The sequence below is a fragment of the Mobula hypostoma genome, chromosome 17 (assembly GCF_963921235.1).
Source record: "Mobula hypostoma chromosome 17, sMobHyp1.1, whole genome shotgun sequence".
Taxonomy (NCBI): domain Eukaryota; kingdom Metazoa; phylum Chordata; class Chondrichthyes; order Myliobatiformes; family Myliobatidae; genus Mobula; species Mobula hypostoma.
In genome coordinates, this window is record NC_086113.1 from 34,525,342 (window position 1) to 35,059,155 (window position 533,814).

The 533,814-nt window shown below is 39.7% G+C and overlaps 1 protein-coding gene and 1 long non-coding RNA gene across 6 annotated transcripts; one reads left to right on the forward strand and one right to left on the reverse strand.

Moving 5' to 3' along the window:
* Positions 1 to 193,416: 193,416 nt before the first annotated feature.
* LOC134357929 (uncharacterized) lies at positions 193,417 to 220,547 on the reverse strand. The gene is made up of 3 exons (XR_010020759.1): positions 220,494 to 220,547; positions 215,435 to 215,582; positions 193,417 to 194,435 (listed from the first exon to the last, which is right to left on the reverse strand). It is a non-coding gene; the product is annotated as an uncharacterized LOC134357929 (long non-coding RNA).
* exoc2 (exocyst complex component 2) lies at positions 220,498 to 485,708 on the forward strand. 5 transcript variants are annotated; one of them, XM_063069708.1, is made up of 31 exons: positions 220,498 to 220,627; positions 252,608 to 252,892; positions 254,014 to 254,124; positions 258,529 to 258,597; positions 289,999 to 290,178; positions 304,626 to 304,802; positions 308,555 to 308,681; positions 320,277 to 320,390; positions 323,637 to 323,761; positions 341,050 to 341,130; positions 345,388 to 345,533; positions 345,617 to 345,698; positions 352,245 to 352,347; positions 354,668 to 354,786; positions 374,773 to 374,898; positions 387,589 to 387,713; positions 389,657 to 389,725; positions 389,846 to 390,003; positions 396,779 to 396,900; positions 398,169 to 398,230; positions 399,632 to 399,712; positions 402,403 to 402,462; positions 404,488 to 404,549; positions 407,267 to 407,342; positions 414,876 to 414,992; positions 428,052 to 428,193; positions 465,280 to 465,335; positions 472,669 to 472,791; positions 478,508 to 478,569; positions 479,426 to 479,485; positions 483,670 to 485,708. In XM_063069708.1, the coding sequence occupies exons 5-31, from the start codon at positions 290,061 to 290,063 to the stop codon at positions 483,761 to 483,763; spliced, it is 2,787 nt and encodes a 928-aa protein (XP_062925778.1). In that variant the 5' UTR covers positions 220,498 to 220,627; positions 252,608 to 252,892; positions 254,014 to 254,124; positions 258,529 to 258,597; positions 289,999 to 290,060; the 3' UTR covers positions 483,764 to 485,708. The 5 variants fall into 5 exon arrangements, with proteins under 5 accessions (XP_062925778.1, XP_062925776.1, XP_062925775.1 ...); XM_063069706.1 differs by lacking the exon at positions 258,529 to 258,597; XM_063069705.1 differs by lacking the exons at positions 254,014 to 254,124; positions 258,529 to 258,597.
* Positions 485,709 to 533,814: the final 48,106 nt, after the last annotated feature.

A 533,814-nucleotide genomic window follows, 5' to 3' on the forward strand; every position in this document is an offset into this window, starting at 1 on the left:
GACCAGATATAAAGAGGGGAAGGGAAAAAAACTTAACCGAGAGGTTTTCTTTATTTTAGCTTTCTTTGATTGAAACCTGTCTTCGTGGAAGACTCAAAGAGCACCCCTCTTGTTTTCCTTTAATTTTCCCTCTCATTCCCATTCTCTAGCCTTTTCCCCATAACCTTTGACACCCTTATTAATCAAGAATCTTCCAGCTTTGTTTTAAACATGTCCAATGACTTGCCCTACAACAACCATTTGTGGCAATGAATTCCACAAATTCACCACCTCTGGCTAAAGTAATTTCTCTTCATCTCTATTCTTAGGAACATCCTGTCCTTGCTCTGTCCAGGAGGAGAACGGTGAGATCAGAGTGCAGGAAATTGATCGACAAACCATCTGCCCATTTACCATTTCTCTTCTCACAGACAAAATGGGAAAGCGCTTAACTGGGGAAGGGCTAATATAAAGAGATGAGGCAGGAACTAGTGAGAGTAAATTGGAAACAGATATTCAAGGGTGAAAGCACAGAAGTAATATGAAGGAAGTTTAGGGACCACTTGTGTTGGGTTCAGGATAGATTTGTCCTACTGGGACAAGGAAAAAATGGTAGGAAAAGGGAACCGTGGCTGACGAAACATTTGAGGCAACTTGTCAAGAGGACGAAGGAAGCATATGTAAGATATAAGAAGCAGGAAGCAGGAGGGGCTCATGAGAAATATAGGGTAGCCAGGAAGGAGCTTAAGAAAGGACTTAGGAAAGCTCGAAGGGGGCATGAGAAGGCCTTGGCATGTAGGATTAAGGAGAACCCCAAGGTGTTCTATGCGTGTATGAAGAACAGAAGGATGACAAGAATGAAGGTGGGGCTGCTAAAGGATAAAGAAGGCAACATGTGCCTGGAGGTTGGAGAGGTCCTAAATGAATACTTTGCTTCAGTATTCACAAGAGAAAAGGAACTTGATCAGGGTGAGGTCGAAATAGAACAGGCCTGTGTGCTGGACAATGTGAAGATTAAGGAAGAAGAAGTGTTGGGATCTTCTTAAAAACATCAAGATTGATAAGTCCCCAGGGCCGGACATGATATACCCCAGGTTGCTGTCGGAAGTAAGAGAAGAGATCGCTGGAACAGTAGCTATGATCTTTGAATCCTCTTTGGCTGCAGGGGAGGTGCCAGAGGATTGGAGAATGGTAAATGTAGTTCCCTTGTTTAAAAAAGGTAATAGGGAGAATCCTGGGAACTACAGACCGGTGAGTCTTACGTCAAACTATTGGAAAGGATTCTTAAGAATAGGATCTACGAGCACTTGGAGAAGTCCAGTCTACTCAAGGATAGTCAACATGGCTTTGTGAAGGGAAGGTCATGCCTCACGAGCCTAATTGAGATTTTTGAAGAAGTAACAAAAGAAATTGATGAGGGTAGGGCAGTAGATGTGGCCTACATGGATTTTAGCAAGGCATTTGACAAGGTCCCCCATGAGAGACTCATCCATAAAGTCATGAGGCATGGAATCAGTGGAACCTTGGCTGTTTGGATAAAAAGTTGGCTACAAGGAAAAAAGCAGAGGGTAGTAGTGGAAGGAAAGTATTCTGCCTGGAGGTTGGTGACTAGTGGAGTGCCGCATGGATCTGTCCTGGGACACCGGCTCTTTGTGATTTTTATAAATGACCTGGATAAAGAGGCGGAAGGATGGGTGAGTAAGTTTGCGGATAACATGAAAACTGGAGGAGTTGTGGATGGAGCTGTAGGTTGTCAAAGGTTACAAGAGGATATAGACAGGATGCAGAGTTGAGCAGAAAAGTGGCAGATGGAGTTCCATCCGGATAAGTGTGAGGTAATGCATTTTGGAAGGACAAACCAGAAGGCTGAGTACAGGGTTAATGGTCAGTTACTTAAGAGTGTGGGTGACCAGAGGGACCATGGGGTTCAAATCCATACATCTCTCAAGGTCACTGCACAAGTTGATAGGATAGTTATGAAGGCCTATGGGATGCTTGGCTTCATTAATAACGGGATTGAGTTCAAGAGTAGAGAGGTCATGTTGCAACTCTACAAATCTCTGGTGAGACCACACTTTATGTTCAGTATTATGTTCAGTTCTATGCACCTCATTATAGGAAGGATGTGGAAGCTATGGAGAGGGTGCAGAGGAGATTTACCAGGATGTTGCCTGGATTGAAAAACAAGTCTTATGGGGCAAGGTTAGCAGAGCTGGGACTTTTCTCTTTGGAGCGTAGAAGGATGAGAGGGGACTTGACAGATGTCAACAAGATTATGAGAGGCATAGATAGGGTGGATAGCCAGTACCTGTTTCCCAGGGCATGAATAGCAAACACCAGAGGGCATATGTACAAAGTTAAGGGAGGGAAGTTTAGGGGAGACATCAGGGGTAAGTTTTTTACACAGAGGGTTGTGGATGCCTGGAATTACTTGCCAGGGATGGTGGTGGAGGCTAAAACATTAGGGGTATTTAAGAGCCTCTTGGACAGGCACATGGATGAAAGAAAAATAGAGGGTTACGGGGTAGCGTGGGTTTAGTAGGTTTTTTTAAAGGAATATATGGGTTGGCACAACATCAAGGGCCGAAGGGCCTGTACTGTGCTGTAGTATTCTAGTGTCTAGAGTCTAGTCACCCTAGCACACAGTCTATCCAGGTGAAGTAGCGATTCACTTGTACTTCTTCCAATCTAGTATTCTACAATCAGTATGAACGATGTGGTTTCCCTACACTGGGGGCATCAAATGCAGATTGCATGATCATTTTGCAGAGTACCTCTGTCCATTGTTGGCAGAATCCTGAAAGCGATAGTGGTCCTACCATCTAAAAAGAAGGCATGACCCCCACAACTATTAGACACTTATTGCAGGTTCTGGCCTTGTCAATAGCAGGACATCAGGAGAAACAGAGTTAGGAGAAACTGGTCATTGAGTGAATAAATAAGAACTGTCTCTTCAGACCAGTGGGGTTAAAATCATGGTAGAGAAAAGAATTGGCATCATCTTGGGTAGTATTAGTTTCAAAAAAAGGTACTTTCTAAATAAAAATTCCACTAAAAAGATTTCCCAAAGGATTTACAGTACCCAGAAACGGGCAGAATATTTCTAAACTCTACCTTAAACCAATTTTCCAGAGGCAACACTAATTTAGTTGTGAGAAGAAAGTTCTAGGCACAGAGTCAGCAACTGGTCATAAACTCCTTGCCTTACAGATCAAGACATTGTTTTAATTGAACATTTTCAATGTCAATGTGAACATGTTACAGTGAATTTTAGATTGCAATGTCAATGTTCAGTGGAGTCGGATTTGGACACAGAAGTCATTAGCCTTGATTTGCAGACCATTCCCTTGACCCCGTTTTCTTGCTCTGAGTGATTTTGATTAACTTTGCAATACAATTGATAGTCACCATCAGGATCCAGAATAATTATGCCCTGCAGCACATTTCAGTGTTTCCTTGATGAGAGTGTCCAGCGATGTAAAACTATGACTGAATGAGGGATCTGCATCTGTGCAGGTCTGGGCCCTTTGAGCTGCTAGTGCTATTACTTCAGTTTAGTCCTTTTTAACAGGTAGTTAAAAACTACAGTTCCAAATTATCATGTCCTTCAAATGTCTTCAAATATTTATCTCATGCGCCTGTTGAACTGTAACCATGACAAATAAATACTCAACACAATGATCAAATCAAATGACATGCTATCAACCGTTTTTCTTTAAAGAATATGAAATGTTGGCTTTGTGCTCCCCCTCGATACTTAGGTACTTGAGTTGGGTTTCACATGTGATACCTAATCTGCCACTCCTAAATGATTCAGTCCTGGAAGGAGTAAATATACTAGCTGACTGCATACTTTCTCACAGCCTGAAAGCACTCGGACGTCCTTGCTCTGAGCATTGCCAGAAGCTTGTCTCCAAATCAATTGTTTCAAATCAGTGGATTATCAGAGGCCATTCAGTCTGTTGAATCCATTGTAGCTGCTCTGGAGGTTTTTGTTCATTCCCATTCCTTACTCTTTCCCTTAGTTCTGTAAGCTAAGGATCCTCAAGCACCCATTTGGTTCCCTTTTGAAAGAAGGTGGCCTGGTAGAGTATCGGTTAGCACAATGTTTTATAGTACCAGCAACCTGGGTTCAATTTCCGCCATTGTCTGTACGTTCCCCCCACGACTGCATGGGTTTCCTCTAGGTGCTCTGGTTTCCTCTCACAGTGCAAAGGCCTACCAGTTAGTAGGTTAATTGGTCATTGTAAATTGTCCTGTGACAATTAGGAGTGTTGTGGAATCAGGAGAACTTTACTTCTTATCTAGGCTGAATGCTTTGTCAGGGAGTTAGATATGGCCCTTGTGGCTAAAGGGATCAGGGGGTATGGAGGGAAGGCTGGTACAGGGTTCTGAGTTGGATGATCAGCCATGATCATACTGAATGGTGGTGCAGGCTCGAAGGGCCGAATGGCCTACTCCTGCACCTATTTTCTATGTTTCTATGTTTCTATGTAACTCTGAAAGAGGTGCTTTAAGAAAGAACTTGTACAACACATCCAACACCTATTGTAGGCAGTCACCATGAAGAAAAGCCAAACACAATATAGGTTAGCTGCCTTTCAGAAGGATGGGCCTCACTTTGAAAGAAAACTAAACTGCTGCAGATTTGTCTAATTTTGTATGCAATGACAGCCGACCCAGGGATGGAGTATTTATAAACAAAATGCAAATAATTATTTTTTATTTATTCATTTACAGGATGTGGGCATCGCCAGCTAAGCCAGCATCTATTGCCCATCCCCGGTTGCCCTTGAGAAGGTGCTGATGAGAATACAGTAATCCTGTGGTATAGTCCACAATGACGTCACTTTTATGAAACAAGCAAACCTGGTCCAGAATGAAGTACCCACTCTTGTGTTGATGCACCCAAAGTCATGTAGCTTTCATTTAGTTTACTTGCATTTGCAAAATAATCTAAGATCCACCTCAAAATACAGTACAATTGACAATGAGAATAGCCATCAGTGTTGATGTAGAATGGGACAGGAATAAAGTATCATCAAGAGAAAGAATCATCATTGCATTTCCAAAGGGTTGTCCTACATCTTACTTCTCCCGGAATGTCAGGAAAACTTGGTAGTTCTAATACGGATAAAAGCAACAGAAACAGCAGAAGATGTCCCAGGATATCAAAACTGCAGATCAGATGCTAGTACCAGCAGATTAGTTCATACTGAGAGAAATGTAGGCAGCTGCTATCACTCTCAAAGCTACTCCACCTGAGATAAAAGCAAATTAAAGCAAGATGGAATGTGTTATTTGGCAAAGTAGTGAGGCTTAGTGGCTGCAAAATGCAAACACAGAGTCTTGAGAAAGTGCAGCAATTCTGGTAAAGACAGGAAATGGTATCTCGAAGAAAAATAGAATTCATAGGCAGCCTGTGGATGGATGATTCAATAGTTCAATCATTTAATTTAATATCATAGAATGTCTACAGTATACAATCTGAAATTCTTACTCTTCACAGACATTCACAAAACTCGGGGGGGGGGAACAAAGTATGATGACAGAAAATGTTAGAACCACAAAGCACCCCTCCCCTCCCCACACAAGCAGCAGCAAAAGCATCAACCCTCCCATCTCCCCTCCCCCACTTGCTCCAGCAAAAGCCCCTCTATCCACCATGTCAGCATTAGCAAAGCCCCCAAAGAGATCATGATCTAGATCCATCAAAAACTACTGTCCATCCCAATACTTTGACATCTCAGATAGGCTCTTTTTCTCTCACTAGTGAGGGGGAGAGAGATATTGCTGCCTCGTTCGCCAGTCCATCATGGTGAGGTTGCAAATACTTTTTTTTGCCAATACTATTCTTAAATTGGAAGGGCTGCATTGAAAGCTGCTTGGACAGAATAAAAGTGATTTTACATACCCAAGCTGTTTCCACTTTCTAACATACATCAGCTCGACAGACAGCTAAATCCATCCCATTAGGAGGAGAAATACATAAACTAGTGAAGTATTACAACAGACACCTGTTTGATATAGTAGGGAGCTATAGGTTTAGGAAAGGAATCAGAAATTGGGGATTACATCACCACACTAAAAGATCTATCAACTTCTGCAGTTTTTGGGCCATACACGGGGAAACAGTTGTGAAGTCAGGAGAGAATCCAGTCTAAGCTCTCAGGCACAAAAGGCCTTATGTTACATTTAATTTATAGGACTGCATCTTCCATGAAATGACTGTGTAAATATGTGACGAGAATTTCTACGCTTGTTTTCAAAGATGGAAAGCAGTGTGGTCTAATGAATAATGAAATGTATAATGTATAATGAAATAATCTTATGTATATATCATGTGAGACAGAATGGAATTATGTCATTACTTGTATAACGATGTAATCATTCCTTGTGTTCAACTGGATAAAGTCATAGAGTTGCAGAGCCACACAGTACCTAAACAGTCCTTAGACTCAAGTCCATCCTGATCATTAAGCAGCTATGTACACTGACCTACATATTTACATCTGTAGCCCCCACCGGCCACCCTCAGGGTCGCTCGGCTCGCTGTCGTCTAGGGAAACAGCCTCGGCCCCACCAAACTGGATAATTCGTTTGTGTGGATGCTGTGTGATGTACCCCACCCCGTCCAAATAACAGACAATACACCAGATGCAATTAAATGATTTACAGTTTATAGATATTACTGGAACTATATAATTAAGAGAGAATAAAATATAAAAGGAAAATAAAAGGCGCCACACTTATCAAAGTTCAATCTCTTCATGCACAAAACAGTTGGAGCTCAAGGACCTTCTTCTTCACCCTGCGACCCCTCGGACCACCTTGACCGGCCGCCTGGGACCAACAATGGTGGTCAACCAGACGCTCCACACGAGTCCGTCTCCATCTCCTCGCTGAATGCCCTCCTCGGGATCCGACCCCTTTAGCGGACATCACAGCACCTCGTCCATCCTCTGTCTCACTCTCCCGCCTTCTGCCCCAAAACCCCGCGCATACAGTATCTTCAAATAAACCAAAAACCTAACAACTATGCCAATTGGTTAATAACATATTTCTTATCACACTCTAAACCAAAACAAGCTGCTAGCGCAAACTTTCTCAGCATTTAACACAACAAAGCCGCATTCCCCAGATGAACATAACAAAGAGGCCATTTTAATTAGCCTCCGCAGTAACATGAAAGTCGAAACCCCCTTACCCATCAATCCCCAGAGTCTACCACTCATCTACACATTTCAATGGGTACATTTAATATCAGAGTAATGTATACAATATACATCCTGAAATTCTTTTTCTTCACAAACATCCATGAAAACAGGAGTGCCCCAAAGAATAAATGACTGTTAAATGTTAGAACCCCAAAGACCCCTCCAGCTCTCCCTCCCACACATAAGCAGCAGTAAAGCAATGACCCCGATCCCCCACTAGCAAAAAAAAACATTGGCACCCCCCACCGAGCACTCAAGCATCAATAAAGACACAGACTTGCAGTACCCCAAAGACTAACAATTTACCTGGTAATTCGACATACCACAGGATCTCTCTCTCCCTAATAAGGGAAAAAAGATGTCTCCATTTCACAGCAAGAAGGGAGACATTACAAAGCAACTCGCTGATTTATAGTGTTAAAAGTCTGTTGCATCACTTTTTCTGAGCTCTGTGCCCAAAGAACTCAGGAAGCTTGTTGCTTATGATCTTCTGTCTCTCACAATGTTTCAGGCGGCGGCACTGGCCTTGAATCCCCCCACCTCCAGAGCCACGAAAATTCAGCATCCTGAAGGTGCTCGAGTCTTCCAGGCTGCATCCTTGTCATATCGAAAAGTGGCCAGTTGTGAGGCCCCGAGAGTGGGTTCCATTTCCTCAAAGAACTGAAGTCACCGTGTAACTCCAGGTCAGGGTCTTCAAAAACCCTTGAAAAGGAAATAAAAGAGATATCAAAGTTATAAATAGAGCTGTTTCTGAAGATGCAAGCAAAGGAGTTGCCATGAGGCACCATTGTCCTCCATCATCCTTCACATGATGGGCAATTTGCAGTACAGTTCCACAATGCCTTATCCGAAATCCTTGGGGCCGGTTGCATTTTGGAATTCAGAATTTTTCGGATTTCAGACCCCTCCCCCCCATACCAAAAAACACATATGCTCAAGTCCCTTATTTAACCTGTCTCAGTGCAGTGGACTTTAGGACCCGGCAGCGCACCAACCCTACGCACATCCTCCCGTATACTTTAAATCATCTCTAGATTACTTATAATACTTAATACAATGTAAATGCTATGCAAATAGTTGTTATACTATATTGTTTAGGGAATAATGACCAGAAAAAAATTTATTTCCAACAAAAACATTCAATAAAACATAAAAATATTCAGTTTCAAAAGAACCGAATCAAACACATGGTAAATGACTTATTGGAATAAATGTGGAACGTCACTGTCACTGTCACTATAAAACTTCAGTAACTTGTCTTTCTGTTTATTTAAATCATATACCGTGGTAGTTCTGACACTACTTTCTTCAGTAAGATGCCACACAGACACACCACGATCAAGCTTCTGCAATAACTCCATTTTCTGCATTATTGACAGAGAAGATTCCTTCTCTTTTTCTCATTGTTACCCATTGGGGTATCTGCAGCTCTTTTTGACCTTTTCATGGTGAAATTAAACATAAAGTCAACAGTGAACACAAAATATCAGCAAACAACAAATGCACATGTAACCAGTACGTGCGCTGAGCCTCAACTTACGTCTGGCGGCTTCTGCTAGTGCTGCCACGTCACACCTGAGTGACGTCAGCTGTTGGCAAAAAAAAACCTTTGGTTTTCTGAGCTTTTTGGATTTCAGAATTTCGGATAAAGGAATGTGTACCTGTAATCTAACTAACCTACTAATTTGTAGATTATTTGGATGCAGGAGGAGACTGGAACATCAAGGGCAAACATGTACTGTATCAGGAAAAACTCCAAATTCCACATAGACAGGTTTTAGCCAGGTCACGTCTTGAAGCTCTAGTTGTGCTATATACATTCTGTGGACACTTTATAAGGTACAGGAGAGGAACCCGCTGTGGTCTTCTGCTGTAGCCCATGCACTTCAAGGTTTGACATGTGTGCACTTTGAGGTACTCTTCTGTACACCACTTTTGTAATGCACAATTACTCGAGTTACTATCACCTTCCTGTCAGCTTGAAGTCTGGCCATTCTCCTCTGATCTCTCTCATTAACAAAGCATTTTTCTCCCACAGAGCTGCTGCTTACTGGATGGTTTTTGTTTTTCACACCCATTCCCTGTAAACACTAGAGACTATTGTGTGTGAAAATCCCAGGAGATCACCAGTTGCTGGGATGCTCAAATCTCCCCATCTGGCATCAATTATCATTCTATGGTCAAAGCCACTTAGATCACATTTCTTAACCCATTCTGATATTCGGTCTGAAAAACAACTGAATCTCTTGACAATGCCTGCATGCTTTTATGCATTGAGTTGCTGCCACATAATTAGCTGATTACATATTTGCATCAAGGAACAAGTGTACCTAATAAGTGGCCACTGGATGTATATTATTGTGCTTAGAACCCGCCAGCACACCCTGCATAATTAAGGGTCCATCTAGGGATGTATTATTCTCCCTCTCTCTTACATGGTGAGCAATAACTTAATTTAATCTTCATTTTTCTTGAAATATGGTCAAATTCTGCCACTCTCCTCCAGCAGCTTTAGGTGGGAGGTGATGTTATAGTTTTGAATTTGAGGTCCGAGCATTAAAATGCCCTAGGTCTTATGCTGAATGTTGCACTAATTTTTCCTCCCAAAACAAAATCCACACTTCATGCTGTTCAAAAGAAGTCTAATGACATCTTGAGGAACGGATCTCATCTTCTGACTAGGCATGTTACACCTTGTAATGAAAGGTCATCAACCAGCATTTTTAACTGAATTTACCTTCTGCAGAGCAAGTATCTAACTAAGCATAAAACACCAAGCAACACACATCAAAGTTGCTGGTGAACGCAGCAGGCCAAGCAGCATCTGTAGGAAGAGGTGCAGTCGACGTTTCAGGCCGAGACCCTTTGTCAGGAAAGTTTTTTGTCTTGAATTTTCAGCATCTGCAGAATTCCTGTTGTTAAGCATAAAACACCTTTGACTTGTAACATTTTGTACTTCTGACGAAAAGTCATTGAACTGAAATGGTTATTTTGTTTCACTCTTCACAGCTGCCGCCTGGTCTGCTGACGACACCTAGCAAGTTCTGCTTTTATTTCAGACTTTGAGTAGCCTATCTGAATTTCTTTTTTACTTTTCAGTGACCAAACATTTTAGTCAATGAGGTACATTTTATGCAACTCATTATGAATGAGAAGAGGAGTTTAAAGAAGGGATGGTGGAATTTGGGATCCAGACAGCTGATGGTACAGCTGCCAATGTTGAGCATTTAAATATCAGCAAGGTGCCAAACCTGGAGGCAACATGTGCAATGATGTCATTACATGATTCATGAGCAGACAGAGGCCAGTCTCTGGAAAATATTGCTCATGTAAGAGCAGGGAGGAGAAGTATTGCTTTTCCCATTCCCAAACAACCTAAAACATACCTGATATCTCAGAAATGTCCAAGTGGAAACGCTTTTCCAAGTGGGTAACCCAAGTTTTGTTGGCCATGGAATTAAAACAGTCTGCAGCTGTGATCAATTTTCTTCTCAATGAATATGGAATAAAATTGTTCAGTGCATGGGAACTTACATTACCGAATGAAAGGGAGACTTACAGTGGTGGGATTTGAACTGGATCACTGGCTTCATGAAATTCAACTTTACATGCTCCAGATCCTGAGTAAATATAAAGGCTGGGGTTTATCCTTTCATCTCCTTCTTATTAATGACCCATTTAGCTTAATTATGTGTTGTTACTCTTGTTTACCTCAACAAGTTTACAAGTTTAATGATAGTAGAAAAATGATATTTTAACCAGTCTCTCTATTTTATAATCCCTGATTTCCCATCGTTTACTGCTTAAAAATAAAAACTGAAAAGTACTTGAGAAAAAGAAAGTTTTTTTTTAGATTTTGATTAAATTAATATTTTAAAAGAGATTCTTGTCATGTCTTCAGTCATTGTGTAAGCCGTGCAAATCTGCTTAATGTTACAATGTAAAGAAAATGTGTTTTGACACTAGAGAGTGAATAGAAGTCTCTAATTTCATCAAGGCACTTGGATAGGATCACTAACAATGTAACTGGAGCTGGGGTAGCTTAAAACTTTGACTGGATCACTGCATAGATCCTATTTATTATTCAATCCAGTAGCAGATGTTGAGGATGTTGATGCTTAACGTAGTTGATGTGGAATATCTGTAATGATAGATTAAAGAATGAAATAATCCATTTCAGATTATCTATAGTTAATTACTGGAAAATAGCTGTCATTGCACACCACATAGAGCCAGTAGTTTATGGTAAGTAACTGGCAATGAGAACCAACTTTTGCCAGCCATGATGTTCAGGGTTTATTGTTTGAAGAAAACTTTCCTAATCATTAGAGTCAGCAAACCAAAATTGAGTTTAACTCTGAGTCTGTTGTAGGGTCAATGGATATGGTCTATTTCTCTGTCAATCCGTTTTAAAGTTTTCCACTCATATATTTCTGACCAGCTTATGTAGTAATACACCAGCACATCCAAAATTTGAGTGATGATAACCAAAATTCCTCGAAATGCCAGCCAGGCATCATACATGTTCTGAGTGATGTAGTTTACCCTGATCCACTGACGCATCAAATTTAATCTTTTTAACATGCCCCCATGATATAACCATCCACAAATTCTACATTCTTCTGACTCTAATATCTTGTATATTTGTTCCTGTACACTCTATACAAAACATTTCTATGCCCTGTCAACACCTCCACCTCTCCCTGCTTTTTAACGACCTCCTGGAAACTATTCTTAATGTTTGTTTTCTTTTGTTCCAGCCACCTCCTTCTGTGTCTCCATTTTCTTTGTGCTTTAATGTTAAAGTCACAATGCACATGGATGTTGTTGTATGCAGCAGCCTGCATGTCAAAAACTAGGAATGAAGCTGAACATATGCTAACATCAGTAATAATAAAATGAACAGCGATTCTGCAAGTGTTTTCATTGTCGTAACCAAGTTCATGTGCTGTTTGAATTTTTGCATACTTGTTCTACTAAATCTAATGGAACCAGATGTCAGAAAGTGAGTATAACTGGCTGACAATAATCTGCTTCCCGTTTAGTAACAGCAAACAAAACAAAATTGCTACCATTTTGCTTCACCTTTCTGTTTTTACTTCTGCTGCATTGGAAGTGGAATTTCAAAACATCACATAACTGAAATCCAATTATTTAGTTGTCAATTTTCTTCACAGGAAAGGCAGCACAGCAAATGGCCCAAAAATAGAAAAGAAAAGTGCATTTTAAATATTTTTTTCAAAATTTTCAGCCTTTATTTTTTGCTCTGCTTATATAATTTTCACTTATTGCAGGATTTTGGTTCCTGTTGATATAATGCCTTATTAACATAGTCTTTATTCAGTACAGAATCATGATATGTCAGAAGGTTGCTACAAAGTCCATTGCTCTCCCCAGCATTATGAACATCAAGCAAGGTAGGCTGCACCAAGGTAAGTTTGCTTAACCCACGATAATCGATACTACATTTCTCAATGATGGTAAAGAATGTGAATAACTGACAAGCATAGACCATTAATTAAAACTGGGGTTCTCCTGGGTTAAGTTTAATACCTTATGACATACAGAAATTGAGCAACTGGAAAGAGAGACTTTCATAGATCTAGATAAAAATATATTAAAAAATAGAAAACATTTGAATAGGTGCATTTTTAAAGGATAAACTACCCTAGCACCAGCAGTAAATACAAAATCTAATAATTGTCATTCCTTTCTGTGTCTTGTGATGCATCGGGCAGCAATCTTGCTATTTCTTTCTCTCTTTTTTTTTGTGGGGCCAAATTGCTAGCTCAACACTCAACTCAGCAAGGATAGAAAGCATGTAGGGAGCCGGCTAGATTTGAACCCAGGACTACTTGCCTCGAAGTCCAGTATGGATGCTACTGCAGCACCGGCTGGCTTAAAAAAAACCTGATAGTGGGTCAGTTTAAATTCAATTCATCAACCATCATATTTTAATGGATATGAAAATTGGGATGTATGCAGGTGAATTAAATAGTCCTGATTCTAGGATAAGGTAACAGGAAATAAAAAATGAAGATCTGGAAATCTGCAATAACAGTGGAAACTGCTGGAAACACTTAGCAAGTCAGGCAGCATCCATGGAAAGACAAGCAGAGTTAATACTTCAGTCGAGAGACACTCCTTTGTTCTCATGATGTGTTTGATGTTCCGAGGAAGAGTCTTCGATCTGATAAAGTAATTCTGATTCTCTTTCCATGGATATTGTCAACCTGATGTGGCTGTCCAGCAATTCTGCTTTAATTACAAATAACTAAGATTACTGAGAATTAATTACCAATAAATAAGATAACCAGGGTGGCACTGCACAGGATCGAAAAAGGCTGCAGAAAGTTGTAAGCTCAGCAGCTCCATCATGGCTCTGGCCTCCTTGGGACATCTTTAAGGAGCAATACCTCAAAAAGACAGCATCCACCATTAAAGACCCATTCCCCACCCCCCCACATCACCCAGGCTGTGCCTTCTTCTCATTGTTATCATCAGGAGGACGTACAGGAGCCTGAAGACACACACTCGATTATTCAGGAACAGCCTCGTTCCCTCTGCCATCAGATTTCTAAATGGACATTGAACCCATGAACACTACCTCACTACTTTTTTTCTCTCTTTTTACACTAGTAATTCAATTTTTATATATTTACAGTAATTCCCAGTTTTTATTGTTATGTATTGCAGCATACTGCCTCCACATAGCAACAAATTTAATGAAATATGCCCATGATATTAAAAGAGGTACAGTCGATGTTTCGGGCCGAGTCCTGACGAACGGTCTCGGCCCAAAATGTCGACTGTACCTCTTCCTATAGATGCTGCCTGGCCTGCTGCATTCACCAGCAACTTTTAGGTGTGTTGCTTGAAATCCCAGCATCTGCAGATTTCCTCGTGTTTCCGTGATATTAAACCTGATTCTGATTTTCATGTCTGGGAAGGTGTGAGTCAGTTGAACTAAAGGAACATAGGGATCCGAGAGTACAAATATACCAATCATTGGACATTCTGCCATGCATTAGCAAGCCCATAAATTACACAAACCAAGTGCAAGGGAAGGGTTATTTTTAAATTGAAAAGTAGATAAAAGATGCCAAACCTACATCAAAGATCTGTTATACAACATGAAGAAGCACTGCAAGAAATTTGAGTTTCTCTGTTGGAGAGAGGAGATGGAGCATATATGGAGGATGCAAGGGAGATTTACAAGAATAATTCCAGAAATGAAAGGGAAGGTATAGTTGTCTGACTGGTGACTTAATAGAAAATTGAGAGTGGATGTAATAGAAAATTGAGAGTGGATGCAGAGAGGATATTTTCAGCTGTGGGGAAACTAGAGACAATCAATATAAAATAGTTACCAAGAAATCTATAATGGAATTCAGAAGAAAAAGATTGGTAAGAATGTGGAAGTTACTGTAACAATGCAAATTTGAAGTGCACGGTGTAGACTCACTTAAGAGGATGCTGAACAAGATTCTGAGAACAAAGGATTACAGAGTTATGCTGATAGATTTAGAGAAGGAAAAGGAAGAGGAAATATAAGTGAACGTAACGCTGACATGGACTGGTTGAATGCATAGGACTACATCCTTCGTAATCCTTTTTTTTAGGATACTTACCGGTCTTGGCTGAGCCATTGACACAAGAAACTTACATTCTAAAAACTCACATTACATTAAAAAAAAGTTCTGAATAAGCACTTAAGGGCAATAACATACAAATATCTGGATCAAGAACAGGCTGTAACCCAAAAGGTTAATTTTGCCATCATGGAAACAATGGGCCAAATGGCCTCCCTGCCTGTTGCAAATGTTGATGATTCTGTTACTCAGAAGTCTTAGATGTAACCACGAAATCAGAATGCAGCCTCATCAGCATATTTTAATTACAAGGCTACCTCTCAATATAGTTTACTCAAACCCTATTCAACCCCACCGTTCAACAATAGTTGGCAAGAATCAGGTTTCTCAACTATAAGATGTAATACCTCCCAACTCCACTCCTCTCCATCTTAATGGAGTTCAAACTCCACCTTCCATCATGTTCAAAATCTTGCTCTTTATGTAGTGTTACACAAGATATAGCCCAAAGGCCTTGGCAATAAAATTGAAAATAAATTGACAGTGAAAGAAAAGGCAGTGTTGAACATCCACACAAATATCACATTCTGAAGTTAGTAAAGAAGTGTGAAGTATTGTAAACAGAAGAAAAACTGATATGCTAAAGTATTTGAGGAAGCATTCATTTCAAATAAACATATAGAGTTGCCGGAGAGATCTATGGAATTTTGAGGATTCTTTATAGTGTTCCCATGCTTTATAAGGCATGAACACGTTCATTCAACCCGTTCACTTCCCCCTGATTAAAATGCTTTGTTAATTCATTAAACGAAGTAATTCAATAAGTTCTGCTATAATGAACAGAGCACTTAAGAGTTTCTCTCTTGGCTAAAGCTCCTGATTTACAATTGAGTCTGATTCCATGAGTCCTGGCTGTTTGCCAAGACCTCACCCATCCTTCACATGCAGTGAACATCAGCAGAGAGCAGAGGAATTAAAACCTGAGTCCACACATATGCCCTTGTCAACAAGGATCACCTGATGGTGACAAGACCAGCAATCCTCAGATTTTAGTTGCTTGCTGACACAAATTGTCCCAGTCCAGTCAAACCCAGCAACTTTCTCTCTTAACACACATAAAAGTTGCTGGTGAACGCAGCAGGCCAGGCAGCATCTCTAGCAAGAGATACAGTCGACGTTTCAGGTCTAGGAAGAGGCCTGCTGCGTTCACCAGCAACTTTTATGTGTGTTGCTTGAAATTCCAGCATCTGTAGATTTCCTCGTGTTTGAACTTTCTCACTTGACTGTGTCAAACTCTGTGGTGTTTCTGCCTGCTGACTGAATGGAGCGCTCTCTGATTGTGGGTCTTGAAGTGATTTAGATCATTGTATTGTGGTATTTACAGGATTAGTACTAACTAATCTAAATTAAATCAGCAAGTGCCTAGAGTCTGTCACTTAGACTAAGCACTTGAGCCTGACGTGTTTCAACCCTTTGTCAGAACTCAGTTTCTTGCTGGCCATTTCAATTTACGAACATTGAAAATACTCACTGAATTTACATATATGATGCAAGAAATTACTGTTTTCAAGACTGGTGCCACTTTTTGATGAATTTAAGTCAGAACCTTCTTAAAGAGCCAAAAGTATGATTCAAAGCTGATGTGACCAAACTCGCCAAGTTACTCTTGGCAGAGGCCTGCAGTAGGTTCTTGGAGTACTGTAACTGTTGACACTAATTTTGAGCCAGAAGGAGACTATAACATATTATTTCAATAAGAATACAATAGTAAGAGGACTTTTTTTTAATATCCCAGCCCTAAAACCCACTGAACCACTTCCATACAGTGAAATGTGTTTGCATTAATAACTAATACACCTGAGGGTGTGCTGGGGCAGCCCCTAAGTGTTGACACAGTTTTCCCACAATGCCTGGCAGAGCAACACAGAACACAACAAGCAACAAAACAACAAAAGCAAAAGCAAGCCCTGTTTCTCCCTACCACCCACGTGCATACCCCAGGGTAGGCCTGTAGTGGGCATGGACTCAGTCCTGCAGACACAGGGATTACCAGACTCAGCTCCTGCCAGAGGGCCTTGATTAATGGACTTCTAATTTGCCCACTGTGCTGAAGTACAGTGAAAAACTTCTTTGCATGTCATCCAAACAAATCATTTTATCGCATCAGTGCGCTGAGGTGATGCAAAGGAAAACAACAGCAGAACGTGGAATAAAGTATAACAATCACAGAGGAAGTGCAGTGTAGGAAGACAATAAGGTATAAGATCATAATAAGGGAGTTAGATATGGCCCTTGTGGCTAAAGGTATCAGGGGGTATGGGGTGAAGGCTGCTACAGGGTTCTGAGTTGGATGATCAGCCATGATCATACTGAATGACGGTGCAGGCTCGAAGGGCCGAATAGCCTACTCCTGCACCTATTTTCTATGTTTCTATAATAAAGACAAGAGCCCATCTTATATTAATAGGGACTGTTCAATAGTCTTATAGCAGCAGGATAGAAACTGTATTTGAGCCTAGTTGTATGTGCTTTCAGACATTTGTATCTTCTGCTACTGAGAGGGGAGAGAAGAGAAAATGTTTGGGCTGGGTAGGGTCTTTAATGATATTGGCTGCTTCACCAAAGCAGCACAAATTGCAGTCAGAGTCCATGGATGGAAGGATGGTTTCAGGATGGTCCTGAAGAATGGTCTTGGCTTGAAATGCTGACTGCTGTATGGGGAACTGGCCTCCGGCAAGAGAGCGCAAGGACGGCCCCATCTTCTTTTCAAAGACGTTTGCAAGAGAGACATGAAGTCACTGAAAATGAACGTCGAGAAGTGGGAGGACATCGCAAGCGATCGCTTTCACTGGAGGCTGGAATTACACAGAGGTCTAAAAAGAGGAGAAGAGAAGCTGAGGCTTGCTGCTGAAGAAAAGCGCACTCGTCGGAAAAACAGCACCAAGACAACACTGGAGGACAGTGCCTTCAAGTGCCGTCGCTGCAGCCGAGACTGTCACTCCCGTCTGGGCCTCTACAGCCACAACAGATGCTGCTCTAACACAGACTGAAGCAAGACTTTCCAGGCGCAGATCCAAGGTCTCGCAAGACTAACGGATGCCACACTATGTTCATCTCTATGGATGCTGCCTGACCTGAAGACACCTCCGGCATTTCGTGCATGCTCCTTTGGATTTCCGGCATCTGTAGAATTCCTTACGTTTAGGATGGTTTTGGTGATGTGCCAAGCTGTGTCCACAACTCACTCAGTTTCTTGTGGCCTTGGACAAAGTGGTTGCTATACCAATCTCATATCAGTTAAGGAGACAGTTCTCTCTGTTGGGACATGGGAGGTTATCAATTGTGTCCTTAGTTAGAAGCAGATTTATAATTAAAGAGCACTCCACAGTTAAAAAAAAACAAGTCATTTGCCAATATGGCAAGATTGTTAAAGGATTGCTTAAGTTTGTTGAAGGATATTTTTGAAAATCCCTCCAAAGAGGTTAACACTGAGTCATATTAGTTACAGGGACACCACTGATTCTAAAGGCTTATGGTGTGTACATTTTTCAGTAAATAGCCACATTAAAACCACATCAACCTTCAAACTGGATTTTCATTTTTTAAAACACCTGGAGAAAGTCTACAATAATCTTCTGTACAGGTAACAAGAAATTTCAAAGCCCCAGTAGGTAAACTACATAATCTGGACATCAAATAACATAAATCAGGTATGATTCAAGAACAATGTCTAATCTGGAATAAATTAACCACTTTCATTGATTGCAATCCACTGCAGCCAAGGAATGACATGGAGCAATAAATTTTTGCTAGAAGAGCAGAATAATTTCTTCACAGCTATAATTGAAAGTAAGATCTTTTATAACCAGCTGAAAATGAAGAAAAAAAATTTGATGTGGGCCAAGAAATTGCAGTGTACAGAATAAAATCTGTTAGATGGGTTCAATGAGAAGAATCTGTAAACCTTTTGGTTCATTACCTTCTCTATTAAATTTTCTGCCACTTGGTCCTCTGTTCTGTGGCTAGATTCAGGGAGAAAAGATTGGGATGGACAATGAAATAGATCCAGCCAGCCCATATCTTTGACCTAGCTCGGTGTGTATGGAAATCCTGTAATGGATTGGGAGGGGGGTTGATTGTGAACTGGGTGTCAATACTGAATAGAGATGTCAGAGGGATTAAAGCATTGCAGGTAAAACCAGGTTGTCCCTGGAGTGCTCAATGAAGAATTCTCCTGGGGCAAAACGATTGAAGTTTCTTAAAGATGTTCCTGACAATCTTGTGCAATCTTGAGAAGGTAATTGTGGAAGGGAGTACTGAACAATGATATATGCCTGAAACTGCTGGGTCAAATGACAGGGTAGTATAAAATGACTCAGTAATGATCATCTAACACAGGAATAAAGAATTGATTTCAATTGCATTACACTGAAGTGAACATCTCCAGTGAAGGACAGTAGTGGTAACCAAGCTGTGTACCTACAATTTCTTTCTCCTTCTCCCTGTTGAACAGAGGATGGAAGGAAAAAGGGGACCAAATAGTAGTATGTGGGAGAATGTGACTGGGACTGAGTGAGGATAGGGTTGGAGATCCAGAAATAGCAAGAACCAAGGGTGATGGGGGTCAGCGGAGAGTGTGAGAGGGTGACCAACAGGGGAACCTGTACCCAAGACCATTTACGTATGAGTGAGTGCTCTTATACCTACAACAGAAACTAACTTGAAGTCAAATTGGAACATCTTGTCCCACCATTCAGTCTGATCATTGTTGATCTACCCTAGGTCCCAAGTTGTCATCTGTGCCCTCAGTCACCTGCCCTTTGAAAAAAAACTGTCTACCTCTACTTTAAATACTTCTGATTACTTCGCCTCCACAATTCTCTGGGGCAGGGAACTCCAGAAGTTTCTCATAAGTCGGTTTTAAATGAGCAGACTTTATTTTAATTATGTCCTTTCATTTGAGATTCCCCTATTAGTTATCCACCCTGTTTTGCCTCCTTGGTATCTAATATATGACCAGTTGATCACCCTTTATTCTTTTAAACTCTAAAGAATATAGACAGAACCTGTTTTGCCCCTCTTAAATAGGCCAATCCTCTTACCACAGGAATTTGTCTGATGAACATCTTTTGGATTGTCTCCAATGCAAAAACATCCTTTCTTAAATAAAGGGAATAAAACTGTCACAGCACTTCAGCTGTGGCATCAACAACAATCTGAACAACTGTATCAGCGCTTCCCTATTTCTAAATTCCAACTCGTTCGCAAGAGAAGTCAATATGCCATCTGTCCTCTTTGCTGCCTTCTGAATTTGTTTGCTAACGTTTTGAGTCACACACAGGTTCACCTAGATGGCACTGTACTTCCCTCATTTGCAGTCTTTTTACATTTAGATTGACAGAGGGAAATTTTTCACTTCACTTCACTCTGCCATGTTGAGTAGCGGCTAGTGTCAATTGGCACCAACGTTAGTAGAATTTCACACAGGGATCTCCACTACACATTCTGAGTTTGAGATTCCACTATAATAAACCAGAAGCTCAAGAGTTTTGATATTTACATTATAAACCTCAGGTTTATAATGCAAATAACAAAAGGACAGGACATGGCTAGTTCAAAGGAAGTTCCTTCTGTTAGAATTAAAAATTGGAAGAGGAGTGCAGGATGGGATGGCCTTAGCCACTAGAAGTGAACTAGGCGGGCATCTCAGTGAATCGTCCCCCCCTCCGCAATAAGTGAATGTATCATTCCCCTAGGCTTACAAATGCTATGGTTATTGAAACAGATGTCCCAATTACAGAACCTGCAAATGATGCTAAGGAGCATTCCTACTTTGACCTTGGAAAGATCCTGGCCTACATTCCAGCGGGAGATAAACAGATTCTACTGGTTGACTTCAAAGCCAGGATGGAAAAAAGTATAATTCTCTGGTAAGACACGATTGACAAGGAGGAAACAAATTCCTAAATTTAGTGGATTTCCAGGTGACAAAATGCTTAGAGCGTGGTCTGCTCATAGCCAATGCCATTTTTTGTCAAAATCTAATCCTAATTTACACATTTGCACCTATCAGATTTAGTTATTTTTTAAAATAAAAGATCACAAAGATGGCCATATCATCCATGTCATGACAGTTATCAGTGACCTTTGGACTGAAAAAAACTTAATCCATTCAGATCTCCATTATCTTGCTCTCGAAACAATAGTGACTCACACATTTTGCACAATCAATTCACTGTTGTATATGTAGAGGACGCCCACCTAAACACCTCACATAGAAGCCAATGACTCATCTCAGCCTAAGCTATAGAGTATCCACAATGTATGGACTGCTTCATGAAAAGACTCCTGGTAATCTTCCCAAAAAACCTCAAGCACTACTTTGCTGATGATTATCAGGTGTTCTGGGAGCTACTTCACAAGAAATGCAAAGAGTTTTTGGATTGGTAACTGCATACTGCTTAAGGGAAGCTGTTCCTCAGGCACCTAAAGATGAGGCCCAAAAGAAAACCAATGGCTTTCAGAAGAGACTGTTTGTTGGAAAGAATGGAGGTGGCCTAGCAACTCGCTGATGATCATGAGATGTAAAGTTTTTTTTAAATTCAGTGATACAGCACAATTACAGGCACTGCTCAATTACGCCCACCTTTGGAACATCGGAGAAGACGCTAGCACCGGGAGGAAACCCATGCAGTCATGTGGAGAACTGAAAACTCCTTAGAGACAGTGGCAAAATTAAATCCAAGTTGCTGGCTCTGTAGTAGCATTATGCTAACTGCGATGCTTCCTCGCTGCCCAGATTCTTCAGTCCTATTAAGGCTATCTATACCCTTATCACCTAAGGCTTCACACCTGTAAGGGCCAAGAAAGCTTAAGGACAGAGGGGAAGTCAGCTCCTACTGAAAGGCAGTCTTCAAAGAGCAAGCTGTTGAAGGAAATCAGCAGGTCGGGCTATGGCGGAGGCGATGGGGTGGTCAATTGTTTGGATTGAGACCCAGTATCAGAACTGCGGAAGAGAGTAGTTGGAGATCAGGATCTTAAACCTGGCACAAATCTTGTGATCTACAAGGCAGTAATGATCTTTGCCCTCTTGTGACATTCAGAAGCATGGACTACCTACACTGGCACCTCAAAGCCCAAGAGACATACCACTTGAGTGGTCTCTGCAAAATTCTCCATAATTTACTGATAACCAACCCAGCATCACCATCTCTTCCCTGACCAATATCTCTAGCACTGGGGCCACAGTTACACTCCAACAGCTCTGAAAGGCAGACCAAATTGTACGCACGCCCAGCACCGAACTTCTGAAATTTATATAACTATCAGGCAGACAAAAGAAATCATTCTCAAGGGCCCTGGAAAAGTGTAATATCTCCACAACCTGAGGAATACCAGGTTTGTGACCATTCAAAACTGAAGGGAATTGTTTGAAATGACATTGGGAAAATCAAGTTCAGAAGTCCTGTGTAATTAGTGGAAGAAGTGCAGCACCTTTCCAAATTATCCAGCCATTCCCGTCTGACTGAGAGAATGGAGGTGGAAGTAAATAATCATTAACTTTGAGGGACTGCCTAAGGATATACATGCAGTACTGGACTGAGTTTATGACTGAAGCTTGGCATTCATGTACAATAGTGAGGCAGATACGGAGAAAAAGGTGGTTCCAATCTGACATTGCTAACATTAAATTGATGAAAAGTATAACTTCTTAAAAATACAGTGCAAAATATATTCTATATTAAGCACCTCAAATGATTCTTGCCTGAAAAATACTATGCAATGGTAGGTTAACTCAAGAAGACAGTCTGAGCCCATTGCGTGACTTGCATCTCAGCTTATCTTGTTGTGATTATGTCACTGCAGGCTCCTGTATAAAGGATACATTGGCACAAAGTACTTAGAGGTGCGTGAGAACTTTTCCCACTTGATTTGTTGATTCATGCTCTTGATATCAGATAAGGAATTTCTGATTGTGGTTTTAGTCATATTTAAATAAACATTCACCATGCATTCAAAGTTAATGAGTAAGACCCTGATAGCCTGGGGGGCTATCTGTTAATGTGAGAGCACTAAGAATACTACTGTAAAGATCATTGTGCTTTTCAGCGGTAGTTTGCCCAGGAAACCTGAAGGAAAGATTTATGCATTTTCATTTGATTGGCAGATGTTTTGTAAACTGCTGGAAATTTGGGCTGTTCCAAGAAAGTGTGTAAGTAAAGTTCAAGTGTCATTCAACAAAAGACAATTCAATAGGTACCAACATGTATATCGAGTCAAGGTCAAAGTACATTTATTTTGTATGTGAAATATAGACTAAATATGGCTGTGCAATTTAACTTACAAGTTATTAGCTACATTTTAAATGCACTACCTACAATTGAATCCCATATATACAAGACTTAGAATAAGATAATCTTTGCAAACCATAATCCACAGTCCTCATCACAATAGGTATGATCTAGAAATGATCTAGAAAATTTACAGCACAGTACAGGCCCTTCAGCCCACAATGCTGTGCCAAACATGTACTTACTTTAGACATTACCTAGGGTTACCCATAGCCCTCTATTTTTCTAAGCTCCATGTGCCTATCCAGAAGTCTCTTAAAAGACCCTATTGTATCCACCTCCACCATTGTTGCTGGCAGCCCATTCCACGCACTCACCACTCTCTGCGTAAAAAAATTACCCCTAACATCTCCTCTGTACCTACTTCCAAGCACCTTATAACTATACCCTCTTGTGTTAGCCATTTCAACCCTGGGAAAAAGCCTCTGACTATCCACACGATCAATGCTTCTCATCATTTTATACACCTCTATCAGGTCACCTCTCATCCTCTGTCACTCCAAGGAGAAAAGGCCAAATTCACTCAACCTTTTCTCATAAGGCATGCTCCCCAATCCGGGCAACATCCTTGTAAATCTCCTGTGCATCCTTTCTATGGTTTCCACATCCTTCCTATAGTGTGGCAACCAGAACTGAGCACAGTACTCCAAGTGGGGTCTGAGCAGGGTCCTATGTAGCTACAACATTACCTCTCGGCTCCTAAACTCATTCCCACAGTTGATGACAGCCAATGTACCATATGCCTTCTTACGCATAGAGTCAACCTGCGTAGCAGCTTTGAGTGTCCTATGGACTCGGACCCCAAGATCCCTCTGATCCTCCACACTGCCAACAGTCTTACTGTTAATACTATATTCTGCCATCATACTTGACTTAACAAAATGAACCACCTCGCACTTATCTGGGTTAAACTCCATCTGCCACTTCTCAGCCCAGTTTTGCATCCTATCGATGTCCTGCTGTAACCTCTGACAGCCCTCCACATTATCCACAACACCCCCAACATTTGTGTCATCAGCAAATTTACTAACACATCCCTCTGCTTCCTCATCCAGGTCATTTATAAAAATCACAAAGAGAAGGGATCCCAGAACAGATCCCTGAGGCACACCACTGGTCACTGACCTCCATGCAGAATAAAATCCATGCAGTATGCTTTGACAAAACTAAACTATTTTTAAAACCATATCAAAATGCTTGATGTAAATAGAATATAGAAAAGTGATATTTAATAACAGATACTCAATGCCTTTTTGCCCCATGACAGTTGTTAGTTCTGAAGACATCCAAAACTGCAGAGCGTCAAGCATCTAATTCCAATGAAATCTTGTTCGATTCACTGACATGAGAACAGCAAGCTATAATAAACTTTTCTCAAATTTAAAACTGATAGCGAGTGGGATATACTGTATAAGAAAGAAAGAGCAAAAAGAAAATGAAGGGGGAAATTAAAAGTATGCACATTCACAAAATGTAAAGTACATATCTTGAAACAAAAGTCGAGGTTCAGAGTATAGAAAGGTATATGAAGTATAGAAAGATACACAAGATAATTTTAGGAAGAGGTGCAGTCGACGTTTCAGGCCGAGACCCTTCGTCAGGACGAAGTTGTCTCGGCCTGAAACGTTGACTGTACCTCTTCCTAGAGATGTTGCCTGGCCTGCTGCGTTCACCAGCAACTTTTATGTGTGTTGCTTGAATTTCCAGCATCTGCAGAATTCCTGTTGTTTGCAAGATAATTTTAGCTTTGTCATACTTATCTCAGGGCAAAAGATAGTAATGGGAGATAAGGGAGAAGCCAAATATGGTTAAAGAGCTTGTCATGGAGGACAAGGATGATAGGGCTTCCTTGCTGTTATACTTGATCCTCATTAATATTGTGATTAATGGAGGGAGAACTCTTAACAGGCTGTAATAGGGAACAACTCCCAAAGGGGAACTCTGTATTCAGAATGGTCGGGGACAGAGTGGTGGAAGAGAGACCATTTATGCTACAGGAACAGGAAGGTGGGATATGGCACACCAATCTGGTAAAGATTAGTTTCAACGGACATGGGTTAAAAGTTCTTAGCGCTTCCAGCAACAAAGGTCACTGTGAATTAGTCTGTGATTTGGCCTTCTGGCAAATATTCCTCTGATGGTGGTCACATTCCACCCCCCCAGTCCATGACTTTGGAGTAGGAGAGGGTATAATAAACCTGTTAACCTTCTGAAATATTTCTTCTGCATTAAATCTGGAGTATCAGCAAAAATACTTACACTATATGATGCATCAGCCACATTCATTTGAACTTTGCATCAGGCATTGACTGTTAGACATGAAGAAACTCTATTGCCAACATAGATACACTCAGCGGTCACTTTATTAGGTACACCTATATACCTCCACGTGAATGCAAATAGCTAATCAACCAATCAATTCCATGCATAAAAGCATGCAGATATTGTCAAGAGGTTCAGATGTTTTTTCAACCAATCATCAGAATGGGGAAGAAATGTGATCCAAGTGACTTTGACCATGGAATCAGACAGCATGGTATGAGTATCTCAGAAACTGCTGATGTTCTGACGTATCACACACAACGGTCTCTAGAGTAACCTTTCTCAAACTTTTTGCCCTGGAGGAACACTTAAAATAATTTTCATGTCTCAGGGAACCCTTGCCTAAATACTACAATATCTACAGCTCATTGTATGTTAGCGTGATCGGTAAGTTGTAGATATAATAATCCAAAAATAATTGTCAATGACTTTTTGGGTAGGGAATGAAATTTTAGCCCACCTTTCTTGAAAAAAAAAACACGGAGTTAAGCTTAGCTTACCTTACTTGAAATTAATCTCTCCCTTTCATAAATTTTAAGAACTCATAAGGCAACCATAATAAATTTTTGTCAAGTAACAATTTTCTTCTACACCGGTAGAGTTTGTTTGCTCCCATAAGTCAGTTGGCAGCGTGGAAGGGGAAGTTCGGGGACGTCATTCAGAAAGGAGAGGCTGATGTCACAGCCCAAATTGGGCGAGTCCGTTCAAAGCTCGGAAAACACACTTCTTGCTCCTTATCAGCTTACTGTCCTCTCCTCCATGCAATACAGCGCTCACCAATTAGCACCGGCGTCCCCTATCTCACGTCAAAAACAGAACAGACTCAATCAAATAACACGGCCCCGCTGCACACTGCCACACTGGGCTGAGAGACCTCTAATGAGATTCCTAACGGGATTGCTCAGTCACTGTCCACCACTGCGAGCGCAAGCATTGCGCATCGCGCCAAGTTCAAAAGACTTCTTTTTAATCACAATCTCTTGTGGAACCCCTAGCAACCCCTCGTGGAACCCTGGTTGAGAAACCCTGCTCCAGAATTTTCAAAAAATGGTAAGAAAAACAAAAGGAACATCCAGTAAACCTATCCATAACCACCCAAAATGAAATGAAATACTAAACTGTCAAGGGATGTGCATAAACATGCTTCGTTTTTCTGCTTTACATGTTCCATGTACACTGCTGACCTCATTATGTTTGTTTGGTTATAAACCTTTCAAATTTATTCTTGGGAAGTCAAGGGAACAACCACAGTCCTCTTCGAGGGATCAGAAGTGGAAAGGGGGAGCAGTTTCAGGTTCCTGGGTGTCAAGATCTCTGAGGATCTATGCTGGGCCCAACGTATTGATGCAACTACAAAGAAGGCACAACAGCGGCTGTATTACATCAGGAGTTTGTGGAGACTTGGTATGTCACCAAAGACTCCCACAAATTTCTACAAGTATACCATGGAGAGCATTCAAATGGGTTTCATCATCGTCTGGCATGGTGGGGCCACTGCACAGCACCAGAAGATGTTACAGTAAGTTGTAAACTCTGCCAGTTCCAACAGGGGCACTAGACCCCGCTCCCCAGCACACAGGCCACCTTCAAAAGATGATGCCGCGAAAAGGCGGCATCCGTCAGAAAGTGTTTGTCAGCAGAAGGCAAGCTGTATTTTGTTGGTATGGTGTTTTGCACCTCGGCCCCAGAGAAACGGTGTTTTGCTTGGCTGTAATCATGCATGGTTGAATGGGAGTTAAACTTGAACATGAACTTGATCAAGGAGGTACAGGGGCCTGATGCCACTCACGTTTCAGAAACAGCTTCTTCCAATCCGCCGTCAAATTGCGGAATGGGCAGTGAACCCATAAACACGAGCTCACTATTTTCCCTCTCTTTTTGCATGATATATTTAATTAAACTTTCTTTTTTATATATTCTTCTAAAAACTTTATATTCTATACTTATATATTATCTTCTCATTGGTTTTATTATTAAGTATTGCAATGTACTGTTGTTGCAAAACAACAAATTTCACAGCATGCTGTAAGCCAGTGACATTAAACCTGATTCTAATTCTGACCATCTTGTAACATTAAATTGCTCTGCCCTTCCTTTAGTCAATCAATTAACCACTGTTTATGTATGACACATATCATAAACCAATAAAAACTTATTATTGGGTCATCACTTGAAGCATTTATAAACCTCGTAAAAGTAGGTTACTCTGCTCTGCTCAATTAAAAATATAAAAGAACCACTATGATTGAGAAGGAAGAAAAAAATGACTGGAAAAATAAAGGACTGAATTGTCTAACTTCTCATAAATTTGCCTCCACATACACATACAATTGAAGTAATTTAGCCTCAAGGGAGAATGCTGTATATTAGTTCTCCGCTGAGATAAATAATATCAAAGAATGTAATAGGTAAACTTCCCTCTGAAGTCTAATAAAATAAATTGAGGCCTAAACTTTATTTAGCTGAACAATAAAGTCATTGATGGAAGCAATTCCAATGCAAAATAAAAAGAAACCCAAGAACATGAAGTATAGATGAGAAACAGGAAATAAACTTGCAAAAGTTTTGCTATCTTTACTTCTGGTGCAGATGATGCTGTTAAACTGTCCAGCATTGTAAGGTCATAGCTTAAACCTATGTTCCAAGGCAATACTTTAATCACTTTTTCACTTTACACAACTATGCCCAGCTTTCAAATGGATTAATACTTAAGGCCAAGAGTTCGAGAGTCATAGAGCATTAAGCACAGAAATAGTCCCTTTGGCCCATTTAACCTGTGCCAAACTGTTAACTGCACCTGGACCACAACCCCCCATACTTACTACACTTCTTGTCTTAAATATTGACATCACACCCACATCCACTGTATCCTCTGGGATCTCATTCCACCCTCTCTCCACCTTCTGAGTGAAGAAGTTCCCTCCCTTTAAACATATCACCTTTCACCCTTAACCCATGATCTCTAATTCAATGGTTCCGTTTATTATCAGAGAACATATACAGTATAAAAGCTGAAATACTTAGTCTTCATGGACGTCAATGAAAAACAGAAACCCAAAAGAACAAATGACAGAAAAACATTTTAACCCCAAAGCTCCCTCTCCTCCTCCCCGTGCAACCAGCAGCAAGCATCAGCATCCCCATTGACCCCACCCATTTCAGCAGGAAGTGTCTGTGCCCCCACCCACCAAGGAACAGCTAAGCCCCCAAAGAGAGACCATGATCTGCTGTCAACAAAAACTATTGTTTATCCAATAGTTCGGCAAACCGCAAGGTCTCTCTCTCACTAACAAGGGACAGAGAGATGGCACCCATTTCACACTGAAAGGGGAGACTAACAATCGCCATTACCATGTTACAGTCTGCTGCGTCACTTTTTATTCAGAGATTTTTTGACTTAGGATCGGCAATAAACTCTCCCCACCATCGAGAGAAAGAGAGAGAGTGGTTGCCCCACTACGGACACACCCACTGCCACAAAATCCCGATGTTCCTTCTCCTGTGACATCTCAGTCAGCAGCACCGGCCTGGAATCAATCGTCCATGGGGGCACGCAGGGCCGCAACCCAGCATCTACCATGCCGTGCTTGGAGAATGTCGGAAAATAGGCGATCAGCTGGTGAGTTCCAAGAACAAGAAATCATTGCCGTGAAAAAAAACGCAGTTTTGAGTGCTGTTGCAGGTCAGGGACCTCGATAAAACCCCAGCCACCTTTAAAAAGAAAAAAGAGTCATTAAAGAGAAGAATTTAAGCTGTTTCTGGAGATGAGCTTGAAGAAGCAGCCACTTGGCGTCGTCTTAACTCTATCTTCTAGTCTCATGTAGATTTAGCAGAAAAAAGCCTTACTGCATATACCCTACCTATACCCTTCATAGATTGATTTCATCCAATCCATTTTATTTACTCATCCTCAAAGAGCTGAATGATGACCTTAATACTTTATTTATTGATTTATTTATTGATACAGTGTGGACCAGGCCCTTCTGGCCCAAAAAGCTGCACTTCCCAGCAATCCACATACTTAACACTAAGCTAATCACAGGTTCCTTATCCTTTATCAGGATTATGAGGACATTATCCCTTTGCTTCCACAGATGCCGCTTGGTCCACTGAATGTGTCTTCCAGATTATAGCTGTGGTGTTTCCTGTGGACTATGAGCACATCTGGATTCAAGCCCAAAGCCCCAAAAATTTTGCATCATGTGGCTTCATTCATAATGATAAAACATGGAAATGAGGATATTCACATTCAGCTTCAGGGTATTCATATATTCATGCACATTTAATTCTCTGATATTGATCCATAAAATTAAATTGCTAAAATGGTAAATTAGTTTACTATTGTCACGTGTGTCGAGGTACAGTGAGAAGATTGTCTTGTACGTTGTTCATACAGATCAATTTATTTCAACAGTGCATTGTGGTAGTACAAGGTAAAACAATATGGTGCAGAGAAGTGTTACAGTTGCGGAGAATAGCCGTGCAGGTAAACTATAAGGTGCATAGTGAAGAATCAAAGGTAGATTGTGAGGTTAAGAATCCACCTTATCGTACTAGAGAGCCTTTCAATAATCTTACAACAGCAGGAAAGAAGCTGTCGTTGAGTCTCCCGTGATGTGCTTTCAGGCTTTTGTATCTTCTGCCCGATGGGAGGAGGGGAGAAAAGTAAATGATCTGGGTGGTTTTGCCCAGTAAATGATCAGGTGATATGGGGCTTTTAATATGCTAGGTGATATATACTGAGGAAACAAGATGTAGACAGAATCCATTGAAGGTAGGCTGGTCTCAGTTATGTTCTGAGCCGTGTCCACTGCTCTCTGAAGTTTATTGTGATCATGGGCAAAACAGTTGCCATACTAATCCATGATACATATTGATAGTGTGCTTTCTGTGGTATGATAAAAACTGGTGAAGGTTAAGGAGGACATGCCAAATTCTTGAGCTTCCTGAGGAAGTAGAGGCAATGGTGAGCTTTCACGGCCATAGTGTTCACATAGTTGGACTAGGACAGATTGTTGATGGTGATCATGCCTGAGAAACTGAAGCTCTCAACCCTTTCAACCTCAACACCAAAGATGTAGACAAGAGCATGCACACTCCCCACTTCCTGAAATTAGCGTCCATCTCTCTTTTGTTTTTCTGACACTGAGGGAAAGGTTGTTGCTATGACACCATGTCTCTATCTCCTTCCTGCATTCTGATTCATCATTATTCAGAATCTGAATCAGGTTTAATATCACTGACATATGTTGTGAAATTTGTTGTTTTGCAGCAGCGGTACACCACGATACATAACAATAAAAAACTGTACATTACAATAAGAAATATAAATTTAAAAAATAAATTAAAATAGTAGTGCAAAAAGAGAGCAAAAGAAAGAGAAAAAAGTGAGGTTTTTTACATGGGTTCATTGTTCATTCAGAAATCTGACAGCAGAGGGGAAGAAGTTGTCCTAAAATATTAAGCGTGTGTCTTCAGTTTCCAGTACCTCCTCCCTGATTGTAGCAATGAGAAGAGGACATGTCCTGGGTGATGGGTGTATTTAGTAATGGGTGCCGCCTTTTTGATGCATCTCCTTTTGAAGATGCCCTCGAAGCTGGGGTGATTAATGCCTACGATGGAGTTGGCTGAGCTTACAACCTTCTGCAGCCTTTTCTGATTCTGTGCAATGGACCCTCCGTATTGCACAGCAAGGCAACCAGTTAGAGTGCTCTGCATAATACATTTGTAGAAATTTGCAGGTCTTTGGTTACATTCCATTCCTCCTCAGACTCCTAATAAAATATAGCTACTGCCATGCCTTCTTTGTAATTGCAGCAATACGTTGGGTCCGGACAGGTCTTCAGAGATGTTAACACCCAGGTACTTGAAATTGCTCACCTTTTCCACTTCAGATTTCTCAATGATGACTGGTGTGAGTTTCCTCGACTTCCCCTTCTTGAAGTCTACAATCAACTCCATGGTCTAACAGATGTTGAGTGAAAGGTTGCTGTTGTGACACCAGTCAACCAGCTGATTATCTTACTCCTGTACGCCTTCTCATCACCAAATTAATTTCTGCTGACAATAGTTGTGTCATTGGCAACTTTATGGATGGCATTTGAGCAGTGCCTAGCCGCACAGTTGTGGGTATCGAGAGAGTAGAGCAATGGGCTAAGCATGTGTGTTTGAAGTGCACCAGTGCTGACTGTCTTGAGGAGATGTTATTTCTTATCCACACTGACTGTGATCTCCCGATGAAGAAGTCAAGGATCCAGTTGCAGAAGGAGTTACAGAGGCCCAGGTTATGGAGCTTGATGATTAGTAGTGAATGTTGAGTTGTAATCAATAAACAGCAGCCTGACATACAGTAGGTATTTCTATTGTCCAGGTGTTCCAAGGCCGAGCGGAGAGCCAGTGAGATTGCATCCTTTGTAGACCTATTGTGGTGATAGGCAAACTACAGCAGGTCCAGCTCCTTACTTAACAAGAGTTGATTCTGCCCATGACCAGTGTGTCAAAACACCATCTGTGATTGCAACTGGGTGATAGTCATTGAAGCAGCTCACCCTGCCCTTCTTGGTCACTGGTACGAATGTCCCCTTTTGAAGCAGGTGGGAAACTCTGACTGCAGCAGCAAGGGATTGAAGATGTCTTTCAACACTCCCACCAGCTGGTTGGCACAGGTTTTCAGTGCTAAACCAGGTACACTATCAGGGTTTGATGCCTCGCGAGGGTTCACCCTCCTGAAAGATGTTCTGACATCAGCCTCCGATACTATTTGCGATATGTCCCACAATGACGGTACTATCTGCAAACTTGTAGCTGAAGTTAGAGAAGAACCTGGCTACACAGTCGTGTGTGTATAGGTAGTAGAACAGTATTCAACTTTGTCGGACACCAGTGTTGAGGGTAACTGTGATGGAGGTGCTGCTGCCTATGTTACCATTTGCAGCTAATGGAAGTCAAGGATCAATTGCGAAAGGAGGTATTGAGTCCTTGGTCTGGGAATTTGATGATGAATTTGCTTGGAATTATATAAGTAAAACTGTTCAGTACTGACTGAATTCTTCCCCTCAATCCTTGTCCATAGTGCCAGGATTATTTTATCCTAGAGGCCAACAAAACTGACTATGCACATATATCTTCATTCATCTATTCAGAATAGGAGCATTGTATAAAACTTTAATAATCCAACACCCTTCAGAGTCTGTGGTGCCAGACTGTCAGATTTTCTCAACAGCTGGATATGACTCTTATTAAAACCCCAGCACGAATTTAACTCACCTTATTGCAGATAGTCAATATGATCATTTTTGCAATAAGTCTGGTAAATTTAAAGGAACCAAAGACCCTGTTCATTTAAAGAGACGACAGGAACCAAAGTTCCAATGAGTTTAAATGGAACTGAAGGAACAGAAGCTGGTGAGTTTAAAGATGGCAGTGGTACCAGGGTGCCAGTAAGTTTGAAGGGAGTGTGGGAATCAGCAATTGATAAACTATATGCTGAGTCATCAGGATTTCTGAAAAATCTGATAGTGGATTATCAGAATTTTAGTTGTATTTGTTTAATGCTTTCAGCTGCCAATCAGGATGTAACAGAGAGCTTTACAGCCAACGTATGCACTTTTGAAATGAAGGCCCTATTGTTTTGCATCAATGCAGCCAACAATTCCCACATGGCAAGATTTCGTAAAAGAGCAACATGATCATGATCAGATCATCTTGTTGTTCAGAAATGAAACTTAGAATATACAGCACAGAACAGGCCCTTTGGCCCACGATCTTGTGCCGAATTAAAGATTTTTACAATACATGAAATATGAGATTTAGATTAACAGAAGAATTTTTTTTGAAATCATCAGGTTTCAAAATAATAACTGAGTGAATGAAATCCATTATAGCAGCACAGTCCAGGGCCTTCGACCCACAATATTGTGCTGACCTATATAAACCTACTTCACAATCAATTTCACCATTCCCTCCTACACAGCCCATAACCCTCTATTTTTCTTATATACATACACCTATCTAAAAGTTTCTTAAATATCCATTTGTATCAACCTCTACCACCGCACCAGGCAGTGTACTCTAGACACTTACCACTCACTCTCTGTGTAAAAACTTACCTTTGACATTTCCCCAAAACTTTCCCTAAACATGATAATCTTAACAGCATGTCCTCTAGTAATGGCTCTTGTGGCCATAGGAAAAAGGTGCTGAACATCCACTCTTTCTATGCATCTCATAATCTTATACACCGTTATCAAGTCACCTCTTACTTTTTGTCGCTCCATAGAGAAAAAACAAACATCTCACTCAATCTTTCCTCATAAGACATGTCCTCTAATCCAGGCTGCATCTTGGTAAATCTCCTCTAAACCCCTCTCTAAAGCTTCTACGTCCTTCGTAGAGAATCTTGGTGACCAGTGAGGCGACCGGAACTGAACTCTTAACTTCATGGAGCTACAACATAACCTTACAGTTCTTGAACTCAATCCCCTGACTACTGAAGGCCAGCTCATTGTATGCTTTCTTAACCATTCTATCAACTTGCATGCACCTTTGAAGTATCTGCAGAATTGGATCCCAAGATTCCTCTGTTCCTCCACTCTGTTAAGAATCTTGCCATTGACTTGTACTCCATCTTCAAGTTCAATTTTCTAAAATGAATCATTTCATATTTTTTTTGGGTTGAACTCCATCTGCCACTTCGCCGCCCAATTCTGTGTCCTATCTATATCCTGTAGATATGACAACCATCTGCACTATCCACAACACCACTAACCTTCATATCATCTGCAAACTTACTCTGAACTCTCTCATCCAAGTCATATAGAAAAACCACAAAGAGCAGAGGCCTCAGAACAGACCTTTGCAGAACTCCACTAGTCTCCAATCTCCAACTCACCATCTATGACCTCCCTCTCTTTAACTTCTGTGGGCGAGCCAATTCTGAATCCACACAGCCAAGTTCCCGTGATTGAACAGATAATTAATCCTTAGTCCCAGAAATGTGTTTAAGCAGTAATTAAGGCTTAATACAAAGTGAAAAATTCACTTCTGCTTCAAGCATCAAAGCACCGCTTCTTCAGGGCTTTTTATATCGGAGAAGATTGGACCTGAGACAGATCATTGACCACATTCATTTGAATGGAGTTTGAATTCATGGAAAAAAGAAGTAAATTGATTTCTTTAAAATATTTGTTTTTGGTTTTGTAGTTTAATTATTTCAATCAATGCTTTGACTATTTCAGTTGATTTTATTACTGTGATTTCTAAAAAAACCTCTTTACTTCTTTATAATAATGGCTCTAAATGCTTTTGTACATCAGAGACATTCAGGAGCTTTGAAAGTTCTTCATGGATTTGGAATCACTGCAAACCTAAGAACAGACACTCTGAAAAGGAATCAGTGAACTAAAAGCTTACAGAAACTTCAGTATTCACAGTGTATTCACACTGTGGAGTCTCTACAGAGATAGACATAAGGTCGGAGACCAACAACTTGTGCATTTCTATGTAGAAATTAACTTACTGTAAGATGGCGGCACATTCAGTCACAGTGGCTTCTATGGAGTCAACCAAAGTTAATAATCACATCACCCTGCTGGACATTAGAATTTCAAGTATTGCAAGTCTACCCCATCAGTGAATCTGTGGAATTCTTTGCCACAGGCAGCTGTGGAGGCCAAGTCTTTATGTATATTTTAGGCAGTGGTTGCTAGATTCTTAATTGGTCAGGGCATGAAGGGATACAGGAGAAGGCAGGAGACTGGGGCTGAGAGGAAAATTGTATCAACCATGATGAAATGGCAGAGTAGACTCAATGGACCAAACGGCCTAATTCTGCTCCTGTATCTTCTGCTCTTATGGGTTTTTTCAGAGATGCTCAATGGTAGAGAAACTGAAGGAGCTGGATGGCGCAGACTGTGCTGCTGCCTGCATCAGAGAGGCATCGGTGCGTGAAGATGGTGGGCAGTCTAATCACTTTTCTTGTGATCTCAAGACCCTGTTGAACATTGTCAATGTGGAATGCTGCATGTCCTTTTTCACTGATTTATTGGTGGACGGCAGGAGCAGATGGTGGGGGAGCTGCGTGGCTTTAGTCGTGGTGTGGACTAGGCCTCAAGCTGAAGGTATCGCCTGCTTACAGCCGCCCAGGAGAGAGGCTTCAGAGTGGGCGCGCGCCACTGGAGGTGGCGTGGCATGGCATCTAAGCAGGAGTCAGTGCTGTCCCCCAGTGTTCGCTCGGCAGAAGACAAGCTGTATTGTGTTCAATTTCTGCAGTATTCAGGGGGACTCAGGGTCTTGGACTATTTTTTTTTCTGTAACTGTATTTTACTGATTTCTTATATGTTCTTGCTACCTTATATGTGCTATACGTGCTTTATGCTGTGTATGACTGTTGGTACAGGGTTTTGCACCTTGGCCTCGGAGTCACACTGTTTTGTTTGGCTGTATTCCTGGATATTCATGAATGGTTAAATGACAATTAAGTTTGCACTAGAGAATTAAGCTTTCTGAGGGATTGTTTGTGGTCAAAAGGTGTACCATGGAGATATGTAGAAATACCAGATAAACATGTCACAGTATTTGTCATCATTACATAGCATAGATAATCATTGATCTGGAAAGGAGATATTACTGTATTGATGTAAATGCCTCAGATTGTAAGAAACCTTCACAGCTTGAGGAGACACTGCTGAACAAAGCGGTGATATTTAGAAAGAAGATGCAAAAAAAAAGAGTATTAGCAATTATTTCCAAGCAAGGTTATTGTAAGCACATGACTCACACAAAATTCTCTTTGAATAAGAATTAAAGACAAAACTGCAGAATCAAAAACAGAAAATGCTGGAAAACAAAGACAGGCAGCCATTGTAGAAAGTGAAACAGTCAATGTCAGAGATAAAGAGTTGCAAGAAAGTCCTCGGCCCAAAATGTCGACTGTTTATTCCCCTCATAGTTGCTGCCTGATCAGCAGAGTTCCTCCAGTATTTTCTGTGTGTTGCTCAAAATGTTGACTGTTTCTCTTTCACCGATGCTGCCTCTTCTGCTGAGTTTTCCCAATACTTTCAGTTTTAAGTTCTCTTCAAATGAGTCTGTGACACTGAATTTGTCATGGATGGATAAGTCAGAGAGATCAATGAAAGGACTATAAAACTTGCATTTCCAAATAGTATTACAGTAAGCATCTTGCATTGGGTAAGTTGAAGGAAATCGTCAGGTATAATGTTCCACTGATATATATTCCTGTTACTTATAAGCATGCAGAAAATTGAGTCTTATGTTATTTTCTTAACCTAAATTATCTATGCATTCACTTTGAAAACAATTACACAGTTGCTATTTAATAATCTGTAACGGAACACCCAGATAAGAATCAAAAGTATGCAGTTTTAGCAGTACTAAGTGAGGGAAGTTGTTTTTACATATTGTGATGGGGCCAATTAGCATATGCAAACATCACCCACAGTCCAACAGCTATCCACCATGTTTTTGTGCATACTGTTTGTGTGCACATGCTCTGCAATCATTTTATTCTCTGTCATTATCTAACCACTAGAGGGAGTTAAACTAGAGAATTAATATCTCTCAATCACCTCCAAAATATTGGCCTATTGATCTTGTACAGAATTAACTTGTAGATGAACTTTAGCAAATTCAACTGACGCCCATTTTTTCCTTAAGTAACCGTTTGATGGGATTCTTCGCAATATTCATGAGGCCTGATCTTTAAAGTCACTCCAGTTTCCTGACTGCCATGTTTATCCTGGACTGTTAGAGCATCACACTACTGTTTGGCACCAATTTTGAATGTCTCTCCCAATGAAATCTCTTGAGGCTTTTCATAAAAGTGAGTTGTGCCACCATCAAAACATTGTGCTAATGGGACCAAAGCCAAAAAACAAAATTAAAATATATTTCATCTGCCTGACAGCTATTGAGGACATACCTTCACCTACCCCCTCTCCACCCCCCCCCCCATGAGGAACAGCACACAGTTACAGGTACAATGATGCATTATCTTTACAATATATCTGCTGGGCCTAACCTCAATTTACTCTCATGTTACAGCTGTGTTCTGGAACGTTCGCCACAGCATGAACCTCATTTAAAAATAAACACAAAGTGCTTGGCTTCCAAAGGCCGTGTCATGTAACAAGGGTGGAGCATATTAAATAGCCTGCTCACAATAACTTATTGCATTGTGAGAGAGCACTATAAAACGTTTTCTTCCAGGTGGGCAGATGATGGAATTTCTGGCAGAAAGGTACGCAGTAAAACCTTAACTGTCCCACAAATCTTACCAAAGGAAGTTTTCTGGCATATTTTTAACACAACTGCCGCCTCATTGGGAACTTCTTTTGAGAAGAACACAACCTGAGAAAGGTATGAAAATATTTACCAACCTGAAGAATATTACCGAGCTTTTGACCTGTAAGCAAAGCACAGAAAAGAAGTGTTGCAACAAATCAAAGCTGGATACATTTGGCAGTTTATAAAAACATAAGCATTCAGTGATTTAATGACTTGGTCTCACGCACAGGGCACGTGCATGATTTGACAAGTCTTACACTGTAAAAGAAATGTGCGTCATGAAGTGAGCAAGTTTTCGTTGATCATGGCTCATTGTTTAGCACCAGGGCAGATTGTCCTTAGTCCTGTAGTTTCTCCAGTCAGTTTTATTTTAACATTGGAGAGGCGAGAGCTCCAGGCATTGAGAACTGTAAGCAAATATTTTGTTGCTACAGGCTTCTTAAGCCTTTAGAGGTTAAAGTAATTTTGCAAGTGGGCATTACAAATGTTGATTCATACCCTCTGAAGACTTCCCCACAAGAGAAAAAAAAATCCATGCCATTCGATGATCTCAAAGAGGAAGTTTGTTCAGGGAAGGAAAGGCAGCCATCTTGGGAATGGCATGCTGGGGAACATCAAGAACAGCCAGCAGAAAGAGGGGGCAAAGTTGCAAACAAAAGCACGTTAATGTAAGAGATTCTGCAGATGCTGGAAATCAGACTTCTGGCTTGTACTCCTCCATCTAACTTCTTATTTTGGCTTCTTCCTCCTTTTTGTTCCATTCCTGATGAAGGGTCTCAGTTTGAAATGTCCACTGTTTATTCATTTCTATAGATGCTGCCTGACCTGCTGAGTTCCTCCAGTATTTTGTGTGTGTTGCTCACCAAAAACTCTTTATCGAGCTGCCATGCCTGTGTTATACTTGGGGTTAATTATCTCAAAATCCATCCGGCTTTCCTCTCAAATCCATCCTGCAAGGATTCCGAGTTGTGTCGTTTCTATCTTAATGTGCTCCAAATTCATCTCTCCTACTACTGACATTGCCCTGGATCTAGTTACATAAACCTTGACATCACCAGTTGGCACACAACTGAGGCTGGGGACATTTTGTATCTTAGTAAGCCGAGGGACTGGACATACTTCATTACTGGCACCTTAACTTTATGCCAAACATTTCTAGAACAACCACATTAATCTGAACAGGGTCACTGATCATTCAAAATTAATTTTGCACATTTGACAATAGTTTTCTGCATTTTAAATAAATTCCTTGCAGATGCGTAGGTCAACTTCAACTTATTAAATGTCTCTGACCATCATCGGGAGATGTAGAAACAGTCAGGCAGATCTGTGAACATACAAGCCATGTAACCAAGACCTCAAAGTTGTTGGGGCTCAAGCATGGGCAGGAGAGACCAAATTGTGACTCTAGCTTAATGTCTTTTTTTTTCAAAATTGTTAAATGAATGAGTAAATTGGTAATTGTCTCATTATTTCAAATTTTCAAAAATATATTCAAAGCTTCCTGTTACCTCACTGTCGCCTCTATCTGCAAACATTTTCCAACATGCAAACTCCAAGGTATCTCTCCAGTACTAGCCTCATGAGCATCCCCAAAGAAAATCTCCTCTATATCCTCTTCAAACAGCATACTCTTTGCCATCGAGTTATACCTTCTAGCTGTGGGGAAACATGTACCACTTGCTGACCATACCTATGCTTGTCATCTTTTACTGAACCTCTATCAAGTCCTCCCTCAGCTTTCTCTGCTCCAAGATAAGTAAATCCCATCTTTCCAGTTTCAAAGTCAAAGTACATACAGTATACTGTATGTCACTATGTACTACCCCGAGGTTCTTGCTGGCATTTAAGGAAAATAAAGAAATATAATATAATTCATAAAAGTATACACAATCAAAAACTGATAAGCAAACAATGTGCAGGAGAAGACAAATAATGAAATAATAAAAAAAAAGTAAATAAATAATCCTGAGAACATGAACTGTAGAGTCCTTAAAAGTGGGTCTATAGATTGTGGAGTCAGTTCAGCGTTCAGGTGAATAAACTTAAACATGCTGGTTCAGGAGCCCTGTAGGGTGATAACTGCTGAACCTGGTGATGTGGAACCTAAAGATCTTGAAGCCTACCCGAAGGTAGTAGTGAGAAGAGAGGATGGCCTGGATAATGTGGGTCCTTGATGATAGATGCTGCTTTCCTGTGGCTGCACTATTCATGACGCAGAGGGCTTTGCCTGTGATGGACTGGGCTGTATCCAGTTTCCAGTCTGTCCTCATTACAAAGGCACTCTATTCCAGGTAACATTCCGATGAATCACCTCTGCACCCTCTCATGATTAATCATATTCCTTTTATACTGAGGTAGCACAACACTCACCAATTTTATAAATCTGTACCATAACTCCCCTGCTCTTACATTCTTTGCCCAGGCTCTTGAAGGCAGGCATCTTCTTTACCACCCTATCTACCTGCGTTGTCATCTAAAGTGATTGTTGGATATTTTTTCATGACCAGCTGTTCTTCAAAACTACCTAGAGCCCTATGCTTCATTGTGCATGCCTTACCCTTACTGATCCCCCAAAGCCCATCACTTCACATTTATCAGGATTAAGTTCCATCTGCTGTTGTTCGGCCCTGTTCACCTGTAGATCAATATCTTTCTCAGAGATTATCATCCTTGCTGTCTACAGCACTACCAGTTTCTGTGTCATCTGCAAACTTCCTAATCATACCTTCTACGTTAACGTGGTGTATACAGCAAACAGTAATGGTAACAAAAACTTAATAAACATGATATTCTGCAATAAATCTGAAGTGAATCTGAATCTAAATGTCACATTCTACCATGTCAGATTTACATATTACACATAAACAAACCATGCTACTTCCATTTTTTGATGATAATTATTCAAATACACTCCATGTTTACACAGAATCTTCACAAATTAATACTTTGATTAGCTTCCTTGTTTAACTTACTCGGCTCATAGACAAGTTTTGGAGCTCACCGAATATGAAGTTACAGTCACGTGGCTTGACTCACTGCCTGTCTGAGATTCCTCAATAGTAATTGATTTTATATTGATATCACAAATAGGCTGCCTATCACGCATTACTTTGGTACCTTCAAGTGTGCCTCTTACCGTAATCACCTGGACACTGTGAACTCCTCAGAACCAGAGGCTTAGCATCACTGGCATATATCGTGAAATTTGTTAACTTTGTGGCAGCAGTACAATGCAATACATGATAAATATAGAGGGGAAAAATCTGAATTACAGTAAGTATATATATGTATATTAAACAGTTAAGTTAAAATAAATAGAGCAAACACAGATTTTTTTTTAAAGTAGTGAGGTCGTGTTCATGGTTTCAATGTCCATTTAGAAATTGGATGGCAGAGGGGAAGAAGCTGTTCCTGAATCGCTGAGTGTGGCCTTCAGGCTTTTGTACCTCCTTCCTGATGGCAACAATGAGAAGAGGGCATGTACTGGGTGGTGGGGGTCCTTAATGATGGACGCCGCCTTCCTGAGGCAGTGCTCCTTGAAGATGTCTTGAATACTACGGAGGCTGATACCCAAGATGGAGCTGACTAATTTTACAACTTTCTGCAACTTTCTTCAATCCTGTGCAGTAGATTCCTCCCTAAGCCCCCAACCTCACATACCAGACAGTGATGCAGCCTGTTAGAATGCTCTCCACAGTCACCTGTAGAATTTTTTGCATATTACTTTATTTCCCTCTGACATTATTTCCTGTGCATATTAAATATATTGTCAGACTACGGGCTTGTTCCAATTAATTGAGGTCTTATTGCTGAGTCTCTTACTTGCTCACAAGTTTGGTGGTTCTAACTCTCCCACTCTTTCAAAATTAATAGTTCTTCTTAGCTTATGATATTGCATTTTGTTTAAATATGTCTCTTTTCTTTCTTCTCTAAGTTAGTCTGTTTGACATAAGTATATGTAAAGATAATGATGCATTGATAGTTCTTCCAAAGTACACATATGAGAAAATTGTGCTTTTATACAGTTCTTAAGCACAAAATTAGCCAATCAGTGATTCAAAGTGAAGCCACAGCAACCTTGGAACACAAGGCTTCTTTTCACACAACAACAGATCTCTCGGCTGTTTTACTGCAAACAGAATTATTTAGAGGAATTAAAGGATAACCATCCCATTACATGTCATAAAACCTCCAAATAATTGTGGGGATCAATGTTGTAGGAAACTGACCCAGGGTAGAATATCAGCTATAGTCAAACTGTTTTGTCCTCCAACTGATGATAAAAAAAAATGAACATTGTTGTTCCCCCTTTGACAGAAGGTTGTCTGGGCTTTTTAATGGATATGGCAGTATCCGAGATGATTACATTACTTGTATACAGTTAACATTTACACAACTTTGCCAACATCAAAATTCAACCAATGCACAACACTCCTGTCAATGGCTTTGTTGATAATTCCAGTGCATTTAACGATTAGGTTATCTACAATCTTTTTTCCTGAGAAAATGTGGATTATCTAGGCCAAGTTCCAATTTTAGGTATTCTTGGTTTACTGAAAATTTATATCTACATATGTTGACAGGCTGCAAAGCTACAGTTGGACATTTGTCCAGGTAGGTCCATCCTCTTATGATGTGTTTATAGACCTGATCTAGGAGTTGGTCTTGCTGAGCAGCTTGATCAATCTCAGTGGCTGTAACAGGGAGCATGGCAACTATAATTTCGATAGAGGTGTACAAGATGATATATGCATACATAGAGTGAACAACTAGAGACTTTTTCCCAGGGCTGAAGTGGCTAATACGAGAGGCCATAATCTTAAGGTGATAGGAGGGAAGTCAGAGGTTTTTCACACAGGGGGTGGTGGAATGTGCTGCCACAGGCTACCAGTGTATACACCACAGATGAATACATTTACCTGAGCTATTATTCAACCCGTCTAATTCCATTTGTCTAAGATCACTACACCGCTTCACTGCCACAATTAACCTGCCACTGAAACTCTCCACTCATCCATCGATCCTTCGTTGCCTTTCAGAACTGCAGCTTGGTCAGACTTGTCTCACGATCCAAGACTCACTGAATTTCAATGTAAATTATAGGGCAAAAATTTCAGAGTGAAAGGAAAAGATAATTTGCTTTTAGCTATTTATGATTTTTGTTAACATTATCATTTTAATAAATTTATTATTATTTCTTGTTTTACTTTCTCTCTCAACTGATAAAATCACAGATTTCAGAGGCAGAAACACCACTCTCAACTTTGCCAACTATCCCCACTCTCTGCTCCTCACTGTTCCATTTGAGGTGCAGACTGTACACTGAGACTCAGGGTTAGTAGAGCTACTAGGACTTGATGTTTCAATCCCTATGGTAAGTTGGTACTCTCGATGTTGGCAGTGGGTTCGGAGTGGTGACAAGGAGGGAGGGTAGGTACATCATTGGGGTCATCAGATGGGCACCCTCCTTCTTTGACGTTTCATTGATAAGCCCACGATGTCTCCAGAGGGCTCAACGGTGCTACCTGGTGTCCCAGATACACCCCCTCAGTTCCATACCCTTCTGTCTTCATCTTGCAGTCCAGTTGTTGTCTTTCCTTTTAATCAAATCCAATTGCTGCTTTCTTCTGCTGCATTTGACAAGGACTTGATTGCTTGTTGGAGGGAGTAACCCCTCACCCCCATCTTCTTCAATAGACTGACCGTAGACGTAGCAAGGAATCCCCTGCATCCCACTTCTACAGGGAAAATCTTGGTCTTCCAGCCATTCTGGGCAGCTTCAGTTTCCAGTTCAGAGTACTTGGTCTTTTTCCTCTCATAAGCTTCTTCGACACCATCTTCCCATGGTACTGTCAATTCCACAACATATGCCAGCTTGGCTATTGTAGACCACAGGACCATGTCTGGCCGGAGTGTTGTAGCTGCAATGTCTGGGGGAAACACAAGTTTTTTTTCCAAGTCCACGTCCATTTTCCAATCCTGAGCAACCTGCAGAATGCTAACATCTTTTGATGTTGTATGGTGCTCTGGAGGTTGGCCTGCTGGTACAAATCGTGTGATGTGGACATTTCCTGCCGATGTTTGTGGGAGAGCATTTGTGATGATTCACCTCTGTTCCAAGATTGATGCCAGCTGTCTGAGAACTTGGTTATGCCGCCAAGTGTACTGCCCCTGGGTGAGGGTCGTGCTGCATCCTGTTAAAATGTGCCTTAGTGATCCAGGTGCTTGACAAAGAGAGCAAGCGGGGTCTTCTCCCCACCACTGGATCAGGTTCTGGGGTGTGGGTAGGAGGTCATAAGTGGCTCTGATGACAAAACTTAGCTGAGATCCCTCCATCTCCCAGATGTCACGCCAGCTAAGTTTCCTCTTTCCAGGCTCTCCCAATTAGTCCAGTGGCCCTGCTTGGTCATTGAGACGGCCCTGGCATGTTGCTTTGCCTCCTCCTGTCTTCTCAACTCCTCCACCACGAGTCGTCTCTTCTGCAGTGATGTTGCCTTGTGCCATTGAAGAGTCTTTGGGACAAGCCCGAGCCTGGCTCTCCCATGTTGGACTTGGCCAACCACATCCCTGAAGCGAAGAGCAGACTTAGCACTCTGAACGGCTTCAGATGGGGTCCACCTTCTCCCTGTTACCACACGGGGGGCCACTGTTTGAATAACAGTATCTTCAGATTCAGTGAGGGTCATGACCAACCTTGCTTTGGTGCATTTGAATTCTTCCACAAGACTTGCAGTTGGTAATTCCAATTTGCCATCCCCGTACAGTCCAACAGGACTTAAGCATCGTGGAAGTCCAAGCCACTGTTTTACACGTGTGCTGATCATTCTTTCGAGCTTTTCAACCTTGTTGATGGGGATTTCACACACTGTTAAAGGCCACGAGTCTTGGGAGTATGCCGAACTGGAAGCACCACAGCTTGAGTTTTCCTGGCAGCAAGGATATGTTGATGTGAGCTATGTGCATGATGGTATCCTTTTTGAATTGTTTAAACTGCTCAGTGTCCTTGAGCTTAGCATCATACCATTGGCCCAAGCTCTTCACTGGCATTTCTGAAACAGTCGGGACAGGTGCCCTGTCAATCTGAAATCTTTTATCTGTGACTTGAGCTTTGACAATGGAGATGCTTCTGCACTTGCTGGGCTTGATATTCATGCTCGCCCATGTGATGTTTTGATAAAGCTTTTCCAGAAGTCTCTTGGTGCAGGGGACAGTTATCGTCAGTATTGTTATATCGTCCATATAGGCTCGTATCGGTGGTAACCGTTGACCAAACTGTAGCCCTTTTCCTCCCACAACCCATTTCGAGACTCTGATAATGAGCTCCATTGCCATAGTGAAGGCCAATGGGGAGATGGTGCACCCCGCCATGATGCCTACTTCCAGTGGTTGCCACGCTGTGGTGAAGTCTGATGTTGTGAGACAAACTTGCAGATCCTGGAAATAGTGTTTTACCAGATTTGTTGTTGTTGCAGGCACCTGAAAGAATTCAAAAGCAGTCCACAGTCGGGAATGAGGAACTGATCCATAGGCATTGGTCAGGTCAAGGAACAAGACATGCAGAACTTTTCTTTCTTTCTTAGCCATCTGGATTTGATGCCATATGACGCTGGTATGTTCAAGGCATCCAGAGAAGCCTGCTATGCCAGCCTTTTGGATTGACGTATCAATTAAATGATCTTGTTTCAGATACTTTGTAAGTCTTTGCGCCAACACGCTGAAAAAGATCTTGCCCTCTATATTCAGAAGGTTTATTTGGCGAAACTGCTTGATGGTGGACGAATTCTTTTCTTTTGGGTTCAGAACTCTCCCCGCTCTTAATTTGGGGATAATTTGCTTTTCCCACGCAACCCTCATGTTTTTCTAAAGTAATTTCAGAACATCCGGGGTGTTCTTGTAGACACAATACGGAACACCGCTGACGCCGATCTTGCCTTCTTCACTGCCTCTTTCACCTCGCTCAGCTTGGGAGGGCTGATGTTAAGTTGATGTTGTGGGGATGAGATTGGTGAGATGTCAGCTGGGACAAATATCAGTTCATCTTTTCGCTTATCAATGTGGATGATTCTGAGATGTCTTTCAACCTCTTCGTTTGATACTTTCAAGTATCCGCTTTTCTCTTTTGTGAAAATGCCTTTCACATATTTAAAGAGATCTTTGTAGAAGTCTGTTCTTGCCTTCTCCTTCTTTTTGCATCGCTTCATTAAATTCTCTGCTCTGCGCAGTTTTGAGAACCTCTGTCTTAGGTCCTCTTGAAGGAGGTTGATGCCCTCCCTTTCTTCTGTTGCTTTTTTCCACAACTTCCTCAGGCCTCTTCTCTCTTTAACAAGTTGTTGGATTTCCTGGAGATGACGGGATTTGGGGGGGAGGAGGCATATCTTTCCTGCTGACTTATTCCTTCACTTCAAATTTCTCCCTTCCGTAGCTGTAGATCAGGACACCCATCCTCTCCACCTTCTTTTCTGCTGATCCCTTGATGCCACTTAAGATCAGGCTCACATCTGCATTGGTGGTTTCCCACTCCTTGCTGCTAGACTTTGGCCATTTCACCAACAGCTTACGTCCTTGCATGTTCTCCACTTTATAATGTGCCTGGCTGTGTCTTGGACTGCTGCTTGTGCCTGAAACTTCTTCCACACCCCGTAGGGTGCTGATACTCTGCGGACTGTAGGTTTCTTCCTGCCACTGAGTTTCATCTAACTTATATAGAAGGGCAAGCGTGTAAAGGTCCCCACATCCAATTAGGTAAGTCTAGGCATGGGTGGAACGCAGGCAGCAAATCTAGCTGAGAGAACCATGCCAGGCTTATTGAAAATTAATACTATTACAAAATCCACAGCAGAGATCAAGAACATAGAACTAGCTGGGAATAAACTTCGGAATCTCTCTTTCCCATCCTCAGCTTTTTCATTACTTTGGCATGCATGCATCTGATCACTGACCGTGCTGGCAATTATCAGCCATTGGAACCTGTTGGATTCCAGCAGAACATAAATTTAGCTGAGGGCATCTACTTGTGGATCCTGTGCAAGGTCTCCACAGGTGCTTCATCTGTGAGGAAGAAAGGCAAGAATAAGGCAAGTTAATATTTTCCATCTTTTTCCATCTCCTTTGTCCTGTTGACATTGAGGAAGAGGTTATTTGCCTGGCACCAGGCCTCGAGCTCTTCCACTTCCTTTCAGTAGACCGTCTCATTGTTGTTGGTTAATTGTTATCACTGGAATTTTTGTTATCTCTAGTCTGAGTATGAGACAACTACAACAGTGTTTTCCTTTGTCTTTCTTCATTCATTCTTTGTTCTTGTAACACTTAATAAAATTGCTAGTAACAAGTTTTATGTCTCATTCCTGACTTCTGAAGAGCCTATGTATTGCAAAAGCATCAGGATCCAACAGCTAGGTGGTAGTTAGGATAGTGGAATGCTCCGCCCACAAGTTGTGGGCAATGCTTTTATGATTTTAAGTGATTACAGGAGTGTTCAGAAGCATAAAAAGAAGGTAAGGTTAAGTGGAGTTGTCATTGTGAGATTGGAGTTTTGAGACATTGACTCAGCGTGCCCTGAGGAAGCACTGGTAAGAACAGGTAAGGTTTTATTTTGTGGTTGTTGTTAGTACTTATATCAGTGTAGGCAGTGTTGGATTTTAGGTGGAGAATTGTTATTTTTCTTGTATGTTCCTTGTAGTTTAACTTTCCTATGTTTGTCTGTATTTTTATATAATCACCTATACACATGTAATTGTTCAGTGAATTTTCCACAATTACAGTATAGTGCTTCTGTATGTTTCTAGAAGTTTCTGAGTTTTTTTAGCTGGTGTCACACCACTTGAATTTGGCTATTTTAATCAAGTTTTAAGATTCAAGATTATTTAATGTCATTTCCAGTACATGCGTGTAATGGAGAATGAACTAATTGTTACTCTGGAACTGATGCAGCACAAAAAATACAGTAAGGTAAAGAACACAATAATTTAAAAAACACAATAAATATAAAAACATACAGTATAATAGCTTATAAACGTGGATTGATTGTATGTCCATAAGGTGATGCAAGGCACAGGAATGTCAATATATAAGGGGACTTTGACAGGAAATGATTAAGTAATGGTGGTGGGGGTGTGAAGGGGTGGGTTCATGGGTGGAGGTGTTGATCAGCCTTACTGCTTGAATGAAATATCTCTTTTCGAGTCTGGTGTTCCTGGCATGGATGCTACGTAGCCTCCTCCCTGACAAAGGTCCATGAGCAGGGTAGGAGGGATCCTTCAAGGTATAGCTGGCCTTTTTCCAACACCTTTCTGTATACACTGAATGTCCTTGATGGTGGGTAAGCTGGTTCCTGTGATACATTAGAGAGTTTTGACTATCCATCGTAGAGCCTCCCTGTCCACTGCAGTGCGGTTTCCGTACCATGCAGTGACGCAGCATGTTAGGGTGCTCTCTATTGCACACCTGAAGAAGGTCACGAGTATTAATGTACATAGTCCAGCTCTCTTCAGCTTCCTCGGAAAGTAGAGGTAATGGTTCGCTTTATTGATTGTGTAGGTGTGTTCTGGGATCATGAGATGTTGTGCGAGATGTGCACTCCCATGAATTTGAAACTGCGTTTTCCACTGCTGTGCTGCTGATATAAAGAGGAGTATGAGTGGCACGAGTTCTCCTGCAGTTGACAACTATCTCCTTTGTCTTGTTGACATTGAGGAAAAGGTTATTTGCCTGGCACCAGGCCTCGAGCTCTTCCACTTCCTTTCAGCAGGCTGTCTCATTGTTGTTGGTTAATTGTTATCACAGGAATTTTTATTATCTCTAGTCTGAGTATGAGACAACCACAAAAGTGTTTTCCTTTTTCTTTCTTTGTTCATTCTTTGTTCTTGTAACACTTAATAAAATTGCTAGCAATAAATTTTATGTCTCATCCCTGACTTTGGAAGAGCCTATGTATTGCAAAAGCGTCAGGATCCAGCTGCTGGGTGGTAGTTAGGATAGTGGAATGCTCCGCCAACAAGTTGTGGGCAATGAAGGAACCTCATTGTTTCTCTGATGACTACACTGTGGGAAGCACTGCCAGAGGACAGCTCCCAACAACATGCAGTCCACTGGAGGAACTCAATGTGTCGAGCAGCATTGGTGGGAGGACAGAAATCGTCAACGTTTTCCGTCAAAACCCCGCACTGATGCTGCTCGGCCTGCTGAGGTCCACCAGCAGATCCTACATCTGCAGTTTCTTCTGACTCTGCAGCTCCTGATGAGTTGGGTCGGGAGCTCAGCTGGATTTGGAGGTACTCAGGATCATCTGGGAAGCTGATAGCAACATAACGGTACTTTTGCTGGTCGCACCTGAGGTACAGGCTTCAGATAGATGAGTGACCAGCAGGAAAAGTAAGTGAATAGGCAGTTAGTAGAGGGTTTCCCTGTAGCCATTCCCGTTATTGACAGGTATTGCTATTCTTTGGATACGGCTGAGGAGGATGTTTATTTCAGGGGCTAGCGCAATAGTCAGACCTGGCACAATGACTGGCTCTGAGGCTCAGAGGGAAAGGGTGATATTGATAGGGGACTTGATAGTGAGGAGGACAGACAGGAGCTTTGGGGGCAGCAGGAGAGATACCAGAATGGTGTATTGCCTTCTGGGGGCCAGGGTCGAGGATGTCTCTGAATAGCTGCAGAAAAATTTCAAGTGGTAGGATGAATATCCAGAGGTCATTGTACACGTTAGTGCAAATGACATAGGTAGAACAAGAGATAGGGTGTTGAAGAGTTGAATATAGAGAGTTAGGTAAGGAATTATGAAGTGAGTCCTTGAGGCTATTGACCCCCTTTGTACTCCCAGTGCCATGCGCTAGTAAATAGGGTAGGCCAAAGGAATTTTGGCTGGGGAAATGGTGCTGAGTGCAGGAAATCTGATTCTTGTACCATTGGGATCTTCTCTGCACATGAGGAATGGGTTGCACTTGAACAAGACAGAGACTAATATCCTTGCAGGGAAATTTGCTAAAGCTACAGGGGAGGATTTAAATTAGGCTGGTAGGAGTTGGGACACTGAGTAGAAACAAGTCATGGGATAAAGCAGTAGCCAGCAAGAGGAAGCTTAGTAGTAGGTATACCCAGATACACGGCTCACAGGGCGAGGTATACTCAGTTAAACCGCATTTATTTCAATGTTCAGGGTTAAACCGATAAGGCAGGTGAACTCAGAGTGTGGATTGGTTCTAAGGATTTGGATGTAATAGCAGAAACATGACTGAAAGAAGGGCAGAACTATCAGCTCATTATTCCAAGATACAGGTGTGATTCTACAGGTGTGATGCAGGTACAGGTAGCTGAGGACTGCTGTTACTTTTTTGATAAGGAAGGACATAACAACAGTGCTGGGGATTGTCCGGTGAGGCCATGTGGGCAGAACACAGGAACAGCAAGGGGAGAGCCATTCTAGGGGAGCTGCACTATAAACCCCGAATATTCAACAGGAATCTCAGGAGCAGGTGCGTAGAGAAATTGCCCTTAGTTGTAAGAATAATATGGTTGTATGAGTGTAGGGGTTCCCAACCTTTTTAATGCCATGGACCCCTACCATTAACTGAGGGATCCATGGATACCATGTTGGGAACCCCTGTATTAGTGGGAGATCTTAATTTTCCCCACTATTGACTGGGGCACCCAGTGTTAATACCTGGATGAAGTGGAATTTGTGAAATATATCCAGGAAAGATTCCAGAGTCAATATATGGAGGGCTCTACTTGGGAGGATGCAATACTGGACCTCCTCTTAGGGAAATGAAATGGCAGTCAGAGAGCATTTTGGCATTCGTGACCATAATGATAATGTTAATGATAATGATGGAAAAGGATAGGACACATCTACAGGTTAGAGACTAAACTGGAGTAGGACTAGTTTCGGGGAATTAGACAGAATATAGCATAGGTAGATTGGGTGAGCTTGTTTGAAGTGAAAAGGATAAAGGCAACTTGAAGGCCTTTAAGAGTGTGATGTCCGGAGCAAGTTTAGGGAAACTTGGCTGATGTGAGTTATTGAAGCTACAGTCAAGTTAAAGACTTCTCCGTGGATTGTCACCTTGTCGTGGTAGAGAAGCTTGTGTGGGCCTGAGATCCCAAGAGCGATGCCATCTGGAGCTATGCTCCTGTTAGGGTCACCCATGGCGGTAAGGTCGAGGGTGAAGTCCCTGACAAAGAACAATCCAACCAAGACCTCAGTAGTGGAACAGGTGGACGAAGTTACTTCGAACTCAACGGCTGTGAAGACAGATGAAGGCTGCAACAAATCCATCAGCTCCAATCGTCGTGGTTTCCATGCCAATGGAATTAGTTGGTTGATTTGTGAAGTATCGTGTGCTTCTTGGAGTGCAACATCAAGTACACTTTGAACAAATACACTCACAGGCGTCTTCGCTCTGTACAGAATGAAGACCATCATCCTTGACCTCAAGGGATAGCCATGACGACAAGGTAAAAAATGAATCATACATTGGGCTTATGAGATTAGGGATGAGTGAATCCCAGGATGACTATAAAAAGATTAAGAATATTCTTAAGAGGCAAATCAGATGAGCTAAGGGATGAGATGGATCTGAGATAAGGTTAAGGAAAATCCAAAGAGGTTGTGTAGCTATTTTACGAGTAAAAGAATGCTTGGGCAGAGAGAGAGGGACAAACAGAGAGAGGAGATCCCCTTAGAGCAGGGGTTCCTAACCTTTTTTATGCCATGGATCAATACTATTAAGTAAGGAGTCCATGGACCTAATCCCTGACTTAGAGATTAGCAGGGCTGGCTATATCTTCAACCACAGGAAATGGTTGGGATTTTTAACAGATATTTCTCCTCAGTGTTTACTGATGAGAAAATCATGGTTGCTCGAGGAAAACTAATGGAGATGTTTTAAAAAAACATTCCCAATACCAAGGAGATGGGAGGCATTATCCCCTGGTCCTGACCACATGGATCCTTAGATTTTCTGGGAGGCTAGAGAGTAAATTGAAGAGGCCTTTGCAGAGATAGGTGCTTCATCATTAGTCACTGGCGAAGCCCCTAATGGATCCAAATATGGCTAATTGTTCCATTGTTTAAAGAGGGAAGCAAGAACAAGCCGGAGATCTCCAGGGTGCTCAGATTGACATCAGCATTGGGGAAGTTACTGAGGAACAGGATCTATTACCATTTGAAAAGATAGAACCTGACTAGGAGGAGTCAGCATGGCTTAATGTGTGCAAAATCATGCTTGATGAAATTTTTAGGGATTTTTGGAGATACAAAAAGGTCAATTTAGGATAGGGAAATGGATGTAGTCTATATAGATTTTTCCAAGGCCTTCCAAGTGTTATCTGGAAGGTTAAATCCCATGGAATCCAGGGAGAGCTAATTAGGTGGATTCACATTGGCTCAGAGGTAGAAAGCAGAAGGTGGTGGTTGAAGAATGTTTCTCAGATGGGAGGCATGTGACTAATGGTGTATCACAGGGGATGGTGTTGGGGCACTGAAGGAGTAGAAATATACATTCAGTCACCCTTTATTAGATCCAAGAGTGGAACCCAGTTGGTCTTCTGTGGCTGTAGCTTGTCCACTTTGAGGTTCAATGTGTTGTGCATTCAGTGATGCTCTTGCATACCACTGTTATAATACATGGTTATCTGAGATACTGTTGCCTTCCTGCCAGCTTGAGCCAGTCTTGTTATTCTCCTCTGACCTCTCTCATTAACAAGGCATTTCCACCACAGAAATACCATTAAATGGATTTTTTTTAGTTTCTCATACCATTCTCTGTAAACTCTAAAGATTGCTGTTGGTGAAAATCCCAGGAGATCAGCAGTTTCTGAGATACTCAAACTGCCCTATCTGGGACTAACAATCATTTCGCTATCATATCACTTAGATCAAATTCTTCTTCCAATTCTGATGTTTGGTCTGAACAAACTTTTTGTCTGTATCTTTTTTACGGCGGTTGACATCCAGCTTAATGGTGCATTACCGCCACAACAAACTTTTTGGCTATGTCTGCATGCTTTTATTCATTGAGTTGATGCCTCATGATTGGCTGATTGGATATTTGCATTAATGAGCAGGTGTACCTAATAAAGTGGCCACTGAATGTACATTGATGGGATTAGATGATGATAAGACTGGATAGGTGTGAATCACAAACTCTGACATGGATTTGATCAGTTAAAGAGTCCATTTCTTGCTCGAAATTTGGCACAGCAGAATATTTAATATATAAACATTTAAATCCAAAATCCCGTATCGATTGAGACATTTTTACCTGAACTTATGTCCTCATAGTATCCGTGTCTCTGTTTGTCAAGAATATTACTATGAGCACACTTTATTTCACTGTTCCTGTGTCAAAATGAATTTCACATTCTCTAAATGCAGATCTTGCTACCGCACTTCACGTACACTTTTAATCTATGTGTGTTTCTATAACTTACTGCATGCTTTCTCATTATTCCTCAGGGCCTGTGTGTAGTTTATCTCTCCTAATCATAAAGAGAATTGAGTTGGTTGTGATGTTATTGAAATTTGCCTTTAAGTAATTACAAACAAATGTGTACCATTGACCTTCAGAGTGAGATTGCAGAGCAGTGGGATTCTATAATGAGTCTCAATGACCAAGCTAAAATGAGAATCAGTTCGGCAAAATTGCCCTCCTCACTCCAATTCAATTACCCAAGACACATAATTGTATTGGACTTTGTGGTGTCAATATCAATTGAATAATTTGCCTTCAATTACTGTCTACATTTACACAAGAAGCATTAATGAGAAGTCTTGTTAGAGCTTTCGGACGGCTTTTTAAACAAAATACTTTTGGAAAGAAAGCCTGTTTTATTAAAAATCCAGAATTATTCTAATTTTTGTCATTGTTCCCTCCTTTCTCTCTTTTTATTCTGACAGCTCCCTTCTGCATATCTCTTTGCAGATCCTACTTACTCCACGGCTTATCCTCTCTCAATTCGACTCATCCCATTTCAACTTTCAATCTATTTTGCGCTCTCTCTATTTTTCCCTGCTCTCCTCATTTTTTGCTTTCCTCATCAGTATTTTCTTTTCCTTTGTTTCAAATATTCAATTTTTCTCTTGGTTATCTTATCACCTTCCTCTGTTCTACTCTTCCACTCTTCTTCTCCCGTCCTGCACCTCTGTTGCCTTTTCTTCTCTCTTCCCCTTGTACCTCTTTGACAATAAAACACCTTCCTCACCTCTCCTCTCTGGCAAAGTATCCCTAGACTTCACAACCCTGGAGCACTACAAGGGGGAGGTGATTTATAGGGAGAAATCAGACAACAAATGCTTTCCGTGAATTAGAAGAAGTCAGGATGAAATTTAAAGACTCTGGAAGTTAATGAACATCATGCGATATCTATTCAGTCAACATAGTATGGTATTAAACTTCAGAGCCAACTAATAGAAAATTTATCAAAAGTGTCAATGGCCCAGATCACATTAGATTTAGTTCACAGTAGGACCATCTGAGTACCCACCCTCAGAGATGATGAGTACAGTAGCCATCTGCCTCCACCAATCTCATCCAGATACAGAAGGCAGGCTGAAATGACTCATCATATCTGAGAGTCCTTCTGTAAAGCAGAGAAGATTGCAAGTAGGAACTCCATCTCAAAAGGCAGACCTGAGGCAATGTTCTTAGAAACCTCTCACTGACTTTCAACAGCTCAGTTCTATCAAAGCCCTTCGAAATAGTTGTATTTCCTGTCTGTCAAACCAAATAATCTATTATTCAAAGAAAACAATAGCAATTATTTAAAAAAAAATTAATTAAGAATACCACTATGTACCATAAATGTAGTTAAAACTTTAAGACAAATTAGGACTTTCCTCTGCTGTCCTTCTTAAGGTTGACAATTCAAAAGTATGCCCATCCACTTAATTCAGCAAGGACGTTACACCACCACTCACTGCTGAGTCATGACTGGAGCAGAACATTGGGTGTATGACCTCGGGCTCATCTCATTTCCATGTATCAAAGTAAAGCTCAATGAGTCAGAGATGAATCAATGAGCAAGAAAGATGCAGCCAGATCACTCAAACTCAATAAACATAATATGGTCAAAGACATAAGACAAAAGTGACTGCAGGTGCTGGAATCCAGAAAAAAACCAGAACACTTGAAGAACTTTACCATATTTACCATGGAGATCCAGGATTACACACCTCCAGTCCCCACCAGGAAGGTCCTAGGGCTTGCTGTTTATTTCTTGACCAATGACCTAACTAGTTCTCCTCCACTAATAACCTCATCTGATTGGCAGAAATGGTCCTTCTCTTTCAATTCTTCCCATTTTCTGCAGGCCATGGGCCTTAGCAAACCTATTGTGACCCTAGTACCACCAACTCCACCTTTCAGTCTTTCCCACTCATTCTCAGTCCTGATTCAGTGTGAAACATCGACTTACACCCTTCTCCTTCACAGTGGTAGGTCATGTTTGACCAATCTGTTGGAGTTTTTCGAGGAGGTTACCAGGAAAGTGGATGAAGGGAAGGCAGTGGATATTGTCTACATGGACTTCAGTAAGGCCTTTGACAAGGTCCCGCATGGGAGGTTAGTTAGGAAAATTCAGTCGCTAGGTATACAAGGAGAGGTGGTAAATTGGATTAGACATTGGCTCGATGGAAGAAGCCAGAGAGTGGTGGTAGAGAATTGCTTCTCTGAGTGGAGGCCTGTGACTAGTGGTGTGCCACAGGGATCAGTGCTGGGTCCATTGTTATTTGTCATCTATATCAATGATCTGGATGATAATGTGGTAAATTGGATCAGCAAGTTTGCTGATGATACAAAGATTGGAGGTGTAGTAGACAATGAGGAAGGTTTTCAGATCCTGCGAGGGACTTGGACCAGCTGGAAAAATGGGCTGAAAAATGGCAGATGGAGTTTAATACTGACAAGTGTGAGGTATTGCACGTTGGAAGGACAAACCAACGTAGAACATACAGGGTTAATGGTAAGGCACTGAGGACTGCAGTGGAACAGAGGGATGTGGGAATACAGATACAAAATTCCCTAAAAGTGGCGTCACAGGTAGACCGGGTCGTAAAGAGAGCTTTTGGTACATTGGCCTTTATTAATCGAAGTATTGAGTATAAGAGCTGGAATGTTATGATGAGGTTGTATAAGGCATTGGTGAGGCTGAATCTGGAGTACTGTGTTCAGTTTTGGTCACCAAATTACAGGAAGGATATAAATAAGGTTGAAAGAGTGCAGAGAAGGTTTACAAGGATGTTGCCGGGACTTGAGAAACTCAGTTACAGAGAAAGGTTGAATAGGTTAGGACTTTATTCCCTGGAGCGTAGAAGAATGAGGGGAGATTTGATAGAGGTATATAAAATTATGATGGGTATAGATAGAGTGAATGCAAGCAGGCTTTTTCCACTGAGGCAAGGGGAGAAAAAAACCAGAGGCCATGGGTTAAGGGTGAGGGGGGAAAAGTTTAAAGGGAACATTAGGGGGGGCTTCTACACACAGAGAGTGGTGGGAGTATGGAATGAGCTGCCAGACGAGGTGGTAAATGCGGGTTCTTTTTTAACATTTAAGAATAAATTGGACAGATACATGGATGGGAGGTGTATGGAGGGATATGGTCCGTGTGCAGGTCAGTGGGACTAGGCAGAAAATGGTTCGGCACAGCCAAGAAGGGCCAAAGGGCCTGTTTCTGTGCTGTAGTTTCTATGGTTCTATGGTTCGATAGATGCTGCATGACCTGCTGGATTCTTCCTGCATTCTGCTCTGGCTCTTGTATGACCAAAGACTGGATCCATCTCTAATTATCGGAAAATGAATGACCTTTAAGGGACAGAGGAAGCGAACCATCATAAAGCTTATCAATACCAAGTGTCTGAAGTAAAATTTCTTTGAAGAAATTCATTTTGTTATGGAATGGAGAATCTTATGGAGGAGTATAAAATCATTATGAAAACAGAAAATAACTTGTAATATTACCTCAGACTGAACTGTTAGAACAAAAAATAGATGAAGGTTTAAAGTTGAAGAGGTGGACCAAAGTTAAGACGGGGCTAAACGGCGACTCGTTTGTTTGCATCTTTGGAAACAGCTTTATTTCCATCTTTAATATCTTTATTTTTCCCTTTCAGGGTTCTTTTGAAGACCCTGACCTGGAGTTACATGCTGACTTTGGTTCTTTGCAGGAATGGGACCCGTTCTCAGGGTTTCAGGACTGGCCGTTGTTCAGCCCGCCAAGGGTTCGCCTGAGAGTCCGGCTTGAATTCGGAAGCCTAGGATCTCGGGGCTCTGGAGACTGGTGGATTAAGGGTCGGTGTCACGACAGGAGACCCGTGTGCTGTTGGGGGAGACAGGATATCTGCTGTGGGCCCGAAGACCCGGGATATTTGCGATCTTCAGGCACAGAGCTCGAAAAACTCGAAGTAGCGGACTTTTTAATATCACAAACCAGTGTGTTGTTTGTTATGTCTCCCCACTTGCTGGGAAAATGGAGACACCTTTTTCTCCATTATTAGGGAGAGGGAGAATCTGCGGCATGTCAAATGCCGCAGTACTTTCTCCACATCTCTGTTCTAAATGGACATCCTTCAATCCTGAAGTTATGCCCTCTTGTCCTAGACTTCCCTACTGTGGGAAATAACTTTGTCATATCTAATCTGTTAAGGCCTTTTAACATTCGAAGTCTTTGTGGTGACTGCAAGTCTGTGTCTTTGCTATTGCTTTGTTCACGCTTGAGTGCTTGGTGATGGTGCCGATGCTTTTGCTTTTCTTTGCTGGTGGGGGGAGTGGGGATTGTTGCTCACTGCCACTTCTGTGCGGGAGGGGAGAACTGGGGGGCTTTAGGGTTCTTATGCTTATCTGTCGTTCATTCTTTGGGGCACTCCTCTGTTTTTGTTGATGTTTGTGAAGAAAAAGCATTTCGGGATGTACATTGTAATAATTTCTCTGACATTAAATTGAACCTTTGAACTACCAAAGAGTATCTCTAGGACAGATATCAGAAGTTTCTTCTGCATAAAAAGAGTGATGAATGCTTCTGGTAATGTTTTCTGAAAGTGGGAAAGAGAGCACATTGCAATTACTAATGTTCAACTTTATGTATAGCAGTCTCTTTTGATCAAGATGAGCTAAGTATTCCACTGGAGGAACTCAGTGGGTTGAATGACATCTGTGAGGGGAAAAAATGTCTCCTCACCTCATTAAAAGTCAAAAATTCCTTCCCCCCAACAGATGCTGCTCGACCTGTTCAGTTCCTCCTGCAGATTGTTTGTTGCTCCATATTTCAGTGTTTGCAGCCTTTTGCATCTCTGAGCTAAGTATTCTTTCTGATTCATAAGAATCTTAGACCATAAGATATAGGAGCAGAAATAGGCCATTCGGCCCATCGAGTCTGCTGCTCCATTTAATCATGGGCTGATCCAATACTTCCAGTCATCACCACTCCCCTGCCTTCTCTCCATATCCTTTGATTCCCTGGCTAATCAAGAACCCATCTATCTCTGCCTTAAATACACCCAATGACTTGGCCTCCTCAGCCGCTTGTGGCAATAAATTCCACAGATTTACCACCCTCTGACTAAAGTAATTTCTCCGCATCTCTGTTCTAAATGGACGTCCTTCAATCCTGAAGTCATGCCCTCTTGTCCTAGACTCCCCTACCATGGGAAATAACTTTGCCATATCTAATCTGTTCAGGCCTTTTAACATCTGGAATTTTTCTATGAGATCACCCCTCATTCTCTTGAACTCAAGGGAATACAGCCCAAGAGCAGCCAGATGTTCCTCATATGGTACATTCATTCCTGGAATCATTCTCGTGAACCATCTCTGGACCCTCTCCAATGTCAGTATATCCTTTCTAAAATAAAGAGCCCAAAACTGCACATCATACTGCAAGTGTGGTCTCACGAGTGCCTTATAAAGCCTCAACATCACATCCCTGCTCTTACATTCTATACCTGTAGAAATGAATGCCAACATTGCATTCACCTTTTTCACCACCTACTCAACCTGGAGGTTAACCATTCAGGTATCCTGCACAAGGACTCCCAAGTCTCTCTGCATCTCTGCATTTTGGATTCTCTCCCCATCTAAATAATATTCCGCCCGTTTATTTCTTCCACCAAAGTGCGTGACTATACACTTTTTAACATTGGATTTCATTTGCCACTTCTTTGCCCATTCCCCTAAACTATCTAAGTCTCTCTACAGACTTTCTATTTCCTCAACTCTACCCACTCCTCCACCTATCTTTGTATCATCGGCAAATTTAGCCACAAATCCATTAATCCCATAGCCCAAATCATTGACATACATCATAATAATCAGAGGTCCCAACACCGACCCCTGTGGAACTCCACTGGTAACCATCAGCCGGCCAGAATAGGATCTCTTTATTCCCACTCTCTGTTTTCTGCTGATCAGCCAATGCTCCACCCATGCTAGTAACTTTCCTGTAATTCCATGGGCTCTTATCTTGCTAAATAGCCTCATGTGCAGCACCTTGTCAAAGGCCTTCTGAAAGTCCAAGTACACTACACCTACTGAATCTCCTTTGTCTACCCTGCTAGTAACTTCCTCAAAAAATTGCAGTAGGTTTGTTAAGCAACATTTTCCTTTTGGGAAACTATGCTGGCTTTTGCATATCTTGTCATGTGGCTTCAGGTACTCTGTAATTTCATCCCTAACAATCAATTCCAACAACTTTCCAACCACTGATATCAGGCTAACAGGTCTATAGTTTCCTTTCTGCTGCCTCCCACCCTTCTTAAATAGCAGAGTAACATTTGCAATTTTCCAGTCATCTGGTAAAATGCCAGAATCTATCAATTCTTGAAAGATCATTGTTAATGCCTCTGCAATCTCTCTAGCGACTTCCTTCAGAACCCAAGGGTGCATTCCATCAGGTCCAGGAGATTTATCCACTCTCAAATCATTAAGTTTCCTGAGAACCTTCTCAGTCATAATTTTTACTGAACATACTTCACTTCCCTGACATTCTTGAATGTCCGGTATACTGCAGACATCTTCCATTGTGAAGACTGATGCAAAATACGTATTCAATTCCTCCGCCATCTCTGCATCTCTCATTACAATGTCTCCAGCGTCATTTTCTATTGGTCCTACATCTACCTTCGACTGTCTTTTACCCTTTATATACTTAAAAAAGATTTTAGTATCTTACTTGCTATTAGTCGCCAGCTTCCTTTTGCTTTTCATTCCTAATGACCTTCTTAGCTTCCTTCTGCAAGTTTTTAAAAGCTCCCCAATCCTCTGTCTTCCCACTAGCTTTGGCTTTCTTGTATGCCCTCCCTTTTGCTTTTACTGTGGCTCTGACTTCACTTGTCAGCCACGGTAGTGTCCTTCTTCCATTCAAAAATTTCTTCTTATTTGGAATATATCTGTCTTACACTTCCCTCATTTTTCACAGAAACTCCAGTCATTGTTGCTCTGCTGTCCCTCCTGCTAATGTCCCTTTCCAGTCAAATTTGGCCATTTCCCCTCTCATGCCATTGTAATTTCCTTTATTCCACTGAAATACTGACACATTGGATTTTAGTTCTCCCTTCTCAGATTTCAAGTGAACTCAATTATATTGTGATAATTTAACCTTAACCTCTCTTATCACCTTCGGATCATTGCACAACACCCAATCCAGCACAGCCGATCCCCTAGTGGGCTCAACAAGCTGTTCTAAAAAGTCATTCCTTAGACATTGTACAAATTCTTCTCTTGAGGTCCAGTAGTGACCTGGTTTTCTCAATCCACTTTCATGTTAAAATCGCCAATCTTGTGGTGGGATCACAAATATTTGGCTGTGGATTTTCAAGAAAAGCTGTGCAAGGTTTTTGAACTCTTTCATATTATTTTTTGAAATTGTTCACATGCAGATAGTTGAAGATAAATTGAACAGAACTTAGGAATTGTCAGGAGAAAGGATTATGTTTCTTCATGAAACCCACATCAAGGAGCACAAGAGATGTATCTGTTTGGGTTCCCAGAGAAATCGACAGTAGCAGAACATTGCATTCAAAGTGGCCATAAAATTGACTTCGACAGCACAAAACTACTTTGCCACGCCAATGGGTTTTGGGACCACCTGGTGAATGAAGCCATTGAAATAAAACTAGAAGAAAATAATTTTAACCAAGACAGACTTCTCGCTCTGAGTAAGACCTGGCATTTGATTGGAAACAAGGTGGGACAGTGGAAACCTGACTGAATGAGGACTAACCGATCAGAAGGAATGGACGATGGGGGTATAAATACCACCAGGCTAGACAGGCCCAGGCATCATCCCTGATGAAGATGACTGAGTGTATCATCAAGACCTCAGTTAAAATTGATACCTGTACCTGGCTGGAAGCCCAAGAAGAGTTTATTCATTATGTTTCTTTAAATCTACTTAATTTCAGTTGATGAATTAAGAACACAGTGATCCATTAAGCTTGCACTATTATGAATGATAGATCTAGACAATATTCTTCTCATCTTTCGTATTGATACTGCATTATACCTTTTCTGAGGATCGTCACCTTGTCGTGGTGGAGAGGCTTATCAGGTCTTGAGATCCTGAGAGCAATGCCGCCTGGAGCTTAGCTCCTGGTAGGGTCACCCATGACAGAAAGGTCAAGGGAAAGATTCCAGACTGAGAGCAACCTAAGTAAGACTTCAGTGGTAGAGCTGTCAGAAGATGAGGTCGTATAACAACAGCAGTGAAGGTGGAGGAAGGCTGCAGCAGTGAAGCCTTATATTCCGTGCCACTGGATCCAGATCCCCATCTGTCAAGGATCGTGTGGTGACTGCCTGTGCATCAGCCCACGTCTATTAACCAAGGTCAGGCATAGAAGTTCTTCAGCAAAGGATTAACCCCTTAGGAGAAGATCATTCTTGGCTCAAGTGATCACACTACTAAACAGTTGAAAAGATTGAACTATAGAAAAGAAGTTTTGTGTTTTAATTTTGAAATTAATCAATTTCCTACATTCATCTGGTTTCTTTGATTTCAAAAATCTCTGTAGTTTTCTGTTAGATAAAATTTCAATGACAACTCTAAGACAAGCATCAGGTTTTACAGCAGTCAGAAGACAGTACAGAAATTAGTCTTTCCTCAACACTGTAGCTCCTGATGGAATATGCTACCTACTCAAAACTTTGACAAAGATTTAAAGTAATTTATACTAGATATTGATCGGAGTAAATGTGAAATGGAAATTTATAAACATTACTTTTGCCCAGAACATTGTCTTTTACCAGTAAAAACAGCACTGACAATTCTGAGCTGATATTTTATTACCAAAACTATATACTGTACATGTCTCAGATAAATCATATTACGCAAAATAATCAGTTATATTTTGAATGGCAACGAAAAGATTATAGCATCATAATACAATGTCAGTTTATAGGAAGAAGCAATTCTATGAAAATATTTTTTATGGAAGCTTTAGTCGTTTTATAAGTAACAGAGAACTGTGAGCTTCATTATGGCTGACAGGTGCTCATTCACACGGTCAAAGAATGCCTTGCAATTTTAACTTTACTTGACAAAAGAAGCAAATTGTTCAGCTAAAAAAATACAAATCACAACCTTCCACTGAGCCCATGGGAACACCACTTAAAGATGTAACTGCCAGGTTAAAGCTCTGCTTAGCAAACCATTAGTAACACGCAGAAATGATTTTCTGAAGAGGCACTCTAACAAGACTCCTAAGATTTCATTCATCTGAGCTGGAACAAGGCAACAGGAAGCAGATAATGTTACACTGATATCTCAATACAAGAAATCACACATGAAAATACTTGTAAGCCTGAAAGAAAAGAAACAAAGCTCAAGTGACCTTGTTTATTTGCCAACAATGGACCTCAAACAAGAGTATTTAGTAGGTTAACTCTGTTTGAAACAGGGAAGTTTAATTGCACACACGCTGTACCTTTTGAAAGCTAGCAATAGGGCAGGATGTGGGGATGTTTTCTTTTCTTTGTGTTTGGCAGACAGGGAACACAGATTATTTTTATCCATGAGAGCAAGACGGAGCTAGTGGAAGGGACCATGCTGGCAAAAGACCTGTTGAACAGAGTCGCGTCAGCAATAGGAAATTAACTGAAGTTAAGGAAGGAAGCGTTGACTTGATGATGCTTGATCAGATAATTCAATGCTCCTTTGCTTACAAAGGCATCAGTCAGCTTACAGGAACTATACCACTGTCATTTTATTGAACTTATCTTCAAAAAGGTTCCTTGATGTAAATAATCAGTAAACCCTGAGACTTTAACATTGTATTTTCTCTTCTTGTAGACATGAGATGATAACAGTCCATTGCTTAAAATATAGCTAACGTCACCAGTTATCCAAGCAGATGAAATTAGACATCTGTTCAAGAACTGGGTAAATGGCCTGAGGTCATGATTTGATTTACCTGAGAGGACTAATAAGCTCTTCAACAATGTGAGCCAGTGCAATTTTACATTGGAAGGGAGGTTACATATTACTGAACCAGTAGCTAAATTCACAAAGTGAAAATTATATACAGGGGTATATTTGATTGGTAACAACCTTGTATTTTCAATACACAAAATATACATTCAGAAAGTAATACCAACTGCTCTAGAATTTCAAGTTGATTGAGAATTTCATTAATGTTCCATAACTTCCTTATAATCAGAAAGAGACATCTGTAAGCCTAAAATTTTTAAATGAAATGCACCGAAGACTATATAAGTCAGTCATATGTTATCCTGACTTGAAAATAGATTTGTTTCCTTCATTTTTGCTGTGACAATATCCTGAAAATCCCTACACACTAACATTGTGGGAGAAACTTCACTACACAGTTTGCAATGTCTCTAAAGGCCGCTTGCCACCAGCTTCTTCATGGGCAATGAATACTAATCTTCCAATGACACACTCACTTATTAATAAAAATAAAGCTTCATAACCAGATTTGTTTGCTGGGATGTGCTTTTAGCTCAATGTTACACCACTAATAACATAATCCATAACCAATAATCCTATATCCTAGGTTCCAAAGCTCAAAAGGCTTTCCGCAGTAATAAACATCCTCCGGTCTGGAAATGACTGTCAATAATGTATTAATAGAAACCATAGAAACTATAGCACAGAAACAGGCCCTTTGGCCCTTCTTGGCTGTGCCGAACTAATGGGTCACTAAGTTATACGGGGTCATTGACTTTAGGCAATGAGGTAAAATGGATTATATCAGATTAGCAATCTGAAAAACACTTCTCCAAACCGTTCTTACAATATAATTTTAATTCTCTTGAGACCCAGAAACATAATTGGCTGGATAAATAGATTTTCGCAAAACAGTGACGCATGTTGTGTTTGTACGACTAAAATTGAAAGTTGACATTTGCTGATGTGGAGTTCTTGACATGTCAGAGTTAGTTTGCATCTGCAATTTATATTAATGAAAGAACTGATGTTTGATCATTGTTCTAAAGATAGATTCTTCCCTTTAACCCAGTCTGTTCCCTCACTTCTATCCATCTGGCTGCAGTTCTCATATGCTATGCACTCATTGTTTGCACCTTCCACACACAATTGGGAATGCATGATTTATAATCTCCCAATAGAATCTCTGATTCCTGCAGCTAATCAAGCAAAAATCTAAATTATCCATCTGTGCTAACACTGCAAAATACAGTACTGATGACTTCCATTCCACAAACTGTCCCTCCAGGCCCACCGCCATGAGAACTACACGGTCTACAGAGTAGCAGATTGGTTTACATCTTTAATCTTTGTTCCCATTCTTCTAAACATTCAATTATCCTCTTAATACTGTCAATTATTTTTGCAGCAGCAGACATGTACCTCAGTTCCTCCCCACTACGTACATGTAATTCCTTTCTCATCAATGTCTACCGAGACATGGACTTTCTTGGGAAGAGAAAAAGTGTTTCAAAGAAACTACATTATCCACAGTTTCCTTTTACTGCTCCATGCCTGCTTGACGGGGGCATAGCAAGCAGTCCTCAGAGTTTGTATATTCATGAAAGAAGTTTGCATTTGCTGTATTTGATCATTTAGAAACGTAACTAAAATATTTACATCATATCCAGTACAAATTCAAGAACTATTCCAAAACAAAAATGAGCCCCTATAACTCTGTGACCCACTAATATGGCGCAGATGCAGTAGAAGTATTCCCGTGTAGGTCCGGAGCAGAGCCTCACAAACCCAGACTCCATAAAAGAGAGGTACGTGGCCTCATTCGTAAGGCCAGTGATGTTGTGGAGATGGAAATGGACTCTCTCACAGTGGTGTCTGAAAAGAGGATGCTGTCTAAGTTGCATGCCATCTTGGACAATGTCTCCCATCAACTACATAATGTACTGGGTGGGCACAGGAGTACATTCAGCCAGAGACTCGTTCCACCGAGATGCGTCATAGGAAGTCATTCCTGCCTGTGGACATCAAACTTTATAACTCCTCCCTTGGAGGGTCAGACATCCTGAGCCAATAGACTGATCCTGGACTTATTTCATAATTTACTGGCATAATTTACATATTTCTATTTAACTATTTATGGTTCTATTACTCTATTATTTATGGTGCAACTGTAACGAAAACCAATTTCCCCCGGGATCAATAAAGTATGACTATGACTATGACTACTGTCTAGCGGAGCAGTCTGAATCAGAGCAGTAAGGCTTTGGCTCAACAGGCTTCAGCAAGAATAGGAGGAGGCAAATTAAGCAGGTAAGTTTATTTCTTATTTATTTTTCTTACTTAATTCTTGAGAGAATAAGGGGTATGTCTGCAGGGCCGGAGTTCTGTTCTGGGATTTCCAGGGAACTTCCAGCCTCCCCGATGGCCACATCTACACCAAGTGCATCGAAATGCCAATCCTTTCAGACCGTGTTAGGGAACTGGAGCTGCAGCTCGATGACCTTCGGTTTGTTAGGGAAAGTGAGGAAGTGGTCACCGCAAGGCTACAGTAGACAGATATATAGGTGACTGTCAAGAGAGGAAAGGGAAAACATCAGATCGTGGAGAGCATCCCCCCTCAACATTAAGTACTCCATTTTGACTATCGTTGGGAGCGGGAGCTACCTACCTGAGGGAAGCTACAGCACCCATGCCTCTGGCATTGAGTCTGGCCCTGTGGCTCAGAAGGGGAGGAAACTGGAGCGGTTAGCAGCAAAAAAAGGGGGACTCTATATTTAGGAGGACCGATAGCTGATTCTGTGGATGCAAAAAAGAAACACGGATGGTAGTTTGCCTGTCAGGTGCCAGGGTCCGTGATGTTTCTGAGCATGACCACGATATCCTGAAAAGGGAAGGTAAGCAGCCAGAAGTCATGGTATATATTGGTAAGGTTAAAAAAAGGGAGGAGGTCCTGGAAACAGAATACAGGGAGTTAGGAAGTTGAGAAGCAGGACCTCAAGGGTAGTAATCTTGAGACTTCTGCCTGTGCCACGCGACAGTGTGGATAGGAATAGAATGAAGGGGCGGGTAAATGCATGACTGAGAAATTGGAGCAGGGGGCATGGATTCAGATTTCTGGATCATTTGGACCTCTTCACTGGGACAGGTAGGACCTGTACAAATGGGATGGGTTGCACTTGTGTCTGAGGGAGACCAATATCCTTGTGGGCAGGTTTGCTAGAGCTGATGGGAGCAGTTTAAATTAATATGGCAGGGGAATAGGAACCAGTAGGATAGAGCTGAGGATGAGCCAGCAGGTTTACAAGTAGATGATGGGTGTAATATGAATGCAAGGAAGGGAAAGCCAATGATTGGGTACAAATGCAGATGATTAAAAGAGTTAAGTTGTACCACAGTGGCAAAATTCAAAAGGGCGAAGAAGGCAGGACTGAAGGTGCTGTATTTAAATGCTCATAGTATTCGGAATAAGGAGGATGAACTCGTGGTGCAGTTAGAGATTGGTCAGTATGGTATTGTGGGCATCACTGAGTTGTGAATGAAAGAAGGCCATAGTTGGGAACTCAATATCAAAGGATATACTTTGTATCGAAAGGACAGGCAGGAAGGTATAGATGGTGCTGTGGATCTGCTGGTAAGAGATGGACTTACATCTTTAGAAAGAGGTGACATAGGGTCAGAGAATGTTGAAACTTTGTGGGTGGAGTTAAGAAACAACAAAGGTGAAAAAAACATTATGGGAATCATATATAGGCCTCCAAATAGTAGCCAAGATGTAAGGTAGAGATTGCAAAAAGAGCTGGGAAGGGCACGTAATAAGGGTAATTTCAAAATTGTAATGAGGGACTTCAATATGCATGGGGACAGTGAAAAACAGGTTGGTGTCAGATAGCAAGAGACGGAGTTTGTTGAATGCCTACGAGATGGCTTTTTAGAGCAGCTTGTGCTCGAGCCTACTTGGGGAAAGGCTATCTTAGATTGGGTGTTGTGTAATAATCCAGATTTTATTAGGGAGTTAAGGCAAAGGAACCCTTAGGAGACAGCGATCATAATATGATTGAATTCATACTGCAATTTGAGAGGGAAAAGTATAAGTCAGATGTATCATTATCACAATGGAATAAAGGGAATTACAGAGGCATGAGAGAGGAGCTTGCCCAGGTGGATTGGAGGAGGATACTAGCCGGGATGATGGCAGAGCAGAGGTGGCTGAGGTTTCCGGGAACAGATTTCAAGGCACAGGATAGCTACGTCCCACAGAAGAAGTTCTCAAATGGCAGGGGTGGGCAACTGTCACTGACGAAGAGAGCTAGGGACTGCATAAAAGCTAAGGAAAAGGCATATAATATAGCAAAAGTAAATACAATGTTGGATGGTTGGGAAGCTTTTAAAATCCAATAAAAGGCAACTAAAAAAGGGAAACAATGAAATATGAGGACAAACAAGCCAATAACATAATGCAGGATACTAAAAGTTTTTTCAGTTATATGAAGGGTAAAAGGGAGGTGAGTGTTGATATTGGACAACTGGAAAATGATGGGTGACAAAGAAACGGTGGATAAATGTAAGAAGTACTTTGTATCAGTTTTCACTATGGAAGACACCAGCAGTGCGCCAGAGGTTCACGAGTGCCAGGGAGCAGAAGTGTATGCCATTGCTATTACAAAGGAAAATGTGCTCAGTAGACTCAAAGTTCTTAAGGTGGATAAGTCACCTGGACCAGTTGGACTACATCCCAGAGTCCTGAGCGAGGTTGCTGAAGAGATAGCAGATGCATTAGTTATGATTTTTCAAGAATCACTTGATTCTGGCATGGTTCCAGAGGACTGGAAGATTGCAAATGTCACTTCACTCTTTAAGAAGGGAAAGAAGAAATTATAGGCAGCTAGCCTAACCTCAGTCCATTATTAAGGATGAGGTTTTGGGGTACTTGGAGACTAATGATAAAATAAGTCAAAGTCAGCATGGTTTCTGTAAAGCGAAATCTTGCTGACAAATTTGTTAGAGTTCTTCGAAGAAGTAACAAGTAGAGTGAACAAAGGAGAGGCAGTGGATATCACTTACTTGGATTTTCAGAAGGCATTTCATAAGGTGTCACACATGAGGCCAATTAACAAGATAAAATAGCATGGCATTACAGGAAAGATGCTGGCACAGTTAGAGGAATGGCTGACAGGCAGGAGACTATGAGTGGGAATAAAGGGGGCCTTTTCAGTTTGGCTGCCAGTGACTGGTGGTGTTTCTCAGGGGTCAAGCAACGGGACCGTGAATTTTCACATTGTTTGTCAATAATTTTAGATAGTGGAATTGATGGCTTTGTGGTAAAGTCTGCAGATGATACAAAGATAGCTGGAGGGATAGGTAGTGCTGAGGAAACAATACAATTGTAGAAGGACTTAGACAAATTGGAAAAAAAAGGCAGAAAAGTGGCAAATGGAATACAGTGTATGATAAGCAACATACATCAAAGTTGCTGGTGAACGCAGCAGGCCAAGCAGCATCTATAGGAAGAGGCGCAGTCGACGTTTCAGGCCGAGACCCTTCGTCAGGACTAACTGAAGGAAGAGTGAGTAAGGGATTTGAAAGTTGGAGGGGGAGGGGGAGATGCAAAATGATAGGAGAAGACAGGAGGGGGAGGGATAGAGCCAAGAGCTGGACAGGTGATAGGCAAAAGGGGATACGAGAGGATCATGGGACAGGAGGCCTAGGGAGAAAGACGGGGGGGGGGGACCCAGAGGATGGGCAAGAGGTATATTCAGAGGGACAGAGGGAGAAAAAGGAGAGTGAGAGAAAGAATGTGTGCATAAAAAGGAGTAACAGCTGGGGTACGAGGGGGAGGTGGGGCCTAGCGGAAGTTAGAGAAGTCAATGTTCATGCCATCAGGTTGGAGGCTACCCAGACGGAATATAAGGTGTTGTTCCTCCAACCTGAGTGTGGCTTCATCTTTACTTTGGCCTCCTCTACTGTAAAGATGAAGCCACACTCAGGTTGGAGGAACAACACCTTATATTCCGTCTGGGTAGCCTCCAACCTGATGGCATGAACATTGACTTCTCTAACTTCTGCTAGGCCCCACCTCCCCCTCGTACCCCAGCTGTTACTCCTTTTTATGCACACATTCTTTCTCTCACTCTCCTTTTTCTCCCTCTGTCCCTCTGAATATACCTCTTGCCCATCCTCTGGGTCCCCCCCCCCGTCTTTCTCCCTAGGCCTCCTGTCCCATGATCCTCTCGTATCCCCTTTTTCCTATCACCTGTCCAGCTCTCGGCTCTATCCCTCCCCCTCCTGTCTTCTCCTATCATTTTGCATCTCCCCCTCCCCCTCCAGCTTTCAAATCCCTTACTCACTCTTCCTTCAGTTAGTCCTGACGAAGGGTCTCGGCCTGAAACGTCGACTGCGCCTCTTCCTATAGATGCTGCTTGGCCTGCTGCGTTCACCAGCAACTTTGATGTATGTTGCTTGAATTTCCAGCATCTGCAGAATTCCTGATGTTTACAGTGTATGATAATGCATTTTGGTAAAAGAAACGAAAGTGCAGACTATTATCTAAATGGGGAGAAAATTCAAACATCAGAGGTGCAAAAGGACTTGGGTATCCTTGTGCAAGACTCTTTGAAGGTTAACTTACAGCTGAGAATGTGGTAATTATGGCAAATGCATTGCTGGCATTCATTTCAAGGGGAATAGAATGTCGAAACAAACAGATACTGCTGAGGCTTTATCAGACACCAGTCAGGCTGCACTTGGACTATTGTCAACAGTTTTGGGCCCAATATCTCAGAAAAGATGTGTTGTGATTGGGGAGAGCCCAGAGGAGGTTCACGAGGACGATTCTGGGAAAGGAGAGGTGAACATATGAGGAGTATTTGGCAGTTTTGGGCCTGTGCATACTGGAATTTAGAAGAATGCAGGGGGACCTCATTGAAACCTTCCAAATGTTGAAAGGATTAGACAGGGTGGACATGGAGAGGATGGTTCCTATGGTGGAACTAGAAAGCACAGCCTCAAAATTGAGCAGCGATCCTTTAGAGCAGAGGTAAGAAGGAACTTTTTAGCCAGAGAGTAATGAATCTGTGGAATGCTCTGACACAGATAGCTATGGAGGTGAAGACGGTGGGAATATTTAATGTGAAAATTGATCATTTCCTGATTGGTCAGGGCATCAAAAGTTATGGCAAGAAGGCAGGTGTATTGGGTTGAGTGGGGTCTGGGTTCAGCCATGATGGAATGGTGGAGCTGACTCGGATGGCCTAATTCTGCTCCTATGTCTTATGGTCTTATGGTCTAAATCAAGAGATAGTCTGCAAGACATGATTCTCCAAATGTCTTAATCATGCCCCTGTTACATACCTGGGTGGCAGGAAAAAAGACACACAAAATGCTGGTAGAACACAGCAGGCCAGGTAGTATCTATAGGAAGAGGTACAGTCGATGTTTCCGGCCGAGACGTCGACTGTACCTCTTCCTATAGATGCTGCCTGGCCTGCTGCGTTCACCAGCATTTTGTGTGTGTTGCTTGAATTTCCAGCATCTGCAGATTTTCTTGTGGCAGGAAAACAGCAGGGTTACAAATTCCCTGTAAGATTTAACCACATACACTGCTGCACATACTTAAGTGCGTGTATTATGTGCATACATCGAACAAGCACCATCAAAATTTTAAATTAGTATACACACATTCATTGTGGTTGATTTTGAACACTTCACATAAACACGATCTCACCCTTCGATGCTGTTAATATTAAGAATTTTCTGGATTTGTGCATTAATTTCCTGTTAAACTTTCTAGAGAAGATGAAAGCTAATAATTATTACCAAAATTTTAATGGCACAGTTGACACAGTTCAAGTAACTCCCTCACTCCAAAGGGAGAATATTATAAAATACTGGGCTTGTCGCTCTACGTAGTATATCTTTCTTTCCACAAGAAAATAGGAACAGGGGTACACCACTTGGTTCCTTAAACCTGCGCCATTATTCAACATGATCACGGCTGATCTTCCCCAAGCCTTGATTCCTGCTGGGTGCCAATTCCACATTGCTCTAAATTACCTGATCTTTCAAAAGTTCAGTAACAGAGAACTTATGTCAGCATTCTTTTGACTTTACCAACCGTATTTTCTATTTCTTTCTTCTCTCTCTCTCTCTCTCTCTCTCTCTCTCTTTCCCTCTCCCTCTATCTCTCTCTCATAACTTAACTTCTCTTTATCTAATTTGACCTCTGCGATAATCTTGTTTTAATTTCTTCCTCAATATTAAATCTCATTAGGCACAGAAGAAAAGTACCGGCCCTGTCTTTTATTTCATTCACTGGAATCCCCCTGGTGACTATATTCATGAAATCAGTTTGAAAGAAAAAAGATTTTCATTTCTGTTGCACCATTCATAAATTCAGGCTGCTTCATTTGGAGCTTTTTGAAGCGTAGTGACTATTTTAATGTGGAAATTGAAGCAGCCAATTTGAGCACAGTAAACCCATACAAGTGACATGAGATAATCAATAGATTATCTATTTTTGATATGTTGGATTACTAAAGTAATTTTGGATATAACACAAGGGAAAATTCTGGTCCTCTTCCCTGTATGTTTCAATGAATGTTGTGAGGTTTTCATGACCCCTGTTGGGTCACAGTTTTAATAACTCCTCTGAGAGATAATGTCTGAGACATTGCAGTTGTACCTGGGGGTGTCAGATTAAAATTTTTATACAAATTACAGAAGTGGGATTTGAAACCACAATTTCCCTACAGAGGCAAATATACTAATAACAGACAAAAGGCTGGCATGAATGTTCTACTAGCAAGTTGTAGAGAAAAATAATGTTGTGCTGAAAGGAACAGAAGTCAATTTAACTAACCACACACACTGCCAATGACCCACGATACCAATTGAATGGCATAAACAAAAGTTCTGCAAATTCCAAGAACATTCTTGACAATTATTTCACTGCATATATAAGTGTAACTATAGCTTTGCAAGTCTAATTGGCAGTGTTTCTGGAATTCATGGATAGAAGGCATAGATGTTCCTCCTTTAAGAATAATGTACACTTGCTCATTATGGGTCAAAAAAAAACAGTTTAAAACCACAATTCAAGTCTTAATTTTCTATTATTGCATGAATATTAGTTTGAATTTTGACAACAGTTTATAACTTGAATAGGAAAATTGCATTGCTAACTCTGTACGTTGACTGTTCTCTCAAGTATTTTTTAAATTAATAATAGACTTGAAATTGCAACAAGATATTCATGGGGCCAGTGGGTAACTTCATTTGGGAAAGTCATACAGCGCAGAACAATATCCTTCAGCCTACCATGTCCATGCTGGCCATCAAGAACCTATATATTAACCCATTTACCAGCATTTGGTCTTTAACCCTCTACGCCTTGATGATTCAAATGTTCATCCATTAGATGTTGTGAGTGTATCAATCTCCATATCCTCCTCAGACAGTATATTCCAGGCTGTAAGCGCACTCTGGGTGAAAAAAATCTTCCCTAGATTCCCTTTAAACTTAGGTCCTCTAAGCTTAGATACATTTGCAACGAGGAAAATTATACATCAGCTTCCTCGTCAGTCCTCTCCTCTCCAAGGACAATAAGCCCAGTCTATCCATTCTCTCCTCATACTAGGTACTTGACTTCCCAACTAAGATCAAGACCTTGCCCTTTTAAATAATTTTCCTGAACTCCCAAAAGAGATCTGTTGCAAGAGCGATGAAATGTTGAATCTGTTCATAAATTATCCTTTATTTTTCAGGTCCCTAGGCTATCCACCTGCACTGGCAATGAACTTGTTCCAAATAATTTATTACTTTCTTTTCAAATCTTTTTATTGTTATATTATACAGGAAAAATAACATGAGTAGATTGAAGTAACAACACTTACAATGTCTCAAAAAAGACATAATCTTAAAGATTGAAAAAAAATTTTGTGATAACAAAAAAAGCTACTAAGCAGAAAAGTGAGAAAAAAAAAGAACCCATTAGGTGTACAACCCTGGAGTCATGCGTCATACAAAAAGCTTCTAAAAATAAACATCAAACTGCCTGCAAACAATTTATTACTTTTTAGCTCCCTCAAGGTGTAACTCTTGATAGAATATACCTCTCTATCTTAACTAATGTCAATGAATAATCTGAAAAATTCACTGGGCTCCTTTACATTGATTGGGAATGGAATAGTCAAAGGATTGATCACCTTTGACCGTTCCAGTGCAGTTACCTCTCTAAACATTGAGTGTCGCTCAGATTCATGGTATATTAAAAGATACAATCTATATTAAGAGCAACACACACAAAAACGCTGGAGGAACTCAGCAGGTCAGGCAGCATCCATGGAAATGAATAAACAGTCAACCCTTTGGGCATCTTCTTCAAGACAAGAAAGAAAAGGAGAAAACATCAGACTAAAAAGGTGAAGGGAGTGGAACGAAGACTAGCTAAAAGGTGATAGGTGAAGCCAAGTGGGTGGGAAAGGTAAAGGGTTGGAAAAGAAGGAATCTGATGGGAAAGGAGAGTAGACCATGGGAGACAGGGAAGAAGGAGGCGCACCAAAGGGAGATGATAGGCAGATGAGGAGAAGAGGTAAGAGTAGGAAATAGAAGAAAAAAGTGGAGGTGGGGAGGGAAGTTTACCAGAAGAAGTAATCAATATTCATGCATTAGATTGGAGGTTATCTAGAAGGAATATGAGGCATTGCTCCTCCATCCTGAGAGTAGCCTCATCATGGCAAAAATGGAGGCCATGTACCAACATGTCAGAACGGGAATGGGAATAGGAATTAAAATGGTTAGCCACAAGAAAATTCTAGTTTTGGCAGATGAAATGGAGGTAGTTGACAAAGCTGTTCCTCAATTTACATCCTCATCGGAAGCACTGGATTCAACAGACGACCGTAACAGATTTGCAGGTGAAGTGTTGTCTCACCTGGAATGACCATTTAGGGCCCTGAATGGAAGCAAGAGAGGAGGTAGATGATCAAATATTTCTGTCACCTACAGGGTTAATTACTTCACTTTATACCTTATTGTCACCAAACAATTGATACTAGAACGTACAATCATCACAGCGATATTTGACTCTGCACTTCCCGCTCCCTGGATTACAAATATTAAATATTAAAAATAGTAAAAATTAGTAAATATTAAAAAATTAGATTATAATTCATGAATAGAAAACAGAAAAATGGAAAGTAAGGTAGTGCAAAAAAAACCGAGAGGCAGGTCTGGATATTTGGAGGGTACGGCCCAGATCTAGGTCAGGATCCGTTCAGTAGTCTTGTCACAGTTGGAAAGAAGCCGCTCCCAAATCTGGCCGTATGAGTCTTCAAGCTCCTGAGCCTTCTCCCGGAGGGAAGAGGGGAGATTAGTAGGGAAGGATGAATAGGCAATGAAATGACAGAGGCAACAATCCCTATGGAAAGTGGAGAGTGGGGGTGGGGGTAGATAAAAATGTGCTCATAGATGTGATATGATCGATATTGTCATTTTATTTATCTCCCAGCTTGCTAACTAAACTCTTCCCAATGAGAGTTTAATACACTTCATTATTGTTTTGCAAATAATATGACTGTAATACAGGGGAAATAATGATTGCTGTTCAGTAATGAGTTAAAATCTAGTTCTGTGTAATAGCTCAGCACAATTCCCATGAATTACAGTGTACAATTGCTCAGCATCTGTGCAACAGTGAATTGAAAATCCTCTCAATTGATTACAGTTTGGTGAGTACTTTTGAGATAATCATAAAGGTTGAGCATGAATGAAATGAAGAAATGAAAGGCATCCACTCCCGCTTCAGAGAAGAATCATTCTGACAAAGTGCATAGAGCTTTATTCAGCATCACGTTGTAGGAAATTGACTGTTTCCTCCTCAGTGTTCAGGGAAGATCACATATTTTAAAAGCAGATGTGTTTACACAGCACAAGATTGCCAGATGTGGTGTGAAGTAGCCCATTGACTAGTATTTGTAATCTCGACTAAATAAATTGTTTTTATGTCCACTTTTCCTCATCCCAGGATTCATCATTATATGTTCAAAGTGGTACAAAATAAATCAGAGAGATCAGGGGATTACAAATAATTATTATAGACCACACCGAAATCTGAGGATAATTCATTGTAATCCAGGTAAGGTCAACTTTGCTTGCTGTAACATAAATTATTCAGACCTACAGACTTGGGAGAGTACAACTGTGGCTGGAAATACCATCATTTGCACTTTAATATTCTGTATCAGAATTAGAATCAGAATCAAAATCAGGTTTATTATCACCGGCCAATGTTGTGAAGTAAGATTGCGTTCGCTGTAGTCCTATTATGGCAGTAGGCAAATTGCAACAGGTCCAGGTTCTTTCTCAGGGAGGAGACAATTCTACGCATGACCAATGTCTCAAAGTACTTCATCACAGCAGATGTGAGTGCAGTGAGCTGTAATCATTGAGGCAGTTCACCTTGCTCTTCTTGGGCACTGGTATGCTTGTTACCCTTTTGAAGCTAGGGGGAACATCTGACTGCAGCAGGGAGAGATTGAAGATGTCATTGAACGTTCCCTCCAGTTGGTTGGCACAGGTTTTCAGAGCTTGACATGGTACACCATGAAGGCCTGATGCCTTGTGAGCATTCACCCCTTGAAAGATATTCTGATGTTGGCCTCTGAGACAGCGAGCACAGGGTCACAGGGTTACTGGAAGCTGCAGGGATTCGCATTGACGTAGGTTCATTTTCTCTTTCAAAATATGTATAAAAGGTGAACTCATGAGTTCAGTTTTGCCATGTCATCGTCGTGGCTACCCCTCGAGGTCGAGGACGATGGTCTTTGTTCTGAAGAAGTGGCCTACAGAGTGAAGACGCCTGTACGTGTATTTGTTTAACATACACTTGATGTTGCACTCAAAGAAGCACATGATACTTCACAAATCAACCAACTGATTCCAATGGTATGGAAAACATGACAATTGGAGCTGATGGATTTGTTGCAGCCTTCATCCACCTTCACAGCCGTTGAGTTCAAAGTAACTTCATCCGCCTGTTCCACCATTGAGGTCTTGGTTGGATCGTTCTTTGTCAGGGACCTCACCCTCAACCTTACCGCCATGGGTGACCCTACCAGGAGCATAGCTCCAGACGGCATTGCTCCCGGGATCACAGGACCACACAGGCTTCTCCACCACGACAAGGTGATAATCCACGGAGAAGTCGCCATATAGGAAGTAATAGCCTGCAAACCCTGCCAGATGTTGACCTGCATCTGATTCCGTCTCTAACCTCAATTGGAATAGCTTTTTTGTTCTTAAGATAGCCTACCATAGATCACTCCTAAACTCCTTCTAAAGTTCTGAACCACCAGTCTTGAATCCCTTAGATCTAGCTCTCAGCAGACTACGAATCTCCTGGCTTATCCACCACTTTTGATTTGGGTATGTCTGGTATGTTCACGAAGGCACACACTCATCTACACAGGTCCTGATAAAGTCAGTGACAGCTGTGGTGTATTCATTCAAACTTGAAGATGAATCATTGAACGTTATCCAGTCCCACCAAATCAAAGCAGCACTCCTCCACCTCCCATGACCATTTATTCTTGGTCCTCGCCACTGGTGAGGCAGTCTTCAGTCTTTGCCTATACGATGGGAGTAGAAGTACAGCCAGATGATCAGACTTTCCAAAGTGCGGGTGTGCGATGACATGGTAAGTATTCTTAAAGGTGGGATAACAGTGGTCAAGCGTTGGCTTCTGTGGTTTACCATGTGAAATGTTGGTGGCAGTTGTTCAGAGACTTCTTCAAACTGGCCTGGTTGAAATCTTCCCACAATGATAAGGAAGGCATCAAGGTGCGCAGTTTCTTGCCTGCCTGTTATGTTGCTCTGCTCCCCCAGAGCCAGCTTGATGTTGCCCTGAGGTGGAATGTGCACCATTAGCAGGATGATGGCAGAAAACTCCCTCGGCAGATAAAATGAACAACATTTGACTGCCAGGTGTTCCACGTTGGGTGAGCAAGACTGATTGGAACTGGCATGTTTGTGCACCATACTGAGGTAATCATAAAGGATACTCCACCTTCTGTACTTTTAAAAGAGGAGGCAGACCAACACGCCTAATCTACTGGTCATATTTATATTAAATGGATGGAATTGGAATTGGTTTATTAATGTCATATCAACAGAGATACAGTGAAAATCTTTTGTTTGTAAGCCATCCAGACAAACTGTTCCTTATGTAAGTAACTAGATTTCATACATAAATACACTGGTTTCATTATTACTCAGCATAGCAACCGCAACACTGAACAGTACAGCACAATAACAGGCCATTTGGCCAAGAGGTCTGTGCTGAACATGATACCAAATTAAACTAATCACCTCAGCTTGGACATGGTCCATCCCCTGCATGTTTATATGCCTATCTAAAGTCCTCTTAAAATGCCTCTATTATATCTGCAGCCACTAACTCCTCTAGAAGTGCATTCCAGGCGAGTACCACTTTCTGTGTAAAGACACACCCCACATATCTCCTTTAAAACTTCTACCTCCAGCCACCACCTTAAGGCAATGCCCTCAAATATTCAACATACTTTGAAAGTTTAAAGTAAATGCATTATTCAAGTGCATTTATGGCACCATATACAACCCTAAGATTCATTTTATTGCGGACATACACAGTAAGTCCAAAAAGCACAATGGAATCAATGGAAGAACGCACCCAATAGTCAATGTGCAAAAGGCAATAAATTGTGCAAATACAAAATAAAAATAAAAAATAAATAAGCAACAAATATCAAGCACATGAGATGAACAGTCCTTAAAAGTGATGTCATAGTTTATGGGAACAGTTTAGTAATGGGGCAAATGAAGTTGAGTGAAGTTATCTCTTCTGGTTAGTAAAACATTTCTACCCAGGTGAGAAAAACTCTAGATGTCTCCTTTATCTATGTCTCTCATCGTTTTTGGTATTTGGATGTTCTTAGTCAGTGGTGATCCACACAGACCATGGCATGGCCCCAATCTTGAAATTTTAATTCTCCATTGGTCACAATGAAGGGTCTTGGCTCAAAACGTTGACTCTTCATTCCTTTCCATAGACGTTGTCTGACCTGCTGACTTCCTCCAGCATTTTGTCTGTGTTAATTCTCCATTCATTTTCCCACTCTGATTTCACTGTCTGTAGCTTCCTATACTGTTATATTGAAGCTCAAACAACACCTTATCTTCCTGTTAGGCAGAATACAACCTTTGGGATGGAATGGTAACATAGTGGTTATCACAGCGCTTTACAGTACAGGTGACCTGGGTTCAATTCCCACTACTGCCTGTAAGGAGTTTGCATGTTCTTTCCATGACTGTGTGGGTTTCCTCCGGGTGCTCTGGTTACTTCCCACAGTCCAAAGAAGTACCGATTGGTGGGTTAATTGGTTATTGTAAATTGTCCCATAAATCGGGGGATTGCTGGGTGTCTTGGTTCAAAGGTCTGGAAGGGCCTTTTCCATGCTGTATCTCAATAAATAAATACACATGGATTTCAATAAATTCAGATCAGAGTCATATAGACCTTTTTCAATATTTGTTAGCTTAATGTCTTCCTCCCCATCCTAAACCTATTCAGTTCTTTCCTTAATTTTTCTCTGCCCCACTTACACTGCTCTGCTTTCACCTTCCAGCTAGCCTCCTTCCCCTCCCTCCACCTTTTTATTCTGGCGTCTTCCCTCTTCCTTTCCAGTCCTGAAGAAGGATCCCAGGCCGAAACATCGACTGTTTATTCATTTTCATAGAGGCTGCCTGGCCTGCTGAGCTCCTCCTGCAGTTTGTGTGTGTTGCCTCTCTAATCATTATTAAATTTCTACAGTTTTCCACTTCTGACAATAATTCATTGGTCTGCTAAGGTTACCAGCAATTTCTGTTTTATTTCTAATTTTTAGCCCCAGATGCATTTGTGTCACTGGAACAGGAGTAGACAACTACATCCCTCAAGTTTGTTGTTATTTAGTTCTATGGAAATCAAACCCACATGACTCAATACAACATGAAGTGGCAAAATTTAAGAAAGTAAATCAGAGCGATATCTAACAAATAATTTATTTAGTTAAATCCAAATATTTACTAAACTGAGCTAGTGATAGCAAATCATCTGGCAAAACTCATCAGTAGTAGTGTGGAGATTAAAGCCACCTTGAATTTTTTATGACACCTGTTTACCTAACTCTGTTTAAATAATTCAATGGAAATAACTTGATCAAAGAGAGAACAAAAAGTGGATAGTTATAAACAACTTCAGATGCTTTCAATAGAACAAAGGCACATTCTGTGTTGTACATTTTTCACAGACAAATACGGAAAAGCCACACTCAGGAAAGGATTCTGTAACTGTGTTTATGAAGGACTGCCATTGATGGGAATAATGGGCCTATGCTGAGCTCATCTTGTTCCTTAACTTCAGTGCCGTGCAGGTGTAAAAGCTGCAGAAAGGACTCCCTGGACAGATCATGCAGATAACTCCAGCTTTGAAATGCTCACTCTACCCATTCCCACGCTGGGCACTTATCCACTTTTGCTTCAGAGCTCTCTTAAGAAAAATGTCATTCTTACATCAGAGGTCAGAGGTGAAGTCACACTAATTCCACAACACGCAGAGAGCTGGAGTCTAACCAAACTCCCACTCAGCCTGTGCTCAGTTAGATCTCTGGGAGCCCAGCAAATGCTAGAAGGTAGGGGCTCATGGATTTAACTTTCACACGAGTCAAGACCATCTGCAACGGTACTTTAATCTATGCATGAGAACTCTGTACTGCAAAAGTCCAGTACAAGGGACACATTAGCTTCAGCAGTAAAGGTTTCTCTGAGGCTGTCCTTATCCCACTAAAAGCTGACTCGAAAGAGACACATTTCAAAGTTACCATAAAGCAGGCATTACACAAAGCCAACTCATTTATAAAAATAAAAGATTTCAGTGAAATGTTAGTTTTGCACATATGAATGATCTATTATTGAAGTTGGATCAAGAGTTCTTGCAGAAGGAAGTGTAATGTCATCCATAAGTAAATGTCTGGCATAAAGCTTATATTGCAGAAACATTTCCTGTGTAAGAATTTATCCAGTATTGACTGAATAGTAGATTCAAGTATCAGTATAAACATCAAAGTAACTTCTTGATTAGATTTTGCACACAAATACTCCACTTCCATTGTAAAGTCTCTCCGCATTTTGTATGTGTCCAACAGCATTGGGAGTACCTCTGAAAACAAACAAGCACAGAAACACACAAACTATGCGTGCACACACACACACCACACACACACACACACACACACACACACACACACACACACACACACACACACACACAATTCATTAAGAAGAATCAATATTGTCTTCACATGGTGGGACTGGCATAAACACAGCCCTTACTACAAGTCTCCATAAAGGAAATGCTTATTTTATGTTATATTTGACTGATTGCACCACGTTAGAGAAAATGCAATTCATATTTTTGCTGCAGAAAGGATTTGGGATCCTATTCAGATTATTGGACTAACAGGGTCCTGTCTCCAAACACAGCCATGCATGTTAGATAACATTGCATTGAAATGTTGGCCTGGCCCCTGTTAAAATGAAGGTAGCTAAATTACCATAACTAACAAGCTGGTTGAATTACTGAGCTCAACATGTCCCATTAATACCAGACCATGACACTCAAGTTGGCTTTAACAAGGAAGAACAATAAATATGTATTGGATATTTTTTTACATGGCTTTAATCCGAGTTGCAGAAGATCTGAAGATGCAGAGGCTGATATTTATACTTCTTGTAGTATTTAGCATTTTAGCATTTCTAGGATATTGCTAATTTAGTGCCAAGATTATTGTTAAATCAAAAGTGCTTTGTTAGTCTGAACTGCAATCCCAAATTGAAGCAATCCAAAAGCATTTTAAACTACAGAAGAATTGAGAAGAATTGTTTGTCCCTAAGTTCATACTAAAGTTGAATTAAGACAGGGTACCAAGAGGTAAAGTTCAACCTCAGTTCAAAACAGATGTGAACAAAACAGCTGCTTTCTATATCTCCCACAAAATTCACTTTTCCAGTATTCTCAATTCACATGCTGCGTCACTACATTGAATGTCACTTACCTAAAAGCATAATATTGTTATCCACTGGGGCTCTCAGTTCTCACATTATTGAAAGAATGCTAATTTATTTAACTGTTTTAAAAATATACAGTGAACAATATTTTAACTTCTTTGTTCATTAAGAATTCATAATTTGATCATTCGTGGTTTAGATGAAAAATTTAGAATGCCTACTTTTACACATGAAAACCCACCAAACTTTAAGCGTAATTGACATTTCATTGGCCCAGTTACTCAGAGGTCTAGATGAAACCCTCAATGGATTTGTGGGAGTCACTTGAGGTATGAGAGGAAAACTGTATTTAAGTGTAATTGAAAACCATCATCAGAAATAAAAGACAAGCATTTAGGAGAACCCTGTCCCATATAAGTAAGCAAGATGCTTTTCTGTCTTGATTATGGTGCTTATATATAAACTGATGGTTGGAAATATTAGTTCTGGTTATCTTTTATTGAAATCAACAAAAAATGATTCAATTAGGCTTTTTATGATTCCAAACTATAGTTTAAACTATTTTATCTTCTTTTCCACATGAAAACCTGAGAATACAAGAAATATTGGCAGGACCAGGAAAAATCACAAGTTCAGGACCATTACCCACAGAACTTCATATGAAGGTGCCTACAAGGTTGACAACACACCGACAGGAAGCGATCAAATGCCCTTCCGTACATTTGAAGTATCTTGGAAATGAGGACCTGATTGCTCCAAGAACATAGAATTTAGGTCATGCAGAAGCCAACAGCAACATTGAGGAGAATACTTGCAGATCAGTATAACAAACCATTAGACAAGACAAATGTGGTCAACAAAACCTATTGCGGGGACTGCAGCAAATACGACGTCGGCCGTACTGGGAGAAAACTATTCACATGGATCCAAGAACATCAACTGGCTGCAAGGCAGCATGACCAACTCTCCTTAGTCTCTCTCAATGAAGATCAAGAGGGGCACACATTAGACTGGGCACCAGTGAAAGTCATGGTGCAAGCAAACACCTGCCATGCAAGAGAATTTCTAGAAATGTGGTTTTCTGTGAACAATTCTGTAAACAAACACGTAGACTTCAATCTTTTTTATGAGCCAACCAAGGCAAAATTCCAGACCACAACACACGAAGTTAGCCGCAAAACCAGTCAGCAGCGAGATTTCCTCTCTACATCGCAACTGAGTTTCTGAAATGGTGACCGATCAGCCGATTAACAGGTATACAAAGGCCAAGCATTAGGAGGACACAGCACAATTAACAGCACATAGATGATGTCTCCTCATATGGTGCGAACTGTTTGCAAGTAAGTTGCCAAGATTGGAGAACAACTCAACCCAACCATCAACCACCCGAGCTACACATTTTCTGAATTATTTCCAGGTTAATTGGTTAATGTAAATTGTCCCATGATTAGGCTGTTGTTAAAGCAATGAGCTGTGGGCAGCATGGCTTAAGGGACCCAAAGAATCTATATCTCTAGATGAAAAACATCTCAGAAATAATTCCAGTGAATCTCCATTGCATCACTTCCAAAGCAGGTGAATCATTTCATAGACATGGAGATCAAAAGCATACACTGCACAGATTTTCTAGTGTGGTTTCAAAGGCCTCTGCAATCAGCCCAACATTACTTGACATACTGTACCTGTATGTTTCTTCAACCAGCACACCAAAATCCCTCAGTACATTTACTCTGTTTCTTGTCCTAAAGTAGATAGCCTCATATTTTAATATATTACTTTCCATGGGCTAATTACCAATTTCTTTAAAATAGATAGATAGATAGGTACTTTACTGAACCCAAAGGTGTCACAGTGTCACAGTAGCATTATAAGTGCACAGATAGACAAATATACAAATATTAGAAGTAAGATTGTGTTGGCGTGTAGCCAAGTGGCCAACGCGTTCATCTATTGATCTGAAGGTCTCTAGTTCAAGCCTTGGCTGAGGCAGCACGTGTGTCCTTGAGCAAGGCACTTAACCACACATTGCTCTGCGACGTCACTGGTGCCAAGCTGTATGGGTCCTAATGCCCTTCCCTTGGACAACATCAATGGCGTGGAGAGGGGAGACATGCAGCATGGGCAACTGCTGGTCTTCCATACAACCTTGCCCAGGCCTGCGCCCTGGAAACCTTCCAAGGCCCAAAACCGTGGTCTCATGAGACTAACGGATGCCTATTAAAAAAAGAAGTAAGATAAAATAAGTTACCTCAAACAGTCTAACAGGAGGGCTCTTCACTCCCCCATCTATAGGTTGATTCATTATAGAGCCTAATGGCCGAGGGTAAGAATGACCTATATAGCGCTCTTCGGAGCAGTGCAGTTGTCTTATTCTATTACTAAAAATGCTCCTCTGTTCACCCAACGTGGCATGCAGAGGGTGAGAAACGTTGTCCAGAATCGCCAGGATTTTCCATCGGGCCCTTTGTTCTATCACAGCCTATCTGGACTGTGACATTCTCACATGTCCAGTTATATTCCTTTATCGTTCTTTGCATTCTCTTTACAGTTTACTTTGCCATCTAACTTTGTACTGTTGTCAAAGGTGGATACATCACTATGTCATTTGATTGTCCCCAGCCATATTCAATTACACTCCATTTCAATCGAATCACACCCACTTTCCCTAATATAGGTGTCAACTTTAAACAAACCTGTAGCACACTTCAAACCACATTTTTAACTCTCTCATGTGTTTAATCGCATTTCAATTTTGCACAACACTCAAGTAACAAAATGGAGATAACTAACCTTGCGGTTCTGCATTTTGATTTGATTCCTAATTCTGTACACTCTCCTGCTGTCTTATCATCTAAGTAACTGGCATCGATTGACAAACGATGAGGCCAAAACTACAATGCCTCCAACATGCTTCTAGTGACAATATCCCAAACCAAAACTGACACCTGCATTCCTAATCTGTTTTCAGTTGGACGGAGGAAACGGATGAGGTCCTCCGTGACTGCTTTGAATTGGTGGACTGGTTAGTAGTCAAGGACTCGGCAGCTAACCTCGATGAGTATGCCTCAGCTGTCACGGACTTTATTTGGAAATGCACGGAGGGCTGTGTGTCTCGCAGGACGATCCGGGTATTCCCTAACTGGAAACCTTAGATAAATTATGAGGTCAAGTCCCTTTTAAAGGCTGGAGCTGCAGCTTTTAGGTTCGGGGATACCAGTCGCAACACGGAATCCAGGCGTGAACTTCGGAAAGCCATTAAGGGCGTCAAGAGGCAGTATCGAGCAAAGTAAAGTATAAAGTATAAAGTTCCCTATAATATTCCCTAATAGCAATTGAATTAATACAAATTTAAGGAAGATCATCTCAGAAAAGAATGAAGCAGAGAGTAGATTTAGGCAAAATGGCTTAAGATAACATGAGAACATAAGACAAAAGAAAAGCACAAAAGGAAATGTCTGAGGAATATGTGAAAGATTGAGCAAACCAGGGTCCAACACTGAGAGGCGCTAAAAGTACTTACTGATGACTATATGTAAAGAAGCTAAAGCAAACTTAATCATTTAGATTGAATATTTTATTCAATATAATGTGAAATAGAAAGCTCATCATTATATATAGCAAGAAGTATTTCTGGGTAAAGCAAATAACGATTTGCTAAAAATTTCTGGATGCATAACATGGTAATGGATTTGTCTTTCAAGTTACTTATGACACACACTACAAGGACTGTATTGGTTCAGGAAAGCAGTTTACTACCAATGTTCCATCTAAGGGGGTGTGTGTGTGTGTGTGTGTGTGTGTGTGTGTGTGTGTGTGTGTGCGCGCGCGCGCGTGTGCACAAACATCTTTCATTACTAGCGCACAAAGGAATTTAAACTGCTCACAAAAGGTTATCACCCTCTACCTTGTTGGCATGTTAAGTGTATTTCACGATCATACACAATCACATTTCCTTTTCCGATTTCTGATGCAGACGATGTTGACAATGTGGAGTTCGCCATGCTTTGTGTGCAGATTTTGGAACTAGCTTATTTATACTGTTTTTATTGAAGGAATTATTCAGTGTGCACATGTTGCTGTCACTGGGCGAAAAAAATTGCACAGCACTATATTTTTGCACACACTAGTCTTTAGAAATTAGGGGGAACATTGTTCACTACCACCTTCACAAGGGCAATTATGATGGACAGTTACATGCTGGCTCTGTCTGCGAAACCATGTCCCTCAAAAGAATAAGGAAAAATAGAATGTAAAATACGTGCACGGGCATGGAGTTCAGTAACTGTGGCAAGTGGGTGATTAATAGTTCAGTCTGAAAAGACAAAAAGCTACAAGATCACCTTGGGTCACTGGTTTAACTGCAGCTGGAAGGAAAATTGCTTTTAATGACAACAGTCCTTCAATAAACAGGGACATAGTGTCAGGGATTTGAATGGGGAGAAGTGAATGCAGTCCTGGATGTTACATAGTGAGTTTACATAGCTGGACAGTTCTTGAGGGGAATCATCTGTGCAGTGAAGCATGGTTACTATGACCTTTTGTAACAATTTACCATAATTATAACACTCAGATGAATCAGTATGCTTTTAAATTAGATGGTTGAAGGACCATGAGAGCAGGGTAAATGTTCATAAATAGCAGTAAATTTTCCAGCTAATGTGAGTTAGTGGAGAATAAGCAAGGGTCAAGAAAACTTTGTCTATCCTTCTTTGATCAGTATCATGACATCTATGTCCTCCTAAAAGAGAAGGCAGAACTATGCTGTAAAATTCCATCTCTATGGCAGAATTTCTGATACTGCTGCACACCTCTAATAATGCATCCAGGCATTATCTTTTATGTACCCACTTTGAAATCGGGCCTCCAACCCTCTGAGTCAGAAGAGTTCAATCAATTTACAAAACTACTATTAATATCCTTACTTCATGTTTTTTGTATTACTGTGAATCATTTTTGTCTATTTTTTTCTGTCATAGACTTATGTTGTTTGAGATGCTGAAGTAATTTTGATTGACCTTTACATCTTCAGAGTGGACCATCAAAACGTAGTTTACAAACACAGCTCATCATGGTATATCATCTGAATTGGTCTGTGTCATAGTTTTGGACTGAATGGTCAGCCCATTGAACTGTATCTTTGACCTCATCATAGTAGCTGGAAGGACATCCAGTAAGGTGGTGGAGCGCTCGGACACAGTGGCCTCTCTGGCTCCAACCAACAGTACATTTGTTCATCCTTTGTGTCTGTTTCATGATTGTGAAACACGGCTAACACTCAAGAACATCAAGTGCTGCAGGAGTTGCTCAGTAGTGGTTGTGCATCGTGTTGCAGCCCACTTCAGCCACCCAAGGAAGAAGGTGTTAGAGACAGTGCATGATCCAATGGACAGTACGGGTGATTGCCTTGGACATTCACTAGCAACTAGCAACGTTCCCTCTAATTTTTTTACAGCCATGCGGACTAACCATTGCTCTGAGCAGGAAATTTTTACACAGCTTGAGAACTGCGTGGCATTTTAAGTGTTTTTTTTGTAATATGCATACCATGAATATTTAGAATTAAAATTGAAAAATCATATACTTTTAATTTTATTTATCAATTGAAGGGCATAAAGAAATACAGTATAACAAAGAGAATCTTGCACTTCTTGTAAACTTTTTCTCATTTGTCTTTATTACAAATCCATTGTCTATAAACACTGTCCAGATTGATTTCACATTTAGATGAAAGAGATGTCTTAATCCTCAGTGAATCATCCACTTCTAGTCTGTTTCTGGAGTTACATTTGATTGAATTCATAAGACTGAATTCATGACTGCCGTCTGCACTAGAAGCTTGAAATGTTCCAATGACGTCTACAAGAATTGACAGTTCTTCAAATTCTTTGTTTAATAAGCTACTAAATTCCACTCTGTGTTTATTGTTACAATTGGTAACAGTGTTGTAACTTGAAACATTGACAATGTAAATACACTGAAACTCTAAAATGTTTCAAAGTAAAGATCGCGGTATATTTATTATTTGTAAAAGTTATGGATTATATTCATTAAAACATAATTAATTTCAGGTTATTTCACAATTATATTAACATAGATTTCAAAATTATATTACCATTATATTAGCGAAAATTCCAGCTGTGTGGCAACAAAGGCAACATGTTCAGGACCGTTTCAGTAACTGCGCGGCCGGCCACCCATGCAGCTTAGAGGGAACAGTGATCACAAGACCCTATTGGACATTGGTAATGTAGAATACCACGAGTGCGATTCACTGGCTCACTGGCAAGGCCGACAGCAGGGGCACTGCACGGCTTCAGTTTTACTTTTATTTACTTAACAGTACAGTGTGGAGTAGGCCCTCCCAGTCCTTCGAGCCGTGTTGCCTTGGCAATCGCCCGACAAACCCCCATTAATCCTAACCTAAACACTGGACAACGTACAATGATAAATTAATTGACCCGGTATGTCTTTGGACTGTGGGGTGAAACAGGAGAACCTGGAGAAAACACATATACGGGGTGGACGTAGAGAGACTCATTACAGAATGGCACCAGAATTGAACTCCAAACTCAGAACTCCCTGAACTGTAACAGTGTCGCACTAACCGCTACGCCACAAGTTGTGGTGTTGGTTGGGCCCTCATGACCCGAGATCACCTGTTGCAGCCACCAGGGAAGGAGACACCAAGAGAAGGCTGTGCACTGCAAGATTAAGTACTGGATTGCGGACTGGCCCCTTCCAATGTTGTTGCCCTCCAGTGTTCCCTCGGTGCAAGACAAGCAAGATTGCGTTCATCTGCGGCTGCACTTGTGTAACATGAGAAACATTGCAGTTCTTGCAGAAACATGGCTCGAGGACAACATCTATGACATGCAGGTACTTGAGCTATTTTTTTTGTAACTACTGTATGTTTTACTGCTGTCATTATTATATGTGCTATAAGTGCTGTTTTTGACTGTTTATACTGTTTTTCAGCTTGGCGCCAGAGGAAAGCTGCTTCATTTGCCTGTACTCATGTGTACGGTTGAATGACAATTAAACTTAAATTGGAACTTGACATAAAAATAATCTTTTAGCACACATAGCATTATTCACAGAGCCAACAAGTATTCTACCATTGATAAAGTATGAATCTAAAGTTTGCAATCAAACTGCAATATTGCATATTTTCACCAAGCAGGTGGGGTTAAAATGCTTAATAAATTGTGATGGGTAAACGCAAATTTTCAAAAGCAAATGGTCCTTTGAATTCTTTAATGCTAGAGTATAGTGTACTTTTATGCTATTGTCACTGGAAAACTGCTCTTGGAAATTGACTTTAGAAACTAAAGGAGAAAGAAAGACTCTGACACTGTGTACTGCATTATTTAAAAACTTTTTTGAACAGTTTGACTTCAAGGATTTTAATATTGCTCAGCTGTATATAAACCATATACTGTGTACTTTCTGTTAATACTATATACTTTAGTTTGTTCATATGTCATGGGTAGAACTTGTGAAAAGTATTGCAACATCAACATGCTCCCAGTTGCTCGTGAATGATTTGAAATAACACACCTAGCAGCCCATGGCATTCCATGCCACAACACACACTGGCAATTGCATCATGATTTATTTGTACTGTTTACCTATTTTAGTATTGTGGTAGTGGGTAGTGGCTCCAAATATCACTATTACAGGGCGTGACCACCCTGCCTTACACGAGTCCCGGGCTCAGCTGGCTCCGGCTGACAGTACCCGGTATGGGCCCCTATCCAGGGTTACGGATCCCACTGCTTTGTGGGTATCTTCGAGAGGAGAGAAGCCTAAGGAGTAAACCCTACACAAATCCGGAGTGGAGCCCCTAAGGTGGTTGGATGACGTATCGCATCACCTCCCGGCAGCTCCTGCAGCCAAGCTGATGCCATATGTACTGCTTCGCATTCCTTTGGATCACACCTGCGAGGCCAAGAGGGGGATCTTGATGCCTGGGCAGCCCAGGATCTCCATATTCATCACCCAGGTCTGCATCCAACCAGGCGCATCCATTGTCTACTTAGAGAGACAGAACCATTACATTACCTGTTTTAATGGCTATCTGGAGAAGACAAATATCGGAGTTGTATTATATGCACATACTTTGACAATAAAATGAACATTTGAACCTTTGATCTCTAAGAGTGAATTCTTTCTGAACTTTGGCTACTTAGGACTGGGTTGGGTGAGTCTGTGTTGCATCTCCATATTAATTACTCTGTCTGGATAGATCATTAACAAACAATTCCATTGCATACACACAAAATGCAAGAGGAACTCAGCCAGTTAGGCAGCACCTATAAAAATAAATACGTAGTTGATGTTTCAAGCTTTCTTTAGGACTGAGAAGGAAGGGAGAAAAATGTCAGAATAAAAAGGTGGGGAGAGGGGAAGGAGGCTAGCTGGAAGGTGATAGGTAAAGACAGGTGGGTGGGAAAGATTAAGGACTGGAGAAGAAGGAATCTGATAGGAGAGGAGAGTGGACCACAGGAGAAAGGGAAGGAGGAGGGAAGTGAAAGGCAGATGAGAAGAAGTAACAGGACAGAGTGGGAATAGAAGAAGAGGGGAGGAGGAGGGAATTTTTTTTACTGGATAGAGGAATCAATATTCATGCCATCAGGTTGGAGGCTACCCAGATAGAATGTAAGGTGTTGCTCCTTCACCCTGGAGGTGGCCTCTGAGGGTGATACAAGAGGAGACCATGGATCAACATGTCAGAATGGGAATGGGAACCAGAATTAAAATGTTTGGCCACGGGGAAGTTCTGCTTTTGGCGGATAGAGCGGCGGAACTCGATGGTGATTCCCCCAATTTGCAATGGGTCCCAGAAATGTAGAGCAGGCTGCAGAGAACACCAATAGATAACTCCAGCAGATTCACAAGTGAAGTATTCTCTCACCTGGAAGGACCTTATCAGGCCCTGAATGGAGGTGAGAGAGGAGATGAGTGGGCAAATGTAGCACTTAGGATGCTTGCAGGGGTAAGTGCCTGGAGGGAGATAAGTGGGGAGGGATGAATGGACAAGGAAATCGTGGAGAGAGTGATCCCTGTGGAAAGAGGACAGGGGGAGGTAAAGATATGTTTAGTGGTAAGATCCCTTTGGAGATGGCAAAAGTTGCAGAGGATATGTTGGTTGCGGAGACTGATAGGGTGGTAGGTAAGGACAAGAGGAACTCTGTCACTGTTAAGGTGGAAGAAAGATGGGGTGAGCATGATGTTCGGGAAATGCAGGAGATGCGGGTGAGGGCAGCATCAACAGTGGAAAGAAGGTAACCCTGTTCTTTGAAGAAGGAGGACATCTCTGATGTCCTGGAATGGAAAGTTGAGTGCTGGGAACAGATGCAGTGGAGGCAAAGAACTGAGAAAAGGAATAACATTTTTACAGGAGATAGGGTGGTGAGAAGTATAGTCTAGATAACCGTGGGAATCGGTAAGTTTATAAAAGATGTCACTTAACAGTTTGTCTCCAGAGATGAAGATAGAGAGATCAAGAAAGGGGAGAGAGATCCCCTTTCACAAATCCGTTTGTTTTTTGAATGAAAGAGAATCATAACGAGATAGATTGAAACAATGCCAGTCCAAATATGTGTGTAGGGCCAACTCCAATTTATTGTATGTATGTAAATTGCACTGTATTTGTTTCAAGAGGAAATCCAATGGAAAAATAATTACAATACACAATCTTGTTCAAACCTGTTTGATGCCTCAAGACTGGGGTAATCACATTTTTATATATCAGGAGCTCAAGGCTAATGGCGATTAGGCAGAAAATTGAAAGTGAGGCCAAAGTTCAGATCAATCAATATCTTATTGAATGACAGAACAGGCTGAAAGGGCCAAGTGGCCTCTTGTTCCAGTTATTTATATCTTCATGTTCTCCTACTCACTAGTACAACTGAAAACAGGACACTGCCCTTAGGTAATCTCATAGCTGTAAACCAGATCGTTTTAGCCTGTTGGAGTGGAAAGATTTTTCAGCAGTCTTACAATGCTTGGGGGCTGTTACAGAGAACACCCCTTGCTCAAAACCTCCATAAACATCGTTCTTTTACATTCCAGGAGTCATTTCACAAATTCCACCCTCAAAGCTAAAGCTGTCATTTGATATTGGGAATAGGTATGCACATTTTAAAGTTTACATTAACTATCCTCGATCACTGGGGACAGAGGGGCAGGGTTTTGAGGATGTCCGTTACTGGCTGACTGTACAGCATTGCAAGCTAACAAACTACCTGCAGTATGACAAGGCCCCAAACTGAAACACAAGCACAGCAGGCATGGGTCTTGTACTCAAAGGAAGCAAAGAAATAACAGGATACTGAAAGGGCACACGGCACTCACCAGTAAATGCATGTAAACCTGTCACAATTGCTTCCACGTTATTGATCAGTTTTAACAAGTTGCTAAAGTGAGGTTATTATCCACTCTAGTCCCCTTTTTGAATGGCACATCAGGAAGTTGGCACTCACACCTTGTTGCCCTCTGCTCATCTCTCATCTGTTCACTTTAATTCTTCTGTAGTGAATTTCATAACGTTGTGGTATTGTTCTGTATGGCAATCAGAGCATGTTGTTCATATTATGTTCAGCCCAGTGCTGCGATACAATAAAGGTGCAGAGACAGAGGAAATAATTAATTCCTTCAGAAACCGTTATTTAGTCTTTTTTTTAACATGCACGATTTAAATACTGAAGGGTGTATATCAGGTCTGTATCCAGTTTTGAGGAAAAGATCCCAGACCTGAAGCATTATCTGTCTCCCTTTCCACAGATTCTGCTTATCTGCTGAGTGTTTCCAGCACTTTCTGTTTCCATTATATCGGGTCTAGGTGCTGACGTATTTATGACAGCTTGTCTGTTTGGAAATAACTGTGAACTAGACCATGGCTTCAGGTAAAACCGCATGAAGAATTAGCCTGTAGCAAGAGTTTACAACTTAGGTTTTCAACTTAGCACATCCTTCCTTCTCCCCCAATTTCTGCTTTCCGCAAGGATCACTCCCAATGTGACTCTCTTGTCCATTCATCCCTCTCCACGGATCTCCCTTTTGGCACTTATCCTTGCAAGCAGAACAAGTGCTACACCTGACCCTGCATCTCCTCCCTCACTACCATTCAGGGCTCATAAACCGTCCTTCTCGGTGAGGTGACACTTCACCTGTGAGTCTGTTAGGGTCATATACTGTATTCGGTACTCCCTGTGTGGCCTCTTGTATATCGGTGAGACTCGACATAAATTGGGAGACTGCTTGGCCGAGCACCTACTCTCCGTTTACCAGAACAAGCGGGATCTCCCAATGGCCCCCCAGTTTAATTCCACTTCCCATTCCCATTCCAATTCCAATATGTCCATCCATGGCCTCCTCGACTGTTATGATGAGCCCATGCTTAGGTTGGAGGAACAACACCTTATATTCCATTTGGGTGGTCTCCAACCTGATGGGACGAAGATCAATTTCTCAGACGTGCAGTAATGCCTCCCCCCTCTTCTCCCCCCTCCCCCCGGTTTTTCTTTCTTCCATGGCTTTCTGTCTCTTTCATCAATCAACTTCCCAGCTCTTTACTTCATCCCTCCCCCTCCAAGTTTCACCTATCACCTGGCATTTCTCCGTCCCCTCCCCCATCTTTAAAATCTACTCCTCAGCTTTATTTCTGCTGTCCTGTCAAAGGGTTTCAGCCCAAAACATTGACTGTACTTTTTTCCATCGATGCTGCCTGGCCTGCTGAGTTCCTCCAGCATTTTGTCTGTGCAATTTAGGTGGCTGACCCAGTTTTAAACACAATGTACCTGATTAAATTTATTGAGTAGCTAACAGTAGTGAGCAAAAATGACAAATATCCTGTTTACAACCTTTTGCCCACTCTTTTTCTTCTACTGCTTGAAGTAGATTGTCTAGATAGCTTGAGGGAGGGAACACATTTGAAAGGGTTGTGAAACCAAAATAAAAGTATTTGGTGTTGTAGAGAACCAAACCTGAATGCAACAGAAACCATTCCGGCCATGGTCTAGGCTGTAGGGCATATCATCAGTTTATCTATTGAGTTGTCATTTAGTGAGGACTTGTCACTATGAAGTCAGCACGGAGATGAGCAGCAAAATTATTATGAAGAGAAACCTTGTCAAGTTAGATCAGTCAATTTCATCAGTTTACACAACAAGCAACATGCACGTACATCATCACTGCAGTGTGCCATCCAGTTACACCCTTTCATTCCAGTTCTGTGGAGGATTTTGAGGGATCTATAGAGTCCTATACAGGATCTGCAGATTCTCCTGCAGATATGGGGCACACGGTTCTTGGCCTGGTGGATAGTGGTAATCAAAGATATTGTATTTCAATCTACTATTTGAGAAAGGGCCACTGCCTCCTCCCATTGTGGAGGCTCAGTGCCTTCCTGGATGTCTCTTCTCCAGAGATTCCCTTGTAGAAGCATATCTTAAAGAAGGATTTGAGAAGGTCCTTGATGTGCTTCTAGAGCATCTTCCATACCTCTAGAAGTATGGCATGTTGGAGCTCAGAGTCAGACCTTGTTTCGGGAGACTGGTGTCAGGATAGCAGACAGTCCTCTACAGTCATTTCATAAATATCAACATGTTTTACATCCTCCACCAGCAGATGCCATCTGCCATACCCAAAGGTTATTTCCAAGTCTCATTTCTTCCACTATATTGGCCATTTTCCTCTCTTTCCTGTTCATCCTGGCTCCCTGACCCAGAACTCATCTGGAAGGTAACCGTCCTTTTCTATTCCTCTCCCAGTGGCAATAGGCCTGTACTATTGACAATACTTGTTGTGACTGTGAACAAGCCACACGTAGACTGGAGGTGTAGAAGTAAAAGGTCTTACTTCAGCACAAGCAGACATCCAGGAGTAAACCTCAATAGAATCACTCTGAACTCAAGTTTTTATACTCCTAAGAACAAAGATAATTTTATTTCAAATATTCTTAAATTTGTGAGCAAAAGTGCTTCTTTGGTGCTAAAAGTTTATTATAAAACTTATAAGGAAAAACTGGCTAAATTTTCTTTGGAACAACTTATTTAATCACATTTTACTGCTGTCATGATTTTGTGTGGCCCACTTATTTTTACAGCAGGGTCCATCAAAATATTTGACTGAGGCCTGAATATCCCTTGGATTTCGAGGTTTGTTTTGCCTCTGTCTGCAGACCTTTCCACAGCCTATTAGAGTATGCATCCCTTTGATTATTTTGCTATTCTTAGGCTCAGATCACATTCTTTAACTGTTTGCAGACTGGAAAATATAAGATAACAAAACAACACTTCTGTAGTTTATTTGGATAACAGAGACATTGAAGCACAATTCGTATCTGAATTTTATTCACGTTCAACGTTAGAAATCCGTAGAGTCTTGTCATCCAAATATTATCAGAAGAGCTGCTTAACAGGACAGTTTAATGGTGCTTTTTGTAGCTTTGTTAGGAGGTTGAACCTATTTCTCTACCTGTTGCAGTTGTAAAATTTTCTGAAGGTAATTTGTCAGCAGCAGTTCTTGAAATGGCTTCCATTTTTTTTAAAAAACAGTGGTCACTGTCATGCTGCTCTTGGCGAAACTTTCTAACAGAAGAGGTATCTGATTAACTGCTTTTGTTCAGGAATTGCTGAACTTTTTTAGCTTGTTCTGATTTTGTTTTGAAGTAAGGTCTGAGGCAAAATGCAGCACAAGATTCCCTTTACTCTGCCTCATTGATATATCTCAAACTAAGCTCTAAGAACTTCTACCTTGATGCATTAACATGCATTCCTGAAAAATGTCATTCTTTGGAACAGCTGTCCAGTTTTCCCTGCTGGCTTGCAATCTAATAAATAACAAAGTAAAGAGTCCAATGTTTTATTGTTTATTGAAAATGAAGCAAATGTTTGCATTTTGTGGTTATCTTAAGTAACCTGTATACAAATGAAGTGAGCAAAGGCAAAGCGAAGTCATAGGATGTGCCCTGCTGGCACACTGCAAAATCGATGCACGTGGAGTTGGAGCCGTGCTGGTTGGAGCGAACAATTCGGAGGGGGGAGGATGGGACAGAGACATTTTCCATAACAGATCTCCAGCTTTATCCCGAGTTTCGATGCCTATCCAACTAACCTGAGTACAAGTGTGGAACACTCAAAGAGCTGGGCTGAATTGGAGAGGTGAAGGACGGCTCCTCCGGCAGGGAAATCCAGGTCTGAAGCGAATCGCTAGGCTGTGTGTTCAAGGCCTGGAGTGAATTGCCATGGTGAGGCCCAGGTCCTAATGAAAGGTACAATACGTTGTTTGGACAATCTAAATGCCAGCCCAGATAGACTGGAAAGGCAGGGTGTCAAGAGTCGGGCAAGGTTGGATCATTCTGGGCACGGAGCCCATTTGGAGATGTCTAGAATGGCTCATTTGTCAGCAAAACCTAGGCCCAGTGCGATTCACTGGTGTCAGGGCCGGGTCCTAGTGCGAGGTTTGAACCATTTAAATGTTGTCCTAGATAGCCTGGGGACTTCTCTCTCTACGATGCCAAGGCTGTGAGACTGCTCCTGGCTGCTGTGATTTGTGTCTGCGAACTTTGCAGCGATTTGCCCCGGTAATGTGATGAACTGAATACCAAGGTTTTGGGCCTACTCCAGGGATTTGGATCGAAGGACTCAATTTGATTTGGAATGCTGTTGTTATTGCTTACTTCTATAGTTTATATGATATACTTTATGTTTTTTTTCTCTTTCTCTGTGGGCACTGGGGGTTGTTCTTTTTTTAAATTGGATTCTTTCAGATTCCTTGCTTCGTGACTTCCTGTAAGTAAACAAATCTCAAGGTTGTATAATTTATACATTCTTTGACAATAAATGTACTTTGAAACTTTGAAATTTTGAATTCCCTCCACGCTGTCCCTTTACCTTTTTATACTGGCGAACATCCCTCTAACTTGCACTCCAAATAAATGGTATCAACCTGAAGCATTGGCCGTGCATTTTCCTCATCAGTGTTAACTTACCTGCTGATTCCCTCCAGAATCTAGTATGTTGCTCCAGATCCCAACATTTGCAGTCTCTTGTTTCTCCAACACAGCTTAAAGTAATTGGAAAGGAATATTTGCTAAGATACATAATAAATGGCTGGCCTTGTGTTGCCTTACATTATTGCTAAAGTTAAGATTTTCATCGAGCTGTTACCATTATATTTGGGATACTAGACAAATGACAGAAACATTTTAGAGAAGACCTGAGATGATTGTACAACACTAAGTAAAAACACACAAGATAATGAAAAAACTGTAGGGTCACCAAATGTTTAATCAGCAGAAAGGGCTCCTAGTGATTGCTGCAAGAATTGCATTAGGATCCAGTTTGTGATGCTATCTAGTTTACAGAGTTATAAATTAATCAGTAGTATCCATAATATAGTGATATCTACTTAATGGTGAGATGAGAAACACTACACTTTAAAATACCCCCAGTGGCCATATTATTAGTTACTACCAATACCGGAGTGTATGTTCATGGTCTTCTGCTGCTACATCCACTTCAAGGTTCAACATGTTGTGCATCCAGACATCTCTTTTGCACACCACTGTTGTAACCCGTGGTTATTTGAGTTACTGTCACCTCCCTATCAGCTTGAACTATGGCCCAGTGTCACTTACATCCACAGTGATGAAGTGTTTTGAGAGGCTGGTCTGAATGGCGAGTTGGATCCATTCCAATTCGCCTGCTGAAGCAACAGGCCTATAGCGGATGCCATCTCATTGCCTCTTCACACAATCCTGGAGCATCTGGACAGCAAAGGCACATACATCAGGATGCTATTTATAGATTACAGCTCAAAGTTAAAGTTCAAAGTTCCTCTATGATCAAATATGCATTCATTATCCGACCTTGAAGATCGTCTCCTAACAGGCAGCCACGAAACAAACACAAAAACAAACCCCATATATATGAAAAAAGACTGTCTAACATCCAATGTGCAGAGAATTTGAAAAAACACATTCCCCTGTCCAAAAGAAAATAAAAGAATAGAAGAGCCCATAAAAAAAGCCCATCAAACACCCAATGTGCAATGAAAAACATCATGCAAACAGTAACTGCAAGCAAATAGTGTTTCTGAACTGACGTCCCCAAGAGAGTCCCATAGTTCAGCACAGAGCCGAGTAAACATTGTGGAGCAGCAATCTGAACTGGCCTGTACCTCGCATCAGGCCCCGACACCTTGACCATTTCAATCTGGCCTGGCTCCATCCAAATATCCAGTAATACTGCTTCGAGCAGTGATCTAAATAGCCTGCACCTCGCATCAGGCCTTGACATCCTGGCCCGGTGCTTAACTCTCCATCAGAACAACAGGTTCTGCTGCTTGGATACGCCAGACTTCACTGCTTCGATTCCGCCTGCCATTCTCCGTCAATAGTTAGGCATTTAATATCATCATCCCCTCAAAGCTAATCAGTAAACTCCAAGACATGGGCCTCTAAAGTGTTCACTGAGTGTAGTTCACCTTTCGTCCCATTAGTAAAGTCTGTGCCTGGCAAGTTGGCAGAAACCTCAAGGAATTAACAATAGTACTTTCAGAAATCTCTGTGGGTTATCCCAAATGCTATGCTAGAATTTGGAATGGATAGAGGGAGGTGAGTGCCAGATCTAGAGCCATATTGAAGCTTGCATCTGCCTGTCTGACACTGATGAGGCGTCTTCCCGCTAGTCACACAAACTGTGTAATGGGAGCTGAACTGGCACTGTTGGTAAGATCATGACCTTAGAAGGTTCAGCTTTATTGGGGTAGAAAACTTCCTTGGTATGATTTTGCAGCTGAGCCACATCATCACAGAAAAGAATATCATGTTAAACCTTTTTTGAAATTCACAATTTCTGGTGCTGCCTGCTCAGCCTCCAAGAACTCCGAACATGCATAATATTTATGAGAATTCTTCTATCAGGTAGACCTGAGTATCTATCTGGGCTGATGCAGATCTTGCTCAGTGATAACATTCAGGATTTTGGTATTATGCACCATTTGGATTTATCCAAGAGATATTCAAGAGAGAGTTTGCATTCACACAGCAGTTTGTTTTTCAGGCGATTATTTATTTTTACAACACAGTCACTGGTCCTGGAGCAATCAGCATACACACAACAGAAACCTACAAAGACTGAAAGAACAAAATCTGTTTTGGTGTGTGTTGAATGAGAACTAATATAGTCCAGGACACCAGGAGAACTCTGCTGCCCTTGTTTGAATAGTTTATTTGGAGCATCACTCAGCAGCCTTCAAATGAGAAGGTAATATTGAATGCAACAAGTATTCATTTGTTCATTCAGTGCTTGACTCAACATGACTATGGATCAATGTTAAATAGCCAGGAGCGTCAGGAAAATCATCATTTGCACTGAGGCTGAGATTTGAGAACGATACATGTAGAATAGATAGCATGTTACCATCTATATATATATAAAAAAAACCTACTGTTACTTGTTTCTTGAGAAAATGCTCTGCAGATGTTGAAATTGAACCCAGTCATATACAAGTAAATGGTAGATTCTAGTGGGAGCTATTGAACAAAGGGACTGTGTTGCAGCACAGGTAGAGAGGGTGGTGAAGAAAGGCAATTGGATGGTTGTCTTTATCAGGGATAAAGAACCTAAAAGCTGGGACCTCATGCCACAGCCTTATAAGCATTGGTTAGGCCAGACTTGGAGTACTGTGTGTAGCTCTGGTCATTCCACTATTGGAAGGATGCGATTGAACTGGAGATGAGATTCAGCAGGATGTTGCCCAGGTTGGAACATTTCAGTTGTAACAAGAGATGGATAAGCCCGGTTTGTTTTCTCTGGAGAACTGAAGACTGAGTAGTGACCTGATAGGTGTACCAGAGATTATGAGGGAGATAGATAGGATAGTCAGACAGAACTTTTTCCCACGGTAGAGGTATCTAAGAGAAGAAAGCACGGATTTAAGGTGTGATGTTGGAGGTTTTGAGTGGACCTGAGTGGGAAATTTTCATATAACAAAAATTTGAATGGTGGAATGCACAGCTGAAGAGGTAGTGGAGATAAATACCTTCACAGCATTCGAGAAGCATCTAGATATGTACTTGAATCACCAAAGCATCGAAGGCTATGGATGTAATGAACATAAATGGAATTGATATAGATAGGTGCAATGCTTAGCAGGGCCATGGTCAGCCATAAGACCTACTTCCATGCTGTATGACTCTATGACTCAATAAATGGATGGTATTCCAAAGGGCCATTTGATGTCATGACACAAATATTAATTTCAATTTCAGCAGTTATAGGGTCATTGAAAATTGCATCATTAACCCTGGGTACCATCATACAATAATAACAATGCATTTCCTTAGAAAAATGCTTCCCTACAACTGGAATAATAGAGAAGAGTTGTCCTGATCTCAGAAGGGGCTTTCAGAAGGCGTCAGTAAAATTTTACAAGGTGTTTTAAATCATTTTTAGGCCACATGCATGAAACAAAGTTTTCACTGGATTAATCTCTTGAGTAATTACTTCAGATTTACTTAAGAACAGGTTTTAAACAAATTGTAGCATGGTGCCTTTCTGTATTCCAGACATATTCATGCACCAATGTATTCTATTGATGTGTTTCAGGATACTAGGTTTAATATTCAACAGATTTAGGGCATACTTGGTGATGTATTCCTCGTGTTTTTAACTTTTATAACAACATAGTACATTTCAGATACACATGCAACCTTTTAAATGAATTGTACCTTTGAGGGATCAAACTATAGACTCAAAGCCGGATAAAATCCATTTCCACTGAAAAGCCAAAATATGTCTTCTCTTGACTTCCCTTTATTATTATTATCATTATCAACAGCAGACAATTAGGTGATGGAGTGCAGATAAAATGATGGCAATCAAGCCACACTGGGCTTTTCTGGTATAATACCCAGTGCTTCCAGAAGTTTATTGGGTTTATAAGAGGAAAGAATCCACTGAAGCGTGAAGCATGGAGATATGTAAAGGGCAAAAATGTGGATGGTATTTTCGATTCTTCGAATCCTGGTTTAATCATCCCCTGGAGGTTGCAACTGTGAATTCCTGTTTTTTGGATATTTACAGAAAGCTTTCCTGCTGTGTATTTACATCAGAAAGCAATGAACCTTGTGTACATGTATTTATATACCAGGTGCAGACAATGTTACAGTATTTTAACATATCAAAATGAAGAGACAAAATAGAGGAGAGTTGGGTAACACAATGTGCTTGCCACTCTATTTTACAATAAACCTCAGCTTGCAGAACGAATCCTGCTTCGTTTTGGTTTCTGTATAAAATAAACCAGGCTGGACTCAACCCAAGTTTCAATGGGTTTGATTTAACAAAAATATACCTACAGAATACAGAAATTAGAATAACAATAAACCATGTACCTCCTCAAGCCAGCTGCTACGTTCAGTTTGATTTGATTTTGCTCCTTGTTAGCTCCATGTTCAAGGCAGTTCCCCATAATTTTGTTTGTAGGTTAATTGGTAACATGGGTGTAATTGGGCAACACAAGATTATTGGGTCTGAAGGGCCTTTTACCGTGTTGTATACCTAAATGAGAAAATACAACAAGATAAAAATGTAAACATGAGGAAATCTGCAGATGCTGGAATTTCAAGAAACACACATAAAAGTTGCTGGTACCTCTTCCTAGAGATGCTGCCTGGCCTGCTGCGTTCACCAGCAATTTTTATGTGTGTTGAAGGTAAAAATGTATTTTTCAATTACCTTTTGGATTTTATATTCAATGACTCAGCCTCCACATCTCTCTGAGATAGAGGGCTTCAAGATTTACAGTCCTCTAGGGCATCTTGTATACAGTAGCATGCAGAAGTTTGGGCACACCTGGTCAAAATTTCTGTTACTGTGAATAGCTAAGCGAGTAAAAGATGACCTGATTTCCAAAAGGCATAAAGTTAAAGATGACACATTTCGATAATATTTTAAGCAAGATTACTTTTTAATTTCCATCTTTTACAGTTTCAAAATAACAATAAAGGAAAAGGGCCCGAAGCATAGTCAGTACTTAGTAACGCCCCCTTGGCAAGTATCACAGATTGTAAATGCTTTCTGTAGCCAGCTAAGAGTCTTTCAATTCTTGTCTGGGAGATTTTCACCCATTCTTCCTTGCAAAAGGATTCTAGTTCTGTGAGATTCCTGGGCCATCTTGCATGCACTGCTCTTTTGAGGTCTATCCACAGATTTTCGAAAATGTTTAGATCGGGGGAATGTGAGGGCCATGGCAAAACCTTCAGCTTGTGCCTCTTGAGGTAGTCCATTGTGGATTTTGAGGTGTATTTAAGATCATTATCCTGTTATAGAAGCCATCCTCTTTTCATCTTCAGCTTTCTTGCAGACAGTGTGATGTTTGCTTCCAGAATTTGCTGGTATTTAATTGAATTCATTTTTCCCTCTACCAGTGAAATGTTCCCCATGCCACTGGCTGCAACACAAGCCCAAAGCATGATCGATCCACCCCCGTGCTTAACAGTTGGAGAGGTGTTCTTTTCATGAAATTCTGTACCCTTTTTTCTCCAAACATATCTTTGCTCATTGCAGACAAAAAGTTCTATTTTAACTTCATCAGTCCACAGGACTTGTTTCCAAAAGGCATCAGGCTTGTTTAGATGTTCCTTTGCAAACGTCTAATGCTGAATTTTGTGGTGAGGTTGCAGGAAAGGTTTTCTTCTGATGACTCTTCCATGAAGGTCATATTTGTGCATATGTCGCTGCACAGTAGAACAGCGCACCACCACTGCAGAATCTGCTAAATCTTGCTGAAGGTCTTTTGCAGTCAAACGGGGGTTTTGATTTACCTTTCTAGCAATCCTACGAGCAGTTCTCTCAGAAAGTTTTCTTGGTCTTCCAGATTTCAACTTGACCTCCACCGTTCCTGTTATCTGCCATTTCCTAATTACGTTATGAACTGAGGAAATGACTACCTGAAAACGCTTTGCTGTCTTCTTATAGCCTTCTCCTGCTTTGTGGGCATCAATTATTTTAATTTTCAGAGTGCTAGGCAGCTGCTTAGAGGAGCCCATGGCTGCTGATTGTTGGAACAAGGTTTGAGGAGTCAGTGTATTTATAAAGCTTTGAAACTTGCATCACCAGGCCTTTCCTAACGATGATTGTGAACAAGCCATAGCCCTAACAAGCTAATTAAGGTGTGAGACCTTGGTAAAAGTTATCTGAGAGCTCAAATCTCTTGGGATGCCCAAACTTTTGCATGGTGCTCCTTTCCTTTTTTTCACTCTATAATTGTACAAAACAAAAATAATACGCTAATCCTGCTTAAAATGTTGAAAAGAATGTGTCATCTTTAACTTTATGACTTTTGGAGATCAGTTCATCTTCTACTCACTTAACTATTCACAGTAACAGAAATTTTGACCAGGGTGCCCAAACCTTTGCATGCCACTGTGTGTATATATATTTATATATAAGATCACATTTAGTTCTTCTGAAAGCTTAGGCCTCTGAAGACCAAGGGAGAGTCAGGAAGTGTGAACATTAATGGTTTGACCAAATAATCTGGGTTGAGAATAATCTGGTTCAGTTTTAAGTAGTTGCTGGATGAGGGATTAAATCAATGAGCAGGGATCAGAGTTTTTGACGCTAACTGAAGGCACTGCCTTCAGTCATCTTTATTTTTCTCCAGTAAATGTTGCTGCTCAACCACAGCAGAATGCTGGATTGGCAGACAGTTCAGAGATAGCAGAAAGGCCAAGAGAGGTGCCATCACTATAACTTTGAATATTATTGTCTAAGAGCAGCCTATGCTGTCTAATTGCTCTATATCTAGATCACTCACTTTGACAGGCAAAATGTAATTCATCTCTATCCTTATACAGTAACCCAAACTGCTTAATAAAGTAATGATTGCAAATTTAAAAACAATTCATTTGTTCTGAAGCACGTTAAAATGTTAATGCAAACTACATCCTTTTTTTAAAACAACAATGAAGGCATATTGCACTGCTAAGGGGCTGACTCAGGGGGAGGAAACCAGAGGTCCATGAGCCTGTCCTTATTGGGAGGATCAGAGGTGGAGGGGGTCAGCAGCTTTAAATTCCTCAGTGCTAACATTTCAGAGGACCTGTCCTGGGCCAAGCACACAAGTGCAATTACGAAGAGAGCATATCTTTCTTAGAAGTTTGCAAAGATTTGGAATGATATCTAAAACTTTGACAAACTTCTATAGATATGTGGTGGAGAGTATATTGACTGGCTGCCTGGTATGGAAATGTTAATACCCTTGAACAGAAAATACTACAAAAAGTAGTGGATAAGGCCCAGTCAATTACAGGCAAAGCTTCCCCCGCACCCCCCACCAGTGAGCATATTTACATGGAGCGCTGTTGCAGGAAAGCAACATTCATCACGAGGGTTTCCCATCACCCAGTCCATTCTCTCTTCTCACTGAAACCATCAGGAAGGAGGTAATGGAGCCTCAGGATTCACACCACTAGGTTCAGGAACAGTTATTAACCCTCAAAGACGTGGTTTGCTGGATATTCAGATGGTATTGTCCAGAAGGTTGTTTCTAAGTCAGGAATGAGGTACAAGTCTTATGGTTACAGCCATTTTATTCAATGTTTGTCATTGTATAGGCCAGATAGAGTCAGACTATTCCAGCCAGGTAAGTAACACAATACAATAGAAACCACCAGAGTGTGAGAAAGCGAGAGAGGAGGCAAATAAAAGTGAAGACAGGAACAAAGGACAAGAGGGCTTGTGGTCCCTCTTTAGTTCAAAATGGATAGTTAAGGGAGTTTTCTCTGATCACAATGTCTGTGAATCAACAAGGGCAGCCTTGATATATACTGCCATGACATCTTGGGCTCATTGACAAATAATCTGCAGAAGTACAGAACTATATACCATAGATTACTGAATAGTTACTGAATATTTACAGACAAACAAACAATTATACAATCAAGCAAGCATCTAAATTCTAATCCTGTGGTTAGCTGTGACAAACATCCAGTCTAGCAAATTGGGTTAAAAGTCAACTCTGCACACAATTTCACAGGATTTCATTCAGATGTAAAAGACAGGCCATTCAACAACTAATACAACAACACTGGGTTTAGTGGAAAATTACTGGCTTGGTTAATTGTTGGGTCTCAAAAACGCTTTGTGTTTTTCATAAGAACATTTGCTAGAAAAAACTTTACAATAACTTTTCTTCTAAGCTACCTATAGAATGCCATGGGATTTAGATAACAAATTGTGAGAAATATTTTGCTGCAATATTTTAACAAACTTAGGGTATCAATGTTCAGTAAATAATGAAGTTACAATCAATATTTTAAGCCAGACATCTTCTGCATATAACATGAAAGTAAATTAAGTAACTGTGACTCAACCAGACAGGTATGTTGCTGAGTACCAACCAGCAATGATAAATGGAGGTCCAAGAGACTGGTGGTGCCAGAATATTGAACTGCTGCAGGAACACAATGGGTCAGACAGCCTCTGCGGAAAGAAATGAACAATAGACATTTCAGGTTGAGGAATTTAACTTGTCCAAATAAATGTCGCACCTGAGAATTTGCATTGTACTAGAGGTACTTTATCACATGGAACAAGTCTCAGTAAATATGCAGACTTTTTACAATATAGTTGGGAGGGCTATGCATCACGGGTAAAGCCCTCCAAATCATTGGGCACATCAACATCAAATGTTTTTGTAGGAAAGCAGCATCCATCATTAGAGATCCCCACCATCCAGGTCATGCTCTCTTCTTATTGCTGCTATTAGGTAGAAGGTGCAAGAGCTTCAAGACTCACACCACCAGGTTCAAGAACAGTTACTACCCCTCAACCATCAGGCTCTTGAATAAAAGGGGCTAACTACACCCAACTTCACTTACGCCATCATTGAATTGTTCCCATAAGACCATAAGGTCCAGGAGCAGAATTAGGCCACTTAACTCATCCCACAACCACAATGATCTCACTTTCAAGCACTCTTTATCTCATTATCTCATGTTCTCATTATTTATCACTATTTAATTGTATTTATACTTGCAGTTTGTTGTCTTCTGCATTCTGGTTGATCTATCATCAATCCTGTTAAAGTTACTATTCTATAGATTTGCTGAGTATCTCCCACAAGGAAATGAATCTCAGGGTTGTATAGGATATAGAGATATATATATATGTACTTTGATAATAAAAATTACTTGAACTTTAAACTTTGATAACTTTATTACTTATCAAAACTGTACTTATTTACATAGAATTTACTGAAGCTAACTTTGAACTAGACACAAAATGAAAGCCAATCACAATCTACAAATGTATCAGCAACAGTGACATAATTTTGTTTCACCCAAAAATGGAACAAGATTGAAACTGCTTTTAATTTGTGTCAAATGTGCACCTTAAATAAACTTCCTTTTTAATATTTGCTCTTGCCTCAGGCCAAGAATAAAATCAGAACACAAAGAAACAGCTCATTTAGTCAGTCACTTAAATGCAGTCTAATCACAATAATTATACAAAGTTTGTGAATATCACAGAAGTACCTAGTGTACAGTGAAACTAATAAAACAAAATGGCCTGAATTTTCTTAAAAGTGCTCACCTGGCATTTCGGCTGACTGGTTTGGCACATTCTCACAAAAGTGCACATCAAAAAAGATCCTGATATCTCAGACATCTATGCCAGCACTTATACTTCAATTTAATGGAGGGGCATGGTCATGTAGGAAAGAAATAAAGTAAATATAATTTACAATTATTTTTTTAACTTTTGAATATTTGACTGTTCTAACAACTTGACAGTTTTGTTCGGTATAATCCCTCAATATATTCACGGTATTTCTATATCAGACCAACATGTAATTGCATTTGTCACATTATTGGCCAGAAGGGCTATTTTATTAAAATGGAAAGATGCCTCTGCTCCCACTTTCAGGTGATGTTATGTCTTAGTTTGGAGAAAATCAGAAGTCAAGCATTTGATCCTTGATTTGACTTTGAGAAAAGGTGGGGCTCTTTTGCCTGCTACTATCATTTGATTTGAGTTAATTAAGATGGTCTCCTTCTGATTCTTGGGTAAATGGATTTGGCTGGCGGATTGATGTCTTTCTTTTATGAGAGCTTGTATGGTGTATGGCTCCGGGTTTGTGCTCCCAATGTTTTTTTTTTGTTTTTTTTTTGTTAGTAGGGGTTTTTTTGTTTTAGTTAGCAGGGGTTCTTTTTTCCTTCTTTCTTTTTTCCCAAAAAAAATAGCTTTAACATTTTACTTATTTTACATAACTATCAACTCTGCTCTTAAACGCATCTCCCCCATTTCACGTACATCTGCTCTCACTCCATCCTCCCACCACCCCACTAGGAATAGGGTTCCCCTGGTCCTCATCTACCACCCCACCAGCCTCCGGGTCCAACATATTATTCTCCGTAACTTCCGCCACCTCCAACGGGATCCCACCACTAAGTACATCTTTCCCTCCCCCCCCCTCTGCATTCCGCAGGGATCGCTCCCTACACAACTCCCTTGTCCATTCGTCCCCCCCATCCCTCCCCACTGATCTCCCTCCTGGCACTTATCCGTGTAAGCGGAACAAGTGCTACACATGCCCTTACACTTCCTCCCTTACCACCATTCAGGGCCCCAAACAGTCCTTCCAGGTGAGGCATCACTTCACCTGTGAGTCGACTGGGGTGATATACTGCGTCCGATGCTCCCGATGTGGCCTTTTATATATTGGTGAGACCCGACGCAGACTGGGAGACCGCTTTGCTGAACATCTACGCTCTGTCCGCCAGAGAAAGCAGGATCTCCCAGTGGCCACACATTTTAATTCCACATCCCATTCCCATTCTGACATGTCTACTCACGGCCTCCTCTACTGTAAAGATGAAGCCACACTCAGGTTGGAGGAACAACACCTTATATTCCGTATGGGTAGCCTCCAACCTGATGGCATGAACATTGACTTCTCTAACTTCTGCTAAGGCCCCACCTCCCCCTTGTACCCCATCTGTTACTCATTTTTACGCACACATTCTTTCTCTCACTCTCCTTTTTCTCCCTCTGTCCCTCTGAATATACCTCTTGCCCATCCTCTGGGTCACCCCCCCCTTGTCTTTCTTCCCGGACCTCCTGTCCCATGATCCTCTCGTATCCCCTTTTGCCTATCACCTGTCCAGCTCTTGGCTCTATCCCTCCCCCTCCTGTCTTCTCCTATCATTTTGCATCTCCCCCTCCCCCTCCAGCTTTCAAATCCCTTACTCACTCTTCCTTCAGTTAGTCCTGACGAAGGGTCTCGGCCTGAAACGTCGACTGCGCCTCTTCCTATAGATGCTGCTTGGTCTGCTGCGTTCACCAGCAACTTTGATGTATGTTGCTTGAATTTCCAGCATCTGCAGAATTCCTGTTGTTTGAGCTTTAACATTTTGTTTTTTTCTTCTAATTATTGATATATTGTTTAGCTTGGTTGATAGTTTAACTCTTATTGTACATATTGATATGTTGACTTGATTACTTTAATGTATTTTCTGTTGATTTTCAATAGTAATTTATAAAAAACGATTTAGAAATGAAAGAAAATGAACAACTAGACGGTAAGTCTGGAGTAGTTGCTTAGCCAGCCGTCAAAGCTTTTCCATGGGAATGGCTTTCCTTGTTCCACCAAGGGATATCGTTCAAGTTAGAAGGCTCTGTGTTGCATTGAAGCCAGCTTTCATTCAGGGAATTGTTGCAAGGGATTCAGTCCAGTTAAGTCTGAAGGGAGCAGTGAACTTGTGTAGCTGGGAATGGCCACAAATTACAAATACTGTAAATGGTATGTAATATGGAATAGTACATTCCTTCCTTTGGTTTGTAAAGAAGTATAGTTAGATAGTGCTGGATGGTTAAGAGATAGTCCGTTTTAAGATTATGGTGGTAAATATTTATATTTATTGTCAGAATATCCTTGTTATATATTTGGCTTTTTGTTATGCTCATTAATTGGGTACTTTGTCTTATTTACTCTTCAGATATAGAATCATGATCTAACCAGTCATCCAACTGCAATCATTGACATGCCTTATCTTCAATTAAAAGCCAAAAGATAATCAAATGCATTCATTACAGAGACCATAAATGATTGGATACAAAAGCAGAAGACTGGAAGTTTTTAACTGGGCAAACCGCATCTGTGAAGAGAGAATCAGAATTAATATTTTGGCTTTTTCATTGGAACTCTGATGCTTCTGTCCTCTTTTTCCCACAGAAAAGCAGCAAAGTGAAATTCATCCTTACTGATTTTGTTATGGGTAATATGGTGGCAGTTTAGAGTTATAGAGTAACACAGAAGGAAAACTGGCCCTCGAGCCCGAGTAGTTCACGCCGACCACAGCATTCTCCATTTTAGTTCCAGTTGCCTGCTTTTAGCCCAAAACCCCCTCAAGCCCTTCCTCTCCATGCATCTATCCAAATGCCTTTTAAATGTTGCTATTGTACCCACAATTGGATTTGAGTCAATTGAAACCTCAGGAGGAATTCCTGAGGAGATATTTGAACAACAGAAAAGAGAATTCAAATGAAGCGAGCAATGGGGGAGCAGCTTTGACATTCTGTGTGTCACAGTTCCTAAACAGGTGCTGGATTGTGCATAATTAGGCACCTGGCAAGGGCCAAAAAAAAGAAGTTAGGTTTAAGTGGAGTGGTCATTGTGGGATAGGGCCAGTGTTAGACTGAGGAGTTCAGGCTGTGGCTCATAGAGGTTTTGGTGAGGTGAGGCACAGGATGTAAGCAGATTTTATTTGTTTTTCTTTCTTATTGCACAGTTATAGAATTGGGAATGACAGACAGGATAAGGGAACGCTCCTCTTATGGGATATGTGAAGGCAGGGAGACCTCCAGTGAAGCTGATAACTACACCTGCAAGAAGTGCATCCGGCCGCAGCTTCTTTCAGACTGTGTTAAGGAATTGGAGCTGAAACTGGATGAATTCTAGATCATTTGGAGGCGGAGGAGGTCACTATGAGGACACATGGGAGGCAGTTACTCCATAGTGCAGGATACAGAAACTAGGTGACTGTCAGGTGGGGAAAGGGGATCAGTCAGTGCAGAGCTCCCCTGTGACTGTTCCCCTCAACAACAGGTATACCATTTTGGATATTTGTTGGGTGGAACGACCTAGCAGAAGAAAACTACAGGATCAGGTCTTTGTCACTGAGTCTGACTACGTGGCTCAGAAGGGGAAGGGGAAAAGAGGAGTACAAAAGTGATAAGGGATTCAAGAGTTACAGGATCAGGCGGGAGATTCTGTGGACATGAAAGGGACATCTGGATCATATGTTGCCTCCCAGGTGCCAGGGTTATGGATCAGGTCATCAGCATTCCAAAGGAGGAGAGTGAGCAGCTGCGAGTTGTGGTACATATTGGTATCAACGACATACGTAGGGAAAAGGAGGGGAATTCTGAAGAAAAAATATAGGGAGCTAGGTTAAAAGCTGAAAAGTAGGACCTGCAGGGTAATAGTATCTGGATTCCAACCTGTGCTGTGTGCCAGTGAGTGTAAGAATCGGATGATTTGGCAGATGAATTGGTGCAGGGGGCAGGGTGTCAGGTTTCTAAATCATTGGGATCTCTTCTGCAAAAGTTATGGCATGTACAAAAAGGATAGATTACATCTGAACCCGAAGAAGACCAGTATCCTTGCAGTCAGGATTTCTAGAGCTGTTGAGAGGGGTATAAGCTAATTTGGCAGGGGATGGGAACCAGACTGATAGGGCTGAGGATAGGGCAGTTGGGTATACAAGTAGACAGAGTGCGTAGTGAGATTGTGAAGAGAACAAGCAGATGATAGGGCAAGATTGCTGTCAGTGGGAAGAGTTCAAGTGCAACATGTGAACGAAATCGAAAAGGATGATGAATACAGGACTGAAGGTGTTATATTTGAATACACGTAGTATACAGAATAAGGTAAATTATCTTGTACTGCAGTTAGAGGTTGACAGGTATAACATTGTGGGCATCACTAAGTTGTAGCTGAAGGAAGATCATAGTTGAGAACTTAACAACTAACCATAATTAGTGCATTGAAAGGACAGGCAGGTAGGCAAAGCGAGGCGGGTAGCTCCTTTGGTAAAAAAAATGAAAACTAATGCTTAGAAAAATATGACATAGGATCAGAAGATATAGAATACCTGTGGGTGTTGTGTAATGAAGCAGTTTTGATTAGGGAGCTTAAAGTAAAGGAGCCCTTAGGAGTAGTGATCATGGTAAAATTCACACTGTTAAAGTCAGATGTATTAGTATTACAGTGGAGTAAAGGGAATTACAGAGGCAGCAGAGAGGAGCTGGCAACATTCATTGGATGGGGACACTAGCAGGGATAATGGCAGAACACCAATGGCTGGAGTTTCTAGGAACAACTTGGAATTTGCGGACAGATACCTCAATAGGCTGAATGGCCTAATTCTGCTCATATGTCCTATGAACTGCTGATGTCCGTCTTGCTTACTACCAACTCTGAGTAACTGTATGCATAGCATTTGTTATGGCAACTGCTCTGCACGTAACAAGAAACTGCAGGGAATTGAGGACACCACTCAGTACATCCATCATGGAAACCAGCCTACCCTCTATGGACTCTGTTTATGCTTCTTGCTGCCTCAGTAAAGCAGGCAACATAATCAAAGACCCCACTCACCCCAGAAATTCCCTATTTTCTCCTCACCCATTGGACAGAGGATACAAAAGCATGGAAGCACGTATCACCAAGGCTCAAGGATAGCTTCTACTCTGCAGTAATAAGACTAATAAATGATTCCCTAGTCCAATAAGATGGACTCTTGACCTCACAATCTGCATCATTATGATCTTGCACTTTATTGCTATTACACTTTATTTTGTATTGTTTTTGGTTTACCTTGTCCTACCTCAATGAGCTACCTCTTGTCCTACCTCTTGAATGAGAAAAGAACTGAGCAGGTCAAGCACTATCTGTGGAGGAAAAAGGTACAAGCCAATGTTTCAGGATGAGACTGCAGTAGATGGCCATTTTAAACTCCTGAAGGGTTGATTTAGGTATCCAGGATCTCCAGCAGGTTGGCTTGCTCAAAGACAGTATGTTTACCCAGCTGGCAATATCTGTAGGTCCAGCCAATTATTTCTTCTTCTTCTTCCTCCTCCTTTTAATGGCAGTTGGTAGTGCAACTTAAAGGTGCATTACTGCCACTAACTGGACTGGAGTATGGTGTAGAGAACCGGAACATTTTCCTGGATATCTCAGAGAGAGAAAGTATTAGGAAGCTCTTGCTGATACCTGCACCCTCATGCAAAAGGATATTCTGGATGCTGGACCAGGCAGATATAATGTGTCAACTGTCAACAGTCAACAGAGTCACCAGCATTCTTAATCTCTGCCATGTTTCAATACTCAATCATGACTCCCAACAAGTTGCTCAAAGTTATTATGCATTTAAGTTCTCATTAGTATATACCCTTAATCTTGTATTGCACAGAGCTGAAACCAATTAATCAATTTAGATTTAACTTATTAACTGACAATATGGATTCAGAAGCCTTTTAAGTGCCAATAGTGGCATGTTTAATGCCACAAAAAATTGGTTTGAATTCTGTTTTCAACCAATTATCTTTCCTTAAAAGAAGATTTTAGTAACTTCACAATTCCTTTGAGTTGTTCTTCGTGTTGCTTCAATAAACATGGTGGTTGGTTGCTGCAGCTCATGTTCGAGCCCTCTCGATGTTCCTGATAGGGTCATCTGGCTCGTGGCAAAACTAATGAAAAATGCTAATTTTTTGAAAGGAAAATGGATATATTTAGGCCCAGTTGCATTCAATTTACCCAGCAAATCCTGGGCCACCAAGAGTGCAAAGGGCCTGGATGGGGCAGAATTAATGTATTGTATCCAGGACAATTTTTCACATGGATATATTGAGAAGCCAGCTTAGGAAAGGATAATACTGAACTTCCTCTTAGAGAACGAATTGGGCAGTGGTAGTTGGGGAGCACTTTGTGTACAGGGATCACAATTCTAATCATAAAATAGTCATGGGAAAATATAGAATAAGTTCTCAGGTTAAAATCCTGAACTGAAGCAGGGCCAATTTTGAGGGTATTGAACAAGACTTAGCTGGGGTTGACAGGGTGACTCTCCTAAAAGGCAAAAGAACAATTGACAGGTAGTACATTTTTAAAAGGGCCATATCAAGAGTCCGTCTCTGTTGGGATCAAGGTTAGGCAAACGAAGTTCAAGGAACCCTGGCTTATGAGAGATATTGAGGCTCTAGTCAGGAAAAAGAAGGAAGCATTTTGGCAGTTGAGAATGAATGAATCCCTCGATGTATATAAAAAGCTTAAGAACAGGCTCAAGAGGGAAATCAGGAAGGCATTGAAGGGTATGAGAAGAATTTGACAGGCAGGGTTAGAAATAATTCCAAGAGGTTCTTCAAACATTCAAAGGTTCATTTTACTGTCAAAGTATTCATGCAGAATACAACTCTGATATTTATCTACTCCAGATAACCATTAAATACAGAAAGGTCATGGGTGTTAATGAAAGAAAAGACATAAGCTCCTCCCCCAGCACGAAAAAGAAAAGGAAACTTGCAGACCATAAACCCTCCCTCCCCTACAGCAAAAAGAGCCACAACAATAATCACCAAGCCCCTACACACAGCAATCCCCAGACCTCTCACTCGCAGAAATGAACAGAAACAGCAGCACCAAACCCTCAACCCCCACACAAAAAAATCAACAGATCGCCGACAAGAAAGAAACCACCAAAAAAACTGAAAATAAAGTACAGTCCAATAATCAGGTAACTCTCAGAACTTGGGAAACATTTCTTTTCATCTGCATATGAGGAGAGCAGCTGCTCGAACTCAGTCCTTCCATAAAGAGTGACTGCAGACCCAGGTCGTAACACTGCCGATCGGGGCTGAACGCACTGATCCAGCTGCTGACCATCTCCAGTGGGAGCCATCGCTGTCCCCTTCTACATTCACCTTGAAGCGTCAGTCTTCCTCAATGCTTCGAGATGGTGTTGTTCATAACCCACACCTCATCTCTGATCTTTCCCAAGAGTCAGCTTGTGCCCTCGATCCTTTTCGGCCACTGTCTCTGATCTCCACGAGGCAGCTCTCTCGACACAGCACAGTGCTTGATCGAGTTCCAAACTATGTGTCACATTTCCTGTAACACAAACAAGATAAAAAGAACAAGCAAACAGCGTAGAAAAAGTGAAATAATTGGAGAGATTTGCTATCTGAAAGATGTCGCCTGAGGACTCGTTGTTCGCTGGTGCCATCTTGACCGGAAGGAAAGGTTCTTCAGTGACATTATCAGTGAAAAGGTGCCTAAGGGAGACTAGGTCCTCTTGAAGACTATCAGGATCACCTACTTCCAGAGCCACAGGAGATGGCCAAGATTTTTAGTCTCTATTTCTCCTCAGAGTTTGCTAAGGAGGTTATTATGGATATCAATGAAAGTAGGGTAACAGATAGTGAGGTCTTGCAATACATGCATATCATGAGGAAAGATGTATTTGCAGATTTGACGTGCATTAAGTTTGCCAACTCCCCAGGCTCTGACCAAGTGCGGGAGTGGTAGGCCAGAGAAAATATCATGGATGCCCTTGTAGAGATAATGGCTTTGGCATTAGCCACTGGTGATGTTTCAGAAAATTGGAGGGTAGCTACTGTTGTTTAATTGTCCAATAAGTGAAGCAAGAATAGGCCAAGGAATTACAGGCTGGTGAACCTGACTTCAGTTGTAGGAAAGTTGCTGGAGGGAATTCTGAGGGACAGGATCTACCATCACTTGGACAGTCAAAGCCTGACAGAAATAATCAGCATGGTTTTGTGTGTGGGAGGTCATACCTGATGATCTTCTGTTGTTTTTTAAGGAGGCAACTATGGAGATAGATGAAGGGAAGGCAGTGGAGGTTATGTATATGTAAGGCAATTGACAAGTTCTCACATGACTGTCTGATCAGGAAGGTTAAGTCACTTAGGATTCAGGAAGAAGTACTGAGTCAGATTCAGAATTGGCTCAGTGATAGGAAGCAGAAAGTGATGCTTGAAGGTCAATTCTCTGACTAGAGGCCTGTGACAAGTAGGTTAGACAGGTTGTACCTCTGTTAATCATTATTTATGTAAGTGATTTGGTTATGAATGTACATGGGATGATGATAATAAATTTGGGGGTTGCTGATAGTAAAGTAGATGATAATGAATTGTAAGAGATCTTGATCAGATAGGGAGATGGGCTAAGGAATGACAAATGGAATTTAACTCAGATAAGCGTGAGATGATGCATTTTGGATAGTCAAAGCAGGATAGGATCTAAACAATGAATGGCAGGACACTGATGAGTGATTTGGAATACAGGGATCTGGGAGTACAAGTGTGGAAAAGATTTACAAGGATACTGCCTGGACTAAAGGGCCTGAATCATAAAGGGAGGCTGGCCATGCTGAATTCTTATTTCCTGGAGTTCAGGATAATGAACCAGAATGAGAATCAGGTTTAATATCACCGACATATGTTGTGAAATTTGTTAACTTTGCAGCAGCAGGACAATGCAATACACAACAATAGATTAAAAAAACCTGTGGTTTACAGTAAGGGTACATGTATCTATTTATATTTATTTATATAATGGTTAAGTTAGTAGTGCAAAAAAATAGAAATGAAAAGCAGTGAGGTAGTGTTCATGGATTCAATGTCCTTTCAGAAAATGGACGGCAAAGGGAAAGAAGCTGTTCGTGAATCATTCAATGTGTGCCTTCAGGCTTTTGTACCTCCTTCCTGATAGTAGCAATGAGAAAAGGGCACATCCTGGATGATGGGGGTCCCTAATAATGGACGCCGCATTTTTGACGTTCTTTGAAGACGTCCAGCTAAGAAATGAGGGAGTCACACCACAGGGGTTTATAAACTCACGAGGGGCATAAAGGTCAAAGTCTCTTCCCCGTGGTTGGGAGTCCAAAATTAGAGGCACAGATACAAGACGTGTGGGGAGCGATTTAAAGGAGGCTTGAGTGATAACTTGTTTACACAGGGAGAAATGAGCACCTGGTATGAGCTGCAAGAAGAGGTGGTGGAGGTGGGTACAGTTACACCATTTAAAAGGCTTTCAGAGAAATAAATGGCGGGGAGGAGCTTGGAGAACATGGGCTGAATGCTGCCATCTGGGAGTAGCATGGAGAATGCTGAGGTTGCCATGGACTAGATGGGCTGAATAGCATGTTTATATGCTGTATCACTCTTCAACTCTATCACTCCCCAGATCTCCTGTTGGGTTTCACCTGTAAATAGGCCATTGAGTATACAAAACTTTAATAACAAACTTTGTTTCTGCGTTAGGTGAAATATTGACCACTTCTGAGATTTGTTAGTATATCACTGACAGAAAAGATCTCAAAATAAGGCAATGGCATTAAGGAAGGAAGCATGTGTTGAACACAAAAGTAACAAACATGAGGCGGATGCCCATGAATACATCTACTAGGGATCATCAAATAATAAATCAAATATTGTTTCCCTTTACATTAAAATGGATACAATTTTCCATTCAAAGAGTTTGCAGAATCTGATAAATGTTTCCCAGATATTGAATCGATTTTCCACAGGCATTTGGAACACACCAATATGAAAAATAATAGCAACTAGTTCTCAAACTAAGTAAGCACATATAATATTGAGCTTCAAGTTTAATAAGCAGTAGTGATTGTACACTTTTTGCTCTATAAACAACATTAATCATTGATAACAATTACAGTGCAGACAGGTCATTTGTGTAATCTCTCTGATAGAGGCAATTGCCAGAACTGTATAACATTACAATCCAATTAAACTGAATTGGATAAAGTGTGAATGAAAGCCAAGATTTTTGCATTGAATAAATATTCCCTCTAAATTACAATCTGTAGTATTTGTAGAATGACTCAGTAACCACAAGATGTGCAGAACAAGGTGGTGCCTTTCTGGAACAGGTTAAAATTCTAACAATTGATCAACAATATGTTTAAAAAGACTTATAAATCATGGAAATTTAATGGTTACATTATTTAATAATTGAGCACTGATTTACCAAAATGTTGGTATGTTGCCAAACCAGTTAACAACTTGCAAATATACACACAAGTGAACCTAACAGCAATGATTGTTTTATCAGTAACTGCTGATGAGAGCTTACAAAGGTCTGGTGGAACCTGTCAAACTTGGACCATAGATGGATGTTGCCATTGTTAGTTATTGGTAATTATTCATGTTAATACTTTGACAGACATTAACACTGACAAAAGCTGAGACTCATTTAGAGAAAAATACCTTGTTTAAAAGAGTAAATTTGTTGACAAACAGTCCATAAGGCATTCAGGAAGTGGTAAAGTTTTGTGATACTTCAGTGTGATCTGAAGATGAAAGTGTTAGGTAATTAGTTTTTATTGGGTCAATTTTGTAAGATTTGGACGTGAAGTGTTCTGATAATAAATATGTTGCCAAAGCTGGCGAGGAAGGGGGAGATTTCAGTTCCTGGCTTCCTGTTTCTCATCTTAGACTTGGTTAAGATGAGGAATGGGAAAGTTCACAGTAATTTTGGACATCACCAGATTTATTTTGCAGATAATCCTTTAAATGAGCTACTGCTCAGACCAGGTTAAATATGCAGATTCTGTTCCTGACCCAATCTGGTTCCATGGTTATTAACAAAGAAAGAAAAGCATTTCCTTCCCTTCCTTCAATGCCAAGGTGATTTGTTTTTTTGCAGGATGGCAATTTACTGTCTCCATGTGATTTAACCCGGATCTGGGTCATACCCTCCAAATATCCGGACCTGCCTCTCGGTTTTCTTGCACTACCTTACTTCCCATTTTTCTATTTTCTATTTATGATTTATAATTTAAATTTTTAATATTTACTAATTTTAACTATTTTTAATATCTTTAATACTTAATATTTGTAATCCAGGGAGGGTGAAGCGCAGAATCAAATATCGCTGTGATGATTGTACGTTCTAGGACCAATTGTTTGGCGACAATAAAGTAAAGTAAAGTAATACAGGCGGACGAGAGATCTCAACCAGACTGTAATGCAACTAATATTGGCTATAGCTTTTCATGTAAAGCCATAACAAATCCAGAAATAAGTGGAAGAAAATATTCTTCTCTTTGGAAAGAGATAAAGTGTGATCACTAACTAGATGATGAACATACCAAATACGCTAGAGAACGCATCTTGAATATCTCGAGCAATCTTCTGCATCAATAATGTAATAAATTTATCCGTCCCTCTGGTGAATATGGCATTGCAGTTTCTACTCATAAGATATTGTTTAATGTCATACATTTTAACATGCCATTTTACTTTAAATATCAACACATAATCAAGGCAAATATAATTGCATCTTATCAACACTTGACAATACAGATAAAAACATTAGCTCAGAAATACAAAAAACAGTTATATTACAGTATTATAAAATATTCAATGAACACAATATATAAAGAAGCAAGGGTTTTTAACTGGGAGAGACAAAAATCAGCAATACCAATTACACCTTTTAAAAGAACAAAGTACAATTAAGAATAATCCATACTTTCTTAAAACTGTAAGCTCTGATGGACTAAAACTATGACAGCATTAGAAATAACAAAAAAATCCAAAATAATGCTCTTTGTACAGAAGTTAATAGTTGCAGGTGTTTGGCTTGTACAACTTGAAAAGAGCTTAATGTAGCTTAAAGAAATCTACTTCTATGCCAGGCGGTACATGGAACTGAATTTTTGTTGAACTTATTCAACTTTTTAGAGTGCATGCCTTTACAACCATTCAATTTGTGCGTCCTAATGTTTACCTATGTCACTCATGAAAAGAGTTCAAACAGTACTCCAACAGGCTAACCTCAGTCTGTTAAACCAACATTCCAGCATTTTAGACCACAGAGTTCTGTTTCTTTGCAGGAGTAGTCTCTCTCAGCTTTCTGTGTAGCGCTATAGTACAAACACTTTGAATTACCTGAAGTAGCCCACATATTGTATTGCTTTTTCCCTTTACATTTTGCAGAACAGTACATACAATTTTTTCCATCACATTTTATTTGTGTTTTTAATTAATAGGCTATATGTGATATACCTTCATCCAACAAACCTGTGAGTTCCCTTCTTTTAAGTGCCATATACATACAGCTGGTCTTCTTTCTTGTGCAGTCATTTTTACTATTACTAATTTGTACTTTTACTAAGTGGCTAACTAAATCATATCAATCAACGATCTTTCAACTCCCAGTTTACTGGTTCCCTCTTTCCTGCTTCCCATAGGGGATATTTCATTGCAGATTGTTGACTGTTTACACAGCTGTGAACACCAGGCAAGCAAGAGTACTTTCCACACCTTCAGACAGCTGTTTTCTCCTGTCACGCCATGGCACCAAGTTAATAATCTCTCACTGAATGTAAAAAATACTGTAAGTTAGGCTTTGCACCTGTTTGGTGATTTACACAAGGCGGTGTTCAATGCTGAAAGCCATTAACTTTTCAATCATCATGCCCCTAGGTATGAGTACACTTCTTTACAAATCTGCTACAGCATTTGTGTTTGTAACTCAAACAGGTTAATCTCTGCATGCAATGTCTTTGCAGTTTGAAGGATATGGAAGAAACTGTGTCCAATAATATTCAAACAACAGTTAGCCGGTGAATGAAGAATATACATTCACCTTGCCTGATACATTTATATACACTGACTAATACATCAAAGAAATATCAAGTGACAACTTTTCTATAAAATGTAATACAAGCTTTCTAACAAGAACTTTTTTACATGAAAAACAGACTTAGCAACTGCTAATTTAGAGGAAAACTAAACAGTCTGTTGTTATCACAATTTGACACCTTAGGTCACATTTATTGTCATTGACGTGAATGGCTGAGTTATCAACATGTAGAGGAACACCACCTTTGTGCTGTGTAATTGGCTATCTCACTTACACCATTATGTAAACTTGCCCCAATTAAAGTTACAATATTAGCAGCTGACAGTCAATTCATTAAGATATTGCTTCCAATTATCAGCCTTCATTAAGCATTAGCTATAACAACTGAGGAGAAGTAGGTGAATCATGTGTGGTGCTTATCAAACCCTTCTTCTTCATGATCCTTGTAAGGGCACCCCTCAAACTATAGATTTTAAACAAAACTTTTAAAGTACCAGTAGGAGGAGGACTAACTTTTTGTATTCACCATCCATTCTCAGATGCCTCATCCACTGCACAGGAACGAAAGAAGCTGCAGAGGGCTGTAAATCTAGTCAGCTCCATCTTAGGTACCAGCCTACAAAGTACCCAGGACATCTTCAAGGAGCGGTGTCTCAGAAAGGTAGCGTTCATTATTAAGGATCTCCAGCACCCAGGGCATGCCCTTTTCTCACTGTTACCATCGGGTAGGAGATACAGAAGCCTGAAGGCACACAGACAGCGATTCAGGAACAGCTTCTTCCCCTCTGCCATCCAATTCCTAAACGGACTTTGAACCTTTGAACACTACCTCACTTTTTAAATATATTATTTCTGTTTTTTGCACTATTTTTAATCTATTCAATATACATACACTGTAATTGATTTATTTATTAATATTATTTTTTTTTGCTTCTGTATTACGTATTGCATTGAACGTGCTGCTAAGTTAACAAATTTCACCACACATGTTGGTGATAATAAATCTGATTCTCATATTCACATTCAGAAATACATGGAAATTATGACATAGAAACAGGCCATTCACATGTCCACGTCAACACTTAAATTTCATATGACCAAATAGTTCTATTCACATTTACCTGCTCTCTTATTACACCTTTAGTCTTCTTTTCCTCTCTATATCTAACTTATTTGAAATGTGACATTCTTAGCCTTAAATCTGCAAATGAATTCTTCAGCCCCACAATACTGTTCGAAGATATTTCTTCTGATCTAAATGTCTAAAATTAAATTATTTATCCCCGCCTGTGGCCCCTTCCAAAGCCCTAACAATCTGATTTAATTTATCTTATTCTGTTCTTTCATAATTTTAAACATTCAGATTATGTTTCCATAAATCTGTGTTGTTCAAATTGAATAGGCATCCATCTCATTTCTAGTCATATTTCTTCAAACCACATCTACTCCTAGTTAATCATTATAACCCCCCAACCCCCCTTTATACCCGCTCATTAATTAGTACATACACTGCAAGCAAACATTAGGTACTGTTTCCCTACCTGTGGCAACTTCAGCTGTGATTGGCAATAGCCCCGTCTCATACATTTGTTCTAAGTGACGTTGAGCATTCTGCTACTCAAATGTCCAGATGCTGCGTAAGACAACACCTGCATTTCCATTTATATAACTTAGACATGGTGATTTAGCAGGCAGATCACAAGAAGCATGGAAGTAGTCATACTTTATACTTTATTGATCCCGAGGGAAATTGGTTTTCATTACAGTTGCACCATAAATAATTAAATAGTAATAAAACCCATAAATAATTAAATAGTAATAGTAATAAATAGTAAGTATGCTCAGATAGAAATAGATTTCACTTTAGATATAACCTGAAATTTTACCGATTTAATAGAGCATGTTATCATGTACACACAAGAAATTCTGCAGATGTTCGAAATCCAGAGTAACACAGACAACTTCCTAGAGGAACTCAGCAGGTCAGGCTAAGAATAAAGAGTTGATGTTCCAGGCTGAGACTCTGTGCACTCAGCTAGCACTTTATGTATCTCATTATCTTGTGCAATATTTGACTTACCTGGTGATAGTTTTGTTGCAACTGAAGTTCAGAAGCAGGAGAGCAGTAATATCTAAAGTCAATTAATGAATACCAGTGAAGAATACTTTTACACTCCAATCTTTTTAAGTATGGGGTTCAAAGTTCAAAGTTAATTTATTATCAAAATACATAAATGTCAAGAAATACTACCCTGAGATTCATTTTCTTGCAGGCTCACAACAGAACAAAGAAATATAATAGAATCAATGAAAAGCTACTGTATTTCTTTATTTCTGTAATACCAGTGATAACACAAATATAATTTCAGAAATAAAGTGGAGGATAATAATTATAAAAGTTAAGACAAAGACTCAAACAAAGTTTTTCTTTTTTTTAAGTAACAGCATTCACGTTATTCACAAAGTACAGCATCTTGTTTGTTATATGTGTTGTCTGTTGACTGATACAAAGTGTGGCAGATGCACAATGAATCCAAAATCATAATTGCGATAAAACAATAATTTGCCCTTGACATTCCCTTTTGCATTTGTGCTACAAAGCTTTATTTATAAAATATAAACTATGTTTGAGGATAAAAATTATGGTTTTCAATTACTAAGTAAGATCTGCCTATTTTATGACCATGAAGTCAACTTGTATAAGAAAATGTTGGCATTTCCACCTATGCAGTTCATAACTATGATTTGCTTCTCTTTTTTTAAGAATAGTGTAATTTTAACCTAAACTGGTAAGTGTGGAAACTGATACCTTTGAAGAAAATATTGATTTTATACTTCAAAGAATTTTACTTTCCATTGTAGGGAAGGTATTAATTTCTTTTTTTTTCAGAAATTTTAATTTCTGGTGTATTAAAGCCTAGAACCAAAATTTTATTGCTACTCATTTTTTTTTGTTGAGAAAATAACTAGATGATAATTTCTCAGAATATCCCCTGCAAGTCGGATTTTTCATTATGACTCTTGTTCCAAGAGACCTTTGGTCTCTACTAGTCTCATAGTCCAAGTAAGAGTTATAAACTCTTACTTGTTTAACCGCATATTGTGTACTGTTTGTTATTTTGGGGTACTGATTTGACACAAGGGACACTTCACGCAGCACCTACCCAAACAGCTTCACCTATATGTGGACTGCAGCATCTTCAAAAGGTGGGTTATTACCAAGGACAGTTAGTGATGGGCAGCAATGGCTGGCCTTGCAAAGTTTCTCACATCCTAAAAATGCATACATGCAACATAACATAGAAATGCTAGAAATCTGAAAAACAAACAGACTGGAGAAGTTCTGGTAAAACCTGTTCCTCATGACATTCATGTTGCTTGACCTGAAGAGTATTTCCATCATTTTCTATTTGGTTCTTACAAGGTTAAAGGTGTTAATTGGTAAATAATTGTGGGTGAGGTGAGAAACAGAATTTGTTTACCACATTGCTACTTTAAGGCTTAAATTTTGATACCTTTGAGACTACAATCTAAATTTATTTGGTCACCGCTGTTGTCAGTGCATAACATTTATGTTCTAAATATAAAATTATGATCCTGACAAATTGGAAATAATATTTCTAGTCGAGGTGTAAAAGAGAAAAAAAATAACTTATCTGCAGTTTAACTCACTAAGTAGAGTTTTTCTGGTTATAAATTAAATTGACATAGAAGTGAGTTATTTCCTATTAATAATTACTCAGATCCAAATCATCAAGTACCTTTTAGTATTGCTAAAAATTACTTTACCTATCTCGGTATTAAAATTATTAAAAATTTTAAGGACCTCTATAAATATAATTTTTTTCCATTAATTGAATACACCAAACAAATGCTTTCTAAATGGTCGCCTATGACATTATCATTAATAGGTCGAATTAATGCTACTAAAATGATAGTTTTACTGAAATTCTTACATATATTTCAGGCAATTCCTTCCTTTGTTCCTAAAATGTTCTTTGACAGAATAGATTCTATAATCTTATCTTATATTTGGAACAATAAAAATCCTAGATTGAGTAAACCCTTATTGCAGAAATTAAAAAAGGATGGTGGTATGGCTTTGCCAAATTTTAGAATGTATTACCAGGCAATTAATATTCGATATATTACTTTTTGGATTCACTATTCCGGTATACATGAATGTCCTTCATGGTTGGATTTGGAGGAAAACTCAGAGAAGGTGTTCTCTTTGGCCTCTTTACTGGCATCTCCTCTTCCCTTTTTGTTTTCTAAGATTAGTAGACAAGATTTTATTCCCATTATTAAACATACATTAAGAATTTGGTTTCAGTTTTGTAGATTCTTTGAGTTAAATAATTTTATTCTTTCTAGTAATATCCATCTTAATTATTTTTTAAACCATCAATTTTGGATAAGGCCTTTTTAGTTTGGAAAACCAAGGGAATAATAACTTTTTCAGATTTGTTTTTAGGGGATTGTTTAATGTCTTTTTCTCAGTTAGTGGATAAATATGATTTATCTAATGTACACATTTTTAGATATTTACAAATTAGGATTTTTTTACGTGGTTTTTTGCCAAATTACCCTTCTGTTTATTGACCTAATTTGACAGATGCTCTCTTTCATTTTAAACAATTTCAAAAAGGGTTGATAGCTATAATCTATAAATGGTTATTGAATTCACAAATGATATCTAATGATAAAATTAAACGTGATTGGGAATCGGAATTTCAAGAGTCATTTTGAGATAATAAATGGAGTAATGTTTTTCATTTGGTTAATAACTCATCTATTTGTGCCCGTCGTTCCTTGATACAGTTCAAAGTAGTGCATCGGGCCCATATGTCAATGGATAAACTAGCACGTATTTTTTCAAACATCAATTCTATTTGTGACAGAGGTAATAGTGAGGTGGCCACTTTAACTCGTATGTTTTGGTCTTGTATAAAGCTAGATAATTTTTGGAGAGATGTTTTTAAAATGCTATCAAAAGTCTTGGATTTGGATTTACAACCTAATTTACTTACGGCAATTTTTGAGATTATCCCATTGGAAGCAGGAAATATTCTTGTTTCCGCTCAACGTATGATAGCCTTTTCGACTTTATTGGCTAGGAGAGCCATTTTATTGAAGTGGAAGGATTCTAATCCACCTACTGTCTTTTATTGGCTTTCTTCTATTATGTCCTGTTTAAGTTTAGAGAAAATAAGAAGTCAGACATTTGATACATCCTTTAAATTTGAGCAAATATGGCAACCTTTTATTTTATATTTCCATTTGATATATATATAAAAATTAGTATACTATTATGTTACCTTGGTATGTTATGTTTAAATTACATTGTTTGTAGTATTTTTTTGTATTAATATCTTCTGTAATTTTATTATATTCTAACAGTGTATTAGTGTCTATATGGCTTACCTTTTTGTATACTTATTCAATAAAAAGATTTAAAGTTATATTTCCATTTGATTTGATTTATTACTCTTCCAATAACTTTTTTTTTCGAAGTTTTAGATTTGATCAGAAAGTCTTTCCTTTTTTTCTTTGTAGTATTCTCCGAATGGACTGCCCAGTCTTTTTTTTTCTTTTTTTTACTGCAGTGGGTTGTTTTTCCCTTCATTTTAAGTTTAAAGTTTTTTTCCCTCTCTTTATGAGTTGATAAGAGGAGAATTAGTTGTCCTTTTTTATTATCTATTGCATATTTGCTTATTACTATATATGATTATGATAACATCTATTTCATCTTTTGTTTATATTGTTTTTGATATATATATTTGAGGTAATTCTCCCCTTGCCTGTATATATGTTTTCTCCAAAGCAATAAAAAGATTAATAAAAAAAAAGAAAATGAAGATTTGGAAAATGTAATTGTTGAAAGGATTGTATGATGGTAGATCATTATCTGCTCAAGGTTTCTTTGCTGATTTTGTTCATTTACGGTAAATCCAAAGAACAAGGCAGTGTACACTGGGTGAATTCCTTCCTCAATAACAATTAGGAACTTGCACACAATTTTATGGTACTGCAGAAGTTTTGGCAGTATTCTAATTTGTATTGTATTTCATTTAAATACATAATTTATTATTCAGTTAAATGGCAGTTTGTGTTTTATAAACCTTTTTAATGATTTTCATGAAACTTCAGCTAATTAGGGCAGCTGCTTAATGGGGCCAAAATTACTGGTCTCAATGTGTCCCTATTAACCAAAATCCACTATATTTGAAAAGAGAGCCAGTATTGTTGTCAGTGAATGGCACCCTCTTTTTTTCCTCAGGGACAATCATCATATGACACAGTATATGAAAGCGAGATTTCTTGTAGCCATAACAAACTGCAGGGATTGTTTTTCAAAGGGAGCATCTACATTTCATTTCAGGTGCCCAAAAGACCCATAATGAAGATTATAGGTATGAATAACTTAATCAATTGGGCCATTTTGACCTTATCTGACTATTCAGAATGCTTCTTTTTCCCTAAATCCATATGAATTAAACACCTATTACAAAAAAAAAATTACTTTCATATCCAAATATGGCCGTACTCAGTATTCTGGTATCATCATATCTCAGCAACACACGCAAAATGCTGGAGGAGCTCAGCAAGTCAGGCAACAACTATGAAGGGCAATAAACAGTTGAGGCTTTGGCCTGAGGCCAGGGCATTACCCAAAGGTGGGAAACACGTGAGAGTGTGAATTTGATCTTTCATAAGCTTTGTGGGTAAGCTAACACGCTCTAGAAATCATACCTACTACAACCAACAACATATTAAAAATGACCATCCTTAAAAAGACATAAAACGGAAGCCAATATGTGATAACTTACAGTTGTTTGCGCATTTAAATTAATCTGGAGTTACTGGGATAGTTCAGGAAATCAACTCTCAGTCCGTAAGGCAGATACACTACTGAAGTTTAAGAGACTACTAGACAGGTATATGGAGGAATTTAAGGTGGGGGCTTATATGGAAGGCAGGGTTTGAGGGTCGAAACAACATTATGGGCCGAAGGGCCTGTACTGTGCTGTACTATTCTATGTTCTATGTTCCATTCTTCTCTGCAAGCCAAATTGTTCCACAAAACAAAAGTATACAATGAAATTTTACACCAGTTATTGATACACCACTGATAGGAGTTCCGGTACCGTTTAAACTATTATCAGCAAGCTGATTATTGCCATTCCATTTCCAGTGGTGGAATAAAGATGTTATTTATATACTTGCTGAACAAACTGAAAGCAGCATTTTGAAGTTTCAACTCAGTGTAACATTTCACAGTTTGAATCACAAATATGAAACAGCTTTACCAATCATTTCTTGATTTTATTATTTCTATGGATTCTTCAGGTTCTTTTTTTGCCCATTATGAACATTTCTCCTTTGACTGCTCACCCTTTACATATAGTTGCTGAGCCACACATTTCTGACTCAAAGGCATAAGTTGCACCACAGGGAAGAATCTTATTCTTATGGCAAAGCTGAGAAAAATGTTGCAGAACTAGATAATCTAAGTTGTACTCCAGGTTCCATGTCCATTTATTGGGAGAAGGACATTGTTGCAGATGGTCTAGTTGGATTCGCAGAAAAGTAATTTTTGACTACACCTAGTTGCACTTTACATTATCAAGTTTGCACATACGTTTAGGATACTAAGACAAAAGGATACACATTATCATTTGAAAATCATCAGGTTTCTTTAGTGCAAACTGCAACTGCTTTATCAACATGACTTGCAAACTATGTTACAATGTAATGATACCGATCTAATCAGCTGCAAAGAAGCATATGTCAGTCTCGAGTTACTCAGTAATTTTCTGCAGTCTCAGTAATCAGTATAATTTCGGGTCTGCAGCTTTAGTTCACCAATAATACAGAGGGGCACAGCTGCAAAATGTTTTGCTTTCGATCAAGGTTTTACACCTATGGTTTCTCTGCACTTGCTTTTCCATTTGGGAAAATTGCATGGGAGTTACCAAGCATGCCCTGCAGGGAGGTGGGGAAATAAGAGGAGTAGCCAGCTCTACCAGTGCACAAACCTGCCAGTGATAGGATCAAACTAATAGTTATAATTAATTAGTTTATGTTCATCTTTTTATTGAAACTTCATACAAACATCATCTCAGTTTTAACTGCTGCATTGACCAGTCTTTTCCTGCTTGTGTTGCTGATGACATATCCTGCTTTCATTATAATTGCCCTTTTCTTTATCACATCTACCTTAATAAAAAGGAGCAAAAGCATAACTGAACCAGCTAAAATTGAGCATTGTGTTATTCATTTTTCAAATAATGCATTAATTTAAAGAACCTTAATCTACTAATATGTTGCCATTATACTAACCATGGGCACGTGGCCAAGTGGTTAAGGCATTGGACTAGCGACCTGAAGGTCGTGACTTCGAGCCCCAGCCGAGCAACCTGTTGTGTCCTTGAGCAAGGCACTTAATCACACATTGCTCTGCAACGACACTGGTGCCAAGCTGTATGGGTCCTAATGCCCTTCCCTTGGACAACATCGGTGTCGTGGAGAGGGGAGACTTGCAGCATGGGCAACGGCTGGTCTTCCATACAACCTCGCCAAGGCCTGCGCCCTGGAGAATGAAGACTTTCCAGGCGCAGATCCATGGTCTCGCAAGACTAACGGATGCCTTTAATTTAATACTAACCATCTAAAGAAGCAGTTACCATTAGTATATTAAAATGAATCCTGATTGGAACCAACAAATTAAATCAGATGGAATACATTCTCTAACATCACCAAAAACACATTTGAACAACATTACTTATGAAGAATGAAACAAAGTGATAAGATACTACATTACATTTGAAAGGTAGGTTTGGCCTTTCCTCTCTAGTGCATTCAGTTCTGAATGTTTTATGTCATGTTGTCCTCTTTGTAGATTGGCACCCAGCTTAGTGCAGCAGCTTGCAAAAAGCTGTGTTACTGTGGGATTTATTGTTTTCCAAGTTGTCTTTTTTTATAAAAAGAAAAGACGTACAAGATGGTAAATTGTTTGCCAAGCATGAATAGAGGGTAGTCCTTGGAGCATAACATCTCTTACATGTTTCCAAGAGAGGGTGTAGGATTCAAAGTCATCTGCATTTTTTACTCAACAGTGAAGTGTGGTGAATGCAATCTGAGGTAATTTCAAAGTCTTTTCATATTTAGAGATGCACCACCCTATTTTAAGAATAACAGCATTTTCTGTTTTGAGTGCATCACAATTCCTACAGCAACAATGATAACAATGCATTTTCTATTTTGAGTTCAGAAAATCTGGCAAGGATTGTTTTTTTGATCCTTACACCGGTGAGCATGTCTTTATTAAACCTCTTGTGACTATTTTGCTCAAAGGTTATTAAGTTGCATGTACTCTTGAGATAAGTCTTGTAAAACATTAATGACTAATTTAGTAATGTGTCTTCAGTGTAACCTGGTTGATAACATGCCCAATTTTATTCAGAGTTTTGACAGAGAGGCTGCTGAAGCACCTGTGCTCGTTGCCCAGGGACTCTTTCTGCGGAGGTAAAACAAAACACTTAATCTGAACTGCTAAAATACATTCCGCAGCAAAGATACATTCACCAACCAAAATTACATTTAAAATAATGCTATAGTTAAAATGCAGAGGAAAGGCACACAAGAAATTCTGCAGATATTGGAAATCCAAAGCAACACACACAAAATGCTGGAGGAATACAGCAGGTCAGGCAGAATCTGTGGAAATGAATGAATAGTTGAGAGGAAAGAAAAGGCAATATGCCAGAATAAGAGGGTAGGGGAAGGGGAAAGAGTACAAGCTAGATGGGTGGTAGAGGGGGGGATGAAAAAGATGCTAGGTGATAGGTGGAAAAGGTAAAGGGCTGGAGAAGAAGGAAACTGATAGGAGTGAAAAGTGGACAAGGGAGAGAGGGAAGTAGGAGGGGCACCAGTGGGAGCTGATAGGCTGATAGGCAAGTGAAGAGAAGAAGTAAGGGGGGGGGTGTAGAGTGGGGAATTGCAGAAGAGGGAAGGGGGAAGGAAATATTTACCAGGCGTTGGAGAAATTAATGTTCATTGCATCAGACTGGAGGCTGTCTAGATGTTACTATTTCAGCCAACCTGTCCTGGGCCTAGCTCATAAATGTAATTGTGAAGAGAGCACAACATTGCCTCTATTTCCTTAGGAGATTCGATATAACATCTAAAACTTTGACAAATTTCTATAGATGTGTCGCGGAGAGTGTACTGACTGGCTGCATCATAGCCTGGTGTGGAAAGACCAAGGCAGTTGAACAGAAAATCCAACAAAAAGTAGTGGATTTGGCCAGTACATCACGTTTAAAGCTCTCCCAACCACTGAGCACATCTACATGAAGCCTTGTCGTAGGAGGGCCTACCACACAGGTCATGCTCTGTTCTCACTGCTGCCATCAGGTAGAAGGTACAAGAACCTTAGGACTCGCACCAGTAGGTTCAAATACAATTACAGCCCCTAAACCATCAGGCACTTGAACTAAAAGGGATAACTTCACTCAACTTCACTTGCCCCATCATTGAAATGTTTTCACATCCACCGGGCTCACTTTCAAGAACTCACCATCTCATGTTCTCATGATCTATTGCTATTTATTTTTATTTGCATTTACATAGTCTGTTGTCTTCTGCACTCTGGTTGAATGCCCTAGTTAGGTGGTCTTTCATTTACCCTGTTATAGATATCTTTCTGTAGATTTGTAGAATATACCCACAGGGAAATGAGTCTCAGGGTTATATATGGTGACATATATGTTCTTTGATAATATTCAAACTTTCCTTTGTCAAATGGCATGGAGACCCTCTGTTACTGTAGTTAAGATTGTCTCCTTCTTGAAGGTGGCCATGATTCCCTCTGAGATACCCCGAATTTGAGATGTAGAAGTATAGAAACTTAGAAGGACAGGGGTAAATGTGAGTGATAGCAGTGGATGAATTAGTGGATTGCTGTGTTAGAAGTGGGCATAAGTGACTGGCAATCTAACAAAGGAATGTAAGAAATACTATTCCCTTGCCAGGCTACATTTTCAGGTTTTGTCAGTTTATAGATTTGACTTTATTGTCAGTTGCCTGACATTGGGCAACCAAATATTGCTGAAATGTTTTGTAATAGTCATTCAGTCCTGATCCATTTTTACAAGAGTTCAAACAACTACTGCAGATGTGTGTGTTGCATCTATTTATTTTGCTAACAATGTTTCACATTTATTCAGCTTTCAGACAGCTTTAAAAAGACTGCAAAAGAATCTCTACCTATTGTTGAAAGAATAAGTCTTTTGTTTGCCCTGCCCCACCCACCTGGCTTCACCTATCACCTCCTAGCTTGACCTGCTTCCACTGCGTCGTACTGCCCTCTGGCAAGAGAAGATCATGGAAAACATGGGCCACTTTCCCTCTCTCAAGAGCTTACACTTGGCAAAGGTAGACATCAATGATGAAATTTACCACCAATTTACCAGAATAGCCTTTCTTTGATTGACTAACAGGGTATTTGAAGATTGAAACTTCAAAGCTGGCATATGGTTCATGGCAAATGCTCTCCTCCCATGTCCTTCTGAGACCTGCACTGCAAATAGCAGGCTCTGAGGCACTGAAAAAATACCATTAACACTGTCTCCAAAAAATGCTCCAAGTTTACTTGATAGATTATTTTGGGCAGGCCACATCAGGCCAAACACAAATGCTTGAAAATGACATTCTACTGCAAGCCCTGCCATGAGCAGAGATTACAAGGCAGGTAGAAATAGGGTTCAAGGAGAAATATCCTCACAAACTCCTGCAAATCTGTGCCATGGTCACTCAAAATGGAGAAGGGCATTTGAGATGGAATTGTGAACCTCAAGGTCATGAACCAGGAGGATTCAGAAGCCCTGCATGAGCTGAAGAAGAAATGCATTACCACACAAACCACTTGCCTGTTGGTCTAACCTGCTCCACCTGTGGAAGAGTCCATGGTGGTTCCATTGGCCTCTTTTACTATTACTGATCCAAAAAAACTGGCAACAAAGGATTTTTTTCTTGATCCGGAGGGACAGCATAAGAAGAAGAAATTATTTTATAACTGGAATTTCTTTCTGGGAATTAAACTTACTTTAGAAAATGGTGCACTACTGGAAGACAGTAACAGTTCCCAAATAAATTGGTGAAACAGTTGGCTCCTAATTAAATCAGGCTGTATCGTCTTTTGAAGCAATTTCTCATGTCTAGCCCTATTCCCCCATGTTGCTGCCTTTCCCTAATTCAAAGTTACTTCCTGCTCTTCTCAGATGAAAACAAACAGAATTTTAAAAATCAGGAAATGTCAAAAGCATCCGCTGGGTGAGACATCTGTACAATTACGAACCGTGTTGTTTTTCTTTTTAACTTATCTGTTGCGATACAGTGGTTGAGAGAAAATAAAATCACTTGTCCACCAAAATTAAATCAGTTTATAGAACATGGCACCTTGAAAATAACACTAAAATGTTATTTTTAAATATTTTTTCGCGAACTACAGGCATTAATGACAAGATAAGCACTTGTTACACTTTGCTAATTTTTTAAGAAAATGATAGGGACACTGAGATGCTTGCTAGATCACCTCAGTGGGAGTTAAAAACCCAACGCATGCCTGTATGTCTGAAGATCCAGGCCAGCCAGAGCAGCAGTTTTCCTTCCCAAACAGCTTTAAGGAGCAATATGGTTTTCTTTCAAACAATCTAATGCTTTCACACTTGCATAAAAGGAACATCTGGAGAAATTTCTGAAACGCCAGTTTGCTGCCGTTATTACTGCGCGATCGAGAAATCTTCCGGAGGGAAGGCCCCAAAATCCCTGGCTTTGCCTGCTGCTGGTGACCAAGATTGAGGTTGAATCGTTCAGATAGAGATGGTGCTCAGTACTTGGTGTCGGAGGGCTGATCGGAGGCTAGAAGTTTTCGGATGACTCAGAGTCAGACTGTGGTCTGGCATGGCAGGAAGGGTTTTCTTCCTTCCCCCGTCTGCATGAGATGTGGGACATTTGAGAGACTTTGAACTTTTTACTGTGCCATGGCCTGTTCTTCATCAAGTTATGGTATTGTTGCACTGTTGTAACTATATGTTATAATTATGTGGTTAACATACATCAAAGTTGCTGGTGAACGCAGCAGGCCAAGCAGCATCTATAGGAAGAGGCGCAGTCGACGTTTCAGGCCGAGACCCTTCGTCAGGACTAGATTATGTGGTTTTGTTAATTTTTTCTGTCTTGGTTTGTCCTGTGTTTTGTGATATCACACCGGAGGAAATATTGTATCATTTCTTAATGCATTGCATTACTAAATGACAATAAAAGAGGACTGCGTGTCTTCATAATCTAAAGTTGATGTCAGCTTCTTAAAACAAGTTATATAACTAACTTAACTGTAATTAGAATCAATAGATTAAGGAAGGATTGCATTTATCCTCCTGGATGTTGTCCAGATTTCTAATATACCTGTTCGCTAATTTAATCACTAAATCACTATCTATACCTGTCAGCTTATAAGAGCTTAACATATATTGTATCTTCTCAAAAACACATTTCTTTATAGCCCAAACTAAACAGCCATGTGGACTTCCCTGCTGTCCCTAGTATTAATCTTTTGTCACCAGGCAAGCAGGCCACAAGAGGTCCTTAGTCAAATACATAGACAGTTTTTAAATATATTGGTAAGACCTTTGGGCCTGCCAGCACTATTTAACCTACACTGCATGGTGGGAGCTTGTCATTTTCAGGGAAGAATATACCTATCAGGTAGACAATCTCAGGTCAAGGATGGCCCATGAAGCTGTGGCTCTTAAAAGAGTTTTTATTCCTTGTTAAGGAAACGAATTATCCCTCAAGTCCTCTAAAGGAAATGTTCGGTCTTCCCCGTCCTGAGAATCTCTCACCATCCCACCAATGTCCTTGCAGCAATTTACTTTAATGTGGGGATCTCAGATGACAGCTTCCTGCTGTTTGGAATGCTGCCCCTCTCCAAATTGTTAGTGACTTTTCCTGCCAGATTCCTGAAGGACACGCTGCAGATGAGAAGTGGATGTCAAAGTTTGGCACTATTCAGCATCCTCACTTACACACAGTATATACAGAGCAAGATCCAAGAAGGGAAAGGCAGGCACAACAGAAAAGGTCTTTGAATGTTGTAGTATTATACAGCAACATGTTTGAGAAGTGCACTGAGGAATAGTATAGTGAAAAGTGTATTCATGATTTACAAGGAGTCATGGAATATGGTGTTGGATTTTAAATGTCCATTGCTGTTTATTTATCCCTATCCATTGTTTGAACAACAGTTTGAACATTGTACGAATCAAATCCTTGACATCATTTCTTCATCGCATTTTCATTCAGTCCAATCTCATTGCAATTTCCCACACTGATATATATCAGTGAGGGCTTTTAAATCCCAGCCCAGTAACACTGGGTAATAGTTTCCTTATTTATATGTTCAAATTTATTTTAACTTATCACTTATCAGGTATTTTGAAATGCATGCTTTACTTTACACCTACTTTGTATACAATGCATTGTGGATTGTATACATTTCACAAGTCCCATGTGAAGATACTTTATTGTTACTACTAATAACCAATACATTTCAAACAATAAAAATGTTTATTTGCTGATAAAAGGAAAGGGTTGTTTCATGGAGCTATAAATTTAGAGTAGTAGCATCGACCTTTGAGCCAAGATTAGTTATCCTAGTATAAAAGATATTGTAACTAAACAACCATATCAGACATTTTCCTCTGGGAAAAATAGCAATTAATCTGAAAGAAATTAATTGCTTAGATTTTGTGTCACTGTACACTTGGAATAATAATGGGGTCCAATATTTAACACTACCAGCAATGATATGATTAATTTACTCACCTTTGTATATATTGCATTTGTAGATTATTTTAAAATAATTCCCAGCCATTTAGTGGGACAGAGATTTTTGCCTCCTCAAATACATAGGCTAAACTGGAGTTGTGTGTGAGACTGAATGTTAGTTCATTAATTTTATTTGTGCAACAGCTTCTGCATGCTTAAAATGCATAACATCATGATTTCTATTTTACAGCATTGTAAACACTTGCCAACTCACTAATAAGATCAAGATTCGTAGAGATACTCATATGCTTCAAACACAACTCAAACACACACAGAAATCGCACTCCTACAAGCATTCTTACAGCTGTTCCATCATGAATGCACACTCCTCATACATTTGCCCCAACTTCGATAATGCAAACACAATATTTATCACCCTATAATTTGCAGGAACAGATAGCTGAAAGTCTACGTTGGAGCTCCAAATAGAATCAATTCCATTCTAGTCACATCAGCTGACTCATCCTGAGGTTGGTGTGCTTTTTATAACAGGCTCTAGTACTACAGAGCTATAACCATGCTGGATCTAAATAACTGTACTGAGTGACTAGTTCCTGACCACTCAAAGCTTCTCCATATGTCATGTGACAGAATAATCTGCTTTCGCCTGGTTAAGTGTACCTCCAACATTTCTCAAGAAGCTTGGCACCATGCTGAAGAAAGTAGTCTATTTGATGGTATCCATCCAACACCTTAAACATTCATACCTCTCCACAACCTGTACACAGTGCATATCAACTACGAAACACAGGCTGCATTACGTATCAACTGCAAAACACACTAGAGTTACTCATCTTGGCCATAGTGACAAACATATCTCCAAACCCAAGGGTAGTTTACATAAGGAAACACCATCCATGTAGGTTGTCCTCCAAGTGGCACACCCATCCTACTTGGAGATATACTAATCAATCATTTATTTGATGGATCTAAATCCCAGCATTTCCCTACCAGTTGTACTATAAGAATATCTTCATCAGAGAGATGCAAGAAGTCAAGAAGTCAGGTTACCACTGCCTTCACTTGGGCAATTTGGGATGGACAGTACATGCTGGTCCTTCCAATGACATCCAGATCTTCAAAAATAAATAACCGAGGATAAAACCATGGGTGATGCTCTACTCATATAAAATCAACATATTCATCTCCCATCTTCTTTCTTTCTCTTATATATTCTGTTTCTGATCCACTAAAATGCTTCATAGGCATGGACATGACCTGCTACTTCTCTCTTACCATTTTGCCTTTATTAATGCAGAGTTAATGAACTTCCCACCTGCGCACAACCATCGCATATTCCATAGAAGGGGAGAAAGACGGTGTGTCACTGCACATATCACTCTCATGCACCAATTCAGACCCTGGTATCTGACAAAGATAATACAGTTGTTTCTGCCAAGGACTGAGCACCATTGAACTGTACCAGGCTATGGGCTTAATGTAGCTAGTTTCCCAACTCCCCAGTGCCACACAATGCCATGCAAAGACACTTGCAAACCTGGAAACTAAAGGATAGGAGTGATTGTTAACATAAGTCAGTGTTGAGTGTTTAACCTACTAAGTGATAATGCTCTGCTTTCATTTGTAAAGAATCTTTTAAAATCATGAAATCATTATTTTGCTTTCATAACTTGCACGTTTAGGTCATGGGAATGGCTACGAATGAGAGCAGCAGTACATGAGCAAAGTATATAGTATGTGTGATTGTTTCGTTGCCTTTATTCATTAGTGGAGTGAGATCTAGACTAATATAAGCAGGTGATTTTGCAATGAAAAAGGCTATTTAACATGGTTCTCCTTTACACCAATTACATACTTGAGAGAAGGTAAGGTAATATCCTAAAAGAGATTTGTGCTTATAAGTACACTTGGAATTTTCTAACCTTTCATTACAAAGATGTTTATAAAATATGTAATTTTAACAAAAAACCTCCAGTTTATATTTTCAAAATCAGAAGTTTCTTCATCAGTTTGACATTGCCTCATTATGAATGATTTCATATAAAGAGACGATGTGAAAAGTTTCACGAATGAATTGATATAATCTTCTTATCAACAAGAGTCCACAACCTTTACCCTATCTGAACAAATGTTTATTTTCTGGTTTATCACTTTGTCCACCTGTGAGTGGAAAAATTGCCTGATATACTTCTCCACTATCATAATTTGCTATATCACAACGAAGGAACTTAGAGTGTTTTAAATACATTACTAATTATTAAAACACACAAAGCATTATTAATTTAAACACATTGCATCACCATTTATTGGCATACACAGGTAGTGATTCAGAATGTGTAAAAAATGACCCTTTTAAATAACTTTTAATCAGATAAAAACTTGGCCTCTTTGGGACAACCCTACATTAACTATAGTCTTAGAATTTACGCTGAGTTACAGGGAAGCACACTCATGTGCCAAAGACAAGAAATAGTAGCAAAAGCAGACAGTTAAAATATAATGTGGCCAAGCCCTGAAAATCCACTAGAAGACAGTGCTAAACTATACATTCATCTGAGATGAAGTCCAGAAGCAGAACTTTTCCATGATAGCATTACAGATCACATATTCATATATGAAAGGTGTGACATAGATTACACTAAAGTTATCCTTGATGCAAATGTATATACCATACTTACTTTGGTGATCTTCAATGCAAAATATTGTGTGCTGTAATATACTTAATGCTGATAACATTAATGCTGGGGAGGTACAGTTTCATAGTGGTTAGTGTAATGCTATTACAGTGTAAGTGGCACGTGTTCCGTAAAGAGTTTGTACATTCCTTCTGCGACTGAGTGGATTTCCTCCACGTGCTCTGGTTTCCTCCCATATTCCAAGGTATATGGTTTAGAAGGTCATATAGATGTAATTAAGTGCGACAGGTTCATTGGGCAGGAAGCGCCTGTTACCAATGCTGCATATCTAAATATACTTTAAAACAAATAAATAAAACTACTATTGTGTATCTTCAAGTCCTGTTTTCTCATCGATGAGTGAAACATAATGGTGAATTCTGCTTCAAATGCAAATTTCTCCATTAACAAAATAAACCAGGTATCTAGAGTAATTAAAACCAGATTCTATTTTGTCTTTGCAATAAGAATACGTTATTGATTCCAGTAAGTTAACACAGAGATCACACTACAGAAGAATGATCAGCAGTTACACAGCTACACTTTATTAGGTACACTTGTTAATGCAAATATCTAATCAGCCAATCACGTGGCAGCAACTCAATGCATAAAAAGTCAGGTAGTTGTAGTCATAAGGTCAGTTGTTGTTCACAATACACATCAGAATGGGGAAGAAATATAATCTAAGTGACTATGACTGTGGAATGATTGTTGGTACCAGACAGAGTGGTTTGAGTATCTCAGAAACTCCAGATCTCCTGGGATTTTCACGCACAATAGTCTCTAGAGTTTATAGAGAATGGTCAAAAAACAAACAGAAAAAACATCCAGTGAGTGGCAGTGCTGTGGGTGAAAGTGCCTTGTTCATTAGAGAAGTGAGAGGAGAATGGCCAGACTTGTTCAAGCTGACAGGAAGGCAACAGCAACTCAAATAACCACATGTTACAACAGCAGAGAGCAGAAGAGCATCACTGAGCACACAATAATTCATCCTTGAAGTGGATGGGCTGCAGCAGGAGAAGACCTTCAATATACATTCACTGAGTGTGTCGAGTGAAGTAGTAATGTAATCAACCAACACGTAAAAATATCGACAGGTATATATAATTGGTTTATTCATATCATCTTCCTGCCACGGAAGTTCACCTTAGCTGTCCTGAAAGCAGTCTACATGCACCTCAGACAGACACAAAGCATGCACTCAGTGAAAAATATGGTCAACGGCTTTGGAACTGGATACCTAGAGGCCCTTTTTATTATTGCCAGTGATTCCAACCAGGCCAACTTCAGGTGTGTGTTACCACAATACTATTGATACATCTCCTGTCCCACCAGGGGCCCAAGCACCCTCAATCATTGCCATATAATCTAAATATAATATAAAGATGCCTGTCGAACCATCCTTTTCCTACACTTTGGTAAATCAGACCACCGGGCTGTGCTCCTACTCCCTGCATACGAAATGAAGATGAAATGGGAGAACCCAGAAAAGAAAGTCATACTGTGCTGGTCTAAGGAAACAAATAAAACTCCATGTGACTGCTTTGAGTTGGTAGACTGGTTCATGTTCAAGGATTCGGCTGCCAGTCTAGATGAGTGTCTCACTCTATGTCATAGATTTTATAGGCAAGTCTGTTGAGGACTGGATAGCAAAGAGCACAAATGGGTGTTTCCAAAGCCGAATCCATGGATGAACCAGGAGATCCACTTTCTTCTGCAGCTTAGGTCTGCTGCATTCAAACCAAGTGACCCTGTCCTTTATGATAAATCAAGATATGACCTTTGTGCAGCTATTGGAGATGTTTTGTACCAGTGCAAAATTGGGTCTCAGTCCCGCTGCCAGCTGTGGCAGGGCATACATACTATTACTGGTCACAAAATGGTCGGGCAGCATCACCAACAGCAACACATCTCTACCCAATGAATTTAATGCATTCTACACACGTTTTGAACAGAAGGAAATGGATATGTCACCACCTACCCTGACAGTCTCCAGTACACCCAAGTCTACATGTCCATATGTCACTGTTATGGACATAAGATCAATCTTCCAGAGGGTGAGCCCATGGAAAGCACTGGGTCCAGATGGAGTTCCTGGCCTGTATTTAGATAATGCATGGATAAGTCGAGAAGGCTATTTTCAGAAATTTTTAACCTCTCCCTGCTCCAGGCTGTGGTTCCACATGACCATAATACATAGGAGCAGAATTAGGCCAGTCAGCCCATCAAGTCTGCTCTGCTATTCCATCAGGGCTGATCCCGGATCCCACTCAACACCATACACCTGCTTTTTTGCCAATACCCTTTGATGCCCTGACCAATCAGGAAACTATCAACTTCCACTTCAAACATGCTCATGGACTTGGTCTCCATTGCAATCCGTGACAGAGTATTCCACAGATACACTATTCTCTGGCTAAAGAAATTCCTGCTTATCTCTGTTCTAAAAGATCGCTCCTCAATTTTGCAGCTGTTCCCTCTAGTTCTGGATACCCCCACCATAGGAAACATCCTCTCCACATCCACTTTATCTAGTCCTTTCAACATTCCGTAGGTTTCAATGAGATCCCCCAGCATTCTTCTAAATTCCAGTGAGTACAGGCCCAAAGATGCCAAATGGTCCTTATATGTTAACCTCTTTGTTCCTGGAATCATCCTCGTAAACCTCCTCTGGACTCTCTTCAATGACAATATATTCTTTCTGAGAAATGAGGCCCAAAACTGTGACAATCCTTCAGGTGCAGCCTGACTAGTGTCTTATAAAGCCTCAGCAGTATCTCTTTGCTTTTACACTCTATTCCCCTTGAAATAAATGTCAACATTCCAATTGCCTTCTTTACTGCAGACTCAACCTGTAAATTAACCTTCTGGGAGTTTTGCACGAGGACTCCTAAGTCGCTCTGCACCTCTGATGTTTGAATTTTCTTCCCATTTAGATAATCATCGGCACTATTGTTCCTTTTACCAAAATGCATTATCATACATTTCCCAACACTGTATTCCATCTGACACTTTTTTGCCCATTCTTCCGATTTGTCTAAGTCTTGCTACAATCGCATTACTTCCTCAGCACCGCCTAACCCCCTCCACTTGTTTTCATATCATCCGCAAATTTTGCCACAAAGCCATCAATTCCATTATTCAAATCATTGACAAAAAAAAGTTGAAAACTAGTCACTATACTGTCCCCTGAGGGAACACCTCTTGTCACTTGCAGCCAACCAGAAAATGTCTCCTTTATTCCCACTCGCTGCCTGTCAGCCATTCCTCTATCCATCCCAGTACCTTTCCAAATGAAATGCCTTCTGAAAATCCAAGTAAATGTCATCCACTGCCTCTCCTTCGTTCACCCTGCTTGTCACTTCCTCAAAGAACTCCAACAGATTTGTCAGGCAAGATTTCCCTTTAAAGGAACCATGCTGACTTTGACTTATATTATCATTAATTTCCAAGTACCCCAAAACCTCATCCTTAATAATAGACTCCAACACTTTCCCAATTACTGAGGTTAGGCTTATTAGCCAATAATTTCCTTTCTTTTGCCTTTCTCCCTTCTTAAAAAGTGGAGTGAAATTTGCAATCTTCCATTCCTGCAGTACCACGCCAGAATCAAGTGATTCTTGAAAGATCATGATCAATGTATCTGTTCTCTCTTCAGCAACCTCCCTCAGGTTTCTGGGATGTACTCCAACTGGTCCAGGTGACTTAACCGCCTTTATACCTTTGAATTTGCCTAGCATTTTTTCCTTTGTAATAACAATGACAGTCACTCCTGCTCCCAGACACTCACAGATCTCTGGCATACTGCTAGTGTCTTCCACTGTGAAGACTGATGCAAATTACTCATTAAGTTCATCTGCCATATCTTTGTCCCCCATTACTACCTCACCAGCATCATTTTCCAGTGGTCCAATATCAACTCTCACCTCCCTTTTACTAAAAATGCTTTTAGTATCCTGCTTTATATAATATTATCATATTTAACCGTTTCCCTTTTTTAGTACCCTTTTGTTGGATTTTGAAAGCTTCCCAATCATCCATCTTCCCATTCACTTTTGCTTCCTTTTATAACCTTTCCATGACATTTATGCAGTCCTTAATTTCCCTTGTCAGCCACAGTTGCCTACCCCTGCCATTGGAGAACTTCTTCCTCTGCGGTACATATCTATCCTGCGCCTTGTGAACTATTCCCAGAAACTTCAGCCATCTCTGCTCTGCCATCATCACTGCCAGTGTCCTCCTCCATTCCAAGCTCCTCTCTCATGCCTCTGTAATTCCCTTTATTCCATTGTGATACTGATACATCTGACTTATGCTTCCCCTTCTCAAATTGCAGTATGAATTCAATTGTATTATGATCATTGCCTCCTAAGGATTCCTTCACATTAAATTCCCTCATAAGATCTGTGTTATTACACAACATCCAATCTAAGATAGCCTTTCCCCAAGTAGGGTCGAGCACAAACTGCTTTAAAAAGCTATCTCATAGGCCTTCAACAATTTCCTTCTTTTGCAATCCAGCACCAACCTTATTTTCCCAATCCCCTTGCATATTGAAGTCCCCCATCACAATTGTGACATTACCCATATTGCATGCCTTTTCCGCCTCCCATTGCAATCTCAACCCCATATCTTGGCTTCTATTTGGAGACCTATACTGTATATGATTCCCATTATTTCTTTTACTGTTGTCCTTTCTTGAACACAACCCAGAAAGATTCAACATCCTCTGACCCTATGTCACCTCTAGGATCACCTAGGGTCATCTTTATATTCCCTCCTGCTTTATAAAGGACATCATCCTGGCACCCAAGAACAACAAATAACGTGCCTTAATGACTACTGCCCAGTGGCAATAATGTCGAACATTATGATGTGCTTCGAGATGATGGTTAGAGCACTTATCAGCTCTAATTTTCCAGACAATCTTGACCCACTGCCAAGACAAGTCTACAACAGATGCCATCTCCCTGCCCCTACACTCCAGAGAATCTGGACAGTAAAGACAGCCACGTCAGACTATGGTTTATTGACTACAGTTGTGACTTTAATACCAGAGAAAAATAAATATATATAATAATAAAAGATAAATAGATAACGGATGGGGTACGAAGGGGAGGTGGGGCATTAATGGAAGTTAGAGAAGTCAATGTTCATGCCATCAGGTTGGAGGCTACCAAGACGGAATATAAGGTGTTGTTCCTCCAACCCGAGTGGGGCTTCATCTTGACAGTAGAGGAGGCCGTGGATAAACATATCAGAAGGGGAATGGGACGTGGAATTAAAATGTGTGGCCACTGGAAGATCCTGCTTTCTCCGGTGGATTATTTATCTTTTATTATTATATATATATTTTCCTCTCTCTCCTTTTTCTCCCTCTGTCCCTCTCTCTATACTCCTTGCCCATCCTCTGGGCTTTCCCCTTCCCCCTTTCTTTCTCCCTAGGTCTCCCGTCCATCCCATGATCCGCTCATATCCCTTTTGCCAATCAACCTTCCAGCTCTTAGCCCCATCCCTCCCCGTCCTGTCTTCTCCTATCATTTCGGATCTCCCCCTTCCCCTCCCACTTTCAAATCTCTTTCTAGCTCTTCTTTCAGTTAGTCCTGACGAAGGGTCTTGGCCTGAAACGTCGACTGTACCTCTTCCTATAGATGCTGCCTGGCCTGCTGCGTTCACCGGCATTTTTTGTGTGTGTTGCTTGAATTTCCAGCATCTGCAGATTTCCCCATGTTTGCATTTTTAAAAACAACTTTTTCGGTAGCTTTTCCACCTTTCCTTCATTTTTGTTTTGTTTTCCCTATTCTAGCTCAATCCAATGTGCAGTTACTTGATCTGCATAAGCAGAATGCAAGATAAACTTTTAGATTAAATTAAATTAGATTAGATTCAACTTCATTGTCATTGTGCCGAGTACAGATACAAACCCAATGAAATGCAGTCAACATCTAACCAGAAATGCAAAGAATAGTGTTATTTACAAAATAACTGCAAATAAAAAGTAAGTGTACAGCAGACAAATATAAAAGTACTGAGACAGTACAATATGGGTGCAATACTGCTTCGTACTGTGATGTGAGGTTCAGCAGGGTCACAGCCTCAGGGAAGAACCTCTTCCTGTGCCTGCTGGTGCGGAAGTGGAGGCTCCTGTAGCGCCTACCAGATGGGAGGAGAGTAAAAGGTTCATGGTTAGGGTGAGATGCATCCTTGATAATGCTTTTTGTCCTGCCCAGGCACTGTAACTTGGTATATGTGATAACAATAAACCAATACCAATTCCATTTGACGATGATGTTGGAGAAAGGACATTAGTCAAGACATCTGAATAACTTCAGAGAATGCCTTAGGATCAGTATTTTGATCCAACTGTTTGGAATAACCTGGAAATGCCATTGTTACAGAACTTTGAAACAGCCGCAATAAGTCTTCTTTGAATGTCACTGGTGATGTGTAGATGCATACACAGTTCGAGAGATAGCTCACTCAGAAATGAAGGAAAAGAAAATAGCTTTGCCAGAATACTCTAAATCTGATTGCGGAAGATGGGTGGTGGGCAGAAGCTGGCAGCAGCCTACATGTTGATGTGAAGGCAGGCTGGAATGCATTACTGACCTTTGTCTGATATCGTTCCGTGTCCTCTTTTGAAACATTTGTTTGGCTGCTCTATATTTAAGAAAGCCAACATGCACAGCATGTGCTAGGATCTCTTGCCACTTGTTTCCACTAGGGACTTGAAATAGACTTTGACCCTTAAGGTCCAAGAACAAGTCCAATTAAAAGATAGCTGGACCTTTTCAGAATGGAGCATAGCCAACATAATGTGGAGCACATTGCTGGTATAATCTAAATGCAAAGTCACATGGAGTTCAGCTCTACTCAGTATTTGGTTGAATTTCAGACTAGCTCCCCTGAGCTGTCATATTCTTTAGGAATATCATAACCTATTGAAGCTCTCATCTCTGCCTTTATGATGTCTAGATTCACTATTCACGTACTCTGTTTATACTGTCACTTCACTGTACCACAGTCTTAGCCTAATGAAAATATTAGCTGCTGAAATACAAATTTGAAATGTCCTACTAAACCATTGTCCTCGTGTTTGCTGACCTATATTGTCTCCCAAGCTAGTAGCATTATGTTTCCTTTCTAGTCATTCCATGTCCTGTCCTATCTTGCAAAACTCCTCCCCATCACCGGCTTCACAACCCATTGAGTTCCACCAGTTTTGATCTCTTCTACATTCCTGGCTTTCACCAGTTCACCACTGGCGACTCTGTTTTGGAATGCCCAACTTCTCCCTATTGCCACATCTCCTCATCAAATTAGTTTAAGATCTATTTCTTTGATCAAATTTTTAATTAACTGTTCTAATTAGGTCTTATCTGATTTTGCTTGGCAATGCTCCAAGGAAGTACTTTGATGAGTATGCAAAAGTAAATAGAAGTTATTTTGTCCCTGTATAACCCAGATAACATATGAACACAGGATCTTCGTGTCAGAAATAAAAGGGTTCACACTAAGCCAAGCTCACATCTTTGCTTTATAAAGAAGTGAAAAGCAATATTACACCATCTCAGGTTCAGTTATGAACAAGGCATAAGAAGATATATGTAAACTTGGCAAAAGCTTAGTTCGGAACTGGTGCCAAGAAAAAATTCTTTAATGGTAGGTTCTTGACTGGTAAGGCTATCAAAGGTTATGGGGAGAAGGCAAGAAAATTAAATCAGCCATAATTAAATGGTGGAGCAGACACGAAGAGTAGAATGGCCGAATTCTGCACCTATGGCTTATGGTCTTAATATCTAGAATAGTTTTCCAGGTCAGCTGGAGATGCTGGATTAATTCTGGAGAATAATGCTGTGATTGCAGCTTAGTGAATCTGCCCTTAGCTGTACAAATTTTTGTACTCCTTTTTATGTTACTTCCACAGGGTCCTGGTGTGGTTTTCATCTTTAAATGTAAATTTCCACTTAAGTTTTGTCATGCTTTGTCATGTCTTCTCGCTGAGCCAGTACGGTAATGTAGAGGGAGCAGCACAGTAGCATAGCTGTTAGTGCAGTCGTTGTCTGTAGGGGGATTGTACATTTTCACCACAACCACATGGGATTCCTCCCACATCTCAGAGACATGCAGTTAGGGTTGGTGAGTTATGGGAATGCAGTACTGATGCGGTTACAAGGGCTGCTCAGCACAATCGTTGCTGATTTTATTTGATGGAAATCATACATTTCACTACGCTTCGGTGTACCTGTGACAACTAAAACTAATCATAATCATATTAAGTACAATATTCCATCCTGTGCCTAATCTGGAATCTCTAAATCATTTTATGTAGGTCATTTCCTGCTCTTTGTATTCATCAAGAATAGGTTATTGTGCATTCATCTTTCTTATTCTTCTGCCAACAAAACATTCAATCCACTGGTGGTAATTTTAGTGCAACCATGGTTAATACTACAGTTCACAGCAGCTTTCAGGACTGTTCTTGCATCAAAGCCAGACATAAACTCACAACTTAGCATCATTTTCAAAAACATGTCAAAGTGCTTGATGCACTATGAATTACTTTTAAAATAATAGTGTCAGTATATTAGGAACCCTTTGTTTTTACTGGATTCCACAGAAATATTGCCAATGTCATAATAGATTTCCATCATGTAATTTTTTTTAAAATTACACTGTATTTGTTGAATTATTAGCACATTATTTAAATTGCCAAATATTAAAGCTGAATTTATTGAGCTTTTCAACATGATTCCTGTTGCAGCTAAAATTACAAGACAAACACTAAATCATATTCAAAAACTCCTAGAAATGTCCCAAATTTGACAGAAACCCAACACAAAATTTGCTAATTGGTTTGTTCTACAAAGATCAGAATAAAGAGTTTGACCGAGGTCTCTCACAGAGTTGTAACATTTTAATTTAAGCATTACTGCTATTATTTTTTAGCTATCTTAGACAAGGACAATATATACTTCCCTCTCTTCTCATTATTGTATGGACCAGATGTGCTTTCCTTTTGGGAAGTGAATACAATTTGAAAGTTGCTTACATTCCAGTTCTGTAGGTCTGAAATAACCATTGAGACTGATGTGGGACTTGCAGACGAAGCCATCGTGTGGTAGGAGTTACTTGGTGGGTGGAAGGTGATACACCTCTCCCACAATTTACGTTGGCTTTGTGTGTGCTCTGGATTCGAGGTTCACAGAGAGGTCCCATGCCAGGGATGCTCTCAATTTGTTCAGGATATTGCACTTTTTCAAAGAGTTTCTTAGAATATCCTCAAATCATTTCCTCTCTCCACTTGGTAATCACTTCCCATGATATAACTAACTACAGAATTGCCTTGTCAGGAGTCTGGTGTTTAGCAAACCCACAGTGTGTCCTTGTCCTGCTCATTAGATTCCATTAAGCATAATTAGAGCCTTGATATTGTGGAGGTTGCCTTGGGAGAGAATGCTGATGTTAGTTTATTTATATAGTCGGTACAGTTAAAGGATTTTGTGGAGGCAATGTTGGTAATATCTCTCTGGTAAATAATTCATGTCTCAGAAGCATAGAGGAATGCAGAAATTACAGCTGCCCAGTAGAGCCATTATGCACGCAGTGGCCACTTCTTAGGTACAGAAGTGGAACCTGATGTGGTCTTCTGTTCCTGTAGCCCAACGTGTGCAGTCAGAGATGTTCTTCTGCACACCAGTGCTGTAATATGTGGTTATCTGAGTTATTGTCACCTTCTTGTCAGCTTGAATCGGTCTTGCCATTCTCCTCTGACCTTTCTCATTAACAAGGCATTTTCACCCACAGAACTGCTGTTCATTCGATGTTTTTTTTATTTGTATCATTCTCTGTCAACTCCAGAGACTGTTGTGCATGAAAATCCCAGGAGATCAGCAGGTTCTGAGATACCCAAGCCACCTGGTCTGACACCAACTATCATTCCACAGTCAAAGTCACTTAGATCACATTTCTTCCCTGTTTGGTTGTTTGCCCTGAAGAACTGAATCTCTTGACTATGTCTATATGCTTTTGTGTATTGCGTTGTCGACACATGATAGTCTGATTTGCATTCACGAGCAGGCATAGAGGTGTGCCTAATAAAGTGGCCACTGAGTGTAAATACCCTGTGTTGAGTTTGAAAATTTGACCTCCAAATATCCTTTATGTCAGATGATGAGAAGCTTTGTTGATACACCAAAGGTGATGTTGAATTTCATTATCAGTGTCCGCCTGCATTAAGAGGTGCCTTTTGAGAAATGGTAAATGGTTTCGTGGATATCCGACAGGCAGCATGGAGTTATGATGCTAGGGATCGGGATAAGAAAATGTTCCTACTTATTTAATTTGAGGAGAGGGTCTGCTATTAGTGCTTCCATGACAGCATTGGTGGTATCTTCTCAGTGCTTTAAAATGCCTGGTGTATGTAGTCCAAGTCACAGAGACATACAAGAGGACAGAGATCAGTGCCCCGAGCTTAGTGGCATGTTTGAAGTCTTAATTTCCTGATTTGATTCTAGGCTTTGTTTGCACATTGAATGCAATGGTGAATTTCATCATTAATTTTCCAAGATCAGGATTCGCTGTCAGGGCACGAACTGGTAGTGCAGCAAGTTGATGGTGGACCATTGCCTTGCAGCCACTTCAACAAATGTGATGACAATGATTTGGAACTTGACTTCTGATCACGAGAGTTATTACCTCATCTGATGCTTCATATATGTACCGATTGTCATTTAGTTCCATTAACTTCATTCAGTATAATTTTCTTTGACATCCTAAAAGCACTTGACCAAGGGTATGTTCAGGGCATCAGAATAAAACTGAAGATAATCACATCTAGAAGAAAAGATACTACACAGAATGGACACAAATCTCGCCCATCGCAAGATAGTTGTAGTTGTTAGTAGATAATTGCTCTGCCCCAGAACATTAATGTTGCACTTCCTCAAGGTTCTATCCTAGACCCAATAATTTTAGTTACTTCATCAATTATTTTCCTTCCATCATAATATCGGAACTTGACTGATGATTGTACCTTTGTGTTACGGAAGTGCCAGACCATGACCTGTTCATTCACCAGCAAAATCTACCACCATTGGTGAGTTCCATTATCTCCACTCGTCAACGTCTTTAGGGTCATTGAACAGAACCTTAGTTAGAAAAGCCACAAAGGTAATGTGGCTACAAGACCAGGCCAGGATCTGGGTATCCTGCATCTGATTCACCTTTGAAGTTCCCAAGACCATACCACTATTTACAAGGCACTGGTCAGGAACATACCAGAATACTTGTCTGGATGAGAGCAGGTTCAACAGCACTCAATTCATAAAATAATATATCCCATTTCATTTGACATTATGTCCTCAGCCCCTATTTTATTCCCGTTTACTATACATTGGCCTGATTCTGCTCTAACTCCATCTACATGCTTCCAAATGATTTCTCTGTAATGGGCTGTATCTCAAATGACAAGTCATGGTACAGGAAGGAGATAGAGAGTCTAGTGACATGGTATCATGACAACAGCTTTTCCCTTAATATAATCAAGAGGTCTGTTCAATGACTTCAGAAACTAGTCAGAGCACACACCCCTGTTTGCAACAATCGTGCTGAGGTGGAAATAGTTGAGAGCTTCAAGTTCCTGAATGTAAACATCACCAGTAGTCTGTCCTGGTACAAGCACGTAGGTGCCATGATCAAGAAAGCATGCAGTGTCTCTCCTTCCTCAGAAAGCTCAGGAAATTCAGTATGTCCCCATTGACATTCACTAATTTTTATGAATTCACCATGGAAAGCATCCTACCCAGATGCATTGTGGCTTGGTATGGCAAAAGCTCTGCCCAAGACTGCAAGAAACTGCAGAGAGCTGGGATCACAGCTCATCACATCCTTCATGGACTATGTCTAAGTGATCCGCTGCCTCAGAAAATCAGTCAACATAATCAAAGACTTCTCCCTCCTTGGATAATCTCTCCCCTCCCATCAGGTAAAAGATACAAAGGCCTGACAGCACGTAACACCAGGCTCAGGGTTAGATTCTATTCCACTATTATAAGATACTGAACAGATTTCTGGTATAGTTAGGTGGACTCTTGACCTCACAATCTACCTTGTTATGGCCTTGCAACTTATTGTCTACTTCCACTGTAGTTTCTCTGTAACCATAACTCTATTCTGCATTCTGCTATTGCTTTTGCTTTGTACTGATATAAACTAATCTGTATAGATGATATGCAAAATCAAGTTTTTTCACTGTACCTCTGTACATGTGACAATAATAAGCCAATGACCAATTGGTATTGTAGTTTCAGAGATAACATAGAACATAGACATCTACAGCACATTACAGGCTCTTTGGCTCATACTGCATAGCCCTCTATTTTTCTGAGCTCCATGTATCTATCTAAGAGTCTTTTAAAAGAGCCTATTGTATCGGCCTCTACCACTGTTGCGAGCAGTGTATTCCATGCACCCACCACTCTCTGTGCGAAAAACCTACCTCTGACATCCCTCTTGTACCTTCTTCCAAGCACCTTAAAACTATGCCCCTCATGTTACCCATTTCATTGCTAGGAAAATGCCTCTGACTATCCACATGATCAATGCCTCTCATCATCGTATACGCCTCTGTCAGGTCATCTCTCATCTCCTGTCGCTCTAAGGAGCAAAGGCCAAGTTCACACAACCTATTCTCATAAGGTACACTCTCCAAACCAGGCAACATCCTTGCAAATCTCCTCTGCACTCTGTCTATAGTATTTACATCCTTCCTGTACTGAGGTGACCAGAACTGAACACAGTATTCCAAGTGGGGTCCAACTAAGGTCTTATATAGCTGGAACATTACCTCACAGCTCTTTTTGATGTCAGGTCAGTAGTATGAATAAACTAAGGACTGGAGCACATTATTGGCAATAAAGTTCAATTATGGGTTCATATTATGGTTTCCCAAGCCTACTCATAGCCAAGCATTATACAAGTCCCCATTGTTTGTATTTTTGTTACCCATGGGCACATTACATGCTTAACACTTTGCATAAAACAGCAGACATGAAATCTGGCATTATTCAGAAGAAGAAAGTTACCAGTAACTTATTCACACACATGTACAATCTTGCCCATTTGTTTCTCCATTGCCTTTCTTGCTTGGGTATCTCTCTGATACCCAAAAGGAACAGGTTTCAGCACATTGCATAACTGCTTCAAGTGAAAATGATTCTGCTTTATTTACAGATGTAAATAAGGTGTAGGAGGCAGTGTCCATATTTATCTCCCTCCACCAATCAGGCTTTCTCAATTTTCTCAACAGAGAAGAGTCTTATCTCTGGTATTCTGTCCAATATTAATCCTTCAAACCACATTTTTGGAGCAGATTATCTGGTCGTTATCACAATGCTGATGAGGGAACTTGTTCTGCACAATTAGCCTGCCGGGTTTTTCTGCCATATAAAGATACCAAAACTTCAGGCCTTATGGCTTGTGATGAAGCACTTTGAAGACATCCTGATAAGGTGAAGACGTAGAGATGATTTTTATCAAGTTCTTTGATCAAAGTTGTTCTTGTGTTGTGCAGGGGTGTTATCCGAGAGCAAGTGCTTGACAGAATCAGAATCAGAATCAGGTTTATTATCACCGGCATGTGACGTGAAATTTGTTAACTTAGCAGCAGCTGTTCAATGTAATACATAATCTAGCAGAGAGAGAAAAAAAGTAATAATAATAAATAAAATAAAACATCATAAATAAACAAGTAAATCAATTACATATATTGAATAGATTATTAAAAAAAATGTGCAAAAACAGAAATACTGTATATTTTAAAAGTGAGGTAGCGTCCAAAGCTTCAAAGTCCATTTATGAATTGAACGACAGGGGGGAAGAAGCTGTTCCTGAATCGCTGAATGTGTGCCTTCAGGCTTCTGTATCTCCTACCTGATAGTAACAGTGAGAGAAGTCCATGCCCTGGGTGCTGGAGGTCTTTAATAATGGACGCTGCCTTTCTGAGGCACCAAAGATGTCCTGGCTACCTTGTAGGCTAGTGCCCAAGATGGAGCTGACTAGATTTACAACCTAGTAGCTTCTTTCAGTTCTGTGCAGTAGCTCTGAGCCTAGAAAGATGCAGCAACAGGCTTCATCAGTGCAAAATTGTAGTAAATTATGGCATGAAACAAAGATACAAATGTATCCAAAACATTACACTATAAAGTTGTTTGTCAGTTTAATATTTTCACAAGTGCGAATACTTTTTCCATCCAGAACACAATTTGAAATCTTGAGATTTATACCACATCTAAACTGTGTTCAAGACTCCAGTCCTGATGAAGGGTCTTGGCTGGAAACGTTGACTGTTTATTCATTTCCATACATGCCGCTGACCCACTGAGCTCCTCCAGCATTTTGTATGTGTTGTTCAAGAATTTAGTGTTGAATGTAAATTTAGGTCCTGATCATCTTGGAGTTTAGTACTCAGTGTTCTGTATTCTAAGCCTAACAAATTGTATAACAGAGAAGAGAAAATCTTCAGATGCTGGAAATCCGAGCAACACACACAAAATGCTGGAGGAGCTCAGCAGGCCAGGCAGCATCTATGGAAAAAAGTACAGCAGTCGACTTTTAATAACTGTTCTCTGGCGACCCCTGCTGGTAGTACCTTGTACATTATTGTACTATGTCCCGAAATTTTACTTATTCCAAATTTCCTTGCAGGAAAGGCTATTACTAAAACAAAATTGGCTCCAAACTATCCATTTATTTTATTTAAAATACACTACAAAGGTGTAATGCAACCATCCTTATTAATCAAGCAAGGTAAATAATAAATGCTGCTGAGCCTTTAGGGCAGAAGATGAAGAAAACCAGTATGTGCCATTCCAATGGTTGAAACTGCCTGGTAAAGCAAGAAAAAGAAACATTAATTTCTGGAAACATGCTGTGAACCAATAAGACTGTATTGTTCAAAACAGTTTACATTTTGTTTTTCTGAAGATAACCTACTGAATTATGGAAGGTATTAAACTCCTTTAAGGCTGTTGAACAGCTGAAGTATTGGATACATATAAAATTATCATGAAGAAGACAACATACTAATTATGCAGATTTATACTAGCTCCTTTCCCTCAGGAGATTAATTTCCATATCTTCAATCACTCCTTCAATTTTGCCTACAACTTTAACCTGTGGCGGACCTTGTGGGCAGATTTGCTGAAGCTGTTGGGGAGGGTTTAAATTAATTTGACAAGGGGATGGGAACCAGAGTGAGAGGGCTGAGGATGGGGTATTTGGTATATAATTCTGGATTGGGAGTTGTGTAATGAAACAGATTTGATTAGGAAGCTTAAGGTAAAGGAACCCTTAGAAGCCAGTGATCAACTAAATCTTTGTTCATTATCAGACATCCTACAGAGTGGTGCGGCCACATGCCACATATGTACAATTGAAGATTCTGATGAAGTCCTGATGAAGTATCTTGGCTAGAAATGTCGGCTCTTTATTCCTCTTCATTGATGCTGCCCGTCCTGCTGAGTTCCGACAGCATTTTATGTGTATTACCCTGGATTTCCAGCAAATGCAGAATCTCTTATGTCAATAATTGAAGATGATTTGGATGATATTTTTAAAAGCTTTCTATTCTTTATGTTCTTCATGATTTTGCATCACTATTTAATTTCAATGCTTGACCGGTGAATTTTACTAAAGCTATTGGAGGTCGACTTTTGAAACCATAATCCTTTTAGCATAAAAATATTGCAGATCACCTTGAGGAGCCACTTCATTTCTGTAATGTTTATTTCTGATCTTTAGGGTTCTTCCAGGAGACAAAAATGGTGAGCAATTCAAAGATTTCAGTTTATTTTAGAGTACAAACAACATACAAATACTAAGCAAAATAAAGAGCTGATAAATGATGCTAAGAGCTGTAAGACAAAGGAATATAAAAATAAAAGATGGCACTTCTGAAAAACCTATCACTTTCATAGGTAAGATAAGAAATTCCTTAGAGAGGATTGAAGTAATTAATAGGCTACATAATTAAAAGAATTAATTCATGTGAATAATGTGCTATTACTTAGCCAATGAAAAATGAGAAAGGTGATAAACCGTTAGTTTAGCTGCTATACCGCTTTCTGCCAGTGAGTGTGAAAAATATGCGAGTTTGTTAAAAAATACACACCTTATCTTCCTCTTCATGTGCCTTGCACGTTACATGCTTGGGTGACCATGGCTCTCCACATCCAATGATCCCTCGCAGCCTCAATGATATCTCGTACACTTAGATCTGTTAGTTCTTTCACAGTGTCCATATATTTTCTTCTTTGCCTTCCTCTTCCGCATTTCCCAGGCAGATGGCCTTGTAATGTAAGGCATTCTATTTCTCCCTTTCTGATGACATGGCCCTGGAATTTAAGTTTCCTCTCATTTAATGTTCTCATTAAAGATCTTTTTGCATGGGCACGTTGGAGTACTGTCTCATTAGTTACCCTATCTCTATATGATATTTTCAGCATTCTTCTAAGAAACCACATTTCTGTTGTTTCTAAGTTTCTTTGGAGTTCTGGTGTTATAGTCCATGTTTCTGAAGCATACAGCAAGATTAACCAAATGTAACATTTTAGTAGCCTAAGCCTTATTGTCATAGAAGTGTGTCTGTTGGTAAAAATGGGTTTCATTTTTTGGAAGTCGGTTTTGGCAATAGCAATTCTTCTTTTTATTTCTACCTTACTTCTAGCATCTTGTGATATAAAGCTACCAAGGTAATTAAAGCTGGTCTGTTGTTCAATCTCTTGGTTATCGATGTACATTGGCAGTTGGGAGTATCCTGCTGTTTTGATATTACTATACACTTGGTTTTTTTTACAGTTGATGGTTAGAACAAAATCTGCACTTGTTTGTACTACTTTGTCTAGGAGGATTTGTAGGTCTTCTGCAGCATTTGTTATTAGGGTGATATCGTCTGCATATCTTATATTGTTGATGTTAACACCTCCAATTTTTATCCCAATAGGGCTTCTATTTCTCTGAGAATCATTTCACTATAGATATTAAATAATTCGGGTGAGGCAACACATCTCTGTCTAACTCCTCTTTGAATTTGAGTCCAACTGCTTATATTATCATCAATTTTTACTGCCGCCATTTGATTCCAATATAAATTTTGAAGCAGTTGTTGGTACCTTCCGTCAATATATAGTTTAGCGAGAAATTGAAATAATTCTTTGTCGAATGCTTTAGTGAAATCAATAAAACATAAAAAGACATCATTTTGATATTCAATTGCCCTTTCTGAAAGCATTCATAGTATGAAAATTGTGTTCCTAGTTCCTCTATCTTCAATAAACCCATATTGCAGTTTAGAAGTTTCTGGCCTTAACTCGTTTTTAATTCGACTCTGAACAATTCTCAATAAAATCTTTACTATGTGACTCATAAGACTGATTGTTCTATAATTTTCGCAGTCAATAGTTCCAGAAATTTTTGGCAGAGTTATAAATACTGATTTCAAGTGATCGTTAGGCAATACACCAGACTCATACATGCCATTAAACAGTTCAAAAAGAATACCTATGCCCAGATCAGGAGTTGTCTTGGGTGGGAGAAGTTATATAATCGCTACTGGCATTTCTTGATATTTAGTCAGGACTAACCACCCCATACACCCCACACATCTTATAAAAAGTATTATTTAAAAAAACAGTGGTTTCCAACAGTAGCCTCACCTCATTGTTAGAAATGGAGCAGATTTCTGAAAGTGAAAATGAATAGAACAATGATATTTCAAAAATGCATCTATTTCTCTAATATGCCAGGTTTTTATCATAATGTTAATCTTTTTACCTATACATTATTTTCTATTAATTTCATTTTTGTGAAATAATTTTCAGATTCCTATGTAATACGCCAATGTCTGATAAAGAGAACTGCATCAAAGTACTAGCAACACACATCAAAAAAGTTGCTGGTGAACGCAGCAGGCCAGGCAGCATCTATAGGAAGAGGTGCAGTCGACGTTTCAGGCCGAGACCCTCCGTCCTGACGAAGGGTCTCGGCCTGAAACGTCGACTGCACCTCTTCCTATAGATGCTGCCTGGCCTGCTGCGTTCACCAGCAACTTTGATGTGTGTTCCTTGAATTTCCAGCATCTGCAGAATTCCTGTTGTTTGCATCAAAGTACTGATGCTTTGTTTAGAATTTGCGAAGAACTTCACATTAACTGATTCCATGATTTTCTTATTCTAAGACCAACCAGTCATCTGAGAACTTTAGTTGTGCCTCTGCTTCTAACTTACTTGTGTCCAAGTTACCACAGTTAATTCAAAATTGTCAGTATGGTTTAGTATTGGTATTTATGTCATTTTACTTTCGTAGCAATGTCATCTCCAGCCAATTTCCCAGCATTCAAACCTTGCATGGTATATCATTTAATTTAGCAATGGTGTAAAATCACTTTTGTAAAATATTTAATCGATCCTTCTGTAATCCAGAAGTGTAATATTTTAGGAGAAGTGACATTTTCCTGTTGTAAGGTAGGAAATATTCTGAACTGGATTCTTAGTAATAATAAAATTTCTCCTACATGGAGCTGGAAATGTGCCCATTTCTCCTTTCTGAGCTTAGTAATGAATTATATTACCCACAAAACATACTCACAAACAACAATTAAATTGATTATTAATGATGTTTTTTGACAAGCAAACAAACACGCCAGTACTGTGAATTTAAAATACGAACTAAAACTGCTGGAAATACTCAGCAGGTCAGGATGCATTTGTGGGAAGAGAAACAGAGCTCATGTTTCAGACTGAAGACTCTTCATCAGAACGGAGGCCCTGACGAAGGATCTTTGACCTGAAACATTTACTCTGTTTCCCTGACCTGCTGAGTATTTCCAGCCGTTTCTGTTTTTTAATATCAGTTTTGCTTTGGTGATACCAATGTTGGGCAGGGTACCAGGTCTCCAGCTGCTCCTCTGTTATAGTGCCAGGAGGATTAATTTAAGTGAAAATAAAGTACTAGTTCAAGTTATTTCTTTATATTCAGAAGTACACTTGAAATTATGTTTGCCAAATTGAAAGACGGTCCTCTAACAACTAACTTTATATTAATAAGGAGAGGCGTGGTGTGAGCCAAAATGCCAAAACACGTGAGGAGAAATAGTTTCGTTGTACTTTGCAAGAAATTTTGGGTTCACTTCCAGACCTGATTTTTAAACATATTGATGCAAGATGTATGGAAGCACTTCCATGTGTAATCTTCCTGCGTTTACAGGATTGGATAAAATAAAATGCAAGAAACATAAAGGAAAGGAATGGCAGATGCAGTTCATGTCAGACAACGAGTGAACGTCAGGATCTCGAGCAATGTTGAAGAACAGAAGGATGCAGGAGTAAAAGTGTAGAGTTCCTTGAAAATGACAACACAGGGAGACAGAGCAGTGATGCTTGCCTTCACTGGCCATGTAAGTTGCATAATACATTGGTGAGTCCACACTTGGAGTATTGTAGTATATTGTTCTGGTCACTTTTTTTAGGAAAGATGTGATTAAGCATGAAGAGAGTGTAGAAAAGATTCACAATGCTGTTGCCATGACAGGAAGGCTTGATTATAAAGAGAGACTGGATTGATCTGTTTTCCCTGGAGCAGATTTAGCAGATTGAGGGATAACCTCACATAAGTCTGTAAAATTATAGACCAATAGGAGTAGAATCAGGCCATTTTTTCCCTATCATGTCTGCTCTGCCATTTCATCATGGCTGATCCATTTTTCCTCTGAGCTCCAGTCTCCTGCCTTCTCCCTGTAACCCTTCACTCCCTGAATAATCAGGAGCCTATCAACCTCTGCCTTAAGTATACCCAGTAAAGTGGCCTCCACAGCCATCTGTGGCAACAAATTCCACAGATTCACCACTCCCTGGCTGAAGAAACTCCTCCACATCCGTGTTCTAAATGGGCACCTCTCTATTGTAAGGCAATACCCTCTGGTCCTAGACAACCCCACCACAGGAAACATCCTCTCCAATCCACTTTTTCGAGGCCTTTCAACATTCAAGAAGTTTCAATGAGATCCCCCCTCATTCTTCTGAATTCCAGTGAGTACAGGCCTAGGGTCATCAATTGGTCCTCATATGGTAAAACTTTCATTCCCAGAATCATTCTCATGAACCTTCTTTGAACCCTCTCCAATGTCAATACATCCTTTCTTAGATAAGGGGTGCAAAATTGCTGACGAAACTAACATTGCACCTGCCTTCCTCACTACCAACTCAACCTGCAAGTTAACCATTAAGAAACCTGTACAAGGAGTCTCAAGTCCCTTTGCACTTCAGATTTTTGTATTTTCTCTGCATTTAGAAATAAGTCTCCACTTTTATTTCTACTACCAAAGTGCATGGCCATGCATTTCCTGACACTGTATTCCATCTGTCACTTCTTTGTCCATTCTCCTAATCTGTCTGTCCTTCTGCAGACTCCCTGCTTCATTAGTACCACCTGCCCCTCTACCTATCTTTGTATCATCTGCAAACTTGGCCACACAGCCATCAGTTCCTTCATCTAAATCATTGATATTTAATATTAGAAGAAGTGGTCCCAACACTGACCCCTGCAGAACATCGCTAGTAACCAGCAGCCAACCAGAAAAGGGTCTCTTTATTCCCCCTCTTTGCCTTATGACAATCAGCCAATACTTTATCCATGCTAGTATTTTTCCTGTAATAACTTCTTAAGCAGCCTCATGTGTGGCACCATGTCAAAGGCCTTCTGAAAATCCAGGTCCACAACATCCACCAATTTTCCTTTGTCTATCCTGGTTGCTATTTTTTTTAAAGAATTCTAACAGATTTGTTAGGCAAGATTTTCCCTTAAGAAATCATGCTGACTTGGCCTATTTTATCGTGTGTCTCCAAGTACCCTGAAACCACATCTTTAATTATCGACTCCATCATCTTCCCAACCACCGAGGTCAGACTAACTGGCCTATAATTTCCTTTCTTCTACCTCTCTCCCTTCGTGTATTATGGAGTGACAATTGCAATTTTACAATCCTCCGGAACCATTCTAGAATCTGTTGATTCTTGAAGGATCATTTCTAATGCCTCCACAATCTCTTCAACCACTTCTTTCAGAAACCTGGGGCGTAGACCATCTGGTCCAGGTGATTTATCTATCTTCAGCCTTTCAGTTTCCCAAGCACCTTTTCCCTAGTGATGGCAACTTCATTCACTTATACCCCTGACACTCTCAAACTTCCGGCATACTGCTAGTGTCTTCCACAATGAAGACTGATGCAAAATACTTACTCAGTTCTTCCGCCATTTCCTTGTCCTCCATTACTACCTATCTAGCATCATTTTCCAACAGTCTGATATTTACTCTCAGCTCTCTTTCACTCTTTTTGTATCTGAAGAAACTGTTTAAAGATTCAAAGTACACTTATATTCAAAGTTGTATGCAGTATATAATCCTGAGTTTCGTCTTCCCACACAGCTATGAAACAAAGAAGACCTTTGAACCCATTCAAAGAAAAACACCCCCAAATGGGTAAAAAAAAATGAACAAATCATGCAAACGGCAAAAAAAGAGTGAGAAACATACAATACAAAACACCAAATCACAAAGACGTTGAAAGAGTCTAAGCATATTCGGTTCAGCTCAGTCCAGTTCAATCCAGCACCGCATCTCTCGCTATCTGCCGGCTACGACCCTGATCAAAAACACACAAAACAACAACAAAAAGGGGAGTGACCAGAAACCAGAATCACATCATAACATGAACAACACAGTCCAATCCACAAAATGCGTCGATTAAACCTTGTCCAAGACCCAAGACTCCGGCAATACCCTCTGGCAGCATCCAACGAGAGGGCGAGAGAGAGACCGTTCGTACACAGGCACCTTCATCTGGGAGCAGCAGGCGAGAGAGAGAGAGAGATGGGATGCATGCTGGTAGACAGCACTGAACACCTGCCCGCCTTCCACTCTTTTGTTATGCTCTTTAATATTATTGGCTACCTTACCTTCATATTCCATCTTTGCCCTCTTTATGACATTTTGTTAGCTGACTTCTGTTGGCTTCTATTATATGCCCTATCATTGGTTTTTATGAGGGGCATACAGCAGCTTTTCACAGTAATTTTCCCAGGTTAAAACTAAAGGGCATAGGTAGGTCTGAAAAAGGAAAATTGTTGAATTTATTATCATATGAACAAGTACATGTATACAGAGGTGAAATGAAAAAACATTTTGAAGCAGAATTATAGGCACATATCATAATATTCTCATGAAAAACATAAATTAAAAATAAATTATACAAAATTATACAAGAAAGAACAGAATTAGAACAAAAAATCCATTGTAGTGCTAAGCGATCTTAATATTACTGTACTGGAGTACTGATTTGGGTCCTACAAGTCTGTTCAAGAAATGAATGGTTGAAGCTGTTCTTGAACCTGGTAGTGTGGGCCAAAAAGGCTTCTCAACCTTTTGCCCAATGGTAGTTGCAAGAGAATGGCATGACCCAGATGTTGAGGATCTTTGATGATAGGTGTTGCCTTCTTAAGCTAGTAACTTCTTAACCTCTTGTAGATGCTACCAATGGTGGGGAGGGGTGTTCCCATGATGTATTGGGCTGAGCCCTCTATACATTGCTGCTTCTTACATTTCGGAGCACTCAAACTGCATACCTGACCACAATGTGTCCCAGTCAGGATGCTTTTAACAATACATCTGTAGAAGTTTGTAAGACTGTTTTATGACATGCCAAACTTACTTTACTTTCCAAAATAGTAGAGATGCTGGCTCCTTGTGATTGGATCAACAACCTGGGCTCAAGACAAGTTATTCGATATGCTAATGCTAAGGAATTTAAAGGTGCTGACCTTCTCTACATCTGATCCACCAATGGAGACTGAATCATTCTCCTTTTGCTCCCTGCAGCCAGCAATCAACTCTTCAGTTTTACAAGTCTTGAGCGAGTGGTTGGTTTTGTTGCGCACCATTCAACCCGGGGTTCGAGCTCATTCCTGTACACTGACTCATCAATACCTGAGATTCATCCAATATCCATGGTATTATTGATCAATTTATGACATTGGAGTTGTTCTTAGTCACATGATTATGTGTACTATGATCTATGCATACTAACTATCTAGAGCGTTTACTGACCGGGGCGGGGGTGGGGGTGGGGGGCAAGCATGCATTCTTGAGGTGCACCTGTGTTGGATTACAGCTGACGTAAGTGCTACCAGACAGTAATCATTGAGGCAGACCACTACACTTTTCTTGGGCACCAGTACAATAGATGTCTTTTTGCATCATGCAGGAACCTCAGATTACAGACGTGAGAGGTATAGCACGTCAGTAAATACTCTAGCTAGTTGGTTTGCATGGATCGTCAGTGTTGGTCAGATATGCCCTGTGAACCAGATGCCTTTCATGTGTTCATCCTTTTGAAGGACGGCCAGACATTGGCCTTAGAGACTGAGGTTATAGGGCCACTCGGAGATGTGGAAGCTATATGGTGTGTCATGGCTCTCCCTATCAAGCACTGTGCTCATCTGTGAGTGATGGGTCATTGCCACTTATGCTCATCAATCTCGCCTAGTAGGAAGTAATATTGTGCAATGCCAGCCACAGCTGTTGAGCAATCATCCCTGATTCCATTTTCGGCTGAAAATGCCCCTTTACACTCACAATGGCCTTCTGAAGGTTACATTTGGACTTCTTTTATAACTCTGAATGCCATCCCTTTATGCCACAGATCTAGCCTTCAGCAATTACAAATCATCTGTTTCATCCAGGGCTTCTAAATGGGGAAGAATCAGAATGTTTTTATGGGTATGCACTAGTCGGTGCATGCACTTATGAAGTCAATAACGAATGAGGCATATTCTTTTAGGTCCACTGATGAATCCTTGAAGATGGCCTAACCCACTGACTCGAAGCAATTCCAATTTCTCTCCTCTCTCTCTGTCATTCAGTATATTGTCATCCTCTTTACAGGTACCGCATTCTTTAATCTCTGTATTAAGCAAAAGTAGTACTGCCAAGTGGTCGGATTTACCAAAGTAAAGTCAGTGAAATGAGAGGGAAGGGATTTAAGGAGGATCTGAGGGGCAAGATTTTGTTATACAGAGGGTGAAGGAAATGCTGAGAGTGATATGGGCCAAATGCAAGCAAGTTGAACAAACTTCTTGGCACCATGGATGACATGAATGAGTTTGGCTGAAGTCTTGCTTCCATGTTCTATTACTTAATGAACCAATGAATCTATATAAATAAAATAGTTAAAAAAATAGGAATAGGAGTTGGCCACTCAGACCTCAAGCTTGCCCTGTCTATATGTGGATCTATTCCAGGCCTCGCGTCTTCTTCTGTGCCATCTTCCCAAAGTCCTCAATTCCCAGACCTTTTAAAACACATCTAACTTATAAATATCCTCACTTAATTAGCTTGCACAACCTCTGGGGTAGAGAATTCCAGGGATTCACAGCTGGAGTTCATTCTAGGAGAAGAATCAATACTTTCTTATGTTTTGCTTGCTGTCTGTGTGAATTCTTCAAAATCATTGGCTCTTTGCTTGCCCCCCTGACGCAGTAACTGTTGCCACGACATGAAATCCATGCCATGGAGATTGTTAAACCTTTGTAGGAAGCTTTCTTCAAGGTCAATGTCAAACACAATTAGTTCATGCTGAAAGAAATATAGAGCCCATTAAGAATGACAGTTAGGTTGATATTTGACAGCATTGGGAACTCCTTATGATGCCAAAACACAAAGGAATGATTTATGTCTCCTTAAAAAGTTGAAAAAATGTCTGCAAATTCCTCAGTCAGTTTTGGCTTCATGGGTCCAGGTGGGGTCCCTAGTTGTCTTTACTGACAGTTTTATTAGCTGTGAAATGTAGCAATCAAAGCAAACCTTTCACATGGTATTTAAACATTATGTGATAATTCTGTTTGTTCTCTAACTCTCTTTGGAATATTAAAAAAAACATCCAAATGTTAAGCAAAAAATAGCTGTCAGCCAATAGTTTCAATTCTTTTTGATTCAGTTTTTCTCTAACATTATGAGGCAAGTCTTCACCTAACCTGATATAGTCTCAATGTAGCTTTTAAAAACAATACGGACCTGTGCCAGGTCACAATCTAGATGAAGAAAATGTAATTCTAATATTTCCACTATGAACCTCTTTTATTGCTGTGTTCTTTTTTTCTTGACAAGTGGAATTTTGCCAGAAATGAATACAATCCCACTTTTATCGGCAGTGAACCGAGCAGAAAGATATTTTATCCTCATTTTGTTTAGTGCTGTGGGCAGTTGTTGCTGCGCAGTGTTAGATTTGGCAGGTAGGCTGATTAAGGTAACTGAGTACACCTCGCAGCCTCACTACACAACCAGCATGTGTGGAATGCTGAAATCCACCTACTTCCCCTCCGTCATAACAACTCAGCACCTTGCCTCAATTTAGCTGAAACAAATAACTTGGCATTCTCATTTGCTTTTCAGTGATCAAGAATAATTAGCGTTACTTGCAATTGGACAGCAGGATAGAATTTCGCCATGAACAACCAGGAAAACTTGCAGAAAATTTTCAAATTAGCACCTGCACTACCAGTGGATGCAAAGGCAATTAACAGTTGCAAATCCCAAGCCTTCTACATTGTCCTGACCAGTGTCACCAGTAAAAATCATTGTTCAGCATGACCCTAAATTTTACTTTCTTTCTGAGTGAACAACCTGAAAGTGCAGCCTGCCATGTGTCCAACCTCAAGTTATAAATGCAGCAGGTTTTTCAGATGAATGTTGTGTTTTGACTGTATGCCCAGCTGAGCAATGGGAATACAAGGTATATCTTGGCAGCAATGCACAATAATTTATGGAACAGATTGACAGGCTCCTCTTTATCTGGCTCATAGTACTGTTAGTTAGTTTTACCTTTCTGTCTTCTTTTAAAATGCACCACTCCTGTTCATGTTTCTTTCCAGTACCTATAATTATACATAGCAGGAAGTCCTGACATGCATTGAATAGGCAGCCCAGAAGCCAACTGCCTCAGCAAATAGACATTGGTAGCTTGCCACAGTCAGTGGGATTTTGGAGTATCTGAAAAGTGTAGAACTGCCTAAGTATCACAGCGTTCCCCTAAATAACAAGTAAATCAAAAGCCGATAATTCATCTATGATTATTCCATTCAGGTCATTGACTGGAGCTTTGGGCCATAATTTATATCTGAAAGGATTAACATTAGGCGCATGTCTGATATTGGGGAATTGTCAAGCACATCTGCGTGAATTACACATCGAAGTCCAATTTTGCTATTAGCTTAACTAAACCTGAAATGATCACTAACTTAACTTACTATAAAATCAACTTTGGATTGCAATGAACTGAAAAAGAAACAGTGTCAAGTTTCTAGGCATGCATTTTTAATTTGGCACAACAATCCTTAAAGGGATATAGGTCCCTGTTTTATTATACTCTGCTCTTGACATTCAATTCATAATGAGTACATGTATAGCTCTAAAACTGGCTTAACTCATTGAATCCAGAGAGATCAACTCTCCACTTCAAGTGTAAGTACATGATGACAGATTCAAAATTCCCAGAGGTAATTTTTCTTCTGTCAAAGTCAAATTTGTTGTCATATTCACAATTACATGTATGCACAGGTGCAGCATGTTTACATGCACAGAGCATCATATAAGCAGCATTCACATGAGAAACATACTGTTAACATAATTTTCACATCATTTTTACAAGAAAGAACACAATTAAAATAAGGAAAAATTATCTATTGCAAAGTGATCAAAGTGGCCATTGTGTTGCTAAAGTGTAGTGATTAGGATTTTTACTGATTGGTTCAAGAATCAAATAGTTAAAGGGAAGTAGCTCTCCTTAAATCTAGTGGGTTGGGACTCTTGACTTCTGTTCCTCCTGTCCAATGGTAACTGCAAAGAGATGGCATGGCCTGGATGGTGGGGATCTTTGATGACAGATGTTGCCCTCCTATCGGTATTGCTATTGGTGGGGAGGGATTTGCCTATGATGTCCACTACTTACTTTCCAGTGCCATTTATATTACCATACAAAACAATGCTGCAAACAGTCAGTGTACTTTCGACAGTTGATCTTTGTTGTAGTGTTTGGTAACAAGCCAAACATCCTTAACCTCCTAAGAATGTAAAGACACTGGCATGCTTTCCTTACAATTGCATCTGTGTGCTGTGCCCAGGCCAGGTCTATGGCTAATGTTAACGCCAAGGAATTTCAACCTGCTGACTCCTTCCACTGCCAATATTCCAATGTAGACTGTTGCATGTTCGCATTTCTTCCCCTTCGTGAGATCAACAATCAGCTCTTTAGTTTTGCTGATATTGAGCAAGAGGTTATTATTGTGGAACCACTCAACCAGATGTCCTATCTCGCTCTGGTAAGCTGACTCACACCACCTGTGATTCATCCAACAACAGTAGTGCTGTTGGTGAATTTGAAAAGAGCTTTGGAGCTTTATCATGAATTGATCTTTTTTCAGTCTCATCTTACCCAGCTGATTAGTCAAAATTTTTTTGTTTAATTAATTCCTACATCGTTTACTACTGTTGAAAACTTAAAGTGTTGAAAATAGCAGGCAATTTTAGTTTTATTTGTTTGTGCACAATTCCACCGGTTATTTCTTCCTTCTTTCTGAAGACAAATTACTGTTGGTTTTGAATGAAGCATTACAGTTGGCTGAGACACCAAGATCAACTCATCCCCTTAACTTCTGAAAGGAAACTCCTTTACACATCTCAGGAAAGGAAAGGAACAAATTCAAAACAAAAAAATAAACAGATGCATTTCAGGTAATTTGCAGTTTTGTACAAATTGAGTTAACTTAAAGTTGTTCAACTGTAAAGATTAAATTATTTAGATGTTCTAAATATTATTCTTTAAATTGTACATTTTAATTGTTTTGAATTATCTTGAAATGTAATAATTTAAAATATTTTTATTTATTTTAAGTGGGACAGTATGTAATAACTTTTCATACCTGTTAAAATTTCAGAGAGAAATATGGCTATTGTTTTCCCAGCTTAAGGGAAGCTCCTTAAGTCAATTTGAGATAAAACTACGGGGGAAGAAAATTCCCTTTGTTGGGTTACACTAAATACCCCAGTTGTATTCCTTCTGATTGATCCAATCAAATGGATATGGGTTTTAGTGCAGGGTTGCTAAAAGCATTTCTGGGGTAGAGTTTCCAACTTATAATAAGGAATGCCTTCACATTGCAGGGCCTCACTTTTCAGGATCTGGTTTCAAGGACCAATTTGTCCCAGCAAGTAAGTGTGGTCAGGAGACGCTTGTGGGCAGGTGACTTGCTCTCTGTGAAGAGCGAGATAGAAGTGTCTCATGTGCCAAATAATGAAAGGCAAATTCCTTCCTATTCTCATATCATGAATACAGAATTTTTTTTTACTCCTGCATTTTTATTAAAGCTTATGCTGTGGAATTTGTCTTTTTTTATTTGATTAAGTATTGATATTAATCAGTAATCTGACTCCACAAAACCACTGCACAGCTTCAAACATATTATTCAAAAGCCTTACAGTTTTTTTATAATGTTCTGTGTAATTAATGCTCTCAGTCATCACTCTGATGTCAGAGTGTGACATAATAGCCAACTGTCCCAGATCTAAGAATTTACTAATATTGTTGATAAATTCTGGGGAAAAAAATAACATTTCTTTACTTCTTGTTGGCATATGTGGAAATTAGTGACTAAATTGTTAGTTGTCATAACTGGGGACTATTTGTAGCAAAACTTCCTTGGATGACTTATTCACTAGATTTCAGGAAGTTTCAGATCTGGTCGATAGTTCATGATTTGTCAATAAATCTTTTGATACCATGAGTTGACATGAAGTACATGCAAAGGATCTGAACCATCCATCATTTTGATCTACGATGAGGTTCATGTCAAAGCAACTACCTTCATTGCTTGGATGTAAATGGGACCAGTAGAGCTTACTGCCTGCTAATGTCAGCCAACTGGGAGCAGGGTGGACAATTTTCTGACATGTGGTGGCTATTCTGACAAATCACAATAGTTCTTTGGTGCATGATAAAATAAACAAAAATATCAACTATTGAATTAAACCTTTGGGAACATGGTATTGAACGGGTTACACTGTGCAGTTAAGAACTGCTTTCTTTGACACAGCAATGAAACAAGTTCATTGTTCCCACTGTAAAAGCACGTCCCATAAACCAGATGTGTTTCATTCCAAAACATTGGCCAGACTTTGGGTCAAAATATGCAGTGAATTTAACCACATGACTGCCGAAGAACTTAAAGCTACTTGTAATATCTTGTGTTTTATTACAGTCTAAGCAATATTTTTTAATCCATAATTTTGTTTAAAAAGATATAACACTGTTACTGATGGTAAGTACACCATGGACAATGTTCTGCTGTAATCTGTACAAAATTAGTACCAAATACTCAAAGTTTGTGACTATCTGAACCTGATTTTATGGGAAAGTAATAGAAGATGAGGAGGACAGCAAGAGAACCCAAAACACTTCCCTGAAGGTTGGTCCACTCTAATCTATACTATCCCTATACTTTTCCTCATGGGCAGCTATAAAGATGCACTAAAATAGCTTTATTCTTTGTGACAAATGACTATAAGTAGATAATGTGTTACTTCTAATACATTAAAAGTAAATAATTGCATCTTTGTTTTGCATTTTGTTTCAACTATTATTGATGGAATATCTTTGACATTCATCTTTTTAAGATTTTAATGCGTATCACATTAATTCAATCAGTGGAGCAGAAAATATACTCATTCGTGCATTCATTGAACCAGATGCCAAATAAATTCAGCATCACAATGGAACAGAATTTTTGTTGTTGCATATAAGTATAAAAACATTAATGAATAAACTTAAAAGAGGTGGGGTTTAAACAATCTACTACTTAAAACAATTTACAGAAATGAGGTGATGAAGCTGTGGAATTCATTGCCACGGACAGCTGTGGAAGCTAAGTCGTTGGGTATACTTAAAGTGGAGGTCAACAGGTTCTTGATTAGTGAGGACATCAAAGGTTATAAGGAGAAGGCAGGAGAATTGTGTTGAGAGGGAAATTAAATCAGCCATGATCAAATAGCAGAGCTGAATGGCCTAATTCTGCTTCAATATCTTATGGTCTTATGGAGTAATGGAATTTGAAGACCATCTGACTTTGTATGTGATGAGTGACACCACAGAAGCTCACTTTAACCTAGGTGTATTTTCACTGTTATCCCTCCATCATTATCACCACATTAGTGCAATGCAAGATATATGTGGTTTCAAAAAAATATTTTTCAGCCAATGACTTAGTGAACTCTTAATCCACATTTAAATTTTTTGTAATCCCACAACAGCAGGAAATGACCTTTTTGATCTTCCGGTTCCACAAAGAGCTATCTCCTCGTGGGAAATGAAATGTAATCCTGCCACACTGGTAATTGAAACAGTACGTTTTCTGCTGCAAACCACAGTAGTGCACAATGGGTTGGCACTGTACACAAGGAAAAGTAGCTGGGATCCTGGTGTTTACATTTCATTTAGGAACATTGTGTAATTTATTGAATCAGTTACAATGGAAATTTTATATAATGGCATTGTTTTTTATGAAACAGTGAAATGCTTAGGGTTTAGTACTTTGTCTTTGAAATAACACATCATCAAAGGCTCTGAAATACCCAAAAAAAAACACAACATAAGTTTCTCATTCATCTCTGTTAGTGCAATTATATTATTATATCTGGGTAAAAGATGTGTTAATATGATAAAGACATTACCACCCCTGAATATTTAACAAGTTTAGATTGAAAGTGCAAATATTAAACATCAGATTGACGATATGATTTAATGATTGCATTGTATATAAAGAATTTTATAAAGTTCTGTGTAAAGAAGAGGTGGATACAGTCCATCACAGGAAAAGCCTTTGCCACCATTGAGCATATCTACAAGGAGTGCTGTCACAAGGCAGCAGCATCCACCATCAAGGAACCCAACATAAAGGCCATGCACTACTCTTGCTGCTGCCTTTGGGAAGGAGGTAGAGGAGTCTTTGGTCCCACACCATCCTTCGACAATCAGGCTCCTGAATCACCATGGATAACTTAACTCATCCTAACTCTGAATTGTTTCCACAACCTAGGAACTCACTTTCAAGGACTCCACAACTCATGTTTTCGGTATTATTTATAAATTATTTATTTATGATGATTATTATTTTTTTCCCATTTGTACAGATCGTCTTCTTTTGCACATTGGTTGCTTGTCAGTTTTGTTTGTAGTTTTCATTGATTCTGTCGTATTTTTGTTCTACTGTGAATGCTTGCAAGAAAATGAATCTCAGGGTAGTATATGGTGAGATCCACATACTGTGATAATAAGTCTACTCTGAACTTTAAACTGGACTCAAAATGATCTAGTTCCCAACAAAGTTATTTACATAAACAGTAATCCAAATCCTGGTGGATCATTTATTATGATGGTTTGAGCAGTTATGATTTATTCTGACACATTTTTTAATTTGTGGCTAGTTTTCAACCTTTCCTAATGCATGTACCTTAACTCTGTGTATTGCACCTTAGTCATTTGTCAATCATGCTGCTTACAACATTCAGCCTTTTAGAAGTTAAAATTCATTAAGGCTATTATATTATTTCTGTCTACCCTTTCTGTTATTTCTCCAAAAATTATTTAAACATGTTATTCCTTTTGATCCACTCAGATTCCCCTTTACTATACTTCCAAATTCTATATATGAATGAATGTGCATAGAACTCCAAAGCTAATGCAGTGGCAGAGCAAGGTTTATAACATAAGCCAATTTCAGTACAAATGGATTTAAAATTCATCACTTTTACTTTTTCCAAACTAGATCCTTCATTAAACCCTTGGTTTAATCAAGGGGAAAGGACATATTCCAGATAAGAATTAAGTATGACTACTCCTGACATCCCTTGATTGAGTGTGACATCAAACATTTTAGTTAAAGTATTGAGGATTATGGAGAAAACTTTAGCTCTTGTGAAAGCAAAATGTTTGCAGGATATCAGTCATCTTGGGACCAGAACATCACTGCAGTTATTCTTCAGGGCAACATAATAATTCCAGCCATACCAGGCTTCCCCATTAGAAACCTTTCTTTCACCAAAGGGTCAGAAATGAAGATAGGTGCTGATGATTGTACAGTACAACACTTGCATCCTTCATCACATAGCACATCATCTACAAAAGCTATTGAAATTACTCACTAATAATTCATCAATAACACTTTTCAAGCTCCAATCTGCAGTACTTGGGATGAGTGCCTTAAGTGTATCGACATGCTACTGCTAGCTACTTTACTCTCGATACACTCTTTTCTGTGTGACCAGATTCTCCTCCATCTCCATCTAACTGGGAGTTTCTCCAATAGTATTTTTGGATAGGGGGTTCTAGGAATTATTCCCGGAATGATATAGGAACAACAGTGTACTTGCTTTGTCAGGATGATGGTGTTTGATACCCCATGTGCTTGCTACCCATATCCTTCTTGGTGTTGTAGAGTATGTATCTGAGAGTTGTTGTCAGAGTATTTAATGCAAACAATTGCAGTGCATTTTATAAAATATACATATTACAATGACTGTGCATCAGTAGTGAAGTGAGTGAATGTTTTGTCCGGATGCAGGCCAATCAAGCTGACCCTCTGCCCCTTCCCTCTTCAGTCCTGATGAAGGGTTCCAGCCCGAAACGTTGACTGGTCATTTCCACGGATGCTGCCTGACCTGCTGAGTTCCTCCAGCATGTTGTGAGTGTTGCTTTGACCCCAGCATCTGCAGAGCATTTTGTGTTTAAGCTGAGTTCAATGCTATGTTTGGTGTTAAACTTCTAAAGTTCCTTAAGGTTGTTGCAACTGGGAGAGGCAGTGAGTTCAAGCTCCCACTACATATTAAATGCTCCCAATAGCATGTGACTCAAATAGCCTCTAATAACCAAGTCCAGCTCCTGGCTTTCACGTGTGGCTTAGCTACTAAGACCGGTGCAACCGTTTCTACTGACAGGAGAAAGGGCAAAGGCAGGTTACTGACGCCTTAAAACCAGTCATTTTGGGTCAAAGGGTCTCATCAGCCATGGTTGGCAGCTCATCTAGGAGAAGGAAAACTCTGATCTCAAACCTCCACTGTCTTATGGCTATACCCACCCATGGGAAAGGCTTCGGGAGTAAACCCCGAGGGAAAAATCTGGAGATGGAGTCCCTAAGATAGTTCTAGGTTGAGTTCAATGCTGACTGGCAATTCCTGCGATGCTGCTGGTGCCAAACTTTATTGCTCTCTGCCGTTCCTTTGGGTTCATCAGATGGGTCGAGAGGGGAAGCTTGCTATGTGGGCAACAGCTTGCTCTCCATATTATACTGCCATGGCTTGCATACCTAGACAGCAAGGGTGCAACATACAGGGTCGACTCTGACCAACGAGAAACCTCTTGAAGGTATTTGGAACTGACAGAGTATTCTATCACAATCCTTGCTTATGTTTTATGAACAGTGATGTTAAGAGATGTGTAACTCACCACAGGGTACCCAGCCTCTGGCCTGTTCTTTTAGTTGCAGCATTAATGTAGCTGGTCTAGCTGAGCTTATAGTCACAAGAATGGCAATGGGAATTTGATGATGGTAATGCCACTGATTATCGGGGTAGGTGGTTAGAATGTCCATTTTTGAGATCGTGAATGTTAGACACATCTGAGGCATCAATATTCCTTTTCACTTTTCAGTCCAAGCCTGGACATTGACCAGGTCTTACTGTATGCTGAATAGACTGCTTCATGTGCTGAGGAAATTAAATTAAAACATCTGCAGTTTCCCCACATTTGAGCCTATGATGACAGGAAGGTTATTGCTGAAGCAGATGGGTATTGGCTACTGCTCTCAGGGAACTCTGCAATGTTATTTTCAGGTGAGTATGTCTGATGTACAATAGCTATACTAGCCATTCTCTAGGCAAATGATGAATCCAACAATTGGACGTTTTCCCCTTGATGCTCATTAACTTCTGTTTTTACCTGACTCTTCCTTGTTACAATTGGTCAAATGCTGTCCTTATGTCCACAGCATTTGCGTCTTTGGTCCATGCAGAGTCAAGTGGTTGTGGCAACATCAAGCTGTATATTAGTGAGATGATTAATCATGAATAGGTGCTACATTGATCGATGATACCTCCATCACTTTGCTGGTGATTGAGAATGACTATTTGGATGGTATTTAGTTGGACTACATTTGCTTTCCATTTTGAGAGCAGGACACACCTGGACATTTTTCCACATTGTTGGGTAGAAATATGGAAGCTGGACCAGCTTCATAAGAAATCGAGCTAGTTCTGGAGCACAGATCTTCAGGTTGTCAACAAGGGGGATGACCATTGCCACTACTTGACTCAGTGCTCTAATCTAGGGGTCCCCAACCTTTTTTGCACCGCGGACCAGTTTAATATTGACAATATTCTTTTGGACTGGCCGACAGGGGGTGGGGGGTGGGGTTGGGGGGGTAGGGGTTAATCACAACCGGAATATAGGTGATAACTCAACTATAAGTCACTTATCAGTGGCTAATACACTCAATTTTGTTTCTAAAGATGATTTTCTAACCAATTTAATATTAAACACACAGCGCATATTTTCCTCGCATGAATATAGGTGATAAGTCAATTATAAGTCATAAGGGGGTTCCTTATGTCCAGTCTACTCCGCAATTTAGTTTTCGTTGCATTCATTGCAGAAAACTCCGCTTCACAGAGATATGATATTGGAAATGGAAGCAACATTTTCAGTGCTTTCGTGGCTATCTCAGGATATTCAGCCTTGACTTTGATTCAGAATGCCAGCAGAGATGTTATGTCAAACATACATTTCAACCCACTGTCATTTGCAAGTTTGCGGAGTTGATCTTCTTCCCGCGTTGACATGGATGATTCACCGGGGACATTCACATATGGGTCACGGACCCATTCCTTTACACGTCTTGGGTCATTTGCGGTTGGGAAGTAACGCTTGAATTCTGCAGACAGCGAAGTTAGGTGTTCACGCACCAGCTGTGAGAAGGATGGTGCAGCTTCAGTCTCTCCCAAATTCCCAGCTAATTTTGGGAACATGTCAAATATGCCACTGTCCACTCGCCATCCCCACAGGTCCAGTTTGGCTGTGAAAGCAGACACTTTATCTGCCAACTTGAAGACAGTTGTCATTCTCCCCTGAAGTGACAAATTGAGTTCATTGAGCAGGTTGAAGATGTCACACAGATAAGCAAGTTTTGCTATCCACTCCTCGTCACTGAAGTGTGCTGCCAGTGGTGACTTTTTTCCTGAAAGAAATCTCTGTAGCTGCTTTTTTAACTCAAAAACCCTGGCCAGGCCTCTCCCCCTTGATAGCCACCTGACTTCAGTGTGTAAGAGAAGGCGTTTGTGCTCTGCATCTATTTCCTCACAAAGCTGCTCAAACAGACATGAGTTAAGGGCGTTTGCTCTGTTGTCATTGATAACTTCAACCACATCACTCAATATGCTGTTAAGATCAGGTGACATTTTTCGGCTAGCCAACATTTCCCAGTGTGTGACATAATGTGTAGACTGGCATTCAGGAGCAACCTCTTTGACTCGGGTAGTGAAACCAGACTCATTAAGCTGTTCCAAAAGCTGTGCTTCGATGTCCTCCGCTATGTCATCGATTCTCATTAAAACTGTGGTAACTGAAAGAGAAACCTGTGCCATCTTGTTAGCTGCAGCTTCTCCCAACAGCTCACAGCACATGTCCTTGGCAGCAAGCAGAATCAATTCTTCACCAACAGTGAAAGGTTTCTAATACGGCTAGCCACTAAGTACGACGCTCTCAGAGCAGCAGCATTTGTGGAGGTGGTGGCTCTCAGCATTTGCTTCTGTCCCGCTTGCTCACGTTTTTTCTGCTCAAAAATCTCAATGGGTTTGTCTTTAAGTGCAGGGTGCTTGGACTCAAAGTTCTGAAGCAGTTTTGAGGGCTTCATTGCCTCATTAGACAGCTTGTCTCCACATATCACGCACACAGGGGCACGGAGCTCGTGAGTCACTGGTCGCAATAAAGCCATATTTTATGTACGACTCATCGTATTTTCTGTTGAAGGAAGCTTTCTTTTTTTTTGCAGTCATGGTCTCAGCTGTTTGGGCGTTATCATCATCGTCAGGCCTCTTATGTCCCCTACCATCTCTTCCAAAGAAACTCTCAAGCGAGGTTTGTTTTTCACTCATCGAGTAGTTGTAGGTTAATGACCGACTGATGTCCTCGTGTGGGTAATGACCTCACATGCGTTCAAGTTCAATAGTGGGCATGACAGGGAATGAGGAAAGGTGCCGTTGACTCATGTCGTTCCCTCACGGCCCGGTAGCACATGCTTTGCGGCCCACGGCCCGGTGGTTGGGGACCACTGCTGTAATCCATATTTTGATTATACATGGAGTGAATGAAATTGGCTGGTTTTTGCAATAGTGGGAACCCAGGGAGGGGGTACAGTTGGTCATCCACTTATCCTAGCCAGCTGCATGTGGTTATCAATGCTTCTGCCTTGTCCCTAGTACACACATAAAGCTATAATTAAATGTGGAGATACATATGGAGCCTCCTCCTCGCTTCTTCTTCGGTTGCCCATTGAAATCCGATGACGACGTCCACTCCTTTAACGGTGAGATCTTTGATGACTATACAGTCCTATCCTGGACCCACAAGCTCTATTGCAGGTGGGACATGTATACGTGGTAGTGATGGTGGTAGCGGTGGCAACCATGGCTGCATTTCTCCTGGCTCTCGTCTGTCTTCTGGTTGTTCTTTCCATCTCCAGAATACAAACCCCGACCCTATACAGCTGTCGCCAAGTGGTACAGTCAGCAGCAACATCTTCCAGGTCCTCGGGTCTGATCTTGCACTTCCTTAAAGCATTCCTCATCTGATCCTTATAGCACTTCTTTGGCCTTCCAGCTGAGCGTCAACCATGATGTAGCTGGCCGTATAACACTCTGCAGGGTAGCCGACATGGGGGCATCCTTATCACGTGCCCCAGCCACTGCAGCTAACGCTGGGTGATCATGGCCTCAATACTTCTGCAGTTGGTCTTTACAAGTATTTCAGTCTGAGGCACCTGCTCACGCCAGGTAATTCCCAGGATACGCTGGAGGCAGCTTATGTGGAAGCGCTCCAAGGACTTGATGTGACGGCTATAGGTTACCCAAGCTTCACAGCTATAAAGGAGGGTAGTGAGACAGACTGCTTGGTATAGGGCGACCTTTATGGAGGGACAAAGGCTCCTGTTCTGAAAGACTCTACGCCGAAGTCTCCCAAAGGCAGCTGATGCCTGTTTAATGCGGCTCTGGATGTCGTTGTCAATGCCGCTATCCTCAGAGAGAATGCTTCCCAGATATCTGAAAGATGGCACTACTCCTCCTCTCATTACCTGCTTAAACATGCACTACCATTAACAATTACATGTTGTAAAACTGCAGAGCTTCAGTCAAATCTTTTGGTTATTATACCTATATTTATTTATAAACTTGATTATGCAAAATTTACATTCCTCAACTAAGACCACCAAATAGCCCGGTAATTCTTTTCCTGTCTATGACAAGAAGAGCATGAAATTGATTTTTTACAGACGCATTGTTACAGTTTAGGTTAGTTTATAAGTTATTTGACTATTTTAACAGGATCATGTTCCTTAAGGTTGTTATAGCTGGGGGTGGTAATGGGGTCAAGCTCCCATTACTTTTAAATGCTCCTAATGGCGTGCCCCTCAATTAGCTTCTGACTACCAAGTCCAGCTCTTGGCCTTCAGGTGTGGCTTAGCTACTGAGCCTGGTGGAACCGTTTCGACTGACTGGAGAAGGGATGAAGGTGGGTTACTGGCGCCTTAAAACCTGTCACTTCGGGCAGGTGGGGCTCATCAGCCGTGGTCGGCAGCTCATCTAGGAGAAGGAAAACTCTGATCTCAAACTCCCACGCCTTGCAGCTATAACGACTCATGGGAAAGGCTTTGGGAGTAAACCCAGAGCTGGAGTCCCTGAGGCAGTCCTGCGTTGAGTTCACTACTGATCATCAACTCTTGCCATGCTACTGGTACCAAACCATATCGGTCTCTGCTGTTCCTTTGGCTTCATCAGATGTATGCAGAGGAAGAGCTCGCTACAAGAGCAACAGCTGGCTGTCCAAATCGTACTGCTCGGACTTACACATCTAGACAGCTAGGATGCAATATCCATGGTCAACTCTGGTAAATGGAGGCCCTCGACACGACTTGATGTTGTGAAGCATTAAAAGTAAAATTGAATTTACCTTTAAGAGTATTAGTGGTACGAAGCCAATTGGATCCATTCTAAAGCTTTAGAAAAGGAAGGAAATGTGTCAACCAGAGTTCATGTGGCCACTTTGGAATTTCTAACTGGCAAACAGGATTTGAGTATATTATTTATAACCATAATATCCTCATGTTGACTGCAAGTCCATGAGAAAAAAAAATCGAACAATTTGACAATTAGAAAAACAGAAGCTTTAACAGCGTGGTCCAAATTCCTGTTGTACAAAATATATTATTAATGAATGCATTCTTGTAATATTTGTTTACTTTCTGTTATTAAAAGCATGTGGATTACTATTGAAAACAGAATTTTATTAATTCATTTTACTAATATTTCTCAGTAAAATGAGTATTAGAATACAGTTACAAAAGAGGGCTATTGAAACCTGTGAATTTGGTCCACCTTTTAACAAGATAGTTGATCTGTGACCTTACATTATGGTTCACATTCCTTTATTCCATGTTTCATTAATAACTTCTGATTAACAATGGTCGATTAAGTGTAGATTTAACATGAACCTTTGACCTAACACAGCTTAGGCCAAAGTGACCATGCAAGTACTCTGGTAAAGAAGGTGTAAGACCCGTTTGCATTTGTTGGTCAAAGCATTGTGCGTAAGAGTAAGGAAGTCAGGCTACAGCTATATAAAATTTAGATTAGATTGCACTTGGACTATTGAGTGCAGGACTGCCCCCCCCCCCCCACCCATTAACTGAAGGGTGAAGAGGGTTTGGAGAGGGTGTAGAAGATGTTCACCAGAACGCTGCTTGGTATCGAAGGTATGAGCTATAAGGAGGAGCTGGACAAACATGGAATATCAGAGGCTGAGGAGAGACCTGACAGAAGTATATGAAATAATGACAGCCACAGATAGGGTAGATAGTCAGAATCTTTCTTTCAAAGTCAAGTACTAGTGGGCATGCATTAGAGCGAGAAGGGGAAAGTTTAGGGAAGATGTGCAGGGCAAGTTCTTTTTTAAACACAGTGAGTGGAGGTACTTGGTTCTAACTTTTGAATTGACTACCTACCCCAGACTTCAATACCAGTAGAAATAGTTTTTCTTCTCTATGGACTTGATTAATTCTCTTCATTACATTCAAAACTTCAATATAATTGCTTCATATACTTCTAAATCCCAATAGATACAAAGTTAGACCATATAATCTCACTTCTTAACTACCAGAGGTCTGGTATTATTCCGGAAAATCAATGCTGCACTCCTTCCATAGCTAATACTGTATCTACCTATTGCCCATTACGCAGCTGGTGTTTAGGGCAGCAAAGAAGGTCCTCCATCTCTGGCGGTGTTCAGGGCTTCCTTCATCGTGTCAGCAGCTCAGTTTTCACCACTGTCAGTCATGCAAGTCCTGGGTGGATACACTGGAATACCATCTCACTCAGATTTAGAAGGATTCTTCATTGCTGTTTTCAGAACAGTTTTGTCTTACCAGTCAGGGTTGCTAGCCCTGAGTTGAATCCCCAAACCCGGAGGACCATTCTTAGCCTGGCTTTTCCTTTGGCCTGTTTGGCATGGGTGACTTTACCAAAAACCTAAGCATGAAGCTCATACTCCAGCCTGCATAGCTCTCCAGGTTATAGAGGCACTCAGACCTCCAAAGCATAACAAGGTTGTGCCTCTTCCAGATAGTATTTTTATCCCAAAATATGGTACTGACTTACCATATATCAGGCTGGTTTACATTACTGAAGTATATGAATTCCATATTTCTAAATATAAATGTCAAAATTCCACTACCTATTCTGCAGAAATCCATGATACTTTCATGATATATGAAATTAATTCCTTTGGACCTTCGCTGTTTCAAACTTCATATTATCATTCCATTTTTTGAGGCCTAAACTGCACTTATCTACACTGAATTCCATGTAACTTGGCCCTTTTCGGGGGCTTCAATTTTAGGAGAGTATGGAGATATCCAAAAGAAGGAGAATCCTATCTGCAGGCTGAGAATAAATGGAGAAGACATAAAACAAGTACAGAACCTTTGCTACTTAGGAAGCTGGGTGACGTCAGATGGCAGGTGCAACATGGACATCAAAAGAATAGGGATGGTAAAAGACACCTTTACGAGAATGAGGAGTATACTGACCAATACTAAACTAGGCATGACAACCCACTTCAGAGTACTGAAATGCTACATTCATCCAATTATGATATATGGCTCCGAATGTTGGACAATATCTAGTAACATGAGGAAACGAATTGAAGCAGCAGAGGTGTGGTTTTTGAGGAGGATGCAAAGAATATCATGGACGAATCAAATATCTAAGAAGGATGTCATGAATAGAGCAAACACAAAAAGAGAAATAATGTATGAGATCATGAAAAGGCAAGGTAACTTCATTGGACACGTGATTAGGAAAGAGGAGTTAGAATGCATGCTAATTATGGGAAAGATTGAAAGGAAGAAAGCAAGAGGAAGACAAAGACAAATGATGATGGAGACAGCAGCCAGAGAACTGGAAATGAATACCAATGATTGATCCACTTGACCCGAAACAGGAGTGTGTGGGCCATGGCAGTCAAAGCTCAAACTGGGCAGGGCACCTGATGATGATGACATATCTTGAAAAATGTCTATTATCTATTTTCTTCGATACAACTGAGTATGGATACTTCCCAGTATGGATGAACTTTCTGTGCAGGTCCCAAAACATGAACAGCCTTACTGAACCCTATGGATGGCTTTTCTACTCCATGAGTGCAAATATCAAGATTATATGACACAGGAACAGGACTTTCAATCCAAAAATCCATACTGACCTTTAAGAAGCCATTTGAATCAATCCTATACTAATCCCACTTGGTTCTCTCTACATTCCCATCAGCTTCCCCCAATTCTACCATTCATCTGTTGGTAATTTACAGTGGCCAATAAACCTACTAACAGACATGTTTTGGGATGTGGGAAAAAAACCAGAGCATACAGAGGAAACCAACCCAAGCACGAGAGAACATGCAAACCCACTCGAGCAGCATCAGAGATCAGGACTGAACTGAAGCTGTGAAGCACCTGCACTATAACCTGTCCCACTATGTCTCACAAAATACTGTAAGCACTGCAGACCTTCAGTATTAAGACAGTAAAGTGGGTATACTCCTAGGCAATTATACATAGAAAATCAGTCAAAATTATGCAAAATTAATTAATTTTCCATTAGAAATAACTAACATTCTCTCCATCTCTCACTTCATCCGCTAACCTCTCTCTCTCCATAATAGAGTGTATAGAAGTATTATTCCCTTACTGGGCTTCATACAGAATTCTTAATATAACCACTAGTACACTATTTTTTTATGGTAAATGTGATAAAATATAATGTCAACAATCTTTTTTATTGTCAGCAGTCTTGGACATACAGATATGTACTGGCAAGTTAGTTAAAATCCAAAGTAGATTTCAGATAATTAGGAAGTAATTCTGGGGAATATGTGGAAAATTTTTAAGGCTTTGAAAATATCTGTTTATATATTATATGCTGAAATGCAACACCAGCAACATTCAAATAGGGAAAATTTAATAGATATTTGAAAGATAAAAAATGCTTGGGCTTTAAAGAAAGCAAAATGTAGGGCTGTTTCTGGCTTAAATATGGTGTTAGTGGGCTAAAGCATATCAATGTTTTGCTGGCAGTTCTATGGAGACCCACTGGTATGAATATCTTCAGGGGTCTGTGCATTCCTAACTTCTAAACCGAGGTACTGCATTGTGGGTGTGAAGAACACACTGGAAGTCAGACACTGCCACAACTGACATCACATTCCATTGCTGTGCTCAGTATTTAGCTCAGGGAAAGAGCTGAGTTATGCTGAACTGGAGATCTGAATGCACATCTTGTCTGGCCTTTCACCTGCATGCCATTCACACAGGTGTATTTGTGTGAATTTTACCAAATTTTTTAATATATTAAAATATTTTACCAAATTAGGTGGATAAGATAAAGTTATGCGTTTTAACATCTTTTTCTTTATTTTGAAGTGTGTTAGTGTTCTTAAATATGTCATACCATATAAATGTATGTTTAAAAACAATTTATATGTTTTAAAATTTATTTAGTAATTTACAGTTTTAGAACTATTTTAATGTTCTTCAATGTCTCTTATTATTAGAGCCATTTAGAATGAATTGAAAATTCTTTGGCAGCAACAAGCTCAGAGATGGGACATAGTCACCACTCACAGACTGGTCTGTTCCATGGGATTCTGGTAGTGGCTAGGCCGAGAATTCAATTTATCCCGTTGTGCTGCAGATTAAATGTGAGGCATTGACTGGGTCAAGCATGATGAATACTTCAGGTACTTGGCATTGCTGCTGTGAAAGAAGTCACACTTTTTATTCTATGCCTTACAGTGTGATAATTTACTGTGTACCCACGCACTCTCTGTGAAGCACACTGACCAGTAATTCCAAATCACTACCAAGCATTGACCACCATTTACACTAATCCCATATTAATCACATTTTTGATTCTCTTCAACTCACTCTACATTCTACCCATCATCTACAGATTAGGGGCTGTTTATAGTGGTCAATTAACATAATAACTCACAGGTGATTGAGTCATGGGAGGAAATTGGAACACTTGGAGGAAACCCATGGGGTTATAGTGAGGAAGTGCAAACTCCAGACACACAGCATCCAAGGTCAGGATTAAACCCTGGTTTCCAGTGCAGTAAGCAGCACCTCTATCTGCTGTACCACTGTGCCACAATTTATATAAAATATACTGTATATGTCCTACCCACCAAGCAGTTAAATTATCACGCTAAAGACAGGCTAGAAGGCATTTCAATCAACTAACATCAATCTGGTTTTGTACCGATAGCCCGTGGTTTCAACACTGACAATTTATACTTATAAATTATCGCAGTTTAACATAATAAAATATCCTAAAGTGCTTTATATTTTTAATCAATAATGTTTGTCACAGTCACATTTTAGAACAGCCAATAGTCAAGGCTGTAGATACTAGGAAATGGAAAGACAGGAAGAGTAGAGATCTTGAAAGGTTCAAAAGTGAAGATAGTAAGGTGTAGCTTTAAATCATCAATTTTTGAATAATTTTGCTGAGGGCAGCCCATTGCTGTAAAATAGCACAGGGCCTGGAAATAAGTTCCTGGAAAAGCCCAGAGGTAACTGTATAGAAGCAAGAAGGGAAGTCATTGTGTGTGATTGTCTGACAGTGAGTCAATAGATGGGGATTGAACCAGGCAAAAGCAGTCCCACCTAACTGAACCAGAAAGGAAAAGCTATACGGGAGGATAGAACAGTCAATCATTTCAAAAAGCTAAACAGGTCAGAGGAGTTGATCAGGTTTTTTTTTTACTGTACACACAATTACAATTAAATAGGTTAATAAGTTCTGTTTATGACGAAACTGACTGCAGAGTCCAAACCTACAAATGAATAAAATATGACACAGAGGTGACAAACTGTTGAAGGACTTTGAAGATAAAAACTGTGTTGGAGGAAGAAAGTTAATTCCAAGGATCAAGAGAATAAAGGTTGCCTTCATGTGAAAGATTTTGATTGTGGCTGATTTAAAGGTCAGAATCAGAATCAGGTTTATTATCACCGGTATGTGACGTGAAATTTGTTAACTTAGCAGCAGCAGCAGTTCAATGCAATCCATAATCTAGCAGAGAGAGAGAAAATAATAAATAAGACATAATAAATAAACAAGTAAATCAATTACATATATTGAATAGATTATTTTAAAAATGTACAAACACAGAAATACTGAATATTTTAAAAAGTGAGGTAATATCCAAAGCTTAAAGGTCCATTTAGGAATCGGATGACAGAGGGGAATGAGCTGTTTCTGAATCACTGAGTGTATGCCTTCAGGCTTCTGTACCTCCCACCTGATGGTAACAGTGAGAAAAGGGCATGCCTTGGGTGCTGGAGGTCTCTAATAATGGCCGCTGCCTTTCTGAGACACCACTTGCTAAAAATGTCCTGGATACTTTGTAGGCTAGTACTCAAGATGGAGCTGACTAGATTTACAACCTTCTGCAGCTTCTTTTGGTCCTGTGCAGTAGCCCCTCCATACCAGACAGTGATGTAGCCTGTCAGAATGTTCTCCACGGTGCAACTATAGAAGTTTTTGAGCGTATTTGTTGACATGCCAAATCACTTCAAACTCCTAATAAAGTATAGCCACTGTCTTGCCTTCTTTATGACTACATCAATATGTTGGGACCAGGTTAGATTCTCAGAGATCTTGACACCCAGGAACTTGAAGCTGTTCACTCTCTCTATTTCTGATCCCTCTATGAGGATTGGTATGTGTTCCTTCATCTTACCCTTCCTGAAGAGCAAATACGTGAAGAAAGAAAACCACTAACCAAATAGCTAACATGGGAGTTATGAAGAGAAGTTACTTGGTCAACAGCTAGGGAAAACTGAAGAAAAGGAGACAGGTTGCAAGGAAAAGATGTTCTTCAGTGCATCATGAGGGGAAACAGAGAGCAAATGATGAGAGATACAGATTTAGAGACAGGCAGGAGGGCGGATGGTGGATTGGTCTAGCAGGGATCCTTATGGTAAGTGAGGCATCATTGAATCTACAAAGTAACAAAAGCAATTCATTGGATGGTTTCAATGTTAGTTGCAAAAGTCCTTAAAATCCTTACATTTGTTAAAGGTGAGAATGAAACTAACAAGAAAGAGGGCTTAAGAAGATGATTATTAATGAATAGAAATAGGTGGCTAATCTTACAATCTACAGGATCCAGTATGAATTAAGGATTGGCACTGATGTGTGGTGGTTAGCACAATGCTTTACATTTCCAGCGACCCCAGTTCAGTTCCCGCAGCTGCCTGTAAGGAGTTTGTACGTTTTCCCCATGAATGCGTGGGTTTCCTCTGGTGCTGTGGTTTCATTCCAAAGTGCAAAGACGTACTGGTTGGTAGGTTAATTGGTCATTGTGAATTGTCCCATGATTAGGCTAGGATTAAATCAGGGGTCACTGGGTGGTGTGGCTCAAAGGGCCGAAAGGGCTTATTCCAGGCTGTATGTCAATAAATAAATAATTAATTGTTAACTACTTCCTCGGAAATGTAGGTACAAAGGCTCAGAGTGCTGCCAAAACTGACCCTTTGTGCATGCCCAAGCTTGCTTAGAGACTGCTATGTCTAAGTTTTTAAATTTCATTCTCAGCAACCATCCAGCACTAAAACATAAAGGATCTCTGCACTCTTTCAACTCCAGCTTAATTCCCATCCTATTTTAATTTGCTCCATCATTGATGGCTATTTCTTCAGTATCCTCAACCATTAGCTCTGGGATTTTGTATCCAAACATATTAATGTTATATGGCTCAGTATCTTACTCTATTCATTAACATTTCAGTGGCATAATTGGAAACATTACACTTTATTACAGTACTTTATAAACCTGCCTGTTATTAACTTTATTATTGGCTTCTGCATGGCATTTACAGTACACTTCATTCCAAAGGTGGACACAAATGAATTTGGGCTGTAAAGACTAATGGGATATTATCAGAGATGAATAAAACAAAATAATTAAAAAGATCATCCTGCTGAAGGGTTTCTGCCCAAGACATCGACTGTACTCTTTTCCATAGATGCTGCTTGGCCTGCTGAGTTCCTACAGCATTTTGTCTGTGATGATCAAATAGATCTTTATCTGCTCTTGAGTAATGAGAGGTGAGAGGATATTTGAGATTGAAAATTGAAGAATGGCTGTGCATAAGGAAAATATTGTATGTTCCCTGTGAATTCACAGGATATTGATTTGAGATGATGCTAAAATCAGCAAAGATGAAAAGGCATTAATAGAGAAGACAAAGGAGAAAAAATTAATGAAGGTACCTCAGTGATAAATTTCACATTATCGTGAACTGTAGCTCTAACGGAATTCCATGAATCTGTTAACAAAAGGAAGACTAAAAGAACAAACAATAAGATCAATAAAAGCATCGTTTAAATGTCAATCTACTTTTGTAAAATAAACTTTCATGATAATAAAGCAAAGTGGGCTTCCCCATGTGGCACATTTTCCCCTTTAAAAAATTTAACTTCAGTCATATTACTTGCTGTCTAGAATATAAGAACAAAAAAGAGGGTTACGACTTTTTGAAAAGAACTGAGGTAACTCACCTACTGTGAGCATGCATCAGGAAATAATGTGTGCAGTGTTCTTTTGACTTATTTGAATAAACATAAAAAGAATGTAAAGCAGGTCTAAAATTTACCAATGTGTGTTTTCAAAGCATCTTAAGGATTCGGAAAAATAGATGCAAACTTCAAGCACTATCATGCATTTTTAGTAGCAACACCAGCATGCTGAATTCAGCCTTGAATTTGAATTACCAAGTTAGCTTCCAGGTTCACTTTAAGAGACTCTTGTACTTTAGTACACACTTTAAAAAATGTTTGCACCAAATTTTAGATGAGATGTTCAACTAAGCTCATCTTAACTTGAGAAAAGATCTGTGACTTTGTTCATGTTACAACTTTTGGGGCCTCGACTGGGATACCTTTGTGTGACCCATCATGTGGCCAGTGATCTCTACAGTCTAAGTGGGTGAATATTTTTAAAATTCGCACCACTCACACTTAGATCTGTTCGGGTTGCTGACTTTGGGATCATACGGTGTCATGAACATGGCGGAGAGTTGAACTAGTAGATATAAAAGTAGTGTGGTGGTCGTGCGTGTACTTGTGTTTATGTAAGAGACTAAACATTTGTGCGTTAGTTAGGTAAGATGAGGCCACCGTTATGAAGGGTGGTTACTGACCATTTGTGATGCCAGTGGAGTGCATGTATACTCGTTCAGGGAACTGTCTAGTGGCAGATGCATTTTCAAGTACATTTGTTCGTGTGGGCACGTGGCCAGGTGGTTAAGGTATTGGACTAGCGATCTGAAGGTCATGACTTCAAGCCGAGGCAACGTGTGCTGTGTCCTTGAGCAAGGCACTTAATCACACATTGCTCTGCGACGACACTGGTGTCAAGCTGTATGGATCCTAATGCCCTTCCCTTGGACAACATTGGTGTCTTGGAGAGGGGAGACTTGCAGCATGGGCAACTGCTGGTCTTCCATACAATCTTGCCCAGGCCTGCGCCCTAGAGAGTGAAGACTTTCCAGGCGCAGGTCCATGGTCTCGCAAGACTAACAGATGCCTTTACTTGTTTGTTTTAATAATATATCTGTGATTGTTTTAAATGCAAAGGAATACAACAAAAGGCAACTAAAAAAGATGGGAGATAAAGTGTGCATTCAGGACGAAGGGTCTCAGCCCAAAACGTCAACTGTACCTCTTCCTAGAGATGCTGCCTGGCCTGCTGCATTCACCAGCAACTTTTATGTGTGTTGCTTGAAATTCCAGCATCTGAAGATTTCCTCGTGAATATGAGAGCAAATTAGCCAATAATATAAAGCAGATATTAAAACTTTTTTCAGTTATATAGGAAGTATAAGGGAAGTGAGAGTTGATATTGGACCACTGGAAAATGATGCTGGTGTGGTAGTAATGGTGGACAAAGAAATAGAAGATGAACTTAATGGGTTGACATCAGTCTTCACTGTGGAAGACAGTAGCAGTGTTCCAGAGGTCTGTGAGTGTCAGGAAGCAGGAGTGAATGCCATTGCTATTACAAAGGAAAACGTGCCAGGCAAACTCAAGGGTCTTGCAAGTGCTTGAATAGTGATCAGCAGCATAGAATACCTAAGGTGAAGTGGTTTACAATATGTTACAGCATAGACATTTTCCTGGAAATCAGCTCTGAAAACGCTAAATCTCGATTCTGTGCAATTTGTTAGATAACTGACTGTAACTTCTTCAGTTTAGGGAGCACACACATAATACTGGTTGCAAACAACTCTACATCATATGGTTCATGAAAAGAATATACTCACACCTGGTTACCCCTTAGATTTTTTGAGCAAAATTGAAATCCATGCTTTTTGGTCTGTAGGCATCACTTTCCATTATGTGCATTTTCTGTGATGCATTTGCATTTCACTTTTCAGCCTGAAGTGCTTCTGCCAGGCAAATGCTTGAATAATGATCAGCAGCATAGAATACATTAGGTAAAATGGTTTACAACATATTGCAGCATAGACATTTTTCTGGAAATTGGCATTGTATGCCCTTTGCTCTGAAAATGCTAAATCTCAATTCTGTGCAATTTGTTATATTACTGACTGTAAATACTTCAGTTTAGGGAACACACACATAGTACTGGTTCCAAACGATTCTACATTATATGTTTCATAAAAAGAATATGTTTATACCTAGTTACCCCTGAGCAAAATTGAAATCTATGCTTTTTGGTCTGTAGACACTGCTTTCTATTACACTGTGTGCATTTTCGGTGATGTACAGACCAGAGTGCCTGGACAACAGAACGTAGAGCATAGACCATAGACAACAGAGCACAGAGCAGGGTGTATAGACCTCAGAACATAGAGCAGAGAACATAGACCACAGGCAATAGAACATACAGTGTAGATCATAAAGTATAGTCCACAGAACATAGAGCAGACAGCATATATCATAGACCATAGAGAATAACACATATAGCTTAGACCACAGGATAGACTACCAAACATCTTGTAGAGAACACAGACCATAGATCATAGAGCATAAACAATAAGTCAAAGAGCATAGAATATAGAATATAGAATGTAGACCACAGAGTACAAACAATGCAACATAGAGCAGAGAGCATAGACCATAGAGAATACACTATAGAGTATAGGGCATAGAACACACACCATAGAGCAGAGAGCATAGACCATAGAGCACAGAGAATAGCCCATATAGCATAGACCATAGCATACACTACAGAACATGGTGTAGAGCGCATAGAACATAGACCATAGTGTCTAACAACAGAACATAGAGCATAGAGCATAGAACATAGAGGATACCTCATACAGCATAGGTCATAGATCACAGGCGGTAGAGCAGAGAACATAGACCATAGAGCACAGCCAATATAGCATAGACCATAGACCATAGACTATAGAACATAGAGCAGAGAGCACAGACCATAGATCGTAGTGCATAGAGAATAGAGCATGGACCATAGAGCACAGGACATATAGACTATAGACCACAGAACATAGACTAGAGTGCCTAGACAACAGAACATATAGCATAGACCATAGACCACAGACCTCAGAGCAGAGCATAGAACATACAACACAGAGCATACTGCCTGGAGGATAGACTATGCAGCATAGAACATAGAACATAGAGCTTAAACCATAAGGCAGACCATACAGGATAGACAACAGAGCATAGATCCCAGAGCAGAGAGCATAGAGTCTAGAGCATAAAGCACAGAGCATTGAACATAGTGATAGACCAAGGAGCATAAACCATAGCACATAGACCATAGAGTATTCTATTTTTCTATGTCTTAATGTGGCTAAGTCACCTAGATCAGATGGACTACATCCCAGAATCCTGAGAGAGGTTGCTGAAGAGAGAAAATGAATACATTGATCATGATCTTTCAAGAATCACTTGATTCTGGCATGGTCCCAGAGGATTAGAAGATTACAAATGTCACTCCACTCTTTAAGAAGGGAGGAAGAGAAAAGAACGGAAGTTATAGGCCAGTTAGCCTAACCAGAATCGTAGGGAAAGTCTTGGAGTCTATTATTAAGGATGACTTGGAGACTAATGATAAGTCAAAGTCATATTGGTTCCTGTAAAGGGAAATCTTGCCTGACAAATCTGTTAGAGTTCTTTGAGGAAATAACAAGCAAGGTAGACAAAAGAGAGGCAGTGGATGTTGTTTACTTGATATTCAGAAGGCATTTGATAAGGTGCCACACATGAGGCTGCTTAACAAGAAATCCTTTGGAGTTACGGGAAAGATACTGGCATGGACATAGGAATGGCTGACAGGCAGGAGACAGTGAGTGGGAATAAAGAGGGCCTGTGAGTATGGTTCAGTATTGGGACCGCTACATTTTACATTTTCCGTCAGTGATTTGGATAATGGAATTGATGGCTTTGCGGCAAAGAATGCAGATGATATGAAGATAGTTGGAGGGGTAGGTAGTGTGGAGGAAGTAATATAATTGTTTCAAGACACAGACAAAATGGAAGAATGGACAAAAAGGTGGCAGATGGAATACAGTGTTGGGAAATGTATGATAATGGCTTGGGAGGGATAATGGCGCCTAATGACAACTCCTTTGCTTGCATCTTCAGAAACAGCTCTATTTCTACCTTTAGTATCTTTATTTTTCCCTTTAAGGGTTCTTTTGAAGACCCCTGACCTGGAGTTACACGCAGGCTTCGGTTCTTTGTGGGAATGGGCCCTGTTCTCGGGGTTCCATGACTGGCCGTTATTTGACACGCCAAGGGTTTGGCCTGAGAGTCTCAATCATGTTCGGAAGCCTAAGATCTTGGGGCTCTGGAGATCGGCGGATCGCAGGTCGGTGTCACGGCAGGAGACTTGTGTGTCGTCGGGGAGGCCGGAAAATCTTTCACTGTTGGCCCGAAGACGGGAGTTCTTTGTGACCTTCGGACACAGAGATCGAAAAAAGCGATGAAATGGACTTTTAACATCGTAAACCAGCGGGTTGTTGTCATGTCTCCCACTCGCTGTGAAGGATGGGGGACACCTCCCTCTCCCTTGCCTGGGAGAGAGAGAGAACCTGTGGTTTGTCGAATTTCAGATGAAATGCAAAGCCTTTGGGTAACTTTGGTCTGTGTCTTTGCTATTGCTTAGCACATGCTTGGGCTCTGTGATGGTACCGATGCGTTTATTTTGGCTGGTGGGGGAAGGGGGATCGTTGCTCGCTGCCGCTTACGTGTAGGAGGGAGGAGTTGGGGGTGGGACTTTGGGGTTCTCACGTTTAACTGTCGTTCATTCTTTGGGGCACTTCTCTGTTTCCGCGGATGTTTGCAAAGAAAAAGCATTTCAGGATGTATATTGTATACATTTCTCTGACATTAAATTCAACCTTTGAACCTTGATAATGCATTTTGGTAAAAGGAACAATAGTGCAGACTATCTAAATGGAGAGAAAATTCAAACATCAGAGATGCAGAGGGACCTGTGTAAGACTCCCAGGAGGTTAATTTACAGGTTGAGTCTGTGGTAAAGAAGATAAATGCAATGTTGGCATTTAATTCAAGGGGAATAGAATACAAAGGCAAGGAGATAATGCTGAGGCTTTATAAGACACTAGTCAGGCTGCACTTGGAGTATTGTTAACAGTTTTGGGCCCCGTATCCCTGAAAGGATGTGTTGTCATTGGAAAGAGTCCAAAGGAGGTTCATGAGATTGATTCAGGGAATGAAGGTGTTAATATATAAGGAATGTTTGACAGCTTTGGGCCTATACTCACTGGAATTTAGAAGAATGAGTGGGAATCTCATTGAAACCTACCAAATGTTGAAAGGACTAGATAAAGTGGATGTGGAGAGGATGTTTCCTATGGTGGGGGCTTCCAGAACTAGAGGGCACAGCCTCCAAAATTGAGCAGTGACCTTTCAGAACAAAGGTAAGGAGTAATTTTTTTTGCCAGAGAGTAGTGAATCTGTGGAATGCTCTGCCACAGACTATGGTGGAGGCCAAGTCTGTGGATATATTTATAGTGGAAGTTGATAGTTTCCTTATTGGTCAGGGCATCAAAGAATATAGTGAGAAGGCAGGTGTATGGGGTTGAGTGGGACCCAGGATTAGCCATGATGAAATGGTGGATCAGACTCGATGGGCTGAATGGCATATGGTCTAAAGATACACGTGTTGGTAAAAGCTTAAGGCCCAAGGAATATATGGGACAGTTTGGACAGGGTTGCAGGATGATACGTGGGCAACTACCAGGAATGCCTGCAATGAAGAGAGATATCACTTCTTTAAGTGGGAAGTGAGGCAGTGACTGGGGGGAAGGTGAGGGTAACTGGGGAACGATAATGTCAGTAGTTCAGAGAGCTGTTGAGCCTTCCATGGATTATACAGAACATAAATATCAAGTGTATAAGGAGTATTCAAGGTTGAATAATCCAGGGACTTGCAACCCAGTCTTTCTGAAAAAGCTGAAGCAAGTTCTGAGCTCAGCCCACCAGGAAGTTTTATATTTGAAGTTAGTGGTGGGATTGGCTTACTCTGCATTAGTGTCATGGTCCAGTGAGGTAGACTAGAGGAGGAGCAAGAGAAGTCGTAAAGTGGCTGTAGTAAATGTTGGGGTTGTGGTGTCACAGAGACCTTGCTTTGTGTGCAAGCAGCTGGAGAATGTAGCAAAGAACTGCTGGAATAGATGTGGGAGAGTGAAGGAAATGAGTATGTTATAGCTGTGGCTTCCCAGGCCATGGTTGGAGGCAGTGATCTGAGAAACGAGGAATTATGAAAATCACTCACTAAAGCAAGCAGAATCCACAGCAGTGCCCTCTCTTTTCAATTTGACTGCTGACTAAATTATAGAGCTGGTGAAGTCAGGCAAGCTGCTGACGGCCGTCTCCATTGCCAGTGGTGGTCAGATGTACAGAAGATGTTTATTAGGGGGCGAGCAATGTGAAATGTTAGTGGACACAGGATGTCAGTATCGATGCAACACTCACAACATGCTGGAGGAACTCAGCAGGTCGGACAGCATCCGTGGAAATAATGAGTCAATGTTTCGGGCCGGAACCCTTCGTCAGGACTGTAGAGGGAAGGGGCAGAGGCCCTATAAAGAAGGTGGGGGGAATTTGGGAAGGAGAAGGCTGGTAGGTTCCAGGTGAAAAACCAGTAAGGGGAAAGATAAAGGTGTGGGGGAGGGGAAACAGGGAGGTGATAGGCAGGAAAGGTGAAGAAGGAAGAGGGGAAAACACAGTGGGTAATAGAAGGAGGCGGAACCATGAGGGAGGTGATAGGCAGCTGGGGGAGGGGGCAGAGCGAAATAGGGATAGGGGAAGGGAGGGGGAGGGAATTACCGGAAGTTGGAGAATTCTATTTCATTCAAAGGGGCTGGAGACTACCTAGATGGTATATGAGGTGTTGCTCCTCCAACCTGAGTTTGGCTTCACCATGGCAGTAGAGGAGGCCATGTATGGACATATCCGAATGGGAATGGGATGTCAGTATCGATAACTGAACTACCCATGCCCGTGAATGGAGAAGCGACTTACATTACCAGTGCAGGAAGTGAACCAATGAGGTGGAGAAGTCCGCCCCAGGTGCTTGAGATCGAGGGAATGCAGCTGCCTGTATATTTCTGGGTGTGCTCTAACAATGAAGGTACTATCCTGGAAATCAATGCACTGAGGAAGACAAGTGCTATCATAGTCTCAGGAAAGGGAGAAATAATATGGACAAGACAAGGACAGAGAGCATGTATGACCCACAGAGCAGCTAACATGGCCCACAGAGAGACAGCAGCCCCAAGCAGGGAGGAGAGACTGGGCAATGTGTGGGAATCATGTCAGGAAGACCCAAGGGTAGGGGCCAAGCACAGTCAGGAGCCGTCAGAAGCGGGGTAACACATTGAGGGATTGATCAAAGCAGCAGCAACATATTGTGGATCAGAGAGAGCCAGTGGGAGTGAAGATAGTCCTCCCACAGTTGGGTGACCAAGTCATTGTAATGATCTGGTTGAAAAGACAGGCTTCACTTCCAGGTGGCTAGAACCGCAGGTGATACTCGAAATGAATGACGCCTGTGCTGGTGCACAGTCCCAGCAAGGCAACCAGTGGAAACACTGGACTCAGATTAAAAAGTATGACCCACCTCCTTGTCACCCTCGCAGACCGAACAAGAGATCAAGTGTACCCGGTAACAGTTTCATTACAGGGAACCCAAGTGATGAACACCAGCCAGCCCAGCTGCATCAGACCTGACCACAGCCGATGGAAGCAGACCCACAGCAAATGCGAAGGCAGAGGACCCTGAGAGCGTGACAGCAAGCCGTGATTAGCATGTTAAAAGTATAACAGTAACAGTACTCTGTAATGAAGGCTGGTTGCTGAAGGCAGACGATTAGTTGTATAGCTCAGTATAAAAAAAAACATATGAGGAAAAAATACAGACACGAGGAAATCTGCAGACGCTGGAAAATTCAAGCAACACACACAAAAAGTGCAGCAGGCCAGGTAGCATCTATAGGAAGAGGTACAGTCGACGTTTTGGGCCGGGACCCTTCGTCAGGACTAACTGAAAGAAGAGATAGTAAGAGATTTGAAAGTGGGAGGGGGAGGGGGAGATCCGAAATGATAGGAGAAGGCAGGAGGGGGAGGGATGGAGCTAAGAGCTGGAAAGTTGATTGGCAAAAGGGATACCAGACTGGAGAAGGGAGAGGATCATGGGACGGGAAGCCTGGGGAGAAAGAGAAGCGGGGAGGGGAGCCCGGAGGGTGGAGAGCAGGCAAGGAGTTATAGTGAGAGGAACAGAGGGAGAAAAGAGAGAGAGAGAGAGAAAAAAAGGGGGGAAAATAAAAAATATATAAAATAAACAAATAAAGGATGGAGTGTGAAGGGAAGGAGGGGTATTAACAGAAGTTAGAGAGGTCAATGTTCATGCCATCAGGTTGGAGGCTACCCAGACGAAATATAAGGTGTTGTTCCTCCAACCTGAGTTTAGCTTCATCTTGACAATAGAGGAGGTTGTGGATAGACATATCAGAATGGGAATGGGATGTGCAATTAAAATGTGTGGCCACTGGGAGATCTTGCTTTCTCTGGAGAACAGAGCGTAGGTGTTCAGTGAAACGGTCTCCCAGCCTGCGTCGGGTCTCGCCAATATATAGAAGGTCACATCTGGAGCGCCGGACACAGTATATCACCCCAGCCGACTCACAGGTGAAGTATCGCCTCACCTAAAAGGACTGTCTGGGGCCCAAATGGTGGTGAGTGTAAGGGCATGTATAGCACTTGTTCCGCTTACAAGTATAAGTGCTGGGAGGGAGATCGGTGGGGAGGGATGGGGGGGGACGAATGGACAAGGGAGTCGCGTGGGGAGCGATCCCTGCGGAAAGCAGAAAGAGGGGGGTAGGGAAAGATGTGCTTGGTGGTGGGATCCCGTTGGTGGGAAAAAATAGATGGGAAGGCATCCGAGTTACAACACAGATATCAAGTTCCATAACTTTGATGCACGGGCAGACCGAGAAAAGAAAATACATGCAGTGTTTGAAAGCAGTCACCCCAGTCTGAATGGGGAGTGAATACGTATGAGCAGGGCCCTCTCAGTTGATGGGCCAGCAATCAAATGGACAGCCTGGAAGGGGGTGACACTGGGGTGAGTTCCTTGCAGTCATTCACCTAGAGACCACCCCAAACCCTCCTGTACATCAACGAGAGGGCTGGTGAGCCTGATACATTTACCGTGCTGGAGTCCCTGACCAGAGAGTAACTATTGATAGTCACTGCAGAGTTTTAGCTATCAGAAAATGAAGGGGTGAATGTGATTAAACTGCAGTTGGCCAGCAGGGAAGGAGGCAACAGGCATACGAATGACACAGCTGCATTTTAAAGACTGTTGGTCAAATTTCCAGAACAATCTTTTCTTAGGGTCTTGTAGGTAGCCATTAGGGATGATTGTGTAGATGTAGATGCGCATAGAGTAATGGGGGAGGTGTTCTGAAGCAGGGCATTTTTGTTGCCCTATTGATTAGATCCTCCTTAAGTTTTGGTCTTTCCTGGAAGAAATTTATTTTTGTTCAAGAGGGCCAGGAGGAGGACATATTCAGGAATTTGGATATATAGCAAATAATAACTTAAGCGAACAATCTTTAGACCTGAATATGGATTGTAGCTTAAATTTGAAATGCAGCCCAGGACAATAGCATCCTGGAATTGTGGATATTAGTTAATTGAAAACTAGACAATGCTGATTAACATTCATTTTGGGTGTCAGGAGTGTGAATGCAAAGAAGGAAATGTGAAAATTATATAGAATTCAAAGGAAGCATTGTAGATACATTATAACTATGGAATTATCCTTTGATCTTTATCATATAAAATGTCATGTAATACTGGTTTGAACAGGCCTCTTCCTTCAGAGAGTGTCTCAGTTTGTTGAATAAAAGACTATCAGCTGTGTCTCTCTGGTGAATTTGTTCTACAGCTATGACCATGAAATACTCCAGTATAGGTAGTACCATAGTAACATATCACATCTGGACATCTGGCTACCAGTTTTCAGGAACTGGGATCCTATTATGAATGTGTACAAAGTCAAGTTTAGCCAATTATGTTAAAGTTAAGTGAGGACTGCATATGGCCTGCAATGTGTACTTTGCAATTAAGACAAATATATGACTGTTCAGGACTTGCAAAAAGTAACTAGACATTGCGAAGCAACCATGGGCTGGGAGAAGACAGCTTTCCAAAGCTTGAAAAACCTTGTTTTTTTAAGCTGCTGAACCAATTAAAAATGTTGAAATGTCCTGTTTGGATTGCATGTCATTGTATACTGCTTTTCCTGCCAGGGTTCCAAGCACACTGATCAGTTCTCACCTCCAACTGAGAAAACGATTGTTTCAGGCGTAACTAGCAACTTAAAATCTTGATGCCAAATGACTTATTGGCCAAGTTCACTGAGCAGAATTTATTTTGTTTCTGGAGAATAAAATAAGATCAATAAATGTAAAAACAAAATAATTTATATTACTGTATTTTATTTAGCTAAGTTTGATAAAATGCACAGGAATATTAAACTTAGTCATTTCAATTGACATGCAATAATTAAGACAATTCAGGTTTACTATTTTGTTGTGTGCACATATTATACTGCTGTAGCAATTCACCTTTTAATAAATCATGTAGACACAGGGTTAATTTCTCTGGACAGCTGACAGTAATTGATTCAGTTGACTGATGAAATACAGCTGCAGGAACCATTGCAATGCACTCAAAATTCTGCAACTGGAAACATCAATAACTTGGACATTAAAAGTGGTTACTACAACGTTAAGTAAGGACCACCATGCCAAATACTGAGAATGGGATTGTAAAATAACTAAAGGGAAATATTTGAGATATAAAAGTTGTGGAGAATAGATAACGGCTTAGAAATTTGGAGAGCACTAAAATACTTACTTTTGACTACATGTTGCTAAGTAGCAGTTTAGGAAACATACTGAAAATTTCTCCTAGCTCTAGTCAGGGACTATAATTGTTGTAATACACATTTATGTTGATTGATCCTTAAATCTGATAACTTACAATATGGTCCTCAAAGAATTGTATAATTATTGTCCTAGCATTTAGGCAATAACAAACTCTCTCTAGAGTAATTAGGACTAAGTTATATGTTTACATTCACAAATAGCCCCAGTAGTATTCTGATTAACTACAATCATCTGTGGTGCTTGAATGATGTGATAGAAAGATTGCCAATTGTATTATCAGCTCTGGATCAAACATTTATCATATTAAATAGCCATACTTGGGAAATACAAGTTCTCAAGAGGTTACATTATCTATTATAAGGTAAATGCACAATTAAGTAGGAATATTTCTATGCATTCATTTGTTATGCTTCTGGGTGGTCTTCACCATCATCACTGTAATGGCATTGTGCAGTTTCCCAAAACAGTTTCAGATCTTTGAAGCTGTGAAAAGGAAGTCTCTGTGGAAAGAAAAAAAACTGCGAGCAAAGTAAAATATTTATACTGAATAACATTAAACTCTTTTATTTCACATCAAAAAGGAAAGAAGCTTCATACTGATGAAAGCCTATTTAGTTTAAAGCATTACTGCAATTTAAAATGGGTTAGGTGCCACAATAAAGGGAAATTAGCAAACATGCATCATTCAAATAACTGACCAAGTTAGCTTCTTTTAAAAAAAACAGGTGGCCAATGACTTCAAATTTGGTTATAAAAATTACAATGTTGTTCTCTTGTCAACAAATCATTTCAGTATTTTTTTTTGTTATTTTTGTTGTTACTTTAAGTTCTGTTCGTTCACCTCCTTAATTAAGGGTTGGGAGCGGCATTGAGTACTCATTTTAAAACCAGAACCAAACTGTGATTAGATGGGACACTGCTTAACTGGTAAAAGCCAGCTTGTAGCCGAGTCTTCACTAAGTGGTGTTTGCTCTCACCTACTCTCCCACTTGTTGCTGGTGTTTGCAGGATTTTTGTTAGCAATGACATTTGAAGATGTGAGGCTGTACAAGTGACAAAAAGCTTAGCACAAGGGGACAGCTGTGAGATTTCAGATTCATGTACAAGCAGTAAAAGCTAGCTAACATACAGAAAATATCTGAATAAAATCGAGGAGGTTATTTTCAGGAAGCTGGAATGTAAAAGAATAGTGTTGCATTAAAGCAGCACAGAACTCTGCTTTTACTTTATCTGCGTTCAGTTCTGGACATAGAACAGCTAAAATGATATACTAATACTAGTATGTGTCAAAAAGCTAGTATTACCAGAACATGTGATTATGAGGAAAGATTAAATGATTCAGCCTGTTATACGTCAGGGATATAATCTAGTTGCTCAAGAGAATTATCATGAGCTGTCTTAATGACTATCTCCTAGTAGCACTCACATCTACTGTGATGAAATGCTTTGAGAGTTTGGTCATGGCTAGAATCAACTCCTGCCTCAGCAAGGACCTGGACCCACTGCAATTTGCCTATTGACACAATAGGTCCATGGCAGACGCAATCTCAATGGTTCTTCTGATCAACTGGAAAATATAAACACGCATGTCAGGATGCTGTTCACTAATTATAGCTCAGCATTTAACATAATTGAAAAGTGGCAGAACCTGGGCTTTTGTACCTCCCTTTGTAACTGATTCCTTGACTTCTGAACTGTAAGACCACAATCTGTGCGGATTGGTAATACCATTTTCTCCTTGCTGATAATCAGCACTGGCGTACCTCAAGGATGTGTGATTAGCCCACTGCTCTATCCTCTCTATACCTGTGACTGTGTGGCTGGGCATAGCTCAAATGCAAACTATAAATTTGCTGATGATACAGCCATTGTTGACAGAATCTCAGATGGAGACAAGAGGGTGTACAGGAGTGAAATATACCAGCTAGTTGAGTGGTGTTACAGCAACAACCTTGCACTCAACATCAGTAAGAACAAAGAGCTGATTGTGGACTTGTAGAAAGAGTAAGACAAGGGAACATGAACCAATCCTCAAAGAGGGATCAGAAATGGAGATTGTGAGCAATTTTCAAGTTCCTGGCTGTCAATATCTCTGAGGATCTAATGTGCTCCCAACATATCAATTCAGTTATAGAGAAGGCAGAACAGTGGCTATATTTCATTTGGAGCTTGAGGAGATTTGGTTTGTCATCTCAGACACTCAAAAACATCTACAGATATACTGCGGAGAGCATGCTAACAGGCTACATCACTGTCTGATATGGGGGTGGGGTGGTGAGGAACTACTGCACAGGTGCACAGGATCAAAAGAAGCTACAGGAAATTATAGTCAGCTCCATCATGGGTACTAGTCTCAGGAAGGTGGCATCCATTATTAAGGACCCCCATCACCCAGGACATATCCTCTTCTCATCGTTACCATCAGGAAGGAGGTACAGAAGCCTGAAGGCACACACTCAGTGATTCATGAACAGCTTCTTCCCCTCTGCCATCCGATTTTTAAATGGACATTGAACCCATGAACACTATCTCACTTTTTTATTATTTTTGTTTTTGCACTATATTTAATTACCTATTTAATATATGTATATATACTTAGCATAATTCATTTTTTTCCATATTTATCATGTATTGCATTGTGCTGTTGCCACTAAGTTAACAAATTTCACAACATATGCCGGTGATATTAAACCTGATTCAGATTCATATTCTGATGATTTAACAGGAAAAACAGAGCAAAACCGTTCCTCTAATAGAGTTCAGAATAAAAAGGAATGCCCTTTAAACTAATTGGATAGTCAGAAAGGATTTGTTTATACAATAGACAGTGGGAATCATCAAAACAAAATGGAGCCTAATTGATTAATTTTTGTTAGATAACGATTTTGAGGATAATAAAATACTTTGGATAGTTGGTGTTAAGTACTAAAGAACATGAGCTAATTGAATAGCAGACTGGATCTAAGGCTAAATAACCAATTTTCACACCTCTACAAGTACACAATGGAAACTTCCCAGGAGACTCATATTCTCACTCTGGTTCAGGAGCCTGATGGCTGTAGGATAATAACTATTCCAGAACCTGATGACATCCCTCCTGTCTGATGGTAGTACCAAGAAGAGAGCATAGTCTGGATGGTGGAGGTCTTTGATGATGTTTGCTGCTTTCTTGTGGCAGCACTTTATGCAAATGTGCTCAATGGTGGGGAGGACTTTGCCTGTGAGGAAATCGAGGATCTGGTTGCACAGGGAGATACCGAGGCCCAGATGTTGGAGCTTAGTGATGAGTTTAGTAATTCCCTTCATTCACAGACATTAAGACAATTGGTGTGCTTTCAGCTTGCAATTAGCTTGGTTGAGAAGACATCAAAGAAAACAATCAAGGTAGAACTTGTAATTCAAGCAACTTTCTCATCATCTGAATACCTAAGCAGTGCACATCCAATGCTCTCTTGGGATGTCACAAACAAGAGAAAATCTGCAGGCAACACACACAAAAAATGCTGGTGAATGCAGCAGGCCAGGCAGCATCTTGTGTTTGAAAATCTGCAGATGCTGGAAATCCGAACAACACACACAAAATGATGGGGGAACTCAGTTAGCCAGGCAGCATCTATAGAAAAAAGTACAGTCGACGTTTTGGGCTGAAACCCTTTGGCAGGACTGAAGAAAAAAAAAGCTAAGGAGTAGATTTGAAAGGTGGGGGAGGGGAGAGAGAAACACCAGGCAATAGGTGAAACTTGCGGGGGGGGGGGGTGCGGAGGATGAAGCAAAGAGCTAGGAAGTTGATTGGTAAAAGAGACAGAAGGCCATGGAAGAAAGGGGGGGGGGAGCAGCACCAGAGGGAGGCGATGGGCGGCAAGGAGATAACATGAGAGAGGGACAAGGGGATGGGAAATGGTGAAGGGAGGGGGGAGGGGTTGAGGCACTACTGGAAGTTTGAGAAATCGATGTTCATGCCATCAGGTTGAAGGCTACCTAAACGGAATATAAGGTGTTGTTCCTCCAACCGAAGTGTGGCCTTATTTCCAACATTCACATATTGGAATGGGAATGGGAAGTGGAATTAAAATGGGTGGCCACTGAGAGAGCCCGCTTGTTCTGACAGACGGAGCATAGATACTGGGCAAAACAGTCTCCCAATCTATGTCAGGTTTCACCAACATACAAGAGGGCACACCGGGAGCACTGAACATAGTATATGACCCCAACAGACTCATAGGTGAAGTGTCGCCTCACCTGGAAGGACTGTTCGGGGCCCTGAATGGTAGTAAGGGAGGAGGTGTAGGGGCAGGTGAAGCACTTGTTCCACTTGCAAGGATAAGTGCCAAGAGGGAGATCAGTGGGGAGGGACGAATGGACAAGGGAGTTACGTAGGGAGCGATCCCTGTGGAAAGCAGAAAGTGGGGGTGGAAGGGCGGGGGGAGATATGTTTGGTGGTGGGATCCAGTTGGAGGTGGTGGAAGTTTCAGAAAATTATGTGTTGAACGTGGAGGCTGGTGGGGTGGGAGATGAGGACAAGAGGAACCCTATCCCTGGTAGCATGGCGGGAGGATGGGGTCAGAGTAGATGTGCGTGAAATGGAGGAGATGTGGTTGAGGGCAGCGTTGATAGTGGAGGAAGGGAAACGCCTTTCTTTAAAAAAGGAGGACATCTCCTTCGTTCTAGAATGAAAAGCCTCATCCTGAGAGCAGATGGAGCAGAGATGGAGGAATTGAAAGAAGGGGATGGAGTTTTTACAAATAACAGGGTGAAACGAGGTATAGTCCACGTAGCTGCGAGAGTCCGTTGGTTTATAATAGACATCGGTGGATAAGCTGTCTCTGGAACTAGAGACAGTGAGATCAAGAAAGGGAAGTGTTGGAAATGGACCAGGTGAATTTGAGGGTCAGATGGAAATTGGAGGCAAAGTAGATGAAATCGACGAGTTCAGCACTGGTGCAGGAAGCAGCACCAATGCAGTCGTCGAGGTAGCATAGGGAAAGTGCAGGATGGCAGACATTCCACCTCTCCCGGAAGTTCCGGGAGTCTCCCGCATATTAAAAGTGGCTCCCTGATGCCTGCAAATTATATACAATGTCACGAAAATCAATTTTTTTGAGAGCGAGAGAACGCAAGAGAGTGACCACGAGAGCGCGCGAGCGAGAGAGCGACCACGAGAGAGAGTGAGAGAGCATGCGAGCAAGAGCGCTCCATGGCAGAGTGTTCCAAAAAAAGAAAATATAAAATGTACAGTACGTCACCCCAGACTACACTAAAGTGTACCCTTGCCTAATAGGGGTCAAATATAATGACATTGTTGCTTGCTGCACTGTTTGCAACAGTGACTTTTCTATTGCCCATGGTGGGTTAAGACTGTAAAAGACATGTTGAGGTGAGTTTAACAGGTGTCATTCATTCATCAGCATAGCTAACGTTATTTCAACTAGCTGGCTAGCTGCTAAGGAGCCACTCTATTGCAGACATCCCACCTCTCCTGGAAGTTCAGGGAATCTCCTGCAAATTGATGGTGTTACCTCCCTGAAATGAGTTTTTGCAGGGTGGGATGTCTGGGATGGTCACCAGTGTAGTCTTGCAACATAGACTGTTCCACATAGCTGACAAATAGGCAGGCATAGCTGGGACCCGTGTGAATGCCCATGGCTACCTCTTTTGTTTGAAGGAAGTGGGAGGAACCAAAGGAGAAATTATTTAGAGTGAGTACAAGTTCCACTAGGCAGAGGAGAGTGGTGGTGGAGGGGAATGTAATGTAATATAATGGTCTCTAGGAACGTAATGGTTTTTATCATCATAAATAAGATAGTCAAATTAATAGCAAGATTTGACTCAAAGCAAGTTTAAAAAAACTGTGTTACATTGCTGGAGAGATAAATAATGGTTTGGAAAATGCCTCTACAGGTCTTTTAAACTTTCCCAAAGGAAGTTTAACGTCTTCTTTAAAGAGCAGTATCTTCTGGATAACAACACTTGTTATTACTGAGTTGAAACACTGATGTGATTAAACATCCATGGGCCTGATTTTGCTATGAAGAAGTAAAGTTATTACATTTGGACAGCCGACAAAGCAACATCAGACAAGGGGTAAACATGAACTGTAAGCTGACTCATCAATTTACAGGCATGAACACACTAAAAATACTGCAGCCACGTAATAGTTATAAACCAACTAGCCAAAGTCAGTTAATCTTATTTTCAAGTGCCATTTTAGCATAGCGATATGTCATGAGCTAATAATGTCCAGTCAACTTCTCAACATTGAAAATTAAATATTAATGTTGTGAAATTTCATTTCTTTTCAGATTTACGAAATATATCGTTTTTAGTTTGTTTGGCCTGAAGAAGGGTCTTGGCCCAAAATGTCAACTGTTTATTCACTTCCATCAATGTTGCCTGACCTGCTGAGTTCCTCCAGCATTTTGTGTGTGTTGCTTCGTTTTTAACTAGTTTCCTATTTTTTTTTCTTCTCTTTCTGTCCTGATCAAATCTTTCTTTACCCTTGTTTTCCTTCCTCAATCAGGTGTGATATTGACTTTATTCTTATTCCTTCCTCAATATTTTTACTTCATTCATTTCAATTTGATTGGGTAAGGAAGTACACAGATGCTTTCTTTGCTCATTCCTATTTCAGATGCCTACTCTACTTGCTGCAATATTGCAAGCAAGTTACTCTCAGGAACTTGCCACACAAAATAAATGTTATCACTAAGGTATACAAAGGCAAATTACAAACACTGTTGAAGGTCTGCTGTAACAAAACAATACCGTCAGAGTAAATGATAATTTACTTAATTAGTATCCATGAACCAGTTAACTGAAGAACAACAATGGCAGAACTCTGGAAGTAAGCTGCTTTTCTGTCTTCTTAGTTGGAAAATAGCTGGGAATCAAGAGGAAGCAGGTTTTTACACATGCTAGAGGCCATTCTTTTTAAAATATTTTATTAAAAGAAATTTTCTCTCTCATTATGGATTTCAACTACACCCAAGAATGTAAAAACTGTTTCAGCTAAGAAATTAGGCAACCCTCTGTATGCAGGGAAATTGGGTCAAGGCTTTGATTCTTGACCACAATTGGGTATGGTTAAATTATTCTAACCAATATTTTCTGCAGTAGTTACCACAAATTGTATTCTCATCAGACCTATTGCTTTTCTTCATGGGAACAAATAAAATGTGCCTGTTATCTTTGATGTTAGCTTTTATGCCTCCAGCAGTCAGTTTAATAAACTAACCACTGGTATCTCAAGAAAAACAACTCATCCAAACAAAAGGCTTGGATGTAACTTTAAATTCGTACGTAAATTGTTAGACCTGGAAAGCATTAGCCTTTATACATTTATGTTATATACATCTGTACGTTGATATATTGTATATCAAGGTTAGAAATTTTCTCTGCATTTGACTACAAATTAATTTTAAAAGATTATGGAATCTTTAGGAGTGAGTTTGCTGAATGCCCTTGATCTTTTGCAGCTGTCCATCAAACTTGCCATGCATCCAACTCACAAATAAAAGGTCTTCCAGCTGCACAACACATTGTGACTGAAATTTAAGGCATAGAATGACAGCAGATTATTTCAAAAGAGTCCTGTTCCAAGTGTCTGGGCACTTAACAATATATAACTTTCAATTCCTACTGCATAATTTGTTTCTTTTAATGAGATTAATAATATCTGCTTTTATTTAATGAAGTCTACAGTTTCAATGTACTTCAAAATATCATTAATAATTAAAATTTGATCTATAGGTACATGAGGGATTTCATATCAGTTGACCAAAGGTTAGGCCAAACAACTGTATTCTAAATGAGAGAAGGAGGCAGAGACTTTGAGAGTTCCAGAATGCATGCACACAAAGTCACATTTGGTGGAAGGAAGACATTTGGAATGTAGCAGAGATGGAAGAGGACTGAAGGATAGGGATGATGCAGTCATGAGTGATTTTTTCAGTCAGGATGGAAATTTTAATGTTGAGTCATAACAATGAAAATTCGTTATCAGTCAGCAATCATAGAGATATGAAGTAAGCAAAATTTGATGTGACTTTCGATGTAGACAACAAAACTTTGAATAAGCTTAAGTCTACAGAAGATGGAAGACAAACTGCCATCCCACAAGTAGATCAGGCTATTCAAATTCAGAGTGTGCAAAGGCATGAAAGACAATTCTAGAATTTAGGACAAGGGTGGAGTCGGGTTCATATCGTTAGTCTCAATAGAGTATGCAAGAATTGCATTTTCAGACTCAAACAAAACACCATGTTTTTAGAGAGTTTGTTCCTGTCTCAGGTAGTCAATAGAGAGAGAAATAGCAGTACAGTAGTGGGTAGAGGGCAGGCCTTGGTGATGGCACTAAAGACACACAGTTGAAAGAAATTCCTACTTAGTCAATACTAGATGTTAGAGAAGTGGTCAAACAATTTAAAGACAAGGGGTCAAGAAAAGTGACAGTAAGGTAGGGTTGAGTATCCTCTGTGTCCATATGCTCTTGGATATAGTGTGGCAGATCAGTCTGCTGACATGAAATACAAGGGGTGCAATCTGGATGATACAAAAGGGGGGGGGGGTTAGACAAGTTTTTTCAGTAGATTCCCAAGAAGTTATAAGATGGATGAGTATTTAAATTAGCTGAATCTGCTAAAAGTGGAGAAGCATTAGAAAAAGGTGTGTGATCAGTCACATAAAAATTGGGGATAGACACTCATTATTACACAATATTCAACTGCATTTGCAAATGAACTAGCCTATTCTCCTAGCCAGAAAGTCCCAGATAAAGCATGGGCTGATATATAGCAGACAACATTTGCAAGTGCCAAGCCATGACCATCTTCAGCAATGGGAAGTCAAACTACTTTCCATTGATCTCCAATGAATTGCCATCTTAATGACCAATATGCTGTTACAAAATCTCAATGGGACCAGCGACTTAAATGTTGTGGCTGATGAACAGATCCATTTACAAGTTACAAATCAAGAATACAGTACTCTCCATTTGTTAGAATGAATACTGATTCAAGAACATTCAGGAAAAAGCAGCATGCACCTACCATCCTAAATATTCATTCTTTCCCTGCTTGGCACAGTGAGCCTTCAATGTGGGATAATATAAAATCATCCTGGTTACTATGACAGAACTTCCAGATCCTATGACCACTGACGTCAAAGGGCAACAAGCACGCAGGAACATTATCACCTGACACGTAACCTTGATTTCGAAGCATTTCACCTTTTCTTAATTTTTTCTATATACGAATCCCTAGCCAATAACATTATGGATGTTAGCTCAATAGAAGGACTGCAATTGTTCACAGAGCTGACTCATCATTTAGGAGGAATCAGAGATGATCAGTAAGTGCTGGCCTTGACAGTGCTGCCCACATCATAAAAAATGAATGCAAAAAAAAGAGTTCGGTAGTGCTTGAGCTAAATTATGTAAAACGAAACCTCAATTTAGAAAGTTAACAGGATAGATTTACTTGCCATTTCACAAGGAACCATTTATCTGAAATGATGGTAATAAGCTGCATGTTACGCAGAGTTTTTTATTATTTAGTAGACTCAATGGTTGGCATGGACAGGGCAGACCAAAAGGCCCGTTTCAATGCCGTACGACCCGATGACTCTCCTAGCAAAGATTTGTGATGAATGTGCATATTTTTAATATCTACTGATAGGTTTCTCACTGCCAGGAATGACATTAAATGAAACTGTTTCTTGGCCACAACACAGATAAGGAAGCAGAATCTGAACCTGTTATGTAATAATATGAATTTGCTTCCTATTCACATTATCCTCCAACAGCAGATACCAAATATGTTGTTTAAATGTGAGCTTGCAATCATTTAAGTAGTCTAAACCAACCTATAACAGATCAGCAGTTTTTGAAAACTTCTATTTTCTGCTATTCTTATTATATTGGAAAACGTCGTTGTTGTCATCATGGCTATCCCTCGAAGTCGAAGATGATGGTCTTCGTTCTGAAGAAGTGGCCCACAGAGTGAAGACGCCTGTGCGTGTATTTGTTTAACAAGTACTTGATGTTGCACTCCAAGAAGCACACGATACTTCACAAATCAACCAACTGATTCCAATGGCATGGAAACCACGACGATTGGAGCTGATGGATTTGTTGCAGCCTTCATCGGCCTTCACAGCCGTTGAGTTCGAAGTAACTTCGTACGCCTGTTCCACCGCTGAGGTCCTGGTTGGATTGTTCTTTGTCAGGGACCTCACCCTCGACCTTACCGCCATGGGTGACCCTACCAGGAGCATAGCTCCAGATGGCATCGCTCTCAGGATCACAGGACCACACAAGCTTCTCCACCACAACAAGGTGACAATCCACAGAGAAGTATAGGAAATAATTAGACTATCAAGTTAAAAAGATCTGTAGCCCAAGTCCGGCAGGTATTTGGTTTTCCACCCCGGTTTACTGGAAGGTGAGGAAAAAGACCTGTTACTGGGGATTAAGATGCTCCCAATTTCACTCCAGCAATCTCTTAAAATCAGTCTTCCAACTACAACACAGACAAAATGCTGGAGGAGATCAGTAGGTCAGGCAGCATCTATGGAAGTGAATAAACAGTCAACATTTTGGGCCGAGACCCTTCTTCAATTCTGGAAAGAAAGGGGGAAGATGCTAAAATAAGGTGTGGGGAAAGGAAAGAGGACAGCCAGAAGGTGATTGTTGAAGCCAAGTAGGTGGGAAAGGTCAAGGGCTGGAGAAGAAGAAATCTGGTAGGAGAGGATAGTGAACCACAGGAGAAAGGGGAGGAGGAGGGGACCCAGGGGGAGGTAATAGATAGGTGAGAAGATGTAAGAGGCTAGGGTGGGGAAGAGAAGAGAGTTTTCTTATATACCGGAAAGAGAAATGAATATTCATGGCATCTGGTTGGAGGCCCTGATGGAATATAAGGTGTTGCTCCTCCACCGAGGATCACCTCATTGTGGCACAAAAGGAGGCCATGGTCTGACTAGCATGTTGGAACAGGAATGGGAATTGAAAGTAAAATGTTTGGTCACTGGGAATTTCCTCTTTTGGCGGGTGGAGTAGAGGTGCTCTACAAAATAGTCCTACAATTTATGACGCGTCTCACCAATGTAGAGGAGACTGCATCGGGAGCACTGGACACAAAAGACGACCTCAGCAGATTCATAGGTGTAGTGTTGCCTCACCTGGAAGGACTGTTTGAGGACCTGAATGGAGGTGAGGGAGAAGGCGAATGGCATGTGTAACATTTAGGCCATTCGCAGGGATAAGTGCCAGGAGCGAAATTAGTGGGCAAGGACAAATGGGCAAGGGAATCATGGAGGGAGCCTTCCAACTAGTTCATCCTAGAATGCCACAAAATTGTAACTGCTTAAACTTCCAAAGTAATCCAGTGCAAGCTTTGGGATTCATATCATCCAATCCATATGTTATCTCTTTGGTCTTGGCTAAGTAGAGTGTGGATACATGGGAAGGGAATCTGTAAGGAATAATGGGCAATTCCATATGTGACAATATCTGAATCTTTTAAACAAGGAAAAGAGCAGTTGTTTTGCATAGAACACAAGATGTTTCAAAAGGTATTACATCTAACAAAGAATTTATTTTTAAATACAGTTACCATGGTGATGTAGGAGGTATAATAAGAGGAATAGATAGAGTGGATAGCCAGTGCCTCTTCCCCAGGGCACCACTGCTCAATACAAGAGGACATGGCTTTAAAGTAAGGGGTGGGGAGTTCAAGGGGGATATTAGAGGAAGGTTTTTTACTCAGAGAGTGGTTGGTGCGTGGAATGCACTGCCTGAGTCAGTGGTGGAGGCAGATACACTAGTGAAGTTTAAGAGACTACTAGTCAGGTATATGGAGGAATTTAAGATGGGGGCTTATATGGGAGGCAGGGTTTGAGGGTCAGCACAACATTGTGGGCCGAAGGGCCTGTACTCTGCTGTACTATTCTATGTTCTATGTTCTATTAATCAATTTGCCAGCAGTAATAACCAGAAAATATGACTTGATAAATTGAGAGACTTCTGAACAGGGGTCAAAAAGCATAACAATAGGACTTTTTTCTGGATTAATACAATGTTTTAATTTCTTATCTCAGCTATCTTGTAACTTTATTTAATTGCAGAATGTGAATATTTATACTAATTATTAACCTGGGTGAGACCATCTAAATGCATTTCACATGTTGCCAATTGGCTAAATTTCAAAACAGGCCCCGCACGAAAGAACAATATTCTGACCAATTGTACCGCCCAGTCTCTTGTAGAATAGCTCATCTAAAACCCACTCGGATAAGAAATAGGAAGGACCAAATATTTTGGAAGTTAATATCTGCACTTTTATGTTTTGCCAGAATGCTATTTTTCCTCAAGAGAATCCATTGCCTTATTTAATTTTAGTGTGACAAGATGCCAAGTATTATAATCCATCTTCTACAGTGAGAACAAAAAAAAATCCTACTAAACTAGATTGCAAATCCTGAATAATGAATTCACATTGCCGTGTGACTGGCAGGCAGATTTTGTCGAAATGAATTGCTTTAATATGTGTAGAATTATATTTTTCATACACTGACCATTGGCAACATCAGCGTGAGCTCATCTATATGCCAAGTTGACATTATCATGGCTTATTGCTCTTGTCTTAGCTGAAATCTGAGACTGAAATGGCTGAAATCTTTCTCCATATCTTGACTTCACAATTATAATACTCTTCCACCTTCAACATTTCCTAGGTTACCAAAAACTTGATCTACAAATGTGAGGTTGTAGAATGAAGATTCACAAAGGCATGGATTATTATAACCTCACCCATCTCCTACCTTCACCACAGCTGTAACTTTATGTCTTTCTATTTCTAGAGAAAATGCAGTATGATCAGATGCCATAAAAACAGTGATCTACACCCAGCCACCAGTTCACAAAGTTGGAGGAGATCCCTGTATGTATTGTATAACTAAGCACAAGTGGGCAGAAGAAAGGACAAGAGCAGGGTAAGTTTTGGTGCCGAGAGCAGATAGTGCCTTTGAAGCGTGAACTTATAGAAGATTTATAGCTATATAGGAGAGGATCATTAGGAGGCCTGCCAGAAAACTTATGTGAAATGTCAGGTAGTATACTGGTACCTAGCATCAACCTCATACAAGGTTTTCTGCTCATTTTGGAAACTAGCCCTTCCAGCAGTGAAATTGTCTGGCTGAAGCCTGTCACCAGCCAACCTAGGGAGTTATGGCTAAAGGTGAGATGATGCAGTCTAAAAGGGAAAAAAAAGTTCAAAGTTGAAAGAAGAGATTCTGCAGACGCTGGAAATCTTGAGCTACAAGCACAAATTGCCAGAGGAACTCAACAATTAGGCATAATCTACAGGAGAAAAAAAGCATTCAATATTTTGGGCAGAGACCCTACACCACGACTGGAAAGGAAGGGGACTGAAACCAGAATCAGAAGGTGTGAGGAAGGGATGGAGTACAAGCTGGTATGTGATAGGTGAGATCAGGTGAAGGGGAAAGAAAGAGGATGGAGGAGAATGAAGTAAGAAACTAGGAAATGATAGGTGGAAGAGGTAAAGGGCCCAAGAAATAAGAAGGGCGCACAGGAGCGAAATATACCAGCTAGTTGAGTGGTGTTGTAGCTCCAACTCAATGTCAGTAAGACCAAAGAAGTGATTGTGGACTTCAGAAAAGGTAAGATGAGGGAACTCGTAGAGGGATCAGAAGTGGAGGGAGTGAGCAATTTCAAGTTCCTGGGTATCAATATCTCTGAGGACCTAGCCTGGACTCAACATACCGATGCAGCTATAAAGAAGGCAAGACAGTGGCTATATTTCATTAGGAGTTTAAGTAGATTTGGTATGTCACTGAAAGCATTCACAAATTTCTACAGATGTGCTGTGGAGAGCATTCTAACTGGCTGCATCACCATCTGGTATGGTGGGGCTACTGCACAGGATCGAAGTAAGCTGCAGCGAGGTCCATCATGGGCACTGGCCTCCATAGTATCCAGGACATCTTCAAGGAGTGGTGCCTCAAAAAGGAGGCGTCCATCATTAAGGACCCCAGCAGCCAGGACCATACTTTATTGTCGCCAAACAATTGATACTAGAACGTACAATCATCACAGCGATATTTGATTCTGCACTTCCCACTCCCTGGATTACAAATATTAAATATTAAAAATAGTTAAAATTAGTAAATATTAAAAAATTAAATTATAAATCATAAATAGAAAATAGAAACATGGAAAGTAAGGTAGTGCAAAAAACCCTAGAGGCAGGTCCAGATACTTGGAGGGTACGGCCCAGAACCGGGTCAGGATCCGTTCAGCAGTCTTATCACAGTTGAAAAGAAGCTGTTCCCAAATCTGGCCATACGAGTCTTCAAGCTCCTGAGCCTTCTCCTGGAGGGAAGAGGGACGAAAGGTGTGTTGACTGGGTGGGTCATGTCCTTGATTATCCTGGCAGCACTGCTCCGACAGCATGCGGTGTAAAGTGAGTCCAAGGGCGGAAGACTGGTTTGTGTGATGTGCTGCGCCATGTTCACGATCTTCTGCAGCTTCTTTCAGTCTTGGACAGGACAACTTCCATACCAGGTTGTGATGCACCGTAGAAGAATGCTTTCTACGGTGCATCTATAAAAATTAGTGAGGGTTTTAGGGGACAGGCCAAATTTCTTTAGTTTTCTCAGGAAGTAAAGGCGCTGGTGGGCCTTCTTGGCAGTGAACTCTGCTTGGTTGGACCAAGTCAGGTCATTTGTGATATTGACCCCGAGGAAATTAAAGCTTTTGACCTGTTCCACTTGCGCACCACCGATGTAAATTGGGTTGTGCGGTCCATTACTCCTTCTGAAGTCAACAACCAATTCCTTCGTCTTGCTGACGTTGAGGGATAGGTTATTGTCTTCGCACCACGCCACCAGGTTCTTAATTTCCTCTCTGTACTCAAACTCATCATTACCTGTGATACGGCCTACAATTGTTGTGTCATCAGCAAACTTATATATTGAGTTTGATGGAAACTTGGCTACACAATAGGCTGTGGCTGATGTGTACCTTAACCAATCTCTCGAAGCACTTCATAGCAATTGATGTCAGAGCCACAGGTCGATAGTCATTCAGGTATGCCACCGTGCTCTTCTTCAGCACTGGGATTATCATTGCCTTCTTAAAACACCAGGGGATCTTAGTCTGAAGCAAGGAGCAGTTGAAGATGTCAGTAAACACTCCAGCTAGCTCGCTTGCACAGAACCGGAGAACCTGTCCTGGGACGCCATCTGGGCCCGTCACCTTCCTTGGATGTATCTTCAGGAAGGTCCTTCTAATGTCCTCCTTGGTGACGATGAATCTTGATGCCACCAGGTTCGGTTCATCTGGAGGGAGCGGGACGCTCCTCTTCTGTTCAAATCTTGCGTAGAATACGTTAAGTTCGTCAGGAAGAGAAGCGCCACAGTTATTGATATTCCCAGCCTTTTCTTTGCGCCCAGTGATCTCATTTAGACCCTGACATACCTTCATTGTTACTATCAGGGAGGAGGTACAGAAGCCTGAAGGCACACACTCAATGATTCAGGAACAGTTTCTTCCCCTCTGCCATCCAATTTCTAAATGGACATTGAACCCATAAGCACTACCTTACTACTTTTTAGTTCTATTTGTTTGCACTACTTACTTAATTTATTTACTGTAATTCACAGTACTTTTCTATATTACCATATTTTGTACTGCTGCCATAAAGTTAACAAATTTCACAACATATTGCCAATGAAAAGCGGGTGCTCCAGTTTTGCTGAATGTAATAGGTAAAAGAGCTAAGAAGTTTGACACCTCCAAACAAAACAGCTGAAATTAAATTTGCTGATATCGTGAACATAATGCCAGGAATATTTAGAACAGAAACCATTGTTGATTGCAGAACATATTAAGTTTCATAAGTGGTATGAAAAAGAAGCAGTGTCCATTTCAGCTTACATGACTTAATTGAAAAAAATATCTGAGCATTGCCAGTTAACAATGCACTGAGAGATAATTTAGATTGTGGAATCTTACAAGAAAGCATTCAAAAGCAGCTCCCAACCGAAGCGCATCTCACATTTAAAACAGCAGTTGAAATCACTGTATCAAAGGAAACAGCAGAGGCGCAAGTGAGTTGCAGACAGGAACAAAAATGAGTGTGAACAAAATTGTATCATCGAAAAAAAACGGCCTGACCGAACAAATTGTGTTATCGTTGTGGCAGTGGCTCACATATATCAGACCAATGCAGATTAAGAGATGAAACTTGCAGAAAATGCAACAAAGTAAGACACATACAAAAACATATAGGCAGACAAGAATAAATAGACTGCATAGGGAAGAGAAAAAGGTCAAGTTGCAGTTTCAAAAAGAGCACTTATCTGCCTGCTGTTGATGAAAAATCTGATAATGAGAGTGAAACAGGACTGGTAGCCTTCATATTTACAATGTAAAAACTAACAGGAGACAAGCAATATGACTTATACCAGAATTAAACAGCGGATTAATTAAAATAGAATTAGACACTGGCTCGGCAGTTTCAGTCATTCCACAAAATGAGTTTGAACGGCACTTCAAAGATACTGAATTAAAGTCTGCCGATATCTAATGAAGAACTTTTACTGGTGAAAAGATAACTCCTGTGAGAATGACTTTCGTAACAGTGAAATACAACCAACAAGCCACACTGTATGTGGTAAAAACAGGAGGGCCAGCATTCTGGGGCCATGATTGGCTGAGACAACTACAAGTTGATTGGAGGTCCATTCACTAGTTGCATGCAACATCCCCTGCAATAGAGTCAAATGAAAGTGAATTGCGAAAGGTACTGGATAATGGCACAGCAGTGTTCAAGGATGGCATTGGAAAACTCAAAGATATCGAGGGTAAAATAGAGTTAAATGAAAATGCCATGCCCAAGTTTTACGAATCCTGTCTGACTCCATATACTATCCTTGAAAAGTAGCCAGTGAGCTAGATCACTGGAGGCTGAAGGAATTCTTTCCAAGGCTTAGTGGAACGCATGGGCAATGCCAGTGGTTCCAGTAGCTAAGAAAGATGGGCCTGTCAGGATGTGATGAATTTAAGGTCACCATCAACTGGATTCTGCAAAATCAATACCCTCTGCCCAGGATAGATGATATCTTTGCAAACCATTAGAAACATACAAACATAGAAAACCTACAGGCCCCTTGGCCCACAATGTTGTACCGAACATGTACTTACATGAGAGATTACCTAGAGTTACCCATAGCCCTCTATTTTTCTAAGCTCCATGTACCTATCCAGGAGACTCTTAAAAGACCCGATCGTATCTGCCTCCACCACTGTTGCCGGCAGCCCATTGTACGCACTCACTAATCTCTGTGTAAAAAACTTACGCCTGACATCTCCTCTGTACCTATTTCCAAGCACCTTAAAACTGTGCCCTCTCGTGTTAGCCAATTCAGCCCTGGAAAAAAGCCTCTGGCTATCCAGACAATCAATGTCTCTCATCATCTTATATACCTCTATCAGGTCACCTCTCATCCTCTGCCACTCCAAGGCGAAAAGGCCGAATTCACTCAATCTATTCTCATAAGGCATGTTCCCCAATCCAGGCAACATCCTTGTAAATCTCCTCTGCATCCTTTCTATAGTTTCCACATCCTTCCTGTAGTGAGGTGACCAGAACTGAGCACAGTACTCCAAGTGGGGCCTGACCAGGGTCCTATATAGCTGTAACATTACCTCTCGGCTCTTAAACTCAGTCCCACGGTTGATGAAGGCCAATACACTATATGCCTTCTTAACCACACAGTCAGCCTGCATAGTAGCTTTGAGTGTCCTATGGACTCAGACCCCAAGACCCCTCTGATCCACCACACTGCTAAGAGTCTTACCATTAATATTATATTCTGCCATCATATTTGACCTACCAAAATGAACCGCCTCATACTTATCTGGGTTGAACTCAATCTGCCACTTTTCAGCCCAGTTTTGCATCCTATCAATGTCCCGCTGTAACCTCTGACAGCCCTCCTTACTATCCACAACACCTCCAACCTTTGTGACATCATCAAATTTACTATCCATCCCTCCACTTCCTCATTGAGGTCATTTATAAAAATCATGAAGAGAAGGGGTCCCAGAACAGATCCCTGAAGCACACCACTGGTCACCGACCTCCATGCAGAACATGACCCGTCTACAACCACTCTTTGCCTTCTGTGAGCAAGCCAATTCTGGATCCACAAAGCAAGGTCCCCTTGGATCCCATGCTTCCTTACTTTCTCAATAAGCCTGGCATGGGGTACCTTATCAAATGCCTTGCTGAAAACTATACACACTACATCTACTGCTCTAACTTCATCACTGTGTTTAGTCACATGCTCAAAAATTTCAATCAGGCTCCACAACCTCGCTTTGACAAAGCCATGCCAACTATTCCTAATCACATTATGCCTCTCTAAATGTTCGTAAATTCTGCCTCTCAGGATCTTTTCCAACAACTTATCAACCACTGAAGTAAGACCCACTGGTCTAGAATCTCCTGGGCTATCTCTATTCTCTTTCTTGAATAAGGGAACAACATCTGCAACTTTCCAATCCTCCAGAACCTCTCCCAACTTGATACTTTCCAAAAGCTCCAGCACATCCTCTTTCTTAATGTCTACATGCTCAAGCTTTTTAATCCACTGTAAATCATCCCTACAATTGCCAAGATCCTTTTCCATAGTGAATATTGAAGCAAAGTATTCATTAAGAACATCTGCTATCTCCTCTGGTTCCATACACACTTTTCCACTGTCACTCTTGATTGGTCCTATTCTCTCATGTCTTATCCTCTTATTCTTCACATACCTGTAGAATGCCTTAGGGTTTTCCTTAATCCTGCTCACCAAGGTCTTCTCATAGCCCCTTCTGGCTCTCCTAATTTCATTCATAAGCTCCTTCTTGCTTGCCTTATAATCTTCTAGATGGCTATCATTACCTAGTTTGCTGAACCTTTTGTAAGCTTTTCTTTTCTTCTTGACTAGATTTACAACAGCCTTTGCACACCACGGTACCTGTACCCTACCATCCTTTCGCTGTCTTATTGGAACGTATCTACGCAGATTGCCATGCAAATATACCCTGAACATTTGCCACATTTCTGCTGTACATTTCCCTGAGAACATCTGTTCCCAATTTTTGCTTCCAAGTTCCTGCCTGATAGCATCATATTTCCCCTTACTCCAGTTAAACACTTTCCTAACTTGTCTTTTCCTATCCCTCTCCAATGCTATTGTAAGGGAGATAGAATTGTGATCACTATCTCCAAAATGTTCTCCCACTGAGAGACCTGATACCTGACCAGGTTCATTTCCCAATACCAGATCAAGTACAGCCTCTCCTCTTGTAGGCTTATCTACATACTGTGTCAGGAAACCTTCCTGACACACCTAACAAATTCCACCCCATCTAAACCCCTTGCTCTTGGGAGATACCAATCAATATTTAGGAAATTAAAATCACCCACCATGACAAACCTATTATTACACCTTTCCAGAATCTGTCTCCCTATCTGCTCCTTGATGTCCCTGTTACTACTGGGTGGTCTATAAAAAACAGACAGTTGAGTTATTGACTCCTTCCTATTTCTAACTTCCACCCACAGAGACTCAGTAGACAATCCCTCCAAGACTTCCTCCTTTTCTGCAGCCCTGACACTATCTCTGATCAGCAGTGCCATGCCCCCACCTCTTTTGCCTCCCTCCCTGTCCTTTTTGAAACATCTAAAGCCTGGCACTCTAAGTAACCATTCCTGCCCCTGAGCCATCCAAGTCTCTGTAATGGCCACAACATCATAGATCCAAGTACTGATCCACGCTCTAAGCTTATCTGCCTTGTTCATGATGCTTCTTGTATTAAAAGAAACACATTTCAAACCATCGGTCTGAGCACATCCCTTCTCTATCACTTGCCTACCCTCCCTCTTGCACTGTCTCCAAGCTTTCTCTATATGTGAGCCAACCGCCCCTTCCTCCGTCTCTGCAGTTCGGTTCCCTGCCAGGATATTGACCCTCTGAGATTCAAGTGCAACCTGTCTTTTTTGTGCAGGTCACTCCTGCTCCAAAAGAGGTCCCAATGATCTAGGAATCTGAATCCCTGCCTCCTGCTCCAATCCCTCAGCCACGCATTTATCCTCCACCTCATTCTATTCCTATACTCACTGTCGTGTGGCACAGGCAGTAATCCCGAGATTACTATCTTTGAGGTCCAGCTTCTCAACTTCCTTCATAACCCCTGTGGTCTGTTTTCAGCTCCTCCTCCCTTTTTCTACCTATGCCGTTTGTACCAGTATGTACCACGACCTCTGGCTGTTCACCTGCCCACTTCAGGATATTGTGGACGCGATCAGAAACATCCTGACCCTGGCACCTGGGAGGCAAACAAGCATCCATGTTTCTTTTCTGCGTCCACAGAATTGCCTGCCTGACCCTCTAACTATAGAGTCCCCTATTTCTGCTGCCTTCGTCCTTTCCCTACCCTTCTGAGCCACAGGGCCAGACTCTGTGCCAGAGGCGTGGCCACTGTTGCTTCCCCCAGGTAGGTCATCCCCTCCAACAAAGCTCAAACAGGAGTAGTTATTGTTAAGGGGTCAGCCACAGGGATACTCTCTAGTGTCTGACTTTTGCCCTTCACTCTCCTGACTGTTACCCACTTATCTGTCTCCTGAGGCCCTGGTGTGACTATTTGCCTAAGCTCTTCTCTATCACCTCCTCACTTTCCCTGACCAGACGAAGGTCATCAAGCTGCATCTCCAGTTCTCTAACCTAGTCCCTAAGGAGCTGCAGCTCGACGCACCTGGAGCAGATGTGGCCTTCCGGGAGGCTGGGAGTCTCCCAGACTTCACACATCTGATACCTAGTACAGAACACCAGCCTCACAGACATACTTCCTGTTTCTATTCTATACAGGTAACCTACCCGTTATCGCCGAAGCCCTGTTGAGCCAAAGCCTTCTTCCTCTGTCTACTTCTCCTCTGTTGCCCGCTCCTCCAATTCCGCTCTATAAAGCTGTCTTCTTTTTAAACTCTTCCCTCCGGTCTAACTCGCTGACGCCCATGCTCCTGCTCAATCGTTACTCGATCCTGCGCAGTCGTTCCTCGATTCTGGAGGAAAGCGCTTCAGCAAAGTGGACTTAGTTGAGGCCTATGTCCAGATGGAGATGCAAGAAGTGTTTCTAGCCATAAACACTCACAAAAGGCTGTATCACTATAATAGGCTTTTTTTTGGAGTAGCATTTGCACCTGCACTCTGGTAGAAAGCTTTGCAAGGCTGCCCAGGCACTTAGTGTTATCTGGATTACATCATTGTTACTGGTAAGGATGACAAAAGATCTCAAGACAGTGTTAGATAGATTAGAAGATTATGGGCTCAACGTGAACTCTTTAAACCAAGCATCACTGCACTGAGACGGAAGCTTGTCAATTTCCTCCTTGCATTTCATGATGCATCACACTGCGAAACAAAAACTCACTTGCTATGCTGTTCTTGAGTCATCCCTTGTGCTCACACTTGGATCTCCTCAAAGCCAATCTCAGGAAGAGTATGCAGGACAAACAGCCGAGACAAATCAAGGATTCCTCAAACAAGGAGGTTCAATATTTCATTCCTGAACAAGCAGTCTTGGTGAGAGAATAAAGAAGTGATCAAAAGTGGGTGCTTAGGAAGATTAAGGATAGAATAGGACCACTCTGCAACACAGTAGAGATTGCGTCTATTGTCATTTGGAGATGACACATTGATCAGTTGAGGCGAGCAGAGCCAATTGTTGGAGAAGAAAACTGTCTAGAGCTATCAGAATCACTTTCTGCAGTGCCAGAGCCAACCACTGTAACCAGCATGGAAGAGTCCCAGAATCTGAGATTGTTTTGCAGCCACAAGTCTCACCTGCCAAGCAGAGTGATCCCCCTTGTCAGGAAAGACATTATACCGCAATAGTAAGAAAGCATCCACAGTGGTTAAATCTTTAGGCATGAATGGCACAACGTAAACTTTCCTGGGCTGTGGATGTCTAAATGGTAGTTGTCTTATACGGTACGAGAGGAGGTGAGGACCTCTGTCAGTCAGAGTTGACCATGGATTTTCCGTCCTAGCTGTCTAGATACACAACCCTGGGCAGCACAATATGGAGAGTAAGTTGTTAGCCATGTAGTAAGCTCCCCTCTCCACACATCTGATGAACCCAAAGGAAGAGCAGAGACCAATACAGTTTAACACCACTACTGTCATGGGAGTTGCCAGTCAACATTGTACTCAATGTAGGAATAGTTTAGGGATCCAGCTCCGGATTCTTCCGTCGGGGTTTTCTACCGAAGCCTTCCTCATGAGTGGGTATAACTGCAAGGCAGCGGAGGTTTGAGATCAAGAGTTTTCCTTCTCCTAAATGAGGTGCCAATTACAGTTAACAAGCCCCACCTGCCTGAAGCAATTAGTTTTAAGAAGCCAATAACCCGCCTTTGCCCCTTCACCTGTCAATAGAAACAGTTCTGGTGGGCTTAGTAGCTATGGCACATGCGAAGGCCAGGAGCTGGACTTGGTTGTCATAGGCTATTTGAGGCGCATGCCAATGGAAGCATTTAATAGGTAGTGGGAGCTTGTCCCCATTACCACCACTGGCTATATTGTAGACTGTATGTATATGTATACTTATACATCAAATAGTTAGACAACAAAACATTGCATATTTGAGTTGAGATGCATTGACTTGGATTTTGTAGCTAAGCAGGGAGTGGTGCTATGTATTTAATACTTTATTTATATTGTAAATATATTGTTTGATTAAGCATTCTTTGTTGTTTACATAATTCATTACAGGTTATGTGTAAAAGTACATGAATGGCACACAATATCATGTCACCATGTCTTAAATGCATGCCTCACTAAAGTAAAAAAGGTACAGACTAAGGACACGTAATCCCTGGGCTACGACGTTTTCACTTTGATTAGTTTTTGGATTAAAAAACACAACATAGACCTAAGGCTTCTGTACTTCCTGCCCAATGCAAAAGCAAGAAGAGGACATGGTCTAGATGGTGGGGGTCTGTGATAAAACAAAAACCCTGCAGATAGTGGAAATCTGAAATAAAAACTGAAAATTCTGAAGGTACTCAACAGGCCAGATAATATTTGTGGAGAAAGGGTTAAATATTCAGGCCGATGTCCTCTTATCAGGACTGAAAAGTGAGAAAACATTCAGAATGAGGGAAGGGCACATAACGAAAGGAAACGTCTATGATAAGGTGGAAAGTGTGATTGACCAGACCTTACATATTCCATTGAAGACATCTAAGAGAGGGTGAAAAGTGCATATTAATCATTGTTGTTCTGTCTAGGAAAGTGTAAGAGGAGAGATGAATAAGGGCAGTTAGTAGAACAAAATGGAACTGGAAGTTGCGGAACAAAGAATGCTCTTCTTGGACTACAGTACAGCATTCAATACCATAATTCCCTCCAGGCTCGACAAGAAGCTCAGGGACCTCAGCCTTCACCATGCCTTGTGTAGCTGGATCCTGGACTTCCTGTCAGATTGCTGGCAGGTGGTAAGACTGGGTTCCCTCACCTCTGCCTCTCTGACTCTCAACACAGGCGCCCCTCAGGGCTGTGTCCTAAGCCCCCTCCTTTAACCTCTGTATACCCATGACTGTCGCAACCCACAGCTGCAGTCTGCTAATTAAATTTGCTGATGACACTACGCTGATTGGTCTAATCTCAAATAACAATGAGGCAGCCTACAGAGAAGGAGTCATCACCCTGACACAGTGGTGTCAAGAAAACAAACTCTTCTTCAATGTCGCAAAAACAAAGGAGCTGACTGTGGACTACAGGAGGAATGGAGACAGGCTAACCCTATAGACATCAATGGATCTGGGGTTGAGAGGATGAACAACTTTAAGTTCCTTGGCACACACTTCACCAAGGATCTCATGTGGTCTGTACATATTGGCTGTGTGGTGAATGAGGTACAACAGTGTCTCTTTCACATCAGACGGTTTAAGGTTGGCATGGGCCCCCAAATTCTAAGAACTTCCTACAGGGGCACAATTGAGAGCATCCTGACTGGCTGCATCACTGCCTGGTATGGGAACTGCACTTCCCTCAATCGCAGGATTCTGCAGAGAGTGGTGCGGACAGCCCAGTGCATCTGTAGATGTGAACTTCCTACTATTCAAGACATTTACAAAGACAGGTGTGTAAAAAGGGCCCGAAGGATCACTGGCGACCCGAGTCACCCCAACCATGAACTGTTCCAGCTGCTACCATCCAGGAAACAGTACAACAGCATAAAAACCAGGACCAACAGACTCCGGGACAGCTTCTTCCACCAGGCCATCAGACTGCTTAACTCATGCTGACACAACTGTATTTCTATGGTATACTGACTGTCCTGTTATACATACTATTTATTATAAATTACTATAAATTGCACATTGCACATTTAGATGGAGATTTTTACTCCTCATGTATATGAAGGATGTAAGAAATAGTCAATTCAATTCCATTCAATTATAAGAGGAAAAAGCTGAGTTAATGTGAAAGATGGACACCTAAATTCAGAACTGACCAATTATGAAATAAATAGGAGATAAAAATAAATTCTTGAATTTAATCATGATCCCAGGAGCCACCTTGAGTCCAGACAGAAGACAAGGTGCTGTTACTCAAGTTTTGTTGGAAAACTATAGAAGGGTAAGACAGTGATTTGAATCGGAATGGGGAATTAAAGTGACACACATGGAAACTTAGGGTCACCCTTATAAACTGAATCAAAGTGCTAAGCAAAATTCTTGGTTTCTCTAATATACCTGATACCAAATCACAATCACCAAATGCGGTACAATAAAATGGAAATTAATTGTTGCTCCCTTGGTAATTATTGAATGCATCTCTAGATAGTGGAAAAGAGATAAATAGAAACATAGAAAACCTACAGCACAATACAGGCCCCTTGGCCCACAAAGCTGTGCCGAACATGTCCTTACCCTAGAACTACCTAGACTTACCCACAGCCCTCTATTTTTCTAAGCTCATGTACCTATCCAGGAGTCTCTTAAAAGACCTTATCGTTTCCGCCTCCACCACCCCATTCCACGCACTCACCACTCTCTGCGTAAAAAACTTACCCTTGACATCCCCTCTATACCTACTTCCAAGCACCTTAAAACTGTGCCCTCTTGTGTTAGCCATTTCAGCCCTGGGGGAAAAAAGCCTCTGACTGTCCACACAATCAATGCCTCTCATCATCTTATACACCTCTATCAGGTCACCTCTCATCCTCCGTCACTCCAAGGAGAAAAGGCTGAGTTCATTCAACCTATTTTCATAAGGCATGCTCCCCAATCCAGGCAACATCCTTGTAAATCTCCTCTGCATTCTTCTATGGTTTCCATGTCCTTCCTGTACTGACGGAACCAGAATTGAGCACAGTACTCCAACTGGGGTCTGACCAGGGTCCTATATAGCTGTAACATTACCTCTCGGCTCTTAAACTCAGTCCCACGGTTGATGAAGGCCAATGCACTGTATGCCTTCTTAACCACAGTGTCAACCTGCATAGCAGCTTTGTGTGTCCTATGGACTCGGACCCCAAGATCCCTCTGATCCTCCACACTGCCAAGAGTCTTACCATTAATACTATATTCTGCCATCATATTTGACCTACCAAAACAAACCACCTCACACTTACCTGGGTTGAATGCCATCTGCCACTTCTCAGTCCAGTTTTGTCACAACAAATGTGCAGTAGTCACAACTAGTTAAATTTCTTGGGAATGGGGTCACACAAAATGCTGGAGGAATTCAGTACGGCAGGCAGCGTCAATGGAAAAGAGTGAAGAGTCAGTGTTTCAGGCTGAGAGACTCTATCCGGACTCATGCTGACTGTCCTGCTAACTTCCTCCAGCATTTTGTGTATGTTGCTTGGATTTCCAGCATCTTTAGATTTTCTCATCACAAGAAGTGGGTGGTTCATACAGATAAAAGACAAAGCAGGGAGTAGTCACTTCAACGGGAAGTGGAGGATGAGTCTGGGTTTGGTATCTCATTGAAGATGGTGTAAATGAGATTCTGCTCTGTGGAATCTGGAAGTTGTTGGGGTGATAGGTTGGGACGAGGGGCACTATGTCTGGGTCTGGCCGGTCAAGTCCTCTCTTGTTTTTACATCCTCACTGAATCCAACCCTGAACTTATTCCAACCAACCTCTCTCCCGTGTCTGCTTTGCCTGGAAGGCCCTGGTGGAAAGGGAGACGTCTGCGATATCTCGCTGAACATGGCTCTGACTGCAGACTCTCAGAAAGACATGCCGTTGAACCACATAGTCCCCTGCACTCCCCCTACACGCTTGCGCCAATCCACAAGCCATCATCTAACACCGGGGACAGTGCGGATAGACGAAGGTACAAAGCTGGGCAAGTGCAGACAGTATTTACGTAGCCCCTTTTCAAAACCTTTTCCATTATCTCGCCAGTGATGACTAAAAATAGGGTCCACACAGTCAATGTGGGAAACCAAAAATGTGACTACTTCATAAGGATACCTTTATAAAATCGTCCTGCGAACCGCATCCGCGGTGACCCACGCACACTCACCCGGAAGTCCCGCCCTACCACTCGCGCCTGACTCGGATGTTGTTTATCTGCCAGTGACGTCGCGCCTGCCGGAGAGGACGAGGTGAGTGTTGTTATGGAATGGGGGAGTCACTGGTGGGCACTGGGTGTCAAGGTGTATGTCGCCTGCTTATGGTAAGATGGACACAGGCTAACTCTGTGCTGTCCCCTTGCTGGTACAGTTCAGCCTTTTCGTCCCACGCTGCCCGGCCTCGTTCTGTCCTGCGCAGCCCATCCCTGCCTGGTTCCTTCCTGTCTTTGCTCCCTGCTGTAAGTCACTACACTGAGCTTTAAATTTCATGTTTGTTAGTGTCAGCTGGATATTTCTCACGGCTCTGTATTGTTGCGGTTCACAAATAACTTCACTCAGCTGAAAATTTTAACCAGTACTTAAATAATAAAGTTCACCGTTTGCTCAGTGTTTCAGTGATGGGAGTGCACTAATATGTTTACTTCATGTTCTTCAACATTTTAACATTTTGGTCAATGGGGGCTTCAGCCTCTGCTGTTCAGACCGAATGCTACTGCCAGTATTAATGATTAAAGCAGTTCATCGGAAATTAATTGGACCTGCGTTGTCCTCTTCCTCATAAATATGTTTTTCAAAAAATTATTTCTATGATAAAAGTAAGATACTTAGTTGTCATTGAACTTACGTTGTCATGAGTTGTTGATGTACTCATTTTAAGATTTATATTGGTGTTGTATATATGTCTAATTGGTAATTGTAACATGTATCTCTTTACTGGTTTACTGTTTTTTTTAAGTTAATCATTCCAAAACGGTTAACTGTTATGAACGTAACAGGCTAAAACTAGTTATTGCTTGCAATTATCAACAATATTGAATTGTTTTCAGTGTTTTAATTGGGGTGGGGGATATCATGCTAAGTTTCTTGATCACTAAGAGCCTGATTATGCTGTCCTGAAAACTTATCTATATTTTTTCAGGACAGAGACAATGCGAACACTGTCTGTTCAGTATCCTGTACTGTGTCCAAACTTGTGAACAGACTTCTTAGGCAGTCCCTCCAGATTCAGTACGAACTGCTTCTAATTCACTTTTTTCTGTTCTGAAATTTCTGAGGAGTCCAATTCAGACTATACCAGAGGGGGCAGAGGATGGCTTGACAGAGTGTGTGCATGGTTTGGGATATTGTGCGCTCCATTGCTGGCTTCAAAATAGTATTCATGTGCTACATTTGAAGCAACATAGTTCTCAGTGCCTTCCTGATTGCACCTTCTCCATTTTGAATGGATAAAATGAGCTGGTGCATGAGTTTTTCCATTCTTTGCAAGAAGCAAGCAGATTTTTGAAAATATTTTTTGTTTTCTATGATGGAGGTTGGAGTTGAATGCCTGCTTCCCAATTTGATATTTGCTGTACCGAAAACATATCCTCCCCTCTAGACCTTGTCAGTGCCTTGATTGAGGATTTTAGTTCATTTATTGGGGAATTTGGGCATTATTTATTCCAAATCTCTGTAGTCATGCTGCAGGAGTTTTTTGGATTTCCACCTTCTGCAGAATCTCTTGTCCATGATTTGCCACAATGGCAATAGGTAGGGAGTGAGGAGCAATGAAGAAACAGTGATATATTTCAAAATCAGGAAGGTGCAAACCAGCAGGTGATGGAACTTTATACTTATTGTCCTGGTAGCGTTAATGTTTAGGGCAAATCAGGTTGAGTAGACTCGGTGAATACCAGCAGTGCATTTTGTTATGTGGTACACTGTACACACTGTGATTCATTGATGCATAGGGTACTAACAAAGTTGGTTGTTTTGTTCTGTTCTGAATTGTGTGAACCTATTGTGTTGTTCAGTCTCAACTCGTCCAGGACAGATGATGGGAAAGCTTTCAAAGGTCAGGAAATGAGTCATTTCCCAAAGGATGTGCTCATTCAAAGTATTAATGTGGTTGATCTAGTTGTGCTTGTGCTCAATGATAGCTACAACCCACATCCCCTCTGGTCTACCAACACCCCCCTCCCCCCCGATCACCTCCATCACACTACAAATACCTCCGAATCAGGTTTACTATCACTGACATATGTTGTGAAATTTGTTGTTTTGTGGCAGCAGTACAGTACAATACATAAACCACTTTAGTTTGGACTGTTAAGGAAAGATTGTTAGATTTTCTTGTTGGAATGGATCATTGCCTGGCCCTTTTGTGACATAAATATTACTTGCCCTTTATTAAATCATGCCTGAATGATGTCTAAATCTTGCTGCATGTAGGTGGGGAAGGATCATTTGTTGGCATTGAAGTTTGTGCTCTCACTTTCCCCACTTCTGACTTGCATCATGGAAGCAAGGCCAGAAGGATAAAGCAACGGAGATGTTTGGGCCTTTGTTACTGTGTTGCAGTATTCCTGCAATGATGTACCGGGCTGCATGGTGCTTGATAGCATTTTCAGTGACTTCTTTAATCTTTTGCTGATGTTTGCGAATAAACTGATTTTGATTTGGCCTGCCTGTTAAAACACAGCCATCCCTGGACTGCCTCCCTACAATGTTGGGTAAATCCCAGTGTTAGAACTGTACTTGAACAGCTTGGCTAGAGGTGCAGTTAGATCTGGAGCACAGATCTTCATTGCCACATTTAGGATATTACCTGGTTTTCTGGCCCTTATTGTATCTTGTGCTCTCAGCCAGTTCGGTGACAGTTGCTCCAGTGAGGATGGGAATCCCAGGGGAAAGATGAGATGGATTATGTTGTTGGCACTACTGCCTGAATGGGTTATGAATGCTTGTCTTGTTTAGGCCCTGAGCACTGAGGTCCTGAATTCTCCAGCTGTAGGTTGTTTAATTATCCACTGTCATTCATGAGTAGATGTATCACAACTACAAAGCTTCAGTTTATTCAAGTTGTTTGTCTATTGCATGTTGTTTCTGTGCATCCTGTGGGGTGGCATCTGATTGTTATGTCTGCTTGGTTTTATGTGGTTAGAAGTTGTTGAAACATACATTGCTGATGGCCCGTAGCAACTGGGGCATGTCCAGCTTTGAGATGCCAGATTTGTTCTCATTGTCTCCCATTTGGTGTGATTCGAATGCCACATAACATCTTGGAGAGTATCCATGATAAGAAGATCGGATAATATCTCAACAAAGGACTTGTGATAGACACTTGAACTGATGCTATCATGAAGAAGAGCAATTGGCACAAGTATATGGGTGAAAATCTAATGATGTACATTTTATTCTATTTGTTGGTTCTCGTTATCTATGGCAGATCTAGTCTGACAACTTTGTCTTTAGAGTTTAGGTAGTGATGGTGTTGCTTTTGATGTCAGTCTTTGAAGTTTTTCTAATAGATTCTATGCACTTGCTACCGCTCAAGATGGAGGAGCACTGGCTCATTTGCTGAGGGAGGATAGAAGGTTGTAATCAACAGAGTCAGAATTATAGAGACGTACAGCATGGAACTAGATACTAGAGATTCTGCAGATGCTGGAAATCTTGAGCATCACACAAAGTGCTTGGGGAACTCTACAGACTCCAGCCCCTGATGAAGGGTCTTGGCCTGACACATCGACTGTTGCTCAACATGGAAATAGACCTTTTGTTTCAGTGAGTCTGTGCTGACCATCAGCCACTCATGGGGCCCTCGTTTGGTCAAGGTTGACCATGGATGTTACATCCTCCTGCCTGTGTTGTTGGTGGGGCACTGTCTGTGGCTGACAAGACCAATGCGAGAGTGATAGTCTCTGTTGCAATAGTTTGCATCGTAAAGTGGTCTCGGCTCTGCTGGAGCTGCAGCGTTCCTTTCTATGCATCTGTTCATCTGCTGCTTTCAGGAGTTTTCCTTCGCCTGACTTAAGGTATTGTTTCAGGGTGCATTTCCATCTGGTATGGTCAGCTGCAAGTTCCTCCCTGAACTCAATGTTTATGCCCAGCACCTTCATGTCCCACTTGCAGATATCCTCGTAGCACCATTGCAGGCGGCCAGCTGTTCTTTTGTCTGAAGACATCTCACTGTAGAGGATGGCTTTTGGGATGCGGGATCCTGTATGTGGCGGACGTGGCCCAGCCAGCATAGCCTACGCTGCCTGAGCAGGGTGTTCACTGTACGGAGGCCAGCACAAGAGAGAACCTCAGCATTGGGGATTTAGTATTTCCAGCAGGTGCCCCAGATGCAAGAAAGACCCCTTAAATGGAAGGTGTTGAGTCTTCTCTCCTGCTTAGCATATGCTATACAACAGTGTGCTGGTGAGACAAGTGTTGTACACTACCATCTTTGTTTTGACTGAGTGCTTGGAGTTTTCCTAGGCTCATGAGATGAGGCAGGCATGGGTTGTTGCAGTCTTCCTTGTACTGTTGGCGATTTCTCAGTCCAAGGAGAAGTTGCCACTGATGATGGACTCCAGGTATGTGAACTGAAGAACAGCTTTCTGTTTGTAGCTATCAATGGTAGATATTTGTCTTTTTCAGGCTGAAAGTCAGGCCAAATTCCTTGCAGGCCTGGGGGAAATGATCCATCAAACTCTGGAGATTCAGCTCTACATCGGGTTCTTCCATCATTATTATGCACTCAATGGTGTCCAGAGCTGAGGTGATGACAGTGCTCATTCTGGAACAGAGGTCAGAGTAATGTTCTACCCATCTCTCCATTTGTTTACTCCTGTCTGTGATTACCTTCCCACTGATGGATTTGAGAGAAGCCATCTTGTTCTGAGAGGAGCCGAGGTTTTTCTTGATGCCATCATGCCGACATTGCTTGTCAATGCTGAAGTCTGGATGTCTTCACTGACCTGCATCAAGTACTCATTGGTGCAGTAGCTGGCAGTCTTCTGAACTTCTAGCAGCTCTGAGAATCTGTACATTCCTCTCAACTGGCAAACGCTTATACTTGGCTAGAGCAGCACGTTTAGCTTCAATGATGGGGGGTGATGGGGATTAACTCATTGTACCTGACTTTGAACCAGTCATTTATTTTCGAGTCGTCTTCCCAAATGTAGTTAAGGTTGTGTGGCATTCTGCAGAAGTTCCTGTTTCTCTGTGACAGTGGATGTTGGGTGCTCAATTCTTTTTTGAAGGACTTAGCAAACTGCTCCAACGTGCTTGGCTGTCCGGTGCCGTTCATATTGCCCACGCCAAAGTGACCAAGGCAGGAAAGCAGTGAGTCATGATCTGCACCATTTCTGGCATTGCAGTCACTTAAGAGAACAAGATCTTCCTTGCTGGGAGTACTTCCGATGGTGCCTGCAAGATTCTCATAAAACTCATCCTTTGCCTCAGATGTGGAGCAGTGTGGAAGCATACACGGGTAATTAGACCTTTGGTGTTTTCAGTTTGTAGCTATCAATGGTAGTGCCTTCACGTCTTGTCCCAAGGTGAGTGTCTTTTTCGGGCTGGTAGTGAGGTCAAATTCCTTGCAGGCCTGGGAGGAGTACTGCCTAGTTCCACCATCTTCATCAATGTGTTCCTCACTGCAAAGCCGACTCCATACTCTCTGGGCTCATCAGGGCCCTTCCCTTGCCAGAAAAAGCTGTAGTCTTTCTCTCTTCGTGTGCCTGAATCAGCCAGACACATCTTCTGGAGGGTGGCTATGTTCACATGAAGTCCCTTGAGCTCTTTGTTTATTGCAGCTCTCTTCCTAAATTAACTGATGTCTTGGAGACCAGTCATGATTGTCCGAATGTTCCAACATCCCAGTTTTAAAGCTAGTTTCTTTTGTTGTGTTGCCTTGCCTGGTGCAATTCTTTTCAGTATTCTGTTCTGCATGTGCACTAATCCCACATAACTCCCAATTTAGACACCAGTCACAAGATCTTTGAGAGGAGAGCCTCGCAAGATCAACAAGGCTAGAAACGACTTTGCCATATCCCTCTTGTTTGATAACATAATGGTTGTATGGTTTTCCTCGTTTGCTGTTGAAATTTAGCAATAGTGGTGTAAATGAATGACTTGATATGTTGTTTAAGGAGCTATATAAGAGTCAGTCATGTTTGAGATATTGTGTGCTTCTTCACCTGTTGTGATTGGTCTTCAATGGCTGATGAGTTTTATTGCAGATAGATTTCCTGATACATCTCTCATGCTTTGTGACGTATATTGTACATTCTCCATAACTGCAGACAACTGGAGGACATAGATCACTCCTTTTTGGTAGACCGAGTTTGGTGTTAGGATCAGAATCAAGTTTAATATCACTAGCGTATGTCATGAAATTTGTTGTGATGCAGCAACAGTGGATTGCAGTGCCTAATAAAACTGTAAATTGCATGTAAAAAGTGTGTGTGTATATATAAAAAAAAGTTATACAAGTAGTGCAAAAAGAAGAAGAAAAAAGATTGTGAGGTAGTTTTCATAGGTTCATTGTCCATTTAGAAATCTGATGGCAAAGGTGAAGAAGTTATTCCTGAGTCATTTTGTTTCCTCCCTGATGGTAGCAATGAGAAGAGGGCATATCCTTGGTGATGGGAGTCCTTAATGACGGATGTCACCTCTTTGAGGGACCACCTTTTGAAAGTGTTCGCAGTGCTGGGGAGGCTGGTGTCCTTGATGGAGTTGCATGAGCTTACAACTTCCTGCAACTTATTTCCCTCCTTTGCAATGCCCCCCTCTTTCCCTCCCTATACCAAATGGTGATACAGCCAATTAGAATACTCTCCATGGAACATTTGTAGGAATTAGTAGTGTCTTTGGTATACTAAATCTTCTCAAACCCTTTTATGAAATATAGCCGCTATAGTCCCTTCTGTGTAATGTGTTGGGCCCAGGATAGATGGTCAGAGACATTGACACCCAGGAACTTAAAATAGCTCACCTTTTGCACTTCTGATCCCTGGATGAGGACTGCTGTGTGCACCCTTGTCTTACCATTTCTGATATCCACAATCAATTCTTTGGTCTTAATAACCAGTTGTTGCTGCAACACCAGTCAACTAACTGATTGATCTAGTTCCTGTACGCCGCCTTGTTAGCATCTGAAATTCTGCCAACAATAGTATTGTAAGCAAATTTATAGATGGCATTTGAGCTGTCCCAACCCACAAGGTCATGGGTGAAAGGAGAGTAGAGCAGTGGGCGAACCATACATCCTTGAGGTGTACCAATGTTGATGATCAGCGATGTGGCGATGTTATTTCTGATCTGCGCAGACTGTGGTCTTCCAGTGAGGAAGTCAAGGATCCAGTTGCAGAGAAAGATACAGAGGCTTTCTGAGCTTTTTGATCAGGCCTGTAGGAATAATTGTACTAAACTCTAAGCTGTAGTCAATAAACAGCAGCCTGCCATAAGTATTAATATTGCCCAGGTGATCCAAGGCCACATGAAGAACCAAAGAGATCACATCTGCTGCAGACCTATTGTGGTGATAAACAAATTGTAGTGGGTCAAGGTCCTTGCTGAAACAGGAGATGATTCTAGCCATAACCAACCTCGCAAAGCACTTCATCACCGTAGATGTGAGTGCTAATTGGGCGATAGTCATTAAGGCAGCTCACCCTGCTCTTCCTGGGCACTAGTATGATTGTTGCCCTTTTGAAGCAGCGGGGGCTTCCAAATGTAGCAATGAGAGATTGAAAATATCTCTGAACATACCCACCAGTTGGTTGGCACAGGTTTTCAGAGCCTTAACAGGTACCCCGTCGGGGCCTGTTGTCTTGCGAGGGTTCACCTGCTTGAAAGACAGCCTGATGTCGGCCTTTGAGACAGAGATCACAGGGTTACCGGATGTTTCAGGGATCCTCAAAGCTGTAGTTTTATTGTTCCTTTCAAAGTACGCATAAGGTGAGCTTATCTGGGAGTGAAGCATCACTGCCGTTCATGATGTTAGGATTCACTTTGTAGGAGGTGATGGCCTGCAAACCTTGCCAGAGTTGATGTGCATCTGATTCCTCCTCTGACCTCAATCAGAATTGTTCTTTTGCTCTTGAGGTAGTCCTCTGGAAGTTGTACCTGGACTTCTTGTATAGTCCTGGATCACTAGACTTGAATGCCATAAATCTAGCCCTCAACAGAAGATGAATGTCCTGGTTTATCCACAGCTATTGATTTTTTTTTAATATATATGTTCTCCTGGTTTCATACTGATACATCATTTCACCATCAATGATGCAGGGTCTCAACCATCATCATTGACTATCCCTTTGCCTCCACTGGAACTACCTGACCTGCTAAGTTCCTCTGGTAGCTTGTATTTTCTCATGCCCACCAACTCCACCTATTATATTATAACAGCTCCAACATCTGTAGACAAATTGTGTGAAAAGTATAGGTTGATTGCCATTCAGCAAATTCCACTAGCTGATCATCCAATTAATGGTCTTCTCTCAACAGGAATAATTACCATTTTTCAATATGCTTCTCACCAAATTTTAGTCCTTTCTAAAGACCCCTACATCCTGAAGTGTTCAACTGCTAATACGCAGAGATTGCAGCCTCTGTAAAGCTAATCTGTCATGTGTTTCAAAGCTAAGCCATCTAGGTTGTTGGGAAGATGTGGAAATAGGATGGTTGTTAATAGGTGCCTGTACATCTCCTTCAGCTAATCACGCTGTATCCTGAATATTTGCCTTTTCATAATAGTGTTTTAGATTTAAGTGTTCTGAGTGTGTTATCCAAAAAAATACAACTTGGCTATAAATCTTTCTTACAATTTCCTTAGCTGCTTTGGCAGAAAACTAATCTAACTATAATTTTGCCATTATTGTCATTCAGGAGAATATTAGCTTTGAAATTTTACCTGCATCATGTAAATAATAAATGAATATTTTAGTACATTGCTTTAAGGCTTTTGAGCATGGTCTTGATTTTAGTAATTTATTTATAAACTTCCTATCATAGTCAGTGCTCTTTGCACCTGCCGTGTTCTTTCTCACTGTATATCTTCAACAGTGGACATTCCAATCTGGCCAGTATTGACTCCATCTTGGAATTGACTGGCAGGGTTCACATTTCTGATTCTATGTTTCTTTTCCTATGGAAGGTAGGCAAGGGTTGGGTGGTCAAGAAGGCCTTTGATCTGATGCTATAAATGGGGTTGCCAGAATTACCTTGTTCTGTTTAGAAGAATTATTTATACAAGGATGAGCATTATTTTCAAACTGGGGTTAAGAAAATGCTTGGTGATTCTTCTCATGTTTTACAATTGCTGTGAGAGTTCTTTGTTGACCTTTTGGTTTCCAGGTTTGTGACCTATAGTTATAATTTTAAAAACATTCTTAATAATAATTAGGACCATCTGTTGTATTTAACAGTATGATTAACACATATGTTAGCTTTTAACCTGAGTGGAACTGTACTGAAATTGTCATGTTCATCTGAAAATATACAGTGGCATAGAAAAGTTTGGGCACCCTGGTCAAAATTTCTGTTACTGTGAATAGTTAAGTGAGTAGAAGATGAACTGATCTCCTAAAGACATAAAGTTAAAGATGAAACATTCTTTTCAACACTTTAAGCAAGATTAGTGTATTATTTTTGTTTTGTACAATTTTAGAGTGAAAAAAAGGAAAGGAGCTCCATGCAAAAGTTTGGGCACCCCAAGAGATTTGAGCTCTCAGATAACTTTTACCAAGGTCTCAGACCTTAATTAGCTTGTTAGGGCTATGCTTGTTCACAGTCATCATTGGGAAAGGCCAGGTGATGCAAATTTCAAAGCTTTGTAAATACCCTGACTCCTCAAACCTTGTCCTGACAGCAGCCATGGGCTCCACTAAGCAGCTGCCTAGCACTCTGAAAATTAAAATAAATGATGCTCTCAAAGCAGGAGAAGGCTATACGAAGATAGCAAAGCATTTTCAGGTAGCCGTTTCCTCAGTTCGTAATGTAATTAAGAAATGGCAGTTAACAGGAACGGTGGAGGTCCAATTGAGGTCTGGAAGACCAAGAAAACTTTCCGCGAAAACTGCTCGTAGCATTGCTAGAAAGGTAAATCAAAACCCCCATTTGACTGCAAAAGACCTTCAGGAAGATTTAGCAGACTGTGGAGTGGTGGTGCTCTATTCTACTGTGCAGCGACACCTGCACAAATATGACCTTCATGGAAGAGTCATCAGAAGAAAACCTTTCCTGCATCCTCACCACAAAATTCAGCGTCAGAAGTTTGCAAAGGAACATCTAAACAAGCCTGATGCATTTTGGAAACAAGTCCTGTGGACTGATGAAGTTAAAATAGAACTTTTTGGCCGCAATGAGCAAGGGTATGTTTGGAAAAAAAGGGGTGCAGGATTTCATGAAAAAAACCACCTTTCCAACTGTTAAGCATGGGGGTGGATCGATCATGCTTTGAGCTTGTGTTGCAGCCAGTGGCACGGAGAACATTTCACTGGTAGAGGGAAGAATGAACTCAGTTAAATACCAGCAACTTCTGGAAGCAAACATCACACAGGTCTGTATATATATATAAAAAAAAGCAGAGGATGGCTTCTACAACAGGATAATGATCCTAAACACACCTCAAATCCACAGTGGACTACCTCAAGAGGCACAAGCTGAAGGTTTTGCCATGGCCCTCACAGTCCCCCGACCTAAACATCGCTGTGGATAGACCTCAAAAGTGCAGTGCATGCAAGATGGCCCAACAGTCTCACAGATCTAGAAGCCTTTTGCAAGGAAGAATGGGTGAAAATCCCCCAAATAAGAATTGAAAGATTCTTAGCTGGCTACAAAAAGTGTTTATAAGCTGTGATACTTGTCAAAGGGGGTGTTACTATGTACTGACCATTCAGGGTGCCCAAACTTTTGCCTTGGGCCCTTTTCCTTTTTTATTAATTTGAAACTGTAAAAGATGGAAATAAGAGTAATCTTGGTTAAAATATTAAAGAAATGTGTCATCTTTAACTTTATGCCTTTTGGAAATCAGGTCATCTTTTACTCTCTTAGCTATTTTGACTAGGGGTGCCCAAACTTTTGCATGTGACTGTATTGAATATATTTTTATATTTTGAATAATAAAATTATTTTTGGTTCTTCAAACTTAAATGTATTGTGAAGTATGTTCATGTTTTGTTTATGGATGCTTGAGCTTTACAGAGGTGAAGATAATGTAAACTTGTCATTTACAATATTGTGTCTTTACATTAAATACTTTGCAGGTGTTCCTTGTACTCATTGTGTGGTCTGAGGGAATACATACAGTGAGAGCATTTTGGTTGTAGCAGTAAAGCTAGGTCTACTTTTGCACCTCTGCCTTCAGTGTTGTTTTAAATCCTTAATAGAATTGAACATTTTCAGTTTCATATTGTGCCTTTTCATTATGGAATTTATTGATTATTTTGAAATGTGACTTTAAGGTTAGCCCCAAGTTGATCAAAATTATTTGTTTCAGAACTGGATGTTTCCTTAGAAATCTTAGTACAATAATTTCCTCTAATGGCATTTAATAATCTGTTGAGGACTGAGTTTGAAGTTTGCTTAACTTTGAAACACCATTTTTTGGGTATTTCCAAAGTTTTATAATTCATAAGTAGTGAAGCTTCCTCAAGTATTGTGACTAGTTATTTACTTGAGTTCTTGAACAGCTGAAAATGTTTAACTTGAATTTTAAGTGCATGGGGAAGTTGGGGAAAGTCTGTGTTTAGATAGAAAAACATTTTTAGAATCTGTTTATTATAACATCCTGTGTTTGATGGGTTATGGTAAAATTAAATGAAAGTTTTATGAACAGGTCTTGAAGATATAAAATATGAATCTTGATAATCGGACCCCTTAAGTTGTTTAGTTACAGTTGGAATGAGTGTCATATGTTTACACATTGTGAATGGTGGGTAGGTTGTGGGAAGCAAGTCTTTATCAATCATTTACATGTAGCTTGGGGCTACATTTTCTGGCATTTGGAACATTAATGGTGATTTTGTTCAAATCATTAAGGGTATTAATTGAAATTGATTGGGTTGATGTAAGTAAATTTTTAATGCATATTGATGAGTCAGGAACTAGAGAGATTATTCTACAGATTAGTACCAGATCTTTCACTTCTAACACAAAGGTGTTTAAAAGGAGTTCAAAACCTCCAACAAACCTTAATCGCTGCTCAACCATTTGATGAAATGGGGTTACTGAAATGGATAATCTTCACATTCAGAATTGGGTAAAAAAAATCTTTCATGATGTCATTGTATGATGAAATAGGCTCACAGGGATAAATGGTCTCTTTGTGTTCTGATGGAGTCTGTAAATGAAGTGGAGGCAAAAGAAGCACATCTCCAGTACCCCCAGCCTTGAATGGAGCTGGAGAATTAACTAGTCCACTTGAAGAGGTGGGGCAGTGGGGTGCAGGGCAGATATGTCTATTGTTATACCTGTTGTCAATGATGGATAACATGGATGGTTAAAAACCATCATGAAGCATTTACAAGCTCCTTCAGTTAAAACTGTTAGGGCTCCACCAGAGGCCTTCAGTGGCTAAATTTTAAAGAAAGGGAACAACAGTGAATTATAGTTAACTAGCTGAGACTGACAGCTTTAACATCCAAGCAAAATTTGACCAAGTGTAGCATCCAAGATTCCCCAGTAAAACAACGTGATTTGGGAGGAAATTTTCCAGTGCTTATCTGGGCTAATAAATGACGAATCTTGCATGCCAATTATTTCACACCAGAATTCTGCTGAAAGACTGTTCAATGCTGTGTCAAATTGCATTATAATTACTTTCTCTCCATCATAATGTCTTAACTGAAACTTTTGTACATTGAATATGAAGTCCATAAATAAACCATTGGTTCACTCAGCCAATATTGACATTTGTTGTTCACTTGTGTCTTGATTCTGTCTATTTGAAATGCATAGATGTTATTTTTCTCAATTACAATTTATGGCATTGAGTGGCACATCTCACTAAATGCTGTAGCTTCTGAATTTTATATTTGTTTTCTCAGTGACTTCATTGTATTGCCAGCATCCAGTCTTTGTTTCTCTTAAGTAGATACACTCACTCTTTGTATCTACCTCATTAAAATATTTTATAATATTAAATATATTTTGTTCGATTATGTTTGACCTTCTCTTTACAAGAGATGCTTGTTTCAAATGAGTAGAGGAAACACTGCAAATCATCTGCAGTTTAGGTAATGTCAGCAGAAAAATAAACAGTTGATGTTTAAGTCTGCTTATCTGATTGGAGTACCTTTGCAATTCTGATACATTTCTGTAAACATATTTTCTGTTGGTGATTGCACATTATAATCAGGAATTAAACAGAGGAAAGGACGGAGAAATATTCATGCCTGCACAGAGCAAAAATGTGGTAATATCTACATTTGGACTAATGTGTGTCAAATAGTTTGCCATTAATAAGTACCATCAGCAGTCACCTAAATCCTTCTCATCAATGTTTGAAGTGTCACCATTGATTTGACAGTGATTTAGCTTGACCAGCAGCTGACCCATTCATTTCGACATCCACATCACCCACTCTTTCAGCAAGTGTACATTGGATATAATAGTGATATTTACAGGAGCTATCAAGACAAGTTACGAAGATTCATTCATCACTGTTTCAAATCTTTTGAATGGAATACGTGTATTTTTTCCCCAGCAAAATTACAATGAGTAATTTTATTTTGTTGTATGTAACTTGATTTTTGCTTGGTAATATTGTTGTTGAACCACAGATATCAAAATTCAGTGAACCAGAGAATGAAGTGTAACACTTTGATTTTACTAAGTGCAATGTTATGAGATACCATTAACTTCTCAGTTCAGGACAGGAGATTTGTATTAACCAATGAGATAAGAAACTATCTTCTCATGAACATTCCCAGGACATGCACTCTTATTGTAATCATCAGGAAAGAGGTACAGAAGCCTGAAGGTGCCCACTCAGCAATTCAGGAACAGCTTCTTCCCCTCTGCCATCCGATTTCTAATTCAACATTGAAACCATGAACACTACCTCACTAATATTTATTTACTTTTTTTGGATTATTTATTTTAACTAATATACATGTACAGTGCTCATTCACCACCCCCCTTAGAATTTTTCATGTTTTATAATTTTAGAGCATTGAATCACAGTGGATTTAATTTGGCTTTTTTTGACACTGATCAATGGAAAAAAAAACTCGTGTCAGAGTAAAAACAGATCTCTACAAAGTTATTTAAATTAATTACAAATATAAAACGCAAAATAATTGATTGTACAAGTATTCACCCCCTTTAATATGACATGCCAGATCATCACTTGTGCAGCCAGTTGGTTTTAGAAGTCACATAATTAGTTAAATAGAGATCACCTGCATGCAGTCAAGGTGTTTCAATTGATTGTTGTAAAAATACACCTGTATCTGGAAAGTCCAGCTGCTGGTGAGTCAGTATCCTGGCAAAAACTACACCATGAAGAACAAAAGAACAATCCAAGTAACTGCCAAAAGATTATTGAAAAGCATAAGTCAGGAGATGGATACAAGAGAATTTCCAAGTCACTGTATATTCCTTGGATATACAGCGAATGACAATCATCAAGAAATAGAAAGAATGTGGTGCAGCTGTAAATCTTCCCAGAGCAGGCTGTCCTTAAAAACCGAGTGACCGTGCAAGAAGGGTCTAGTGAGGGAGGCCACACAAGAGACCTATGATAGTTCTGGAGGAGTTACAAGCTTCAATGGCTGAGATGGGAGAGAATGAACATGGAACAACTGTTGTCCGGGTGCTTCACCACTCACAGCTTTATGGGAAAGTGGCAAAGAGAAAGTCACCGTTGGGGGGGGAACCTCGCGTGAAATTTTGGCTAGAGTTTTCCAGAAGGCATGTGGGAGACTCTGAAGTCAGCTGGAAGAAGGTCCTATGGTCTGGTGAAACCAAAATTGAGCTTTTTGGCCATCAAACTAAACGCTTTGTGTGCTGTGTTTGCTGCACACCATCAAAAGCACAACATCCCTACCAGATTCATGGTGGTAGTTGCATTGTGCTGTGGGGGATGCTTCAGTTCAGCAGGCCCTGGAAGGCTTGTGAAGGTAGAGGATAAAATGAATGCAGCAAAATACAGGGAAATCCTGGAGGAAAACCTGATTTAGTCTACAAGAGATCTGTGACTTAGGAGAAGATTTGTTTTCCAGCAAGGCAATGACCCCAAACATAAAGCCAAAGCTACACAGGAATGGCTTAAAAACAGCAAAGTTAATGTCCTGGAGTGGGCAAGTCAGAGTTTAGACCTCAATTCAATTGAGAATTTGTGGCTGGACTTGAAAAGGGCTGTTCACTCATGATCCTCGTGCAATCTGACAGAGCTTGAGCAGTTTTGTAAAGAAGAATGGAGAAAAAATTTCAGTGTCCAGATGTGCAAAGCTGTTAAGAGACCTATCCATACAGACTCGAGGCTGTAATTGCTGCCAAAGGTGCATCAACTAAATACTGACTTGAAAGGGGTGAGTAATTATGCAATCAATTATTTTGTGTTTAAAATTTTAATAAATTTAGACCAACTTGTTGAAATTTGTTTTCATTTTGATAGCGCTTTTTCTGTTGATCAGTATCAAAAATGCCAAATTAAATTCCCTGTGATTCAATGGTGTAAAACAATAAAACATAAGCTTCCAAGGGGGTGAATACTTTTTATAGGCACTGTATGTACTCACTGTAATTCAGTTTTTCTGTATTTATCATGTATTGCATTGTACTGCTGTCGCAATGTTAACAAATTTCACGATACATGCTGTTGGTATTGAACTTGATTCTGATCTGAAGAACTAAAATTGCTTGTTGAAAATAAATTCTTTTTCCAGTTTGTTCATGATTGATTTCTATCTTAAGTCTGTCTAAAGTAGCGATAGGCATTTTATTTTCCAGATAACCTGTGCCCCCTCTCTCTTTTCCTGATCCACACAGGTCCTCCTGCACACAACTTTCTTTTTGCCCTTCTTTCTGAATAACCTCCCCCAGCCAAAAAAAAGTACCTTCTAAACTGTGACTTCCATCACTGAGAATGATAAGGTTCTCAGTAGAGATGCATGAAGTATCTCTATTAAACTCCCCTGCTAGATGCGGCATTCTGATTTGTACTTTTGTAATATTTTTGTTTGTTAAGTATTCCCAAAGTGATACATGTTGTCTACCAAGCTTGCTATATAATGCATTACCCATCTACCGATCCCATCTCTTTGGTGCAAACAACAGGAATTCTGCAGATGCTGGAAATTCAAGCAACATACATCAAAGTTGCTGGTGAACGCAGCAGGCCAAGCAGCATCTATAGGAAGAGGCGCAGTCGACGTTTCAGGCCGAGACCCTTCGTCAGGACTAACTGAAGGAAGAGTGAGTAAGGGATTTGAAAGCTGGAGGGGGAGGGGGAGATGCAAAATGATAGGAGAAGACAGGAGGGGGAGGGATAGAGCCGAGAGCTGGACAGGTGGTAGGCAAAAGGGGATACGAGAGGATCATGGGACAGGAGGTCCGGGAAGAAAGACGGGGGGGGGTGACCCAGAGGATGGGCAAGAGGTATATTCAGAAGGACAGAGGGAGAAAAAGGAGAGTGAGAGAAAGAATGTGTGCATAAAAATGAGTAACAGATGGGGTACGAGGGGGAGGTGGGGCCTAGCGGAAGTTAGAGAAGTCAATGTTCATGCCATCAGGTTGGAGGCTACCCAGACGGAATATAAGGTGTTGTTCCTCCAACCTGAGTGTGGCTTCATCTTTACAGTAGAGGAGGCCGTGGATAGATATGTCAGAATGGGAATGGGATGTGGAATTAAAATGTGTGGCCACTGGGAGATCCTGCTTTCTCTGGCGGACAGAGCGTAGATGTTCAGCAAAGCAGTCTCCCAGTCTGCGTCGGGTCTCACCAATATATAAAAGGCCACATCGGGAGCACCGGACGCAGTATATCACCCCAGTCGACTCACAGGTGAAGTGATGCCTCACCTGGAAGGACTGTTTGGGGAACTCTGCTCTTAAACGCATCTCCCCCATTTCACATACATCTGCTCTCACTCTATCCTCCCACCACCCCACTAGGAATAGGGTTCCCCTGGTCCTCACCTACCACCCCACCAGCCTCCGGGTCCAACATATTATTCTCCGTAACTTCCGCCACCTCCAACGGGATTCCACCACTAAGCACATCTTTCCCTCCCCCCCTCTCTCTGCATTCCACAGGGATCGCTCCCTACACAACTCCCTTGTCCATTCGTCCCCCCCATCCCTCCCCACTGATCTCCCTCCTGGCACTTATCCGTGTAAGCGGAACAAGTGCTACACATGCCCTTACACTTCCTCCCTTGCCACCATTCAGGGCCCCAAACAGTCCTTCCAGGTGAGGCATCACTTCACCTGTGAGTTGACTGGGGTGATATACTGTGTCCGGTGCTCCCGATGTGGCCTTTTATATATTGGTGAGACCCGACGCAGACTGGGAGACCGCTTTGCTGAACATCTATGCTCTGTCCGCCAGAGAAAGCAGGATCTCCCAGTGGCCACACATTTTAATTCCACATCCCATTCCCATTCTGACATGTCTATCCACGGCCTCCTCTACTGTAAAGATGAAGCCACACTCAGGTTGGAGGAACAACACCTTATATTCCGTCTGGGTAGCCTCCAACCTGATGGCATGAACATTGACTTCTCTAACTTCCGCTAATGCCCCACCTCCCCCTCGTACCCCATCCGTTATTTATTTTTATACACACATTCTTTCTCTCACTCTCCTTTTTCTCCCTCTGTCCCTCTGAATATACCTCTTGCCCAGCCTCTGGGTCACCCCCCCCCTTGTCTTTCTTCCCGGACCTCCTGTCCCATGATCCTCTCGTATCCCCTTTTGCCTATCACCTGTCCAGCTCTCGGTTCTATCCCTCCCCCTCCTGTCTTCTCCTATCATTTTGCATCTCCCCCTCCCCCTCCAGCTTTCAAATCCCTTACTCACTCTTCCTTCAGTTAGTCCTGACGAAGGGTCTCGGCCTGAAACGTCGACTGCGCCTCTTCCTATAGATGCTGCTTGGCCTGCTGCGTTCACCAGCAACTTTGATGTGTGTTGCCATCTCTTTGGTGACTATGAATCAGACTTTTTGCATGTTAATTTACTTTATGATTGGCCTTGGACCTCGGACCTCATTTTTTGCCATTGCTGTTGCTGCCAATTTCCATTCCGTAACGTCATCTGTACCTAATAATAATCATGTAGGGATCTCCTATGATCAAAATGGCAGAGAAGTTTTGTACAACAGTGGTAATAAGATGGAGTTCGGGAAATTATCAATGTGTTTGGTGCTTTTGATGACTGGAAAAGTTTTTATTTCATCTTTGTTGTATTTTACAAATGGCTTATGGTGTTAACCAAATTCACTGTCATGTTTCAGTCCAGAAATAATTGTTTTTTGGTGACTGAGTTGGAGGGCAATCTCAGAAATGCCTTCTGAGGAGCCACTTAGTGGGCAAGGCCTGCAATTACATGATAATATGTAACTAATTTCAAATGGCATATGTCAATGCCCACAAAATTATAACAACACGATGGCTGTTAATTTATGTATAAATGCTATGCAGGATCAATATATCATATGAACCATGTTGCTATAATGGTTGGAATGTGCACTGATCCTTTTGGTATACAGTAATTTAATAGAAGATACAAATGCACACTTAACATGGACATCCAGAACTACTTGTCATTTAAGTCTGTTTCTTCATACATGGTTTGCAATCCAGTCTGATATTTTAACATCTATCCTGATCTTGGGTTTCTCAGTCTTTGTGCTCTGTGGTATGTCTGAAGAATTAGCTTAACCATATTTTTCAACAATTGATACTTGAGAGAATTCTTCAATGTGATTAAATGGTAACATTATTTGATGTCATTATTAGTGGTGACCAATAGGAATTGGAGTTGTAAATGGGTGTGAATGTTACCCCCCACTTAATTGAGGTTTGTGTTTCATATCGAAAGGTATCTGATAATAATCTGATTTAAGGTCTCACTACCATTTTGGTGATCCATTCAGTAACCAAATACAACTATAGAGTTTGGATTTGGAGATGATATAAAATCTGCATTCATTTAAATGATTGTTGGTAATTCCTATATTTTTATCATTTACTTTCTTCATCTTTAATCAAATCAAGTTGATCAAGTTGACCCTCTCTCTTCACCAGTTCCATTAATAGTGTATTTTTCATTGCTCAGAAATAGACAATAGGTGCAGGAGTAGGCCATTCAGCCCTTCAAGCCAGCACCACCATTCACTGTGATCATGGCTAATCATCCACAATCAGTACCCTTTTCCTGCCTTCTCCCCATATCCCTTCACTCCGCTATCTTTAAGAGCTCTATCTAACTCTTTCTTGAAAGAATCCAGAGAACTGGCCTCCACTGCCTTCTGAGGCAGAGCATTCCACAGAACCACAACCCTCTGTGTGGAAGAAGTTTTTCCTCAACTCCGTTCTAAGTTGTCTACCCCTTATTCTTAAACTGTGGCCTGTGGTTCTGGACTCCAACATCGGGAACATGTTTCCTGCCTCGAGCCTGTCCAATCCCTTAATAATCTTATATGTTTCAATCAGATCCCCTCTCATCCTTCTAAATTCTAGTGTATACAACCCCAGTCGCTCCAATCTTTCAACATATGACAGTCCCGCCATCCCGGGAATTAACCTCGTGAACCTACACTGCACTGCCTCAATAGCTAGAATGTCCTTCCTCAAATTTGGAGACCAAAACTGCACACAATACTCCAGGTGTGGTCTCACCAGATGCCTTGTTGAAGCTGTATTGTCATTTTCAAAATCTGATGCTTGGAAAAATAATCTGATCTGAAGGGTGAAGTGAAAAAATCAATTAATGATGCTTGTTGATAGTCATCTGTTGCAAGAATTTTTGGGTCAAATATGTGATAACAGGCATTCATTTAGATTGTAGATGATAGGCATGTCAACTCAAACAGCACAATTCAGAGACGTGATAGAAATCAATGTTCTAAGTAGCATCAGTTGCTTGTGTTCAAAAAGCAGTGATTTTTTTTGTCACTGACAGGTGGTGAGAAATCAGCAGTAAGGCAACTCAGACCTGTTTTACTCACTGTTGTTTGAAGCATTCAGGCTTAGAGAAGCCAGAAGCAGCTGGGAGTGGAAATGAAACGATTTCACTACTTCAGCAATTTAGGAAGTACGAAGAATCTGATGGTATTGACAATCGTCTTGAACGTTGCAATGAAAATTAAGATTTAGAGGGTGCAATTCCCGATAGCATTAGATGAAGGCAGTTTATTATCTACACAAGGTGGCTTCACTGATTTTGTTCGTTTATAGTGAATCAAAAGAATGCGGCAGCATACATTGAATTCCTCCCGTAACTATTGGCAACTGATACAGTTTTATAGTACTGTAGTGTTCTCATTTGTTTTGTATTTTATTTAAATACCTAATTTGTTATTCAGTTAACTGTTAGTTTGTCTTTTTGATAACCTAACTATTTCCATGAAGCTTCAGTTAATTGGGACAGCCACTTAATTGGCCCAAAATGTATTGGTCCTCATGTCCCAATTAACCAGAATCCACTGTAGATAGAAAGGTGCTGGAAAAGGGCTAATAACATCATGAAGGATCCCACCCACCCTGCTCATGGACTGTTTGTTGCATTTCCATCAGGGAGGAAGCCATGAAGCATCCACTTCAGAACCACCGGGCTCGAAAAAGGGGCCAATCAACACCTCCACCCACTAACTCCACCATTAGTTTATTATTTCATGTCAGTCACCTTATGAATAGTGTTGCTTTATGGACATACATATATACAAGCTACCATATGTGTTGACGTTTATTGTTTTTATTATTGCATTTGTGTTTATTTTGTGCTGCACTGGATGTGCGGTAACAATTATATTGTTCTCCTTTACACTTGTGTTCAGGAAATGACATTAATCGATCTTGTATCTTGAATTATTTTGGTAGAACTTCACAGCACAGGTTGAGTATCCTTTATCCAAAAACCTCCAAAATCTGAACTTTGTTTTGAGTGCTGACTTGACGTTGCAAATGGATAATTCCATAAAGCACTGTGAAGGTTTCCAGGTGATATATGGGCCTCTGTGCACCACACACAGTTCTGAGAAGTGACCTCATGTATGTAATGAACAGAAATTAATGAAAAATAGAAAAACACTGCATAAAGCAAAAATAAAGATCTCAATTGTGTATTGAAAGAGTGGATTCATCAGCGTTGGAGTGAACATAGGCTGCTTGATCATGAAACAAGCAAAGATCTATCACGAACTGAAATTTGAGGGTAATTATTTCATGCATAAGATTATTAAAATGTCATATAAACCTGCACCTCTCCCATTGTAATTGCTGTGGAACAGGAGGCTGTTTGAAATTAATGGTGGATGTGAAGCCAATCGCAGTGCTGGAATCCATTTATAGATGAGTTCGGGGGTGGTCATTCAACTCCAATAGTTTGTGGAGGACCCACTCCATCACATTAGATTGTGCTCTGATTGTGGATTGTTTACTCTCTGAGCTTCACACCAGTTGTAAATATAAATGAATTTCGTGCTTAGACGTGGCTCCCATCCCTAAGATATCTCATATACATGCAAGTATTCCAAAATCCTAAACACCCCCAGCCCCAAGCATTTTGGATAAGGGATGCTCAACCTATATTTGTTTCAAGTGGGGTTTGAATCCACAAACTTTTTGGTGAGGGGACTACCCAGTCAGTTAAGATGAAATCGAAGATTTTTAGTAAAACCATCAGGTTTACTGACCAGATAAACTGATTTCACAACCTATGGATTCATTTTCAAGGACTCTACAACTTATGTTCTCGGTATTATTTATTTATTACTTTTTGCACATTGCTTGTTTGTCGGTCTTTATTTGTGTGTAGTCATTCATTGATTCTAGTTTTTCTTTACCGTGAACGTCTGCAAGAAAATGAATCTCAAGTTAGAATATGGTGACATAAGTAATTTGATAATTTACTTTGCACTTGAACTTTGAAACTTCATTTTCAGCTGCAGGGTTTCTTTCAAATATGTGTTGCTTCATGTTTCATTAAGTTATGACAAGTATTTGAAGTTACAAGTTCCTCTGGTTTATTCTGAGCTTATTTTCCTTTTTTATACGAATCAGCCGAACAGTTTATCTCTGTAACGTAGGAAAAAGTGTGCTTTGTGATGGGGTTGTCTTCACTGATCACTTTGTCCTTCTGGATATCCCTGTACATCAGCCAATCACTGATTGCAGCATTAGTTACTGAGTACGTGCATCATGGTCTTAACTGAAAGAGGTTACCCAATTGCTTCATCTTTATAAATTTTTTAAAAAGTGAAATTTTTTTAGTTAGTGTTTTATCTTTTATCTAATCCCATTAAATTTGTACATTTTTATGAAAGCAGTGATTTAAGATTTTGTGGATATATTCAGGTCAAAAGAACTAAAAAAAAGCATTGTTATGGGTTTCATTTCGAAAATTCAACATTGTGGTGTTATATTGGCCTTACTTTGAACTATGGCTTATTCTGAACTATGTTCATTGCCAATGCTTTGAAGTCTGAATTTGCCTGCTCAGGTTAACTGGGGGGTGTCGGGGTGTCGTTAGTAATTGCATCAGTCACAAGTAATTATTTGGAGAGCTTTGGTAGAATTCATGATTTTTCACAAGATCCTTTTATTTGTAGCTTAGAAAAAAGAGACTACTGCATAGATTGCATATATTTATATCTGTAGAGGATGTAGTAATTATATTGTATTTTATATTAGAAGTACAAAGAGTATTCATTATACCAAATAGCCTTATTTAAAATTTGTTGTGAATTTGTTGCAATATTGTCAACTTTCCTTCTTAAAACGTGTGAGTGATATTTGTGTGTGTTGAGTGATATTATTACATCTTATAGGGAGGTTTCACCAAAACCTTATATTTGTACAGAATACTGTTACTATTTGTACCCTTTTTCAAATCACACAGTGCCTGCAAATATGCTAAAAGGGGGTTATTTGGCAGTAATTATAAGTAAACTGTGAAACTTCGGAGCAGCTGTTTGAGTAGCTGGAGTAAAAATGGAATTCTGAAAATATTTAGTAGGTCAGGCAACATCTTTGGAGACAGAAAACAGAGTTAACATTTGATTGATGGACCTCTTACTAGAATTCAATTCATATGTTCTGATGGAAGTTTGTGGATGTAAAATATCAACTACTTTTCTCTGCAAATGTGCTGCCTGGTCGCAGTGTAAAGACAAAGCTTGGATGGCAGCAGATGGGTTGATGGAAATTGGCTCTCGGGGAATTTATGTAGAGGAAAAAGTAAATTTATCAATGCAGCATTTTATTTTTTGGAATTTGCATTTCTTGATGCATGCACAGATGATGTTGCTTTGCACCATGATTTTCTCTACTTTCATCATAGGAGTAATGCTTAATTCTGTTCACCCTCTTCCCCTGACACTAACATTTCTTCTCCAACACATCCATAGAGATTAACAAGGACTGGGCATATAGAACTTTTGTAAATGACACTAAACTTGTTGATAAAGTAGACAATGAAGACTGTTACGTAGTATTTTAAGCAATTGGGCCACTGGACCGAGAAGTGGCAGATGGATTTGAATTTGGATAAATATGAGGTGTTGCATTTTGGTCAGGTGAACCAGGCCCGGACTTGCACCGTAAATGGTAGGGCCTTGGGAATAACTAAAGTTCCTTGAAAGTAGAGTCAAGGTGTTAAAGAATGTCTCTGGTATGCTTGTCTTCATCAATCAGAATATTAAGTACAGGACTTGGGAAGTTGTGTTACAGCTGTACAAGATGTTGGTGTGGTCATGTTTGTAATACTGTGTACAGTTTGGTCATCGTACTGTAGAGTGATATTAAACTGGAGCGGATGCAAAAAAAATTTACAAGCATGTTACTGATACTGAAGGGTTTCTGTTATAAGGAGAGGCTGGTAGGCTAAAACTTTTTCCTTGGAGAACAGGAGGCTGATGGATTTATGAAATCATGAAGGACATTGGTAAGATGAATAGTCACTTTTTTTTTCCCTTATATGAGAGTCCAAATTTAAAGGGTATAGATCTCAAGTGAGAGGGGAAAGATATGGAAAGGACCCTTGGGGCAATTTCTTCACATGGCGGATAGTGAATATGTGGAATGGGCTGCCAGATGAAGTGGTAGATGCAGGTATAATTATGACATTTAAAGATAAAAAATTTTGACAGTAATAAGGATTGGAACTGTTTAGAGGAATAGAGATTAAATATCAGCAACTTAGCACAGACATTTTGGGCTGAAGGGCCTGTTGCTGTACTGTATAGCTTTGTGACTCTGATATTTCACAGTATTTGTTTTCCTTTTGTTTTTCCTCACTGTATGTCATATTTTATTTCTTTACAGAAGAACCAACTTGATGTCCCTTTGCTCTTTCCCTCACTCTGTGCTCTTTCTCCCCCTCTTTACCCTCAAGTACTCTGATAAGATGTATTTGGGTAGAGGTCAATATTGTGTTGCTTGTTTCCCTTGCATTTGAGTTTGACATCCAGTAATCAGTGCATTAAGCATTTTAAATAATTTTGTCAGCTTATTCATTGCCTATTAATTTCTCCATTGAACCACCAGCCCTCAAATAAAAATGAGATTGATGTAATCCTTTGGGTGGTGTTTCAATAAAAGTGGGAGCTTGGTTGCAATCTTTGTTAGAATTAAATTATACATCAGTGGTGTCGATGCTGTATGTCTAAGGAAATATGTATTAACCTATTAGCATCCAGTTTTCATTGGAAAGAAGCCATTTTCACGCTGAGCTTGTGTTCCTGCTTGAAGTCTTCCTGTCACTGTTCCGTATCCACGACCCAGCCTAGGGCGTCTTGACGGATAGCTAGTCATTTCCTGTGGTATACACTAACACTAATTGAAAATTTGGGTGGCCTTGCTTATTTATTTTGAAGGAATGCATTGGGTTATATTTTCATGGTAGTTTCTCAGCAGTGCAGCATTTCAGTCTCCAAATCATTGAAAGCAAAAGAATGGAATTATGAGGCTTAATTTGATTTAGGTATTTTATATCATTTAAACCCTTTTTGTAAATTCTCTAGCAACAAAAACAACCTCTGTTTTCTTTGAGACTTGCAATGTTATTTGAATTATACTATATTTCTGAATCAACAGAGCTGTTGTGTGGGGCTTCAGTGCATTACACATTTTGATGTGAATTTTGGAAATGTTTTACTTGAAAGAACTTGAAGTCATTGGTAAACTATACATTCATTCATGAAAACATCTATGAAGCCAACTATCTAAATAACAAACTTAGTAATATATAAAAAAACACAAATATAATTTCAGTAAGCTAAGATAAGTACTTACCATCAAAGTTCTCCATGATGGGAATTCACATGTATTTGTTGCTCTTCAGCCAGAAATCTCGTATGCTAGAGTGACATTCATCTTAGCTTTCTGTAATTATAAACATATCATAATATTTAGAAAACACTAGGATGAAGAGTTTGCCTTGTGAGAAAAGGTTAAGCAGGGTGGGCCTATATTTGTTGGAGTTTGGATGAACAAGAGCGGGACGATGGAACATATAAGATTCGGAGATGACTAGATGGAGTTGATTTTGGGAAGGCGTCTCTCCTTTCTGGGGAAATTTTGTAATAAGGAGTCGCCCATACAGGAAGAATTTCTATTCTTTCAAATATGTAAGATACTGCTTCCCAGAGCTATGGAGACTGAATTGTTAAATACGGTATATGAAAAGCTGTTTTTGCTTTGTATGGAGTCAATGTGAGGAACAGGCTGGAAAATGGAACTGACGCCATGATGGGAGCAACTATGATCTGAGTGAATAGTGGAGCAGGCTTATAACCATAGGCTTTACAAAGACCCAGTTCTTATGTTCTGTCTTATTATAAATAGCCAGGGCAAGAAAATTCCATTTATTAGCCAGGTGAGGAGCAAGTTGCTTCTTCTCAGAGCTGCTATTTTTATGGTTGAGGTGTTGAATTGTGGAACAATCTCATTAAGATTCATTAAAATAATGGAGAATCAACTTAAGAAATTTTCCTGGTTCTCTTGACTAATATATTCTCTTGACTCAACTGTGTCACTCTTTGCTTTGAGAAAATTGGATACCATGCTTCCTTTATTATAACAGAAACTGACTTTAAAAGCACATAAATACCATTCACATTGACGAATAAACTCTTCTTGGGCTACTAGCTGGGTAGAGGTATCAATTTTAACCAACGTTTCAGTGACAAACTCTGCCATCTTCATCAGAGATGATGCCTAGGTATGCCTCATCTGGTGGTATATATACATACTGCCATCGACCGTTCCTCCTGATTGGCTAGTCCTCAATCAATTAAGTTTCTGCTCTACCACCTTAATTTAAAATTAAATTCCAGTTCTTACTTAGACCGGGACATTCACCTTTGTTTTTTTAAAAAAAAATCCCCAGTTTTACGTATTTATATGAGGAATATAAGTAAGATAAATAGCCACAGTTTTTTCACCCTATTATAAGAGAGCTCAAATTTAGAGGGGATTGATCTCAAGCGATATAGAAAGGACCCTTGGGGCAACTTCACACAGAAGATAATGAGTACATGAAATGAGCTGCCAGATGAAGTGGTGGAAGCAGGTACGGTTATGACGTTATGTTGTGCGAAAACTATTTTGGACCTGGAGTCTCCACTGGGAAATAAGACGATTATACATGATGTTCTTGCAGAATGGCTACAAGGTGAAAGAAATCAATCGAGCCCTTAAAAGGGCTGTTGGGAAAACCAGGAAACCTAATAACGAGGAGGAGCCAGTCGCTACTGCTTGTCTTCCCTATGTTTCCATAGTTTTTGGAAGGATCAGGATTCTGAAGAAATACTTAATTAATACCATCCACAAATCCATAAGGAAGCTCAAATCCCAGTTTATGCGGGTCAAAGGTGACCTGTGCCTGGGCCTCAGGACAGCTGGCGTTTACAGTATTGCCTGTGAATGTGGAGCAGCGTATTTTGGCCATGGTGGAAATCTGCAGCAAGAGGCATAGGAGGTGTAGCTGTTTGGGTTACCCGGAGAAATTGGTGGTAGTGGAACATTGCATTTGCAATGGCCATAGGGTCGACTTCGACAGTACAAAACTACTTTGCTGAACCAATGGCTTTTGGAGCCGCCTGGTGAAGGAAGCCATTGAGATAAAACTAGAGAAAAAGAATGTTAACAAAGACTAAATTCTCGCTATAAGTAAGAATTGGAATTCGATTGTAAACAAGATGGGACAGTGGAAATCAAATTAGATGAGGACTAAACAATCAGGACAGACGGTCGACGGGGGGTATATATATCACCATACAAGACATCATTCCTAATGAAGATGGCAGTTTTTGTCATTGAAAAATCAGTTAAAATTGATACCTGTAACTGGCTGGTAGCCCAAAAACGAGTTTATTTGTCATATACACCAGGAAAGCACAAGATCCTTTTTCACCATTCACATTACTTTTGATACTCCGAGTTGCTGTTGGATTTTCTTCTCCATCTTGATCCTATGCTGTTTTTCATTTGAGGAGTGAATGGTGATGACATGACACAAGCAATGCTTATCTGGTGAAAAACCTTTAATATGCATTCATTATCACTGGCTAGACCACAGCACCTAATTGCTCTTGTAGGGATAGTAGGGGAAGGTATGGTAATTCAGAAGAACACACACCAGTCCTCATCAAGGGCTGAGCAGCTTCAAGTTCTATCCTGACCCTAAAATATTGATGCAGTCATGAAGAAGACATGCCAGAGGTGATATGTCATTAGGTAGTTGAGGAGATTTGGTATGTCACCCAAGGTTCTAGCAAATTTCTACTGATGTACTGTGAGGAGCATTCTGACTTGGTGCATCACCATCTTGTTTAGAGGCTTCAGTGCACAGGGTTGAAAATGTTGTATAGGATTATACACTCAGCCAGTGCCATCATGGACATTGGCTTTCCCAACATAAAGGATATTTTCAAAAGGCAGTGCCTCAAGAAAGCAGCAACCATCGTTAGGGACTTGCCATCCAGAACATGCCCTCTTCTAGTTACTACCATGAAAGAGGAGGTACACACTCAACGTTTTGGGAGTAGCCTCTTCCCTTCCACCATCAGATTTCTGAATGGCCTGTGAATCCAATATCACCACCCCACTTTTTACACTATTTTCTAACATATGTCTCTTATTGTAACTTATAGAGGTCTTTATGTATTGTATTGTATAGTACTGCTGCTGCAAAACAACACATTTTACAGGATGCTTCAGTGATAATCAACCTGATCAACCTAATTCTGATTCCATGATGGTAGTGAACCACCCACCACGTTGAATTGCCACAGAATTACTATGAAGCGAGACTGGTGAGCTCCAGGGTGTAGATTCCCTTCAGTGAAAACATTTTGATGTGTAGGGGATTTTAGGAGTAAGCACTTTTCAAGTAAAGTCACTTTTTATTGTCATTTCGACCATAACTGCTGATACAGTACGCAGTAAAAACGAGACAACATTTTTCAGGACCATGGTACTACATGAACAATACAAAAACTACACTGAACTACGTAAAACAACACAAAACTGCACTAGACTACAGACCTACCCAGGACTGCATAAAGTGCACAAAACACTGCAGACATTACAATAAATAATAAGCAGGACAATATGCACAGTAGAGGGCAGTAGGTTGGTTTCAGTCCAGGCTCTGGGTATTGAGGAGTCTGATGGCTTGGGGGAAGAAACTGTTACATAGTCTGGTCGTGAGAGCCCGAATACTTCAGTGCCTTTTGCCAGATGGCAGGAGGGAGGAGAGTTTGTATGAGGGGTGCGTGGGGTCCTTCATAATGCTGTTTGCTTTAGGATGCAGCGTTTGTTGCTGCAGAGCAATATGTGGTTAAGTGCCTTGCTCAAGGACACAACACGCTGCCTCAGCTGAGGCTCGAACTAGTGACCTTCAGGTCACTAGACCGACACCTTAACCACTTGGTCACGTGCCAACACAATTTTAAACTTGGTATCAAACTAAATGACAAACAGCTACCCAATGATCCACACCTGAAGTATTTGGGAGTCATGTTAGATTGAACTTGCTCATACAAGATCCACCTTCAAAATGTTGCAAAGAAACTAAAATCCCGAATGCCATGATCAGGAAGATAGCAAGAACCAAATGGAGTGCTAACCAATCAGTCCTACGGACATCTAGCCTAGCACACGTTTCTCAGTTGCCAAATATTGCACACCTACCTAGGAGAGAAGTGCTCCTGCAAACATCATCAGTACACATCTCCATACTTCTATGAGAATAATCTCAGGAGCCCTAAAATCTTGACCTGTCCAATGGCCCCAACAATGAGCGGAATAACACCCTCAGAGATCCGTAGAAGAGCAGCTTCTGCGAAACTCTACAAGCGTATCGAAACTATGCCCAACAATATTCCAGTTCATAAACTCAACGAAAATGATCCTCCAACTACCTGACTCAAATCCCGAAAACCTTTCTACAGCTTGAAAAACCCTGACTCATTCCTATGATGAACATACTGAATGGCGCCAGTACTGGCATACCAAAATCTGATCAACAACCCCACCTTGCAACTCTCGGGCTTTACTACAGCTGCTAGAAAACCTGGACAGCCACAATTAGTCTCAGAAGTCAACATGCCAAAACAGTGCAAACTACATCGATGGGGAGCCTGTTAAACCCCAAATGGCCCCTGTGGTGACAGAGAGATCATCCTCCACCTGGTCCAAACATGCCCTGTCACCAAGATCCGAGACAGCTTTGCCGCGGTCTATGGATGTGGCCATGAGCAGGAGGAGTGGCTTGACAAAGAAACAATTAGAAGTGTGAAAAGAAAAACACTTGCCATACAAAACAATTCTTTCTGCACTACCTTGGTGCTGCTTCATGCACCCATGCTGTGCTCATCAATTTCATCATCTTTGCTTGAATTTCCACCCTGCACTTAAATTCCCTCGGTCCATTTCTGATGCTCTCTCACCTTTACTGATCTCTCTGTCTCCATCTCTGGTGACAAACTGTCTACCAACATCTTTTAAATAAACCTACCAACTATCTTGACTATACCTCTTCTTACCCTGTCTCCTGTGAAAATGCCATTCCCTTTTCTCAGTTCCTTCATCTCTGCTGCATCTGTTCCCAGGAAGAGGCTTTCCTTTCCAGGACTTCAGAGATGTCTTCCTCCTTCAAAGAACAGGGTTTCCTTTCCTCTATCATTCAAGCTGCCCTCACCCGCACCCCCTCCACTTCCAAGACATCCATGCTCACCCGATTTTCCTGACGTCTTAACAGGAATAGAGTTCTTCTTGTCCTCACCCACTACTCCATCAACATCTGCAGGCAGCGCATCTTCATCTGTGAATCTATTGTGGTGGTCTATTGTATCCTGTACTCCCAATGCGGACTCCTCTACATTGTTGAGACCCAACTTAAATGGGGCACTGCTTTGTCAAGCACCTTTTCTCCATTGACAAAAATCAGAATTTCCTGGTGGACAGCCATTTTAATTCCAATTCCCATTCCAACATGTCGGTTCATGGGCTCCTCTACTGCCACAATGAGCTTCCTCAGGATGGAGGAGCAAAACCTCATATTCCATCTGGGTAGCCTCCAACCTGACGATATGAACATTGATTTCTCCAGCTTATGGTAATTATTTCCTGTTCCCCATCCCTCTTCTTCAATTCCCCACTCTGACCTCTTCTGCTCAGCAGTATGCAAACTTAAAATTGCTTAACAGTATCACTTAAAATTGCTTTTTCAATGCTTCTGAATGTTCCTGGCATACAGAACATTCCAAAATCATGAAAGTCAAACAATTAAAATGTGAAAGGATTTTGTAAACCCACAAGTATTTGAAGATGCTTTGCTGAATAATGCAAAGCATTAAAGCAAATACATAAGAATACCTTGGTTTTATATATCTTCTTCAAAGTGCAGAATCAAAATTCCAATGAATAAACTCACCAATTTGTGGAAGGTTGAGCAAGTTCTACATACAGTTTTCTCAGTATATCTGGAATCCAGAGCCAGAAGCTAACAGACAAATAGCTAGAGGAGTTTTTCCATTTTTCTTGGTTTGCATTGCATTCTTAAACTAGTGAAACCAGAGGGAGGTGTCTGGTGAGTAAATGGTAACATTTTTAGAATATTTTTGGAAGGCGATAGTGTCAATGAAGAAAATTCTTGATAGAATGAAAACCTGATAAATGGAAGAAAACTTGTGTCTCCACATATTAGAATTGGAATAGAATTAGGCAAAGTAATCAGTGATTTTAATTTACTCTAATTTTTCTTAACATCTCTCAAAGTTCATCAAACACTCAAATGATTTGTGATATAATTTTCAGTAGATAGGTGAGATTTTAGCATTTCCAAGGACTTAATATGTTTTGAGAGTACTTGGTATGCATGAAATATACAGTATATGCTTCATCTAAGAATGAGACTGTTAATCTTTAATAGCTTCACTTTGCAGAGGAAAACATTAGATTCTTGGATTAATTTTATACAGTTAACTTTGTACTAAATTGATTTTTATGTTGTGTTTGTTTGTGTTGTAGTGTTCTCAGAAGAGTAATTGTTAACAATCACTGGATAGTTTAATAGTTGGTACAGATACGGTACAGCTATGATTCGGAGTCAGATGACACCTGGGCTGCCATTCTGTTGATACCATTCTAATGATTGTCAGCATTGGCACATTCAACTTTGTGGGACCACAGTTGCTGTAAACCATACGAACGTGAGGTGTTCCATGATTGAGATCTGGTAAACTTGCTTCAAGATCTTGCATCTTATTCAAAGTTTTTTATCTTTATGGTGTTGATTTGGATAGTTCAGAATTGGGTATAATATCACTGACATGTGTCATGAAATTTGTTTAGCAGCAGCAATACAGTGCAATATAAATAAAAAGATATAAATTACAATAAGAATTATATAGTGTATACATAAGTCAGGTCAGCAAGAGCTGTGCTTTCTCACACCATCAGGAAGGCAAAACAGAATTATTCACAGAAATGTACAGCTATTTCTGTGACACCAGAGACATGTGGAAGATTCAGTCCATAATGGACTAAGAGTTCACCCTGCTGACAAGAACTGTCTCTTCCTAATAGGGTGAATATCTTCTACATTCAGTTTGATGCACAGAGTGATGTGCCTGTGAGGAAGATCCCCCTCCCTGCGAGCAACAGACACTCTGTCTAGTGGCAACTGATGTGAGGAAGACCCTAGCCAGGATCAACCCACGAAAAACTGCAGAGCCAGATAACATGCTTGGTCTCATGCTGAGGGACTGTCAACCCAGTTAACTGAGGTGCTAACAGACATCTTCAACGTCTCTCTGTTCCCTCAGGCTTCAAGGCGGCTACCATCCCAACGCCCAAGAGGGCTTATTTGTGGTAATATTACTTTGTGTTATTTGTGTGAGTTATATGTACTGTGTTGTGCGCCTTCGTCCGGAGGAACGTTGTTTTGTTTGGTGGTGTACATGTGCAGAGTTGAATGACAATAAACTGAACTTGAAGTTGAAAGCTAAAGAATAAAAACAGGAATAATGATTTTTAATAAGTTCCAAAGATTCATTTACTGTTTATTAAAACATTAATTTACTTTCATTGAAGGAAAGAGAAAGATGGGTAGCAAGAAGAGCTAATTGCTGGATTTTATACAACAATTAAAAGAGGAAAGTAGTATATATTTTGTGATAGTGTGTAATTGTTGGGTATTGTACAAGATGAGTGTAGTTTTGTTTATAAAACTGGATGTGTTGTAGACATAGACACAGTTGGTTTGAAATGCTCACTGACCCACACCATTATTCTAAGCTGATTTCATAGCAGACAGTTCAAAGAATTGTGTAGTTTATTTCTCAGGTCTGTTAGGATTATGGGTTAAAATATTATGTATGCTTTCATTCAAGGACACTTAAGGAGTTAAAATAGAAATTAGTGTAAATTGCAGGAAATAAAAGGGTGAATGAAAATTCTTTGGCATGTTGATAATCATTATATGGGCAAGAGGATGATTGTGATAAAACTACTGTGTTTACTATTAAGTACTGTTATGCTGATGGAGCTGTTTTCACCATTTTTTCAGTTAATTCCTTCTACATTAGCACATTTGGAATACCCCTTAAGTTGATTTCAAGGTATAAACTGAATCAGAAGTACATTGCTATATTTGATATGACCCTGCATATTTTCACATCCAATGCAGCCTGCTGGATCAGTGCTAGCCTGTGGTTCCGACTCACAGTTGTAAAGGTCATAGCTTTCAAAACATTTCTTAATGTAGAGCAGATCCCCATGTAAGGATTTTCTGCAGAACAGCCAGTTTGTTGAAGGCTAAGATAATAACATTCTTCAGATTAAATTGCTAGGTTTGCAAAACATTTTTGTATGTACTGTCCAGTAAATAAATATTTTATAGAATTTGATTTGAAATGCAGTTTGTTTATGGCAGTGAAAACTGAGAAGTAGTAATTAAGTGTTGAAACATTATGTTAATTTTATAACAACAGCAAGAATTGCAACTGCAGCTTATTGTGCACCAAACTGTACAATGTTAGATCTTCCTGTTAAAGCAGAAGAGAACTGGAATGTTGCTTTCCCCAAAATCAACCGCTCCAAATGTAAGTACACCCTCTGACCAGAATGGATATTGCATGACTCAAGGTAATATTGTTGCACACTGTTATTGAAATCAGAACACTTTACATTAATAATTTTAAAAATCTATGCTCTTCATCTAATATTTTTATTCCCAAAAATTGTCTAATAAAATTTTTAAATAGTTTTTTGTTTAATAGGAGTTTTGCAATTTGAAAAATTTTCAAGGTGCCACAAATACATTGAGTTTCAGGCCAGCGAAGTTTAGTGATTATATCTTTAATATGATATTTAAAAGAATTGCAGGTTCATTTAACTAGTGATAACATTTTTACTTGTGGGTAAGAAAAAAAATTGGAAGATTATTATTGATTGGTATAGTAAAGTTTGCAGCACTACATGAGCAGGTTACTTTTGACACTTGCAACTGTATTCCTGCAACTAGCTGTGCACAAATGGATGCCAGAAATTGTGGTGAGTTTTTCACTGGGAGCTTTGCTATAATTTCAGCCGCAGATGACAGAGCGGTGAAATAAAAAAAATGAAACAAAATTCTGAAAACATTCAACAAGTCAACCAGTATCTTTAGAAAGAGAATCTGAGTTAGTATTTCAAGTTGAAAACTCCTTTGCACACATGATGATGTTAACTGACCAACGGACAAGAGTAGCAGTCAAATACGCTGGGTTTACCGCGAGGAAGACTACAATGACCATGAAGCCTTGCGTGGGCACCAGAGCGCATGCATGACTTGTGCATGCGTGTACGATTTTTTTCTACAAATTGTTTTTGGCGATTCTGTTCGGGGGGAGGAGGGTGTTAATCACGACTGGAATATCGGTGATAAGTGGATAATACACTCAATTTCCTTTCTAAAAGGGTTTATCTAACAAATTTAATATTAAACACACTGCATACTTTCCTTGCATGAATATAGTGCTAAGTCAGTTATCAGGGGCGCTTGAAGTAAGTGTTGAACGAACTTCCAGTTGAAGTGGTAGAGGCAAATTCGATATTATCATTTAAAGAAAAATTGGATAGGTATATGGACAGGAAAGAAATGGAGGGTTTATGGGCTGAGTGCAGGTTGGTGGGACTAGGTGAGAGTAACGTTCAGCATGGACTAGAAGGGGAGAGATGGCCCGTTTCCGTGCTGTAATTGTTATATGGTTATATAAGTCAACAGCATCATAACATTTTAAGTAACTTTTGGATATTAAACACACAACGCATATTTTCCCCGTATGAACATATAAAATCATTGCAACACACCAATATTGCTGAATCAGTGGGAGCCCTGGGCTTGTTTCCCTGCAACAAGACGGTCCCATCGAGGGGTGATGGGAGACAGCAATATTTGAAGGAGGTTCCTTGTGTCCAGTCTATTCCGCAATTCAGTTTTCGTTGCATTCATTGCAGAGATATGTTGGAAATGGAAGCAATGTTTTCAGTGCTTTCGTGGCTATATCAAGATTTTTAGCCTTGACTTAGATCCAGAATGCCGGCAGAGATGTTATGTCAAACATACTTTTCAGCCTGCCGTCATTTGCAAGCTTAAGGAGTTGATCTTCCCGTGCTGAAATGGATAACGCGCGGGTAATGACCTCGCATGCGTAATGGCTCAACAGTGGGCGTGACAGGGAATGAGGAAAGGTGCCGCTGACTTCTATCACCAAATCATATTGTTTCCTCGCGGCCCGGTATCGCATGCTTTGCGGCCCGGTACTGGTCCACGGCCCGGTGGTTGGGGACCGCTGGCATACACTATTTTTTTGTTGAAGTTGAGTTCCCAAATTTCTTCCCTTGTATTCTGCAGACTGGTCTGCATATTTAACACTGGCATTCTATTAGAATTACAAAGCAATTGCCATTATGATCTGTTTCCTTTCTACATTTCAAAATGTTCAAAGTCTTGAAAGACAGCATCCTAATTGACTCCTGGGAAATGTTTGGTTCATGACTGCTCAAAGTAGAGAATATACATTTTGCATGGTGTTAGGAGTATATAGATACCCCATGTAAATGGCAGAACAAGAGTACCACTTCAAAGACTATTTGACGATCTCTGGTCTCATGTGAAAGAGCCAGGGTTCCAGTTTGGCTTCATTAAATAACATGATCAGAGTGAAAGAAAGTCATTCTTTATCAAAGGGGACTAAGGATCAAAGAGAGTAAGATTTTATTGATTATAAAATCGCAAATGCTGGAAGCCTGGCAATGGTGGAAGATTTTGGTTCCCAGAAAACATTTTTACTGCTGATATAATAAAAAGGTACTAATTTCATTTTTATCCCCAGACCGTGTCCTTAGATCCTTTGTGGATCATCTGGCAGGGGTATTTACAAACATTTTTAACCTCTCCTTGTTTCATGCTGTCATTCCTTCTTGCTTTAAGACCACTATTATTGCAGTACTAAAGAAAAACAAGATAGCTTGCTTAATAATTATTACTCAAAGGCTCTGATATCTGAACTTTGACCCACTGCAATTTGGGGGCGCCACAGTAGTATGGTGGTTAGTGCGATGCTATTACAGACCAGCTTTGGAGTTCGGAGTTCAACTCTGACATCATCTGTAAGGATTCTGTACATCTTTCCCGTAGAATGCATGTTTTCTCTGAATCCTGTTGTTTCCTCCCGCAATCCAAAGATGTACCAATTGGGAGGTTAATTGGTCATTGTAAATTGTCCCGTGATTAGGCTCAGGTTGAATCAGGGTTGTTAGGGCAGTGTGGCTCGAAGGGCCTACTCCATGCCGTATCTCAAAGATCTACTGTAGACGCTATCTCCCTGCGGCACCTGCACAGTCAGACTATTGCTTATTGACTACAGTTCTGCTATGAATACTATTATTCCAAGCCAACTCATGACCGAACTATGGACACTGGGAGTCAACGCCTCCCACTACGAAAAGCTTCTTGTCTTCCTCACCCACTGAGCAGCGGGTTACTGATAGACAGCAACACCTCCATTGCAATTATTCTAAGCACAGGTGCTCCTAGAGATTGTGTTCTTAGCACCCTAGTCTACTCTACTGTCCATACACTTATGACTATGTGGTTGGATTATGCTCAAACTCTATTTACAAGTTGGCAGATGATGCATTGTAGTGGGCCACATCACAAGTAACTGAGTCAGAGTACAGGAAGGAGACAGGGCTTAGTTACTTGGTGTCATGACAACAACCTTTCCTTCAATGTTAACAAATGAGCTGGTCATTAACTTCAGTGAGAGTATACATGCTTCTATTTATATCAGCAGTTTTGAGGTTGAGAGCTTTAAGTTACTAGGTATGAACATCATCAATAGCCCGACCTAGTCCAAACACATCAATGTCTCAGCTAAGAAAGCTCACCAGCACTTCTACATCTAGAGGCTAAAAAGAAATTGGCATGTCCATGTTAATCCTTACCAGCTTTTATCGATGCATCATAGAGAGCACTCTGGTGGATGTGTAACGCCTTGGTATAGCAATTGCTCTGCATGTGAATGCAATAAACTGTCTACAACTCTGCACAGTTCAGCACGTCACAGAAACCAGCTTCCCCTCCATGGACTGTCTATACTACTTGCCTCACTAAAGGAACCAGCACATGCAAAAACCCCATCTATTTTCTCTCTTCTCTTCACTCCCATGAGGCAGAACATAAGCCAGGCTTAACGACATCTTCTATACTATTGTTATCAGGCTCTCAAACAGATCTCTTGAACAGTAAGACAAACTCTTGACCTCATAATCTACCTTGTTATGAGTTTGCACTACACTTTTTTTCCATTAACTTTTATACCTTGTTACTGTTTTACCTTATTCTACCCCAAGGCATTTTGATTTGATCTATGTGAACGATATGCAAGACAACTTTTTCACTGTAGCTTGGTACATGTGAAAATGCTATACCAATATTAAGTATTAAACAATACTAAATTTAAATGTTTTTAAAAAATCAAGACTCTTGCATCTGAGATAAATTATTGAAATGCTGAAAAAATAGTTTTGGCATTGTGCATTCAGTTAGTCTCATTTGTTAGAATATTAAGATCTTGTATGAAATGCAACTTAATCAAATATCTAGGAGATATGGAGCCAGTAGCTTCCTGTTTTAGGATTGTTGTGATTTTGTAGCCTTTTCAAAAATATTAGTAACTTTACCCTACTTGGAATAAACCGTAAGAGTTGGTATTCAATGTTTGAATTACTATTTTAAACTCACATTAGACATTCTTCCTTTATAAATATATACTCTTTGGTTTATACTATTATGAAGCATTCACACAGAGTACAAAATATTAAGGAGGTGCTGATTTGACAGCATTTCATTAACTTTAACACTACTTATTAATATGGTTTATTTTTCTTTTTTTTGTGGTTCATTGTTTAGTTTCCTGATTAAATTGTAAAGTTTCCAAGTTTGGACATTGTTTTTCCAGCATTCCAGAACTATCCATGATCTATGATGCAGCCAAAAGAAGAATAAAGTTTCTCTGCTCCCCTTAAAAGTATGTCTGAAGCAAATCTATGAAAAATATTGCTGTGGATATTATTACCTTGTATTTGCATTTTAGTGATTGCATGGGTTGTAAACTCAGCCAACTCCATCATGGGCACTAGCCTTCGCAGGATAGAGGACTACACACACAGCCCCCCCCCCCCCCACCCTCCCTTGGCTGTTGGATCTCACTTTTGATCTCATCTGCCCAGTTTGCCGGAGCTGCCTTCACATGCAAGGGCAGGCATGTCCCTATTTCACAGGTATGCTATTTTGCTGATGTATGAGGCCTGTTGGTTACACTCACCCAGTTTAGCCCGCCTGTCAGAGTGATGTACTGGGGTGTGGCAGCTGTCGCATGCAAATAGCTACTTGGACCCACACGCAAGAACTGAATGTCCGGTGTGGGTCAAAGTTGAGTGAGAGGCTCCAAAATGGGTATGACAAGTCTCTTTACCAGAGTTGTTATCCCTCCCTGGACACCACGTACACAGCAGAGTACACTGAATCAATTATTCTGTCGATAACTATTAGGAGCTAAAACACAGTTTTATAATACTTCAGTAGCATTGGTGGTGTTCTAATTTGTTTTGTATTTTATTTAAATACTTAATTTGTTACTCAATTAAAAATGTATTAAAAAAGATAGACTACCATTTAACAATTTCCATAAAACAAATTGGGGCAGCCACTTAATTTGGCCAAAATGTACTGGTCTCAGTGTGGCTCAATTAACTTCATATAGAGACGTAAATGTGTATGGTTGCAATTTATAGATTTTTATGAATTGCATGGCCCTGCTGCCACAAAACAACAAATTTCATGACATATGTCTGTGATATTAAACTTGATTGATAATGTTCTTTGAATTTCTTATACCTGTTGAACCTTTTTGTTCCTTTAAACTTTGGAATCTGTGATTTTGTGTTAGAAGTAGTTTAAATAGTAGAGGTTAATTGTAAGTAACACCATGATCCTCCATGTAAAACACTGAAAGATGAAAGACTCAAAGCATGCTAAGTGCATTTATGATATCCTCGTTTCTCACAACATAATTTATGAAAAATTCTGCTAAGGTAATTATTTGGATTTGAAATGATTCATTTAGTACAATCATGTAGGTTGTGTGAGCTTGATGTGGGACATGTTCATAGCTTTATGCAGCACAGACCCAGCCCTTTTGGTCCCCATGACAATAAAGATCATCTGCATTACTCACATTTACTAGCACTTAGTCTGCAACCTTCATTTTTGACTCTGACCACTTTGAAACTCTTTACCCCTTTATTCTAAACCTTTATGGGTGGCATGGTAGTGTAGTGGTTATTATAATGTTTTAGAGTGCTAGTGACCAGGTTCAATTCCTACCACTGCCTGGAAGGAGTTTGTAGGTTCTTGCGATTGTTTGTGTTTTGTCCAGGTGCTGTGGTTTCCCCCCCTCATTCCAAAGATGTATGAGTTGGAGTTAGTAAGTTGTGGTGTGCTATTTGATGCCAGAAGCATGGCGACACTTGCAGGCTGCCCCCACTCCCCCACACATCTTGAACTGTGTTCGTCACTGATGTATAATGACATCCTGTAGATTTAGGTATCTCTGCTGTGGGAGAAGTGTTTCTTTCAGTTAATCCTACCCAAGCCCGTCAAAATTTTGTAATCCTTAACCAGCTGCTCTTCTCATCCTTTTTGTCCACTTCTGATATGGATGGAAACATAGGAGGCATACAGATGACATCAAAATTGGTGGTATTGTTGAAAGTGAAGAAGATAGTCTTTGATCATATGAAGATATTGGTCAATTAGTAAAATAGGCAGAGAAACAACAGATTGAATTTAATCCGAATAAGTGCCAGGTGATGCCAGTTGTGAAGTTATTGTACAACTTCACAAAATATGAGTTTAGCTGTAAGTGGAATGTGCCGTATTTCTGTTCACCCCACTATAGGAAGGACTTGCTTGCACTGGAGAGGGTGCAGACAAGATTCAGTAGAATGCTACCTTTGATGGAATATTTCAATTATGAAGGGTAACTAGAGAGGTTCTGTTTGTTTTCCTTGGAGCAGAAGTGGATCCGAGGTATTGGGTCCAAGGTCTTGAGGCAAACTGAATCCAAAACCGTCCAGTTTTGGATTCAGTTTGTCTCAATACCTTGGACCCAATAGATTGTAATCTTTTTGACCAATGTTGCATCTGAGATCTTGTCAACAATGTATGTGAACTACATTATTTGCACCTATCTACCCTATAGCTACTGAAATTACTCTTTTGAAAATGTGGCTTCCTCTCTGTAACACTTGATGGAAGCTTCAAACATATTTCCTCCAATTCCAGCGTGTCTTTTCTGAGAGTCCCCACACCTCCCGAGAGAACAACAGTAGAATTGCCTTGTACATCTTTAATCCACCAGCCTGTGCATCCACACACACTGTGCCAGCTCCCATGTGATCAAGGTTCAAGATTCTTTCATGTCGTTTACCAGTGTAAAGGAGAACGAAATAATCGTTACTCTGGATCCAATGCAGCACCAAAAAAAAACACAGTAAGATTAAATAACACAATAATTAAAAAAACACGAGTGTAAATACATAAGATAGCTTCTATACACGGGTTGATTGTACGTCTATAACACAATGCTAGGCACTGGAGTGTCTATACAGAAGATGACTCTGACAGGAAATGATAAAGTAGTGCTGGTGGGGGTTGTGAAGGGGTGGTTTAGTGGGTGGACGTGTTGATCAGCCTTGGTTACTTTTCCCAAGCAATGTTTTTGAGTCTGGTGGTCCTGGCGTAGATGCTACTTGGCCTCTACTTAGTATGTTCTCTACTGCACATCTGCAGAAGGACTTGAGTACAGATGTGTATGATCCAGCTGTCTTCAGCCTTCTCAGAAAGTAGAGGTGCTTGTGAGCTTTCCTGATTTCCTCTAGAGGTTGTGTAAGATGTGCACTCTCAGTACTTTGAAACTGCTGGACGTTTCTACTTCTTTGTTGCTGATGTAAAGAAGGTGTGTATGGTACGAGTTGTCCTGAAGTCTTGTTGACATTCAGGAAGAGGTTATTTCCCGAGTACCAGTCCTCAGGCTCTTCCACCTCTTCTCTGCAGGCCATCTCATCATTGTTGGTGATGAGCCCACCTCTGTTGTATCATTGGTGAACTTGAGAGTCAACTAACACCAGTCACATTTTCCTCTCTCCTCTTTTCTTTCTTTTCTCCACGGGGACTGCTCTGTTTTGAACTCTCTTGTCCACTCATCAGTTCCCACCCACCCGTCCATCTGCTGGTGTGTTCCCCTGCAAATCACAAAGGTATAACATTTGTCCCCACTACATATAGGAACTTACACAGCTCATCCAGGTGTGGCAGAGGTGCACCTGCCCTCTCCAACCTGGTCTGCTGCATTTGGTATGCATGATATGGTCTTTTCTACACTGATAAAACTAAGCCTAGGCTCTTGAAGTTTTAGTTGCATGTTTTAACTCTCCTTCCCATTTTCACACTGACCCAGCTATCCAAGTGTGAAAGGCTGTCTGTTGCTCCGTCTCAGCAGCTTTGTCCTCCAGTGTTTTGTGTGTGTTATTCTGGATTTCCATCATCTGCAGGATTTTTTGTGTTCATGTTTGGCTGCTCCACTGCAAAATCCCTTTCAGGGATGCCTACCCTGAAGAAGTTTAAATCTTCTCTTTGGGAATTCAGTGAGACTCATTACCACATCCAGGTATCATTCCTGGGAACTTGCCTTTGCTGCCATCTTTTTCCATCCTCCGCACCATCTAGTTTTACCTATCATCTAGCTATCCTCCGTTCCCTCCCTTCACCTTGTTTATTCTGACATCTTTCCCCTCTCCTTTCCAGTTCTGAACAAGGATCACAGTCTGAAACATAGAGTGCTTATTCATTTCCATGGATGCTGCCTGACCTGCTGTGTTCATCCAATGTTTCACCTGTATTACTCTGGATTTCCAGCATCTGGAGAAGAATCTCTTGTGTTTATAATTTTGTCTATACTTGAATTTCTGTACTCTACAAAAATACCAAGAAGCCAAATGCAAATTAAAAAAAAATAGCATTCATATTGTGCTTGAATAGCTTAGTTTTTGAATTTTGTTTTAGAATTTCATGTAATTACATCCTCCCAGCATACTACATCCCCACTTACAACTGTCCATCTAGTTCTCTTTTCTCTCTGTTCCACCTTCCCATTTCTTCTCCACATCTGGTTCTATCTGCCCATCAACCCCTCCTCATCTAGTTCCATCTATCACCAGCCTTTCTCATTCCCACCCCTTTCATTGTGCTAAATACTGGCATTCTTTTCTGTTGCCTCTCACCCAGAAGCAGGGGCGGAACCTGAATCACCGATTTTTTTTTTTAAGCTGTTTGTCTGCACAGAAGCCGCTTGATCCAATGAGTTCTACCCGTTGGTTTTATTTCAAAGCCGCCTCCTCTTTACATCTGTTATGCCTGAAAATTCTTTATCCTGGAATACTGAGCTGCAAGTCCTGCACTTCTTTCAATGTATGTCTCTGATAGCAACTCTGTCATAAACCCATATGTCAACCAATGCTGTAATTTAATCTGTTTTGCTAGTCAAATTCCTTGCATTAAAATAAAAGCAATTTAGTTGTTTCATTCCTCCCTATATTGCACTCATCTTTACTTTGTCTACTGAACTGATTTAGCGTCCTTCAATATTTTACTGTATCACTTCGTTGGTGTCACATTCACTTGCTAAATTAGTTTAAGGCCAACTCAATGGTACTAGCAAACCATCCTGTAAGTATGTTAGTTGCATTTCAATTCAGGTGCAACCTGTCTTGCTTGTTTCTGTTGTGACGAAAAACCAGGTTATCAGAAGATTGATGCTGATGAGAGAGATGAGGGAGACAATGAAGAAACATTCAAAATGCTAATAAGAGAGAAGAGAGAGATTAACGAGAAAGAAACACACTTCAGAATATTGACAGACCAGTTGCTTTGAACCTGAACTGTTTGAAGTTTGATGGACAGGCGATACCCCAGCAGGGGGATAAAAAGAACAGGTTCGCTAAGGCACGAGATAACGAGACCCTGGAAGAGCGGTGTGCCCCCACAAGTGGTGGGAGTTGGAGGTCTGGTCGCGGGAACCGACCATAGACGCACAGGGTGAAAAGGGAACGATCGGTGGGAACCTGGTGTGTGTGTCCGCCCTTGCCTGGGTGCTGGGTTCACCGTGGAAGAACGGTCATATCCGGAGCAGAGGGGTCACAGTCGGTGACCACAGAAGACATAACAAAGGGTCCGCCCAAGAGCTAACTGCGAAGAATATTAAAGGTCTGTCTGAATCAGATTTGCATATTCTCCCTCCCCCTCCCCCCAACGGCACAACAGCGATTACTGCGAACTGTACTAAGCTGAACTGAACTCTGCGTCACTTGAGACTGATCATTTTACCCCTAGACTGCGATAGAGCTTGTTTGATTCCTATTACCCTAGTTCTGTGTACATGTGTGTTCTATCATTGCTAACCTGTTGCATTTATATCCTTACGATTAGAGTACTGTGTTACTTATTTCTTTAATAAAACTTTATTAGTTCTGTTAAACCAGACTCTAACTAAGTGGTCCATTTCTGCTGGTTTGGCAACCCAGTTACGGGGTACGTAACACTGTCCCCCCTCCGGAAACAGAAATCTAAATTCTTTCTTTATATGCATCCTTTAGCTACATATTCATTTGACATATTCGTCTATTTTAATGTAAGTATCATACGTCACTGGTAGTAATCCAGAGAGTTCAAAGGTTCTGCTCTTTAATCTCTGACTAATGTCTGAAAATTCAGTTTTGTTTCTTACTTGAATTGTTAATTGTGCCAGTGTAGACCACAACCTCTGACTGCTTACCTTTCCTTTTCAGAGCTTCCAGCAACCGCTCAGAGACATCATTGATCCTGGTACCAGAGTCATACTATTTGGGAATCTAATTTGTGGCGAAACCCCTATCAATCTTTCAATAATCTTCTTTACTCTCCTGTTATCTTGTAGAACTAACTGTGCTACCAGAGGCTTGGGTGTCTCTACTTTCCCATTTGCAGCTATGCTCCTCAACAATGTCCAATGCAGAGGGGCATGGCCAATGAGGACTCCCACTCTACATGTCTGCAACTAAATATTCTATCTGGTCACGCATTACTTCTCCGCCTGTGCAGTCAGTAAGTATGAGCCTGACCACCCTAGTAAAAGCCTACCAAAGATATGCTCAGCAACATGGATTCTCCACAGTGAATTCATCCACAGCTCAGGAACGGAAGCTGCAGTGGTTTAAGCCTCATGCAGTCAGTCGCCAGGACACCATGCTTGAGGAGCATTCCTCAGGGCCATAATACATTGGAGCAGAATTAGGTCATTTGGCCCACCAAGCTTCCTCCACCATTTCATTATGGCTGATTTATTACACCTCTCAACCCCATTTCCCATTCTTCTGTCTTCTCCCTTTAACGCCCTTAATAATCAAGAACCTATCAACTTTCACTTTAAATGTACCCAATGATTTGTCTTCCATAGCTATCTGTAGCGATGAATTCTACAGATTCAGCAATCTCTGGCTAAAGAATTTATACATCTCTTTTCTAGAGATCTGAAACTGTGCTCTTTGGTGCTAGTCTCCATCACTATGGGAAACATTCTTTCTACATCCACTCTATATAGGGATTTCTAAGCCAAGTTTTCCTACTGTGCTTGTTAAGTTACCTTACTACTTCACATTTAAAGGGAGTTAAATTACATTGCTTACAATTGGGGTTTTATTAGGGTTTAACTGCTCCCTACTACAACCAAAGTCCTGACTTTTTTTGCTTAAAGAATTAAAACAGTGAAGAAGTACCTTCTTGTTGCCACTCGTCAATCACCCTCCTCGCCAAAGCCCATTCACTCACCGAAAACTGTACTCTGAGACCGCTGTACTTGGGGATCCTTTCTGTTTAGTGAGGGGCACATGTGTGGTTTGGAAGGTTATGAACTCCTTCAGCCATTTATTTTGAATTTCTATGTGCTTCTGATTAATACACTTGCTTCCCAATTGCACTTTGAAAATCTTTTTATCCTCTTTAAGTGGCCATGGATTCCTGTTGGTCTGTGAGACATTGTTGCGTTCAACGTGACTGTCAATTATATCATTGATGTCTGCTTTTGATGAGAGCTGGCTCCTGAATTATGAGAAATTTTCTACTTCATTATCATGGAGCACTGTTTCGCAGAGGAAACTTGTTCTGTGGGTGTTATTTCTTCCATAGGTGATGGTAATCTTTAGTGTCTGCATACACAGGTGCCATCTGTGTGCTGTAACTGACTGAAGCTGGAATGATCTTGCATTAGGACTGGTGATGACATTGACTGAACAGTTTCCCATTTTATTTATTTATATATACATATACACACTCAGTGGCCACATTATTATGTACAGGAGTTATCTAATAAAGCTGAAAGATCAGCAACTTTAAGTTCCTTGGTATCATCATTTCAGAAGTTGTGTCCTGGTTCAGCACACAAGTACCTTTACAAAGAAAGCACAGCAACACCTCTACTTTCTTTAAAGTTTGCGAAGATTCAATATGTCATCTGAAACTGTGACAAACTTCTAAAGAAGTGTGGTGGAAAGTATATTGACTGTTTGCATCATGGTCTTGGTATGTAATCACCAATGTTCTTGAATAGAAAAGCCTACAAGAAGTCGTGGATGTACCCCAGTCCAGTACGGCTACATCTACATTGAGTGCTGTCGCAGGAAAGTAACAGCCATCATCAAGGACTCCCACCATCTTGGCCATGCTCTCTCCTCGACGCTGCCACGAGGAAGGAGGTATAGAAGCCTCAGGACCCACAACGCCAGATTCAGGAACCATCAGGCTCTTGAAATAGAATGGACTATTTCACTCAAGTTCATACACCCAACATTGAAATGTACCCACACTTAATGGACTCCCTTTTAAAGATTCATCTCATGTTTTGATAATTTATTGTTCATTTATTATTACTGTTATTTTTGTTTCATTATAGTTACTGTGAATGACCATAAGAAAATGAATCTCAGGCACCCAAGATATTTTTATATAAATTTTGTTTTAGATGTTTATTTTTTGTCTTCTGCATTACTGTGTCAGTAGAAAAGAGCAAGTGTTAGTGTTCCAAACATGTATTTTCCAAAAATTTAAATGTTACAGCCATTTTTTTGTATTGCGTTAAAGAATGTAACATAGTAAGGATGCATGGAGTAGGGGATGATGTATTAGTATGGATAGAGGACTGGTTAACTAATAGAAAGCAGAGACTTGGGATGCGTGTGTTACTCTGGTTGGCAATCGGTGGTGAGCAGTGTGCTGCAGGGGTCGGTGCTGGACTGGCAACTGTTCACGATGTATGTTAACGATCTGGAAGAAGAGGCAGAGTGTAGTGAATCTCAGTTTTCTGATGATACTAAATTGAGTGAAAAAGCAAATTGTGCAGAAGATACGGAGAGTTTGCAGAGAGATATAGATAGGTTAAGTGAGTGGGCAAGGCTCTGGCAGATGGAGTACAATATTGGTAAATGTGAGGTCATCCACTTTGGAAGGAAAAATGAAAGAGCAGGTTATTATATAAATGGTAAAAAAATTGCTGCATGCTGCTGTGCACAAGGAGTGCTTGTGCATGAATCACAAAACGATGGTTTGCAGGTGCAGCAGGCAATCAAGGAGGCAAGTGGAATGCTGGCCATTGCTAGAGGGATTGAATTTAAGAGCTGGGAGATTATGCTGCATCTGGAGTACTGCGTGCAGTTCAGTTCTCCTTACTTGGGGAAGGATATACTGGCTTTGGAGGCGGTGCAGAGGAGATTCACCAGGTTGATTCCAGAGATGAGGGAATCAACTATGATTCTAACTATGGTTAGACTATGGGGAGAGATCGAGTTGCCTGGAACCATATTCGCTGGAATTCAGAAGAATGAGAGGAGATCTTGTAGAAACATAAAATTATGAAAGGGATAGGTAAGATAGAGGCAGGAAAGTTGTTTCCACTGGTAGGTAAGACTAGAACTAGGGGACATAGCCTCAAGATTCGGGGGAGTAGATTGAGGATGGAGGTGAGGAGGAGCAGCATTTCCCAGAGAGTGGTGAATCTCCCTCAATTGCAAGAGTGTCCTTCCTCAAATTTGGAGACCAAAACTGCACACAATACTCCAGGTATGGTCTCACCAGGGCCCTGTACAACTGCAGAAGGACCTCTTTGCTCCTATACTCAACTCCCCTTTTTATGAAGGCCAACATGCCATTAGCTTTCTTCACTGCCTGCTGTACCTGCATGCTTACTTTCAGTGACTGATGAACAAGGACACCTAGATCTCGTTGTACTTCCCCTTTTCCTAACTTGACACCAAACTTAAGTCCACAATCAATTCCTTACTGACGTTGAGGGCAAGGATGTTGTTGTGCTTCCACTCAACTGACTTCCACTATCTCATTCCTCTATGGCTCTGAGGTCAGTTTGAACTGACTGCAGGATTTCTGGAGGGTCAAGGTAAAAGCATGGCCACGCATTTCACGTTCATATTCAGATTTTTGTCCCACTCCCATCAGGGAGGAGACTATGTAACATCCACTCCAGGGCCACCAGGCTTTGCCTCTGTATCAGCTTGAACTAGTCTAGTCACTCTCATCTGACCTCTTTCATTAGCAGAACTGATGCTCGCTGGATGTTTCTTTTTGCTTTTCACACCATTCTCTGTAAGCTCTAGAAACTGTGGTGAGTGAAAATCCCATGAGATCCGAAGTTTCTGAGATACTCAAACCATTCCATCTGGCACCAACAATCATTCTATGATCAAAGTTACTTAGATCACATTCAGACATCTCATCTCGCCCGGAAGTTCGGGGAGTCTCCCGCATATTTATAGCACTTCCTGATGCCCTCAAATTATATACAATGTCACGGAAATTGATTTTTTTGAGAGAGAGAGCTCGCGCCATGGCAAAGTGTTCCAAAAAAAAGTAAATATAAAACGTACGTCACCCCAGACTACTCTGAATTGTACCCCTGCCTAATAGGGGTAAAAATAATGACAATGTTGCTCGCTGCAGTGTTTTGCAACAGTGACTTTTCTATTGCCAATGGTGTGTTAAGACTGTAAAAGACATGTTAAGGTGAGATTAACAGGTGTCGTTCATTCATTAACATAGCTAACATTATTTAAACTAGCTGGTTAGCTGCTAAGGAGCTGCTCTATTGCAGACATCCCACCTCCCCCAGAAGTTCCTGGAGTCTCCCGCAAATTGATGGTGCTACCTCCCTGAAATGAGTTTTTGCAGGGTGGGATGTCTGCACGTCGTTCTCCATTCTGACATTTAATCTGAACAAGAACTGAACCTCTTGACCATGTCTGCACGCTTAGATGTGAAAGGGCTGTTTCTCATTGTGGGGGAGTCTAGGACAAGAGGGCACAGCCTCTGGACAGAGGGGCGTCCATTTAAAACAGAGACAGGAGTAATTTCTTTAGCCAGAGGATGTGAATTTGTGGAATTTGTTACCACAGGCAGCTGTGGAGGCCAGGTCATTGGGTGCATTTAAGGCAGAGATCGATAGGTTCTTGATTGGCCACGGCATCAATGGTTACGAGGAGAAAGCCGGGGAGTGGGGTTGAGGAGGAGGAGAAAAGGATTAGCTAGGATTGAATGGCAGAACAGACTCAATGGATCAAATGGCTTAATTCTGCTACTATGTCTTATTGTCTTAGAGTCTTATGCATTGAGTTGTCGTCACATTGTTGACTGATTTGATATTTGCATTAAGGAGCAGGTCGATCTAATAAAGTGGCCACTGAGTGTATGTGTCACCATATATTACCCTGAGATTTATTTTCTTGCAGACACTTGCAGGAAAATAAAGGCATTGAAATAGTAACTGACAAATTTTACTGAAAACACCAGGAAAAATGTGGAGATCAGAGGCCCAGTGTCTGCGAGTTTGAGATTCTGGTGCCAAAGACTGGAGATGTGGAGGCGGCCTGTCTTGCGATTGGAGGCCTATGTGTGAGGGGCTGGGAGGGTGGGAAAGAGGCTTGTATTTACTGGCGTTGTGCTGAACATTTTCTGGGCACGCATTGTTGGTGCCAGTATGCGTGGCGACACTTGTGGGAAACCCCCACACATCCTTGGGTGTGTTGGTCGTTTCGTTTTATGTTTCATGATAAATAAATCTAAAATTGGAATCTGAAAAGTCAGTATTTATAAACAACAAAGACTGACAAACCAATGTGCAAAAGAAGACAAATCGTGCAAATAGTAAAAAGTAAATAAATAACACTGAGTTTGTGAGTTATAGAATCCTTGAAATTGAGTCTGTAGGTTGTGGAGTCAGTTCAGTGTTGAGGTGTGTGAAGCTATCCACATCGGTTCAGGAGCCTGATGGTTGTATGGTTGGACATCGTCAATCAGAAGTCAGTCAGTAATGGTCTCGACTTGCTTGAAGCCCTGTCCAGTTTGTTGGACAGTTTCCTGAGCAGACTGTCAAGGCCATATGGCAGAAAAGATTTCTTTCATGAACTTTCAGTGGGAACCAAGATTTTGCCTGGCTGCTGGTGAGAAGGGCTCTCCCTTTTCATTCCTTTCATGCGTAGCCCAAGTCTCAGTCCAATTGCATCTGCCCATAAGGTGCTGCAGATGAGATTGTACTGCTGGGGCTTTATAAGGCATTAGTCAGACCAGACTTGGTGTATTGAGAGCAGCTTTGTGCCCCATATCTAAAAATAGGCTGAAATGGAAGAGGGTTCAGACTGGGTTCATGAGAATGATCCTGGAAATGAAAAGGTTAATGTATGAGGAGCATTTGATGGCCTTATACTCACTAGAGTTTAGAAGAATGAAGGGAGGATCTCATTGAAACCTATCATGGAGAAGTCTAGGACCAGAGGGCACAGTCTCAGAATAGAAGGATGTCCCTTTAGAACAGAGATGAGGAGGAATTTCTTTAGCCAGAGGGTGGTGAATCTGTGGAGTTCTTTGCCACAGATGGCTGTGGAGACCACATCATTGGGTATATTTAAAGCAGAGGTTGATAGGTTCTTGATAAGTAAGAGTATTAAAGGTTACAATGTTGGCGCGTGGCCAAGTGGTTAAGGTGTTCGTCTAGTGATTTGAAGATCGCTAGTTCGAGCATTGGCTGAGACAACGTGTTGTGTCCTTGAGCAAGGCACTTAACCACACGGCGCTCTGCAACGACACCGGTGCCAAGCTGTATGGGTCCTAATGCCCTTCCCTTGGACAACATCGGTGGCGTGGAGAGGGGAGACTTACAGCATGGGCAACTGCTGGTCTTCCATTCAACCTTGCCCAGGCCTGCGCCCTGGAAACCTTCCAAGGCGCAAATCCATGGTCTCATGAGACTAACGGATGCCTATATATAAAGGTGAATCTCTGGAATTCTCTGCCCAGTGAAGCAGTGGAGGCTACCTCTAAATATATTTAAGACAAGGTTGGATAGATTTTTGCATAGTAGGGGAATTGAGGGTTATGGGAAAAGGCAGGTGGGTGGAAATGAGTCCATGGCCATGTCATCCGCAATCTTATTGAATGGCAGAACAGGCCCGACGGGCTAGATGGTCTACTTCTGCTCCTATTTCTTATGTTCTTGTGTTCTTGTTAATTAATAGACCACTTTTTTAAATAAAGACTTGATTACTTAGGTATATAGCATGATTAAACAAAAATAACAGACAAGTGCTAATGATCAATGACATAGAGTTGAATGAACTAAACTGATTAATTGAAACTGAAACAGGTGTAGAAGGAAGCAAACTGGGCAAAGGACAACCAAACTGAAAGGTAAGGGTGTGGCAATTTAACTTCAAATCAACAATTCTTACATTATAGCAAGACACAAGGTGATCATTCTGCATCAGCAAGGTCTCTCCCAAGCAGAAATTTCAGGGGTTTCAAGATGTGCTGTCCAAGTTCTTCTGAAGAAGCACAATGAAACAGGCAAGGCTGAGGACCATAGTGATTGGCCATGGAAATTGTGTGCAGCAGATAACAGATATATCAAACTGATGTCCCTTCTAAACCAGAAGAAGCCCAACACTGCTATCTGCTCTGAATTCAGAGAAACCACTGGAACCCAAGTATACCCCTCTACAGTTCGGAAAAGTCTTATCAGAAGTGGCCGTGGAAGAGTTGCTGCCAAAAACCCATTCTTCCCAAGTGGGAACTCACCTATGCATAAAACACTGGGATGCTGGACAATGGCAGCAAGTGCTCCAGAGTCAAACTTTGAAATTTTTGGCTCAGACAGGAGGCAGTTTTGTCTGTAGAAGAGCTGGAGAGTGCTACATGGATGAGTATCTGCAGCCAGCAGTGAAGTACAGTGGAGGTTCCCTGCAGGTTTGTGGCTACATTTGGGCAATTGGTGTTGGTGATCCAGTCAGAATTAATGGCATCCTCAATGTTGAGAAATACAAGCAGATTCTCATCCATCATGTAATGCAATGAGGGAGACATCTGATCAGTCACAGTTTCATTCTGCTGCAGGACAATAACTCAAACACACTGCCAAGGTCTTGAAGAACATCTTCAGCAAAAAGAGCAAGGAGTTCCAGGGGAGATGATATGGCCTCTACAGAGCCCTGATATCAAATCATCAAGCTTGTTTCTGAGTACCCGGAGAGACAGAAACAAGCGAGACAGTCAAAGTCTGCAGAAGAACTGTGGCAAGCTCTCCAAGATGCTTGGAACAACCCACCAGCCGATTTTTCTTATAAAACTTCTTGACAGTGTAACTAAGAGAATTGATAGTTTTAACGACAAAAGTTGGTCACAGCAAATATTGATTTGATTTATTTCTTTACTGTTTACTGCTCATTATAGTAAACTGTTTGCTATTAAGAATCGTTATTTTTGAAAGCATCTTTGCTTTACAGAATTTTTTTATATGTGCCTAAGACTGTTGCACAGTATGGTACATACGAGGGGTGATTTATAAGTTCGTGGCCTAAGGTAGAAGGAGATGAGTTATATAGCTCTCATTACATGCACATGCAGTTCAACTCTTTGAGTGATTACGCAGAAAGTTTAAGGTTAATAACTCATTTCCTTCTACCTTAAGCCACAAAGTTATCAATCACCCCTGCTGTGGGCACTTTCTGGAGGTCCAAGATCTGTATGCTCCATGATCACTGGACTAAGTGTGCAAATGTAGGAGGGGACTATGTTGAAAAATAAATGTGCTAGGTTTTCTAAAATTGACTCCTTCATCACCCCTCATATGTGTATTTTGATAATAAATTAACTTTAAAATTAATAAAATGGCTACTAAGTGCATTTTCATGGTCTTCTGCTGTAGTTCATTCACTTCAAGTTTCAACTTGATGTGTGTTCACCGCTGCTCTTCTGCACACTGCTGTTGTATTGCGTAGTTATCTAGTTCCAGGTCTTGATGTCCTTCGGTTGGTCTGTCCACTGCCCACTGGCTAGCAATGAGACAAAGTGGATAATTTGACATGGAAAGGAGCCAAGAGTGCTTGTGTTATGGACATTCATGTATATTCTGAATCCCCACTAACATATCTATTTAATATATCATTATGTAAAGTGAATTTTTCAATAAATCCTTTAAAATACAGACACTGTTACAGAATGCCAGGCCCTTGGTTTGAGCTGTAATTCTTCACATGCTAAGATCTTGATGCCAGCAGTGGTGTGTTCTTGTTAATCACTGTATAGCTTTTTATGAGAGAATGTGAAGATAGAAACTTATCCTAAGTTGTTCTTATGAAAAGCCTGGTCCTTGCCAAATGACATATCTTGGATGTTTAATATTTTGTTGATTATGTTTGAGCAGTAGTTAAAATGTACTAAAATTTGAGATGTCATCTTACTGTTTACTGTAAGAATGTGTAAGCTGAATGATCTTAAACTGTCACTGAGTGAGAGGCAGTGTCTGATTTAATTTTCACATTTCAGTAAATACTTTTGAAAACCATTATCAGATTACAGTAATAGAATATTAAGCCTTGATACATCAATTTTTGTTTGCCTAGCTGAAGAATCTTACTCAGGCTAATTTTTTCTTTCATCAAGTTAAAATTCTTTAACCAGTTCTTATACTCTTAAGAAATTCAGTTTTCTTCACTTTAGCCATATCTTCAAATCTTACTTCTTGTAGCCTGCTGTGAACTGCTAGAAATGCAAGATGAATTTAGCAGCCTTTCTAAATTGGTAAAATATCCGTAGACTTTTTCACATTACCAAATTCATCAAAATGTTTATTGTTTATGATGTCATGGTTCTTTAATGTTGTACTTGAATCAAACAACCCATTGTCTTTGAAGTAGTAATGAATAAATTGAAAAAATGCAGCTCTCTGTAAAATATTGGTTTAAGTATTAGTTGGTGGATGTGATTTACTGTTGCAGATTTTAAAGTTATTCCAAAAGTTTGGCAATTGCACTTATAGCTTAGGGGCAGGAAAAAGCTGTATTTCATGAATTAATTGCTTATACATAGTTATAATCTCTAGTGTGTAACCAGCAGGTAGAGATTTACTACCTGAGACTTGTCAGTAACAATAGAGGATAAACTTTGAATAAATGTTTCTTTTTCCATCCTGGTGTTTAAAGGGAATCCATTGTGGAAAAACGCCAGGTTTGGCATTTTGCTTCCAAAAAAGAACTCGAGCATTGCTAGTAAACAGGAATTGCTAGGGAGAAGGTATGAATAGCAAATGCTGAACATACAATTTAGTTACAGCATTAAAAATGTCAATATTTGAGTTATGGCACATTGACATGATTTGCTGATTTATCCAAATATATTTTGACTGAAATGTGAATTAATTCTTCCTGTTTTAATTGCTTTACATAGCAGCTTTTTATATTTTTCCTGATTTAATTTCATATTTTTAAATTTCAGAAGTTCTTTTGCTGTACAGTGACTCTAGGAAAATATGACTGGAAATAATTAAGGCTGTAAACATCAGCGAAGGGAAAATTCTCAGAAGGATGATGAAACTTTTTTTTAACTGAGCTTTTTTTTACTTAATGTTATTTCTATTTTGATTTCCAGAATTTTCAATCTATTGTCTTTTTATTGACTTCATTTTTGGGAAGTATTAATACTTGTCGGATAGATCTTCATTTGTATTTTGTTCACTTCCCCAATCCCATCTGAGTTGCTTAAAGCCTGTTGGATCTAATACTTGATATACCATACATGATCTGCATGCTATACACATGCCAACAGAAGCAGCTGAGTTTAGAAGTGTCAAGCTAAGATAAATAATCATATATTTAAATATAATTCTCCTTAAACTGGAATTAATTTGCATCAAGTAAAGAATATGGATTTGAAGATGATTTTTAAAATATTCTATACATTTATTTTCTTTTGCCCAAATGTTGTTCTGGTCAGCAGTATTTTGTTGGTTTATTCACCAGAAATCAATTTTGAATGATGGCTGCTTCTGGATAGGGTTTGAGTGTTATCATACTCAATATCTTACTCATCATATTCATTATCTTGTAACTTAATTCTGTTAAAGTTGAGAGAATTTTGTAAAAAGTCAATAGTTATTGAAACCTATGTGTAAAAGGTGAAATATTAAGAAAACAAATGAAGTATTTTTCAATAAATGTAGAATGTCACAAACCTCACTCATTGTGTTTGAAATAATTGAAAGCCATATCAGAGCAGATGAATATTGCCAATATTGTTTTCTCGATTCTAATTATTTTACTTTTTATGTGAACAAAAGCATACTATAGAAGCTTTTTGTATACTGCAAATCAGTCAATCTATGAAAGTACATACATTTTTGACATCTGTAAAGCATTTGCACAAGTGTTGCTCAAAATTAATGAATATTAAAACAATGAATATTAATTTTGAATCCCCTTGTCCACTTGTACATTGCCTGCTAAAATTACAGTTATGGTGGTCCCTAATTGAAATCACTGTGAGTGCTCTAGTCTTAACAAGATAGCATACAGATGTATTTTGTTTATTTTCTTCAACATTAAACCTTTTCCATTTGTGTAGAATTGCCAGCACAGATTGCAGATAAATTCCAGAGAGTACCCTTACTTTACATTTTTGAAAAAAGGAATGAAGTGCAAAAGGTGAAACACCTGTGATTTCCTCATTTTCTTATGTGATTTCCTCATTTTCTTAAGTCTCACTTATGACTAGAGGCAGGCAGTGCTGTTTCACGCAGGTGGGAAACATAACTCTCTTTTGCACCACCTCATACAGCTGTTTGAACTGCACTGGGAAAGTGAGATTGCTGCTTGTTTGCCTGTCACGTTGACTAGTTGCATGTGATCTAGGATGTCCGAAAGAGCAAAGGCTATATGGTGATGTTTCTCTTCTACTGATTTCATCTGTCTGCATCCTTTGTTGTTCGTTATGGTTAAAGCTGGGATGGAATTTGAATAGCATTGTAAACTAAGTTCTTTTGGATTGTGATCAAATTAGTCTTAATTGTGTAAATTCTGATTTTAATTTTAAAGCTAGTTTGAGATTTTTAACTTTTGTAAATTTAATGAATTTTTAATTGGAATTTTAGGATTTGGAGACTCAAATTAGCTTAAAGATTACACCATTTTCAAATTGTTTAAGTCGTTTTATATTTGTGGCATTATCATTGTTTAAAACTATATTTCATTAAGCAAGATGAGATTTTATATAAACAAATTTTCAGGATGAAATATCTCTGTTCCACAGTTACTTAGTTGCTTACGTGGCATCTTGTCTTTCACCTATCAGTTAAGTGTGTTCTGTTGCTGATCGTTTCATTATTTTGACCTCTGCATGGTCTGGCTATCTTTAGTCTGCAGATAAATATTTTTCCTTCACCAGTGTACAGAAACACAGCAAAATCTAATGATTCTCCTGTACAAAAGCTTGCAGTATTTGTATAGTGAAGTATTGTGCAGAACCTTTCAAGAAAAATTGTACAAAAGGCATTAAAGTTCTGATGCTGTGATTTAGTATTTTACAGAATTTTAATTTGTATAATTGTTTTGAATCGTCTATATTGTTTAGCATCTCTGAAGTCTTTTAAAAACAAAGAATGAAAAATGATGTTAAGTTGTATCTTTTTACTGCTTAGATTGAAAGTATTTCAGATACAATAATTGTATTTAAAAGTTATCCTCTGTATCAAGTATTTTGGTTTAATTTTAAGGATATATACTCAATAAATAAATAATTTTACTTTGTCATATTCTAAATAAATTATAGTTCATCTCCAAATCAAGGGAGAAAGAGTAAATGTTTTGCAACTTATGTCTTTCACAACCTTAGGATGCCTTAAAATGCGCTGTTACCAATGAAGTATTTTTCAAGTGTAATTGCTCTGTGAAGTGGGAAACAATTAATATACTTTCTAGATAAGATTAAGGCTGGAAGAAACAATGCTGCAACACAGAAATTTCAATGAACAAGTTCTCGCTTTATAAGTTACTACTTTCAATTTAATCAGATTCTTTAAGATTTACTTTCTGTAGGAGAGAGGAGAGATGATTACAGACCATAAAGCCTATTTGTTGCTACAAGCTTTCAGAAATTTTTGTGAATTAGTTGGGCTGATTAAAAAATGTTTCTTCAGCTCTGAAATATTCTTGGGACTGTGTAAAACCAAAATTGAAGGCTTTTAGTTTACTTTCAAAAATGCATTCTGCGAAAGTAACTAAACAATATTAGTGTAGTTTGGTAAGTTAACTGCTTTGAAAAACCTTAATAAACTTGGTTAATAAAACTTGGACCATGGATTAATAATGATTCATATTCTTGCTATGAACCTCAATTATTTCCTTAGTTTCTTTATATTTACAATTCATTTACTATTCAATTTGTTTCTGAATTTTCACACTACACTTTACACAATAAATAGGGCACCAGCTATTTGGAAGGTTATGTTTGCTTAAGTATGATTTGAAGTAACTTTCAAATTTTGGTCTGACCTGGAGATTTTTTTTAGGGTTTGCCTTGCGGCATATTGTAAAGACTTAACTAAAACCAATGTAAATGAACACCAAGGGCTTCTAAATATTCAAATACATTCAAATAGAGATTTTATTGTTCTTTCATTTTGTTGCTTTGTTTAAAGAACTATTGGAAAGAAATTAAAATTAAAAATCAAGCTGCCAGTTTTGTGTTTTAAAATATATTTTTTAGTAGATATGGATGCTGAATGGAGAAATAAAGAAATGTCTATTGTGCGTATTTGTTGATTTTAGTGCAATTCCAGAGCACCGTGGAGATTAATTTGGCAACATAATCTTGATGTTTAACTACTTTGATGATACAGAAAAATCTATATGCTCTCCATATGCATCACTGTATATTTTCAAAACTTTGTTAACCTCCAATGGTAAAATCTAATAACTTGTTATTGGAGCCAAGAAAATTGATTTTTTTAAAATTATTGATCTATTATAGGTATATTTACTTTGTCCAAACTGGATGCATCAGATATATTTGTTGTATTTTTTTAAAGTTTAATTGTAGATATTTATAGTTGTAAACTGCATTTAATTATTTTGATCTGATTCATTGGAAATGTACAGTATTACCAGCTACTAAGTAGGGTTATTGCTCTATTTGGTGAACAAGTTCATTTTGAATTTGCTCACGATTGATTAGTTGGTAATTAAGTCAGTAGGGACCAGATCAACGTATATTGATTATGTTCTTCATTGAAATGTAAACAAATTATACAGACTAGACTCTGGTTTTCACTCAAAATGGCAGACTAATTATTTTGTTGTTTGAAGAGGATGAGTTAATAAAACTGGTGGAACTATTTTATTTATTGAATACATGTCACATGAGATTTTTCAGTATTTAATTTCGCTAGACAAAAAGATTCACATTAAAAAATGTATTTGTAGCCAGAGACAGCTTTACCCTAATATTGTAATTTACAAATAGGAAATATTTTGGACTTTCATGAATTAAACTTTGACACACAACACTTTTGAACTGAATATAATATTTTGAATTAATGTGTTTTGTATCTGTTAGTAGTCAGTAATATTCGAGGATACAAAAAATATTTTAGCCAGAAAAGTACTGCTTATTGTTATTAAATTTTAAAAAGATACCTTTTTACAGTAAATAATTTGAGGCTTTACTCATTTGTAAAACTTACAATTAAAATAAATTTGGTTGTCTCATTGAGTTGATACTGTAATGTGTAGCCTTATTGTAAAAACACACCTTGTTCAAATAAGGAGAAAATAAACTTCTTGAATGTTTCAGCTCACATTGATGAAATTGAAGACTTCTTGTGCAACGTACATTTCTCGTAATTTTGTTTTAATTTTAGGTAAACAACATAGTGATTGTTGCTGATCATATTTAAAAGTAGTAGCACACCTGCTTAGTATGGCTGTCACAATACATTAAGTAGTTCACAACATTTTTTATTTACATTATTCAAGAAATTCCAGAGTTTTAACAAGCTTAAAGAGACTAGCTGTTTTTTTTTATGGAGAGGAAACGAAATAGAATTTGGGAAAAGCAAGCCAACACTGTTTTACTATTTCTTCTTGATAGAAGCCTCTAAAATGTTCAACACACACAAAATGCTGGAGGAACTCAGCAGGCCAGGCAGCATCTATGGAAAAGACTGCAGTCGACATCTCGACCTGATATGTCAATTGTACTATTTTCCATAGACGCTGCCTGCCCTGCTGAGTTCCATCAGCATTTTGTGTGTGTTGCTTGGATTTCCAGCATCTGCAGATTTTCTCTTCTTTGTAAAAACTTCCAGTGTTGTTTTCATTCAGTATAATGGGATGAAAAACCAACTTTAGTTGCACTTGTTTCAAACCAGGTAATTAAATTGAAATGAAAATGGATTGCTTTTTTGAGTAGAGTATTTAATAATGCTTCAGTGTTGGATCACAGTATATGAAAATATTATATCTGAGTAGAAATTTTTCAGTTATTACAATTAGTTATGCAGTAAAATCACCCAATTTATGGAAATTTTATAGTGGGAATATCTCTTAGAGGCTCCTGTTTAAGTTGTTTACTTCCTAACTGGAGGTAGTACATATGAAGTCAATATGAGAGCAGCATTGCACTTTCGGAACATTCTAGTCATATTAATAGTGTTAGTAGATTTCATTTGACATTTTAAATCATTTTTAATTATTTCAGTTTGGAAAATTAGAAGTCTGTTTGTGTGATTTATTTAGTATTTTTGAAAGGGAAATAATACTGAGAAGTTTCCTAAGACTTGGAAACATTGTTTCACTTGTTCTGATAAACAGTATAATTCTGGATCTGGATTGTCTTTGCATCTGAAGATGTTTAGCTGTGTTAACTTGGCTCATTTAGCAGCACAATTTCCTTACATTTGGAAAGCTCAGGGATCGAGTTATGCTCTAGGGCATCATAATGATAAAAGTTAACTTGAAAGTAATAATTTTACCTTTTGGTTCCATTTTTCTTCTGTGTCCATATCATGAGTATGATGGCAGCACATTATTGGTATACATTGAAAATGCTCTTATGAAAGACTATGGACCTGAAATACAGTATGCTTCTCTCTCCAATGCTGCTACCCGACCTGCTGAGTAGTTCCATTACTTTATGTATTAAAATGTAATGTTTCATTTGTACGTACAAGATAGGGTTTCTACACATAGTATGTGCTGCATAGAAAAATTCCTGGAGACCACGTTCAAGGAAATTTACTCATTTACAGCCACAAAACCATTTAGGATGTTGTTCTCCTTTGCCAAGTTCACTCTAGAAGCTTTGAATGATGGGCATTGTAACATCCGTCATCTCTTGTTTAACTCCATTGAACTAATTAAAAAATATATATACATTCAATTACTTAGATGAATATTAAACAGTGCTGCAGGTTCTGACCCAATGGAATCGCATCTTATGGTTTGTGCAAACCTGGAAAAAATGTTAGCAACATAGTGATAGCTTCACAATTAGTAAGTAACTGCCTCTGCTTGTTGGCAGACTGCATTCATTAGCATTCCCATGTGGAAGCAGTGACGGTGCCATTGTTAGAACTAGCCTAAAATAACTTGCCCTCAGAAAGACGGGAAGCTATTTTGTTTTCACTTTAAAATTACTATATTTAATATGCATTGTATGCATGCTATTATACATGATATATGATGTACATGATATCAATATTTTACTGGCACAATTAAAGATGTATAATATATACTCTGGTACGTAAATACTCTGGTATTTAAAAGGATATTATACCAGTATTCTGATGAACCTGATTTAGTGCAACACACACACACACACACACACACACACACACACACACACACACACACACACACACACACACACAGCAGGTCAGGCAGCAGTTCGGGAAATGAATAAACTGTTGTCAGGCCAAGACTCTTCTTCAGGATTGGAAAGGAAGGGGAAGGATGCTAGAATTAAAAATGGGGGAAGGGAAAGGATGACTACCTGGAAGGGACAGATGAAGCCAGGCAGGTGGGAAAGATAAAAGGCTGGAGAAGAAGGAATCTTGTAGGAGAGGAGAGTGGATCATGGGAGAAAGGAAAGAAAGAGGGACTCAAGGGGGAGGTGCTAGGTAGGTGAGGAGAAGAGTTGATTGTGGGGAAGAGGGAAGAGGTGATGGGGAAAAAATTACTGGAAGAGAAATTGATGTTCATACCATCAGGTTGGAGGCCACCTAGTCAGGGTATGAAGTGTTGCTCCTCCACCCTGAGAATGGCCTCATCATGGCAATAGAGGAGTCCATGGACCGATATGTCAGAATGGGAATGGGGATAGAAATTAAAATAGTTGGCCTCCGGGAAATTCTGTTTTTGACAGATAGAACAGAGGTGCTCGACAATTTACATCGGGTCTCACCCATGTAGAGGAGGCCGCATCAAGAGCATTAATAAACAACGCTGACAGATTTGTAGGTGAATTGTTGCCTCACTTTGAAGGACCATTTGGGGTCCTGAATGGAGGTGAGGGCAGAGGGGTAAAGGTCCTGCTGAAGAGTCTCGGCCTAAAACATCAACTGTACTCTTTTCCATAGATGCTGCTTGGCCTGCTGAGTTCCACTGGCATGTGTGTTGCTTGGATTTCCAGCATCTGCTGATTTTCACCTGTTTATGACTCAGTTATGTTGGTTTCCCAGGTTGTATATTGAGTTCACATCATGCATTTCTAGCAAGGACTATGTGTACTTGCAGCAACGTTAAGAATAGTTTGTTTTTTTTCCCTTTTGTTATGTGCAAATAACATAAATAGATTTGTCTGTAATTGCAGATTATTGATAAAGGCACTTTTAATGTAAACTTAAAGATACTGGCAAGTCCAAGACAAGAGTGATTATGAATTGAGGATGTAGACAAAGCACAGAGTGATTGCTGTTTGTTCTGTCAGTCATCCTGTGAGGAACAATACCTGCTTTTCAGTGAAGGATATTGGTGTTAGCATCAATGATGGGCAAGCCTTCTGCTGGTAACAAAATGCTGACAATGTCTGGAGGCGGCAGCATCAGTGTGGCTTCCAGAATATACTGTAGCTACATGTGCTCTCGTGATGAGAATATTAATGGGAGTGATGTTCGTCTTCGGTCTCTAGCACTAAATAATGCAAAGGTGTTGTCATCTTGTACTCGTCTGTATTTGGCTCCTTTGAAACTTTATAGTTGTATAAAATGATGTTTTAATTAGCAAGCATTTGTATTTTTAATAAGTATATTGAGAATGGAGAGCTATTGTAAATTTGCATGCTATTTCATGCAGATGGTATAGTAATCTGACAAATTTCACCCTTGGATGTTTTAGTTAAGTTTAGCTACACCATTGAAAAATGTCAATTTTCAATGTCAAAGTTTATCAGAGAGCCTCTTGAAAGGTTATATCATTTGTCTTTGCCAATTAAGTCTAGACAATTATTTATTTAAATTGCGTCTTTTCGTGACTTATGAAATAATTGTACCAGTTACCATTTTGATGTTTGAGTGCATAGATCACTAATTGAAAAATACTGAATTTTAAAAGTATTGTAAATGATTCTATTCCCTCTGTCTTTGTCTTTGTTTTAAATTATAATCACTTTATGAACTGGTATTAATACGATATAGAAACAAAACATTGTACATGATATAAAGAATATCTATTATTACCATTCAAATAATTAGTCAGGTTTATTATCATTGAAAAATGTGAAACTTATTGTTTTGCGGCAGCTGTACAATGTAATGCAAAAAAACTCTACATTACAATAAGAATATATAAAAATGGTGAAAAAAGGGAGCAAAAAAAATGAGGTAATGTTCATAGACTATTGAGAAATCTGATGGCACAGGGAAGAAGGTCTAACTAAAATATTGAGTGTGCCTCTTTAGGCTTCTGTACCTCATTCTCCATACTTTTCATATATTGACGTCAAGCTCACATAAACACCAGTATGATGATCATTAAATAGTTTGTTTTACTGATCAAATGAGGCAAAGGGAAGCGTATTTAACATTTTAACCATATGATGACATAGCTGATATAGGAGCACTCCAGTGCTATACTGAAATGACAGCCTACTTGATGCTCAAGTTTCTGTAGTAGGATTTGTACTTAAAAGTTCATTTGGGCTTGCTAACATAAAAATTGGCATATATTTCAACTTTTAATGTAGGTATGTTTAAAAGTGAACACCCACTATCTGTGAGATGTTAGACCAGGCAAGGAATAATAAACAGTTAACAAAAGACCCAATCAGAAAGCCACCCGGAGAGTCATTCGCAGTCTTCTTGGCAAAGGCAACATCATATGATTCAGTACTGTGCAAAAGTCTTAGACACATGTAAAAAAAATTGTAAAGCAAAAATGCTTTCAAAAATAATGACAAGTTTCTTACTATCAAATTACTGTAAAGAACAGTAAACAGTAAAAAAAACTATGTCAAATCAATATTTGGTGTGACGCTTTTAAGACTGCATCAGTTCTCTTAGGTACACTGTCATGCAGTTTTATAAGAAAATTGGCTGGTAAGTTGTTCTAAGCAACTTGGAGAACTTGCCACAGTTCTTCTACAGACATTGGCTGTCTGTCTTGCTTCTGTCTCTCCAGGTAATCCCAGCTGGCTTCTGATGATGAGATCAGGGCTCTGTGGATACCATACCAGCTGTTGCAGAACTCCTTATTCTTTTTGCTGAAGATAGTTCTTTATGATCTTGGCCGTGTGTTTGGGGTCATTGTCTTGCTGCAAAATGAAGTTGGGACTTATCAGATACCTCCCTGATAGTATTGTGTGGTGGATGAGAATCTACTTGTACTTAGTTGAAGATTCTATTAATTCTGACCAGATCACCAACTCTATTTGCAGAAATGCAGTCCCAAACCTGCGGGGAACTTCCGCCCTGCTTCACTGTTCGCACCAGACATTTAGCGCTCTCCAGCTTTTCTACGGACAAAGTGCCTCCAGTTTGAGCCAAAAATTTCACATTTTGACTTGTCAATCCAGAGCACTTGCTACCATTGTTCAGCACTACAATACTTGCATTTTTGTGCATGGGTGATTTCTTGGCTTTCTTTCCAATTGGGAGGAATGGTTTTTTGGCAGCAACTCTTCCGTGAAGACCACCTCTGACAAAACTTCTCCGGACTGTAGAGGGGTGTTTAAAATGGTGGTACGAGGCAGGCATGAGAATTTTTAGAAGTGCGGTTTTCTTCTGATAGTTCTATAAACATATCGAAATAGACATCATCTACGATCCCCTAAGACCCAAAGAAACACGAGCCAATAGAATTCAAAGGTCAACTGGAGGTGTAGCCATTCAGGACCGAGGCAACTGAACAGGGACTATATAAAAATGAGCACTCCCAGAGAGAGACACTAACAACTGCACACCAAGGATGTCACATCGATTGGTGATGAAGCGTCTGCAAGCTAATTGCCAAGCTTGGTGACACCTCAACATCAGATTTAGAGGGGTGTACTTGCGTTTCAGTGGTATCTCTGAATTCAAAGCTTCAGATAATGGAGGAACTCAGCATGAGGAGTCATAGAAGGTAGGTGGAGGGGAGGAAGAAACATAAGGTGAAGGGTAAAACGCGAGGGGGGGAGGAGGGTGAAGTAAAGAGCTAGGAAGTTGAATGGTGAAAAAGATACAGGGCTGGAGAAGGGGGAAGCTGATGGGAAAGGACAGAAAACCATCAAAGAAAGAAAAGGGGAAGGAGCACCAGAGAGATGTAATGGGCAGGTAAGGAGATGAGGTGAGAGAAAAATGGGAATGGTGGGGGGTGGGGGGGTGGAATTACTGGAAATTTGAGAAATCGATGTTCATGCCATCAGGTTGGAGGCTACCCAGATGGAATATAAGGTTGTTGATCCTCCAGTCTCAGTTGTGGCCTCAACACAACAGTAGAGACCATGGACTGACATATGGAAATGGTAAGTGGAATTAAAATGGTTGGCCATTGGGAGATCCCTCTTTTTCTGGTGGACGGAGTGTAGGTGCTTGACGAAGCTGTCTTCCAATCTACATTGGGTCTCACCGATATACAGGAGGGAACACCGGATACAGAATATGACCCCAGCAGACTCGCAGGTGAAGTGTCAGCTCATTTAGAAGGACATTTTGGGGCCCTGAATGGTAGAGAGGAGATGTAGCACCTGTTCTGTTTAATTTGACTTCTGTTTTAGAAGGAATGTCAGTTCGATGCATTTCTCATCTGTTGCACTCGGTTTCTGTGACCGATCACTGCCTTTCTAGTCCTCAACTTTGCCTGTTTATTTGTGTTTCTTTAGAAGATCTTGGGCAGTACATCTTGAAACTCCTATCTGCTGTGAAATTTCTGGATAGGAGAGACCTTGCTGATGCAAGATTACTACCTTATGTCTTGTTGCTATAGTGTAAGAATTTATGGTTTGAAGGTTAAACTGTCACATCTGCCACACCTTCACCTTTTATTCTAGTAGTTCTTCACCCAATTTGATTCCTTCTACCCTCATTTCTGTTTCAGTTAATCAGTTCATTCAACTCATTATATTATTGATTGTTAGCACCTGTTATCTTTGTTTAATCATGCATTGAGTGATAGACCTACAAAGTCATCAAGTTTTTATTTGAAAAGTGGTTTATTCCTTAATATGGTATTTTCTTTAATGAAATACAAAAATAATTCTCCAAGATTTAATTTTTTGGAAAAAGAATGTTTGGAAATCTAACATTTGCTCTTTACTCATCTATAAAATGCAGAAGGCAAAAAAAAATCTAAAATAATATTTATATAAAAAATCCTGGGTGCTTAAGACTTTGGCATGTTGAGGCAAAAAGATTGAAAAGTATAAACAAGTTATGGCATGAACTTACCACAAACATACAACTACATCAAAATTGTTGGTCCATTAAAGCAATGTAACATTTCAATTACCCCAGATTTTAAGGCAGTCCTGAATACAAGGAAAGCAGATCTCATCATGTCAAGCCCATTCAGAACATAATAACTTCCAAATAACTGTTTTTCCCCTTAACATCAGTTATAAATCCAAAAAAAAACAGTGACTTCTTAATCTGACAATGCTCACAATAAGCTCCTGAGCGTGAGTATACTGAGATTTCTCTGAAAGAACCATGCTGAACATAAACAGCTGCAAGAAGAGAGCATGGCCTAGATGGTGGGGGTCCTTGATGACTTACGAGCTTTCCTGCTACAGGCACCTTGTAGATGTGCTCAAAGGAGGAAAGGGCTTTTCCTGTGATGGACTGGGCCATACCCACAACTTTTTGTAGTCTTTTCTGTTCAAGGGCATTGGTGTTTCCATGCCAACCTGCTTTACAGCCAGTCAATATTCTCTACACCACACATCTATAGAAGTTTGTCAGAGTTTCAGATGACATACCGAATTTTATCACTCTTCTAAGAAAGTAGAGGCACTGTTGTGCTTCTTCTTAATGGGCTCCATGGTTTCGCCCTCCTTTCTGGTACTGTCTCATTGGCTTCAGAGACTGAAATCACCAAGTCACTGGGGGCATCGAGCTCATCTGGGAGCGAAGCCTTGTCACCTATATCACTTGGTTTCATTTTGTATGAGGTAATAGCATTCAAGCCCTGCCATAGCTGTTGAGCATCTTTCAGTGATTTAAGTTCGTGGCAGAATTGCCAGTTGGCACGTGAGATGGCTCTCTGGAGACTGTGCCTTGACATCGTGTATTTTACTTGGCCGGTAGACTTGAATGCCATTGATCTGGCCCTCAGCAGATTGTGGATCTAAAGGTTCATCCAGGGCTTTTGGTTGGAGAAGACTCTGAATGATTTTGAGAGGATATGCTTGGCTACGACTTCTTTTATAAAATCCATGACAACCAGATCTTCTGAGTCCTTGAACACCGCCCAGTCCACTAACTCGAAGCAATCCCGTAGCCGCTCCTGCGACCACCTGTTTGTTGTCCTTATCTCTGGAGCCTTGCTCTTTAGACTCTGCCTGTAGGCATGTAGGAGGAGGACAGATAAGTGGTTAGATTTCCCAAAATGCAGTCTAGGCATGAAACGGTAGGCTTCCTAATTGTAGTATAGCTGTGGTTGAGTATGTTAGGACAGGTGATATGTTGATGATAATCAGACAAAGATTTCTTCAAACAAGCCTGGTTGAAAGTCCTGGACAATGATTTGAAAGGCATTGGGGTAGGCTGTCTTTTGTTTGCTGATGGCAGCACTCAGTACCTTGAGTTCCTGCTTAACGTCAGCCTTTGAAGGTATGTAAACTGTAGTCAGGATCACAGAGGAGAACTCTTGCTAAGTAGAATGGTCAGTATTTAATCATTAGGTATTCCATGTCAGGGAAACGGGTGTGACAAGACTATTGCATCCAAACACCACAAAGAATTAATCATGAAATACAGACTCCCACCTCTCCGCCTTCTCCAAATTAGCAGTCCAGCCTCTCCTGTGTACCAAGAAGCCCTTGGGTCTTGCCAATGTATCTGGCATGTCCAGAGTGAGCAGTGCCTCCGTGAAACATAGAACGCGGCAGTTTATCATTTCCCTCCAATACAACAATCTTGCCCTTAGATCCTCAGTCTTGTTCTCCAGCGACCGTACAGTACATTTCCAAACAAGATGCTGGATAGAGGAAGTTTCATACCCCAATATTTTAGTTTGGCTTGGAGTCCTCCTCTCCTCCCTCTCCTTTGGCTATGACGATGCACCTTTATCCCTTTAAAGGTGCAGTACCTGTGTACTTGTTAATTAAGTCCACTGAGTCTTCAGAAGAACATGTAGTTCCCTAAGATGGTTCAAAAGCACCCTACTTAAGGGGAAATTACAGGCTGCAGATTGCTGTGAGAGTAGTTTAGAGGAAGTATATTGAGAAGTTTTGTAAGCTGCCTGCAACACATTGCTGTGGTTTGTGAACACTATCTTGCATGGAGAATTTCTGATTTGGTTTATTTTCATGAACTCTGATACTTTTAGAACAGAATTAATAGAGCCTTTGGCAAAAATAGATGCATTAGACAGTCTATGTAATAATTTCTATTTTAACATGCATTGTGATCCATCAACAAAATTATTTTTGATATGCAATTCCAAGCATAGAAAATTACACAATTGACTGAATTGATAACATATTTGAAAATGGAATCTGTTAAGCTCTACTTTATTAAAACGATCCTCTGTGTGCATTAAAGATTACAGTGCATCAATGATAGTTGATATTTTTTCTTTAAAGTTGACTAATTCTATAAATGTTAATCATTGTTACAAATCAGCTTGCAACATACCACATTACATACCTCACAAGTCACTTTCTTTGTTTTTTTTAATGCCACTGTGTTTGAATGAAATGTAAATGAAATGCTGTGCTGGAATAATTTATTCCAGAAATGTTAACTTTAGCTTCAAAGCACTATGTTAATTTTGTTCTTCAGCAAGCCTCTCTTTTACACACAGCTTGCTTTTCCTGTAATATGTGAGGTAGAGTAGATACAAGTGTTAGAATCACCATTCATCAGTCATTTAGTTAACGGAGAGTGAATGGTGAAAGGCCATGACCAGTCTGTTACCTCAGCAAGGGATGGATTAACCTCCTCCTAAGCCTAATGATAGGAGCCCAGTGCCTTTCCTTACAACCCCCACCTTCCCACCATCCCAGGAAACTGACAGCTCGTAGACTTTGCGTGCAAGTGAGTTCAGCTGGCGCTGTGTGGTCTGGGTGTGTGGTCTCCAGGCAGGCTGAGAGGCTGCTAACAGGGTGGATGAGAAAGACCTTGTCTGTTTACTTTAATTTGCTTGGACGCAGGAACTCTGTCCAACATTTCTGGTGTGTTGCAGCGGCCAGTCCATCACAGCTGCTGAACAGTCTGAAAGGCTGGGCTTGTGCTAATCACCCTTGCAGCTCATAGATCAACTTCAACATGTCACAGACAAGCTAATCTAAGATGTAAATGGAATTGAGGTATAATGTTGCATGTTGGATTTTAATCTTTTTTCCACTGCACCCAGCACTGTGACATTTATTTTAAAAAGTGCTTTCGTTAATAGGGTAGATTTAGATTTTCAATATTCAATCTTTATTCTCTATGTGATAAAATAAAGGCTAATTCTGATTTATTTAATGCACTATCATTTGCTAATATTTTCTCTGCATACTTTAAGAAACCTATTTAAAAACCAGAGTGAAAGAATCTCTTTTTGGCCTATTCAAATCGATTTCTTTAATGTTTCGGAAGTAACCGAGGAGTCCAGAATGTACTACTTTCTCTTGTCTGACTTTTAAAATATTTTTCACTTTTGCAGAATTATTTCTGATAACCCAAATAAATGTTCAAAGTCAGAATTACAAAGCTAGTTTCCATTAAAACTTGTGTGTGTGAAACATTTTTTGCAGAAGGATAAAATTTTCAAGAGTTCCTAATGTTTGAATTTGACCTTGTTTTGAAGGGAAGTCCCTGCAATACCATGTATATTAAAAGGGATACTTATTAACTGAGAGGGCACGAGGATACACTGTGTTGGATACATTTTTCTGTGTAGCAATTAAGAAGAAAATTTGGCTTTGCAGTGGAGCAGGATTTCTGTCCAGCTGAATATCCATGTGTCTGTGCTGTCCCAAATTGTAAACACAAGTACGAACGATATAATGAAAGTTCAGGATTTGGAAATGCTGTTAAATTTCAGCTTAATTTTTATGGACCTGTATAAAATGATCAATGTTTTTGCAAGGATGAAAAATAGCATGCAATCAAATTATTGTACGTACTGTCACAGTATATTTATGAAAGTGTTCACAATAAGTAAACTGAAATCAGAATATGTTTGTGGAACATGTAATTCTATATGCCCTCAGCAAATTTCTTTTTAATTAAACTCATTAAGCAATATTGGGGCTATTTGCAAATATGCTCCCCTAAAAAAAATAACTGAAGGCACTCAATTAATTGTTTTGTTTTATTGCATTTTAGAGCTTGATGCTTGCAGTACCTTGAGATATCTTTTAAACAAAACCCATAATTGAAGAGTGATCATGTCTCGAGCAAGGCAACCACCACTAGTAACTGGGATCTCTCCAAATGAAGGATTTCCGTGGACAAAAGTAACAATCAGAGGAGAAAATCTAGGAACAGGGTCCATAGACCTCATAGGTAAGAATGTTCACTGAAGTGCAGACAAAGCAATTTCTTAAATGTCCATGTGGTAACATCTTTGACACTTAAAGTTGATAACACTGAAATGTGTTTGTACACATTGTGTTAATTGACACACCAGTGGCTGTAATTTTCTCTGGAGATGAGCAAGGTGAAAGCGGTGGGAATTCTACCAATACAGTAACCTTTAAATAGCAATAATTTGAATGCCATATTTTCTGGTACCATAGTGGAAATGTCTTAGAAACATAATTAACACAGAATAATTAATTCTAATTGTAAAGCAAGTTTCTTGATTCCCAATTCTTTAGCACTGTTGGTAATTGTTAAGTACACTATTAATATGCGGAAAAATGCTGAAGGAACTCAGCAGGTCAGGCAGTGTCTAGAGAGAGGAAAAAAAAGTCTGCTTAGTTCTCTCCATAGGTGCTGCCTGACCTGCTGAGTTCCTCCAGCATTTTGTGTATGTTACTCTGGATTTGCAACATCTCCAGAATCTCTTGTGTTTATGATACAATAAGTATCTCTACTTAGCGTATTTGATTACAAATTGGGTATGTCCAGTAAGAACTTTTCTTCCCATCTCTGCTGTTATTCTCCAAATCATCAAAAGGTTTTATATTTGATATTTAGTCTTGGAACTCCCTTTGTTTCCTTCAGTTAAAGACTGAAGAGATAAAAACATTGCCACTTCAAACCCATGCACCCTTGTGACTATTTGCATCCACTTTCCCAACTATTGGTAATGGCTGAACTAGTTTGGAATGCATTTGTACTATTTAATCACTATTTGAGTTTCATTTTTGTAAATCTCTAGTTTATGGGCTTACTGTTTTCGCCAGTGTATTCTTTCTTTTTCTCACTTTTTAAAAATTTTATTTCTGTTTTAAGTGTTAATAGTTTTAAATTTCTTAAATGAAGTTGAATTAAATTGAAATTAAATTAAAATAAATGTGAGAACTGTAGATGTAATTGGGATATCATAATTGGGGAATAGATACAATACTCTGTTACAAGAATCAAAGTCCCGAAAGCTGTGTTATCTGCTGATGCCAGTGTTCGAGACATCTCAGCTGATCTGCAGAGGAGTTTGTAGTGGGAAGGGAAAGATCCAGTTCTTGTGGTCCATGTGGGTGCCAATGATGAAAGGCGAACAAGGGAAGAGATTATGCTGAGGGAATTTCAGCAGCTAGAGATTATTACCTCAGCCACGTGTAAATTGTCACATGGTTGGCACAGGGTTAGTAAGATCGGAGAGCTAAATTAGTGGCTCAAAGATTAGTGTGGGAGAAGTGGATTTGAATTTGTGGGACGTTGGCACCGGTATTGGTGAAGAAGTGAGCTATTCCAATGGAATTGGCTCCACCTGAACCATGCAGGAACCAGGGTCCTGGTGAATCACATAACTAGAGCTGTAGATATGGCTTTAAACTGAATAGTAAGGAATTGGGTTGATCAGCTAGGAAAAGTATGGATAAAGTTTTAAAAAAAAGGAAGGAGAGTGCAGTAGAGGTTACTGAAGTTTCCAGAATAAAGAATAAGACAAATTGAAAAGAAGGTGTTGAATGTAGAATTGAAGGTGTTATATTTGAATACACACAGTGAACAAAATAAGATAGATAATAATGTAGCAGAGTTAGAAGCTGGCAGAGAAGATGTGGACATCACTGAGTTGTGGTTGAAAGAAGCTGAGAACTTAACATCCAAGGATGCACATCATATTCAAAGGACAGGCAGGTGGGAGAAAGAGTGGATGGCTTTGCTGGTTAAATAAAAACTTAAATCAAATCCTTAGAAACAAGCGACATAAGCTTCCGAAAAGTAACCATGATGTGGGATACAAATTACAACAAGAAATAGAAAAGGTATGTAAAAAGAACAATGTTATGATGATCATGGGGGATTTCAATATGCACATAGACGAGAAAAGCATGTAGATGCTAGATCCCAAGAGAAGGAATTTGTAAAATACCTATGAGATGACTTTTTAAAGCAGCTTGTGGTTGACAGCATTCTGAAAATGGTAATTCTGGATTGGGTGTTGTATAGTGAACCAGATTTAATTGCTGAGCTTAAGGTAATGGAATTTGTAGGAAGCAGGATCATAATCACCCTGCAGTTTAAGAGGGTGAAACTAAAATCAGATGTATTGATGTACAGTTGAGTAAAGGGAATTACTGAGGCATGAGTGCTATCCAAGTACGGATGCTGTCCAAGTTGCATGCCATCTTGGACAATGTCTCCCATCCACTACATAATGGACTGGTTGGGCACAGGAGTACATTCAGCCAGAGACTCATTCCACCGAGATGCAACACAGAGCGTCATAGGAAGTCATTCCTGCCTGTGGCCATCAAACTTTACAACTCCTCCCTGGGAGGGTCAGACATCCTGTGCCAATAGGCTGGTCCTGGACTTATTTCCTGGCATAATTTACATATTACTATTTAATTATTTATGCTTTTATTACTATTTAGTTATTTATGGTGCAACTGTAATGAAAACCAATTTCCCTCGGGATCAATAAAGTATGACTATAACTATGACTATGAGAGAGGAACTGGCAAAAGTTGTTTGGCCAAAGAAGGGACACTAGCATGGATGATGGTAGAGCAGCAATTGCTAGAGTTTTTGGGAGTAATGTGGAAGATACAGGGTTGATGCATTCTAAAGGGAGGATGAGGCAAGCAAGGTTGACAAGAGAAGTCAAAATAGCATAAGAGCAAAAGCAAGGGCATAGGATGGAACAAAACTTACTGGGAAGCCAGAAGATTGCGAAGCTTTTAAAAACCAATTGAAGGCGACTAAAAAGTAATAAGAAGAGAAAAGACAAACTGAAGTTAAGCTGGCGAATAATATAAAAGAGGATACTAAAAATTTTTCAGATATAAAAAGAGTAAAAAAAGAGGCAAGAGTGGAAAATGACACTGGAGAGGTAGTAATGGGGGACAAAGAACTGGCTCGTGAACTGCATATGTTGCTAGGGTTAGGGATTTCTCAGATCGGGTCCACAGCATTCTAAAGTGGGGAGTAAGTCATGGTACACATTGATACCAATGACATAAGTAGGAAAAAGGGCTGAAGTCCAGAAGGGAGTTAAGTAGAAAACTGGAAAAAGCAGGACCTTGAGCATTATAATCTCTGGATTGCTGCCCATGCCATTTACCAATGAGGGTAATACTAGGATGATGTGACAAATTAATGAATGGCTGAGATATTGGTGCAGGGGGCAGAGTTTCATCTTCTGGATCATTGAGAAGGGTACAACCTGTACAAAAAGGGCAGGTTATGTGTGAACTCAAGGGGGACCAATATCCTTGCAAGTAGGTTTGAGGGAGGGTTTGAAAAAATCTGGCAGCGTGATAGGAACTGGAGTGATAAGACTAAGGATGGGGAAATTACTAAACAAGTAGATGAAGTGTGTAGTGAGATGGTGAGGAAGAATAGGCAAATGATAGGACAAAATTGCAGTCAGTGTGATGAGTTTAAGTGTACATTGGGGGCAAAATCAGAAAGTGTGATGTATGCAGGATTGAAGGTATCATATTTGAATACAGACAGTATATGAATAAGATATACCAGTGATTCCCAATGGAGATGGTTACATGCCCTCAGGGCATTATGGGAAATAGAAGTTGTTGGGGGCATTCAAGGTTCTTGGGGAGAGGCGGTTAAGCGGCACCTTAACTTGACCTGACTAACCATGTCAACTTGCTGCTGTTGCCAACATCTGAAAGGCCTTCCCAGTTTGTGTTAATTTTTAATTTTAATTTAGCCCTGTTAATAATGCATAAATACATATGGAACTATCTGAGTCTGAAGGCGGTGAAGCCTTGAAATCTAATCCTGCTAAGAAGCAGAAACTACAGAAAGTGTGTCAATACAATGTTGAGTACCTGGAGTGTGGTTTTACTCCATTCCCGTCAGGTTAGTGACACCTCGTGTCTCATTTGTAATACTGTACTGTCTAATGAAGCCATGAAACTATCAAGATTGTAAGAACACTTACGTAAAACACTACTGAACAGGCTACTTATGGTATTACTCAGTTCCTGAATATGAAAGAAGCATGTGAAAAGTGTTACACATGCGAATCATTTGCCAAGAAAGCTAAAAATGACCTTGATAGTGGTCTCATTGCTTCTTATAACATTTCCAAAATGATAGTGAAGTGTGGGAAATCTCATTCCAGTGGTGAAAGACTAATAATGCCTGCTGTATCAGAAGTGCTCGCCACTGTTCTCAAGATGGCCCCCAGTATTTTCATATCAATTCCTCTGAGAAATAATTCTGTAGCTTGTCGTATTGACGAAATGAGTAAAGACATCGAGTATCAACTATGTCCAGAGCCACAAAAAACTGAATTTGGGATACAACTGGATGAGTCAACTGTGCGAGACATGAGGCATTGCTAATGGCATATGCACGGTTTATCAAAAATAGAAAAGTTTATGTAGAAACTATCTTTTATAAAAAGTTAAAATCAAATATCAATGGCAAATCAATCTATGATGAGCTCAAAATGTATATTGGGGGTAAGAGTATTCCAATTAGGAACATGATTTCTTGTGAAACCAATGGAGCACCATATATGACAGGTCACCATGCTAGTTTAGTGGCATCTATGAGAAAAGAAATTCCCAAGTCTGTTTGAAATCCATTGTGTAATTCATCGTCAACAGCTTGCAGCCAAAAACCTCAGCCAGCAACTTTTTTTTGAAGTATAGCTGTTGTAATAGATAAATATTGATCCCAAAGGAAATTACTATGTCACAGTAGCATTACAAGTGCACAGATATACAAATATTAGAAGGAGAGTAAGAAAGAATGAAAAATAAATGACCTCAAACAGGAGGGGGTCATCACTTTTCCGACTATAGGTTGACTCACTATAGATTCTAATGGCCAAGGGTAAGAATGACCTCATATAACACTCTTTGGAGTAGCACAGTTGTCTCAGTATATTTCTAAAAGTGCTCCTTTGTTCAACCAAAGTGGCATGCAGAGTGTGAGAAACACTGTCCAGAATTGCCAGGATTTTCCGTAGGGTCCTTTGTTCTACCAGAGCTTCCAGTGTGTCCAGTTTGACTCCTGTAAAAACCAGCCTTTCTAATCAGTTCACTGAGTCTGTTGGCATCACCCGTATCGATCCATTGCCCCAGCTGTACTGATAGAACATGTGAAGGAGAAGTCTGCATACTCCAAAGGACATCAGTCTCAGGAAGCAGAGGTGACTCTGGCCCCTCTTGTACACAGCTTCTGTGTTGGTGCTCCATTCAAGCCTGTCATCGAGGTACTTGTAGGTCCTCACCACATCCACGTCCTCACCATATCCACGTCCTCACCATCAATAGTACCAGGTAGCAATGTAAGCTTAGTCTTCGTAAAGTCCATCACTGTCTCCTTTGTTTTACTGCTGTTGAGCTGTAGATGATTCAGGTTGTATCATTTGACAATATCTGCTATCAACAAAATTAAAGCTCATCCATTAAATAGCAGAATATTTCACCAGGTATGCCAAAATAGCAGTGAATAGAGTTTGAACGTTTACTTCTTCACACCAAAGTGTGTTGGCTGTTAAAAGGCTGCTGCTTAAAATGTTTCTTTATTCTTTTTGACACTGGTTGAATTTTTGCTCAAAATCGAGAAGAGCTTGGGAATCAAGATTGATTTTCTATGTAGAGATGTGGCATACCTAGCCGATCTGTGTGACAAAATGAACATTCTAAATATGAAACTGCAGTGTGAGAATTTCTATCTAATCCAGGCAAAAAGACCACAAAATTTGAAATGTATAAGCAAAGCATAGGGAGACTAATATTCTCACAGTTTCCCTGCATGGAAAGTATGGCACTCCCTTTCACAACAGTGATTTGCAAGAGTACTGCTTATACCTGCAGTCACAGAAGAAGGATTTTTAGAATCAATTCAAGGATTTAACAATCTAGAAATTCCAGACTGGGTAATTAACCCATTTCTTTGCTAAACAGAAGAACAGAAAGAGAGCTTGCAAGAAGAAATTATCAAAACTCAGGATGATAAAGAAGCAAAAATGCTTGTCAAAAATGTCGGCTTTTGTGGTGTGGTCTTTGAAGAAGAGCCAAACTGCTCTTCATTGTATTTTCGTCCTCCTACCTTGTTGACAGAGGCTTCAGTGCGGTGAACTACATACTCACAAAAAAAAAAAGAATCTGCATGGACGTTGTTACATGTGGGGGCTTACAGCTTTTGCTGTCACAACTTGAACCAAATATTTCATTTCTTGCTAAAAATGATCAAGCTCAAAAAGCTTGATATTAAAGCTGCTATACAGTGCACAGGTACCATGTAAGCTGGGTTTAAAGACAAATGAAAAATTTAAAACAATCATTTTTCTCATGTGGCAAATGGTAGAAATGTTTTTGCAATATAGGGATACTAGGAAGTATATTGTGCCTCAGTGGGGCGTTGTCAAGTGTGAATGCTTTGGGGTGGGCGTTGGCAAGTATGAAAATACTTTAGTGGGATGTTGGGCTGAAAAAGGTTGGTAAACACTGAGAATATCTTGTACTGTAGTTAGAAATGAGCAGGTGTTACTTTGTGGGCATCACTGAATCATAGTTGAAAGAAGATCAAATTCAGGAGGTTACCATCCAACATACACATTCTATCAAAAGCACAGGCAGGTAGGGTTGGGGTGACTCAGTTTGTTTTAAAAAAAAAAGAAAAAAGAAAAAGAGGCATAGAATGAGAAGATATAGTCTTCTTGTGGGTAGAGTTAAGAAATTGTAAGGGTAAAAAGACCCTGATGGAACTTATATACATGTGTACACCCCTTTTTAGAGCAGCTTGTGATTGAGCCGTCTAGGGAAAATGCAATTATGGGTTAGGTGTTCTGACCTCTAGAGGCGCTGTTCATTTTGAATCCAGTAAAATAGATAGCGTCCTGATTGTATCACCACTTGGTATGGGAACTGCACCAACCATGATCGCTGGGCACTGCAGAGAGTAATACAGACAGTCAGCCCAGCGCATCTGTGGATGTGAACACTGAGGACATTTACAGCAGTATGTGTGTAAAGAAGCCCTGGAAGATCATCAGGGACCTCAGTCACTCCAACCATAAACAGCTTCAGCTACTTCTGTCTGGCAAATGGTACCACAGCATTGAAGCCAGGACCAACAGGCTATGGGACAGCTTCTTTCTACAAGCCATTAGATTTATAAGTTCGCATGTCTGTACATTGTGATGGAGTAATAATGCAAAGATTTTTGTTGTGGGATAGATGTAAGATTTGAATAAATAAATTCAATAAATTCAAATGCAACAAATTCAGTTCATTTTGAAGGAACATCATTTCCAGATTTTAAGTTTTTTTTACATCATTTCCTGTGCGGGATAATTTGGATTTAGACTTGAAGCACATAGGGTAGAAAGACATCCATCTCCTTCTACTCTATTTCAAAGATTTCAAAGTGCATTTATTATCAAAGAATTTATATATTATACAGCTTGAGATTTGTTTACTTACAGGCAGCTACAAAGTAAGTAGCTCAAAGAACCCAATTTAAAAAAAAGACTTTAACCACTATGCAGAGAAAGAAGAAAAAAAGCAAAAACACGTCATGCAAACAATAGAAGTAAATGACACATTTCAAGCCAGATTGAGTCCTTAGATCTGCTCCCTGGAGCAGCTGGAGTAGGCTCAAGCCTATCTCAGTTCATCATATTAGTGGGTCAAGAACGCCTCAACTTACATAGATGACAGACGCCAGATCAGTTTACAGCCTCATTGCCGCAGAGAAGAATGACCATTGCAGGAAAGCGAGCAAAATTAGCCCTATCCTTGCCTCCAATCCTGAACCTTGGGCTTTCCAGTCTATCTGGGCCACATTTAAATTGTGCAAGCATTGGGTAGTATCTTGTTCTGTGACCCGGAATCAAGTGCAGCGACAGACTCGGCTGATTTATACTTGTGTGTTTAAGCTTACGCCGTAGCCTACGCAGTTGGACTACGCCGTTGTGAGCATTTATACTTGTGCGTTGATGTGTCTGTGTCTTTCTGCAATTCACTGCCAAAACGCTAGTTGGCGGTAGGGTTTCTATGCCACCATGTTGAGTTTCTTCGTGTTGAAACTCAACACGAAGAAACTCGAACTTCAAACAATGGCGACTGAATCTGAAGGAGGGTGAATTTTCTGTGCTTGTCTGGCCACTGAGAGATATGGACGAGGAAATGCGTTTCAAATATTTTCAGATGTCAGCAGGTAGATTTGACGATTTGGTTCATCATGTCCAACCATTTATTTCGCATCAGTGTACGCACAGGGTCCTCCATAATTTCGGAGGTCTGTAAAGCTTTATGGAAAGCATTGCAGCCAGAGTTCCTTCCCTGCCCTTCAGTCGCCCAATGCGAAGCTATTTCAATGTAGGAGGAAATGTGATGCTACCAAGCGGACCAATCACAGCTGTTGTGGTCTGCGTCGCCGCGGTGCATAGTTACATTTTGGGAGAGATGCGTGTTAGGCTACGGCGTAGAGTACAGCGTAGGGTATGCGGCTACGGCGTACATTTGACGCTCAAGTATAAATCAGGCTTCAGGCCGCACAGCCCAAAATTGTTCTCGATCTCACCAAATTGGCTCAGGGAGTAATCTAACCTCGCCCCAGGGTTAGGTGGATGGGCCTCAAAACCTTTCCGCATCAACTCCTCTCCAAGTCGTTCACTGCAACAGTGATAGCAATACCAACTTGGTCTGCGACACCATCTTGAACATATTGTGTTTCAGCTTTGTGATGCACCCGCACAGCCCATCCTTTGAATGAGCTTTGCCTCTGCTTGCTTCTTTATTATTTGTGGTGATAGTTTAGCGCAAGTTAGTTTAGATAAGGTGTTATTAGTAATGCTTTTAGTTGAATTTCTTGCCTTTTGAACTACTATGCGTTTGGTAGCGCCATCTTAAACGAAGGGTTTTGCCCTTGGAACAGCAATATCTATGAGTCTTAACCTTTCTTAATATTGGAAAACATTTAGTGGAAGTACTTGAAGGAGTGTTATGTTTAAGGTTTATTGCTTTTATGCTATCGTGTTTTGCTTAACCCTCTGCAGTTTCACAAGGTTTTCCTCATTAAAAACCCTGACAAAAGACTCTGCCTTAGGTGATTTTTGAGAGGGAGTTTAACTCCTTCCCTAGCTTTGTACACGCATTGCAAGGGCAGTAGACGGAACAGATAACTGGCCTTCAAAGGCATCGCCCATGAACTGGAGACGTGTCTGAATGTCGTATGCTATAGTGTCAGCTTCCAACCCAAACAGTGCCTGTCGTCGAGTCAGGTCAGAATGTGGCACATCGATCACATCTTTGCGATGCTCAAGCAAAACTACAATTAGCATTCCTCCAGCATGAGCCCGTGTCAGAGCTGAAGTGGCAAGAATGAGAGCAGAGTATGCTAAGTGCAAAATTGATATGGTAATGGAGAATGCTTATATAGACATGGAGAGAGCAAATACGGACATAGAGAAAGTGCATTTGGAGGCTACACTGAGGGTGCTCAAGGAGGGAGTGCGAAGCTGAGGCTTCCTCGGCAGAGGCAAAGGTGTATGATGCAGCAGCTGACTTTGACAGTGGTGGTTGTCACTCTGGGAAAGTAACTGAAGAACCAACCATTGTTGCAAGCCCTCGAATACAGCATGGTTGCTCTATAGAGGATGAAATTGAAGCAGCAGACAGAGATAGGAACCAGCTTCCTGTCATGCTTCACATAAATTTTTCCCTAGTTCTCCTCTTGAACTTGCATCCTCTGCTTCAAATTCAAATTCCACGCACAATTCAAAGATCAGAGTGCAAAGAGACTTTGGAGTCCTTGTGCGGGATATCCTAAAGGTTAACTTTCAGGTTGAGTTTGTAGTAAGGAAAGCAAATGCAATGTTAGCATTCATTATAAGAGGACCAGAATATAAAAGCAAGGATGTAATGCTGAGGCTTTATAAGGCATTGATGAGATTGCACTTGGAATATTGTGAGCAGTTTTGGGCCCCTTATCAAAGCCCCTCAAAGATCACCTGAGCTGGAAGCCACCTTGCTGGTTTTTAATGAGGGAAAAACTTGTGAAATTGCAGTAAGTTAAGTAAAATATGTATTAGATTTAGTACAAAATCGTTCAACATTTGAACATGCTAATACTGACAATTATTCTCATGATCAGTGTTAAGCAAGGTAATACACACATACCATGTTCCATAACTATGCTGTGTAGACCAAAGTGAACTCGTAGTGCAATGATGGTTACAGAGGTATGAACAATAAACATATTTCCTTCAAAGTACATCTATTAAATGTTTACCAATATTAAGATTGCTCAAGACAAACATATATTGCTGTTTCAAGAACAAATAAAGGGTGGATGGAGATGGATGTCTTTCTGCCTTGTGTTCTTCAAGTCAAAATCTAAATGATCCCCCACAGGAAATGATATATAAAATAAGTTTATGAACAGAAAGTGATGTTTGTACAGAACTAACTGCATACAAAACAATCAATGCCTCTAGAGGCCAAAACAGTTGCCACCTAACATCCATGCAATGTTAAACTTAATGACTGAAACTAAAAGTTAAATGATCATTTCATTAAGTCTGGCAAAACAAGGATTGTCTCTGAAAATGGTGTTACTACAGAGTCTTTAAACCGTTATTGCTTCAAAAATGTTGGTCGTGTTGACATATTGCTCGTGGCAATGTCTGGTGAGCAGAGCAGTGACACGATGCTGAGCCAAAGTGATGAATGGGTGAGTTACCTCTGAAGTCAGCTGTAATATGTCCTCTAACTCACAGGTATCCTTCAGAGTCAAGAAAGGAACAGAGTTTACTAGGGTAAGTTTAGATTGGGAGATGTTTCAGCTTTGTGATGCACTGTACTTCCTCTGCATACACCTGCCTTTGGACAGCAAGAAGGATTCTAACCTTTGCCCAATTCGGTTACTCGGTGCTGAGAAATTGCTTACAAATGTAACAACCACTGCAAATGCTGTCTTTGGCTACTCCTACAATCTTCTATTTCATATAGATCCTACCTCACAGGGTCTGAAATGACCTGGGCACCAATTCCAGGACATCAGTCTTAAGTGTGCTTACAGTGGGCTGATGAGCACCATTGAGGCAGACTTCACCCACTGTGACCTAACCCAGGTTCAGTCATTGGGCATAAGGCACATCGTGCCAACCATTGCGCTGTTCTCCTACCTAATGTGCGTAGATGGTGTCTCAGGAAAGCAACAGGAAAATTTCAGCAGGGGGGTCAAGTGGGGAAATCTTGTCAGCTATGTCTTTAATATGTGAATGACCTTGTGCAGCTTCAGAGTTTGGGATTTCGCCCTTGTTGGGAATATGATCGCAGTCAATGAGAGTTTGCGGGGTAAGCAAACCTCCCCTCCTATTGACTCTGTGATAAATCTACTGGCTCTCATTTTGGTAACTTTTGATGTTCCAGAACACGTCTTTAGAGTATCCAGGGAAGTAGCTACCACCAGATGGATGCTCAGCTGGCTCCCTGCCATGCTCTGCTGTAGTGTGCTGGAACCATTAGTCCAAGGTACTGGCCCTGTATTTACAGCTATATCTGGGTCTAATTATTCGGACATGCCAGTAGGTTCTTGGCTCAGTTTCCTGGAGTGAACTGGTGCTGCGGCACTGTGTGTCCATTCATGTTCTACGATATATTGTTACTGTTTCTCCAGTTCTCCTTGCTACCCTCCCCAGATTCTCCACCACTCTCCAGAGGGCAGACTTGTCGACAGTCTGGACTGACACTGTGTCAGGACTTCTCTGGCCAGACTCAGCACCTCACTCAAATTATTGTCCAGTAATAATTTATCACTACAGCCTGATGCAATGAGTGAGGGCTGTGCAGTTGGTTCTGTGGTAGATTCTGTTTAAAGGTGAGCTGCTTGGTGCACAGTTCAGCCCTTGGGTGCTCTTATCAAGTGGTGAACACTCGTGTGTTTCCAAGTTGGGTGACCTTGGGCACTTCTCGCTTTCTACCTTAAGTGAGGATTCATTTTTCAAAGAAAAATAGCTGTTGTTGGAGACAGTCATTGCAGCTTGAGGACATCACACTGTTTTTTTAGGGTTGTAACCCATACTGAATTACCTTCAGCTGCTTCACCATAAACATCCTTTTTCATAAGCTTAAAATGGGGATGGACAGAACTGACTGTGCAATGTTCCATTTCATTTGTAATCCCCAGCAACTGAAGCAACTTGTACCTACCTGGAGCAATATTTACAGTAGATGACATTTAGCCGTGACTAATAAATAGCAACACACATTCATGCTACAAAAGGGGCGGTTATTGGCATCAACACCCCTGTTCTAATTTGTACATGAATGAAATGACCTTCTCATTTATGCCTCAGTTTTGGGTTTCATCAGGACCACTTGTTTCCAGTCCAGAAGTGTGATTCCACTTGATATCATTTTAACTTTTGGTCAAGCATCGTGCAGCCCTGGTAAAATTGGAATCAATGGGGGGTTCATGGAGGAAGTGCCCCCAATAATTGGTGTCATGCTTTGCATAAATGCAGATCTTTGTGATTGTTGAAGGTCAATCATCCCAGATCCAGGACACATAGCAAGAATTCTTCAGACTAGTGTCATAGGTGACCATTCTGATGAGATGCTGACAGTGATTGGTACCTTAGGATTTGAATTATGGTGAAGTATTGTTACTTCAGGAATAGGAAGGATAACATTTTTGCAGAAATAAAGTTGTTTTGTACATAGCATTTGGCTTTGTATTAACTAAACATGTAAATTGGGACCAGAATTTATTTCCATGATAGTGTTTACATTTTGTAAGCATTGATCTTATATTTGTTTAAGAATAATATCACACTTCTCACAATCTATTCTCAGTCCCAGAAAGAGGATCTGATTTTCCATAAATGTTCCAAACATGTATCCTTCTTTTCAACAGTTGCATCAAAAAAAACAGATGAAAATATCATTATTCCCAAATAATTGATGATATCCATTTTCAGGGAGGAGAGTTCACAGATGCAAGCTGTTGCTTTGATCTTTTAACTGACTGAATGTCTTGTTACTTAAGATGTCTAGGCAGTACAGATGAAATACAGGCAGTCTTTTAAGGCCATTTCTGCACAAGTCAGAAGCATCCGTTTTCTACAACTACACAATATACAGCTACACTATTGCTCAATATACACTTTCTAAAATTATTTCGTTTTATTATTACCAACCTAACACTACCCTTAATTAAATGAATGGAAGATGTACTTTATCCAGTCATTAATAAAGATCCATGAAACATGTTGTTACTACTAGCTTGAAAAATGCTATAAAAGTGAAATGGGAGAATTTGCGTAAAGTCAAGTCATTTGTAACCCAGGGAGACCCTGTATAATTTATGCAATTTGTGTTTTAACAGCGTTAAGTGCCATGGAAATTTGGCAACATGGCAACGTTGAATTGTTGGAAGAACTTTTGTGGTTTTCCATAACTTTACTCATCAGTACTTGCATCAAAATGTCTACAGTAAATGCTTTTCAAAATACAGTAGTTAATACTGTATATGGAAGGCATTTTTGTTACCTAGAAGATTTATATTTCCTGACTCCTTCAGAAGTACGGCCTGTTTTGCCTTTTATATTAAGTTACTGGCCATTTTTATAATTAAATAGGCTTTACAGCGTGAAGAAAACACTGAGGCACACAGACTGTGGAATACCAAGCTATCATCATTTACCTAATATTGCAAAAAACTGAAGTGTTTTTTGCAATTTTTAGAACCTAAGTAAATGAAAGCAAACTATCTCCCATTTGTAATGAAGTGAGGAATCAAATTGCTACTACATTAATATTGTTTAACGCTCGACATAGCATTTTTTTGCCTTTCTCAATAAAGAAGTACTTATCTTTTGTTCAGTGCTTTTCTGTAGTGACGTGATTATAGTTGGGGACTTGGTATTTTATGATCAGAACTATAATTTGTCTGTTTTAGTATAAATAGTGTGCTACAACTATAGTTCTATTGTTCTGCCCACCATTTTAACAATAAGTTGTAAAATAGATGATATTATTAGGCCCTTTTAAGTGATGGTGTGCATGTTTATGCCTTTAGCTTCTATGTACTGATCACTTGTAAATAATTTCTAGTATAAAGTCTCAGCTGTTTTGAATACTGGATGTTATTACTTCTCAATAGCTCATTAGCTCATTAACCTATCCAATTTTAAAAAAAAGGAAACCTCGTGTGAGAGGAATGAAATGTGTTTTCTGTGTTCAGCTGATTTCAAACCAACTCTTAATTTTCACTAATTATAACGCTTCTGAAACCTGAATTATTGTCTTAAAACTCCTCATAGTTCTTGCAATGTGTGTGTAAATCTTAACTATATTGTTTTAATAATATTTTCAACAATGCTTCAAAATCTATTTTTCCCCCCAAAGGATTGTCCATATGTGGACACAACTGTTTGTTGACTGCAGAATGGATGTCTGCTAGTAAAATAGTCTGCCGAGTTGGGCCAGCAAAAAATGATAAGGGAGACATCATTGTAACCACCAAATCGGGTGGCATAGGAACTTCAACTGTTTCCTTTAGACTGATGAAGCAAGAGAAAATAGGTAAATTATTTCAGTTGATTCTGTATTTTTTAATGTTCCTTTTCCAAGAATGGTATCTGTCATAACTATAGTGTTTATTGTATAACTTAAAACTTGATAAGATGGTTAATTTTGAATTCTCATAATTTTTTTTTACCTAAATATCTGATTATTCTACAACCTCTAGTCTAGAATTTAGCACCAAAAGGCATACTATTCAGGGAGGGCTTCTTCACTTAGAGTGAAAAATGTAAAAATCCATTGTGCATGGTAGTAAACATACATATCAATAGAAATTGGGATTCAGCGTACAAAGAAAATCTGGAAAGCTATATGACTGGAGTATAGATTTTTGATGGACTAAAATGGATTTTTGTGTATTTTCTGAATAGTTAACTGAAATGGGACAATATGCAAAGGATAGAAACCTGCTGTAGATGTTATAAAGCTTTAGTCAGGCACCATCTGAGGTTGTACATTTTGATTTGCATACTGACACAAGAGAAAGTTGTTCAGTCCTTGGTGAGGTGCTAAGCAGGTTCAGCAGAATGATACTATAGCAACATCAAATGAAGTGAAAAGATTTCCATACACAGCATGCACTGAATTTAAAAAAAAAAGATGGCATAAGATATTAGAGTTATTTAGAATAGATATGGTGGAAGATTTTATTTCCCTCAAAGGTAATTAAGAACATGTACGAATGAATAAGATTTTAATTAAGCTACTCAGAATGAAATTAAGAAATGTTTTCAAAAATGTGGAATTTTTGCCCGAAGAGCTCCAGATGTTGGGAGATAGGAAACTTTCATGACATAAATTAATTACTGCCTTCAGTAAGAATATCAACAGGATGTAAGGCCAGAAAATGCTGAGATGTAGATACACTGAGATCTAGTTGCAAAAGTTTGTCCAGGAGGCTGAGTAGCCTCCTTCTATTCTTGACATTCCTCAGTTTCTGAGCTGTTTATGCCTTCTGCTTGTAAGTGAAGATGCTGTCTGGCATTTCTGGCTTTTTCTCGTTTTTTTGCTGTTCTCAGGAAATATCAAGAGTGATGTAATTAAAAATAAAAATAAACCATTAAGGTCTTTGTTCTTGAAATCTGGCAGTTCGGATTTTCATCCATTGAGTATAGTATTGTTTTGGTTTCTCATTTGCATTCTTTTCAACATATAACATTAAACCTCCTTTCTGATTTAAGGGTTATCAAAGTAAATGTGTAAAGGTCATTCCACAATGGTCAATTTGGCCTTTTCCTTTCTGCTGTTACATACAGTTATACTGAATTATAAGTCTTATCAAATAATCTTGATCTACTCTGGGTTTCAACAGAAATGACACTATTATATTCAACGGTTAAACGGACTTACTGTAGATATGAAACTGAATTATTTTCCAAATCAATTTCTTTGAATATCATAAAAGGAGATTTCAAATAGTGGCATATTAATTATGTTCCTGCAGGAAGATATTATTCATTAAAAAAAGATCTGTATTGAAGGCTGAGCAATAGAATTAGCATGAATTTAATAATGCAACATTTGTTGGAGTTTCCTCTATTGGTTTGGGCTCGAGATTAATACTTGCACAAGCTCATGGGTATAAAACAACTGCTTAGTAAGATGCTTAAAAAGTGATTGCTGCTTGTGAGGTTGTGCCACATCATGCAAGGCATCAACTTACGGAAGGAATGAGTAACTAGAGAATGTAAATGCTCACTTAGTTATTAGATATACAGTTTTGATTGAGTACAAGGTTTCATTTTGTTGTTCTGTTTTGTTTTAATGTTATTTATAACCCCAATAGCCTGGGCTTTACTGCCTCCCCACAATAATTTAGTGTGACATGAAGACTGCAATCCTTGCATCGCCTGCTGTCGGATTCCACTTTGAAGGGCTTTGGTTTCTCACATGAATGATGCCATTAAATTGCTTGAATAATCATATCAAAGAAGTCCCAGAATGAGGAAGTAAAAAGGACATCTTTTACCCCAACATTTTTTAAAGAGAACAATAAAAGTTGAAGTTTACAAACTTAATATAAAATTTGCATATCATGCACTTTAAAATGCAATGCATTAATTTATTTTAAAGGCTCAAAGGTTCCTGAAATCCTTTTTCTTCGCATTTCAAAATAATCAAAGATTAGCTCTATCTATCACATGTAGAGCAAAACATCAGAGCATATAGTGAAATACGTTGATTTACATCAACAAACAACACAGTCTGAGGATGTGCTGGGGAAAGCATGCCTCTGGTACTAACGTAGGATGCCCATAATTTACTAGCTCTATCTTGGATGTCTTTGGATTGTGGGAGGAAACTGAAGCATGTGGAATACACTGACAAGGAGAAAATACTCACCAGTTACTGTGAGAATTAAACACTCTACAGTGCGGGGTGGGGGGGGGGGAGTGGTGTGAGTGTGTGCTTGTGTGTGCACGGAGAAAGAGAGAAAACACAAAGGGACTTGATAAGGCTGCGAAATGCAGGTCAACTGTGTTGCTGAACTTGAGATCTGAAACGTAAAGGAGAGTGAAGACAGAACTGCTTGTAGATGGTAGAAAATGCAGAGTGCTGGAAGTGCTGAGTAGATCAAGCATCATATGGGGAGACAAACGATGAAGGTTGACAGAGTGCTGGAAATGACCAGAAGATTAGATCATCCCTGAAGAAGATGGCAGCGTTTGTCATCAAAACGTTGGCTTTAATCGATATCTGTACTCGACTGGAAGACCATGAAGAGTTTATTTGGCATAAATGTCAGGAATGCACTGGATCCTTTTTCAAATTGCCTATGATTGTTGACTTTGATATTGAATCCCAAAAGAAGCAACATACAGTACATGGAAGGTAATATGCTGTTCCCCAGTGCTGGAACTGTGTTTAAAGCCATTGAATATCAATCAGATTGGCATTGAGGGTCAAATTGGGATTGAGAGTTAAAGTTACTTTATAATGTTAACCAGATATTTCTGGCAAAATTAATCACCTGGGTATCCTTGGTCTTAACCTATCAGGGATATTCCCCATATTCTGTACCTTTCCCATCCTCTGTAACTTTAATTTAAGTTCTCACTTTTCTTTGATGTGAAATGTTAATTGGTTTTTAATTCAAATGTCCAGCATCTGCATATTTTTAAGCTTTTAATTGGCATACCACCCTGATGCTCTCTTTATCATTCTCCTTCTGCCACTAGGAACACCTATTTCTTATTCAAAATCAGGCTCTATCAAAGCCCCTTTTGACAGATATTGGTCTAATGAAAGACCTATAGTCCTTGGTATCATTCTAATAAATATCTGCTGCATCTTCTGAAAGTTCTACCTAAGTTATCATGCAGATAATATGACCTCTTCTCGGTATTCTGTTAGAATCTAATAGTTGGATAATTGACCCAAGGCATTTCCACAGGCGCTGCCTGATCTCTTGAGTGTTTCCAGCATTTTTTGTTTATATTTGAAAACTACAAGAAGCTTGGAATGTATGGTAAGGGATTCCAGTCAACCCTATGACTGTTCTGATGGATAAAAATGCTATTTTTGCTCTTCTGTTTGTTAATTCTTTTAAAAAAAATCTTGTTGTGGTGCCAGAGAATGATCTATGCTGAAACTGTGTTCATGCTAGGCGCCTTCAATTTATCCAAGCATTTGTAATATTTGGCTTAAAAAATGCACAATGAACAATGGAGAATTTCCATTGATAGTAGCTGTTAGAAAACATTTACTTTAATTTTGTCTTAAATACTTACATGGTGTTTGTTTTCCTCCAGGTATCCTAGATCAGTCAGCTGTTTGGGTTGAAGAAATGAACTATTATGATATGCGGACTGATAGGAATAAAGGAATTTCTCCCTTATCTCTACGTCCAGCAAATCCTCTTGGGATAGACATAGACAAGTGGGTAATGAATTCTACCATTAACAGATTTTTGATCAAAGTTACTTAATGAAAGTAACTTAGTTTACAGCAAATGTACAAAAGAAAGTTAGTATTCCAAATCTTTACTTTTTTTATTTATGCAGTCTTGTTGAAGAGCAGATGGTCTGGCGAAGGAGGAATATGAAGGTTTCTTGGTGGTTTCTGTCCTGACTGAATGTCAGCATCCCATACTCCTAGTATAAAAGATTTGAGTGGCTTTTGCATTTGGAGTGAGGGGAACAGAAATATTGCGATGATATTCACTAGAGGTTCCTTAAGGTTATTATAGCTGGTGGGGATGGTGGTGTAGGTGGTGAGGATAAGCTCCCACTACCTATTAGATGCTCACAATGGCGTGCATCTCAAAAAGCCTCTGACAACCAAGTTCTGCTCCTGGCCGTTACATGTAGCTTAGTTACTAAGCCTGGCAGAATGCTTTCTACTACAGCAGAAGGGACAAAGGTAGGTTACTGGCACTTTAAACCCAGTCACTTTGAGCAGATGGAGCTTGTTAGTCACGATTAGCAGATCATTTGCAGTGATTGGCAATTAGGAGATGGAAAACTGATCTCAAACCTTCGCTGGCTTGCAGCTATACCAATTCATGGCGAAGGCTTCGGGAATAAGCCCCGAGGAAAAATCCAGAGCTAGAGTCCCTGACACAGTTCTACGTTGAGCTCAGCGCTGACTGGCAACTCCTGCGACTCTGCTGGTGCCAAACTGTATCAGTCTCTGGCATCCCTTTGTATTCAACATCTACATGGAGAGGGGGAACCTGCTTACATGAGCAATAGCTTCCTGTCCATATCGTGTACTGCCCTGGCTTGCAATTCAAAAGTCGACAGCCAGGATGCAATATCCATGGTCAATCCTGATCAGCGGAAGGCCTTCTAATTCGGGAGAAAAATGAATTGAAACTTTTTTTATCTAAGGATAATTTAATACTATTATAACAGAAAATAGATATGATTAGTAACACTTATTTCATTTGTGGTGGATTTTTTTTTTCATTTTAATATATGGCTTTTGGATTTAGAAATATGAACACAATCTTTAGCTTTGCCAGTTTCTCTCTCTTTTTTTCCTTTTCCTTCGTTTATTAAATTAGTTCAATTATGTTTGATAAGTCATCATTTTCATTTCAAGTAGATGCTGTCCTAATCACAATTTATGGAAGACTAGGTCATTAAAGGTGATTGTGGGAAGGAGAAAGGAAGTGAAGGTGGGATGAAAGCAGAGATGGTGTCAGCGGAGGGGGTTGGGCAAGGGAGGAATGAATTGAGCATGCGGGCTTGGATCCAGTGAAAGTGGAGAGATAGAAGGGAATTACAGAGGCAATAGGAAAATAGGCAGAAGGCAAGGGAAAGAATAAAAAAGAGTGAAGCAGGATGTATGTGGAACTAGGAAGGAAGGAAGAAAAGGAGGTGTAAATCAAGGAATGGGAAAAATGTGCTATGTTGCAAAATGGCAATGCCAGTTTTTCCTATTAGTCCTTACTTTGGTTTATGGGTCCAAGATGAAGTTTCCAGTGGTTGGGATAAAGAGAGGCTTGTATACATGCTGATCAAGAGTTAACTCTTGAGGTTGGACAAGGTTCTGACTTATCAATTGAAAAGTGTCATAGAACTGAAATATACTTGAGGTTTGTCCTGAAAGAAGTGACTTGACTTGACTTTTTTTAAAGATTTCTGTTATCCCTGATTTGGCAAACTGGTGAATAACTAGTTGACCTGTGTACATATAATTGATAGGCCATAGCTAAATCATTTGAGTCTATTGTCAGGGAGGGAGGGATGGATAGAAATGGGAATATGGGAATATAATTGGGATCTTCTTCTTGAGTTGGGGGAGAAAGGTTTTGATTGAGCCTTTCACGCAAAAATCAAGAAAGCATGGCTTTAGTTAAATCTCACTCTCACTATTTCTGATAAGCAAATGGTTAGCAGAACTACCCCCCCCCCATCCCCCATCACACCCGCTGCCTTTGGGAGTTGGACTGTTGGGAATTTGGGGAAGCTTTACCATCCCTGAAAGCTGAATAGTTGTTGTGGGGAAGAGGGTTTATAAGCATACACTTAAAAATATTGTTAAAGACCCTCTGCTCTCAATTTAATGGATTTGAGGTTGTGATGATAATATTCATGACCTGCAGATGCAGTTCCAGTTCTATGTTGAGTGTAGTAAAGTTGCCATGTGACGAGTCATAATTTTACTTCATATATAAAGTACATATTTATATAAATAGTCACTAAAATATTACATGTCCACCAGTAAGAGAAGCTGATGATGAAGCTTTAAAACTTACTATCTTTGATTATACTGACCCAAAGTCCTTTAATTCACCTGTTTGCCACTTAGTTTTTGCTGCACCATGGCGGGTAGCAGGTATCAGGTATGTGATTCAGAAACACAAGATTCTGAAAATGCTATAAATCTTGAGCAGCACACACTAAATGCTAGAGGAACTCGGCAAAACTGGCAGCATCCAGGGAGAGGAATAAGCAGTTGATGTTTTGGGCCATGACTCTTCATCAGGACTCGTGCATCTATCTGTTTATAACATATTATACTAACGAAAAAGAAAATCAGATAATTTTGCAGGAAATGAAAGCTTATTCAATTTAAGGTGAACAGTGTTTGTACTCTGAATTTAAATACAATGGAATTTATGTTATGGGTATTTCAGTGAGTCTTGCGCTGTTGTAGATACAACGTATAGAACAGCAATATTGTGAGCAGACTTTGTAAAGTTTTAGGTCAGGATATACGGTTATGTTATGAAAGTGATCTCCAAAACCAAGTTCTAGCAATTCATCTCTAGAATTATTTGAGATTACTCTATGAATGCATTTTCTCAATGGATACCATCTGTTTTTAGGATTGTAAGTCTGTCTAGAGTTGATAATGCTCCAGTTGCAGCTTTGCAATCTAAGTACTTAAATGTCCTTTTCCCCATTTTACTGCTACTTATAAGCACAATCATCTAAAAGACATGGCCAATTTCTTTCAGTTGTATGTTAGAAATATCAATACAATTTTACTTTGCTACCTGCAGAGACTCGCCATTCTTTGCATTCTTTTGGCCTGACCAATTACTTGCCAGGGTCTATTCTTTTTTCAAACCTGAACTTTGAAGCTCCCCATTTAACTCAGCAGCATATTTTGCCCATCTCAAAAATATTGCTGCAAAAGTATTTTGCTACTGAAAAGCTTATTCACTCTTTTGCTATCTCTGGATTTAATTTGTTGCTCCAATGCAACAACATCTGTTCTACAGAAATCCTAACTTATCTAAATTCCTGCTGCTTTTATTCTGTCCTACGCTAAATCCAGTTCATCTGTCACCTCACTGATTTTACTCCTGACCGGATAAAATAAAGCAGAACAGAATGCCTTCATGTTGAACTTTCAGAAACTTAATTGACTGTTGGTTTAGAGCCAGTTAAACTAGGAGTTCATTAGTTCCTTGTTGAACATCCTAGTCCTACATCTGGAATCTCAACTGTAAAGAATAATTAGACTTGAAGGAGTTAAGAGAAGTGTACAATACCAACAAGAGCTGTTTTTTCCCTGCAGTGTTTTAGGATTTTATCTAACAGCTGATCCATTTTCAATGTTTTAAAATCAACATTTTTGCTGTGGTAAATTTTAACTTTTTCTTTCTGGCACTTCTAAAACGGTATTTACAAGCTTTGCCAAGATCTAGCACTTACCAATTGCCCAATATATTTATATTTTGGAATATTTATGACCATCTTTTTGGAGTCATTCCTTCCTGACCTTTTTCCCCCATACTGTCATATAAATCCATCTTAACTCGTGTTTTGTTTATGGAATTATAAATGCCTTAAATGATGAAGAAGTGAAAGGATATCAGAACACGCTGGAGGAACTCAGCAGGTCGGGCAGCATCCGTGGAAACGATGAGTCGACGTTTCCACGGATGCTGCCCCACCTGCTGAGTTCCTCCAGTGTGTTGTGAGTGTTGTTTTGACCCCAGCATCGGCAGATTATTTTGTGTGAAAGGATATCAGAGCCTTAAGTTATTTAAGATATTGTTTACATTATTTTAATCTGGTAAAAATGAAGAAAGTACTGCCTCAATAGGAACAAATGTCATGTCAAGCTTTTAGAATTCTTCTATTACTCACCAAGGGATTAAATCTGAATTGTCTTAATTGCATAATTCAGTTGCCTAAAAAACTTACGAATTTAGATGACTCTGTGCTACTCTTTAAATATAGACTAATGGCAGTACACACCACCACCTTGCATTTTAATCAGCAAAATATATGTTGGCGTTGGACCTTGCTTCCTGGGCTATTTCCTGTGCAAATTATTTTATCTTTATCAAACCAACAGTGAAATGTAGACCAAGCCCTTCAGGGAACATCAAAACAGTATGCTTGAAACCAAATTTAATTTGTTCCTTAAAATGCAGACAAGGTATACAAATTTTTTTTGAACTGCATAATATATTAAAATTGCATATTAAACATGGATTTAGACCATAAGACGTAAGAACAGAAATAAGCCATTTGGCCTTTTTAGTCTGTTCTACCACTCGATCATGGCTAATTTATTTTCCCTCTCAACACCATTCTCCTGCCTTCTCAAACCTTTGACGCCCTTACTAATCAAGACCCTGTCAACCTCTGCTTTAAATATACCCAATGGTTTGACCTCCACAACCATCTATGACAATGAATTCTATAGGTTCACCACCCCCGGTTAAAGAAATTCCTCCTCTTCTCTGTTTTAAAGGCACATGCTTCTATACTGAGGCTGTGCCATCTGGTCGTAGACTCGTCCTGGAAATATTCTCTCCACGTACACTCCACCTCGCTTTTCATTATTTGGTAGGTTTTAATGAGATTCCCCCTCATTCTTCTATACTCCAGCGAGTGCATCACCAGGGCCATCGAATGCTCCTCATACATTAACCCTTTCATTTCATGATCATTCTCGTAATCCTCCTTTGGACGCTCTCCAATGCCAGTACGTCTATTCTTAGATATAGGGCCCAAAACTGTTCAAAGTACTCCAGATGTGGTCTGATCAATTCCTTTTCAAGTCCCAGGCTGATCATAAAGTTAGGACACAAAATACCTTAATTAAATTCACTAAGAAGAGTATCGCAAATACATTTTTAGCAACATAGAATATGTTTTTCCTAAACATACAGTATGTTTTGTTTGGAGTATTTTTGTTAACTCCTTAGACATATAAGATTTGCTTTTAAACCTGTTTGCCTGTTTCTCTGAAACTCAAAGTATTAATGGATATTTTTAAAATTTAAAGTTATAAGTAACCATTTGAGAACAGTTTTATGATTAGGGTATACAAAAATTTTCTTATTAGATTTGCTGACATCTAACCCTTTTGAACATTATGATCATGTATTTGAACACTAAGAATAGGCACAAAATCCTTGAATCAATAATTGTTCTTTGCTTCAGAATGTTTGTACATTATAAATTGCTATTGCCCTCTGAAAAATCTGAGTTGTTACAGCATAACTATCATGGAAAAAAATAATGGTTTCATCTTGTGTTTTCATTATGAGTCTAGAGTCTCTAAAAATCTTCTGTATTACAGAACTAGACATTCCACCAATTGTAATCACATAAACAAGTAATTGCATCAAATAGTGGACTGCATGACCAATAAAAAAAAAGTACAGAAAAATAAACACGAGTGCAAACCACCCACAATCACTCCACAATGGTTATACACGCAATTGTCAAATATACTTGCACTTAACTGGGATGGCTGTCTTTAAAATAATTTTTACTCTTTGTAGAATATATTCTGATTTATGAGTACAGTATACAGCTTGACCAAACCTCCCCTCCAGTAAACAGCAAATGTTGAAGAAAATTATTTGTAATAATATCAGTTATTTTTGAACAAACTCTTCAAAGAGTCTCTCTTAATATACTTGCCTTAGGCTGCAGAAAAAAGACACTGAGGTAATACATTTCAAAAACCTGAAACATTGGCTTTATTTCTCTCATCAGAAATCCTGTCTGCCTGGTTGAGTATGTTCAACATTTTCTGTTTTAATACAAATTTCAAGCATCTGCAGTATACTGTTTGTTAAGTTTCAGTATCTTTTTGTCCTTGGGCAATCACTCCAAACTTGAATCACAATTTGTAATGAATCATCAATTTCACAAAAGCCATGTGCAGTACATCCAGTGGTTAATTCACAATGCTGCACCAATACCACGAATTTTTGTCTTCACAAAGGTCACCAAGAAGTTAATCCTAACAATGTAATTTAAAAATAATTCCTCCCATTCTAAAATGGCACCTATCCTTTCAAAACCTGTGTTTAACTGTTATTCCACTACACTAATTCATGTAGTACTTAAAATAATTCTCAGACTCAGAAACAGGGTTGTTATCATTGACATACGTTCTGAAGTTTGTTGTTTCGTGGCAGCAGTCCAGTGCAATACATACAAAATATTATGTTACGATAAGAATATTGGAAGAAATAAATTGTGCTAAAATAGTGAGGGTAGTGTTTATGGGTTTATGGACTGTTAGAAATCTGATGGTGTAAGGAAAAAAAGCTGTACCTAAAACATTGAGTATGCATCTTCAGGCTTCTGAACCTCGACCCTGATGGTAGTAATGAGAAGACCCACATTCTTGAGGCATCGCCTTTTGAGGATGTCCTCAGAGATAGGAGGGCTGGTGCCCATGATGGAGTTGGCTGAGTCTATAGTGCTCTGCAGCTTCTTCCAATCCTGTGTATGGTGTCTCTATGCCAGATAATCATGCAACCAGTTAGAGTCCTCTCAGTGGTATATCTGCAGAAATTTGCTACTCTTTAGTGACATATCAAATCTCCTTAAACTCCTAATGAAGTATAGTTGCTGGCGTGCTGCCTTTGTAATTTGCACCAATATGTTTGGCCCAGGATAGATCCTCTGAGATGTTGACACCCAGGAACTTGAAACTTCTCCCCATTTCATTCTGAAATATACTTTTCTGCTAATTCTTGACCATGATTTTTGCATTACCATTCCTTTCTCATTTGATTGAATTCTTTTATAATTTCACCTAGACAACTTCCTCATCAGTTGAGATACTTATTAAGGGAAAGTTCAAAAAGTTAACCAAGCAGCCTTCTGATGTTTGCTGATTTCATATTCAGTTTAAAATGTGGGCTGTGAGAAAGCTGCCCTCATCCATCCCAATTTGCCTCTGTTGACGATGTGATATTTGCAAGGTGGGAAAAATGTTCAGGAACTGGAAGACACGCTATGTAGCTGAACAGTTCCAGTGGTAAAAGCTATGGCCAAGCCAAGTAAAATTCTGAAGTTTCTACATTTTAGTTTCAGTCACCTGCTAAGCACAGCATGTGGCATACCTTCTGTGAAGTGAAAATTTACCAATGAACCACCATAAAAGACCCCTTGAGACAGTTGGGTTCAACAATATGTACAGTCATTGGAGCCTTCACCCCATGGTGTCTGGCACAGACTAAATGTGAACCATGAGTAACTAGTTATTCAACAACACTACTGTTCAAACCATTACACCCAACTTTTTCCACAGTTTTGGCAAACACTTTCTGTTTCTACTACCTTCTCCTTGTCAAGTTCAGCAGTGAAGCTTTGCGTGAAGCAGAAGCGGGGACTAGCTCAAAGGAGAGGGCTCCCTGGCTTTCAGTAGCCTTGATGGGCACGCACAGGTCTAATAAAGGTTTTAGTTGATACATTGCTCTTATGTCTATTTGATGCATGGGTGGCAAATTAAGTACTTATCTCAGTATATATAACCCAAGTTAAACGATGGATTACCACTTTCAGCTCTAAACACAAATCAATAGAGTAATCTTTGAGTTGATCTTCTGTTCCACAATGGCAATACAGTGACTTGAATCTCAGATTCACATTACAGGTGTCACTTCAAGGACATGCAGAAGGATAAGAAGAACTGATGCGTAGATGTTTACATTCTCGCATGTTATTTGTCTCAAAAGTACCCAAATACTTTATCTGGTTGAAACATGAATTAAAAGCTGAGAAAATCTTTGGCTGTCAGACATTTTTGTCTCTTCTGTTGTATTCTTGTCATACTTTTTGTACTTGGAGCTTTTGATTTTTCCACCAGCCCTGATATTTGTTTTCTAATAGCAAATATTCAGGAATAAATTATATGAAATTGATGGCTTTCCATTGCTAATTTTATTGTAAAACGTAACAACTAGAACAATGCTGAACTTTGTAGCAGTTGTCTTGACTCACACTTTGGAATATTTTTCGACAACTATCTGCACAAGGGATTTTGCCAGTTTTTTTTGTGAAACATTTATCTGTCATTGTATGAAAGATCATCCAGGTAGTTCATTGCCAATGATTGTTACTGGGAAATTAAATGAATAATGAATGTTTACATAGCATTCGTCCTACAAAACTACTTTCCAGCCAAAAGTGACCATATTTATTCATGGCTTGCCAACCTCATGACAAATTGTCAACTTCAAAGATCAGTCTAAACATGATTGAACTTACACATTTAAATTTTCGTTGCTCACAAACTTTCTGAACATTGCTTTTATTAAACATTGGATGAAAAAAATTAGCTTGGGTTTTCTTTGTTGCAATTTCACGCAAGACTCAAAGTTTTACAGCAAGGAAATGGAGCCCCTTGACCCAACTGTTCCATGTCAGCCCAGATAGTTAATTCCATTTGATTGTATTTATTTATTTAGAGATGCAGTGCGGAATTGGCCCTTCAAGCTGCGCCTCCCGGCAACCCTTGATTTAGCCCTAACCTAATTACAAGCTATTTTATAATGACTGATTAACCTACTAAATGGTATATCTTTGGACTGTGGGAGAGAACTGGAGCACCTGGAGAAAACCCATGCATTCCACAGGGTGGATGAACAAACTCCTTCCAGTGGGGTCGGAACTGAAATCTTAACTCTGTCCCCCCGAGCCGTAATAGTGCAGTGTTAATTGCTACATACTGTGACCTACATCCCTCTGACCTTTTACAATTCATGAACCTGTCCAATTGACTTTTGAAGTTGAAGGGAGTCTTGACACACTGATTCCAAACTTGAATATAGTATAATATTCTGTCAAGATTGCAATGGTTGACTAGGTACCAGAACTGTGGTGTTAGGTTGTTGCTGAACAGATCTTATTCCTTTACTTCCAGTTACTCACTTTTGGTTCCTCCATCAATATCATCCTTGTCCAGGTTGAAATATGTAATAATTACTGATTTGCTTCAAATTATTATATCGGAGTCAGAGAACACCACAGCACAGAAACAGGCCCTTCAACTCATCTACTTCTAACTGAAGTATTATTCTGCCTGCACATGGACTATATGCCTCCATATCCCTCTCATCCTTGCTGAAATCAAACCCTCATCCACTGGCGGCTCATTCCACACTCTCACCACTCTCTGAATGAAGTTGTTCTCCCACATGCTCCCCTTAAACATTTCACCTTTAACCGATGATCTCTAGTTCTCGTATCACCCAACCTCAGAGGAAAGATACATAGTTATCTAAACCAACCTCTCTTCCCATTTGTAAGATTTTACAAAAAAAAATGTATTGTGAATATTTTATGAATTCCTTGGAATTAAATGCAAGCATTCTGTCTAAGGTCTTGTGCAATTCAGTTGAAAATTGCTTACTTCTATGGAACCAGATCATAATATTACTGTACTATATTTTCCATTCATTTTGTGAAATTTTAAATGAAGTCTCTCATTCATCCCCCTCCCCCAAGTGCAGCCACAATGGAACTGGTTCAGGACTGCTTTTCCAAAGGAGGCTAAAAGTAATAGCATAAATACAGTGCATTCTTTTGGGATGAAATATACATTGTAGATCATAATGGAATGGTAAAGCATAATGTTTGTTGGAAAATATTAAATAATCCATTGTCAATGAGCATAATGTTTAGAGACTCATTTGTACCTCTATTTACAAATATGTAAAATTATATATTTTTTCTGCAAAACTTTATGTTTTTACACCTACATTTGTCAGTAAGTTTAAGTACTGTTTTGGCTTTAATGACAAGCTTGCACTTTAGGACTGAAGCAGATGTATTCCTGTATTGCTGTGAGTAGAATTACATGTCATTATTTTAGATGACTCTGCACAGATCATTAACAAAGATCAAACTAGTAAACCAGTGTGTTTCAACTTAAAAGTAATACATCCAGACCCATCAAACAATTCGCCACTTATTACATGCAGTCATTGATGGTAGTGTTTCATTGAACTAGTTTATTTTATGATAAAGAACAAATGTGATATCGTAGTGCCACCTGTTGGTAGAGAGTGTGCAGTACTTTAAAAGTTTTTCAAAACATAATCTGACATAAATTACACCATTTTGTATCATGAACAATGTAGCTTTTATATTTAAAGAAAACACTTATTGTGTATTCAAAGTCAAAAAAGGCAACTGGAAAAAAAGCTTTATAAAATAATCTGCATTTTTATATTATGCCGTCAGATTGGTGTCACTTGTAGTTCTCAAGATATATATTTATTCTGATACAGGTCTCTATTGTGGACTGAGAGTGAGAAGGGGGTAGGGAGAGGGGAGTCACAGTTGGGAAAAAGGAATTGAGGGGTAAGCACCAGAGAGGCATTCTGTGATGATCAATAAACCAGTTGTTTGGAATCAAATGACCTTGCCTGGCATCTCAGGTCTGGATGTGTCTGCACTCATGATGCACCCTGCCCCTGGTACTCATCTGCCTCCTGTCCCACACACCTCTCACAGCGCTCTACCCTTGCCATTCCCACCATCCTATGCTTCTGCCAGATTTACAAACTCACTCTCTGCTTTACGTTGACAGATACAGTACTGTGCAAAGGTCTTAGCCACCCTAGATATATGTATATATGTGCCTAAGACTTTTGTACAGTGTTGTAGTTAAATTGTAGTCTGATTTACCTTGCTTTTCTGTGAGCTCTGCTACAACATATCGAACTAAAGTTAGTTTGCAGTGATTGCCTACTAAAATCGTAGAAACAGGCTGGTAAAAGTTGGCCTTTTAAAATATGAGTTAATTTTTAATAACTGTGCAAGTCTTTCTCACTAGTAAATAATTTTAATTGTACTTTCACAAGTGAGTTTAATTTTATTCCAAGTTAAAAGTTACTTCTGGAATTCTTAATAACAGACATGCTTTTGAATTGAACTCCATAGTTTGATTGGATCTTCTGGTTTAAATACTGTGTGCTGCTGAAAGAGTTGTTCAGTGTCATTGAGGGGCTCAGTTCTCAAGTGTTCTTGCTACCCTATAGGTGGATAATCATGTAATTACATTCCAAGAAAAAATGCATTACAGGTGATTCTGAAGCGTGAATAAATATCATTTCCACAAAATAGCAATTTTATTGCAGCTTTACTTGAGACTGCTAATTATTTAAACTAATTCTTTGCATTTGTCATTCATGACTTGTAACTTAATTTAAATAGATTTTAAGAATGCCTTGTTTTAGGCTTGCATATGCTGTCCTGTGGATTTAACCAGTCTGTTAACAATTTATCAATTGAATTTCTCTTGCAGAGGCAAAACTTCACCTAAGGATTTGGAAGGATTATTTCAGGGTATGAGTGGGGATTTTACTAGTGAAAAATTCTCTGCCACCTGGTATCTGATAGAAAATCACTCTGCTACAAGGTTAGTAACATGCATCATTGCATTTCCTAATACTTGGTTTGTAGTAGTCTGCTTTTGATACTTGCATTTTTATTGAATAAAAATTTAAAAGATCACACTCATTTGATGCTCCCACTATATAAGGCTTTTTTAATTCTTGTGAATCTTCTATTTACTACTTAGACAAAATTCTTAAAAATGATCAAAACCGGCCATTTACACCAAGGCTTCTGCTAACCTTCCAGAGTTACTGAGAGCAGGAGACTACTTCATGGAAATGTTATACCTTGTTTTTAATTGTATTTTAGTAAAATTGATGGAGTGATACGTTAAATTTTCCTTAATAATCGCCAAGATTTTCGTTAAAAATCTAGATCAGCTAAATTTACTGGATTGCTTTGCCCACTTATATCTTCAACAACCTACAGGATGTTTTCCCTTCCCATACATTTTTGGGATATGGACAACACTGGCAACTATAGTATTTATTAACCATTCTTTATTGCCCTTAAATAAAGTGATGCTGAGCCACCACATTAAATAGTTGCAGTTCTTACTGTGACCCCAGTCCAATAATATTTTTTAAGAATTTAGGCTGAGCAATACCAAAGGAATGGTGACATATTTCCAAGTAGTGGTGCTTTGTGCCTTGGAGAGGAATCTACTTGGAGTAGTATTCTAATGCACTAATTGGATGTATCCTTTGCAGAAGAGGTTACAGATTTGGAAAGTGTTTTCAGATTATTCTAAGTGAATAATTACAGCTCATTTTGTAGATGGTGCAGTTATTATGTGCTGCTTTGCACGGAAGAAGCACTTAGGTGCCCCTTTTCCTGCCTATCATCAAGTAGCTGCTTTGTCTTGGTCAGTGCCAAGCTAATTGAAAGTTGTTAGAGGTGCATATACCAAACAAGTGAAGCGAGTGACAATACATTTCTGACTTTATAAAGCAATATTCCTTCAAAATATTACTGACTGGTTCCTATAGTATGCATGATCCTATAAATTAATTAACTGTCGCATTATAATGCTTCTAAATACTTTTCTCCCTGTTGATATATTACTGAGCCAATGGTTATTAGGTTCCTGCTCCTTTTTTGACCATTAAAGAAATAAACTATGTTCTTAAAACTATGAATATTTATGGAGGTTTGGGAAAATAATTAGATTTTATATAATAAGTCCTTAATTTCTTAATAAATCCTTTGCACAACATGTTGCCTTTTTCTTTCTGTTACAAAAGCTGAAAATGTTTTATAAATTCTTTTTATTATAAAGATTCCTTTGCTTGTTAGCGAAGGACTAATTAAACCTATTTTGATGACTGAATTAAGCCAAGGTATAAATTAATGAAACTGTTTGTGAAATTATAAGATCCATGCTCTGGTACCATGGAGGGCTACTTAATAATCGAAGAGCAATATGTATAAGAGCAATATGTATTTTTAATTTTTGTTATTTTAAATCCTAGATTGCTTTTATGTAACCTGTAGTTAATTGCAGGGGTTTATGTAATTTGTCTCTTGCTTTTCTTTGTGTCAAGTAACACAGATTGTTAATTTTTTTCTAATCCTTCAGTCTCTTTGCTGTTTTTGAAATTGTGTGATTAAGTATGACAGTGGTGATGTCCACCTTACTTTCCAATTGCCTAGTAGGAAGATCCCAGATATTTGACTGGTGTATTCATTGCAAGTTAACCAAAGGAGGAGAGGAGCTTTTTGGTGGTTCAGATTTGTAATGCTTTCTAATGTGAAATACCAAATCTCATGTTGACTCCTTAACCTCTAGTCATTTTGACCATTACCTCATCATTTCCATATGTATAGTTTCAGATTATTAGGCAGTATTAGCTAATGCCTGGCTTGGACACTGCATTCTATGGGTGATCTCTGGAAACTACATATTACAACATACTTAAATGGAATTTCTCTGATTTAATGAAAAATAGGAGGAATATTTGTGGCTTCCAAAGAAATATTCCAGCCAAGAATACTGCAGTTTGTTACTTGTTAGAGGATGGTATATGAGAAAGAATTACATAATTGTAATTGTTATCATCTTGAGTTGTTTAATGTTTTTCAAAGTCTAAACAAGTTTTAAATTCAATGCATCATTTTGTCTTCCCCACAAAAACATTTGTTGCCTGAAATAGCAACATGCCTTACAGAAGCTGTCCTGAGGAAGCAAATGTTTAGGCTCTTTTCTTGGAACTATAGTATCTGTGATTTGGGAAAGAAAAATCAAATGCAATGATGTAGATTACCAAACTTTTATCTTAGACTCATGTGCAATGTAGATTTGTGTTTGCATGCAAGAAAAATACTCACAGTACATTTCACTTAAAAAAGAAAATTGCAGTCTACTTAACCTGGGTAACAGGGAAATAAGAACTTTGAGATTTCTCCTGTTTTGGTTAACTTTTGTCTGTTTTCTTCCATAAAGGAAATTGATTTCTGTTTAAAATTTCTTTCCTGCCCAAAATTTCTGACAACTGTAAACATAAAGTTCAATAGTCTAAATTTATAACACAGGTAAAAGGAAGTGCAAGTCCAATCTTAGCTGAGGCCACCTATAAAATAACAAAATATAGGGCGCGCAGCTAATGGGCGCTATAACCTTGCTATAGAATCAGTAGCTGTGTTAGCCTACAGCAGCAGAATTTTTCACTAAACCCTTTAAATAAGAGGATGGTGGTGCCACTGAATTTTTGAGGGTGGCAATACCAGCAATGTTGTTACTTCAAATGTTTTGTTTTAAATAAAAAAATGTTTTGCTTTACTACTACTACTACATCGACTCAAGCCTAGGGGGCCGGAGTTGGACACAATGACAGACTCTCCACTTCTCCCTCTCCCTCATCAGTGTGTTCAGTTCATCTACATTAGCCGCGCCGCTGTCTTCTAGGAGCATGTTGACTATAGTCTTGGGAGGGCACCCAGGGTTCATCCTCCCATGCTTGGGCTCCCATATGATGGTCTAGGCTGGCAGATAGCTTGGGGTGGGGTAAACATTTATAAGTACTTAATAATTAAAATATCAATAAATAAAATGTTCCACTGGTTGTGAGCGTGTAGTTACAGCAAGCTAATTATAGTTCATTTTCTTGGTTTTTTTTTGGCATACTTTAATTCAGTTTGTTTCCTTTATATTTTTCTTATCTTGGGGTTGTTGAAAGACTAAAACAAATCATTACATTACCATTTGTATTCTGCTGATTGCTTATCCTTTGCATTAATATGCTGCATTTTATTCCCTTTTACATTCTAGCTTTGATCAACTAAAAGTTGCTGCAAATTTTTTAAGGAAACAGGCAAATAAGAAGAATGAGGGAAGTCTAGCCTATGTGAAAGGAGGCCTCAGTACATTCTTTGAGGCTCAGGATGCTCTTTCAGGTAATTGTTTTGGCATGACCTCTTCTCAAATACATTTATTTTTCTAGGATGCAATACAAGAATAAATTTAATCTCTGACTGTAGAGGGCAGAGATGAAAAAAGCAAGCAATTCAATTCACTTTCCACAATATTCCTTTTGTTTCAAAAATAAATTTAAATTAAAAATCACTCGAGGAACCAGAGGATGTATTTTTTTTCTCATTATATGCTTTCAAAACTTCTCTTTGTCTAAACACTCTTCATTGTATGTCCTTTTAGCCTTCTACACTACAGTAAAAAGAGTTTCAGGCTTTATGCTTTTGTCAAATTTAATGTTTCCCCTTTCTCGTTTATCTACCTACTGGTGTATTGTTTGGCTTTGGTGTTCCATTATATGGCTACTAGAATTTCATCTGGTATTCTCACTCTGGCCTCTGTTGTAATTCATGAACAGATAATGTCATCATTTACCGGCCATCCCTAAATATTAACCACTGAGTAGCTTGCCCATCTAGGACAAGGTAAGTTCTAAATTAATAAATAACTGCTACTTCCAATGCTGCTTCAATATTGAGAAGCAAATGTAGTGTTGTTCTCCAAGTTGTAAGCGTGGATGGAGAAAGATTGAAATTTTCTATTGCCTAAGTAGATACACCCCTCCCCTTGGTGTAATTGTCATGGTGAAAGCAGAAAGGTAGGAATAAGGCAGTGTTTCATGGGCATTTCAGAAATCTTACGGTGGAGGAGAAGAAGTTGTTCATCAAGTGCGAGTCTTCAAGCTCATATACATCTGTCTGAGTAGTAATTAGAAGAGGCCACGTCCCAGATGGTGAGGGCCCATAGTGACACCACTTTCTTAAGAGACTCTGGTGATATACCAAATCCCCTTAAATTCCTGATGGGGTATGTGAGTAGCATAGTCGTTAGCATTATGTTATTATAGTGCAGTGATCCGGGTTCAATTCCACCACTGTCTGTAAGAAGCCCATGATGGCATGAGTTTCCTTTCAGATTCCAAAGATGTATAGGTTAGTTTGTTAATTGGTTAATTGGTCACATGGGTGTAATTGGGTGGCATGGGCTTGTTTGGCTAGGAGAACTGGTTGCCATGCTACATCTCTAAGTAAGATAAATAAAATAAGTATTGATGCCCCGTTATTAAAAAAATGAAATGGAGCCACTGCATGCCTTCATGATGGCATCAATGTGTTGGGCCCAGGGTAAATCGTCAGATGTTGACACACAGCAACTTGAAGTTGCTCACCCTTTCCACCACTGACTCCTCAATGAAGATTGGTGTATGTTCTCCTGGTTTCTTCTTCATGAAGCTCACAATCAATTGTTTGGTCTTGCTTACATTGAGTGCAAGGACATTGTTGTGACACCACTCAACCAGCCAATCTATCTTGCTCCCAAACACCACCTCACCCCTATCTACAATTCTTCAAGCACATGTGGTGTCATCAACAAACTTATAGTTGGCTGTTGATCTGTGACTAGCCATGCAGTCATGAGTGCAGGGAGAGTAGAGCAGTGGGCCAAGAGCAGATGCATAACGTGCACTTTTGTTGATTATCAGCAAGGAAGAGATGTTATTGTGGATCCACACTGACCAATGGTCTTCTGATAAGGATGTCAAGGATTCAGTTGCAGCATGAGGTACAGAGGCACAGGTTTTGTAGGTTGGTGATTAGTAGTAAGGGAATGATGGTGGTGAACGTTGAACCGTAAAAAGTAAACAATAGTATAGCCTCTGTTTTGTACTATCAGTGCTCTTGCTTAGATAGCCAAGTCACTGGGAAAATCAATGAAAATGGACACAGATTCTTTGTTTGTGCCCTTTAGCATGACCTGGTCATCAGCAATTTGTTCTTCAAGGTCATGCCTCATAGGGAATTAAGGCCACTGGCACCAACATTCAAGACATTCTGACTTCCGAGGTGACGTTTACACCTGGAACTATAAAACAAGTACTCTTTGGGTTGGACACCAGCCAAAGAAAAGTTATCTGAATAAATACTCAGATTTGAAAAGGAGGAGCTGCGTGTCAGCACATTAGAAAAAAAACCTGCTCTCCTGCCAGAATGAGTGTGGAGCAGAAATGAGAATACTTAAGAGAAGCTCCAAAACACAGCTCCCTCAGATTTTTGCAAATGTTGCGACAGAAGACAAATGATTGGTTTAAGACTTACTTGAACAGCGCGATCTTAGTCATTTATGCAATATGCCTTGCCTATAACAAATGCTAGCTACCCTGAGCCAGAAGATACTGCTAACACTAAAAATAGCTAGGAGCACAGTGAAGCAGACACCAAGGCACTGTGCCTTTGATGGGAAGGGCACAGGAGCCAATAAACTACCATTGTGGCATTTCCTTCCTTAACCTCACTGTTAAACTATTGGCAAGTGTTGAACTCGGCAGGCTTGACTTCCTGGCAGAGAAGGTTTACCTGAGTTCAAGTGTATTTTCCAAGAAAAGCAATCAATCAATCACATGATTATCACTTTTAGGTGCAGAAGCACTAAAATAGAACAAAGGAGGAAAATAAAATCTGCAGATGCTGAAAATTTGAAATAAAAACAGGAAATGGTTGCAAATGCTCAGCGCGTCAGGCAGCATTTGTGGATAAAGTGTTCGCATTTCAGCTCAAAAACTTTTACCAGAACAAAGAAAACTATAAATTACCCCTCAGACCTCACTGAATGAGGTCTTATTCAGATTGATGGAAACATTAAGATGTTTTGGAAGATAGTTAGTGTTATCAAATTCTTCCATCTACAAAGGAATGGCACTGTTAAATCAATCTGAGAGTTTTTCAACATTTATCATACACAGTGGAGTCTTTATTTGATCCCTTTTTGGAATCTTATTTGCTCTTAGTTCTTCCTAATTATCACCTTATAAGCTTCAGTATACTGTAATAAATTGTCTTTGCATTGGCTCCATTTTTGTTTCTGTGCCTGCCCCAACCAAGGCTGTTAGGACAATTGATAAAGGTAGTTCTTTATTGTTGAATAGACAAACTACTACTAAGTGGTAGGGATGTTAGACATGGAAATTTACTCCACAGAACTGTGAAGTGAGCAGAGCTGAAGACTGAATTGTTGAAGAAGTTTCTTAATATTGTTGCAGTTGATTAGCTTCATTGCTGATCGTAATTGCAATTTTTTTTCAAAAATGCTCATAAATTTTTATGCATACATTTTTTTTTTGAAAAGAAGGATAGTTGCCCAGAGAAAAACAGCTGATGCCCATTCCAAAGGTCTCTAACTTATTAAGCTTATTGCACAACTTTTCAACTCAATTTAAAAAATATAGTCCATATATGTACTTAAGTCTAAAATATGCATTTAAACTTTTAAATTGAATGACGAGTGATTTGATAGTAAACTCTTATTTATTTCTGAATCTACTGGGGTGGAAGAATCCAGTAAGCCTACAGGTACATATGTTTAAATTATTTGTGGTTATTCAGTTCTTCAAGCATATTAAAAGTTTGCAAATTGTAACATGTGCAACTCCAGTCACTGCTACACGTAATATGTAACTCTTTATAGCGAGTGTATGCTATTTCAAGGCATCAGATGCATATCATCCTGGGAATTCAAAATAAATATTCTCAAAAAGTACACAAGATCTTTGACTCATTTCATACGCTTATTTCTGAAGAAAGTAAGTGCAGCCTTGCATCAAATTAAACATATAAATTTAGTAATAGAGCTTTGTGGTTTTTGCTCAGGTTTTGATTAAAAAGCAACTGGGCTGTACTTTTATTTATTCCCAAAATATAACTGTGAATTAGTATTCAATGAGAGGTTACTAAGTTCATAGTAAATTTGTTATGAAAGTACATGAATGTCGCCATACACTACCCTGAGATTCATTTTCTTGTGGGCATTTAGAGTAATTACCAAGAAACACAATAGAATCGATGAAAAACTGCAAAGAAAGATGGGCAAACAACCAATGTGCAAAAGACAAGCAAATACAAAAAAAGAAAAGAATGATGAGTAATAAATATCGAGAACATGAGTTGTCGAGCCCTTGAAGGTTGTGGAATCAGTTCAGTGTTGGTGATAGGTTAGGCTACGTGATCGATTTCTGCTTAAAAACAGTTCGAGCTTCCAATTGAATTACCAGGACTTGCATTTTGAATGCAGGTCAGCTTAGATGACATCAACACCATCTCTATCATCTCGATCTCCTCTTTGGCCATGTTGTCACACATTTGCTCTATTCTCTCCATCTCTCCCTTTCCTGCAACTTAAAATATGCTTGTATTTATTATTATTACCAATTCTAATGACAGGTTATCAATCTGAAAAGTTTACTCATTTTCTGTCTCAACAGATGCTACTTAACCTGAGTATTTCCAGAATTTCTGTTTTCATTTCATTCTATGGGAAACTTTGGCCAGGAATACTCAAAGCAATATGTGTGTTGGCTTGATTGCACTTGCTCTGTTTTGCTTTATTCTTCATTCAGAATGAATGTGTATTACAATCAAAAGGGTGTAGTTGAAGCAAGTTACAGGTTATAAGTTTAACTGTCCAAATAAGCTATTAACTTTCCTAGTGTTAGTCTCTTCATCCATTCTACCGCAGATGCTCCAGCTTTGTTCATGATTGTGCTGAGTTAAAGATAAATATTATTTAGCTGCTTCAGCTTTCTGAGATTCAGTTTGGAAATGGGACAGTTTTGCCAGGAGTTCCATACTTTTATCTCATTAAGAGTCAATATGGTTCTAAACCTGTAAACTTTGAGAATGTGTCACCTACTGGTTTACCTATTGCTTGACTCAGAAACATAAGACTGTTGGATGCCTTACAGCTGTTGACTTAGCCAAAATAAACAGGCTGTCAGAATAAATGGCAGCAGAGATCATGCTTTACCCAGCCTGGTCAGCTGAGGTATTTCCAGTGAAGACTGATGTTGCAGACCACAAGATTCCTTCTGCATGGCTTCAGACCACCTTCGCCTGAAGAAATATAGAGCAGACTTACACTGAATGGAATTTAATTTGAATTTAGTAATAAAGCTTTTCTTTGTGTTTAACATCTGAATGAACTTGACATAAAAACACAAGCTCTCCAACTTTCATATATTTACCAAAAATGATCTATAGATTTGACATTTCTTGAGGTACCCCAACAAAATAGCCGATGCGCTAAAAATGATGTATGACTCAATTTAGGATGGAGTCAGATTTTTAAAAAAAAGTCATATTTACATTTTGAGTTTGATATATTAATTTATTGCACAGGTGAAAAAATAATTTTGAAACGTTCACCATGTTTAGATATTTAAAAAATTTGGAAGTTCTTTAATACAGAAAAGAAAGTGCATTTTAAAGATTAAAATGCTTGACAAGTTGAGTATGTAATTTAAACCCGAGTGGTTGTATGTATTTAAGACATTGAGTTGATACCAAGAAAATAATGAAATCCCAGCTCAGTGTAACATTCAGTCCTTTACAGTGGCATGCAAAAGTTTGGGCACCCCTGGTCAAAATTTCTGTTACTGTGAATAGTTAAGTGAGTAGAAGATGAACTGATCTCCAAAAGTCATAAAATTAAAGATGAAACATTCTTTTCAACATTTTAAGCAAGATTAGTGTATTATTTTTGTTTTGTACAATTTTAGAGTGGGGGGAAAAAAGGAAAGGAGCATTATGCAGAAAGTTGGGCACCCCAAGAAATTTGAGCTCTCAGATAACTTTTACCAAGGTCTCAGACCTTAATTAGCTTGTTAGGGCTATGCTTGTTCACAGTCATCATTAGGAAAGGCCAGGTGATGCAAATTTCAAAGCTTTGTAAATACCCTGACTCCTCAAACCTTGTCCCAACAATCAGCAGCCATGGGCTCCTCTAAGCAGCTGCCTAGCACTCTGAAGATTAAAATAAATGATGCCCACAAAGCAGGAGAAGGCTATAAGAAGATAGCAAAGCGTTTTGAAGTAGCTGTTTCCTCAGTTCGTAATGTAATTCAGAAATGGCAGTTAACACGAACGGTGGAGGACAAGTTGAGGTCTGGAAGTCCAAGAAAACTTTCCGAGAGAACTGCTTGTAGGATTGCTAGAAAGGCAAATCAAAACCCCCGTTTCACTGCAAAAGACCTTCAGGAAGATTTAGCAGACTCTGGAGTGGTGGTGCACTGTTCTACTGTGTATCGACGCCTGCACAAATATGACCTTCATGGAAGAGTCATCAGAAGAAAACCTCTCCTGCGCCCTCACTGCAAAATTCAGCTTCAGAAGTTTGCAAAGGAACATCTAAACAAGCCTGATGCATTTTGGAAACAAGTCCTGTGGATTGATGAAGTTAAAATAGAACCTTTTGGCTGCAATGAGCAAAGGTATGTTTGGAGAAAAGAGGGTGCAGAATTTCGTGAAAAGAATTCCTCTCCAACTGTTAAGCACAGGGGTGGATCGATCATGCTTTGGGCTTGTGTTGCAGCCAGTGGCACGGGGAACACTTAATGCTGGAGGGAAGTATGAATTCAATTAAATACCAGCAAATTCTGGAAGGAAACATCACACCGTCTGTATAAAAAAAACTGAAGATGAAAAGAGGATGGCTTCTACAACAGGATAATGATCCTGAACACACCTCAAAGTCCACAATGGACTACCTCAAGAGGTGCAAGCTGAAGGTTTTGCCATGGCCCTCACAGTCCCCCAACCTAAACACCATTGAAAATCTGTGGATAGACCTCAAAAGAGCAGTGCATGCAAGACGGCCCAAGAATCTCACAGAGCTAGAAGCCTTTTGCAAAGAAGAATGGGCGAAAATCCCCCAAACAAGAATTGAAAGAGTCTTAGCTGGCTACAGAAAGCATTTACAAGCTGTGATACTTGCCAAAGGGGGTGTTACTAAGTACTGACCATAAAGGATGCCCAAACTTTTGCTTCAGGCCCTTTTCCTTTTTTGTTATTTTAAAACTGTAAAAGATGAAAATAAAAAAGTAATCTTGCTTAAAATATTAAAGAAATGTGTCATCTTTAACTTTATGCCTTTTGGAAATCAGGTCATCTTTTACTTAGCTATTCACAGTAACAGAAATTTTGACCAGGGGTGCCCAAATTTTTGCATGCCAATGTAACTTGGTTGACAGTTTCATAACATCTTTATTAACTTTGTGTAGTTTCATTTGGATATTAAAAAGGATGTGATGTTCATCATTTTAAAGGTTAAAGTCACCGTAAACTTCAACAGAAGGAAGCCATTTGGTCCATCAGGGTTATGCCACTTCTCAGAGCAAGTTCATCCAATATATTCCTCCATTCATTTCCTTTAATTTATTCTCTATCAGTAACCCATTATTTTTCCCATGGTGCTCTGACATCCACCATCACCAGGGGTAATTTGTGATAACTAATTAAGCTATTGTCCGCAATGTTTTTAGTGTGTGAAAGCAAACCAAAGCACCCAGAGTAAGCCCATACAGTCTCAGAGAGTGTGCAAGTCTCAGCATGGACAGCAGCAAAATTTGGTGTTGTCCCTGGATTGTTGGAACTATGATCCTGCAGCACCACCTGCTGCGTCACTGTGCCGCCCATATTCTGTGTAGTCATTCGAATGGAATTGAAAATGCAAGTCAAAATCAATAATTTTAATGACTTTATTTGCTTAAAACTTGAAGATCATAAAATGGATAGAGAGCAAGAAGCTTTTCCCCATAGCAGATTTGCCTTTGACCAGTTTAAGAGGATGTTTCAATGGGATTTTTTTTCTCTTTATGGAACTAAGACAATGGTAGAGGCAGGACATCTCACAGCATTTAGCTTTTTAAGGGAGCACTTGAAGTGCCATGGTTTAAAAGCTTTAAGCTGAATGCTGGGAAATGAGATTACTATAGCAAGCTTCTAAATGACCAGTATGGACACGTTAGCCCAAAAGCCCGTTTCTGTACAGTGCAACTCAGACTCTCAGATAAAATGCAGTGTATGGAATGTTGTTTTCTGAGATAAGTAGTTGTGAGTAGGATACAGTTTGTCAAAAATAAGCATTAACTATTATCCTTACATAAAGGTTTTGCATTCACATCCTTAATGATTCAATTGAAATGGATTTTAGGACTTGCATAGCAACACCTATAGCCTTTAATTCTGTTTTAATTTACCAAATCATGCAAATCTATCACTTTAGAATCAGAATGTGTCAAAATATTGAGTATTTTCTGTAGGTAAAATCATTGCATAGAAGTTTCCGTGTTTGGTGAGTTTCTTCATATATTTTGGAATGAAATTAAACTCCCCTTGCAACTTAAATAAAAATGAAGCTTCTAAATGGTTCACAAACCCATGAACACACCTTCATTATTCCTGTTACTTTCCACTATTTATTTATATTGTAATTTATAGTAATTTACTGTCCTTGCTCTGCTGCCACAAAACAACAGATTTTGTGTTCTATAAATTCTGATCCTGAATCAGATGCTGAGATAGTCAAATAATATATTAAGGTCAGTCCATCTGGTTGTCATTGACCAACATAATATTTAATTTCTCAGGAGAAATATATCCAGAGATCAACTATAAAATTAACTGTCAGTTGAGAATTTGGTGCAATCAATGGTGCACACTATTTCCAAACAGACCTCTTTCTTTTGAACTGTAAGTTTAATCAGTTTACTAAATATATAATTGAAACAGTTTTCACGGAAAATACTGTAACAAAGGAAAAAGTTTGAGAACAAAAAGGTTAGGAAATTGCTCATCAGAATATGTTCTTGCCTAATTTGGGAAAGCATGCACAGATTGTTTGATTGCTTGTGAAATCCCTGCATTTATACTGAGAAATATCATGATCAATCCATTGGAATTTTAACAGTGCTACATCACTTACTGGCTGTCTGGTGAAATTGACAGTAATAGGTTAAGTTAGTGAACCAAATTGTGAAGACTTCGTCCAAAGTTGCAAAGTCTACAAGAATGCAATTCCTTTGTTCTAGATTTATTGCAGCTTGCTACTTTTCAAGGAAATAAATATGACTGAAAGCAAATGATGAAGCTTAAACTGCACTGCTGCCATAAAACAATATTTTATATCATATAACTTCTGATTCTAAATCTGATTCTGAGATATTCAAATTATGTATTCAGGTTAGTGCATCTGGTTGTCAGTGAAGCTGAGGATAGGGAAATTGATATACAGTCGGCCCTCCATATCTGTGGGTTCTGCATCTGCGGATGCAACCAACAGCAAATTGGGATCGGGGAAAAAAAACGGAAGTTCTCTCTCCAGCACTCGTTTGAGCATTGTTTGCCTCGCGTTGAGTTGGGTCGCTACTCGTGTGCATCCTTTGTTTCTGTGAAAAAATATCTCCTAAAAAGCAATTAAGTAGTCAAAGCAATTCCTCCAAAGGCTAAGAGGGAGCGTAAAGTACTGTAATCTAGAGATGATATTGTTTGAGCATTGTTAGTCTTGTGCCTTGTTCGTTCGCTACTTGCGTTGTGAGCAAGAGGAAGGAGTTTAAGGCTAGTAAGGCAGTAAAGGAAGGCTGGCTAGCTATGTAAAGTGCTACAGCCTCAGGAACTTAAAGATCACGGGAGAATTGGCATTGGCTGATGCTAAGGCAGCATCAGCGTTCCCAGAAGAGCTATGATGGTTGTGTCTGTAATGAACACGTACAGACCTTTTTTCTTGTCATTATTCCCTAAACAATACAGTATAACAACTACTTACATAGCATTTACATTGCATTAGGTATTATAAGTAATCTAGAGATGATTTAAAGTATACGGGAGGGTGTGTGTAAGTTATATGCAAATACTATGCCATTACGTATCCGCGGAATTTGGTATCCACTGGGGGTCCCGGAACCAAACCCCGCAGATACGGAGGGCCGACTGTACAAGTTGATGCATTGTGTAGTGAGACTGTGAGGAAGGATGGATCAAAAGTTGTAGTTAGTGGGATGAGTTAACAGGGCAAAACTAAAAAGCGATATAGGACTGAAGCTGTTATAAACATGAGAAATTCTTCAGATGCTGGAAATCCAAAGCAACACGCACAAAATCCTGAAGAAACTCAGCAGGTCAGGCAGCATCTATGGAAATGAATGAACGGTTGACCTTTCAGGAAAGGAAGGAGAAGACACCAGAATGAAAAGATGGAGAAGGGGAAGGAGGATAGGTGAAGCCAGGTGGGTAGGAAAGGTAAAGGGCAGGCGAGGAAGAAATCTGATAGGAGAAGAGACTGGAGCATGGAAGAAAGGGAAAGAGGAGAGGATCCAGGGGGGAGATGATAGGCAGATGAGAAGAGGTAAGAGGGCAGAATGGGAAATAGCTGAAGGAGGAGGGAGGGGGGAAGGAATTTTTTTTTATTTGGAGGAGAAATCGCTATTCATGCTATCAGGTTGGAGGCTACCCTGACTGAAGATGAGGAGTACTGTGAGCAGTTTTGTATTCCTTATCTAAGAAAATATGTGCTGGTATTAGACAGGGTTCAGTGGAGGTTGACAGGAATGAAAGGGTTAACATATGAGCAGCTTTTGATAACTTCGGGCCAGTACTCACTAGAGTTTAGAAAAATTGGGGGAGGGGGATCTCATTGATCCCAATCAGATATTGAAAAGCCTAGTAGAGTGGTGTGGAGAGGATGTTTCTTATATTGGTGAGTGTAGGACCAGAAGGCATATCGTTGGAATAGAGTGATGTCCATTTAGAACAGAGGTGAGGAATTTCTTTAGCCGGTGAGTGGTGTATCTGTGAAATTTATTGCCATATATGACTATGGAGACTAAGTTATTGTGTATCTTTAAAGCAGATGTTGATAGGTTCTTGGTTAATCAGAAGGTTATGGGGAAAGGGCCAGAGAATGGGGTTTGAGAGGGATAATAAATCAGCCATGACGGAATGGCACAGCTGACTCAATGAGCTGAGTATCTTAATTCTGCTCCTATTTCTTCTGGAAACAGGTCAAATCTAGGAACTGAGAATGGAAATGTGGGATGTTTCATTTTCTGAATTTTATGGCAGCAGTTTTTTGTTTAAAGATTTGGGAGTAATTGTAAAATTCCCAGATTAAACAGGCAGTTCAAAAGCTTAATTCGGATGAGAAGTTGCAGGTTATTGATTGCAGTAAGCATTTACCAAAAAAATGTGTGATTAGCTTATAAAGTAGTTACTAGTTTTGTTTGCTACCGACAAGTAGTCGTGCTTCACCAGCATCATCTTAAGTCGTCAGGCTTTCTTCCAGTATTACATATATGGATGAGTGTTTTGAGAGTACTCTGCTAGTAGAGAAAGAGGTGATCAGGCCTTGGGTTGCAAATGTCTGCCGTGTCAATACCAGGCAAACAAAATAGCTTGAAAACAGTCTCTGACTAATTCTAGAAGTTGCATGAGTTAATTCATTAAATAGTGCATTATTTAGTGCAGTAACAGAACAGAAAGTACAAAAACTTGAGCTTTAGTTACTGCAACTGAATATTCTAATAGGTTTACTTAATGGAGATTGTAAAATCAATGGTATTCTACAAGCAAATGAAAATAATATAAATTTAGTTTGACTGCACAACCAATTTGTTTTTCCTTCCTCAATGACTTATCAGATTCTTAAAAAGGTTGAATTATATATTTGAACTGAATTGACTTTATCTCTTACATCCTTCACATCAATAAGGAGTAAAATTTTTATGTTACATTTCTGTCTATATGTGCAATGTACAATTTATAGTAATTTGTAATAAATAGTAGGTAGAACAGGACAGTCAATATAGCATAGAAATACAATTGTATCAGCGTGAATTAATCAGTCTGATAGCCTGGTGGAAGAAGCTGTCCTCCGCAGCCTGTTGGTCCTGGCTTTTAGTGCTACTGTACCATTTCCCGGATAGTAGCAGCTGGAACAGTATGTGGTTGGGGTGTCTTGGGCCCCCAACAATCCTTCTTTTAAAGTTCTAAGCATGAGAAAAGGTTTCCAGCTTTTTGCTAAATAAAGTTTAAATAAAATAGGGTTTGAAGGAAACTTTTCATTTTAAAATCTTAAAATTATGTTGCAGCTTTGGTAAATATTCTTTTATGATTTACAAGATGGTGTGGTGTTAAACCTTTTCTGCTGAGGATGCACAGCAAGTGTGACTGGATTGAAAAATGTGACTGGAATTTGTTATGGGCTATTTCAGCCCAATTGTGCATCTGCATGACTTCATGAAATCTTTCTTGGTTAAACTCAAAATGAGTATTAAAAAAGGAACAAAAGGTAAAGCAAACAACTGCACAGTTAGAGCTGCAGTCTCACAAGTCCAGGGACCTGGGTTTGATCAGTGTGGAGCTTCCATGTTTTCCCTGTGGCAACTTAATTCTAATCATCCCGCATCACAGAGACATGTGAGTTGGTAGGTTATTTGACTTGTTCTCATCAAATAACCTGATGAGAGATGATGGAAATACAGGGTGAATAGAATCCGTTAGGGCAGGATTGGTGTGAAATATAAGTCTTTGATTGTCAGCTTAAACTCAGCAGCCCAAGGACCTATTTCTGTGCTGTATCTCCCCTATGATTCTGATTAGTACCTTCAAAGAAAAAAACATTTCAACTTAAACAACCTTTGGTTGCTCTTCATGAGGAAATAAGCTTGAATATATTGAAGTAATGTATGGTCAGGATTAAGATAAAATATTTAATATTATTGTCATATTTGAGTTGGCCCTTTAAAGCTAGTCAAGTCGACTTCTGGCATATTGAAGTTTAGAAAACTAATATTTTATATCCTTGGTAAAATACTTAATTTGAATTGTTTTTAGAAAAATATGCAGTAAGTTCAAATCTTGTTCAAACTTTTCATGATCTGTTTGTGCAGAACCAGTATGTTAAAATTGTATTGGGTTGAATAGAGGATAGGATTTTTTTTCTGAAGAGACACTTATTTCTCATATGTTTCCACTTGATGCAAGAAGTCATTCAGCCCATCACGTCTCAGCCAGCTCTCAGGGCAATCCCATCATATCTCTTCTCCGATTGCTTACTTATAACCCTTTCTCTTTGTTTCTTTTGTGTCTGTGAGCTTAAATTGGAATCAGCAATTAAACCCTTTCTGTAATATAAGTGATTTTAGTTTTAAATATAAGGAGCTTGATAATCTTAAGTTTTCAAATAGTCATAGAACGCTACAGCACAGAAACAGGCCCTTCAACCTATCTAGTCCATGCCGAGCTGTTATTCTCCCCAGTCCCATCTACCTGCACATGGGCTATAGCTCTCCATGCTGTACCTCTCCCATCATGTACAAAATTCTCTTCAATGTTACAATGGAGCCCACATCCACCACTTCCACTGGCAGCTCATTTCACACTCACACCACCCTCTGAATGAATTCCCCCTCAGGTTCCCCTTAAGTATTTCACCTTTCAATCTTAACCTTTGACGTCTAGTTCTAGTCTCACCCATGCTTGTATTTACCTCAACTGTAGCCCTCAAAATACAAAAGTTGGGCAGTGTGACCAGCAGTGAGGAGGCAAGTTCCTGATAGTGCAAGGATGCAAGTGGGGTAGAAGTATCAATAGACTTTAATCCAGAGAAGAGTAGGTATTGCATTTATGAGGTGCAACAAGATGAAAATATTGAAGGTTGTAGAGAAATAGAGAAATCTTTTAGTATATGTTGACAGATCCCTAAATGTATCAGGTTAGATCAACGAAATGGATAAAAAGGCAGATGTAATGCTTTTTTAATAACTGAGGCAGAGCAGGGAGGTTCTGTTAGAACCGAACACAACACAAGTGAGGCAATAGACTGAGTACTCCAGAGTTTGGGCAAGATAAAAGGAAAGATGCAACTGTACTAGAGAGGTTGGATAGGCAATTTACAAAGATGTTTCCAGTACTGGATAATTATTGTGATGATGACAGATTGGATAAGAAGTTGTTTTCTTTGAAACAAAGGAAGCCATGGGTGGGGGAAGCAAGGAGATTAACTGAGCTAAACAAAATTACTGGGGGCCAGAATAGGTTCTTCCTCATTGTCCTTTACAGAGGGGTCAAAATCCAGGAGAGGAGACTAGATTTTAAGTAATTGGAAGAATAATTTAAGGAGATGAGAAATTTTATTTTCATCTGGAGGGTAGTAGGGGTAGAAACACTTAGCATATTTAAAACATGCCTGTATACATACTTGAAGAGCCATGACCTGCAGGGGCACAGAGCTGATGCTGGACTGGAGGGTCAGGATGGGTATTCTTTTCAGGTGACTTCAACCATGATGGCCTTGAATTACAGCCTCAGTTGTAAATTTATGATTATATTAACAGTAAATGCTACCTCACAGAACTAATGTATTTTTAATTATAAAACAGTAAAAATTTATATATTTTTAGGAAGAAAACAGTGCAGGGTTAATTAGGTGTTGGGAAATCTTTGCCAAAATGTATATTCAATTTATTTCCGTGTATAGTTTAAAAATGGTTTTACTAATTCTGTTTAAAATGAAATGTTGGCAAAGAATTTTGTAACCCAAATAATTGTTTTCTTAAGTGGACAGTTTGTTTGTAATATTTAAAATTTTCTTCAAATGTAAATGCGGGATTTGAATTCTGGAATTCTCTGAAGTAGTTACTCTGAGTTGGGTCAAACTGAACTCAGTTATGAGATGAATATAGCCAAGGTGCCATACAAGATGAGTGAAGATGCAAAATTAAAGGAAGGTAAGAGAACATGTGATTATTCACAGGAGTAGTTGGAGGGGAATACTAAGGAGCTGCATAATCAATTTATTTTTCAAGCCTGTGTGTGTGTGTGTGTGTGTGTGTGAGCTAATTAAAATTTGAGAACACCTACCAGGTGAAGTTATTGCTAATGAATGTTGATTTGAGTTGATAAAATAAAGGCTTTTCATTTTGCATTCTTCACACTAGCCCAGCTTAAAATAGGTTTCAGAAAACCAAATGAAAGTATTAATATTGTAAGTAAGGGCTAGTGCCTGTGGTCTTCAGTTTCTGTTTTGTTTAATTTCCATATCCACCTCCTCCTGATAAAAATTATCTCAGGTTAGCAAATGTGTCCAGTCAGTTTGGAAATTTGCTAAGAGTAAACTGGGATTATTTTACAAGCAATATTTCAAATTTGGACTGAAAAGATAGTATCTAAATCTGTTTTAACTGTACTGGATTTGAAAATTTTGTTAAAACATTCAGGTGTGATTTACATTTCACTTACAAAGAACTGGGTGGTTGCTGCTGAAAGAACTGAATTATAAGGCCCTTAATCCAATCGTGTTTCCACTGACCATTGAACACTAATCTTATTTTTCCTCTTGCATCCCCATAAACTCCCTACCTCTCGTTCACCTGTTCCACCCCGCTCCTTCTCTACCTTTACCCCCACCACTCCCATTTATTCTCCTGCATTAGAGTCATTTTGACGTACCAAAGAACATGGCTATGGCATGGGGAGGAATCCAGAGCACCAGGGGAAAACAGTAATTGGTTGGCCATTCAAATTTTTGTCTTCAAATTCCAGTCTTCTGCCATTTTTACTCTAGGAATATGTTACCTCAACGCAAACCATCTTAAGCATTTTAGACTCCGATAATGGGACAAATTTCACTATCAGCTGCAATGCAAGAGTATTTGCCACTAGGTTTGAAACAAGCAGTCTAGGACATCAATAAACCTTGGATGTGGACTTCTGTTTGGTTGGTAATAGTGGTTCCTGACAGTGATGTCATTAAACTATCTGAGGACACTTAATCTGTCACATGGAAGTTATCCTGGAAGGATTAGCTCAATTTTTACTTAAATATTTTACAGGGGTTAAGTTTATGGCTAGAATATGCACCGAGGTAAAAACTGAAAAACAAGTTTCTAAAAATAAAAACATTGTATTATTTTGCATTATTTGAGGATGTGCTTATTTGAGGATAATTCTTTTAAGATCTAATTTTGCTAAGCAAAATTACGTAATGACTTAATACATCATTAAAATTCATTATTAAAGTTTGGTGAGCAGTAATATTTTGAAGATATTTTACATCAAGAATAGTCTCTGATAGAGAGATGGCGATTTGTTAATTAGTGGAGAATACACCAAAACATTGGAACATTTCGAAGAATAGGGAAGCAATAAATGAAACTTTGGATTAGACACTGCCTTTATCAATCTTTGTAATGTGTAACCACCTTTATAATATGTTTACTCCAACATTTGTTGTGAGATTTCACAGCATGAAGATGGAAAATACAAAAACAAAGTTGGAGAGTTGGTGGAAGTACTTAGCATGTTGTGGAGTAGCTATGGAGAGAAATAAACATTAACATTTTCGTCAATGTTCTGATTATGGGCCTTTAATTCAAAACTTGGGCTTTACTTTTATTTCACTGCAGGCTGCTTGACAATTTCTATATTCACCATTATTCCTACTTCAAAGCAGATAATTTTATCTATGTGTAATGCTTAAACTAAACTGTAAGGAGGCCGTCCTTTGCAATCAAAGCAGAAAATGCTGGAAATACTCAACAGTTTAGGCAGCATCTGTGGGAAGAGAAATAAAGTTAATTTTCAAAACCCATTTATTTTTCGACTGTTGCTTCCCAGATTAATATTCCAGAATTTAACATTTAATGCTATTTTAAGTATTTTTGCAGAACTTTTCATATTCTGGATGGGAAAAGCATGACCCAAAAGGGATAAAAATACAAGCTGTGTTGAATAGCATAGTTCCTAGCAGCTTTGGCATAGAGGGAGGCCATGTAATATTGATTGTCTGACAGAAAAAGTCACAATATTGTTTTCATATATGTAGTTAGCATATGGGTTTACTTAAAGCCTACAAACCACTTGCATATGATTGGAGCGCTTTGCGGTGCATGTATAAAGATTTATTACCAGGTAGGAAGCCTATCTTTCAAGTCTTTGACTATTCAGAATCTATTGAATTTTAATACTCAGTTGTAATTTTTAAGTTTTTTTGAGTTTCAGCTGAGGAAATTTAAATTTATACTCTTGCCTCTTTGAGTGTAGATTTTTGTTCGAAAGCAGTGATTATTGGTGCTTAAATGTGCTTCATATATCTTAAAATGCTTCTCCAGTGAGAAAATGTAATGAATTTAATAGCAGAGCACTTATTTAATAATAAAAAGCTCTTTGTTACCTTCGTTACTTTACAATTTCAAAAATTATGTAACCTTAATTTTGCAAGTTTCCTGAAGGAAATTGGAAATTATCTTTGTATGCAATCCAGAAACCAAAAGTGATGAAGTAATGCAAAATGCTTGTAGGAGGGGGAGAAAAGTGTTTAAAGTTGTACATATACTTTACACCTTGAAATAAATGACTGCCTATTGAATGAACTGCACTTTCCTTTCCAGCAATTCATCAAAAGTTGGAAGTGGATGGGACGGAAAAAGTGGAAGGATCTATGACGCAGAAACTGGAGAATGTACTCAACAGTGAGTTTTACTTTTTTCAGTCATCCCTACATATGGACATTGTTATTCATCTTGACAGCATCCATATTTGTAAACAAACTCAGAAATCAGTGGCCATCAGTACTTAAATGCATTGAAAATTTGTTTAAAATATTTGTCCAGTGAGAATACATATATAATAAGAAAATCTTTGGTAAGATAATTCATAATTTAATGACTTGTGACTTGACATTTAGAAATGTATCCAAGATTTGATGTCGTACTGAATATTGCTGTATATTTTTATTTATAGATATGCAATAACTTCAATTTTCTGTTCTCTATATTCTTTGACTCAACTAAAAAGAGAACTAGTTTTTGTCATATGTAGTAAATTTTATACATACATGGGTGAGGAGGCAGGTTTTATTCCAAAGTGTACACGTTAATTCTCACTGTGGTTATACTGAAAAGTGTGATTGATGTTCAATGTCAATCGGATTATCGGCACCCAATTGCCCATCATTGAGAACATCTACTATAAACACTGCCTGGGCAGGGCGAAAAGCATTATCAATAATGTATCTCACCCTAACCACGGACTTTTTAACTCTCCTCCCATCCGGTAGGCGCTACAGGAGCCTCCGCTCCCGCACCAGCAGGCACAGGAAGAGCTTCTTCCCTGAGGCTGTGACCCTGGTGAACCTCACATCACAGCGCTAAGCAGTATTCAACCCATATTGTACTGTCTCAGTACTTTTATATTTGTGTGCTGTAGCACTTGCTTTTTATTCACAGTTATTTTGTAAATAACACTATTCTTTGCATTTCTGGTTAGATGCTAACTGCATTTCATTGGCTTTGTATCTGTACTCAGCACAATGATAAAGTTGAATCTAATATAATATAAAAATACACATATAAAATGTTAAAATTAATTGGATCTTGTATCAAAGAATTTGAATTAGTGATGATGGATGCTTAAAATGAATAGCAAAATGTGTTTTGCTTAATAAATTATTTTTGAATGAACGACATAGATTATTAAAATTGTTCAGTTCTGACTATAAATCTGATATACTTTATACTTTATTGTCGCCAAACAATTGATACTAGAACGTACAATCATCACAGCGATATTTGATTCTGCGCTTCCCGCTCCCTGGATTACAAATATTAAATATTAAAAATAGTAAAAATTAGTAAATATTAAAAATTTAAATTATAAATCACAAATAGAAAATAGAAAAATGGGAAGTAACGTAGTGCAAAAAAACCGAGAGGCAGGTCCGGATATTTGGAGGGTATGGCCCAGATCTGGGTCAGGATCCGTTCAGTAGTTTTATCATAGTTGCAAAGAAGCTGTTCCCAAATCTCGCTGGAGGGAAGAGGGACAAAAAGTGTCACTCACAACACGCTGGAGGAACTCAGCAGGTCGGGCTGCATCCGTGGAAACAATCAGTCGACGTTTCGGGCCGGAACCCTTCGTCAGGACGAAAAGTGTGTTGGCTGAGTGGGTCGTGTCCTTGATTATCCTGGCAGCACTGCTCTGACAGCGTGTGGTGTAAAGTGAGTCCAAGGACGGAAGATTGGTTTGTGTGATGTGCTGCATCGTGTTCACGATTTTCTGCAGCTTCTTTCAGTCTTGGACAGGACAACTTCCATACCAGGTTGTGATGCACCCTAGAAGAATGCTTTCTACGGTGCATCTATAAAATGTGAGGGTTTTAGGGGACAGGCCAAATTTCTTTAGTTTTCTCAGGAAGGAAGGGCGCTGGTGGGCTTTCTTGGCAGTGAACTCTGCTTGGTTGGATCAAGTCAGGTCATTTGTGATATTGACCCCGAGGAACTTAAAGCTTTTGACCTGTTCCACATGCGCACCACCGATGTAAATTGGGTCATGCGGACCACTATTCCTTCTGAAGTCAACAACCAATTCCTTCGTCTTGCTGACGTTGAGGGATAGGTTATTGTCTTCACACCATGCCAGCAGGTTCTTAATTTCCTCCCTGTACTCAAACTCATCATTACCCGAGATATGGCCTACAATTGTTGTGTCATCAGCAAACTTTATATTGAGTTTGATGGAAACTTGGCTACACAATCATGGGTGTACGGTGAGTACAGCAGGGGGCTGAGTACACAGCCTTGTGGGGCACCGGTGCTCAGAGTGATTGTAGGGGAGAGCTTGTCCCCTATTTTTACAGCCTGAGTCCTGTCTGTGAGGAAGTTGAAGATCCAGCTGCAGATCTGAGTGCTAAGGCCCAGATTCCGGAGCTTAGGAATCAGTTTATTTGGAATGATGGTATTAAAGGCAGAGCTGTAGTGAATGAAAAAGAGCCTTACGTATGCGTCTTTATTCTCCAGGTGTTCTAAGGAGGAATGTAGGGCCAGAGAGATCAATTAAGTTAACATCTTGATCATTTATACTCCTGAAGTTAAAGAAGGAATTTATGTTTAATATTCATCAAAGTTGCTGGTGAACGCAGCTGTTGTTGTTTATGTTTAATATTATCATCTTAAGGAAAATGTCAGTTTTTAGTGCAAGAACAGTTGAAAGTAATGGAATGGATTATGGAGTCATTAAAGTTGTCATATATTTCTTCTCCAGTAGCATTATGATCGTGCAAATGTGTATTAATAATAGCTTTTATGAAAGTGAAGAATTGAGTGGTTTATACTTGTAGTTGCTCAGAGTGCTTGGCAACTACCTTCCACTGAATAGGTTTTCATTTTTAGATTTTTAAGAATTTATTCAGAATAATTCTTCTAAAGTCAAAGGAAACCTGAAAGTGAAACACAGTTGGATTTTGTGAAGTGGGTGGATGCTGCTTTGTTATTTTAGTCCTGAAATAGGAGTACTGTATTTGACATATTTCTTTAGCATTCTTAAAGTTTGCTGGAAGGGAAATAAATCATGATAATGTACAGTAAATAAACAGCTACTTTTACTTTCACTTGAATAAATAAACTAGAATAAATGAGCTGATTTCTTTAAAAGTATCCAATACAGCAATTGGTTTGAAATAGGAAAGTTATCTGATGTAGCTTCCTTAACAGTGAAATAAATTTCATGAAATGATTATATCAGTGCATAAAATTCCATACTCTATTGTATATAATGCATATAATGCAAAACTAGATGTAAATGCCGGTACTTCGCAGACATTTGATTTTCTGCTGGCCACCCACAGAGACGACTGAGAAAATGGCATGTAAGCCACCCAGTGTGATCGATGTGCTTTTTTTCCTATCTTTGCTTATAGTATAGTCACTAGACCAAATAATGCCAATCGTTTCTAGAAACATTGAGTGACAATCTATTTTGGTCTTTAACTTTTTAAAAAAAAGCTCTTTTGCCTAATTCTGAAGTTTGTAGGTTATAGAAATACAAGTGAATAAAAATGTGTATTAAACTTGTTTATATTTTTTTTCAAGAGAATGTAGGGGAGGAACATTGGTAAATGTTTCTAAAACGTGTACGAGCAGTGCCCAAAATACTTTGCGCTTATGCATATTTCTTTACGTCTAACTGCCACTACTTGTTTTTGATTTTTGCCTTCAAGCTGATGTTCCTGTTTCCGAGTACACATTTAAGACAGACTACTTTGTCAGATATTAAGTTTGCTGTTTTATTTGATTGTCTAATGCATTACTGTTTCACTTAACTAAAGTTTAAAGCTGGTTGAAATGGATTCTACATTGCAGCAATTGTAGTGGAGTTTTAAAATTAAAGCCTTACCAGATTTAAAGCAGTCAAGAATGAGATTCTTGTCCATGGATTTACACTTCACTCTTATTTTCAGTTGTGCTGATTCTAGACTTAAATTGCTTTCAATTGAACTTGCAAGAGTTAAACTGTTGAAGGAATTCAGAGTTTATACATCCTACAATAATATTAAAATATGATGTAATGTTGTAATTATTAAAATATACAAAGACTTCAAAACTACTATGTATTGTTCACCATGGAAATAAACACAAGGTATTTTCGTTGCACTATTTGAGGTAATTATAATCATATGTATTTAGCTTGTTTTCTACCTGTCTTTTTTTTTTGGAATGATAATCTGGTTGTGAATTATGCAAACTTAAGTCTGCCAGAACTGTCACATGAGCCCAAATCTTATTTTGCCTTTCAGAGAAGTAGTCATTTAAAGCCTTGTACAGTGACATTATCTATATCATTAAAATGTATTGAATGTTACCTATTTTCTGAAAATTGTGAATTTGTCCTTTTGAAGGTGTCAGTATTTTGGGCTATAAAGATGGATTTATGTGTTTTTTTTTTCATTCCAGGAGCAAGTAACACTGCTGATACACTGTTCCAAGAAGTTTTGGGGCGCAAAGATAAAGCAGATTCTACCAGAAATGCACTGAATGTTCTTCAGCGCTTTAAATTTCTCTTTAATCTTCCCCTTAATATTGAAAGAAACATTCAAAAGGTGAACCTAAAGAACAGTTTAAAAAAAGATCTTTACTGTTTCTTTGGTTTTCTGTTATATATAATAGATGCCTATTTCCTCAGGGCGATTATGATGTGGTTATAAATGACTATGAAAAGGCTAAGTCACTATTTGGGAAAACTGAAGTCCGCGTGTTCCAAAAAGGTAAGGGCTGCAGATATGTTCATTTTGTAAGAAACACTTTATATTTAGTGAAGACTTTAGTGGAAAATGCAGTAGAAGTTCTGGACATCATATAACTTTTCAGTGTTTAGTATCATGCTTGAGAACCTGGTGGTCAAAAACACTAATACGTTTGTATTTACTATTTTCAGTGATACTTGTAAAAAATCAAGTTGAGGTGTGCACACTCTGACTTAACTGCACATCTTGAAAGTTAATTAATATGAGTAGATAATATATGTTCCTGTCATTTATTTGGCAATGAGATCATGTCATCTGAACTTGCGGGTATTCTGTGATGCCACTGAAACCTATCTAATTTGAAAAGCTCCAGTTCACATTACCAGTGGTTTATTTTTCTAGAAGGAAAGCTCCCAGGTTCTAAACTTACTGTGATAATTGAAGGTTTTTAATTGTTACTATTCCAGTAAATCCTATGAATTTTTAACAGAGCTGCTATGTTTACTATGGTGTGAGGTAACCAAGCATTGGCACTATATTACACAATAAGACACAATCAATGTCTTGAACAAGGATATACAGAGTTTTGTTGTATAAAGAATTTGGCTGCCTAATCTAATACCACACAAACAATTCTACTTTTTGTGTTTTTATTTAACATGTTGTTTAATCATACATAGTCCAGGCTGAGAAAAGGTATGTGAACCTTTGTATTTATTATGAACCTTCTTTAGCAGCAATAATCTCCACAAAACCTTTCTGGTAGCTGCTGATCAGACTTGCACAATGATAAGGAGGAATTTTAGACCATTCCTCTATACTAAACTTTTCTGGGATACCTCGCACAAACAACCCTCTTCAGGTCAATTGGATAAGGTCTGGACTCTGACTTGGCCATTCCAAAACATGAATTTTCTTCTTTTTAAACTATTTACTCTTTTGCTTTGGATCATTGTTTTGTTGCAGCCAACTTCTATTAAGCTTCAGGTGATAGACTGCTACCCTGACATTCTCCTGTAAAATGTCTTGATACAATTTCCTTCAGTACAGCACATTGTGCTCTTGGTACGATCTTTGTAGGACGCCCACTCCTAGGGAGTAGCAACAGCACTGAGTTTCTTCCATTTGTAGATAATTTCTCTTACTGCGGACTGATGAACACTCGGGTTTTAGAAATGCTTTTGCAGCCTTTTCCAGCTTCGTGCATCTCTACATTCTTCTAAGGTCCTCTGAAAGCAGTTTTGATTGAAGTATGGTGCACATAAACAGACTGACTTTGTGTGTCTTTTTATATAGGGCAGGGCACCTCTACAACCCTCACCCCCAAGCTCATCTCATTGATTGCAATACCTGACTCCAAATAGCTTTTGTAGAAGATATTACTCCAGAAGTTCACATACTTTTTTGAACCGAGACTGTGATTGTTTAAATGGTGTACTCAGTATTGACGCGAAGAGGTACAATTGTTTGTGAGTTATTAGTTTAGGCTGATTGTGTTTGTATATTATTGTGACTTGGATGAAGATCAGACCACATTTTATGTGTAATGCAGAAAACCAGGTTCACAAACTTTTAAAAACGCAAACAACAGGAAATCTGCAGATGCTGGAAATTCAAGCAACACACATCAAAGTCGCTGGTGAACGCAGCAGGCCAGGCAGCATCTCTAGGAAGAGGAGTCCTGACGAGGGGTCTCGGCCTGAAACGTCGACTGTACCTCTTCCTAGAGATGCTGCCTGGCCTGCAGCGTTCACCAGCAACTTTGATGTGTGTTGCTTCACAATCTTTTTCTTGCAACTGTATATGTGTATATATAAAGTGGTGCTCGTAAGTTTATGAACCCTATGGATTTGTTTTATTTCCGCATAAATATGAGTTAAAATGTGATCAAATCTTCACACAAGGCCTAAAACTATATAAAGAGAATCCAATTAAATAAATAACACAAAATCATTATACTTGTTCATTCATTTATTGAGAAAAACAAGATGGGTACTCTCAACAAATATAGAAAGGGAATCATTATGATGGATTGACCAGAATACAGTTTTTAAAAATAAAACTTCAGGAAACATAAATACATCTTAATTTATTTTTCTTTAACTGGCAACAATTATGGTGTATAAAAATGCAGATTATGTTTAATTATCAACTGATTCTTAAACATTGCTGCAGCATGCTTAGCCAGTGGCCAATTGATTTAGCTAAATTTTGTTAAGACAGTTTTGCAGAAATGATTGTCAGGGTTCAAATGCCAACATTTATTCAGAGAGTATTATGAGCTGGAATGTGCAATTTTAACAGGCCATTACCTCTTAATTATATTCCTCCCCTGGAACTCGCTGGAATTTAAAATTGATGTGTTTTCTCTCTTTCCCTGTTCTGATGAAGAAGCTTCAACCTGAAACATTACCTCCTCTTTTTCTACAGATGTTGACCAAACTGCTAAGTGTTTCCAGCAAATTCTGTACTAGAATTTATTTCAGATTTCCAGCATCTGCAGGATCTTAAATTTATTTTTGGAAAATGCTATACCTTATTGAATTAGATCTACCAACAATCTTGCTGACCTTTAAATTTAAATTTTATATCTTAATCCCTTACCCATCAGGTTCTTGAATAGAAGGGAATAACTACACTCACTTGCTCCCTCATTGAAATGTTCCTACAACCGATGATCACACTTTAAGGACTCTTTATCTTGTTATTTCATGTTCTCGTTATTTATTACTGCTATTTATTTATATTTGCATTTGCTCAGGTTGTCTTCTGTACACTGTCTGATCTTTCATTGATCTTATAGTTACTATTCTATAGATTGAGTAAATATGCCCACAAGTAAATGAATCTCAGTGTTGTATATTGTGAAATACATACTTTGATAATAACAGTTATTTTGAACTTTGAACTTGTATTGAGAATAATTTTTTAAATGGGTTGGTTTGTTAAATATTCTTGATAATTTATCTTTTATCTAATAGTTATGTCTAAACTGTTATTTAAAATGAGAATCAGCATTAATATTACCGGCATATGTTGTGAAATTCGTTAACCTTACTAAAATGGTTCAAAATTGAATTAGAAATTATTTTCTTTGTTGTCTGATGTCATCAGATCTTTTTCAGTTATGTCTAAAATTTTGGGAGCACGTTCCTTTAAGGGCATTGGGAACTTCTTCCTCTGCATTGTTAACTACACTATCTAGCTCAGTATAAATAGCCACATATACAGTGGCATGCAAAAGTTTGGGCACCCCGGTCAAAATTTCTGTTACTGCGAATAGTTAAGTGAGTAGAAGATGAACTGATCTCCAAAAGTCATAAAGTTAAAGATGAAACATTATTTTCAACATTTTAAGCAAGATTATTGTATTATTTTTGTTTTGTACAATTTTAGAGTGGAAAAGAAGAAAGGAGCACTATGCAGAAGTTTGGGCACCCCAAGAGATTTAAGCTCTCAGATAACTTTTACCAAGGTCTCAGACCTTAAATAGCTTGCTAGGGCTATGACATGTTCACAATCATTGTTAGGAAGGGCCAGGTGATGCAAATTTCAAAGCTTTATAAATACCCTGACTCCTCAAACCTTGTCCCAACAAGCAGCAGCCATGAGCTCCTCTAAGCAGCTGCCTAGCACTCTGAAAATTAAAATAATTGATGCCCACAAAGCGGAAGGCTATAAGAAGATAGCAAAGCGTTTTCAGGTAGCCATTTCCTCAGTTCGTAATGTAATTAAGAAATGGCAGTTAACAGGAATGGTGGAGATCAAGTTGAGGTTTGGAAGACCAAGAAAACTTCCTGAGAGAACTGCTCGTAGGATTGCTAGAAAGGTAAATCAAAACCCCCATTAGACTGCAAAAGACCTTCGGGAAGATTTAGCAGACTCTGGTAGTGCACTGTTCTACTGTGCAGCGACACCTGCACAAATATGACGTTCATGGAAGAGTCATCAGAAGAAAACCTTTCCTGCATCCTCACCACAAAATTCAGCATCAGAAGTTTGCAAAGGAATATCTAAACAAGCCTGCTACATTTTGGAAACAAGTCCTGTGGACTGATGAAGTTAAAATAGAACTTTTTGGCCGCATTGAGCAAGGGTATGTTTGGAGAAAAAAGGGTGCAGATTTTCATGAAAAGAACACTTCTCCAACTGTTAAGCACGGGGGTGGATAAATCTTGCTTTTGGCTTGTGTTGCAGCCAGTGGCACGGGGAACAATTCACTGGTAGAGGGAAGAATGAATTCAACTAAATACCAGCAAATTCTGGAAGCAAACATCACACCGTCTGTAAAAAAAAAGCAGCTGAAGATGAAAAGAGGATGGCTTCTACAACAGGATAATGATCCTAAACACACCTCAAAATCCACAGTGGACTACCTCAAGAGGTGCAAGCTGTAGGTTTTGCCATGGCCCTCAGTCCCCCGATGTAAACATCATCGAAAAGCTGTGGATAGACCTCAAAAGAGCAGTGCATGCAAGACGGCCCAAGAATCTCACAGAACAAGAAGCCTTTTGCAAGAATGAATGGGCAAAAATCCCCCAAACAAGAATTGAAAGACTCTCAGCTGGCTACAGAAAGTGTTTACAAGCTGTGATACTTGCCAAAGGGGGTGTTGCTAAGTACTGACTATGCAGGGTGGCCAAACGTTTGCTTCGGGCCCTTTTGCTTTTTTGTTACTTTGAAACTGCAAAAGGTGGAAATAAAAAAGTAATCTTGCTTAAAATATTAAAGAAATGTGTCTTTAACTTTATGCCTTTTGGAAATCAGGTCATCTTTTACTCGCTTAGCTATTCACAGTAACAGAAACTTTGACCAGGGGTGCCCAAAGTTTTGCATGCCACTGTATATTCTTCTTGATTTCAAACTTAAAATGACCGCTTTTCCTCCAGGTTCTATCTGTAGTAGCTGTGGGATAGAGAGCTACTGGGTCCCCACACTTGTTGATAGAATTTAGGAATAAAGCCTTTTAAGATGAAAATCCAAGCTACTTAATTTGAATGATATTTTTCAGATGCATTACACTTTTCAACTATTAGTGAGCACGGTTATAATGCAAATAGACTTTCAGATATGAGATGTAAAACACTGCAGTTGCTGGAAATCTGAAACAGAATGGTAACAGATCATCAGGATATGTGGAGAGAGAAAAACATAGTAAATATTATCAGTTGCACACACTAAAAAACTGGAGGAACTCAGCAGGTCTGGTGTCAAAATGTTAGCTGTTCATTTCCCTCCATGGATGCTAGTTCAGTTGCATTCCTGCAGCTTTTGTGTGCTCTGAATTTCGAGCATCTGCAGTCTCATGTGTCTCCAAGCATTACCAGTTAATGGCCTTTTCCAGTCTGATGCAAACTGAAATGTGGGTTGCATAAGAGACTACAAGTGCTGGAATCTGAGGCCAAAAGGCGGGATCAAAGTGACATGAAAAATTAAAGAGAGATACGGTAGAAGCTTAGGATTACTCTTGCAGACTACGTGGAAGAGTTCTGCAAAGAGGACGTCCAGTCTGTGAAGATGTGATAAGAAGTGACTTTTAATCACTATTGTTGTCACAGCTTCAAATTCAAACTTTTGCAGGCATCGGCACATGCATACTCTTGATTTCTTTCAACAGCACCAGCTTACTTCACCAACTTTCAAATTCTTCTGTTTTTCTTTCCCTTTACTTTCATTTGACCCCATCGCTGCTGCTACCATTGCATATTTTCACTGTCTTTCCTAAACTTCCTCTTTCTGATCCTCAACAATCAGTTATTAGCAGAAGCTTCTGTTTCATTCTCTTACTCCTCTAGCTCAAAGAATTTTAAGATAGACATGCGGTTGACCTTCCTCATTAGCTTTGTCTCCTTATCCATATTTTTAGGTTTGAGGCCGTAGATCTAGCTTTGATATTTTTTCCCTCTCTCCTCCATTAATGAATTATTTCCTTCTGCTTGCACTTCCTTCAGACAGATAAATTGTAATTAACAATCCTAACCACCCTTTCTGAGCTTGCAGAACCACTACTTGTATTATTCAGTCCCCTTTTCACTTTTTTTCCCTCCTCTTCTCTCCATCTCTCCCTTTCTCTGCAACTGGAACACTTTTAACATTCTCCAATTATATTGAAAGGTCATTGTGCAGAATTGTTAGCTCTATTTCTCTGACTACAGCTGCTATCTAATTTGCTGACTATTTCCATCATTTTCATCTGTTATTACAGAACAGTTTATACAATATAAGGTTTTGTAAGGCAAGAATATGAAGAATCTTTAGGACTGTATTGTGGAAAATCCATACAATAGGTCAAGCAAGGTTGTATGTTTCATTTTGAAGAAAGTACTCATGTGACTTCCCATATAGTAATTTTTGTACATGGGTCATAGACAATCATAATAATGATACATTCATTGCTCAAACTCAGCATCTGTCTCAAGAGAATGAGCTACAGTTTTGAGACGATTCAATCCTTTTGGTTAATGTTGTTCCCCTGGTGGTGTAACACCAACGGGACTTCGGTTGTTCTAGGTTATAGTTTAGTCTGTTAATAATATATGCCTTTAATAATTGTTTTTCTTTCATTAGTTTATGCAGAAGTAGAGACACGTATTGATGCACTGAGGACCCTCTTGATGGACAAGTTACTTGAGATGCCATCAACTCTGCATGACCAGAAAAGATATATAAGGTATGGCATTCGTGGGGGAGAGTGGTGAGATGAGTGGTGGCTGTTGGTTTGTAGTTTAGAAATAAGATCCAAGTTTTCCCAATATGGATCTAAGTCAGACGTGGAGATGGACAATATTATGGAGACAGGAATAAGTAACTTGGTATGGAGAAGGAGGTATAGAACAAAGACTAGTTGGGTATAAAAATGATGTTAAGATATAAAATAGTTATATTCAGACTGAGCAAGTCAGCAGGAAGAGAAAATTAAGGAGTTTGTTGTTGAAAATAGCAGAATTTCAATCTGTCCTCCTGACTGTTCAAACTCGTGGACTATTTTGTGGGTTAAACCTAAACTATGATTGGTAGTATTAGCTATTAATGTAAATATTGGGGAAGTTTAAGTTTTCTTTCAGTCAGTTTTCTGCTACTATAGCTGCCCCATGACTCCAAACTTAAAGCTTTAAATATCTGTAATGTTACTTTTGTTGGTAGTCAGTAAAGTTCATGAATTAAAGCTGAGTTATTGTTATTGGAATATGATTTTTTCAGATGAAAACTCAACTTTATTGAAATATATTCAACCTTAATAAGCCTCACTTTCATAAGACTGTTCAGGTGATTTTGAAGATAGAAAAAGCATTGCCGTCTGTGACAAGAATTTGCTATGTATATATTTTACTTCCAAATGTTCATTTATTTTCTTTTTAAAGATTATGAATTTTTTGGGCTACTTACTGGCAATAGCAGGTTATCTAGGCTTTTATAATATGTTTCTGCATTGGTTACTGAAAGGCAATGTCTTGTTATTTTCCAGTATTACCTCCATAATTTCAGAAATTCATCTGAAAGAACAATAATATTAATAATACAAGAAAAAAAGATGTTAGTGGGAGAGACATTCTTTTGAGAAAGCTCAAAATAAAGACAGTGCAAGAATTGTACTTTCCTATTTTTATGCATCTTTCATAAGCAAGACCAGTATGAATATTTCATTTTTGCATGTACTTGCTACTAATCACAAAACTCCTGTCATGCAAGAAAAATGAACTCCAGAGCTGACACTTCTGCAAGGTTCCTTGGCACAATCTACATGGTGGCCTATGATGTAATTTTTTGTGGTCTTTCGTTTGACTTCACACTGCAATATGCTGCTTGGTTAAAGACATTCTTAAGGGAATTTAACAATCTTATTCAGGAGAGCAATTTTCTTTTGAGAGATTTGAAGAGTAATATTGACACATTATTCTAGATCAGTGGAAGCTTACTGAAAATGTGCCAGTTCCCCCCCCCCCACCCCCACCCTGGGTCACACCGAACAGAGGCATGATTCCCATTTCCTTTCAACCTTTTTAACATCAGCAATAGAAATTTTTGTTTTGACCCTTACCTAGATTAACCAGTGTTTCCCTCTTCAGCTGTAGATCAACAACTGAAACCTTTGATCTTCAGCCTGTGTGATTCATCAATGTATTTAAACACAGGGCCATTAAGTTTATTTTTTCAGAAAAAGTGCAAGATTCTAATTGGTAGCATCTAGGTTGTTAAATTTCATACTGGTTATCAAATATCAGTCCTGAATTGAGTTTGTGACAGAGCACCTTGGAAGTACTTTAATTAACTTGTTTACATTTCAGCAAAGTTACCATTATTCGGTAATTACGGAATCGTTTACTGTTGGAGCATACCACTTACATGTTGAAATTCTTGCAGAAAAATGAACTGAATTTTTAACATTAATGCTGGTAATGATTGTATGGAACTATATGTATAATCCCTATGAGTCTTAATGTTAAAAATTCAGCTGGAGGTCAATTAGGACCTTGAGATTTATTCTGGGAATGGCCAGGATGAAGGCTGGAATCATCTGAATCATTTACCTTCATGTGAAGAATTAAAGTTGTTTCATATAAAATGATTTTTTGTTTGGTCTAGCTATACATCATGATGATTAGTGTATAAAGAAAAGCTGATTTGCCACAATGGCAGTATGAATTCCAGCACTGACTTAATGTATCTACAGCCAGTGGTTCAACTTGTGTTGTATGGCATATCTACATAGAGTGCATAGTGTAGGTGATTTTTGACTGTCTTACAAGATAGGACCTTGCGTTTTGTTGCATTGCCCTTTGGTAACGAAGAGAGAATTGACTCACTTCAAGTTGCTTCCTAATTTGCACAGCTATTATTAACATCTTGGTTCCAAAAACCATGGAATTTTAGAAGTGACTACATTCACAAGAAGACGGAATTAGTGAAAAAGGAAATAATGAGTTCCAGTTTGAAAACGTTTTTGTTTTGAAGCTTAAAATGATTATAATCATTTTTCACCATATTTACAGATACCTCTCTGATCTCCACACACCAGGTGACCCTGCCTGGAAGTGTATAATGGCCCAGCATAAGTGGATCCTGCAACTTATGCAGAGCTGCAGGGAGAATTATGTGAAAGGGAAAAAGGGTAAGATTATTTGACATTTATGAAGTTTTAATTGTTTTTTTTTCTCTGGTGCATTATCATTGCAACATTTTAGAGAAGATATAAAGAATGATCTGTCAGGTTTCTATTAAGTATACTTACTGAAACTTATTAATAGAGTAATGATTTTGAACTGATTTGCTGTGTCTGCTTTCTGTGATGCCCAAATTTGTTCCAGCTATCATGCCATAAGATCAAAATACATCACTTGGTCTTATACATATTATCTTACAAATCATTTAGGGCTGATTTGGTTGAAGTGCTATCTTAAACTAATCATGAAATTTTTTTTTAAATTATAGTGTTTATATTTGCTATTTATGATCTTAACATCTATCATGTGAGTGTACTTGGTTACCTTCTATTTTTCGCTGAAGGCATTGATCTGCTGGCTAAGATTCTCCCAGTAATCATTGTCCATTTATCAAATTAGTGCCAGTCATTAATTGACAAACTGATTTATTTATGGAAATTCACATAAAGCAATAATTCCATCTGTACTCTTTGTGGAATATAAAAATAATGAAAGCTTTGGTGACTTGCGTGAAACCCTGTAATGGTTTAGCGTTGTACTCTGCTGTAGACATTGGCTCAACTGCTGCTCAACTAATTATATTCTGTGTAAATGACAGGGGGTGAATTTTTATTCCATTGGCTCACATGGCCTTTTTTTCTATTTTTATAAACTGAAGACTTAATCTAGAATACACTTCATAAATAAATAAGGCTCTCTGTAGCTTGAGTTGAATTTCATGTTATAAAATTCAACATGGGAGATGAAGGAAACCTTCATTCACACAACCATTTATAAAGTGTTAGTGTAAATACCTATCTTTCATGCAGTTGTTCACAGCAGTGCATGTAGGGTGCAGTCTGTGATTATAGTGGCTCAGATTTTGCTGCAGAAAGGCAGTTAAGTAACATCTGCTGTTAGACATTGCTTCACCTTAGGATTTCCATGGCAGTCTGCTGAAAGTGCAAACTAATACTGTTGCAGCATAAGAAAAAGAGCCAGTGACTATACCTTTTTAATAAACAATATGAGATTAGAATTAGAATCAGATTTAATATCACTGGCATATGTTGTGAAACTTGTTAGCTTTACAGCAGCAGTAAAATGAAATACATGATAAATATAGAGGAAAAACTGAGTTATAGTAAGTGTATGTGTGTGTGTGTGTGTGTGTGTGTGTGTGTGTGTGTGTGTGTGCAAAATAACAGAAATGAAGAAGTAGTGAGGCAGTGTTCATGGTTTCAATGTCCAATTAGAAATCGGATGGCAGAGGGGAAGAAGCTGTTCCTGAATCGCTGAGTGTGTATCTTCAGGCTTCTGTATCTCTTTCCTGATGGTAACATTTGAAGAGGGCATGTCCTGGGTGATGGGCATCCTTACTGACAGATGACGTCTTCCTAAGGCACCGCTCCTGGAAGATTGAGAAGTTAAAGTCAATTTGATAGTTAAGTCAGGTAAAAAAGGCAAAATATAGAGAGAGGACGCAGTGATGTAAGGCAGACAGGGTGTTTTAAATATGATATTTGACACAGTAGTTAATGCCTGAAGGAAAGAAGCTCCAAATTTGTAATAGTTAATTTTAAATGCTGGTGTAATTGATGCAATAAAAGCACTTATCATTATACAGTTGTTTCCACTCAATGATATGATTTTATTTATTATAATAAGGTTAGCCTGTACCTCATATGCAAATTAAATGACATTCCATAGCTCTTGGCATGTCAGTGATGACCCAGATGACGGTCTACATGCACATACAAGGCCATATAAGGCCACCACTGAAAGTCATCCATTAATTTGTCATCACTTGGTAACTACAGAGGTCAGCCAAGAATCACTTATAATGGTTTGTGATATCTTGGCATCAGAAGAACCAATCATTAAATTGTGAGACTGTTTCTTTTTAATGATTGATGTATATGTAAAAGTTTATCACATTTAAAAATGTTGGAATATTTTAAAATTGAAGAGATGCATATGTTTTGAATAGTCAAATTTAAAAAAAAGTATTGCTTCCAGTGGTACAAAGGACACATTTACAATAACCAGCAAGATATGAGAAATACAGTAAATTTTTTGACCTGAAGTGCACTGCCTAATAGCTAGTAGAAGTGGATTCCATAGGAAAATGGGCAATCACTAATAGAAAGAATAGGGAAGAGAATCAATTTGGATTATATCAGAGAATTTACACAGATGTGATAGGTCAACTGTTAAAATATACAGTTTCATGTTTTTACAGTAAATCTGATAGTCTGATTTAGGAGGCTAGCCTTGCAATGTTGTTTTCAAATATCAAAGACATTATTATTCTATTATCATAATTTACAGACAATGTTTTTACTTGCTTTCTGCAGAATCTTCAGAAATTGAAAATTGCTTGTCAAATTTTTTTTTGTATGTTAAATAAAGTGCAAAGTACGTGCATTTGACTAAATCTGATTCACTGATCATAGCAGTTCCAAAGGGAAATGCTAGTTTTTAAGAATCGTGGAATTGGCATGGCATAAATGATATGCATGTTATATATCTGAGAAATTCTGAAGGTCAGATGTATGCATGTAGACTGTCTGCTCCTTTACCGGACTTGAGATTGGGTCCAACAGTGGAGCTGTCACTCCTGATGCACAATTTGTACACTAGGGGACTGATGTAAGAATGGTGAATCAATTCATTTGAACTAGATAGTCGACTCTGTGGAAAAAGTTGAGTGCAATGCCTATTTTGTTTATTTTTATTACTGATTCGGTTGCATGGTAGCTTAGCGGTTACACAGAGCTTTAGAGTGCCAGCTGTAAGATCAAGGTTTGATGACTAAGAAGTTTGTACGTTCTCCCTGTGACTGTGTGTGCTTCTCCGGGTGCTCTGGTTTCCCCCCCAAAAAGGTCGCTCTTCAATTTTGAGGCTGTCCTCCACTTCTGGATGCCCTCACCAGAGAAAAATCCTCTCCACATCCACCTTATCTAGTCCTTCCAACATTCTGTAGGTTTCAATGAGATCCCCATGCATTCTTCTAAATCCCAATGAGTACAGGCCCAAAGCTGCCAAACGCTTGTGTTAACCCCTTCATTCCTGGAATCATCCTCGTGAACCTCTTCTGGACTCTCTCCAATGAAAATACATCCTTTCTGAGATAAGGAGCCGAAAACTGTTGACAATACTCCTACAGCGGCCTGAGTAGTGTCTTATAAAGCTTCAGCGTTATCTCTTTGTTCTTATATTCTATTTCCCTTGAAATAAATGCGAACATTGCATTTGCATTCTTTACCACAGAGTCAACCTGTAAATTTACCTTCTGAGAGTCTTGCACGAAGACTAAATCCCTCTGCACCTCTGATGTTTGAACCTTCTCCCCACTTAGATAATAGTCTGCAATATTGTTCCTTTTACCAAAATTCATTATCGTACATTTCCCAACACTGTATTCCATCTGCCATTTTTTTGCCCATTCTTCCAATTTGTCTAAGTCTTCCTACAATCACAATGCTTCCTCAGCACTACCTACCCGCCCACCTATCTTCATATCATCCGCAAACTTTGCCACAGAGCCATCAATTCCATTATTCAAATCATTGACAAAAAATGTGAAAAGTTGCGATCCAAATACTGACCCCTGAAGAAACCGCTAGCAAACGGCAGCCAACCAGAAAAGCCCCCCTTTATTCCCACTCGCTGGCTCTTTCCTGTAATACCATAGGATTTTATTTTGTTAAGCAGCCTCATGTGATGCTCCCTATCAAATGATGTCTGAAAATCTAAGTAAATGACATCTGCTGCCTCTCCTTTGTCCACGCTGCTTGTTACTACTTTGAAGAATTCCAACAGATTTGTCAGGCAAGGTTTCCCTTTACAGAAACCATGCTGACTTTGACATTATTAGTCTCCAAGAACCCTGAAAGCGCATTCTTAATAATGGACTCCAACATTTCTCGGCTGCTGAGGTTAGGCTAACTGACCTATAATTTCCTCTATTTTGTCTTCCTCCCTTCTTAAAGAGTGGAGTGACATTTGCAGTTTTCCAGACCTCTGAAAACATGCCAGAATCAAGTGAATCTTGAAGGATCATGACCAATGCATCTGTTATCTCTTCAACAACTTCCTTCAGAACTCTGGAATGTAGTCATCTGTTCCAGGCGACTTATCCACCTTAAAACCTTTCAGTTTGTCTAGCAGTTTTTTTTCCTTTGTAATTTTTTTTTAAGCGTGTCGTACCAGACATTCAGCCATTCTTGTCTGGCACGTGGTGTCAGGACTAACTGGGTCACGTAATGAACGTTCCTGACTCGACCCTTGTATTTTTTACGGGGCCGAGTGGCTAGCTCGACACTCAACCTGGCACGGATGGAAAGCATGCTTGGGAGTGGCCCGATCTGGATTTGAACTCGGGAACCTTCGCTCCAAAGTCCAGCGCTGATCTCACTGCGCCACCATTCTTTGTAATAGCAATGGCATTCACTCCTGTTCCCTGACACTCATGGACCTCTCTTCCACAGTAAAGACTGAAGCTAAGTTCATCTGCAATTTCTTTGTCCCCCATTACTACCTCACCAACTTCATTTTCCAATGGTCCAGTATCAACTCGCTCCTCCTTTTTATTCTTTACATAACTGCATTCTTTGCATAGTTGCATTTGTTGAATCTTAAAGCTTCCCAATCATCCAACTTCCCACTCACTTTTGCTACATTGTATGTCCTGTCCTTGGCTTTTATGCAGTCCTTAATGTCCCTTGTCAACTGTGGTTGCCTAGCCCTGCCATTTGAGAACTAATTCTTCTGCAGGACATATCTATCCTGCACCTTGTGAACTATTCCCAGAAACTGCAGTCACCTCTGTTCTGCCATCAACCCCACTAGTATCCCCCTCGATTCCACCTGGGCAAACTCCTCTCTCATGCCTCTGCAATTCCCTTTATTCCATTGCAATACTGGCACATATGACATGTGCTGCTCCCTCTCAAGTTGCATGATGAATTCAATCATATGGTGGTCACTACCTAAGTATTCCTTTTCGTTAAGCTCCCTAATAAGACCTGGGTTATTACACAACATATATTCATAAATATATTCAGACTGAAGATTTCTTTTTAAATCGAAGCTCAAAGTAAATTTATTACCAAACTACATATTTGTCACCATATACAATCCTGAGATTGTATACTCATTAAATCCAAGAACCATAATAAAATCAGTGAAAGACCGCACCCAATATGGCAGACAAACAACCGATGTGCAGAAGACGACAAACTGTGCAAATACAAAAGAGAAGTAATAATAAGTAAGCAATAAATATTGCAAATGTGAGATGAAGGGTTCTTAAAAGTTAGACCATAGTTTGTGGGAACAGTTCAGTGATTGGGCAAGAAAAGGTAAAGGAAGTTAATCCCACTGGTTCAAGAGCCTGATGGTTGAGGGGTAATAACTGTTCCTGAACCTGGTGGTGTGAGTTCTGCGGCTTCTGTACCACCTTGCAGATGGCGGCAGCGAGAAGAGAGCATTACCTAGGTGCTTTCCTACAACAGTGCTCTGTATAGATGTGCTCCAAGGTAGTGAGGGATTTACCCATGATGGACTGGACAGTATCCAATTATTTTTGTAGGGTTTTCCATTCAAGGGCATTGGTGTTTCCATCCCAGGCGGTGTGCAACCTGCCAATAAACTCTCCACCACACTTCTATGCAAGTTTGTCAAAGTATTCAATCCCTTGCCAAATATTTGTAAACTTTCAAGGAAGTAGAGGCACTGCTGTGCTTTCTTCATAACGGGACTTGCGTGCTGGCCCCAGGACAGGCCCTCTGAAATGATAACACAAAGGAGTTTCAGGTTACTGACCCTCTCCACCTTTGTCTTCCCAATGGCTCATTGACAATAGTGTAAATGTAGAATAGCATAGTTTCTAATAAATTTGACAGATAAACTTCAGATAGTGAATGAACTGGACATCTTTGCACCCAGACAGATTAGATGAATTAACCCTTTCAGTGGATTTATGACTTACAGTGGATAAAAATCTTTCAAACTTAAAAAAAAAATGTAGCTGACTAATTTCCCAAGGAGACTGAAATTGATCCATGGAAAAGGTTTGCACAAACATATGGTGTAGGAGCAGAACACCATTTGGTTAATAAAATTGTGGAAGGTTCTATAAAATGCAGTTCATTTGATCACCTTGAGATTTAGGGTGTGTTCGTTTCCTGAAGCAGTCTCAATCTAACTTTATATGTAAGCCTCTCCTAAGAGACTGAATTATTGCTAATGGGAAGGGTCAGTTGAGGTTGGAAATGCTTAATTCCAGCATGGCTGAATAGAGTGCAGACTCTTTAACTTGATGCATTTCACACACTTCCTCCTAATTTTTAATCATTTTCTCTTTTATCCTGTACATTTTAGACTGTTTTGCTGAGGCTTCCTTGTGGAATGTGCTAAACAGTTCGCTATTACAGCACAGAAACAGGCCTTTTGGCCCTTCTTGGCTGTGCCGAACCATTTTTCTGCCTAGTCCCACTGACCTGCACCTGGACCATATCCCTCCATACACCTCTCATCCATGTACCTGTCCAAGTTTTTCTTAAATATTAACAGTGAGCCTCCATTTACCACTTCATCTGGCAGCTCATTTCACACTCCCACCACTCTCTGTGTGAAGAAGCCCCCCCCCAATGTTCCCTTTAAACTTTTCCCCCCTCACCCTTAACCCATGTCTTCTGTTTTTTTTTCTCCCTTAGCCTCAGTGGAAAAAGGCTGCTTGCATTCACTCTATATCCATCATAATTTTTATGCCTCTATCAAATCTCCCCTCATTCTTCTATGCTCCAGGGAATAAAGTTCTAACCTATTCAACCTTTCTCTGTAACTCAGTTTCTCAAGTCCCAGCAACATCCTTGTAAACCTTCTCTGCACTCTTTCAACCTTATTAATATCCTTCCTGTAATTTGGTGACCAAAGCTGCACATAAAATTCGGCCTCACCAATGTCTTATACAACCTCACCATAACATTCCAACTCTTATACTCAATACTTTGATTTATAAAGGCCAATGTACCAAAAGCTCTCTTTACCACCCTATCTACCTGTGATGCCACTTTTAGAGAATTTTGTATCTGTATTCCCAGATCCCTCTGATCTACTGCTCTCCTCAGTACCCTACCATTTACCTTGTATGTTCTACCTTGGTTTGTCCTTCCAAAGTGCAATACCTCACACTTTTCTATATTAAACTCCATCTGCCATTTTTCAGCCCATTTTTCCAGCTGGTCCAAATCTTTCTGCAAACTTTGAAAACCTTCCTCACTGTCCAATACACCTCCAACCTTTGTATCATCAGCAAATTTGCTGATCCAGTTTACCACATTATCATCCAGATCATTGATATAGATGACAAATAACAATGGACCCAGCACTGATCCTTGTGGCACACCACTAGTCACAGGCCTCCACTCAGAGAAGGAATCCTCCACTACCACTCTCTGGCTTCTTCCATTAAGCCAATGTCTAATCCAATTTACTACCTCCATGTATACCTAGCGACTGAATCTTCCCAACTAACCTCCCATGCGGGACCTTGTCAAAGGCCTTACTGAAGTCCATGTAGACAACATCCACTGCCCTCCCTTCATCCACTTTCCTGGTAACCTTCTTGAAAAACTCTCATAGATTGGTTAAACATGACCTACCATGCACAAAGCCATGTTAACTCTCCCTAATGAGTCCCTGTCTATCCAAATACTTGCAGATCCTATCTCGTAGTACTCCTTCCAATGATTTACCTACCACCGACGTCAAACTTACCGGTCTATCATTTCCTGGATTACTTTCAGAGCCTTTTTGAAACAACAGAACAACATGAGCTATCCTCCAATCCTCCGGCACCTCACCCGTAGATACTGAAATTTTAAATACATCTGCCAGAGCCCCTGCAGTTTCAACACTAGTATCCTTCAAGGTCCTAGGGAATAACCTGTCAGGTCCTGGGGATTTATCTACTCTGATTTGCCTCAAGATAGCAAGCACCACCTCCTCTTCAATCTGTATTGGTTCCATAACATCACTACTTGTTTGCCTTATTTCCATAGACTCCATACCAGTTTCCTTAGTAAATACAGACGCAAAAAAACCATTTAAGATCTCCCCCATTTCTTTTGGTTCCATACATAGCTGACCACTCTGATCTTCAAGAGGACCAATTTTATCCCTTACTATCCTTTTACTCTTAATATACCTGTAGAAGTTCTTTGGATTATCCTTCACTTTGACTGCCAAACAGCCTCATGTCTTCTTTTAGCCCTCCTGATTTCTTTCTTAAGTATTTTTTTGCACTTTTTATACTCCTCAAGCACCTTATTTGCTTCCTTTTTCCTATACATGTCACACATTTCTTCTTCTTTATCAGAGTTCCAATATCCCTTGAGAACCAAGATTCCTTATTCTTATTCACTTTGCCTTTAATCCTGACAGGAACATACAAACTCTGCACTCTCAAAATTTCTCCTTTGAAGGCCTCCCACTTACCAATCATATCCTTGCTAGAGAGCAACCTGTCCCAATCTGCGCTTTTTAAATCCCTTATCATTTCTTCAAATTTGGCCTTTTTCCAGTTTAAAACCTGGAAAACTCATGGAGACCACATCATATATTATCCCTGCTTCAAAAAAAATCAACTAAAACTAAACATGACGATAAAACCTCAAAGAAGTATAGTATCAGTTGACCCAAAACATGTTCATTACCCCAGAATAACATTATGTGAATTCATGCAACTTAACCAGTTTCAGTGCATAATATAAACTTAGCTGCTGGAATTGAAAGCAAAACTGTTCCAATCGGTCAGCATCATTTGAAAAATAGAGTATTAGTACTTGTAATCAGAAAAGAAACTCACTGTAATTCATTACTACATCATAATTTGAAGCTACATTTACCTCAAAAGATAATCTACAATGGATTAATTCCTCGAAGTCTATATGATGGTTTATATCTTGAGGATTTATCTAAAAATTTAACTGCCTTCATTCATTCACCATCCACTTTAAGTCATTACCCATTTCTACTCTGCCCTTTCTGTCTGGCCTTCTCTACTGTTACAGAGAGGTCCAACGCCATCTCCAGGAACAACACCTCATCTTTTACTGAGGTGCGATACAGTGTATGGAATTCTCCTACTTCACATAAATTCTTCTGTTTAAATTAGTACTGGTTATTTTTTGTCTGCAATCCCGTTTTTCCTATTTATATGTATGGTCTGTTCTTGTAAGGTGAACTACGTAATGCTACATAGACATCACAATGTTAACAATGCATTACTAGGCTGATAATTTTAACAACCCCTTAACTGCCACCTAATTTGACCCTATCTGAAAAACACAATTTATTTCACTGAATGCCATCTCAATTTTTCTGGTACCTGAGCTAATTTGTCAGTCTCAATCTGGTAAAGGGTCTCAGACCTGAACCTGTTTCTTTTTCTACAGATGGTTTCCAAACTATTGCATTTTACTCGGATTTACTATTTTTATTTTAGATTTGCAACAACCATAATTTTTGCTTTAAACATAGGGAATGCCAGTTATTTTCTCGATTAGATTTTTTTCTTTAAGAGTTGTCCCAAATAAGTGGCTGGCCACTGATAAGTTATTTTCAAGTGATTATAAATTATATGCCCAGATACCTTCCCCAAAGTTGCCCTACTAGTAACATAAATTAGGATTGTATTTTATCAAATTAATTTTGATTTTAGCCAAAATATATTACCAAATGATCAAAGGGGGAGTGTAAAATGGCAAAAAAAAGACATCATGGTACACAGGGTACAATTCCAGTCATACAGTGCTTAGAAAATAAAAACATCAAATGGTATTAAAGAAGCTTGCCAAATTTAAATAAGTGCAGCTGGTACACTGAAGTACAGTTCTCTATCATATTGTGCTGTCTGGAAGACTAACAAAGGAATAAGAATTTTCTATCACAGACAAGAGAAAATCTGTAGATGCTGGAACACACACAATGCTGAAGGGTATCGGCCCAAAACATTGATTGTACTGTTTTCTATAGATACTGTCTAGCCTCCTGAACTCCTCTAGCATTTTGTTTATGTTGCAAGAATTTTCTATATTGAATTTATAGTTTAAAATAGAGTTATAAATACAGGTGCATTAGAGATTGTGGAGCCATGAACTTCATCTCCAGTTGCAGCTATTTACATCAGCAGCTCAGTCAGAATGATTGTCAGCATCACAGTAGCCTCTCTTACAAGTGTCATTTTTCACTGCTGAGTAATTTAGAGGAGCAGCCTGACCTAGACAGTGTGGCTGTGATTTCATATTTTTCCCACTTTTTCAGAGTGGACTGCACTGAACTCCGAGGTATGTTCAGTTCCTTTGAGATGGTGTTGCACCTTTACCCAGATTTGTTGTGCTTTCCCTGACATTTCCCTGACTTATCTTGAGAGCTCTTTTGTCTTCATTTTGGTTTGATCTGTTGAAAATCTACCATACCATTGGACCTTACAGAGAGAGAGAGAGAGAGAGAGAGAGAGAGATTATTTATTCTTATGAATTCATTGAAAACAGGTTATCTTTCAATTTTCTACATCAACAAATTAGGTGAGATCGTGAGATAATATACAGTATTGCACCTGAGTAAAGTCTGCACAGTAATTACAAAGGGGATGATTACTTTTTCAGCCTCTAAATTTTGGTTTTTAATCTTTAGGAAATTGTTGACAGGATTTGGAATTTTTCTTTTGATGTGATGCACAGTGGTTTGTAGGTTAGCTCAAAACTCCTACTTCAAAATATTTTAAGTTTAAAAAATGAGAGTAAAATGTGAAAATAGTTGTGAAAATACTTTTTCAAGGCACTGTATCAGGGCCAAAGTTTTCTAAAATAATCATAACCGAATAAGACATTTTGCTAATTTTGTACGAATCAGCCCTAGCTCATTACAAAAATGAAGGTACTCCATGAAGTAATTATTAATATGAAGTTGCTTACAGATGTTTTATTCTTTCTTTCTCCCTGAGGAGGTTATTTTCTCAAGTCTGAGCCACTCTGTTTAAAATATGAACCAAATAATTTTCCAGCTAACAATAAATGCAGCTGCCATGGTTTTTTTTTGCACCAGATAATTTTACAATTTTTTTAAAAACTTCTACTGTAACTGTTTTGTTGTTCATTCATTTTGTAACATTAGTCAAGTGCTGGGTTATGTACAAACGTGTGTAATAACATCATGGATTGTGCTGTACTTTGTGAAATTGAAACTAACCTATTAACTGCCAACTCATTTAGGGCGTCGTAGCTTTTTGGAAAGTGCATTATGTTTATTTTTACCTTGCTTATGGATAGATATTTTTATTAATTTTAAAATTGTATTTTCTCAGTTGCAAACATTCATTCACAGAATCTGTAAAGACTATAAAAGAAACCTATTTATTTAGCATCTATCATGTTAGGATTTTCCAAAGCATTTTGTAGCCAAGTAAAAGCTTTCAATAAATTTCCTCAAGTTTGCTGAATATGTATGACATCATTATAATATCACATTTCTTCTCCACTATTAATGTCAGGTAACTACATTTGAATGAGTTTAGAAGTGCACTTCTATAAAATATTTGAAAGCTTGAAGAAACACTTTGCAAGAACCAATCAGCCTTCATGCTTAGGTTTTTGAACTCTTTACATTAAGAAAAATAGCCATCTGGTGGTGTAGTGGCATCAGCACCAGACTTTGAGGTGAATAGTCTCAGGTTTGAATCCGGCCAGCTCCTTGCAAGCTTTCCATTGCAACCCTTGCTGGGTTGAACATTGAGCTTGCAACTCGGCATTGCAAAAAAACAAAAAATTGCTAAGGAAATGGGAAAAAATGTCACTCAATGTAACAAGGGCATGAAAAGGCACACCAAAAAGAATATTTGTTTCAAAATCTGAGGACAAGTGTACAACCATGCACTGAGGGCCACATGGCATCTGGGATTTTGGTAAAAATCTATATACTGAATGAGATTTTTGGATTGGAAGAGAGAAATAGTGGAGAAGTAAATAGTATCGAAACATGTTAGAGAAAGGAAAAATTAAAGAATATTAGCTAGAAGGTAAAAGGAGATGAGAATTTTATCATAATTCCTAATATACTGCATCAATTCAAGAACAAGCAAATAAAACAAGGATCCCTTTCACTTTTAGTGAACTAGAATAGTTTGATTTGTGCAAACAACATTTATTGGCCTTTTTGGACTCCTTCTGATGTTATAAATAGATGAAAGTTACTTTATTTTGTGTATATATTTTTGAGCAGGTTCTTCTCAACTTGAGAACTGTTGCATGTAAGGATTGATTTTAGTGGATTATCTTAACCCAACAAAGGTGTATCTTTTTGAGCTCTTTGACTTTGAAAAATGCACTTCTAAAATATTTTACATTAAATGTAAAAGATGACAGGTTTTGGAGTAGTTTCCTCACTCTGGGCTACTGATCAACAATATCCTTGTAATATGCAGGCCATTCTTTTAACTCCATTCTAATGCTGACAAGACTTCTCACGAAAAATATTTTATTAAACTGAGAAACTAGTCGTATAACAGTGGGGTAGAAGCTGCTCTTGAGCATTTGGCTTAGAACAATTGCTTGATGCAGTTGAACTATACAAATCGAAATGTGCTATGGACTATCTGATCCAAGTCAGTATTATGATAGAGATATTTTCTGGGCCTGACCTCAGCATGTGGCCATGTTTCTGTTGTCGCTGCTTACACAGTGCTTTTTGTTGGATTACATGGGAGAAATATAAAGTTAAGCCTAGATTTTTCTCAAGCTTGAGCAACTTATTAAAACCTATTTGTTATCTTTGACTAAGACTTTGGAAGAAGACTGAAATATGGAGAATTTATCCCACTAGGGATTAAAGGTTTCACGAACGGTGTTTTCTAACTCACTTATTCAAAGAGCATTTTAAATATTTCACATCAGTCATATTACTATTCTGCTACAAATAGAAACTTTTTTTAATCAACTTAAGTTAATCTAAGTTATTTTCTTTTCAGGCTGTGATTTTAAATTTTCTCAGTTAATGCAGCAGTGGCTTTTCAAAGAAAAAAATACTTCAAAGAGCCTTTGTTAGAATTCTCAGTAGCCAGTAGCAACATGAAGTCATAAGGTTGAGTTGGCTTTGAATCTGTGTCTTTTTGTAGATAAATGACAAAAAAAAGATTTATTTCATTTAAAGCAAAATGGAGCATTTGCTTTTTTGCAAACAAACATTTTTTTAAAAAGAAGAATGGAAAATTGTGTTCCATTTTTCACCATCGACATACTTAATTACTATTAATGCATTTTAATCAGCATTGATAAGGTATGTTTTGGGTTAATAGAACAAAGGTTAGTACTCCATTAACACAAACCCATTGGTGTTTCCTTGCTTAAAGTTTATAATCTGAACCATCCACAATGTTGTAATAATATTTAATCACTTATCATCTTCGAATTTTTGAAACATCCAAACATTTTCTCAATCATTTTACTCTAGTTTCTTGTAATTATCTAATTTTCTGTCACAATAGACCTTGTGCAATGCCGTAACATCTCCAGGTTAAATCACCACTTGCTTGCCACAGTTTTTTTTTAAGATGAATTGCTATATTTATATTAACTTCTAAACTAGGCAATTGAGGAATAATTTATTATACTTAATAATTTGTGTTTGTGTTGCTCCTGAAGTGAACATTTTAGAATATTATATTTTACCCTTTTGAGATCTAAAGTTGGACTTCTGTTATTTGTAGCAGTGGAGAATACACTTTTTATTGTGGATTTGCTTATCAATGAATTTACCTTTAACACTTCTGAAAAGTACTACCGTGTTGTACTTACACTATCTTCTAGTAAATCTAAAATGAGATCAAATTTCTGGACATTTACACTTCAAAGTATAATTTTGCAATCAAGAACATAGGACAAAATGTAATCCATTGGTTGTACTTTTGACGAAACAGGTGAGGATAAAAATTCAAATAAGCAATGGAGGTAAATTCTTCACCAAAAGTGAAATTTGAATTGATGATTCCAGGAGTGACATTGCACTTCTTTGTAGTTCTGCTTTTAGATGATTCGCAGCCTTTGTCTTCAGTTTTTGTCAAGGCTTTCAAATCATTCTATTTCTGGTGAAATCATGACTAAAATTCGCCATTGCTTTCATTTTATTTCTTCTGTGTGTTCATCATTTTTTTTCAGTCACCTAATCTTACTAACGCCATTCAGCATTTGATATTCTCTTAGATTTTGTGCTTCCTCAGTGTATTGTCAGAATTGGCTTCACATTTGGACTTTGAAATTGAGTTACCTTTAAAGGCTATCAATTAGTCAGGGGCAACAAACAACAAATTATTTGGAAGCTCAGCACGAAGTTCAGGAGCTCATGATGTCCAAAGCATCATTTGGTACTACAAAAATGCATCCTCAATTGTATCCTTTGTGCATTTAACAGTTGCAAAATGGGTATAGGTGAGTCTTATCGTGGAATGTGTGTGAGTCTTATCGTGGAATATGGCTTAGCAATAAAATGAAGAGATTGGTTAGTGCAAGGGAAGGATACATAGGAAGTTGGAGAGAATGTAAAAGTAATCAGAAGAAATTGGAGCATGGGTGATCATCAGAAGATAAGGGCAAAAGAGAAGTGGAATGGCTGCTAAGGGTCAGAAGATTTGTGCAAGGTGTTGGGCTGGGAGATAAATGATTGGGATGAGTCAGATATAGGATCAGACGTACATATTGGAAGGGTTTGGTAATATGCAGCATAATAGTTGTAAAAGTATCCAGTAGTGGGAAATCAGATTAGTAGGAAGAGGGAATGATTTGGCAAGTGTTGCAAATGGGGATAGAAGATTCATGTACCAAGACACCCAGAGACTTTTGAAAATTGTGCCAATAATCTGCTTTCTCATTACCTCCCTTGTTAGCCACTTATTTTTTTAAACATGGTTCTCAAACCCCTGAAAATCCTCGACAGAAAAGATAGATCACAAGTTAGCATGATGGAGGTTGGGAGTTTGACTTCGTAAGTGGATCAAATTTACATTCTATTTTTAATTTATTCATTTATGAGATGTGGGTGGCACCAGCTAAGCCAGCATTTATTGCCCATCCCTAGTTGCTCATGAGAACGTGGCGATGAGCTGCCTTCTTGAACCACTGCAATCCCTGAGGTGATATTCACTATATCGTGTTACTCCTAATGGATGTTATTTGAAGTGATAGTTTTAAAGTTATAATGTAGATTCGGCAGTGGGAGGAGATTGCAGAATCTGAAACAGTTTGTAAATATGGCAGGTCAAATATTGGAAATTCTAAATGTGGAGAAAACAACAGTAAAACCTATTACACCTAGAAGAACACTTCTTGCCCATGCACTGTTAAGAGAAAAGTCTCCGGATTGCATCATTTGTTGTCAAATCTATGTTGTTTGTAAATAAATAATAAGCCTTTATTAAACAACAAATGTTTTTTTAAATGTACCAAAAACAATTAAAATCACTTTCAGGCATTTGACAATATTCAAGCAATTGATCTAAGCTAACAAGTACTTCCCCAGATTTTTTACAGTCACTCACATCCTGTGAAATGAATAGGGAAAGATTGCATGTGGCAGGTCTGACCTGATGTACAATGAGCACTTAGGCCCCTGACTGTAAGTGGTGGGAAATATCCACAACTTCCTGCTCCCAGACTGAAGTCCAAAGAGGGTGTAATACCAGAGCACAGTTGGCAAAATAATAATATACTGCTGACTACAATTCTGAGACATCCATTGTTACTGAGATCTGCATGTATATATCAGCTTTTTTATGACAGTTGGCGTTCAATAGCTTAATAATTCCTGTGGCTTTAGTTACTGGACTTTTTTCCTCGATTAGGTTGTAATTCATTTATGGGAGTAAACAGTTTTTGTATGTACCAATGCTTATGAGAATCCCACATCAAAATTTTGAACTAATGTTTTTAACATTTCAGTCCTTTCTACGCAACACAACTGAAGTAGAATATTCAATCTTTCTGTAGTAATACAACAATTAATAACAGGAACCAGTGTAATAGCTTACTAACATTGCTTTAAGTTGCATACATTGACTATTTAAACAATTGTACTTCATGCTTAGTTCTTAAGTATACAGTGCCTAAAAAAAGTATTCACTCCCCCTTGGAAGTTTCATGTTTTAATCTCTTACAACATTGAATCACAGTGGTTTTAATTTGACCTTTTTTGACACTGATCAACAGAAAAAAACTCTTTCACGTCAAAGTGAAAGCAGATCTCTACAAAGTGATCTAAATTAATTACAAATTGAATCCACTGTGAATCAATGTTGTAAAACAACAAAACATAAAAACTTCCAAAGAGGCTGAATACTTTTTATAGGCACTGTACCTACTATTGTAGGTATTAAACAAGAATCGTTATTTGAAAGCCAGCTGGTGTTTTCTGCAATTCAATAATACAGATTTATTTAATACTGTATCTGACTTGCAGTATAAAGACAACACATGGAAATTGTGAAATTTATTTCAAGTGCATGGAAATTTTTCATTGTACGTTTCATGCTAAGTTTTCTATGAATCAACAGATGTCATAATTCAATTGTATACATTTTTGTTTTCTGTCAATTACTTGCATTCAGTGGTATTGTACACTTATTTTTTTCTGTTTTCACTTCAGGCTTATCATGTAAACCAAATCATGATAAAGATCAGATGTGCAGCAAGGATCCCATATTTTTACTAAATATGTATCCTAATTTAGACTTTGGTCAAATTTATTGGTGTGATATTGAGATTTTGCAGATTCCTTATCCTCGAGGCTTTGTTAGATAGGGCTAATGAAACAAATACTTGTAACTTAAAGGCAACATTTTCAGACAATTTTGTGCCTCAAACTGACAAGAACTGTTTCAATTTCTATATGCTGAAGCCACAAGAAAAGAGACAATTTTCGTTCCGTGTACATAAGCATGGCGATCCTTCATGTACAAGTAAAAATCGTACTGTTTTTCTTAATTGCTAGGTAATATTCTACTAATATCAAGAATAAGAAATTTAGTACAGATTTATTTTCATGCGGAAAGATGCATTGGTTTGTATCGGTGAAGTAAAGAAACAGGAAGGAAACGTTCTTTTTGAATTAGGCAGCGCAAGATTGTACTTATTATGCCAGTATTTCATCCAAAAGATATTTTACTTTGGGGGTTGGTGAAACTGCAGTGCTGCATGAGAATAATTGATAGTCAGAAGCTGTTATTGATAGCACCATTTCATATGAAATGTATGGTTCATCATGTAATAAGTAAGCTTCCATTGTTAATATAGATAAGAACATCAGCATCACTTTCATCATCCTAGAAAGTCCGTGCAATTGAAAACCATTTATACACATAACATTATCTTCAGCACATTACAGAAGTATTCATGCTCAATAATTGTGACATTTAGTTTCAGTTTCTGAAATGGCAAATGTCCTACCTTCACTGGAATTCCTATAACTTTGTCTTTGTTTCACTCTTTTGAAATTGGCTATTTAACAATTACCCAAGATTAGAATTAAAAAATAAATTTGTGTATTGGAATGAATAATAAATTTGTTATGTCTATTCCTTTCAAATACTTTGAATTTGTTTGGTGAAAGCAAATTGAAAATATCTGAGTGAAAGTAGCAAACCAGAATGTCCTCCATTGAATGTTATCTGATCAGCAGTCTCATCTAACCATTAATATTTTCCTCTTGAACAATTTACATTTCTTTTAGTGTTCTTTTGTCTGGTTCATTTTGGGGAAACAGCTTCACACTTTATTTTACTTGACAAAGAGGTGATTTCCTGTTTCATCCACATCTTTTGGTATCTAGGTAACAATTTTAAAGAAGCATCTGATTTTATTGGAGACTGATGCATGATATTTTTGAAAGGAACGAATCAATATTTTTTGAATAGATTTGCAAAAGATGTGAGATTTGCATATTCTAAAATGTGACAATAGTGGAGCCTGGAATTTGCTCTATTGTTGTTGAATTGCTTTTTGATGAGCATAGATTATAATATTTAGTAAAACTAAATATTGAGCTATGTTGCTCAGGTAAACATTTTGAATTATTCCATCTTTGTTGAAGTAATGTCTTGTGTGAAATATGATAAGAATTGGGAAAAGGAGTAAAGAATTTTTTAAAATACATTTATGTTAACTGTATGAAGCAGAAGAAACATTTGAAGGTCATATGCTCTCTTAATTGCCAGTAGATTGGCATGGTAATAACCAAGGTATTTAGGGTAAAAAATATTCAGTCACTTATATTGGTATGTTGCATTGAGGCAGACTCAAGTAATTCCCTGTTTGGCCAATGTAGTGTCGTGGGTGGTCGAGGCAGGGCACAGGCAGCAAACTACTATGTACAGGAAGAAATTTTCAAAGGTGTTTAGGGTGGCAAGGAAATCTGTAACCTTTTGTGGGTCAGGAGAAATTTGGATCTGTAGTTTCAGCATTGATGGTGCATGCGTATTGCTTTTCGTATGCCGGTTCACATCATAAGGAAATTGAGAATGGCATTGGAAAGCACTGCAGGCAATGTTAAATCAACACATTTCAAGTGAATTTGTAGCAGCTGGGATAAATTCTGCTTTTGGCATTTCATTGCATTTGCAGTGTTTCAGCGCTACCTTGTGGTTAATTTTTGGTTCAAGTCATGTTCTGATAATTTGTTCCAGATGTTTATTAATCCTTAGGGTAACGGGTTGTTGTGGTTCCTTATGGCTAGTTCAAGTTTGTAATGTTATATAATGTAATCAAAAACTATTCCATATTAAACAGTTCTCCTGAAAATAGTGCAAATTGTTGTAGTGGTATCCTGTGAAACAGGAGAACATTTTTAAAACGGTGCTACTGTCTGAAAAACAAAGCTCAGTCACATTGGTTAAATACACCAATTCAGATATTTTTGTTTTGTCCTTTCTTATTAAACTTTTCAGATCAAAACATGCACAAGTATTATCTATGAGATGTCAATTGCATTTAGTCCATGAAATATGAGCACATACAGTGTAAAATGCATTTATTTTCCTATTAATGTTAAAACGGTTCCCCTGAGGTGTATTGGATGTAATATGTATGTAATGCTGATTTTTTTTTTTTTTGCTAACCTATAAGAAATAACTCAAACAAAAAGATTTTTGTGATCTTGTTTTGAGACCTTGGAGGATCACCTTCTGAGCAATTGTAGTACATACCTCTTATACGCTTGCTGTTTGGTTGAATGCAGATTATTTTCCTTCTGCATTCTCTTGCGTCCTTCCCTCCTTCCCTTTCCTTTTCCCTCCCTCCACCCTCCCCCCCCGACCCCCCCCCCGCCATCACTTTGTCATATATGGAATTTTTGATCCCAGGTTTAAGATCATTAATTGGTTATTCACTTGAGGCTATAGAAAACTTTCCCTGTTTAGTTTGAAATCTACAGATCTCAAAATCAACCTCATTATGATTTTGCACTTTATTGTTTACCTGCTCTGCACTTATTTCTGTAGCTGTTACCTTTCATTTTGTAGTGAAGTTGTTTTCCCTTGTTCTATCTTGGTGCACTATGTAATGATTTGATCTGTATGAACAGTATGCAAGGCAATATTTTCATTGTATTGTGGTTACACATGACAATAATAAACCAATACCAATGGGGGTTATTTTTGTTGTTTATCTTGAATGTGCAATGATTTTCCATATCTACTTCAGCATATTCCTGTAGTTCTTTTTAGCTTGAATTGTAAGTCTGAATAATTGCTATTAGAATAATTTGTGGTGTACCAATTGACTACAGTTTTGACACAAGTAAATGTTGTGCATACTTAATATTTTTTAGTTGTGAGACCTTGAATATAAATGTATATAATTATAGCACACTTAATTTATATGCTTATTTTTTCTGTTTTGCTTGTGTAGGTGCAACTGTTCTCCATAGCCCAATGCTAGACTTAGACAGTGATGTGCGGCCTTCTCCCATAAGTCGCTTGAGTCAAACCACGTCAGTGAAAAGGGCCAGCAGTTTTCAATCTTCTCGGGATGATTGTAAGTACTGTATATTACACAGATTAAGTTTAGTCAGAGAAATCAGAAAATTAATGTCTGATGGGTGATTCATGCTAAGTTAAAATACATATTGATAGATCTACTAGGTGGCTTCACCACAATACCAAAACAGCTCAATGCTTTAGCAAAAACCATTGTGTAATGCATATTAGGCCAGATCGATAAAACAGTCAATGCCTGCAAGTAGCAAATCTTGACAACATTCAGACACGTTGATACTACAAAGGGCGTATTTGATGTCAACCTCCATTGTGAGCGTCTCACTACGAATTCTTGATATTCAGTGCGGATTTTCTGAAATACTGCCTTCCACCATGGGCATCCTAGTAGTCAACAATGACTAGAATCTCTACAAGACAACCTATGTGAATATTTTGGCTTTAAGAGAAAATTCAAAACTAGGTGTTGCTTAGTGATTGATTCAAGTCCTGACACCAGTAGGTCTATGTACCATTTTTAAGCCACATGCAAATGTGCATAGCATACTATCCTCTTGCTTGGATGAGCTCAAACAATACTTAAGATATTCTACAGCATCCAGGAAAACGACTGTAGCCCCCCTGGCCAGCCTCTGCTCAGCTCACCGTCGTCTAGGAAAACAGCCCTCGGCCCCGCCAAACTGGGTAATTAGTTTGTGTGGATGCTGTGTGATGTACCTCATCCCGCCCAAATAACAGACAATACACCAGATACGATTAAATGATTTACAGTTTATAGATATTACTGGAACTATATAATTAATAGGGAATAAAATATAAAAGGAAAATAAAAGACGCCACACTTACAAAGTTCAATCTCTTTGTGCACAAGCAGTTGGAGCTCAGGACCCTTCTTCTTCACCCTGCAACCCCTCAGACCACCTCGACCGGCCGCCAGGGACCAACAACGGTGGTCGACCAGACGCTCCACATGAGTCCGTCTTCATCTCCTCTCCTCGCCGAATGCCGCTCGGGGTCCGACCCCGTTAGCGGACTTGCAGCACCTGGTCCATCCTCTGTCTCTCTCTCCCACCTTCTCCCCCAAAACCCCACGCATACAATATCTTACAGATACACCAAAAACATAACAACTATCCCAGTTGGTTCATAACATCTTCTTATCAGTAACGTGATTCAACAAACTGCTAGCAGGAGGACTTTCTCAGCATTTAACATAACAAAGAAGCCCATTCAATTATAACATCACAAAGATGCCATTTTAATTAGACTACGCAGTGACATAAAAAATAGAAACCCCTTACACTCTCCCCCCACCAAATAAAATCATGTCCTCATGACTTCTAAATAACTCACCAACCAGTCCTACAGACACAGAAACCCATCCAGATACACACAGTGACATTGCTCCCCAAACAGTGGACCTTTCGCCCATCCACGGGCGCTACATAGGCCAACCTATCTGAGAGCTTCCTAATCCTCCGAGACCTCCGTACCCCCTCACTTAAACCCTAAAGGCTCAGACACTACTAGGGATACCTCGGGCCTGCTTGCCGACTCCTCTCTCTCTCAGGCCACTATTACAACTCAGAGCCCCCTGTCCAGTGTCCAGGGCCCTGCTTCTTTTCCTTCCTGGTCCTGCTGTAACTCAGACTGCCCACAGCTAGCCCTCCCCACTACACCTGACTCAGTGGGAGAAGGGCTAAAGGTCTCTTCCTCAATCACTGGGAAGTTAGTGAAAGGCAACATGTACCACATGTCCAGCACATTATCCTTCGAATCTGTATTCTTCCTCATTCCCTCGATCAGTAGCTGCTGTTTGAGTTTCTCCACACTGAAACATTTAGCCAGGGCTACCCCTTCAGCCTCCTGCAGTCGAGACGTCAGCTTCTTCGGGGACTCCTTCAACTCTCGCCACAGCCTCAGTAGATCTTTCTCACGGTTCTTGGCCACCTTAGTCTGGGACGCAGTTACCCCACCGGCATCTTCCACCCTGACCTGAAAAGCAGCAGTTAAAGGATGTTCAGCCTCCAGTTTTTTTCTTCCTGATGACGTCTTCCAGGTCAATTTTCAGTATTTTCCCCTTCATTTAAACTGTCGATAGTCATCTTCAGGCTCCTTTCAAGCATCTGCCCCCCTTTTCCGAGATCTGTCCTCCATTTCGTCACCTCCTCGGGAGTGTAGTCAAACTCCCCTCCCTGGGCTCTCGGTTTTCTGTTGGCCTTAGTCAGAACACTTCCTTGATCTTCCCCAACTTGTAAGTCTTCCAATCTTTTCTGAATCGACGTCTTGAGTTTCTGCTGATCCCTTCGAAGGTGGGTCATTGTTTCTTCTCGCTGTATTAATTCATCAGTACATGACCGCAGTGTCAGCTGGGAATTCCGTTGCTCCTTCTTCACGTTGACGAGCGTGAATTCCAAGTCTGCAATGGTCGTCCCACAAGTGCGGCACTCAGTCTCCGGCCGGCATTTCTGAGCACTCAGTTCAGCGGTGCAAATCCCCTCTCTCCCCTGTGTCTCATTCAGATTGACGACCTGGGTTTCCATCCCCAGGTCCACCACAGTCTGTTCCAACACCAGGAAGTTCAACTGGTATGTCGGGTCATTTTCCTCACATTGCACCAAACTCCTCCGGCCAAAAACTCCTCACATGTGACACTTCGCTTCTGTCGCCCGGGCTCAGTCACTCGCTTCGCCTCATAGTCCCCCCAGGCAAATCCAATGGCGGTCATCCACATACGCCAAACCTCCACACACCTTCACTTCCCCCATGGTCTTCCTCATACCCCACAGGAAGGATGCAGGGGCTCCGGATATGCCCTTGGGCATCTTTTCAGATCGGAAGAATCCTAGGGAACTAATAACGGCCGTCTTTGGCTCAACAGCCGCACTCCTCAGGACCTGGCAACATCCACTCCTCAGATCCAGCACATTAAACCACGTCGCATAATCCACACACACGCTGCCTTCATCTTCCACGCCGCCAGGGTCCAGTTGCCGCGACCTCTTTCTCACTGAGGTGTCTTCAGCGGTCAACTCCCCTCCCTCGTGGTATTTCAGAGCGTCTACCAAGAGGGTCTCACCCTCAGCTACATTTCCCAGGCCGTACCGCTGCTGAGTCTTGTTTAAATTCGGTACCGGCTCAAGGCTGCTACACACGTCCTCAGAAGCAACTCGACACGCTGGGTGCCCAGACAACGCCCCCATGAACTCCAGGGTCGGTAACCAATCATCGTCTTCTGAATAACTACTGGCACTGGTACCCAAAATCTCCGGTGCCCTTGCGGTTGTCAAGGGTAAATGCTTCAGACACCGGTTGTAAAACGAACTGTACAACAACTTGATCTGCGCCCCGGGGTCGAGGATGGTTTTAGCATCGCTTCCGTCTATCTGTAACGACACCCTGGGGCGTGGTCCCTCTAAGCCTTCAGGAATGGGGTCTTTTCCTTTTGGAAGTTCATTGGTACATTGCTGGGAACGTGCTTCCCCAGAGACCCCAAACCGTTCCCCCACTGGGCCTCCACTAAGTTTCCAGACACCTCTCTGATCAGCTGAACAACTGGGGAAGGGGCTGATCCCCTGAAATGATCCCCCTGGCACTACAAGCAATTTAGCCGCCCTCCTAGCCAGAGAAGACACACTGAAAACTTTCCCCCCTCTTTCAAATAACTGACAGCTGTCACTACGGTGTAAGTGAACCTGACAGCTTTAACACCATCACCAGCCTGCCTACTTAAACTTTCAACCAATCCCTGTCACTCTCCCTCAACCGAGCACTGCCACTCATCTAACAACTGAGAGATCCGCTCCGCCCACGTCTCGCATGCCTCCGCCCCTCTTGGGGTGGACACTATCCCAAACGCCAGGTGGAGCCTGCCAGAGCTAGAACATTTATTCGCAGACACTACCTCCAAATCAGACCACGCTTTCCTCTCTTTCCCAACAGTATGGACAGCCCCAAGTTCCACCTCCAACTCGTCAGTGCTAGCCTGAACTTGAACAAAGACCTCACCCATCACGCATGCAGCAATAACCAGCAAATAACCCACAGAGACACACATTACTGATTTAACCAACCACACAGCATACCAGCAGATCCAATCCTGTACAAAAGCCCACACAATGTAGCCCCTGGCCAGCATTGTCATTACTCACAGGGATAACTTCAACAGCACCAACCTAACTTCTACCTCCCTCGTGGGCAACAGCAGGAGGAGTATGCAATCAACAACATTCCTTATTTTCCAACAAGTCACTTGCACACTTTCCTGACTTGACCGGAACAGACGTTTGTTTCAGCATGGCCTTCAGCACAGTGTTATACTGAAATAAGACCCTAAGACACAGGAGCAGAATTAGGCCATTTGATCTATTGAGTCTGCTCCGCCATTCAATCATGGCTGATCCTTTTTTTCCCTCCTCAGCCCCACTTCACAGCCTTCTCCCTGAACCTTTGATGCCATGTCCAATCAAGAACTGATCAAGCTCTGCCTTAAGTACACCCAACGACCCGGCCTCCACAGCAGCCTGTGGTAATAAATTCCACAAATTCACCACCCTCTTGGTAAAGAAATTTCTCCATATCTCTGTTTTAAGTGGACAAACCTCTATTGTGAGGCTGTGCCCTTGTCACAGACTCTTCCCCACCACCACCTCCCTTCCTCATCTGTTCTGTCTAGGTCTTTCAACATTAGAAAGGTTTCATTGAGATCTCCCCGCCCCCCCCGCCCATCCTTCTAAATTCCAGCGAGTACAAACTCAGAGCCATCACACATCCCTGGTATGATAACCCTTTGATTCCCAGAATCATCCTTGTGAACCTCCTCTGAACGCTCTCCAATGCCAGTACATCTTTTCATAGTTGAGCACAAAACTGTTCACAACACTCAAGGCGAGGCCTCACCATTGCCTTATAAAGTATCACATTCCTGCTCTTGTATTCTAGACCGCTTGAAATGAATGCTAACATTGCATTTGCTTTCCTCACCACTGACTCTACCTTCCAGTTTATCCTTTTTTTATATATATAATTTTTATTGAGTTTTCAAAGTGATACATGAGAAAAAAAAATCTACCCTCCCCCCTCCCCTTAACCCTCCCCCCCCGATATACACTCCTACCTAAAAAGAAAAGAAAAAAAAGAAAAAAAAAGGAACCGCCTGAATATTGGAAGGTTTGCACATGCTCCATGGGATAAAAATAAATTTAATATATATTTGTTACTTTCCCCCAAGGAACCAAGATCTTCATCATCGGAGCTATAAATAAGGGCTCCAAATATTCAAAAATGTTACATATTTATCTCTTAAAATCTAAAACATTACTTAGTTTCTCAACTCTCATAGTTCCCTGGGGAATCTCTTTGAACTTCACCATGTTGCTATGTGTTTCCCTCCCAATCATCCACGCAAAAAGAAAAAAAAGATAGATAAGATACAAAAAAAGAAAAAACAAAATACCCCCCCACTAATGTTGTGAATGAAAAGATACACAATACTACCCCCCTCCATTGTGCGTGTCATGGCTATTGCCACGCTTGCACACATGAATAACGTAGCGATTGGTCAGTGTTTCTTCCAGCTCCCCCGTAACAAAAAATTATATATAAAAAAATTAATGTTATTATTCCCAGCTAATATTCCTCAAATTTTAACCTTTCTTCCCCTCCCTCATATTATTAATAATATATTTATATATTCATCCGCCTAAAAATTCAACAGGCCTAATCCTTGATCCAGTCTTCATCTTCAATCCATCTCGCTCCCCTAAGTTTGTTCTTGTATCTGGTGAATATTCAAAGAATCTCGCACAAACTCCTCCGCTTTCCGGTAATTGTCAGAAAATCTTTTTTCTCCACCAGGCAAAAAAAATCTTCAAGGTTGCAGGATAACGCAATATAAATTGATAACCGTGATCCCACAGGGCTTTTTTCACTGGATTAAACTTCTTCGTTCTTTTCAAAAGTTCATAACTTATGTCAGGGTAGAAAAAAATTTTCTTCCCTTCTATCATCAGTGGCCCTTTTCTCTTCTTGGCAGCTTGGGCAGCCACCTGTAGAATCCTTTCTTTGTCTTGAAATCTTAAGAATTTTATTAAAATTGATCGTGGATATTGGTCATCTTGTGGTTTTGGTCTTAGAGCTCTATGTACCCGCTCAATTTCAATTGATTGGTTTTCCTCTTTCATTTGCAAGGTTTTCGGGATCCATCTTTGAAAAAATTCTGTTGGATTATCTCCCTCTATACCTTCTTTAAGACCAACAATTTTAATGTTATTACATCTACTAAAATTTTCCAACACGTCCACTTTCTCCAAGAGTCGATTTCTTTCCGTGTTCCAGACAAGCACATTATTTTCTGTTTTTTCCACTCTATCGTTAATATGCTCCATTGTTCTTTCCATCTTCTGAAGTTTCTTATCTATTTTATCCTGTCTTTTCATAGCTTTATCATAGCACATCTTCACGTCTCTAAGCTCTGTTCTTAATTTTCTTAATTCAGCTGTTAATTGCAATAAAGCCTCTCTTATGTCTCCGTTGTCTCCTTTACTTCCAGTCTCTTCCAGTTCTTCCTCCTCTTCTTCACCTGTATTCTCTGTGATATCCAATTCTGACTCTGAGTCACTTTCAGTTGCAGTGGTCGTCGGTTCTTGTAGTTTAAATTGTGTCTTGTAGTTTAACATGCGTACTTCTTTGCGCATGCGCAATTCTGGCATCTTCTTCCGAGAGACCGCTACCGCCGCCATTGCTCCCCGTTCTTCTACACCAGAGATAAAATGTGTCTCCTCTGAAGGAGATCCAACCTGAATCCGAGGCTCCATCGCTGCAGTAGGCCCTTTTTTCTTCCCATCTCGCGGCAACTTCACAACAACAGGCTTCTTCTGTTGCGGCTTACGAGGCATATTGTAGAGTAATCTTACGAAATTTATAAGTAGTTTTCAGAAAGTATTTATTAACTTTACTTTGTTTAAACGGTACTTTGCTGATTTTTTTACAGGAGAGCTGGATTTACATGTCTCAATCCTATGTCATCACATGACGCCCCCTCAAGTTTATCCTTAGGGTGTTCTGTACAAGGAGTCCGAAGTCCATTTACATTTCAGATTTTTGGATTTTCTCCCCGTTTAGGAAATAGTCTACATACCAAAGTGCCTGACCATGCATTTTCCAAGATTGTATTTCATTTGCCACTCTCTTGTCCATTCTCCTAATCTATCTAAGTCCTTCTGCAACCTACCTGTTTCCTCAACACTACCTGCCCCTCCACCAATCTTCATATCATCTGAAAACTTGGTAACAAAACCATCTGTTCCATCATCTAAATCATTGATATTCAGTATTAAAGAGACGTGGTCTCAACACGAACCCCTGTTGGAATAGCACTAGTTACTGGCGGCCAACCAGAAAAGGATCCTTTTATTCCCACTCGCTGCCTCCTACCAATCAGCCAATGCTCTAACCATGCCACTAACTTTCCTGTAAGGCCATGGGCTCTTAACTTGGTAAGCATTCTCGTGTGGTACCTTGTCAAAGGCCTTCTGAAAGTCCAAATATAAAACATCCACTGCATCCCCTTTATCTATCCTACGTGTAATCTCCTCAAAGAATTTCAACAGGTTTGTCAGGCAAGATTTTCCTTTAAGGAAATTGTGCTGATTTTGTCCTATCTCGTCCCGTGTCACCAAGTATAACATAACCTCATCCTTAACAATTGACCCCAACATCTTCCCAACTACCGAGGTCAGGCTAACAGGTCTATAATTTCCTTTCTGCTGCCTTCCTCCTTTCTTAAAGAGTAGAATGGCATTTACAGTTTTCTAGTCCTCTGGTACCATGCCAAATTTCAATGATTTTTGAAAGATCATTACTAATGCCTCCACAATCTCTACTGCCTCTTTCAAAACCCTCAGGTGCAGTTCATCTGGCCCGGGTGACTTATGTATCCTGAGGTCTTTCAGCTTTTTGAGCACTTTCTCCCTTGTAATTGTAACTGCACTCACTCCTCTTCCCTCACACCCTTCAACCTCTGGCACACTGCTAGTGACTTCCACAGTGAAGACTGATGCACAATACTCATTTAGTTTATCTGCAGTCTCCCTGTCCCCCATCATTATTTCTCCAGCCTCATTTTCTAGTGGTCGAATATCCACTCTCATCTCTCTCTTATTTTTTGCATACTTGAAAAAGCTTTAACTATCCACTTTGATATTGTTTGCTAGCTTGCTTTCATATTTCATCTTTTCCCATCTAGTGATTCTTTTAGTTGCTCTCTGTAGGATTTTAAAAGCCTTTCAATCCTCTGTCTTCCCAATAATTTTTGCTTTGTTGTATGCCCTCTCTTTTGCTTTTACAATAGCTTTGACTTCCCTTGTAAGCCTTGATTGTTCTATTTTGCCATTTGAGTATTTCTTTGTTTTTGGAATATATCTGTCCAGTGCCTGCCTCATTTTTCCTAGAAACTCATGCCATTGCTGCTCTGCTGTCATCCCTGCCAACATCTCCTTTCAATTTATTTTGGCCAACTCCTCTCTCATACCACTGTAATGTCCTTTACTCCACTGAAATACTGCTACATCAGACTTTATTTTCTTTCTATCAGATTTCAAGTTGAACTCAATCATATTGTGATCACTGGTTCCAAAGGGTTCTTCTACCTTAGGCTCTCTAATGATCTCTGGTTCATTTCATAACACTAAATACAGTATAGCTTATCCCCTAGTAGGCTCAACTGCCAACTGCTCTTAAAAGCCATCTTGTAGGCATTCAACACGCTCACTCTCTGGAGATCCATTTCCAACCCGATTTTCCCAATCCACCTGCATGTTGAAATCTCCTATGACTATCATAACATTGCCTTTTTGACAAGCCTTTTCTATTTCCTGTTGTAATTTGTGGTCCACATCCCAGCTACTGTTGGGAGGCCTTGTATAACTGCCATCAGTGTCCTTTTACCCTTGCAGTTTCTTAACTCAACCCACAAGGATTCAGCATCTTCCGATCCTATGTCATATCTTTCTACTGATTTGATGCCATTTTTTACCAGCAGAGCCAAGCCAACCTCTCTACTGCCCTCCCCCACAACAATATCCGAAGTGTTGTACTTATCTTTGAGGGGAATGGCCATGGGGTGCTCTGTGCTCATTACCAGTTCACATTTCCATTTCTCCTGAAGTTGAACGTCATCCAGCTGCTGCTCCAGCTCCCTAACACAGTCTTCAAAGAGCTGCAGCCAAATGCACTTCACAGAGATGTAGTTCTCTGGGAGACTCCAGGTCTCCCAGGGCTCCAACATCCAGTATGAAGAACACACAACAGCTATTTACTACACTGGGTACAGTAAGAGAGAGAGAGAAAAATGGGAACCTTAACAGAAGCCTATCCAGAGCCAACTCCTCTTTCGAGCCGAAGCCGCCGCCTCTAACCACTAGCCTACTCCCGACAATGGCTGCCCCGCTTGTCCCTTCTGTACTTTGAAACAAAGGTCACCACCCTGTGAGAAACCTCATTGCTGTGGCCTGCTCCTGTTGGAATAAGCCTGAACGTCTGTGAAGCTTTCCTTTTAAACAAGCATCGCCAACCTGCGAGAAACCTCGTTGCTGCGGCCTGCTCATGCCACTGATTGGACCACCGGGATCCCAGATCCTATACTTTAGCCTAACTCAGAACAGCATTGAAACCATCACAATGTAGGCAGTTGACTACCTTCACAGACCATTGATATAAATTTAAGTTAAATAAATAGCATCACTTGCCTTTCTCCCTGCGGATGGTTGCTGCCATTCATTTGAATTAGGGCTGCTGTGTTTGCATCGGGGTTAACCTGGCTTGACATAGAACATAGAAATCTGGAGCACGTTCTGGGCCCTTTGGCCCACAATGTTATGCCAACCATGTAATGTAATCTAGAAATTGCTTAGAATTACCCTTTTGCATAGCCCTGTATTTTTCTAAGCTCCATGTACTATCTAAGAGTCTCTTAAAAGACCCTATTGTATCCACCTCCACCACCATCGCTAGCAGTGCATTTCACACACCCACCACTCCCTGTGTTGAAAAATTACCCCTGACATCCCCTCTGTACCTACTTCCAAGCACCTTAAAACAGTGGACATTTCAGCCCTGGGAAAAAGCACTCAGCTGAGATGTCCACAGAAAGTCATGCTGCTCTGTCGGACTGCACATAGTCGACCAGAAGACCACTTGGGCAATTCACGTTGAGTCAGTGTTGAAATCGGAGACTTCGTTAAGGATACTTGGGTAACTTCTGGTATTAGCTCTGACTTTAGAGCTTAAGATCTGTCCCATTTATCTTGCTTTGGGGTTATGAATTGGTAGCCAACTTTATCATTTATTAGAATTTTCAAGATTAAGTAGTTCAATCATGGTTGCTTGCTGTATATCATGATTAATGAATGATTGGCATTACTTTTAAGTGAGAGTGAGAAATGTTATAATTTAAAATTCTCTAGGAAGAGGTACAGTCGACGTTTCAGACCGAGACCCTTCGTCAGGACTAACTGAAAGAAGAGCTAGTAAGAGATTTGAAAGTGGGAGGGGGAGATCCAAAATGATAGGAGAAGACAGGAGGGGGAGGGATGGAGCCAAGAGCTGGACAGTTGATTGGCAAAAGGGATATGAGAGGATCATGGGACAGGAGGCCGAGAGAGAAAGAAAAGGGGGAGGGGGGAAAACCCAGAGGATGGGCAAGGGATATAGTGAGAGGGACAGAGGGAGAAAAAGGAGAGGGAGAAAATGAATATGTGTGTGTATATAAATAAATAACGGATGGGGTACGAGGGGGAGGTGGGGCATTAGCGGGAGTTTGAGAAGTCAGTGTTCATGCCATCAGGTTGGAGGCTACCCAGACGGAATATAAGGTGTTGTTCCTCCAACCTGAGTGTGGCTTCATCTTTACAGTAGAGGAGGCCATGGATAGACATATCAGAATGGGAATGGGACGTGGAATTAAAATGTGTGGCCGCTGGGAGATTCTGCTTTCTCTGGCGGACAGAGCGTAGGTGTTTAGTGGAACGACCTCCCAGTCTGTGTCGGGTCTCGCCAATATATAGAAGGCCACATCGGGAGCACCGGACGCAGTATATCACCCCAGCCTACTCACAGGTGAAGTGTCGCCTCACCTGGAAGGACTGTCTGGGGCCCTGAATGGTGGTAAGGGAGGAGGTGTAAGGGCATGTGTAGCACTTGTTCCGCTTACAAGGATAAGTGCCGGGAGGGAGATTGGTGGGGAGGGATGGGGGAGACGAATGGACAAGGGAGTCACGTAGGGAGCGATCCCTGCGGAAAGCAGGGAGGGGGGAGGGAAAGATGGTGGGATCCCATTGGAGGTGGCGGAAGTTACGGAGGATAATATGTTGGACCCAGAGGCTGGTGGGGTGGTAGGTGAGGACAAGGGGAACCCTATTCCTAGTGGGGTGGTGGGAGGATGGAGTGAGAGCAGATGTGCATGAATTGGGGGAGATGCGTTTGAGAACAGAGTTGATGATGGAGGAAGGGAAGTCCCTTTCTTTAAAAAAGGAGGACATCTCCCTCATCCTGGAATGAAAAGCCTCATCCTGAGAGCAGATGCGGCAGAGACGGAGGAATTGCGAGAAGGGGATGGCATTTTTGCAAGAGACAGGGTGAGAAGAGGAATAGTCCAGATAGCTGTGAGAGTCAGTAAGCTTATAGTAGACATCAGTAGATAAGCTGTCTCCATAGAAAGAGACAGAAAGATCTAATAAGGGGAGGGAGGTGTCGGAAATGGACCAGGTAACCTTGAGGGCAGGGTGAAAGTTGGAGGCAAAATTAATAAAGTCTACGAGCTCAGTATGCGTGCAGAAAGCAGCGTCAGTGCAGTCGTCGATGTAGCGAAGGAAAAGTGGGGGACAGATACCAGCAACTTTGATGTGTGTTGCTTGAATTTCCAGCATCTGCAGATTTCCTCGTGTTTGTGTAATTTAAAATTCCCTTGTTTTATTTTGCCTTAATTTTCTTTTGGTCTCCTTTACTTTGTTTTCTTTTTGCTGAGCAACCACATAGTGAAAAGGAGATCACTGAATGATTATAACACCTTTAGTAGCTTTGACGAGTTATCAATTGAACTGAGCATGTATTTAGATTTACTTCTAAAAGTAACCTTAGTTTTATTTTTGATTATAACTTTTTTTTACTTTACTGTAGCATTAAATTACAGATGTATGTTAATATTCACAGAGATACTTGTTCCTGTCCAAAGGAATTTATTTTTGTAACTGTTCAGAATTTGCCCATTGACCAAGAGAGAAATTCTCATTACAGATTTAGGTAAAACTGTCTTTTGAACTCAGCAGGGTAACTGAGATTTTCAATCTTATTTTAAATTACAAGGGGGAAGGAACATCTTTGCCCCTTCTGCCATCCGACTTCTAAATGGACACTGAACCCATGAACACTACCTCACTACTTTTTATTTTTGTTATTTTGCACTACTTAATTTATCTATTTAATAGACATATATATATACTTAATGTATCTGAGTTTTTTCACTATGTATTTATTATGTATTTCATTGTACTCCTGCCATAAAGTTAACGGATTTCACAATGTATGCCAGTGATATTAAATCTAATTCTGATATCCTAAGTAACTTTGTGCCCCAAGTGTGTTAGCTAATAAAAATGTTGGTTGCATTTCAAAACATCTGTACTTAAAAAGGTTGTTATTCAATATGTTTGTATATTTTTATTTTGTTTTGCAGCTTGGCGTTTTAAGGCACCTCAGCTTGTAACATATGTTGACAATCTAACAGAAATTGTTATAAGTCAACTGCCAAATTTCTGGAAGCTTTGGATATCCTATGTGAATGGAAGTCTTTTCAGTGAAGTAAATGCAACTGGTTGTAACCTTGTTTTGTTTACAGCTACATGTCATAATTCACCTGGCTTTCTAATTTTTTAATATATTGATTTTAAGTTCTTATTTTTACAAATGTGCTGTGGCAATTGTATTGGAATTAGGACTCGAAGTAGCTGTAGTGTGCTTTCTTTGCAGTACTAAGTTACTTATTTACTTACTGCCCATTATGCCTGCTCATGTTTAGGGCAGCAAAGAAGGCCCATGGCCATCTTCTCTATTGTCCGCCAAGTGTAGTTCAGAGCTATTTCCTTCATCATGCCAGTAGCTTCCTCTTGGTTTTCAGTACTGTCAGCCACACAGGTTCCGAGTGAAGACTCAGGAATACTGTCATGCACAGATGTAGGAGGATTCTTTACTGTTTTTCTCACAGTGACTTTTGTTTGATCAGTCAGGATTATTAGCCTTGAGGTGAAACTCCGAACCACTCTTGACCTGGCCTCTTTCCTTTGAGCTGTTTGGCATGGGTGACCCTACCAAAAGCCAAAGCATCAGTCCCTGACACCAGCCAGCATCGCTTACCGGGTCATTGAGGCACATCCGCCTCCAAACCATGACAAGGTTGTGGTCATTTTGGAGGTACTTCGTTACTGAGAGCTGAATAAATCTGAGCTATATCACAGGGTCTAGATTTGATTGCCAGTCCCTGCTAGTATTGCTGAATAATTATTCCCTCAAATATGACAGAACACTAAAACAGTCTTAATTTTTATTCACTCTCTCACGTACACTCTCTTTCTCATTCACACTCACATACGCTTTCCCTCCGGCGTGCACATTCTACTCCCACCATTATCTTAGTTGTTTTTAAGCCAAGCCAATCTCTTTTATGTTTTCTGTTTTCTAAATTTATATATTTAAACCATGTAACTTTATTTTTACATCTTTTTATGCAATTTATCAATGCCATTCAAAATTTGAACTTAAGTAACAGGTCACTTAATTCCTTGTCCAGCCAATGGGTCTGAGAATAATATTTTCTTCAGTTATACATATTCCTTTGACTTTGTATCCAAGATTTCCCAGTTGACATCAGTGCAGTGAAAGCTTTAACTAAATAAATCCTGTATAATTCAGCTGGCATTTAAGCTGGCTCTGTACTAGTCAGTGCCATGTCTGTAATAAGAGAGTATTATCATCATTTTTCTTTTGTTCAGTCATTTTTTATTGTTTTCTTTTTTCTTAATGACAAAATGTAGACTGTCTTTGGGAAAGACAGTAATGAAATTTGTTGGAATCTGATAATGCATAAGCGAGAAACCAAGTGAATATAAATTGTATAATATAAAACCATTAACCAGTGGTAAGGCTTGACAGCTTATTAATTAATTAATTAGAATCTTTTTTTTTTTCCCTGTAACTTTGTAAGTCAATACATCAACAGGTACTTCACTGATATGCATTATAAATCCTTAATAGTAGTGACTTTTGCAATTTTGATTAATGTATTAATATTTTCTATTCGTCAACCCCCACAATGCTGGTATTGTAGAGAATGTACGTTTCATCAGACCATGTAGGAAGTCTTTATTTATAGGCAGGCTTCCTACACCATTCTCAGTATAAACACCCCACAGCATTTACCACATTAAATCTAGGTTATAACTTTTATTTTCACTTGATGTACAGTCTCATTTACATATCTATAGTTAATTGCTTACTGAGAAAACACTGTTACAACATGTTTCTAAATAACCAAAGGGAATATATGATGTGAAAGTATAATGTTTTTGGACTTTCAGCTATTATGTCGGATTTATCTTTCATGCTTTATTTTCTCTGATAATTAATTAGTTTCTTAAAAATTATAATATCAATATTTTGAAAGTAAATTCCATTTTCATTCATTGATTCTTTCATGTTTCCCTTATTTACTTCTGATTGTAACCCCTATTTTACTGTTGTAATTAAAGACAGGAGAAAAATCAGGACAATTTGAGAAACTTAAGAAAAATGCCAGATCCCGACAAAATGATTTCAAGGTATAAAGATATATTTGTTTTCAAATGTTTTCTCCATTTTCAATAAGATTTTTAAGAAAAGTATTTTTCTAAATGTAGTCATGCCTGCTGAAATGATACATTGATTTTTTTAATTAATAGAAAATGATTCAAGAGATAATAAATTCACTTGTGAAACTCATCCGAGGAGCTCTTCTTCCAACCAGCCTGACTGAGGTGGAGCTGAAACAATATGGAGGGTGGGAGGCAAAAATGGAACTTTCAGGCCAGTGGCTAACCCACATTATTCATACTATGAGGTAAATTAGAACTGAATATGGTTAGTGTTATTATCTGATTTTTTTTTTAATTTTTAGACATTTTGGTAACTGTAATAACATAGAGGAAGTAAGGAGTATTTTGAAGTAATGATAGATAGCACAGCACAATTGACAAACTTTTCTGAATTGTAGCTAGAGGTGATATGTCAAAGACTCCACCTCACAGAATCACAACTGTCTGTTTTCTGGTAAGCATGCAGGTTCCTCTGTTTGCACTCCAAACTTCTGACCTGAAACTCTGAGTTGTGGACTACTTTTGGTCCTCAGTAGGGTTATTTGGCTTTGTTGATGAGAGTGGAAGCACAATAATGTGGCTGATTGAGTATGTACCACTTAAAGAACACCACATGTTGCTAAACTGACATTAAGGTGAAGGGTAATGTTGGCAGGATTACAGAACCCTGATTAACTTGGAATATTCAGCCTCTGGCCAGGACAAAGAAGGAGGTATATGTCAGTTTAGGCAGGTGAGAACTTAAGAATGAAAAATGGAATTTAATTCAGGTAAGAGCATGGTGTTGCATTTTGCAAAGACAAATCAGAGTAGGACTTTCACAGTCCTAGGGAGTGTTGTGGAACAGAGAGACCAGTACATGGTTTCCTGAAAGTGGCATCACAGTTAGATAGGGTGTTGAAGAAGACATTTGGCCTGCTGACCTTATCAGTCGTGACACTGAAGATAGAAGTTGGGTTGTTATATTGCAGTTGCTCAAGATGTTGGTGAAGCCATGATTGGAATATTATGTTCAGTTTTACTTGGCCTGCGATTAGAAAGATACCATTAAGCTGGACAGGGCAGAGGAGCTACATGATGATGTTGCTGGATCTTGAGGGACTGAGCTATGCAGAAAGATTAAGCAGGTTGTGACTTCAGTCAATGGAACATGGGAGAATTAGGTCCGATAGGGATAGAAGTGTATAAAATCATGAGGGGTATAGATAGGGTGAAGGCACACATTGTCTTTTTCCCAAGGTTAGGGAATTGAAAACTAGACAACATAGGTTCAGGGTAAGAGGAGAGAGATTTTAATAGAAAACTAAAAAACAACTTTTTTTTACCCAGTGGGTGGTCTGTGTATAAATTGGGCTGCCAGAGAAAGTAGTTGAGGCAGATACATTTAAAAGGCACTTGTGTAGGAACTTGACAAGGTAAGATATAGAGGGATATAGGAGATTTGGAGGTAAGTAGGATTAGCTCAGATAGGCATCTTGGTTGGTATGAAGGAATTGGGCTGAATGGCCTGTTTCTACTGTAGGACACTATTTATGAACCTGTGACTACATAATAGAAAAATCAATGATGTAATATTTCATTGTGACTGAAACAGAATTAGCAAAAATATAACACTTAAGTTGATTTCAGATCATCACTTTCCCTTTGCATATTGACACGATAATTAAACATATAAAGCAAGATCCAAGACTTTTACAAACTTACTTGAAACATTTGAAAATGTATTTAGACCTTATAATTAAAGGAACTTGTGCCCTGTACTCTGTCCTACTCATACTCATTACTGTGAAATTTTGCTCTTTGGCTTATTATTTAATACCTTTATTAAACATAAGATTTAATACATGAAATATTATATCTGGAACAGTATTCCAATTACAAAATACAATATCATGTTTTAATTTAAACTCTGCAGTCTCCGTTCTGAGAAATTGGTAGCATACCGGCTAGCATGACACTGTTATAGCTTGGGACATCAGAGTCTGGAGTTCATTTCCGGCGGTACCTGTAAAGAGATTGTACATTCTTCCTGTGACCACGTGCGTTTCCTCATGGTGCCTGGGTTTCCTCCCACAGTCCAAAGATGTATTGATTAGTAGGTTAATTGGACATTATATACTGTCCAGTGATTAGGGTGGGGTTGTATAGGTGGGTTGCTGGATGGTGTGGATCGTTGGGCCAGAAGGGTCTGTTCTGCGCTGTATCTCTAAATAAATATAAAATAAAATAAATGTTATTGAACTCATGACCTCATACCTCAATTCCATTCTATCCCCTTTGGTTCAGTCCCACCAAAGTCTGCAACATTTCACATTCTCTTGATTTCCTCAACAGCTTTCAATTCCCTGGCTCTGACCGCCTCATTTTCACATTTCACAAGATGGGGCTTTCCTTGTCAGAACATCAGAGGTGTCCTCTTTCAAAGAACAGTGTCTACCTTCTTCCACCATTGATGCTGCCCTCACCTGCATCTTTTCCATATCCCAGCCATCCACGTCATGGGCAGACTTCACCATCTGATCTCACCATTTCTGTTTTGGAAAACCACCTCACACTGCTTTGTCCATTGCCATTTCTACCCGATCTGTAGTAATGAGTCTAAGGAGTGGAGCACAATAGCCAGATTTGGCAGGAACCTGCTGTTGTAATTGACAAATCCTGAAAAGGGCCATAATTGTGCCACGTCCTTTGGCCTTGGGAGTTCCCACCACTGCTTGAATTTTCTCAGCACACTTGGTGCATCATGGTGTGACCACAATTATTGATGCTTGGTTTAAAGAATTCACACTTGCTCTGAACCCATAATGATCTAATCTTGTTAATGCTATCTTGAGATTTTGGAGATGTTCTTTGTCATCCTTATGAGTAATAATGATGTCATCCAGATAACACTGAGTATCTGGACAGCCTTGCAGCACCTGGTCCATAGCTTTCTGCCAGAGTACAGGTGCAGATGCTCCTCCAAAAATAAGCCTATATTAGCAATAAAGCCCTTTGTGAGTGTTTATGGTGAGAAACACTATGGACTCCTCTTCCATCTCCTCCTGCAGGTAGGCCTCAGCAAAGTTTGAATTGTGAAGTGTTTCCCTCCAGAAAGTTTTCCAAAGATATTCTCTATCATGGACAAAGAGTATTGATCTACTTTGAGTAGTAGGTTGATGGTGCCCTTAAAATCACCACAGATCTTGACAGACTCACTCTTTTTGGCTACTGGAGACCACTAGTATTGCCCATGGGCTCCACTCAAACTTGTAAAGTTTTCCTTCAGCCTTCATGTGATCAAGCTCACTGGCTATTTTATCATGGATGGTATAAGGAACTGGACTTGCTTTGGAAAAACTTAGTTGTAGCATTGTCATTTAGTACTATTCTACGCTTGATATTCGTCCTGTTCATCCCAGTTTGACAAAAGAATAAATCAAGGAAGGCAGTGCACCCATGGCTGACAAGGGAAATTAGGGATAGTATCAATTCCAAAGAAGAAGCATACAAATTAGCCAGAAAAAGTGGATCACCTGAGGACTGGGAGAAATTCAGAGTTCAGCCGAGGAAGACAAAGGGCTTAATTAGGAAGAGGAAAAAAGATTATGAGAGAAAACTGGCAGGGAACATAAAAACTGACTGTAAAAGCTTTTATAGATATGTGAAAAGAAAAAGATTGGTTAAGACAAATGTAGGTCCCCTACAGACAGAAACAGGTGAATTGATTATGGGGAGCAAGGACATGGCAGACCAATTGAATAATTACTTTGGTTCTGTCTTCATTAAGGAGGACATAAATAATCTTCCAGAAATAGTATGGGACAGAGGGTCCAGTGAGATGGAGGAACTGAGCGAAATACATGTTAGTAGGGAAGTGGTGTTAGGTAAATTGAAGGGATTAAAGGCAGATAAATCCCCAGGGCCAGATGGTCTGCATCCCAGAGTGCTTAAGGAAGCAGCCCAAGAAATAGTGGATGCATTAGTGATAATTTTTCAAAACTCGTTAGATTCTGGACTAGTTCCTGAGGATTGGAGGGTGGCTAATGTAACCCCACTTTTTAAAAAAGGAGGGAGAGAGAAACCAGGGAATTATAGACCAGTTAGCCTAACATCAGTGGTGGGGAAACTGCTGGAGTCAGTTATCAAAGATGTGATAACAGCACATTTGGAAAGCGGTGAAATTATCGGACAAAGTCAGCATGGATTTGTGAAAGGAAAATCATGTCTGACGAATCTCATAGAATTTTTTGAGGATGTAACTAGTAGAGTGGATAGGGGAGAACCAGTGGATGTGGTATATTTGGATTTTCAAAAGGCTTTTGACAAGGTCCCACACAGGAGATTAGTGTGCAAACTTAAAGCACACGGTATTGGGGGTAAGGTATTGATATGGATAGAGAATTGGTTGGCAGACAGGAAGCAAAGAGTGGGAATAAACGGGACCTTTTCAGAATGGCAGGCAGTGACTAGTGGGGTACCGCAAGGCTCAGTGCTGGGACCCCAGTTGTTTACAATATATATTAATGACTTGGATGAGGGAATTAAATGCAGCATCTCCAAGTTTGCGGATGACACGAAGCTGGGCGGCAGTGTTAGCTGTGAGGAGGATGCTAAGAGGATGCAGGGTGACTTGGATTAGTTAGGTGAGTGGGCAAATTCATGGCAGATGCAATTTAATGTGAATGAATGTGAAGTAATCCACTTTGGTGGCAAAAATAGGAAAACAGATTATTATCTGAATGATGGCCGATTAGGAAAAGGGGAGGTGCAACGAGACCTGGGTGTCATTATACACCAGTCATTGAAAGTGGGCATGCAGGTACAGCAGGCGGTGAAAAAGGCGAATGGTATTCTGGCATTTATAGCAAGAGGATTCGAGTACAGGAGCAGGGAGGTACTACCGCAGTTGTACAAGGCCTTGGTGAGACCACACCTGGAGTATTGTGTGCAGTTTTGGTCCCCTAATCTGAGGAAAGAGATCCTTGCCATAGAGGGAGTACAAAGAAGGTTCACCAGATTGATTCCTGGGATGGCAGGACTTTCATGTGATGAAAGACTGGATGAACTAGGCTTATACTCGTTGGAATTTAGAAGATTGAGGGGGGATCTGATTGAAACGTATAAAATCCTAAAGGGATTGGACAGGCTAGATGCAGGACGATTGTTCCCGATGTTGGGGAAGTCCAGAACGAGGGGTCACAGTTTGAGGATAAAGGGGAAGCCTTTTAGGACCGAGATTATGAAAAACTTCTTCACACAGAGAGTGGTGAATCTGTTAAATTCTCTGCCACAGGAAACATTTGAGGCCAGTTCATTGGCTATATTTAAGAGGGAGTTAGATATGGCCCTTGTGGCTAAAGGGATCAGGGGGTATGGAGGGTGCAGGGTTCTGAGTTGGATGATCAGCCATGATCATACTGAATGGCGGTGCAGGCTTGAAGGGCCGAATGGCCTACTCCTGCACCTATTTTCTATGTTTCTATATGTCTGAGATTTCCAATACTATCCTTGAACGTGGCTGTGGCATCATCTAGTATTTTTTCTTAATTCACTTTCAGCTGACTCTATTACAAGGAATGTGGCATGCAAGTTGTGGATGGATCTCCAATCAAGTTGTAGTTGGCTCAGCCGGTCACATCCCCACAATGTTGACTCTTCTGTTTTTATCACATACAAGCCTATTGTAGCTTGTTGGTTGTTGTATTTCACTGTTACAAATGTCATTCCCATTGGAGTTTTCTTTTCTTCAGTATAAATTCTTAGTTGGCTATCTGCAGGCTTCAGTTCAGTAACTTTGAACTACTATTCATACTCGTTTTGTGGAATGACTCAAACAGCTGAGCCAGTGTCCAATATCATTTTAATTAATTTGCCACTCACTTCTGGTGCAAGCCTATTGGTGCTTGTCTATTGCAACACACACAAAATGCTGGAGGAACTCAGCAAGTCAGGCAGCTTCTATGGAAATGAATAAACAACAGTGTTTTGTGCCAAGACCCTTCTTGCGGACTTGTCCATTGTTAGTTTTTACAATGTAAATCTCAAGGCTATGCAGTTTGTCTCACTCTCATCATTATCAAATTTGTTTATCAACAGCATACAGATTAGTGCTCTTGTTGAAACTGCAACTTGACTTTTTATCTTTTTCTCTTCCCTGTGCAGTATATTTATTTTTGTCTGTCTGGCATGCTCTTTATGTGTGTCTACTTTGTTGTATTTTCTCCATTTTTGCCTTTTTAATGTGCATTGGTCTGGTGTATGTGAGCTGCTGCTACGATGGCAACACAATTTGTTCGGCCAGGCAGGTTTCCGCTCAGAATTGCAATTTTGTTCGCACTCACTTTTATTCTTGAATACAACTCAATTGAGTCTCTGGCTGCTGTTTCCATTGATAGTGATTTCAACCACTTCTTTAAATGTGAGTTGTGCTTCAGCTAGGAACTGATTTTGAATGCTTTCTTGTAAGATTTCGCAAACTAAGTGATCTCTCAGTGTATCATTAAGCACATCACTGAACTGACAATGCTCAGACAATCTCATGCTGAAATGGACACCCTTTCCTTTTGATTCCATTTATGAAACCTGAAGCATTCTGCAATTAACAATGGTTTTGGTTCTAAATATTCCTGCATTGCTTTCATGATATCAGCAAAGGTAATTTTGGCTGGCTCAGTATTGGAATGATATTTAACCTGATTCTGAAGAAGTATGAAACATTGTTTTATAAGATTGAGACTCTCCCAGATTCTCCTGTAGTTTAATATAAGGGCCTAATGTATTTCCAGCTCTCTTCCTGAGGCCTTTCCTTCCTCACAAAAGCAGAATGCTTTTAGCTGCTAATATTATGGTCAGCTGCACTGTGTATGTTTTTCTATTATGTTCCATTTATCCTGATTCCTACCTCCTCAGTCTTCTCAGAATGAAGGGGAAAATTGAGCTGGTTAACTCCAATAGTTACTTAGTTTCTTGATAAGAATGTAGATATGTTGTAAAGTTAAAAGTCATCGACTAATTCTTTTTCTTTTGATTAAATGACAGGCTTAATTATGAATCTTTGACAGCACTGGAAATTCCGAATGATCTCCTGCAAACAATTCAAGAGCTAATCTTGGATTTGAGAGTGCATTGTCTCATGGTTACCTTGCAGCAGACTGCTGATGGTAAGTATCTGGTTTTGTACACATCACTTATCTTGAGCAGATCCTCGCCAGCCAAGTTGTTTTCTGTGAGCTAGTTCTATCTACTTCTAGTTTCTCCAAAAATATGGTGGAAATTCCACAAAGGCAAAGGGGCAGATTATAGACTTAGCATTTTAAAATAAGTATGCTAGTGCAAAAGATTAGCCATTTCTAAAACCTAATAGAATTGATTCTAATCAAAAGCTTGAACAAGCCAATAATTCAGCAGCTCAAAGAATACAAGTAATTGTTTGTCAGGACATGTCAAGACTCAAACAAGGTATGAAACTGATTTGAATTGTTTTTTATTTGTTCTGCATGTTTTAATGACTGAATTTTCTTCGGAACACAGTTCTTGCTTTGTTAATGGGGTTGACTCTGCTGTATCTAAAAGAGCTACTGGCCTTGCTTTGTCATACTGCATATTAGACATAAAGCAATGGATAAACAATTCACCGGCCAAAGCTGTTGTATTTGCTTCTGATTTCAATCTCCATCTCCTAGCCACTAGCTTCATCCCTGAGCCTGATTATGTTTCTGAAGCTGAACCTGTTTGTAACCTTGGAACTTATTGAGAATTTGTTCATGTACTCTACATCACAAGGAATTCTTCATATTACCATTGCCTATCCCTTTTTCAATTCATCTGGTGTTGAAACTCTCATGTTAATAATTTTATCCTTTCTATATTGGAGTCCTTTACACACCTTTTTAAGTTGTTACCTTGTTAATCCAAATTTTGGTCATCCGTCCTAATCTCTTATGCAGCTTGTTGTCAATCCATTTTTTTTTTGTTTAATGATCCTATACAGGGGCCACAGAATATTTTAAGTACATGGAAGTGTTATGGTCATTGAGGTAGTGATTAAAAAAGCAAAAGCCGTAGATTCATTTGATCTCAAGTACAACAGAAAATAAAGGAAATCAGATGGTGTCTGCAGTATTGTCTTCTAATGCCAAAACATTTTGACAGAAGATCTTTACTCATTGTTAATTCCCCCGTTCTTTCAATAGAGTAAATCGTTCATTTACTAAACTAACTGAATGGTTCCCTAAATCTCAAAGCAAGATAACCAATTATTTTATAATACAGTGAAATAAGAGTCACATAAAGAATGTTTGTAAAGTATAGATTCTCACTTCTCAAATAAAACGCATTTTTTTTTTCATTTGTTGCAAGGAAGATATCCGTTCAGATGCATTTGTTGTGCCCTTTTGTATTTATATCTAAACTTCTGTTTCTTATTTAGATGTTAAGAGGCTTGCAGAGAAAGAAGACTGGATTGTTGACAATGAAGGGATCACTTCTTTGGTTAGTACTAATACTGGTCTGAGACCATATAAATGAGATATTATACAGAAGCTGGAAACTTGAGCAACACAGACAAAATGCCGAAGGAACAGCAAGTTAGGCAGCATCTATGGAGGGAAATAAAAGATCAACGTTTTTGGTAGAAACCCTTCATCAGGACTGGAAAAAGAGGAGACAAGTTATGTGCCAATATTTTGGGAATTCAGCCTTTAGCATGAGGTTTCTACTATTTGCTGTCTATAAATACAGTTTCTATAAATTCCAGTTAATTGGGCTATATTAGGACCATTATATTTTGGCCCAATTAAACAGCTGTCCCAATTAGCAAAAGATTCGTGGAAATAGTTAAAAAGGTATCAAACAAAACTAACTTCTGTTTAACTCAGTAACAATGTATTTAAATGATTTGCAGAATAAATTAGAACACTACCAATACTACTACAGTACTATAATACTATGTATTTGTTCCTACTAGTTATCGACAGAGGAATCCATACAGTGTATGCTGCCATGTTTTTTTGATTGACTGTAAATGAACGAAGTTCAGACATCTACTACAGATAATGGATGGCCTTCATATTATGCTATTGGCAATTACATCCTCCAAATCTTTATTTTTATTGTAACTTTCAAAATAATTGTCGATACCTTCAAGATGTTTATAGTTCCTAACATTGAAGTAGTGAAATAGTTTCAGTCTTGTTTCCCTGATGACTGATTTTGTTTTCTAACTTTATAACGCAATAAGCTGCTTGAAGAATGGCTTTGTTTTCATAAATAATGTAAGATTTTACTCAAAGTGGTTGACAAAAGGCATAACATTTCCTGTAATAATTAGAAGGAAGAGTTACCTAGCTTACAAATAGTGTGAGTTTTGTAAAAAGGCCAATGAAACATAAGTCAATTTGAGTTTTAATCTTGGTATAAGTAGCCCTGTATCATATTGTAATCTGGATCTTAGCCACTGTGATGAATGATAGAACCCCATTTTCAGTAACTGTGAATGCCAGAATGGAAAACAGTTGTTTTAAGTTTTCATTTCGCATTTGTTTTTAATTTGTCATTTAAATATGTTTCATTCTGTTTATTTTAATGTGTAATAGAAGTGTATATTAAACCAACTTCAAGATTTTACTTCAGAAGTCTTGTCAGTTTGTGGGAAAATTGTAATATCAGATTTCAGATTGTTTTAAAAAGATGTTCAAATGCATTGCGAATTGGACATGGAAAGCACTTTGAACTTGCTCTGGAGATGCAACATAATTACACAGCATTTTTGAAAAAGTTTATTATGTTGTTACTATTGAACACAAGGGAATGCAATATCTGAATTATTAATAATTGCCTCTTTGATTTTAAAGCCCTGAGAAAGTTTAAAAAGTAATGTACTTTTTATTCTAGCCTTCTCAATTTGAGCACCATGTTGTGCAAACCCTACAAGCTCTCAAAGAAACCATAGATTGCAAGGCTGGAGAAACCAGTGTAAGTCCTCTTTTTCTTACATTACATTACAGCTTTGACAAGTAATTTCCCCTCACTCATTGTTGAGTTTTAGTATATCTGGAAACATACCTTGCTGCTCTGTTTTTATTTTCATTCTATCTTTGAATGTCATATTGTTCTCCATCTCAAAGAATGGCTTAATCTGATCCTAAACTTGTTCACATAATTTAAGACAAGTAATTTAACAACAACAAACTTTCTCACAATGATATAAAGAACCAGGCTTATACCATGTTTAAAGAAAGCAAACAAACTATGAATGGACTGGAAGTCAAAATGTTACTCTGTCAAGGCTTCATGGAATCACAAGTCTCAATAAAGTAAATATAGATAAACTATTTTCAGTAATTAAATCGATGAGAATTATAATCTTTTTTCATTTTTTATCAAAGTCAGATGGTTTATGGGTCACTTAGTCCTCAAGGAAGATGGATTTTATGGCTTGAAGGAATTGGAAGATTCTGGGAATTAGTGATTGAAATAAACTTGATATAGGTTGTCTCAGGGAGCCTCATGGACTGTCTTGCTTTTACCTTATTGATTCATCATGATACATATGCTTAACTTTTTCTGCTGTTGTTCCTTATTGAATTATTGTAAATTTTGAGGTGATTAAATAAAGAGGTACTGGATCGACATGCTTAAGAACATAAGAAACAAGCAGGACTTTTGTGTTTGTTCTGCCATTCAATAAAATCACAGTAGTTGTTATTTATTCATGGTCACTTTCCTGTATTAACCCCACATCCCTTGATTTTTTTAATGTTTAAAAATGTTTGTTCATTGTCTTGAATATACTTATTAACTGACCCTCCACAGTATTCTGGGTGTAGAATTCCAAAGATTCAGCAACCTTAGGGTGAAGTAATTTCTTCCTATTACTGTCTGGAATGACTGACTTCTTAATTTGAAACTGACCCACAGTTTAAAAATTTAAAGTAAATTTATTATCATATGGTAATATATGTTGCCATATACTATCTTGAGATTCATCTTGCAGTAGAACAAAGAGATACAATAGATTCAATTTTTTAAAAAAATTACAAAGACTGACAAGCAACCAATGTGCAAAAGACTGTGCAAATACAATCAATCAATAAATAAAGAACACTGAGAGCATGAGTTGTAAAGTTCTTGAAAGTGGGTCCATAGTTGTAGCGTCTTTTAGATTTGAAGTGAGTGAAGTTATCCGCACAGGTTCAGAAGCCTAATGATTGAAGGCCAACAATCGTTTTTGAACCTGGTGGACTGAAGGCTCCTGTACCTCCTTCCTGATGGTGGCAGTGAGAAAAGAGCATGGTCTGAATGGTGGGGGTCCTTGATGATGGATGCTCCATTCTTGTGGCTGTGCTCCTTCTAGATGTGCTCAATAGTAGGAGAACTTTCCCTGTGATAGTCTGAACTATATCCATCACTTTTTGTAAGCTTTTCTGTTCTTGGGCATTAGTGTTTCTATGATGGAACCAGTCAGGCTACTATCTACTGTGCATCTGTAGAAGTTTGTCACCATTTTACAGTACATAACATACTGAATCTGCACAAATTTCAAAAAAAAAAGTAGAGGTGCTACAGTGCCGCCTTTGCAATTTCACATTTTTGCTGGTCCCAGGATAGATGCTCTGATATGACGCCAATGAATTTGAAGTTACTAAACCTCCCCATCTCTGATCCCCTAATGTAAAACCCAGTCCTCATTTGGACAGTTTGAGACACCTCAGTCCAGATGAAATGTCAGTTTTGCATCTGCACTTGGTAATTTTGTATGTTTCATAAGAAACGTCTGTCTTTCTTTTAAAGTCAGATGTTTACAGACCTAGCCTGTTTGATCTCATTATGCAACAAACCTGCCATCCCAGCAATCGGTTTTATGAATCTTCATAGAACTCCTCACTATCGCAAAAATATCCTTCCTTGGGCAGGAAGTGACATGTACCCAATATTCCACATTTAGACTCTTCATCCAGATACTAATTTGCACAAAGACATTAAGATCTTCCTGGAACCAGTAGTTTTTAAATCTCCCATGTTAAAATACATACTTTGTTTTGATGTTCTTTGCAGCAAAGTTGTTGACATTGCATGTTTGCACATTATATTGCCTTGACCATGTGCTTACCCACTCACTTAGCTACTTTACACCTGTTTTAAGGTTATGAGGGGCCACTAGGAGTGGAGATCTTTTTGGCTGCCAGAGCATATTGTAAATTGTATATACAAGAGCTACAAGAAGAAAGGAGTTTAAGAGTGATTATTATGATTAATGATCTAACATTGGAAGAGAAATCAGTTTGGAGTTGAAGTCATTTTCATATTTTCTTAAACTACTATACCAAGTTTATAATTTTATTTGTCTTTTGCTTAATCCCATGTGAATGCCCTCATTGTAATTTTATTTTACTGCATAATGGCAAATATAATTATTAGCCTTTTAAGCATTTTGTAGTTGAGCTTTGTAATCTGTTTGATTATGGGAGGATGCTTAAACTGGTTGAAAAAAATCAGTGCAATAAAAGTTTGGATAGTTTGCCGTTTGAGGGCTTTGCTTTCAAATGGACACCAGGAGTTGATAATCCATATAGGCACTACTGCAATCTTTTCCTTTGGAACTACATCACTACGCAATTCTTTGATTGTCCCATTTCACAGTAGTAATCATTTGCTTGTTTCAGATTTTTCAGCATGAGAAGAACCAGCAACATGTCTTTGAGCTTTCCATTAACATCATGAAGGTGGGTAGTAGAAAGGTATTTGTATCTTGTACAGTATGTATCTATATACTACTAAAACTTTCATGCTGTCTGTCTGTTTGTGACCTCCAATTAGCTCAAACGGTGCATTACAGCAGCACTTTTTTTGGCTAAATCAAATAAAAATGTGCTAACTTACAGAATGTAGGCAAAGTTCAGGGTTATATATTCGTATAAAATTGCTCATTTGCAAAAATCAACAGGCTCCCTTTCACCCGAGAGCCGATCCGTCATCATAGAAATCGGGACGCGACAGCCCGACGCATGTGCATGGCCAGCCTCAGCAGCGACACCTACCAGAGCAAAAGGGCAGGGGAGCTCTGTTTCGAGGGGTCTCATTATGCTAATCATCATCAGCATGTGCAGGATTGGGACAGATCTGAATGCCACCCATCAATAAGAGATAATTAAATCTTATTGTAATGACGTACTTCCAGACACCATAAAACCCTTTGCTGCAGTCAAAGGACAGCAGTGACTATATCACGTCCATTTAGGAGAGTGCCACCCACATCATCAAGAATAATCAGCATCCTTTGGTGTTACTGCTTCGTATCTTCCATCCAGCATTAGGGTTAAAAAAAAAGGTCAAAGGTCAGCCTAGTTATGCCGCGTAGAAACGGAAGGGGGACATTATGGTCAAGAGATTACTCCAAATGTTGTCGGGAAGTGGCAAGGAGAGGGGGAGAACAAGAATCGGATGAGGCCAGGGCTGCACGACTCCAGGATCAAAGAGTCAGGACAAAAAAAAAATGAGAGAAGAAGAGACAGAGGAGGAGAGGCATGCACGTCTCCAGGATCAGGGACAAACAACAAACAGCAGAAAAGATGAACAGACGGGGGATGAAAGGACTGCACGTCTCCAGAATGACAACGAGAGTCACAAGGGTGGCAGATAAACCAGAAGTAATGCCATTAAAAGTGTCCTTCGTTAAATGAGGAGCTACATTTGCTTTGCTATGCGTTGTTCTTCTTTAATAAACTGAGGTTTTCTGCTTCAGTTTCCAAAGCAAAGCGATACCGATAGCATTCAGGAAAATTTAATGTTCATTCTGGTCACATCAGACTGCACTACCCTTCTCTCAAAGGGTGCCCCAACGGGTCACCCCGTTGTCTAGTGGCTCTTTTATAATTGTCTATTTCTCTATTTACTAAACCACTGAATCACATTTTAAGATTTACACATATATGTAGATTTCATATTTTGAATTTCTTTATTATTCCTCTCAGCATATTATATATTACATAATACAGTATCTATGCAAGCAATGTATTTCTTGAACTGTATATTTATGAGAGTAGAATGGAGATTTTATGTATGAAGAAGTAATAATAGAAAAATTATGTGTATTGCTTGAATTTCCAGCATCTGCAGATTTCCTCTTGTTTGTGAAGAATTATGATATCTGTGTTCTTGTGAGGAAGAAAGTGGCAAGAAATTTGTTGTGTAGCAGAAATCACCCAAAAGTAAATAGCCCAAGATTTGCTTCAAACCTTCAAGTCAATATGAAGCTGAGGAGCTGCACCAGAAAAATCTATGCAGTTGATAGTTGCTCATATTATTTCATTTGTCCCAAAGTTAGCAAAGGGATGCTTAGCAGATGATATTCCCAGTTCATATTTTTGAGTGCCTTTGCTCTGGCAGACTCAATACTAATTTTGCAGCTAGGCATTTCGAATAAACTCATACACAGAACGATCACTTCTAAAAAGTAGAAGAATCTGGGGAAGGGAATTGATTCAAATGTGGGAAGAATGAAATGAATGGGAATAGAGCAGAGGGATACTAGATGGCATAGACTCGATAGGCTGAAGGATTTGTTTCTGTACTGTATGTCTGTGGAACTCCATATATTGAGTTAAGCATAAGCAATAGCAAATCTCCAAATCTCTGTAGAGAAGACTCAAACATTTATTGTAAATTTTTCACATGATAATAAATTTCATGTTATAAGTTGAAAAATATAAATTTAGATAAGGTTACTTACACTATTTCTTTTCCTTAAGGTTTTTATTGATTCTTTGGAGTACTTGAGTACAAAAGCTGAAGGAGATCAAGAAAGCATGCAGTGAGTGTTTTGGCATTTTGTTGATGAAGATATCAATTCATGTAATATTTGGCAATATTTCCTCATTTGCAATTTACATTGATATCAACAGTGTTTGCTTATTATCTGTTTACTAGAACTATTCAATATTATTCTCTGCAGAAAACGATTCATAATGATGACAGCTTCAGTACTAGATTTCATTTATTTAAACTGAAATTTGAGCACCTAATCCAATACAGTTTTGGGTACTTGCCATTTTCCAGGAGATTTTCAGTGAAGCGTTAAACCAAAATCTAATTTTCTTGTTCTATGACGTTAGTTTGAAGAAAATGGGTAATTTCTCACCTGGCCTGGGACATGGTAGATGCAACTGAAAATAGTGACATATTCACACTTTGATTTAGTTAGTTTAGTCTAGTTGAGAGGGGGTTGAGGCAGGAATGACTTTTTTTTTTGACCACTAATTATGTTAATTGGAATGCTTATTTTGTTAATTACATTTAATTACACTAGTTGTTCTTATTTTGCTATATTTCTATGTTAGTGTAATTCGTTAATCTAATATTTTTAAAATCGTTATAAGACCATCCACCTTTGCTGGTTTCATAATAAAGGATCGAATGTACTCTTTTTGACTTGAAGCTCAGTTACTTTGAAACATGTCATACAGCGTCAACTCCTGTACTCAGTCTCTCAGGTGGTTTTGGTTTGCCTTCAAGTAACCCCAACAGATGGGAAAAGATATTTAAAAAAAAGAAGTGCATAGATAAGATTAATGTTTATCATACAGTTCAGGAATCCACCAATGTTCTGATTTAGTTAATGTGCATTATTGTACTCATTGAATGAGCTATGTTGAATTTTTATGCCTCTTTTTGCCTAAAGTTATGTATGTCTTCCTAATCAGTGCAAAGCAGCTGATCAAAACCAGGGATAATACTGAGAGCCCAGAGAGTGCAAAAGTAGCAATCTGGCACAAAAATAAAATAAATTCTGGAAGAACTCAGCAATCAGGCAGCACCTGTAGATTGCAATGGACAGTTGTCATTTCAAATCGAGGCTCTTCATTTGGACTGCTTAAAATATTACTGTTACTGGCAATCCTGAGTTTGAACAGCAGACTTTGCTTCCACAGAGAATAGTTACAGCAGATAGCATAATGTAGTAATGAAAAATAAAGAAATGAATAGATGCAAACACAAGGAAATCTGCAGATGCTGGAAATTCAAGCAGCACACACAAAATACTGGTGGAACGCAGCAGGCCAGGCAGCATCCATAGGAAGAAGCACAGTCAACGTTTCAGGCCGAGACCCTTCGTCAGGACTAACTGAAAGAAGAGATAGTAAGAGATTTGAAAGGGGGAGTGGGAGATCCGAAATGATAGGAGAAGACAGGAGGGGGAGGGATAGAGCTAAGAGCTGGGAAGTTGATTGGCAAAAGGGATACAGGGCTGGAGAAGGGAGAGGATTATGGGACAGGAGGCCTAGGGAGAAAGAATGGGGGAGGGGAGCACCAGAGGAAAATGGAGAGCAGGGAAGGAGTAATTGTGAGAGGGACAAAGAGAGGAAAAAAAGGAATGAATGAATGATTGAATAAATAAATAAAGGATGGGGTGAGAATGGGAGGAGGGGCATTAACGGAAGTTGGAAAAGTCAATGTTCATGCCGTCAGGTTGGAGGCTACCCAGATGGAATATAAAGTGTTGTTCCTCCAACCTGAGTGTGGCTTCATCTTTACAGTAGAGGAGGCCATGGATAGACATATCAGAATGAGAATGGGACGTGGAATTAAGATGTGTGGCAACTGGGAGATCCTGCTTTCTCTGGCGGACAGAGCGTAGGTGTTCAGTGAAACGGTCTCCCAGTCTGTGTCGGGTCTCCCCAATATATAGAAGGCCGCACCAGAAGTACCGGATGCAGTATATCACACCAGCCGACTCACAGGTGAAGTGTCACCTCACCTGGAAGGACTGTCTGAGGCCCTGAATGGTAGTGAGGGAGGAAGTGTAAGGGCATGTGTAGCACTTGTTCCGCTTACAAGGATAAGTGCCGGGAGGCAGATCAGTGGGAAGGGATGGGAGGGACGAATGGACAAGGGAGTCGCGTAGGGAGCGATCCCTGCGCAAAGCAGAAAGGGTGGGGAAGGGAAAGATGTGCTTGGTGGTGGGATCCCGTTGGAGGTGGCGGAAGTTACAGAGAATTATATGTTGGACCCGGAGGCTGGTGGAGTGGTAGGTGAGGGCAAGGGGAACCCTATCCCTAGTGGGGTGGCAGGAGGATAGGGTGAGAGCAGATGTGCGTGAAATGGGAGAGATGCGTTTGAGAGCAGAGTTGATGGTGGAGGAAGAGAAGTCCCTTTCTTTAAAAAAGGAAGACATCTCCTTTGTCCTGGAATGAAACGAACATCTCCTTTGTCCTGGAATGAAAAGGACTTCTCCTTCGTCCTGGAATGAAAAGGACTTCTCCTTCGTCCTGGAATGAAAGGGACTTCTCCTTCGTCCTGGAATGAAAGGGACATCTCCTTAGAAGTGGAGTAAGACTTTGAAACATTAGCATTTGCCAGGTTGAGTCAAGTGCATTGTTTCTATGCTATACATTTTATTTAGTTTTGTGTCACGGCAGTTTTTGTTCTGTTCCTAAAACAACAAAGAAGTTTGGTTAAAAAGAGTGGAGTACTTTTTTTTAACTGAATTAATTTTCTAATAAGAACATTAATGTTTTTTTTTCTTTCCAGTCTCAGTAGCCTTCCATTAGATATTTCATCCCCAGACTTACTTGGAAGCTTGCATGAAAATTTCACTCCTACTCCAGTAAGTACCATTCCAGTTTATTCAGTTTATTTGTGAACTTGTGCAGAGTTGCTAATTAATTTCTCAGTGTTGATAATGATGTTCTCAGATTGCTGTAAACTGACAAAGCAAATAATTAAAAATGTGTAAGAGAAAATATGTAGATGCTGGAAATCCAAGCAACGCACAGCAAATGCTGGAGGAACTCTGCAGGCCAGGCAGATTCTCTGGGGAAAAAAAAAGTACAGTCAACATTTCGGGCTGAGACCCTTCAGCAGGACTGGAGAAAAAAGGATGAGTAGATTAAAAGGTGGGGGAGGGAGAAAGAAACACAAGGTGGTAGGTGAAACATGAGAGGGAAGGATGAAGTAGATGGCTGGCAAGTTGAATGGTGAAAGAGGTACGGGGCTGGAGAAGGTTAAATGAGGATAGAAGGCCATGGAAGAAAGAAAATGGGGGGAGGAGCACCGGAGGCATGTGTTTAAAAAGATGTTTTCAGAGGCACATCTTAAAGGTTCTTTAGGAATCATTGCTTATCATATTAAAAAAAAATTTCAATGAAGTGGTCATTCTTCCTACACTATTGCTACTCCTATTTGTATGTATGAGGTGTTATTAGGATATAAAATTAAATGCAGTGGCTTTGAGACTAATATAATCAGGCTCCAACTCCACATCCCAGAGAGAAACAGCTTGACCTGGTGACAGTTTCAAAGCTGGGTGTGTGAAGCTGCTGCAAGCACGTTTTTAATTGTACCACACCTTGCGATGCCTGTGGAAATGACAATAAACTGGACTTGAAGATCTTTGCATTTACCGGTGTCATAACAACTGACTGACGATAGTTTAATGCGCACTATTACTTTCACTTATCTGGACCCAAAACATCAGTACTGCTTTAGAAGAAAAGGTCAGTTTCAATGCTTGCAAAGACACCATGTCACAGACAACCCATTGACTCATTTTGCAGGAGCCATAAGGCTACTCTAAAGTCTATCACATTTGGCACCTTTAAAGAGATAATTAGTTTTTCCAACAAGAAAAGCCAGGACTGCTTTGACAAGAATATCCAGGAGATCAAAAATTAAATGAATTATGAACATGACATATTTTTGGACTAGAAGCTCCATCATTCCCACTGTAACCTAAAGAACACTTGATGGGTAGAAAGAGCACAGGAAGCTCCATAACTCGACATGAAAAAGATCATTAATGCTGCAAAATTATCTCTGTCCCAAAGAGGTAAAACATTGATTGTGAAACTCATCATCACCCTCAAAGCACTGGAGAGATTAGTCATTTAAGAAAAGGGTATTTGATGATCAAGATCTCAGCCCGGTACAGAACTTGTGGCCTACCAGGCAGTAGTCATACTTAGGGTAGAGGAGCAATATGTTCTGTCTGGGTAGCCTCCAACCTGATAGCATGTATATTAATTTCTCCTTCCAATTTAAAAAAAAATCCTCCCCTTCTGACTTCTTCTTCTATTCCTCACTCTGGCCTCTACCTATCACCTCCACCTGGGTTCCCTCCTCCTTCTCTTTCTTCTATAGTCAATAGAGAATAGGTGCAGGAGTAGGCCATTCGGCCCTTCAAGTCAGCACCGCCATTCACTGTGATCATGGCTGATCATCCACAATCAGTATCCAGTTCCTGCCTTATCCCCATAACCTTTGATTCTGCTATCTTTAAGAGCTCTATCCATCTCTTTCTTGAAAGCATCCAGAGACTTGGCCTCCACAGCCTTCTGGGGCAGAGCATTCCATATATCCACCGCTCTCTGGGTGAAAAGGTTTTTCCTCAACTCCATTCTAAATGGCCTACCCCTTATTCTTAAACTGTGACCTCTGGTTCTGGACTCACCCATCAGCAGGAACATGCTTCCTGCCTCCAGCGTGTCCAGTCTCCACTCTCCTCTCCTATCAGATTATTTTCTCCCTGGCACTTTACACTTTACCTGTTCTACCCACCTGGCTTCACCTATCACCTTCTAGCTATCCTCCTTCCCCTTCTCTTCTCCGCCCCCCCCCACCTTTTTAATCTGACATCTTCCCCCTTTTTTTCCAGTCCTGAAGAAGGGTCTCAGCCCAAAAATTGGATTGTTTATTCATTTCCATAGCTGCTGTCTGACCTGCTGAGTTCCTCCAGCATTTTATGTGTATTGCAGTAGTTATTTCTGCCCTTTTTGCTTCTGAAACCTGTAATATTTCTGCTAAAATCTCCCAATGCACTGAAAATAGATGTATGTGAATCGAAGTTAGTGTCCTTCCCCAGCCCAATGTCACCAACATTGATGTCCTAATTACAAAAACAACAGGAAGTCTGCAGATGCTGGAAATTCAAGCAACACACATCAAAATTGCTGGTGAACGCAGCAGGCCAGGCAACATCTTTAGGAAGAGGTGCAGTCGACGTTTCAGGCCGAGACCCTTCGTCAGGCCTGAAACGTCGACTGCACCTCTTCCTACAGATGCTGCCTGGCCTGCTGCATTCACCAGCAACTTTGATGTGTGTCCTAATTACGCTCATTTAGCTATGCTGGGCAGGCCAGGACTTTGGAAATGGACAATCTATTTGAGTTTCTGTTACAGGAAGAGATTACCAGGTGGAGAGAGGAATCGATTCAAGAATATGCTCAAAGCCTCCTTGACATCCCCTCACCTACAACCTAGCTGCCTCTGCCCTTCCTCTCCCTTCAGACACCTCCTGTTAACATCTATAGAAGAGTTCCATGTAGGCTTTATCACTCTGGAATGCAAACAAGTCTTCCTCAATTCCAAAGGCCCCCAAAGAAAAGTACGGGTAGCAGGACAAGCAAAATGTTATGATGGATCTGACAATTGAAAAGAAATTAACTTTGAGAATAACCTTTTGCATTTTTGATATTTGTGACAAAAGGTGCATCATGCTTGATATGAAAAAGAGAATGAAGATCAATGCTGTTAAGCATTCAACCAGCACTTTTTAGTTTTAAATTAATAATACATTAAAAAAATGAAATTTTCAAAAGACCCAGTATTGTTACATGCTTTGTTTCATCCTTGAATCCTTGAGTCACAAGTTAGAATGAATTTGAAAAAGATTGTCTTTTCAACCCACTCGATAAGGAAGCTGAGTTTGTCCAAAACAAGTACTACTATACAGGTATATAGAGGAATTTAAGTTGGGGATTTATATGGGAGGCAGGGTTTAAGGGTTGGCCCAACATTGTGGGCCGAAGGGCCTGTACTGTGCTGTACTATTCTATGTCCTATTATCTATTGATATGTGGTCAACACTCACTCTCATGTAAGCTGCTGTGGGCAAGAACGTGATAGTTATTTGTGATTGGTATGCCTGTTGGGGTGCTTAATTATGAACATTGTAGGGTATTAATTAGTTTCTGAAAAGAAAACTTGTCAGTTGCTAACTTTAACCAGTTTTCCCACTGTGCTCTTAAACAACAATTGAAGTTAATTGTGAACAGGATAAAATGCATTAATCGTTGGCAAGGTAAATCTTTGGTTTTAGAAATCAGTGTTGTGAAAGAGATGAAAAGAACTATCCTACAATTGGATACGAGAAATGTTTTTTTAATTTTATTTAGGAATCCATTGATGTCTGCGCACTTGATTAAAATTTGAACTGGGAACATTATAAGTAGTTACTTTATTTCTAATAAGCTTTTTAAGCGAACTAACATTTGCTGAACTAGTCGCAGGCCTTGGACATACCTGAAGCCTGCAGTGTTGAGGATAAAAATTCTACTTTTTATATCATCACAAAATGTAGGCCAATGCCTATTGTTCATTCCTAATTATTCCTTTTTCCTATATGATTGCTGAACTTGGTTAATGACCTAGATTACAGATATCCTTCCCTCAAGGTATTTGTGAGTCCGATGGATTTTTTCAATAATCTTGTGTTGTCATGTTCGTCACTATTGATATTAGTTTCTTATTCGGCTTTGTTTAATACTTGATTTAAATTCTTCTGCTGCCATGGTGGGATTTACAGTGCCTTGAAAAAGTATTCAGCCCCACAAATATTTTCACCTTTTACTCTCATTTTTTTTAAATTTAAGATATATTGAAGTAGGATTTTTGAGCTAATCTACAAAACATTGTGCATCATGTCAAATCAAAAAAAAATCCAAAAACTGTCAACAATTTACTAAAATTTAAAACCAAAATTGCGAGGCTAGAAAAAGTATTCATCTACTTTGTAATTATTTTGTAATTATGCTAACTTGCCTCAGGTGCAATACTGTATATTAACTTAGCGATTCGTTGATGTAGAAAATTGGAGGATCACCCGTTTTCAAAGATTTCATAAGAATAAATACCAACTCCCTCTGTAAGGTCCAACAGTCAAAAGTCCAAACCAAAATGAAGACTAAAGAGCATTCAAGTGAAGTCAGGGAAATGATAACAGAGAAGCACATATCTCGGGAAGAATACAAGACCATCTCATAGGTACTGAACGTACTTTAGAGCTCAGTGCAGTTGATTGTGAAAAAGTGGAAAAAATATGAAACCACAGCACACTGCATAGATAAGGCCATCCCTGTAAAGTTAGTCGCCGGAGAAGAATGGCACTTATAAGAGAGGCTACTGTGAGCCCAACAGATGTTCTGACTGAGCTGTAGAAGTCAGTGGCTGTAACTGGAAATGAAGTTCATGGCCCCACAATCTCAAAGGGTATTATTGGAAGTGTGGCAAGGAAGAAGCCATGGCTTAAAAAAAAAGCATATCCTTGCTATAAAGACTTTGCAAAGCATCACTTAGAAGATGCTGCAAAGATGTGGAAGAAGGTTTTGTAGTTGATTGAGACTAAAGTGGAACTTCATGGCTTCAACACTATGTGATACATGTGGCATAAACCTAATGCTGCGCATCAGCCAGTTAACACCATTCCTACTATAAAGTATGGTGGAGGTAGCATCATGCTGTGGGGATGCTTTTCAGCAGCAGGGACTGGTAATCTGGTCAGGATTGATGGGAAGATGAATGTTGCTAAATACAGAGAGATCCCTGGATAAAAACCTGCTAGCCTCTGTCAGAAAGGTTAAATTGGAGAGAAAGTTGGTCTTTCAACAGGACAACGACCCAAATCACTGCCACAGCAACCATGGAGTGGCTTCAAATGAAGAAAATTTACGTCCTTGAGTGGCCCAGTCAGAATCGACTTTAACCCAATCAAACATTTCTGGCAAGACCTCAAGGTTGCTCTTCAACGCCACTCCTCACTAACCTGGCACAGTTTGAGCAATTTTGCAAGGAGGAATGGGCAAATCTCGCTCCATCATGTTGTGCAGAGCTAATAGAGACTTACCCAAAATGAATACCGGCTGTAACAGCTGCAAGAGGTGGTTCAACTAAGTACAGGTTTCCCCCGCCATCCGAAGGTAGAGTGTTCCTATGAAACGGTTTGTAAGCCGGAATGTTGTAAAGCGAAGAAGCAATTACCATTAATTTATATGGGAAAAATTTGTGAGCGTTTGCAGACCCAAAAATAACCTACCAAATCATGCCAAATAACCCATAAAACCTAAAATAACAGTAACATATAGTAAAAGCAGGAATGATATGATGAATACACAGCCTATATAAAGTAGAAATACTTTTCCACAATCATTGCCACACTGTTCTCCGTAGTGAAAATCTCACGCAAGCGCTATCGGCAAAAACACTACAAAAACACTCTCTCCAGTAACCTTTAAGCTGTGAAGCTGCCAAATCATTCCAAATAACATCTAAAAATACACAGCCTATATAAAGTAGAAATAATGTATGTACAGTGTAGTATCACTTACCAGAATAGGGAAGACATCAAGCACACTGATGATGGTGTGTTAGGCTGAGTCGTCGGAGGTTGGGGTGATGCAGTGGCCCCCACCTTCCGGTCCGCCGACTGATACCGATCCACGAAGCATGCAGTGGTACAGCGGTAGCTGGAATGCAATGCATTCAGCACATCTTTAAGAAATAAGCCGAAATAAAGAAGCTAATTAATTAGGTGCCACCCAGCACGTAAATGTCGGCCCAGATCAGAAGCGACGCAATTGGCAATTGCCTCTGATCTGCGCTGACATTTACGTGCCGGGCAACACCTAATTAATTAACTTGTTTATTTTGGCTTTTTTCTTAAAGATGTGCTGGGTGCCTCCCAGCTACTGCTGCATTCTCTGCGGATTGGTATCTGTCTGCGGCCCAGGGGTTGGGGTGGTGGGACACTGGGGTGTCATCTCGTCGTCTGTTTCCATCAGGGCAGGCAGGTCATCTTCTTCTATGTCTGCCTGCCTCGATGTCGAAGGTCGAGGTTCGTCATCTGCTGTGGCTGATGTGGAAGGCTTGCTTGACTGCTTAGCCTCGTGCATTTTTAGATCGTACAGTTCTTTGTAAGGACTCAAACCATCCTGCAAATATGCCCTAAACCGACGTACCCTTTCAAAATTAATGTCGACCTTTATCATTGCAGCGAAAATCTCATGCGGTTGCTTCACATTCAGTTCCTGGACGACTTCACTTTCGGTCCGTTCGTTACTGCATTCAGTTTCGATTGTTATCCTTTCCTCTTCCAATTGCATCAGCTCTTCATCTATCAGTTCTTGGTCATGGGATGCCAAAACCTCTTCAACATCATCTTTGTCAACTTCCACAAGCCAAACTCACTTTGTCTTTACTTCGTTCACCACGATCGAAACGCCTTATTATGTCTAGTTTTACGCTAAGTGTAACACCCTTACAAGCTCTTTCAGGCTTTACCGATACCTTAGAACTCATCTTGCTAACGGATGCTCACAGGCACGTATTTAAGCAATGCTGGTGAGAATGCAGTTCAATCCGGGGGAGAGTGGCTGCTCGGGGCATGCGCTGCTTTTTTTTTTGCGCGCTGCCTTTTTTCGTAACAGTGAAAACACCTTCTGTTAGTGAAAACAGGTAACTAATGTAGATCTTTCGTAACAGTGAGGTTTCGTAAAGCGAACGTTCGAAAAGCGGGGGACACCTGTACCAAGCAAAGGGAATGAATACTTTTGAACTACTGACATTTCAGTTACTGAATTTTAGTTTTTCATGCTTTACAATTTTCCCTCTTTTTTTTGGGCTGTACTGTGGGTGGTGGAGGGAAGAAAAAGAGCATGTAGTTGACAAATAAAAATTCTCTGTTAAATTGATCAAAATCCCTGGTTGTAGTACTCATTTATATGAACAAAGGGTTGGGGGTTGAATACTTTTACAAGGTACTGTAAATATTCCTTGAAATAATAATGATACAAATGTCAGGATACCAGTTCAGGAACATAAACAAGTGTTGTTGTTCCCTTGATAAAATTAACTATTTATACCTGTTTCTTAGCAGTAAGTAATAAAATGGTGGCCCTTGAACTTCCATGTGGGAGTGAACGTTCTTGAGTTCAGTCTTGTTCCTTCTGAACACAAAGTAAATTGGCTCTGAGTAAGCTGGAGAATTTTTGAGTGAGGAGAGCTGGACATTTATAGACATACAGTAAATCACAGCATGGTCATGCATGTTCATGGCGAGTGTCTTAAATATTATTTTTAACTTCAATAGGAACAAAGACTACTGATTGTCCTAAGCAACTGTGAGTACCTGGCACATCACACCTTCAACAATTTGGCCGAACACTTTGAGAAGCATGGTTTCCAAGGAACAGAGAAAATTGCACAGGTGATATTTCAAACTGTTGTTGAAAACCTCAAAGTAATTCTTAATAATTTGGAGCATTCCGTGTACAAATATAAAAATACAATTCCAGGCAGAGTAACTTCATTCCACTGTTACACTGATTGCTCAATTTTAAACCTGCTTACATAGAGAATGACAAAAATGTTTTTTTTATTTTTCACAATGTGTAGTCATTTTAAGTTTCTTGACAATTTTATTGAATTATATTTGTACACCTACAATATTGGACCTATTTTTGCACTTCATTTTGGTTAGTTCTGAAAGAAAGTAGATTCTGTACTAATGCTTCCAAATGGATGATGAAGGAATGGTGAAACAACAGTCCAACTCCAGATTTAAACAGTTGTTAGACACTGGCACTATAGAGAAAAATTGAGAGAATGCTTTGTTCTTGTCAGTGTTTTAAAATAAATTTAAAATCAATTTATATTCAGGTTGTCTGTCTGTCTAGGTACCATATCCAATGCAGACGTTGGTGACCATGGTTTTCCATATAGATCTATCCTTCGGTTTTTGGATGACTTCCATTTCCTCGATGTGTAGCCACCTGGCTAGGCTTTTGATGTACATAAGCTGAGGTCTTCCTCTAGGTTTGTTCCCCTCGATCTTTCCAGAGAGTATGAGTTTTTCTAGTTCATCTTTCCGCATGATATGTCCACATGAGTTGTATTTCTCTTATTGTCGGTATGAGTGATCTAACTGCTTGGGCTCTTCTGAGAACTTCTTCACTTGATGTGTGTATGGTCCATGATATTTTTAACATTCTCCTGTAGAATCATACAAAAAAAATCCATGGACCAGCACACATAAAGTACTGGAGGAACTCAGCAGGTCAGGCAGCATCTATGAAGGGAAGTGAGCATTAGGAAAAACACTTGTACGACTATGAGCAAAGAGCAGGGGTAATAGGACAGAATTGATGGTCCTACAAGGAGTCAGTATAGATCTGATGCATCAAATCACTTGTTGTGTTATAATAATACTATGATTCGCGGCATTAAAGTTCTGGTAAATTTGCAACAAGAAAGAATCTGATCAGCTTATTTCGAACAGTATTACTACTTAGTGAGTCATCATTGATCAGAAACTCAACTAAACTAGCCCCATAAGTGCCGTAACTGAATGAACAGAGGTTGAAGAAGGCAACTGGTACTATTTTCAGCACTGCAAAGTAGAGCATGTCAAGACTCTACCACATAGAAGAAGGGCAGAGGGCAAAAGTGAATGCTAACATTTGCAGGTTGTGTATCCCCATGATCTGGAAATATATTCCTGTTCCTTCATGATTATTAGATTCAAATGCACCCTCTGAAAATAGTCCCATGAGTTAACAGGAGTTGCATCACTTTCAAATTTCCTTCCTATTATGCACCCGTCTTGGAAGTGTGGGCCACATCTTTCTTGTCATTGCACCATCATCCTGGTATCCTTTAGCTTCATCAGGACCACTGGGGACACAGCAGTGTAAGAACTTTTCTGAGGGGACTTTAGAAATGGGTATTACATTCTGACTTTGCTAACATCACTCTCATCCTATGAGAGAACTTAAAAACAGAGAAATATCTGACATACAAGAAACAGTCAGGTCTGGCTGCACCTGAAGATGGAGAGATATTTTATTTTCCAACTTGATGTTTTGTAAAAACAATATGTAATAAAATCTTTGTAATTCATTGATAATATGTGACTTATACACTGCTTTGTTTAAAAGTTGTGGCTGAAGTTTTTAAAATGTTCGTACAACAGCTTATCATGTATCACAATAATTTCCAACATACCCTGCCAATTATTTGGTTTGTCATGTGGTCTAAGATGCTGGATGGACCACAAGGTAAGTAATTTTATAAACTGTTCTCTCTCCTCTGGTGCTTTTGACTTTCTCATTCAAATAATTGACATGTTCTTGCTCAACACAATAGTCTCTGAAATAATTGAAAGCACCAGACCCATCACCAGTATTTCTTTCCCTCGAAATGTATTGCCACTTTCTAAATCCATCTTCATCATTCCTGCGATCACATTTTCAGCTTTTTCATCTGACACTCAAACAAGCCATGACCTTAAAGCAGCACTTATCAAAGTTACAAATAGGGTCATCATACTTTCCTTATAATTTCCCTTTCATTTTTCCTCATAATCAGATCTATGTGTGGCTCATACATATGGTAAAAATCCATGAACAATGCCTGAAATTACAATAATATTAATGAAAATTCCCATGGTTGTAGGAAATCTAAAGTTAAAGAATAAATGTTAAAGAATATACATACATATTAGTATATCAGTCTTCACTCAAAGAGAATTGGCAAATTAACAATTCAGGTTGAGAACCTTCATCCAAATGGTTCTTATCTGAACCTTTGCAGGACATGCTAGAAATTGGAGGAACAAAGTACTCTCTTGAATTTTTATATTCTACTGATGTGTGGATAAGTAATTCAACAGTTGTGGGTTTGAGTCCCACTGGAGTTTCATGTTTCTGTGGAGGCCAAGTCATTGGGTATCTTTAAGCAGAGGTTGATAGATTCTTAATTAGTAAGTGTGTCAAAGGTTACGCGGGTGAGGGGTGAAGGCAGGAAAATGAGGTTGAGAGGGATAATAAATCAGCCATGATGGAATGGCAGTGCAAACTCGAGCTGGATAGCCTAATTCTGTCCCATATTTTATAGTCTTATTATGTGCATTTTTGGATTATATTTTAAAATGGAGCAGAAGTCGAGAATATAATTGCACCTTAAAAATTAAACTTAAGTAGGCCTAATCAAACCTGGTGAGAGAGTATCATGTGCAGTTTTGGGTCCCTTATCAAAGAAAGGATATGCTTTCATTGGAGAACGCCCAGGGGATGTTCATAAGAATGATCCCAGGAATGAATCGGTTAACATATGAGACACTTGGTAGCTTTGGGCCTGTACTCAATGGTCCAGAAGAATGAGGGGGGATCTCATTGAAAGGCCTAGATAGAGTGGACATGGAGAGATTTTTTTCCTATAGTGTAGGAGTCTAGGACCAGAGGCACAGCCTCAGAATACAAGGACATCCCTTTTGAACAGAGATGAGGAGGAATTTCTTTAGTCAGGCAGTGGTGACTCTGTGGAATAATTTATCACTGATGGCTGTTGAGGCTAAGTCGTTGGGTATATTTAAAGTGGAGGTTGATAGATCCTTGATTAGTAAGAGCATCAAGGGTTACGAGCAGAAAGTAGAAGAATGGGGTTGAGAGGGATAATAAATCAGCCATGATCAAATATCTTATGATTTTAACTGTTAATTTACCTTTGATGTTTTAATAACACTGGCCCACAACCCACCACTATTCAATCATAAAAAATAGTCGAAACGATTACTGGCATTAATAAGTTGGGTATGCATTGCAAAACTGTTCAAGAATTTAAAACATCAGGAATTTTAAACTACTCAGCCTGCTACTGCTTTCTCTTACCACCTTAAACTAAGACTAAGAGACAAGTATTCAATAAATTTGTGTTTCAGCAATGCTTAATCTCACAATGAACCATTAAACAGAGGTGAGAGTTCATCAACCTGAAACATTATCTCCATTTCTCTCTGTGAAAATGCTGACTAATCTTCTGAGGACCTCCTGCATTTTCTATTCTTATTTTAGATTTCCAAAATCTATGTATTTTAGCTTTTTGATTATTTTGCAAATAATTTTTTGCCTCTTCCCTCACAGCGGGCTCTACTATTAAGAACATTGTAATAAGCTACTGATGACAGGGTGTGGTTTTCTCCTCTTTCTCCATTCTTTCCCAAATAATGGGGTTACATCTACTGCCATTCAGTCTGTGGGAGTTGTTCTAGGATCTGTGGAATTTTGGAAATTAACAACTGTGCATACATTATCTCCAGAACTAGCACCTTTAAAACTGGAAGATGCAGTTCATCAGATTCTGGGGATTTATGATTTTTCAGTCCCAGTAATTTCTGTAATGCTAATGTTTTAATATTTTTTATATACTGTGTTCAGTCCAAAAGAGTTTGTTCACACTATTTGCAGGTGGTTTTCTATATCGCTTTCCTTAAAGATGGGTACAAAACTTCTCTCCTTTTTTTCCCTTAATTCCTAATACATTTTCTTCTCTTAAGTTTGCAGGGGACTATTCTGTTTTCCTGTTCTCTGTCTAAAAAAATCTTCTACTGTTGTTTCTCAGTTGACTACTTTGTGTTCTACCTTCAATTTCTTTGTTAATGACTTGGTCATCAGTAGTTTAATTCTGCTTTTTCTTCAATTGTCAGGCCTATTTTTTGACATTCCTGTGATCTATTATTATATTTAATTTCCCTTGAAAATCATGGGTGGACCACTTTTTTTTTCCATTTTGAAGGAATTTACACTCAGTGGCCACTTTAGTAGATATCTCTGATATCCAATAAAGTCACAGAGTGTATGTGCATGGTCCTCTGCTACTGTAGCCCATCTAGTTCAAAGTTCAGCATGTGTGTTAACTTGGATTGTATATTTTGTTCTATATTGTAATTTCCCTTCCGCCCAAAGCAAATGACGTACTCTGACTTCTATAAATATAATACTTAGGAAAAAAAGAGTTGATATACAATTCTGATTCCTTCCTAAGTTGGCCCTATTTTTCATAATTTCATATTTGCAAAGTATGTTCCTTTTAGTATTTGCAAGAAGTAGTATGATTTTGACAGTTATGGTCAGCAGATATACTTATTTACCTTATTTTTATAATTTCTCCTCATAGTAGGTTAATTGAACATTGTAAATTGTTCCGTGATTAAGCTAGTGTTAAATAGTGTCGCTGGGCACTGTGGCTTGTTGGGCCGGAAGGCCCTGTTCCACGACACGAATAAAATATATAATTATTGCAATATGTATCATGAGTCACTGAAAATTTGGCTTATTATCTTGCTTTCTTTCTGATCATCTTATGTTAGTTTATTCTCTATTATTGAATGAAATTTGCTAAACATTACATTGTTGTATTATACTTCTATTACATTATTCTTGTCGATAGATTTACAGGTCCTCTGTATTCAGTGGCAGGTGCAACAAAGGAGTCTGCAAATCCATGTTCTTTTTACCTTATCTCTCACCCAAATTAACTTAAAACGTTTAAAAAAAATCCCCTTGAATCAATATTAAAGTTTTAAAAGAACCTGCTTACCAGCAACTGTTAAAATGTCAGTGTATTTGGATAAGATCTTGTGGGAAAGGATATGTCATGATTTGTTTAATTTTTTTTAAATGTAGGCTTATTTTGTTACATATCTACTATGTAAGTGGGTATTTTTATGAGTAATAGTAGTTAAGAGTTGTATAGTACAGAAACAGTGGCCATGCTGATCATTTACTAAACCCATTTGCTCACATTAGGATCATATCTTCCTATGCCTTGTTGGTTTAAGTATCTGTATTTGTATCTAATATCGCCCTCGCTTCTGGCTGCATGATCCAGATTTCAACCATTGTCTGTGTATTTTAAAAAAACATTATCTGTCAGATCTACTTTAAAACTCCTGCTTCTCACCTTAAACCTCTAAACATTTATCTTCATCTTTGATATCCCTACCATTAGGAAAACTGTTTTGAATATCTATATTAGTCATCATCCTCAGGTCACTCCTCACTCCTCACTGCAGGGAAAACAACCCCAGCCTATCTAATTTCTCAAAACTGAAGTGCTCCAAACCAGGCAATATTTAGGTGAATGTCTTCTGCACTCTCTGCAGTGCAATCACATCCTTCCTGTACTACACACTACATACATTACTCCAGGTGCAGCTTAACTAGTGTTTAGTCAAGTTGCAACATCATATCCCACCACTCACTTTTTTTTAATGCCACCACCCAAGAAAACAAGCATGCCTTATATCTTAACTTACCTGATCAACCTGTGCTGCCATTTTCAGAAAACTATAAAATTAATCTGCAGGCTTCTGGGTTCATCAACATTCCTAGTGCCATTTACTATACTGTAGTTGTATTTATTTTTTTTAAGTAATCAATGGAAAATATTGCACCAACTAAGTAACATGGTTATTTATTTTTTTGTCTTTTTTAGTTCAATATAATGAAAACTCTTAAAAATTCTCTAAATGAGTAAAATAAAGCCAATTTCAGCCGTGCTGAACAACTGAGCTACCAGACTATTATTGCATACATCTGCCACAGTTTGCCTCTGAAAGTTACAAAGCAAGTTTTATTTTAAATAGTTGCTAAAATACAGCTAATCATCCTTGATGTGACTCCAGTCAAACAGATGTAGCAAAAAGTGAGAATGACATGGCATGCAACTGTTATATGATCAACTGTTAAAAGTCAAATGGAAAGAATTGGTGGTGAATATTTGTGTTAACGTGGGCTAAATACTGGAAGTTCTACTTCTGGGAAAAACAGTTCTCATATAAACGACTACTAACGATCTGATTAACCTAAACCAGATCCTGTTATTGTGACTTGTTATCATCCATTACTTTGATGAAAAGGTAACACATGTTAAACTGTAATTACCCTCATAATCATGAAATGTAACAGCCACCTCTTTCATGGAAAATATGGTGTGATGACAGAGCAGGAGGTGTAGAAAGACAATTTTTTTTTGTAAGTACGGCGGGGGAGTCCCTCAGTTTCTCTGCCTTACCCTGAGGCCTAATTATATTCTGCATAATAAATCAATGAGCAATAGATCAATTTTTTTTCTGAACAGTATTCATTGTAACAGCATAAGTTAATCATGTGCTAATGTAGAGGATTTATTTTGTATATTGCCCACACACTCAGTACATCTGAAACTAGGATTAATGTATAACCTGCATTGAAGAGGAATAACTTATAACCAGTCTCACTAATAATAGAATCACAGAACTATCAAGTCCATGTCTGTCTTTAGTAAAGAAGCAGGAATTTGCAATTGCCTTCTTTTCTCTCTGTAGAATCTCTTCAGAAAGTCCTAATAAATTCCTTTTACTACCGTTACCGTTTCAAATCGTTAGCACCCTTCCGAATTATCTTTCACCCAGTATTTGAACTTAGTATAGAGTGAATGTCGTTATGGAAAAGGGTAATGTCACTAATAATTAATGTTACAAAATGAAATTAAAGAAATGATTTCTTGACATTTTTCTGAATAATTTTAAGGAGCATCCTTCAAAAAATATACTACCTATTCACTTATCCTTACCCCTCATATAAATATTGCTGGCAAGATCAGTATCTACTTCCTTCCCTACTTAACATTTGGAAAAAAGATCAGCTGACTTGTTGAATTACTTCCATTCATATGGTGTAAATACGCCCAACTGTCCTATTTGTATGGAGATCCAAGATTTTCAGACCATATGTTCAAAGGTCAAGGTACATTAATTATCAAAATATGTGTACAGTATACAACCTTGAGAGAGTATTCAGACCATGTTGCGTGGGACCCAAGACCCTTGCACTTTCCACTGGCAGAAGCGAGAGGATGACCAGTCAAATGCCAGTAGACGATCATGTAACAAGAGTGTCTTGGACCTCCAGGTGGTCCACAGTAGGAGTGATTGATAAGTTCATGGCCTAAGTTAGAAGGCGATGAGTTATACAGCTTTCGCTACATGCATGTGCAGTTCAACTCTTTGAGTGATTATGCAGAAAGTTTGAAGTTAATAACATCTCCATCTACCTTAGGCCATGAACTTATCAATCAACCCTGCTGTGGACCACTTCTGGAGGTCCAAGACACCGACTTCTACAAAGAAGGGATCCGTATGCTCCACAACCGCTGAACTAAGTGTGCAAATGTAGGAAAAATAAATGTGCAAGGTTTTCTAAAATTGACTCCTTCTACCCTAGGCCATGAACTTATCAATCACCCCTTATCAATCCTATCAATCCTTTTGTGTGTGTCATTAATGCCACTTTACTAAACTTTTATTTAGTTACTAATTTCATTAAAGCTACTTTTCTTTGACCTTTGTTTTGAATGTCCTCCTGTAATTATTCAATGTGTTCCCTTTTTGTTAAAAACATAACCAGAATTGTAATTAATTTTCAAGAAGGCAAATGTTTTTCTTGGTCAAATAGAGATGCCAAATGCGAGCATGTTTTAGATGTCAGATGCATTTTTAACAGGTTAGGTAAAATATGCAAAAATCCCAACGTTGATTGATATTACTTCGATTGTCAAATAGTGGTAAGCACACTGTGGACTTTAGCAATTTTTATTCCTATTGCAATGCACTGCAAAAGCAAAAAGGAAGTTTTCTGTTAACTGGTTTAAAATCAGCAGCAATTACCCGTTCACATGGCAGCAAATCTAGGATTTCCTTGCATGTGTGGTTAAATACGGAAATCCTGACTTACTCTTCTGTAGCTGAGTATACCTTAGCAAGCTCTACTGCAGGGCATACCATGAATTTCATTGGTGGGGCTTCAACTTAGAGTTTCTCCAGTTCTCCGGTATTTATTTTGTGGTATTATCATTTTTTCATTCTGTGCCAATTTAAACCAGGCATTGCTTGCATTACTGCATTGTTTCAGTGGGAATTGTAGGGATACAGAAATGACAATAAAAGGACAAATTTCTTTTCATATTATGTTTTGTTCATATAAAGAATGTTTTATGTGCTTCCATTTGATTATTTTTAATTTAAAAATTGATTATTGTTTCATTTAATACATTTAAAAGTTCATTATTTCAGAATTGTCAATTGCAGTTAGCTAACCCATGGTAGTCAAAATGGGATGCAAAGGAAAATATTCTATTATATTGAAAGACTACTCCATAATGATGCTCCGTTACTATAAATGAAAGACAAAAGTATGCTAAAAATGCTCACACGTCTCTTTACATCTTCTTACTGAATTTCCAATCTTACCTATTTGTAAATAAGGGGAAAAGTGTTACTGTTAATGATTTTTCTTCAGAAATAGAAAAAGTAAGACAAAGGAAGCAGGTCGCAAACAAACTGAAAGATGAAAATCAGGAGAATTTAATTGAGCAAAGGAAAGATGGGAGAATGCAAAAGTTAGTGGTAATTAGATGAGTAGAGAAACAAAATCAGAAAATAAACACCTTCTACTCAATATCGTCTCACAAAACACTCCTGTCCTCCCAGGAATCAAACTGGTGAATATTTACGGTGCCCATTCTTGGGAAATGCATCTTCATGTATTATTGCCTGTATCTAGATCTCACAAAAGCTCTATTTAATTTCCGGAAGAATTTATTCACATGTTTTCCAAATCTCTTCATTAGAAACACACATGACTATAACTTCTCAATTGGCAAATGTACCTGTATGTTAACTTAACCAAAAAGAAGGTGTTGGTGAGCAATTATAGCAGAAGAATTGTACTGAAAGGTAATATCATATGTAGCATCATAAGTAAAAATTGTAAGCTGGAAATGTATTAGAACATATAAAATATTCAGATAAATGTATAAATATTTGGTAACTTGTTCCTTGGACCATCACGCTGAAACATATTGAGGGCAATGGCACAATCATTCCTTAACTCTGTTGTCACTGGGTTTTTTGTTTTTAAAGATCTTATTCTGTTGTAATCCAACATATAGCTTGGTTCCTTCTGCATCACTATTGCATCTGCTCAGCTTTGAATGGTTTTGTCTGTGATTAGATTTTTTTTCTTCCTCACCCACCTTCCTTAGAGTTGATATCTGTTTATCTTGAGTAGCTATAAAAATCTGTTCCAAATAATCTGTGTTGTGGTAATAGTGTGAAAACTCCTGAAAGTTATCAGTTCTCCTCCTACAAGCAGAAGTGCCTGTCGCCACTCTTAATGTTCAAGTGTTCTCATCAAATGAGGAAGTGTTCCTGCCCACAATGTGACTTCTCTGTGGGGTTCGGAAGGAAACAAGTTCATGCATTTATAATTTGTATCATGATATTTCTCAGAATGTTTTAAAGCTATTTTACACACAGAAGTCCAGCTATTGCTGCTGAGTGCCCAAAAACAAAAGCGAAAACATAAGAGAAAGGATCAATTCATCTGCACTATTTGAAGGGTAATCAGAAATCCAATGCCATTAATTTCAACTGTAATGGACTGTTAATACGGCATCTCATTTAAAGTACAGTATCTGTAATAAACTAGCATTGATGCATTATTATATCAAAATGTCAATCAACAGTGAGCCCTCATATTCTGGAGCATGATTTGCAGTGACAGTTTTCTGGTTCAGACAAGGTCATTCAAAAAGTTTTGAAGCTGTTGTTTGCAATGTTTAACTTAATGCAATATAAATGTAAGTTTTTCTAAAACATGGGTCACTTGTGAATTGATACTGCACTTTCTCTTAAATATGTCCCACCTGTGTGAACAGAATATGGTGCAAAGCAAAACTCTGTGGGCCATGTCTATCAGCATCATCTCAGTGTTAATTTATATACTATAATAAGTTTGTTTCCCTTTATATTCTATGATAAATTCAATACAGTACATAGTAATTTCTACTGATTTGTCTGATCTTGTTTTTTTTGTTATGATGTAAAACTTCATTGACGGTTAACTATGCACGACAAACTCTAGATCTAGATTAAAAAATACGATGCTGAAAATTCTCAGCAGATTACACAGCATCAGTGGAGAGAGAAACCAAGGTAATATTTCTGGTTTCTTACAAATGACACTTCATTTGGGATGCTGACCATCATTGTTCAAGAATTCTGAGGATTGAAAGAGTGGGCAGGTGCAGACAATGTGGGAGGTTTCATTGGTTGTTAGATCATGTTAATGAGGTTCCTGTAAAATAGGATCAATTTCATTAGCTTAGCTTTGGAAGAAGCCTGGCTAAGCATACAAAGTTGCTTTTACTGCAATAGATTGTAAAGGCTCCTGATCCAAACTGGCACCCTCAATTGGTAACGTGTCTGCCAAGCATGTACTGAGGTGGAAAATCAAGACTGTGTTAGTGATAGACCCACAGAATATTTTTAAAACTCGTTTCATGGTAAGAATTTCTAAATGAAGTGATAGACAAGGTTGGTAATGTTATTTTTTTCCATGAGACAAGAAGAGAACAGTAATTTTATATTAATGCATTTGTTTCTTTTATTTATGTTTCAATAGAACAGGAACTAATTTGTTGTTTTCAAGTTGACCTTCCCTCACTAGAATGCTTATCACTATCCAGTTTGTACTATGAGGCATATTATTCCTGGATCACAATTCATGATAAGATATTGGACTATAAATAAATCTTCCTGATCTTAGGTGATATTAATGATTGTATAATGCAGCACTATATTTACAACAATGTGAGGTGCAGCCATTCTGAGGTTTCAGCCAATGTCTATGAGTTTTAAAAGTAGTAAGATTTGGGAGCAACCTTTCACATTGGTTTGAAAGTAAAATTTATCGTTTGTGTGTTACAAACATTCAGATTTGAGAATTTTCATCTATTTCTGACAAAGGAAAGCTAGGTATTACTAGTTGCTCACTTTCATTATAGTATATTTTTAGTTTACCTCTAATGATTATTATAATAAAATTGTTTATCAATGGTGCCATTAAATAAATAATATATATTTTATGAATATTTTATTAAGCAGTGGCAAGGGTGTGCAGATTCACTATGATTAAAGAACCATGTCATTTAATTTCTATGTATTTTTTGGCATCATTGGTAGTAATATCTGTTTTACATTAACCAGTCTCATGGAGAAAATATTTTTGTGCACTTTTAAGTATCTTGTTCTAAATATTATTTGTTCAACTTAAAATATGGAAGCTGCACAAGGTGCAGTCCATAAAATATTCCGAACTATAATTATAATATCTGAAATTGCGGTTGGAAATTTCAAAACGTCCTTAATGGGAGATGTTCCCTTCCAACTAAAAGGCAAAATACTGCACTTGCTGAAATCAAAAATATAAGCAGAAAAAGATATACATACGTAGTAACACACACAAAATGTTGGAGAAACTCAGGAGGTCGGGATCTATGGGAATGAGTAAACAGTCAATGTTTTGGGCTGAGATTCATCGGAACAGGACTTTTCAACATAGTTTTTTTTCTGTCTGCATTGGTGGAATAACAACAATTCAGGTATATGTTCAAATCTAAAAAATAAGTGTTGATTTTAGGTATTCTGATATGATCCAAAAACATGGTTGGTAGTAGAGTACACATGGAACAAAGTTCTTTTCTCCTGTTTCAGTTACAATAATGCATTGCCTATCATGTTTTAAATATATGGATGAGCACGTATCCCTCATCATCAGGGGGTGTTGGTCCTTTAACACCATCTCTTTGGTCAGGATAGCACAGCAGTGTCTCTACTTCCTGAGGAGAATGAGGGTAGTGAGGCTGCCCATTACTCCACTCTTGCCCCCCCCCCCACCACCACCATTTTAACCAGTTTTTACAGGAGCACCATCAAGAATATCCTAACCAGCCGGACAGCCAATCTGGTATGGAAATTGCAAGGTGTCTCTGACTGCAAGTCCCTACACAGCATTGCAAGGACTGCTGAGAGGATCATTGGTGTGTCTTTTCCACCCATTAGAGATATTTATCAATGCACAGATACTTTACCATTGTCAATGATCCCCTCCCATCAGTCCACCAATCTTTTTGACCCCCTAACATCAGGCGGGAGGTGCCATAGTATGCATTCAAGAACTGTTAGGATGGGAAACAACTTCTTCCCCCATGTCATAAGACTATTGAACTCACTGCCACCACCTAGATTTCATCATGCATGAAGCACCAGTAGCATTATACTGTTCACTTTTTAAATGTATCACACGTGCAGCTTATTATTTATTTATTTGTAGTGATATTATGTGTTTTGTGTGTGAATTTTACGTTCTGCGTTGTGCACTTAAGTCTGGAATAACGTTGGTGATATAATGTGAACGGTTGAATGACAATGAACTTGAACTTGATCAGTTGCGAACGGTCTTCACAAATATTGATCAACTTGCTATATTTTTTATTAGCCTGTGTCCCTTACCAATCATTTGGCAGAAACTATCTCTTGCTGAATATGTTTCTAAGTTTTTATTTGCCTTGGGAGAATCTCTGAAGTCATGGAATATAATGTTTACAGGTTAGCATTGATGCTGTGAAGTATCTGGATCAGAGGCTCTTTGAAACCTATATTGAACTAAAATCGGATCCAATTGTTGGCTCTCTAGAGCCTGGAATTTATGCTGGATATTTTGACTGGAAGGACTGTCTTGCACCTACAGGTATGTCATTTTTTTGTTGCCGTACTTCATCTGCAGACAATAAGATTTTAAAATCTTAATACGGTTACTCTTAATCAGTTTTGCTACAATGTATTTGTGTAATTCCAGAATATATAATGCTTAACGAGTTACGTATTGCATCAGTTAGGTTTAGTTTTTTTTAAGCTTGCAAATTGCTACATTTGGGGTACACCACAATATAACTGTTCATAGTTCATGTAGAAGTCTATTGCAGGCATTAATTCTTTTCAACTTGATTAGCGTAGTTAAAAATAATGGTCAGAGCCATATAAGAATGTGTTAAGTTGTACCTAGTGGTAATAGCAGGTGTTATTTGCTGAATGCTGAACATGTATTGCATAATCATGCTTCCTTTTGTGGAATCTATTTTCAAACGTCCCATGTTATAAATGTGAGATTTCAGCACGAAGCTTTGTCCTTCCAACTGGCAGGACCTTTGATTCTAAATCAATACTTAATCATGCAGATTAAGGGTGTTTCTTTTCCTCTCTTTCACATCCTCTAAAATTTAGTACTTATTCATCCTACAAATGACTTTTGAATTTTTATTAACAAATGCGACACACATTCTTAAAAATTTTAAAGGCTGATAGATCTTGCACATCACTTAGTTTTTTTTCTTATTTCTGGTGATGTATAAATTCTAGGTAAACATGAATGTTTACTTATGAAAGAGTAGTGGTTTGGCAACACTGACTTAGTGCACAAGCAAGTGACTTATAAAAATAACAAAGGCATATTTTCAGAATGTTTAGTCATCTTTCCTATTGATGTAAAAGATTAAAGAGAAAATGCTAAATAAGCACTAAACTCTTTCAAAATTCTTCATTTCTTTGTTTATAAATTTACTTGCGGTTTGTAAACTTGCTGAAAAAATTAGTACATTTTCTTTTGGGGAGATGGGAGGTTTGAGGTACCAAACATGGCTGACCATCTGCAATTTCATAGCATGTAAACAAACTGTCAATGTTTTTCCAGAGAAGTTAACCTTCTTGTCTTTGAGCTTGCTGAATACTTGATAAAGGAAGCTTTCTTGGACACACTTCACAAATTCCACTCCATTCAAGCCTTTTACACTATAGTTGGCCTTCTCTATTTTAAATTCTTCCACTATTACTACGATACCATGTACAGTACATATAGTACAATATCCACTGAAATCTAATGTTTTGTCGTTGGTGCTGCTTTCTGTTTTAGATGTCTAGGAGGTTTAGTTCATTATTTTCTAAAAACCCTACTAAATCTTACTAAGATTTTGGCTCAAATGGACTAGGATAAAAAATTGAGGTGCAATACATTCACTGAGAAGGTGATTGGAGTTTCAAAGTAATCATTTTTCTATGATGATGAAAAGAGGGACAACCAATGCTGAAACTGCCTTAGAGACAAATTCTGCATACGTAAAATGTCCACTTTGAGCAGTCCATGGTCCTTGCAATTTGTGATTAAATTTATACCTATTTGGAGAAGTATTTCTTTTTCTCTATGATTCTGCACAAGCCAATTTGCATATAATTGAATATAAATTCTATTGTCAATCAGTTTAATCTAGTTTTTTTAAATCATTTAAAATCCTTCATATTTAGAGGTTTTAACATTCTGAAATTTGGTCTCAAGCTGAAATTAAATTATTGGAGCAAGCTTTACAAAAACAAAAATTCTGGGGTAAAGTGGTAAGCTTCAGAGTAAAAATATAAAATTATACATTTAAAATCCATTTAAAATGTATCTTTTAACATACTTCTGCTCAGAAGAGCTTAATTTTAAGTTTGTAGCAAGCAGAATTAGCAGAAACTAGTAGTACAAATGAATTCGCTGGCAGATTTGTGGATAGGGCCAATTTTCTGGATTGATGCAAAAGATTGGAAAATATGTACCAAATATAAATTACACTTACTGGTGCTATAAAGAAGCTACTTATTAGAAGCAGTTCCCATAGTCATTCAAAAGAAACAAAAGGCCAACGTGGCAAGTTTAAAAGTCACAGTATAGTTGAAAACTATGGGAATGCAAAAACTACGCAGGAAGCCGTAAGGGAATGGGAGGCCCAACGAAGAGTATGAGAACAGATAAGAAGCTAAAATAGGAGAAATCTACAAAATAATTTAGCAATGAGTATTCAAGTGAATTGTAGGGACATTTAACATCCAAAGATAAGATTTTCTTGTGGAAGAAGAGATCATGGATCATTGAAATCTAAATGAGTTCTTTCACCCTCTTCTGGGAAAGGGGGACGCTGTCTGTGTCATAGTAAAGTAATCATGGGATTGAAATGAAATGAGATAATACCACGCTCAAAGGTGAAACTTAGCCATATTCAGAGATTGAGATATATTCTGAGTCCTGATGCATTCCAGTTTACTGATAGAGTTGTAGGGAGAAGTTCTAATTTTGCTACAGATTTCCAATCATCTTTAGATATTGGAGATCAGAATCAAGTTTAATATCACCGGCATAATTCGTGAAATTTGTACACTTTACAGTAGCAGTACAATAAAATACAGGATAAATAAACGTAGAAAAACTGAATTAAAGTAAATATATTATGTGTGTGTGATGCAATGAGAAGCAGGCATGTGCTGGGTGGTGGGGGTCCTTAATAATATGGACACTGCCTTCCTTAGGCACTGCTTCTTTAATATGTCTTGGATACTACAGAGGCTGGCACCAATGATGGAGCCAACTAATTTTACAAGTTTCTGCAACTTACTTCAATCTTGTGCAGTAGCCCCCCCCCCCCCAATACTAGTCAAACTGCAGGGTTGCAAGTGTTACATTCTGGTCAAAAATGAAGTTTAAACATGGTACCTAAATGCCAATCAGACCAAGAGTTGGTGGCTGAGGAAACATTTAAAAATAATATTTAGAACAAGTTTAATTGTCACATGGAAAAGTCTGCCAGTAAGTCCAGTTGGAAGCATTAATGGCAGAGCACATCTGATAACATTGGAGTTCTTTGATGAAGTTACAGAGAAAGAATTGATAAGGGTGTTGTGGTTGATATGTATATCAGCTTTAAGAATCTTTTTGAGGAAGTGCTGTATACAAGTCCTGAATCAAGATTTGGATCCCTTTCCCTCCCTAACACCTCTTCCTCCCCCAAACAAATGCTGCTTGACCTAGTGAGTTCATCCAGATTCCAACATCTTGTGTGTACCAAGTAATAAGCTTGTTGAGATAGAAAGGTAAAATGACCAAATGCATAGATGCTGAAGTTTTATTGCAGAGATTCAGTATGTTAGGAAGATGAAAGGCAATATAAGCTAAATGGTCTACTTTTAAAAGAGTGCAGGACCCTGAGTCCGAATAGACAAAATGGTGTGCCCAGATTATGAATATGTAAAGTTTTATTTTATATTTACAATATATCTTATTTCAGGGCAAATCTAAATGATTTAAATTTATTCAGTTGTTAATATTCAATATCATGAAATATCAGGCTGTATTTTTGAATCTCTTCTATTTTGTGCATATTGTTTAAGGAAACATAATATTGCTTTTGTAAATGAATGTAGAAAGTCATAATTATGTGGGAGGAGAAGTCAAAGCACAGACTTTTCTCGCTATAATTAATTAAATATTCATCTCTTCTTGGTATTTGATGGGACACAGTGTTTATTCATATCCACTGTGTTCTGAATGCTGAATAATAGCTTTCAAAATTATTTCATTTTGCTGACAAATAACTCCATGCCCCATACTACTTCTTAGAACTTGTGATCTCCATTTGATAGCAGATTTTTTTTTCAGCTCCTATTTGTTTGAAGTGTTACCTTAAACAGGATTCCACATAACTCTGGTCCACTCATTCTGAAAGGGGAAATTACTGGAAAAGTAAACCAATTAACAGTATGTGGGAGTCTATTTACAGTAACTTGGTAGCCAGTTAATTATACATGTAGTTGGAGAATCCATGCCTCCTAGTGGTTGGAAATGAAATCACATCTCAGAAAACAGCCTTGTTTAAGCAAAGGTAGTTATTATTATAGGGGATTTGGACAGATCTTGTGCATGTATCAGTTATATTTGATTACTTTTCCAATTCTTACCTACAATTGGTTGTTGGGATGAAAATGAAAATAAATGCATTTGATTAGCATCTTGGTACATAAAGGAAGTTCTTCATGAATAACTTCAAAGTGAAATGATTATGTAAGCAAACACTCTGGTTTTGTTTTACATGTAGCATAGATACATGATCTGTCAATTTTCTACGTGTTGAATGACAAGTTGCATTTCTTGTGCCTTTCTATCAATGCCACAGAATGTTTCATGTCCCATTGAGCTTTTCACAATAGGTAGATTGTGGTTTAATATTTTCTATTCATAGCATTTCCAATGCTGCAGATGTACTTCAAGACTGGTGGACTAAAGATGTATCCACAGGTTTTTAGCCATCTTTCAATGCTGTTGCTGTTGAGTGCCATCGAGTTAGTGGCTCTTGGTGACCCTACAGATAGTGTAATTGTCCATAGGGTTTTCGTGGCAAGATATAGAGTAGATTGCCAGGCCTTTCTTCCGTGCAAATACTGCTGCTGCCCAGTTTTGAGACCCGACTGAATTAAAACTCCCAAGTAGAATTACTTTGTATAAATGTTCTAGACAGCCAAATTCAATAATAATCACTGGTGTAACCGCACAAAATATTGAATTGAAGTTGCATTTAGTGATGGCTATTATGAAGAAAGACCTAGTGAACCAGGAAGATGATGAGGTTGAAGGCAAAGAGAAAGGGAACCCTATCCTTGGTCTAGATGGGAGAAAGATTGATGAGGCAGAAGTACAAGCAATGGAATAGATGTATTTGAGAGCCCAATCAACAGTGGTCATGAGAAAGCAACAATTAGAACCATAGAACCATAGAACATTACAGCACAGAAACAGGACTTTTGGCCCTTCTTGGCTGTGCCGAACCATTTTTCTGCCTAGTCCCTCTGACCTGCACCTGGACCATATCTCTCCATACACCTCTCATCCATATATCTGTCCAAGTTTTTCTTAAATGTTAAAAGTGAGCCTGCGTTTACCACTTCATCTGGCAGCTCATTCCACACTCCCTCCACTCTTTGTGTGAAGAAGCCCCCCCCATGTTCCCTTTAAACTTTTCCCCCTTCACCCTTAACCCATGTCCTCTGATTTTTTTTCTCCCCTAGCCTCAGTGGAAAAAGCCTGCTTGCATTCACTCTATCTATACCCATCATAATTAAGAAAACGTTAGCATTTCTGGCAAGTATTTGATGTGGAAGATGTTATCATCAGAGAACAGATACATCTTCACTGGGGAATGAGGAGAACAGAATGCACTCCTTGCATGAAGTAGCATGGAAATATGTGCAATCAAGGTGAGAGTCTGTGGGCTTGTATTTGATATTGTTTGCTTTCTTGTCCTCAGAGAAGTTGACAAATTGAGGGAACAAGAATTTGAATGAGCAAGTTGGGTGGAAATCAGTCGCAAAGGTGATGAAATGGGAGAATTTAATATTAAAACAGGAAGCAACATCAATGAAATTTTCTAGGACATAAAAAGTGAGGACCAAGGCTTTAATGAAACAAGAACTGTTTTGCATATTCTGCGGATTCCTGTGGGTCCCCTTTGCTTCCACGCTGGCAATATATGCTGGTATTTTGTGGGCAACTCACAAAATTACTAAATATTCAGGCAAGGGCAAGCTTTTACAGAAACCTTTACAAGTTCATCAAAAGCCCCTTTCATCAGGAGAAGAGCAGGGTCCTTAGAGTACCTGTGAGGGAACTGCACCTGAGGAAGACCCACTCTGATAACCAGAGGCATGAGCCAGTCATCATTCCGAATGACATGCCACCAATCCACCCACCTGAGCACCAGATGGATGTAAGGCCCCCTACATGGAGGGAGGTGGAAAGTAAAGTTAAATGAGAAAGATCAGCATCAGCTCCAGGGCCCAATGGCATCCCATACTGGCTCTATAAGATCACCCCCGGCGTCCTGAAATACCTCTGGAATCTAATGAAGGTGGCATGGGGAAAAGGAATTATACCTAAGGCATGGTAGGCGGGATACTAATTCCCAAAGAGAAGAATTCCTCAACAATCAGTCAGTTCCGCCAGATCAGTCTCCTGAATGTGGAAGGAAAGATCTTTGCTGTCGTGGCTCAAAGATTCTCAGCCAAAAATATTTGCAGAGCAACAACTTCGTTGACACATCAGTGCAGAAAGTAGGAATATGTGGTTTCCCAGGATGACTGGAACACGCAAATGTCATCTGGCACAAACTGCCAAGAAAGAAAAGAAAGATCTGCATGTGGTCTTTCTAGATTTTGCTAATGTTTTTGGGTCAGTGCCTCACGAGACTCTGTGGGCAGCTTTCAACTTTTTCCAGGTTCTGGAGGGCATCACAAAGCTGGTTGAAGCATACTTCCAGGATCTGCAGTTCTGTGTCACAACACAAGATAACACCACCACATGGCAGCACCTTGAGGTAGGCATAATGGCAGGCTGTACCATCTCTCCTCTGGCATTTATCATGGCAATGTAGCTCATTATCCGAGCATCACAATGGGTGGTCAGAGGGAAACGCTTGAAGGATGGGCTGCGTGTATGGATGACATGATCACAATAACAACAACAGAAGCAGGCACCAAATGCCTGCTGGATAACTCCAGGTAAATATCAAATGGGCACGAATGTAGATCAAACCCTGTAAGTCTGGCAGTATTTCAATTGTCAAAGGCCAGCTCACCGACATAAGGTTTTGTATCAACGCTGAGCCAATACCAACTGTCCTGGAGAAGCCCATCAAAAGCCTCGGACGTTGGTACAACGCAGACCTCAGAGACACAGAGCAGGTGGAACAACTATGGCAGGATACAATCAGTGGCCTCAAACTGATCAATAACATGGCTCTCCCAGGGAGGTTGAAGCTTTGGTGCTTTCAGTTTGGACTGCTGCCACGACTTATGTGGCCAATTGCCATCTATGTCTAATGCAAATCGGCTGAAAAGGCTGGTGAACTCACATGTGAGGAAGTGGCTTAGGCTACCAAGATGCCTTAGCAGCATGGGACTTTACAGGAACGGAGCCCTTTCTCTGCCAATTTCTAGCCTGGTGGAGGAATACAAATGTGCCAAAGCAAGGCCGGAAATGACACTCAAAAATTCTCGGGACCCAATCGTAAGAGGCATTGCTCCTGCTCGAGCAACAGGGAAGAAATGGACCCCAGCCACAGCAGTACTGGATGCAGAAACCGCCCTCCGACACCAGGACATAGTGGGCTATGTCCAACAGGGCAGAGGAGGCTTTGGCCTTGGAGTGATGAAACCTACCTGACAAAAGGCTACTACAACTGAATGCCGGCACCTGATGATGGAGGAGGTGCACCACCAAGAAGAAGCAGCCAGGTGTGCCATAGCAATATCCCAAGCCAAGCAAGGCTGCTGGATGAGGTGGGAGGGTGTTGAGAGGAGGAAAATCACATGGAGTGAGCTGTGGAGCATGGAGTCAAACAGATTGAGCTTCATCATCAGAGCAACATATGAATTCCTGCCCTCTCCTACAAACCTAAATCTTTGGCTGGGAGAGGATCCAGCCTGTCCTCTGTGCGCAGTTCCAGCATCCCTCAAGCACATCTTGGTTAGTTGCAAGACCAGCCTAATACAAGGCAGGTACACCTGGCAACACAACCAAGTGCTGAGGTGTTTGGCAGCTGAACTTGAGTGTAAGAGAGTAACCAACAACGCCAGGTCTCTCAATGCCCAGACAATGGTCCCACAACTACCATCCTTCATCCGGGAAGGAGAGAAATCGGGGGCTAACGCCTTGCCTCACGACTCATGCCCAGCCCGCTGAGTGCCCCCAGGGACTGGGAAATGCGTGTTGATTTAGGCCAGAAACTTATCTTCCCATCTGAAATTGCAACGACCAACCTGCGGCCTGACCTGGTCCTTTGGTCCAACTCCTGTTGGCGCGTCTTTATCATTGAGCTGACGGTCTCCTGGGGGGATTCTGTGGATGAGGCTTACAAACAGAAAAGGCTGCGATATGCCAACCTTGCAGTTGAAGCAGAGGAGTGAAGCTGGAACGTAGAAGTGCGCCCAGTTGAGGTGGAGTGCAGGGGCTTTGTAGCCAGTTCCACCGTAAGGCTGCTGAGGGAAGTAGAGGTCAGAGGGCAGGCCCATAGGAAGGCAATCAAAGCACTTGCTAATGCCGCCGAAATGAGCAGTCACTGGCTGTGGCTGAAAAGAAGGGATGCTGTCTGGGCTGCCAAGTGACCATCTGGAGACTGACCATGTGACACACACCCAGGTCTGATCAGCCTGTGGTGGGCCTGCCTCGGCTGAGGGAAACACCCAATGATGTTGAGATACACAACTGAAGATGTGTCGTAATGGTAGTGACATCATCTTGTGGTCATCTTTAAGAACTACTTCCACTCAAGTCAAGTGCAGTGCAGAAACTTTAGGGATTGTAACATCCAGTCCTATTAATCAAACTACTAGATGTACTCATTCTGAACTACGATCGCTACAATCCACAGCCTGTGATTTCTCGTTAAGAACCGTCTACATGAACTCATGATTTTACAATCACTTGAAGGGTTCAGCGAACTGGACTCTCAGGAATGCAGGTATGGCACCTTGAAGCTGAGGAAGACTGGCGATCGCCAGGGCTGATTTCAAATCAGGTTAAAGCATCGAGGCTCGAGAGTAGAAGCAGAACCGGTGTTCAGCCCTGCTATTTCATGCCAGCCCAGATCCTTCCACCTGAGCTCATCCCATCCACCTGCATTTCACCCATCTTTCTCTTCTCTCTACTACCATTGAGCAGAAGGTGCGTGAGTGTTGGGTCCCACCAGGTTCATGAACGGTTGTTGGCCTATGACCATTGGGGACCTTTGCTGGTGTGGGTAGTTTTCCTCGCCTCAGCACTGAATTAATTACACACCCAGTAGTCTGATTTTCATGGACATTGCCTTCGTTATGTATGGGTTTTCATGGATTCTATTGTATTTCTTTATTTCCCTGTGGGTGCTGGCAAGAAAATGAATCTCAAGGTTGTATATGGTATACAAAGCTCGATAATAAATTTACTTTAAACTTTGATCTTTAATTTAGAGGAAGGGAGTAGAGTGCTCAATATGAGATTAAATTCATCTAAGTGAAAGAGTAATAATGGAGGGCATTTAATAGGGCTACATGTAAAGGGCTCTAGTGGATCCATGCAGAGGAAGGAGCATTGAATGCCCAATCATGTTTTCTCCATTCCTTTAGAAAATATTCAATAGTTCTCTCTTTCCATTAGTTTACGGTCATTTTATCACCAGAATGGTAGACAGGTTTGTTGTGAGAAGGCTACACAGACCCAGCAAAGGGACATAGTTAGCGCTGTGAGAGTGTGCGAAGTTTGTAGCCTGAGTGTACTATAGGGACATGTGAGATTATCCATCTTGGAATGATGAATGAAAATGCAAGATGTCATGGTGTATTTAACTCTGAGGTTACTGGTTCTTGAAACACAAAAGGTTGGCATAATCGTATAGCAGGTAATTAAACAGTCAAATGGACTGTTGGCCCTTATTGTAAATGGTATGGAGTATAAAGGTAAAGAGGATTTTATGCAGGATGAGAGGTAAGTGCAGAGGTGTGGATAATAGATGAAATGCAGTGAAAGACTGTCAGTTATGGTATCTGGGGAGCTATGGTTCAAGAAAGAGGAAAGCATTGCACAGACACCACTACTGAAAGTCTCATCATTGGAGCAGATGTAACAGAAATGGGAAAATAGATTGGGGTCCTCACAGAAAATGGAATGGTGGGAACTGTAGTCATAATAGCCGTGGAAATCTGTGGTCTTGTCTTGGATGCCCGTGGTAAGCCTATTCCCTGAGACTGACATGATAAGAGGGAAGGGAGAGATCAACTAAATGAAGGTGTGGACAGGATGGAAAATGGCTGAGAAGGTTATGAAATTTTGATAGTCTAGGGGAATGCAGGAACCAGCATCAGTGCAATTGCCGCTGTTCCAGAAAAAGAATTTGGGAAATAGGTCTACATGGGACTACTGCAAAGACTGTTCTAGGTATTCCACAAAAAGACCAGCATACCCTGGGAACACGTGAGTGCTCAGAGCTACACCTTTGATCCGGAAAAAGTAAGTAGCCATTGAAGGAAAAGTTGCTCAAAATGAGAGTGTTTTGAACTATGTAAACAAGCTGGAGGGGAACTTGTGCCTCTGTTCACCCTCTACTGATACGGAAAGGTAGTGTAAAAGGATTGCACTTCCAAATTGAAAGGTTCCACAGATATAAGTGAGAATGGACAGGACCAGGGGAGAAACAATGGAGTCAAAGTAGCATGCAATAAGTTTGGTGGGGCAAGAGAATGCTAAAAGAACATGTATGCCTCTAGAGTCCTGCATGTGGATATTGGACAGAGTGTAAAATTGTTCTGCATTGTGTCTCCTTGGAATCAGTTCAGAGTTGAGTGAAGTTATCCACACCAGTTCAGGAGCTTGATGGTTGTAGGGTAATAACTGTTCCTGAACCTTAATGATGGATGCTACTTTCTTGTGGCAGCACTCTTTGTGTTCATTGGGTCTACAAAGTTGGAAGCTTTGATAGGAAGATCTCCCAAGAAATGGATATCTTTGAAAATGCAAGATGTCATGGTCCTGATATTCATTGCTAGAGTCATGATTCAGAGGTTCACAATAACTTCACGCTTATAGCAAGATTGATGATAACCTTAAAGTCTTTAGGTTGGGATTTACTATTATTTATTCTAAGGTTATTGGTAGTTCAAAATGTATTAATTGAGCTTTAATGCTACTTCTCTATTTCAGTAGATATTGATTCATTAATGTCCAATATTGTCATATCTGGAAATGATAATTAGAGGTAATATTTTGTGTAAACATCATACTTTTTAATTGACATTGCATAAGATCTAGATATTTATCCTGCTGTTCTGATATTTAGAAGACCAAAATTGCAAGTTTTCTCTAAAAAACAGTGTGCAATTTGGCTTGTTATATTTATAACACCATGTCTGGAAAGTACTTCCTGTTAGCAGCCAATACAAAGACCATTTATAACTAGCCTCAAAATTATCACTTTCTACCTCTAAAAAGAAAGTGATTAGAAAGGATGGTAATCTTGGAGTGAGTCATGAAAAGCATTTTGTGGCTCATTTAATGCTTGCAATAGAAAGTTTAAGTGAATATGCAAGTTTAAAATTAATGGATTAAAAGTGGATAAAAGTGATGTCAAGCCAGTAAATTTCATAGAAAATACAGAATATTGAAAGATGCTGAAGTAATCATGAAAACCAATAGATATTCCAATAATTCTCAAAACATAGTAAACAACAGGAACTGGATTATGCCATTCACCCTCTGAGCCTTTTCTGTCACTCAACACAATTGTGGCTGATCCTCTGTTTCGATACACTATACATTCTATCTCCATACCCATAATGTCTTTTGGGTCAGGAAATCCATCTCAAAGCCAAAGTGTGTTTATTACCAAAGTACAGAAACATCACCATATACTACCTCGAGATCTATTTTCCTGCAGACATTTTCAGAAAAATACATGCAATAGAATTTATGGAAAACTATACGTAAATAAAGACTGGCCAACAACCAGTATGCAAAATGAGACAAATTGTGCAAAGGAAATGCACTGAGTACATGAGCTGCAGGCTCCTGGGAATCAGTTCAGAGTTGAGGTGAGTGAAGTTATCCACACCAGTTCAGGAGCTTGATGGTTGTAGGGTATTAACTGTTCTTGAACCTTAATGATGGATGCTACTGTCTTGTGGCAGCACTCTTTGTAAATGTGCTCGATTGTGGGGAGAGTTTTGCCTGTGATGGACTGGATTGTGTCCACCGCTTTCTGTAAACTTTCCTGTTCCTGGCCATTGGTGTTCCCATGCCAGGCTGTGATGCAACCAGATAAGATACTCTCCATTGTTCATCTGTGGAAGTTTGTCAAAATTTTAGATGACATGGCCAATCTACGCAAACTTCTATGAAAATAGAGGCACTCTTGTGCCTTCTTTGTGATGGCACTTGCGTGCTGGTCCCAGGACAGATCCTCTGATATGTAACGCCATAGAATTTAAAGTTACTGACTTAGATGTACTTAAATCTTTTTCAGTGACTTGGCCTTCACATCGTTCTTGATGGAGAATTCCATATTTCTCTGAGTGAAGACATTTTTCCTTAGCTCAGTCTTACATATCATGACCAAGTCTAATCTTTCTACAGTATTGGAGAACTGTGGTGGGGAATCTCCACTTAATCAACAGTTACTCATCCCTTTAGAGAAAGTTCTGAATGACAATATGCCTCCACCCTATCTTCCCAGCAGCAAGGGATTTTTCAGGAAAATGCATATGTCACATCAGTACAATCTTCAGTAATAAGGGGTGATATACTGCGTCCGGTGCTCCCGGTGCGGCCTTCTATATATTGGCGAGACCCGGCGCAAACTGGGAGACCATTTCGCTGAACATCTACGCTTTGTCCGCCAGAGAAAGCAGGATCTCCCAGTGGCCACACATTTTAATTCCACGTCCCATTTCCATTCTGATATGTCTATCCATGGCTGCCTCTACTGTCAAGATGAAGCCACACTCAGGTTGGAGGAACAACACCTTATATTCCGTCTGGGTAACCTCCAACCTGATGGCATGAACATTGGCTTCTCTAACTTCCATTAATGCCCCGCCTCCCCTTCGTACACCATCCCTTATTTATTCCTCCCCTTTTTTTCTCTTTTTTCTCCCTCTGTCCCTCTCACTATACCTCCTTGCCCATCCTCTGGTTTCCCCCCCTTCCCCTTTCTTTCTCCCTAGACCTCCCGTCCCATGATCCTCTCCTTTCTCCAGCCTCGTATCCCTTTTGCCAATCAACTCTCCAGCTCTTAGCTCCAGCCCTCCCCCTCCTGTCTTTTCCTATCATTTTGGATCTCCCCCTCCCTCTCCCACTTTCAAATCTCTTACTATCTCTTCTTTCAGTTAGTCCTGATGAAGGGTCTCAGCCCGAAACATCGACTGTACCTCTTCCTATAGATGCTGCCTGGCCTGCTGCGTTCACCAGCATTTTTTGTATGTGTTGCTTGAATTTCCAGCATCTGCACATTTCCTCGTGTTTGCAGGACAGTTGGTGCAGTCTAACAGTCTCAAACAGAATAAGATCGTAACTAACGTTTCCCATCTGAAGATATACAGAATCTTGACCTTGGACAGGACCTCATTTATATGCAGCGCAGCATGAGCTTTGAATGGGACCTTATTACTGAACCCATGCATTTCAGGTAACTGATACCAAAATACCCTTTACACCTCATGGTGTGCTATTGACTATCGACAGCCTATTTGACCCACTTGGATTTGCTGCTCCAGTCAGTGTCCAAGTAGGCTTCATGTTCAACGAGTTGACCATGTCCCACTCCCTGAAGAGAACCATGAGCAGTGACAGCAGCGGTGTTCTTTCCTTCAGGTTCTTAAAGGTCTGAAGATTTCAAGAACCTACATAACAATTCCACCATCTAGATTCCAAAAGAAAAGAGGTCAGCATCTTCTATGATGCATCAAGTAAATCCATTGCTGCTGTTGCACACCTGAAGGTCATAGTCACTGCTGGATATAGTGAAGTTGGATTCATCGAAGTTGGATTCATCCTAGGTAAGGCAAAGCTTGCTCTCAAACCAGATCTGGCCATTCCAAGGCTTGAACTCGTGCTGCTGTTCTAGCAGTTGAGATGGCAGAAATGATAATGAAAAGGCTGGATACAGAACTAGTTGGTGTCAAGTTCTTTGCCAACAGCAAGATTATCCTTGGTTATATATTTAATGAAATGAGATCTATATTTATGTACGTAATAGGATCCAACATATCAGACAATCAACTCAGAGCAGCCAATGGAATTATGCCCCTCTTGCCCTCAACCTGGCTGATCATGCCACAAGAGGGCTCCAAGCTAATTGACTCACCCGCTGCTCATGATTAACTGTTCCAGCAATTCTTGTTGATCCCCACCCCCGAACATCATCAAGGCTGATATTTTCAATGTGAGAACAGTTAAAGATTGTACAGTAAGATTGTTTCAAGACCAGTCTCAGATTGCTCCTCCTTTACCAAAGATTTGAAGAAATATTCATTTGACTTTTGTTTTACTAGTTAAGTTTGACATCCTATGGAGACCTATCAGGAAGTGGTCTAGACTCTAAAGGCACAATTCATTTTGTATACAGTTTGTTTTGTATTAACATCACTCTCCTGTACGTAAGCATTTCTTGCAGCTTAATTTGGATTTCAATTTGAAGCACATGGTGAAAGGACAGCTATCTCCTTCTGTCCATATTTGTCCTTGAAATAGCATATATTTTCAAAAATAAGACCTCATTTAAAAATCCTGAAGCTTTCATCTTGGGTGATTTTTGAGAAGGTGGTTAACGCACTGTATGTGCGCGCGCGCGCACACACACACACACACACACACACACACACACACACACACATCACATGAGTTTTATTCCTTCTGTCTTTGTCTTACAGTTCTGTATACCACTAACTGATTATCATCAAAAAAAAACATCGTTCATAGCATCATCTCGGCTGATTGACAAAATACAAAACTGGATGTTCAAACTTAAAATTCAAGCTCTTTTCTACTTTACATTTTGCAAAATGTTTAATTTAGCAATACATACTAATGGAAAGCTATACAATAGCTGCTTCAATCAACACTGAAATTTTGATGTGTAAGAAATAATCAAGAAACTGCATAAAATTCAAGCTAGAAACAATGTTTACTTACCCTATATTTTTGACGTTGATGATATGGCCTGGCTGTATATTCTTGTAACATATCCAATTCATTTTATTCTAATTTTTCATAGGAACCTCTTAAACTGGACAAACATAACCTTTATCAGATAATTGATTTCCAGAAAATGCATGTGAATCTTCATGGGCATACTGCTGCTATTGGAAAACCCATAGGGAAGTCACTGTACAGTCGGGTTTTGTCTGCCTGATCTGATTGTAATTTATTAACATTTTACAGAACAACAAGTAATGAAGGATCTTGTGCTTCAATGTTAAATGAATCTTTTTACTCATGATATTATTGGTTTTGTAGTCTAACTGCCCCTTATTACTGAAGATTGTATTGATGTGACATATACATTTTCCTGAAAAATCCCTTGCTGCTGGGAAGATAGGGTGGAGGCATATTGTCATTCAGAACTTTCTCTAAAGGGATGAGTAACTGTTGATTAAGTGGAGATTCCCCACCACAGTTCTCCAATACTGTAGAAAGATTAGACTTATTCATTCAACAGTATTTTAGAAAGAAGTGCAAAAGAATGCCCTTTAATAGTATTGTGGGAAGTGAACTTAAGAACACAATGGGGTAGAAAGTGATCAGAGCCCATTTTTGGGCACAGCTTTGGTGTTGCGCAGACAGTGTACATCAGACTCAGAAGATCCTAAATTTGTGTCTAAAAGGGGCAGTTGGTCTTACCAAGATGATTTAGTTGCCTATTGCAGCTCCACATATATGTAGTTCTACTTTTGGTAACAGGTAACCATAGACACCTGCCTTGCTGCATTAGAACCCAACCTGTTGTTTTAGGTGAGAATTTGAATAGGAGATGCATGATACTATATCTGCTCATTCAGGACAAACAAACTTGACTGCAGATTGTGGGTCAAAAAGAAGGTGGTCATGAGCAAGGTAAGTTTTTTACTTCAAAAATGTCCTTTAAAGTCGATTGTGGATCCAGAGAATTTTGAATTGAAACTAAGCATATTAATTAACCTGGTATTAAAATATGGTGTTTCTCACTGAGGAAAGTAATATTGAAAAATATGTTATTTTTAACTTTAATTAACTTTAATTTAACTTTAATTTAATTTTTAACTGTTAATTTTAAAAAGGTTCTTTCCCAACCTTTCTTTGCATCAGCTTGAAACTAGATTCATAAGTTGTGTTCTGGAGGGTTTTCTGGAAGTTCTGCTCCTACTTACAAAATTTAAAAATATTACTAGTTTATTAGGGTTTTATGGACTAAGTTCAAAATTTGCATTCTTCGTGTTTCACCATTGTTTCAATTTTTTCTGCAGTTCTTTAGTTGTTATCATTTCAGTGTCTCTGCTAAATTAAGAAATTCAACTGGAATTTTGTGGATAGGGAAGTACTGTTCCCCAGTACAAACTTTTCAAGTTGCAGTTTGCCATTTGTGCTTTAGGTGGCTCTCTTTCCCAGTAGTGTTCAGATGGCAAGCACTTAATCCTACAATAACATATTTTGTAATACTTGACTTAAAGATATAAATTATTCTGAACAGTCTTTTCTTTGTATCATCCACGTGTTATGTAGGACCATTAAATAGCTTAAATATATACCTTTCCACATTGATACTCTTAGTATTGTGCTCTGTAATTTTTCACAATTAGGCATTTTAGACAAGTGACTATGATGAATCTTGTGACTTGGATATCATATAATACGAATGCTGAAATAATTTGGTGCCACGCTCACTTTGAACTATGTTGCAATTTCAAGTCATAATCAAGATCTGTGTAAAAAATCTTTTACGATCCAACATGGCCCTTGCATAGTAATTGGATGAGCTGTCACTCAGGTTGAAAAAAAAACCTGTAGAAAGATTCTAAAGCAGCATTTTGAAGAAAAATTATCCCATTGTCCTAGATGATATTTATCCTTCAATCATCATTGGTAAACAAACTGATCTGGTCATCACTCCTTACTGTATTCAAATTACCTGCTACTTTTTTTTTACTTTGCCATAATGTCCATATTTTAAAGTGTTGTGCTTTGTGCAAACCTGAAAAAGTATTTGTAGGTGCTTTATAAATGCAAGTCTATTTTCCTTACATAGGAAGAGATTTTATTGCAATTGTATATATGTCTTTGACATTTATGAAACTGGGGCTCTGCTCCCCAGATCCTGAACAGCCCTATCAAAGCTCATACTGTTCCTTCTGATTCAAATAAATGCATTAAGAAATAATTTAATAATTAAAATTAAAATTCTGATCTTAGACATATATTTGGTTAAAATGCATTAGGTCACTGTAACTTACCAAATTTACCACAGATAAGAAGTTTCTGGAAGAGTTCTAGAAACACTGCTATAGATAAGTACTTGTTGACCAGCATGCTTGCAATGGATTCTATAATTAAAAGCATAAATATAATTTTTAAAAAAGAAACCTAACTTTTGCTTTCTTTTTTTTATTGGAAGTAAGTGTTCCAATTCAAATGAATGGGACTATATTAGATTTGCCAGCTGCAGCTAACACAAAACTGAGAAAAGCAGATGCAAGGTGAATGCATCCCTTTAGCTCAGAATGATTCAGAACCACAGGTGATGAGTTCAGTAGCAGAGCAGGAGGTCAAGTGCAGACTTTCAGCACTTCAGCACTGCAGCACTGCAAATGCGCAGCCACAAAGAAAGCTGAAATGTAGGAAAGACAGTGCAGCAGTTCTCTTATGAGCCAGTAGGCAAGGATATCAGTAATCTGGCCCAGTGATTGCATGTGATGCTGTGAGATGTTCTAAATCTATAAAATTAATTTTTCAATTTGCAAAATAGTAACAGACAAATCTAATGTCCTTCAAGATTATGAAACTGTGTTCAATGAGATAATAGAAATTTGGCCTCTGGTGTAAGTACCTGTTGTTGTTAATTGCCTATCGAGTCATCATTCTCTCATGGTGACTCTATAGGTAGTTGCCCTAAAGAGTTTTGATCCTCACAAAGGCAGCCTGTTGTTGATAACGTTGTATTCATATCTGTCCTTATTGTGTCCATTCATCTGATTAGCTGCCTTCCTCTCTTGCATTGTCCTTCCATCTTGCCAAGCATGATTCCTTTTCCAGGGAGCTGTTTAGTCACATGATGTTCCCAAAAAGCAATAGGCAGAGTCTTGTCACTTGAGCATCCAGAGAGACTTGGTTTGATCTCATTGAGGACCAATTCATTTGTTCTGTGAGACCTCCATAAGATTGCGCAGTATTTTTCTCCAACACCACAGTTCAAAGGCGTTGATACGCTTCCTGTCCTTCTTTATCCAACTTTCACATCCATATAATGTCATTGAGAACACCATCACCTGGACAAGTCAAAACTTTGTACATAGAAATAGATTCCTGTTCCCAAAGATCTTCTATAAATCCTCCATGGTTGCTCTGCCAAGGTTGATTCTTCATTAGATTTCTTGACTGCTTAACGCTTCAGTGTTAATCAAGTAAACTGAAACTGTGAACCACTTCAATATCCTCTCCACTGAGATTGAAATTGGTTGTGCTGCCTGTAGTCATAACCTTAATCTTCATATTGAGGTGCTGACCCATCTTGAGGCTATCTTCCTTGATATCGGTTAGCAGTTACTTCAGGTCGTCTTTGTTTTCAGCCTGTATTGTTATGTCATCAGCACAAGGGAGGTTATTGAAGATTCTGCCACCAATTCTCAGCCCTCAGTTCTCTTCATGTGCGTCTGCTTCTCTGAAGATTTGTTCGGCGTGCATTAAACAGGCAGGGGAGAGAATACAGCCTTCTCATACCCCTTTATGGATGCTGAACTATTCTGTTTCTCCTTGTTCCGTTTGAACTGCCGCTTCTTGATTGATGTAAAGATTGCACATAAGAACGATTGAATTTTCTGGTATAGCCACGTGTCTTAAAGTGATCCATAGTTTATCATGACCGATGCAGTTGAAGGCCTTGCTGTAGTCAATAAAGTACATATAGATGTCCTTCTGGTATTCTTTTGTCTTCTTGTGAACCCATGTCACATCTGCAATGTTGCCTCTTGTTCCTCTTCCTTTCCTGAAACCTGCTTGTACTTCAGGAAGCTCCCACTAATATAGGTTGGTCTTTTCTGAATGAACTTTAGTAAAATCTAGCTGGTGTAGGGAATGAGGGCAATTGTATGATAATTTTCACACTCCGTCAGATCACCTTTTTTCAATATTGGTAAAAACACTTTCTTCCATTCACTTGGCCATGATCTCTTCCAGATCAGCCAACAGAGCATCAACAGTATTGCAACTGCTGTGTCCGATTGCTGCAGTACTTCAATTGAAATTCTACCAATGCCAGGTGCTATGTTCTTTGTTAGGGCTTTTAATGCTGCTTCAACTTCTTCCTTCATCACTGACAGCTCCTGATTGTAAGATATAGGATGATGCTCCTGATCCAGTTGATCTTTCTGGTGTAATGACTCTCAGTATTCCGTCCATCTTCTCAGGTTTGTTGAGCGTGGCACCTTGTGCATCTTTCAGCAATCCTGTGCAAGGCTGGAATTTGCTCTTCATTTCTTGTAGCTTTAAGAAGATTAATCTTGTCCTTCCTTTCTTATTTTGCATATCTACTTCACACATGTTATTGAAGTAGTTTTCTTTGTCTCGCCTAGCAGAACATTGGAAAGCTCGATTGAGACCTGCAACTACTACATTTTTTCTCTTAGCTTCAGCTTCCCTTCATTCCTGTGCAATTTTCAGAGTTTCTTCACTCATCCTATCCAGTCCCTTCTGCATTTTCGACTTATGCATAGTCTTTTCACATTCTTCGTGTATAGCATTCTTGATACTTTCCAACACATTCTTGATATTTTCCAACATGCCCTCTTGTGTCCTATTGGTTGTGTTTGAGCAGCGAAACAGTTGTTCAGACCACCTTTGAATTCTGCCGGAATATTTTGAAGATCATATTTTGGTATTCTGGTGAAAGGCTTGTGCTTCCTCAACTTTACTTTGAGCTTGCATATTAGTAGTTGATGGTCTGAACCACAGTCAGCTCCAGGTTTTGTTTTTATTGACATCATAGAACTTTTCCATCACTGACTTCCACAGATATTGTCTATTTGGTTTCTGTGTAATCAGTTGGGAGAGGTCCAAGTGTACAGTCTGCACTTGTGTCATTGGAAAAACGTGTTTGAGACCTCTTTGCAGAAGTCGACGAAACATTGGCCTCATTTCTGGTACCCAGTCCATATTTCTCAAGTTCTTGAACATCCTTTCCACTCCCAACTTTTGCATTCCAATCTCCCATAACTAACAGTACATCTTGTTTACATGTTCCATCAAGTTCAGCTTGCACTTGCTCATAGAACTGATCTACTTCATCTTCCTTTGCATCTGTTGTTGGTGCATATATTTGTACAATGGTAATGTTGATAGGTCTTCCCAGTAGACGAATTGAGATTAGGCAATCGTTAACTGCATTGTACTTCAACACAGCTCCAGCCAGTTCCTTCTTGACTATGAATGTGACACCATTCCTCCTGTACTTGTCATTTCCAGCATTGTGCATCCAGTGTTGATTGGATTGAAAGTGTCTCAAACCAGTCCACTTCAGTTCGCTGATTTTAAGTAGTTCAATTTGCAAGCGTTCCATTTCATCTTTCACTGTCTCCGGCTTTGCTTGATTCATACGGCCAGTATACGTTCCATGTACCTAAAATCGACATATCTTTGCAGCCTCATGCTCAAGAACATCAGCAATTGAAGGTCCCAAAGGCTTTACTTGAACCGCGTTGTACATCTTGGCCTTGCTCTGAAGGGTCATCAGCTCTTCCCTAGTAGCTTGTTGAGTGTCTTCCAACCTGGAGGTCTCATCTTCCAGCACTATACCACATTTTGTTTTTGTTTGATAGTAGTTATCCATAGGGTTTTCATAGCAAGGTACAGAAGTAGATTGCCAAGCGTTTCTTCTGTGCAGATACTGCTGCTGCCCAGGTGAGTGGTTTGTCTTAGTCCGACACCTCAGTTGAGAGCTGCCCATTATGGGAGGCCCTGCCAGTAGATGAACTACCGATGGCTTAGCTCTCAACATCACTGGTGCATGCAGGCCCTCACAGCACAACAAGTTGACAAACCAAGTGAGGAGTATAAATACATTACATTATATATTAACCATATATACAAGTGAAATTTGTTTCCATTGCCTTTAACTGCAGATGAATTTCTACTCAAGTAACTCTTACCATAGAAGTTTGAACCTGATGTTGGCAGATTAATTTGTTCTTTATCATGGATGGGGATTAAATCTCATACAATGATCATAGTTTGGCTCCATTTGATTCACTATAGCATAAGCTGCAGCAGGTATTTATTTACAAAGTTAGCCACAGCTTAATATGTGGGTATTTGAGTACATGCGGCTAGAGGTGAGTGTTGTGTGCAGTTTGCAGGTTCTCTTCATGACTGCATTGGTTTCCTTGGGGAACTCCAGTTTCTTCCCACATCCAAATAATATGCAGGTTGGTAGGTTAGTGTGTAGGTGATTAATTGAAATGGAACTAGTTGATGGGAATTCTGGGAAAATGAGATTACTGAAAAATTAGTGTGCATGAGCCTGTTTGCATCCATTATAACTTGATGAAAACAAAGATTGCTGTTCAACTATATTTCTAGGAGTTCTTTGAATTTTCTCTGAGCAACACAAAGGTATTTTTCTACCCAGAGCCCACCTACCAGTGCAAAAATTACCTTCTCTGGAGCCAGTACTATTTTACCCACCAATTTTTGATTTTTTTTAGTATCATTAAAATCATGTAAGCTAGTCGGACTTTTGAGATCAAAGCCTCTTTAGACTGCAATGATCAACACATTGCAGGTATATTTATTCATTGTAAAGCACTGAGCTGTCAATGCTATCTGAATGAGCAATTAGCACACTGCAACTATGTTAAACTATTAGAACATGCTGGGCGTCATTGGAGACTACTGCCAACAATAGTGTTAAAGAAATGTATCTTAGTTTTTTCTTTGAAATGCGAGATCAGCCATTCAAGTTTAAAGGAGAATTAAAGGACATACATTGTGGAGTACATATTGAAGAGTGAATTCCACAGTGCACAACCTAATGAAATGAAATCTCTGCAATAGTCTGACATCAAATAGATCATGGGAGGTATAAGATAGAGCAGAACATTTTGAGCTTTTGTAGTAGGGAGAGTACCTAGTGGAATATAAGGGTCAGGTTGACAGTGCTGTTCAATAAACAGAAATCTATTTCCAGTCAGATTTGTACAGTAATCACCATCACTGAGATTACTGTACCAATAACATGTGTGTTTCAGATTAAAGTCTAGATTTGGCAGACCAAATGTGTTGATTCATTACTTTGTCAGATTTGTACTTTCCAATCTCTGTAAATAGCATTTATAGCTGATTAGCTGATTACTTACAAATGAACAAACAGAAAAATATAGAGCAAGTTATAATAATTTGTATATGAGGCATCATTTATGTTGTTATAGCCTTTGTCCAGAGTGTAGTGATTGTAATGTAATGTTTGCATTAGAAAGCAAAGTTCTAATATATCAAAACCATATTCCAGACAGTTTGAGATTGATTGGCAATTACACTTTACCAAATATTTGCGACTAAATTAATACTGATCTGTTTTTGAAAGTCGTAGTTGAGGGAAAAACTTTGGCAAAAATATTAACAGAGCTACCTGCACTTATTTAAAAAGTGAATGGACTTATTGACTAGTTTAATGAGGACATGGATTAACTTTTCTCTCCCGCTATCCTCAACAATAGAGCACTCATTCTTTGATGGGCTGACATTGCCAGTGGAGGCTACATATTCAAGCTCGAGCAGGATTTGACCCAACAGCTTTCCAACTTAAAGTGAGAGACTAGCTAAGTTCATTTCATGAAATTATTAACTTACTTGCTATAAAGCAGATTATGTGCTTTAAATTTCCTGTGCAGAATTTCCCATCTCCTCAGCTCACCTCAGTGATGCCAAATTTACATTTTTCAGTGTATGCCTTGAGGATTCTCATTAGAATCAATTTATTAATGCCCATTTCTGCAGATTATAAATGCCAGTTATTAACCAACTTTCCTTTGCAGTTTTGCGGTCAATATGAATAGTGGCATGAAATGGACTTCAGTGCCAGAGTTCAAGTATAATCACGTTACTTGAAAATTTACGAAGTTAATTGAAGGCTTTTTTTCTAAATTCAAGCAAGTGTGCCAACTCCTTGGAACTCCCAGAATTCCAGCAGTGTTCACATCAGCCATAAGTAGGAAACAATAGCTTTGTAATCTCTGAATCATATGCATTATCACTGACTGATTATGTGTCTGCTAGATCTTGCATCCTCTTAGATTTGATGTTATCACAGTCAAACTACGCTAATGACCTTTTTTGTTGTCGTTAGGTCGCATCTGGAATTTCCAGTTGGCGGACAATTTCCCTTCATGCCACTCAGTCCCGACACTTGTCCACAGCATCCCTAGTCTCGTCCAGCTTGGTCCAATCCTTGATGTTATCCAGCCACCTTGTTCTTTGCCTTCCTGTTCCTTCCTTTCTTTCCCTCCACCTTTCCATATAGCAAGTCCAACAAGATGTTATCTCTCTGCATAGCGTGTCCACAATAAACAACTTTTAACTTCATGATCTTCTCCAGCAATATCCGTGGTCTACCAACTTGGGACAAAACCTTCTCATTTGAAACTTTCTCTACAAAGCTGATCTTCAACATGTGCCGATAGCACCACAATTCAAAAGCATTAATTCGTTTCATATCATCCTTCTTCAGGGTCCATGTTTCTGATCTCTACCTCAGCACTGACCATACATAACACTCGAGGAAGCAGATTCTACTTTGGATATCTACCTTCCTTTTGCGTAGTAAATCTTCTAGCTTCATGAACTGGGTCTTAGCCATACCTATTCTCCTCCTGATCTCAACTTCACATCTCCTGTCATCTGTCAGACAACTGCCAAGATAATCAAACTTTCGCACCTGTTCAATGTCTTGTCCATTCACTTGCAATGATACCATCATGAATGAGTCTTTAATGTTTGTTTTGCTTACCACCATCGATTTTGTTTTCTTAGGGTTGATTTTTAGTCCAAATTCAAGGCTTTTCTAATTCAATTATTCAGCATAATTTGCCGTTTGCATTCACTGTCAACTAACAACGCGGTGTCGTCCGCATACCTGATATTATCCACCTTCCGGCCTCGAACTGGAATACCTGTCTCCTGATGGTCGCATTCCTGAAAAATCCATTATCCGTAGAGGTTGAACAAATCCAGCGATCCAACACAGCCTTGCCTTACGCCTGGTTTAATACATGCCCATGGTGATAACTCATTTTCTACCCTGACCGCCGCTTTCTGTTTCCAATACAAGTTCCTTATTATTTGCACATTCTCCCATCCCAGATCGTACTTGTTCAGCACCTCTATTACTTTCTCGTGTCTTACTTTATCAAAAGCCTTTTCATAGTCAATAAAGCATAAGTAGATAGTCTTTTGTGCCTCAATGCATCTCTCCATGATGTTTCTCAATGCAAATATTCCTTCCCTTGTTCCTGAGCCTTTACGAAAACCAAACTGTGTTTCTGCTCTCTCTCCCCATCCTCCTGCCACCCCACTAGGAATAGGGTTCCTCTGGTCCTCACCTACCACCCCACCAGTCTCTGGGTCCAACATATTATTCTCCGTAACTTCCGCCACCTCCAACAGGATCCCACCACTAAGCACATCTTTCCCTCCCCCCCCCGCTTTCTGCAGGGATCGCTCCCTATGCGACTCCCTTGTCCATTCGTCCCCCCCCATCCCTGCCCACTGATCTCCCTCCTGGCACTTATCCTTGTAAGTGGAACAAGTGCTACACATGCCCTTACACTTCCTCCCTTACCACCATTCAGGGCCCCAGACAGTCCTTCCAGGTGAGGCGACACTTCACCTATGAGTCGGCTGGGGTGATGTACTGCGTCCGGTGCTCCCAATGTGGCCTTCTATGTATTGACAAGACCCGACGCAGACTGGGAGACCGTTTTGCTGAACACCTACACTCTGTCCGCCAGAGAAAGCAGGATCTCCCAGTGGCCACACATTTTAATTCCACATCCCATTCCCATTCTGACATGTCTATCCACGGCCTCCTCTACTGTAAAGATGAAGCCACACTCTGGTTGGAGGAACAACACCTTATATTCCAGCTGGGTAGCCTCCAACTGATGGCATAAACATTGACTTCTCTAACTTTCGCTAATGCCCCACCTCCCCCTCATACCCCATCCGTTATTTATTTTTATACACACATTCTTTCTCTCACTCTCCTTTTTCTCCGTCTGTCCCTCTGACTATACCCCTTGCCCATCCTCTGAGTTTTCTCCCCCCCCACCCTTGTCTTTCTCCCTGTGCCTCCTGTCCCATGATCCTCTCATATCCCTTTTGCCAATCACCTGTCCAGCTCTTGGCTCCATCCCTCCCCCTCCTGTCTTCTCCTATCATTTTGGATCTCCCCCTCCCCCTCTCACTTTCAAATCTCTTACTAACTCTTCCTTCAGTTAATCCTGACGAAGGGTCTCTGCCTGAAACGTCGACTGTACCTCTTCCTAGAGATGCTGCCTGGCCTGCTGCATTCACCAGCAACTTTAATGTGTGTTGCTGTGTTTCTCCAATTTCACCGCTGATTGTACCTTTCATTCTTCCCAACACTATTTTCAACAGTAACTTGACACAGTGAGACATTTTGCTTATAGTCCTGTGTTCGTTACATTTTATCGTCCTTGGCTTTTTTGGTAAGGCGATAAATACTGATTTGAGAAAGTCCTCCGGAAGATTTCCTGTCACATAACTGTTGTTTAATATCGCTAAAAGGTTCATTTTCCCCTTCGGACCAAGTGATTTCAGAATCTCAGTGGAAATTTTATCTTCACCAACCGCCTTTCTGACTTTTAGACTCTAAATCGCACTTTCCATCCCTGACATCAATATTTTAGGTTGATTGGTCATTTGATTTAATTGTGGTAAGTCCTCAATCCTGCTATCTTCAAGTAATTCTGAGATATACCCAACCCATCTGTCCATGATCTCCTCTTTTTCATAGCATGGATTACCACTACCGTCTTCGATACACCCAGCTGATGGCACAGTCCTCTTTAATTTCGTCATATCCTTTACCTTTTGGTGAAGGTCTCTATAATCATGACTTGGTTTATACTGCTCAATTTCTTTGTACTGTTCATTCATCCAATTCTCTTTCGCTTCCTTACATTTTCTTTGAATCAAACAGTGTAGGGCTTTGTAGCATACATTATCCCGATGTTTTACCTTTCTTCTTTCGTCCGTTAACTTTCTCAACTTATCGGTGAACCAAAGGTTATGTCTTTTGCTCTTTTTCCGATAACTCAAAGTCTTTTCCGCAGCTTCTATCACTGTTGTTTTAAACTCTTCCCAGATGTTCTCCACTTCCATGTTGCTACCCTTGTCATCTAAGACTGAAAATCTGTTCTCCGTTTCGACCAAATATTTGATCTTTTTTGCTTCATCCGTAATGAGTAAATCAAAGTCTTATCTTATTTGATGGTCTGGCCTTCCTCATCTTCTTCAAATGTACACTCATGTCCAATACCACAGGGTTATTGAAATGACCTTTTTACCTGTCCACATTCATACTTGTGTAAAATGTTTTTGTGAATTTTGTGTATTAATCATGATAATATGACTCTTTTCATGTCATATTTTGTGAGCTGCGGGTTACTGGATGTAGTGGAGGGTTATAACCCCTTGTTCCTGTAATTGTAGTATTTGGGGACAGCCTTCAGAGTAACTCTATTTTTTCATTGACTATGATCATTAACATGTCCAAAGGGAATTTCCAGTCTGTGGCTTGATTGGTTTGCTAAACACATGTGATACCAAAGATAATGAGTTACTAAGTGCTTTTGTTGTGTGGGTGGGGACACTTTCTCTGGAGCATACAAAGTCAAATGCCATGCAGTAGATTTCTCACAGGAGCTAAGAGATGGGTGACATTTTTACTTGAATTTTTATGTAAAGTTGTCCATCATGTATTCTAGATCATTTTCATATTTTCTGTTGTTTTTCTCAAGTACTTCAAACCATTAATGAATTAAAGAGACAGGATCCTATTTGCTTTGTGGATGTTTGTGATTCTTTAGATGTCATAAATTGCAGAATTTTCCCTGTGTCCCTGGAGAAGTAAGTACTATCTGTTGGGGAATTGGCCCTTGGGCAGTGCATACTCACCACTTCACAACACTGTACATCAATTCACCATATCGTGTCGAAAATTGCCTAATGCTCTCCAATGTCCTATCCCACTTTTTGCAGTTCTTTCTGTGCATTCTTATCAATATTCCTTCTTAGAAAACGAGCAGGAAACATAACTAGAGTAACGTGTAACTGTATGAAAGAAATGGTTTTGACAGTGTTAGTGACGGTAGAAAGGAAGTGGGTAAGATTTCAAGATACAAATAATCTATCTTATTTCTATGTGACTGTGCACATTGTCTCTTCAGATTCCTTTTTAAAGAAAAGCACCTAATATAATTTCAGTTTTGGAAAAAAACAGAATACCTTGATTCGTAATAATACTAAAGACAATCTTTATGCACTTGATACCTTACATGGAAAGGTATGATTTTTATGGATTATTCCAATAAACAGATATTCCCTTGCTTAAAAGGAGACTCAGAGGCAAGATCTAAATAGATGTCTTATAAATCATAAGGTGGTTGTTTATATTCTATTATTGATAAAAAACAAGGACAAAACTGGGAACTGAATAAGGAATCTACAATAAATTTATTTAATGATTTGTTTTTAAATTCATTAGACTTTTTTTCATTGTAAAGTAACATATGAGAGTATAAAATAAACCTATCTGTGAATATTTCCCAGTTATCATTTCTCCATTAACAGTTTTTATTCTGAACATTTACAATTAACAAATGCAGTTTATAAGAGGTATTTGTAACTACTAGAAATATATTATCGGAAGGAGAATCTAACCATTCAGCCACTCTTTCATTCTCTTTGATTCACTAGGCTCATGGTTGACCTTTTACATCCCGTCATATTTTCTGAGTGAATCCCAGGTTTCTTGATTCACTTAATTAACATGCAATAAGCTATCGTTATCTGTTTTGCAACTGAGGTTTAACTGTTTTCTTGAGCAGAGAATGCCAAAGATTTTCTACATTCTGTGTGGAAAAAAACTATCATATTTGTTGTTAATGATTGAGTCCTTATTTTGAGGTTGGGATCCCTGGTTGTGGATGTTATGTTTTGTAACTCCAGAAATCAATCGAAAGGAAAACTCGGGAGTGGGGATACTAATGCACTCACTTTTTCTTCTTTAGTGGGTATTGACATATGCCGTTCATGTACTTTTACATATACCCCATAGTGAATAATGTAAACAAAGAATGCTTAATGAAACAATATATTTACAATATTACTCAAATATTACTTAAATATTAAATACACTATATGTTCCCTGCTTAGCTATAAATTCAAACTCAATATAGAAACCATCTCAACTCAAATAGGTAATGCATTGCACTTTAGACATCTATATATATTGTGTGTGTATGTATGTGTGGGATAACATCTTTCCTGACAGCGGTGGCAGGAGGTGGGGGCGTCGCAAGGTTGGTTCACTCCGCTTGGCAGATGAGACTTGTGGCTGTGAAGCCACCTCTGTGGTGGTTGTAGGAGTTGGCTCTGGGACTGCGGAAAGTTATTCTGACAGCTCTGAATACCTTTCTTCTGGATGAGTTAGCATCCCAAAAAGCACATGGCAAGCTGCTCGATCTGCTGACCCATCCAAGGGCACCAGACAAAGCTTCAAGATAACACTTTCATTTTGGCCATGCCAATATGATCAGCGTGTAGATCCTCCAACATATTAGCTCGCTGCTTGGATGGTACAATTACTCTCAATTCCAACATAAGGCAGACTCCATCAAGGGCAAGTTCATCCTGGTCCTGGTTCCATCACTCGTAACATGTGATATGACTACACCTATACCATAAGGTGAAATGTCACAGGCAAGCTTCACTGGGTGGTGTGGATCATAACATGTGAGTACAGTGTTTAATGTCACCATCTCCTTGGCCTTTTAGAAAACCACCTCACACTGCTTTGTCCGGTGCATTACTTCCCAATCTACAGCAATGATTTCAAGGGGTGAAGCACATTAGCCAGATTTGGTAGGACCCTGTTATTGGCAAATCCTAAAAAGGACTGCAGCTGTGACACATCCCTTGGCCTTGGGGCATCCACCACTGCTTGCATTTTCTTAACACACTTGTACAAATCTTGTGGTCACAGTAAGTGATGCTTTTTTTTAAGGAATTCACACTTGTTCTGTCATGCTCTGAGCCCATAATCTTCTAACCTTTGTAACACTGTCTTGATTATTTTGGAGATGCCCCTTGTCATCCTGGTAACACTGGGTTCCTAGGCATCCTTGCAGCATCTGGTCCTTGGCTTTCTGCCAGAGTACAGGTGCATATGTAACTCCAAAAATAAGCTTATTATAGTGATAAAGCCATTTGTGAGTATTTATGGTGAGAAACACTTCGGATTCTTCTTCAATCTCCATCTGCAGATAGGCATCAGTTAAGTCCAAGTGTTTTCCTTGAGAAAAGTTTACAAAGGTATCCTTTATCCTGGGCAGAGGGTATTGATCTACTTTCAGTACTGGGTTTATAGTAACCTTACAATTACCTCAGCTCATGACAGACCCATATTTCTTGGCTACTGGGACCTCTGGTGTTACCCATGGGCTCTACTCAACCTTGGAAAGAATTCCTTCAGTCATGTGATCTAGCTAACTGGCTACTTTATCATGGGCGGTATAAGGAACTGGATAGGCTTTGTAAAATGTGTGTATAGCATTTTCAGTTAACACTAGCTTATCCTTGATATGTTTGAGTTTTCTGATGCCATACTTGAGCACTGTTGTGCCATCAACCCCCAGTACCTTTATTAATCCACTTTCAGTTGCAGGGAATGTGGCATACAAAAGCTGAATGGATCTCCAGTCTAGATGTAGTTGTAGTTGTCTCAGCCATTCATGGTCTCACAGTGTTGGCTGTCCTGTTTTTACACATTCAAGCTCAATGTGGTTTGTTGTTTGATGTACTTCACTGTTATGAATGTTACTCCCACAGGAGTTAGCTTTTCTCCAGAATAAGTTCCTAGTTGGACATTTACAGACATCAGTTCAGTATCTTTGAAGTGCTATTCATACTGATATTATGGAATGACTGAAACTGCCTGTGTCCAATTCCATTTTAGTTAATTTTCCGTTCACTTCTGGTGTAAGCCATATTGCTTGTGTAGTCTTGCATTGTTTCTGTTTAGACGTTGCAGTTTTGTTCAAGCTCACTTTCATTCCTAACTGTGTGTCCGATTGCTGTTTTCATTGTTCAGTGATCTTAACTGTCCTTTTAAATGTGATTTGTGCTTCAGTTAGGAGATTTCAGTGTATCATTAGCCCATCTTTGAACTGATGCTGCTCAGACAATTTCTTGATTTCAGCCAGGTAAGTTGAAATGGAGTCTCCTTCCTTATGATTCTGATTCTGAAACCTAAAGTGTTCTGCAATAAGCAAAGGTTTTGATTCTAAACGTTCTTGCATTTCATTCCACAATATCAGCAGTACTCATTTTGGCTGGTTTAATTAGAACAGTTGAACTACTAAGCAAACTGTATGCTCTTCCACCTATTTTACTCAGTAACACTGGCACTCACTTTTCATTAGCTTTTTCATTATCTTCAGAACACTGCTCAATTCATTCAGTATACATCATCCAGTTATTTGTTATGCAGTCAAATGCATCTATCTTTCTAATGTAGCCAGCTATTTGTGCTTTTCTTTTATTTATTATTACCTGGTACTCGCTGTTTATGGAGCTGTGGAGTAATCTCATTCATTTTCCATCTTTCTTTTAACTCAACTGTCTTTCTCTCCTTCTGAAGAAACATGCTGTGCTTCTTTTTTAAATTCTAATGTCTCTCTCCCGTTGTGAAGAAAAAACATGCACTTCAATAGGTAGGTAGTTGTCTTGGATTTGTTCCACTATTATGTTTTGTAACTCCAGAAATTAATTGAAAGCAAAGCACAGAAGCCAGGATACTCTTGTACTTTACTTTTTCTTTAGGGAGGCACTCACATATGATTTGGTGGCATAATGACTTATGCCATTCATCATTAACGTACTTTTACATATAACCCTAAATGAATTGGGTAAACAACAAAGAATGCTTAATCAACAATATGTTTACAGTATTACTCAAATATTACCAAAATATTAAATGCACTACACTGGGCGCTCCAGGTCCAGCATGTGCAGGTCTTCAATGATCAGACCAGTTCCCTCAGTTTCCTGTGCTCCAAGGAATAAAATTCCTTCCAGCCCTGTCTCTCCTCTGCCCCTTGAGTCCTGGATATATCAGAGATTTTTTTCTGCACCCTTTCCAATTTAATGGCATCTTTTCTATAGCAGCCCCACCAAAGCTGAACACACTTCTCCATGTGCGGTCTTATCAACATCTTGTGGAATTGCAGTATAACACCCCAACTGCTAATTTCAGTGCCCAGACAGATGAAGTTCAGCATTCCAAAAGCCTTCTTCACCACCCCTTCTACCTGTGACATTATATACAAAGAACTATGTACTTACAGTCTCAGGTCCTTCTGTTCTACAACACTCCCCAAGGCTAGACTATTCATACTATTTCCTGGTTTGTCTTCCCAAAATGCACCACCCCACACTTAACTGATTTAAACCTCTTTTGCCATTTACAGCCCACCTACCCAGCTATTCAAGATGCTGCTATAATTCTTGATAACCTTTATCTTCTATGACACCACCTATCTTAATGTCATTCTGCAGGTTTGCTAACCATTCCTTGCAACATACTCCCCCAAATTGTTGCTATAGTTGACTATCAATAATAGGAACAGCCCCATCCAGAGACTACACCACCTATTACTGGCCTCCTGCCAGAGAAGTTATCTTCTACTATCAAAGTTTGTTTCCTATCAATCTAACCTTCCAGAACAGCATCCCGTGCAAAACTTTATCAAAAACCTTGCTGAAGTCCATGTCGACTACATCTACTGCCCTGCCCTTATCAACCTTTTTGATCACTTCTTCAAAATTTCAATCAAATTTGAGAGACATGATCTCCCACGCACAAAGCTGTGCTATTCTATCCCTTAGCAGCCCCCCCATCCAAACATATGTACATCTTATCCCTCGGAAATCACTATTAAATCTTATCTGTTTGCATTATTCTACAGAAGAATATCCCTTTTACTCCAATAACCATAAACCCAAAATTTCATGACCAGTCCTCTTTCTATTAATAAATGTTGTAATTAATGCAATATTGCTAAACATTCAATGACAGCAGAAATACAGACTGCAATTTAACCATTGGACTGAGGAAATTGAAATAATTCTTCCTTATTTTACAGGAACAGAAACTCATATTGCAATGTGCAATATTTTTATTCTCCATATTTTCAACTAAATGAAACAAAACATGCATACTTGTATTCTTTTTACTGAAATTGTGTTTACTGTTGGTTGGTATCAAAAAGACAGGTAGTTTGATAACCAGACCTCCAAACATGAACCTCTGCGTTACTGCATATTTGTTCATTCCTTTTCATTAATAATTCATGGATGCCCTCTTGTTTCACAAGCACTGATCAGTTCTTCACTCATTACTTTTATTTTCAAGACCACTGACCTGTCTAGAAGGAGAAATTGTCACGCCATCACCTGAAATGTTTTGATGAGGGACTTTGTACTTGTATTATAATACTTTCCTCAGGGCTTCCACAGTCACTATCAGGCAAAGTTTTAAAGCGATATTTGCGGCATAATTGATCACATTCTGTTGGAGGATAAAGTCAACTGGAGTCAAGTTTATTGTCATGTCCAGAAGTGCAATGAGGTAAAGATGTAATGAAAAACTTGCATTACAGACCCATAGTATAGACAAAACACAAAATCCAAAGTGTGCATACTATATATAATATAAGACAGTGAAGAGAGATAGGAGAAATAATCTGCAAAAGCAAACCAGTGAAAAGGAACAACACCCAAACCAGAGACCACCACAGGATGCATCTTGTAAAAATGCTTTTGAGTTATCTGTTTGAAATCCGGCTGGTTTCCTTGGCTGCGTAAGTCTAGGGAAGACACAGTCCGGTCCAGCCAAACCGGAGTGAGATTGAAATGACTCTCCTACCCCAAACCCCGGTTTGTGTGGATGCTGTGTAATTTGCAACCCTGTTACAACTCAGTGCCAAGAAATAACAGACCGACGACTGCATATGATTAAAGGAATTATATTTATGTATCTGAGCTAAAGGGTTAGTAAAGAAAAGTGCCCATTATAATTAAACAGTCAAATGTTCACCAGTTGAAGCTCAATTCACCGATTTTCAGTCGCTCTCGCCGCCCAGCTCCATCGAATTGCGATCTCCCATCGGGTCGTATCCTATGACCGGTTCTCTCCAGCATCTTCTCTCTTCCTCTCATGTCAAACAAAATATCCAGCTCACTTTCCAAAGCATCCATTATCTCTAACCGTAACACAAATACTGCTTCTACAAAAAGACTATTACATTAGCAGTGAAACCTTTCCCAGGGTGTTACATGTTGTTAGTAGTCAAGATGCAGAAACATGGAGAAGAGCAAGGAAAACTGCAGAACAATAGGCTATGAATTTTAAGCAAGGTTTTTAAATAACCCTTTTCTCAATCGGCCAAAGATAATTGTGGACACCATGCAGTTAGCACAACGCTATTACAGCTCAGGGTGGCGGGGGGGTGTCGGAGCTTGGAGTTCAATTACAGCTTCCTCTGTAAGAGGTTTGTACATCCTTCAATGTGAGTACATTGGTTTCTTCCCACAGTCCAAAGTCATACCATTTAGTAGGTTAATTGATCATTGTAAATTGTCTTGTGATTGTGGCTCGTTGAGTCAGAAGGGCCTGTTCCATGGTGTATCTCTAAATAAATAGATAGATTTCATCATTGATGCTTGCTTTCACTGAGACATAGCTCCAAGCAATGGGAAATGGTTGAGAACTTTAGAACCATGTATCGGGGGGCGCACAAGCCCTTTGTAAGTGGTAGGAGGATTGGATCACCATACAAACTACCATCCAACCATTGTATACTCCAAATCATGCCCGCCTGCAGAAGTGCTTCTTTCGACACAAAACCAAAGGAGAACCAAGTCATTCTTGAACCGGGAAGCTGCCTAAAGGGAATGAGGTTATAATGCTGTTCTTAAAGGCATTTTCTTTCTAAGTTTCTTTGAGAATTCTTCAATTTTGTAGATTAGGAAGTATTAAGTTCGTGTCTAAGAGGGTTTCAGTTTGAAAATCTTAAAGATTTCTATAGATGGGAAGGTTGCTGTTTCATTTGAGTTGCTGCCTTCCATAAAAATGAAGCCAAAATTTTGTTTAAGGAATTACCACAGATGATTTTAAAGTTCCAGAGGTCATTGAGTGGAGCTGTGTGTCAATGAATTTGATAATTTGGTGTGAAAACTTGAGGCCTGCACTAAAGAAGGATGTTCACTGTTGGGGAGATCAGGGCCGTAGTAGAAGTGTGAACAATGTCAGCTTTTACTCCTTATTCTGTTCCACTGATGATGTTGACGATAGTTACTCCTGTGCTTGTACTTAGGCACTCATTTAGAATTGGTAATGTACACTTTGGCAGTGGTCAAAGTTGCTCTGGGGTTTGTTTGAGTAGTGTGAAGGACTTTATGCAACTTTGCTTCACAAATGTTAACATTAAGGATGTTTCGTGTCCTGAAATTGTCAAAATAGAAAGCTGGGACAGTGTATTTGATTGGGTTTTTATGCAGTGCCCATTTGCATTAAACTTAACATCTAAGATGAACTTTTCCAGAAACTGAGTTATGCAGAGCAAAGAAAGCATCTGTTGCTTCCAGGGTCAACTCAATTTCCTGGTTCAGCAATGTAGCACCATTGCCCCATGGTGAACTCTCTTTTGAGTTACGTGTAGAAATAATTAATGGTATATAAAAGCAAAATAAATATATATAAAATGTATGATACATGTAGATACAGGTATCAGGTATCCAAAAACCACCCAAATTTAGATTGACACTTAAAGAAAATCATTTTGTAATATTCATTTTGTTATTGATCTGGTGAGCTGCAGTGAAAGTAGTTGAGACAGGTACAGTAACAATTTTCAAACAACTTTTGGATCAGTAACTGAGGGATATGTGGGCACAATGGTCAACATGGGCAAGTTAGGCTGAAGGGCCGATTTCCATGCTGTTGCTAACTTTGCAATTCCTCGTTGTTCCTTCCACTCTGCATTGACTATGTTACAAATTCTTACCTTCAGTAAATAATGATATAAAATACTCACTTAATGTCTCTGCTGCTTACTTTGACTCCAAACACAAATTCCATCCATTATCCTTAAGTGGACTACCCTCTCCTTAGTTGACTTTTTTTTCTTATCTTAAGAATAAAATCACCTGGGATTCTCGCCATGGTCTTCCTAAACATTTGCTTGAGCGTTTTCTTGCCATGTTTATATTTTGGAAGAGCATTCTAAACCTGTTGTTTTTTTTTCCTGGCTAAGTTCAAAGATTCAAAGTACATTTATTATCAAAGAATGCATAAATTGTACAGCCTTGAGATTTGTCTGCTTACAGGCAGCCACAAAGCAAGAAACCCGTTTAAAAAAAAAATAAAATAAATTTAAATGAAGATCAACTTCTAATGCGCAGAGAAAGAAAAAGCACAAATCATGCAACCAATAGAAATGAGCAACAACAACAGCATTCAGAACCAAATTCAGTCTTTGGATTCAAATCCCCAGAGTAGGCGCAAAACCTCTGTATTCAGTTCATCATATTAGCATGACAATTGTTGTAAAGTTCAAAGGGAGCAGCCTCACAGGCTCAGTGTCACAGAGAGAGGAGCCTCCAGTCTAACTGAGCTGGAGTTTAACTTGTCCGAACAGCAAATTATACCTTGCATTAGGACCTATGTCTTGCCGCAGTGAATTGCTCCACACCTAGAACACACTGCCCAAAATTCGCTTTGGGCCTAGATTTCGCTGCTGAAGAAGCCGTTCTCAACCTCTCCAAATTGGCTCGGCACCTAGAGCAATCCAATCTTGCCCAATTGCATGTGGCCAAGTGGTTAAGGCGTTCGTCTAGTGATCTGAAGGTTGTTAGTTCGAGCCTCAGCTGTGGCGCATGTTTGTGTCCTTGAGCAAGGCACTTAACTACACATTGGTCTAGTGTCTGTGCTAGGAGTGGCGCCCCACACAGACTTCCAATCTGCGCCTTGTAAGGCATGAAAATGCCCGACGCAGGACTCTCATGGTCTGAGTCGACGTTCCCTCCTCAATGTTCCCTCCCTCCCTCCTTTAGTACCAGGAATTCTGTTATAATCAGCTGCAACAAATCTTATGATTGCTGTATTGTATTATGGCTGCAAGAAGGGAAATTCTAAGTATATTTTAAAGTATATACTAGAAATTATTGCATCAGACTTATCACTTATTTTGTGTTGCTGATGACTTGACTATATGTAGTGCTTCCTGAATTCTGTTTCTTTGAAAATATATATGTTGAAGCCAGAAACAGCTATAAAAATATTCACATTAATGGTGATTGCTATTTTAAAAAGAAAATACAGCAAGTTATAACAATGAAATGAAAACCTTTCCATCACTGAGGTCTTTCTCTTGTGACCTAACTAATACAGATTAGTATTATTAGACAATTACATTGAATTAAGTGGTTTGATTAATTTAGGAATCCAATATCATGCAGCTACCTAGGAAAATAGGTGAACCAAATGGCACTTCCTGCCATTCATCTACTTCCATGAAACAGCGTCTTCTGTTCTTGATCAAAATTACTACTGCCACTTGTTCTTTCTTTTCTGAGTCGATATGTATGGAGCAAGTACAGACTTGCTTCTGTGTATTGTAATGCTTTGATGATGGCATTGCCAATGGTCCAGATGGAAATTATTTGCCTTGTCCTTGAGCACAGAGATGAGCAGGAAAGGATGTTTGTTCTCAAATTTTTCAAACAGTTCCACACCTTCATCTCACTTCTGTTTTAGTTGTTTCAATATGTGGGATTAACAAATAATCAAATAATGTAATTAACTATTATAGCTAATAGTATTATACTGAACTTTTTTTTCCTTATTTTTCCTAGGTGTCAGAACTTACTTAAAAGAAGCTTTAGTTAATATCATAGCTGTGCATGCAGAGGTAAGCTTTTAAATTTAATTTCCATGGTTAAATTTGTGTTTTCATCTTGGGTCTAAGTATTTAATAGTTATGCAGAAGCAAGTTCTGAGATGTCATGTAATCTTGTGTCATTGCATTCCGATGATGTGAATCATTTAGACATTTACAATATTTGAAGAGATACCATGTAGTTCATTTGCCTTCACACTGACCATATTTGAGTAGCGTCACATCGGTGACATGTGCTTACCTTACCTGAAGAACAAGGGAACATCAGACAGTGTTCTGTAGTCAGGGTTTATGTACATCATCTCTTTCCTACTGTTCAGCATACGAAAATCAAAATAAGGTGTTACGTACCCTGTAACTGGGTTGCCAAACCAGCAGAAATGGATCACTCAGTTGGAGTCTGGATTACTAGAACTAAGAAAGTTTTATTAAAGAAACAAGCAACACAGTACTCTAATCAAAAGGATAATAAATGCAACAGTTCAGCAATGATAAACACACATGTACACAGAATTAGGATAACAGAATCAATCAAGCTCTATCGTCGTCTAGGGGTAAATGACCAGTTTCAAAGTGACGCAAAGTTCAGTTCAATTGAGTTCAGTTCAGTTCACCGTAATCACTGCCGTGGGAGATGGACAGTGGGGGGAGGGAGAGAGAGAGCAAAACGAATGAATATTCAAACAGCTTCCACACAGACCTTCGATATTCTTCGCGGTCAGCTTTCGGGCGAGCCCTTTATGATGTCTTCTGAGGTCACCGACCGTGACCCCTCCGTTTCCAGATACGATCGTTTCTCTGCGGTGAACCTGGCACCCAGGCAAGGGCGGACACACACCAGGTTGCCACTAATCGTGCCTTTCCACCCTGTGCGTCTATGGCTTGGTCCCGCGACCAGCCCTCCAAAACTTCCCACCGACTTATGGGAGGCGCACCGCTTCCAGGGTCTCGTTACCTCGTGGTGTCGTGTGTGTCTTGCCTTAGCGAACCTGTCCCTTTTTATCCCCCTGCTGGGGTATCGCCTGTCCATCACTTCAAACAGTTCAGGGTTCAAAGGGGGAGCCGATCTTGACAGCTCTCCTTCCGTTAAACTCTCCCGTCCCTTCATTAACATCTCCAATGCTGCTCCATTGTTTTCCTTATCTCTCTTTCTCCTGAAGACAGGTGGCAGACCAACTGCTGATCCCACTGGTGCCAGCATAGGACAGCTAACATCTTAATCTATGTGTATTCTCGTCACACCTCCCACCTTTAAGGATTTTTACTGGGGTAAAAATTACAAACATGAATACATTATTTGATACACACAAATATACATCTTTATCAGCTATTTAGCTAATACAGCTAATTTTAAGTTGTCAACACCTGACAGACAGTCAGCTATCCATCACATTTTCTGTTCCTTTTAAATGTGTTATTAATAATCCTTTAGACCAGGCTCCAACTTAGCAAACTTCATAGTGGCCAAAAACACTGATGAACTGCGATCAATGTAACCTCTCATTGGGTTTCGTCCCGGACCACAATAACAAGGGTCGTCCCATTCCGACTTAGTTTTCTCTTGCAAGGGCTTAGTAGGAGGGGGAGGGGTAGTAACCGCAGAGTTATTGCAAAACTTCCTGCAGTACCCCACCATCTCCAAGAGCCTTCTGAGGGCCCTCTTGTCTGTCGGGGTTGGGATATCAGAGATAGCCCTCACTTTAGCTTGCATCGCTGCCAGCTGCCCCTGTGTCACCACAATTCCCAGATAAGTGACCTTCGTGTGGCCGAACTCATTTTTTTCAAGGTTCACTATCAAGCTGGCTTCAGACAGCCGTATTACATCACCAATGCACACCTCTGTGTTCGTCAGCCTTTCGTCACTGAATTACTTATTCTATAGGGATGTTGCTCACTAGGCTGCCCTAGCGTAACAAACACCACCCAACGTCCCAGTTCTTTGCATCGCCTCGGGACAATCAAACACACGTGTGCGAGTCGTTTAATTACTTCTCCTAAAGAGTCGCTTTGTTCGGGGATTAAGGGAGAGACCTTATCAGCAGAGCTGGCCAAAACAATAGCCTTCTCCCATCTGGTCAGTACCATACTCATCTTTTCAAAATGGTTTTTTTCTCTTATCAGGGGGACCCTAGCTTCCTTGATTTCTGCGCTAACACCGACTAAGTTTGTTAGCATATCAAAAGCCTGTGACCGTCTCAGTTCGCGTTTGCCATAATCAATAACATCCTTCCTCCCGTGCAGCCGGTAAACCTCTTTCATGATTCCACCAACTGTTTCCTCCAGCACCGCAAAATGTCCACCGGGGGTACCTTGTGGGCCAGGTTAAAAATCTCATCCCCATAACTCTTTTGCACCACCCCCCATTCCTCATCTGCGGGTACGGTACTTGGTCTCCCTTTCTTCCTTAGCACTTCCTCCTCCACACAATAGCCTACTGGTTCCCTTTTTAATTCTGCGTCAGAGAGAGCTGTCTCCGCCAAAACCATCAGCCCCTCGTCCCGCTCCTGCGCCTGCACAAATTCTTTCCTGGCTAATGCTAAGTCTCTCTCAGCTCCCTCACTACCTCTTGTTTCACTACACTCCTTCTTTTCACTTTCTACCCCCTTCTCGTACAAGGCTGGCAGAAACGTCTCAGCTAAATTTACTCCCGCAGTCCCGTGATGAACCTGTGAGTCCATGGGCGGGGCCTCAATGCTGGCAGCCTGACCTGTCAATCTCACGGCTGGGAACACGATTCCCCCGGCGAGGTCATTACCGAGCAAGACTTCCACGTCTTTCATCGGTAATTCGGGCCTCACCCCGATCGTGACTAGTCCAGAGACCAAGTTGCTTTGTAGGTGTATCTGGTGCAAAGGGACTTCCTCTGTCCCTCCCCCAATACCTTTGACCTTGACCTGCCCAGTCTGGGTCTCTGAGCTAAACTCTAATACACTCTTCAATATCAATGACTGACACGCTCCCATGTCTCTCCAGATCCGCACTGGAACTGGTTTTAACCCCTCCTTCACTGACACCAATCCGGCCGAGATAAACCTCTCGCGCCCTTCCTGAACTTTGGCAGACCTGTCCACTCCTAGCGGTTCGTTTACCAGCTCGATACAGCCAGTCAAAATCGCCGTTTTTCCTTTTCCCGTCTCCTTCTTTGGGGCAAAGCACCTGGATGCAAAGTGTCCGACTTTCCCACAATTATAACAGATGACCCCAGGAGACTTCCTACCAGACTGCTCCCGGTCTACCTTATCCTTCTCACTAGTCCCCAGCTTACTTTCTGACTTTTCTGGCGGACTCTCTCTGCCGTCCTGACTACCCTTCTGGTAGCCTTTACTCGGGGCAAACTTCATTTTATGCGTCAACGCATACTCATCCGCTAACTTAGCAGTTGCAGCTAACGTGGCTGCCTCTTTCTCATCTAGGTAGGGTCTCATACCCTCAGGGACACAACCTTTAAACTGCTTAATCAGGATCAGCTGTAGCAGTCTGTCATAATCCCCATCTACCCCCTTCGAGGCGCACCAACGCTCACAATATGTCTGCATCTCAGGGGCAAACTCTAAATACGTGCAGTCCCACTGCTTCCTCGCATTCCGGAACCTCTGCCGGTATGCCTCCGGGACCAACTCATAAATCCTGAGGATGGCCTCTTTCACCACCTCATACCTCTGGGCATCTTCCGCGGTCAAAGCTGAGTAAGCTTGTTGGGCTTTCCCTTTCAGTACACTCTGAAGCAAAACAGCCCACTTATCCCTCGGCCAGTCCTGACTTGTAGCAACTTTTTCGAAATGGAGAAAGTATCGATCCACATCGGTATCGTCAAATGGGGGAACCAGCCTAACCTCCTGGGTTGCCCAGAACCCTCCATCTTGGTTCGGCACGGGCCCCTGCTCTGCCCTTATCTTTAACTTCTCCAGCTCAAATTCCCTTTCCCTCTGTTTCTCCTCTCGCTCCAACTGTCTCTTTCTCTCTCTCTCCTGCCTTTCTAACTCTTTCTCTTCGTGTTCTAACTGCCGTACCCGGAACTCGTGCTCGAGTCTCAGTTTTTCAAGCTGCACCTGTACCGTGTCTCCAGCAGGTTTTTCAATAGACACCACCTCCAGCTCCCCTTGGGGAAACACACCTTTAGATACATAGTGCTCTACGATAGCTCTGTGTATCTCCTCTCTCCTCATTGTCGACTTCCCCGTGACAAGATTCAACTGTTTGGCCACAGCTGCCAATTCCACTTTCCTGGCATCCTCTAATGCCTCCAAGGTCAGCGCCTTTATAAATTCCTCAACCTCCATTTCTGCTGTTTGTCTTTTCTTTCTTTCGGGAATTTTAACCCAATCAATTTACTCCGTCCCAAATTTAGCGTTCAAAATCGCGGACGAGAACCCCACTTATGTTACGTACCCCATAACTGGGTTGCCAAACCAGCAGAAATGGATCACTGAGTTGGAGTCTGGATTACTAGAACTAAGAAAGTTTTATTAAAGAAACAAGCAACACAGTACTCTAATCAAAAGGATAATAAATGCAACAGTTCAGCAATGATAAACACACATGTACACAGAATTAGGATAACAGGATCAATCAAGCTCTATCGTCGTCTAGGGGTAAATGACCAGTTTCAAAGTGACGCAAAGTTCAGTTCAATTGAGTTCAGTTCAGTTCACTGTAATCACTGCCGTGGGAGATGGACAGTGGGGGGAGGGAGAGAGAGAGCAAAACGAATGAATATTCAAACGGCTTCCACACAGACCTTCGTTATTCTTCACAGTCAGCTTTCGGACGAGCCCTTTGTGACGTCTTCTGAGGTCACCGACCGTGACCCCTCCGTTTCCAGATACGATCGTTTCTCTGCGGTGAACCTGGCACCCAGGCAAGGGCGGACACACACCAGGTTGCCGCTGATCGTGCCTTTCCACCCTGTGCGTCTATGGCTTGGTCCCGCGATCAGCCCTCCAAAACTTCCCACCGACTTATGGGAGGCGCACCGCTTCCAGGGTCTCGTTACCTCGTGGTGTCGTGTGTGTCTTGCCTTAGCGAACCTGTCCCTTTTTATCCCCCTGCTGGGGTATCGCCTGTCCATCACTTCAAACAGTTCAGGGTTCAAAGGGGGAGCCGATCTTGACAGCTCTCCTTCCGTTAAACTCTCCCGTCCCTTCATTAACATCTCCAAATGCTGCTCCATTGTTTTCCTTATCTCTCTTTCTCCTGAAGACAGGTGGCAGACCAACTGCTGATCCCACTGGTGCCAGCACAGGACAGTTAACATCTTAATCTATGTGTATTCTCGTCACAAAGGAAAGCCATGAACGCTGAAGTAATAATCTACCTTTTAAAAAATAGGCATTTTGGCCCTTTGATGGTTCCTAGAGAAATAGTTGAATGTGGTGAAATGATTGTGGATGCCACAACAATTAAAGGATATGTACTTTTATCTTTTGGCTAGATGTCACTACTGTACAAATCATTCAATTAATGTTAATAATCAAATTGCTACACTACTCCATTTGGGAAGTGAGGCAAGTTAAAGTGAAAGTATTGCTGCAATTACAGTGGATTCCAGATGGGCCATTGGTTAATTGGGGCAGTCGTTTATTTGGACCAGCTCTGAAAGAATAAAAGCTAATTGGAAAAAATAGCCGGCCTTCCCTTTGTTTATGCTGCTTAATTGGGACAGGAGACCTTTTCTGACAAATGTCAGTCATGGGCATTGTGTCACTTTTAGACACGACACCATATTTGGAACAAACAGTTTTAAATAGTGTCAGTTGCGTGTGTTTGTTTTCAAAATTTTTTGTCATTGATAGTTAAAAATAACCGGTAAAAAAAAATTCAGAACGGTTTTTTTTTTCCACTGGTTTCAAGCATAGAGATGGCAGAAACAGCTGGGAGTGAAAATGAAACAATTTCACTACTTTAACAAGTTAGAAACTATGAAGAACTTGAAGGTCTTGAACATTACAATGAAAATGAAGATTTAGAGAATGCAATCGTCAAAAGCATTGTATGAAGGCAGTCCATTATCTGCAACAGGTGTCTCTGCTGGTTTTGTTCACTAACAATCATTCAAAAGAACCTGACAGCATCCACTGGAGGAATTCCTCCATCGATAACTATTAGGAACTAATACACAGTTTTTAGCACTGTATTAACATTAGTAGTGTTCTAATTTGCATTGTATTTCATTTAAATACATAATTTGTTACCCAGTTAAACAGCAGTTTGGTTTTTTTTAAATACCTTTAACTATTTCCATGAAACTTCATTAATTGGGGCAGTCGCTTGAATGGTTCAAAATGTACTGATCCCGAATGTGTCCCAATTAACCGGAATACATGTATTTGAAATTTTGCTGAATCAACACCAGGTGTCTTTGAACAATTAAAATTTACTTGACTATTCTTGGAATATGAAATAAAACTGAATAGATTGAGCTTTTTTCTCCAGAATTATAGAAGAATAGTATCATTACAACATAAAGAGAAAATAATTTAGCCCATCACATGAATGGCAACACTTTGAAGAGAAGACTGCTCTGTCCCATTTTCTTGATTTTTCCTCACCCTGTAAATTAATTTTCCTCAATTCAATTAACCTTTGAGATTCAAATTGGTGTATTATTATCATTTACTAAAATGCAGTGAAAAGTTTGTCTTACATACTGCTTATGCATATAAGATCATTACATAGTGCATTGAGGTAGAACAAGGTAAAATGTTAATGGGGTTAGCTTCTCTATGCCTACCAATTCAAATGCATCTGAATCTTGTACTTCTAGCCAGTTACCCTTTCTAGCTTTCATTCTCAGCTTTCCATTCAAACCCTAGAGCTAAAGTATCTTTCCTTGGAATCATTGCATTACTTGTGCATCCTTTCTAAGATTTTTGCATTCTTCCAAAAGTGTAGTATCATAACCTGACACAGGACTCCAGTTACAGACTAACCAATGTTTTATAAAAATACAGTTGAACTTTTCCACTTTATTATTCAATGCCTTCATGAATCCCAAAATCTGAAAAAATTTACTAATTACTGTCTTGATAGATCCTTGTGCTAATGCACGCATGCACCCTTTATTCCTGCACATCCTTTAGAACTACTGCATTTCATTTAACCTGTATTGTTGCTCCTTGTCCTTACTGCCAAGATTCATCACCTCAGACTTCATACTTTGAAGACAAGTAAGAGGTAATTTCATTTCAGCATATGAGATTTTGAGATGGTATGACAAGTATATCTGTCTTTTTATGTAATGGGAATATTTTTACATTTATATGCTCATGTTTTTTAATGAAAAGATCTTTTCTACATTAGATAACCACACATCTCTTTTAACACAATCTATCTGGTAAACATATAGGTGTTTACAATTTCGAAGGAACTTGTCCCGAGAGTTCTTTCACAGATTATAGAGGCCGTTGCTGAAGAAATGAGCCGATTGATGCAATGCGTATCATCCTTTAGTAAAAATGGAGCATTACAGGTTTGAATTTTTAAATCTATTTTGTCTTTAATTCGCATAGGAAGGAAAATATAATCACTGGTTAGTTAGTTGTGGTAACTAATGATATAAACTTTTTTTTAACATGGGAGAAGTTGCAGTGAAGTTGTGTAATTCATTCCTCCAGTTTAGTAAAAACATTGTAAAAGTTGTATGCGAATAAAATAAATGTGATCTGAACTCATCTCTAGAATTACACTGAACAACAAATTTTTTTTGGAAGTGTTGCTTCCTCAGAATTTTTTTTGTTTATGATAGACTGCTTGAAGCTGCACACAAATATAATGTCAGATTACTTGTACCAGGTATGAATTTGGAAAAACAGAAATTAATTTTTTTTTAATATAATGAGTTTAATTTCATAATGGTGCTGATGCTTTGCAATAGTTCAACTGCTAAAAATGTTTTGTTGATTATTTTCATCTGTACTCTATGTCTGAGGCTTATCACTTGTATCCAGCAATATTCAGCCAGCAGTGATGGATTCCAGTTGCCCTGATACCGTTTCTCCATGACCACCATGTCCATGTTTCACTATGCTCATCACTGACAGAGCCAAGATTTGCAGGGAAGAAGACTAAATGGGAATACAGAAAACAAATCTTTAGCGATATGTTGCACTTCATGGTTTTATATACTTGAACCATGTTGTCAACCAGCTGCATGTAGGTTGGTGCTCTGAAGTTGCCACGAAAATTTTCAACATCTTTGAATACCTTCCTTGCAATTTTCTCCAATCACAGTCGAAGTTCTTCAAGTTGCCTGGCATTGATGACCAATGACAAATTTGATTCGTGGACCAACAAAAATGCCTTTCTTAATCCTGGCATCAGTTATTCTGATTTGAAATATGAATTGAAATAACAAATATGGGTGAGTTTTTAAAAATGGTCGTGATAGGGAAATTTCATGGTGGTTTTCATGATCAGCAGCCCAAAATCCATAAGATGCACCCAAAAGTATTCAGGAAGCAAAATCTTTGTTGTCTCATGTTACAGAGCTATTTTGAAGCCTAGAGCTGATTTTCTTTTCTTTTCAGTGCAGTAACATCAGATATTTAATATTGTCAGCTTTTAAGTTCATTCCCAACCCTAGCCTTAAAATCTGTGCAGTTGATCTAAATGAAGTCAGAGTTCCTTCTGTGCTAAATGGGGTGGAAAGTTTTCGCTAAAATGCACTGGTGCAGCTATCATATAGGCGCTTGCACATATCTCAAACAAAATCTTCCAAAAGCGTATGGCATAATATATTTGTACCATTCTATTTCTTTATTTAAATGGAAACAATGGAAAATGTTTTGTTCAGATTACGCAATATTTTTCTACATTTCATCCCTTTTCCCAAGTAAAATCCTCCATTCACTTCTCCTACAATTATAATTACCTTGTAAGCACTGAATTTACTTGCAGCCTAGTTTTCTCCTGTTTGGAAAAAGCAGGAAGATTGGGTACCAAAGCCAATTTCTGCCATGTCAATAGATGTCAGGAGTTGTTGATCAAGCTGTTTTCTCTGCTGTCAGGTGGCGGTACCTCCAATCCAAAGAATGACCACTGATACAACTTCTTCACTTGTTGATTAGAGTCTTGTAATGGCTTTCTGTCCTTCCAATATGGTCATGTAACTAAGGGAAGTCCTGCTTTCAGTGCCATGCTCAGATTCGTTTTGTCTTTTAACTGTTCCTTTTTTTTAGTATCAACACTGTTTTAATAGTTTCATTCTTCAATACTTCATCATTTTAGTAGCGTTCTCAATAATTGATAATCTGATGGCAGTGTCTTTTAAATGATTGTTAAACCGAGATGTTCATTCAAGCCCCCTTTCTGGTAACCCGTGTGAATGGAAATGTCCAGTAGAATGCGCACAATATTTTTACAGTGTCCTTGTTAATATTTGTAAATGTTTATCAGCAATATAATAAAAACTCCTTTCAATCCCCTGTAGAAGTCAGCAGAAGACGTCCAATTTACCATAACAGTGGTTTTAATGTAAAGCAGTTCATGACAGAAATTACTATGCATTGAACTTATCTGATCACATCTCATGTTTTGGCTAGCACACTGAAAGTGACAGTCTCTCTACAAAAAGAAAATCTGAAGCAAAGGTGTCAAATTCAGCAAAAATAGCAGCAAAGTTGATCATTTTGTTCCTGTATTATATGGAAATGGAGTTTGAAATAAATGTATGAAAGCAGTAATGAACAGAATCTTCACACAAGAACTTGTTCACACAAGAACTTGTAAGCTAAATATCAGGTAGAACCCCCCCAAAAATAGTTTCATTTAACAGAAACCTGGGAGCCACACATTGCCTGTTTTCTGGCCCCTTTGAAAATGTGTTGTATACTGCCCCTGTAGATTAATGTATTGTGCATGTATTCAGAAATAGTACCACAGTATCTTTTTAAAAATATAGATCAGTCACAGATATGAGTGATGTCATAACTCTTGGATATCCAGTTGGTGGTGCAATTAATTTGCGCCAGCACTCGACTGTTCCTATGTCACTGTTACATTGATGCCCCACACAGCATCAATCTGTTGTCACATGGCATCAATCTTCTATTTTACAGGTCAGGTGCAGTTATAGTTTGGAGATTTGCAGACTGAACAGTATCAAAGCTGCATATGTGGCATGAATTTAGAAATGAATATGCCTATGAGATATAGCAAATTGCTTTTGTCTTTGATGTCCAACTCTTAGTGATTACAGAATGCAAGTCATTATCTGATAATATTTGCAGTTACCAATTGCAGTTTGAATTAGCGGTACATCTGAGATCTAATATGGATATGAGTTTCAAACTCAAACTTTTAATAACCTGCTTGCAACTGTTTAGCTTATCCGGGAACTTGAAAGACGATAATGGCTTTAACTTTTTTTTTTATTATTGATCTCAGTAGAGGAATAAATTTGGCAGTGATTAAGGCATAGTTGGATATTAGAAACTGAATAACAATTACTTAATGTTATTTTGGTTAACAAAGATATTTTCTTATTTTATTTGTTCTACTTTATGCCTGTTTTATATCAAGTAGGAGAATTGTTGATTGCCGTTCTTAAAACCTTACAAGTAAATGAATGTACACATTTTCACAAGTGCAGCTTTGTACAGTTAATCTGTAATATAAATTTATTCGACTTAAATTGGTGATAAGCTTTCCATTTGATTAAGTTTGCTGATTCCAAATTGCTGAATTCTCCCCAGTTATTCTATTAATATTCTTATTTCATTGTTTGTTAGACATGTAGAACTAATGAATGGAAATGTGCACAGCCAGTTCTGGCCAATGTGTCCTCTGGTTTTCTCTCTTCCTTCACATTATACCTTCTAGTGAAAATTACTGTCCTCTATATTATATAGTCTTTGATTTTGCACCTCCAAGTGGACCATAACCTTGTCATGGTTTGAAAGCTTGTGTGCCTCAATGACCCTGAGAGCTAGGTTGGCTGGAGTCAGGCTTTATGCTTTTGCTCTTAGTCGGGTCTCCCATGCCATACAGGTCAAAGTGTAGAGGCCACACTAAGAGTGGTCCATTGGTCCTCAAGGATTGGGGGTTCTGCTCAGGGCTAGCTACCCTGACTGGTAAAACAAAGTTGTTATGGAAACAGCTATGAAGAATCATTCTAAATCTGAGTGCAGCAATATTCCTGAGTCTCCATCTGGGACTTATATGACTGGCAGTCATGAAGACCAAGAAGAGGCTACTGACATGATGATAGAAGCTCTGAACACCACCAGAGATGGAGGACCTTCATTACTGCCCTGAATGCCAGTGGTGTAATGGGCAGCAAGTTTGATATTGCAGCTAAAATCAAGATCTCTGTTTTAGGAAAACCTAGCTAAAATCTGCACTCTACCTATTACAGCCAGTAGTGATTTCAAAGATTTAAAGTACATGTATTTATCAAAGAATGTATGAATTATACAACTTTGAGATTTGTTTGCTTACAGGCAGCCACAAAGCAAGAAATACAGAAGAACCCAATTAAAAAAAAAATATAAAGACCAAAACCTGTTGCGCAGAGAAAGGGGAAAAACCACACATCACACAAACAGCAGAAGCAAGTAACAATATTCCGAATCAAAATGAGTCCTTGGCTCCGAACCCTGGAGTAGGCCCAAGGTCTCGGTGTCAGTTCGTCAGATTAGCGGGCATGGAGCACAACATTTGGAGCGGTCTTCATAGCTTCAGCACCATTGAGAGAGAGGAGTGAACATCACGGGAGAGCAAGCAAAATGGTCTCTCTCCTCCAATCCTGACGTTCTGTCTTTCCAGTATATCATTTAAATTGTCATCCAAATAGCGTATCATACCTCGCACTAGAACCTAAGCACTGTTGCAGAGAAAGGTTCCAGGCCAAGACCATGCTGCCCGGCAACTCACTCTGGGCGCAGATTTCTCTGCCCAGCCCGAAGACACTTGTGATTTCTCCAAATCAGCTGGGTGTCCAAAGTGATCCAACCTCACACCTGGGCCAGACGTACGGACATTGAAGCTCCTTTGCCTTGACCTCTCCTCTCCGAATGGCTCACTCCATCTGTGTCAATTCTGCAACATAACAGCACGGTTCATTCCTCAAATTTGCTTCGCTTTGCTCACCTCCTCATTGCTTTTGGTGATAACGTACTTCAGGAAGGGTGTTATTAGCAACGCTTTTAGTTGAATTTTTTACCTTTTGAACAGCTAGTGAGCTGTCACATGCGTTCAGTAGCGCCAACTTAAACCAGAAGTACTTATGGCATGCAAATATTTTTCAGTGATGTGTGAATTGTTAAGATGTCCATGTTGAGTTTGATCTTTCATGGAGCTTTATGCTTGCAATAAAGGGATGTAAAATAAGTCCTTATATTTTAACTAGATAAGACTGAAAGAATTTAAGTTTATTTGCCAGCAGGGTGAATTAAAAATGAAGTCAAAGAACTTTAAAGTTGTATGTCAAGCATTGTGTGATAAGTATACAAATTCATTTGTAAAGGCTTGTGCACCATCGGATAATACTCAACAATGCCGAAAATTCCAATTCTTAAGTGTCCTTTTACTTAGAAAGTCACTTATTCCTTTTAAAACAGTAACTTTTATCATATGACATTCCAGTAGCTATTTTAATTGGAAGTCAGGGTAAATGTTGCACTTTATTGCAAGGGGGTTAGATTACAAAAATGAGGAAGTCGTTCTCGTCTTGCTGGCTGATTAAAGCATATATTTGTACCAGAGTCAGTGCAGCATATATTGATACCAGAAGAGATGGTGTCTTAAGAGAAGTGAGAAAACAAATGATTGCCAGCATTTAAAAGAATGATTTCATTGAAAAGGTGATTTCATTGAGATGAGCTACATTCTAGTGATAGATGCTGAGAAGCAGTTGCCTCCAATTGAGCACTCTCAAACCAAGAAGCATTATGCCAGGTCAAAGGATAGCCACTAGGTCTGAGAAGGAAAATAATTTTTCTTAGCTGAAAACCAACTTTAGCCCTTCAGAATTATTTTCCTGCAAAAGGGTTTCACTGCTGTGCCATTACCTTCAAAGTCAAGACTGACAGAATTTTGAACAATGCAAGGATCAAAGCAAGTAAGATGAGTTGCAGAATTAGTCATGATTTTATTCAGTGGTGGAGTCATTTGGCCTGCTCCTGCTTCTGTTTCTTATGTTCTTTAGGCATATTGATCACAATTATAAAATGTGTTTCTTCGTTTAGGCCAAACTGGAAATATGTGCCCTTAGAGATGCTGTTGCTTCGTTCCTGACTCCTGACAGCATGTAAGAAGAAACTTCAGTGTATTATTTCTCTCTCTTTGATTACTTAACTTTCAATAGAGATTTTTTGAAAACGTTCAGTTAATTATACAAGCATTTTTTTTATTTTATTTAGTGGTACAGCATGGTAACAGGCCCTTCTGACCCAATGCACCCACAATGTCCAAATACACCCACGTGACCAATTAACCTACTAACCCAGATACATCTGGGATGTAAGAGGAAACCTTTGTGGTCATGTGTAGAGCATACAAGCTCCTTGCAGCCAGAGGCGGAACCAAACCCGTGTCACTGACACCGTAATAGCGTTATTCTAACTGCCGTCCCCAAGTTATTTTAAAAGTTGAAACTCCAGCATTTTCTGACAAAATTATTCAATGTGCAATGAACTGCACATTTCAGTCAAAAACAAGTAAAGAAAATATTTCTGACGCGTCCATTTGTAGGAGTATAATGAATTTGTGGGCTGCTGTAAGAGATTTATTTATAACTACACTGAAGTATCAGTCGTTCAAGGCAATTGAAGTGATTTTGAATAATAGAGAAGTTCTATCTAAAGTTGCCTGTCTGTACAGATTGTTCAAAATATAGTAAGTTCAAAATTTTTAAAAAATACAATTACAGTACAAGTAAGGGAATTGTTTAACTGATTTTATAGTGGATATTCAGTAAGAATGACTAAGTATCCATATTTTTTCTTTTAGTAAAAGGCAGAATTGAGTAGATTAGTATTTAATCTCAAATGCTGCTTGATTCATGTAGGCACGAATGTTGCCAATAAAATGAACTTTTGAATCTACATTAACAGCTCCATATAGTTTAATATTTACGTGTTTTTAAATCTAACTTTCTCTCTTAGATCTAGCTTTAAGCAGGCCCTTGAAGCATTACCTCAACTTCCCAATGGAGCAGATAAGAAGTAAGTTTCATGAAGATTCTGTGATTACTGTTATTGAAGAGCTTAGGAGGTTAATTTTAAATAAGTGCCAACTGGTGCGTGATGATGATGATCATGGTGGTGATGTACTGCTGTCTGTTTTTGGTTTAAAATTAATAGCAAGTAGATATTTCTAACACAATTGACCAAACTATATATATATATATATATATATATATACATACATACATACATACATACATACATACACACACACACACACACACACACACACACACACACACACATTTAGAGAGAGAGAGACTGAGACTCACTGTGATCACTTTAGCCCTGTGTTTGGTGGTGTCACTCTCTTTGTCCAGCAACTTCAGATAACTAACTGATAGCTTTATAATGACCAAAATAGAATGTTCCCATTAAAGCAAAAAATCAAAATGCATTTCCCAACCATACAAGTTTTGTTTTGACAGCCAAAAACACTATCAGTGACTGGCTAGGTTTCAAGGTGTTGCATAAAGCAGACCTCAGAACTTGAAGCTACAAATGCCAGGTTACTTCTTGCAAAACTCCTTTATCTTGCCATTTCCAGGAGATTTCCTATCAGTTAATTTTGAAAGAAAAATTAAATGAAAACTCCTTACAGATTTGCTCACCAAACTATAATCACAATGACTGGGTTTTAACTGAGTTATCAAAAGGTAGCTGGTTTTAAAAAATATTGAAAAGTGGGAGAAGTGCTATTTGGATAAGCAAACTTCATTTTGTAGTGGGTACTAGTATCATTGAATAAGAAACAACACACCCGATGATTAATAATTTATTGCAGTAGTTATACTTTAGAGTTGATGGTTACTTCCTCAATATTTGTCTGGTTACAGAGCAATACAGCACAGATACAGACCCTTCGGCCTAACCAGAACATGCCAGCCATGATGTCCACGCTGTTTGTCCCCATGTCCTATATTTGGCATATGCCTTTTTACCTGAACCATGCACTTCCTCGGACAGCTCATTCCACATATTCACCAACCTCTGCATGAACATGTTACTTCTTAAATCTCTTGTAATTTTTCTCCTCCACCCACCCCTAAACCTATGCTCCTAGTTTTGGATTCCCCTTCCTTGGTAAAAAGACTTAACATTCACCTAATCTATGCTCTTCATAATTTTATGCCTTTCTATAAAGTCGCCCTTCATTCTCCTACATTACATAAAGATCTAGCCCACCAACTTCTCCCTATAACTTAGGCCCTTTAATACTGGCAACATCCTCGTAAATCTTTTCTGCACTATTCCCAATTTAACCATGCCTTTACTATAACAGGCTGATCACAACTGTACACAATAGAGTAAGTGCGGCCTCTCCAGTGACTTGTTACAGCTATAACATAATGTCCCAACTCCTAAACCCAGTGCCCTGATTTACGAATACCAACTTGCTAAGTACCTTGTTCACTACCCTGTCTACCTTTGATGCCACTTGTATTCCTATGTCCTTCTTTTCCATTACAGACCCTGCTGCCTTACCATTCACGATACATGTGCTGCGCTGGTTTGACTTTCCAAAATGCATCACCTCACACTTACCAGTATTGAAGTACATTTGCCACTCTTTAGTCCACTTTCTTAACTGATCAATATCCCATGTAATTTACAACAACATTCTTTACTGTCAGTAACACTTCCTAATTTTGTGTCATCTGCAAACTTAGTGATCAGGCCTTGTACTGTGCATTCACATCCAACAACCTGTCTCTTAACACCCAGAAGACCAAGGAGATCATTGTGGACTTCAGGCATGCTAGGAGCCACACTCATGTCCCCATCTACATCAACAGAGCTGTAGTGGAGCGTGTATCAAGCTTCAAATTCCTTGGTGTCCACATTTCCGAGGATCTCACCTGGTCCCTGAACTCCTCCATCCTGATCAAAAAGGCACAATAGCGCCTTTATTTCCTGTGGATCATGAAGAGAGCTCACCTCTGTCCCAGGATACTGATGGACTTTTACTGCTGTACCATTGAGAGCATACTTACCAACTACATCTCAGTGTGGTAAGGCAGTTGTCCTGTATCGGACCGCAAAGCATTCCAGCGTGTGGTGAAAACTGCCCAGCAGATTATCAGCATCCAATTGCCCACCATTGAGAACATCTACCATAAACGCTGCCTGGGCAGGGCGAAAAGCATTATCAAGGATGCATCTCACCTTTTTACTCTCCTCCCATCTGGTAGGCACTACAGGAGCCTTTGCTCCTGCACCAGTAGGCACAGGAAGAGCTTCTTCCCTGAGGCTATGACCCTGCCAAACCTCACATCACAGCGCTAAGCAGTATTGCATCCATATTGTACTGTCTCAGTACTTTTATATTTGTGTGTTATAGCACTTACTTTTTATTCGCAGTTATTTTGTAAATAACACTATTCTTTGCATTTCATTGGCTTTGTATCTGTACTTGGCACAATGACAATAAAGTTGAATCTAATCTAAATCATGTATATAAAGAATGAATATCAAGGATTTCAAAAACCCAAACCTTCTGGTCACTGGCTTCCATTCTGAGGAATAAAACCTTCAGCCACCGTAGTCTACCTCCTACTTCTAAGCCATAACCAGCTCTCCCTGGATTCCATGGAGCCTAACCTTCTAGACCCACCTACCATATGGGCCTTTGTCCAATAGGCAATATCCACAGCCCTACCCTCATCTACCCTTACTCCCTCAAAAAACTTAAAGATTTATCAAACTCAACTTACCATGCACAAAGCCATGCTGACTCCTCCTAATCAGACTATCCAAATGCTGGTAGATTATCCTTCATAATTTCTTCCAGTAACCTCTCCACCTCTAGCCTGAAGTTTCCTGGTTTATACTTGCTACACTTCTTAAACAACAAAACAACATTAGCCACTTTCCAGTCTTCAGGAAATTCAGCAGTGGCTAACTATGAAGCAGGTAACTCTACGAGGGCCTCCACAATTTCTGCTCTAACCTTCCACATTTAGAAGGTGCACTGGGTAATTATCCACCTTAATATGCTGTAAGGCTGCAAATCTCTCTTCCTTAGTAATATTACTGTCCTCCAAAACACACCCCCCCAGTTTCCATTATCTCCTGAGCAATGAAGTAAACACCAAGGAGATAGATCTGTTAAAAATCCCACCCAACTCTCTAAGCTCAAAGCTCTGCTGATTCTAAGGAGACCTACTCTCTCCACCCTTTTACTCTAAATTTGGATTTTCCTTAACTTTACCTGCCAGATCTCATACCCTCTCTTTGTCCTCCTGCTTTCCTTCATATGCACTCTTTATCTTTTTATCAAGGGATTCAGTCACCCTGACCTCCTCAACCCATTTTTTCCCTTGACTGGAGCCTAAATACCTCGTCAGCCAGGATTGCCTAAATTTACCAGTTTACCCTTTATCTTAACAGGAGAGATTTCCCCTGGACTCTTGATATACCACTCTTTAAAAATCTCTTAAATGATGCTTTGAGAGGTAATAATTTCTGTTCAAAAGTGTGCAATACAGGTCAGAAGTAATTTTGTAGCCTTAAAGTAAGGAAACAATACTTCCAATTCAATGTGATTGCCACACAATCAAAATGGAATCTCTTTCAAATATTGAGTCAGGGAAACAAAGTTCACTTGGAATTTGATTACCTTGTAGCAAATGTTGTGAATTCACTGAACATATGGTTTAAAAATTAATTTCAAAAAGGGCAAAACTGTGACCAAATGAGGTTACTAAAACCTAAGGCAAAATCACGTTGGACCAGTTCCCCAGCCTGAATAGCTATGCATTGATGGTCCGCAGCCACACTTAAATAAGCTAGATGTGAAGACCCAGTCTTAGTGGCCTTCCCAATCCCCACATTCATCCATGAATGAGTTCCATGAATCCATGTGGACGCAATGCACATCTTTCTAATTAGATTTTAGTTATATTTAAGTGTCCTGTTCATAATTAAGAAAATAATGTTTCTATCCATGAATGATGAGCATTAGAAATGGAGGAAAACTTGCATCAAATGGCTGTAATAATTGTTAATTAAACTGAAAGACTAATTGATTAAAATATCCATTGTCAACATTAATTACTTTTAATAAGTTAATGATAATTGTCTGTCTATTAGAACATCCATGAAAGTAAAATGTAGTGCCATGGTCAGGTGTGGAATACACACTAATTGCGTTTTCATTTTAGGTTACTTGAAGAGCTCCTGAACAAATTCAAGAGCAGCATGCACTTACAGCTCACTTGCTTTCAACCTTCCTCACGAAGCATGGTGAAGACATAATGCTGACAATATCTAAGGGATGCAAATGCCTAATATGAAACTAAGTATCATAGCTTGAGAATTTTTAAAAAGTTGTACATTAAATATGTGCCTGCTAAGCCACAAAATTATTTCTTAAAAAGGCTGAAAATCAAAGCATACTGTTGTTTTGTTGATGTTTGTCAAGCACATTTAGCAAAGTTAGAAGCTTATGTTAGTAATTTAACTTGGTAGCACCTGGTGCTCTAACCCTATTTGTAAAATCTTTAAATACATTTCAAGTTGCATGTCATTTTCATAAGGAAAAAAACATTAAAAAGAGGATTAAACACTTTAAACTCAGTATTAGTGTTTCAAGTAAACATTATTCTTCAGAAATGTTAAGTGATGTACCTAAGTACACAGTTTTTGTGCATTTCCTTCCCAGCATTCAATTTAGAAGCAAGAATTGAGAACACCATGACACTTCATGCAAAATACATAATCTGAGTGTATTTACCACTAACTTGTGAAAGTTTGAAGATATGTACCAGAAGGGCATGTTCCAAATCTGGAATTATTAATTGTTATTTATGTATTGCAAGTGAATAAATACAATACAGCAACTTAATTCTGTTTCAAAGCTTGGGACATATTTTTTTAATTCCTAAAATTATAATTTTAAGGCTGTAATTTATTGCAGTCAGGGCAGTATAAGAAGTGATATGATCAAAGTCTCATCCGTGATCAAGCATTAAATGGGAATATCCCATAGTGATAACAGATTTAATGCTGTAATTTTGTTTAATCTGGTCTTTAAAATTATAATGGGCCTTCCAAGCAATGTAAGGAAAAGCTATTCCTACTTAGCTTTGGCTTCAGTTGCTGGAGAATTTGCTAGAGAAATGCCAAAAACATTTGTGCCAGAACATGTCCTGCTCCACCATAGGCAAAGATAAAAGCAAATCCAATAATGCCATTACTTTTAAAAAGCTAGGTAAAGATTTTGAAAAGAAAGGAAGTAAAATGATTCAAAAGACAAAAGAGAAAGTTTAGGGAACAAACTAAAATGGATCATTTTCAGTCTGCGACCCGACATCAATATAGGGGACAGATTTGCCTTCTGTGCTGTATATTGTATAAATCTTAGAAACAGAATCATAACCTAAATAACAGTTAATGTCAATACAGGGGACAGATTTGCCTTCTGTGCTGTATATTGTATAAATCTTAGAAACAGAATCATAACCTAAATAACAGTTAATGTATGGAATAAAAGTAATCATGGAAAAATTTCCAGCCATTAATGTTTCCATAAAACATAGGAGCAGAATTAGATCACTTGGTCCATTGAGTCTGCTCCATAAGCAATGCTTCATCAATGTGCAGTTTATACTGAAAGCCATTAGTTTTATTGACAAAGACAGGCTAACTGTTATGAGACATCCCACCTCTCCCGGAAGATCCAGGAGTCTCCCGCATATTAATAGTGGCTCCCTGATGCCCGCAAATTATATACAATATCACGGAAATCAATTTTTTGAGAGCGAGCGAGAGAAAGCAAGCGAGAGCGCGCGAGCGACCACGAGAGAGAGAGCGAGAGCGCGCCATGGCAGAGTGTTCCAAAAAAAAATATAAAACGTACAGTACGTCACCCCAGACTACACTAAAGTGTACCCCTGCCTAATAGGGGTCAACAATAATGACAGTGTTGCTCGCTGCACTGTTTGCAACAGTGACTTATCTATTGCCCATGGTGGGTTAAGACTGTAAAAGACATGTTGAGGTGAGTTTAACAGGTGTCATTCATTCATTAGCATAGCTAACGTTATTTAAACTAGCTGACTAGCTGCTCAGGAGCTACTCTATTGCAGACATCCCACCTCTCCCGGAAGTCTCCCGCAAATTGATGGTGCTCCCTCCCTGAAATGAGTTTTTGCAGGGTGGGATGTCTGTGTTGTGGAATTAGTTTGTGCTGCTAACATTCGATTAAAGTGTGTGGTATCATAATTCACAGTGGTTTCAAGGCTTTTTTTTTGTCTTTAATGGATAAGTTTCCACAAAGTTAACTATAATCTCTTCAGTCATCACTTGAGAATACTCCGGACGTGTACCTGTCATCAGCTGTTTGTAGAACCATTTGTCTGACCTGCTGAGCTGGCCAGAGATACACTTGTTTGCCTTTCACTTCATGTTGGCACGTGGAAGCACTTTGTTCTTCATTTTTCTGCCTCACCACTTAATTTTCATCAATGATGGTATATGCCTTTGGTGTAATCTTACTAACTGCTTCATGGCCCAACTGTCTAGAATTCAGGTTTCACATTCATAAAGTGTAGAGAGCAGAAATGCTCTGCACACCCACAGATTATCTTGATAGCAGCCTTTAATCTTGGAGTGAATGATGTTGCTTTACTTGTAACTCTTTGCACCTGGGTAAAATCTGCCAGATGTATAAAAATTACGGGGGTGGATACTGAAGGACGAGTAATCAAGTTCATGCAGATCCACAGTATCTAATATAAACTGGAGCACAGCACATGTAGTTAAGTTATTCTGAATCCAGTTATAACATTGTATCCACCCAACTATGTCAAAAAATAACTCAAGTATGTTTCGCTCACAAAAATAAATAAATCCAATCCAGGAAATTTACCATCCAGTCAGTCTACTTTCAATCATCTTCAGAATGATAGGAGATCTAGAGATTGATTTCAAGAAACATTTACTCATCAGTAACCTGCTTGCTAAAGCTCAGTTTGTTTGTTGGCAGAAGCACTTTGTTTTAGAATTTATTTCAAAATGATCCAGAATGAGGTGGAAGTAGAATACATCTGACAACAGTACCGTATTTGACCTAAGTGTGGCTTCAAGAAGCCTTAGTAAAAGCGATGTCAAGTGACATCAAGGGGAAGAGAACTCTTGATACCCCGTCATGCCTTGCATGTGAAAGATGGTTGTTCTTGGAGATCAGTAGTCCTTGGACATTGTTTTCTGAGTTCCTCAAGGTGATATCTGAGGCCTAATCATGTTAAGCTGGCTCATGTTGACCTTCCTCACATAAAAATGCCAGATGTGGCAATCTTAACTGATTATCTCATAATGTTCAACTTCATTTACAACTCCTTGAAGCAGTCATGCATCAGAAAGATCTACAAAACATTTTTCTAACCACCTGCACTTGATATTCAAAGGTATTACTTAAATACATCCCAGACCATCAATTTTATGCGAGTCACCATTGACCAAACTACATCAAGCTGCACAGATACTGTGATTACAATAGAGGTTCAGCACACTGAATCCTGGGAAAAGAGGACTTGCAGATGAAGAAATTTTATGATGATTAGGCTTATATTAACCAGAGATTAGAAGAATGAGAAGATCAATGTGGAAACAATTAAAAATTCTGATGGGACTAGACAGACTAAATCCAGGAAGGATATGTCCAGTGGTGGGAAGGACCAGAACTAGTAACTGTAACCCAGAGGTATGAAAAAGGCACCTAGGACTGGCATGGATGAAATTTCTTCATCCAATAAGTGATGATTCTGTGGGATTTCTACCACAGAAGACAGCTGAGTCTAAATGATATAGGTTATTTCAATATAGAAATAGAAATCATACTAAAGCCTAAAACAGTCAGAGAAACATGGGGAGAAAACAGGAACAAGGTAGCGAATTTGGATGATGGTTGATATACCATGACCACATTGAATGACAGAGTAGAGCAGGGGTTCCCAGCCTAGGGTCCATGAAATGAAAAAGTTTGGGAACTCCTGGAGTGGAGCATAAGGACTGAAAGGGCTGCGCCAGTTGTTCTGTGGTTCTAGTTCGTAAGAGACTGGGTATCCATCCTCTAGTGAGTTTCTCAACTCCTGATACTTTTTCACCATCAGCAAAGCACAGGAGTATGATGGATTTCTCTCTGCTTACCCGGATGAGTGCAGTCTCAAATAACACTTATCCTTCCAGAACAGAGCAGCCCACTACCATAAAAATTCATTCTCTCCATTAGCACAACAGTGATGCAGATTATACAATATAACCTATCTTCAGTCCCTCACGTAGATTACCCCTGAGCATATCATCCAAAAAAAGTTACCTCTTCCTAAATGAAAGAGGAGAGCAACAGATGCAAAGGAAGACTGGCATGTTCTCCATTGAGGCCTATTTGACTTGGAGATATATCACAGGTTCCATCGTTGCTTACTGGGTCTAAGTTTGGTGTTGTGGGAATGCGTTCAGACTATGGTTTTTCAACAAAGTAGCTCACAACCATTTCTCTAACTTCCGCTAAGGCCCCACCTCCCCCTCGTACCCCATCTGTTACCCATTTTTATGCACACATTCTTTCTCTCACTCTCCTTTTTCTCCCTCTGTCCCTCTGAATATACCTCTTGCCCAGCCTCTGGGTCACCCCCCCCTTGTCTTTCTTCCCGGACCTCCTGTCCCATGATCCTCTCGTATCCCCTTTTGCCTATCACCTGTCCAGCTCTCGGCTCTATCCCTCCCCCTCCTGTCTTCTCCTATCATTTTGCATCTCCCCCTCCCCCTCCAGCTTTCAAATCCCTTACTCACTCTTCCTTCAGTTAGTCCTGACGAAGGGTCTCGGCCTGAAACGTCGACTGCGCCTCTTCCTATAGATGCTGCTTGGCCTGCTGCGTTCACCAGCAACTTTGATGTGTGTTGCTTGAATTTCCAGCATCTGCAGATTCCTGTTGTTTGCGTTTAAATTCACAACCATTTTCCTGAGGTCAATTAGAAATGAATAACTGTTGGCCTTCTCAGCATTGCCCGCATCTCAGACATTGAATAACAGGTGGTGATGCCATGAGAGCTGAGAAGCAATTCCCACATAAGCAACGTAGTTTCAACAAATCAGGCCAGAGCTGACCACTGGATAAACACCCTACCCATCTGTCAGTGTGTTCACTCCACCCACTCCCGATGAACCATGGTTGCAAGCTTGTAACATCTACAAAATCTGCTGCTACAACTAGTCAAAACTTCTTTGACAGCACTCACAAAACCTGAAGCACTGAAGGGAACAACCGTACTGCAAAGGTGGAAATGCTACACACTGCAGGTTTGCCCACAAGTCACTCACCAGAAAGGGCTTTACCTTTCAGACTGGAGTGATTCACAAAGGTTTGAGATCAGCCTTCTAAGGGCAATTGAGGATAAGTAATAAAGGCTGACTTTGACAAAAGCAACCATGTACAGGAAGTGAATTTAAAAAAAAGTCAATCACATGCTCAATCCGGTAAATTACAAACAGAATTATTTAGAAAGGAACACCTGTAGTGCTGAATCGCTGTCAACGACACCACTGAAGGAGGCACAGCAATAATAGAAACTGATTATAATCTAAGGATGGCGTTAATAGCAGTCGGTTATTTAACCATTCGAATGCGTTCTTCCATGAAATCATAGATGTTCTATATCACAATCCATTAAATCCACATTGTAACATATTCTTTGAATCTCTTATCTCATTTTAAAAAAACATTTTTATTTAGGGGTGTAACAGTGTCATGGTTAAGTCTCCAGACTCTGCCCTATTGATCCAGAGATGTTAGTTTAAGTTCCCTCCCCCCCCCCACTCTCTCTCACACACACACACACACACACACACACACACACACACGGGGAATTTAAATTTATGTAATCAAATAAATCTAGAATTTAAAAATAAGCAACTAGTAGTAATAGTATCCATATTGTGAGAATAAGATTGTAAAATCCCACTTTGTCCATTAATGTCCTTAAGAAATCTGCCCAATCCATGTGCAATAACGGATTCATTAATGTGGTTAAGAGTTAATAGCTCTTTAGCATAGAATTGAAGGACCATAGGTCCATAAGATATAGGAGCAGAATAAGGCCATTTGGCCCATCAAGTGTGCTCCACCATTTCATCATATCTGTTCCATTTCCCTCTCAGCCCCAATCTCCTGCCTTCTCCCCATATCCCTTCATGCCCTGAGTAATTAAGAACATGTTAACCTTTGATTTAAATACACTCAATGACTTGGCCTGCACAGCCATCCGTGGCAATGAATTCCATAGATTCTCCATACTCTGGCTAAAGAAATTCCTCCTCATCTGTGTTCTAAATGGATGTCCATCTATTCTGAGGCTATGCTTTCTGGTCCTTGCTTCCTCCACTATAGGAAACATCCTCTCCACATCAAATCTATCAAATCCTCCCCATACACTACTGTAATCCTTTCATTCCTAGAATCATTCTTGTGAACCTTTTCTGAACCCTCTCCAAAACCAACATATCCTAAGATAAGGGGCCCCAACCTGCTCACAATACTCCAAGTGAGGCCTCACCAGTGCTTTATAAAGTTTCAACATTACATCCTTGGTTTTATATTTTAGTACTCTTGAAATGAATACTAACATTGCATTTGTCTTCCTTAGCACTGACTCAAACTGCAAGTTAACCTTTAGTTAACTGTACACGAAGACTCCCAAGTCTCTTTCCACCTCTGATTTCTGAAGTTTCTCCCTGTTTAGAAAATAGTCTACACTGTTATTCCTTCTACTGAGGTGCATGACCATAAACCTCCCTACACTATATTCCAAATGACAATTATTTGCCTGTACTTACAATCTGTTGAAGTCCTTCTGCAGACTCCCTGCATTCTCAACACCACCTATCCCTCCACTTATCTTCAACTCTATCCATAAAGTCATAATTTCTGTCAACCTAGTCTTTGGCATATAATGTGAGAAGAAACAGTCCGAAACCAGCCCCTGTGGAACACCTCTAGTCATCTGCAACCAACCAGAAAAGGCATCCTTTATTCTCACTCTTTGCCTTCCGCCAGTCAGCCAAACTTCTATCCATGCTGGTATCTTTCCAGTAATATCATGGGCTCTTCTCTTGTTAAGCAGCCTTAACAAAGGCCTTCTGAAAATCCAAGTATACCGTATCACTGACTCTCCTTTGTCTATCTTGCTTATTTCCTCAAAAAAAAATTGCCAGGCAAGATTTACCCTTAAGGAATCTGACTTTGGCCTATTTTATCTTGTGCCTCCAGGTACCCTGAAACTTCATCCTTGATAATGGACACCAATATCTTCCCAACTACTGTGGTCAGGATAACTCACCTATCTTTTCCTTTCTTCTGCCTACCTTCCTTCTTAAAGAGTGGAGTGCATTGCAATTTTCCAGTCCTCCAGAACCATTCCAGAATCTCATGATTTTTGAATGACCATTACAAATGTGTCCATAATCTCTTCAGCTACCTCTTTCAGAATGCTGGGGTGTAGACCAGCTGGTTCAGGAGATTTATCTACCTTCAGACCTTTCACCTTCCCAAACACCTTCTCCTTAATAATAATAACTGCACTCTGCCTCCTAACAATCTCAATTTTCTGGTAGATGGCTAGTGTCTTCCACAGTGAAAACTGATACAAAATATTTATTATATTTGTCTGCCATTACTTCCCCCCTTTACTACCTCTCCAGCATCATTTTCCAACAGTCCATATCTACTTTCACCTCTCTTTTACTCTTTACATATCTGAAAAATCTTTTGATATCTCATTGATATTATTGACTAGCTTTCCTTCATATTTTGTTTTTTCTCTTCTTATGGTGTTTTAGTTGCCTTCTGTTGGTTTTTAAAAGCTGCCCAATCCTTTAACTTCCCACTAATTTTTGCCATCTACCTTTTATGCTGTCTTTGACTTCCCTTGTCTGCCACAGTTACTTCATCCTGCCTTTAGAATACATTTTCATCTTTGGGATATATCTTTCCTGTGCCTTCTAAAATTCCCTCAGAAACTCTAGCCATTCTGATGTCATCCCTGTTAAATATCCCATTCCAGACATCTTTGGCCAGCTCCTCTCTCATGCCTCCATAATTCCCTTCACTCCACTGTAATACTGATATATCTGACCTTATCTTCTCTCTCTTAAACTGCAGGGTGAGTTCCAACATATTATGATCATTATCTCCGAAGGGTTCCTTTACCTTAAGCTCCCTAATCAAATCTGGTTCATTGCACAACATCCAATCCAGAATTGCCTTTCCCCTAGTGGGCTCAACCACAATCTGCTCTAAAAAGCCAACTCATAGGCATTCTACAAATTCCCTCTCTTGGGATCTAGCACCAACTTGGTTTTCCAGTCCACCTAAATATTGAAATCCTCCATGATTATCGTAACATTTCACTTTTTACATGCCTTTTCTATCTCCTATTGTAATTTATATCCCACATCCTGGCTACCATTCAGAGGCCTGTATATAACTCCCATCAGGATAATTTTACCCTGACAGTTTCTTAGCTCTACCCACAAGGATTCTACAGCGTTTAATCTTAGTGTATATGACCTTTTTCAGAGCATTTAATTTCAGGAATAGGTAATTAACACTGGCACTTCCAGCAATGTGCATATTAAAAAATCTTTCTATTTGCTTGACATCTGCAGGCTTTTGGTGAAGAACGCTTAAGATTTCTACAAACTTTTGTATGGAAATTGTGTTTACTGACTGCCATTCCCCATTTTAAGCTTTTGCTGTCATTTACAGGATTAAATTTAACTCAAATTTCTGTTGGAAATTTGTGGAATTTACAAGTCCCTTTTTCTGGAATTCACCTGATAGAGGTTCAGCCATTAAGTATATTCATGCCCAAATTTTTAAACACTTGGGAAAACAAAGGATATTGAATTGAATGGGAGTATGGGTTTGATAAGGAAGGTCATGCATAATCTGATGTAATTGTGAAGTTAGCCTGTGGTGCCATATTTTGATACTCCGACTGTCCACAGTGAATCCTGTATACACTCCACCCAATGCATAGCTACAGTTACCAAGCCCTAACCAATGTCTTACATGTCTTTGCAGCTGAGATTGCTAAACTTGGATTTTCCTGTTCATCTCCTATCACAGAAGCTATCTGATCCATCACTGCGTTCCTAAAAGAGAAAATTATTTCTTTAGACGAGAAAATCTGGTGATGCTGGAAATCCAAGCAATGCACACAAAATACTGGAGGAACTCAGCAGGCCGGGCAGCATCTATGGAAAAGAGTAAATAGTCGATGTTTCAGGCTGAGACCCTTCATCAGGACTGGGAAATAAAAGATGAGAAGTTAGAGCAAGAAAGTGGGGGGAGAGGAGGAAAAAGGACAAGGTGGTAGATGATAGGTGAAACCAAGAGAGGGGCAGGGGTGAAGTAAGGAGCAGAAGTTGATAGGTGAAAGATAAAAAAAAATCTGGAGAAGGAGAAACCTGATGGGAGAAGGGTAGAAGACTATGGAAGAAAGTGGGGGGAGCAGGTGATGGCAGAGAAGGAGATAAGGTGAGAGAGGGAAATAGGACAGGAAAATAGTGAACTATCAGGAGCTCAAGAAATCAATGTTCATGCCATCAGGTTGGAGAATACCACAGATGGAATATGAGGTGTTGTCTAATAAGGTTGTGGATTACAATGAAACTGGATTGCTGCAAGAAACATTTGCATGTAATATGCCGAATAATTATTTCTTTACCCTCTCATGGCAGCAAGAAATTGTAACGTTGTGATCACACCTCAGCACATCACCAAAACCAGCCCACACGCCATGGACACTGTTTAGACTTTTCACTGCCTCCGTAAAGCAGCCAGCATAATCGAAGATCCCACTCACCCTAGTCATTCTCTCTTCTCCCCCCACCACCCATCAAGCAGAAGACATAAAATCCTAAATGCACATTCCACCAACAGCTCCTATATCACTATTATAGAAATGTTTCCTTAGTACGATAAAATTAACTCTTGACCTCAGAATTTACTGTACCTCATTGTGACCTTGCACTTTATTGTCTACCTGGACATACTCTGTACTGCAATACTTTATTCTGCGCTCCGTAAATGCACGAGACTCTGCAGATGCCATAAACCTTGAGCAATACATGCAAAATGCTGGAAAAACTCAAGTCAGGAAGTATCTATGGAGACGAATAAACAGTCAACATTTCAGGCCAAGACCCTTCATCACGACCTGTCTGAAATTCTCATGAATGGTCTCAGATCAAATTTCCAAATGTTAAGAATTGAGAAAAAAGCATTTAACAAATTGATATTAAAGCATTTATCTCTTACCTCAAACATGAGTGCAATGTGCAATTAAACCTTCATTTAGAAACAAAAACTCATCAAAAATTTGTAAGATAATCCATAAAATGAATTAAGTTGACCATCTACACAGTGCTTGACATTGAAGTCCACTGTGAAACACTATACCAACCAATAATTTGAGTAAACTATCTACACTATCTATGATCAGTTGAAATAATATTGTTCAGATTGTAATTTGAAAACAAAATGCTGTGAATAAAATTTAAGCTTTAAAACAACACACAAATAGTGGACTAATATGTACATATTGCATGCAAGTATTTCTTACAGCTATCGAGTTTCATTTTAATCCACAACCTTACCAGTATTTCTAGTCTGCCTTTATATTTTTTCTGCCACATTCTTCAGTATTATTTTCTTCATAGAAAAGTGTGATCTATCTACTCAGTTTAGCTTAGTCCAGCATTTAAAAACTTTACATCTTCTCCCGTTGTATAAATATGTAATCTTCCTCCATGATTCCCATCTTAACTAAATTATAAGATAGAGTAAGTGACAAGATAATTTTTTGTTAATCACTCATCACAAAAAAGCCTCAAGTCTTTAGATAATTTTTATTCATAGTTAGAAAACTAACACAGCTAATTCTTAAAACCATACAGAGGGGAAAATACAGAATTTTTAACAGTTATCTTACCAACATCAGTTTGTAAGAATGAATGATTTCCTTTAGGTAATTACTCAAATGCAACATTTTTTTCACGCTTTTCTTTAAACGTCTGCCCAAGAATCAATCTATTACAGCAAGTTAGGTAAGGGCATATATAGTCATGGCAGTGCCCTGGAGAGTGTTGTTGAATGGAGGGACCTAGAGCAAAGGAGGCTGAGTGGTGACCTTTTAGATATTTGCAAAATAAATGGTTAGGTATATGTACAGTAAAGGAAGAGTTTGGAGGGACATGAGACGTACACAGTGTTACGTACCCCGTAACTGGGTTGCCAAACCAGCAGAAATGGATCACTCAGTTGGAGTCTGGAGTACTAGAACTAAGAAAGTTTTATTAAAGAAACAAGCAACACAGTAATCGAAAGGATAATAAATGCAACAATTCAACAATGATAACCACACATGTGCACAGAATTAAGATAACAGCATCAATCAAGCTCTATCGTTGTCTAGGGGTAAATGACCAATTTCAAAATGACTCAAAGTTCAGTTCGCAGTAATCGTTGCCATGGCGATGGACAAGGTGGGGGAAGAGAGACAGAGAGAACAACTCATCATTCAGCACAGCTTCACTCACAGACCAGCGGGATGGCTCACAACCAGCTTTTGGGCAGGTCCTTGGTGATGTCACCTGAGGTCACCGACTGTGACCCCTCCTCCAGATGCGGTCGATCCTCTGCAGTGAACCCGGCACCCAGGCAAGGGCGGACACACACCGGGTTCCCGCTGATCGTACCTTTCCACCCTTGTCGTTGTCTGGGACTTCTCACCCACTCGTGAGAAGCGCACCGCTTCCAGGGTCTCGTTACCTCGGGTGGCGTGTGTGTCTGTCTTAGCGAACCTGTCCCTTTTTATACCCCTGCTGGGGTATCGCCTGTCCATCACTTCAAACAGTTCAGGGTTCAAAGGGGGGAGCCGCTCCAGACAGCTCTTCCTCCCACATCCCTTCATTACACATCTCCAGACGCTGCTCCATTGTTCCTTATCTCTCCTTCCCCTGAGGGCAGGTGGCAGACCAACTGCTGATGCCACTGATGCTAGCCCAGGCCAGCAAACATCTTAATTTTATGTGTATTCTCGTAACACTTCCCCCCTTTAAGGATTTTTACCGGGAGGTAAAAATTACAAACATGACTACATTATCTGATACATACACAATATACATCTTTAACAGTTATTTAGCTAATACGGAGAATTTGAAGCTGTCAACACCTTGACAGACAGTCATCACATTTTCTGTTCATTTTACACGTGTTATTAATAATCCCTTAGACCAGGCTCCAACTCAGCAAACTTCATAGTGGCCAAAAACACTGATGAATTGCGACCAATGTAACCTCTCATTTGGTTTTGTCCCGGACCACAATAACAAGGGTCGTCCCATTCCGACTCAGTTTTCTCTCGCAAGGGCTTAGTAGGAGGGGGACGGGTATTGACCGCAGAGTTATTGCAAAACTTCCTGCAGTACCCCACCATCTCCAAGAGCCTTCTGAGGGCCCTCTTGTCTGTCGGGGTTGGGAGGTCAGCGATAGCCTGCACTGTAGCTTGCATCACTGCCAGCTGCCCCTGTGTCACCACAATTCCCAGGTAAGTGACTCTCGTGTGGCCGAATTCATTTTTTCCAAGGCTCACTATCACGCTGGCTTCAGACAGCCGTGTTAAATTGCCAATACACACCTCTGTGTTCATCAGCCCTTTAGTCACTGAATTACTCAAAAAATATGGGTGTTGTTTGCTTGGCTGCCCTATTGTAACAGACATAACCCAACGTCCCAGTTCTTTGCATTTCCTCGGGACAATCAAACACATGGGTGCGAGTCGTTTAATTACTCCTTCGGGGATTAAGGGAGAGACCTTATCAGTAGACCTGGCCAAAACAATAGCCTTCTCCCATCTGACCGATCCCATCCTAATCTTTTCAAAATGGTTTTTTTCTCTTAACAGGGGGCCCCTAGCTTCATTGATTTCCACGCTAACACCGACTAGGTTTGTTAGCATATCAAAAGCCGGTGACCGTCTCAGTTCGCGTCGGTCATGATCAATAACATTTTTCCCCCTGGGCAGCCGGTAACTCTCTTTCATGATTCCACCAACTGTTTCCTCCAGCACCGCAAAATGTCCACCGGGGGGTACCTCGTGGGCCATGTTGAAAACCTCATCCCCATAACTCTTTTGCACCACCCCCCACTCCTCATCTGCGGATGCTGTACTTGATTTCCCTTTCTTCCTTAGCACTTCCTCATCCGCACAATAGCCTACTAGTTCCCTTGTCAAGGCTGTGTCAGAGAGAGCTGTCTCGGCCAAAACCATCAGCCCCTCGTCTCGCTCCTGCGTCTGCACAAATTCTTTCCTGGCTACTGCTACGTCCGTCCCAGCTCCCTCACTACCTCTTATCTCACTACACCCTGTCTCATACAAGGTTGGCAGAAATGTTTCAGCCAAATTCACCATCGCGGGCGGGGCCTCCATGCTGGCAGGCTGACCCGTCAATCTCACGACTGGGAACACGATCCCTCCGGCGATGTCATTACCGAGCAAGACTTCCACGTCTTTCATCGGTAATTCGGACCTCACCCCGATCGTGACTAGTCCAGAGACCAGGTTGCTCTGTAAATGTATCTGGTGCAAAGGGACTGACTCTGTCCCTTCCCCAACACCTTTGACCTCTACCTCCCCAGTCTGGGTCTCTGAGCTAAACTCTAATACACTCTTCAGTATTAGTGACTGACACGCTCCCGTGTCTCTCCAGATCCGCACTGGAACTGGTTTTAACCTCTTTTTCACTGACACCAGTCCGGCCGAGATAAACCTCTCGCGCCCTTCCTGGACTTTTTCAGACCTGTCCTTCCCTAGCGGTTCGCTTAACAGCTCGATACAGCCATTCAAAATTTCCGCTTTTCCTTTCCCCGTCTCCTTCCTTGGGGCAAAGCACCTGGACGCAAAGTGTCCGACTTTCCCACAATTATAACAGACGACCCCAGGAGACTTCCTACCAGACTGCTCCCGGTCTACCTTATCCTTTTCACTAGTCCCCGGCTTACTTTCTGACTTTTCCGGCGGACTCTCCCCGCCGTCCTGACTACCCTTCTGGTAGCCTTTACTCGGGGCAACCTTCATTTTATGCGTCAACGCATACTCATCCGCTAACTTAGCAGTTGCGGCTAACGTGGCTGCCTCTTTCTCATCGAGGTAGGGTCTCATACCCTCAGGGACACAACCTTTAAACTGCTCAATCAGAATCAGCTGCAGCAGTCTGTCATAATCCCCCTCTACCCCTTTCGAGGCGCACCAACGCTCACAATATGTTTGCATCTCACGAGCAAACTCCAAATACGTGCGGTCCCACCGCTTCCTCGCATTCCGGAACCTCTGCCGGTATGCCTCCGGGACCAACTCATAAATCCTGAGGATGGCCTCCTTCACCACCTCATACTTCTGGGCATCTTCCGCGGATAAGGCGGAGTAAGCTTGTTGGGCCTTCCCTTTCAGTACACTCTGAAGTAAGACAACCCACTTATCCCTCGGCCATTCCTGACTTATAGCTACTTTTTCGAAGTGGAGAAAGTACCGATCCACATCGGTATCGTCAAATGGGGGAACCAGCCTAACCTCCTGGGTCGCCCGGAACCCTCCACCTTGGTTCGGCACGAGCCCCTGCTCGGCCCTTATCTTTAACTTCTCCAGCTCAAATTCCCTTTCCCTCTGTTTCTCCTCTCTCTCCATCTGTCTGTCCCTCTCTTTCTCTTCGTGTTCTAACTGCCGTACCCGGAACTCGTGCTCGAGTCTCAGTTTTTCAAGCTGTACCTGTACCGCGTCTCCAGCAGGTTTTTCAATAGACACCTCCCCCAGCTCACCTTGGGGAAACACACCTTTAGATACATAGTGCTCTACAATAGCTCTGTGTATCTCCTCTCTCCTCATTGTCGACTTCACCTTAGCAAGATTCACCCGTTTTGCCACAGCTATCAATTCCGATTTCCTGGCATCCTCTAATGCCTCCAAGGTCGGCGCCTTTATAAATTCCTCAACCTCCATTTCTGCTGTTTGTCTTTTCTTTCTTTCGGGAATTTTAACCCAATCAATTTACTCCGTCCCAAATTTAGCGTTCAAAATCGCGGACGAGAACCCCACTTATGTTACGTACCCCGTAACTGGGTTGCCAAACCAGCAGAAATGGATCACTCAGTTGGAGTCTGGAGTACTAGAACTAAGAAAGTTTTATTAAAGAAACAAGCAACACAGTAATCGAAAGGATAATAAATGCAACAATTCAACAATGATAACCACACATGTGCACAGAATTAAGATAACAGCATCAATCAAGCTCTATCGTTGTCTAGGGGTAAATGACCAATTTCAAAATGACTCAAAGTTCAGTTCGCAGTAATCGTTGCCATGGCGATGGACAAGGTGGGGGAAGAGAGACAGAGAGAACAACTCATCATTCAGCACAGCTTCACTCACAGACCAGCGGGATGGCTCACAACCAGCTTTTGGGCAGGTCCTTGGTGATGTCACCTGAGGTCACCGACTGTGACCCCTCCTCCAGATGCGGTCGATCCTCTGCAGTGAACCCGGCACCCAGGCAAGGGCGGACACACACCGGGTTCCCGCTGATCGTACCTTTCCACCCTTGTCGTTGTCTGGGACTTCTCACCCACTCGTGAGAAGCGCACCGCTTCCAGGGTCTCGTTACCTCGGGTGGCGTGTGTGTCTGTCTTAGCGAACCTGTCCCTTTTTATACCCCTGCTGGGGTATCGCCTGTCCATCACTTCAAACAGTTCAGGGTTCAAAGGGGAGAGCCGCTCCAGACAGCTCTTCCTCCCACATCCCTTCATTACACATCTCCAGACGCTGCTCCATTGTTCCTTATCTCTCCTTCCCCTGAGGGCAGGTGGCAGACCAACTGCTGATGCCACTGATGCTAGCCCAGGCCAGCAAACATCTTAATTTTATGTGTATTCTCGTAACAACAGACAAATTGGACTTTCTCAGGCAGGCATCTTGGTTGGCATGGACATGTTGGAGTTGGGCCAAAGGGGTCTGTTTCTGTTCTGTACAACTGTGAGACTTTATGAAATATACTAATGATGGACCAAGTTTGCCAGTATTGAAGATTAAATTTTATTTTTCTGCTCCTTCAGATTGCTCCAAGGTTTTGCCTTGCCTTAGCTCAATGATTATCAATGCACAGGAAACCTTGAAGAAATTTGCACCCTCCAAATATTGGATTCCTGTGCACCTTCCTATCCCTATGCTCCACCACTGACAGCCTTGCTTTCAGCTGGTAGATACCGAGTTCAGAAATTCCTTCTTCTTCACCACTCTACTCCTTGAATACATTCGCAGGATCCTCCCTACTTGCTCAGGCTGTAAATCATAGGTTAACTTAGTTTCTCCTCTTTCATCCTGAAGGCAATTTTTAAAATTTATTTTTTAATTACTATTATTTTAATCAAAGAGTGCCATTTGATGTTTTTCTACATTGAACATTATATAAATGTATATATGAATGACTTACCTAAGTTCTCTGTGCAACACCTGAAATGTTTGATGTCATTGTTTATTGTCCATCATAATTGACCTTTAAAACCTAATGAGAGCCAAGTGATGAAATTGCTTTCCTTAATATTCAGCAGAAAGTTCCAGGGTTTTGAAACAGTGAAAATGAACGAATAATATGTTACAAATCACATTGGTGGGGGGGGGGGTGTTCAAAGTGTAACGCACTCCTATGGTCCATTTTATTTAATCCTCACTGTAAGAGATGTCAATGGGTTTTAAGTACTGTCAAAGAATCCTTAGTGAGTTAACAGATAGCAGTTAACACACACAGTTAACAGATAGCAGTTAACACACACAGTTAACAGATAGCAGTTAACGCAATGTTTTACGGCACCAGCTATAAAACCTATTCGTTACCCGCTGCTATCTGTAAGGAAATTGTACATTCGCCCCATGACTGCATGGGTTTTCATTGCGTGCTCTGGTTTCCTCCCACATTCCAAAGACAGACAGGTTAGGGTTAGTAAGTAACAATACTGTGTTGGTTATTGAAGCATTTCACTGCATGTTTCAATATAAATGACAAATAAAGCTTTTTTTCCTTTTTAAAAAGATATACTGGTGGTGAACTGAATATGTATTTAAGAACCCAATCAAATGGCTTTCTTCCCGAGTAATGGTGATCTTTCTGCATGCTATTAAACCATGCAAACATAGTTATTAAAAATGGTAAAAAGATTATAAAGGCTTTAACCTGCCTCTATTGCCTACAAGATTGGTGTGGCTGGTGCAGTTTCTGCTCATTTACTGATTCCTGTAACTCTGATGATGCCAATGCCATTGATGGTTAAAAGATTTCTTCTTATTATTGGTTGCCTTTGCCTGACAATTATTTTGTATGAATGATACCTCCCCCCACTTATATATTTATTTGTGCAAGCATCAGTGAAGGACACGGATGAAGCTATTGAAAGTTATTGGCTATGTAACATTGCTCTAATTGATGTCCTCAGAGTAAAATACCAGCCAGTGAGGAGGTTAATTTTATTTAAGCTCCTTGATAATGCTCTTGGCTGACTTAATGTTATAATCAATCACTTCTGCCTTGTTCCTCAATGCTAGTTTTCTTTATCTATGTTTGGACCAAAATCACCTAGGAGTCAGGTAGTCCTTGCGATATACAAATTCAGCATCAATGATCAGACTAGTAATAAAGCCTTTGATTAATTGAGGGAAAGGATGATTAACAATCAAAATCTTAGGTCTGAAACGAAACTCAAAGCAGAGCAGCAGTGATCATTGCCTTCCTATATTTATGAGAGCTGGGCTATCTACAGCGGGATCCTCAAGATGCTGGAAAGGTACCACCACAGCCACCTTCAGAGAAACTATTATTCCCACTATTTCCTGGGAAGTCTTGGCCCACAACAACTCAAAATGAAGAAGGAACATTTGGGATGACAGTGGAAATCTCAAATCTATACATCAGGAACACACAGGATCACTGCATAAATGAAGAAAGGATTAAACCACGTCTCAAACTGTAAGGCATTTCCTGACCCACCTGTGGAAAGGTCTGCAGATCCCAATATACATCACCTCAGAATCCACAAAAGTAAGCAGATGTATGGTTTTCCTTGATCTTGAGGGCTGCACAAGAAGAATTGTTAAATGTCACTTGTTATCACTGTCAACAACACCCTCAATCATTTTCTTGTCTATTGCTTATAGACTGATTGTTCCTTATCACTTGTGCAAAATAAATCTGGGAAATTTTCTGCCTTGTCAGATAGTTATCAATGCTACAATTGTGCTGTAACAGCTTAGTACAGATGCAGCTAGTTTTGGAGCATTAATCTTAGGTAAGGTTTATCATCAATCATTACAATATTGAGTACGTCCAGTCTTGATTGCCTATTGTGAATCCAGTCTTAATTTGGCACTGAGGTCAATTTCAGTAAACCAGCTCCCGTGATGCTTGGCGATTTACAAAATCATGTTTAAGTTTATGCTTCCATTTGCGTTTTTCTTGGTAGTTCATTTTAATGTTTTTTGAAGTTTTTTATACTCAAATTAGAACCCTTAAGGTCACCGCTAAAAATGCCTATGTCACTTCGCAAAATATCTCATTCATGACTTATATTAGTTTTAAAAATAATCTAAATTCAAATAAGTACAGGTTGGTTTAACCCCTCAATGCATTGTCATTTTCTGTGTTTTGCTTCTAAGAATAAGAAGTTGTGAATTTTCCATTTCCCTTGGTATGCTGTAAACAAGACAGATTTCCTGTATTCATTGCTTTGATCTTTGCTGTGCTTTATTACAATGCACATCATGGGATTTTTTGTTTTTAGATTGTTTAGAATATGTCAGAAAGTAAATAACAATGTGAAAAGGAAAACATTGCCTCAAAATTAGGGGGAAATTATCAACTCGGCTGTTATTTTAAGAATGATAAATTACTGTCATTTCCTGATTGTGAAATAATAGCATTACATCAAATCAATGGGATTTTTTTCAATCTTATTATTTTCAGATTGATATTTCAAACAGAGCTCAGGTTAATTCAATCATTTTAAGGCTCCAAAAATACAGAAATTCCTAATGTTTTACACCAGATTTAACATTTTAAACATCACTGACGTAAAAGTGCTTGGAAGTCTGCACAAAAGGGTAATGTCTTTGAGTATTTTGCATCAGTAAGTACACGTTGATAAACTCAAGAGCAGTATTCTGCTGATGTTTTATCAACTGAAACCTGCCTTTATCACAAAAATATTCCTTTTTAATAGGAGTGTCTAAAAAGACATCCAAGTAACCTTATTTTAATAAACCAAAAATAAATTCTAAAAGAACTATACAATGCAAGTGTACAGTCGTTTCTTAGTGAGCTAAATATATATATTTTAAACAGATTTATGTCCTATCCTTAAAATAAAGAGATTGTGTTTACGACTGCCCTTAAAGGCTTGCAAATAACTCCCCAGATTAATTTAACCTGGGCATGCAAGCAGTATGATGAACATAGATAGCTTCCAACTCCATTGATTTATTAGCATTGCAAGTGCTAAGTTTACATCTTTTGTGATTTGCATATGAAATTCATGAAGGATTATCACTGCTTTTTCTGAGCTGGTATGAATTGTGCAGAAAAATAAGTGCAATGTAATTGAGGTACAGGTCGACCTTCACTAATCCGGCACCATTGGGACCTGAGGAGTGCCGGATTAGTGAAAATGCCGAAATACATAAGGATCACATTAAGCATAATCAGTGCCGTGCCGAATTATCAAAGGAACTGGATTACAGGTAGTCGGATTAGTGAGGGTTGACTGTATTTGAAGTCTCTTTGTGGACTTTGTTGTGTGGCCTGTCTTTCCTCCACACCCCATGAAGATAACAAATTGAGTTCAGTTTCTGTTCGATGGTATCTGTATTAATTTGTAGCATCACCTGTAAGGATATGGTAGAATAACAGATAAACTGTGAGGGCTAGTAAATCAGAGGCTCACACTAATGATTTGGCGACATTTAAAACAGAGTAATGATGATAGATCCGAGGAAGATAAATAGATTGTCTTAACCAGCAGATTCAACAATGTATTTCAGAGAAGGAAATCTCTCAATCTTACTCAGTCTTTTCTATATGTGCCTCCAATGCCTGTATGTGCTGCCCATTATGCCCCTGGTGCTTTAGGCAACAATACAACTCTCTATCTTGGTCCTGGTCAGCAATATGGATGACCCTCAGAAAAGCCCACCAGATCATGTGATTTAAAGACAATCAATTGCCAGTGACATCCATTGAATCAGTTTTTAAAACTCAGTTGTCATCCTCCATATCTGAGCTTGCTAGAGAAGCTCTTAGTCTACGGCACCCACAATACTCAATGCCAATATTTGTGTAACTTGAACTTTCTTTAATAAGCCTCTGAACTATGATAAAATAATATGTCAGTTTTTCTATGACACAGTTGTTTAGTTTTTCTTCCCTCTTCATAACCTTTGAATATTGAGAACACTTTTAGCTTCCTAACCAGAGGGTCAACTTTTCGTGACGATTTCCTTGTGAACGTTTCAGAACTGTGCTTTAACTCCCTAAATATCACTGTATAACTTGTTTAAAGAATAGAGAAGTGATCTTCAAATTGCATAAAGTAGTGATAAGCAATGAATCATTTCCAAGCACTAACCATAAAAAGAGAAGTTCATTTGACCTTGAGTCATATTTAAAATATAATTGCATTCTCTTCATATGTCATGAGTAACTTCAGACAAAATAAACTTTTCATAAACTTAAAGAAACCTCAATGCTCAATTCAAAGTCCAAAGTAAATTTATTATCAAAGTACGTACATGCCACCATATACAACCCCGAGGTTCATTTTCTTATGGGCATACCCAACACATCTATAATAGAATAATAACCATAATACAATCAATGAAAGACCTCACAGATTTGGCTGTTCAACAAGTGTGCAAAAGGCACAAACTGTGCAAATACAAAAAGAAAGAAACAATAATAATCAATAAATAAACAATAAATATTGAGAACATGAGATGGAGAGTCCTTGAAAGTGAGTTCACTGGGTGTGGGAACATTTCAGTGACGAAGTGAAGTTGAGTGAAGTTATCCCCTTTGGTTCTAGAAACTGATGTTTGAGAGGCAATAACAATTCCTCAACCTGGATTGTCAGTCCTGCGGCTTCTCTTACTTCTCCCCGATGGCAGCAGTGAGAAGAGAGCGTGTCCTGGGTGTTGAGGTCCCTGATGATGGATGCTGATTTCCTGCAACAAAGTTTCCTGTAAGTAGGGAGGGCTTTACCCATGATTGACTGGGCCGTATCCACTACTTTTTGTAGGATTATCTGTTTAAAGGCTTTGGTGTTTCCATGCCAGCTTGTGGTGTATCCAGTCAATATACTCTCAACTACACATCTATAGAAGTTTGTCGCAGTTTTAGATGTCTTGGCAAATCTTTGCAAACTTCTAAGGAAGTAGAGGTGCTGCCATGTTTCTTACGTGCTGGGTCCAGGACAGGTCCTTCAAAATAATATCACTGAGGAATTTAAAGTTGCTGACCCTCTCCACCTCGTCCTCTGATGAGGACAGGTTCATGTACCTCTGGTTTCCTCCTCCTGAAGTCAATAATCAGCACCTTGGTCTGGCTGACATTGAATAAGATGTTGCTGTAATGGCATCACTCAGCCAGATTTTCAATCTCCCTCCTATATGTTAATTAGTCCCCACGTTTGATTCGGCCTACAACAATGGCTACAAAACAGATTTGGCTTTGGAGCTGTGCTTAGCCACACAGTCATAAGTGTAATGTGATTAAAGAGGAGGGCTAAGCACACAGCCCTGTGATGCATCTGTGCTGATGGAGACCATGGAGGAAATGATTTTTTTTCCAATCTGAACAGACTGGAATCAGCAAGTTAGGAAATTGAGGATCCAATTGGACAAGGAGGTGTTGAGGCAAAGGTCTAAAAGCTTATTGATTAGTTTAGATGATGGTATTGAATGCTGAGTTGTAGTTAATAAAGAGCATCGTGACATATGCATCTTTGCTGTCTAGATGTTCCAGGGTTGAGTGTAGAGCCAGTGTGATAGCATCTGCTGTGGATGTGTCACTCCAACAGGCAAATTGGAGTGGATCCAAGTCGTTTCTCAGGCAGGAGTTGATATGTTTCATCACCAATCTCTCAAAACATTTCATCACTGTGAATGTTAGTGCTACTGGATGATTGTAATCAGGGCAGATTATCACGCTCTTCTTAGGCACTGGATTAATTGAAGCCCTGTTGAAGCCGGTGGGTACCTCAGACTGCCAAAGTGAAGGGGTTGAAGATCTCAGTGAGCACATCAGCTGGTTGATCAGCACAGGTTTTCAGTACTTGGCCCGGTATCCCTTGATGGCTGTATGTTTTTAGTGGGTCCACCCTCCTGAGGGCACAGGATTATTGGCATTAAAGGCATTGAGCTCATCCTGAAGCAAAACCCTATTGTCACCTATGTCGCTTGACTTAACTTCATAAGAGCATTCAAGCCCTGCTACAACTGTCGAGCATTATTGTTAATTCAAGTTTAGTCTGGAATTGACACTCGCCCTTGTGTTGGCTTTCTGGAAATCATGCCTGGACCTCTCGTAACTTCCTTGATCACCAGATTTGAGTACCTTTCACCTGGCCCTCAGCAGATTGCTCCATCTAGGTTCATCCAGAACTTCTGGTTAGGAAAGACTCTCAATGATATTTTGGGGACACACTCATTTACAATTGTTTTGATAAAGTCAGATGAAATAATATCTGCAATATGATATTTCTTTACTTATTAGTTTGACTGAAAAACGTTAATACCAATGGATACTTGGCATATTATTAATATTGAATTAGTTTGAATTTAAATTTAAAATTCCATCTAACCATTGGTATTAATAAGTTATTGTGGCAAGCAATAGAATCTATGGTGCTATAGAATCACATAGGATCATAGCATACGACAGCACAGAACCAGGCCCTTTGTCCCATTCAGTCCATGTTGACCTCATCTTCTGCTTTGTATCACTTAACTGCACCCAGACTATTTCCCTCCAAACACCTTGCATCCATGTAGCTATCCAAATTTCTCTTAACTTCCATCTACCACTTCCAATGGCAGCTTCTTCCACACATGCACCGCCTCAGATTGTCTTTATATATTTCACAGTTCACCCTAAATCTATGACCTCTAGTTCTAATCTCTCCCAACCTGAGGAGGAAAAGCCTGCATGCATTCATCCGATCTATCCCCCCATCATTTTGTATACTTCCATAAATTCTCCCCTCTCTCTCCTACACTCCAGGGAATAAAATCCTAACCTATTCAGCCTTTCCCTATAATTCAGGTCTTCAAGTCCTAGCAACATCCTTGTAAACTATGTCTGTACTCTTTCAAGCTTCGAATTACCATTTTAATTATCTCTGCCAGGGCTCCAGCAGTTTCTGCATTAGCCTTTCACAAGGTCTGAGAGGGCACCTTGCCAGATCCTCAGGATTTATCTACCCTAATCACCTCAAGACAGCCAGCACCTCCTCTTCTATAACCCTGATCAGGTCCATGACATCACTACTCTTTTTGTTCAGTTCCACAGTCTCTATTTCTGTCTCCAGAATAAATATGGATGCAAAAAATTCATTTCAGATCTTCCCCCTTCTCTTTCAGATCCATGCGGAGATGACCATACTATTTTTCAATAGACTTGAACCTGTTATCCATATCTATTATTCTAACAGGAGCAATATTTCAGTTTTGAAAGCCTCACACTTAACAAATGTCTTTTGCCAGAAAACAGCCTTTCCCAAACCACACCTGCCAAGCACCTTCTGATGTCATCAAAATTACCATTATTCCAATTTAGAAGTTTAACCCAAGAACCAGTCCTATCCTGTTTTAAATTCTGCTGGCTATTGAAAGGTCTATGATATATCCCATTAATGTGGTCATCCCATTTTTATTCCTCGGTTGCACATGTACTGCCTCAGTTGACGAGCCCTTCAGTACAGTAAGTCTTCTTTGAGCACTGTCATGACTTTTTCCCTGATGAGTAACACCACAACCCCTCCCTTAATACCTCCCCCACTATCACATCTAAAACATCAGATTGTAGAACATTGACTGCCAGTCCTGCCCCTCCTGCAAACAAGTCTCATTAATGGCTACAATATCATAATTTCACTTGCTGACTGATACTGTAAGACAAGTTGATCTGCCTTACCAACAATATATCTTGCAATGAAATAGACATACTTCGGAAAATTAGCCCCATTCCACCATGCTCTTCAACCAGTCAGCTTCTGTTTTTTCCTTGTAGGCTTAACATGTACTCCCCGCCCCCCCCCCCCCCCACCGCCAAGCCATTCCACTTGCTGTCATGCCAAAAAGCTGAAGCCCTCCATCCTACACCATCTCCTTAGCCACGTGATAAACTGCACTATCTTCATATTTTTTGCCTTACTAACATGGAGGTTTTGTCTTTTAACTTAGCTCCTAATTTCCTGAACTCACTTTGCAGTCCACTTTCCTGATTGCAATTGGTACCAATATCCTTCTCTGGAATGTCTATGCATTGCACCTCAAACCTATAGATTATATTTCAAATACAAACTAGTTCTATTTACTTTTCAAAAAAAAGCTCTGAAAATTTTGATCAGAAACCTGGAACGTCAATCAGTCAGTTAATGATATTTTTTGAATTATCTAATACTAGTTCATCCAGTGGCGAAATGGCTGGGGAGCAAGAAATCTTGTAAAAGCATTGATTAACATCAATATCTAATACCAGTGAAGAATCTCACTTCCCTCTTGTTGGTAAAAGCTGCACAGATTTGGGATTCGAGTTCAGGACACATTGCTCAGTTTGTTGTGGTCCCGGTCAATTTTTCACCAATTACAACATCACTTTCTATATTAAGTGGCTTTGCAAAGTCTCAATAGACCCTCCATTTACAGCAGATGTTTGATGCTTGTTTCCCTGACCAACACAGGTTATGGAGATTTGAGGGCTAGACAAAATTTTAATTAACAACATCACATCTGTAAAGTATGTGTAATAGTGGATGACCAGAAGCTGGAAATCACCTACCCTTATCTATGCAACAAGGAGCTATTGAGAAAAAGGACATGGATAACAGTGGGAACTGCAATAGTACCCAGAATGACAATATGTGGAACACACAATGTAAATACTGATACCCATATCAGATTGTACAAAACTCTTTACTTCATTTTCATGAAGAGCTATAAAAAGTGAACACTTGAAACCAAAACTATAAGATGTTTGCAAGCATTGGAAGTGAATGAAGGTGTCATTCAACTGTAACATAGTTAAGAGGTGAACACGTAGAAGTGAAAATGAAATCCATAACTGGGAAACAAACTACTGAATAAAAAAGTGCAATGGCCATATTCTGAATGGTAACACAAGCCTCTCATGAGCATTGCTATAGATAATCCTGGGAAAGATTAACTATCCTGCATGTGACATCTGGCATTTGACCAAATAATTTGGCAAGAAGTGCAGGACTACTGTACAATATTTATGACGGTGAAGCCTCAAACTTCTAAGTGTTTTTCACCATTTTCATTTTGACTGTATTAACGTGCAATGCAGTGCCAAATTCTTCTGTTTTTCTAGTAGCTATGCAATTGAGTGTACCTGCTGCTTCTGCACCAAACTTGGAAGTCATAGAGTCATAGATAACTACAGCACAGAAACAGGCACTTCAGCCCATCTAGTCCATGCCACTTCTGTGTCCCATTGACTTGCATTAGGACCATAGCCCTACATACCCCTCCCATTCATTTACCTATCCAAACACTAAAAATCAAAATCACACTCATCACTTCTGCCTCGCAGCTCGTTCCACACTCTCATCGCTCACTAAGTGAAGAAGTTTCCACTCATGTTCTTCTTAAACATTTTACCTTTCACCCTTAACCCATGACCCTAGTTGTTGTCTCATACAACCTCAGTGGAAAAAGCCTGCTTGCATTTACCTTGTCTATTCCCTTCATAATTTTGTATACCTCAATCAAATCTCCCCTCAAGCTTCTTCGTTCTAGGGAATAAAGTTCTAAAATATTCAATTTTTGTTATAACTCAGGTCTTCCAGTCCCAGCAACATCTTTATAAATTTTCTCTGTATTCCTTCAGTCTTATTAACATCTTTCCTGTAGGTGAATGACCAAAACTGCACTCAAATTCCAACTTAGGCCTCACCAACATTATATACAACTTCAACATAACATCCCAACTCCTGCACTCAGTACTTTGATCTATGAAGGCCAATCTGCCAAAAGCTTTCTTTATGACCTTATTCAGCTGTGAAGCCATGTTCAATGAATTATTGGCCTATATTCCCAGATCCCTTTGTTCTACTGCACTCCTCAGTGCCCTACTGCTTACTGTGTAAGACTTACCCTGGCTGGTCCTCCCAAGGTGCAACACCTAAATTCCACCTGCCATTTTTCAGCCCATTTTTCCAGCTGATCCAGATCCCTCTGCAGACTTCGATAGTTTTCCTCGCTATCCACTTTGCCCCCAGTCTTGTGTCATCCACAAATTTGCTGATCCAGTTAACTACATTATTATCCAGATAGTTGACAAATATGACAAACAACAACTGATCCCTGTGGCGCTCCACTAGTCACAGGCCTCCAGTTATCTACTGCCTTGTCTTCATCAACTTTCCTAGCAACTTCCTCGAAAAACTCTATATGATTGGTTAGGTTCTCCAGTGTATATTCAATCTGAGTCCAGCCTGAAAAGGATCCCGACTGTGTGAACAACATTGTGTGTTGTCTCAATACCCAAGAAGAGCCAACTCAAAATCTTGAATGACTACCATCACCCTGAGGCCCTGACCTCACACATCATGAAGACCCCAGGGAGGCTGTCCCTGGCTCACCTCCAACCCCTGATCAGATCAGCCCTCCATCCCCTGCAGTTTGCCTACCAGGAGCACATTGGAGTCGACGATGCTGTCATCTACCTGCTGAACAGAGCCTACTCCCATTTGGATAAGCAGGGCAGCACTGTGAGGATCATGTTTTTTTGATTTCTCAAGTGCATTCAATACCAGACAGCCCTCAATGCAGGCTGGCATTTCCGCGGTATCCTGAATAATCGATACCTGACCGGCAGACCACAATTTGTGCAGCTTCAGAACTATGTGTCAGACATGGCTATAAGCAGCACCGGGGCCCCACAGGGGACTACAGTGGCTCCCTTCCTGTTTATCCTGTATACCTCGGACTTTAGTTACAACACTGAGTCATGCCATTTGCAGAAATTCTCTGATGACTCAGCAATAGGCGGGAGGAGAAGATGGCGGCGCGACGCAGCACGCACAGCTCTCCGGTGAAATGTTATCATATTTGTAAGTAGGATGCCGTGCACAATTCTGATTTGATGGAGACAGATGTGAGAAGTGCAGAGGAACATCTGGAGAAATTTCTGAAATCCCCGGTTCGCTGCCGCTGCTACTGTGTGATCTAGAATCTCCAGAGAGTAGGCCCCAAAATCCCCGGCTTTGCCTGCTGCTGGCGACTGAGGCTGGGGTCGAAGCGTTCGGCAGAGATGGTGCTCGATACTTGGTGTCGTTGGGCTGATCGGAGCTCGAAGTTTTCGGACGATTCAGATTTGGACTGTGGTCAGGTATGGTAGGGAGAGTTTTTTTCCTTCTGTCTGCATGAGATGTGGGACTTTCGAGAGACTTTGAACTTTTTTTACTGTGCCCATGGCCTGTTCTACATCAAGTTATGGTATTGTTGCACTGTTGTAACTATATGTTATAATTATGTGGTTTTTGTTAGTTTTTCAGTCTTGGTCTGTCCTGTATTTCTGTGATATTACACCGAAGGAATATTGTATCATTTCTTAATGCATGCATTACTAAATGACAATAAAAGAGGACTGCGTGTCCTCATAATCTAATCTAATAATTGGGCGTATAAAGGGAGGACAGGAGGATAAACACAGGGCCCTGATGGAAGATTTTGTCAAGCTGAACCATCTGCGGCTCAACATCAGTAAGACAAAGGAGATGGTAATGGACTTTAGGAAGTCTAAGCCTGCACTCCTCCCTGTTATGGTTGATAGTGAGGACGTGGATGTGGTGAGAACCTAAAAGTACCTGGGGGTGCACCTGGATGACAGACTAGAGTGGAGTAAAAGGAAGACTGGAGTCGCCTCTACTTCCTGAGGTGACTGAGATCCTTTGGATTATGCAGGCCTCTCCTTCACATGTTCTATCAGTCTGTTGTCACTAAAACACTCTTCTATGTGGTGGTGTGCTGGGGCAATGGCATCAACATGGGTGATGCCAACAGGCTCAATAAACTGATTAGAAAGTCTGTCTCTATTATAGGAGTCAAACTGGACACACTAGAGGCTGCAAAGAACCCAATGGAAAATCCTGGTAATTCTGGACAATGTTTTTTACCCTCTGCATGGCACCTTAGCAGATTGTAGGAGCAATTTTAGTAATAGACTAAGACAACTGTGCTGCTCCAAAGAGCGCTATATGAGGTTGTTCTTACCCTCGGCCAGTAGGCTCTATAATGACAAAGCACAAAATAATCTGCAGATGCTGGGGTCAAAGCAGCACTCACAACATGCTGGAGGAACTCAGCAGGTCGGGCAACATCCATGGAAAAGATTGGTCGACGTTTCGGGCCTGAACCCTTTGTCAGGACTGAAGAGGGAAGGGGCAGAGGCCCTATAAAGAAGGTGGGGGGAGGGTGGGAAGGAGAAGGCTGGTCAGTTCCAGCTTGAAAACCAGTAAGGGGAAACATAAAGAGGTGGGTGAGGGGAAGCAGAGAGGTGATAGGCAGGGAAGGTGAAGAAAGAATAGGGGAAAACACAATGGGCAAAGACCAATTTAGAATCGCAACGTTATGACCAGACCTATCCTTTTCCATAATTACCTCGAAACTAATGGCATTGTGATTATTAGATACAAAGTGTTCCCTACACAAGCTCCTGTCACCTGCCCTGTATCATTCATTAATAGGAGATCAAGTATTGCACATTCTCTCATTGGGACTTCAATGTAGTGTTTAAGGAAAATTTCTTGAACACATTTGACAAATTCTATCCCATCTAGTCCTTTTACAGGATGGAGTCCCAGTCAGTATGTGGAAAGATATAATCACCTGCTATCACAACCATATTATTCTTGCAACAGTCTGTTGGGTGGTCTATAATATAGCCTCATTAATGTGGCCATACCTTTCTTATTCCTCAGTTGCCCCCATAATGTCTCAGTAGATATAGTTCTCCAGTCTGTCCTAACTAAGCACTGCCGTGACATTTTCCTTGACTTGTAACACCACCTCTCCCCCTTTAATGCCCCCCACTCTATCATGTCTAAAACAATGGAACCATGGAATATTGAGCTGCCAGTCCTACCCCTCCTGCAACCAAGTCTCAATATCATAATTCCCTGTGTTGATTCAAGCCCTGAGCTCACCTGTCTTTCCTACATTACTTCTTGTATGGAATTTTATGCAACTCAGTACATTAATCCCTCCATTCTCAACCTTTTGATTCCTGACTTTGTCTGAGGGCTTGACAACATCTGTCTCTATAACCTTTCCACTATCTGTTCTGGCACTTTGGTTCCCATCCCTCTTCAACTCTAGTTTAAACCTGTCTGTGCAGTGCTAGCCAACCTTCCCACTAAGATATTAAATTCCTCCCCGCCCCCACTACCCCCCAGTTTAGGTGAAAACCTTCTCTTCTGTATAGGTACCACCTTCCCTGGAAAAGAGCCCAATAATCCAAAAATCTTATGCCCTCATTCCTACACCAACTCCTTAGCCATGTGTTAAACTGTATGATCTTCCTATTTCTGGCCTCACATGGCATGGTTAGCTATCCTAAGATCATAACCCTGGAGGTACTGTCCTTTAATTTAGAACTTAACTCCCTGACTCACTTTGCAGAACCTCATCACTCTACCTACCTATGTCATTGATACCTATACGGACAATGACCTTTGGCTGCTGTTCCTCCCACTTAAGAATGCAGAGCACTTGATCTGAGATGTCCCAGAACCTGGCACCTGGCAGGCAACATGCCCTCTGAGAATCTCATTCTCATCCGCAGAACTTCCTTTCGATTCCCTTAACTAACGAATCCTCTATCACCACACTCACCTCTTCTCCCCTTTTCCCTTCTGAGCCACAGGGTCAGACTTGGAGTCAGAGACCTGACCACTCTACCTTCCCTCCACTAGGGCATCCCCTCCAAAAGTATCCAAAGTAGTCTTCCTTTTGTTGAGGTTAGAGGCCAGTCTAAGAGAGATCCACCAGTCCTTCTGGTTCGGGGGTTCAGCTCAGGGCTACCAAACCTGACTGGTAAAACAAAACTGCGACAGAAACAGCAATGAAGAACCCTTCTACATCTGAGTGGCCATGGAGAGAGAAGGAGGACCTTCATTGCTGCCCTAAATGCCAGTGGTGTAACAGGCAGTAAGTAAGTAAGTTAGTCCTGAATATCTGACCCCATACTCTCAGTCTGTAACTGCTAGTTCTAGATAGCTAGGGCAAGGAGCCTCCCTCAGTTAGACCACTTCTTATACTTCTAAATTCTAGGGTAAATAGACTCTGCTCCTCTAATATCTCTTCACAGGACAAAACACCTCTGACAAATTAATCTGGTGAACTACAGTTGTATTCCCTCTCTCATGTATACATTTCCTTAGGCAAGGAAAACAGATCTTTGCAGGATAGTCTAGGTTTTTAGCCAAAACAGAACTCCATCTCATGCCAATAAAACAATTTTTTTCGACCCAAGTCCTGTAGCAATAAAGGATAACACACTATCTGGCTTTCTAATTGCTGTGTGTACATTCATGCCATATATCAGTGGTTCACATAGAATAAGACCCAGGTTCTTCTAAGCACCAGCACTTTTTAATCTCTCACTATTAAAAAAAATCTGTTTCACAATTTTTCCTATCAAAGCAGATGATTTCATATTTTTTCCATATATAACTTCGTATATGATGCACTTAACCTTTTCATAGACAGTTTATATCCAGTCAAAGCTTCTCTGGATCTTCCTCACAGTTCATGTCACCACTCCACTTTATATTATCAGTAAATTTAGATTCATAGCTCAGTTCTTCATCAAAGCTCTTGGTATAGATTGTGAACTGTTTGAGCTCCAATCCCGATCCCTGGGGCACTCTGCTCATCACATTTTACAACTGGAAAATGATCTGTTTATCCCTAATCTTTGATTGTTTAATTATTAATCAATCTTCACTCAAGAACAATATGTGACCACCAATAACAAACATATTAAATTTGTTTAATGAACTCTATCTGATACATTATTAAAAGCATTTTGGAAGTCCAAATATAATCCATTGATTCTCATCCATTCTCCAAATTGCAACCTCAATAGATTTCATCAAATATATCAAACATAATTGACTTTTCATAAATCCATGTTAATTTTAACCATCATGCTCCAGTAACTACTTCTTTAATAGTAAATTTTAGCACATTTCTCACTGATCATCTTGGACTAAATGTTCCATAATTCCATTTTGCCATGCCTTCCTTCTTAAGTTACTGGAGTTACATTTTCTACCTTCCATTGTCAGATCTGTAGATTTTGGAAGCTGATAATCTGACGAATGCATCTTCACCATTGACATCTCATTTAAAACTTATGTCATCTGATCCTAATTTATTGGATTTCAGTCCCAGATTTTCCCCAATACCACATTCTTACCAGTGCTTATTTCTTTCCATTTCTTCTCTCTAAACTCTCCATTATTTCCAAGAATTTCTATTTGTGTCTTCTTCCATGAGGACTGACAACATATGTCTGACACTGTCTGATTTCACAATACAGTTTCTTCTGCCTTCATCTGTAGGTTAACATAGAGCGAACCTTTTCCATAATACACTGAAATGTTTATAGATTGCTCTTACATATCTCAGCAGGTTACATTCATAATCAAATTTCCCTTCTCTGATACTTCTTTGCTGAGTTCTGAATTTTTCCTAATCCTCAGGCTGTTCTTGGCAGCATTAAAAACATCTTTTCTTTGATCTAATACTGGCATTATTTCTCACATTGGCCACATCTGGATCACATTTTTGTCAAGTTTTCGGTGCTAAAGAAACATATATATTGTTTTACATGGTGTTGGTTATTGTTGATCCTCTCTCTACTCTTTCATGTTGTTTACCAATCGACATTAGCTGCCTCATGCCTCTGTCATTTACTTTGTCCCAATTTAAATAGAAATGATAAGTAAGCAGCCAACAGTTGCTTTCAATATAAAAAAATGGCAACTGGCGTAGCTGACATTTTGGGTTAATATTCCCACTGTTTATTTTTTTAATCAATCCATTAAGCATGTTCCTGACACATAACTACATAGTATTAGAGTTGAAAGCAACCACAGCTGAGAAGAAACTTGAAAAACAAGAACTGACGTATTTTGCAATTTATTACAAATAGCTGCACACCTTTCATTTATGCTTCTATGTCAGTAATTATTTTTGAGTTATGCCTACAACTTGCCAGATTCAAGAACCACATTATAATTTTCTAGAGGATGAAAGCTTAAAGTTTAAAAAGGTTTTGATTTTATGGGGTATTTGCTTTACTAAACCTCTTTTTAAGTAGATGGATTAAAAATTACAGTTGGTTTTACAGAAATAAAATTATCATGGCCTGTCTGAAAATTGTCATTCCTGTCTAGTGCAACATATTGTGTGAAACAATGTTTAATTCCAGTAACTATATTGAAAGCAATTTAATCTACCAGCTAGTGGTATGAAAAGAAGAAGCTAAATGCTTAATTATTTCCTCATTTTCACATGCAATCCAACAATTGTTCAAATAACAAGGGATAATGCAACGAAAAAGAGAGACAGCTACTAAAGAGCAGTATATGAAAATCATTAAATTGCAGGTTTTGGAGATGTGAAATTAAAATAGAAAATAATGTAAATGCTCAGCAGATCAGGCAAAAGAAAAACAGATCTAGCATTTTAGGTTAAGTTCCCTTCTTCAGAACCATGCCACTAAAAAGCAATTTTGTTGCAGGCTATGGAAGACCGCTAGGTTAGTGAGATGCTGATTTGAATGCATACAATTGAACTTGTCCTGAAATTGACCAATAATAATTATTGTATTCCTTTATTTTGCAGGTGTGAATTATGAGAAGGATGCAGTTGGCATATGGGTGATAATGATTGGCTTGGATAAAGCATGGCAGATGAATGACAAGATAATAGGAAGGGAGGAGGTGTAGCAGGAGCTGGGGGTACATGTTAGGAAAGAGGGAGGTGCAGTGAGACCTGGATGTCCAATTCAGGAAAGGACGAAGTGCACCCAGACACAGACATTGATGTGCAACATTCCCTGAGGGTAAGAATAGTGATTAAGAAAGCAAATGGTGCGTTGGGCTTCAAAGAGAGAGGAGTTCAGCACAGCAGCATGGTCATATTACTGCAGTTTACAGGGTCCTGCTGATACGGTAGGTTTTTGCAAATAAAACAAAATGAGGTGCTTTATGTTTAATGAAACCCGTAACACATTTTATTGAACTCCAAAGTGTGCTAAAAAAAACACTTTATGTAAAAACGTCATCGCGTCAGACCTGCCTCTTAAAGTGAAGCCCCAACACAATGTCAGTGCTGGTGAATTATTTACATTTATCCCAATAACATCACCTTACCATACCACATCGAGTATTGTGGGCAATTCTGGTCTTTTTATCCAAGAAAAGATGTTCTTGCTATGGAGGGAGTACAGCAAATGTTAATACACTGATTAATGGGATAGCAGGACTGGTGAATGGGGAGAGAGATTTGGATGATTGGTCTTATTTTTGCCAGAGTTTTGAAGAAAGAGAGGGGACCTCTTTGAAAGTGATAAAAGTTGAATGGTTTGGGACAGATCAGATTGAGGAAAGGTGCTCTCAGTGATGGGAAGGTCCTGAACCAGGGGTCATGGCCTAAACATATGGGGTAGACCACTATGGAGAATTTTACTCACTGAAATATTGTGACCAAACAGAACTCTCTGTCACAGAAGACAGTTAATACCAAAAGAGAAATTTTATTGGAGAAGGTATTCTGTTGAAGAGATTGAGGCCTACAGGAAAAAAGCTGGACAGATATCTAAATGTGGATAATCAACTGTTATTGTCTTGAATGGCAAAGTAATTCAGGGAGCTGAATGTATGTCATCAAAGACACTAACGTTTTCATGACGTATGTCAGTGATAATAAACCCAATTCTGAGTCTGAATGTCTCACTTCAGCTCCTAATTTCTATGTTTCTCCATCATTCCCCATGTACTACAGAGCAACATCAAGGCACTTGTAAATTATAAATCGATGGTCCAGTCATTAAAGGCAATGCAACAACTTGCCATGAAATTGCTCTGAACTAGAATCACTGACACAATAAATATAAAAGGCGTTTGCAGGAGGCTTCTATTCCAGAATGACTAATGGGAGGGCTGAGCTGCTTTTATCTCAGCACTGTCTGCATCGTAATCCTGCACTTATAATGCACTCAATATCATTGACAGCGTCTACGGGAGGCGCTGCCTCAGGGAGGTGGCATCGATTATCACGGGTCCCCCATCCTCACATCTCGCTCCTATTGTCAGGCAGGAGGTACGGACGCTTAAGTTCCACACCACCAAGTTCAGGAACAGCTACTGTCCTGCAGTCATCAGGCTCTTAAACTGACTTGCAGAACCAGAATCAGAATCAGAATTAGGTTTATTAAATAATCACTGGCATGTGTCGTTAAATTTGTTAACTCAGCAGCAACAGTTCAATGCGATACATAATATAGAAGGAGGGAATAAAAATAATAAATAAATAAGTAAATCAAGTACAGAATACGTATAATGAATAGATTAAAAATCAGGCAAAAACAGAAATGACATATATTAAAAAAGTGAGGTAGTGTTCACGGGATCAATGTCCATTTCGGAATTGGGTGGCAGAGGGGAAGAAGCTGTTCCTGAATCGCTGAGTGTGTGTCTTCAGGCTTCTATACCTCCTACCTGATTGTAACTGTGAGAAAAGGACATGCCCTGGGTGCTGGAGGTCCTTAATAACGGACGTTGCCTTCTTGAGACAATGCTTCTTAATAATGTCCTGGTACTTTGTAGGCTATGACCCAGGATGGAGCCAACTAAATTTACAACCCTCTGCAGCTTCTTTCGGTCCTGTGCAGTAGTCCCCCGATACCAAACAGTGATACAGCCTGTCAGAATGCTCTCCACGCTACATCTATAACCCTAACCTTACCTGAGTGAGGGAACAGTATGGATCATCTTTGCACTACCATAGACTTGTCTCTGCAAATGTAAACTATGTCTTTGTATTTGCTCTTTTAAAAGGCATCATAATTTTAAGCATTCACTGAATCTTTCTCAAACTTTTTCTACAGTGCAGTTCCAAATTCTCACATCTTGCCAAATAATTCATTTAATTCTCTTTGATTTTTTTCTGTATCTTCCCTGGGGCTCTGAAATTCTTACTTAAGTTGTGACTCAGTTACACAACAGGACATTCACATTGCTAAATCACTTTGTTTGCAAGAATATCCATGAAGTGTTTCTTCCACTTACTTACAGAAAAATGACATTAAAATGTTCTAAAATTATGGAAATATCATCTTAAAAGTGTGAAAAAACTAATGCTTGTTTAGGGCAATTTTATATTTAAGTTGTCTACCATTAGGGTGAGGAGCATTAATACTTAGGTCCCAGTAATAACAGCTTCTTGGTCAGGCAGTTTGATTGGGGCAAAATAATGCTGATTCTTTTGTAAGACAGCTTTGTCAGTAGCAATCTCACCAATGAGTCAGAGGGTGGTGTGTTCATGCTCCACACTTGTGTACAAAAACTTGGGATGCTCTGCAATGTAGTACTGAGATTAGTATTGTTCTGCTTTTTCACATCAACCCTCAAGAGCAGATGGAATGGTAACCAACAATGACTGATCTAAATGATAAAATCACTGGCACTAAAATACTTCCTAAATTAATATAATGTTAATGATGCATATTAATAATAAATCATGTGTTAATATCACATGGAGTGGTCTTCATTTCTCACAACAAATTATCCAGCCTGTATCAGGTTACGGTTTGTGGGATCTTACTATACAAATATTGTAACAGTACATATTGTAATTTAATTTGCTGAAAAGCCCATTGGAATGTTTCAAAAGGTGGATAAATAGGCATAAACACGAGGAATTCTGCAGATGCTGGAAATTCAAGCAACACACATCAAAGTTGCTGGTGAACGCAGCAGGCCAGGCAGCATCTCTAGGAAAAGGTACAGTCGACGTTTCAGGCTGAGACCCTTCGTCAGGACTAACTGAAAGAGAGCTAGTAAGAGATTTGAAAGTGGGGGGGGAGGAGGAGATTCAAAATGATAGGAGAAGACAGGAGGGGGAGGGATGGAGCCAAGAGCTGGACAGTTGATTGGCAAAAGGCATATGAGAGGATCATGGGACAGGAGGCCCAAGGAGAAAGAAAAGGGGGAGGAAGGGAAAAACCCAGAGGATGGGCAAGGGGTATAGTCAGAGGGACAGAGGAAGAAAAAGGAGAGAGAGAGAAAAAGAATGTGTGTATATAAATAAATAACAGATGGAGTATCCTCTTGCCCATCCTCTGGGTTTCCCCCCCCTCCCCCATTTGTCTCCCTGGGCCTCCTGTCCCATGATCCTCTCATATTCCTTTTGCCAATCAACTTTCCAGCTCTTGGCTCCATCCCTCCCTCTCCTGTCTTCTCCTATCATTTTGGATCTCCCCCTCCCCCTCCCACTTTCAAATCTCTTACTAACTCTTCTTTCAGTTAGTCCTGACGAAGAGTCTTGACCAGAAACATCGACTGTACCTCTTTAAGTAGTCATATTTCATTTTTTTCAACATACAAGTTAATACTACTTACCTGACATCCCTAATGTTAACAGTGGCATGATCCTGGGACTTCTGGAGTACTTTACATTGTATGACTCTAGTTCACTGCCACATGCTTTTTAATAGGTCCTCTTCCTCACTTTTTCCTTACGCAATTCTCCGAAAAATTGACCCAGATGTTGCTGGAAGTGGTTAGCTGCTACACTTACCTGGACAATGCCTTCTGATGTCAGCTTAGTTGTTGAAGGTCACTGTGATCAAATCAATGAGTTACCATAGGGCCATCTAGCTGTGACTTCCAAACTAAATACATTTAAGTTCACTCAAAGCACTTAACTAAATTAATTATATAATGGCATAATATACTTCTCTCTCCTTGCCACCTCTCTCCATCAAAATGTCATAAACTTGTGGCATTTGAAAAGTAGCCAATCAGAGATCAGGAACGAGAGAAGAGGTGAATCACTCAGGTCAGTGAGTGTGCATTAAAAAACACTGCCTGGTGAGAGATTTGGCATTAGCGCAGCAGCCAGTCAGACATCGGGATTCATTAGCAAGGGCAAATAAAAATAAGACAGAGGCATGCAGAGTAGCCTTTGTTGGAGTGGATAGTCTTAACGTGTGGATTTGAGGTTTTAGCTCCTCGAGCTTCAGCAAGGAGAGGCTTGAGTGAGAGAAGGTGAAAAGTGGTAGGTAGATTTTTTTTTACAGCTTATTTAATGCTTCCTTCTTTATAATTGCAGAGTTAGAACAAGCAGGAGAGTTGTGGGATGTGGGGAGGCACGGAGACCTCCAGTGTCCCTGAAGACTTTATCTGCAAGAAGTGCATCCAGCGACAGTTTCTAACCCTCTGTTTTAAGGAGTTCGAACTGGAATTGGATGAACTCCGGATTATTCGGGAGGCTGAAGGGGTGGGAAATAGGACAAATAGAGGGGAATTTACACCCGTGCAGGACATAGGAAATTGGATAACAGTCAGGAAGAGGAAAAGGAGCCACTGGTTAAGGAGCCGGTGTAGAGAATCCCTGTGGCCAGAGCTTAATCGCTTCAATCTCAGGACATCACTGCAGGTGTTCCCCAGGGTTGTGTCCTAGGAGAAACCATATTCTTCAATGAGCTTCCTTCCATCGTAATGTCAGAAGTGTGTTTGTTCACTGATTTTCCAATTCCATTTGCAGCTCCTTGGCAAATGAAGCACCCCATGGCTGCATGCAGCAAGATCTGAATAACATTCAAACACAGTCTAAGAAGGAGCAATTGCCTGATGCAGAAGGGAGACAGCATCCAACAAGAGAGATTCTAATGACCTATTCTGAATTGGCTTTGTGATTGCTGAATCTCCAACTATGACCAGAGCCTCAACTAGGCCAATCACGTACATGACACGACTACAAGATCAGGTCAGTGACAAGTGACTTACTTCCTTATATTCCAAATTCTTTCTCCATTCAAGTGTATGAGAGCAATTCCATCCAGGACAAAACAGCTACCAACAATGCACAGTGTGAACCATGTATAGAACATACTTCTATACTGCAGTTATTTTCCATAGCATCTCCCAAACACCTTCCCTCTCCTAACAAGAAAGACAAGGCCTGCAACGGGCCGAAGTGAGTGTTGTTGCTATTACTAAGGAGAAGGTATTTGGGAAGCTGGAAGTTCTGAAGGTGCAAGTCACCTGGACTAAAGGACTACACCTGAGAGTTCTGAAAGAGGTAGCTGAAAAGACGGTGGAGGCACTAGTACTGATATTTCAAGAATCATTAGATTTTGGAATGATTCCAAAGGACTGGAAAATTGCAAATGTCACTCCACTCTTTAAGAAGAGAGCAAATCAGAAGAAAGGAAATTGCTAGTTAGCCTGCCTTCAGTGGATGGTAGGATGTTGGAGTCCATTATTAAGGATGAGGTTTCAGGGTACTTGGAGGCATATAATAAAATAGGCCAAAGTCAGATTCCTTCAGGGGTAATCTTGCCTGACAAATCTGTTGGAATTCTTTGAGGAAAAACAGGCAAAGTAGAGAAAAGGATACTCCATGGATGTTGCTTACTTGGATTTTCAGAAGGCCTTTATCAAGGTGCTGCACATGATCCTGCTTAATAAGTTAAGAGCCATTATGTTACAAGAAAGATACTAGCATGGATAGATTGGCTGACTGGCAGGAGGCAAATAGTGGGAGTAAAGGGGACCTTTTTTGTTTGGGTGCCAGTGACTAGTGGTGTTCTGCAGGGGTTGGTGTTCAGACTGCTTCTTTTCACAATATATTGTCAATTATTTGAGTGATGGAATTGATGACTTAGTGGCCAAGTTTGCGGACAATATGAAGATAGTGTTGAGCAACCAGGGAGTCTGCAGAAGGACTTAGACAGATCAGGAGAACGTAGAACATAGAAATCTACAGCATATTACAGGCCATTCGGCCCACAATGTTGTAACCTACTCTAGAAACTGCCTAGAGTTTCTCGAGCGCATAAACCTCTATTTTCCTAAACCCCATGTACCTATCTAAGTGGCTCTTAAAAGACCCTATTGTATCCGCTTCCATCTCCGCCGGTAATGTATTCCATGCACCCACCACTCTCTGTGTGAAAAACTTACTCCTGACATCCCCTCAGTACCTATTTCCAAGCACCTTAAAACTATGCCCCCTCATGTTAGCAACTTCAGCCCTGGGAAAAAGCCTCTGACTATCCACACGATCAATGCTCCTCATCATCTTATACACCTCTATCAGGTCACCTCTCATGCTGAATAGTTATGGAGACATTATCGAAGAAAAGATGTGCTGGCATTGGCGAGAGTCAGAGGAGGTTCACAATAATGATGCTGGGTATGAAAGTCTTAGCATATGAGTAAAGTTTGATGGTTCTGGGCTAGTACTCCATAGAAAACAACCCAAGTTCGTCCAATCACTGATTATAGTGCATGCTCTCCAATCCAGGCAGCATCCTGGTAAACCTTTTCTGCACCCTCTGAAAAACCTCCACATCTTGCTATAATGGAGTGACCAAAACTCTATACAATACTCCATATGCATCCTTAACTGGAGTTTTATGAAGCTGCAACATAACTTCATGACCTTAGAACTCAGTATCTTGATTGATAAAGGCAAGTGCGTCATATGCCTTCTCAAGCACCCTATCAACCTATGTGGCCACTTTCAGGGAACTTAGCCCCAAGATCCCTCTGCTCATTAACACTGTTGAGGATCTTGCCCTTACACACTGCTTAACAGCGTACTGACTCTTTGCATTTGATCTAACAAGGTGCAAATCTTCACGTTTGGCCTGGTTAAACTCCATCTGCCATTTCTCCGCTCATATCTGCAAATGATCATTGTATTCTTTGCCAGTTCTCTATAGTATCCAGAAAACCACCAATCTTTGTATCATCTACAAACTTACTAACCTACCCATTACATTTTCATCCAGGTTATTTATACACATCACAAACAGCAGAGGTAACAATATAGGTCCCTACAAAACACCACTAATCTCAGAACTCCAGCTAGAATAAGTCTCTTGGACCAACATCCTATGTCTTCAATAGGCAAGCTAGTTTTACAACCAAATGGCCAATACACCGTTGATCCTATGCATGTTAATCTTCTGGATGAGTGTGCCATGATGGACCTTGTCAAATGCTTTACTAAACTCTATGTAGACAAGATCCACAGCTTCATCAATCACCCTCAACAACTTGTCAAAAAATTCAACCTAGTTTCTAAGTCACGACTTGTCCCACACAAAACCATACTGATTCTCTTTAATTAGATCATGGTTTTCCAAATGCTCATAAATTTTATCCCTAAGAAATCAAATGGTTCAATTTAATATCAAAGAATGTATACAGTAGGCAGCCTGAAATTTTACTCTTCATCTACAAAACAAGAAACTCCATAGAATAAATGATAGAAAACTCAAAACCCCAAAGCCTTCCTTCCCACCTCCCATTACAAAAACAACAGTATAAGCATTGACCCTCTGCCTCCCCCTCTCCCCTCTTGCACCAACAGAAACACTGACCCAACTCCTTCCAAGCAATAGCAAAAGCCCCCAGAGAGAGCTTGATCGAGAGTCCATCAAAAACTATGGTCCATAACCTAGCACTTTGGTACCTCAGACAGGCTTTCTCTCTCCATCAAGGGAGAGAGAGGTCGCTCCTGCAACAGCAATTGCGGACACCAGCGACCTGCTGTTCCGATGTTACCATTTTCCTCATCGCTTCCCCAAGCCCTCCGCCTTAGGGACCAAAAGCTCTCACTCTCCATCAAAAGGGAGAAAGAAAGTGAAGGATTGTTCAAGTACAGAGGCCTTCTTCCAACAGCAGCACATACCACCTGCTGTGTCAATGTTTCAGTCTCTCACGGCACTTCAGTCAGCAAAATCAGCAGGAACCATGTTGTCCACGGGTCCACTCTCCAGAGGCACACGTCCTGTAGCCCACTGCTGAAGATAGCAAAGCACCAGTCCACACAGCCAATTTGCAAACTTACTACTTGTGAAGAATCATAGTTCGAACTGTAGATCATGGGCTCCGAAAGGACCCCAGAAATCTTGAGAAGAAAAGAAAGACGTAAAAGAAGAATAATAAACAGTATCATGGATGAACTGGAAGAGGTCACCTGGAAAAAACTGCTGGAACCATCTTTCCTTGCTCCTCCTCTCCAGTAACTTACCTACTGCAGGTGTGAGACTCGCCGGTCTATAGGTGCCAGGATTATCCCTGGTTCACTTCTTGAACAATGGAACAACTTTAGTTACTTACCATTCCTCTGCCACCTCGCCTGCGGCTAGAGAAGACACAAAGATAATGGACAAGACCCCAGCAATCTCTTGCCTCTCTCAATAACCTGGGATATATCCCATCAGGCCCTAGGGACTTATCCACCTTAATGCTCTTTAAGATGCCCAACACTACCTCCTTCTTTCCTTTGAAATGCTCTAGCATATTAATACTCTTGGCCTGACCTTCATATCCTCGACGTCCTTCTCCTTGGTAAATACTGATATACTCATTAAGGACCTCACCCACATCCTTCGCACCCTCTCCCTAGTTATACTCTTGCTCCTAATGTACTGTATGTATGGAATGCCTCAGGATTTTCTTTAATCCTACTTGCCAAGGACTTTTCATGGTCTCACCTGGCTTTCCTAATTCCTTTCTTGAGTTCTTTTCTGGCTTCTTTCTGTAACGCTCTGTAAGGTTTCACTGCTAATGTAATGGTTTCTCTGTAGTAGCAGTGTTTGGGTTATGACTAGAGATAATGGTGGCTTTGGAATGTGCACCATCCAATGAGCGTTGTTTCTTTCTTGTGTGTCTGAGAGGAGGCATTCATGGTCTTTTGTCGGCAAGAGATGAAGAGGGAAGACATGAGAGTAGCGAGCTGGTAGACTGCAGGATAGAGTGGACTTGGACTGAGGGTCCGGGAGTCAACAATGCTTGGAGGAAATCGATGGGGAATTCAAGGACGGAAAACTGTGAGCTCCAACCTGCACAATAGGCTGTTTCATTAAAATGGGCCCTTTTTCTTTTTGTTTTCTGTACTAACCCTTCAGTCAAATTAAGAATTATAAAGCTCAGTTGTTTAATTGCATATGATGTACCATCTGATCTATCATGGTACTGAGTTGTAACAGGGGAACACAACACACAGCATCCATACAAACGAGATTTCATCAGTTTGGCAGGGGTGGCGACTGTCTTCCCCTAGACCAGGGGTGGCCAACCTTTTACATTGCATGTGTCAATTTGTTCAAGCATGAGCTTAAATGTGATTTTATTCATGCACAAGTTCTATATTAATATATTTTTACAAGAATTTAATGGGGGTACAAGAGTTGTATGGTGCATCTGAACTCGTGAGTGAAAAAATTGACACATGGAATGTAAAAGGTTGGCCACCCCTGCCCTAGACTAATGCAGCCCACTGAACCTGAGAGTTACATTTATAATCCACCAGGGGTATGCTTGATTCTGGCTCCCTAAGAGTTACATAGAGGCATAGAGTTTTTAAAAAGTACAGCACAGAAACAGGTCCTTTGTCCCATCTAGTCCATGCCAAAACCATTTAAACTGCCTTTTCCCATTGGCCGCACTAGGACCATAGCCCTCCATATCTCTACCATCCATGTACCCATCCAAATTTCTCTTAAATGTTGAAATCAAGCTTGCATGCATCACTTGTGTTGGCAGTTCATCCCATATTTTTATGGCCTTCTGAATGAAGAAGTTTCCCCTCGTGTTCCCCTTAAGCTTTTCACCTTTCACCCCTTAATGCTTGACCTCTAGTTGTAGAGCCACCCAACCTCAAAGGAAAAAGCCTGCTTGCATTTACCTTATCTACAAACATATATCCCTCATAATTTTGGTCTACTCAGTCAAATCTCCTCTCAGTCATCTATGTCCAAGGATAAAGCCCTAACTTATTTGGCCTTTTCCTTATAACTCAGGTCCTTCAGACCTGGCAATATCCTTGTAAATTTTCTCTGTACTTTTTCAACCTTATTTACATCTTTCCTGCAGGCAGATGACCAAAACTGGACATAGTACTCCAAATTAGGCCTCACCAATATCTTATACAACTTCAACATAACATTCCATCTCCTGTACTCAATTCTTTATTTATGAAGGCCAATGTGCCAAATGATTTCTTTCCCTATCTAACTGTGACTCCAGTTTCAATGAATTATGGACCTGAATTCTCAGATCCCTTTGTTCTTCCACACTATTTCGTGCCCTATTATTCACTATGTAAAACCTTCTCTGGTTGGTCCTACCAAAGTGCAACACCTCATATTTGTTTGCATTCAATTCCATCTGCTAGTTCTCAGCCAATTTTTTTCCAGCTGGTGTAGATCCTGCTGCAAGCTATGATAGCCATTCCCATTGTCCAATACACCACCAATCTTGGTGTCATCTACAAATTTGATGATCCATTTAACCACGTTATCATCTAGATCAGTGATATAGATGACAAACAACAAGGGACCAAGCACCAATCCCCACGGCACACCACTAGTCACAGGTCTGCAGTCAGAGAGACAACCATCTACTACCAGTCTCTGGCTTCTCCCACAGAGCCAATGTCTGATCCAATTTACTACCTCATCTTGAATGCTGAAAGACTGAACCTTCTTGATCAACTTCCCATGCATGACTTTGTCAAATGCTTACTAAAGTTAAGCCATCGGTATTGCTGTTTGTTTGGTACCCTTGAACTCAATGTCATAAGACTGGGCTCCTAGGAGCAGTGTCCTGCGTTGCAACTGGGTAGCAGTCATCACTGGAATTCCTTTCCTGGGATTGAAGATGGACACAAGGAGCTGGTGATCTGTCACTAGCATAAACTTTTGTCTGTAGAGGTAGTGGTGAAACTTCTTTATACCCCATACTAAACTAAGGGCATCTCGGTCAATCTGTACGTAGCTGTGTTCTATGCCCATCAGTGATCTAGAAGCAAATGCAATTGGATGTCCATATCCATCTTTCATAATATCTGACAAGATGGCTGCAATACCATAAGGGAATGCATCACATGCCAGTCTGATGGGCAGAGATGGGTCATAATGGGTGAGTGGTTCATCTGATGTTATTAGTCTCTTTGTTTCCTTGAATGCTCTTTCACATCTTTCTGACAATTCCTACCTTGTTCCTGCATGCAACAGTGCATTTAATGGGTGCAGCACTGTTGCAATGTTTGGGACAAACCAGTGGTAGTATTTTATTAGGTGTGTGTATGACTTGTGTTGTGAGAAATCTCTGGTTTGGGTGTCTGTAATACTGCTTCAGTCTCCTCTTGTGACTTAGGCTTGTCACTGACATGTCCACAATATGAGATTTCATTTTTGAAAAACTCGCATTTCTCTCTCATTGTGCGCAGACCATACTCACTCAGCCTGGTAAGCACTTTACCAAGGTTCTGGAGGTGCTCTTCATCAATCTTTCCAGTCACAATGATGTCATCAAGGTAACATTGTGTTCCTGGGATATTTTGGAGAACTTGTTCCATTGTTGTTTGCCAAAGACAAGACGACTGTACTGGAACAGTCCCCTTGTGAGTGTTGATTGTGAGGAACTTCCTGCTTGACCCTTCAATCTCCATTTGCAAATTGGCTTGTGACAAATAAATCTTTGAAAACCTCTCCCCACCTGCCAAAGATGCAAAAATGTCTTCTATTCATGGCAGGAGATACTGCACAGCACTCAACACCAGGCTGATGCTCTCTTTGAAATCTCCACATACGCTTTCTTGATCAGCGGGACAATGAGTGTGGCCCAATGGCTCCACTCAACTTTGGAGAGAGTTCCAGATCCAGTCCAATTCTGGCCTTCATGCCTTTGGGTTTACCAATCCCCTTCTAAAACACCTTCTCATTAGCATTAAGTAGATGTGCTAGTCTCTAATTAGTGCAATCATTTGGGTTGCCATTGCCTGTTGATGTCACACTGAGAGCTTTGACTGAGTGCCAGACTAGTTCAATTTTTCTCAACCATTCACGTCTGAAACATAGAAACATAGAAACATAGAAAATAGGTGCAGGAGTAGGCCATTCGGCCCTTCGAGCCTGCACCGCCATTTATTATGATCATGGCTGATCATCCAACTCAGAACCCAGCCTTCCCTCCATACCCCGTGACCCCTGTAGCCACAAGGGCCATATCTAACTTCCTTTTAAACATAGCTAATGAACTGGCCTCAACAGTTTGCTGTGGCAGAGAATTCCACAGATTCACCACTCTCTGTGTGAAGAAGTTTTTCCTAACCTCGGTCCTAAAAGGCTTCCCCTCTATCCTCAAACTGTGACCCCTCGTTCTAGACCTCCCCAACATCGGGAACAATCTTCCCGCATCTAGCCTGTCCAATCCCTTTAGGATCTTATACGTTTCAATCAGATCCCCCCTCAATCTTCTAAATTCCAACGAGTACAAGCCCAGTTCATCCAGTCTTTCTTCATATGAAAGACCTGCCATCCCAGGAATCAATCTGGTGAACCTTCTTTGTACTCCCTCTATGGCAAGGATGTCTTTCCTCAGATTAGGGGACCAAAACTGCACACAATACTCCAGGTGTGGTCTCACCAAGGCCTTGTACAACTGCAGTAGTACCTCCCTGCTCCTGTACTCGAATCCTCTCGCTATAAATGCCAGCATACCGTTCGCCTTTTTCACCGCCTGCTGTACCTGCATGCCCACTTTCAATGACTGGTGTATAATGACACCCAGGTCTCGTTGCACCTCCCCTTTTCCTAATCGGCCACCATTCAGATAATAATCTGTTTTCCTATTTTTGCCACCAAAGTGGATAACTTCACATTTATCCACATTAAATTGCATCTGCCATGAGTTTGCCCACTCACCCAACCTATCCAAGTCACCCTGCATCCTCTTAGCATCCTCCTCACTGCTAACACTGCCACCCAGCTTCGTGTCATCCGCAAACTTGGAGATGCTGCATTTAATTCCCTCATCCAAGTCATTAATATATATTGTAAACAACTGGGGTCCCAGCACTGAGCCTTGCGGTACCCCACTAGTCACCGCCTGCCATTCTGAAAAGGTCCCGTTTATTCCCACTCTTTGCTTCCTGTCTGCTAACCAATTCTCCACCCACACCAATACCTTACCCCCAATACCATGTGCTTTAAGTTTGCACACTAATCTCCTGTGTGGGACCTTGTCAAAAGCCTTTTGAAAATCCAAATATACCACATCCACTGGTTCTCCCCTATCCACTCTACTAGTTACATCCTCAAAAAATTCTATGAGATTCGTCAGACATGATTTTCCTTTCACAAATCCATGCTGACTTTGTCCGATAATTTCACCGCTTTCCAAATGTGCTGTTATCACATCCTTGATAACTGACTCCAGCAGTTTCCCCACCACCGACGTTAGGCTAACCGGCCTATAATTCCCCGGTTTCTCTCTCCCTCCTTTTTTAAAAAGTGGGGTTACATTAGCCACCCTCCAATCCTCAGGAACTAGTCCAGAATCTAACGAGTTTTGAAAAATTATCACTAATGCATCCACTATTTCTTGGGCCACTTCCTTAAGCACTCTGGGATGCAGACCATCTGGCCCTGGGGATTTATCTGCCTTCAATCCCTTCAATTTACCTAACACCACTTCCCTACTAACATGTATTTCGCTCAGTTCCTCCATCTCACTGGACCCTCTGTCCCTTACTATTTCTGGAAGATTATTTATGTCCTCCTTAGTGAAGACAGAACCAAAGTAATTATTCAATTGGTCTGCCATGTCCTTGCTCCCCATAATCAATTCACCTGCTGGCCCTCCACTTTTCAACGCATAAAGCTCGAACTGTTGTGTTTGGCCTCCATACATCACATTCACTTTCAGTTTGCCTTTGGGAGATACTTTTTCCACTTGTGTAGGTCTTCAGCATCACTGAGGTCTTCTCTAGTGGTAGCTTAAAAAAATCTGTTGTAGTCAGCCTCTGAAATTATAGACAATGGTGACCCCATATCCAGCTCTGTTTTCAGTTTTACACCAGACATATTTATTGTGATCCATATGATTTTGTGATCTGCTTCAGTAATACTATGCAGTCCCAGGCATGACAGCTCACCTTCGTCAGACTCTATGTTGTCTGATTCTGTTTCTCATTCAGTCACTGTATGCACTTATTCAGTTTTGTGTGTGAAACTTTTCACTTGATCTGGTTTTTCTCATTGGTTGTGCTTTGTGACAGCCTCGTACACTCTCTCAATGTGACCTTGTCTGTCACAATTTCTGCAAACTTTTTCTTTGAGCCAACAGTCATTTGTATCATGGGAGGATTTGCCACATCGATAATATTTTTGGCATGTTGCATCATTCAGGGACATTTTGTTTATTTCACATCCTAAACTCCCTTTTTTATAGTTCTGCTGTATCCTTTGCTGCAGTCTCTAACAATATTGCAATGGTCAATGTCCATTTTAAGGTTAGGTCTCTTTCTGACAGTAGCCTCTTCTGAGAGCTTTGACTGTGCATGCCACATACAAGCCTGTTCCTTAATCAGAAAGTCTATCTCTAAAGTCACAGTAGTGGGAAAGTTTGTGCAGTTCTGCTATGTATTCAGATATGTTTTCATTTTTTTGACTGGTTCCTTTTGTGAAGTCTAAATCTCTCAGCAGTTTAGGGCTCAAGATACTTTGTAACAATTTGTAGCAATTTCGTTGTATGTCTTGCTTGCTGGCTTTTCAGGGGTTTCTCAGTTGCTTAAGAGACTACGTGCTAGGACCCAATAAGCTAAGAAGCGTGAGGGCTTCCTTTTGTTCCGCCACGTTGTTCACATTACAATACAGTTCAACCCTCTCGATGTACGACTCCCAGCCTTCATTAGTACGACCGAATTCATCAACTTTCCCATAGCCACATTATTTGCACTTTAACTTTTCTAGTTCTGCATCTTCCACTGTGCTGTATGCAGCGTGCTCACACATCCCTTTGTTAGTGACCCTGACGGCTTTCTCTGTACCCTTTAACTCTCGTTGTTTTGTCCTGTAACTGTCAGTGCAGTTTCCGATGTTTCCTGACGTTCAGGTTAGTGCTCATCACCAATTTGTTGTGTGTTTGCAACTACATTTCAATTAAAACAGAAGCCTGCACATGGGAGGTAGCTTTAACTGGTGTATTCATGTTGCAATGAGAGAGAGAGAGAGAACAATGTGCATGCATAAACAACAGATCACTGTGCATGCGTAGATCTATAGAAATAAATCCATACTTTACACCATCTCTTTTAGTTCCACATACATATTACCATTCTGATCTTCCAGAGGAACAATTTTGTCCCTTGCAATCCTTTTGCTCTTAACATACCTGTTGAATCCCTTAGGATTCTCCTTCAAGTTGTCTGCTACGGCGACTTCATGCCTTCTTTTAGCCCACCTGATTTTGTTTTTAAGTGTTCTCTTGCATTTCTTATGCTCCTCGTTTGTACTTCCTTTGTTCCTATCTGTCTATACCTGCTATGCACCTCCTTTTTTTCTTAACCAGGGCCTCAATATCTCTTGAAAACCAAGTTCCCTAAACCTGTTATCCTTGCCATTTATCATGAAGGGTACATACTCTCAAAATTTCACTTTTGAAGGTCTCTCACTTACCGAGTACATTCTTACCAGGAAACAGCCTGTCCCAATCCACTCTTGCCAGATCCTTTCTGATACCATCAATATTGGCCTTTCTCTAATTTAGAATCTCAACCCACAAAACAGACGTATCTTTTTGCATATTTACTTTGAAACTTATGGCATTGTAATCACTAGATACAAAGTGTTCCCCTACACAAAGCTCTGTCACCTGCCCTGTCTCATTCCCCAACTGTAGAACAAGTGCCGCACAGTCTCTCCTTGGGGCATCTATGATTAAGGAAACTTTCCTGAATATATTTGACAAACTCTATCCCATCTAGACTTTTACAGTATGGGAGTCCCAGTCAATATGTGGAAAACTGAAAACATCAAGAGACAGATAAATGGGTAACAGTCAGGAGAGGGAAGGGCAAGGATCAGATACTGGAGAGTATACCTGTGGCTGTCCCTTTTAACAATAAGTACACCTGTTTGAGTACTGTTGGGGGGGGGAGCGGCCTACCTGGGAGAAGCAACAGTGGCCGCACCTCTGGCACAGAGTCTGACCCTGTGGCTCAGGAGGGTAGGGAAAGGAAGAAGGCAGCAGTAATAGGGGACTCTATAGTTAGGGGGTCAGACAGGTGATTCTGTGGATACAGGAAAGAAACATGAATGGTCGTTTGCCTCCCAGGTGCCAGGGTCCGGGATGTTTTTGATCGCATCCATGATATCCAGAAGTGGGAAGGTGAACAGCCAGATGTTGTGGTACATATTGGTAACAATGTCATAGGTAGGAAAATGGAGGAGGTCCTGAAAACAGACTACAGGGAGTACGGAAGGAAGTTGAGAAGCAGGACCTCAAAGGTAGTAATCTCGGGATTACTGCCTGCGCCACGCGACAGTAAGTATAGGAATAGAAGGAGGTGGAGGATAAATGCATGGCTGAGATATTGGAGCAGGGGGCAGGGATTCAGATTTCTGGATCATTGGGACCTCTTTTGGGGCAGGTGTGACCTGTACAAGATGGACAGGTTGCACTTGAACCCGAGGGGGACCAATATCCTGGTAGGGAGGTTTGCTTAGGCTATTGGGGAGAGTTTAAACTAGAATTGCTGGGGGGTAGGAAGGGGTTGTTGGCTCACAAATAGGGAAAGCTTGGAGACAGCGTGTGAGGGAGGATAGGTAGGTGATAGAGAAGGGATGTGCTCAGACCGGTGGTTTGAGA

Bases quoted from the DNA above. Each gene is read 5' to 3' on its own strand.
- exoc2 (XM_063069708.1), top strand. From the start codon at position 290,061: ATGTCTCGAGCAAGGCAACCACCACTAGTAACTGGGATCTCTCCAAAT. The intron at 320,391-323,636 runs GTTAGTAACATG...TTTACATTCTAG, and splicing joins GAAAATCACTCTGCTACAAG to CTTTGATCAACTAAAAGTTG. The intron at 399,713-402,402 runs GTAAGTCCTCTT...TGCTTGTTTCAG, and splicing joins GCAAGGCTGGAGAAACCAGT to ATTTTTCAGCATGAGAAGAA.